The 576,716-nt window shown below is 37.8% G+C and overlaps 12 protein-coding genes and 1 long non-coding RNA gene across 14 annotated transcripts in view; 8 read left to right on the forward strand and 5 right to left on the reverse strand.

Moving 5' to 3' along the window:
* The window catches only part of LOC125802522 (uncharacterized), a 2,752-nt gene extending 2,568 nt beyond the window's left edge, over window positions 1-184 (forward strand). Inside the window, exon 2 of the long non-coding RNA XR_007439656.1 lies at window positions 30-184. This is a non-coding gene — a long non-coding RNA (uncharacterized LOC125802522). The remainder of the gene's footprint in view (window positions 1-29) is intronic.
* Window positions 185-18,177: 17,993 nt separating this feature from the next.
* On the reverse strand, window positions 18,178-20,263 carry six1b (SIX homeobox 1b). The gene is made up of 2 exons (XM_007256665.4): window positions 19,424-20,263; window positions 18,178-18,758 (listed from the first exon to the last, which is right to left on the reverse strand). Exons 1-2 carry the CDS (start codon window positions 19,981-19,983, stop codon window positions 18,464-18,466), a joined length of 855 nt encoding a protein of 284 aa, XP_007256727.2. The 5' UTR covers window positions 19,984-20,263; the 3' UTR covers window positions 18,178-18,463.
* A 7,178-nt stretch (window positions 20,264-27,441) lies between these two features.
* Window positions 27,442-34,916, reverse strand: six4b (SIX homeobox 4b). The gene is made up of 3 exons (XM_007256666.4): window positions 33,961-34,916; window positions 31,076-31,704; window positions 27,442-28,963 (listed from the first exon to the last, which is right to left on the reverse strand). Exons 1-3 carry the CDS (start codon window positions 34,644-34,646, stop codon window positions 28,473-28,475), a joined length of 1,806 nt encoding a protein of 601 aa, XP_007256728.3. The 5' UTR covers window positions 34,647-34,916; the 3' UTR covers window positions 27,442-28,472.
* A 40,328-nt stretch (window positions 34,917-75,244) lies between these two features.
* On the forward strand, window positions 75,245-107,700 carry prkchb (protein kinase C, eta, b). Its single transcript, XM_007256664.4, has 14 exons — window positions 75,245-75,928; window positions 84,982-85,045; window positions 85,145-85,301; window positions 86,038-86,072; window positions 86,264-86,343; window positions 86,484-86,613; window positions 88,198-88,331; window positions 88,452-88,589; window positions 89,200-89,373; window positions 92,510-92,664; window positions 98,667-98,805; window positions 98,908-99,096; window positions 105,188-105,334; window positions 105,509-107,700. Exons 1-14 carry the CDS (start codon window positions 75,584-75,586, stop codon window positions 105,653-105,655), a joined length of 2,034 nt encoding a protein of 677 aa, XP_007256726.3. The 5' UTR covers window positions 75,245-75,583; the 3' UTR covers window positions 105,656-107,700.
* An 8,042-nt stretch (window positions 107,701-115,742) lies between these two features.
* Window positions 115,743-129,829, forward strand: hif1ab (hypoxia inducible factor 1 subunit alpha b). The gene is made up of 14 exons (XM_007256662.4): window positions 115,743-116,147; window positions 123,093-123,283; window positions 123,857-124,002; window positions 124,290-124,484; window positions 124,988-125,190; window positions 125,683-125,789; window positions 125,946-126,093; window positions 126,189-126,448; window positions 126,770-127,002; window positions 127,163-127,285; window positions 127,374-127,711; window positions 127,899-128,007; window positions 128,097-128,214; window positions 128,325-129,829. Exons 1-14 carry the CDS (start codon window positions 116,116-116,118, stop codon window positions 128,477-128,479), a joined length of 2,358 nt encoding a protein of 785 aa, XP_007256724.3. The 5' UTR covers window positions 115,743-116,115; the 3' UTR covers window positions 128,480-129,829.
* Window positions 129,830-130,975: 1,146 nt separating this feature from the next.
* snapc1a (small nuclear RNA activating complex, polypeptide 1a) lies at window positions 130,976-142,439 on the forward strand. Its single transcript, XM_049482368.1, has 11 exons — window positions 130,976-131,303; window positions 131,374-131,518; window positions 135,241-135,400; window positions 135,503-135,643; window positions 138,246-138,350; window positions 139,318-139,461; window positions 140,586-140,657; window positions 140,814-140,876; window positions 141,136-141,283; window positions 141,882-141,944; window positions 142,084-142,439. The coding sequence occupies exons 1-11, from the start codon at window positions 131,294-131,296 to the stop codon at window positions 142,119-142,121; spliced, it is 1,089 nt and encodes a 362-aa protein (XP_049338325.1). The 5' UTR covers window positions 130,976-131,293; the 3' UTR covers window positions 142,122-142,439.
* A 3,061-nt stretch (window positions 142,440-145,500) lies between these two features.
* Window positions 145,501-164,746, forward strand: sgpp1a (sphingosine-1-phosphate phosphatase 1a). Its single transcript, XM_007256661.4, has 3 exons — window positions 145,501-146,571; window positions 155,545-155,634; window positions 161,354-164,746. The coding sequence occupies exons 1-3, from the start codon at window positions 145,897-145,899 to the stop codon at window positions 161,903-161,905; spliced, it is 1,317 nt and encodes a 438-aa protein (XP_007256723.3). The 5' UTR covers window positions 145,501-145,896; the 3' UTR covers window positions 161,906-164,746.
* Window positions 164,747-167,253: 2,507 nt separating this feature from the next.
* Window positions 167,254-192,039, forward strand: ppp2r5ea (protein phosphatase 2, regulatory subunit B', epsilon isoform a). 2 transcript variants are annotated; one of them, XM_007256660.4, is made up of 14 exons: window positions 167,254-167,358; window positions 184,272-184,432; window positions 185,652-185,848; window positions 186,508-186,609; window positions 186,721-186,813; window positions 187,566-187,696; window positions 187,801-187,860; window positions 188,226-188,334; window positions 188,781-188,834; window positions 188,916-188,966; window positions 189,569-189,688; window positions 189,813-189,940; window positions 191,558-191,659; window positions 191,789-192,039. In XM_007256660.4, the coding sequence occupies exons 2-14, from the start codon at window positions 184,276-184,278 to the stop codon at window positions 191,889-191,891; spliced, it is 1,407 nt and encodes a 468-aa protein (XP_007256722.1). In that variant the 5' UTR covers window positions 167,254-167,358; window positions 184,272-184,275; the 3' UTR covers window positions 191,892-192,039. The 2 variants fall into 2 exon arrangements, with proteins under 2 accessions (XP_007256722.1, XP_007256721.1); XM_007256659.4 differs by lacking the exon at window positions 167,254-167,358 and adding an exon at window positions 172,206-172,820.
* Window positions 192,040-197,809: 5,770 nt separating this feature from the next.
* On the reverse strand, window positions 197,810-229,294 carry rhoj (ras homolog family member J). The gene is made up of 5 exons (XM_007256658.4): window positions 228,736-229,294; window positions 211,359-211,417; window positions 203,499-203,663; window positions 201,103-201,198; window positions 197,810-200,992 (listed from the first exon to the last, which is right to left on the reverse strand). The coding sequence occupies exons 1-5, from the start codon at window positions 228,947-228,949 to the stop codon at window positions 200,846-200,848; spliced, it is 681 nt and encodes a 226-aa protein (XP_007256720.4). The 5' UTR covers window positions 228,950-229,294; the 3' UTR covers window positions 197,810-200,845.
* A 1,595-nt stretch (window positions 229,295-230,889) lies between these two features.
* On the forward strand, window positions 230,890-402,019 carry kcnh5a (potassium voltage-gated channel, subfamily H (eag-related), member 5a). The gene is made up of 12 exons (XM_007256657.3): window positions 230,890-231,139; window positions 252,575-252,698; window positions 261,100-261,206; window positions 262,877-263,005; window positions 276,666-276,781; window positions 278,019-278,411; window positions 300,299-300,391; window positions 305,937-306,366; window positions 349,888-350,087; window positions 359,975-360,227; window positions 366,317-366,513; window positions 396,548-402,019. The coding sequence occupies exons 1-12, from the start codon at window positions 231,067-231,069 to the stop codon at window positions 397,778-397,780; spliced, it is 3,348 nt and encodes a 1,115-aa protein (XP_007256719.3). The 5' UTR covers window positions 230,890-231,066; the 3' UTR covers window positions 397,781-402,019.
* Window positions 402,020-452,878: 50,859 nt separating this feature from the next.
* Window positions 452,879-492,159, forward strand: ptk2bb (protein tyrosine kinase 2 beta, b). Its single transcript, XM_049482413.1, has 31 exons — window positions 452,879-453,036; window positions 458,599-458,833; window positions 459,221-459,399; window positions 461,049-461,136; window positions 461,235-461,314; window positions 461,814-461,876; window positions 462,036-462,090; window positions 463,373-463,513; window positions 463,674-463,748; window positions 464,019-464,120; window positions 465,208-465,328; window positions 465,989-466,028; window positions 466,181-466,224; window positions 466,345-466,392; window positions 466,508-466,605; window positions 467,558-467,639; window positions 467,759-467,859; window positions 469,571-469,686; window positions 469,794-469,894; window positions 470,797-470,886; window positions 476,000-476,204; window positions 477,470-477,572; window positions 477,650-477,709; window positions 478,211-478,333; window positions 481,560-481,706; window positions 481,860-481,895; window positions 482,636-482,654; window positions 483,382-483,428; window positions 484,502-484,636; window positions 485,073-485,153; window positions 491,229-492,159. The coding sequence occupies exons 2-31, from the start codon at window positions 458,648-458,650 to the stop codon at window positions 491,457-491,459; spliced, it is 2,997 nt and encodes a 998-aa protein (XP_049338370.1). The 5' UTR covers window positions 452,879-453,036; window positions 458,599-458,647; the 3' UTR covers window positions 491,460-492,159.
* Window positions 492,160-498,590: 6,431 nt separating this feature from the next.
* chrna2b (cholinergic receptor, nicotinic, alpha 2b (neuronal)) lies at window positions 498,591-520,764 on the reverse strand. Its single transcript, XM_007256654.4, has 6 exons — window positions 520,019-520,764; window positions 508,865-509,016; window positions 506,843-506,887; window positions 503,996-504,105; window positions 500,617-501,730; window positions 498,591-498,942 (listed from the first exon to the last, which is right to left on the reverse strand). Exons 1-6 carry the CDS (start codon window positions 520,086-520,088, stop codon window positions 498,817-498,819), a joined length of 1,617 nt encoding a protein of 538 aa, XP_007256716.3. The 5' UTR covers window positions 520,089-520,764; the 3' UTR covers window positions 498,591-498,816.
* A 2,144-nt stretch (window positions 520,765-522,908) lies between these two features.
* si:ch211-142k18.1 (uncharacterized) lies at window positions 522,909-534,430 on the reverse strand. The gene is made up of 3 exons (XM_007256655.4): window positions 534,226-534,430; window positions 526,174-526,706; window positions 522,909-524,438 (listed from the first exon to the last, which is right to left on the reverse strand). Exons 2-3 carry the CDS (start codon window positions 526,698-526,700, stop codon window positions 524,300-524,302), a joined length of 666 nt encoding a protein of 221 aa, XP_007256717.3. The 5' UTR covers window positions 526,701-526,706; window positions 534,226-534,430; the 3' UTR covers window positions 522,909-524,299.
* Between the last annotated feature and the right edge of the window lie 42,286 nt (window positions 534,431-576,716).

Genomic DNA, 576,716 nt, shown 5'->3' on the forward strand with positions numbered 1-576,716 from the left:
GTTTGTCCATCTGTGTTTTTCTTCTACAGATCTGCAGTAGGTTGCCCTGAGAATTCTCAAACTCAACATTGCCTAGATGGGGTGAACTATCGGTTCTATTTTCCCTCCATCTTTTCTTTTTTCATTTTTTTTGTGCATTAAAAATAAAGTTTTGAGTTCCAATAGCTGCCAATAGCTCTAAAAAGATCGTGTTTGGAAGATGTTTATGTGGTCTTTTGATTCAAGTCAGGTGTATTACAACGATGTGTTGCAGCGCCCCCCGGTGGAGAATTCCCTGGCGTGCTGTAAAAATTACCTTCACCAATGGAATTTAAATAAATGCTAAATAAATGCAACTTTTCCTGTTGAAAAGTCTCTACTCGAATTTAAAGAAACATCTTAAGGAAATAAATAATTGAATCATTGAATAAATTATTGAATCTATATCCATCTAGACGAACTAGGAGTGCTGTTTGATTAGCTACTACTGGACAGGATGTTGTCTGTTTCTGTTGCTAAACAAATATGTGCATTTGCTTTTCTGTGTAACAATTTAGTACTAATTATATTAATAACAATAATTTGCATGCTAAATGTGATAATAAAATATTTTAAAATACAATGTATTGATATTTCTCTAAAAATCTAATAAAAGCCAGCAGCCCTTTACACTGCCCTGTAAAACCAGCATACACCAGCGAACCTGATCAGGACATGAAATTCATGACGGTCTAAACAATTTCCAGACCATTTTTAAACATTTCATGACAAATTTATCAATATAAAATCAGCAAAAACAAAACTTTGAAAAAAATAATTAGGATTTTTATGATGGGGACACAGGATATTGTTATATGTGAACATATTTAGCTCTTCTTTTGACATTACTTAAAGGCTTACAAAAAGACAATACATCCAAACGTAAAGAGAAACTAATCAGGAGTGGGTTTCCCGAAAGCTTCGTAACGCTAAGAACTTCGTTAACTCGTACTTAAGATTGATCGTTAATTAAAGAGTGTTTCCTAAAGCCGTGCGTAACTCGCAGATTAACGAGTAAACCGACACAGTCGTTATTCTTAACGTACTACTTATATTCGGGATTCGGCTTGCAGTTCAGCACCTTAAACACCAGGGACAGACAATTTTCAGGGAGAAAAAATATTATTTCCGTGGTTTAATTAATATTATATTATATTATATTATATTATATTATATTATATTATATTATATATTATATTATATTATTATACAATTAAACACTCTTTTCTCACCTCAATTATAAGTTTGGTCGTTTTGATCGTTTTCAGGAAACCCATCCCAAATCAGCAGAAATTACATCTCATGAAAAAACAACTTGCCAACTGTGAAGAACGTTGTGTATCTAAAAGGCTTTGGGTTATTTCCAGTGGCATATAGTCAATATTACATCATGGGTGGAGGGAAGAATGGATTAAAAAAAATTCAACAAATCCAGCAAGCAAACCGAAAAGAATGGCTCCAAGATTACACTGAATTAACAAATATAAAAAACAGCATTAACAAAAACACCATGGACTATCTAAAGAGACAAACTGAAACTTTTGAAATAGCACTCACAGTTGCCTGATCTTAAAATCATGGTAAGTATGTTAACAAGCTGTGCTGTCACAGTGGAAGGATAGGTGGACATAAATGCAGACAATATAAACTTATATAAAATATAATTTTATACAATATAAACTAAATAAAATGAAACAAGATAAACAAAAACAAAACACCAGAAACACAAAAAACACAGCACAGTAGAACATAAAAGACTCCACAAAGAACACTGAAACAAATAGGCTTATATACAGGAGGAGGGTGAGAAACACCTCGAACTGGTAATGAGGGGCCGGGGTTACAAACAAGACACAAGGTGACAACACTAGTGGCTAGGGCAGTGACAGGACCATGTGCTTTCAGAGCACATGGGGAGGAAAGCAAAACAGGCTTAAAGGCAGGACAGGAACAGAAGGAACAAAAAAGGACACACACAAGACATTCAAAGGCTAAAGGAGTGACATGTACATGCAAAACATTCCAAAACCTCAGAATTAGATGCCTTCTGGAAATGAGGAAAATCATATTACAAACTTAAGGACTTTTGCTGCTATAAAATTTGTTCAAAAGCTGTGATTCCTGGCTCTCTAAGCTGTTCAAACATTTTTTACCAAACAGGATGTGTCTGTTTCTATTTTATTTGTTGTGTTATGAACACACTGGAGTCTGAGAAATAGTGCCCTAAATTTTGTGAAAATATATATGATTTATTAGTAATCATATTAGTCAAATTAGTCAAATTAGTAGGTTTGTTTACTAGTTCTCAATAAAAAAAACAACAACATTTGTATAGGGTTGTACACCTGGGGTTACTGGAATAAGTAGTAGTAGTATTTATCCTGGAGAAGCATGCATGGAGATTTTAACTGTAAGAGCTTAGACACCTAGCCACAAATTTCTATAAATATGCCTGACAATGAGAACATCATAGGCCAGCTAACAACCTAACAATAACTTACAAACTAATGCAGCAAAAAAAAAGCCTGTACTTGCATAGCAGAAGTTCTGCACTATGGAACATGGTTGCATATGTCTAAAAATTGTTGATAGGAATCACATTTTGAAACGTTTTCTCATTTGTAGTGCATAAAATACAAAGAATGAGGTCAGCTGACTAACTGAATATACTGAATATAGATCAGGTTTTTCCATCAATGGATTTGTTTCTTCCCTGATGACACGGGAATATTCCAAGATAACAATGTCAGGATTCATGGGGCTGAAATTGTGAAAGAGTGGTTCAAGGAGCATGAGATCTTCATTTTTTACACATGGATTGTTCACCACAGAGTCCAGATCTTAACCTCATTGAGAATATTTGGGATGTGCTGGAGAAGACTTTGTGCAGTGGTATGACTCTACCATCATCAGTACAAGATCTTGGTAAACAATTAATGCAAAACTGGGTTGAAATAAATCTTGTAACATTGCTGAAAGGTAAAACATAAAATATTAGTGTATGTTATATGCTTTTACTCTTGGGGAAATACGGGACAAGTAGTCATACCAGCACTAGCTGACAGGGGGCAGTCATTTCTACAAAGTACAACCACTATTATTGTAATACATTTTTTATCCAGCAGATGGAGGTCTACAGTAGATTTTAAGATCCGAAGAAAGAATCTTGATCAGCTACTCACACGCTTTCTTCTGTGGATATTTTATTTTGTGCATACATATTTTTGCTTTGGATAATATAAATGTCCTGCTATTCGTCTTTTATCCATTTTTAAAACAATAATAATGACATTACTTTGTCCTGTATCACATACAATAAGAAACAAATATATGGAGGCGCTCATATATGCATACATATTGTAGTAAATTCACAATATCTGCTATATGACTTAGGTAAGATATCCCATCTTTATGGAAGATGACCTAGGACAGAGTAACCTGCATAGATAACATCCTGAGACTTAAAGTCCAGGTGGCCTCTGGCTCCAGGCCACCTGGTTGGTATGGCAGCACATGAATGATGCAGTGACCAAAACCCAGGCAGAGTTGACCTCATTGTCTTACTGGTACACAATTCACCTCTGTTTTCGCTTCGTGATGGTTTTGTGTAAAGTTTGCTTGTGGATCATTTAAAATGAGGAATCAAAAGCTTAAAAATAACAATTGAGATTCTCTTTAATGAAGTACACATACAAATCTGGTAAAAACATTAGAATGTAACCAGTGGTCATTAATCACCTTAATAGATGTAAATACATTTCTAATAATGTACATTTTTATTATACATTTAGTAAACAAGACATGTAAAATATTATACATACAATATTATAATATAATATTGTATAATCATGAACTGTATAATCATGTAACAGTGTAATCTATTGTAAAGCAACTCAAACAACTGTGCAGTCAACTTCTATTGTTGACCAATATATGCTAATATCTCATAATTAGGAAACGCAGTTCATACAGACAAATGACAGACTGGTCTTGTTCTTGTGCAAATTAATGTGAAATGTGATACTTAGAGTAAGGTCCTGGAGTCCGTATGTTTGTACTTGAATGATTCCACATTCATTCTATTTTTATTCTAGTTTTAAGTAAATCTTATGATAATGATAATAATAATAATAATAATAATAATAATAATAATAATAATAATAATAATAATAATAATAATAATAATAATAATAATAATAATAATAATAATAAGATATAAATAAAAAAATATTTATGAAATGAAAATATGAAGTGTTTACTACTAGAGAGCAAGGGAGATTATCATGGTAAAGGGGGCTGTGGGTTCTATCTATCTATATACAGTACCAATCAGAAGTTTGGACACACCTCCTCATTCAATGTTTTCCTTTGTTGTTTTATTGAAGCTTCAAGCTTTCAAGCTTTATTGAATTTATAAATAAATAAAGAGAAGCAGCAACAATTGTTAAGGAACTCCAAGAAACTTCTTCAAGACACTGAGAAATCTATTCCAGGAGACTCTACCTCATGAATACACTGAAATTAAAATACCAATGATGTGCAAAAGAGTGCGTGTCACCAAAGCTAAATGTGGCAACCTATTAGAATCTAATGTATAAAACATATTCTGCATTGTTTACAAAATTCTGCATTTGTTTCTATATAACTTTAATGTCTTCAATATTAAATGTACAATGTAAAAAGAAAGACTCTCATGTCTCTCCAAACCATCACTGATCATCAGTAAATTTTACATTTCATTTGGAAATCAAGGGAGCAGAGTCTGGAGGAAGAGTGGAGAGACACACATCTAAGCTGCTTGAGGTCTAGTGTGAAGTTTCCACAATCAGTGATGGTTTGGAGAGACATATCATCTGCTGGTGTTGGACCACCATCAGTGCAGTGTTTTCCTGGAAAATCTTAGAGCACTCTGCTGACGACTTTTATGGAGATGCAGATTTAATTTTCCAGCATGACTTGGCACACTGCCCACACTGAGATTCTGACTTTTAGGGTTTTCACTGGCTGTAAGCCATAATCATTAACATTAAAATAATTAAACGCTTAAAATAGACAATTCTGTGTTTAATACATCTATGTAATATATGAGTTTATAACATAATATATTAGAATGTAATATATGAATTACTGATATATGGAGATTTATGGAGTGCATTATTAGTATCATGACATTCTAGATCATTTACTTCTGTTACAATTCTGATGAAAATGTATCTCTCTTGTATCTCAGTTAGGGGTGTGCTATATTGTACTGTATGCAAAAATCAATTTAATTTTCACTTTGTTGCAGAGGTGTATTCTTGAGATATTTTTCAATGTTTTGTCATCGCCAAGAGTATGGTTATTTCAAAAATACCATTCAGTATCATAATATTACTTTAGGGCCACACAAGTCAACCCTTTACAACATCCTAGAATCCATTTAAATAATTTCAAACAATTGAACTGTGTCACCGATAAATGAAAAGTGCCTTTTGTATTTTATGTAAATTACAATAAATACAAAAAAACAACAACAACATCCCATAACTTATGTGTTTGGCTCTACCAGCAAATTGGTGAGCATGTCTGAGGAGGGATGCTGACTTGAAGTATTGCAGCAGAGGTCTTATAAATAACTATGGTCTCTGGTTACTGCAGCTGTCACCGTAGCTAATTCCTCCTCCTTGTGCCTCTATGAGAGAGCTTGGTAAAAACTCAAAAAGACTGGGTAAAGACCTGCAAGCCAAGACATTCATCCCAGGCAAGACTAGAACATACTAGGAAACATTTATTACAAAAAATTGAAACACCCCAAAAACATGATTGAGGAACAGTCTCATGCTCTCGCCCAAATAGCCTTTAGATTTGAAACAAATGATCCCCCGTTGTTTGCATCACATTTTCCTGCATCCCTAAATTAAAGCTTAGCCTGCAATCTGACCCGGATCCTGGTCTGGGTGTGCTAAACCCCTGCATGTCCTGGTAATTCTGGTGGAGGTCTGGCAGATGCAGGCTGAGCCGCTGAATCTCTGCCCCGGTTCCTGTGATCCCCAGCCTACCAATGGGGCCCTGCCGGCTTGTTAGATGGGCAGCGGGTGCTAACGAGGCTAAAGCAGCTAAAGCAGCCCCTTCCGTGAGGGATCTAAATGCAGGGAACTATCGGAAGCTCAAAGGTTTGTGACTATCTGCTGAAATCCTACAGGAATGGCTCCCACAAGGACACCTGCCAGTGATTCAATTAACATAAAAAAAAAACCCACAACAAAACTAGCACAGTGACTCGACTCCTCAGTGTGGGTTGTGCTGCCTATGATTAGCATAGCATAACTGTGAACCACTGACAGGCCAGAGACGCGTTCATTTGTTTCTCTGAGGTGTCTAGACTTGTTGCAACTAAGAAAACTCAAAGGACATCAAAGGTGTGTGGGTTTTTTCACCTCATCCTGTGATTCTGTGCTGTCACTCACCCAGATTCTCCCTCACTTTAGCCAGATGTGCTTCACTGGAGCATGAGCTTTGCTGTCAAGCCCTGAGTGACTGCACCAGAACTGCAAAGCATGGCCAAGAGGGCAGGCAGGTGTGTGTATATAGACCTATATGGTTGGAAAATGGTTGACCAGTGGTTGAAGTGGTTGAGGTAATGTCTGTTTTTGTTTTACCATTGAAACAATGTTGAAACAACATTTAATGTTGAATGGTTATGCAAACGTTGAATCAGCATAATGTCAACCTTCTCAACCTTCTCAACCTTCTGCCTTTTGATTTCACATTTTACATTTCATCGCCATATAATTTCAAAATACGGTTGGATGAAGGGACAAAAATATGAATACCAATTCTTTACCATACCTGAGGGTGTGTTCATGTTCTATTTGTTTTATTTGTGTTTTTTTTTATTTTGTGTTGGACAGTTCCTACTTCTCAGAGATGTAACTATATTCAGAGAAAGAATACAAATAAAATTGTAAAATTTTCGCCTCTTCCATACAATTGTGAGCATCCCGAATGTGAGCTAAGGTTTATTAAAAGTTGAAGGTACAAAGTTGAAACAATAATGCCATATCAACCTTGATTCACTTTTCAAAATCAACACCAAACCCAAGGTTAATTCAGCCATAACAATAACAATGATTCAATATTGATTAAATGTTAAAATGCAAGCTGGAAAGGTATTATAATTTTTCACCTCATCAGCCTGTTTGTTAATCTGCATATCTATATTTCTTTTATCTGTTTTTTCTTCTCCCTCCATCAGATTCTGTGCTAGTCTGTAAGTCGCTTTTGTTTCAGTGTAGGCGTGGGGGTGGGGGGTGGTGTTGGTGGGGTTGGACTGAGGGAGAGCGGTGTTGGCGCAGCAGGATCGTGTTTCAAACTTTCATTTCCTGAAATGTTTGAGGGAACATCCAGGGTTTTATCAGTGCCCGTTACATTGAAATGGTGGAGGTGGAGGGAGGGGCAGGACTCAGGTTACCTGGACCGTCACTCAGCTATCAATGGACAAACAGTGCTCTCATAGCTCAGAGCTGGGAGCTAGTGTTTGGTTCAAACCATCTAAATATCCCTCTCTTCAAAACACTCATGTACTCACATTATACATGACCTCACATCATACTGGATATATTTATGTTTAGCCTTGTGTTTCCAAATACACAGTACAATAGATAAACTGTAGCAGATTTAGCAACAATTACAAAATATTTAATATATTTTGTCTTATGCACAGTCACTTTATATTATATCTTATTGCATTAATAGTTTGGATTGATTACACTGTAGCACTAAGCGTAATGCAAATAAAGCCATGATAGGTTTATTCATATAATCATTTACCTTTGTGTTATACCTTTGAAGCCTACATGTTTTTGTTCTTTGCCCTTTAGGGTTTTTTTTATACACATAAAAGAAACTTTCTGAAATGAAACACTACATTAAATCTACATATTTAATAATTTAAATTGTAGGGCTATACTTTTTTTTTATCTTCATAAACATAATTATAACAAGATTATATATGACAATTTATGAGATAAAAGTTCACATTATACATGACTACAATATAATTGAAAAGTGCAGGAAGTGGCTTTATATCACACAGCTTTCTCAATCACAGAAGACATTTTCCCAGTGTAATAAATGCTATAAATACATGTGGCAGACCTGTTGTCCCCAAGGCTGGCTGGAGCATAACATGCTGGTTAGGACTGCAGATATATAGACTGGAAAAAGCAGGAAAGAATGTAAAATATGTTCATCACTTCTTCTAAAACAGTAAATACAAAAATGTTGTGACACTGTGTAAAACAAGGAGGTAGAACACATATAAGACCATAGATATCATTTATTAAAAACAATAACTCAGTTAGAATTTAATGGTAGCAAAAGGCTGGAAAGGTAATACTAAAAACTGCTGCAGTAGCATCAATCTAAGAAAACCTATGTCTAAAAAAATGAAACATATGTTTCACAGTTTTAGACAAATGTACTTTAGTGTTAAATAAAAACAGTACATAACATCATCAAAACATTCAGGTAATTTGGAGAAATGCCTGTGCACAACAGAACGTGGCTGATCTTTGGGCCCTCAGGTGGCATTACAAACATACAAGACTCTGTACTGGAAATCACTGCATGGGCTCAGAAACATTTGCAGTAATCATAGTCTGTGGTCACTACAATCTCTAAATGCAATTTAAAGTTGTGTCGTGCAAAGAAGAAGGTGTATGTCAACACCATCCAGAAATACTGGCACCTTCTTTGGGCCAAAGATTACCAGCATCCAGTATTGACCGTCAGCCTTGTCTCTTGTGCACAGGTATTTTTCTAGAGTCTCTGAATCTTTTGGTGATGTACTGTAGAGCAGTCTTCACAATTTTACATTAAATAATGTTTTCCTGAAATTAATACAAAAACAATTTCCCAATTACCCATCTTCTGGGAGTTTCTGCCTCTCTAAAAGGCCAGTCGTGTTATTTTGTTACAAATTGCCCCTATTGCAGTGTTTCTTTCATAAGTACTACTTATATTTCCAGTCTTTTGTTGTCCCTGTCCTTTTACTTTTGTAGTTGCTGACATTCTGTTTTGAAATGGTAAAATATAAAATGAATAACTGTTCTTTACAGTATTAGTCTACTTATGCTTTAGTAGAGTTCAGTAACACAGGGATAAATAACTGACCAGCACAATGATTTATCAGTCTACTCATGCTTATGTAGATTCAAATATAATATTATGTTTTTTGTCACCTTTATTGTAAGCATATTCTTAAAATTACAGATGTTTCCTCAAAACCTTTACAAGTATTGTAGCACTAAAACTGGTTCTTTACTTACAGTTGTATGAAACAGTTTGTCCACACCATAATTTTCATGATTTTCCTTTATAAAACATTGGTTGCTATGATCAGCAATTTCAGTTAAATATATCCTATAGCAGACAAACACAGAGCAATTTGAGAAATGAAATTAAGTTATAGGATTTACATAAAGTGTAGTGTACAGTAATTCTTTAAACAAAATTAGGTGCATAAATTTGGGAACACTTTTAAACTTTTAAACAGAGTTGCTTGAGGTATGCTAAAGCACATTTAGACAAGCCAGCTTCATTTTAGAATAAGATGCTGTAGACTGATGAATCTAAAATTGAGATATTTAGAAGATGGTATGCATGCCGGAAAAAGAACACAGCATTCCAAGACAAACACTTGTTACCAACAGTAAAATTTGGTGGTGGTTCCATCATGCTGTGGGTCTGTGTGATCAGTGCAGGGACCGAAAATCTTGTTAAAGTTGAGGGTCGCATGGATTCCAGTCAATATCAGCAGATTCTTGAGAACAATCAGTTCAAGAATCAATGATACATTTAAATTTGTGTCAGGGCTGAATACTTCAACAAGACAATGACCCTAAACACTAAACACTCTGCTTAAAATCTACTAAAACAAACACGCAGAGGAACAAGTACAGCGTTCTGGAATAATCTTCTCAGTCTCCAGACCTAAATATTATTAAAATCTGTGGTGTGATTCAAAGTGGGCTGTTCATGCTTAAAAAACATCGAACCTGACTGAACTGGAGATGTTTAGTAAAGAAGAATGATCCAAAATACCTTCAATCAGAAGCCAGACTCTCATTAGAAGCTATAAGAAGAATTTAGATTATTTAGGAGGGTCTACTAAATAATGATGTAATTTTTTGGTTGAGGTGCCCATTATTTGCTGGGGTTGTTGGGGTGCCAATGTATGCACCTGCCTAATTTATTTTAAAGAATTATTGCTCACTTTTTGTAAATCCTATAAACTTTATTTCACTTCTCAAATATCACTGTGTTCGCCTGCTATATGATATATTTACAGGAAAATTATCAAAAAATGATCAGGGGTGCCCAAACGTTTTCATACCACCTTAAAAGTATTCTGATTCGTAACTGATTAATAATTTACAGTCCTACTTTAAAAATGATCGATACTGCTAATATTTCTTTTAAAAACTGATGTATACACAGGCAACAGCACTGGTAAATATATGGAAACAAGCATCTGTGAACAATTGTATTTATTTTTTTATATTATAACAATAATGACTGGGCTTATTACTACAGCTTTTTTTCCATGATAACCTTACAAAATAATATTTTGCAGTTTTTAAAGTTAATTTCAACCACTTAATATGATTTTATATCCCTTCTTTTTATTATTATGTTTGATAATTTTTACCATACTCTGTTATAATAATAAGAAACTGTACCAGTTAAAATTTGGGACACATCTTCTTATTCAGTGTTTTTCTTTTTTATTTCTGTCTTAAATTTATTTTCTACATTGCATATTAAGGGCAATTAAGGGACACATATTGAATTACCCAGTAAACAAAAATGTGTTTGATCTCTGTAATTCTCTGACCCAAACCTGAACTGAGATGGTGATTTGAGGTGATTTGGGATGAGTAGAACTTAAATATAAAGTATAAAACACTTTTTTGTTTCTATATAGCTGTAATGTCTTTAATATTAAATTTACAGTTTAATAAATCATTAAAAAAAGAAAACAGAGGTGTGTCCAAACTTTTGACTGGTACTTTGATTGGTGATGCAGCTTTCAAATGGTGATGTATTTCCAGTTCTGGTGCATAGGCTGAGGATTTAGTACGATGCTTTTAAAGCTGATTGTAATTGCAGAGATCAATTGTTGTCCAGAAACACAGCACAGTTCAGCAACAGCTCATCATTCTGGTTTATCAGTCTTCTCAGGCTTTAGCAGAGCTCAGCTAAACTGAGCCAAATAACTGATCATCACTATTGTTTATCAGTCTGATTATGCTTTAGCAGTAATTTTAGTGTTTGCGAATAAGCCTGTTGCTGGATTATTGTACTATACTTGAACTATACTGTACTAAACTAGAAATGGAATATTCAATATTCAGAATGCTGCCTTTTCAAAAATCAATGGGGACTGAAATCATATCTATCATTTTTATATAAAAATGTATTTTCTAAATTATTTCAGTCCATTTATGTATATGTGTATATTAGTGTGTGTGTGTGAGAGAGATATAGATAGAGAAGAGAGAGAGAGAGAGAGAGAGAGAGAGAGAGCGATTCAAATTTCAGTTAAGGTATAGCAGGACTGGCTCTTGGATTTTAGCTGGTTGGTCAGTGCTGAAGAGTGCTGCTCCCAGTGCTCTTCATAAGCTTATTGTAGAATGATGGCAAGCATTACTTTATATGGCACATTCACATACATTTTATTGCCCATCATTCACCCTCACAAGTCATTGTTACTCTGAAGTAATGTTTTTTTATATGTTTAACCACATATTATAGAGTTTGTAATACCTGATACTACTTAAACATGTTTTAAAACCAAAAAGAAAAGCAGCAAACAGATTACATTGTTAAATCAACATTGTCAACATTGAGTTAAGATCTAATACTCACAGTATAGATTTAAAACTAACAATGTTTATAAAGCTTATAAAGCATATAAATAGTAATACATTTTTGTTGCAGTTTTATTATTGAGGATTTAGGGCATATTAGAATGTGGCTCTAGGGAAAGTGACCCAAGTTTGTCTGAAATTGTATTGTTCAGTAGAGCCACTGCATTGTTGTGCAGGTATGTATGGTAGTGCATGTGTGTGTGTGTGTGTGTGTTTGAGTGTGCCAGTGTTTTCTGCTGTTGCTCTAGAGTTGCTCTCCGGTCATCACCCACACATACTTGCTGCGTGAACCCAGCAAGGGGCTGACGCCAGGCAGGGTGAGAGCAGGAGCAGGCCCTCACTCTCTCCTCTCAGGCACTGCTGATGGAGGGCTCCCGGCCTGTGGGACAACTGCCTCCGCTCGTCTATCAGCCTGGCTGGGCTTTGAAACCTGAGCCTCTGTGACCGTCCTGCTGTAATCCGTTATCCAGCCCCACACTGGCGGCCATGACCGGAGAGACTGCTGGGGGAAAGCGTGTGACCCTCCAGTCCTGACCATTACAAGCGTGAAAAGAGGCCAAACTGAAGGTGCAAAGCGTGCTCCCTTTTGAAACACATCTCTGTGCAACACGGCGGAGGACAGCTTCTGAAATCAGTCATTATTGTGCTGGAAAGAGAGAGTGTAGATAGAGTGGCAGGTGTGCAGATGAGCCCATTGCTTTTTGTATGTGACTCTTTGTGGCCTATGTTTGTTTGGGTGTGCCTCTGTGTCCGCTGAATATCTGAATATGACAGAGGCTTTTAAAGTCCAATTAGCAAACCACTTTGTTTGTTAAGTATAGACTCCAAAATTAAAGCTTTCTCAAAGGGTTCTTCAGAGTGATGCCATTAAAAAAAAGCACTTTTATGTGAATGTGAATTTATATTTTTTTTATTTAATCTTTTTCAAGTTCTCAAGTTCAAGTTATAAATAAAGATGTATTTATGAATAAGAAATATTTTGTACAATTTAAAGGTGTTCCTTGAGCTGTGTGTCCCAGTCAGACACATTGTTTGTAAAAGGAAGAACTGCATTCTTTTTAACTCCTTCTATCATAAAATTCCAATTATATTGTCAGTATATTTATATTTGTAACTCAGAAACAAATAATAATAACAATGCATTGAAAGTAAAAGTACTGAAATTGCTTTTCCAAAGAACAACTTAAAAATCATTTTAAATATTTAACATAGAAGTTAAAAACATAAGTAGTGGGAGTTATTTTTAAATCCCCCATCAGCAAAAACATTCAGGCTTGTCATGTAAAATGTAAGGGACAGACAGTACAGATACTGTCCCCAAAATAACATTAACAGATAAAGGAGTTAGCAAATCATATTAATGCAACTGAGTTAAATAAGATTATATTCCTCACAAATATACTTGAGTAAAAGTGAAAATACTCAAGAACCTAAGAAGGTTATTTGGAGTAATACCATAAAAGAACCACTTTTTTAAGATATTACAGATAATATAAATGTTTTGCACTTTGTTTAATATGGGTTAGGACTGTGCAAATTGCATAGCTTTCCATTGTGATTTACTGTAACTTAATTATAAAAATATTAGCGCACAAACATAAACATCCCTCAAAAATCAAAGGATTTTTAGGAGCCATAGAAGGATCAAAGTTATGAGATATTACAGGTAAAAATGGGCCATCTTAGAATTGCATATCTCAGCCAAAACCTTTTCAGTATAAAGGATAAAGGAAGGGAGTATAAAGGAAGTACAAAACGTTTGGTCTAATTGTGTGTCTTTTCATAATTATATTGTCAAGATAATTCATTGTTTAATCAGAGATGCTCAAACCCTGATCCAGGTAAATGTTTTTTTCTGTGAAATTATACAGTAATGGCCCAAGCAAAACTAAAACAGTTGAAAGCACAGTCATAACATGTAATAAAACTCTTAATACTGAGTAAGTATTAGAACTGCAGTTTTGTGCAATAGGAAATTATGTGAAGCTTAATAGGCTTCTCCATTTGGTGCAAAATGCATGTAACATAACATCACAAAGCAGTAAATATACTGTCACCAAAATTGTGAAATTAGGAATGAATTAATTCACAGCTAAAATTGATAACTTAAAATGTAAATGTATTATTACAAATTACAAATATACTAAAGCAAAATTAGATGCTTTATGAATTAAAAATACACAAGAATATACACATCCACCACCGATGAATTGTGTTTCTTGCTGAATTAAAACGATGATTGTTTTTAGAGGACAGTGCTGGTCTTTTGAATTGACAGATACTGTGTAATGCAGGTGTGGTGATGACAGCATTAATCATTGCTCCTGTAAACTGATATCACACACAACATTGTTCCCACTCATCGGTCTTGATTCTTGTCAAGCATTTTAAGGCCCTCTATTCAAATCAAAATCTTTCATAATAGTTAATCCTCATAATTTTCCCCTAATTTCCTGATCATTTTTATCAGTGTTGATGTTTTCTTTTGCGATGTGGGACTTTAATGAGAACTGTGCGATATCCCATTGGGTTACTAAAGTATACTGTAGTCAATCTAGCATTTCAAATGCCTCCCAAAGGCCTACCCTCTTGATGCACCACCATGTGGAAAACTACTTTAACCTAGCTTTTATAGCTAACCTATTCCCAGTGCTGTAATTACTAGGTCTATAGGTATATATTTCTTATATATAAGAGAGTAAGAATAACTATATGACAGTATTTTAAATGTGCAAATGATATAAATCTCAGTGTGGGGGTGATTGAATAAGCTTCAGCTTATTTGTTCTTAGACTTTTGGGCTTATAAATTCTTTCAAGCAATCCATATTTCTTGCAAATCGGCAGACATTTCAGGTCCCCTCTGTGAGTTAAGATGTTCTTTTGGCTCTTGGGCTGTTGTTTTCTCAGTATTAGATGGGACTGGAATCTACTGATGCCTCAGTGAGTCAAACCTTGAGGCTAAGGGACAATGTGAGATCAGGTGACAGAAGGTAAGGGTATGGGTGGGGGAAGGGATAGTATGAGGCCCACCTGTTCTATCCTTGCACACCCCCTCCACACACACAATATGAGTGAAGAAAATGGTACTCGCTTGTACCCCCACCTCACCCCCACAGGGACAGCTCACATTACAGCCAAACTCTTTTCTTCCCACAGAAGAAACTCCCTATTTGTCTTATTCACATCTAGCACAGGCTGATGCTTTGTGTGCTCACCTTGATTTAGTAGTTCAGCAGAGAGAGAGAGAGAAGGGAACAGAAACCTGAATCCCTTTAAAAGCAGCTTTGGCTCACCCCCAAGCTCTGGTACCAACCTCACTTGCTTTCCAGGTAATAACTAAATAATGGTTCAACTGAAGAAGTGGGAGTGAAAAGCTCACTTTGAAAGTTCATCCCTTTCACTTATTATTGAAGCACCATTCTTCCCCATTCAGTCTTTTCATCTAGAAATTGGCATAGTAAAAGTAAAAACTCCCTATTTCCAACTGTAGGGTTCGAAATGCAATCTTATTCTCACTGATACCAGTTGCTTTATTATTAAAATCCATATCCTGGTGGTTACTGGAGATATTTGTATTTGATTATATTTCTAATAAATAACATTTTGTTAATCATTTAGCCTAATTTGGTTATTTGATAAATATTTGCTGTATATTACCTTTAAGATTCAAGAATGCAAAACACATTTGTAAAGGCATGATTTGCTATAATATGCTATAATTTAAAATATATTTACTGTAAAATAATTGTGGAAAACAAAAACAAAACACAAGTTGCGTTAAGTTGAATTAAATGCAATTTTCAATTTTAAGCGCAAACCCCACGATTTACGTCACTCTGAGTTTACTCTGATGACGACGAACTGTAAAACTGTAAACTGTACAATTTGGAACAAAATAAAGACTCTTTGGCTGTTGTTTATCTCAGTATTAGCTCATTTGTGAGCTCGTTTCACACGGGCTGTGAGCAAAAGAGGATGTAATAGGGTTTCTCTATGGACAACTCTCTCTCTCTCTCTCTCTCTCTCTCTCTCTCTCTCTCTCTCTCTCTCTCTTCTTCACTCTCATTCTCTTTCTCTCTCCCTCTCCGCCGCTGCTCAATAGCTCTTCAGTGCATGCAATAGCCTGGTTCTGATTAGCGACCGGAAATCCTCGGTGCTCTCTGTTGAAAGCAATTACCCTGACATGCGCGCGTGGGATGTTTGGGAGGTTGAGTGGTGCCTAAACTTTTGGCCAGACTAAGGAACAGGTAGGCCTTTCCCAAAACACCTACGCGCGTCTGGAAAGTGAAGTGAACAGTTTGTCTATGTAGCTCGCCAATTCTTCATATTTTGCTAAACTGTATGGATGCCGTTTAAATGGGAGGCGAAATTATTTGCACTGATGTATCTTCAATATGCACAATTGGACGTTAATATTTAGTGCAAATTCTTGACAGCTAGCCGACATAATTTAATCTGCTTTAGAGGTTTTCTAAAACAGAGTCAAATAAAAAAGTGACCGTTTTGTTAGAAGACAACTGAACGGGCCCAGTTTCCCGAAAGCATCTTAGCATTAACATCTCATGCAGGGAGAGAGAGAGTGCTCAGTGTAGTGCTTGCTCGACCATCCAAGAATCAACTTTTTGCTGAGAAATAAGCTTTTGGTAAACCCAGCCCTGATTTGTCGCCGTCAAGCAAAAATAACATTTTTATCTTCAAAACATTGCAGAAGGAAAAAATATCGGTGTGTGTTTGTGTGCGTTTTTTTAGCTATTTATCTCTGCAGATTTTTTACAATAAATAATAAAAAAACATACAGCAATAAGTCATACGTTAAAACGTGCCTATTGATATTTAGTATAACAGATCATATGATACAGATACATTCCTGTTTTCACTAAATGGGTTTAAACAGTTGTACCAGCAGCGCACCTGATTTACTTTAATGAAAGACTGATTCCACAAACCAGGTGTTAGATGGTAAGTGTAAATACTGGCCTTCTTTAAAAAGAGCTGTGAAAATGGTTAAGCTCACACACTCACACACATATAAAATCACACTGTATAGTTTATTTGTATGTCTGATTCTACTTTTAGTGAATAAATAAACACGTGCTGCGCAGATAAATAGCTGTACACATCATTTTCCCTGATACTTCAAATGTTTTGACGACATTTTATCAGTAAATGTTCATACCCTCTTTGTAAAGCAGGCCCTGTAGTTTTAAAATAAGTAATATGCTGAAATACAAGGTACAACGCTACATTACAGCTAGGCCAAAAGTCAGCTGTGCCTTAAATTCGTGTTTGCATTCTTTTTTTCCCAATGAAACTTATGAATGGAGGCACGTGAGCGCGCCTACTGCAGCTGGTGTCTTTTCTTTGGCCCAGAACCGCCAGAACAAACAGTGAGAGAGCGCTAAGTAAACAGCCCACTACGACCCTAACCGAGCAGGGCGACCACAAAAGCAGCACACGCCTCCCTCCCGAGCATGGAGCAAAGTCAACAAGCCTTCGCTCTCTCCGTTTAGCCAAAACGTTATGATATATTATATTATATTATATTATATTATATTATATTATATTATATTATATTATATTATATTATATTATAATATAATAATAATAATACTAATAATAACAATAATAATAATAATAATAATAATTATTATTATTATTATAATAAGTGTGCAATTATTATTATTATTATTATTATTATTTGTGTTGTTAATATTATTTATAATTTGAATCTACTTTACTCCCAATAGTATTTCATTTTCATTATAATATTAAGTCTGTGTTTACATTTGTTGTGTACATTTGTTAGTTTTGGCGTTTGTGTTTGTGTTTGTGAAATGCACATCTTTGCAGGGCATTACAAATAAAACCCGAAAACCCGTTGAAATATATTTAAATTGTAATGATTATTTTCAGTGTATAAGTATCTGTATTTCCACAGATTCCTGCATATAGGTGGTGTAACACAACCTGAGGCGAAGGAATTTAAACACTATGTTTTTTTTTCGTCTTATTTTCTAATTCTGTACACTGTTGAGGTGAACATTTTTCAACCCATGTCCCCTATACTCTTTGTAAGTTAAAAGTTTAAGCTGATTTAGTTATTTTACATCACGTACAAGCATGGAATACAAGACTCATTTTACCAACTGTAAGAGAAAATCCCTAATAAACGTGGGTTAGAGGTAATCGCTTTAAAGATCCAGAAGCCGCGCGTTGCAGAATTAAAGTACTGCAAAAACGTCTTGTGATTTTGGTGAAGAGCATTGGTTTTATTATTAACTGCTTTTGCTTTTGTCCTTTGTCCAGTTTAACGACTTGGCAAATGTCAGTCCATGCGGCTATTAGCCCACCACGGAGGAGGAAAAAAAACTATGTGAAATCCTACCAGAAAAAACAACAACTACGGATTCTGAGTTTAGACTTACAGCGTTCATATGGTTTGATATCTACAGTAAAGTGGCGGATCTCGTTCTAGTATTCCGTACAAAATGAAGAGAGAAAAATAAATAAAATCTCAGTCTTAATGGCTTAAGAACCGAGGTCCACTAGACTCGATGTCAAAGGTCCCAGTAATGAATCCTGGAGCTGATGGGGGTGTCCTTGCATGCCGTGTACCGTCTGCGTGGCGCCGAGGCCGCTCATGGTGTAGGCGGGCGCGCCGGGGTGGCTCATGTTGCCCTGAAGCAGAAGCACGGAACTCTGGTCTGGACTCTGCGGGGGCGAGAACTCCTCATCCGAGCTGGACATGAGGGACTTCCCGCCGTCCAGCGGGGACAGCTGGCTCTGTTTGTTAGCGCCTGAGTTGTTGTTCTCGCTGTTCTCTCTGCAATGAAGGGCACGGTGTGTTATTTTTAATATTGGTTTTAGCGCAGAAAATTATTACACAAACTGTAATCATTGTAAAATCGTTATTCCTTTTTTCAGAATAATTAGAACTCTAATTTACCCAAAACACTTAATTACAAAACACTTTTGATACTTCCAAAACGCCATTTATCTCTAGTGATATATACAGAAATTATTCACCCTTAATTGTGCATATTTAAACAAACTCTATCATGTTTGTCTCTGAGGCATTGCTTGACAGAATCCCACTGGGTTAGCTGAAATATAACTATATAAATACAAACATAAATATAATATATTGAACTAGAAATTTTAAACAATAACATTTTCAACAAATACATTTTTTTATATTACACATAAATGTGTAACGTCTCTTTGCGCATTCAAAACTATTCACGGAAATATGACCTATTATTAGTTTTATTATTATTATTAATTGCGTTGATATTATTGTTTACAATTGTGCCACAGGAAGACTAAATTAAGTAACAACGCTACTGCCAGAGGAATAGCATCAACATAGATCAGCGTTAACGTGTCATTGACAACATAAACGTACAGCGTATTTAAAAATGTGTCTGCCTAAAACCAGTCAGCTGGTTCTGTGCTAATGAATGAAGGGAACACTTGGGAGTAGCCTACCTTTCTTTGGCCTCGGCGGCTCGGTCTCTCTGTCGCCTGTTCTTAAACCAGTTGCTCACTTGCGTGGTGGTAAGCCCCGTGGCCTCGGCCAGCTCCCTCTTTTCCCTGGGAGAGGGATAGGGGTTGTGCGTGTACCACTCCCGCAGGACGCCGCGGGACTTCTCCTTGAAGCAGTAGCTTGTCTCCTCGCCGTCCCATATCGTGCGTGGCAGAGGAAATTTCCTCCGTACTCGGTATTTGCCCACGGCGCCCAGCGGCCGCCCCCGCAACTTTTCCGCTTCGATGTAGTGGGCCTTCAGCCACAGCTGCTGCAGCTTGGGGTGGTTGTGCGGAGAGAACTGGTGGCTCTCAAGAATCTTGTAGAGTTCTCGGAAGTTCCCGCGGTGAAACGCCACCACGGCCTTGGCCTTGAGCACTGACTCGTTCTTGTGGAGGTGGTCGCAGGCCGGCAGGGACCACAGGAAGCGGCCCAAGCGCTCCAGGTTCCCCCCTTGCTGCAGCACCTCGCATACGCACGCCACTTGCTCCTGGGTGAACCCGAAAGAGGGCAACATTGACATGACGTCGTGATGGCGCGCGCTTTCTCGCTCTTCTACAATCTCCACACCGCTCTTTTTGGGGGAGGCGGGTTTCTGAGAAGAGCGGAATGTAGGGGTATAGCCTGTAGCCCACCGTGCTTCAGCTTAGGTTTGACGATGGCGGAGTGAAATGGAGAGAAAAATAAAGAAAAAAACTTCTGGTAGCGCTGGAGATGTCTACGTTTGTTGGTCGTGTGTTGGTTGGAGACGCTGTTTGCTCCCTCTCTAGTCGTATCGCGCTAAAAGAGCCCTACGCGCTCGCTGATTGGCTCTCTGTCCACCCTATCCTAAGAGCAGCGCAGAAAAGAGCTCTGCTCCCGTTTCCTCCCTCGGGAACGTGGTGGTCTGAAACTGGATCCCCCGTCTCCAGTTTTACCTGAGGGAGCGGGGCACCTCGATACTAATCAATTACAGCGGGTCTCTCAAGGCTGCGCTCGCTCTTATCCCACCTCAGACCCACTTTGTCCATTCACCGGTCGCGCGTTCAGCTTAAACAACTTTATAGCCGTTACATTATTAATGAATTCATAAATAACTGCAAACAGCCGAGAGGATGGTCTGCATTAGACTCAGATCCACTTACCTAAAGACGAGAAACATTTCTGTTTTCGAGAAGAAGCATTTCTATGTTTTTCACATTAATAGTGTTTATTTGCTTAAATAGATCCTAAGACTCTATTTCAGGGCATTCACAAAAATCAAAAACGGTGGCTGGGTTATTTTGGATGCGTATTCATTGCACTTAAACACCTGATCGCTTTATTGCATGACTGGTGTTCATTGTGGAGGCACACGCAGCGCAGTGTGCGTGAGGTCCCAGTGCGCGAGATACTCAGCGCTCCATTAAAAACCAATCCAGCTCTAAGGCTGGGGAGATAACCTAGTGCAGCCGAGAGATAAAGGAGTACCCCGGGCGTGCTGAAGCCCCTCATCAAAGCTTCCGACTGTATTAGAATGAGGTCAGCTTAAGCTCAACCCGTGCGTCAAACCTGTAACGAAAAAAATAACTACTTATTTTAAACAGAAAACATTATCAGTTTTATGAAGTGAAATAAGCTGATTTGCATGACATTAAAATGAATGATGATAAATATAAATAATTATACAATTTAAAACAAATGAGCTGCAAATGTTTTTTGGTTTTAAGTAACGCAGAAGAAGAACCACGTTTGATTCAATAACCTATGCCTGTTGATGAGTTCTGTAAAGGATCTTTGCACCAACTGAAGGGTTTTTAAGGGGTTTTCTGCACCTTCACCCATGTCTATTATTAAAGAGTTGGGAGTGTTATTTTTAATACCTTAATTTGAAAGTCTATCGTGCTGGTTACTAGCGACATTACAAGTTGTTTAATGGTTAAATGTAATTTATGAGGAGGTTAACCAAAATTACATTCCAGGGCGACGTGTAATGGCAACGTCATTTTGACGTAAAATGAATACAGCTGACGTTGGTATCTTTGAATATTACATAAGCGAACGTGAACGTATATCTAATTTTAGCCAATGGCCTTTCTAATACGACTTTTATTTCTATCCAAAAATATATTGTCTATACAACGTTGAAAATTTATATCAAGCCAAAACTGAGTTTTGGGGGCAGCCATAGTTTTATTTTCGTAAAAGCTCTTGTTTGCTGATTGGTTGTAGTGTTTTAGTGACGGGTCATTCCGTTCCGTACGGAAGCCAATTTCCGGCACTTGAAAAAAAGATTAAGGTCATCCAGTACGTAATAATAGCATCTAAGTCATATTTAAAAGATACTAAATCATACACTGTAAAACCCGATAAGTTGACTAAACTCAAAACTTTTGTTGTAACCGATTACCTAATAAATTTTAAGTTCATGTAATATAATTTTAAAGTACAATGAACTTAACAAATACATATACATATATATTTAAAATTCATATTTTCCTGAACTTGTATGTAGTCTTCTTTCCGGTTTCATTCAACATTTTTTAAAATACTCTTAGAAAAGTAGATGAAAGAAAATAGTAACGAATTAAAAGAACTGAGAGCACAGTGAGAACACAGAGTCACTGCAGCTCAGTAAATGATGCTTGTTCCACAGCTACAACACAGAGACCAAGCATTTAATCGTAATATATGATCTACAAGTTTACCTAAGGTAGCCCAGGGGGAATCACTACACACTGATGGTGAGTGCTACAAACTGGGGGACACACCCAGTATGCAAATCGATTGTGACAGAAGCCAATGGAAAAGAAGCTGTTAATGGCAACAGACTAAACTCAGTTATTATAAGTTGATTCAACTCAGAGATCTCAGTTTGAATGTGTATGTGCCCAAGAATGTTCAACTAACTCAAAATAGTTGAGTATTGTTTAGAAATATCCAATTTTATGTAAAACAGACTTAATTTGTTTGAGTTCAAACAACTTCTGGGTTTACAGTGTAGTTATGATATCTCATAATAATGACTTAATATTTTATTATTATGATTTTTTCGTAAATGGGCTTTCATATAGCTCCATTCCCGATTCACCATGTTTTCATTATAGGTTCAGACGCGCACCTTAACTGCCTATATGTCGCTCGAACAATTTGTTTTCTTTTTACCATATCGAAAAAGAAAAAAGCTTCTTACTCTCCCCCTCTCTCGCCCTTTCTTCCTCTCCCCCAGTTTCTGTACAGTGAAATCCAAAACCGGTGCATTAGTAAATGAGTTCTGTGTTCGTCCAGCTCTTTGCAGCCCAGACGCTGTTTTAAGGAATAGATCGCATTTCTTTATCTGCGCCCAAATCTGCAACCTGACACCAGGGCGACGCAAAGCTCACAATCACTCACCCGGAATGGAGCACCTCTTTATAATTTCATTTGAGACGCGGCGTCCATTTTCAGGACAAGCCAAAGGGCCTAACCTATATGGAGGGGCTGTACACAGGGTTCTGTATTTACGCAGTCCACCGTCCTGCTATGGAGTTTAGATTTCCCGATCAGTTCAGACAGACCCTGCATGGGTCACTAAAAACAATTAGAAGTTTAGTACTTTTAGCCAATCCGGGCCCCTCTAAAATATTTTTATACAATATATTTTGGAGCTCTTTGGAACGTATTGGCAGAAATAAATGATCCGAAAATTCAATCCATATTATTTAGTCTAATATACACATTGAAAAATGTGCATATGTTTATACCTCAGGTGCAAAAACATAAACTCTTAAAGTGGTTTGAAAACGTTGCATATTAATTTTTCAATTCATTTAAATATTTTAAATCTGGTAGTTTTCGTTTTTTATATTGTGTCAACTTCATAATGAATCGAAAAAAAAATACTCCGAAATTTCATGGAATAAAATGTTTTCCTTACATTGTTTCTTTTCACTTGTACTATACCTTCACTAATTTGAAAGGTTAGTTTGACCTTACACATAGATGTTTTTAAATATCATATTTAAAGTATTCTACAACAATAAGCGTTCATATGTAATTTTGGTTTTATACAGAACCCTGTTGGTTGAAAGTGAGAGTGTGTTTAGTTGCCCATTTCCTGCACTGTAAAAATCTGTAAACAAACGGATTTTTACTGTGTTGATCTACCACGTGCAATTTGGCCCTTCAGGCTTTACTGGTCTTGACGACTTCTAGGCCTATGCACCATCTCGCTGGAGAGACTGCTGCAGTTGCACAGCACGCGGATGTGTGATTGACAGCTCTGCTTGTCGTAATGTCTCCACCGCACTGAGGCGCGCCTCCTTAAAGGCCCTGCTCGCTCTCAGACCCTGATCATTTCAAGATGTGCTCTTTTATGGCCCCAAGGCGAGGCCTGGCGACCACAACGCCACATATCGATGGCCGACACACCATAAAGCTCTCTGGGTAAAAACATACAACAACTCGCGGCTGCAGATCTGTTCATAGTTTCCATGGCGATATATATTCCCATGCTTTGTGTTGAGCCCATGTGTTCATACTGCGTTTTTATGAACCATCGGCGAATAGCTTTGTTTCACAGTCAGATGTCTAATATAAAGTCTGGTGAGTAAAAGAATTGTAGCCGCTATGGTTCTTATGCTCCTGCAGCTGCAGTGCCGCACACTCACGACATCCGAAACACAACCATCAATTCTCTCAACTACATTATAGGCAATTTGAGACGGGTCTACCTGGAGTAATACTCTGTCACAGAATTTTTTTTATTGTTTGTGGTTTATCTCTGTAAATAGAACAAGACATATTTTGCTTATTTTTTAAGCATGTGAATGTGTTACAAATTCCTTAAGATACGAAACTCTTAATTAATCATTAATTATTAAACCACTGTAGTTAATTAAATAATAAGATAAATCGGTTAACAATAATTTAGGCATTTGTAATGGATTTACCAGTCTATGCATATCAAAGATACATTGTTTATTTAAACTAGAATGACCTCAAATGCTTAAATAAATAAAATAAAAAATGTCTATAATTTAAAATAAGGTTTCTTCAAACATATACTTATTTATATTGTATTTATAACTGCATTTTCAATGTGAGTAATTATATTTATTGCTCAGGCTATAAAAATCGTTTGGTAAAGACATTTGGCGGAATTCGGTTAATTTATCATTGATTTTGTCGATTAATTTCCCGAACATGTTATTTTTAATTATATAATTTATAAATACACTTTTTATAAATTTAATTAAATTACATATTGCACCAAGGTCAAGCTTAGCTATCAGTTGCACCAATGTTTTTGTCAAACAGAATCTTGATCAAATTCTTGACAAACACGTCAAAATAAAAACGTTTGAGCAGTCTAAAACGGACAATATAATAATGTGTAAGTCTTTACAAAATAATTCACATTTTAACTTTAGTATTTTAAGCAATTCTATTTATTTTAGTATTATTCTTTAAAATAATGTTATCCACAGAAGTGACGTCAAAATCCGAAATCGCTCTTATAAACAAGACTAAGTAATGCATTTACTTTTTTAATGCACGGTTACAGTATAAATATAACTAACACTGTACTATTATAATTACTGTGAGGACACAGAATGGCAAATTAGTTGAGTGTTTGGCTTCAACTGAAGGAAATCCTTAAATAATTAGAAAATCATACCCCGCACAGTGATGAATAGTGATCTCTGCAGTTCAACCAGTAGTGTTGAGCAAATATCTTAAAACTTGTAAACTTAGAATTTATGCAGAGAGCATGTTAAATATAAAGTCAATTCTTTATTACAAAAAGAGAAACGTTTTTTTTATTGTTGTTATTATAAAAAGGTCAATTTTATCATTTAAAATGTTGCAGTGCATTTAAAAAAATTATTACATTTTCAGCATGTTTAAAAATGTTTATGAATTTTTCATCCATTTTTCATGTCTTTAACATTTATGTCACACTGACCTCTGCTGGCTTGGAGGACCCTTTCATTTTTTGTTGACCTGCATTAAAAACTCAGTAATATCATTACAATATCTATCACAATTATTATTACTAGTATTATTAATAATATTATATAATATAATTTTTTTTTTGCCTTATTTTAAGAATACTCAATGTTCTGCAAAAAATATTCATGAGAGCCAGTGAGAGAGTGAGAGAGAGAGAATGTGTGTAAAAGTCAGCCTGGTGTCCATTACCTTGCCTCCTCTGTCAGACACAGCACTTTCCCATTGATTTGCTGACAGGCAGATATTCAAGGGCACTTAATGATTTATTCAAATCAGGCCTCCCAAAAACACCTTTCTGGTTTATTTCCTATATATATATATTTAAGAGTGTGTGTGAAGTGGTGGGTCTGTGAGTCATACAGATCCAGTTGGCCTCTGACCTCACATTAGCACAGTGTGTAGGGCTGGGGCACACTGTGGCCCGGCTCAGGTTACCCATGCCTCACAGGCTGCAGCGGCACACTAAATGTCATGCTTTGAAAGTCCCAGCAAAAGTCAGGGGTCAGCTTCTTTAATAAGCCCACTTCTGCAGGGTTCCCTCTTTTTTACAGCTCACCACAGTCAGCATTTATGTGCCTGCCACCAAGTTTGAAAACCATACCCAGGAAGAGGTGTCTCTTGAGTTGTTTGTTTCTTTAATGCTGTGCTTTTTAAGCTTACGAGAAGAAATTTTGATATCATTCAGTCTTCCTTATTATTTCTTCGTTATTTCCCCTTTACATCACACTTATTGTGAAACTAGAGACTGGGGTGATGGGCAGGTTTGTTTTGTTCCTCTGGGCTGTAGTTATGTCCTAGGAGTTGATAAGCTCTCAAAGGTTTCAAAAAAGTCACCCTATTCACTACACATGGAGATGCAATGACGTCCGCGTTCGAACAATGCACCAAAGCAACAAGATACCCCTGCCTTACACACACCGGCTGACACACAGGCAGCCCAAGGGAAACAGGGGACACGAAACACACATGTCCCTTTGCTTGTGGCCACTGGTTCTTAGCTCAAAAGCCCCAAACAAAAGTGCTTTCTTACTCTTCAATATTCCAGGAGGTGCCATTCGATACCCAGCAATCAGCTAATCTGCTGCCCTAGGCGACAGGGTCACCTTTGCACAGGTAACAATAGATTCTTTACCTGTGCATTTTTCCTCCCTTTGTGTGCAGGAGCCAGTCCTACCTGGGCGCCATTCAATTAGCTCGACTCACTTGGCCTGGTGTCACAAGAGGGAAATGTTCCCACGATCGGGCACCTAACTTCAGCACCAATTCCTTCCCAAAGCCCGTTTTGCCCCTACACCTGACAAATCTTTTCTTGCATCCACGCAAATCAGCATATCTCTTGGAATGTTCTGCTACATGCACTTGCCTATGGCTGTGCAAGTACAATGAACTGTGGTCTTGCACATGCTGTAAAGCTGTTCCTACTTGATAATATGCAAGATCTTATCTGGTCCTGCAATCCATCTTTCACACTCTTTGCCTTTTTATCATTTACTGAATAACAAGCAAGACTGGGCCCGAAGCCTGCTCCTGTTCGGTCATGTGCAGGAGCGCGGGGCGAATCCGATAAGGATATGCCACTTTTCCGTATCCTCTCTGCCTCCCTTTTCAGATGATGACCTTTTCATTTGGCTATGACAGGTACCATATGACACTTTAAAAGTGAGCTCTGGTATGCAGCTGGCAGGCACTGGCAAACGATCACAGAAGACACCCATAGTGAGAACATGAGCTTGATCTCCATCGTGCAGCATATGCATACATTCATGCATTAGTAATGTCTGAGGATCACAGCCAGCTGTCCTGGAGGCCCAAGTCATAGTCTAATCTTGTTAAATGGAGAGGGTCTTGGATTTCCTCAGGAGTGATGTCACGCCACTGGGTTAAAACATAGAGCCAACTTACCTACTGCTCCTAATAATGTGTGATTCATCCCAGGTGATGTCATTTTCTTCCATTATTTGATTGTCAAGCTCAAGACTCTTAAGTGAAACACTGGTGTCAAGGACATAGAAAGCCTGTTCACCATTCATTTTACATGTATAAATATAAAACAATTTAATGGGGTAAAAGTTTAGAAAAATATGCTGTTTTCATTTCTTAATGCAGAAAGGTTTAGGACTTGTCATTATTTACAGCATGTGCAGAATTCCTGTTTGCTAACTATCTCATTATCCTATACATGAAGGTTCCTATTCATCAGTGAAGAAGATAATTGAATGCACTATAATGCCTTTTAGTTAGTTTTCCTTGTTTTTTCACATGGTAAAGCAATAGTGAAATGCAAAACTGAAGCATATTTGTCCAACACTTAATTTTCTTAAATAAGTTCCTTGTGCAGAGATTCAACTTCTTTAAGGAAGGCACAGTAGCAATAGTTAAATGCCCAAAAATACAATGTTCTGTTATCAAGAAGGACACAAGGTGTGTTTAAATTCAAAAGCTGTTGTCGAACTGAAATTTAAAAAGCAAATCATAACAAAACATCATTCACATTACTATTTCACACTCAAACATTAAATAAAAAAGACCAAACAACAACATCAACAAAAATTAAACATCTGTGCTTTCATAAAATATTGAAGAGGAACATAAAAGGACTGATATAAAGCTGCAGTGATTGTGCAGACATTTGCCAATATCTGTCATCTTGTTTTACTTTTCACAAGTCTTTTTCTTCTTTGCCTCTTTTCTTTACACTTCTTTTCTGCATCTTTCACTCTCTCTCTCTCTCCTGACTAAAGTCTCTCTTACTGTAAGAGAGAAATGACAGTGCTCAGACATAATCTTTGTAAGGTCAGTGCATTAGCAAGTACATTCTGCAGCCCTTCCGAGTGCAAGTCGGATAGATATTGTGGGCTACATTTCTGGGGACAAAAAGGCACTGCTTGTTTAGTTCACCCATTTGTACACATCTTGCATACGTTATCCAGGAAGCAATGTGGAATCTGAGCTGGAGTCTGACGTGTGCATAAGAGACCTCATAAGAGGTCACAGTGGGGTGCAAGAAAACCAACCAAACACTCATGAAACACAGCTCTTCAGGTGATATGATCACAGGGGTCAGAGGTCATTGTCTGTGTCCATCTGCACAGTCTGCAACTTGGCAAGCTCTTTCCCTTCCATGTCCAGATCCCTGCACACTGACCCCTCTCCATGTCCTGCAGGGGACTCCAGGTTGTTGGACAGGGGCAGCTGAGCATCATGGGTTGTATAGTTTGAGGGCAGGGTGCTCCCACCCTCCAGGAGACCACGGGCAGCGTGAGTCAGAGTGGAGTGACCCTCTGTGCTGGACAGGACGGAGGTGACGGCGGCCGTGGCAGCAGGGGCAAGGGGGCTGCCATTGTCGGGCGTGGGTCCAAGGTTTGAGGATAGAAAGAGAGAGGCAGTGTAGCCTAGGTTGCCAGTTTGATCTAAGGCCATGGTGGAGGGATACGTGTAGCCCACGCCAATGTCCAACGGCTCCTGCTTGACTGCCTGGTTAAGAGTGTAAAGCAGGGGCTGGCCTGAATGATGGGATGAGTCGCTGACCACGCCATCCAGCGGAGCAGAGCCTGTTGGGATAAGAAATAGATGGAGACAAGGTTGGTGAACTAAGTAGACCACTCCACCCTGTCTGGTCAGACTGACCACAGGCTAACTCCCCACACACATACACCCTGACCTAACCTCACCAAGGCTTTTCTTTCATGCACTTCTCCAGGAACTGGCAGAAGGAGCATGTCTCACAGCTCATAACAGCTGGCTCCGAAGAAGATGAGTGAGAACAATGTGGAAAGGATAAGAAAGGGCAGATGCTATGCTATTTCTCATTTCATCAGACTTTCTACATGCATATCATGACCATGAATATTTCTCCAACTTTACGCCATTTACCATCTTTTTTGGCCCACTCCGACTTTTCAAACCTGTTTTCTTGTGAAATATAAAATGAAACACCTTTTTCATTTTCTGTTTGCGGTTGCACTCGCTGTGATTTCCTTGTAACTTTAGAATGCAGCTTTTGGCACACAGTTCCCACAGCGACAGGCTCTGGAATGCTGCCAGGCCCTTTTCTTCCATTAGGCTCGTTGAATGTCTGATAAATAATCATGCTGTCCCAACCCCTCAACCCCCCCACCCCCCTTTTCCCCCTTGCCATCTTACACTCACTCACTTACTGACAGTAGAATCACTTTTTTCAGCATGCCTTCCAAAGAACTCTAGATAATACCTGTTTAAAAGTATAGTATATGACTAAAACAGAAGGTCTCTACAAGTCTTTGTGAAAAGGCACTTTCTTAAACAGGTCCATGTTCGTGCATTGCATTATATATATATATATATATATATATATATATATATATATATATATATATATATATATATATATATATATATATACAGTATGTCTTGTCTTTGCTATAATAGGAATTTTACATCACAGACAAACACACCACTAAAAGAAAGAGACTATTATTTCATTGTTTTTCTGCCACAATGGACATCCAACCCGTAGTATATTTTATGAATACATATTTTGTGGATTGCCTTTAAAATTATGAACAGAGGGAAAGAAGGTTTTGGCTAAACAATTTTAATATCGTCTTTTTTTTGATGGGCCATTTGGGCTCAACTATTTTTCCTCCTAAATCAAAAGTTCAGCCAGGGGTGGGTTTGTTTTTATGTGGCTCGTAAACTGCATATTAAAGGATGAAAAAGATGAGGGCTGTATGGAGAGAGCAGCAGCACCCAGCCAGCCTTGCTGTTATTGATGTGGCTATAAAATATTCATGGAAAGAACCATTAGTGCGTGGTTAGGGCCATGGAGAGGAGGTGGGGATAATGTCATTGAGGCCTGTTATTTGGTACAATCCTAAAGTCATTGCAAGCTTGACCTGAACCCCCCCTTCATTATTTTACCCACAATACACCCCTCCTGTTCCTGACAATCTTCTCTTACAAAACTTTGAACCTTCAGCCTCTGTACAGAACAAAGCATTGTGCCTGGTTTTGGAATGTCAAACTCCATGAAATATTCTGTAGTAATATACTCCAAAGTAGTGAAGCAATTAGCTACAGTCTGGTTTGCAGCCCATGCCAACTGCTGTGCATACACAGGGGAGAGCAGAGGCAAAGAGGGTTTAATGCTTGAATTGATCTTTCGGACATATGCTTCCACTATTGAAGAGATGCAGTATTTCATGAGTGCCCAACCCTACTCTTGGGGATGTACTGCTTAGCTGTGTTTAGTTCCAACTCTAATTTAGCACATCTTTTTCTAAAAATCAAATGCTCATAAAGTCCTTGATGAGGTTGACCAGGTGAATTAGTCTACAGTTGAACTAAACCCTAAAGGCCTGTCTTTAGCGGTAGGATTAAACAATATACCATTACTCACTAAAACATCTTTATATATAGAGCTATAAGAAATCTAATGTGGTTTGAAAAGAGCATCTGTTCATTTAAAATGATTTGAGCAGCATCAGTTGACTCCAAAAAACATGACATTCCTTAACATACTGTATTGATATTTCTTCTAAGTCTTAATCCCCCTCCCAAAACATATTATCATGCACTAAATTAAATGCAATGCATTTTAATGCTTAATGCATGTAGAAATGAAACACTCCACAATAAACCACAATTTCACATATTGTGCATCTACATGAAAAATTATCTCTTACCATGAGAGGGAGCTGTAGAGGATGGAGGTAGCAATAATGGAGGAAGACCAAGATTCTCAACCCCAGAAAGATTGACCATGCTGTAGCTGCTGAGATGAGGAGCTCCAGAGGTAGAGGAGGATGAGGAAGAGGTGGTGGCGAAGGTGACTACTGTAGGTGTGGCTCCGTCATCTGAATGGGAGACCAGAGGTTGCATTCCATCCAGTTTTCCAATTGTGGCTTCTGGATTTTCCATTGAATAAGATGAGTAGGACACAGAGGAGCCACTTAGTAGCCTTTCTTGGGCATGGGAGACCCTCTGGGGATCGAAGGTCAAGAAGTGGCCACCTGTGGCTCCAAGTCCATTCAGGATATTGCTGTTGCCATGTGATTGAACATAAGCTCCACCATTGATATAGTGAGAGTTGGTGGTCGACAGCTCACCATTGTAGCCCATCCCTGCGGAAAGCGGGGACATTTTGACATCACCGATTTGCTGAATGACAGTGGTGGTGCCATCAGAGTACATAACAGCAGGGCTAGACCCATGGGTGGTTGAGCCAGTGGAGCCACTGGAGAGGGGACGAGGGGACAGGTCCTCTTGACCTTTACTTGACTCATCCTCTGTGCTGTGATTGCCATCCGATTCACTGAAAGACAATTTAAAAGCATTTGTAAACAACAAAGGTACTTAATACTGGCAGAGTAATAAACAAACTATGATACTGAGTTAATGGGGAGATTTTAGGATGTGACAATAGCCCAGGTGGCCAAGTAGCATGTTTGCTTAATCCAGAAAAATGTCCACTGAAAGATCAGTTAGAATACATGCATAATATGTACGCATGAAATAAGTACAGTGTGTTCTACTGAGACTGTCAGGTATTGCTGATTTATATTCAGTAAGACATCTGCAACATTTTAACAAACTCAAATTTGTCCACATTGACTTTTATTGATAGTATAATTTATCCTATAGGAACATGACTAAAAAAAAATACTTATGTTTGATAGCAAATAATTTTTCATGTGGTGTGTGGACTGAAATTATGTGTACATTTCAGTCCACACAGTAAAAATGAAAGCTAATGATGAAGCTGATGAAATAATGCCATAAGAAGTCCTACAAATGGAAGTGGAAGCCAATGCTAATTGTGGTGCTCTTGCTTCTAATAGACCTATTCCCTCTGCTGATAGAGGCTTATATTGCCCTAAATAATTGATGTCCATCCCTCCTAACTATCTCTGTCTAACGTAATGTGGAATCTTCCTTTACAGGAGCACTGTGGAAGTCCATCAAGAGATTTAATAACCCAGCAATGCGCACTATTTAACAAAATAAATGTGATGTGGCCAACTTAAACCATTGATGGTTGTTTGCTTAGCCTTGTAATAAAACAAAAGCAATGAAAATCCCAATAAACATCTACATTTGGAGCCCAACTTCTAAAATTGACTTCTTGCCTTCGGGGTCAGCCAACAGATGAAGGGTTGAGAGCCCCTGCAAAACTCCTTACTGACTGGGACAGCTGGGAATGGCCGTTTGGAGCAACCGAGGCAGCCAGATCATACAAAGGATCTTATTGAATACGAAGACTTGACGGCCTGAATCCTGGCCTATACTTCTACCCGCTGACGCAGATAGAAAAAAGACGATTGACCTCTCGTATTTATGAGACTTTGTATGTATTTATTTATGATAAAAGCAACCGGCGCTGCCATTTGTGGGTGGGTGGGGTGAGAAAGAAGTTATTTTGGTTCCGTGAGTGTCAGTAAATCATGGGAACCAGGTGCACAGGGGGGTGAGTGTGTAGCTTTACCAACACCCACCAACACACACACACACACACACAAACTCACTCCAGCTTCTTATCAGCTCCTAACTGCCCCAAGCTGTGAAGGGTGCTTTGTCCACGTAAGGAGATAGAGGGAATAGATCTCCCTCACTGATTATCAGGGTGGAGACAATGGCTTTTAAACCCACACACAAACATAAACAATAGGCAGGTTCGTTTACTCGCTCATCAAAAAAGTAAACGAAGCTTCTCGAAAGCAGTCAGAAAGCTCCTTCACACACTGTTTGTGTTTATCTAGCACCATTTAATAATAATAAGCCTCGTCCTGCGTCCCTGTAGAAGTGCAGACAATGCTGGAGTTTCCTGCAGCGTTGCTGTTTGTTCGCCCTTAAGCGCGGCGTGCGCTCCGCCATTCTTAAAAAAACGACACCTCGCTTAAACGGGCAAAAGCTTCGGGTTTCAAAACACTGTGGAAACGTGTCCCCCCTTCAACGACCGCGCTAACGTGCTCAGAGCCATTCCTGCACAACGCGCGACCACTAACGCAGAAACGTGTACAAAAAAGTAGGGCGAGGAGGAATAGAAAACTTCTCTGAAGATCAAGTTGCTTACTTACACACTTACAGCGAGCGTAGCAAGTTTTGCACGTGCTGTTTGACGGTATACCTTAAATTACCAGACTTGTGCGTGCCGTATATAAAATGCATTATAGTTGTTGCTATACTGTACATTCACACACAATTTTTGTCAAAGTATAAACGTATGAACAAATGTGCAAATGAAGCCGCAAAGGTACAGCATGATTTCTGCCGCTTAAAAAGTAGGAAAAACTACTGCAAAGCAATATAGTGCAAACATGTAGAACATTTAGTTTAGCTAAACGTCCTAAATGTGTACCCTTGTGGGTGCCACTCCAGTGAAAAGAGGGATACTACCACCACCACCACCAGTGACAGTTTTTCTTCTCCTTCGAAAATGCAACTCTGCACAGCATATCATTTCATAGTTTGCATACACTGTACCCTATACAGTACAGTAGTGCAGTATAATATCTGCATAGGGTAACTACTGCATACACCAAAGTTCTGAGAGCACTCTCCTCCGCCTTACCTTTTGGACTGCGCCTCGGACGGGTTCCTGTCCCTCTGCCTCCTGTTTTTAAACCAGTTGCTAACCTGGGTCAGCGAGAGGCCCGTGATCTTGGCCAGGTTCCTCTTCTCGGCCGGGGACGGGTAGCGGTTCCTCTTGTACATGTCCTTGAGCGCGTTGCGCGACTTCTCCTTGAAGCAGTACACGGTCTCCTCGCCGTCCCAGATGGTCCTGGGCAGCGGGTACTTCCTGCGCAAGCGGTACTTGTCCACAGCGCCCAGCGGCCTCCCGCGCGCCTTCTCCGCCTCGCTGTAGCGCGCCTTGTACCACATGTCCTGCAGGGAAGAGTGGTTGGCCGGGCTGAAGCTGTGGCTCTCCAGGATGCAGTAAAGTTCTTGGTACCGCGCTTGGTGGAAGGCCACGATGGCCTGCGCCTTCAGGATGCTCTCGTTTCCGCGCAGCAGCTCGCTCTGCGGCAGCGACCACAGGAACCGCGCGAGCCGCTCTACGTCTCCGCCCTGCAGCAGCGCCTCGCACACGCACGCCACCTGCTCGGGCGAGAAGGCGAGCGGCGAGGACACGCAGGACGCGGCGGGCAGGCTCTCCTCCGCGCTCGGCGGCAGCGGCGCGAGCTCGTCCAGCGTCGTCCTCGGGCTCTCCCTCTTGATCTCGTCGGCGCTGATGAGCTCGCTGGAAGAGGAAGCCATGTCTTGTCTTCTTTTTTTTCTTTTTTTTTTGTTGTTGTTGTTGTGCCCCCTCCTTCTTCTCACTCCTGAAGGGCGCACGTGCTGGTAAGGTAGCAGCAGCTAAGTCTCACTCGGTCACTCCTCCGGGGTCTCGCGATCGGGTTTCACCCCGCCATTCCGAGCGCGATCGGGTTCATCATTCCGGCCCCGCCGCGCGCACTGGCCCGAGCGCTCGCTTCTCCACGTCCGGCGCGAGTTTGACTCCGCAGCCGCACGCGGGAAGGGGGTCCGACTACTACGCGCTCGGCGATTGGCCGCCTCGGGGCCCTGAGCGAAAGGGGGGGTGTAGTGGAGGGGAGGGTGGTGGTGGGGGGGAGGAGCGTGTGAGGTCCCAACACAAATGTTTGCGCTGGGAATGTCCGTCAAGCGTGTAGGCGAGGCGCGGGTACCTGCGCGAGGTGAGCTGAGGCGGACAGACCTCTTTACGGACGCGAGTTCAGCTCTCCGACTTCTTATGTGATCAGATCGAGTTAAGTACAGTTCTAGGGAAAACTGAAGTGCTGTAAAGTTTTTTTTTTCCGTCATGTGGACTAAAGTTCTCTAAACTTTCAAAAGATTCTTCATTCACCTTTGTAAAGACGAATATTATAAGAACCAACAAATGAAAGGGAACAAAAAGTCTACCCAAAGCAGATGATCAAAATAAATATTCATATTTAAATGGTTGAGATATAAACAAACTTTTTTTAGAGTAGGTTGGAAGGAAGTTCAGAATTATTCACAGTGGTGTAAAAAAAGTGCATCTGAGGTTTTTATAGGGGAATTAATTAACTAATACGTTTTTTTATAGCTTTCTACATTATTTAGCCATTCTGATGAAAACTAACCCAGCTGGCCATCAACGTCAGTATACCTTAATTTCAGGTTGAATATTGGTCATGACCTCAAATGACAAAAATTATGTCAGGATAACGTCTAATACTGAAGAGAATTTACTCATAAATAAACTTTAACATTTGCATATATTTACAGTGGTGGTGAAATGAACAGAAATCTACACCATTTAAAGAACAACTGAATTAATTTATTCATTAATTCATTTACTCACTCACTGTCTCAAACATGTTTGTATTTTCTTTTAAATCAAGGGTATAAAACTTGACATGAACCAGTTGACATGAAGACAATACAACATGTACCTATATATTTTCAAAAAATGTACTGACAGTGCTGAAGCTAGAGTATTCTTTAAATACTACATATTAAAATATAATTAGAATATAACATTATCCCAAAGCTGCCATAAAATACTTTTTCAAGTATAAGATAACGTTTATCACCGAAACATCGACAGCTTCATACATCTTTAAATCCTCTTTCCCCTTAATGCCTACAAAATAATTTAGATATATTATTTTTAACTTAAAAATGATTCAAATTGAATGTAGATTCATGTAAATGTACATGGTTAAACTGTTGCATATAGTTCATCAACACCGTAGATTATGTTTACTCTCATTATCACCGTAAAAAAAATTAAGTTGATAAATTTTTGTACATATTTGTTTGCATCTCAGTAACAAAACTAATTGGACAACTTTTAAAATTTGTTTAATTTCTTTGTTAGTTTGTAAATGTGTGGAATCTGTTTTGGAGTTTGTAATGAACTAAACTGGACAGTTATTTACACTGAAATAAATGTAATGATGCTCACATTGGTATCAAGCTCTTTTAATGTACCAGTGTTTCACCAACTCAAAATACACAACAAAAATGTTTCTTATGAGCTGTCTGTGTTTCTGTCCATCTGTTTGTCAAAGAGGCACACACTCTGTCTTTTGGCTGTAGTCTGTTTTTTTTTTCTTTAGTCTGTCATGCTGTTTACTGGAAACTGAGGGGGTACTGTATGGGAGCCAGCGACCGCAACAGCTGACGGGGCCCCTAGAAGCCTCGAGCAAAAGCGGAGGACAGTTTGACGTGACCACCTCCTAAAATTAAACCCAGCATGCAGCAAATACCTGGCATCAGCTTTGTGCATGACAGGGAATTCACATGCATTTTGGTATGGGTGAGGCTTGATGCTGGTCAGTGCTCACCTATGTATAGGCTATATCCCAGTGTGTGTGGAAATCCTGAACATTTGCTCTGCAGGTTTTTTTGGGGGAATATAGTAAGGGTGGTGAAGACGATCACGTGGAACCCTGTGTGCAGATGCTGTGAGTCTATCAGGGCACCCCATACCTATCCTTAAAGCTACTTAGTGGTAGTTACTGCCATTGGATCAGGCTACTGTTGAGACGGGCATGTTGCCGCCTGACCATGGCAGCCAAACTCCCACCACACATTTACTTTTCGTGCCAAATCAAAGGAATTGTGGGTTGCCTCTGTGGGCATGCCTCACTTAGCGCTGAAGAATAACAGGCCTCTCACCACTTTCAGATTCATGAAGTTCAGCAGAGTTTCTTCTGTGTCATTATTGGACCTTATCTTGCACTGTACTGGCCAATCTACTGAGTAATGTCTTTGGACAGTGTTTCAAGTGTGTATTAGCACAAAATGATCTCCTGCTTTTGGCTTGTAAGGATGTTTTATTATATTAATTTCCCTTCATGCTATTGTTATCATCTGTGCTAAGATGACACAGTCAGAGTACTTCCAAACAGTCTGTCATTGTCATAGAAGCTTTCTGACCAAGCACGTACACGCATAATACAGTTATGGAATCAATCACAGGAACACTTACCACAAAGCACTGTTTATTTTATTCACTTAGTTTGCTGAATCTGGAGTGACATTTATGTGTGTGCGTGTGTGTGTTTGTCATCTGTTTAAAATGTGTGTGCATGATAAGGTTGGTGAGTTGATGGTATGCGATTGTGTGTGCATGGCATGGAGAGAACTGCTGCTACTTTTGATGAGCCAAAACACATGTTACAAATCCATCACAAACCAGTTTTATGGGGCACGAGAATCAGAGAAGTAAAGAAGCAAAGGAAGACACAGTATTTAAAATGGAAGGCTGTCTTAATATTTTAGCCACCTATTGTTATAATCTGTCATAGGCTAAAAATCATAACTATATTTGTAGTATTACAAACTGTGACAAACTGAGCAGTTCAATGCAATACATCATTAAACAGCTCAACATGCTTAAAGGAGAATACAAAATTAGTTGCTTTTCTTCTAAAATCGAAGTTATTAAATGTTATTCAAAGTAGCATCTCTGCTAGGAAGGAAATACTTTACTATATTTTGGAGCATATCTGTGAGGATTTGATTGGATTCATAAATAAGCTCTTCAGTGATGTCTCAGTAAGTGTGAGAATGTTGGATGATTACCTTTCTAGCTAATTCATAACTCTCCAACTCATCCCAAAAACACAGGATGGAGCAGCAGGCAAGCAGGGTTTAATTTTTCACGTTGATCAATATATGCAGACTCTATGCAGACCTTAAAGATTTTGAACATATCCTAGTAATAAATAATACATAATTCAGCTTTTCTTTGATAAAAAAAAATACTTTTCACATGTCTTTTATTCCACCACTGGCCACCTTGATCTGTATATCCCTGTACTTGTGTTCAGATCAGGCTGTTGCCAAGTCATTCACATGCATACTCACGCTAGACAATGCATTTCTCTTTTCCCCCCCTGAACATGGATATTCATGTTGCATAGTGTCTGTTTTATTGCTATTGGCATCTCCACATGTCCACCACCGTGGTCATGAATGGGCTCTTTGTGGTCAGGCCAGCACAGAGCAGTGATCATCTTCAACCCCAGCACAACCTCCACCCTCCGCTCCATATGTTCCCTATCCATCTGAACCTGGAGCCTGAGGGCCACCATCCAACACCTGCCCCAGCTCACCCACAATAAAGGCCTTTCTTTATAAGGGCTGGATCCACCAACATGAACACTGACTGGTGATCTTAAAAATGAGGCAGAAAAGCAAAAGGAGTTACTTCCTTGAATCTTGTTAGCGAGTACAATCAGAAATGTAGAGCTCTTTGAATGTGATTGTTTCTCTGTGTATTTGTGTGTACTTGTGTGTGTGTGTGTTTTCTCTGTGACTGGTTCTACCAGTCTTCAGTTGGGGATTTTTCTTTTTCTTTTCCTTTTTTCTTTACATGCAGTATCAAAGCGTTATCTCAATAATCATTGTGCTTAGAAAACCTTGTAAAATGCAGTTGATTTAAATGTGATGCCAAGTTTCGGGCGGAATGTAAGCAAAACAAGCTGGTGCAAGAGACCAGCTTTTCACTTTTTTCAATAATCATTTTCCTGTTGCTTGCTTTCCTTTTGAAACATTGGAATATTCCTTTTAATTATAATTTCAATAAGCCAAGTTGAGATGCTTCAATTTACCAGAATTCAGCTCTTCTAGTTGTGGTATCCTGTACTATAGAAGCAATCGAAAAATACAAGCATGTGGCACACATGATCATTCAGGAAGAACCACAAAAAACACAAGGATTCCAACGACTCTGTTTAGGAAGCTCCTGTCAACATAAAACTGCCATTCACTGTCTTTGATGCACACTTTAAGAGAGATGGATAGTAATTGCTCGCTCCAACCTCCAAACCCTTGCTTTGTTTTGCTTTGTCATAGTCGTGAGGGATAAACTGTTAAGAAGCAGACTGTTGTGTCTTCTGTTGACTGTGAACACAGTGTCCATGCAACTTGCTTAGTCACAAAATAGCAGTTCTGCTGCTTTGCTAGGAGAACAGTCCCTCAGCAGATTCTGTTCTCCTAATAATATGACTCTAGATGCAGAGCTTGTGTGGCAGGCATATGTGTTCAATCTAGCCCTCGCTCACTGCTGGAGGGAGAATTTGACTTTAGCCTTCTCTTCAAATGATTGACATGTGGAATGATTGCATTGCCTTGAAGAATGACCTTTTGTTTTTGACTGCAGAAAGATTACCCTTCTATTTAGTGGCACTAATCATTATCTTCTATTGTGCTTTCTGATGTGTCTGTCAAGAACAACTCCCCATCGTTCCGAAATTTGTCATTGTCAATTGTTTCACTATTTCCAAATAACTTCAACGGTCTTTCAACAAATTGTTCATTCAGTGGAACAAATCAATTTAGCTAAAGTATAAGTGTATTGTGAAACATTTACAATTTAAGGTGTAAAACAGTAACAAACGTTCAGTAATAAAGTTTTCCTATTATATTAGATTTTTTTATTATACCTAAATGAGTTATGATTCTATTTAATTATTAAAAAAAATACTGACCAACTCTACCATAATGAATTCCACTTTTTTTATGAACCATTACCTAAAACAATTGAGGAACTCTTTTTTTTAGGAGATAATGTATGTGCTGCGTTTTGGTATGCAACATATGTCATACTGCATACATTAATACAATATACACACTTAAAAATGTGGCTCTGGAAGAGTTCATCTGGAAGAGATCATTATATACAGAGAACTCTAACCAAGTGAAGGCTTTAGATGTCAAATAATAAAAGTTTAAATGTTTTTTTAGATCAGCAAAGAAAAAAATAATTTCCCTACACTTTGTGCAGCATTTGATTTTGTCTTGTTGAAAAATGCACAGATGTCCCTGTAAAATACAGTGTTTTATGCATTAATGCTGTATTCACAGACGTGTACTGAGCCAAACCCATAATAAGATGGACCCAGGTATTTGGGCTTGTTACTAATAACAGTCTGAATGGTCCTTTTCTTCTTTGGAAGATCCAGAGTACTGGTTTGTCTGACCACAATAGACATCTTCACTCTAAGATGGTCCATCCCAGACAAGACCAGAGAAGTCCAAGGCGCTTCTGGACATGGTTAACATAAAGCTAAAGTTTTAAATAGCATTCATGAATGGAACTTTATATTTTAAGTTTGCATTCAAGTTTCCTTCATGTTTCCTTGAATGGTAAATGGTAGTATGCAAAAATCCCTTCCAATTTTTGATTTTGTAACAATTGTTTTTAAACATTTCAGTAGTTTTTACATGTATTTGTTTTATAAACTGGACATGCTCTCCATTCTTTCTTGGTTCATTTTTGTACCATGATTACAGTCATTTGTTTAATACCACTTTATGCCAATTTGTTTTATCTCGTTAAATGACAACTTGAATAAATTGCTGTGTCCCACTTTGTGTGTTTATAATAATTCTCAAAATAAACGTAAGAAACACTGTGTTTTTAAATTTATTCCTTTTAAATTCCATTTTTTCTGGTTGGGGTTATAAATGGGTCTTTAAAGAATCTACAGAAATTGGTTCAAAGAACCCTTTTCTTTTTAAACATTTTTGAATGTATTAAAGGATGGAGACTATGTTGTGAATTGGTAAAATAGCACTGGATTATACAACTCTGGAAAAAATTAAGAGGCCACTTCAGTTTCTGAATTAGTTTCTCTGATTTTGTTATTTATAGGTATATGTTTGAGTAAAATGAACACTGTTGTTTTGTTTTATAAACTACGGCCAACATTTCTTTCAAATCCTAAAATATTGTTATTAAGAGCTTTTATTTGCAGAAAATGAGAAATGACTGAAATAACACAAAAGATGCAGAGCTTTCAGACCCTCAAATAATGCAAAGAAAACACATTCATATTCATAAAGTTTTAAAAGTTCAGAAATCTATATTTGGTGGAATAACCCTGGTTTTTAATTACAGTTTTCATGTATCTTGGCATGTCCTACTCCACCAGTCTTACACACTGCTTTTAGATAACTTTATGGCTTGTGATCATCCATTTTTCTCCTGGTTATATTCCAGAGGTTTTTAATTTGGTAAAATCAAAGAAACATTTTTTTTCAGAGCTGTATATCTGCACTTTAAAATAAGTTTAAAATAATATTCTTTATATTCTTTAAAGCTTTATATCTCAATATTTTATGCATAATAAAGACATTTTTAAATCTCTTATAGGGGTTTTACCCCCTCCCTTTTGCTAGGTCACCTTTGGCTTGATGACAATGCTGTGTTTTGTAGTGCCAACAAACCTTCCATTCCCAGGCCCCTCAGTCCTGGGTGTGTCTCGTGCTTGTGTACTGTCAACACGAGGAAAGGGTCCACCTCTCACACTCCCACACTGAAGATTCAGCCTACTAAGTCCCATTTCCGCCATCCGCACACAGCACATCACATATACCCACAAACACTGGAGATGTGTCTATAGTCACCAGCTGATTTTTAATCATATGCTGATATTTTGCTGAGTTGCTATAATGCGTGTGCTGAGTTTTGTAGATGCATCAGTTGATATTCATGTGCAGGTGTGTGTTATCACCAAATAAATCTTTCTCAGCTATTTCAGCACTGTGGAGAAATAAACAATATTTACACTGTGTCGTCTAAGGAAACCTCTAACATTCACATTCAGAGTTTAACCCTGGGAGTTATGACTAATGCTGTGGTCACACAATTACATACACTCATCATTCACAACATTCTTCATCAAGCTTTTTTTGGGGGGGCTTTTTCTAAAATATTATAGATGATAGAAATAAAGTAAAAAATATATAAATATACATATTTGTAAAGTTCAAAAAGCTCAGCACAGTTTCAAGAAAAATCATCACTTTTTTCATATTTACACAAGTTCTGGAGCCATTTCTAAACAACTGCAGATTCCAAGATCATCAGTTCAAACATACGTTGTTGAAAATGTAAATAGCCATTTTGCCAAGTCTGAAAGAAGACCCAAACTGTCACCCTCAGGTGTTTTTGCAGCTGCCTTTAGACAAAGAAAAAGACTTCTGGAGGAACGTTTTAGAGTTTTGATGTTTGGAGGGGTAAGGGAGAAGCATTAAACAGGTTACCATTAAGTGCTTTTGAAATGGCCTTTTTTTAGAGTCTTGACATCAAAACACGTGGAAACCAACAAATATTCTCAAAATTTCTCCTAGTTGTTTGCTAGAAAAAGTATCTGGCAAAGGTAAAACTTGACTTGCTAAGGGTATTTTTAACCAAATATTAGTTGTGCTGTTTGTATTTGACCCTGTGTGTACAGGATATGTTTGAATCTGAGTGGATTTTAGAGAACTTCCCAAAAATGGTATTCTGTGGACTGAATTGTATTTGTGTTCTATTACTTTTTCTAATTACTATAACATTTATGCCCATGGTGAACATATGTAAACTTTCAAGCAAAGCTACAGTCTTATTATATGTCTTTAATAGCAGTTAAAAGTATAACAGTCTGTATATCAGCAGGTCTTGAAATTGTACAATGGTGTACAAATGACTCCACTGCAATGCACATAACAAATATTAATAATACTCGGATTTTTACTTATTTTCTATGTGTTATTGTACTTATTTATTTACTAAATATTGTTTTTGAGTGCATTACAGACAGAAAACAGCATTCTGGAAAATAATTCAGGTCTGAAAGGGTTAACTAAGGTCCTGTTAACTGTGCGGTCTTTAAAGAAATAATAAAATAATTAAGACACCTTCTGATAAAATACTAAATTATATATATATATATATATATACACACACATATGTATATACATTAATTTAACTCATTTTTGTATAAAGATTGAGATGGGAATAGACAGATTTCTTTAGACATTACTCTTTAAAATGTATTGTGATTAGAGTCGACAGGATTTGAACTTCTCCAGGGGTTGTCATAATATGTCAATTGAATTACATATTATAAAATGCCTGATAGATAAAGTGATAGTGAACCACATGCTCATGCTGGTGAATACACACACACACACACACAAACATAGAAACTCATGCTTAAATGCACACTCACACCGTGGATAAAGAGTTCTTTGTGGTTCTTGTTGTCTCTTGTAATTACTTTCAAACAAGCTTCAGTTTTGCACGGTGAGGGGTCTTTAGCATGTGCGGAGAGCTTTGTCTTGTGCTGTGTTTGCAAGTCTAATACTCCGCTGACAGCCAGGGTTTAAAGAGATAGATGAATGATGGAAAGATAGATAGAGGGATAAGAATACAGACAAAGGGACAAAGCCACAGATCCTACATCAACACCTAGCCCTCAGTTACCTCTTTGAAGAGGTCCTTCTCCCGACACAGGCTGACTGGAAATGGCGTATGAAGGAATCGTCTAGTTTTTTGGACAGATTCATGCAGTAGTTTGCATTTTGCTTCCCTTGATGTGAGAACCCTTACCTTATCTCAGCAGCCTGTGTGTGTATAGGGGCTACTGCTGCTGCTGCTGAGGCTTTAGTGGTGAGAAGTCTGCACTGTCAGGGATTTCGTACTGCACTCACTGTTCTCTGCCTTTTAGTGTTCACAAACACCAGGCTGACACGTTCTTTCACAGGTGTTTGCTCTTCAAATGTTCCATTCATTCACTTTATTCTGAGAGATTATGTGTAGAATGGCGGGACTTGACTTTTCAGGGTCAAGATCTTTACACTGAACTTGACAAAAACACTTATCCTCTTATGGCTATAGATGCCAACAAGTCAATATAGGGAGCCAACAGATCACTTTAAAATTCCCCCTTATTCCTACACTTCATCTATTAAACTCCACTGAGCGTATAGGACATTTTGTAGTACTATAATTACAGACTGTAGTCCTGTATCTGTTTCTCTGCATACTTTATTATCCTCCTTTCACCCTGTTCTCTAATGATCAGGACCCAACAGGACCACAGTGCAGCTATTATTGGGTGATGGTCATTCTCAGCACTGCAGTGACACTGACATGGTGCTGACATGTTAAACATGTCAACCATTTTTTTTAAGCTGAGTTCACCTGAAAAAATAAGAAAAGTATGAGAAAAAAAGTCATTGATCATCTATCAGTCTGGAAAAGTTTACAAATTCATTTCTAATGCTTTGGAACTCCAGGGGACCACAGTGAGAACTATTAGTCACAAATGAAGAAAACATGGAACACTGGTGAACCTTCCCAGAGTGGCTGACCGACCGGAATTATTCCAAAAGGGCATGGGGAACTCATCAAGGAGGTACCAAAAGAACCCAAAACAACATTTAAAGACCTACACCTAAAGTCCTACTTGCCTCAGGTCAGTGTTAATGATTCAATAATATGAAATAAGATTCCTTGGATAGACATGACGAAACCTTTTTGTGTCCTGCTACATCTGGCATAAAACGAACACATAATTGCAGAAAAAGGACCTCATACACAACGTAAAACATGGTGGTGGTAGTGTGATGGTCTGGGGCTGCTTTGCTGCGTCAGGGTCTGGACATCTTGCTGTGCTGTAGTTGATGGAACCAGGAATTCTGCTGTTCTACCAGACAATCCTAAAGGAGAATGTCTGGCCATCTGTTTGTGACCTCAAGCTAAGGCTTACTTGGGTTCTGCAGCAGGACAATGATCCAAAGCACACAAACAAGTCCACTTCTGAATGTCTTTGCAGTGGCCTAATCAAAGACTGATTGAGTTTTTTATGCTCGAAAACCCTCCAAAGTATCTGGATTAAAACAATTCTGTAAAGAAGAGTGGAGCCAAAATTTCTCCACAGAGATGAGAAAGACTCATTGCCAGTTATTGGTAAAGCTTGATTGGAGTTGTTGCTGCAACCAAGTTATTAGGTTTAGGGGGCAATCACTTTTTTACCCAGAGCTAGATTGATTTGGATATTTTTTTTGTTGTTAATAAATAAAACTACCATTTAAAAAGTGTTTTTATATTTACTCAGGGTATCTTTGTCTGATAATAAAGATTTTAATAATCTGAAAAATATCAGTATGACAAAGAAGCAAAAACAAAGTATCTGTAGAGGGGCAAATACTTTTTCACTCCACTCTGTATATACTGGCACCAGTGGAAAAGCAATTATGCAGTGTAACAGGGAAATTCTGCTGAACTGAAACTTGGGTGATGTCTTCAGCTCCCTGCTTTACACACAGGACAGGTACTACAGGTTATCTGTCAGTCAAGTTAATGCAGCAGCTATAATGAAAGAGAAATTAGCAGCTATTTGATCACTTAATAGTTGTCATCAAAGCGACAAAATCAAAGAGCAGAAACGAGCGCTAATGTCATTGCTCATGAATGGTTTAGGCAGCTGACCTCTCAGCTACTTTTTCTCCTTGACAAATTTAGATGTTTATCGTTGATACAGCATTATCCTCTATGATTTTCCCCATGTCAATATTCACAGCTTGTCTTTGTTCCTGTTTGTCTGGGCCAGATCAATATTATTTTTCTACAGGGTAAAAATAATTGTTTGAGTGTGAGAGGGTGCTTTCATGCTATTAGCCGTTCTCCTTCCTGCTATAGCCACTCTATTTTCCTGCACTGGGACTGATGGATGGGGGGCTTTTCTTGCTGCTGATTCTGTCATCTAAGAGGTATGAGGCACTAGAGTTTTTTTTCTGTTGGGCTTTCTATAAACCAGCTGTGGGGGGCTTGCAAGGGCCTCTCCACAATTTGACTGGCTCAATATAAATCATATTGCATATTACTTTTTGAATATGGACCTTGTGATTTGGCCAGGCTGTCTAGCATTACTCAGGGCTCGGGTGTGCAAGTGTTCTCTGTCAGGTCTGTGGGGTCAGTACGCACATACAAAACAGCCTGGCATTGATCAATATGCTTGGGTCTAAAGATTCCCACACAGTGAATACTTTCAAATTATTAGAGAAAAAGAGGGCTGTGTCATAAATCAAGAGCCAGCGGTGAATCACGTTAAGGTTATAATTAGGAATTGTAGAGGATTGCCAAACGGCAACTCGGAGATCATCATGGCTTTGTAAAAATTAGTGGTATAAATAAGCACACAGATAATTCCAGTAATGGTTTGTAGCTGAATTGTGTGTGTGTGAGTGTGTGTGGAAAGGGGGGAGGGGGGTTGCAGACTCATGGCTGAAGCTTGTGTTGGTGAAGATCAGGAAGGCTCCCAGACAAGATCAATATACAGTGAGATGTGCAGCATAGGAGCTAGATTTCATTATGGTGCATCTACACATTTGCAGCTATAGAAGATGCGTGCGTTTATGTATGTGCAGCTAAGGTTTTGTGTGTGTGTGTGTGTGTGTGTGTAGTTGCACAAGGCATTTGGCATAGTATAGTATATCATGTGGAAGAAAAACTGGGGAAGGAATTTGTGTTGTAGTCCTTTAAAGTTGACTAAAAACCTCAAGTGCTGACAAATCATGTAGAGAAAGAGAGAGAGAGAGAGAGAGAGAGAGTTGTTTCTACTGGCACGGCTCACAGAAATGATTTAATCTTGCAGAGACGTAGAGTTCTCGCTGTCAATGTGGAAAACATTCCATAGACTCGCTCACCCCTTGCGGGTTAATTGGCATTGGAAGCAAAGCATTTTCTTTTGGTTTTTCCAGGGAGCAGTCATCCCTCATCATCAAGGTGAAGGAGGAAAGCAATGAGTGCTGTTTAGTCTGCTTGCTTCCCAACCTCCCACTACTGCTATGACGACTCAAAGCAGGAAGTCGGCCCTTCATGGAAATCGAGAGGGTAGAGAAGGTCATAATTAATAACCAAATGTTTATTTCATGTTTATTAGTTTAGCTAAAGCCCTTGCTTCACAAACCAGGAAAACTCTGCCTCGTGTTTCTATATAGACACAGTAACAATACACGTAACCTCAATACCAAGTTGCTACAAAAACCTTCTTTTTGTAAGTACTGTAGGAGAATCGCATTTGTTTTTCTAAAGAACCATGTCTAAAAAGAGAAACTGAGTGAGTGAGTTTAATGAACTTATTAAAGACTTTAGGAATTTATTTTTAGGGGGTTCTTAATTGGCAATTCTTTAACTTTTAAGTGGTTTCCATTGATTAAAAACATTATTCACTGAAATATCTATTTAAGGGAACCAAAGATGTTCCTCTATATGTTCCTACAAATGTTCATCTCTAACATGAAGTATTGCGTTGAAAAAACACACTGATTTCTCTAAAAAAAAACAATGTTTAATGTTTAAAAATACCTTTTTTCAGTTTAACACAGCTTTTGAAGACACAGTTCATCACAGTTTATTTTTCTTCTGGATGCCATCAGCAGCCGGAGTCAGAGAGAGCACAACTGATCATGCACTCTCTTCTATCACTCCTAGTGTGATATCAGTAAGCACAGGCCTCTGTTAGCTGATGTATCAGTGCAGGGGTGCTTTGCTTTCCTCCGAGGATAGTGGTTACCCAGTGATGCTGAATTAGCAGCAGTTAGAAAAGAGGCGGGGCGTGACTTCAGATGTATCAGAGGAGGCATGTGTTGGTCTTCACCCTCCAAGCTCTTGGGTATTACTACTGTTGATAGGGGAAATTTAAATGAATAGTGATTGGGGTTTCCTAATTGTGTAGAAAAAAGTTTAAAATTAGAAACAAATATATTTTAACTGTATTATAAAATACCACTAATTTTTAAGATTTTAAAGGAACCAAAAGAATTCTTTATTTATAGGAAAATCTGTACATGCATTCTAAAAATAATAAACATAATTATGCGAACAGTGTTATGTGTAAACACACACATATGCATGTGTGTTTGTGCCTTTTCTTTCTTTCTTTCTTTCTTTCTTTCTTCTTTATGTCTTTCTTTTTTCTTGTTTTGGGTGGGGTGGCTTCATATGTGTGTTGGTCTTGCTTTCTTTGACCAGCAGGAACCCACTCCATCACCCTTGTCCTGGGGGCACTGCTGCTGCAGTGGAAATGATCATGTAAACAGTGGATCAGGAGTATGTGCCAGGATAGTGTTTGCTAGTGGGGGAGGAGAGGTGGGAGGGGGGGAGAGAGAGCCAGAGGGAGAGGGCAGTGAGGGGTTACCATTCCTTTACTGGCCTCAGTTTATTTCAATCCAAGGTCAGAGGCATTTGCCACCCAGTGAATGTGGTTAGGATTTGTGAAGATAAGAGCACTTTGCCTTATGTCTTTCAGACTTACAGCAGTTGGATTGCAAACTGTATGGACAATGTGAATGTAAATTATGTGTAGTTCATTTAATTATCAAATTATCAAATGTTTTAATTTCATTTAATTTTAACAGATTTTTAGGTGCCATTTAATCATTACAAGCATTTTAATCATAACTGCAGTAAGCATTTAGTTTAGCTACATATTGCGTAATTTTCCTGTTGTTGGTGGTCATGTTTAAATTGAGTTTATTTCATTTTTTTCTGTGGATTCTTTATTCCTATCACACTTTTGCTTCAGTTTCCCTTCTGCTTTTCCCAACGTCACCTTCCCCCACTATACAAAATCCACTGCAGCTGGAAACAGGCAGATTGGGTTTCTGTCAGAATCTGTGGAGGGCCAAGAGCTGCTGTTTTTCATTACATGTGCCTCAGGAGATGTGGTCACTAGGAGCAATCAGGTCACCAGGTAGCTCCTTCACTCCAAACACTTATTCCATATGAGATCAAAAAGAACAGCTGTCACTCCACTAGAACAGGCAGAATTTTGTTCACCAGAAAGTTATTTCATCCCCTTATCTACTGAGAGATCAAACTATACTTTATTTTTTAACCAAAATGTGTGATGTTCACTACAAACATACACTACAAACACTGTCTTGTCTCCAAAAACAAAAAAAGTAAGACACTGAAATTATTTTTAGCATGAATTATTCTACGTTTACAGTAAATACAGTAAATTTACATGCAGACAAGCTGGCAAAAAACAACTATTACTATATTAAATACACAAAAAATCAACAACCCCACAGACACTACTAAGAACCGGTGGGTTATTTATTCTTCCGAATCTCAAGAGCCCTTAAGCATTGTTTAAAAATGTTTTGTTGTTATAATACAAGGTCTATAGTACAGAACAATGAGGCACTTTTCGTAAGGATGACCACAGGTAAAAGGCCTCAGGGCACGTGATGTGTCCTAGATAACTGATATGGCTGCTGATGCTCGGCTCATAATGATATGTGGAACCAGGTCATTACTCTTCCAATCAAGTTAATTACTGCAATTAGTCAGGTCACTCCTTAGACACAATGGATGCCACAACACCCAGTACATTCAGGTGAAGTTTTCTCACACCTTATCATGATTGTGCCCAACAGAAGCACATTTTTATCATTGTGTGAGGCAGCCCTAGAGCCATACCTGAAGATTCCTTCGCTTTATATCATCTCCCCAACCCCCCGTCGGTGCTGAAATCAGATCTGCAGAATCTCAACAAATTCGAGTCCATCAGCGCTGAGGAGCAGCGGAGGAAATGACCCCATCAAAACTTCCTGTTGCTGACAGACAAATGAGCTTAACCTCCATGAGTAGGCCAAGCAATGTAGAGCTCCTGTGCACAGTGTGATCAGGAGGCTGGAGAAAAGGTGTAGCTCTTATGTGCTTGTTTAGCAGATCTTTTCATTGTCATCACCAATGTTAAATAGATGTCTGACTGTGAGAGTCCATTGATACAAACAGTTCTGGAAAAAAATAAGAGACCACTTCAGTTTCTGAATCAGTTTCTCTGATTTTGCTATTTACAGGTATATGTTTGATTAAAATGAACATTGTTGTTTTATTCTATAAACTACAGACAAGATTTCTCCCAAATCTCAAATAAAAATATTGACCTTTCAGACCTCAAATAATTCAAAGTTTAAAGAGTTCAGAAATCAATATTTGGTGGAATAACCCTGGTTTTTAATTACAGTTTTTATGCATCTTGGCATGTTCTCCTCCACCAGTCTTACACACTGCTTTTGGATAACTTTATGCCACTCCTGGTGCAAAAATTCAAGCAGTTCAGTTTGGTTGGATGGCTTTTGATCATCTATCTTCCTCTTGATTATATTCCAGAGGTTTTCAATTTGATAAAATCAAAGAAACTCATCATTTTTAAATGGTCTCTTATATTTTCCAGAGCTGTATATCCATGCTCTATGCCCTTAAAACATGTTTTCTCAAGGGTTCTTTTCTAAACAGAATCAGGAAATTATAAAAATCCCATTGGATAGTTAAATGGTTCTTTGCTTACACTGTAAAAAGCCCTTCTGAAGACAACTGACAGTTGTTTTACCAGCATTTTACTGATATTCTACAGTACATTTACTGTAATTTATTTGTACAGTATTAAATTTTTTTATGTTGATGTTAACTATATAACTGTTTTCTAGATTGGCTGGAAAACTTGTTATAAAAACAACCTATAGAATCTTATCAATAAATGTGAGATATTTGGTAAAGCTCTACCACATATTGTGAGCGAATGTATGTTTAGTAAAATTTTACCTAACATTTCCCCATTAAATATGAATGTGAAATATATTAATGTGGTAACTTGCTCTAATGGCCTTCAGCACTATTATATATATATATGGCCAGGCATTATATTATATATATACTGTATATTGTATAAAATATAAATATCTTCAGAAGCATTATCAATATACAATTTAAATTAAAACCACAACTTTATATATGAATGATAAACTGTTTTCCAACAGAAATAAACACTAATTGCAAAAAGTAAATGTAATTAAAAAAAGTGCTTTACTGTAAGAATTTCCCTGCCAATTATATTAATTTGTTTCATTTCAGTTAACCCTTAGATGAGAGTTATTGTCATTTCATGTTCCAAGTATTCCTCAAAAAACATGTGTATATCATACCACTTGAAATTTTAACTTACGTTTTATACATTTTACAAAATTCTAGTTTTTATATTACTATAACAAATATTACCCGCATTTAACTGTGACAGTCAGGAACACATATTTTGTGATCCACACAGATGATATCAGAGGTGTCACCCCTCAAGAAGATAATTTTACACAGAATTGTTATCTTAATTTTCATTCATGACTACAGTGTGAGAGAGTCACGTATTAACAAATTAACGACTGCTAACTAAGCAATCATGTGTAATTAGTAATATATTTACTTTATTTATTCACTAGGGACAAATGCATGAACATAGAAAATAACAACGAACTGCCAAATGACAGATAACATAACATAAACACCTTGATGGACGATTACTGTAACATTACTGTGTGTGTATGTGTGTGGATCATCTATCATAAAATGTATGTATCTTATGGTTTGTAAAACTAGTTAGCTAGCTTTTTTCTGTTCAGCACCAAAAAGTGTGCCAGTAACCCCCATTTTCAGTACTAAACATGAGGAAAAACAACTCTTTGTTTAGAAAACAACAAGGAAAACTATTTGAAAGACTGTCATAATTGTGCATATTTGTGGAAGGTCACACTGAAAGTGTAAGCTAATGTAACTTAGATTGTTAGCAATGTAAAACGAATAAACGTTGAAAAATCGTCCATCAAGATATAAATGATATGTTATCTGTCACCTGGCAATTCGTTGTAATTTTTTTGTGGTCATGTTTTTGTCCTTAGTGAATAAATGAGTAAATAAATAATATATTACAAATATTGCATTGGCCTGATTAATGTACCTGTGACTATAAAACTTCTACATGATAAAAAAATATATTAAATATGTTCTACATCCATGTGTCAACTTACAATATTAAACATTTCACAATAATCCCCACAGATCATTTTTGGCAATAGATGGGATGGAACATGATACTGGACAACATGATGTAAATTTTGAAGCCTCTTAGCAGTTCATGTGAAGAAATGTGTCTGTAAGTTCTGGATAAGTCATATAAACTGGACTTATGCATCAACATAAGGCAATTAATTGCATTGGACTATCTTACGTGATCGTGTAGTTGCTTTATTCATGCATATATTTCCATATTTCATGTTCTTGCATGCATGTAAGTGTCCATCCAGAGTTTATGCAATTCCATGCTGGCCCACACATACACACACATAGGCCTGTAAATAGAGCCCTGTGTGGAATGCTAGAGGAGGGGTTAGAGAAGAGAGAGAAGGGGTGGGGAGGGAGGGGGTGGGTGATTAGTGGGGGCATCTGAGATCTGTCCCCCAGCTGTAATGACAGATTACCCAGCAGGTGTGCCACTCATCCTTCACACCGCGGCCAGCCCACTGTTCAATCCTGCCCAGCCAAAACTTTAGCCCCCTACCCCTCACTAGCCCCCACCCCATCACCCATATACCTCTGTTATGAGGTCCAGCAGCTCAGGGGCCTAAAATGTTGGACTGTGCTTGCCAAAGTGTCAGTGTGAAATATGATGCGTACAGCTGGATCTCCGCACACTACTGCAACATTTCTCATAAGCAAACATAAATGTACTGAAGCAGGGAGAGTATTAAATCGGATTTAAAAAAGATTTGGAGTGAAATAGAAAATGAAAAAAAAAAAAACTCACACATAATAATTTTTATTTAGTTTTTTTATTGTTGTTTTTGTTGTGTATATATATATATATAGCTCTGGAATAAGAGACCATTTTAAAAGGATGAGTTTCTTTGATTTTACCAAATTAAAAAAACTCTGGAATATAATCAAGAGTAAGATGGATGATCACAAGCCATCAAACCAAGCTGAACTGCTTGATTTTTTGCACCAGGAGTGGCATAAAGTTATCCAAAAGCAGAGTGTAAGACTGGTGGAGGAGAAAATGCCAAGATGCATTAAAACTGTGATTAAAAACCAGGGTTATTCCACCAAATATTGATTTCTGTACTCTTACAACTTTGCATTATTTGAAGCTCTGCATCTTTGTTGTTATTTCAGCCATTTCTCATTTTCTGCAAATAAATGCTCTAAATGACAATATTTTTATTTGGAATTTGGGAGAAATGTTGTCTGTAGTGTATAGAATAAAACAACGTTTATTTTACTCAAACATAAACCTATAAATAGCTAAATCAGAGAAACTGATTCAGAAACTGAAGTGGTCTCTTAATGTTTTCCAGAGCTGTTTTTATATTGGCAGTCAAATGGAAATTTATATAACATAATTTAAAGATACATTAAAATAACCATATTTTCTTCCATGTACTCTAATTGTGGACACATTACTAGAAAATGGCTTAATAGTTCATTAACTTAGAAAGAGATTTTGTATATCTGTCACTAGTTAATATACTACCTAAATAAATAAATGGTTAAAATTTAAATATAAAAATAATAGCAGCTGGAGCAGCTGGAGGTTTCAAATGTTTCCCGATAAGACAGTGGTAATGTATGTAATAATTTGCACAGTTTTTTTTAATGCACATTTGAACACATGTACAGTCGTTACATATAATTTCCTCCAGATGGATGTGAACAGGATACACTGACAGCAGATGACAGCAGTTGTTGCTTTGGCTGTTAATGAAACAGCCTGCTGTAGACCCAGACCTCACCGAGCTGGATGCTCGCTACACAGTGAGGCTTTTTATAAATGAGCAAGCTGTGGTTGTTTCAGACAGCCTTGGCCATTTGTAGGCCTGTGTGAATGAGTATGAGCTGCCTGCTGTTTTTACTCCATGCAGACACCTCGACTAATTACTTTAGGCAATCACAAAAGGCAGGTCAGCAGGGAGAACTTCAGCCTTTTTTTTACACTCGTTCAGCAACAGGCCTGCTCTGGGACTGGGAGTGAGAGTGAGAGTGAGGGAAGACAAACTCCTCTATTTTATGTCTGCAGACATGCCATTATGTGTGTGTGTGTGTGGGTATGTGCGTGTGTGTGCAAATTTACTTTTGTAAAATGTCACAATTTATTTATTTATGCGTACCAGAAACACAGAAAAACAGGAATGACCTGTTTCTTTGAGTGTTCTTGCCTCAGTAAAGTACTTATTTTTTTAAAAATAGACATTTTGGACTATTTTTTACACTAAAACGAAAACAGGATTTTTTTAAAGGTTTGGCTGGGAATAATTTTATTACATATTCTGTAATTTGGAAAAGTTTAAAACTAAAAATAGTTTTGGCCTAAAAAGGGTAATACTAATGTGGATGAGGGAGTGGAGTGTGATTTCAAAACACTAAAAAACACTTTTATATTTTTTATATTTACTTTAAATTAATGCCAACAAACCAAAGAATCAATTTGGTATGGGTTTATGTGTGTAACCAACGCTCTTTACACTTTTTATTAAAGTGTGTATTTACACTTTCTTTTTAATAAATAAATCAGCTCAGTTTCTGGTAAAACTGAACAAATCCATACAGTGGCGAGTATGAGTTTACATTAAAGAAACCCACTCCTGTACTCTTCTAGCTGTGTTCTTCTGTATGTATATAATGTATTTTTTTTACTTAAATTACTTTATCTTAATAGCTGCACTACAAATTCACACATTCCAACTACATTCTTAAATGTTTTTTTTATGTTTAAGTTGTTTTAATGTTGTTTTATAGTTATAGTACATGGCTCTTATAGTGACAGAAAAACACATATAACACAAATACTGATAATGGTGTTATACTTTATAGAACAATACGTACATATATAAACATGCACAAATCCTAACCAGTTATAAAAACAAGCATGTGTATGTGTGTGTCTAGCCTCCCCCCAACCAACTACCCATTACAGGCCCTTCAGTCTGTCACACTTTCGTTTGATGGCTCTTTACAGCAGGGCAGGTCTGGCTGCAGGGGGGAACTGAGCCTTTGATTGCCTTTATGCAGAACACATGTGGGAGAAGACCTGCAGCCGCCCTGCTGAGAGCACCTCTCTCTCTCTATCTCTATCTCTCTCTCTCTCACTCTCTCTCTCTATCTGTTTCTTTCTGTATCTCTCTCCTTAATTTCTCTTCTCTTGAGTCCCCTCTCTCACTTTTCAACACTCATGTCTACACCACCACCCCTCCCCCCTCCACACACACACACACACACACACACACACTTCTTTACCATCATATTCCCTCTTGTCTCATTCCCTTCTTTTCCATTGGAATCTATGGTTTTCTCATGTCCTAATTGTCTCCTTAAAGCTTTAGCATGTAATAAAATATTAATGTTCTCTCATAATACGAGTGTTCTTCTTTTTAATATTGAGTTGAGATGTTATGTGTCTATGTAAGAAACAAAACATGGCCTTCAATGACCCCCCCCCCCCCCCCCCCCCACTCTACCTTGGCAAGAGTATGTAAATACATGAGAATAAGTAAGCTCTGTTCACATTACAAGCCGTATTGCTCAAATGATTATTTTTTGCTCAGATCAGATTTGACTATCTTGATGTAAGTGAGCTGTATCTGTGTGTAATGTGAACGAATCTGTCCCTGAAACGCACACATTGATATGTGTATAAACAGTCACCTTCTTGGCCAACAACATAAAAAACTCATATTTAAGAGAAGACTCATAGCTTTATAAAGGGAAATGGATGAGTTAGCATCTTTTGCTGGAGTGGAGAGAAAACAGCTGGACTGAAGTTCATGCTCAGGTCGAGGAGGTGAAAAAAGAACCAGGCGGTTTGCTTTTGCTGTTTTTGCAGCTATAGCTGCACAGCCTCACCAAGAGATGTGTGGATACAAGAGAGAAGCAAGTAGCACATGCGTAAAAGCAAAAAGTCACATGAGTTCCACATGATTTGACCACTCACACTGCATTGCATGTCGCATGTCCATGTATCGGATACTTATCCGATATAGGACTACATATCAAAGTGACTTTAATCTAAATTGGAAAAAAAATGTATTTGGCATGTTCACACAGCCATGAAAAAAATGATCTGAACCACACTGAGCAAAAAAAAAAAACAGATTTGGGTCATGTAAATGTAGTCTTACACTGGTAAGTACACTAATTCTGGTCCTAATGGATCTCTTACAATCCTTTTTTTTTTTCTAACAGGTTGGCGTGGAAACCCATCATGTTGTTGCTGTCGATTTAAAAAAAAAACAAAATGTTAACATTGTGACAGAAGTGAATTTTTTTTTAACTTTATCTACTTTAAATTGACTTCTAAGCCATTTCAGACCTTTGTGTCGGTCCATTTGTCACAATGTAAGAAGAAGCCAAAATTTTCAAATGGTGTAAACAAAAAAAAGAAACTCTAAACAAAACTGAGACTTTTTCTCAGAAGAGCGTTACAGCGCAGGGCAGCGGCTGTCAGGTACAGCACTGGTTGGTCAATGACTCAACGTTTCGTTCAGAGTGCTGTTACACATGATGTCATTGGTGGTGTTATCTTCATGCAGGTCAGTCTCATGTGTACCGTGTACTCTTGTCAGTCTCTGTGTGTTGCTAGACATAATGAGCTTGACACCGTGCCTAAATCCTCTCTCCTCTAGCGCCCTCTGTTGGCGGCTGATCCGCTCCCTTCTGTCCAGCTGCCCTGTATTTACCCAATAACAAAGCCTTGTTTGAGGGCCCAGATCAAGTTGCAGGTAATGCTTTAGCAAGGGCCTGCTGCTGAAAGATGTTGCTATTTGAAGCGGCTTGGGTTTCAAGGTGGCTAACAAAGCAGAGCGCAGCCTGTGCAAAGGAAATGAGATGGAGGGAGAGATGAAGAAAGAAAGGAAGAAAGGGAGAGTGGAGGGGAAAAAGGGGGGGTGGCGAAAAAGAAAGAGGACGGATGGAGAAGGAGCGAGAGATTGGGGAGGGAAGGAAATAAAAGGAGAAGTGAGAGATGAAATGATTGCGCATGGGAGTGAGTGTGGGAAGGACAGGGAAAGGTGAACAAAAACAGCGTGAATAGACCGCAGAGGATGGGGCGAAGCCCTGTAGATGGGATGGTGGCCATAGCGGTGTGTTGCTTGAGTTAGCACAGATTTTATTTGGTCATGCGGGAATAGAGAATGAGCACTGGGCTGGCAGGCTGCTGAATAAGCGCAGAAACTCTGACAGAAAGGTAACTAGAAAAATGTGACCATTATTTATAATAGAAACTGAATTTTCCATTCACTCTCTCAGTCACTCCTCCTCTATTGTGCACACAGAAAAGACCATAGGTCATATATGTGTCCCATATACAAAATTAACTGTATATTATTGATAAGAAATTTGTAACAAGTACAATAGATGTTTCTATCCTTAAACCAAGCCAACAATTCGTTTTAATAAAATAAACAATGTAACTTTTAAAAGAAAGGACTTTTCAAGGTCAGGACTATATTTTGCTCATCCATTTTCTGGTCAGGACATTTTTTTTTTCTGAAAATGAAAACGTAAGACGCACACACACACACGCGCGCACACACACATTTGGTTCTTCAGGGGCCCCTGGTGGTGTTTGGTTACCGCTGTCCATTTTCTGGAAGGAATGACCGCATCGGTTGCCTAGGGGATCAAACCAGGAAGGACAGCCGCCGGAGCTGGGCTCAAAATAGCCCCGAGCAATATCCCAGCAAATCAATACTCCGCTGTTCCCTCCCAGATGGAATATAGCGAGCTCGTGCCTAAAAGTTTCATGCGCCTCCATGAGACGATGTTGCATGTAGCCGTGTGTGGGCATCAACTTCATTACGTTAGGCCTGTGGAATTCCCGTCAGCCAGCTCTATAGGGGCTTGGAGCGGCTGAGGGTTGTTGTCATAAGGAAGAGGAAGTATTAGTGTGATTCAGGGTCAGAGGTTAGCTGTTCGGCTGTTATTGCGGTGTCTGGTTTTGGATATGTAAACCCTTCAGCTTAAAGTAAACCATGTGGGGTCCGGTCCTCAAAAAGCATTGACCATATAAAATGTTAATGTTGGATCTGAAAAGTAAATCTGTACCATTTTTGCACATTTTTTATGCTTATGTTCATGAACATCTCAAATTTATAGGTGGGTATATTTTCCAGACAACTATTGTTGTTTGTCCTGCAACTATGAAGTAAACCCCTTAGGGAACCATATGATACAATTAATTCTCATTTATAAAAATTCTTATGTAGTCTTATGTATAGTGTGTATGTGAATTTTGAGGTAATTACTAAGTAATAAGTGGTACACAGTAACTACCTAGTAATAACTTTATCTATAGCTTTATCTATAACTAATTAATGAATTAGAAGATTAGGTGAAATGTCTAATCTATTAACTAAAGGGTATTGTGTTCAAATACGTGTGAAGGACATATTTTTATAGTTTGACTTAATCTAAGCTGTTTACAATAATTTAAACAGCACTTCTACAGTTTTTTACAGCCTCTTCTAATATTGGTTGCACGTTTATTTTGATTAATGTCACATGTATCATCGTCATGAGGTGGCTTGATGATTTATTTTTAGGAGTAAAATTTAGATTGCCATTTCCCCTTAAGTAATTTCTTCAGTCTTCTGTTTGCTTGTCTAGCAGGGATTAATGTTTCAGTGTTTATTTCCTCTGATATGTTTATCAAACTTTAGTTATTTTCTCTCTGTTCTGCTTTCTGACATCCTCCTGCTAGTCTGATAGCTCATCGTTTTACTATATAAAGAGACATTCAAGAGATACATGGTTTGGAGGTCAATAACTATCCTTATTTTATTTTAGTTTTTTTTTCAGTACTCCAGCAAACAATTGGCTTGAACAGCACTACTACTACTACTACTACTACTATGTTAAATAGGGTAAATATTCCTCTGTCTGTGCGTAGAGTAATACAGCTATGCAGAAGTGACAGTGTGTGAGACATTGCGCACCAACTCAGCCTCTCCGCATGGTGCCAACTCCATTTACGCTGTGCCATGCTGTTCTCATCTTACCCTTGTGGCCCTGGCACATCAGCGTTTTCTGCACACCTCCCTCCTCTCCCGCTCCCCTTTTTCTCTTCCTGTGTCCTTCAGAAGGACACATGCATGGTAGTTCCCCCATACCTCAACCTCAGTCAGTAAAAGTTCTAAAGGGCAATCTTCACAAGCCCAGAGTTCCTTTAGTCTCAACAACAGAACCTCTGCCACCTCCCTTTACCCACCCTAATCCAAAATACTCATGGCAAAGAACAGCTCTCTCATGGACTACACGTCTGCACGTCTATCTGCCAGAACATTCCCCATTGCATTCTGTAATGGTTATAGTGATACTATAGTGATATATTTTCCATAGGTTGCTTAAACTTACCAATATACACTGGCAGACTCCAGGCTGGCAGAGTGCCACCATTGTTGAAAAGCCTCACTAAGGTGCCTTCTAGAGCGGGAAAAATTAGACGTAGGCCTTATTCTATTCAAATCCTTGGCCCTAATATTAAGCCCTACCCCTTTGTTTTGCTTGTGCACACCTAGGATGTAGTAGGGTGTCCAAATTGTTGTTGGACTGGATGGGTAGGGGAAATTGTTAAGGCTACATGACCCTTCAAAAAGAGGGCTAAAAACAGAGGGATTTTAGAATCACTGGCAAGATGGCGGCACAACCGACCAAAGAAACACACAAATTAGATTTTTTTTAGTTACAAATTTTGATAACCACTATTTTGCTAGTGTTTCCCATGCCCTTGGACTGGAATGAGAAGGAATAGGTGGTGGGAGATTTGGGCAGGAGTTCGGGGCAGCTTCCCTGGAAAAGTGTGAAGCTGAAGCCCTCCAGAAGAAGAGATAACGAAAGAGAAAAGGGAGGAGGAAAGATGGAGGAAGATGGGAAGAAGGTGGGTGTGAAGTTGTTTGACATGCAGGTAGAGAGGAAGTGAGGGTTTATTTAGGGCGGAGAGTGGTTGGAGTAAGGGCATGGATCAATCTTCCAAAATTAAATTATATTCATAACTCCACATTACCATAGTTTATTGTGTAGTTTCAATGTTTTATGGCCATTTTTATCTTAACATCAAATAAATCACTATTAGTTTATCTAAGTAGCTAGCTAGCTAATATTCCTGTTTAACCCTAAATGGTCCAACACACATCAGAAGCTTCAGCAATTAAGATGGAATGGAAAAATGTAAATGTAAAGCTTATAAAGCTAATTTTAGCTTCCCATCACAGAGGAATTAAGGAATGGACAATAATACTGCTGCACCATCTGCCCCCTTTTTGAAGATATACCATGCCCTAAAGTTAACTAGTTTCCCAGCAGCTAGACCGCTGAACTTTAGCATCCCACTGCTATTACTGTATCTGTATTGGGTGCTTGAAGGTTTTTCACAATGCTTAGGGAAGGATTTCATCTAATTGAAAACATGGAGTATGGTACAAAAAAGGGGTGTGATTGGGCCAAAGTGACCACTAGACTGCCCCTTCTTCCAATTAATCATGTTAAGGTGCCCTCTAGTTCAAGAAATTTTGTTATTGTTTTTTTGGTTAGTGTGTCATTCTGCCTTTCCAGTTGAAAATTCACATATACAAAATTATATATGTGAGACACTCAAGAGAACACAATTCCACGATTCCACAGCTCCACAGCCCAATGCTGAAACTGAATAAGGCAATTTCAATCTCATGGACGGCTATGGCTACTGCCAACACAATCCACCACAATGCACAATGCTTTTCTATAAAGATTATAAAGCAGTGTGTGTGCTTAACTGAACACCTGTGTCAGCAGTGGCCACAACCTAAACTTAAAGTGGCTGAACATTCTAATTAGAAGAAGTGTCTGGATACTTTTGGACATGTTGTGTAGCTTAATGTCCTCCAAAGCCTCAGGACTGGATGAAAGCTCATCGATCTCATGTGCGGTCTTCAGCTTCATCTCAACCACAACAGAGGCCACAGGCTAGCTTTGGTCTTTCTGCTGACTTTACAGTAGGACATGGGGCAACCAGCAGCAGAGTATAAAAAGACCTGACCGTCCAGGACATAACAAGATGCAGCGATGAGCCGAACAATGACGGCTCTAAAAGGGGTCAAGGGGAAAAGTGAGAAAAAAGAAAAGAAAAAAATCCATGTTTGTTCACAACATAAGCTTTTCCTCAAAGTCAATTCCATACGGGTGCTGAAAGAGGAAGGGGGAAAAAAAAGCAGCATTTAGTTATTCTGTGGTCATCAGAATTTATAATACGATTCATTCGCTGACTAACAGAAAAACAAAATACTGAGCCTTGCAAATCCTGGAGCAGAGAGGGCAGGATAGTCTATTGTTCTGCACAGTGTGTAAGCTCTACTAGACCTTAACTCTATTCTGCTTTCTTGTCACTACTACTGTTGAACACTCACCACGCTCTAAATAGTACAAGACAATGTACACGGTGCGCGGTTTAATAATACGAGAGGTCTGCAGAAGGTAGCAGCATAATCAGCACATCCCAAGTCCCAGATCTTCCTCAGTGCAGTCCTCAGTTCTCACTTCTCCAAAGCCAGTGTGTGTTGCTCCGTGTGGGTCATGCCAGGCAGAACAGGTGCTGTGTCCGGTCCGGATCTGTCCAGTTAGAGGAGGATCACTGAGCCATACCACCACCATCAAGCAGGACAGCTGCAAGGAGGCCTGGACCTATGCTTGGCCCCACAGCTGTCACTTGTTACCTAAACCAGTATGGAAGAAAAGCAGTGGAGTTTAAAATGTGTTTAAATAGGTTTTATAGTGTCCCACATTCTGGAAAGCAAATTTCCCTACCTTTTTAACCCTTGTGTACAAAGAGTACACGAATACAAAGAGTGAAAATATTACAGACTCTTCTGGTTTAGAGTGGTATTGCACAAGACCAGGCCATCTCCTCTGGTTTTGCTTATAGATATGTGTTCTCAGTGCAGAGCCCCTATAAGCCCTACCCCTCATCTGACAAAAATATAGAGACTTTCCTGATTGTTGTGAAGCTCATTTACTATACAGACATTTAGGCTCAATCCCATTTCATCCCTTTTCCCTACCACTTACCCCTACCCCTTCTTTTCAAGTGTAACCCTTTCCATTGGAACAGAGATACAAGGGGAAGTGGTGAAATCTCCACCTAAGAATTGGGACAACCCGTCAAGCACCCGATACGTCATCAGGAGCACTAAAATACAGTAACCTCTCTGCTGTTTAAGTAATTAACTTTAGGGCTTTATTGTATGTCTTCAGAAAGGGGGGAGATGGCGAATAAATTAATTATTACTGTCTATTCCTTAATTCCTCTGTGATGGGGAGCTGAAATTAGCTTTGATTAGCTCTTACTTTATTTTATTTTTCTGTTCCAACTTATATTCTGCAGCCTCTGCCGTAAGTTGCAACTTTTAAGGTGGAACGGGAAAGTTAGCTAGCTAGTTAGCTAGCTACTGAGACAAATCTATCAATCTACTATCAATCTTTTTATGCTTGTTATGAAGAATTTCTGCCATAAAACATCAAACTACTCATTAAACTATGGTAACATAGTGCTAATCGTCACATTTAACAGGGAAAATACTTACATTTGTGGGTTTCTTTGGTCGTTTGTTCCCCCATCTTACCAGTGATTCTCATACTCCTCGTTTTGAAGTGTGCCTCTGAACAATCTCAGTATAAAAGGGCTAACAAGCCCAGTCCCTTCCCCCTACACCTCCAGTCTAAGAATTAGGACACCCCTACCCCTTGGCCTTACTTGATTGCAAATGTTTTAGAACAATGAAAATTTGGATTTTTAATTTCAGTGCTCTAAATTTTGCTGTGCTCTTTTAATTAAATTGTAGAAGAAACATCACATGGAACATACTCTCTCTATATATAGAACTTTCAAGATAGTTTTAATACTGTGTAGCTGTAAAGAAACTGGTCCCATCACTTTTACTGTCAGTGCCCGTCCCATCACCATGACTGTCAGTGCTGATTTCACTGGTGAGTCAGTGCAGACAGAGGGGATTATTATTTCAGACCTGAGTGTGCAGTAGGAGTTCATGGCACAGCAGCTACACCCCTAGTCAGGAACTACTGCTCTTGAATCAGATCAGTATTGCACCCAGACAGGCTATCTGCTTCTGTGTTTGCTTTTGAACATCTGATCTCACCAGTTTGCCCCAATTAACCCTAATAAAGCCATTTTGGGAAAGGAGTCTGCGTTACTGCTTCCTATGTTGCAGGAAAAGTACAGAGCAATTCTATGTCAGTTATAAATACTATTTAAAAAATGAACAACAATTACAAAACAAAAAGGAAGTTCAATAAAAAAAAACAATAAACTAAAAAAAAAAAAAACGACAGCTCTGGAAAAAAATTTGAGACCTCTTCAAAATAATAATAAGTTTCTTTTATATAATCTAGAGGAGGACGGATGATCACAAGCCATCAAACCAAGCTGAACTGCTTGAATTTCTGCACCAGGAGTGGCATAAAGTTATCCAAAAGCAGTGTGTAAGACTGGTGGAGGAGAACATGCCAAGATGCATGAAAACTGTGATTAAAAACCAGGGTTATTCCACCAAAAATTTATTTCTGAACTCTTAAAACTTTATGAATATGAACGTGTTTTCTTTACATTATTTATTTTTGTTATTTCAGACATTTCTCGTTTTCTGCAAATAAATGCTCTAAATTATAATATTTTTTATAATATTTTGGAATTTGTGAGAAATGTTTATGGAATAAAACAACAATGTTCATTTTACTTAACATAAACCTATAAATAGCAAAATCAGAGAAAATGATTGCTGTAATAATAAAAAAAAAGCCAGTTTAACACAGTAAAAACACAGTTTTAATCATGTCCGATTGCATCACATGTATTTGTGTATTTTTAGTGTATATAATAAAACTTACCAAAAATGAATTATGTACAAAAATTGATAGTCATTTAACACATTTTGAAACCAAACTCTAAAAAGCTACTTAAAAGTAAAAAAATAATCACATATGCAGGTCTAAAGAAAAGTTTTAAAACGCTTTAAAAGATTAAACCTTACTATAATGAAGTAGTACTTTTTATGTTGACACAAGCTAGTCTGGACTGCACTGTCTGTCTTATCTTAACTACTTTCAACAACTCTTAAATATTTGTAAATTCACACTTAAAGCACACTTAAACACTGTTTACACAGTAAACACTGATACGGGTAGACCTTACGTGCACAATGTGATTCTGGTGACTTTATCAGGAGCATTGCCACGCAGAACATTATCACCTGTACTCCACACTGCATTCCAGCTACTGAGCTTCCTCAGCAATGCAGGCCATGAGGGTAGTGTCGTCAGAGAAATCTTTTTTTAATGGCTTTGTATCATAAGTACTTAATAAGCTCTAAATGAAAATGCAAAATCATTAACACAATTACATACATTAACAATTAATAAAAAAAAAATAAAGCACAATCACTATACAATTTGCTATTATTACACTGTATGGAAACTACACAGTCCATTCAGTGAATAAAAAGTAGGCTGCCAAACAGTCTGTTTCTAATCAACTTTGTCCTGAAGAAACAGAACTTTGAGTGGTAAGTATTGTTCTACTCCAGATCGCACACTAAAGTTTGACTCTTCTTTTTTCCTTATTTCTTCCAGGAACATTTCTCCCTAGGTTTTTTTTTGGTGCGGTCGGGAGAGCCATCTACCCTGGAGCATAGGACGGAAGGGAACCACACACACAGTGGAATTCTCAAGCCTCACTTCCCTGCCCTGAGGGACCACACCATTAGCCCAGGTAATCCTCAACAGCCTTAGTGCACAGCCCTAGCCAACCTACCCCAAACGTTCCAACAACAAACAATCCCCTACCCCTCTATTTACCAGACATACCATCTGCCACACAATTAGCCCGTGTTGAGTAAACACCACTTAACCCAGTCTAAAGTTGATGAGCTAATTGGGTTTAATTATAGTGCTGTTGTTTTGAGGGTGAGAGCTGGAGGGCAGGCATTTTTCTTAATTAAGAGAGTTAGTGCTGTTGCCAGTGTTGCCAGTGATATTTAAAGTCGCTGTGTGACTGAATGTGTTGAATGTATTCTGTTACACTGAGTGGCTCACATATTGCGAGCCATGGCTATGACTTGCCAAACATAATAAATATATACAGTATACCAGCTTGCTTCAGTTTGTCAACAAATTAAGGCTGCAAAGCGACCTGTTATGTAAGTATACTGATAAGTGCAGTATATGTATCATATGTACCACATGGGTTGCTGAACTCCTAGACAAAGGACAAATGATGTTCAAAAGACGTTCAATTGATTTTGGACTCTTTTTTGCTCTTTGTTTGATTCCCAACTAAACGCAATGCCATATTGGAGTGTTTTAAATGTACAGCTCTGAGGCACTGTTTTCCTTGACCCACTTCCACTCTGGGTGTGTTTTTGATGTCAGCCTTGTTATTTCAGGATGATCCGAGCGTGGCCTTGAAATCCAAACCAGGGCCAGATTGCCTGTATTGCACAGCTTTAGGACTGATAAGATCCAGAGGTAGAAGCCGGGGCTGAGGAGACCCACCCAGGCTCAGCTTACAGCAGCAGCTGGACTGCTGGAGCGATGAAGGAGGGCGGCATTTCTAAATCGAAGGACAGCTTGCTGTCTGAGGCCCAGAAATGAATATTCAGAAGTGATCTTCAGAGTAAAATGCTACTTAGTCCCAAGTAGACGGATAAGACTGTGTGGAAAGCATCTAGTCTACGGAATTTCATTGAATAAAATGGAGATTTGCTTCTTGAGTATGAACAAATTTTTGTCTAACTCTCTTTCTCTCTCTCTTTCTCTCTTTGTCAGCTAAAGGGGTGGAAAAAAGAAGGCTTGAACGCTGAGCTTTGGAGCATCCGGCCAAGGCCTGGAGTCTAATACTCCTGGCTTTCCTAGAGATTTCCTGAACCTGCTGGCCCACTCTGTCAATACAGGGCTAAAAAATGCATCTTGGCCCAAAGCCAGATTGTTTATTTTGATTTGTTACGCTCTGCCATGGTATTTCTTTCCTCAAGAGGGTCGTGGTCGCTGCTTACACAAAGGCGAGTTTGTTTTAGGGCAAGTATTTTATTTATTTTAATTCAAACTGATCATAACATTTTTTAAACACTCTCCCACAGTTAGCCTGAGTTTGCCCTCAAAAACAAACCTTCTGATATCAGGGTATTTCAAAAATGCAAGATTTCCCTATTATACAGATAACTCAATTATCCAGATAAGACAAAACACCGATAGGAGAAGATACCATAAATATTTCTACTCAACAGTGTTGAAGTGTTGACATTTGACTTGAGGTATTCAGCTACATCCTGCTCATGAAACACCCAGATCTGCATCTTCTCTTCAATCAGCTTGAGAGACATTTGTCACTTCACAGTGCCCAAGGGGAGCTTTAAGGCGTGGCTGGTTTTGGGTTGGAGAGATCTTTGTGTCTGGTTTGAGAGAGGATGAGGCTGGAAGCTGGAAACTGGGCAGGAGTCATGGACAGTACTCAGTTGACTAATGGCTTGTGGCATTAGTAAAAATTGTGAATGCTGTTCGGCTTGAATAGGTTTGGCTCAAAATCCAAATTTAGATTTATATCAGACATCATATGTGATGCTTCGGAGTGTGACATGTGATTAATGTTATTACATTGTTTCCTCCTTCAGGGGTAAAGTGAATAAAAATGAATGGCCCGAGTTCAAGTCTGGTTGGGTTTGAATATTTAGGGAGGGACATTTCCTGCAAAAATCCCTAAAATCATTCCAAATCATCCACAGCAGAGCCGAACTGCCGCCTAATTAATAACAAACTATGTCAGACACAGTACTGCACATACTATCCATCGTACCAAAGCCAACTGTGAATTCAGGCCAGGGTTAGACCGAAGCTTTCAAGCCCATTTTAAGGATATAAAAACGCTTATTTGAAACTCGTGCACAATCAGCCAGTGTGTGTATATATATATATATATACAGTATATATATATATTCCAGCCTTTTGCTTCATGCAGGCTTCACTGGAAAGTCTTATAGAGATGTTTCTGAGCTGAGAAAATTACGTCTTGCTCTGATTTTCTCCCCTTCAATCAGAGCAGGCCTGTCTGCGCAGTGGCCGATGCATCATCCTCAGAGTGGCATGTCCACACAGCTGGGCTGAATTAGACGTGGCTGAGGCAAATGTTTCCCACGTGTTTCCCAGTCACTGGTGTATGGCTTCATCTCAGCCCATGCGTAGAAATCGCGGCTAACGCTTCAGAAACCAAACGTGGCTTTCAGAAACAAGTCTGTCAGCATGTGGACTTGTGTGTCTAATGCTTTACATTCTCCCAAAATAAGAATCGCCTCCCTTACATGGTGCATTTTACAGCAGTTTGGAATTTACAGCGAGCCTTCAGCTTAGACATGGCTTTCTGTGCATGTAAGGCCATTTCAACTAACCACTCACCCCACAAGGAAGGGCTGATAGAATTAGAAATTTGCTGGTTGGCTTTGTTGGTTTTTCCAGGGACCAACATTTTTCCAGCAGTAGGGTACAAAACCAAAGTCTCGCAAAAGGCATTTCCTGCTAAATGACGGACACATGTCTCATATATATCTCATTTAGGTAGAGTGCACTTATTGTGTGCTTGTGAGTGGTTTCACATGTGTCTTTTGTATCTCCTGAAGCCAAAAAGGCCATAACACATACACCTCTTTCCTGGAGCCTGCACAATTTGTGCATTGATTGAGTGTAGAACCTCTTCAGATCTTTAATTTGATCAGACCTCTCTTTCTCCCTTTCACCCTCTCTCTTTCTTGTTCTCTTTCTTTCTTTCTCTCTCTCTCTCTCTCTCTCTCTCCCACCCTCTCTCATACACATACAGACACTTACCCTTGAAGAGGATGGATGAAGCCTTTACAGGGTCCTCTGCATCATCTGACAAGAGCAGTTGGGAGCTTGGGTTACATGTCCGCTTTATTTCCTAAATCGGATCCTTCAGATGCTGTTTTTCCTCCCCTCAGAGGAGAACTGCGGTGGCTGGTTGTTCAGCCTTAGAGATTAGGTCGATAGCTTTCAAATGAGAACACTTTGTATCAAGGGCTCTTTATTAATGCATTGCACTGTGCTAGGTTCAAGCACTTGAATAGCCGCCAAAGATCTTACAGCTTGACTTTTGCAAGTCAAGATGCTGCAAAAATGTTGTGCTGCACTTTGCAAGAGTATAAAAACAGTACCGATAATATACTACTATTATTGTACTTACAGGATCTGTTCTGGTAACCATTATTTTCAATACAACATAAAGCTAAAATTTGAAAGGGGGACTGTGGTTGTGTGGTAGTTATCGGACCACTTTGCAGGAGCTTTAAATGACTCAGTAATCCTGAAAGCAATGATGCTTTGAATCTATATGATGCAAATGTGCCATGTGCTTTCAAGCTATTCATGAATATCAAACCATTGCTTTATAAATGTGTTATTAACTGCTTACGAATGTGTAATAAAGACTACATGTGGGTATACTTGAAATAAAGTGTTAGCATACATTTGAATATGTAAATTTCAGTTTTAGTGTAGTATTCCATGCCTGGACATACTTTCCAAGTATTGATTCAGTCTCAATAAAACAGCATAATCGACACACACTGACTTGACATATGCGCAATGCAGCATTTTCATAAATCTTAGTGAATAACATGGGCCACATGATAACTGGCCAATTGGAGGTGTTTGGTGGAAGCTCAGTAAATCAGCAGCGTCTATTTTTCGCAGGGCTGGTTGGGGCGCACGTGTTCCCAAGGGATCTTTATAGAGCATGATGAACGAGGTGCTGCCTGCTGTCTGAGAGCTGACTCGTCCCTCTGCCAATATAGTAACTCAGTAGCCCAGCACTGACATTCAGGGGTCACATTGCAGGGGCTGTGATCGCAGAGCAGGTGTTGTCTTGTTTTTATTTTTTTCTTCTCCTTTTGCGTCATAAACACTCCCTCCCCCACCTGTCCACCACTCTCTCTCCCCCTCTGTCACCATCGTACTACTGGAAGCTCACAGACTGGCTTACCCGGCTTGTCCTCCCGAGGTCCTCCTGGCTGCCGGCCCGAGCTCAGTCTTGTTATCGCTCATCTCAGATATCTCCCCACCTCCCCACCTGCGCAAAAAGACACAGTTTGTTAATGACATGACCTTCATAAATCCACGGCTGGATAAAAAGATCTGAATCTGAATTAAAGCACGTTGGTTAGAGAAGAGAACTTCCTCAGAAGAGAGGTAAAGTGGAGGCTGAACTGAAATAAAACAGTGTGAAAGTGGGTTAAAAGAACATAAAATAGAATTGCTGGTTAATTTCCTAAAGGGAGTGGTACATGAACCTCAGTCAGCCGGCCACAAACTCATGAACTTGGAAATGAGGGTCTTCTTTTCTAAAGGTACAGGGACATCTAGTGGCTTCCCAACATCAGCTTTCATCTTCTGGTGCTATTTACATTCACTCACATGATCACTGCTTATTCATGCTTAGTCATTTCACTAAGCACAAGAGTGCACAGATTATTTATTTTGTAGATTCACAACTTTGTAGATTCATCTTATGTACAGAATAGGGAATTAAATCTTCATATTTTGGGATTGGATGTATTATACTGAACATAAGCTTAACTGAATACTGCTGCCAATCTGCAGCACTCACTTTATTAATGAAGATAAGCAGGCCAGTATTTGTGGCAGCCATAAAGCCGTATGGTTTACTAATGGTTTGCATCCTGCAATGTAGGCTCAATATTTCTGTTTAGAATGATTTCTGCAGACAGGTGTCTGCATGTTGAAGAGTGTTCTTGATCTACTGAACAGGTGTATATGGATTTCACTCCATTATGATGAAAATTCCTCTGTCACCAGCCACAGGGGTGCTTTACTGGTCTGAACAAGTGCTTTCCTTCTTTTAGTAAGTCTAAAGTTTAGGCATTGTCTCAGTGTTTCATTATTTATTCTTGGCCTGTAATGGTTTTCTTGATTTTCATGAGTTCAGCTCTGGTCCTCATGTAAAGAACTGCAGTTTCCCCAGATGACCTGAATCCTTGAGTGAAAATGTCAAGCTCCCAAATTAGAGTGACCCAGTCACATATGAAACAAAAAATTTAAACTGGGATTAAACCTAGTGTTGGACTACATAGCATTTTGATTTAGATTTTTTAGTGAAAGGAAAATTTAGTCTAGGATTAGGCTCAATCTCTGTATGGGAAACTGGCCCTAAGTGTGGCACAAACCTGGCCCTGCCTCCATAACACTTTAAAAACTAAACTTGAATTTGTTCTCCTTGATGTGATTTTTAAGTTAGCTGAACAAAACAAATATTGGATTACGACATTACCATAATTTATAGCAAACTAATCGCCAGAAAACTAACTTTATTACCTTTCTTGTAAAAAGTTGGTCTGACTAAAAACTCTGTTTCAGCAAATTGTACAAATTGTAGTTGAACCCTAGTTGAGGCCAAGCCAACTACTCTGCACATGCTCATTTAATGCTTTAGTTGAACGGGGTCTACCGAGCAATTCTGCAGGGTTTGCACCTGATGTTGGTTACACTATTGCTCTCACCTCTCACTCACCATCAGAGTGTAATCATTCTCCACAGACTGCCTTCTCTTGGGATTATTGAATGGTTAAATACCTGGTCTCAGTGTTGAAGGCTATAAGAGCAAGTCACTGTCTTTTGTGTTGTTGAGTGTGAGTATATGCTGGCTGGGTCCAGCTGGTTACTATTGCATTAGCACAAGCTTATATAACTGACAATAAGACAAAATTATGATAGTCATAAATTTCTAGTTCCCAGTGGCTTACTTTAAAATAACAAAACTACACTACCACCACATGAATTTAATTAATGTATCATTTATATTGCCATTGACACAACTGAAATTTTTGGTTGATCCTAAAGGACAGTCAGCAGAACTTTCCTTTTACAGGACTTAAGCCAACAAAAAACATAAAGTGAATTCCTAAATTGGTATAGAATATTTACATTTTTACACATTAAATGAAATAAAAAGTTAATTACCTGAACTAACGAGGCACAACTGTTGGCAGTTTTCTTTGAAACTGAAACAGTGTCATTGGGGAAGTGCACAGTGGCAGCATCATGTAGGGGGGGAGGCTTTCCTCTGGGCATCTTAATTAACCTGAAGGATAGATGAATGACATAAAGAGAAATTTTGAAAAACATGTTCTAAAATACTAATGCATACTGCAAATGCATACTAAAATACTAATGTTGTTTCTTGTTGATGATAAATCATTTTTTTTTATTAAACATTTACTTCCAGAGAATACTAATTTGATGCAAAATGTATTTGTTTGTTTGGTTTTAGATTGTGAATCTTGCTATCACCAATGAATAAATAAATAAAGACTCAAAATTAATGTTATGATAAGAATTGCTTGTGCCCAGCTAAATGGTTGATGCAATATATTAGATGTAATTATTCACTAGTTGTTTGGAAGCTGGTAACCTTTAAATTGAGAAGAAAATGTACTGTGCTTTTACGGTCTATATGGTAGACACCACAGGGTTCAAAATAAAATTGCAAATGATATTTAGAGCAAACCCATTAATGATTTATTCAAGACATTTCTAAGGAGATGTGGTATACCATGTATACCATCTCAATAGATGGTTCTTTTCTATGTATATGTGTAAATGCAAATTGTCTTTTAAGGTCTTTTAAAAGAACTTATCAGCCTTTACAGGTTGTCAGAAGCACACGTCTAGGTCAAGAATCTTTTAAGGATGTTTATTTAGAAGATTGTGGCATTGCACAATAATAAGATGGCCATGTCTACAGATCACCTTGTCACACAACTAAATCAATAAATGTAAAGAACCACTTGACCAACTCCCATTTATTGGTACAAAGAAACACTGCAATATTCTATAGATGCATCATTTTTCTATACAGCAGCATACAACTGCTGGTGAAGGTTAAGGGGTAGAAACATCTATGCATACATGCATCCAAATGCAAGGTCGGGATGTTAATAAATGATGATGAAAGCACACAAAGAGCTTTAGATAGAACATCAGGCTCAAGGATTGATTCTTATGTACTTCAGAAACCCTGTAACAAATGTGTGTTCTAATTTAGAATTGAGTACTTCTTGACACAGTACTTCTTGATCTTTGCCATCGCTCTCAGTTGTGAAATGTACACCTCGCTGTACACTTGTGCAACTTCACTAGGCCTCATAGCGCCTTGTTTCCTTGATGTAATAGCTCATAGCCAGGCCTGCTGGGTTTGAGTTGAAATTCACTCAGGGAAATTAAACTGCCGTTACATTATGTAACTATCCCCATGCCCAGTTTAAATCATCCCAGTGTTCTCCCTGCCAAATAGCTTGACATTCACATTTCTGAGATCGTGCTGTGTCACTGACACAGAGCTGGAAACTTAAAGATGGTTTGACCCCTGTACCAAAGCTGCTGTACATTTATTTATAGTATTGTTTCAGCATGAAATGTACTATTACAATCTACTATTTTCAGATCTTAAGTGGACCTTACTCCCCTTAAAGACCACCCAGATGAATTCTATACAAATGGCCACACACTGTTTATTTTCTTGCGTGGAGGGAAAAATAAAAATTAACATCTTTATTAACAGGTTAATTACATTATCACTTGTTTGGCTATTTTCTTCAATTATTGGCAAGAAATAAATCCTAACTCTGCTTAATTCACCATGTACAAGATGATACAGTTTACTGAGCATACGTCCAGCACCTACTCACACTCATAATTCCATTATCTCTCTGTACTGTTGTACTTGTTCTGTTATTTGTTTGTACTGTTCAGGTCGACCAGAGGAGGATGGGTTCCTCCCAGGCTTTCTTCTTCCTAGTATGAGGAAGTTTTCCTAGCCACTGCTGCCACTATCATTATGTTGCTTACTCATAAGTAGCTTGGACCCATATCTTTGTAAAGCTGCTTTGTGACAACATGTGTTGTAAAAGGAAGACAGGGAGTATAGCTCATTGTCCCAGATTAAATTTAATTCAATTCAAATGTATTTATAGTGCATGAATAAATTTAAATGAAATTTTAATTTATTTTTCCTTTTTTCTTTTTTTATCACACTTATACACAACGTTATTTTCTAATGTAGGTTGCATTGTGTTTTCTGTTGCAACACTGCCCTCTACTGGGCCAAAAGCGTATAGCAAACATCCACTGAAATAATAATAATAATAATAGTTCTTCACATATATTTATTATTTTTGAATATATAAATGTATTGTTACTGTCAATCAAAACCTTGGATCTCTATTGTTTACATTTTTGTCCAGTGTTTTATTTTCAGACATAATGTGGATCTGGCAGTTGTTTAACTATGCAATGTGGACTCGTGTGACTCGTGATGGCCAATAGAAATGCTTCATCATGAATAATAATTAAATATTTTTACGCTGACATTTTTTTCGGCAGGACTTGGCATTTTCTTTATTTATTTTTTCTTTATAAAAATTAATGAACACATATGGGATTGCGTAATAAACATAAAATGTGAGTCCTCCACAATCTCCTGATCTAAACCTGATGAACTGAGATGGTGATTTTAGGTGATTTGGGATGAGCTGCAGCTTCACAGTGTGAAGGAAAAGCAGCAATTATTGTTCAGCACCTCCAAGATCTGAGAAAATAGACACTAAGATTAAAATACCAATAGTTTGCAGATCTGTCCTCAAAGCTACATGTGGTATTTAGAAGAATTTAAAGTTTAAAACATATTTTAACATAACATATTTTTAACACCTTTTTTGTTCACAAAATAATTGTGTGTCCAAACGTTTGTCTATATTTTGACTGGTACTGTATATTGAGATTCAACTCAGGTCTTCTTGTCTTCCTTGAGAGTTGATCCGCTTGAGAGCTGAAACACTATAGTCTTTGATGTGGATATTTATTACATATAATTACAGTATTAATCTTGATGTCCTTCAACTTTAATTTCTTTCACACAAAATGCCCGTACAGCACTGACTCCAAACTTGATGGAGGTGTGCTCTGATATTTGGTTGTATAATCAAATTATGTATGACAACGACACACTGTTTAACATATATATATATATATATATATATATATATATATATATATATATATATATATATATATATATATATATATGTCCTCCTACAGCATGTGTGGACATCACATTTTGGGTTGTCTAGGCCACAACACTAAATTCTTGTGTGGTCATTATACTGTCACCTAGTGGAGGCAGAAGAGTTTAACACGTTACGGTTTCGATTTTGTTAAAAAAATTAAATGAACAGTAAACACAGCAAATGTTTGTGTTTTTTTTTTACTTTATTTTGTCTTCGTGTTGAAGCAGCACTTCAAATGAGCCATATTGCTCAAAGGGGCACAGTTGTTCTTTCTACTTTTGGTTTGTCTCCAGGCAAAACATTATGCTGTGTTCGGGCACAAGATACATGTTTTTACTAATTGCGACTTCTGGTTTTCTATCGAAATATCGAAAGTCCTCAAATGTGGACATCATTTTTCTCAGAAACTACATAATGTAAAAGGACAATTCTTTGTTTTTACACTAATCAGGGGCCAATTAGCCCAAATATAAAAGAGAAATAAAAAATGCATGCTATGCAAGAGTTTGGGCCTTAGGAGCTTAAATATTTAAATTATAGTAATGCTTACACATAGTTTATGACATTTCAAAAGTGTTTTGTTTTACAGCTGCTTATGAGTTGTTTACACACTAAAAAACAGAGGTGTGATATAAGTACTTTCTTGTACTCAAAGGTACACTTTTCATAATTGTACCTGAGAGGTATAATATTGGTCTTTACAGGGTCAGATGTGTTTCCTCTAGAGTAAAGTCTTTCCTAACAGTAGGAGCTACAAACTTGTACCATTTAACCAAAAGGTACATTCGGTGTTTTTTATCACTAATAAACAATATATATTTTAATTACACATTTTTCATTTGAAAACCAAACAATTTTGGATCATCAAGTTGTTGACACATATTGAGTTGATGATAATGTTTCCTTAAAATCTTTATAATTTTGACTGGTACAAAAACAAACATAATACGTACACTTGTTTAGCCGTGGCTGTGTCGGTGCTGTGTGTTAGAGCTGTGTTGGTGCTGTGTGTTAGAGCTGTGTTGGTGCTGTGTGTTAGAGCTGTGTTGGTGCTGTGTGTTAGAGCTGTGTTGGTGGTGAGGGATTGTGGTCTGTTGCGGAACTCGAGGTGCTTATAAAGGTGAAGCTCGAGAGACTGCAGGGCAGGGATTTCCCGCCGCGCTTCGTGTTCTTTTTCCGTGTGTTCAGAGGTGATTAGTGGGGCTGCGGGCTCTGAGGCTGAAGTGTGTTCAGTGCTGAAACTCCTCTGACTGGGTGTATCTGCTGCTGCTGCTGCTGCTCGCCGGTTTGGACAATGAGCGCGCGGCGCGTTTCTCGCGTTTTTTCGTCTCTAAATCAGTCAGAGCGCGTCTGAGCGCGCGGCACCAGCCCGCACACACCAGCCGATACACAGCGACACACGACTCGACATGAAATTCAACGGGTACATGAGGCTGAGGGTCCGCGAGGCGGTGGATTTAAAGCCCACCACCTTCTCCACCAGACACACCTTAAACAAGAAGACCCACCAGCTGGACCCCTACATAGTGGTGAAAGTGGACGACTTTAAAGTGGGACAGACCGCCATCAAGCCCAAAACCAACCGACCCGCCTTCAACGAGGAGTTCTGTCCCTATGTGTCCGAGGGCAAGGAGCTGGAGATCGCCGTCTTCCACGACACCCCGATCGGCTACGACGACTTCGTAGCGAACTGCAGGATCCAGTTGGAGGATCTTCTAACGTCGTCCAGCAGCAGACAGAGTTTTGAGGGATGGGTGAGAACTGATTTTCATGTTTTTTTTTTTATGTTTAGCTTCTAAATGATCACTAAAGTCTTAATTCAGTCAGCTTTAATGGACTTTGGGATGGTCTATGTTTGATTTTTGGTGGATTAAATATTGAAATTCAAGAAACAGTCAAGAAATTTTTCTCTGTACTGGGAATAACTTATTTGGTTCAGGGCTATATTGGGATAAATTGCGATACTGTAAGCAGGGCGTGGGCACATATACAGGGGTTGGACAATGAAACTGAAGGCCACAATAATTAAGTTCTGGTGGAGGTTGAGGTGCACATTGAATTCAGCCGTGGTTTTATGTTTTTTGGATACAATCCGGGTTAGCACCCGAACATCCCTTTCAGACAGCTTCTTCTTGCGTCCACAGTTAATCCTGTTGGATGTGGTTCGCCCTTTTTGGTGGTATGCTCACATTACCCTGGATACCGTGGCTCTTGATACATCACAAAGACTTGCTGTCTTGGTCACAGATGCGCCAGCAAGACGTGCACCAACAATTTGTCCTCTTTTGAACCCACAATGTTGTGTGCATTGCAATATTTTGAGCAAAACTGTGCTCTTACCCTGCTAATTGAACCTTCACACTCTGCTCTTACTGGTGCAATGTGCAATTAATAAAGATTGGCCACCAGTCTGGTCCAGTTTAGCCATGAAACCTCCCACTCTAAAATAACAGGTGTTTCAGTTTCATTGTCCAACTGTATATTCAAACAGAGATCTTTGTTAAGTTGAATCAATTTACTGATTTAATTCTGTTGCCATTGGCAGCTTCTTTTCCATTGGCTTATGGCAACATCTATTTACATACTGGGTGAGTCTTCCAGTTTCTGACACTCACCATCAGTGTGTAGCAACCTTAGGTAAACTGCTCTGCCTCTGTGTTGTAGGCTGTAAGAACAAGCATCATTTTCTGAGCTGCAGTTACTCTGTGTTGGCTGTGCTCTTAATACTGTTCACTATATAGCATTTTCATCTACTTTTAGTATAAAAAAATACTTGAATGAAATCGAAGAGAAGATTACATTCGAACCAACAAATATTATTAACCTGACCATCACCTTTAAAATATAAAATACATTGAAACTTTAAAAAGTATTGTTTGTTTTCTTAAAAAATTTTTGTAGCCTAATTTAATAAAAATTATTTTTTCCTCATGTTTCATATTTATATTTTAGGTAGAAATTAATAATGTTATTATTTTTGTACTTAAAATATTTATTTTTTATTATTTAAAATTTAGAAAAGGGCTCATTTATGTAAATTCATGATATAAAGAAAATACCACTAATGAAAGCTTGTTTGTATACTGTAAGAGTCTATGTTAATTCAACTTAATTTCTTTCGTTTCTTCTAGTGTAAAAACGTAAGTAATTTAAGGCAAAGGGTTTCCACACAATTTTCTAGTAAAGTCAACTAATCTGGGTTAAGAGTTTAGGTCTGTCACGAAAATTGTTTGTGGACAATATATTAATATGTCCCAGGATGTATTGTGATAAACAATATTAATGTAATTTTAAGACCATAAATGCCACTAACCTAAGGATAAAATGATAGTATAACAAAGTAATTATATTCTTATAAAGACAACAAAATTTAATTAATCATAGTTTGGGTAACATAAGTTTTTTTCTTCACCTACTGCAGTCCACACTGTGTGTATGGAGTCACAATTATGTTTGATCACTGTTAAATGTTTTCTTAATCCCTTATTTGGTGCTTTCGTTTACTAGCTATTTGTACTTGTGTTGTGTAATTTTCCAGGGATGATTAAACTTTTAAAAACCCAGGTTAGGGTTCTATGAGTAATGCCACAAAAAATAGAATTTTTGGAAATGGCTCTAAATATCAATGTTTATTTAATTGTAAATTAAATTATTAAATATATAAATCAAATAAACTTAATGTAATATTCTTTACAAAACGTCTGAATCTGACACTCAGATTACTCAACTCATTGAGTGGATCCATATAAATTTGGTCAGACAATGAATAAAAAGTTGGCTAGAAGAGAATAGTAGAATAGTTTTGATTTTAAATCCAGTGGAGGAGCCTCTCAAGCACAATCTATAGCAGGGCTTGTTTTAGTGTTCCCATGCCTCTGTCTGGTCCTAATGATATACCACCCTGGTGATCTACCACTCTGTAGACTTTAACCCTGATCTATCACACCTGTTCCAGGTAAGATAGGCCTAGAGGGGCTTCTGAATATTAGAGCTGGATGTGCTACTGAACTCTCCACATTGGTAGATCTCCAGGACCAAGTTTAAAAAGTTTTAAACCCAAGAGGTAGTCACATACTGAACAACATGAAGCACTGATTGACTACTTCTATATTAGGATAAAATTGTTTAAATCTTAGGTTAAAGGTTTAAACTACACTGTGTAGACCTTCAGTTTGCCCCTAGTTTATACCCACTTTGATTAGTGTAATTGGTCTGTAATAGCGCATGTTCTGAGAGGTAACCATTAGAATGATGTACCTGCACTTTGTCTTGCCTTTAGTATTGATCTTTACAGTACACCTATTGTTTCTAACAGACCTCAGTGTCTGCTTCCTTTGTGAGGGTCTTCACGTCTGTTTGTGCATTAGCTAGGCCTTGCACAAAACCACAGACTGCAACCCACTGCACGTCATGGAAACTCTGCTCCACAGCAGACACAGTAGGATATCGCAGCACACACAGTTAGATATCGTGCTTACTTTGGCTGATTTTCCTGTGTGTATAAGAGTGTTGAATAAAATAGAAAAGCACACTTTCACTATTGAGTAGTATCGTATTTCTGCGCTCTCAAAAGTCCTGCAGTCATCGTGACCTCTGGTGCTCTCTAGTGCTGCCTTATTATGCTCTATTCTTTCTTCTTGTTCTTGGCTTATTTCCAGTGTTCAATACCAAAAACACCCATTGAATCTAAACAAATCTTGGTGTATCATCAATAAATAAGCATTCTGAAGTGTCTGAAGGGTAAAGCAGGTGCACAGATACACACCAACATGTGCTGATGCAACTGTTCCCTGCAAAAAAAGAATAAATGCCTAAGTCTTCTTTTTTGCACCTCCACCCCCATACTTTCATATGAACACACCTCTATATACTGTATATACTGTACATTGTGAATGTACATAGATCTATGTTTAAATGACAAACAACAGTTTCTCTACCGTAAGAAAACAATATTCAAATAAGTTTTGTCACAGAATACTAATATGTTATTATATTATATTATATTATATATTATATTATATATCTTATTTAAGGGTGTTTGCTCTCTTTACATTGTGGTCAAAGTGTAACAGTAATTTCAGATATACAATATGATACAAAATGATAAATGTTAAAGGGACAGTATATTGACTTGTAACTATCACTATGTTCGCATTAATTAAATGTGGCATATTAAAATAGAAAATAGATAACGGTGTATCAAAGTGGTTCACCGGTGCTGAAAAAAGTCATCTTGCTGCTCCTTTAATTTGGATATGTTTTAGTGATAATGTTTCTATGACACAATGACACAAATTATTAAGTATTTTCTCTTTTGGAGTTCATAATCATAATCATAATCAAATCAAATAATGCAAAAAATCCAAAATTATTTTATTATACATTTTTTGAGGTAGTGTTTTAAATTAAACAATTTTCCTACTTCTATAACATTACCATTTCAGAAATATTTTACTTCATGGAATGAAATTACTTCCTTAGTTTGTTTGCGCTCATAAGTCAGCACAAATATATATATATATATATATATATATATATATATATATATATATATATATATATATATATATATATATATTTAGATGATGTCAGATATACACTGTCTGGCCAAACAAAGTTGCCACCTGGATTTAAGTAAGTAAATGATGTGGGGTTGATGCTGCAGTTGGTCAGGTTTAGGTTCAGCAAAAGTATGTGCTGAAAGAATGAGGTCAGCTGACTACCTGAATATACTGAATATAGACCAGGTTATTCCATCAATGGATTTTTTCTTGGGGCTGGAATTGTGAAAGAGTGATTCAGGGAGCACGAGATCATCATTTTCACACATGGATTGTTCACCACAGAGTCCAGATCTTAACCCCATTGAGAATCTTTGGGATGTGATGGAGAAGACTTTGTGCAGCAGTCAGACTCTACCATCATTAATAATGCAAGTTCTTGATGAAAAATGAATGCATTAAAATGGATAAAAATAAATCTTGTGAGATTGCATAAGCCTATTGAAACAACGACACAGTGAATGCATGATGCAATCAAAGCTAAAGCTAAATCTGGTAGTTGTTCTGTACTTTGTGTTAAACTTTCAAAATGAATGGATTCATTTATCAGCCTGGAATGAAACACTGACTTTCACTGAAAGCTAAAAGCATTTCCCTACACTTGTTAAAGGGAATTTTGATTACCTTGGTTTTGGAGATATGGTTTTGCATGACTGCAGCAACAGAACAATGTATATACAGTATGTACTACATAATGCTATATGTATACAAGACGATTTAGGAAATGTCTTATGGAATACAGTGACTAGACTCAGCTAGATCAACTAGATCAGCATGGTGTGTAAATGGTGTCTCCACCTGAGGTCACAGACACTTATCATCAGTGGAGGTATGCTGTTTAACTAACCAGGCTGGATTCCCCTTCTTACTACCTATCTGAGGCTGAACTCACAGAACCACATAGTTGTCAATCCAGAGCTCTACAGGTGTAGCAGAGACAGAAACCAGTGAATCACAAGCCTGGAATCATTTTAGTTGAATGAAAGATTGAAGAAAGTGTCAAATGTGTATTCTAGTTATTAGTTAGTTAAGTTAAGAGGAGCAAGTCGGCTCATTAAGAAATGAGAAATGAGTTCAATGTTCAGTAAGTGGAGAAATGTAATCATTGGTTCATTAAACTAGGTGCCTGTGAATTCATGACATATTTAGTTAAAAATACATGGTTCACGAATGAGTCACTTTCCTGACTAATGTTCTAATATAATCATGCTAATTAAATAGTGATGGTATACATTCTCAGTCTTCTTCTTTAACCCAGCTGGGTCAGGCTGTTCTTGTCTCACAGTTTCTGGGTGTGCTAAATAGATTTTTCTGTTCTGAATATAATTTTTCAACCGAGAATAATCACATTAAAGGTGAAACCAAACTAGAACAAAGTTAATATTTCAGCACCTCAGAACTGAGTTTTTTATACCTTCATTCATATTCTAGGGAATTCCTTTTCTTTAGGATCTTTTTTTTAGGATCACCCTGTCTGCTCTATTGATCGAGTGGCTCTGGAACGTGCATGCTCTAAGTCACAATAATGAAAATAGTTGAGGAATTTGCAGCTGATGTAGTCTCTGGTTGCATGTGTCAGGCCTGGGCCACTGAACCAGTTCAGCTGGTTCTTGCTTATTTTTCACCTTGTTAAAGGTTTTAAAGTGCCTAAGACTCACTGAAAGAGAGAGTAAACTAACTGTCTCAGACAGAAGTATAAAATTTTAGTTTACATTTGTTAGTGAAAAAAAGGCGCTCTTTCTAGTGCTGATTATCAAAATCATAAAAAGAAAGGTAAAGATATTTACAACATCCTCACCTTTCTTTCCTGTAAGCTGTTATTTTAGACCGGTATGTGCTCACCAAACCTACGTGACCACATCCTACTATAGCAAAAAATAAATACTTAAATATAAAAGGTTGGTCAAAGGGCATGTAAGGTGTCATACTCCTTTTAAAGACAGAGCAAACAGCTAAACATAAAATCACTACAAATTGTATAAACCCATGTATGAACAGATGCTTTTATTCAGAATCAGAATCTCGATTTGCCATATTCTGGATGTTTCTCTTGTTACAACTGAAACATTAAAAAAGCTCAGTAATGGGTGCTGCCACTATGATCAGGAGACTGATGTCTCATCTGTGAGCTGATGTATCAGAGCCGAGTCGCATTTTTTTAGAGCATTTTACAGAGGCAAGGTGTCTCAGAGGCAGAGGTTTACAAATGTACAAAAACTGTGACTTAAAAAAGATGAAACAATTTCAGAAAAAAAATGTTAGCTAAACATAAAACATAAAATTAGAGAATGCTTTGAATACCTGCCATCTTCAATACACAATGTATTCAAATAGATTCAGAGAATCCAGCATGATTTAGTACTGGAAATCACTACACAAAATCAGGATCACTATCAGAAATCACTGTATGTAAACAAAGGTTGCTGTGCAATCCCAAAATTCAAGTTAAAACTGTATCATGCAAAGAAGCCAACATGAAGCCAACATGTCAACATGAAGCAATCGGCACTGTTTTCTCTGGGTGAAAACTAATTTAAAATGAACTGAGGCAAAATTTTAAACTGTTCTGTGGTCAAGATTAATCACAATTATCAATCAGTTTTTCATGAAATGGAAATTTTCAACATATGTGTTCTACATTCTGATGTAAATAACATAAATATGCTATGAGATCATGTTGTTGTTTGGAACCTTTATGATTAGCAGATAAAGTGTTTTCAGTCAATCGAACAGCAATCAGGTTTGATTGGTGCCACGTTTATTTAAAGAACAGGGATCTATAAGTCTGTCAATCTATTCTTCACAACAAGGAGATTTCTTTGAGGAGCTCAAAAGAAGAGTTGTTTATGCTCATCAGGTTGGAAAACATTATAAACCATCACTTAAGATGAGTGGAGTTAAGACTTCACATCCAAATTCTACAGTTAGACAGATTTTGTACAAATGAAGAAAATTCAAGCTACACTTCAAAATTAATGTTATTGCCTGTCTGCATTTTGCTAAATCTTACACGGACAAGTCAGAAAGCTTTTAGAACAGTTAGTTGTTTTGCGGAAATTTAGTGTTTTTTATTTTGATATAGTAGCTTATTTTGGAGGAAACTTCTAAAAATAAAACACATCCCATCTTTAAAACAAAGCGTTGGTAGTGTCATGGTTTAGTCCTATTTATTTGCCTCTGGCTTATGACCAATGAATAGTAAATTCTGAATCATACCAGCTAATTCTGAAGGAAAATGTCAGGACATGGGGGCACAGAGTGGTCCAGCATTCTAAAGTGCTGCCACTATAAATGGGAGGTCGCAGGTTTGAATCCCAGTCATGCAGCTTTGCCATCAAGCTGCCGGTGCTCAGAGGGAGCACAATTGGCCTTGCTCTCTCTGAGTGGGTAGATGGCGCTCTCTCCTCACATCACTCCTAGGGTGATGTCCACAGCACAGGGCGTCTGTGAGCTGATGTATCAGAACCGAGCCGCTGCTCTGTCCTGTGCTGTGCTGTGATGCTGCTCAGCAATGCTGCAGCAGCAGCAGCTCGAAAATAAGCGGTGGCTGAATTCACATGTATCGGAGGAAGCATGTGTTAATCTTCACCCTCCTGGTGTGTTGGGGCATCACTAGTGATAAGGGGAGTCCTAATGAGTGGGTTGGGTAATTGGCCGTGTAAATTGGAAGAAAATGGGAAAATGTTAAATAAAATATGTAAATGAAAATAAAATGTCAGGACATCTTTTAATGAGCTGAATCTCAAGAGAATGTAGCCCTAAACACACAAACTGTTCCATCAAGGAATGATTAAAGAAGAATAAAGGTACTGATTTGGAATGGCCAAGTCAATGATCTGACCTGACATCACCCATACAGCAATGATGTCTGGTGGATGGGATGACCCTGGCCGTCACAAATTCCTTCCAGCAGTCACACCTGAACTGCTGATTTGAGCCAAACTTGAGCCATGTAGATGTTAATGACAATAATTTCTGTGCCAGTCAGCGGATCCAGAATGCATACACGAGGCCCACCTAATTTTGAATAGTATCTGCATGTGTGCCAGCTCAGGACCAGATGTAATGATGATTTTTGCTAGCCGGTTATGATCTGTTTTGGTGCAGATCCATGAAACAAACCAGACTGGGCTGTGTCTGCTGCACAAATCCAGAATCACTGCTATAATTGGCCCTAATCCAACGCTGTGTACATTTGCTTTCTGGGTAACATCCTAACCCAATAGAAATGATTTAGAAGGACCTGGAGTAACAGTTCACTGGAAGAAACTCAGCAATATAACAAAGCTCAAACTTTACATACATTTGCCACTCAGACAATCAGATAATATCACGTAATAATGGATCATTTTAATAAATAAATGATCAGGTCTTATATATATTTTTTCTCATTCCTTTGGTTTGGTTCTCTTGATCGACTTTAAGAATTTGTGCGCAAGTATGATTAAGTATGGATGTATCAGAATGTGCTGTGATGCTACTCAGCAATGGCTGATTTTACATGTATTGGAGGAGGCATGTGCTAGTCTTTACCCTCCTGGTGTGTTGGGGCATCAAAAGGGAAAGCCATAATGAGGGGGTTCGGTTTTTGGCCGTGTAAATTTGGGATAAAAATTTGGAATATAAATAATACAACATATTAGTTAGTTATACTATGTAATTCAGTTTGTCGCTTTGGAAAAATGATTTTTTTACTGTATTTATATGATGATTTACTGACTTACTAATGGATATAAACAGTGTTTCACTTTAGAGAGTCAACTGTTTTGCACTTGACTGAGTCATGTGCTTTATGAATATTATAAAATAATTATGCTCATTCCGTAGACTTGGAATAGGTGTTTTCTTTTAATAAGAGGCATTTGCTCTTCTCTGAAACCCAGCACCTGACTGTACTACTGATGTAATGGGTACTTGGAAAAGTGTGGCTAAATGTATTGTAACATATATTTGAACTGGAACTATGTGTGCTCTGTGTATCCTGTTATTTATATAATATATATATGAGCTGTGTGTGTAGGAGTGGACAGAGGTACAATGCTAAAAGGAAATGGCCTCATGACCTAATTTCAGGACTGCTTTACTTATGTTCACTAGTGTTCAAAGAAACTGACTGGTATTTCCAGTAATAAATTACTCAGACAGCAGTCTCTATATTTTAAAATGACTCAAAAAGAAAATAAATAGGGTACTCTGGAAGGAAGTATCTGGAAATCTGATTTTGTTACCTGTCTGTGTGTCTGCAGGTTAATTTGGAACCAGTTGGCAGCATCTACATCTATGTCTCTCTCACTGGATCCTTCACCGATGGTAAGTTACTATATGTTTGTCTTTCATTCAGACTTTCTTCCACTCACATCAGCTTTTCACTAAGATATTCTCTTTCTACTACCGTTTCACTGAATTCAGATGATTCTACTTGTAATGGTATAAAGACCCATAAGGAGTTGACCAGGAAAAGACAGAGGGCTTTAAGGAGGAAGGTGCACCAAGTCAACGGACACAAGTTCATGGCCACTTTCCTGAAACAACCAACTTTTTGCTGCCACTGCAAGAACTTTATCTGGTGATGTTAACATAAACACACACACATTCACATTAAATGCCAAATGGGACCAAATGATAAATTATCACTTAACAAAGTAGTAAATATCACTTTACAAATAAGTGCCTGGTTCTCACTGAGGCATTTAAAAATTTAGAAACATTTATTTACAACAATATGTATATTATTTAGGAGTACAATTGATCACAGGGAACAAATGGTCATGTTTCCATCAGTTAGAATTAAGCAACAATACATAAGAGGGAATGCTATAATGTGTTGTATTGCACAGGGCCAATATTTCAAATTGCGATTATACCACAGTTCCATTATCGCTGTTTATTGAAAGAGTTAAAGAGGAGGAGAAAATATGATCTGTTTGGTTATAAAAAATTCTGTGAGTTAAAATAGTTCCATCGCTGCTCTCTTTGTAGCTGCTCTGCTTGTAGCTGCGCTGTTTGGCTGGTAAGCACTGCATCGTTGCTAGGATACCTGTATATAGTGGAGTAATACATGGAGAGCTTGGGTTACAGTGCATTACCGGTTGATAACGGCACTCATAGAACGCCTCTCAGCCAATCACATTGCAGGGTTGGAGGAACTCCCTGTGGTATAGGTAGTTTTTTCCCTATTATGCTCTATTACGAGTCAATTATGAGTTATGAGTGTTTGTTTGGCAAAAAAAATATGAAATAAACTCTGAAGTCTTAAAAAAATTCTGTCTAAAAATCTGTGTCTATCTTTCAAATCTCTACAGGGGTGTTTTTGGAAAACAGGGTTACCAATGTCAAGGTAAAAAATATATATATTTGTTATTTTGTTTCTTTTTAGTTTGCTGAGAGATAACATGCATTTTAACAGACATTTTAAAGAGGTTTACATTTTAAAATGTCTGTTGTTTAATGTGTCATTAATTTTTTGTAAAGGCTACACAAATACACAGTGATTGTTTACTTCATAACTTTTGTTTTTTAATGTTTCAGTGTGCACCTGTGTGGTCCATAAAAGATGCCACCATCTGGTTGTGAGCGAATGTCCAAGAATGAAGAAAGCAGCATGCGAGGTATGATTGCTTTTAGTTTCTTCTAAGCTTTCCAATATAATTTATTGTAAGAAGATGTAGAAGGTAGATGAGACATTGATTTAATCTCATAGTATTTAATACACTGCACAATCCAGACACCAGTGTTCTCTTTCCTACAGGAACCAAGCCAAGGCTTTAGCATCAACTTACCTCACCAGTTCAAAGTGCACAACTATAAAGTGCCCACGTACTGCAATCACTGTGGATCACTACTGTATGGGCTGGTGAAACAGGGACTGCACTGCAAAGGTAACAGGCTATAAAACATACCTGTCAAACAGTACAAGTAGAGAGGATGCCAGTTTTGAATTATTTTTCATCTACTATTATACAATATTGATACAAGAAAAGGAAATATGAAAACAAAACTGTAGCCTTTCAATAACACAAACAAATAAATATCTAAATAATACTATAAATATACTATATATATATATATATATATATATATATATATATATATATATATATATATTATACTATAATCATAACTTTTTATTATTCATTTTACACAACATGCTCATTTTGCACAACAAATGAGTCAGCTGAAGTTCATTTTGTTGGCTTCTTAAACGAAAGGTACTAAAATGTAAAAATTATTTTAAAATACTTCAAAGTAGCTCATATTATTTCATATTAAAATGTGATTCAATATCAGATAATGAATAAATAATTAATACTAAAAAAAGCAAAAAAATGTATTAGTAACAAGGGTAATTTTGGGAGATTTAAGGGTACTGACCATCCAACAAACAAAGTACATGTCCCCAGTAGGGGTGAGTGGGTCAAATGATAAAAAAAAGAATAATTTAGATTTAAATCAAACAAAAAAAACAATTATGTACTTGAGACAGGTGTGTTACTTTCATTTTAAACATCTTTTAAGAAGATGCTGGGCACATAATTCTACGTTTTTTTTGTATTATTATTTTTTTTTTTAAATACCTCCCAGCTGCCTGCTCCAATATCTGGTCTAATTTAAATAGCCAAAATTGAGAAGCTTCTCCAAATTCAGAGCTCTTTTTCATTTTTCAGGGCATCTGGTCACCCTACTGGGGGGAAAAAAGTTCATTTTGACATTACTTTCTATGCTGAACCTGCTCTTTACTATGGAAAAAAAATTCAATATTCATGATACATGTTAGGAGTGGGACATGACCTGTCTCATCATAGTATCTATTATTCTGTAACATTAATTAGCTGATAGACAGTTCCAGTTTAGCTCACTAATTTTAATATCAACACACAGACCAATCAATAGCAGAAAATAACAAAATAAAGAGTACTGATGATTGATTGTGTGTGTGTGTGTGTGTGGATGTGCATGCACTAAGCACAATTCAGCGCAGACAGAAAGGGTGCATTTTCAGAATCACTGTAGTATTTTATTGACCTTAGGCTTTTTGAATATTTTAGTATTTTAAAAATGTTTAGTTCTGTCTGGAGGGTTCTTTCGACTTCTATATTACTCTGTTATATCATCTTCTCTTAACAATGGAGATGGCTCCTTTTTTTTTTAAATGAAGAAAGTTTAAGACTGGAATGAGCTGTAATGATTCCTTTACAAAAACAAATTAGCATAGTTATTGAAAGTTTACTTTTACAGTGAAATGAATACAATTCACGAGACCTTTGCTATGAAAAAATATAATTTCCAATTCCATTTGATCTTAAGGAAAACGTAGAGGATAATGTAAATATATATTTAAGCAATTTGGCAGATATTCAGTGTCACTAATAATGTATCAAAATAAAAGTCTCTAAAAAAAACAAAATCACAAAAACGCAGCAGGTTACTTATGATTTTTTTACTACTGTTTTCTATGTGTCCAGGCTGTAAGATGAATGTGCACATACGCTGTGAAGAAAATGTGGCCCCCAACTGCGGGGTGAACAGTGCACAGCTCGCCAGCAAGTTGGCAGAGATGGGTCTACAGCCCAGCAAACTGACCAAAAGTGTCTCTAAGGTATTGTAGCTGCTGTGTGGATAACAGTTTTGAACAACTACAGTTTGAATCTTAAATGAAGGAAAGGTGTTCAGAGTAAGAGAATAAATGTGTGTGTGTGTGTGTGTGTCTCTTTCACAGAAAAGCATCACTGTAAAATCTTCAAACTCCAGTGTTAAAAGTGAAGGGCAGTCTGAGGGGATAGAGGAGGAGTGTGTAAAGGTGGGCCTGGATGATTTCACCTTCCTACGCGTTCTGGGAAAAGGAAGCTTTGGCAAGGTGAGACACAGTAGCATTATGGGTATAAATATACTAGTGACATACATCACTGTGACCCGTGTGTGTGTTTATGATGTATAGCTCTGTTAGCAGGTATGTTCATTACTTGCTTTTACCTGCTGTAGGTGATACTTTAAGTGTTGGGGTTAATAACCGCAAATTTTGCAATGAACCCTAACGGTTCATTTATGTTTGAAATATTGGTTTGTCACAAAATACAGGAATCACAAGATTATGCGCTTTTTGCCATTTTGTATCTGTTAAATTGGTATCTGTGACAGTGTTATTACAAGTTTAAAAAAGAAACGTCTTAAATTGAATTTCCTAATACCTGCAGATATCCTAATTATGCTATAGATGAAGCTCTTACAGATTATAATGATAATAGACACTGCAGAATTCTTTCAAAATGTTAATTGCTGTATTTCAGCACATCGCTCACAAAGATTCAAGGTCAACTTACAGTAAATTCAGTTTACTTGCTTGAAGAGACTCAAGAGATTGTATGTAATATCCCTTGATTGTTTGGAGTATTTCATCTAATTATTTAACATAACATTCAATCCAATAGAATCATATACTTTAAACCTAAAATTGTGTTTTTGTACAGGTTATGCTGGCTCGCATGAACAGTAGTGACAGGGTGTTTGCAGTGAAGATACTGAAAAAAGATATCATACTGCAGGACGATGATGTGGAGTCCACCATGATAGAGAAGAGAGTGTTATCACTGGCCCAACAACACCCATATCTCACCCACCTCTACTACTGCTTCCAGACCCCTGTGAGTGCCTAGAGAGTGTGTGCATTAATGTTCACCATCTCTGAGAATCCCATGTCCACTCAAAATAACAGTCTTTATATATATTTTTTCTTAGACTCTCACATTTCCTAAGCGTAATTAGTTCTCCCTAAAGCTCAACAAACACTATGCAAATGCCATGTGACATTATGTATGTTTAGCACTCATTTGGCCTTTTGAAGCTAAATGTCAAAGAAACTTTCCAAAGATAATCTGAGGGCATTTTTTTACACCAGCACTTTTTGTTCTGGTTAAAACAGACTCTGGTTAGTGCGGTTTGATTGAACAGGTGTAAAAACAGTAATCGCACTCAGGTGCAGATCAAAAAAATGGGCCGATACCTGCTAGAGGAGGTGGTCTTGGTTTCCAAAAGAACTCTGGAGCGGTTCGCTTGTGGTGAGAATGTGATTCGTTCTCAACTTTAAAATATACTCCTTTTATTTGAGCTAAACTGCTTATAAGGCACAGTTTAATCTGATATATTAGCAAGATAATGCTAATTACCAATATTAGCAAAATAACGCTAATTACCAATATTAGCAAAATAACGCTAATTACCAATATTAGCAAGGTAATGCTAATTACCAATATTAGCAAGAGAACGCTAATTACCAATATTAGCAAGATTACACTAATTACCAATATTAGCAAGATTACGCTAATTACCACAGCTATGAAGGAACACTATCTCTGCTGCTTGATGCTGTTTACACCAGCGGTCTGTGCTGCATTCACTACTCGCAGCCACGCAACTCCATTTACTACGTGCACATCTGCGCAGCATGTTTCATTAAAAACAATGTGTTTAAAAGTGTAGTGGCTAATTTTCACCATTCTGCGTTAAAGCAGCTTCTCTCTGCACAGATATATGTGCTGTACCAAATAATTTTTGCTTTATTTATTTTTGCTCCCGTGCCAGACAGCTCTGACCAATCGAAGGACACAGTGTTCTCGCGTTTTTTTTTTTTTTTTGTTGGTAATTTGGTGCATTAAGGTTTATCCTTGTGTGAAACAAAACTAAACAGAGGAAGAAAAAAACTTACAAGTAAACAAACTCATCAACTGATCCAGATCATGGAAATCAACTACAGGTGTGAAAACGCCCTGAGAGCCATCTAAACCTGTTTTATGTCTTGAAACTGACAGAGTAATTTGTTCAGTCACAGTAGTAGCTCTGCTCCTCGTGTTACTGGAACTAGACAAACTTTTGCTTTGCACACTTGTAAAAGTAAGCACTCACTTTTAGAATATCCGGTTTAACCAGTAGATGGCAGCACTTCATGCATTTTCATCGCTTCTAGAACTTCCAGAACATGCCCGCTATGGTAAACAGCACGTGACACCCTCTGCATGTCTGTTTCAACCTGTCTGCTCTTGATTATTACCAGAGACTAGGAAATACATTCAGATCTGAGATCCTCACAAAAGAAAACTTCCAAAAAAATCTCTCCCATAGACTCAAGTCAAGTCATCTTTCTTTATATAGCACTTTTAGTGCAGACCAAAGTGCTGAACAATAACAACCATATAACACAACCCTAATTTATAATAACACAAAAAACTAGACATAAAAGAAATGAAAGAAATTTTACAAATACTGGCAATAAAACAATTATATAAAAGAACCTGATGACAAGACAGTAGACCAGGACAAAGCTAACAGCATCATCTGCTCTGGACTCAAATGCCTGAGACAAGGTTTTTAAGGTTTTTAAACTAGACCTTAAAATTTCCACTGTGGCTGATTCCTTTATAAAAATTGAAAGATTATTCCAAGGATTTGGAGCAGCTACAGAAAAGGCCAAATAACCATTGAATTTTAGCAGAGAGCAAGGAACTTCTAAACACAACTTCTTTTCTTTAAAGAAATTAATTCAACTTAAACTGATCTTAAAAGTGGTGTAAATGTTTTTGTTATGGACTTTTAGGTTTGATGCAAAATTCTTATGCATGTTATGTTGAGAATATGTTAAATATATATAGCATCATATAATTTTACAAAGAACATAACTGAAAAAAGTATGTTAATAAATGTATTGCTGTTGCATCACTATATTCAACAAAGTTGCATAATGACATGGTGTACGATGCAGCCAGCAATAAAACTACTCTGTGTACATTGAACCCATCGTCTGGAAACAAAAAGATTTTTAAGTTTGAAACTAATATAAAAAACTTTCCACAGTTACAGTACGTACATAAATGCATTTTTTGCTGATTATTGGTCATGCTATTTACAATGAACTGAGTTACAAGGAATTTTGATATAAACCAGAGGAAGCACAGCTAGAGTCAGATGAACCAGTGAATCATTCTAGGACTGCCCAAAATTTGGAAAGACTTTTGGCGCACTGACAAAACACCAACCCCAGTGGTAGCCACTGAATGAACCTTCATATAATTTTACACAGAACAAGATTTAATGGTAGAAAATGCAATACATGTATTGCTTTTGCATCACTTTATTCAAGGTTACTGTCTTCTTCTGTATGTTTGTGTGCTGTAGCTCAAGTAAAATATTTTTTTATTTTTTTATTTGCAGAGCATGTCAAGACATTCAGGCCTTAAAACACGTGTGGTCACTCACTAATAAAACAAATAAAATATTCTGCAGATACACTATAATAAACTATATTTTATTATTATATAATAAATATAACGAAAAGGTGCCTTGTCACATGGTGGAACTAGATACTAATTTATGTTAGACAAAAATATTTTTATCATTTTTACTGTATATGTAATATGACTTAGTTAATCTGTGTCTTTGTTCATAGTAGTAGTATAATATAATAAAAAACATGGCAGAACGACAGGAAGGATTTACAGTTTTATGGCTTTTTCAGAAGCCTCATAACCTGTGGGTAGAAACTGTTCATTAGCCAATTTGTTGTAGTCTGGATGCTGCAATACCACCTGCAAGATTACAGTATGATTACAGACTGTGAACTGCTAAGACTGCATGCCAACATGTGTTTAAATCAATTTAAAAACAACAAAAACAAACAAAAAACGTTTTGGTCAACAATTGTGGATTAACCATATAAAAAAGGTCACCATCTTGGTTTATGAAGGTTTGAATTCTTGAAAGGCTTACACTTTGAACTCTCTCTTGTAGGACCGCTTGTTCTTTGTCATGGAGTTCGTTAATGGAGGCGACCTTATGTTTCACATTCAAAAGTCTCGGCGGTTTGAGGAGGTTCGGGCTCAGTTCTATGCTGCTGAGATCACTTCTGCTCTCATGTTCCTTCACTCCAAAGGCATCATATACAGGTAGAGTCATGTCAGTGCTCTGGTACTGTACTTTCACGTTCAATCTGGTTTCATCTAATAATGAGGACATTCATTATCAGCTGCTTTTACTGATGTAAGACTTTTTTGCCAAGGTCACAGAAATCTTTCATGTGTCTGTACATCATTTACGATGAAGATGATAGCAAATGGCTAGATTAATTGTGATTGAGACCCCTGGTGAAAACATGAAAACATGGTGATAAACAATTACAGTCCAATGAGTGGAATGAAAAGTCAAAGTAAATAGTTACAAGATTAATTGTGGTTGTGTGATTCTAGACAAACAACAGGGCAGTGCAAAACCCAGCATATAATAATAAATCTACCTGTGGCTCCTTATATTACCTTAACAAAGTTGCATATTGGCATGGTGTACGATGCAGCCAGCAATAAAACTACATTGTGTACATTGAACACATCCACAAAAGATGCAACAAAAGGAAACAAAAGATGTTAAAGTTTGAAACTAATGTAAAACTTACCACAGTTACAGTACATACATAACTAGAATCTTTGCTGAATATTGGTCATGCTAGTTACAAGGAACTGAACTCTTTTAGTAAAAACCAGAGGAAGCACAGCTAGAACCAGATGGCCAATTAATGAAGCTGTGAATCATTCTAGGACTGCACAAAATTTGGAAATACTTTTGGCACACTGACAAAACACCAACCCCAGTGGTAGCCGCTGATTGAACTTATAGGTCACTATTTTCTAATTCTATGATACTTGATATCTTATAATATTTAGAATACTCCCAAATCAGAAGTACCAAATATCTTAACTGTAGAGTGCTCTTAAGCAGTTAAGGAAGCTTTGGTAACCCAACAAAACATTTTAACACCAAGGGCAAATACAACAGCAGCTATCTGAGTAGCACAGGGGAGCAAAGGTACTGCATACCCTTAAGGAATATACTCTTGATCCTGTTGTGTAAACCTAAACATAAACACTATACACACTTGTAATAAACAGAAATAGTATTGAGCTCTTTCCAGCAGCTTCTGCAAGAACTATAGAATACCTGAAGCTGAAAACCACAATAAATAACACTGACTGTCTGCAACAGACAAACACAGACTGTGCCGAAGGGCCTTTGCCTGCCGGGTACTCCACAGCCATAACTAAAGGCTATATACAAATATATACTCGAACTCAACAACCTTTAAGGGTAATTTCATGAAAATATGTGAGCGAGTATTTGCAGAAACAGGTGGTAACAGACACAGATGACTATACGTGTTCCTGCATGTAGCTCAAGACCTCATATCACCAAAGTAGCACAACAACATGGTATGTAATGCAGTCAGAGAAGGAAAAGAAGTACAGTGTTTACATGCATCACGTCTAGGGCTGCACGATATATCATTTAAGCATCGTCATCGCGATGTATGCATGCACGATAGTCACATCACACATCGCACTGGTGTGCGTGGTAAACAAGAAGTAACGGCATGGCTTCCATCCACATGGCTGGGACCATGCGGTTACGTTGGTTACCATGCGGTTACCTCGCTTCATGTGCTTGTAAACGCACGTGTCGAAAGCTGTGCACCTCAGTCCAGCACATTTTTGCACAGATATTTCCTGTTTTAATCCTAATTCTAGATATAGATCCTTATTTACCTTTTAAAAAGCAATTTAAATGTCTGATTAAAAGGGGCAATTGCTGTTGTTTTGCTGTTTTCCTCGGGTTTTGAGTGCTCGGTTCTCTCTCAGCTCTTGATCGTTCTTGACGCGATACAGCACACAGGTGGGGGCGGGGCTGGTGATGTCATGGGCTGAAAAAAGAACGTTTGCGATGTAAAATTTTTCCAATATCGTGCAGCCCTAATCACATCTCTATGAAACATCTTACATGTTGTAACAACAAAAAAAAAGTCAGAAATTCACCTCAGCTACACTGCCAACTTAAATTTTTCTTAATCCCTACTGACCACCCGTGAAAGTGCGCTGATTAATGTCATTCAGTTTAATGTATAGTGGACTTTTAGATGATCCAGGCAGCTGCGGTTACCACCTGCAGAAGTGTTCTCCAGAGAAATCCGCATGAGGTCTCTGGCAAGCCTCAGAGAAGCCTGCTGTAGTTAATGAGGCATAGTTAAGTGGTGCAGTGCCAGAGAATTGGGACAGCAATGGCGTTCCAGTCATAGAGACCGGTAAGCACGTCACCTGTAGCCCCATGAGACCTAGTTAGATATCGCAACCACAGATACCAAACTGTGCGAATAGGGATTTGCTAATACTTTCTGCACTTAGGAGAGGAAGTAACATGGGTCAACCAGCTGCTACAGGAAGTGAGGTTTAATTTCCTTGCATTAATCTGAACTATTTGTCACATGTCATTAAATTGTAAGCTGTTTTATGTTTGCTCAAAATATAGGTCATATTTTTACCAGTGGCATGCATCTAGTATTTTTTTTTTGTCTGAGTATGGATTTGTTTGCACTTGCCTTTGCCCAATTTGTCACATCTTACGGATACTGCCCAACCCCCCAGATGAAAGTTCCTTCCCGTAGTTGAGCAAGCTGAATTTCCTGGCTCTTGTGCCTTTGTTGTCACATGACCCAGTCCAGCCTCCTCAAGATCTCAAACTTAATTCTTTGTGTCTGAATGTTTCTTTTGGGCCTCTTGCAGTTTATATGGTTTTCATGCAGGGCCTGTTTCTGTAATGTCTTAGGAAACCACATGCACAGTGCCATTTACGTCTGGAACACCCCCTCCCTACCTTATGACCACTTTTATTGGCCTTTAGGGTCATTCCTAATCACAGTGGCACCCTTTGAAGTCAGTTCTAATTGTGGCAGTGTTTTTTTTTGCTCTGCTTTAGCACAAGCACAGTGTTTCTGGGAGTGTGCACGAGTGTGTGTGAGTGTGTGAAAGTGTCCCATGGGATCAGTTGGTGTGTGCTGATGTCACAGTAGTACTCCCAGTGCTATGTGGCAGAATGGAATCACACTTACATAAGCTGTTTACCCGCAGAATTTGTCATAGGGCAGAGAAGATGAAAGGAAAAAAGCCCCCTTTGTGCACACACAAACACGGTTCTACACACAGGCTTGCTTTACGATCACATTTTCAGTCAAAACATGCACTGTTTATCACATTAACACAGTAACAGAATGCTCTAGCTGTAGAAAACAGCAGCAATTATCCAGGTCCCTCTGTGTCATCTTGCTGACCCATAATCTTTGATTAGGAGCAGACACAATATAATCCAGTGCTAATCTCTTTCTAATCTAATCTGCGGAGAGTTGTCCTCCCAGTCCTCTGGTCTGCTTTGTTTAAAGTGCACTAATGATTTTATTATCCTTTCACCACCCCCCCTCCTTTGGGGCTGGAACAAAATGCATTCAAAGAAGCACTTCACTCATAGTTGCTAATGTGGGGGCGCCGAGTGGTCCAGCGGTCTAAAGCGCTGCCACTATGAGCAGGAGGTCGCCGGTTCGAACCCCAGCTCATGCAGCTTTGCCATCAAGCTGCCGGCGTTAGAGGGAGCAAAATTGGCCCTGCTCCCTCTGTGTGGGTAGATCATCCTATGGTGATGTCTGCAGCACAGGGCGTCTGTGAGCTGATGTACCGAGCTGCATCGGCTGCATCGGCAGCAGCTCGAAAAGAAGCGGTGGCTGACTTCACATGTATCGGAGGAAACATGTGTTAGTCTTCACCCTCCTGGTGTGTTGAGGTATCACTAGTGATAGGGGGAGTCCTAATGAATGGGTTGGGTAATTGGCCTTGTAAATTGGGGAGAAAATGGGAAAAATTAGAAAAAAAAAAGAAAAAAAAGAAATAGTTGCTAATGTGGCCAGTAATTTGTAAAAGCTAGTAGAGTTCAGTTGGCAACTTCTCGTTTGGATAATCTTAGCTGACTCCCATTATAGCCATTTGACTTGGACCAAATTTTCATACATATTGATAGTTAAAACTGTGATTCTGGCTCCGAGTGGTCCAGCGGGCTAAGCACTGCCACAAACATCAAGCGGCACAACAAGAGAGCACAACTGACCTCCCTGCAGGCACATAACAGTATTAGACGTTATCCTGACGTACATTTTTGTCATCTGATGTCATGACCAACATTTAACCTGAAATTAACATTTACTGACGGGTTTGCTCTCTCTGGGTGGCACTCTCTCCCCTCATATTTCCAAAGGGTGATGCCACTCAGCACATGACATCTGTGAGCTGATGTAACGGAACTGAATCGCTGCGCTTTCCTCCGAGTGCCATGTGATGATACCCGGCAATTCTGCCTCAGCAGCAGTTCGAAAAGAGGCGGAGTCTGACTTCACATGTATCGGAGGAGGCATGTGCTAGTCTTTGCCCTCCTGGTGTTGGGGCATCACTAGTGATAGGGGGAATCCTAATGAATGGGTTGGGTAATTGGCTGTGTAAATTGGGGAGAAAATGTGATAAAAATTTGTTACATAAATAAAAAATGAGAAGGGTGGGGCATATGATATAAAAATATTATATATTTAAGTATATTTACCTCACACACACATTGAAATCCTGTGATCTCAAATGACCATGTAGGAGAATATATTAATGCGAGACATTATAGAGCTAATAGAGATTATTGCCTTATTGAAAAATATGTTGTGTCAAAACACAACCATGTTTAATTAAGTGTTAAATTTGCTACGCCCTTAATTTGGGGAATGTAGTCATCGTATTAGAAATGGGATATTAATGTTTTTAATTAATGTTCACACTGTTCCACTGTGGTTAAATTGTGCACATAAGCAAAGCTGGTGAACTTGGTGAACTCTCTGGGGGACGATACTGCATGGTGAAGGTTTTGGGTAAATTAGGGCGTTGGTTTTACACCTGTCAATCATATGGTTGGACAGTAACTAGATAAAAAGGCTTTTTATGCTTTTTATGCAGCCTCACCATCTTTTTGGTTTGTGGTGATGCCCAGGATAGTGCGTATGCCTTGCAGTGTGTGTGGCAAAGCCTCTGTGCCACTGTAAGCGTGAGAAACTGCATGTATTTGCTGGGCCTGAAGTTTTTGTGGCTTTTCTCTCTTTTTCCATCTGTGAAACCTGCTTTTAAATGATTCCAGTTGTAGTGTAATCTTCTGGGCTATCTTCAGAGTACAGAGTTACTTGGTGTGTGTTTAACATTTGCTTTAAAGTACACACTCAGGGCTGGTTTGCAGTGACATCATGTAATTTCAGCTGCTTTATAGTTAATAACTCTTGTGCGAGAATTAACCTTGGGCTTCGTCCCTTTGTTGGAATTCCATCAATCTCTCTGCAACAAGAAATCGTGTGCTCCTCCTTGCATGAAAAATTGTTCATTGTTCATTGTATACTTGCTGTTCAGAATGCAGCAGCCAGAGTTCTGACTAGGAGTAAAAGAAGGGAGCACATCACACCCATCCTTAAATCATTACACTGGATACCAGTATGTTACAGAAAAGACTTTAAGGTACTGTTGCTGGTCTATAAATGTCTAAAGGACCAGCATATTTATCTAATGTTCTTCAGCAATATGAGCCAAGCAGAACTCTCAGATTATCAGGAACTGGTCAGTTAGAGCCACCTAAAGTAAAAATTAAACATGGAGAGGGAGCTTTCAGCTAATACGCTGCCCTTAAATGGAACCAGTTAACAGAGAGCATTAGAAGCACACCAACACTAAACACTTTTAAATCCAGACTAAAAACCTACATGTTTAATCAGGCCTTCAGCTTAGCTTAAAACACTGCATCTCCGCACACTTTTATTCTATAATGGCACTTTTATACTATGTTTTATTCATGCTTTAATCTTATTTTATTTAAATTTAAATTCCTTGTTGTTCTTTTACATGTTTTTAATTTACTTCTCTTTGTTTTAATCATGTTTGAATCTTATTTAGGTTTGTATTTCCATTTTTACTGTTATTCTTTTACATGTTTTTTAATTTGACCTCTCTGTGTATTTTCTAATTTGTAATAAATAAATAAACTTGCCTTGCCTTGCCTGTTATAGAGATCTGAAGCTGGACAATGTGCTTTTGGACAAGGATGGCCACTGTAAACTGGCAGACTTCGGCATGTGCAAGGAAGGGATCTGTAATGGAGTGCGGACAAACACGTTCTGTGGGACACCAGACTACATTGCCCCGGAGGTAAAAAACTGTTACAAAGACATAGAGAAGACATGAAAATAGCATGTAATGAATGTGTATACTGATGTGATATGTGATGTGATTTCTCTCTATTTCTCCCAGATCATCCAGGAGGAACAGTACGGTGTGTCTGTTGATTGGTGGGCTTTGGGGGTGCTCCTGTACGAGATGCTGTCTGGGCATGCTCCATTCGAGGCTGAGACAGAAGACGAGCTCTTTGAGAGCATTCTCAGAGATGAAGTGATCTACTCGTCCTGGCTCAGCAACGAGGCAGAAGACATCCTTAAAGGGGTGAGCTAAGCTGAATTTCAGAAAATGTGAGGTTTCATTTACATAGAAAAGCATTGGCAATCAAATAGGTTGCTCTAGAGAAGCCACACATAGACCTAGGGTCACCACAGCATTTGAATACCTTTGGGGTGAGCTGGAAGGTTTTTGTGATCCAAAATAAATCATTCCATTTTAGTACCTGACAAAACTACCATGGTGAAAAAAATATATGCTTAATTGTACTTAAAACATATTGAGAAATATCTAAGCATGTTGTAAATATACTATATACTAGATACTAAATATAACAGATTTATGTACTTACCTAAAATATATATTAAAAGTACATTAATATTATGCCTTCATCAAAGTAAACTTTGATCATATTTTTTAAAAAACACAATACAGTGTATTTTAAATACATTAAGTTTAATGTTATTCAGTGTACTTCTAAAAAACTCACTTCCAAATATACTTTTGTACATTTTTAGCAAAGTATGTTAAAAACAACTGTTACAGTAATTCCCTGTACAATGTATCATGCAACTTTTTAGAAAGTAAATTAAATTACTACATAGGTAAAATGTTTTAAAAATATATTTAGGAATTACATTAATATATATATATATATATATATATATATATATATATATATATATATATATATATATAATATATATTAATTATAAGTGTCCAATGCTCTGTAATTATAATTTGGAAAATATAGATATAAGTACATTATATGATACAGTGTTAAATAACACATTTAAATTTCAAATAAAAAAGTCTAAAAATTGTAGTACAGTATATTAAAATATATATGTATATTCAATGTACTATACTAGAAGCTTCTTGTATGTGCTTCTTACAAAAGATAGAAACAAGAAGCATATTTGTACTTTAACATTAATACTTAGTGTATAATCGTGATACAGTTGTTATATTCATTAAATTTATTATAATTTTACTGTAAAAATATTTAAAATATGGGGTTACATACATAAAGTAGTATGTTTAAATAAATATTATAATCTTGTGAATGCAACAAAACCTTCACAATAATTCAATTTGCAATACAGTTAATTGCAAATCTTATTAAACAATACATGTAGTAAAATCTGTTATGTCCACTGTTTTAATGTTACCTACACTTTCTGGCAGATTTGCTTCAGGTTGTTTTGTTTTTTTGAACGCAGTTTTAAAAAAAACTTTTAAAAAACTTTGTGATTGGATGGTAAAAACTCAAGACTATGACTATTGGAACAGGAACTATATACAAGTTTTGGAATTCCATATTAGTATTAATTTTAATGTAACTTGATGCTATAAATTATTTGTCTGCATAGCTTTGTAAATTTTTACCCTGATAATTCACATCATCTTCTCATAAGTTCGCTGGCAAGTGTTTTAACCTCACTCACAAATTATATATGTGTTGACATTCTGAAGCTTTTCTCTGAATTAACAATTCCAAATCAGTTTATATAATGCTATGCCATAACTTTTGCCATGTCAGTGTAATTACTGAAGTATAAAGAGTTCTTTTTAAAGATTCTGGGATGATTTTTTAGTACAAACAGATGTATGCTGTTGATAGACAGGCAGACAGATAGATGTTTCATGTCTAAACCTGAGTGTTTTGCTTGTATCAAGTTCCCAGCAAAACTAGGACAAAGGTAAAGGTTTGAGTCATTAAACTTCGTCTGACAAGCTTCTTTAGAGGAACAACAGATTCTTTGTTAGCCACAGTGACGTCATGTTCAGCATCTGTGCTAATTGCCCAATGTATAAATCTCTTCCTTATATATTTTTAGTATAAATTAGTGTACCATTGTTCATTTCTCTTCATGCATTTATGCTAAATGCAGTCATGCAGATATGCTAAATGTGCGTATAACTGTAACAAAAAGATGTGATATCATCAAAAATTCCACATCATGGTTCTACATCAACATGCAAGTACCTGCATGTAAAGTCTGCCTTCTCCTTTGCCATGTCTCTGACTAGTGCAATTCTAGTGCAAAATTTATGGACAGCCACCTATGGTTCCACATGAGATATAATAGGTGATATTATAGGTGATATACAGTGGTGTAAAAAAAGTGTTTGCCCCCTTCATGATATCTTTTTTGCATTTTTGTCACTCTTAAATGTTTAAGATCATCAAACATATAAAAAATACAATACAAAATACAAACACAAGTAAACACAAAATGCAGTTTTTAAATTAAGGTAGAAACAAAAAATGTTGTTCCACCCTTAGCTGCAACAACTGCAAATAAATTTAGCAAATAAACTTGCAATGAGTCTTTCACCACACTGTGGAGGAATTTTGGCTCCACTTATCTTTGCAGAATTATTGTAATTCCACCATATTGGGGGGTTTTCAGCATGAACCATATTTTTAAGGTCATGCCACAGCATCTCATTCGGATTCAGGACAGGACCTTGACTAGGCCACTCCAAAGTCTTCTTTTTTTGTTTTCTTTAGCCATTAAGAGGTGGACTTGCTGGTGTGTTTTGGATCATTGTCCTGCTGCAGAACTTAAGTTCATTTCAGCTTGAGGTCACAAACAGGTGGTCGGACATTCTCCTTCAGGACTTTTTGGTAGAGAGCAGAATTCATAGTTCCATTTATCACAGCAAGTCTTCCAGGCCCTGACACAGCAAAACAGCCCCAGACCATCACACTACCACCACCATGTTTTACTGTTGGAATAATGTTCTTTTTCTAAAATGTGGTGTTACTTTTATGCCAGATGAAATGGGACACACGCCATCGAAAAGTTGAACTTTTCTCTTGTCAGTCCACAGAGTATTTTCCCAAAAGTCTTGGGGATCATCAAGATCTTTTCTGACAAAATTGAGACGAGCCTTAATGTTATTTTTGCTCAGCACTGGTTTTAATCTTGGCACTCTGCCAGGCAGGCCATTTTTGCCCAGTCTCTTTCTTATCGTGGAGTCATGAATGCTGATTTTATCTGTGGCAAGTGAGGACTGCAGTTGTTTGGATGTTGTTGTAGGTTCTTTTGTGACCTCTTGGATGAGTCGTCACTGCGCACTTGAGGTAAATTTGGTTGGTCTTCGCCATTTGTGGATAATGGCTCTCGCTCTGGTTTGCTGGAGTCCCAAAACTTAACAAATGGCTTTATAACCTTTTCCAGACTGATCTCAGTTACTTTCTTTCCCATTTGTTCCTAAATTTCGTTGGATATTGGCATGATGTTTAGCCTTTGAGTGTCTTTTGGTCTACTTTGCAGGCAGGCAGATCAGGCAGGTCCTATATAAGTGATTTCTTGATAGAGAACAGGTTTGGCAAGAATCAGGTCTGGGTGTGGCAAGAAAAACTGAACTCAGGTGTGATAAATAACAGTTAAGTTATAGTTAAAGGGGGGTTGGGTCATGTTGTGTTAAACAAGATTGCCCATCTCTTCATATTTTGTCAGTTTATTGTTCTTGATAGCCACTACAATCCTACTATACTTTCTTCTGGGTGCAACTATTTTCTTATGATGAGTGTACATATATAAACATAATTGCACAAAAACTTCATAAGTGGGCCTAAAAGGAAAAAAAGACATTGAAATTGGTTGCACGTGGCTTCTGTAATTAACCAAGAGATAATAATTTATGGCTTTTTGACTTTGAGATATTTTGAGGTCCAATTTACATAGAGAAGCACTGCCAATAAACTGTGTTGCTCATGGTTGCGCACAGAGTTTGGGAGGAGCCGCATTTGTGGTCCAAAACTAATTATTTCAACGCAGTATCTGACCAAACTTTTAATCTTGTGGCTGAATGCTACACAATATTCACAGCTATTCGCAGCCATTATGGCGTCCATTGCAAACAGACTTTTTAACAGACTTAAAAACAACAGATTCATTTAAATTAAAAGTTACACAGTTTTACACATATTGACGTAGTAAACCACTTTAGACTACTATTTGGCAGAACCACCTTTTTATGTTCAGACAGCAGATATAGTTAAGTAGTAGACAGTTGTGTTTTTGGATATTTTAAACAGGGGAGAAAGAGCATTAAATGGAAAAATGGTAAAATCCGCCCAGCATGAGAGGCTAGGGAGGGGAGTGGATGTAACCAGCTTGGAGGGCATTAACCAGCTGTTGCAGTTTGCTGATTTGTTGGAATGGGAGGGCTCTTACGTAAGTGGTCTGTCCCAGGCAGAGGGTTCAAATAGCATAGTCAGATTCTAGAGTAGATGCTAAACCTAGCATGCAGTAGCTGCTGCCTCAGCTTCTGTTGTGCTGAGAAATAAGTGGCCAGTGCTCTTCCGGACTGACCTCATTACGTAAGCCTGTCCAGGCCCCTTAGGCAGGGTCCAGGCTTATAGTTGGCCAAGCAGCGGGAGAGGGTGTAATCTGTTCGACTTTGACATTGACTTTGCAGCTCAGAGTTTGTTTTGACATGTCTGTACCGTGACATGCTATTTGAGCCAATTAGGGGAGGGTACCGTTCATACAATGCATATAGGAAAGAAAGTGGGAGGACTGTTAATAGATTTGTTGCTAGCACACTATTGGAGTAAAGGATTAATTGGAGTATTACATGGAGCAGGCAAGATTATTAGCTTAGGGAGCTGGTTGATTCTTATGAAGGCTTTTAGTCACTCACTGAATTTAATTTCCAATCCCATTTAACTTCAGGAAGGGTTAAAAAGCTGCATCTCTGTGGATTAACCTCTGCACCATGTGACAGTAGACAGATCCCTCAAGGGGAAGAGGCTTATGTTTCACTCTGCAGTTTAATTGGTGCATTGCATGCTCACTGACTCTTCTTGCTAAGAGGCCTAATGCAATGCTTCCTCTGTTTATACCGGTATTCCTGTGCAGTTTGTGTTGGCCTGCACAAATGAATGGTATTCAAAGAGTATCTGGGCTGTATTTTAACCATAATTAGCCACCCACATGCTATATACATGTATTCAGACTGATCACAGCAGTCAAAGCAGTCATTGTGTGCCATGTGCAGGCAGAGCAACATGACTCTTAGGGTAAGTCTCAAGAGACAGGAACACCTGACAGAGACAAAAACGTGCTGCAAAGTACACCCTACACTAGGAACACCTATAATAACGTAACCACTTGTTAGGTCAGTTAAGTATCATGGGATGCAGGAATCCAATAACCCTGGCTACTCAGTAAACAGCAATTTACCCAATCAGAACAATGAGTTAGGTTCCATTTCCTCCTAATCCGTTTGTGAAAGAGGCTGTGTTCTCATCTCCTCTTTCATTCAGAGCTGTGAAGGAGATGACATCCTTGGCTATTCTATCTGTGTCAAGGGGCCAATAAAAGACATTTCTAATCCTCTTGGTTAGCACAAAAGAGAGGAGTTTGACCCTTGTTTGACCTTTGCTGCCGACCTCCCCCCATTTGTAAATAGTCTGACCCATTTGTCTATCTCTGGAGAAACACAGCAGACCTGTGAAGTGAAAACAAAGTCCGCAGATAAAAGATGGCCCTGACTTTGCAAAAAGCTGCCTGGTTCGCTTTTTACCACCATAATTACAAAGCATGCTTGTACATGTGGAGTGTAAAATTATCTCTCGTTGAATTAGTGTGATAGATGTTTGTGTTAGTAAAAGTTAGTACAGAGAAACACTTTATGCTCTATAAAGAACCATTCAGTTCTTAGGATTCTTTAGAAAAATACTCTGCATATCATTGCTCAGCATAATCTCTGCTGCATCCTTTGCATATGGTTGGACAGTTTTATGATCAATTATTCAGCGAGTTTTCCTGTACTTAAATGGATTAAAAAAACACAGTGACTCATGACAGGCTTATTATAGAAGCTGATGGGCACTCCAGTGTGTTTTAAGTTAGAGAGTTTTCTGTTCATTTTTTTAAGAGCTGGAAGAAAAAATGCATTGTTTGCCTTGACCATATGTTTCAGACTGGGTTAAAGACTGCAGTTGAAAACAACTGGAGTATTCCCTTAAAAAGCAATCCACTGAGATGTTCTTAAGCAATCCAATCATGGCACTTCTCCAAACAACCTTTCTGGCACCACAGAACAGCATTTACAGCTCTCAAATGTGAAGTGAAGCCAATATTATGAGCTCATACCAAATTTTATTCTCCTTCAGTTTCTGACCAAGGACCCTTCATGTCGACTGGGCTGTACAGAGAGGGACGGAGGGGAGAAAGCCATCGCTGCTCACATGTTCTTCAAAGATCTGGACTGGGAAAAGCTGAAGAAACGAGAATTGGAACCCCCCTTTAAGCCACGAATAGTAAGTCATGCCATTTAGCCAACAACTACAACACTACCACCATTGCTACTTTCAACAACTACTACTTTACTGTCATTGATATTGACATGATTGTAGCTGACTGGTCTAAAATAGCTCACCACTTTACCTCACCACTGTTTTTAACCTCTGACCTTTTCATGTTGTGCTCTGCAGAAATCGTTTGAGGATGTGAACAATTTTGACCTTGACTTCACTCAAGAGGAGCCCACCCTCACACCCATTGAAGAAGCACTTATCCCCCTCAATCATGGAGACTTCAAAGACTTTTCATACACAGCCCCAGAGCACCAGCGCATTTAACAGACACACTAGTGTATACTGCTTTTTATTTATCACCGGACATTAGGACTTGTATATAAACAAATGTACATCACTCTGACAAAATGTTTCATGACATTTTTATAGAGACTGCATAAGTTATGTTGAGTGCATAGTAACCACACAGTTTTTCTCACTGCTCTCCAAACATTCAGCTGCTTTCCAAAGTACACCAAAGTGTTTGTGTCAGTCTTTTCCAGTCTCATTCCTGTAATACTCAGTTTTATGCAGTGATTCTAAATTCAAGTCACTAAAACATGTCCTAATAGATAATACTCCCTAATTCAAGAGAAGCAAAACGTAATTTTGAAGCTGTTAGAATACCCATTTCAAAAAGTTTCCTTACATCTATTTTTTCCTGACAAAGACATTTATTAACCAAAAACAAAAAATTAAATTGTTTAATTACCAGAAAGTCATTAGTTTCACACTTATTGTGATCACTAAAATAAATGTATTTCAGCAAAAGAAAAATATAATAACAGTATGTATAATTTATATCTATATATTTGTCATTTAGTGACTATTTTACCAACCTACAGTGTGAAAATACATCTGGAGCATTGCTGTTAAAGGAGTTTATTATCACATTCAGTCGCATTATGGGTAATGACAAGGTGCTGTGCGTGGGACTGAGAATGGACAGTTTACTTAATATTTGTAACACACAAATATTTGATTCAGGCTTAATATTGTGCATGGTATATGTATTTCGAGAAACCACAGACTAGGAACAAAGTAATACAAAGTAAGTGAAATATTGTTCCCATCAAGAACTGTGAATTGCTTGACCTGAATTTAATTGCAGTATTTTTTAATTGCACGGTATCAATAAAAATCTATTTTCTGATCTATTTTCATACACAAGACACACCGGATTATAAGGCGCTTTATGCAACACTAATAAGGAAGAAAGGTGTCGCCAAGTTTCCCTTCTAATGAAGCAGGTCTCGTCAAGCTAAACTAAGTAAACAAAACTGTAATTCTTAAAAAAAACATTTTCTTTTCAAGTCAAATGAGTGCTGGGTGTTAATCTACAAGCGCTTCTGTTTACTTACAGTAAGCTTAGATTTTCAGATTTTCACTAAGACTGGGGCATTAGCGGTTAGCTGGTAATGCTAATGATGCTCCAGGAGTGCTAGCCGGCATTAGCACCTCCGTACAGGGAAAGAGCTAGTGCTTAGTGCGGTTAGCAGCTAATGCTAATACTGCTCCAGTCTCTGTGCTGGAGCACTAAAGTGAAACTGCTGTTTAATGCTGCACTTTAGCAGAGTGGCTTTATGGTAAAATTCATAACATAAGGTGCACTGATGATTTTTAGGAAAATTAAAGGGTTTTAAGGGTGCCCTACAGCAGGAAAAAAACGGTAATGACCATGTTTGTGCAAAAAGCCATGCATACATGCTTATTCATGTATTTTTATGCACTGAAAACGATGGGTTTGATCTAGTCTGTCCAGTCTGCAATGCTGTAGATGTCTATATTTGTCCACCTTTATTTATGTGATGATGCCATTTAAATATAAATGTATATTTAATTGTCTCAGGACACTGCCTAATATATTAGTGATGCAGTTTGCATTTAGTCTGTTACTGAAGAGTGGCGAGTGTTTACCCCAAACTGACTGACATCATTGTACACATTGAAAGAGCAGTTAAATGATTTTATAACATGCCCCAAAGCGGTGACATTACCAGCATATAATGTTCCCTCTGCTTCACTGAATTATTAAATATATATGCTTAACCTGACACAGGTGGAAGCATTACTTTTTCATGAGAGAAATAAAACATCTCATTTACACCTCAAAACAACAGTGGAGGTGTACCCTTCTACAGTAACTTCAGTCAGCAGGCATGCAAACCTCTTATAAATCTTTAACATTACTGGTCTTGTGTCAATCATGGGTTTTGAGGTGACCTTAGTGGGATTATGTCAGACCCTGTTTCAAAGTTGTTGTTTTTTTTTTTTTCAGTTAATCAGGTGTAAATTTGGTCTAAATAAATGTTTTGTTACTTTTCTGTTGACATGTAATTAATCAACTCTTTGTTGTTATTATACATGTTTTAAGATTTTGTTAAATGTCCTGTCTTGACTCTTATCATTCTTTTTTCTGTTTTACAAGGTTAAGTTATAAAAGGATTCAGACCTGCTCTGTCTTACTGGAAATGTAAACATATTGTGCTCTTAAATCTCATGTACATTGGGCTTTAAGGATTGTACTTGCAAGTGTACTTACAATCTTGGGAGTTTTTGTTTAATGAAGCCAGAAGAATAATACCATATTTTTTGCATTTTAAGGCGCACCAGATTATAAGGCGCACTATCAATGAACATCTATTATCTGGTCTATTTGTATAAATAAGGCACACTGGATTATAAGGGGCATTAAGTAACAAATTAGTTAGGAACAGGGGTGTTGCCATGTTTTCCCTCTAATTCGTGTAAAGCTAAGCTAACTTAGGTAAACAAAACTGTAATTCCAAAAAAAAAAATGTCAAACGAACGCTAGATGTTAATCTACACACATTTCTATCCTAGAAACTATTTATTTGGGTGTGTAAAGTCTTTCTTTTTACTTACAGTAAGCTTAGATTTTCAGATTTCCACTAAAGCTGGGTGAAGTAGCATTAGCACTACCAGCTAACCGCTAGTGCTAGCCACGTTTAGCGGCTAATGCCACCCAACAGCGCTACACTAAGAAACCCAGAGTGTTCCGGTAAACCAGAGTGGTATTATCTAGCAATTCGTCCGCAGACTACAGTCCGATGTACTCACCTCTGAATGGCGAAAGAGCTAGCACGGTTAGTGGGTAATGCTCGGTTCTGGAGAACTAAACTGAAACTCCTGTATAATGCTGCACTTCAGCGAAGCAGCTTTACTGCTCCTTAATATCTGACTGGTAAAATTTATACATAATGCGCATTGACAATTTTTGGAGAAAATTAAGAATTTTAAGTGTGCCTCACAGTGCCAAAAATACGGTAGACAAAAAAAGGCCTGAGGCTTAAGTGATATCAGTTGTTTTGTTAAAAGCTGATGCACATTTATTGAGTCTCTGTCTGAAAATGTAGATACAGAGAGTTGTAGTTTTAATCTCTGCCTACTTCATTTTTCTTTAGTCATGGCAGTCATTGCTAATTACTGCTAATAGGTTGCCTCACCAACTACGTTTTATTCAATCTGCAGTATGAAACTGTATACCTAAATGGCACAAGTGTGGTTTCAAAATATCGTTTCACATATTGTCTCAATTGTATTGTCTCAAAAGTTTCTGATGCAGTATTTCACCTTAATTAATGGCATTTCAGCTTTCTCCCACTAATATGGCTTCTGCATAACCCTGTAAATTAAAGCATGAAGCCCTAACCTGCTGCACTTCAGCGAAGCAGCTTTACTGCTCCTTAATATCTGACTGGTAAAATTTATACATAATGCGCATTGACAATTTTTGGAGAAAATTAAGAATTTTAAGTGTGCCTCACAGTGCCAAAAATACGGTAGACAAAAAAAGGCCTGAGGCTTAAGTGATATCAGTTGTTTTGTTAAAAGCTGATGCACATTTATTGATTCTCTGTCTGAAAATGTAGAGAGTTTTAATTTTTAACATATGTGTCCAATTCAGAATTATACCTTTTGTGTGACTTTTATCACAATTGTGTCATTTTACTTATAATGTATTTGAACATTTTACTTTTTGTTGAACAGTGGTCTAAATCGTGGCAGGAGACAATAGGAAAGGTGCGGTCCTTGACCTTCACACAAAACCTGATAGTGTGCATTTGTCCATATCCTCCAAGAACATTCTGCTAGTGATTTAATGGTGTTTCCAGTGGACAATCTGACTACCAGTGTAATGTAAACCATGACAATGCTTAAGCTAATGTGTGAAAGGACTATAGGATGTGTAAATTAATCATGCTTACTAAGAGCTCTGGTTACTAGTGTGTTACATCAGGGATTGCCTCATGAGCTCCTCGAGATCCACCACACTTCCAGTTCCAATCTTGAACACCTTGCTCTAGGCTTGAGATACGTTTCGAGAGCTTGACAAGCTGCAGCAGGTGGGTTACACTGGGGTTGGTGGCGCTGTCTGCATGTTGGAGTGTCTCCAAGCACCAGGTTGAGCACCTCTGACTCTGACTTTGTGATAAAGTGCTTTGTCATGGGGAGGCAACTGAAGAGTTGCTTACTACAGACTTTTACACACATTTGTGCTTACCATCTGGTAAGGCAGATGGCCAGACTTATATTTTAGTTTATTCACTGTGATACAAGCTTGCATTCCCGAGACATTCCAAGAAATGAGGCAACATTAAGGATCTTTTTTTTATTTATTTATTTAATGGAATGAACTAATTGTGATGGCATGACAGCTTTGTCACTATAATTAATATGTTTTGAGATATGTACTGTCTTTTAGGTTAGTGAGTTTACCTTTATCTCTATGTGGTTTGGTTTGATACATTTTCACCTTTAGCAGATGTTCTTGTAATTCGTTTATTTATTTTTTTTCTGTCATTTGCTAAATGCTTAAATATTTTTTTATGGATGGTTGGGGGAAAATGTGCCTCTGCTTTACGCAAGAAATTGGATCCTGCCATTGATGAAGACTGGAAAGTTTAAACTTGCGTTTGTAGTTCCTCAGCCTGCAATCCAGCCTGAGGCAGCCAAAAGCCAGCACAATCTGGCTGAATGGTGTCTGTGTGATTCAGACTTAGTCGACACATTGAGTCAACATTGCTGAGAAGTTCACTGGGTTCTTCACGAGGGAAGTGCCAAGGCACCAGGAGTCATTTTAGCTATTTTAATTTAACAGTGCTGGTTTGACTTGAATAATTTGTCTTAAGAATTCCTCCATTGACAACATCCGCACCTGCCGTCTTTGTGGGGAAACATTAGTATCTATTATTTTATGTAATGTACCATTTGCTTTGACCTATTTGACAGGTCAAATATTTTCTATCCAGCGTCCTCCGTTAGCACACTGAATTCCATAAATACACAGTACGTCTGGCAGGCAGTCTGTAATGGCTCCAAGGACTGTTGGCAATATTCAAATGAAGAGCAGAGCTGTCACAAGGCCAGCTGCAAGTGCGGTCATGTTGCTGGTAGACTGGTTGAACAGTTTCTTTTTTTTTTTTTTTACAAGCCTCCCAGTGGCTTGTATTTTGTTTTTCTCTCTTTGACCTGACAGCTGAAAAAAGGTGCTTTATTTTTTTAGTTTTGATTGTAGCTTTTTTACTATGTCATATAACAATATTACATTGGTTCTGCTTTTGCATACTTTAGTATCTGTTATAACCATAACTGCATACTGCATTTTGACTTTATGGGTTGCAGTTATGAATGTTATCTTTTTTGCCTGATATGGACACTGACTTAAAATGTCCAGTTATATAACTCACTCACTGTCCCAGTGCCTACCTGGCACATGCTTCACTAATCTTCCCTGAATGGTAGGAGATAAGCTAATGTTTTTTTTAGACATGCAAGACTATTCCTGGACTGCTGTACTCTGTGAAAGGGGTTAAATCTCTGCCTACTTCATTTTTCTTTAGTCATGGCAGTCATTGCTAATTACTGCTAATAAGTTGCCTCACCAACTAAACTTTATTCAATCTGCAGTATGAAACTGTATACCTAAATGGCACAAGTGTGGATTAAAAATATCCTTTCACATATTGTCTCAATTGTATTGTCTCAAATGTTTCTGATGCAGTATTTCACCTTAATTAAAGGCATTTCAGCTTTCTCCCACTAATATGGCTTCTGCATAACCCTGTAAATTAAAGCAAGAAGCCCTAACCAAGACCAGGTGCAGGGGGTCACAATAACAACTTCCAACTGGCCTTGCACCAATCATTAGACACACACTGTACATGAAATGTATTTCATCCACAAGGTCCCCATCATTTACAAGTGTACACTGAGTACAATATACAATAAGAATACTCTAAAAAAATAACTTTTACTGAAAAGCCTTGAGCAAATGCTTTAAACCTTAAGTGGTGCATACGTTTTGGAAATCGGGGATTTAGAGACCTTTCTGGTGAGAATGTGTAATTGTGCAAAAGAGTACTTTTAAAACTTGTTTTAGCATGATCCCCCTTTTTACAGTTGCTTAGCTAACCAGCAATATATGCTGAATCATCTTTCAAAGGCTGTGCATTTGACCTGAGTACATCAACAGCAAGTGACAAGGCCAGACACTGTTGCGAAAAACTCCTGCCTAAACTTTCCAGATCACTCTGTTTTTAAAATGAATATATTAAAGATTATAAAGTTGCAGTGATGGCTGTGCCAGCACACTAATTCAATTTATTAAAATATTTTGTCCCCCTCCCTCACTCTGCTTCTACTAAAATACTACTGCTTCTGCTTTCAATTAAAAAAGAAGAAAAAAGGAATGCCACTTTAGACTGCCAATATCTGTTGCTGGTCCAACATCACTCAAGTACATCACATCAGTTTCCTGGCTCTTCCTCATATCACACATTGGTGCTTATGTGATTCACTTGTTGTTAAAGCTCACCTTCCGCGAAAATCCGATTTTTCTTGTTTTTTGTGGAATACAGTAGGTCTCTCCGAGTTGAATGTGTACACCTGCACATTAAACTGTTTTGCAGCCCCCATTGTCTGCAGGAGCTAAGCAAAGAAATCCCCCCTCCCCCCCCTCCGAAAAACGGGTGAATTTTGAATTATCTTTCTGCCTACGTAGGCAGAAACTCACAGACCAGCCCACCTTGGCTCGAGAAACTCCCAGAGGCGGAGCTGAAGCGACGCAACATCACCGCTCATCAGTTAGGAGGTGGGAGGCAGTGAGCGGCAGAGCGGTGGAGGGGCGTCGCAGTGCTCCTAGCCAATCAGAGGAGAGATATTTGCATGCTGTTTGCATGTATGAGTATTCATGAGCAAAGCTGGAATCCGGTCATTTTGGACACACCCCTAAAACAGTCCATTAAAAAAGAGCTATACAGAGACACCTGAGCACTTTTTTTTTTTTTACAAAAACGGCTCACATGTCATTCATTCATGCTAGAGACCACAACTAGACATTTTAAAATGAAAGAAAAAACGACGGAAGGTGACCTTTAAGGAGCACTCGTTAACAACAAATAGACAGTCTACACAAGCTTCCTTATTTCAGAAAAACTCCAGTCCTGGAGGGCCGGTATCCAGCTAAGTCTGGCAGTTGCCCTACCCAAACACACCTACTTTGCCTGGTAATGAAATGATGATTTGAATCAGGTGTGTTTGGGTTGGGCAACTAAGCCTTGCTGGAGACTGGCCCTCCAACACTGGAGCTGCACCCCCATCCTGTACAACAACCATTGTTTCTTTTTCAAACTGTCAGAAATCCTCTAACACACAGTTGTGGAATCCGGCTCTTATTCGTAGCCAGGACCTTGTGTTTGGCGCTCACAGTCAGTCTACACAGCTGTTTTATGGTAGTTAATATTCTACAGCCTAATGTTTTCCTTGCTATACCCATAAGAAGTGGACTTACTGGCTGACCAACCAACAGGGTACAAAAACTGTAAACACTGCAATTTGCAAAAATATATATGTACACTTCTGTTGCCTTATAATTTGTCTTTACAGTTGGTTTGTGTGGTTAATACTGTAATAGCAATGTTGTAAAACATATTTTGTGAACATTAAAAAGCTAAAATGCCTCTTAATAGTTAAATGAACCTTGGCTGTTAAGCCTCAATATAGTGTATATGTCCAGTAGTACTGTTATGGGAACTAATTAACAATGGTTAAAAAAATTATATTTTACATCAGTACTATATTGTATAAAACAAGTAAAATACTTCATATTTATGGAAAAAACTAAACCTCTATAATAGTAGTACTCTTCTCTTTTTCTCCATCTGTCTGTCTGTCCGTATCTATTTCTTCCTCTGTCTGTCTCCATCTGTTTTCCACAGAGCGAGGAACAGGAAGCAAAATATCTACTTTACCACAACTATATAATTCAGTCTTTCCAGCTTTAGTTAGAGTGTGACATCACCCAAAAGGAAAGCTTTCCAGACAGTCTCACTTTCTGTACTGTATATAACATCATCACAGTGTAACAGTGACAACCTTTCAGTAGAATAATTTTGCTAATTTTTCTAAATCATATTCCAAAAGTATTGGACATGACCTATTTTAGGACATAGACCTTGTAACATTCAAGGCTTCTTTTAACTGAGTGTGAATATTGATTTTGTGTCTGCCATGATGTTTGCCGAAAAACATCTTATTAAGACATGATGGATTACTGACAACAATATATTTATTTAATTGTGGGTTACATGCTCCTACAATATTATTTATTTCCTGTATTTTGTTGATTTTTGTTTATTGAGACATTCATTGCCCGTAATTAAACTTTATTCACAATGAAAACAAAAATGATTTCAAATTCTATACAAAATAATATTATAGGGGTGGATGGATTTGCCCAAACAGGATGCTGTTAAGGGTTCACAAACACTGGAATTGGCTCTGGAAATATTGAAAAAACAAGGTGAATACAGTGAAAGCACTGAAACATTAGGTTAACATTAGTTAAGACATTGGCATACAATGATATATATGTGTAATACAATTAACAATATAATCCTGAGTTAAAATGTAATGTGTTGCAGTCATTGACAGTCATTGTTTGGCATCATTATGTCAACCGTTTTTGTGACCTGTCTTTCCTATAAACTGATTTCCGCATTTGGTTGTGGATCTAAACATAAATATGAGTAATTTTACACTACTCACTAAATGAAAGATACTGATGTAGTGTGGTGTAATGGCCTGACCACAGAGTCAAACCAGGCTCTACCACAATAAAGCTAATGTTGTCACCCACACGACAACACCAACCACTAATATACCCAGCTTATATTTGCATAATGCAGTGTATATATACTATATGTTGAAATTTAGGCTGCACTTAGGCTGCATTTTAGGCTACATTTAGGCAGCACCCACTGCTGACACAGATGTTCAAATGCACACACAGTAGTATGGTAGTTCCTATAGAGAACCACTAAAATAGGATTCTCTTGAGCAGATAAAGATGAACTAATTGGCTTAATATGATGTACATGTCCAGTAGTACTCAATATATTGTATAACTAAAGTAAAATACTTAAGTTTTATGAAACATAGACTTACAAATAGACTTATAAAGACCTCCCCGGACAGTGAAGTCAGTAGAGACAGTGCCAACAAAAGCTTGAACTTATTAATACGTAATATTAATACATAATAATTGATATAATGTATCTAAAATGTATACAGTTTAGAATTGTATTAAATGACTGTAACTATACTGTAACCAGCTAACTAATTATATAAAAGAGAGTGAGATTCCATATAAACCAGTGGTGACATATAAGCAGTCATAATGAGCCAGCTGAATTCAATGAGCTGAATTATCTCCAGTGAAGGAAAAAAAACATTTAAGAATGCTGTTTTCTGTCTGAAATGCACAGAAAAGACTCTAATATTATACTATAACATCTATATAGCAAACAAATCCAATTAACTAAAATATTTAATAGTTTATTTTTATTTCCGCTGCATTAGATGCCTGTGTGTAATATTTTATTTAGTAGTAGTATTTCATATTGACATTTCTCTTTCGTGAACCGTCCCTAAACAGTAAAAAAACATGAATAAAAATTGTACTTTTAAAAATTGCTTAAAAATTCAGTGCAATGGGCGAGGCCAATTTATTGTTTAATTGGTTGATAAACTTGTTCATTTGGGTTGTTCATGGTCAGCTATCAAACTGCGTAATGTGCAACAAAACATTTAAAAATAAAAAAAATACATGATGTCCATTGTAATGAGTGCAAGGTCTGAAAGGGTTAAATACAGGTATTAGATATGTCACCCTGGTTATTAACTGGGTAATATAATGTGGAATTAAGGTCTGTAGGTGTGATATAGGTATCAGTATCTCGTGTGTGTGTGTTTGGAGCTGCAGTGTGGGGGCTTGTTTTTCGATGACGTTTGTGCAGAGCCCGGTTCTGTCTCTGTGCCAGAGGAACATGTGATTGCGCGCTCCCGTAATCATGAACGAGCCCACATAGAGAGTAGTAGTAGCGGAGCCTCAGTGAGCAGCATTAGACTGTAGCACTTAACTCTCTTTGTGCCGGGGAGAACCCCACCGCAGGAATACACACAGATGTTCTGACCTTCAGGACCACGGAGGGGCGACCTCTTGAACTCGGCTGTACAAGAGACATAGCGGAGACGTGTTAGCGGGTGTTTTTGGCCGCGTTTAGCTCGGTTTGTTGGTGTTTTTCGGGGAGGACAGGTGGCCACGTCCTTCATCCTCTCTCTTTCTCGGGTCTGGAACTAGCGTTAGCCGCTAGCCGCTGTTTTGTTGCGCCGGCGCTTCGGGAAAAAAAAAAACCTTACACACTAGGAGGTTTCACCCAGGAATGGATACTGGAGTCGCCACTGAAAAGAAAAGGTACGGCGGACGGATTTTGTATGTGTGTTATTGTGCTGTTCTGACCTGCAGACAGAGGCTGTTCCTCCTTTTCACCTTTCTGCTGCTGCTGTTAGCTGTTAGCTTAGCGGAGGCTAGCAAACAACCGTCCTCCTAGCGGAGTCGCCATTTTGTGCTTGGGGGGCGTCTGAGGCAATTTGCTGACAAGTTTACAAACAAGCGAAAAACGCCAGCACCTCAGCACTCGGACCGTCTGTAGCTGTTGAAATCTCTCCAGCGGGGACATTTTGTGTCGGTTTTATTTTGAATATACGCCGAAAACACGGGCTGCGTCTGTATCTGCGTTGGCAGCACAGACAGCGGTTCAGCTAATGCTAACGCTAACCTAGCTTAGCTTAGTTTAGCTAATAAGAAGTTGCCTTGATTTGTGTTGCGCCGGCTGGAGCTGAGTGTGTGTGTGTGTAAAAGATAAGCGACCGGATGATTTATTTTTTGTGGCTTAAAATTTGTTAACTACAAACTGAAGGTGAATGAGAGAGAGAGAGGGGTCAGCTCTAATATATATATTTATTAGAAATGTTTAATAACGGTTGGAGTAAAGTGCGTCAGCGTGGCATGGACTGACTGCTGGTGCGGAGGAGGAGGATGAGGAGTGAGTGTGTTAAAAAAGCTGCTGTTAAATAGCTTCAGATGACTTAAAACTGCAGAGTTTCTGTGTTTTTGTAAAGAAGGGATTCTCAATTGATGTGATTTGGGATTTTTAACCCTTCGTTACGTTTATTATAGCTTATAGACGTGACCTATTTTCATTCAGACCCTCAGCTGGAAACAGGTTTGCCTTTATAAAACAGTATTTTCATAGTATTAAACCTTTTTATCAGATCAGATTCATCTGACGTATATGTGGTATTTTTTATTTTTAGGTATAACCTGCACACATGTAAAAAAAAAATCAACCTCTACTCCACACTAGCTAATTGTCTCTTTTGTCAGAACATAGTAACAATATACATTACCAAACACAATTTTGGCACCTCTCTTTTCATTTAGTGGATTTTTCTTTTTTTTATGATTTTTTTATAGTGTACATTTAATATTGAAGACTGTTAAAAAAAATACCTAGGCAGAAACACGTGAAATATTTTGGAAATAATCCAGAATATGTATTATGTTTTATATATATTGTAAGTGACCACATTTGTATTTGAGGACAGATCTGCACACTCTTGGTATTTTAATCTCTATTTTTACGAGGTAGGGTCACCTGGAATAGTTTTCTCAGGGTATTGGAGCAGTTCCTAGAGGTGCTGAACAATAGTTGCTGCTTTTCCTTCACTCTGTGAAGCTCCAGCTCATCCCAAATCACCATTTCAGTTAGGTTTAGGTCAGGGGCTTGTGCAGGACAATGTGTGCTACAATGTAGAAAATAAATTGATTGAAGGAATAAAGAAACATTGATTTAGAAGATGTGTCCAAGCTTTTGACTGGTACTGTATATATTAACTTATGTTTTCATTTATTAGGACTTTCACAAAATCAATATTTAGGTCAAATTTAGCTGTTAAAGGATGCTGTTTTGCTCCTCTTTTATCATCTCTTACTCACCACAGATGTTGACGTCAATGGGATTTCCTGCTTACTTCTGTGGCAAGACATTTGCAAGAACTGTGTCAGAAAAGAAAGGATGTGTGAGGCACACTTCACTATTTCATGTCTGTTTGGGTATGCCTTTTTGTGAGGGGTTAAAGGGGATTTAAAATTTACAATGTGGTTGTCACTTTGGGGTTCACATTTGTCTGGTTGAGATGGAGTGGTTGGTGTGGTTTAAATGAAATATCACTATAAAATTGATGAATTTATTATTTGGAATATATCTTATTTTGTTTTTAAGTTGGAATGGTCAGTGAAAGGAGTGAAAAGGAGAAAGTGAAAAGAAAGTCAGTGCTGCCCCATTTCAAGGGTATCTTCCAAAAACTATGAGTATGCATAAATCTTTGAAAGCACACAGGTGTATAATTAATAATTTAAATGGTCAGTGTCCTTGTATGATCCATTCTTTGTTTAAATAACCCATACCTTTTTAAATAATTGTTTTTGTGTACACAGTTGATTGTACTGGTACTATACCAGCATATTACTAGAATTATCATTGATCAAGTATATGTGGTTTTGTATTTGTTTTCAAACGGTGGTGCAGAATCAATCCCATGGTAATCCCTCCCATAATGTCCAGGCACAGGCCAATCTGTCGGTCCTAATTTCTGTTTCAAGGCTCTTCTTAACTACTGCCCTGGTGTTATGCAACACATGCCACACTAAATGTAGCTGGACTGTCTCTGTCCAAAGCAATACAAATTATTGCTGACCTCACGTGAAGGACAGCTTCTTATTCTTAAAAATAGACACAGCGGTTAGTCTGAAAAAATGTTTTTTTTTTCCAAATTGCCAAAAAACATCTGTCTTAGATTTTTGATATGAAAATGTCATGGCTTTTTAGAAATCATGCCATGCATTTTCTTTTACAAAAAACGTGGGTATTTGTATTTTATGTACTACACAATATAATAAAAACAGATGCTGTTATTGAAACTAATTTAACACATTTTAGATGTCAGGTTTTTTTTGGTGACTTTGGGGGAAAGTACAGATGGTAGACATGCAGTAATATATATATCATGTAAGTATTTTCAAGTTCCACTATAGAAAAACGAGTTTGCCAAATCCTGTCAAGTGCCCTGTACTGAACATCAGTGAGTGACAGATGCTGTAAATAATGTGTATTGATGTATTGTAAGTTTTTAAAATTCACTCCTATCATATAACATGGAAACATTTTCTGTTGTTATTATATTGATGTTGTTATTTGTTGTTCAGCCCTAGTTCAGCTTTATTTAATTCTGTCTGTTGTATTGTTTAGGATGATGGCAATCAAAAAGTATAATAAATGAATTATTATAAATAATTATTCATAAATAATCACTGGTTTCTGTCATCAAATAAGTCAGTATCAGCATCTCTAACTAGTTCACAATTATCATTGGCATTCAGTGGCACAAGGTAGTATTGGAACACCTTGGAACATCTCATCACAAACCTGCAGTGAAAACAGATGCTCAGCAGCTGTTAGTTAAGTGAACAGAGCATGTTAGACAAAAAATTAGGATTTGAAAATATTGAGCTGCAAGAGCCCAATAACCATGGCCTCACATCTGCAGCGCCATCACTGTGCACTGTTATATCTGTTTGAGGCATGAGACTCTCATGTACTCGGAATAAGCATAAATAGGCGTAATGGTGTGAATGTTTTGAATGTGAATGAATTGCTTTTAGATGCAAACCAAAACCCCACTGAAACCCTTGAGAAGAGGTGGTCTCTGTCAGGTCTAAACAAATCGTTTGAATTTGATCTGACCTTGATCCAACCCAATTATCAGGTATAAGTACTTTCCAACTCTACATCTCTTTCTTGCTTCTGCCCCAGACAAATGGTAACAATAAGCAGAGTGTTTCCACAATGTTTGGTGCACATATTGTTGTGTTTGCATTTTTTTCCTTTTTAAAAAAACAAATCAAACAGAGGAAAGCACTTGCTGATTCAGACCCGAGCAAACCCAATTATAGAAGTAAAGAAAGCCTGTACGATACAATCAAAACAGTAAACTTCACTGTAAGCTTTTCAATTAACCCAAATAAAGCAGTCAAACTGAAAGCTGAATTACCTACTGTTTTTCGCTGAACTCGTTGTCCAGTAATTTTGGGTCCGTCCGGATGCACATCTGAGTTTTGTCACATCACCTTTAATAAAATAGCTGTTTGTTTACTGCTACACACTGTAATTACACTTTGGGCATGCGTTTCCATGGAGATCCACCATGTATACACAACAGCAAGTGGAAATGGATGAGCTACTGAACCAATTCATCACATGACAGTGCAATGTCGTGTGACCAAGGAAGCCAAAAAAAAAAAAAAAAAGAAAGAAATCACTGGTCCTATTGCTTTTAAAATTGCATGTCCTAAATTAATATTTAGGACCATAGAAAACAGGATAGCAAATGCTGGAAGTTGCTTGTTACCTATTTGTATTGTAGTTCTTAGAAACATACTGACCCTTGAAGTTTGTAAGATGACTGATGAAGTAGCGGTTTCAGTTGCTGTATGTAGATAAGCCTTTGCTAAAAGTGCTCGGTGCAGACTTACAATGATGGTGATACCAGAACTGAAGAAATAATGCCTTGTTTAGGGTGCTGCATCATTTGTACAGCCTGTAACTGCACACCATGTTTCTAAACCAGCTACTGCTGGACCAATACAAAACCTGCTACATGCATCTTTATTTGGCACAGTTTTTTTCTACAAATTGCAGAGAGAACAAGCCAAATTAAAGTGTAAACACTTAGTTTCTTGTCTTTTTAATGTTTAAGTATTTTGGTGTTCAGTATATTGTTGTAAACGTAATTTAGGGTGGCTTATCAATTTGTGTACACAAATAGATACATCTATTTGATTATGTTCTGCCAAACAAAGGCTGGTAAACAAAGAGCAAAAAAAGAGATTTAAAAATCTTTCCAAAGGCATCTAACAAGGACCACATGTGATTTTGTGCTAAATGATGCAGTGTTGTTAACTACACAATAGATTAGGACACTTCAGAGGAGTGTAAGCAGTGCTGAAAATAATCTTGTGACCTAGTGTATTTGTTTCTCACTCCAGTGTGTCTTCTGAGGATGGTACTACCATTACTGGAAAACCTTAATTTGGACTACCAAACCCCCTTCTTAAAGGCACTTCATAGTTTCCTTTCAAAGTTTTCAGTAGTGTACATTTATTTCCTGCCTGTGATTTGGTTGTTCTAACCACTGAGCATGCAGTTGCTTTCCACACTTGCATCTCATCATCTTATTTACATTTACAACAAACACTTTCTTTTAATCATCATATTGAAAGAGAAATTGAGTTCTTCTGTTTTAAGACGTTGTTTATTCCTGGCAGTCTTTTGGCAGCCTTGATGGACTTCCTTCCTTTTCTTGTGTACAGTTGACACCCTGCTATGCCATTGTGTTTGCAGCTATGACTGCACTTAGGGTAGGAATAGCAAGACTTGCTAAAGATTTTATTGTTCTGAGTATCAGTAGGGAAGCTGTTCATGGCAGAAGAACATGGTTTACAGTAACTTCCCATTATTAGTCCTGGGTTATTCTCTTTAAAGGAAGTCCATCTTTTGCTTACTGGCTTATCAGAATGATTGATCACCATAGTCGGGCTTCGTGTGGAATTCAGTTGTGTTCAATATAACTTTTAGGTTTCCTTCTGTTTTTCAGTAGTGGCTATGTCTGTATTTTTTTTGTCCTAATGTTTTTGTACATATTTTGTTGTTTAAATTCTAACATGTTCAATATCATTTAAATACTGTAACCAGGGCTTTATAGTTTAAGGTTTTCGCTACCGATGTGGTATCTTGAATTCGGTACTGAAACCCAAACAGTACTTTTTTGATACCTTTGTAAAAATTGCTACCAAAAAATACAAAAAGCGGTAATTATTCTCACACAACAGATTTATTTAACAGCTGACATGAGTAACCTTATTATCATACTCTCACCATGTGACCCTAGCATATTCTTGGATCTTTTTGTAACAAACAAACAAGGAGCATGATTGTGGCACTTTATTAAGAACAAAAACATTTCTGCTAAGCAATAACTGCTTAAACTACAAAATATTTTTCCAAAGCATATTACTGAATGCATGTCAGTTTAAGAGTTCTTTTTAAGGAGTATTAGCATTAGATTGACACCACTAATAACTTAATTTTGCCAATCACTTGAGTTATAATTCAGTTCAATTTAAATTATGATTAATTGTTTCTTATGCTAATTTTCTCAGTATTATTGTAAGGGGATTGTAATTATAGTGTAATGTGTAGTGTAAAGTATCAAAAACAGGCACTTCTTTTTAATACACAGTACCCTGTATTACAGACATTTTGGTCAGTGCCCTTTTGGTATCGAATTTCGATACCCAGCCCTAACTATATCTCCATTCTCTTTGCATGCTATGTACACGTTTTTTTTTTTTTTTTTTTTTTTTTTGTATTTCTGACATTGTGTTTTTTTTTTTTGTCACAATTCCTGCCATTGTGATATAAACTTACAATAAAAGTGGGTCACCTCTGTATGTAAACTTTAGAAGTGACTGTGCTTGAAACAGGTTGTTCAGGTATATCAGTCAAAAAAACTAAAGTCGTTGCTTAACCTTGTTTGTTATTCAAATGTTCTCAACAACAAAGAGGCAATTTAGAGTCTTGAAACTGAGTTTAAATGCATTGGTTTCTTCTGACCACAAACTAAAGATTTATTAACAAGATTGATGAAATTATTTAATGTTTTTTCTTTCTTGTCTTGCTTTAAATCTAGTGTACCTGTATGTTGCCTGTAACTTTTTTCCTTGTTTGTTTATAATAATGTTTCTAACATTTGTGCATATATGTGCTTTACTTCTACTTAAACTAATCCAGAAATATTTGGTCTTTAATTCTTCATTTAATAAGTATTTCTCTATCTGCACTGTCAAATATGCAGGAGTAAACATGTTGTATAATGTCCCACAGTCCCAGTGTCTGAGTGTCCCCTGTACATTGTCTGGTGTTCACTGTTTACACTGAGAAATTGGAAACTGACTGTGAGCATAACTTGCTAACAACCTTTGGCCTCGGCTGCATTCCAGGAATTAAAACACACCCTCTCATCATCTGTATGACCACTCCTCCTTGTCTAGCCACTAGCGTTGAGCACTGGTTTTTCATGCTTTTGGAGTCCTCCAATGAGATTGCGTGTACGGTGAGGGAATAGGACTTCAGCAAACTGAGATGACCCTTCTCTAAGTCTTAGTTTAATTAAGGATGACTTTCTCCTTGGCAAAAAACCAAGCTAACCTGTCTTTATTTTCCTCTCTCTGTTTTTGCAGGGTGAGCTCAGAGCGCAGGAAGGAGAAGTCCAGGGATGCTGCTCGATGCCGCAGGGGGAAGGAGTCTGAGGTGTTCTTCGAACTAGCAAATCAGCTGCCTCTGCCCCACAATGTCACCTCCCACCTGGACAAGGCCTCCATCATGAGGCTGACCATTAGCTACCTGCGCATGAGAAAACTTCTGAGCTCTGGTCAGTGTAATGAAGAAACACCAATCAGTTCTGTTCACAGTATGAAAATGCATTAAGCAGAACCTTATAATTGCATCCACTTTAAAAAAGAATGCATTCTGTAAAGGATCATGTGAGAAGGATTTAAACACTTCACAACTCAGCGAAACCTCTAGCACCTCAAACATGGTTTTCCTTTACATGTATCAAGCAGTGCGTAAATACTGAGTATAAATATTTAATGTAATAATAGTTGAGTTCACTAACAATGTCTAGATTTAAGTGTCAAAGGCTTAATGTATTTCTAAGACTGTGCTGGCCCACATCAGAACTTATTTTAAAAATATTTTAAAATTAGTAGACATTAAGTCTTCCTTTCCAGTTGTTGCTCATGAAATTAGCTGATTAAAAAAAAAAAAAAACTTTCCAGCCACAATTAAATTCTGATACGGTGCAGCCATGAGTGCTATAAATCATGATCTAGGAGGCTACATCCTTTTACTGGCAATATATTTCATGTTAAATTGTATGAGGAGCATAGCTGCCAAGCATGCTAAAGCTTCTTATGTTTTTTTTTTGTTTTTTTTTTTTTAGGTGATGCAGAGAAAGAGTCTGAGCTGGAGAGTCAGCTCAATGGCTTCTACCTGAAAGCCTTGGAGGGCTTCCTTATGGTGCTTTCTGAGGATGGGGATATGGTCTATCTCTCAGAAAATGTCTGCAAATGCATGGGCCTTACACAGGTACGTACCATGCCAGATTTGTTCATGTTGACGAAAACAGGCTGAATATGGGCTGAATCCACAAAAGACAAAGTCAAAAGAAGGATAAATCATACAGCACTACTGTAATGACCAGTAAATTGATTAGACTGACAGATGATGAAGGCTACATTAGTGTTTCATCTGCGAGTATGATAACTGTAAATACACTAGACATTTTACAAGTGCTGTCTAATTTCTCCTAATTTAGATTTTATAATATGATTTGAATGGCATCTGTAATGCTTTTTTTTCTTCTTCTTTCTCAGTTTGATCTGACTGGCCACAGTGTTTTTGACTTTGCACACCCTTGTGATCATGAGGAAATGAGGGAAATGCTGGTGCACAGGACAGGGTCCAAGAAAACCAAGGAGCAAAACACAGAAAGAAGCTTCTTCCTGCGCATGAAGTGCACACTCACTAGCAGAGGACGTACTGTCAACATAAAATCTGCCACATGGAAGGTCAGCCTCCGCATTTCTCACACATCTGACAGTGCTTTTTTTTTATAATAGTAAATGTTAAATTTAGTTTTGTATTTACTTGCTCGTTGAGCTGAGTTCATTTGATGTCCCAGTACACACCAGCAGTAAAAAGGATGGGTTGCGTTTTAGTCACCTGAGATTTCAGATGAAATGCCCAGCACAGCCTATTGTCTCCATGTGGCTCACTTAGCTTAATGGAACATTACCTTCCATGACTTGCATGTTTTTTTCACGTGTCAGCGCTTAGGCAAAACCTTTGGGGAGGAAATGGAATCTAGGCTAGGTATTGTTCAAAATAATTGGATACCTAAATGCAGAATCTTAATTTTAAAGCTGATTCCAGAACAATAATTGTTTTCTATACAAACATTTAGATTAAACTGTAATCTATGCTCACCCTGAGGTAATATTTCCTGTACTTTGTGTAAAGTTGTAAAAAGGTTTTCAGGTTTAAATTATTATACCGATCTCTCTTCTTTCAGGTCCTCCACTGCACAGGGCATGTGCGTGTTCAGGAATCTGGTGAGGGTTCTGCAGACTGTAGCTTCAGAGAGCCTCCCATTACTTATCTGGTGTTAATTTGTGAGCCCATCCCCCATCCCTCCAACATAGAGGTGCCTCTGGACAGCAAAACTTTCCTAAGCCGTCACACCCTGGACATGAAGTTCTCATATTGCGATGAGAGGTGAGTCGAGTGTATTCATTTATACTATCTCTGAATTATAAAAAAAACATGTCTAAATTGTGCCATTTTCCAAAATAACAGTATTTTCTCAGCATAGTTGGAACCCCAAGACAGGAGTTTTGAGCCAGTATAAAAATGACCAGTATTAAAGGCAGAAATACTCTTGCTTTTACTTGTTTGGTCAGATTGTCTCAATTATAAAACAAGTGATTTAATAATAATAAGTGTCAATCCTGCCTTGTTGGATTTTACTCATGGAGTTGGCACCACCTAGTGGTATGAATATTTGATGCAAAAGAAAATAGTCATTATAATAAACGTATTGTGAATATGTTGGGTAAAGTGTTTTTACCCTCCCTTTTTATTTAGTGTTTTATAAACTGTGAGAAATTGGGTCATGTTTATTGATTCTGATTTACATTTTTGCTGCTAATTCTCTTTGCCTAAACTTAACTTTTATTTTGCTGATTCATTTAACCCTATGTCTCTCAGAATCACAGAGCTGATGGGCCACGAGCCAGATGACTTGCTTAATAGGTCTGTGTATGAGTACTACCATGCTCTAGACTCTGATAACCTAACCAAGACACATCATAATTGTAAGTGTCCATAGGCCATTCATTTACAGTCTAATAACACTATGCATTGTTATGAGTAAATTGTCATCCACTAGACCAAAAATACTTACAATTAAAAATTTCTTGCAAGGTGAAGCTTTTTGGTAAGTTAATAAATATTTTATTTTGTTTATTTAGTGTTCGCAAAGGGCCAGGCTACAACAGGCCAGTATCGAATGCTGGCTAAGAAGGGAGGCTATGTGTGGGTTGAGACCCAGGCGACAGTAATTTATAATCCCAAAAACTCCCAGCCACAGTGTATTGTGTGTGTCAACTATGTTCTCAGGTATGCCATTCATTTGTTTAATCTGTATTATAACCAGTGTTTAACAAATGAGAATTTTGTAATATTTCATTGCTCACTAATGATCTGTCTTACAGTGGCATTGTGGAGGGAGATATGATCCTCTCCCTAGAGCAGACAGTGACTGAGCCAAAGGCTGTGGAGAAGGAGGAGAAACAAAAGGACAAAGAAGAGGAAACTGAGGTGGACATGGATTCCTTCAAGCAGGAGAAGCTGACATGTTCTGTGGAGAGTCCAGAGAGCCTCTACGAGAAACTGAAGGAGGAGCCTGAGGCACTTACAGTGCTGGCTCCTGCTGCAGGAGACACCATCATCTCACTGGACTTTAACAGCTCTGGTTAGTGCCCTTTATCAGTGCTTTTTGTGTTTGGGAATATGCCATGGAGCATATAAATAACTTTTATTAGCTTTAATTAGCATTTGTACCTTTAAATACAAGCCATACAGGCACAAGGCAAGTTAATGACTTGAGGGATTTGGATACCCCTGTGGAATGATTAACCTATTTCAGGGAGAGACATTTTAATACCAGTTAAATGGCAAAAGTAGTGTCTAAAGTAACGAGTATTTTTTTAATGCATAGAAACTTTACTAATGTGATGTTTTAAAGTTTGTAGTTTATGAGGAATCAAACTCACATTCTTCACTGTACTTCTAGAGTCTGAGATGCAGTTGCTGAAGGAAGTGCCCCTCTACAATGATGTCATGCTGCCCTCTACCAGTGAGAAACTTCCTCTGCCCCTGTCTCCACTGGCTCCAAGTGAGCCCCCTCCAGCTTTGGACAAACTAGAGACTGGAGGAGAGGAATTCGCATTTCCTTCTACTTCTCACCGCAGTGCAGATGCTGCAAACACTCCTTCCACACCATCTACTGGGTCCAGCACTTCGGCGGTAAGTAGATGCTCCTGTTAGGCATGATTTACTAAACAGAGAACTCAAAATGATCAGTAATATAGTGATTACATTTGAGAATTAATGATTTAAAGCGACATTTTATGTGATTTAAATCAATTTTAAGATTAAATAATTGCTTACTTCACTCTCTCCCCAGCCCAACAGTCCAATAGATTACTGTTTCCAAGTTGATTCAGACATTGGTTCAGAGTTCAAACTGGATTTGGTTGAAAAATTGTTTGCTATTGACACTGAGGCCAAGACCCCATACAGCACTCAAGTAAGCAATGTCTTCCAGATACCAGATAATCATACTTTTGCATAATTCTGCTGCATCTTCTAACATTTGGTTGTATTTTTATTTTAAGGATATGGGTGATCTCGACCTGGAGATGCTTGCTCCCTATATTCCAATGGACGATGACTTCCAGCTGCTCATCCCCTCTCCGCTGGACCCCCTCCCCTCTGGACCCCACACAGTCTCAGACATGAGCTCCCTGTTCCAGCCCTTACCCACTCCTTCAACTACAGCTTCTAGCCCTAGCAGCTCTGTATCTCAGGAGTCCTCTTCCCGTGTTCCCTCACCCCTTCACATGCTGCAGGAGGTACGCAGCGCCCCTGTCTCACCCTTCAGTGGTAATCGAAGTCGTGAGGCCTCCCCAGCTCGTGCACCCACCCCACAGGGGAGCAGGACCCTTACAACAGGGTAACTTTCTTAATATTAACCTTGCCTTTAGCATGCTCTTACTAAAATGTGTGAAGTAAAAGATGAATACACATTAAACTGATTAATATTTAAAATAAACTCTTTTCGTCTTTGTGTATGATATTGTACTGTTGAAGCAAAAGCTATGAATGGAATTTTTTATTTAACATAAACATCTGTCATCCAGGATGTCTGCGGTGGATCGAGAGCTGTCACCAAAGGTGTTAGCCATCCAGAATGCCCAGCGCAAGAGGAAACTGGAAGAGGTTACCTCACTGTCCCAGGCTGTTGGGCTGGTAAGTGTTTAGCTCAGTTCTCAAAATCTGATTGATGCATACTGATATTTGATTTTATATTTGAGTCCTTTGGTTTTCCTCACCTACAGGGTGCTTTGCTCCAGTCTGTGGATGATGCAATAGAACCAGGAAAAAGAGCCAAAGTACTGGAGGTTAAAGGCTCTAGTTTGCTTGGTGGGAACAAGACCATTCTTATACTGCCATCTGGTAAGTAAGGTGCTCATTTATTGAATACACATCACTGTTCTGTTTATGTTTACTTGAAATGTGAATCTTTGGATGTTGAAGGTAGACTTATTGATTGTTTTTCATTAAAGATGTGGCCAGTCGGTTGTTGTGCAGCTCGTTTGAAAGCAGTGGAGGGTTACCTCGGCTGACGCGCTACGACTGTGAGGTCAACGCTCCCGTTCAGGACCTCCATCCTTTGCTACAGGGGGAAGAGCTACTGCGTGCTCTGGACCAAGTTAACTGAGCTATGCTCTGCTTTACAATACTGGACACTGCATCCCCTCTACCTTTTACCCATTGTCACCTTCTAAAGTAGAAGAACGAAGGCCCCGTCAGCCTTCAGTCCCTGGCATCTGACATTTTCGTAATATGTATTTTCCACAGCTTGTTGATTTGCTCTCTGCCAACTTGATCCTACATGTTTCATAGTTCAGAGGGCTTCCCTCCCACTAGTGGCCTGGTGGACAAACTTTGATTTTAATATTTAAGTATTAGAGGTAGTTTTCTCTCTTGCGAGTGGAGACAAAGAAGTATAATCTAAAATAGTGGTGGAGACCAGTAGAGACTAAAGAGCCTTAATGCTAAACGCACAGTCCCCTCAACATAAATGCTTACTTGTCCCACCCCCTCTGGATCCCATTTATTGCTGCAGAACTCTTCCCTTATTTGTGCTCTCCTTTTCCCGCCCCCTTCCTAAGCAGTGTGTATTGTAGCTAAAGTCGCACAATGATCTATTTTCTTAAGACAGAATACCAGCAGTTCATGCAATATACAAAACCATTTTTACAAATATGTACTTTTAACTAAAAGAATAACCATGTTATTTTTCTGTCTGTTGCTTTTCCTCATTTATCTTATTTGTTTGAAAACGGTAACATTAAAGAGTTGTATGTGTGTTTATTCATAGGCTACATGGTGTATGCTTACATTCTTATTGCTGTGGACATATTTACATCATAGATCACCAGTTCATCATAGAATGGCACAGATGAATTGTAAAGGCACCATTGAAAGTAATCTTTGTGAATGTGCAAAAGGGAATTTTCAAATGAGATTTTTGGCATTTCTGGTGAAATGCAAATGTCCAGGCGTTGGTTTTTATCATGATAAGGCTTAAACAGATGTAGAGTTTAATGACGTGATAGATTTTTATATTTTATTAGTCATTGTTTCTGTGTATCTTCATTGTAGATGCTGAGTAGTCTTTCTTGCCTGTCCATTGTCATACGGCAGCATAGATTTTAATATTATGCTTAAAAAGCACATCATATAGTGATCATGCAAAGCTGGCTTATCAGTTATTCATGATTTAAGTGTACAATGGCATCTATATATAAATATAAATATATATATAATGCAATGCTTAGAATAGGCATAAACAAAAAGGCAATATTTGTTTTCTTCATGCTTTCTCAACAGTGACTTGCAAATATTTTATTACCATTTATCTTATTTTGCATAGAAAAATTGTTCCTTTCTGGTTGTCATATTGTATTCTATCGTTCATTTATTTCTGCAGTCTGTACGCCTGTATTCCCTCAACACTAAATGTATTGTTTATTGCATAATCATTAAAGAACAATTGTGGACCAGGCTCTGTTTGTGGGAAAACTTTTGTTTTTTTTCTCTTCTGAGGTCATAATTAAGGGCCAGTTTGCATACTGCTGTTCCATTCCACGCATGTCAGAGTAGTATGTATGGCTGCATGCCAGTTGCACACTACACACTAATACTGTAAGTTGCCAGGTTAGTACTCGACATATAAAAAAGGCTAACCTGGGCTGAGTTTCCCGTAAGCATATTAGCACAAAGATGAATTCAATGTTTAATTTATTTTCACACTGGATTCTCTTTCCACCAGCGAGTAAGATCCTAACATGCTAAGATGTTTCAGGGGAAACCGGGTCCTTTTTCAAAGAAGTGATGAGGTGTTGCAATTCTAATGTGTGTCCCTGCAAATTCTCCAGCCCGTGGTCTGTATGAATACACTTAACTTGAATTTTATCCTAATTGTTTGAGACATGAGTAATATCTGAAAACCTGACTGATTCAGAGTATTGTCCCCGTCCAATTAAAAACAAGTATCTCCATTTTTTTTTTTTGTTTACTACATAATGTGAACACAAACTTTCACACCATGTCAATTTTTTGATGAATGGACCAACAGAAAATTTCCAAAATTACTTGAAATAAATTTATTAATATTGACTTCCATTGAAAGTTAATAATGTTGTATCTCTCCTGTACTAGTGCATCTAAAAAAATCGGAATATCATTAAAAAGTTATTTTATTTCAGTAATTCAGTACAAAATTTGAAACTCTTATGTATTACACACAGAGTGATTTATTTTAAGCGTATGTTCCTTTTCTTGTTGATTATGGCTTACAGCCAATGAAAACCCAAAAATCAGTACCTCAGAAAATTAGAACATTATATACAACTAATTGGTACTGTCCTGTTGGAAAATTAAATTCGCACCTTTTGTTGTCAGTAGAGGGAAGCATGAAGTGCTGTAATTTTTTTTAGATGAACTAGCAAATGTGTTGTTTTTGAGATTTGATTAGACAGCAACGCTATGTACTGTTAATGTGTGAGTATACTAAACTTTAACATTTTTATTTATACTACATATCTCAGACTCAAACACTAGTTAGTATTATAGTGCACAAATGGGACGCAGCCCATATTTAGGTACACTTACCGGTGTTGTTCGTGGTGGCCCGGGTCCACCATTTATAGTTTATTGCGTATTCTTCTGTAGAATTAAATTATCATTATACAAGGCCAACCTTTTTGGGAATTTGAAGAGAATATCACAAAGCTGTAAATAATTATATTGTTACCAAACAAGTTAATTAGGTTTAAAAATGACTGAAAGCTGATTGGTTGGGATTTAGTGACTCTATGGATGGATTGAGGTGGTATTAAAGCTCCTGGTCAACGAGTCCGCAAAACTTCGTGTCTTCATGAACTGACTTTACTGAATTTAGTCACATAAATCTAACTGATACTTCAGCACAGGGTTATTGGGGTTTCTCACCACTGCCAGATTAATCATGACAACAGGTAAACTGGATACATTTGTCTCATGTTGCTCTGTGTCCGCCCTGTTTTTTACTCTGTGTTTTCTCTGTAGCTGCGGTGAAATTCTGCGATTATTTCTGGGTTCCGTTTAAATCCGACTGTGAGGAGCTGCTGGGCCGCTTCCAGCAAACAGACTCGGTGCGATATGAGGAGTTTGCAGCTATATGGAGAGACATGGACTTCTCCAGTGTGTTTTAGTAAGAGTCTCTCTATCTATCTATTGCTCTATACCAGTGTGTCTTCACATTCTCTCCTTTCAGTCACTGTTCGTAGAACCTCTGCTGAAAAAAAAAAAACAGCTAAAGCTAGTGATGACTAGCCTTGGCTCATGAACAGCACATGTTATGTTTCTCTCTGAGTTAACTGGAAACAAGTTTGACCAAGCTGGTTAAACAACATGGCCAAGTTGGTTGACCAACACACCCAAAATCAAATACATTATACAATATGCTGTTCAGGGTTAGCCAGCTAAGTTACCTTACCACTATGAAGTATGTTTTTGTCTGGATGAACGGCCTTCAAATCTCCTTGTACATTTAAAACCAACTACCAGTAAAAGTTGAATTTTTCAGCAGGGTCATGATTAAGGGTGGACGATATGGCACAAAGACGTTTTTTACGATATTTAATTGTATTTTCACGATAATGATACTCTTGACGATATGTCAAAACACTGAATAAAAAAAATCAAGAATACACTACTGCAACAAAATAAAAATAACATTGTATTATTGCATACAATATGATATGGCACACCCCTAACTGAGATATTAAAAAATACAAGAATGTCATGATACTAATAATGCACTCTAAATATCTCCATATATCCAGGGTTAAAGTAACATAAATGATACTGGACAGATACAGTGAGTCCAAGAAGTATTTGATCCCTTGCTGATTTTCTTCGTTGGCCCACTAATAAAGACATGATCATTCTATACTTTTAATGGTAGATGTATTCTTACATGGAGAGACAGAATATTAAAAAGAAAATCCAGAAAATAAATCTAAGGAATATATATTAATTGATTTGTATTTCATGGAGTGAAATAAGTATTTGATCCCTTAGTATTCATTAGCAGTTCTGGCTTTTACAGACCAGTTAGACACTCCCAATCAACTTGTTACCTGACCTGAAGCCACCTGTTCTCACTAATCACTTGTGTGAAAAACACCTGTCCACAGAATCAGACAGATCACACAGATTTCAAGTCTCCAACATGGGTAAAACCAAAGAGCTGTCACAGGACCTCAGAGTCAGAATTGTTGACCTTCACAAAGCTGGAATGGGCTACAAAAAGATTAGTAAGGTGTTGGATGTGAAAGTAACAACTATTGGTGCAATTATCAGAAAGTTTAAAGAGTATAACATGACAATCAACAGACCTCGGCCCGGTGCTCCAAAGAAGATTTCGCCTCGTGGGGTGGCAATGATGCTGAGAACGGTCAGAAATCGTCCTGCAACCACTCGGCAGGAGTTAGCAAATGACCTGAAGGCAGCTGGGACCACAGTTTGCAGCAACCAACAATTGGCAACACTTTGCGCAACAATGGATTCACATCCTGCAGTGCCCGAAAGGTACCCCTGCTGAAGAGAGCACATGTGGAGGCGCGCCTCAAGTATGCCAATGATCATTTGAAAGATGAACCAAGTTATTGGGAGAAGGTTTTGTGGTCAGACGAGACCAAAATTGAACTTTTTGGCCTCAACTCCACCCGCCATGTGTGGAGGAAGAAAAATGCTGCCTATGACCCCAAGAACACTGTGCCCACCGTCAAGCATGGAGGTGGAAGCATAATGTTTTGGGGGTGTTTCTCTGCCAAGGGTACAGGGCTACTTCACCGCATCACTGGGAAGATGGATGGAGCCATGTACCGCACAATCCTGAGGGACAACCTCCTCCCCTCTGCCAGGGATCTGAAAATGGGCCGTGGTTGGGTCTTCCAACATGATAACGACCCTAAACATACAGCAAAGGCAACAAAGGATTGGCTCAAGAAAAATCACATTAAGGTCATGGAGTGGCCCAGCCAGTCGCCAGACCTCAATCCGATCGAAAATCTATGGAGGGAGCTGAAGGTCAGAGTTGTCAAGCGACAGCCCACCAACCTTCATGATTTAGAGAGGATCTGCAAAGAAGAGTGGGCCAAAATTCCCCCTGGTGTGTGTGCTAAACTTGTGGTTAACTACAACAAACGTCTCACCGCTGTGCTTGCAAACAAAGGCTTTGCCACTAAGTATTGAGTGTGTTTGGCAAGAGGGATCAAATACTTATTTTCCTCATTGAAATACAAATTAATTAAAATATATTCTTTAAAATTATATTCTGGATTTTTGTCTTGATATTCTGTCTCTCCATGTTAGAATATATCTACCATTAAAAGTGCAGAAGGATAGTGTCTTTATTAGTGGGCAAACAAAGAAAATCAGCAAGGGATCAAATACTTCTTGGACTCACTGTATAATCTAAAGTCTCTAGTAGATATATAATGGGGAAAAAGTAGTACCCTGATGTAATAATTAAGGGTGGGTGATATGGCGTGGTATTTCAGGGTATAATATTGTTCATGGTATTTAAAAATGTTGGCGATATTATTGCGTTCAATACGATATGGAACACCCTTTGTCATGATGGCTGTGTTAAATGGTGCTTGTCACTGAATTAAAGGTTTTCATTCAAATCTGCCTCGCTGGCTCTAGTTTTGTCATGCCATAAGATCTGAGTTGTTTTTTTTCCAGTGCAGTGGGCATTTTATGGTCTGTTCTGATAGACAACAGGTACGCAATCAGTGTAATGTGCAACACAAACATTAATAATAAAAAAAAATCATGATGTACATTGTAATGGACGCGTGGTCAGAAAGGGTTTTTTTCCCATTGTATTTCTAATTAACGTATATGAGAAGCTAACCATGGAGCACAAACAAAAGTAGCTTTTATCCACAGCTGCCCTTGTGTGAGTAGTACGGTAGTTTTTTTGTAATCTCTGTCAACCCCCTGCCAAAAAAAAACCTTGGATGATGTACGATAGAGCTTATGTCTTTATGCCCATGCACATCCTGTCCGAGCCCAGCCCGCCTCATAAACTGTCATTTAAGCCCTTGCATAATTTAAACCTGATTTTTTTTAGTAACTAAACCATAAAAACTGACCTTTTAGCTGCAATGCCAAGTTGACAGAAATCTGTTCAGATTCATGTTAATCATCAGTGCAACACAAAAGAAGAACAGGCCTTTTATTTAGGAAAACTGTTTATTAGGAATGGAACTACAAATTATTAAAACAAGAGTGATGTAAACAATGAAAAACAGGCCTAAACATCAGTAAAATATACTACAAGAATGATGTGTGTAGCCTATGTGTAGACTTTTTATACACTATACACACAGCGCTACAGGTCAAGTATAGTGTGAACTATTAGAGGGGCTCAAATGTGTGCACAGCGCAGGTCCAGTACTGTGTGATTTATAGCATTCTAACTTGTGTAGCTTTTTTTATGATCACAGTGTGATGCGTGACTTTGCTATATTGTGATTCTCATTTCGTGGCTCTATATAGGTGGCTTTAGGTGTGAAATCTCTTCCCGACCCAGCCCAAGCTCAGTTTGGGCATTGGGTCAGGCTAATCTAAACTGTAATACATAACCCTGCTTAAATAAATATACACAGCTTTTTCCTGTCTGGTGCTGGAGACAATGTCTATGTCAATGACAATTTCTCAGAGCTCAGCATCCTTTTTGAAGTTTCTTTGCAGTTCAACCACTAGGATCATTAATTTGCCCAATCCTAGATCTAACTTAGTGCCATGTGTGAGTACACAGTGTACACAACAGATTAGTAGTGTTTTAGTTTAGAAGGATAATTTGAATCGCAGCACATTTTGTATATTTTGTAGTATTCTTCCTTTCTTTTTCATTAGTGGAATGACCACACGCCTGGAGAAAAGAACTTTCACTCGCCTTGCCTTTGCCACGGTGTACAGTTACTTCCTGCCCCCGTACAGCTTTCAGATCAGGGCAGGAGCACTGTACATGTTCTACGGCCTTTACCATGCACAGATTCCCTTGCCTAAGGAAAAGGTGCTTCTCCTTATATTTTCACTGAACTCCATCAATTTTATAGCCATGGTTTTGTGCATGTGTACCGGTATATGTTCATTTATATATTGATGTCTCTTACAGATTTGGATTGCTTTAAAGGACTGGGTGCACATTCAGAATTTTGTTTCGGAGGCTCTCAGCTGTCAGCACTTGGATGTTGTGTATGTCTACAGGAAGCTTGAGTCTGAGAAGGTGTTTTATTACACTGCCATGCCCAAGCAGGTTCTCAAACCTTTACTTAAACTCTTTCATTTTTTTTTACAATATGTAAGAATTTACTGGCAGTCAGAAATAATTGATTAGTCATTTTGCAGTCACAGAAAAATATCACTGTCCAAAATGCCTAACATACTCTAAATTACACACATTGCCGCTAACACAAATGTTAAGTTATCCACACATGGCGTATATATTCTCAATAGAAAAGCCTTATAAATACTATAAAATGCTTTGGAGCAGCTTCACATGTGCCTAAGGTCACCATGTCCAGAGTCAACTGTAGGCTAACGTGTTATAAAGCCAAAGGTATTGGGCTCTAGAGCAGTGAAACTGTGTTCTACAGTGGCTTGCAAATGTGTTCATACCCCTTGAAAGACCAACACAAAGTGGTATGCAGTTGTGAAGTGGAAAGAAAATGATGCATGATTCAAAACATTTTTTACAAATAAAAAAACTAAAAAGTGCGGTGTGCAAAAGTATGACTCAAAACTTTGTGGAACCACCCTTTTGCTGCAATTACGGCTGCAAGTCTTTTAGGGTATGCCTCCACCAGCTTTGCACATCTAGTGACTGAAATTTTTGCCCATTCTTCTTTGCAAAACTATGGAAGCCCATTCCCGCCACCTAAAAAATAAAAATACTCCAGCAATTTTCTTTTATTATTATTAAGTAAATTGCTATCTCAATATTTTGAGATACTATCTCAATATTTTGAGATACTAAGTCAATATTTTGAGATACTATCTCAATATTTTGAGATACTAAGTCAATATTTTGAGATACTAAGTCAATATTTTGAGATACTATCTCAATATTTTGAGATACTAAGTCAATATTTTGAGATACTAAGTCAATATTTTGAGATACCTTAAATGCTGGCTGAATATACATGCGGCCACCTGTAGATAATGACCTGGGAATTAGGCCAAAAGTGAGAGCAATAACGTTTTAATTCATATTTAATTTTATTTACATTATATTTCACTCAGAGTTAAACTCTGTCCCTCGCATTGTGTTCTCCCCTTTATTCAGAGCGTTTGCACAGCACTTTGCTTACATGCTGTTTTTTACTGTTAAAATGCGCCATCTACAGGCGGCCGCATGAATGTTCAGCCAGCATTTAAGGTGGAACGGAAATCTGAATAAGACACTGGCGAATAAGAAGCTAAATTCAGCCTCGTCCAAGATCCGGAGGCTTATTTTGATATTGTGTGATTCCTCTAAAAGTTCCAATATTTCATGATTTGTGAATCCACGTCTGAAGTAGTCCTCAATGATGGTATCCATTTTGCATCTTTGTCTCACCTGCTTCTGTCTCTGTACAGCCTACTAGTATCTCAAAATATTGACTTAGTATCTCAAAATATTGAGATAGTATCTCAAAATATTGACTTAGTATCTCAAAATATTGACTTAGTATCTCAAAATATTGACTTAGTATCTCAAAATATTGACTTAGTATCTCAAAATATTGAGATAGTATCTCAAAATATTGACTTAGTATCTCAAAATATTGAGATAGTATCTCAAAATATTGACTTAGTATCTCAAAATATTGACTTAGTATCTCAAAATATTGAGATAGTATCTCAAAATATTGACTTAGTATCTCAAAATATTGAGATAGCAGTTTACTTAATAATAATAAAAAAAACATTTTGCTGGATTATTTTTTTTTTTAGGTGGCAGGAATGGGCTTCCATACAAAACAGCTCAAGCTCAGTCAGAATAGATGAACGTCTGGGATCAGCAGTTTTCGTCCAGAGTCACCATGGGCTGCTGTCTTGGTCGGTTTACAGTTGTGCCATAATCTTTTTATTTCCAGGTCGTGAGATGTTCAAAGCGAGATTATATTTCAAATAGGTAGACTCTTTTCAGTCATTAGCAATCATCAGGCAACTTCTGAATGCAATTGGTTGCACTCAGAGAAAATACTTAGAATACTTTTGCACACCACACTTTTAATTTTTTTTATGTGTAAAAAATGTTTTGAATCATGCTTCATTTTCTTTCCACTTCACAATTGTATACCAGTTTGTGTTGGTCTTTCACATTAAATTCCAATGAAATATATTTGCTTGTAATGTGATAAAATATGGAAAAGGAGTATAAATAATTTTGCAAGCCACTGTATGTAGTATTGAAGCTTCAATGAATGCCTTGTGGTGCTGTTTTTGTTTCAGACATAAAAATCTAAGATAATCATGTGCTCTTTAAGACTCCGTACTTTTTCAGTATATTAATGGTTTGACATGAGTTGTTTTAAGATAACGATAAAATCAACAAAATATCAAATAAAATAAAGATATAGATAGAAAATGTCTGTAAAAATCACTTTAACTGGTAGAGAGTCTGTTTCAGGTGATGCTCACCCAACCATAATGAAATACTCTTTGTGCTAAAATGCTTTTAGGAAATTAGGAAATCACTCTCAGACAGCTGTTGCTAGGCATTAGTGCAGGGTGGTGTATGTTCTTCTAAACCATTTGTCATTTGTTTTTGGCCTGAAAGTGATTACTCTTGCATTGTATTATAGACTATATAGAAAAATCATGTCTCACAAAGAGTCATATGACCAACACTACTCCGTTTCTCTTGTTGGCAGCTCACGTTTGATGCAAAGCGACGCTTTTTAAACAAAGATGTCAACGAAGAGTTCCAAGATCGTTCAGCCAGGGTGGCGGAGCTTCTCAATGCAGATACACTTGATGTGAGTGTTTTATTTTTCTGTACCTTTAATTGTTCAATACATTTCAATTGGTTTACCTTCTTTATATTTCTTTAGTGTTGTCATAGGCTCTATATTAAAATTGAATAGTCCTTTTGGAATCCTGGAACTGGTATACAATAATATGACAAAAAACTACAACAACTAGAAGACTAGACAGTGCAACATCCTGCAACAAATAACATATTAACATATTAACTCCAGAATATAAACTATGAATTTGCTTCTTCCAAGTTTGTAAAACTCTCTAAAATTAGTAACAACATATTCACATGATGCTCTCTCTTTTTTAAATAGACTAGACTAGAAATATGTAATATTGTTGTTGCCTGTGTGGGAAGAGCATGCACAGATAAGAATCTTAAAGAAGGTTGCAGGAAGTGCTCAGTGTCTGTCAACAACCTGCACGATAAAGGTTTTAGATGTGCTCATTTCCTGTAAACAAAACCTTTACTGCTTGCATTCCTCATTAAAGCAATATTGTGTAGCATTGTTTATTACAACAGTAGCGTCAGAATAGTTGTGATGGTCCACTGATCTGTAATATGGGGTTTAGTGCCTTCATCATTGCTACCATGTGCAAGAAAGCTTCACCAAATTAACATAGTGAAGTTAACAGGATGACACTGTTAACTTCACTGTTAACTGTGTAATGCAGGGTAACTTGAGTCACATTTGTGCAAAATCTTGTAATATTTGCTCTTTTTCCTCAGTTTACATGCTTCTTTCACATTCCGTGGTGGGTCTTTTTTCTTTCAGCTCTATGAAAATGCATGTGCAGAGCGTGTGCTTAACTGATGGCACAAAGCAAAAACTCCAATTTCTGACTGTAAAGAGAGCTAAAGACCAAGAAATACTAATTCTCTCTCATAAAGCTGCTTTAATGCTAACTAGGGCCATACTGTTTTCATATTTAGATGCAAAGTTGAAATGCTGTTTTCTCCTGCAGGAAATCGCAAATGTTCAGAATCATTATGAAAAGCTTAAGCAGGGTTTGCCTGTGACCTCATCAATAAGTGTGACCACAGTCAATCTGACCAGCAAGCTTCAGGAATGCATCCTTGAGTTTCAGCATTGGCAAGAAAAAAGAAAAGTAAGTGTGGACACCTAGTGGTGACTTTAGACTTTGTCTAAAGTTCTGTTTTATTCAGTGCTTAAAAATACATAGCATGTCTTACTTAGTCCCTGGCACACACTACAAGATCATCGGGCTGATTTTGAAGCCAACTTGAACAAGCTTATCCAAAGCTGATGATAAAAATAAAAAAAGTCAGCAAAACTGTGGTGCAAGATCAAAGTTCTTTGTTTGGAAATAATTAACACAAAAATATTGTCTTTCCCAGCTGGCATTTCAACGTTGAATCAACGTATATGTTATGGTTGAATCAACGTTGTTTTTGTAGAGTGAATTAACGTTGATATAGGAACATTGTTTCAACATCATATGTTCAACCTTTAATAAACCATACCTCACTAAAATTAGAAAATCCTATGGTTAACAATAAGCTTACATCACTGTAGTAATTCTGAGTATAAGGAAAGTTACCCACCACTACCAATCAGATTCAACATCTGATCTCAAAAACACTAAAACAGTAAAACTATTAGAACATGAACATGATGTTAAATTAAAAAGCACTTACTGCAAATAGAAGTAAAACACTTTCATTTCGTTTTTAGAAATTATATTGTGATAAAATGTAAAATGCTGATTCAAAAAGGCAGAAGGTTGACGGCATTATTGATTTAACGATAAAAGTTCAACCTTAGCACAACCATTAAACATGTTGATTCAACGTTGAAACAACAACAGACATTACTTTAGTCATATTTCAACCACATTTTAACATTGAAGGTTGGTTGTGTGCCAGCAGGGTTGGCTTTATTAATTACTATTTGCATTTATTCTAACATTAGCTCTAAATGCCCAAAAAGATTATTGTGTATTACTGTAACAAAATGTATAGCACCATCAATAGGGATCTCTTGTTTAAGTGCATAATCTGTAAATGACCAACAATTATCATGGAAAAAATATAATTGTGCGGTGTTTTTTTTTTTTTTTTTAAACCATGAAGAATTGTGGGACCGGCATTAGACTTTTGCCGTTTGTCTCACTTTGTGAATTCTAAAAGTTAGTTTGTGTTCGTAAAAATGTTTTGTGAAGCTTTGTGGACTATATGTGGACTATATAAGTCTTCTGTGAATGTATTACAGGCAGCAAAAAACAAGAAGAACAAAGGCACCACTGTGAAAGAAGAGGAAGGCACTCAAGATACAGAATTTGAGGTAAGCTCAGTTGATGTACAGTACTAAACATTTCAGAAAACCCATTACAGTATGAATTTAGGCTACTTAATAATGTCCATATTGAAAGTAGCTTCAGAAGACTTGGCAGTACCAAGAATAACATTTAAATGTATTTTATTTTTCTGTTTTTTCCAGTGTTCCATGAGAGCAGATCTACTTGCTTCTATAAAGTCAAAGTCATACAGCCGTACAACAAAGGTTTGTGGTGCCAGTTACATTTTTGCCTCTTTAGGAAATTCTTCATTCTTAAAGTAAAACTCCTCACAATGTCATGCTTCTCACACACAGCCCTGATTAGACAGAACTACCATGGACAAATGTGTGTACTGTTATTATTAATTAGATGCCATAGTGGTAGCCTAACCACTAGTCTGAAATGAGTTTTCAATTACTCATATTGCTTTTAAATGTTTTCAAAAAAAATTTTTTTTTAAATTTTGGTGTAATTCCATCTCAGGCATCCAGATCCCGGCGACACAGACAGGTGGAGATGGACACCTCCGGCTCTGGAACAGACCATGCGCATGAGTATCTGGAAACTCGCAAAAACAGGCCACCTTCTCTTAAGGCCAGGACCTGTAAAAACATAATCACAATCAAAAAAGGTTAAGTCTCCATAATACATCTTATTTAAAGATTAGAGGATGATTACAAAACTAGTAGGGCCGCACCCTGTTACTCTGGCAGGAATTTTTAATTTAGCATTTTTTGATTGATACTCATTGTTAAAATTTAAATATTTATATTACAACATTTCAATTAACCATAATCCAAAAGTATTGGCACAGGGAGGTAATTTCCATTGTTTCTGCTGTAGACTGAAAACATTTGGGTTTGACATTGAAAGATGAACATGAGATGAAAGATTAACATTTAAGTTTTTGTTTCTGACCATATACGATACCAATTTACTCATAATAGAATATTGTTTATCACAGTGACTGTGATACAATGTTGTCTCATTGCCCACCACTACAACCATAAAAAACTCAACTCAAAAAAATGGTAAAGCTTGTTAAATGTGGGTTGCAATATTAAACATGGTCCTATGTATACCACTAATGAAGGTGCCACCAATATTACAAGCTAAAGAACCCTTTTTTTGTAAAGAATTCTAGAGAACACATTTGCAGAGCACTATTCTATTACAGTCTGTCTGTATGTTTATTTGTTTGTGAGCTAATGTGCAAATGTCATTCTCAGATGAAAATGATGATCGAACGCAACACTGGTTGCTGAGCTCGAGGGAAGAAGACAGAAAAGCATGTAAGGGACACTTTAATGTACTGGAGAATGCAGTGATGCTTTTAACTAATTGGTTTTATTTCGTTTATTTTATTAAATCATTCCTCTTTTATTCAAATTAATAAATTTAGTGCATGTACTTTCTTCCCCTCTCTTTCAGTGAAACGTCCGGTTCAGAGGAACAGATTCAAATTGTAAAAAGAGATGCAGCGTCAGTGTGAATGTAGATTTTGTTTTTGTAATACCGCAAGCATTTACGGGCATTTTTGCATTTCCTACCTTATATTAATTAACTGACCATGCTCTCTGTGTCAACAATGCTCATAATGCAGCATTTGTTATCATGCTTTATTTTAAGAATGATTTTTGTGTTCTGTCATGTACACTTTATATGTGCTGTGTGGATTATTTGTTTGGGGTTTAAAAATCTTACATTCTTCCATGTTTTACATGAATCTTATAATTTTGAACATTCATTTATAAATAATGTTAATAAAGCAGATACCTTTAAAATTGTCAAGTCCTGGAGTGGGTTTTTTAACAGGAATATTAACAGGTTTAGGCAGCAGATGACTGCATTTCACACTAGCTCTGATTAAGATCCCACCTTAGCTTTAATTAGGAGGGAGAGCAAACCTTTGTGTTAGTACAAGAATACTGTAATGTAAATACCATGAATTAGGGATGCAATAGTGTAACTTTGATCTAACTGGAGTAATAGTGTAAGAGGGACCCAGAGACACTTAATTAATAATGCAACATGAGATTAATGCTTGGAACAGGGTGAGTAACAGTGACTAGATTATTAATGGAATAGTAGAACTCAATGGACTAGAACATGGCAGAACAGTACAGGTTTCTCGCAACATTTCTTATGTCTTTACAGAAAATACCAAACTGCCATTTTTTGCTTCATTTTACAATAATAGGATTATTCCAGTCTTTAGCAGTAAAAAGACTGCTAAAAATTGCTTAAACAGAGATGTACATTTCTTTAACATGGACTTTAGTTACAGTATGTTGTAGTGGAAAAACACCAGACTGTGCTGGACTCTGGCCTTTTGTTCACTACTGTTGGATTGGACCTAGAGAGATTGTAATAATAGTGGAACATGGGTACATTTATTAGATTAATAGTGGAATGACGGACCCAGACACACCAATTTAATAATGTATTACTGGATTAATACTGCAACAGGGGGCTCAGACCGCTGTTTTTATAAATAGAATAGTGTAACTCACACTTATTGAATTACACTCATAGTGGAATAGTACAGTGTTTTCTTGCTGAAAGACACCAGACTCGAGTCATTACTTAACTATCTCATTTTATATAGCGTTAGTGTAGAAAAACGTCCAAAAGTGCAATAAAGAGAATCAAAGGGATCTAGGTGGTGGAATAGTGTATACAAATTTTACATTTTTAGATGATAAAATAGTTTATACATTAATTGCTCAATTTGGTTAGTGGTAGAACTGGGATAATGTAATTCTCTCAGTGTTTTAACAAAAATACTTAAATACTAGTATTTATCATACAATACAGTTGCTAGACACATTTATCTCTTTTTTATGAAATGGGCACTTTTTTCTGCCAGTAGATGTCACACAAGAGCACCATCATATGAAGCCAATATTTTTTTGATCTACACTTCCCTCCTCCTATTTGTGTGATCCATACTAGCTGACAGAGGGGAAGTTAAAAATTCAAGATGGCTGCCCCTCACAACAATAACAAAAACAGTAGTATTATACAGTTTGTTAGCACTTCTATCTGCATCTCATTAAATCCATTAACGTCTATGAACGTGTTTTCATGGGGTTAAGATGGACAAAATACTGCATAAGTGTTATCAGTTGATATTGCTAGCAATACTTACCTGGGGCAATGCTAACAACCATAGCTGTTTATCTGGAGTGCATTATTAGTTCTAACCAGACAAAGTCCAACTGTTAACATGGTGGAAAAGCCACCCACACAACCCTGTCAAAGCTGGCTGTTAACAATACGGCTGAACTGCCTCAACCTTGCCAACTTCGGCTGCTGTATCTGTTAGCATCTGGTAGCTTCAACAATAGATGGTTGCAACATGTTATTGTTAGACAACTTGGTGCATAAAAGACTCGAGTTTTCATGGTCTATTGGGGATGGCCTAAGTTTCCACAGGATGGGAATAACATACGAATTGGACCTGCTATGAATGCACAGAGCTGAGTACCACCTAATTCTCTGCTCAATATTTATTGATATTGATTAGTTGCTTGTTTATATGCTACTGTTTATATTGTCTGGTTTTGTGCCTTTGAATTTAAGCTGTGGGCTGTTTTACTTTTAGTTTGTGTGTCCTAATTAAAAGCAGGAAAAACACCACACACTATGCTTGAGTAGGGCCTTCAACAGTATTTTACATATATTTTATATGCATTTAATATTGTGTACTATGTTTGATGTTTGGATGAGGCCTGGAACAACAGTGTTATCTTTTGTTTTTCATTGATATCAAACATAGTACACAATATTAAATTCATATAAAATATATGTAAAATATTGTATGTGAAACAGAAATTATAATATCGCTGAGGTGGATTTGTTTTGAAAGGGGGCTTTACAGCAGACTAAATAATACGTTTCCAAAAAATAAATAATACTTTCAATCAATTTTATGAATAAAAAGCGGTTTGACAAAATTATTTAATACTAAAATTTTAAAAAATATATTTTTTATCTGTCATTCTATGTGGACAATGCCAAAAGAGTTAAATGTTAAATGTTATATTGACAATACAAAACAGTATATTTTGGCCCAATCCCATTTCACCCCTTGGGCCTACCACTTACCCCTACTCCTCTGCACTCCTAGGTGGCCCTTTAAACACAGATTTTTCAGAGAGAGAATTTAAAACAGAGAGCTGAGAATCATTGTCTAGAAAGCAGCCCAAGCGACCAAAGAAACCCACAAATTTTTAGTATTTCCCTCGTTAATAAAAAGCTAGCTAACTTTCCAATTCAACCTTAAATGCTGTAACAGATGATAGAGACTGCAGCATTTAAGGTGGAACGAAAAATTAGTTTTAATAAAAGCTCATTTTAGAGCAATTAATGAATGTAGAATAATAATTAGGATAATAAATAGGATTGGGGCTCAGTATCTGGTACTCACTATATATATCCTGATGTTCCCTAACTAGTATCTGGTCCTCAACACATAATATCTGGTGCTCACCATTTATTATCTGGTGCTGACCACTTGTTTACCTAAAAAATACACCATGTCCTTTCAGGGACACCGTATTTATGGGTTAAGTCACTATAAAATAATTTAATTTTCATTTTATGTTGACAGTGCCAACAGAAGTAAATGGGTGTTTCTGAACAATTTCTGCAAAAAGGACAATCTGTTTTAATGCTGTGTTTACACTTAATAAAAAAACATTTGACCTGGATATATTTAATTTATGAGTTTATATAACACTTGTATTATTGTATTTACATACAACTGAGCTCAAAGGAAAAGGGGGACCCACCACTACGTCATCACCGGTGCGCGTGCCTGCGCCCTTGTGCTCGCTCGCGCGCGCTCTGTTCGTGTAGCTACAGACTGAGAGCGAGCTTCATTGAAAGTCGCAGACAGTCAGAGAGCAGCAGCGGAGAGAACAGAGGGGGCTCGCGCGACATAGCGGTGATGTGACTGTCCGCTTTATCATCGGTATTTGTGTCTGTGTGCGCTATACTGGACTCTGGGGGCGGAGGGGCTGCGCTCGGGCGGTGTGGACCCCTGAGGAGGAGGCTGTAGCTTTAGCCTGTCCACTCTGAGTGAGAGCTGTTTCCCGCTAGCGGCAGTTAGCTGGCTAGGCTAAGCTAGGCTAGCGGGCGGGCTGTGTGTGCAGGAGCAGCGGCTGCTGCCTGGCGCCCCGATACCGGAACACCAGTAGCCCGCCTCTCTGTCTCTCTGTGCTCGGTCTGCCCCTGAGAATGGCGGGCGCGGTGGTGCAGCGGGTCGTCGGCCTGGGCAGATATCTCCAGGACCCCTGCCTGGTGGCCAGGTTTCAGCAGCTCTGCGGGGTTAAAGGAACGTTTCCGCGGAAATCTCCGGGAACTGAGGAGCCTAACGGAGACTTAAGCAGGCCGGGACCGGGCACCACAGACCCCCGGCTCAGGAAGACCGAGACCCCCCCGTACGACTCTCTGAACGGGGCAGCACCCGAGTCCGCTCCCACGGACACCCACCCCGATGGACCTGCAGCAGCAGGAGACTCCAGGGGTCCCAAGGGGAGAGTGAAGCCCCTCCGTAAGAACTCTCTGACTGGAGATGTTGGACAGGAGTTCATCATCGAGAACAAGTTCCTGTTCTATCTCTTCACCATCGGCACCGAGCTGGGCAACGAGATGTTCTTCATCGTCTTCTTCCCCTTCCTGATGTGGAACGTGGACGCCTATGTCAGCCGGCAGGTCATCCTGGTCTGGGTCTGGGTGCTCTTCTTCGGACAGTCCACCAAAGACCTGGTGGGGTGGACGCGGCCCGCCTCCCCGCCCGTGGTCAAAGTGGAGGTCTTCTACATATTCGAGTACAGCATGCCCTCTGTACACGCCATGACCGGGACCTCCGTCCCCTTCTGCCTCTTTCTGCTCACCTACGACCGGTGGGAGGTAGCTATCATCTCTCACATCGTCTACAGAGAGTTCTGTGTCTGTCTGTCTGTCTCCCCAGCTGGAACACAACCTACCTTCAACTTTGTTAGTGGTTGAATAGATGAAATGATGTCTGTTGTTGTTTCAACGTTGGATGGAGGGATGAAAAAGTGTTTTTATTTCCATTTGCAGTAATTGCTTTTTTAATTTGGCATAAATTTTTACCATACCTGGGGGCATGTTCATGTTCTATTTGTTTTATTGTTGTGTTTTTAAAATCAGATCTTAAATCACATTGTTAACCATAGGATTTTCTACATTTAGTGAGCTATGGTTTATTAAAGGTTGAATGTAAAGCCCTTGGAAAAAAGCTATTTCAAAATCAACACCAAATCCAACATTGATTCAACCATGACCTCAACATTGATTCAACGTTGAAATGCCAGCTGGGTCTAAATCTTCTTCAGTGTCAACTTTATTGTCAACTATCTGGGGTCCTGTCAGTGGACACTGTATTTAACAGTGTACTCCACAGATTTCCTAATGTTCAGTAGTTGGGATGTAAAAAGCAGACATGGATAATATTATTACAGAACGCATCGCTAATACAACAGTTTACTTTGTTTATTGTTTATAAAACAAAACTCTTTTTGTATAAAATAATAATAACGTACAATAATAAATTGCAGAACATGTAGTGTATGCATATAAACTGCAAACATAAGTAATTCTACAAATAAGAAGAGCTTTACAGTAAATATCAAAACAAATACAAAATTGTCTGATTTTAAGACAGAACAGCTCTAATATAACTGATTTCTTTTAAATGTTTATTGTGTAAAAAAAATGAATAGTTGTTACAAACAACATGGTATGTCACCACTAGCCTAATTAATCATCAATGCTTTATTTACTTTGCTAATTCTACACTAACACAAGAGACTGACACAAGTAAATGCCACATAGCACAAGTTAAAGACTACAGACATAGAAATGTATGTTGTGTGATCTTGTTTTTAAACTTTTCTTTGTCACAATCACAGTGAACAATTTTAAATTCCAATTTAAGTTTCTCTTGAACAGAACATTTTAAATATCTGTAAAATGTCTTAAGAAATGTGTACTGAGACTTGCAACACAGAATAGCCCAGGTGTCAGACAGTGAGATGTATTGATTGATGCAGAAACTGTCATAAATATTGGCCTTTAAAGACACTTAAGGCTGGGTTCAGCTGCCAGATTAGCTTCATTAGTTCAGGGGCTCCACCAGGGATCTAGTCATGCTTTTCAATGCTTTCATGCACCATTGAATTCACAGAACCGGGTCAGGTCTCAACACTAAGAAGCTGGCCCGAAAATGGCCACTCACCTTACCTTTAGCTGAGCTTTTAGAGAAAGTATCAGATGTGATCTACAATCGCTCATCTACTCTATATCACAATAGCAGCTGAATTTGTCCCAAAACTTGTTTTTATAGATTGATATCGATGCCATTGGGCAAGTTATCATAACCAAACTAGGGCACAAGTTTAATATTATATGTTAAATGTTTGGTTATAATAAATAATTAGGGAAGGAAAAATGGAAAATTGCAAAAACTAAGTACAACAGGCGGGCAAGTATAAAATTGTAAATATGTAATAAAATTAAACTAACAAAGACAAGTTTAAACTTAAAATTATTTCAGCTTTGTACAAGCCAAGTCAGCATAAAAAAACCCAACAAATAAAATCAGAATTGTAGCAAACCAATATGATTCTGTAATAGCTGCAGACTTTCCTTTTTGCTTCCAAACCATTGTACTGTAATGCAGATGAATAAATGAAACCAGTGAAATACAGGGCTAAATCTTAAACCATTGAATAACATCTACTAAAACGACAACGCAAGCAGTGTCTGTAAACTTGATGTTCAGCTCAGACAACTGTGCTTTAACCAGATTAAGGATGGGAACAAACAAGATTTTATCTCGCAGCACTGGGGACATTCAGTATCCTTAGACACTGTAAAACTCCTTCAGGTCTCTTTAAATCTACAGGAGGGTGACTGAGAAGGAGTAAGTAGACGAAACAGGTCTTCTGCTCTGTATGCAACTGTTATGCCTGTAGAACTGGTGTGCCTAGGTGCCTAGCTGATTTCCCTGTATTAGAAGAAATGTTGGAATCGTCAGGTTCCACACCAATAAAAAACAATGCAAACGCAGTAGACTAGTAAAGTAGATCAAGTGGTTAAAAAGAAACCAATATGAGAGCTGTATAACCCCTTCTGTAAGATAACCCCTCAGTAGACCTCAATCAGACCAGACCGGATTTTACTCTGGAAATGTGAGTGAGCTTTCTTTGGTAATTAGTTTTAGCCTTAATTATTTAAAAATATTATATATTAAAAATTAGGGATAGAACTGTGATTCTATTGCTCTCATACACTCAAGACCATTCTGTAATGTGAGAAATCGGCAGTGGTCTTCTGCAGCAAGGCCAAATAGACTCAGTCTTATATTTTTATGTTGTTATATATCATACAGTTAAGTTTGTTATAAAGCAAATACATTATTTCCTCTAGTTTGTTAGATGCATTGATTAATACTGTTGCCTATTGAATTGGGATTTATGCATAAAGGTGCGTTTTTAGAATGATTGCACTGATGATTAATTTGTCTACCTGCCAGGCTGTTGCTGTATGGTTGCTATGGTATCCCCAGTGGTTCTATGATGTTGTTGTGTGGTTGCTATTGTTCTACTTGGAGTTTTCTTTTTTCCAGATTGTTGATTTGATGATATAGTAGGTGGATGTTACATTGTTGCAGAGTGATTGCAGAGGCAGTCTCTTTGGTGGTGTTAACTGGTGTCCCAGGTAATTGCCTTATTGTGTATTTTTTTATTGTCTCAACCTGGATGGACAAAGACAAATATGCATAATCAGACTAGTCAGTCTGGAGTAGGACTGGGTATCAAAATTCAGTACATTAAAGTCACCAACCAAAATGTCTTGGTTTTACAGAGTACTGAAATGTCTTAAAAATGTACAGCACAGCACTTTAAAATGACCCACATGGCGCCCTGATGCACACATGCAGATAGCAGCAAAGAAACGCAGATCATTCAAATCTTCCACACACTGCTGGTGCCTTAAAATCTCTCAGCCGCTCACTTTATCTCGCTCACTTGCTCGCTCGCGTTTGTACTGTCTCTTCATCTCTCTCACTTCCTCTGTCTTTCATACACTCGCTCTCTCTCTCGCTCACTCACGCCGTCTTCCTCTCTCTCTCTACCCTGAAATATTATAATACAGCACAGTAAGCTCTAGTCTGCCAGACCTAAACCACACTAAACTATTTCTGTTCCCTCATAATAATACTGGGAAATGCCAGCATTAATACAAGTGATTGACACCACTAATAATATTTAATTTTGCTGATCTAATGCTGATATTTCTCAAAAACAACTGTTAAAAACTGAAATGCATCCAGTAATATGTAATATAAAATATTTGTAGTTTAAGCAGTTTAATGCTGTGTTTTTTGTTCGCCACAATTACATATCAGAATCAAGAATAGTATAAATTGGGTAAGAGTGCAGTAATGGTACAACAGAATGCACAGTTTTATCATGTCACAATAGTGTTTTCCAAGATTTCAGCTCTGTCACCGTGTGTGTGACCTGTCACCCAGAGAGTGTGAGAAGGAGTTTATGCTGGTAGGCGGTTGTGCGATTACGTTTACTGTTTTCTGATCTCTTGAACAAGCTAAAGGCAGTGGAGTTCATCAGGTTCATAGGGGAGATAATGGATAATGGTGTGAGGCTCCCTGTTCAACGAGTAAAGGGTAAAAGACACTGCTAGTAAAAGGCTTGTCCTTCAAAAATGTACTGTTGTAACTTGAATTACGCATTCATGCAGTCTCTAACCAGCAGGAATTTTGACCAGAATAGCCTATGGCTTTTAAAGGAACCTTGTAAAATTAAGTGTCATCAATTCTGTCAGCTTTAATTGAGCAAAGGTGGACATATGGTCTACAATCCACTGCACTGTTTAACTATGAAGGTAAACTTTATGAAGTCCTTTACTAGTCCTAGAAAAGTCTCAGTTCTCGGGTAAAAGCCAAAACAAATTTTGGTTTGACCACAGATGATGACGACACTCATGACTATGAGGTCACTTAATTTGCCCTCCTTTTATGTACTTCTGTGGAATAATAAAATAGCAGGAAGTCATGAACAATGGCTCAGGGTCATTGTTTCATCTGTTTCTTTGTTTCTATTGCAAGTTTAGTGTTTTTATAGCCCGTTTCTTTGTTTTGTGAAGTGTAATTCACAGTCTGTAAATTTAGAAACTCTGCTTGCACGCTTTTCAAGCCCCTGGTCAAAACAGAATGACTCACACACTGCCGTACAGCAGGGTTTCTGCGTGTATAGCAGATGGCAGACTGGCATCCCAGTGAAGTTCAGACCAGCACAGTCAGTGGCACTGCTCAGCAAAATTGTGCCACCTGTTTTAAGATTTTAATCTACACCTACACCCGTCATGCAGGCACTGACTTTAGATGTGCTGACCTTCACAACTGTGTTATTAAATATCCTGATCTTGGATTCCAACACCCAGTGTAAGCTGATGTTGTTATTTCTCGGAGGATGCCTGATATTATCAGCATTTTATTGGTATTGGTGGATAATTGCTTTTTAAATGTATGTTGGAAAAAGGCTACTACAACGGGCCAACACTGACCACACTTGTCACTGATTTAAGCTATTTTTTATTTAGTTTGTATTAGTTTCAATAGACCAGTAAGGACTGGTAAAGATCAGTTATAGCTAAATAAATGTGAAACCAAAAAATGTGAAAATAAATTTCTCAGGAGACACCTCTCATTTTATTGTTTGGTTGGTACAGTTGGTTGAAAGGTTATACTGGGTTGCCTTGTCTAAGTTATAAATCTGTATATTATTTTGACAGATACATATCTGATATCAGGATTGACCCACAATTCCCATATCAGTGCATCCCTACATTTCTCATAATGTCTTCATGTGCCATTTGTTTTCATTCATGATTACCTGCCCAGAGATCAGGCAGAATTGCTCAGCTGTGCACAGTAGCACAAAAGGTGATAGCACAGTAATGAGTGTCCGATTGTGAGCTTTTCTTAGAGAGGGCCTCTATTAGCCATTCCTGCTTAACCTCAGAAACATGAGATGTAGCAGAGGCCTGAGCCAAGGCTAGCTTTAATCCTGCCAGTGGGTGTGATGGCTTGAGTTGGCACAGTGACCTGATGGCTGCACTCCTGAGTGCAGTACAGGCTTCATGTTCATCCACATGAACTAACAGGCCTTTGGAAAGCACTGTGAGCCTTAGTGATAGTAACGTTGTCCCAGACATTCATTCTCTGCCGTAGTGCTGGACGATATGGCCAAAATTTATATCACGATATATTCCATAATTTCGGTCGATACGATATAATTTCGATATCGACATAAATATTTTGAAGGCCTAAGAAAAACTTAAGTCTTTAAAGCCTCCTTTCACAAAAACTATATAATACTTTAGAAATAAAAAATGGTCAAAATAAACCAGTGATCACTTTTAATCACTTATATCAAAATAAAAACATGACAACTCTGTCAAACACAAGCCTATAACCTATATACAGTACAAGCCAAAGGTTTGGACACACCTTCTTATTCAATGCCTCATGAAATGAAAGAGTCATTAAAATAAAGAAAACGCATTGAATAAGAAGGTATGTCCAAACTTTTGGCCTGTACTGTACATATTACCAATATAAATAACTTTACATTTACAACAGAGGCAAAGCTTCTTATTCTTCCGTAAACAAATTTAACAGATCAAAACAAAAGTGCTTCAACCAGGATAAGGAAAAAAAGCCTTTATATACATAAAAGGAACATGATATCACAGTCAAATAAGCAAACCTATAGGCTTTTATAACTATAAATAACTTAGATATAACATAAACAACAAAAGTGTTTCAGCCAGAATAAAGAAATTTAGGAGATTTTAGATGCTGACCGGAGCGCGGCCGAGTTTCAGCGCGAGAGATTTTCAGCGCGAGAGATTTTAGATGCTGACCGGAGCGCGGCCGAGCTTCAGCGCGAGAGATTTCAGCGCGAGTTTCAGCGCGAGAGATTTTAGATGCTGACCGGAGCGCGGCCGAGCTTCAGCGCGAGAGATTTTAGATGCTGACCGGAGCGCGGCCGAGCTTCAGCGCGAGAGATTTTCAGCGCGAGAGGTTTTAGATGCTGACCGGAGCGCGGCCGAGTTTCAGCGCGAGAGATTTTAGATGCTGACCGGAGCGCGGCCGAGCTTCAGCGCGAGAGATTTTAGATGCTGACCGGACCGTGGCCGAGCTTCAGCGCGAGAGATTTTAGATGCTGACCGGAGCGCGGCCGAGCTTCAGCGCGAGAGATTTTAGATGCTGACTGGAGCGCGGCCGAGTTTCAGCGCGAGAGATTTTAGATGCTGACTGGAGCGCGGCCGAGCTTCAGCGCGAGAGATTTCAGCGCGAGAGATTTTAGATGCTGACCGGAGCGCGGCCGAGCTTCAGCGCGAGAGATTTCAGCGCGACTTTCAGCGCGAGAGATTTTAGATGCTGACCGGACCGTGGCCGAGCTTCAGCGCGAGAGATTTTAGATGCTGACTGGAGCGCGGCCGAGCTTCAGCGCGAGAGATTTCAGCGCGAGAGATTTTAGATGCTGACCGGAGCGCGGCCGAGCTTCAGCGCGAGTTTCAGCGCGAGAGCTTTTAGATGCTGACCGGAGCGCGGCCGAGTTTCAGCGCAAGAGATTTTCAGCGCGAGAGATTTTCAGCGCGAGAGATTTTAGATGCTGACCGGAGCGCGGCCAAGTTTCAGCGCGAGAGATTTTCAGCGCGAGAGATTTTAGGGGCCGAATGGAGCGCAGCTGAGCCGTGTTTCTGTAAATAATACATATCGATATGACACAAAAATGATATCACCGTTATTGAAACATTTCTTATCGCGATAAATACCGTTATCGAATTATTGTCCAGGCCTACTCTGCCGTATTTTTGAGTTCCTTTTGTTTGTCCAATTGAAACACTGTGTGGCCATTGTAACATTCTAGTATTCATTATCAGTTGACTTTTACTAGTCTACACATCATCTGAATACTGCATAGCAATAGACATCCTAAGGTTCATTTTGTTGCTGTGTTTGCTGTTACTGCTGTTGGTCCTCCAGTGTAGCTCCCATTTACATAGTACAATAATAAAGGTACAATATTGTGCAGAAGTCATAGACCACACAAAAAAAGTTAATGTCCTTCAAACAACTGTGAAAGTCATCAGATCAATCCCATCAGATGATAAAATTTGATCTGACAACATTTATAGACGATGATGATGATTCAATTCTGTTGAGCAGATAAAGTCTCTACTGAACTAAAAGAAATAGACAAAAACAACTTTTGTTGCACTAGGACATGTATTAGGTAGGCATTTAGGCTGAAAATTAAATGAGTACAATAAATAATATTTCAATCAAAGAAAATCTGCCAAAATTAAGCAAAAATATATATATATATTTATGTCCGGTGCAATTAAACTCTAATCATGATTGATTTTACATTAGTGTTTTCTTATGAATGAAGTCATCAGGTCTGTAAAGCCTTGAAGAAAAATCTGTCTGAATAGACGATGTTGGCTGACATAATGAGACTTTCTATTTATTATTTTATATTTATTTTGTCAATGACTGTAGAAAACAGAAACAGCTCGACAACAGAGGTCTAGCACCTCTGCTGGCTGTTTATAGTATAATATGTAGCTCTGCCTATCTCTAAAAGTCTCAGTGAAAAAACAGCCCATTTTCCAATTCGTTTTACTTCTCTAAACTCTTGCAGCAGTAGTTTAAGGTTACACTGAATCGTGAAGCTTTGGTTAATTTAACTTGTAACTTGTTTTTAAGTAAACTTAAACTTTTAGTTTTACTGATGAAATATTATATTTATCAAACAAACTAAGTATCCAGTGAAAATAATATGCTTTGCTTCTGGTCCTTTAGGCTGCTCTGTGAACTAATTGAAGGCAGTCTGAGGCTCTGGTAGAATGGTATGGGTCTACCAAATGATTAGGCGAGTCTGCCTCTGCGTTTGGTCTCCATTGTTCAGACTCTGATTGTAAATTTCTGAACAGAGCAGACTTTCTTTAGAACGAACAAGAATGGAACCACAGTTCACTTTTTAGTGAAGAGAAGCTAGCCCCAATGCTAATTTTGGAGCATATTCAATATAACACACACTTGTTTTGTCTCTATTTAGTGTCAATGCTATTTGTGAAGGTTAAATGAATACCAACTGCCCTACAATGTGTGCAGTTATGTGTGGTGGTACTTCTGTGTGGAAAATAGTGTGTTATTTTTCCTAGACTTCTTTATATCAGAATAACCAGAAAACCTGGTGACTTATAACTTTTAAAAGTAATAAAAAAAAAAAAAATGTATCATAGAATTTCACAATACTATGGGCCAGTGTTTGTAGTGCATCCATCGTCTCTTGTCCTTTTGTGGCATAGAAAAAACCCGCAATCATTGTGTATCACTAAAATTGACATTTGCCTCTATATGTACTGCAATACTGTAGCTTACCCTATTTTTTTAGCGCTTACATGCTAATGCTGCTGCAGCAGTGCTAGCTGGGGTTAGCAGCAGGCTACAGCCTGATATATTCACCTCTGAATGGTGAAAGAGCTAGCGCTTTGCGCGGTTTGTGGCTAATGCTAATACTGCTCCAGCCCCAGTGCAGAAGAAACTTCACTGAAACTCTTGTATACCGCTGTACTTCAGCGGAGTGGCTTTACTGGTCCTCACAACATGACTGGTAGAATTCATACATAAGGCACTGATGATTTTTGGGAAAACGAAAGGATTTTACGTGTGCCTTATTGTGCGAAAAATACGGTACTTAACCTATTAATGTATAACATTCTCATAATAATTGTTTTTCTCTCTCTCTCACACAGTACCCTTTCCTGTTTGGACTGAGTGTGGCCATATGCTGGAGCTTCCTGGTATGCATAAGCAGAATCTACATGGGCATGCATTCTGTTTTGGTGAGTAAGAAAAATCAGACTTGTATGTCCATTACATATATTTAAATCTGTTTTTAATGTTTAATTTATTTTATGTGTAATGTGTTTTATGACATAAACTGGTCATGTAGGCTGATTTTGTTCAGTCACTAGGTCATGTTGACCGGGTCGATGTTCCTTGACCCAGCGAAGACATTAGCACCAAATGAAAATGAACAATAGTTCTTTTGTTTTGATGAGTGTCTGGGATCCTGCACAGGAAACGAACCACAAAGCAGCAGAAATCTAATATCATACTGACTGAGACGACTGCAAAGTCTTATCTCCTCCACCACTGCAGTCAGGACCCCACTGGGTCGATGTAGATCACAAGCTAAAACTGTAGATGAATGAGTCATCATCACTGATGACTCAGTGGCATCTGGTCCTCTGCGTTAATCGCAGAATGCTGATTTTGCTGGCTGTTTTTCTGGCTGTTTTTCTTTCGGTGAGCTGCGCTGATTAGAAGCTCGCTGTCCTTTGCCCTAGGGAGTCGGAGACTCTCTTCGCGTCGGCTCTGTGAAATAAATGATGTAGATGGGCAGATGCGGACACAGGCTGGCTGTTAGTCTTTAGTGATTCACTGTAGCAGATGTTTAATGATGATGACATGCTTTGATTACATTCAGTTCTGGTTTTGGCCTTGATCATTATTGCCTGTAGAGACTACCAGTGAAATCAGTGTAATTTAGAACATTACTTAAGACGTGAGGACTCTGAAAGATCTGGTCACAACAATGCTAGGCATTAATGTAGATTTAGTGTCGCACTTTTAGATTTTTACATTTTGGAAATTTTAGGACAGTCCCATTTTCTTATTTTTATCGACAATTAAAACAACAGTAAGCTAAACAAATACTTGCTGTTTGGCTGTGCATTTATGTAGACAACCGGCTGCGTAATGAACATAACTGTGTACATACTTGCCTATATACTATGCCTGTTACACCATTGTATGCAGATGCTTATTGTATGTTGTGATATATGGAAAAAGATAATTATTGTAATGTTAAATGTTCATAGTGACAGTAGATAATGTTAAACAAAATAATTTATTTTCAGACTTATATTCTTCTCTGATTTACCAACGTGTAAATCTATGTCAAATGGTTTTATGGTCAATACACTTTTTACACTGCCTAGCAGGCAGGTCACACAGTCTTATATTTGGTTGGAACGCCTTTAGCTTTGATTAAAGCACGCATTGTCTGTGGCACCATTTTCACAAGCCTCTGCATTGTAACAAAATGTATTTCTATCCAAAAATGCATTCATTTCCCCCCAAGATCTTGTACTGATGATTGGTGATTTGGACCACTGCACAAAGTCTTCTCCAGCACATCCCAAGGTCCTCAATGAGGTTAAGATCTGGACTCTGTGGTGAACAATCCATGTGTGAAAAGGATGATCTCATGCTCCCTGAATCACTCTTTCACAAATCCAGCCCCATAAATCCTGACATTGTCATCTTGGAATATGCTTGTATCATTAGAGAAGAAAAAATCCATTGATGGAATAATCTGGTCCATATTCAGGGAGTCAGCTGACCTCATTCTTTCAGCACATACTGAACCTAGACCTGACCAACTTCAGCAACACCAGGTCACAGCACTACCCCACAGGCTTGTACAGGCTTGCACCCATCATGCCTAGTGCCTACTGTACATCAATTCACTTGCCTCTCTTCTTACCCTAATGCTCCATCACTTTGGAACAGGGTAAATCTGGACTTATCAGACCACATGACTTTCTTCCAATGCACCAGAGTCGGGTCTTTACGCTCCCTAGCAAATTGAACTGATAAGTGGTTTTCTTAAGACTACGCTGTTGTTTAGTCCCAATCCCTTGACTTTCCTTCACATTGTGCATGTGGAAATGCTCTTACTTTCACTATTAAACATATCCCTAAGTCCTTCCTTGAAGATGATGTTTTCCCACTGTCTTTCCACTTTTTTTTTATAATGCGCTATACAGTTCATAAATTTTAAGTAATTTCAGCAGCAGTTCTTCTAAGATGCTTTCTCTGCTTATTGCATGCCAATAATTTGACCCTTCTAAAACAGATTAGCATCTTTTCTACAACCACAGGATATGTCTGTCCACATTGTTGGCAGATATTTACTGCATCAGTTAGGGTTTAATAACTTGTTACCAGCTGAAACATAAGCACCCATGCAGTAATTATCCCATGGGAGGCACTTGCCTATTTGCTTAGTTAAATCCAGACGGTGAACCTTTTTTGGCCAGACAGTGTATATAGATTATAAATTGAACCTGTTATATAAAAAAAGGTAAATAAGAGTGTTCTTGTTTCTCATTACTTTTTACAAGCTTACTTTTAAAAATACATTTTCATTCCTTTATTAGAAAATGACTTGGTAATGAGGTGGTAAGACCCTGGTCACATGACGAAGCAAAAAGTGCTTTGTGTACGTGTATATGTATGTGTCTATTTAATAAGACTGTTCTTCTCTTTTTGACTTTGTTCTGCATTTTAAGTAGAAAAGGGGAAAAAGTGCACGTTTGGTGCTCTTGTTTATTGCTGTGATAAAGGAGTTCATGGGGCCCAATGGATTATCAGATTCTGGCTGATTGTCCTCTTGCCTTGTACTTTTTCCTTCTCGTCTGTGAGTAGATTGTGCAAATATGATTGGTATTGACCCCTCTGTCAGGTGTTGAAGGTCATTTTGTAATCTCCTGCAGACCTTGAACACACATCACGCCAGATCTGACAGCAGGAGTGAACTGGTGAGCTATTCATTGCTCAGCAGACAGTATCTGAAAAGTGCCAAAGCCTCTGAAACTCCACTGAATGTGATGTCACTGAAAAAAGGAGAGAAATCGACCTGTGAAGAACAATAGTTTAGAGTAAGGCAGACAAAAGCAAGCTGATATCGGAAGGGGAGAAGTGTTATGCGCATAAAGAGGAAGGCCAGATTGCCTTGAGAGAGTGAAAAACAGGATGTTGGTATGACGGGCAGATAATTGCTTCAGGAACTGGCAGGAGAAATGCTTATGTTCCACGTTTGTCCTCAGCTCAGACCAGGGATTGTTGTGGTGGTGTAGTCTCAGAAACTGTTATTTTTGTTTGCCCCATATAGTTTATAGTGGTGCACTCTTAAAAGATCCTAAGTGCTTTTGTGTCTGGCGTGTTGTAGAACAAATACTTTAGTTAGTATACAACCCTTACATTATAAACAGATTCTGTAAACTATAAAAGAGGCTCTAGGCACAAAAATGTTAGGATATTTTAACACTGCTCTAGTCAGAATTGACTATTCAGGGTCATTGTCCTTTTGAGACACAGTTGTGTCCAGGTTTGAAGTGTCTTGTTCTTGGTTTGAGGTTACACTGGAGAATAATTAAGGTAATCCTCCTGAATTTAGCTATCCATTTTTATGCAGTGAACCAGTTCAAGTGGCAGCAAAGTAGGGCTGGCCCGAATAGCGTTTTTTGAGCTCCGGATATTCGGCACTGATTCGAAGCGAATATTCGAATATTCGTTTTTAAAAAAAGAGGTAAAAAAAATAAAATAAAAAAAGCAAATCACAGCCCCTTTAATCCACTGAAAAATGTTCAATTTGCTCTGACCGACGAGACATATTCACCCCGGATTTTTGGTGTTTTTATCCCGGATTTTTGTGTTTTCACCCCATATTTTTTCTGTGTTTTTAGCCCAGATTTCTTTGTGTTTTCATCCCGGAATTTCTGCTGCCCCACACCGCGGCTTATTCGCTGCGTAAGCAGGCTAGGGAGGCTGCTGCTGCACGGTTTCTCCGCTGCGCAAGCCAGCCCAGTAAATTGCTGTTTGTGTTTTCACACTTAGGCTATTTGCTTAAAAAAACAAACAAAAAAAACGTTTGTTCAGGAAGTATTTTATATTTTTAAACATTGTTGATTATATTAGAGGACAGTCATTGTAAACTGTACTTGGTCTATTTCGGTTAAAGGATTGTGCAGGGCATATTACTGATTTTGTATTTTTGCACTTGGGCTATAAGCTCAATATTAAATATTTCGTTTGTTTAGAAATTATTTTATATTTTTAAACCATGTTAAATTATATTAGAGTAGAGGAAATTCGTTCAGACATCATTTTTGTAGGCCAGGCTTTCACATATCTGTATTTGTATGGGTATATGTCACTGTAAAGGTATAAGAAAATATACCAAAGTATTGCAATACTTAAAAACAAAACATATTAATATTTTATTAATTAGTTTAGATGTAAGGATACAGTGGTTAATTTTGTTATTGTGTTTAAACCACGACCACTAGATAACGTGTTGTGCTTTGTCTTCAGATCCCCCATTTTGATTGTGTAAAAAAATGTTTATTGTGCTCAGATGTCATATGTGACTTTTTTTTTGACTTAAACAAGCACAGTACATCTTCTTGCTTACGTTATTGCAAAAAATTGCAATGTATTCAATCATAACCCCCATGTTGTGAAATGTATTGTATCGTCAAGTTCTTGCCGGTACACAACCTTAATAGCTGGACAAGTGGACAGCCAGATCTGCATTATGCTCTGTACTTCAATTTAAAAAATATACCTAGTAATGTGTCTTGTGACATTCAAGTACAGTGATGTTAATTAAAATACATTATAGTGAAAGTCGACCAAAGTGTAATGAATGTTCTCTCAATAAAGGAAAATTATGGTGTGTATGTTTTGTGAATCCTCTGGTGTGTTTGGAATTTCACACACACACACACACCTATTTTGAGCACAGTCACTTACCTACACTAATATTTAACACACTTGTACCAAAAGGGCGAGGTGTAGTGTGAGCCAAAAATATCAGATCATTTTAGTATGTGTGATAGGTGGTCTGTGTTTAGACTGAATCCTGCCTGCCAGACCACTCTGTAAGTTGTCATGGATACATTGGCTTTTCACTGAGGGGTTTATCCCTTAGTGCTGATGTTAATGTTGAGCCTGTTCTGTGGGAATGTGGGAAAAGTGGCAGTAGCTTTTTTTTTCACCAGCTTAAAGCATTGGAAAATATTAACTCCAAACTTTTAGTTTACTTTTAATGCAGTTTTTGTAAAGAACTCTTGTAATGTCTGAGCTTATAACATATTTGAGAACATGTTTGAGCAGAAAATGTGCATGGTTCAAAAAGCATTTTCATATGAGGAAAGCATGAGTTTTTAGTTTTTAAGCTTGTTTATTTGACAGAAATTATCAGTGAATCTGTGAAGAAGCTTCTCAAAACAGTGGATTGGTCACCCAAGAGTGTTCCCCTCAACAAGGGTTGAAAAACAATAAAAAACAATTTAAAAAAATCATATTTTCTTTTTTATTTTTGTTGGCGTGTGCAGCCATCTTGTTGGTGATTTTCTTTTTTTCTTTTTTAAAACCTTCACTTTGGAGTGTGCCTCTAAAAAATCTCTTTTTGGAGGGCTGTGTAACCTTAGCATTTCGCTCATCGCTCTGTCTCAACAAGTCATCACACCTGTAGGACCTAATAGTATGGAAAATAGGTGAAATGGTCTTTGGGCCTAAATAACTATTGATAACTATACAGCCAAACCTTACGTTTCTGTTGGTTACAACTGTCGAATTGATTGACAATAATGGACATGATGTATAAGGTTTGTGACATGTTGCTTATTTAAAAAAAAAAACAGTATGTATGTAATTCAATGTTTTATATTTCTACACTTATCTTTTTGTCTTGTGCTTGTCTTTCAGGAGGTGATCATGGGCTTCCTCTACAGCTTGTTAATCCTGGCTGCCTTTCTTCCTGTGTTTGACGACATTGACACATTCTACCTGTCTAGCAGGTATGCGCCTCTGGTCATCCTGCTGCTGCACATCGGCCTGTCGCTCGTGGCTTTCTCTCTGGACTCCTGGAGCACGTCTCGAGGGGACACGGCTCAGGCTTTAGCCACTGGAGCTGGAGGTGCTTTGGGCTGCCATCTCAACCACCAGCTGGGTCTGCAGAATGACCCTCCGCTGTCCTCCCTGCCCCTCAAGATGCCCACTATTGACTCTTCGTTGCTAGGACGTTCATTTCTGCGGCTCCTTGTGGGCGTGGCTGTGCTGCTAGCTGTGCGTGCGGTCATGAAGGCCGTGGCTATCCCACTAGCTTGCAGAATGTTTGGCGTTCCCTGTGACGACGTGCGCAAGGCTAGACAGAATCCTCATGTGGAGCTGACTTACCGCTTCCTGGTGTACGGCACGGTGGCCGTCTGCTGTGCCTGCCTAGTGCCCCTGCTCTTCAACCACCTGAACCTTTCCTGAAGAATCTGCAGCTGAAGTTCTGCCTCTGTGTAGGCCAGTAATACATCATCGTCTGCCACTGCTCTCTATCCAAATAAGGCTTGAACTTTTCCAATTTGATCAGAATCCTTATTTTTATCCATTTTATTCTTTTTATGTTTGGTTGTCTTATCACTGTTGTGTTGTTGTTTTAGTCCTAAATCTACAGAATTTTCATTCTGTCTTTGGTTTTGCCTAAACATGGCATGCATAACTCTATATTGGGAATGAGGGACTGGTCATCAGCTGAGGATTTAATCTCCATTGAAGACCAATGAAGTAGTCCTGACCTTTAGAGTAAGTTGTGCAGTATTTGTTAAGCTGAACTACAGAACAGCACCGTCTGTGTCTCAGAGATGTAACTGTAAGAGAGTTTGAATGGAACTATGTAATGTTTGGAACTAGATCTCCACAATATATTGTTTTAGCATTGTCATCACAATTTACACTTACGCAAGAGTCACATTGCAGGAAATGCAATGTTTTCTGCAATGTAAAAATGACATTTTAAAGCTTTTTGAAGCTTGATACAAAAACAAATCACACATTTCAGATTTTACATAACAATATCTAGCAGATTACAGATGGTATCTACCCAAGACCTTTTACAGTATGTTACGTCAATCATGGATATTCATATTGCATTATTAATATCATGTTGGATTGTTGACTTCTTGCCAAATTTGGTGGCAATATTTTCCAATATCGTGCAGCCCTATTTTGAACATTTTAAAACCTGCTCTGTTAACAACATTCAACTAAGTCATGTGTGGATCGTGTTTGTTTGATCTCCACCCCTTCTTCTCAGCAGCCATTCTACCTACACCCATCCTGCACCATTGTTTTCTCTCTGCTTCCTAACAATATGTTGGCTCATTTCCCACTATATTGAGCATGAGTCTTGAGCCTTTTTGGTGAATGTGTGTGTGTACACAAACCCAGCGCTGATGGGCTTTGAACTTTCCCTCAAAGCTGAGCTCAGGTTGTATCCTAGTCCTAGGTTATATCCAAACAGCCCAGTACAGAGACAGGGATAGAGAGATTGGAGGAACAGAGCTTGTTCCAGGCTACGTGTGTGGCAGTACTGGGTGGTCTTTTTAAGGGAGTTGGCACAGGGCTGCCTAAACTCCGGTCTTATTTCCACTGTTGGCTTTACTTTGCAAGTAGTAAAGTTCTGAGGGAACAAGAGGAGAAGGTTTTCCTCTTTAAATGAATGACTGTCAAAGGGATTGCCACTCCTTTTGAGTGGGTAGATATGAATGCTAATTAACAAACCAACAAATAATGAAAAGTGATCTTCCAAAGATGAAAGGAAACTACATGTCATATTTCTTTTAGTTGTTGTTTTTTTTATTTGGTGTGAAAAGAGAAGTATTTTGTAACTATAGTTTTTGTTTGGTCCAGTGAATTTCACATTTTTATAAAACGTATTAAAATGCACTCGTAGCTGACAGGTGAAGAATCTGCTTTGTTTGTCAGTTCATGGCGTTGTGAGGCTGGGTGAGTACTGCATACTGCAGTGGCATATATCAAACGCTATCTCTCAATGTTGATGGTGTAAATGTAGGCATAAAAATTCCAGGGAGTTGTAATCTAGACATTTAGATTTGCCAATGCTTGTGCTGAAGTAAACTACCGGTAATGTGTCCCAGTTAAATACCTAAGGCTGTGGAAGAGTCATTATCCAAGTGTCGCAGTCCATGTTTAAGTATGTGTTTTATTTTTTTTTTCATTATTTTATTGAATGAATGTCTTTCTGTCTTTTAAATTACAGTAATACTTCAGCATTTCTCAACTTAATCTCTGTGGACTACATTTGTGATTGCTTACCCTTTGTGGACACTGGCATGGGCAAAATATCACAGATATTTGGGAGAAGATCTGGTAAAAAGCCAGTCGGCTAGCAGCTTGGTCTAGCATTGGTATTAGCTTACAGTCTGGTTATGTGCAGCAACCCATTGTGTTTAGTGTAAAAAAAAAAAAGACTTGCGATAGTGGGCTGGATGTATGTAAAATTTGATGGGGAATAAAAGTAATAAAGGCCATTTTAGGGTTAAAACAGTGCTCCTATATATATGAGGAATTTTATTTTTATTTTTTATATATAATTTGGAGAATTCAGTATCATTTGGGAGAAAAAAGTTCAGGTTTGGAACACAGGGCCTGATCACAGCCATTCCTAATATGGGCATGTTGTTTGTTCTAGCACACATATTGGCTTCTCTTGAAAGAGGTTTCTCTTCAGAGAAATCACTTTTCTTTTTCTTTTTTCCGTTTTTTATGATAACCAAACGCCAAAGTAGTATAGAAACAGTGCAGAGAGTTTAGATTGTAAAATGCTGGAGTACTCCTATAATACTGATTCAGATGTCTGTGTGGGTCTCTGATAGCTGGACTTTTCATATCTTGATCATATTTGAAAATCTCACACCATTTTTTGTAAAATATCTACTTATTACATTCAACATCCAGGTAGTCCAGGTCTTACAGATAGATTTGAACAGTAAGATGTGTGGTAGATACAGGCTCGTAACTGACCTTCAGTAGGTCAGAGACTGATATGCTGCTGTTATTATGCACTGCTGTTAACATGGATGCTGTTAACATTGATCTAACCCAATGATCTTGAAGAGGAAAAACAAGAACTGTAATTTTGATCTAATACAGTCAGCAGTAGGGGAGAATACTGTAAAGTGACACTTGACGGTCAATGTGTTTTCAGTAGATTAAATCTTAACCTGCTTGTTTGGACTTCCACATGCTTGGTTGAGTACATCACTCTGTCTGTAAACTAGACCAAAATAAAAACTGTATTTGAGTTTCCATGCGTGTTGTCTTTTTGTACAGTCTTATGAATGTGTGTATTGTAGCCCACAAGGGAATAACTTAAACTCAAATTATCTATTTTTATTTCCCACAGCACCAGAAACTATTTTTACATAACATAATTTTTTTCATTTGGTAGGAGTTGTATTTTAAAGGTCTCATTCCATCGTTTTTAAGGTTTTTTTATTTAGCCCTGCTTTATTTCACTGAATTAGAGGTCTCTGAAGAAAGACAGGATTTCGGTTCTTGCTCATGAATATTCATACATGCAAATATATAACTTCTGATTGGCTAACATCACTGCAGCAGACAACACCTTCACACGTTTCACTCCTTTAAAAAGCTCACATTAGGGAGGTGTGTGGTAATTATTCATGCGCAAAGTATGATAGAAACCTAGTCAGTGCGAGTTAGCAAGTTACTGAGTCAGTGAGTTAGTGAGTTACATAGGCAGTGAACTAGTGAGTTAGCTAGTTACCTACTCAGTGAGCTAGTGAATTAGATAGTTACCTAGTCAGTGAACTAGTGAATTAGATAGTTACCTAGTCAGTGAACTAGTGAGTTATCTAATTACCTAATCAGTAAACTAGTGAGTTTAACTTGTCAGTGAACTAGTGAGTTATCTAATTACCTAATCAGTAAACTAGTGAGTTACCTAGTCAGTGAACTAGTGAGTTATCTAATTATCCAATCAGTGAACTAGTGAGTTGTCTAATTACCTAATCAGTAAACTAGTGAGTTACCTAGTCAGTGAACTAGTGAGTTATCTAATTATCTAATCAGTAAACTAGTGAGTTACCTAGTCAGTGAACTAGTGAATTAGATAGTTACCTAGTCAGTGAACTAGTGAGTTATCTAATTATCTAATCAGTGAACTAGTGAGTTGTCTAATTACCTAATCAGTAAACTAGTGAGTTACCTAGTCAGTGAACTAGTGAGTTATCTAATTATCTAATCAGTAAACTAGTGAGTTACCTAGTCAGTGAACTAGTGAATTAGATAGTTACCTAGTCAGTGAACTAGTGAGTTATCTAATTACTTAATCAGTAAACTAGTGAGTTTAACTTGTCAGTGAACTAGTGAGTTATCTAATTACCTAATCAGTGAACTAGTGAGTTTAACTTGTCAGTGAACTAGTGAGTTATCTAATTACCTAATCAGTAAACTAGTGAGTTACCTAGTCAGTGAACTAGTGAGTTATCTAATTATCTAATCAGTGAACTATAGTGAGTTACCTAGTCAGTGAACTAGTGAATTAGATAGTTACCTAGTCAGTGAACTAGTGAGTTATCTAATTACTTAATCAGTAAACTAGTGAGTTTAACTTGTCAGTGAACTAGTGAGTTATCTAATTACCTAATCAGTAAACTAGTGAGTTACCTAGTCAGTGAACTAGTGAGTTATCTAATTATCTAATCAGTAAACTAGTGAGTTACCTAGTCAGTGAACTAGTGAATTAGATAGTTACCTAGTCAGTGAACTAGTGAGTTATCTAATTATCTAATCAGTGAACTAGTGAGTTGTCTAATTACCTAATCAGTAAACTAGTGAGTTGCCTAGTCAGTGAGCTAGTGAGTTAGCTAGTTGCCTAGTCAGAAAGCTAGCAAGTTAGTTAGTTACCTACTTTGTGCATGAATATTTAGCACACCTCACTAATGTGAGCTTTTTAATGAAGTGAAACACTTGCTTAAAGAATAAATATAACATAAAACATAACATTTGTATGAAATTTAAATTGAAAAAAGAAATTTGCGGCTGTTGTGCACTGGATTCTTATTGCTCTCTGTGTTTGAAAGAATGCCTGAAACTGGTGGGGTGGGCGTGGTCAGTCTCAGACCAAGAGCTGAATAACGTTTTAAAAAACGATTTATGTGGGGATATAAAAATTTAAAAATATAATCAGAGGATACACTAGCTGCTGCATTTAAATAATGGAGGTAGAATTACAGTATATTATAAAAAAAACGTGATTGAAAGTTGTCTGTTTTGCTATTAAAACCTATGGGGATGGGTGGGGTTACACAGCTTTCTGAAACCGAACAGCAGGGGGCGCCCAACCTGTGGTATCCTCACTTTTGAGAGACGATGCTCTGTCCAGCTATACACAGTCTATGGTTCAGCCTGTTTGAAACTCCTGGTATCTCACTTCTAGGGTCCAAGCTCTCCTATAGCCAACTATGCCTTTTCAGTAGAAATAAATACATTTACATTCTGGGGTACCTTTAAATCATTCACCACTTGAATAGTGTGGTTAAATGATTTGCTCAAACAGCTGGCCAGCAAGAAAATGCAGCTTTCTGTGCTGTTAAATATGTAACAACAGGTGTACTCTCTGAGCTGTGTGTAAGTAGCTCTTGTTGCTGTGTAACTATCTAAACAAACACAAATATGTGACTTGGTTATGTTGTGAAATTCATGAAGGTTAGTTTAGTGTCTCCCTAAACCGGTTCTCAGGAAAGTCACACAAATAAGTGTACGCTGCATTTCCACTCACAACATTCCCAGGTCAAGCAGCAGAGAGCCTGATTCAACTCCATTTTTTTTATGGTTCTGAGTTGGAATTGATCTGATTTGGGGAGGAGGTGGATATGCCGTATCTGAGGACTGAGGTAGGAACCACTGTAGTGTGCGTTGTGAAGACTGTGCTGACACAATATTATGAATATTAAGTGAAATTAATAATATTAATTGCTGAACATTTAGCAGGTGTCTTAAAACAGTCCATAAAACAAATATAACTAGTGATGTCAAAGGTTACTTTATTAAAGGGGTGGACTTAAAGGGGTGAATTCTTGGATGTGTTTAAATAGTTTGACATTTTTATAAAAATAGCCGAATGAATAATTAAAAAGCATAATTCATTTATTTAAAAAAAAAAAATCTTCCGAACTTTTTCACAATGTTTTTAACAAAATAGTGTTAAAACCAGGCAGTACTAGTGTACAAAATGTTCAGGATTACACTCCTCTATATTTCTAAAAATGTGTTCATTCAGAGCAAATCATAATACATGATTACACAGTTTTGTATAAAATTAATACATATTTATAAATATAACTACGCTGTGGACACAAAAGGTACGTAATACATGTATAAACCCAGATATCAGAAATAAATATTACTAACTTCAAATATGATGAGGTCCAGAAATGTGTTTCTTAGCAATAGTAAGCAATAAAAAAATAAATAAATAAAAAATCACTTGAGTCAGTGCTGTGTAAAAATAGTTGCACCACAAATGCAATTTTTTCTTTGATTCTCACCAAGTATGCCGCAAAAAGATAAACGTAGAAAATATACAATAAAGAAAGAAATAACAAACTAACTAAATAAAAATATTAAATTGGTGTAAATTTACATCCAGGATGGAAATATGTACATAATAACAGTATGTGTTGTGGATATTATTTACAAGTAAGTACATGATTATCTACAGCAGTGAAATATGGAAAACGTGCCAAAGTTCAGTAGTGCAGTTATTACATGACACAACAATCCATGAGGCAATTTTTTATCTGCCTAAGGTAGTGTGCTTTCACTTACAAACACCAAACTTTGCTCCAGTTTACATTATAGCAAAGCAACACATGCCTGGCATAGTATTAATGGAGTTGAATTAGAGTAATATCTGAGATTAGAAGTACTGGCTGCAGTGCTTGTACTGCTCAGGCCTTGTACCTTTTGTCTCGTAATGATATCGTTATTATTTGCGCAGTTTGTTGCTATACGTTTGCATTTATGTTCTAAAGTGTTCAATTTTAAAAGAGCATAATTTATTTCCACTGAGTTCTTATAGGCCTATACGGTTAAAATATCACTGGCGCCACCTCGTGGTGTGATATATAGCTGGAATTATGACGATTATTCCTTGCTTCTGTTGTTAAATAGTCAGAGATTTGAACATTAACCCAAACACGCCCATGGTGACGTTTGTGTCACACCCTTTACAAGATGTAGAAAGTTCCCTACAGTATTCTGTCCGTCACTTTAATCTATGAAGTCCCTCAGTGACACATACTGTGCATCCTGAGAGCATCACAGGACAGTGTGTGAATCTGTGCTTGTTCATCTGACCTCAATTTAAAAGTGTATTTTTGCTTCTACAGCTCTGATCTGATCCAACCATTTCAACTATTTAAATGCTTTAATAAAATGTTTTATGCTCCATGTAACTAATTCTGACCTGACTGCTGTGCAAAATGTTAAAATACAAATTATAATATTGCAGTTGTTATTTTTGCATCAACAATTTAACCTTAAAATATTTACAGTCATGTGTCCACAATATGAAAAAAAAAAAAATAAGAATGAGCTGCTCACTGAATTTATACATTTTTGAATTTATATTAATATTATATTCTAAAATTCAGAATTGGGTCTAGGCTCTTATATGTTAATGTAAGGTTATGTTAATGACACAAAACAGTGATATTCAATATTCAGTAATACATTTTCCACATTTACTGTGAAAGAACACATTAATATAATTATACGTTTAATAAATAAATAATAATGTGTGTTTCCTGGTTACACTGATCACAACCTTCACACGCTTTTATTTTGAAGGGACTGAAGACTCTTACTGCATGATGAGAATTATTAATGTCAATTTGACTTAATATTTCTCATATTTTCTTAAGATATCCACCCTGTTGTAAAAAAGTATTTGAAAATATTCATAGAAAATCAGAATGTATCTTTGAAACAGAACAAGGTCATCATGAACACCCTGCCACTGTCCACCCTGCCACTCTCCACTCTGTCCTTGTTCATCATGTCACTGACCAGCCTGTTGTTGTCTATTCTGTCAATGACCACCCTGCCACTGTCCACCTTGTCGCTGTCAACCCTGTCACTCTTCATCTTGTCACTGTCCACCATTTGTCACTCTCCATCCTGTTGCTGTCTACACTGTCACTGTCTACCCTGTGTCGCTGTCCACCCTGTCACTCTCCATCCTGTTGCTGTCTACACTGTCACTGTCTACCCTGTGTCGCTGTCCACCCTGTCACTCTCCATCCTGTCACTGTCCACCCTGTGTCACTCTCCATCTTGTCGCTGTCCACCCTGTCACTCTCCATCCTGTCACTGTCCACCATGTGTAACTCTCCATCCTGTTGCTGTCCACCCTGTCTCTGTCCACCCTGTCACTCTCCATCCTGTCACTGTCCACCATCTGTCACTCTCCATCCTGTTGCTGTCCACACTGTCACTGTCCACCCTGTCACTCTCTATCCTGTGACTGTCCACATGTGTCACTCTCCATCCTGTTGCTGTCCACATTGTCACTGTTCACCCTGTCGCTGTCCACCCTGTTTCACTCTTCATCCTGTTGCTGTCCACACTGTCATTGTCCACCCTGTGTCACTCTCCATCCTGTCGCTGTCCACCATGTTTCACTCTCAATCCTGTCGCTGTCCACCATGTGTCACTCTCCATCCTTTTGCTATCCACACTGTCACTGTCCACCCTGTGTCACTCTCCGTCCTGTCGCTGTCCACCCTGTGTCACTCTCCATCCTGTCACTGTCCACCATTTGTCACTCTTCATCCTTTCACTGTCCACCCTGTTGCTGTCCACCATTTGTCACTCTCCAACCTGTCGCTGTCCAACATGTGTCCCTCTCCATCCTGTCACTGTCCACCCTGTCGCTGTCCACCATTTGTCACTCTCCAACCTGTCGCTGTCTACTATGTCACTGTCCACCCTGTGTCACTCTCCATCCTGTCACTGTCCACCCTGTGTTACTCTCCATCCTGTCGCTGTCCACCCTGTCACTCTCCATCCTGTCACTGTCCACCCTGTGTCACTCTCCATCCTGTTACTGTCCAACCTGTTACTGACCACCCTGTCCTTGTCCACCTTGTATACTGATAATTACCCATGAACTCAACTCAGCTAATTGTAAATTCAAAACAAAAGTTTCACCTTCAGAAGCAGATATGGATAAAGTTTGCATTTATACATAAAAAAACTAAAAAGATGTATTAATGGTTGTCTCATAAAGTAGGCTGTTTAAATTTAACCAATTATATTGCTGCTCCTAATATGCGGCTAATATGTAACTGTAAATCAAAGCTTAGACAGTAGAAATGATAGAAATAAGACATCAGTGGGGGAAACACCATCACGGTTCAGTGTCAGGCGGGTTATGTAACGTAGTGTTCGTTCTGAGTGTGGATTAAGTAAGTAACTCAGGGGGAGATACAATCTCTCAGATCCTCCTCTAATAATAAAAAAGCAGGCGGAATCAGTTCATAGCTGTTAAAATGTTAGAATGGCCCGCGGCTGCTGTATTAATCCGTGTGTAAACACGAGCAGACACTCAGCTCTCCACCCGCGATACAGCACAGTGAAGCAAGGCTGCTGTGACATTCCTCCACATCCGGGCCTTTCTGTTCCACTCTGGTGTACTGTCGATTTGTGCTACCCTGTCAAAACGCGCTACCATAGAGTATGTATAAATATATTTATAGGTAAGGCAGCTTTAATAGAACAGCAGGGTAGATGTGTCGACAGGCTTTAAAGCATAGAAATCATATAATTCTTCTAGCAATCTATATCAGACTATATCAAAACTATATACACGATAGAAATATTATTGGGTAAACGTAATGAATTACATGTTTAATGTTTCCTTATGGAAAAAACAACTTTTAAATTACCTTTATTTAACATTGCCTAATATGCATCAGTTAATGCTGAAATTCTGACACTGAATTAACGTTCATTGGAAGGTTTTGAATCGGTGTCTGAGCTCTTCTACGCTCACAATGCTTTTAAATTGAAGGTGGTACCCTCAAATAATAATTATTATTATTATTTAAATGTCCCTTTCTACACTGCAAGACCACAGTACAGGGTATAAGTATATTTATATGCAATCAAAATTACAATTAATAAAATCATACATATAAGTGCATAATGCTAAATCAGTGTTGAATCAACATAAACATAAGTCATCCCTACGACTTAATTATATAGTAGCGGCCAGTTGTGGCCATGCATTATGATCTTGTTCCAAAGCTTTAATAAGTCGTGGCCATGCATATGTATAATATAATTGTATACATTGTGTCACCTTAGGGGCCACATACTTTTGTCACATTCAAGCAAATAATAAAAATAAGTTCAAGCTGTTTGATGCACCCGAAGTAAACCGAATTTTCATGAAAAACACGTGAACATGTTGAACATGTCGGCCAGCGCATGCGCAATGCCGGTAAGTAGCACATATTGACGGTCAGCTCGTTTAGACAGAACACCTGTTCAGACACGCTCACTCACTCTGCAACCTACCGCCACAGCGGCTCGGCGTCACCGACGTTTGACTTTATGGGCGTGTCTGCGGTCATAAAGGTGATTGACAGCAGCGCGAACCAACCGCAGCGCTCAGACGGCTCGGCGTCGCCAATCCGCAGTTACTCATCCCATAAACAACTGTCATCAAGTTCCAGTGCCGTGCGCTGTGTTTTGAGAGAGAGAGAAAAAACTTGGCACTGTGGAGCTCGCTAGCGTTTTCTTATCGGAACGGGGCGATACTGCTGGTGGAGTCTGTAGCTGAGTATTAGCGGGCTGCAGCGGGGGAGAGGCGCGGGCTCTGAGCGGCGGGGAGAGCGGGGGATGTAGCCAGACACCACGTCCCGTTTACGGTTAGCCGAGTCGCGGTGGCGGACGCTTCCCGCAGCCTGGCGGGGACGGTAACAGTAGCGAGAGAGGAGGGATTAGCCAGACGGTCTGTCTGCCCGCTGTAGCTTAGCTTAGCCTAGCTTAGCAATGCTGGAGACATCAGCAGCCTGCTGTGGAGCTCAGTAAGTAGACCGCCTGCAGGACCACCCGGGCCTTCCCCGCCCTCTGTAGACCGACACACGGGCAGGGCGGTCGGCGCTGATCGGGGAACATCGGCGGATCACTGCTAGCTGCTGTTAGCTAGCTTAGTTAACCTAGCTAGCGTGTGAGGCTAGGTTAGGACAGTCAGCGAGCCTCGGGGACGTTGGCTCGCTACACCCTCGCCCTGCACATTCACTTAGTGAAGAGTCGAGGCAGCTGGATCGGAGAATAGACGGTTGAGGTGAGTGTGTATGTTTGAACACTGTGTGTGTGTGTGTTACTGAACATCCGCCCAGGCTAACCTGAAAACTCCCACTCGGTTGTCATCGCCAAGGACTAGCTAAGCTAGGCTAGCTGTGTTAGCTAACAGGCTAACGGGAGATGCACACAGGAGGACAGGCGCTCAAAAAACGGTGAAGATATAATAATCAAATTAGAGCACGTGCGGAGTCAGTTTTCGATAAAGATACATAACCTACATCACAACTAATCTCTAGATACCCGACAAGCCACAGTCCAAGCCCTGCTGTTTATTTCTGTAATAATGAAGTGTAACTACACTTAGAATGACACTTTACCTGCTGTGTTGTTTACAGTGGAGTGACACTTTAGCTATCTAGTTAACTTAACTATCTAACCTATCTTACTTACACTTTGCACAGTAACACACTGCACACTGCACACTTCTTATATTCTTTTTTGTATTTTATCATAGAGCTATTTACTCATTAATTTATATTTTTATTAGATTTTAAAAAGACCTATCTTAGCAGTGTCTATACAGTGGGCTGCTGCAGTTAATAAAGTTATCCATCCATCCATCCCTTGTAAACTTAATTTTAGCCCAAATTATAATAATAATATAACAAAACGATGTACCATTTACCTTTTAACTCCAAACTAGTCAGAATGCACCTTAGTGCATCTACAGAGGGAAGCATGAAGTGCTGTAAGATTTTCCAGGGAAACACTGCACTGGACTTGATATAACATAGTGAACCAACAGCAGCAAATGACTTGTCTCTCCAAAAAATCACTGACCATCAATAAATGTAGCATTTCATTTGTAAATCAAGGGAGCAGAGTCTGAAGGAAGAGTGGAGAGGAACACTGTTCAAGCTGCTTGAGGTCTAGTGTGAAGTTTCTACAATCAGTGATGGTTTGGAGAGACATGACATCTGCTGCTGTTGGTCCACTATGTATCTATGTAATAGATGTACAATAGTTCCACATCTAAACATTGTAGTTCTCATTTTCTTCCACCAATCAAGTCAGTTTTTCCAAAACAGCAGCTACATGCCTTCTTTTCTATCACACCTGAATGAAAGAATGAGATCCATCTAACGAATCGGCTGCATTACAGTAGAGTAGACTCTCTCTCACTCACTTATTCTCACTCTCTCTCACTCATAATACACACACGCACACAGAACACCAGAGCAGCACGTGCATGTGGACTGTGAGCCACTGCCCAAAAACACACTTTTACCTCGAAAGGGAGTGGAACCAGCACAAGTATCACCAAGTGTGATTTTCACACATTTACACAAAGCCTCGCTTAGAGATAAACACAACCACATACAGCTTCCACTTGTAGGAAAAATAAACTAGATGTGTGAACCTGTCGCATATAAATCGGCGCAGTATGCATGTGCTCTTTGCCACATTTAAGGTCAAATATTATATTCATTGTGCTCTAATCTACAGATTAGATTAAATTGGGATTTAGGTCACAGATCATTTAAAAGACCCAGGGTGAGCTTTCTTCTTGCTGGACCAGTCCCTATCTGCTAGTTTCACTTTAGCTACTTGTTAATAGTTTTGCCATCTATTAGGCAAGAGCCTGAGCGTAAATCGGGTTGTGTCAGTGTAATGGAAAAAAATATCTTCATGAAAATATACTTTAATTATTATTATTATTATTATTATTATTATTATTATTATTATTTTAAACAAAACTTGCTCTAAACTGATAGATCAAATTACCAAAGTTAAATTACCAAAGGTAAATACTAGATAAAATGTATTTAAACACATGCTAATGAGTAAAAAGTCGAACACGCAGCCCAAATCATTGATTCTACGGACTTGCTTGTTTGTTTATTTTTTTGCATTGTGTCATGAATGACTCTTAAATGTTGATGCATGTGTTTGTCAAAACAATGGCATTCATTCATTTTCCTTCACCCGCTGATTGTGTTGTGAAGGGAGACCCTGTGCTGTTCTATTAGTGGGGTTAATTTGCATCATGGGTTTATAATTATGATCTGATGAATCTGTACTGACTTGGAGCAAAATGCATGATGCTGATGTTTTTAGCATAGGCCACAGTAGATATTAGGGAGTCATAATAGTCAAACATATAGGCCCACATATTACTACATGCAGGTATATTTTAGTGCTGTCTCCATTTTTGCTATTTTACTTCTTACATAAAATGTAAATCTGTTGGTAGTTATTTACACTGTATCAGAATTTCATGATTGCCAATAGAAATGCTGTAGAATTACATTCTTACATTTGTCTACAACATGCAAATATTTATTGTGATATTTTGACAGACAAAATGCAACAGTTACAGAAGATAAGCTATATTTTAATACCATCATGTGTTTGGTACAGTGTATTTTATTCACAGTGTGCTGCATCCAATTAAACAATAGGAATTAGTCTTTGTAATAAAATGTGTTGCTGAAGCACTAACTATATCCACTATATGCTGAGAAAGGTATGCACTGTATTACTTTAATGAAAGATAGTGTCATATTCACCTGTAGTATGGATACCATGGTGTTACATCTTGTCTATATCAGCATCAACCCTTATATTTATGCATGGTACTGAAAGATCCAGTCAGAACTCCTGCATCTCCATTTTTTCGCTTCCCTTTGTCTAAAGGTAGTCCAAGGTTGCAGATAATTGGTGATGATGTCTTCTTTATTCTGTTTCTCTCACATGCTGATTTGCTGCTGTTAGCAGTATTAGCAAAGCATTGCTGTTCTTTGTAAGCCTTGATGTACAGGCTCTTGGGAATGCAACAGCTTCCACACCTGTTTTTGTTTTGCAGTTGCAGTCATGCATTTCATGGACTCACTGTTCAGACACTTTGGGCGTGTTCACTATAAGGCCTATGACCCATAGGTGTTTGGCATAACTTAATTATTGCCTTAATTGTGTCAGGCCCCAGTTTGTAGGAAAAGGGTTTGGGCCCCATGACTCAACAGGGCCACATTCAGGTGGAATGTGATATAAAACTTGATAGAGGAGCTGTTTATTATACGAAGAGGTTTATGGACTTTTAAACAAAACTTCTTGCTTTCTTTTAAGGCTGGCATATACATTTTATATATTGATATATTTAAAATTATACAAAAACCTCCCATGCAGGTTATCTGTGTTCTAAAAAAAATTATCCTGGGTCTTTTTTTTAGTGAGACAGAGTGCAGTCTACGGCAGTCTATATCGTTTTAGTATTGTTTAAAAAGTTTACTGTTCATATGTTCCAGGATGTGGCTACAAAGGGGCAGATGTTTTGCAGTAATTTAGCAGTTTTTTTCTAATATTATATTGTGCGCCCTAGTATTTTCTTCTTCTACAAATAATGTAGAAATGTTGCAATTAAAGCAACTTTTCACGTTCTTTAACATCCAGTTCACTGAATCAGTGAAATATCACACATTGCAACTGTCTTATGTTTATTATTAATATAACATACACAGTCATTAATATTTAAATGCCCAGCATGGTGTGTTTTGGGGTGCTAAATAAATAATGGTACTTCAATTTTTTTTCTTTGTTTAAATTTAATCAAATCATATGCATTGTGTTTCTCCTAAGCAAATTTCACATTCATGTTGCCCGGCCCTATTCTCTCACCTGTTGGTTAGAATATTATGAGAATACAGTTGAGACTGTTTTCCTTCTTTCTGCTGTGACAATCGTGAATGCTCCCTTTTGTGGTTTAGCAGTAAAAGTTAAAGACTTAAAGATCTCTTTCTCTTTTTTTAGGAACAGCCTGACTTGTAGCCTTATAAATCCTCATTTTCGCTTGGCAGATATTGTTTATTGTGCTTTTTTTTTTTAGTTATGCTGTGGGGTACACATTTGGGATATGGCAGTATATTGTTGTTGTTTGATTGCACAGCATCTTTACAAGTAAATGAAGTTTGGTGAATTAAGATTATTTAAAATGGATTTATATTGGGGCAAAAACAAGTTTAGCAGCTCTTTCGGTATGTTATTTCTAGAATACTTCTCTCATGACTGAACAAGTAGCTGACTATTGAACAGTAAAACAACCTAGCTTGTTCTTTCGTTGGCATTCCAGGAATGTGTGTGCTCTCATCTAAATATTTAGTTGTAAATGCAATAGTGTTATTCCGTGGAAGGAATCCCTCTCAGCTCACATACCATATGCTCACGCAGCGTTTCTTAACTCAGCCATATACTATATGTTAGCTTCTATTTTGGCCCTGTCATTCAGAAGGAGCTACTTGGCCTAAGCCTGCTGTTAGCCTGTTATCACTTTCTTCTTCAGCCTTTGATCCAGCCTGATATATTACTCTGGGGCACTTTTCCAGACTCAGATTAAGGCTGCTTCTTGACTAAATTATGATTTACATCTGAGCAAATGAGTGTTGTATTTCTTAACTGCTGGTTAGTAAATATCCTTCAGTATACCAGTGGAAAACAGACGTGGTTCTCAAACAGGATTTGGAGTATAAAAAAAAAGCACAATTTAAAGCAAAAATAAATGAATGTGTGTTTTAAATGGTAGAATCAGATATACTACATGATAAGTGATCAGACCCAAATTCTGTATAATTGATTCTTCAGTAATTTTATTTTTGTAGACACCAAGAGTAGGGGTGTGTTTTATTAAAGTGACTCTCTCAGTTTAGCCAGGTAGAAGAGATGAGAAAGGTCCTATCATACAGTCATTAATTAAATTAGAAATCCTGATTTGTAAAATATTCCCAGTGAGAACTTTCTCTTGTTGCATGTGGATAGTTGGGTATGTCTGTGTTTAGGTTTGTCATGATATAAGCATTATTGACTTACAGTGCAATACATTAAAAATACCTCAGTTATTTTTATTGGCCATAATATCGTCCATTGATTTATTTGCATGTCTGTTATGTTTTAGCCAGTTGCACAGTCAACCAGTGCATCAATAACTGTTGCTCCGTACACACAGAGTAGACTGTGGTAGGTAAATAGAAAAGTATGCTCCCAGTTAATTAAAAGTTAATTCCCCATTAAAGAGTGTAACTACATTATTATTTCATAACATTATCATTAAATTTGTGGCATTAAATTACGATATTGGTGTGTAGCAAAAATATCCAGGAAAATGTATTGCCCCCCCAAACAATGATTGGGACTGCTATGTCTGTGTTGGTGCTTGATGCAGTACTAAGTGTTATTGGAGTGGTGTTGAGGGAAATCTATTCACTGGTCTCAGTCCAACTGGGTTTTTTTTTTTTCTTTCAAATGATTCATGCATATAATCTGGGACCTATTTTGGGTGTCCCATGTGTTTGCGAATGGAAAGCCAACCCTTCAATTCTACACTAGAGTGCCTTGTTCTGTGTGATGTTAATTTTTAACTCCTCTCTGATCTATTCCGGTATTAGATACTTTTTACTTTTACTTGCTATATGGTGTCAGGGTGACCCTGTGGTTCATTGTACTATACATTATTTTTTGGACATGCATGGTGCTACTGAGCTTTAGGTCTGAGAATAGATTCAGAGATGTGTGACATTTGACTTAAACATCCCTACATGGAGTTCTGCTGATCTCCTGAGTTCCACTAGGTTTATGGCTGCATTTATAGCAGCTTTAGTTTCATCAGTGTACATCTTACTGTTAGGTCCCGTTTACCATTGGAATTTACTAGCAGTGAGCTCTACTAAAGCAATGGGATCTATCTTTGGCAAAATGGAGAAGGAATATAAACAAAACTGGTTATTGAATGTAAAACAATATTGATTTCCTTATTCTGTTAACAAAAAACTAGATGCATGATAATAACAGATTTATAGATTCTAACAGAAAAAGCAAAGTTCATTTGATACAGATATATTCAGAATAAAATGAATTTTGCTGCCATGTACAGCTCTGGAAAAAGTAAGAGACCACAAAAAATGAGTTTCATTGATTTTACCAAATTAAAAACCTCTGGAATATAATCAAGAGGAAGATGGATGATCACAAGCCATCAAACCAAACTGAACTGCTGAATTATTTCACCGGGAGTGGCATAAAGTTAAATCCAAAAGCAGTGTGTAAGACTAGTGGAGGAGAACATGCCAAGATGCATGAAAACTGTGATTTAAAAAACAGGGTTATTCCACCAAATTTTGAAACTCTATGAAACTTTATGAATATGATTTTTTTTTTTTGTTTTTTGCATTTTTTTGAGGTCTAAAAGCTCTGCGTCTTTTTTGTTATTTTAGGCATTTCTCATTTTCTACAATAAATGCTCTAAATGAAAATATTTTTATTTGGGAGAAATGTTGTCTGTGGTTTATAGAATAAAACAACAATGTTAATTTTACTTAAACATATACCTAAGATAAATAGCAAAATCGGAGAAACTGATTCAGAAACTGAAGAGTTTAATTTTTTTCCAGAACTGTATATTACATGTCAGAAAAGGACCAAACTGTGCTGGTTGAGCTACTACAATTGGACAAGGCTGAGAGTTTAAAATTGTCAGGACCAGTTAAATAAATTTGGAACCAAAAAAAATGTGAAAAAAAATTCTCAGGAGATTTCATTGTTTGCGTACAGTTGGTTGAAAGTTAAAAGGGTAAGGAAAGTAAATGTTACTTTTGTGTCTAGTCTCTCTCTAAGTTATAAACATGTATATCTGTATCAGTATTGGCATCAGCAGATATATACAACAGTAATATCGGGTATTGACCTCGGCTCGTAATTTCCACGTCAACAAATGCAGTGTTTTTCCTTATTAGTTTATTTAGAGTTATAGACCGTTTTATACACTGCATTAACCACTACATTCCTATGCTAACTCTATTTAAACTCAAGGCTGGTATCAAGATCAAGATCTATTTCATTTGGATTCAGTACATCTTGAGAGTACCTCCTCTCTTCTCTGAGGAACTTTAGCACTCAGTCCTCACTTTGCAGCTCAGGGAAGGAGAAAGGATCCCCAGCAGCATTACCTAACATGGGCATACTCTGTACAGAAAAGCTAACACAGAGTGGACTTTTTTTATTAGAATGAAATATTTATGTTGGTAATGACCCTCATTTGGAGTTTTTTCACTGTATAAACATTTTATAGCACACAGGTGCAAAGATTTGTTTTTCTTTGCATATAGCATTTTAGTTTAACATGCATTGTCATTTAAATAGCCTAATAAACAAAGTCCAAAACCATGCAAGGCAGATTTGCTGTGTCATAGCAGACGTGATTGGCACTGACAGGGACCCAGCAACCCAGTTATGTGGAATGATGGGCTGCTGCTTCTTCATCTGTGAAGTTTTTACTGAGTGCTGTTTCTTCTTGTGTTTCTGTTTTAGAGAAAAACTTGTTTTTCTTGAGGTTACTGGACTTTTTTTAAGTACTCTTACATCTGTACTGTAATTACTATGTGTTAGTGTGATGGGCCAATTTACAGTTCACCCTACAGCCTGTGTCTCTGGCATATCATAATACTGCAATACAACAAAAGTTCAGGGTTGCTTTATTTAAGGCTTTTGTTAGCAGCAGTAAGCTAGCGCACATGCGCTTACTACTCAAGGACCTAATGGCATTTTTTATTTATTTTATTTTTTTACATCTACTTCATTTAAAACAAAAGCATCGCTACTGTGCAAACTTGAGATTATAGAAATAATCCCCTGTTACTGTAAACTAACTTGTAATTATTTTTGATGCGCTTAAAGCCAACACATCTGTAAGACGCTAGCTACACTAAACTTAAATAGAGACCTTTGTTTTGCTCATGGCTATTGTGCTGAATTGTGTCAATAATAATTAATAATAATACTTTATTTATATAGCAAACAGCTCAAAGTGCTGTACATATAGACAGGGGGGCAGAACCCCAGTACAATTTTGTGGAGTAATAAACAAAACAAATAAAACAATTTTATTAGTGAACGTCTATATTCATACATAATATTCATCCAGCTTATAAGGCACATCACTAGTACGAAACAGGGGTGGGGGGTACTTCAAATATATACTGGATGTTAATCTACAAAGATTTCTCTCCTAAAAACTCTTTATTTGGTTGCGTAAAGTGCTTTCGTTCATTTACAGTAAGCTTAGATTTCTATATTTCCACAGGAGCTACAGCATTAGTGGCTAACAAGTAGCACTATGCCGCCCGACAGCACTACACTGAGGAACTCTGAGTGTTTTGTTTAACCAGGACAATATTAGCTAGCAGTTCATCCCACGTAGCTTGTTTCAACTTAGTAATTATGCTTACAAAAGTCCAGTGTACTCGCCTCTGAATGGCGGAAGAGCTAGCACTGACTGGTAAAATTCATACATAAGGCGCACTGATGATGATTGGGAAAACTTAAATATTTTAAGTGTGCCTTAATTGCAGAAAATATGTTAAGATAATTAGCTAAAATTGAGTATTTGACAATTATGATAAGACAAAGTAAAGTTAATAATGTAAAATAATGTAAAACTGCAAATAGAGCAATGGAATAAGATAAGATTTGAAAAAGGTTGTAGTTTAAAAAAATAAATAATTAAAAAAGGAAATTAAATCAGAAAATATGCTAAAAAAACAAATCTTTAATTAAAACAAAGTTTATGCGTTTTTGAAAGTGTTTACTGATCCTGCTTGTCTAATCTCAGTCACACTAAAGCATAGATTTTGACTTGCGTTTAGAATGTTATTAATATATTAAATGTTAAAAATGTACAACAAGCCATGTTACAACCTTGTATCATAATGAACAGAGTTCTGAATTTTGTGAAATATTACAGCCTTGGTGATAACGTGTGCAATTGATCCTGACTAATACATTATCTGATTGAAGACCTATGTCATGGCTGACTGTGGTCTGTGTGCTACAGACATTAAACTTAGTTACAGATCTGTCTGTTTTCCAACACCTAAAACACTGCTTTAAAGAAAATTGACGTACACATGGTTATTTATTTTAATGTAGCCTTTTATGAAGTATCCCTGGACTTGAATATTGTGGCAAAACGAACGTTTTTGATTGTTTGTTTGAGTGATGCTCAGCGCTCCTATTATGAACCTGCACTTGGCACACTGTTTAACTTGGCATTGATGTACTGCGCTGTGTGAGGAGTAGTGAGGTAGTGAGGAGTACTTTCCTCTTCCTCCACTGCATGTCTGTCAGTGAGGAATGAGCTAAAGCCTGATAACTTCCTGTCAGGCCAGACCTCTCTAATCCCCACGGGGCTGGCGGCCTGTGGGGATGTGCGTTGAGCTCTTACGTAAGACCTAACAGTCCAGGGGAAGACCAGCATGCTGCTACCTCCTCTGCCGTGCAGTGATTCCACTGTACATTCCACTGCACATTTTAGTCTGGAATGAGTATGCACACCTGTAGTGCTTCAATGCAGAGTTCCAGAAAGTCACGGTCACACTAATGTGATTAAATTAGTGATACTGTATGAGTCTTTGGACAACAAACATTTACCATGGAAAGCACCAGCAATGGCCTGTGTTGAGTGGAGGCATAAACCCAGACTCTCTATTGTTTATGACGCACAGTTGACAAAATACATGACACCATAAATAAACATAACACTCTTTCACAATCTAACCACTTGTCACTGTGGTTTTAGAATTGCCATAAGCCAACAACATAAACTTTTATGCTGTACATCCAATATTTGGCAATATTTTTTTGTAACTTGTTTATTGAAGATCAAGTAATATTCACCATTTCACAGTTCATTTACAATCAGGCCTTATAAATTACAATTGGTCTTAAAGCATTATGAACATTGCCGGACTCCACTGCTTTACAATTTTTTCCCTCTGTAGTCTCTGGCTACGTGTTATTTCTTCCATATTATGTATCACCCATAGACACTCCATCCAAGATTCATATGTTGGGAATAGTGCTGGGCGATATGGGAAAATCATGCATCATGATATGGAATTTTTTTATATCACGATAACAATATATATCATGATATACCACATTTAAGTATGTTTTCAGTTATTCTTCGAAAAATATGACAAAATAATATTATTGCTTACTTTTTTACAACTTTATTTCAAAGTGACATTAAACCAAATATTCACAAATGAGAATTACTACCTTTTAGTGCAACTATATATGTATCAAATGAAAACAGATGAGGTAAATGCAGTAGCTCATTTTTTCACAAGACCAATGCGTCTCCATTGTTCAGCTCTCATAAGTTTAATAACGTAAAGCAATTCGCAAACCGGCGGGTCCGGCAAATAACATAAAGAGTACTTTATTATCACTTATATAAACAGAGTTTATTCAAAGTGACGACGCCAATACATTTTATTGTAGCCTACTTTATAAATTTGCATAAATAATTAATGAAGTTACTGTAGAAACGATAGGGACGATAGAAGGTAAGCATCACGATAGAAACTTTTCTATCGTCCCCACGATATTTATCATCATATCGCTCAGCAGTAGTTGGGACAGTGTATTTTGAGCCGGTTTAAAATTATACCCCTAATTGCTACAGATGATAAATCTTGAAGGAGATTTAAGGTGTGTTTTTTTTATTTATTTATTTTTTTTTTATGAAATTTTAATTGCTATTGCAACAATGGTATTAAAACGGCCAATTTTTATCACAAAATAAACAAATACTAAAAAGCCATATTAATTATTTCCATTTTAATATGCAGCTTTTAACCATACAAAAAAACTTCACACACCAATAATAGTGTGAATAATCTTCATTAAGATCATGATTCATTATTTAAATGCTGGTATATCTGTTTTTTGGAATGGAGTTTAAAGTAATAATAGTGTACCCTGGCTTAAGCCTGGCAGACTTGACTTGATTTTGACTAGACTTTTTATTGTATTATAATACCTCAGGGTAGCTTTGATACTTTATAAATTAGGATATTTTACCAAGATAATTAGTTTGCAAAGACTACTCTATTAAATCGTGTGTAGCTGCATGTATTTTCTATTTTTTTATATATATATATATTTTTTTTTATCAAAGCGACAGCAGACTCTATAGTAAACTTGTGGAGAAACAATGTGACGTTACATTTTTGATGGATCTTTTCCACTCGATCCAGACACAAATATGTTATCGGCCCGGATTTGCGATCACATGATCAGATTGGGGACATCCTTAGGCCTTTTATTTTTGGTTCACGCTTAACCAGCACTTGTTACAAAGCCATGCAAATGTTGAATGATTTATAAGGCTTATATCTACCTTATGCAGCGATCTGTGCTATAAAACAGCAGAAACCGCTGAGGATTTGGTGTCTGTGATGCAGGCCTGTTTTTATTTCTGACCTCTAATACCATTTGAGAAGCAGGCCATTAGTGGCTAGCTAGAATAGTAGACTCTTTTGATCCGGTGTGGGAACTTTGACTTTCATCATTGTCTTTGATCTCTTAGTGTTTCACAATAAAACCTGCTCTTACGTTTCCTCTATCTGTCTTTTTCTCCTATCCTCTCCTCTCTCTTTTTCAGGGCTATGTCTTCAGCAGCCACCGCGCCCCCGTCCGTAGATAAGGTGGACGGCTTCTCCAGGAAGTCAGTCCGGAAAGCAAAGCAGAAGCGAGCGCAGAGCTCATCTCAGTTCAGATCTCAGGACAAGCCCATTGAGCTGGTGCAGTTGCCGCTGCTGAAAGGTAGGCACATACCTCAGGATCACTCACCTGCTATTCACTGCCGTCAGGCCCTCCTGAGGCACTTTCCCATAAGTTTTCAATATTAGGAAAAATAAAGAGGACATAGAGATGTTCCTACTATGGAAAAAAAATCTGAGCTAGAAGAAGAAACTTCATTATTAAGTGAAGTTTTCTCTTGTGTATTTATAATTTCTCTTTAACCAAGCGAAAATTACTTGATTAATAAAAGGACTTTTTTTTTTCCTTCAAATTTTTCCCTTTTTCTCCCTAATATACACGGCCACTTACCCAACCCACTCATTAGGACTCCCCCTATCACTAGTAATGCCCCAGCACACCAGGAGGGTGAAGACGAACACATGCCTACTCTGATTCAAGCTGCCGAGCAGCTAGCGCGCTCGGAGGAAAGCGCAGGGCTCGGCTCCGGTACATCAGCTCACAGACGCCCTGTGCTGCAGACATCACCCTAGGAGTGATGTGGGGAGAGAGCGCCATCTACCCACCCAGAGGGAGCAGGGCCAATTGTGCTCCCTCTGAGTGCCGGCAGCTTGATGGCAAAGCTGCATGAGCGGGGGTTCGAACCTGCGACCTCCTGCTCATAGTGGCAGCGCTTTAGACCGCTGGACCACTCGGCGCCCCCATAAAAGGACTTATTGGTAGAACACTTTTACTAAAATATTAGATAGCTGCAGCCTTATAGTAATTGTAGCATCAACAATCAGCTCAATTTTTTCTTTGGGGGCGAAAGTTGTTCTGCATCTATAAATTCGCCTTAGTTGATTATAAAATGATGATGACTTTCTCCACTGTTACTTGTTAAGGACCACTGGAATGTTGACCCCCATTAGTGGCAGTGGTGATGTAATAAAAGAAATAATAAACCTTTTCATCACTGGCTCCTCATTAAGCCTCGCTTCTACACACTTGTTATCCACAATCCATAACAATTATCAAATGTGCTGTAAGGGAGTGAGACCGGCAGATTTTGAGAGAAAGTATTAATGTGTAATCATTTTGACTCATGATTAGGAAGTGTTATTGGTCCTTGGTCATGTAGACCTTAAAGAGGTATAGAAGTTAAAAATGCACAAGTCCTTGTCTGGTCAATAATTTTTTTTTTTTGTTTCATTTTGTTCTCCTTTTCGCTTTGTTTCCCCCTCACAATCTCCCTCTCTCTCTCTCTATCTCTCTCTCTCTCTCTCTCTCTGTGTGTCTATAGATGTCTCTGCCCAAGAGCAGCCAGAGTTGTTCCTGAAGAAGCTGCAGCAGTGCTGCACGCTTTTTGACTTCATGGACACGCTGTCTGACCTCAAGATGAAGGAGTACAAGCGCTCCACTCTCAACGAGCTGGTGGACTATGTGACGGTCAGCCGGGGCTACCTGACTGAGCAGACTTATCCTGAAGTCGTCAAAATGGTTAGTGGTGCAAATCATAACAGTTTCAGACCTGTAATTCATCTGTGCTGTAATTTCCTCCAGTTAAGTTTACATTACCAGACTGAAGAGACTTCTTGCATTAATGTGATACAGATCTGATACTTTTAGGGCTGTGTGGACACTTCAGATTTGTGTCACTTTCATATCTGATCCTAGGTCATATAAATATCTAATTTGCAGAATTGTGACATGAATGTGAACAGTTAGATTGGATTTCATGCGTAATTTTGCTTATAAGCATTTGCTTAGTGTTATTGGTGACTGAGAACAAAATCCTTATAGAACACTGTTTTCAATTAGCAGCCATCATAACAATGCTGTTTGGCAGTAGTTTCTAATCACACAGGTGCCAACCAGGCTCTGATCTCTACAAATACAAAGAGACCAAAATACCTGAAATGGAAATTCTAATTATTGTTTCAAAATCATATTTTAAATAATGGGGAAAATTAAAACACCTTTAATAGTTTGACTTCTGCACAGTAGCCATGTTGGTGGTCCACTAGCACTCCTTTACAGGTCACAACCAACAAGCTGATTGACTATTTTTGTTGCAAAAAAAAAAAAAAAAGATTGATCTACTATTTTATAAGTCTCAGTATTTTCGTTAAGATTATCTTCTTCATTTTCTCTTGTAGGTGTCCTATAACATATTCCGGACTCTTCCGCCCAGTGACAGTAATGAATTTGACCCAGAGGAGGATGAACCCACTCTAGAGGCTTCATGGCCACACTTACAGGTACAGTACTTGAGGTGACACCTCACTGTATAGAACAAATTCATGATTTCTCTCCTTACTATCACTTAACATATTTGACACATTTTTCTACCTTTTTTTTCTTCTTTCCAGCTTGTCTATGAGTTTTTCATTCGCTTCCTGGAGAGTCAGGAATTTCAGCCCAGCATTGCCAAAAAATACATTGACCAAAAATTTGTACTACAGGTATGTGTTTTGAGAATCTCCACTGACAAGTGAAATGGTGTATTTTTTACACTATAAGACACACTTGATTATAAGGCACATTATGGGACACTAGTAAAGAATTGTCATGTTTTCCTTCTAATTCAGCAGGTCTGTAAATCTAAGTTAAGTGAAGAAAACGGTCAATTATTTAAAAGTCAAATGAGTGCTGGGTGATAATCTACATAGATTTCTCTCCAGAAAAATGTTTATTTGGGTGAGTTAAGAGCTTCTGTTTATTTACAGTAAGCTTAGATTTCCTGATTTCCACTAAAGCTGCAGCATTAGCATTAGCGGCTAACTGCTAGCCCTATTCCATCCGACAGCGCTACACTGAGGAACCCTGAGTGTTCCGAAAATACTCACCTCTGAACTTTGAAAGAGCTAGCGGGTAATGCTAATACTTCTCCAACAGTGCTAGCCGGGGGTTAGCAGCAGGCTACAGGGGATACTCACCCCTGATTGGCGAAAGAGCTAGCGCTGGCTGGTAAAATGCGCACTGATTTTTGGGTAAAATTAATCCATTTTAAGTGTGCCATATAGTGCGAAAAATATGGTATGATATATATTTGTGGGAAAAAGCCATTGTTGTAAAAATGCAAAGCTTGCTTGAATACAGGAAAATGTATTATTCAGCATGGTGAATTGCAGTAAATGGAGCACTTGTACATGTGGAATGTCTTTGCAAAATAGAGCTCTCTTTCTGACCCCTTTCCTCTGCCTCATACTCTCAGCTCCTGGAGCTTTTTGACAGTGAGGACCCTCGGGAGAGGGACTGCCTGAAGACTGTCCTGCACAGAATTTACGGCAAGTTCCTCGGCCTCAGGGCCTTCATCCGCAAACAGATCAACAACATTTTTCTAGGGTAAGATGGCAGCCTTTATTTCTTTTATTTTTATTTTTTTTTTGTCAAGGCTCAAAACAGGTACAGATTATGTTGCTAACATTAAATGTACACCCTCTTCTTAGGTTTGTGTATGAAACGGAGCATTTCAATGGAGTGGCTGAGCTGCTAGAGATCTTGGGAAGGTATGTGGATGAGCGATATATATATATATATATATATATATATATATATATATATATATATATATATATATATATATATATATATATATATATATATATATTCAAGTTCCTTGAGGAAGTTTTAGGTTTGAAACTGGAGAACCCTTCTTAAGATGCTTTGAGGAACCTACAAGTAAGCGTGATGTGCTTGTATGGAACATTTTCTTTCTCAAAACCTTTTCCTGAAGGTTTCTCAAAGCACCTTAAGGAGATCCTTTACAGTTTTAAATTGAAGGACCTCTAAAAAGTCATCAAGGAACATCATGCTTTTACATTTTTATGACAGTATTTTTATTTGCATTGTTTTTTTTTCCATTATTCTCCAGCATCATCAATGGTTTTGCACTTCCTCTAAAAGCTGAACATAAGCAGTTCCTGGTGAAAGTGTTGCTGCCCCTGCACTCAGCCAGGAGTCTGTCCCTCTTCCACGCACAGGTATTCCAGCACTTTTGTGTCTGTGCGTGTTTGTACTTGCTGCTGAGGATGCTTAGATAGGGCTCTTGAAGCTTTATTTCGAAATGCGCTCACTCTGCCTGTGACAGTTGGAGAGTTTGTGTACTGTTGGAATGTGAGCGGCAGGAAAGAATGCATTATCCCCACAAAGGAAAACATACAAAGCTGTTGCAGAATAATACATCTGGGAGAGAGTACGCACAGGGTCTGAGGAGAGTCCATCAGAGAGAGTTACACTGAGGAGGAGTGAGGGGAATAAAGTCAAATTGGGGCGTGTTTGCATGTTTTTTTCTACAGACCTCATTTAGGAAAAAGTAGTAAATAGTGTGATGAGTAAATGACCGTGCATGCTATAATGCTACATGCTACAAAGTTGTTTTTGTATAGTAGCCAGCAAACATATTTATCAACATGTCTGACCCTTGCAGCTGGCGTACTGTATCGTACAGTTCCTAGAGAAAGACCCCACGCTAACAGAACCTGTGAGTGAATTACTTACGACTCTTCTCTTACTATTTTCTTACAAGTCTGTGTCCATATTTACGAGGTGTGTAACTTTGCAGGTGATAAGAGGATTGTTGAAGTTTTGGCCAAAAACCTGCAGTCAGAAAGAGGTACGTTTGTGTAGAGCTGTTTTTGCCTTTTTTGCTGATTGCAGATCAGTAGTGTGCCATGTTGTATTGTACACTACAGTACTGTAGTGTGTTAAAAAAAAAAAAAAAAAAAAAAAGTAAATAAAGTTACTATTTACAGTAAAGCTTTAAAGGTATTTTTTTAATTGTTGTTAATTTGCATGCACAAACTATTATGCATTTTATTATGGTGGTCATCTTTTGGTACATTCCATCATTTTTACATCATAATTACAGTCTTGTTTTCAAGATGTTTGTGTTTGTAATAAACACATTTTTTAAATATTTTGGCTATATAAATTTGTTTATACAATGTTTTTCTGCACTAGTATATTCATTAAATAATAAAGTTTTTCAGTATTGGATCATATCTCCAAGAATATCAACATCTAAAAATACCTTAAATTATTGCAATATTATTGCAAAGAAATTGTGAACTACTTTATTGGATGACATTTAAAAATAATAATATATATATATAACATGACCAGGACCTCTGTTATAAAAAATACATACTGGTTGGATTCTCTTCTATTGATTTGAAGAATTGACTGATGCTCTGCCAACATTCTGCTGAACTCTAGGTCATGTTCCTCGGAGAGCTGGAGGAGATCCTTGATGTGATTGAGCCCACACAGTTTGTCAAGATCCAGGAGCCACTGTTCAAGCAGATCTCCAGATGTGTGTCCAGCCCACATTTTCAGGTCTGCAGTCCACATGCACCATGCAGTCAGTCTGCACGCAAGCGTTGCACAACCGCTGTTTAATATTACATTAATAACATTAATGTAAAGAAAGTAGTCATCCTCTTTCGTCTCTGTGTGGCAGGTGGCAGAGCGAGCCTTGTACTACTGGAACAATGAGTACATTATGAGTCTGATTGAAGAGAACTCCAGCGTCATCCTGCCCATCATGTTTGCCAGTCTCTACCGGATCTCCAAAGAGCACTGGAACCCGTAAGTGCTCTCAAAATCAGAACTTATCTTGCAGTGTAGATAGCACTTAAATCTGCCCAAAGCCAGAGCAGTGTTTCTGACTAGTACGTTGTGTGTGTTAAAGGGCTTATAGAATGGAAAAAAACATTCTTTTTTTTAAACAGTCTTTGATGTATAATAGGTTTTTAAGTATACATTTCACACTCAAGTTCATGTCTTACGAAAACTAAGCGCTAAAAAAAGAAACTTTCCAGCCTGGGTAGCTGAATGAGTCATGAACAACTAATCAGAGATGTTTTACCTGTATTAGTCTTTAAGTCACACTCCCACTAATCTGAAAGTGTGTTGAGAGGTTGGAGAAATGGTCACATTAAAATAAACTCCTTCCCTGTTTTGGAACGTGAACTCTGTGCAGTGTATTTGAGTATTTATAACTAGAAATGTTAATATGGAATAAAGATATATTATGATGCTATAAGAAATTGCCATCCAAAAAACTGAACCAATATAAAATGTAGTTTATACTACTTCTACTTCTGTTGATATACTTTACACAGCATATTGGGACATATTGTGATGTAGACTATAAAAATAAGAGTAAATATTGTAATATTGTCAAGGCCCTATTTAAGATCATAGTTTTACAAAACATAATTACCGGTAGTGTAGATTTCAATATTGTGTAGATTTTGATTTTGAGGTGTTTTACAGATAAATTAACTGTATTTATTTCATGTATATGACATTTTTAAAGCCTCATTAACAAAATCTAAGAACTTTAGGTGGTTATGTTGCCATATATGGTATTTTATACTCTATTTTTATTATCTATTTAGATTAACTTTTTTTTCTCTTTTTTTCGAAATCAGTCTTACCCTGCTTGTAAACCACAAACATAATCTGTGTTCCAGAAGGTTAAAATATCTTGGGCTTGTGCTCTCTAGTGCAAAAGTTTGATAGCAACATTAGCCTAGCCTAGGAAGTTCACAGCGTATATCAAACGTTTTCACTGCTTGAGTACATCTGAGAGGATTGATGAATCAAATTAATTGGCATACTGAGAGAAACAAAGGAATGGAGAGAAAAAGAGAGAAAAAAACGAGCTGCGCTCTTTCTTCAATGTGAAAATTTTAGAGAAATAAAAGAAATTATTATTAATAGATTTAAAGATCAGGTCCCAAATTTTGAAGAATGAACACAAATAGATAATTATTATAAGTGTTATTATTGTTGTTTATTGTTATAATGTTTCTGTTGTGATACAGGCCTTGATTATTCCTCAATAGATGTTTTTATCTGAGTTGTAGTTCTTTTTGCAGTAAACATTTTAAAATAAATTGACAAGTGTGTTTAATTCAGGTCTTATTGTGTTTAAGTAAAGCTGTTTAGCCTAGAAAGTCTCTTAAGCCATTTAAGAAAGAATTATGGTATATTGTTTATCAACGAGATGAAATAAAAAAAAAAAGTATATGCTTTTCTAAAGCTCATTTTCAAGAGCCTAAAAAACCTCAAGCCTTGTAAAACCTCACAAGAATCTAGAAAATGTAAAACATGCACTGTTATACAATATAAAGGTATGTTTTGTTCTTAAATGCTTTTGGCCCAAAGCCTTTGTTCATCCTTCTTTGTCTTTTTCAGAGCGATATCTGCTTTAATCTACAATGTGCTGAAAGCATTCATGGAGATGAACAGCGCACTGTTTGATGAACTTGCTGCCACTTACAAATCAGACCGTCAGAGGTAAGACACTGCGCCTGATATTTTAAAAAGAATTAGAGAACGTAAGAATTAGCCTTTTGGAGTTTTTGGAGTTTTTTTTTCCCTTCCTCTTCTCACTCTCTCGCTTCTCTTCCTCTCGTGTTCTCTCAGGGAAAAGAAGAAGGAGAAGGATCGCGAGGACTTGTGGCGGAAGCTGGAAGAGTTGGAGCTGAGGCGGGGCATCCAAAACAGCGATGGCATCATTCCCACCTAACATGGATGTCTAACTCCACCCCTCCAACCAATGGCCCTTTTTTTCTGCCACAGGGACACCACCCCCCCTCCATGCTTCTTGTGCTACATGAATTACTGTACACTCCTGCGTTTGTCTGTCCTGTCCTTTTTTCTTTTTTTCCCCCTTTCCTCAAAAAAAAAAAAAAAATCCCTTTCAACCTGTTTCCTTTACAATGATACTACACTGAAACAATAGACAATAAAAAAAGAAAAGGAGCTGTATCTACCTTAGGGGAGAAAAGACTCTGTGTACACTCTACACGATAAAAGAAAAAAAAAAAACAAAGAAGAAAAAAAAAAGATAATCATCTATGGTGAAAGGATATTTTTGGAAAACCCTTTGCTTCAGAAAAGGAGCCTCATTTCATCATGTTTCAAAAGAGTGTGGTCCCAAAGCATCCTCATAATCGAAGAGATATCATGCACTCTTGTGAGGCTGCCCTTGTCCGTCCCACGTTCTTTTTTTTTTTTTTTTTTTTTTGTCTCATTTTTTTTCTTCACCTCATCAAAGAAAGACTTGATCACATATGATCACAACTACGTTTATATATCGACACCTCCGAGTGCGGCTACTGTACCAGAGTATCAAAACAATCACTCAGATGAGAAAAAGGAACACTGAAATTCAAGAAGACTATTTTCAAGAATGTCAGGAATGTGATTATCCCAGTTCTATTGTTGTACAGGGCAGGTGCCAGTCTGGCACTGGTACCGTCAAACAGGAATCGCTTCATAATTTCAACGGGCAGCAGTAGGCTACAGAGGTTGCCATAACCTTTATCTCCCTGAAGTATTTTTTTAAACGTGTGAAACAGGTCATGAAAGCCTGCTTTTTTTGTGAGCAGCTGTGTGCTGTGTTTCTCTGGAGACCTCTTGGAAACTTCAGCCTAGCTTCATTTTCAGTATGACTTTAGACGGTCAAGAACTGTTCTTCTTTTCTCGTGGCGCAGTGTTCAGAACTTCTTCAGTGTGTTTTTTAACCTTCTTTTAACCTCTTACTCTGGACATTTTAGCCATGAGCAGCTCTACTGTCTACTGCTCTTATCTTCGGTCCGTTTTGAAGGGCAGGACAGTCGGATGCCCTTGAAACGATTGACTAGAGCTTAGATGACTTTTACAGGAGTGTTCGGAATGACAGCCGGCGTTTGTGGGGTAATTTTAAGGCCCATTTGGGAATAAAAATGCGGATCCAGTAAGTCTTATTCCTCAATAAAAATAAATACCAGCTGCAGTGGTGGGTTGGGACTAAAGCACTTCGAGTTAGATCATTTGTTGTGTTCACAGGACTCTTGTTTTTTGTTTTATTCTGTTTTATTTCAAATCCAAGTCATGGGTGTGGATTTTACACATGAGGAAGATGTATTTTATTTTTTCTTCATTTGTTTGGCTTGATATCTCTCTCACACACACACTCTCACTCTCTCTCTCATTTTCTCTCTCTCTCTCTCTCTCTCTCTCTCTCTCTCTCTCTCTCTCTCTTTTGACCTCTCTACCCTCCCTCCTCCTCTTTCATGCATATTGTGTGTTTTATGATGGCCCAACTAAGTTTATGTTAGAAAAAAAATCAAAAGAAAGGGTTTGATGAATAGAATAAATCTAATTATTTTAAAAAGACAGATATTAAATAAACCTGTTTTTTGTGATAAATTGTGTCAGTATTGTTCTGTTTTTGTGTTCATTATTCATTTCTCTTTTAAAGGTATGTGCTGGGCAGTAAGAACAGTACTTTTAGTTGTGGTTATTGTTTTTACTGTAAACTGGAAGCCATGGTCTGAAGCTGCATTTTTTTAAGGAACTGTGACTGTTTTAAGGTACAGTAAGAATCGCATTTGTTCATCTGGTTTTGGTTCAAATGTTTAGAACAATATCTACAGTGATATATGTTTATATACAGCTCTGGGACAAAAATGAGACCACATAAAAATCACGAGTTTCTTAGATTTTACCAAGTTGAAAATTTCTGAAATATATAAAAAATGGAGTAAGGTGGATGATCACAAGCCATCAAACCAAGCTGACCTTTTAAGCCATTTGTCATTTTTTACAAATAAATGCTCTAAATGTCACTACTTTTATTTGGAATTTGGGAGAAATATTATTCGTAGTTTATAGAATAAAACAACAATGTTCATTTTACTCAAATATCTATAAATAACAAAATCAGAGAAACAGTTTCTTAATTTTCCCAGAGCTAGCGATATAGATTTTTATTTATATATATATATATATATATATAAGTGCTGAACTAATTGGCATTAGCCTCCTTTCTTTACTCTCCCCAGCAGAGGGCAGTATGCTCACATTCCATGAATGTTTAATGCTGTAGTGTACAGTACTGAAGATGAACAGAACTACCCTAGGGTGAAATTAGAAGATTCTGGAGTATTCTTAAATTAGTTTTTTTTTTCTTCCCCCAGTGCCATGATTTTACACCAATTAAGCATAGTATGAGGACCACGTTTTTTTTCTATGTTTTTTCACATGTTTGTCACGGAGTATGTAGGAGCACTTTGTATGATCTATAATAACGGTCCTCTGTATACTTTACTTTATTATCCTCCTTTTACTCTGTTCTTTAATGATCACATCCGTATGAAGTGTGTCACTTTCAGTACTCTAGTGACACTCATACCTGTCAAGTCTCCCGTTTTGGCCGGGAAACTACCGTATTTTACTCCTCTTTCCCGCCGTCCTCCCGTATTAGTATTTTCCCGTAAATTTCCCGTATTATACTAAATAAAAAAATATATAGGCCACAGGTGACAATGCACTGACCGCTGTGTGTCTCTTAACCAATCGTGGTGCCGGTTCAAGGAGAAAGTCCCGCCTTTCAGGAGAAACAGCCAATCAGCTAGCTGGTTTTGCGGAGCGCAGTTTAGTGTGCGGGAAGCCCCGCCCCTCCCCTCGCTGTGAGTTCAGGCAGCTAGTCGGAGCAGCTGTCGTTAAAAATAATCTGGATATACGGAGATTTTTCTAAAAGAAAGGTAATTAACCATGTAAACTGTGATGAGATTGTTTCTGATAGCTGGTTAAAAAGACTCTTCTCTGAATCAAAACATAAACCCACTGTGTGTTTAATAAAATACAGATTGTGACTCAGTTAGCTTAACTTTAGAATTAGCTAGATAGATATTCAGGGTTTGAGAAAAATCTACATATATATAAATAATGCCCTGCCCTGATGTGCCTGATCAGCCAATAACTGTCATTTCCAAACTCTATTAGTTCAGGGCTAGTTTTAGGGTTTGTTAGAATTTGTTTACATCTCAAGTATTGTGGTAATGTATTATAATGTAATGTAATGTATTATTTAGAAGGGGTAGAAGAGATGGTTGAGCTGGAGAGAGAGAGAAAATGTGGAGAGGGCTGAAATTAACTGAACTGATCAGGAGTGGACTGAACGATAGAAAGAAGTATTAATGAAAGATTATTAATTGTGTAGGCCCCTTAGGACTATTATTTACTTATGGAATATATCTGATCCATGTCCTTTTTGTAAATTTGTGCACCCTTCAATTTCAATTTTAAATCTATTAAATAATAAAAAAAATATATATATAATATATATATATATATATATATATATATATATATATATATATATATATATATATATATATATATATATATATATATATTTTTTTTTTTTTTTTTCCCTCGTTTGGGCTGTTGGGGTGGCGGAAAAAAATCCCTTATTTTTAAGTCCAAAACTTGACAGGTATGGTGACACTGACGTGATGGTGCTATGTTAGTTAGCATGTGTTGTGCTGTATGAGTGGCTCAGAGTAGTGCTACTGGAGTTTTTAAACACTGTATAGTCTATTAGACACTGCTATCTTGTTGCTACACCTTAAGATATAAAATCAGAGACAGACGCTCATCTGTTGCTGAACACTAAGTAGTATTGTGTGTTTATATTTCTGCTTTCACGTGTCCACAACTCTGCATCGCTCTGCAGGCGGACCCATCACAACTGCTGCTGTCGTGAGATTTGTACCAGTAGTTTAATTTCTGGGAGGCATGAATCGGGCATGGGTGTCGCTGCTATTGAATCTAACAGTTTCCAACTTTTGTTAAAACCTTATTCTTTTGTTATATTAATGAACCCTATGTCACATTAAATAAATGTTCAACTAAACAATTGCATATTAGGAGTAAGCTTTTAAGTAACAGTGGGGTTTATATTTAAAGTTGATTATCAATTGACCCAGACAGAGTGGACATTCTTTTGTTAATTCTTTACAAGAAGAAGAAAATAATTTAGATTTTTTCCCCTCAGAGCTGAAAATGTTAGTGCAGTTAGTTGGCTAGTCAAGGGTAGGAGGAGATAAATAAGCTAGCTTTATGTTAGCTATCATTTTATCCAAATTTAATGATGATAGAACTATCATTGATTAGTTTTTTTATCCAACAGTACCGTATTGCAATGCCAAGAATGAGACCAAGTCTTCTCTGATAAAATTGCTTACTTGTGTAATACTTGCGTAGCCTAATTTAGGCTGCTAACCATAGGCTAGGCTAGGCTAGGCTAACCATGCCATTACCGTGCACAGAACGCCACCTGCTGGGTGTTCATATTATCAGCTAGAATTAAATACTTACATCAGAAAAGTTTATTGAGGAATTGATGAGTTGAAGTAAATCACCTTCGTAGGTAAAATTATGTGTTTAACAACCTGATAAAAAACACACCGAAAGCAGGAAATGGCATCTAATTCATTAACACACACATTTAAAATGATTTTGACTCTTCTGGTGCTGGGCAATGGCGTAGTGTACATGGCAACTGTTAGTTGATTGTATGTATATGGTTGTATCAGGGGAAAAGTGTGTCTCGCTGTTATTCTATAATGATTTAAAACAGTCAGGCTGCAGCACACTGCTGGGGTGCTCCTGCTCATTGACATGGTGATAAACTACTTAGTCAGAGGGGAACAAAGTAGGTTTATTAATAAAATAGTGAAGCTCTTGTGGAGAGATTTAAAAGCGTTGAATGTTGTCTGGAGTAAACGCTGTAGCTGACCGGAAACAGACTGTTAATGTTTTAGTGCAGAAACTGGTTCTAATGGCCACCATAGTTATTCAGTTTTAAATTTAAGTGATTCATACAGCTCTGAATAAAAATGAAGAGACCACTTCAGTTTCTGAATCAGTGTCTCTGATTTTGCTGTTTTATAAACTACGGATAACATTTAACAATTAAAATATTTTTTTTGCAGAAAATAAGAAATAGCTAAAATAATAAAAAAGATGCAGAGCTTTCAGACCTCAAATAATGCAAAGAAAACAAGTTCATATTCATGAAGTTTTAAACATTCAGAATTTAAGTTTAATCACAGTTTTCATGCATCTTGGCATGTTCTCCTCTCTTACACACTGCTGTTGGGATAACTTTATGCCACTCCTGGTGCAAAAAATCAAGCAGTTCAGTTTGGTTTGATGGCTTATAATCAGCCATCTTCCTCTTGATTATATTCCAATGGAATTAGATAAAAAATAATCAAATAAACTCTTAATGTTTAAATTGTCTCTTGCATTTTTCAGAGCTGTTCATTGTTTTTTAATTGTCCTGCTGATGAAATACATCATAGCTAGATCCTGCTGGTCAAGGTGGTTAAGCTGGTTGGGTAGGGGATGTCTTCAAGCATTAACCAGTTTGGTGCTGCTGGTCCAAAAAGTCAAGCAACTAGGTGATGCTGGTCATCTAGCTTGGTTAAGCTGGTTGACCAAAATCCAATGTGGCCTGGATAACCAGCTTTTCAACCAGCTTGACCACCTTAAACCAGTTCCTGAGCTGGATTCTTCAGCAGGGTGGTAATTTGAACTCTATTTATGCAGTTTATTTTGGACATTTCACCACAAAAGCAATAATTATGTTCCAAAGTCAAAAGCTTAGACTGAGTTTATCGACACATTTTAATCACACCAGACCTATATACAAACCATTACATATTTGGCAAAAAGCAGTATATATAGTATACAACCCAAAACTAGAAATATAAAAAGTAAAGTAATAATCACTACATTCTAAATTATGATAATAACAATAAAAAAGTTAAATATATAGGCTTACAGTTACACGTTTGAGTTCAAGTTATTGCTGCCGTAGCCAGTGCTGACGCTGTTCTTCTTTGGATAATTACAGTATACAGTCTGTTGCATAGGACGACTCAAGGCACAGTGTCGTAAGACGAGTGAAGAAACACAATTCTATGCTACATTTTAAAGGCACATGCTGTAGATTCAGGCTCACTCTTCCTCTGTGTGGACCAGGCCTTCCTCCTTGTACTCGTGAGGAAGGTCACTGGCACCCTGTGGGCTCTGGAGGAAGTCCCTGAGGTCACGCTGAAAGGCAACCAGTGTTTTTACATCCAGATAAGGAGCTGTGAAAGGAAGAAGTTCAGAACCGATGCAGGTGTGCATTTAGAAAGCTTTCAGAGAGTAGCCTCTCTCTGTTTAGAGCGGTTTCTGAAGCTCTGCATGGATGCTTTTGAAGGCAAAATGACTTTAGCCCTTGAACTTGCTGTTATTCATAGGAACATTTAGTAGATAGTAAAATGACATGTTGCCGTGACTCTGCTGGTTGAGGGCACATTCTAGAGAGCTGGAGAACTGTAATTATTATTGCTAAAAAAAAAAGTGAAGTTTACGAGGTCAGATTTGGCTGAGAGAAATGTATTGCAATTCCTCTTGCACTCCAGTGATTGCCTTAATCAAAACTGTGATTTTGTGATGTAGGGCTGAATGATATGGTAAAATGATTGTATCTCGATATATAAAGACATTTTTAGGGTAGATCATATTGTTTGCAAAGTTTTGCCATGTAGACAAAAGGCACCACTAGAGTTGGGGTGTACAATATGGACAAATGTGGGCTAATGCTGTTGGACATCCCAGTATTAATATTAAACACAAGACATAAGAAACTCCTATAACATTAAGCTTCTTAAACAGCTGCTTTAGATTCCCAATAAAAGTAAAAGTATGAATAAAAGTATGTGTCCACTAGCATTTAGCCTCAACGCATCCTATTCATTTCAATGGAGAAAGATGCTGGATGCCGAAATGCATAATGGCCTGTGTTGCGTCAGCTGAGCTCAACTGTACGCACATGGCCACCGCACTGCATCTAGCCAATTGGGCAAGATTAGGCTGGTACATTGCATATATATGAGCGCTGCACACAGAACAGGTGCCTTTCAAACTGGGGCTGTAAAAATATCTATATTGTATCATATCTCAATATTTTGTTTTATAGTAATGTATCAATTTTTTAAAAACACTATATTGATTTGTTTTATTTTATTATTTGTTTAGATGTAAAGGTTGGTGTCAGAAGTGGCTCATTTAGTGTTAAACCCCCACCCACATGAATGCACTGTTGCACTCTGCCATTAGATTCCACTGTTCTGATTGGATAAAAAGTCAACTTTTCTTATACTCTTTATACTTTATTTTATAAATATGATGATGTGCATTTTGTTTTAAAAGTTGAGAATTGTTTAGTTTAAATTTGATCGAATTCACTTGTGACCCCACTCACTAATTAGGACTTGCCTATCACTAGCAATGCTCCCAAACACGAGGAGGGTGAAGGCTGACTTGTGAAGTCAGACTTCAAAGCATGACCAGCTGTTCTCGCTCAGACTCCGTCCGCTGATGAAGTAGCAGCATGACCCGGGATTAAAAAAAAGTATATTCTGATTGTAGTGCCAGTTCTTCTTAACATTTTAAACAATCACAGTATATTATCTTGTTTACAGTATTGCAATATGAAGGAATATATTGAATCGTGTATTGTGACATGATATTGTATCATTAATTGAAATACTATTTCAAACGAGAAAAAGAAGTTTACAATGGCAGAATCTGGATTCATAGAACAACAGATTAGATGCAGGTATTAAAAATGTAAACTCTTAAAACTATGATTGGCTATTTCACTGCAATTTAGGGCATTTTGTTGCTTAGTTTGAATAAAAAAATATCAGACATGCCCACATGGCGAGCATAGAGATCAGGCACAGCAGAATGCGTTGAGGAAAAGTAGTAGTGGACTCATACTGGTACTGTAAAACAGTAGTTTAGAGCGTGCCTTCTTTCTGAAGAGCTCCCTCTGTTGCAGAAGAAGGAAATGCATTTTGAGTTTGCTGTCATAGTTAAGGTGTTATCCCACCTTTTTCAATGTGTTTCAATGTATTTAATTTGTGTAAATTCACAACATATGATTTTCACAAATTCACAAAAATATGAACAATCAGCCCTTTTTTGATGAATTCAGACCAAAAATCTAATCAAGATATTTAGTTAGAATGGAGTGTCTGGAGACTTGTATCTCTGGCAAAAGCATCAGAAAGCATGAGAAAGCAACTCATCTTTGGCGAGAGAACCGAGAGGCAGTATAAATAGAATGCTGACATTTTAGCTTGATTGAGGGACTTGTATTGAGCTTGTAGAAAGCGCCCAGTACCATCAGTCTGAGAGGCGACTGCTTCTGGTTTCCATGAGTATGAACGTATAACTGTTTTACGACTTCTCGTATCTAAAACATTAGCAGCGCAGATATTGCGTGCTTCTTTCATTTGTTTCAGTTCCAACACAATCATATCTTGAAGAGAACATCCATGGCTTTTGCTCGGCTGCTGATTCTTTGAGCTCCAAAACTGTATGTCACATAAGATGCAAGACCACTGCAGAAGTGCTTTATGTCCTCAGGCTCTCACGCTTTGATTAATAAAGCTCTTAAAAAGGAGCTTCAGTACTGAAGTGCAGCATTTTTTAGTTTTAATAATGGACAGTGGCAGTGAGGCAGGACGTGCGGCAAACAGGAAGTTGCTGAATGGGTCTGGCTGTGTCTTGCTTTCACATTAGCTACATCTGGAGGTGGGCTGGTGTTCACAGTGGTGGGATTTGCCTCATGGCCTCTGTCTGTGCTCATACAATGGTGCAGCAGCACCTGCAAGGCACACACCTCCTCTTCTGTTTCTTAGGGCTGAAGATTGTCAGGATGGCCTCGTCAAACACCGTCTTGAGTCCCTTCTGGGTCAACGCTGAGCACTCGAGGTAGCACTGTGCCCCAATCTGTGTACGCATACGAAAAAAAAGGACACGTGAAGCTGTTTGCATGCCTTGGTAACAGTGAATTGTTTGGAGTAGGTTTGCTAGAGCTCATGACTCTGGGATTCTCTCACCTCTCTGGCCAGCTTGAGGCCTTGCTCATAAGTCAGTGGTTTCTCTTTCATGTGGAGCAAGCGGGCCAGTGTCTTTGGATCATCTCGTAGGTCAATCTACCAAAAAATAAAAAAATAAAAAAATTGAGAATGTGAAAATGTAGTGCTTGGCGTAATAACCAAAATTGCATTACACTGTATTTTGCAAGATTCTGACAGTTTCACAGTATATCACAGTATTTTTTATTATTATTTATTAATATTTTTTGGCACGACTGGGCTTTAATATACATTTGTGACTTACTGTACAGTTAGGAGTACATATAATATAAAACAATAAGTCTATAAATTAAGGCTTGGATTACTATTGGGTTTACTCTGTCCCACAAAATTAAACAATATAAGAATAAATCTGACTTTATTATCAGAAAAACAGCTGAAGAATGAAAACAATAGGTCTTAAAAAGTGATATGCCAACAACTGTAACACACCTTCCTTTACAAAATGAAATAACTAGTGTTTCATAAACACTATAAATGGACCAAAAATACTCAGTGTTCATTTAAAGAGATTTTTTCAAATGTTCTGCTGCACAAGTGAGACACAAGTTTAATATCAAATTACAAAATGTCATCATTGAAGCCATTAGCGCCATTACAGTATTTAAGATGTTTATCAGTTTATCACAATTTCCTTCTTTCTCCAATTAACAAGTACATGCAATTCAGTGTACATTAATATTATCCTTCACCCTACAGTTTTAATATATTTAAACAGGGCTTTAGTTACTCATATAGTAAGGAGCAGCAGCAGCTCCAGGAGTTCTGTTCTCATGTTTCTCCAGGACAGTGTGAGACTCTAGAGCTGAGCTGCTGTTACTTATGTATCCATAACTTAACTGAAACACTTCACATCGTCGTGTTTGTAGAGAACACAATAACAAAGAGAGTCATGGTTACATAATAATTAATCTATTCCATTATTGAGCCATATTTGAATTGGATTAAATAAACCTTGTAAGGTGGAGTAACATACTTTTTGTTTATTTATATAAAAGATTCACAAAGGATAAGGAATCTTAGGATACATGGCAATTTACACACTGCCATCACCTACAAAACACTTAATCATAACCAATATAATAACACACATTTGTAGTAATAATAATATTTTAGTTTAGAAAAATAAGCATCTATGAGCATGTTCATAAAATATAAGTAGCCTATGATACGCAATGACTTCTCTAAAGCTGCAAAAAGCGTGACTCCTCTGATGAGTTACTGATTTAGCTTATCAACTGGATTTGATATATATCGTTTAAACCTGAAATTCGCCACAGACGATCTGAGGTGTCTGTGCTATTTACAATGAAACTAAACACCTTATTGCACTCCTCTTTACTTCAGAAAGGCCAGAAAAAAACTCCTTTTCCACAGCATTTAATAGAATATTCACCTGCTTGACGATTCACATGGGATTAGCTAAACCTGTGGCTATTTTTATGCCTCGTTGTACAAAAAGTAATAGGCTCCAGAATCTTTACTTATGCAGAAGCATGCAGTCTGGTAAAAAAATGACTGACATGGCACATTTGGACAGGATTAAAAACCCAGAGGATATCCAGTACTAATTACTTTACCCCAGGTAAAACTAATCCTTCATTTGCAACAACAGACTGTTGATATTTCTTCCAAGAAAACCAGTATTAGGTTTCTATATGACCTTGTACTAAAAGAAACAATAGGAATGTTTTGTTATTCAGCACATTAACTAATCTGTTGTGGTTTTATGAAAGGCATCTTAGCACAAATACAGCTTATGATCGATCGAAGATCACACTGAACACTCTACCAGGTAAGATAATCTTAACACTATTTTTTTTAGTCAGCTGAGCCCAGAGCCTGAATTGAACAAAGTTTTGAACTGACAAAAACATAGTTAGTCTACTCTGAAGGATGGGTTGTACTGTTTGGCAGCGTTTCAAACAGGCCAGTCAGTGAATAATTTTCAACACTTTACTTATTTTGCACTATTTAGACTATTATCTCCTCAGGGTAAAAAACAATGGGCCTCATTTACCAACTGCTCTCAAGAAGACACTTCCTCTTAAAACCCACTTTTGCAATTTTTTCAAGGACAGTTGATATATTATAAAAACAGAGCTGTGGACAATTCTGAATTTTAAATACACAACACAAATAAATCTGATGTTGAGTTTTTATTTGGACAAGAAATTTAACATGATTTTGACAGTCATCTAAAGATGAGTGAAGTTCACTATGTCACAATTTACTAAGAGGAACTGTATTAACCCTCCTGTATATACTGTGTACCGCTTTCATTTGTTTTATTGCTTTTTGAATATTTTTATTGTTTTCTCTCTCCAGTGTTTATCTGTCAGTTAAGTGTTGCTCACCTGTGTTCCTATGAGGATATATGGCACGTGAGGCATGCAGGATTTGAGCTCAGGAACCCACTCCTCCTGAACATTGTGGTAGGAAGCAGGGTTGACCACAGAGAAGCAGATGAGGAAAACATCTGTGTTGGGGTAGGAGAGCGGCCGCAGCTGGTTGTAGTCCTCCTACAACAACATTACAACAAAGACATTACAAACTGAATTTACTGATATAATTAGAACCAGATAGGGTGACATGTGACACACATCTTAAATGTATTAAGTAGTATATATTTAAAAAAAATGAATACTTGAGTTATATCAGCTTGTTTCAGTATTTAGAAAATAACATACGTAGCATTGTAGTAATTTACAAGTAGCATTATATTTCATTTCTAACACTTTATAAGTATGATACCGTAAAGCTTATTTTCCAAGCAATGTTTAATGAATACCATCCTATACGTTTTAAGAATGATTTGAATGCTCTATGTTACGCCTGTTATGATAATTATCACAATATTCGACTTATTGTACAATAAATGAACACGCCCTCAATAATATTTAAATATCCTCTATTGTGTTTATTTGTTGGTTTGTTGAAATATATAACAGTGAACATTATTTTAGTCAGTCATGCTAAATGACCAATAACTGCGACTCTATAAACACAGTGAGGACTGCAGTAGGTGAATAAAAGTATATATTTCCTAATGTATGATTAATAAAAAATTTTGTTGTCTTTAAAAGGGTGTAATTGTTTTGTTGTGCTATTGTACTTTCATTATATCATTGTCATTTAAATGATCTTAAAATGGCAAGAATATCATTTATTGCAATAAATTCTGGGATGATACATTTTTGTCCACGAACTCTACATTTAAGAAATAATGCACTCGAGGTTCGTGCTATAACATGTATTATTGGCACTGCTGGGCTGTGGTTGTAGGCACGCTATTACACGTTATAGCACAAACCTCGAGGCTATTATTGTGATTATACCTAAGTTTCATTATCACTGTTTATTAAATTATTTGAAAGAGTTGAAGAGAAAAATAAGATCTGTTTGGTTATGAAACTCTGCAAGTTAAAATAGTTTCATTGCTGCTCTGCATCAGATTTGACCACCGTCATCAGTTATGGAGAGGAAGGTTCATTTTTGGGTTTCTTGGCCAGCGTTTAGTTTTATATGGTTTAATATCTAATGCTGGCAGCAATGGGAAGCTATTCAGGGAGCCTAGTAAACGAGAGAGAGAGAGAACATTTTTTTTATATATATATTTTCCCTTCGGCCAACATTTTTTTTTGCATCTTATGTCTTGTAAGTACTGACCTAAGCTATCCATAAATAAGTAATGAGTAATGGTTTTATGGATAAATACATTATTTATTGCTAATGCATGTATTATAAAGTCTTTATGTTAGCAGCCGTCACATAAAGTGTTAACATGTGTTCATGTTGATGCCTTCAGCTGTGTCAGCTGTTGTTTTGCTGTCAGCACCAAGTACACAACTAATCTGTTTTTGAAATGCCACTTTGCATTGTTTAGGGTCTAATTTTAGGATATATCTTGTTTATACTGTGGACCAATGTAAGCACATCCTTAAATATGTATTAAATTAATGTGTGAATGGTATTGTATTTATAAAACAGTGTAGAATGAACACTAAATAGCTAAACACTCATTTCAGAAATGTGACTTTTCATTGTTTAGAGGTTAATAATATAATAATATAGTAATAATATAGCAGAGCTAATATATGGGCATTCCTAAAATGATAAATATGTATTAATAAATAAGTAGACTACTAATATATATTAAATAAGAAGTGGCAGGGTTTCCATATATCTGTTTCACTGCTCTTGCAGGTGCAGAGAACTGAAGTCTGATCCTGTCTGACTGATGGTGTGATGTATATTGATTTGAGAACTGACATGATGCAAAAACTCTTGGAAGGTTAAAGTGATTCTGTATTAAGAACTGTATTAAATGTAATTGTTACAGGACTCTGAGAAGGTCAATGTAATATTCACAATAAGTTCTGAACACAAATTAAGTTCACAGGGCAATGTTTTCCTGAGATTAAATATATCTAAATCCTGGAGTTTCTGAAACTATGTAATGAATGAGGCTAAAAATCATAATCCACATTTAAACCATGTCATTCCATTAGAATAGAATTAGTTACAGATCACCCGGCGGAAAAGCCACGTCTTTGTCTTGAGAACAAAAGGTGGACATTTATTAATATATTTTATCTCCTCTCTCTCTTATACCTTCATTCACACACACACCTATTCTCTCCACACAGCCAGTGCACATTTACTCACAATCCAGCTCCTAATGAGCATTTTTCATAAGCAACATGCTCAGAATCATAAGGCTTTCTTTCTTTCATGCTGCGACTTATTTTAAAATTAAACAAGATTATGTAGGAATCTCGCTGAGCTAAATGACACTTTGATTGATGATGGGTGTTTAATGATATTGGTCAATATATATATTTTTTCTATCTGCTGATGCATTGTGGTGTAGCCAAAAACATTATGCCAAAGGAGGACTTTATTGTCTTATAAACAGTATGATAAATCATGTTTAATACAGTATGTCTAGAGTCATTGGATAAAGTAAATAAATATATAAATAAAAATAACATGTTGACTGGAGGGTGTACAAAAATATCAATATATATATATATATATATATATATATATATATATATATATATATAGGTATTTTGTTTGATTTTGTATTAATTTGTTTTTGTGGTTAAATAACAGTTTAATTGTGTTTATGACAGTTTTCCTAAAATTTGATTTAAAAATTGCCACATATATATAAAGCTTTGGAAAAAAATAAGAGACCACTTAATGACAAGTTTCTTTGTTTTTTTTTTTTTTTCTTTTGATTTTAAATAAAAAAAACATCTGGAATATAATCAAGAGGAAGATGGATGACCACAAGCCGTCAAACCAAGCTGAACTGCTTGAGGAGTGGCATAAAGTTATCCAAAAGCAGTGTGTAAGACTGGTGTAGGAGAACATGCCAAAATTCATGAAAACTGTAATGAAAAAACAGGGTTATTACACCAAATATCGATTTCTGAACTCTTAAAACTCTTAAAATGGTTTTCTTTGCATTATTTGAAGTCTTTTTGTTATTTCAGACATTTTTAATTTTCTGCAAATAAATGCTCTAAATGAGAATTTTTTTTTATTTGGAATTTGGGAGAAATGTTGTCCGTAGTTTATAGAATGAATCAACAATGTTAATTTTACTCAAACATAAATCTATAAATAGCTAAATCAGAGAAACTGATTCAGAAACTGAAAAGGTCTCTTAATTCTCTTGATTTTTCCAGAGCTGTATATGTAATACGTGTCATATCACCTCGATTTTGTCAATACAGAGACCTAGTGCACAGACTGCAGGTTAAAACCTGACTTTAACTACTGGTGAAGAAATCGACTTCAAAATCTTTGAAACCTTCAATACACTGCATGTGCAGGCAAGCTGAAATGCTAATGCATTGTGTAATAAATGTCTAATACTGGGACGCATTAGGTAACATCGCATTATGCAGCGAGTAACAGTGATTTACAGAGAGAGCTCAGAGAAGTGTGGAACTTCACCTCCCATCTGAAAGCTACAGTAGTATAAAGATGAACATGCTTTGGAAGTGTTTATTATATACACACTCATTTACAGCAGTCAGCATGTATGTGTAAATGACTGTACATGTAGCTGTAAATTAATAAATGTTCCCTAATAGGCCAACATTATTTTTGCAGGGCAGCATGGGCACTCTGAGCTGATGCTGGCGGCTCATAAAAGCCAGATGCTCTGCAGTTCAAGTGGGATCGATCCTGGGGTGAGTGATCGATACAAAAGTGGAGCCCAGCATGCCGTAGATGGTCCTCGGCATTAGTGAATTGCTTACAGTGGCAGGCAGTGAATTACATAACGTTCATTTACGCAGCGCTGTGCGGGGAATAAATCAGCGTGTCTGCCCTGGTTTTAAACAAACAGCAGTGCTTCATTAGCACAGGGCCTGACTGCTCCCTGTCCACAGCCACAGGCTGCTGCTGCTGCTGCTGGATAGTGGCTTAACGAACTGTAGAGCAGCGCTGCATGCTAAACTTTTGGTTGTATCTCCGAAAGATCCACCTGTTGGGTGCTGTGTAACATTTTGCAATTTTGAAATCTTTTAGGAAATGCCTATGAGTAGAGTCCAACTAGTACAGGTGGAAAAAAGGCATTAATTTACAGTGTTACTATCAGTGTTACCCTATTATTACACTGACATGCCACATGTCATGGGGCAGGAGCTAATATTATATATACACATAATAATAGGACTGTCCCTGAAAGTCAACAAGTGTAATCATTAGTCAGAGGTCAAAGTCAAAGGATTATTTTGCACAAGCATGACAATATTTTTATCCCATTTCCTCCCCATTTTGGAAAAACAAATACTCCACATTTAGGAATGAGAATATGAGGGACTAACTGGCACATTTGCTAAAAGTGTGAAGCCACACATGCACTGACCAATGAGGAGAGTGCCATCTTCCCACCCACAATTGGCCGTACTCTCTCTGACTCCAGCTGCTGATGGCAAGCAGCATGATCCATGATTCAAACCAGCAAACCTCAGATCATAGTGGCAGCTCCACTAGTGGCACTCAAAGCCCCCAAGGATCACATTTTAATGTAAAATACGTATTTTTTTAATCATAAAGAGACCAACTGATGCAACTCAAATAGGAGAAGCACTACAGGGGTCACAGACCGGTTGCAAATGTATCAGAAAATCCATGTGACAACATGCACTGGTGCTTCACTGTTGGGCATTGCTGTGAATTTCTTTTAAACTGTACTTTAATGTTAAACAAAGTAAAACAAAAATGTTAGGGTGTATAAGCTTACTTTAAACATAAATACATGCTTACTATTACTGTCTCATTATTCCACAAATCCATATGAAGACCTGCAATTAAGATCATTCGTCTTATTGTGGCTAACCAATAAAAACATGTATCTCCAAAACAGCGAATTTACAGGGGAGCGGTAAAACCTTCTAAACCTTTAATGCAGGTCAATGTAAAAAGAGTTTATTTCAGGTAATTTTGGAAAATTTCTATTGGTCCATTCATCAAGACATGTGGACACAGTGTAAGGAACTGTTTGTTTAAATTATCTAAAAATCTGAAATCTGAAATTTCTAATTACTAATTTTAAAAGTCTCAAATACACATTTCTGTGATTCTGCTCACTTTCTCAATGTTTTGTACATCATTACTAAAACACTGACATTTGGAACAGATAGTCAAATATTCATATTGAATGGTCAAATCTGATAAGATAACATTCTTAGTTGGGTACAGCCCTGTACACTACATGTGCATATGCTATATAAATCCATTTTTTTTTTATATTTATTTCCATTTGTAATCAAGGACATTTAGGGAGTGTTCACCTACTATCAACAAAAGGCTTTATACCAGGTTTTGCATTCATGTTCGGATGGTCACATGGTATACAGTATTCGGATACAGTATTGAAAAACTAAAATCATGAAAAGGCGATATACTGATATTATCTTACACCCCTATAGAACAAAAGATTCTTTAGAATGGATAAAATATTCTCAGCCCAGTTACTATGTGCATGAGAATAAGGGGCTGTCCAGTGTGACTGTGTTTGAAGTTCAGATGCAGTCCTCTGGGCAGATGCTGACTTGTCTTGTGACTTTGCATTTGAAGAAGAAGCCTTGTGTCTTAATACTGACTATTTTTAATTTTACAATTCCTTCTTCAGGTTCATTCGTAGGGCTAATGTTACAAAATAAATAAAAAAACTCTATAACACACTTGCAAAATCAGCCTTTGGCCATGTTGCTGCTTGTTGCACTGGGTCTGTCCTTCCGTTGCCTGCCATTGGCATATTTAAAGTACTACTGACAGTATGGACCTAAGCCAGCATGTATACAATAGCCTCAGTCAATAGCACCTGACAGCCCACTCCCTGCCAGATGGATGTTATAGTGTATCTGAGTGCCTGACCCATGTGTTCCCCTATTGTAAGGCAGCAAAAGTGCCATATTTACAGTGTGGTTATTGAGTTGCTTTATTCATGGACATGAACATATCACCAGAGGTTAGCTAATTAAAAAGGGCCAGATGTGAGTGAATCCTGTAGGGAATAGGGTTGAGAATCACAGAGCATCGTATGATAAGTATGATAAGTTATCATCACGATGCACAGCCAATGGCAACAATGATATCACAGTACTCATTATATCACAAGACAATTCTTTATGATATTTCACATATTTGTTACTGAAGAGGATAAAATAATCCTAAACAAGCAAACACCAGCAATTATGACTTTACTGGTGTCAGTTTCACAGAATTTAACCACAAATATTTGTCTCTGCAGGTTTACTCTATTCATTTGAATAGCGCCATCATGTGGAGAAGTGAAGCAGCAACTTTAGAGAGTCAGATTTGGGGGCGAGAGTCTTGGGGAGTGTAAAGCACCTATGCCTGTATAAAACACATTTTTCCAACAGTGAAAAACGTGTAAAAGAAACAGCTGAAACAGAGTTACAGCTCACCAATCATCACAGACAACTGCATAGTTATGCTTTAGCAAATATTTATATATATATTTATGCAATCACTGTTTTCTTTGCACTATAAGGTGAACTTAAAATCCTCTAGTGGTCATTATTTATTAATTTTACCAGTCAGGGTGTAAGGAGTAGTGTTTCAGTGTCTCAGTTTAGTTCTCTAGCATTATTATCATTACCCGCTAAGCGTGCTAGTTCTTTCATCATTCAGAGGTGAGTATATCAGACTGTAGTCTGTGTGTTTACAGTGTTAAAACAAGCTACGTGGGACAAACCGCTAGCTATTGGCGCCCTGGCTTACCTGAACACTCAGGGTTCCTCAGTGTAGCCCTGTCAGGTGGCATTTACTAGTGCTAGCGCTTAGCTGCTAATGCTAATGTTGCTGCACCCAGCTATAGTGGAGATCTGGAAATCCGAGCTTACTGTAAGTAAACAGAAGTGCTTTACTCACTCAAATAAAGGGAAGAAATCTGTGTAGATTTACATCCAGTGCTCATTTGAAAAGAAAATCTTTTTTTTATAAGATTTACAGTTTTGTTTACTTAACTTTGCTTAGCTTTACAGGTCTTGCACCCCAGTGGCGAGAACGACACCCCCGTTCCTTACTAGTGTCGTATGTGTATGAAAATAGACCAGAAATTAAGCATTTATTTAGCGCCTTATAATCCTGTGTGCCTTATAGTGCGAATAATATAGAAAAGGTCCCTGTTTTTGTTCGCATATTAAAAAATTCATTAAAAATTCCATTGCTGTATTTCTTACTGCTGCTGTGCTAAGCTCTGATTTGATGTTTGTCACTGACGTTGGCTAACAAAGATTACTAAATATGCCGAAACCAGTGAATCTTGCACAAGCAAAACAAATCTTTCTGGTTGTGTTTTCTGAGACTTGTTTTCTACACAGTATATTTGACAGTGTTAAATTAATACTTTCAGTGCTAAATTAATACAGTAAGTGTAATATTCTTCAATGTTATAGTTATTTTAACACTAATAGTGTTGATTTACGAGGAACACATGGAGAACATTGTAACAAAATGGAAAATATTTTATCTGTAATAAGAAAATTCATCATTTTTTAGACACACACACACACAAAACATTATACAAGGCATATAATCCTCCAGGTAATGTCCAGAAATGTTCTGGGTTCCGCTGCATGTGTGAAAGGGGCCTGAGTGTGTGGTTTAGCAGCGCTATTCAGGGAAGTCCAAGTTAGAATTAATCTGAATCTGCAGTCACTTACCTGTCCCGCAGTGTCGTACAACCCCAACAAGTGCTGTCTGCCAGATACTGTAACGTTTACTGCAAAAAGAAGCCAAAAGATACATGTTTAGAAACTTGCATTAAGATTTGGTTAAAACACAACTGGAAATAAGTAGTTACTTTAATTTAAGCGCTTAAGAGCTCCATCTATTGCTGCATGCGGGTAATGCAATTTGAATGTATTGTTATTCCTAAACTTTGTGCAATGTGTTTATTGTAAAAACTCATATTGCGACAACGTAATTTTTTTTTGTTGAATATGTGTCCTACTTGATGATAACAGGCATTCTATTAGAAGTGACTGTTTAGGCATATAGAGGTTAGGGAGGTTGAGGCTTGGCTTGGGGAATGGGACAAATGTCAACAGTATGGAAGGTGGAGGGCTTGAAAAAGTGATAAGGAAGAGTGTTGTGTTTGTGTGCACAACAGACTACATCCTGTTGTGGGTAATGAGCAGTAGAGGACGGTTGTGTTGACACTGCTAAGCCGAAAAAAAATCCGGATGAAGCAAAACTCCCCTCCCCGCCTTTAACCCACAACTAACCCATTAAAGAAACAAGTGTGTGTCAGCTGAGCACTTTCCTGCCTTTTTAACAATGTACAACAGCCACAAGCACACAGCGCTGTCCTCTCCTATTCCCAGACCTCCACTCTGCGCAGTGACAGTCCTGGGAGCTTTGATGAAGGCCATTATGGAAAGCAATACTGTAATTGGAATATCTTCCCGCCCATCCTTAGTAGTAATGAGCTGAAAGCAGTAGTGCGAGGCTCTGCGGTGCTGCTGAGAGGCAGCAGTGAAATGAAACTCTCCTGGGGATCCAGTCGTTATGTGGTGCTTTACTGTTTCGTGCTGCAGCGTATGGCATTAGCTCGAAAAATTATAGATATAATTAAGGAGCAACTATGTGCCCTGTGAAGCTGTGGCGCACTTCTGAAAATCAAATCAAACATTCAATCATGCCTCGTATTCCTTGGAGCAAAAGCTGAGCTCACTGCTAAATTTAGCCTCTGTAGCACAATGCAGACGGGAAATTGAACGCCCAGGACTTTGGTCTCAAATTCTCCAGACCGATGCTCCCAATTTTTACAGCCTCATCTCCGTCTGACAGGAAAAGAGCTTTTATTCATCGACCCTCAATCTGTTGCCTCTAAACTGGCTGCCATTAGCATCTGGAAGATGTTTTCAGACATATTCACAGAATGCAGAAATGTTTTTTCAGGACACTACACTGGAGATTACACTGTGTATTGGCAGGAACTTGCTGATGCAATACATATCACGATACAGGGGTTACAAGTCAATAAACCACAACATATTGCATCACTATAAGCAAGCTGATATATTGTTTTAGTGATAAATAGATATAGATTTGTGTATTATATTAACAGGGACTTTTCACACCTGAAAGTCCGAAGCAGAGTTGGCACTAGGTTCGTGTCTTTGTTACATTATGTATATTTGGTCCAGTTAAATCTGGTTTCACAGTTAGGTTTGGTTTCTTTGCTATATCCTGTTGTCATTAGCTATGTGGGCTGCGTCTCTCTATACTTCATATTAACTGGTTTGTTTGACGAGTGTAATGAATTCTAGCTCTGTGTCAAAATTTGACTCCACCCTGCAGCAGAATGAGTGTAAAAGATTATGCACAGATTTCTTTAATTTCTGTACATAAATAAGGGTTAATCTACTGTTATAGTAAATAAATGAATTCCCAGCCTAACACCAGTTCTTTTTTTTTCTTTGGATTGTGGTAACACTATCATATTTATAAAATCAGAGAAATAGGAAAGTTTACTTTGTATGCAATCAGAACAGCTGGATCTAATGAGACACACTGCTAGGTAGTGGGCAGGGGTTAAGCACAAAACGTAATGAGCCACTGCCTGACACCATCTAACAGACACCACCTAACTAATAATTCAAAATATATGTATACTGTTTTTAAAAATCGATACAGTGTTGCATAATATTTCGGATATTTTGGATCTAATCATTTGCTTAATTTAAGTAAGAAGTGTGTAGTTTCACTTATTCAATTAAATAAATCCATTTAAATCCACTTAAGCTTTGGCTACAGATGGTAAGCAGACTAAAACCACCATGTGGCCTCAGTTGCTCGATCCTGCCGCTTTGCGCTTTACAACATCGGAAAAATTCGACCGTTTCTGACGCAACGGGCCACCCAACTCCTGGTACAAGCTGTGGTAATCTCACGCCTCGACTACTGCAATGCCGTACTAACTGGCCTCCCGGCCTGTGTAGTAAAACCACTACAGATGATTCAGAATGCAGCAGCACGTCTGGTCTTCAACCAACCAAAACGGGCACATGTCACTCCGCTGCTCATTGAGCTCCACTGGCTAACAGTTGCTGCTCGCATCAAATTCAAAGCTCTTACAATTGCCTACAAGGTGATGACAGTACAGGCTCCTTCCTACCTGCACTCGCTCCTGAAGGATTACGCTACCTCCCGGCCGCTGCGCTCCTCCAATGAACGTCGCCTCGCTTTACCAAACACTCACACAAAGCAATCCAGACTGTTCTCATACAGAGTTCCCCAATGGTGGAACAAACTACCTTCCACTACCAGATCAGGAGAATCTCTCGCTATCTTTAAGAAACTCCTGAAGACAGAGCTCTTCAAAGAGCACTTACTCTCCTAACACCTCTAACAAACTAACTAAATTCTAACCTCATCTCCTTCCTCTTCTCTACTCCTCTATCCCATTATTTCCCTCTGACCTCCTTAAGGCCCTATCTATAGATGCTTTATTTTTAACTTCTATTATTTTTGTACTTAACCTCTTCTATTATTTGCACTTCAATATTGTAAGTCGCTTTGGACAAAAGCGTCTGCCAAATGTAATGTAATGTAATGTAATGTAATGTAAAAGCCAAGGTGTTGGTCTCAAGCCCCCTTGGGGTCATTGTTTTTTTGGACAGGGGCCTCAGGACTGTGCTGAGTTTCGATTAGATGTTCTCTGTTACTGTATGCCCCTTTAGAACTGCTGGCGGGGGGCAGAGTAGTCTGTTGTAGTGTATCAGCTGTTTCAGACAGGTCCTTTTACGAGCACTGCTCTTGTGTCCTCCTGAGGCATGGCTAAATAAGGAGCCTACATTGTGATCACACTCTGGTCTTTGCCTTCTTTTTATCAACCCTTCTTGTTCTCTCACATTTTATTTCCTGGCTGTAAGACAAGCACAGGCTAAGAGAGTGTGAGGAGAGCAAAGATGGGGTGGGAGTGAGATAGACAAAAGAAATGTTGCCATTAGTCAGTGGGGCGTGTAGCAGAGGGGTGAGTGGTGCTGGCTGTGTATTTGGCCTTCAGCTGTTACATCCGGTCAGCTGCCTTCCCCCATGGGGCCTGGGCCTTCCTCTACTTCTCTATGCTCAGTGGCCTGGGGAAAGAAGTGTGATGCTGTTACAGTCTCCTCCCCTCAAGCCTGAATCTCTACCCCATTGCATATAAATGTGATTTGGGGTGTGGATAAGCCCCCAGCTTCTGCATTCTTCATATTCCTTTAGCCTTTACAGTGTGGTGTGGCTCCACCACGGCTGCTTCAGCTGACCAACCCAAAGACAAAAGTGCAGTAGATACACAGTTAGGGAAATGCCTAGACTATTTGTGATAAAACAAGTAATAAAACCAATGATATGTGCATTACTCAAGTACTGATAATGTTATACACTCATTTTTCCACGTTCCTAGGAACTACAGTCATACCCCCTCTGCAAACAGGCATCCAGTCACAACCAAGTCATTAACAGTTTCCACAGACATCCAGTATTTATGTTTGTCTGGAAAGACATGGAAAAAATCAGTTTATGTCAGAAATAAAAGCTGATGTCCGTAAGTTTTGGGATTTAGGGCCCTCTCTGGTGAAAATGGGTAATTGCACCATTTTAAACTGGGTGGGTGGGATGCGGTCTCCTTTCAGAGCGGATAAACCCGATTCCAGGTTTCTTTGTTTTTACTATGAGTGAATGAGGTCTGAGTTTCCCCTTCTGAAGTCTCCATTGCTCCACCAGCCACTCGCGTTTAGTAAAACTGAGTCGGATCCTCGTTTAGAGGCTGTACATGTGATGTAAGTACGTACAGGCGAGTGACGTGACCAGAAGAACTAGCGACCCAACACTCCAGTTTTTAGAATAAATATATTAGGCTTAGCAGAGATGGTCGTTCCAGCACACTGCTACCATTAAACACCATATTTTGTCACTTTTCCACACAGGAATGCTTCTGCTTTCAGTTTAGAAACAACATAGGCCGGACTGACACTTTAAACAATTTATATTTTAAATTACAAAATAAAATTCAGTAAGGCTATAAATAATAGCTCAAAAGTTCCTAATCAATCAAGATTGATTTTAAATATTTACAGCTGCAAGAACAACTAAAAAAACGCTACATTTTGTGAAGGACATGCAGTAAAGATGTGCAGCAAAAGTGGTGTCCACTTCCAGGGAGTTGCCAGGCTGTTGCTATGGTATTCCAGGTGATATATGCTTACCATGATGTAGCTATGGCTACTAATTCCAGATGGCTGCTATGGTGTTGCTAAGTGGATGCTAAATGTGTGTTACAATGTGTCAATATAATTGCTATGGGTTTTAAGGCAAATTTTGCTATGGGTTTTACCTCTCCCTGATGAAAGCATCTCCCTAAACTTTATCCACAGGGTACTGACCTGTGCTTGATCTTGCTAGAACATCTAGTAATACAGCACTTCTTGTGTAGCGTATCTACATGACATAACTACAAGGGTTATTAAAATGATTCATCTTGTGTTTTTCAAAGCCAAGAGTGTCTTCAGAGGCTTTGCACCCAGCAGTAAGAACGGCGCTTAGGGTTAGCTGAGGTGGACGCTCAGCTGTTGGGCTGCCGCAGTACGTTAGTACAGCTGATTAAACTAGCACACACAGGTCAGCTGAGAGTGTAGTCTTGGCTACTTATGCATATTAATCAAATCATGGCTTTGGAGTCTTACTCAAAGAGTGCTAAAGTGCACTTCTTGATTTACCCTGTATTAATTGCCTTTGTTTACAAACACACACACTCCACAAATGAAAACAGGAACACTGCAGTAGACTACAACGTAATTGTAGAGCTTATTTGGCTCAAACAGAAAACAATAGCAATTATAAAAATAATTGTGTTTGCACCAATTTACAAGACAATTCTAGTGACTAAAATGCCCCTCAGTTAAACGTAAGGAATATATATATATATATATATATATATATATATATATATATATATATATATATATATATATATATATATAATATCTTCCTTACTTCCTTCCAATATAAATATATTGTCACTGTCAGAAAAAAAAATATATATAAATAAATATATATATAACTTGCCATTTGAAACGGAAAAACATATATATTTTTTTTTGCTCATTTCAAATAGTCAAAGTCGAAAAATATCGAAGATAAAGATATGTAAAAAAAAAATAACCTTATTTTTGTTGTTCATTCATTTAAGAAAACACCCTGACATGCCCTGATTTTCCTCTAAGGATGCATTTGGTGACCGTAAAATGTAATTCTAAGGGAATAAATTCAGTCAGTAAATGTGGAATTGTAAATGTGGAATATTTTAAACCCTACCCGACTCATTATTAGTCAGTAATCTTGTACACCCAAATGAGTGGGCTAATATGGTTTACTGAGCTTTCGTCCGCATAGTTTTTTTTACACCTCAAAAAAACATATTACAAAAATACTAACTTTGTGTACAGGCTGTGCATATACTCTCTCATGCATACCTACAATATAAGTTAATGAAAGTAGGAGTAATTGACCAGAATACATACAGAAACTTACATTTTAGAACCATTTCATTTATTTACCCAATTTATATTAAAAAAAAAAAAAGTATATAATAAATATTATACACTGCCTGGCCAAAAAAAGTTGCCACCTAGATTTAAGTAAGTAAATGATGTGGGGTTGATGCTGCAGTTGGTCAGGTCTAGGTTCAGCAACAGTATGTGCTGAAAGAATGAGGTCAGCTGACTACCTGAATATACTGAATATAGACCAGGTTATTCCATCAATGGATTTTTTCTTCTCTGATGACACGGACATATTCCAAGATGATAAAGTCAGGATTCATGGGGGGAAATGTGAAAGAGTGATTCAGGGAGCATGAGATCATAAGTATTTGTGTATGATTTTAATTTATTTTCACTTTAAATCATGAGTTACATATAATTTGATCAGTGTTACCCATATTTTGAACAAAATATGAGTTGTTAGTTGGCCCACTGGAAGCAGACATTAAATATTTGCAAATACTTAGTTATACATCTCCTTACCTTATTAACAGCATCAGTCCTGTGTAAGGATTACATCAGCCTAATAGATCCTGCTTGTTTAAGCTGAGGCTGTTTAGGTGTTTCGCATGGTGTACCAAATTGTGGTTAAAGTCTGGAGATTTTTCTGGTCAGTCAAAATGCTCCCTTTGTCTTATCATGTCTGTTCTCAGGCACAGATATAGACCCACATACTCTACAGTTGTCATTCTGGAATGTGGGAGTGTCAACATCTAAACTTCCAAAGAATTTCAGCACAAACTACTAGTGGTAATATTAAATATGTAACAAATGTACACAGTTTATTCTTTACAGCACCTTGTTCCCATTAAACTGATTGTAAGTATTTATATTATTTTCTTACTGGCATAAAACATCTCTGATTTCACATATTTTGTCTATTTTTTACTGCTGGATTTCTGGCGTACCTAAGATCTACTAATATGCATTTTTTTAAATTTATTTCACTTGCTTATTACACATTCCTACTCTGCCAAGTAGTAACCAAAAAAGTTGGAGCCTTTTCTGGATTACTTTCTCTTACATGCTAAACATCCTAAAAAGTGGTAACATTCCACATCATTTTGTCTTCTATCACTACCACGGTGGGCTGGCTATGTTTGCATTCTGCATCACAAACCACACACTCCTATAATAGTGGGATACATTTAATATATACTTTACTGTGCAAATATTTGAGAACTATTTAGAATCATTTATATTTCCAATGAGAGTATTTTTTGTAGGTGAAACCACCACATTTCTTAAGAAATCATTGTGAAAAAGTAGTTAAAACCTGTGTAGTTACCTTAAGTACAAGCTTTAGTTCCAGATTTCTCCTAGATGATGTGAGCCAGCATTTTTATATTCCATCACCAGCTCACCTGATTTAACATAATGCAGTGTTCATTAGCTACACCAGTTACTAAATGATGGTGTAGTAGTAATCACTGCGAGGCAAGACAAAAAAACATACAGCTCTAGAAAAATATAAGAGACCATTTAAAAATGATAAGTTTCTTTGATTTTACCAAATTGAAAACCTCTGGAATATAAACCAAGTTGAACTGCTAAAATTGTTGTACCAGGAGTGGCATAAATGTATACAAAAGCAGTGTGTAAGACTGGTGGAGGAGAACATGCCAAGATCGATAAAAGCTGTGATTAAAAATCTGGGTTATTCCACCAAATATTGATTTCTGAACTCTTTTTTGTTATTTCAGCCATTTTCTGCAAATAAATGTATATTTATTTCTGAAATCTTTATTTGAAATTTGGGAGAAATGTTGTCCGTAGTTTTACGCAAACATTTATCTATAAATAGAAACTGAAGTGGTCTTGTACATACTATTATTAATGGAACTACTACTGATATTTGCCTCTTCTCTACTGCTGTACAACAAAAACATAAAACATTGATTTTGGAATTTAATTGCATTCAGCAACAAATGTGTCAGGCATACATTTAATCAGCACCTTTACTGTCACTGTTACTTCCACAACTCTTAACAAGCCATGGGGACATTTGTACAAACTAAGCCACAGCTGCCTCATCCGCTGCATTATTTTGTTTATAGCTATTCTCCCACTAGTTTAGACCACATCATTAGATGCTGCGGTATGGAGATTTGCCCAGAGAGAGAGAGAGAGAGAGAGAGAGAGAGAGAGAGAGAGAGAGAGAGAGAGAGAGAGAGAGAGAGAGAAAATTGAGAACAATAAATGTGTGCTAGAAAGACAATGTTTAGTGGTGCATAAGGTTATGATGAAACTTTGTTATGCTGCTGACACTGTTTATTCCACAACCACATTGAGGTCAGCATATCCAGCAGTCACAGACCACTGTAGTGCACTGCAAACAACACAAGCTCAATTAGCAATATCACCCAACCCAGCACTCACTGACTGCATTTAACAGAGTGCTGCAGGAGGAGCTCCTAACTTCAGGCTATGCATCTATCATCCATTTACACTGGATACACTGGACACAGGCCCAACACATTTTAAAATGATCAATTTTGTCCTGAACACTTTGTGAAAGTGTCAGCATTGTACAACAGCCTGCAGCAGAAATGTATACACTATATTTGACCCTGTGCAAAAGGGCAAATTTTATATGTGAGAAGACAAACTTGATGTTGCCAATCAATGAAAAAAGTTTTTTTTTTTTTTTTTTTTTACTATTAGTTATTCCCCAGAAGTACTGCACTATTAGGGTAATGTCTAAGTGTTTTACATTGAAAGTGGCAGTCCGTATTATTTTGCTTCTTAACTAAAAGCAAAAGCATTTCTGAGTGGAGAAGGGATAAAATATTGTGTTTGATGCTACCAATGTGCTGGAACGACCATCCCTGCTAAGCCTAATATATTCATTCTAAAAACTGGGGTGTCGGGTCGCTTTTCGCGGGAGTTCTTCTGGCCGAGTCAGGCGTCTTTACGTCTTTACATCACATGTACAGCCTCTAAAAGAGGATCCAGCTTAGTTTTACTGAATACGAGCAACTGGTGGAGCAATGGAGACTTCAGAAGTGCTCATTCACCCATAGTAAAAACAAAGAACTGAAGGAGTGAAACAAGCTCTGAAGCCAAAAAGGAATGAGATAGAGTTCGGGCTAAAACCAGGATTATTAACAGATTGGCGTTTGAATAATGGAGAGAGCTCTGTGACCGCACTCTATCTCTCTGACTGAACATAACCTGGAATCGGATTCATCCACTCTGAAAGGAGACTGCATCACACCCACCTAGTTTACAGTAAAATACCAGATTCTTCCGCATGCTCGGTGCAATTACCCATTACCCAAAACTTAAACACTCTCAAAAATAAACAATACGGAATGCCAAACATAGACCCTGTTTAGTTTCCATTAGAACCTATAGTGGTTTCCATCCATTAAAAGGTTCTTTGTGTATGTGCTTCTCTAACTGGTCCTCCCATAATATTGTACCAATCAAGCAATCAAACACAGAAAAAACATGGACCATATAAAAGTCCCAAAGTATTGCTTTGAGAACATTTGGAGAATTAAACCTTCCTCTTTTCTAGCAACGCATTAAGGAACCTTCATTTTTAAGAGTGTAGTGCAAACTGTAGTTAAAACCAGCAACACCAGTCAATACAAACAGACTCACAAACACTGATCATTGATTTGTACCTTAAGTTCTGCTTTAAGCACCTAGCGCTGTAGGTGAGCAGATGAATTTTTAACCATATTAGTCTATACAGTCAAGCTGAGCCCTGGCAACAACCCAAGACTCTCAGTACTCTGAGGGAAAGCCTATAGCTCCAGATCTACTGTGCTTACGTCAGAGCCTCGCCTCCGCAAACGTTAGCCGTGACCATTCTGCTCTTCAGAGGCCCACTGTACAGTCGCAAGAATAACATTTATAACTGAAAAGAAAGCTTGTCCTCATTTCACACCACGTGACACCATCCAAACGGACCTCTTCAGCTAAGATGGATATTTTAATTAGAACTTTGGTATTCTCCTCCCTGGTGCTCTGCTGTGAGCCCAGTGGCTCGAGCAGGCAATATCAGCGGTAGATTATACGATTTGCGGTGGGAGTATAAAGACAGCCGAATGAGACGATGACTCATCTCTAAAGCATTAACGGGCTCTGTGTTGCAGACTGGGAATGTGATCTGTTTGTTTTGGATGAGGGAATTTTAATCTGGCCGGATTTGTGAACGGAAACCACAGCCACGGTTACCGGTAGAGCTCTAAGCGCACAACTTTCACAGGGCATGACGTAAACGGGGAAGACCAAAAGTACAATAAACCCGGAATGGGAATGTGTGTACTAGGAGCCCCTCTGAAGTCTAAACCTATTAAAATGCAGTCTCCTAATTCTCCATATTATTACTTCCTAAGATGTAGTGTTCAATAATTACATGACAACTATGGCTAAGCTGTAGGAGTCACTCTGAAGTTAAAAGAATGAGGAATGAAAGTCTGGATCTACTAATGGATACTGGGCACTAAAGAGGTTAAAGGCATATTAATTAAAAGAAAACAGTGTATGTTTAAAAGAACTAGGTCTAGGTTGGAACTAGGTTGAACTAGGTAGGTCATATTTTGGTTTTAAAAAAAGAAGAGGACATGGGACACAGTTTGATGTGTGTGAAGGTAGGAGGAAGGTTTCTACCTTAACTTTTGCTAATTTACCAATACTATTATCCAGTCATTACAACCAAATGACTGCCTTTTGTTTTAAATTATGTGTTAAAATAGCAAAATAGTTTTAGTTAAACTTCCTTTTACATAAATAACAAGTGTAAATCAGATGTGGAGAGATGGTTGATTTAGATGTTGTTACATGATAGTAGATAATAGTGGCAGCAAGAAAGAGGGCAAAAAAGGTGAAATGAAATCAATGCAAATATCATTTTTACACAATTTAGAAAGACTGACTGGACAAATTTTTTACATTCCAAAAATAGGACATGTCTGGAAAAAAGACGTATGGTAACCTTAGTTCAACAGTCTCTGTATTAGCTAGCTAGCAGTCTCTCTTTGAATTCACAACTCGGTTTTCCCTTTTTAGAACACATACGTAAAGAAAGATGTTTAAGATCTTATTTTTGGGGTGTGCATGTACTCACTCATTTCATGACATGCATCATACACGACATTGTAAGTATCCCCCATTTGTCATATTATGAATTTAGCTAGCACCAACAAATATGCATCTTATTGTCTTATCTTAAATTTAAAAGGGACTGGGGCAAAATGTAAAAAAAAAAAAAATTATGGTTGATTAATCAAAATCTGAAATGAGAAATCCCAAACAAGAATGCAGTGTTTTGGACTGTGTTGTCATATGGCTTGTTCTTTGCATAACATAGCTTTAACTTGTCTTTGCAGATTAAAGTGCAAACTATGTTCACAGAAAGACAGACAGACAGTCATTTCTGGAAGTGTTCCTGAGCCCATGCAGTGATTTCCAGTACAGAATCATGTCTGTTTTTATTGACTGTCGGCCTTGTCCCTTGCATACAGTGATTTCACCAGTCTCTCGGAATCTTTTGATAATATCATGTACTATAAATGGTGGGATATTCAAAGTATTTGCAATTTGGCATTGAAAAACATTTTTTGAAATTGTTCCAAACATTTTTGACCCAGTTTGTCACAGATTCAGAAAATGGTAAAATTTCTAACCTTCAACATTTGAGATGAAAAAAAAAAAAATGTTTTTTTTTGCATTTGCATTCTGTTTTCATTTACAGTTATTTACATTTTACACAGTCCCGACGTGTGGACTGAGACTTGTACATTGCTACATGCATCCCACCATATGTCATGGATGTCTGCCTAGTGCAAATCCTACAGTTACTGTTCCACTGCAAGCAGAATAAATGACCGTTTTTCATTTAACACTAATACTGCCACAGTAACACAGTGAGGGCTATTCAGAGCTGTACAATACAGGCTCTGTGCTCTATTGCCCAGACATTAAGGTACTGTGTGACAATTCACCCTCTTTATTATGATGCTGTGTAAAGGCCCTCTCCATCTGGAGAGACTGGTGGGGCCAGCGCTGAATGGGGCGAATGATTGGCCTTGTGTTTTCACTCAGTCCTGCTGTGGGAGCTGGAAGAATGTTCCCTCTTCTCTCGCTCTCTTTCTGCCCTTTTCATTCTTTTCTTTTCACACTTCTCCTTTATCCTGCTGCTTCTTTTCATCTTTCTCTCAACTCCTTATGTATCTTTGTGTTTGTAAATATCTCTGTTTGGTAAGTGAACAGCCTCATCTACACACTTAAAAATTATGCTGCAAATGATTATTTAAGCAATGATGTAGAAAAAGCGTGTTGGTTCCATATAGAACCCTGTTTGTAATAGAGTTAGATAGAGTGAATGTAAAGGTTTTTTACTAATTTAAAAGTTGTTGTTCTGTGGTATTGCTCAAAGAACAGTGCTGTTGTGATTGATATACACAAATATACAATTTACAGTCATTAATAAACTTCTACACTTTAAACTTTAGGTCCATCTTTTTTAGCTTAGTTATAAGTCTAATAATAATGGATCCCTCACAAAGCACAGTATATGTATCTATCTCTCCAGATATTTCTACACCACTACCATAATGCATTTGTCACTTTGCAAGGATGTATATGCTAAAATCAAAGTATTGACAGAGGTAACAGTTTAACATAACTGCAAAATGTATGAGCTTTCTCAAACAGCAGCACTCACAAGCCCCACTTTCGGTGCTTAATCAATAGCAAGGTTTTAAAAGCCTGTAACTTCTTTTAAACAGAGACGTAAAGTGTTTGAGGCGCAGTCACATCTGTTTGCCAACGCACTGAAAAGAAACCTATTAAAATAACCTCATGGGGCCTCCATTATTCAGAATGTCCAGCTTTGAGACTCCACAGCTACGGATCAGTGTATAACCTATTCACAAGTGCTGTGGGTTGCTCTTTTGTATTAAAAAGCTCACTGTTGAAATATTTGATCCAAAAAGATTTATTTTTTTCTATTGGGACAAAAATTCCATTTCAGTGAAAGACAGAATCAGTCTAGATAGGCCAGCTGACGTAAAGAGCTAAATCACTACAGAGCTTGTTGCTATATTAGTGTGATCAGACATTACGTCGGTCAAGATAAATGAGGCTTCAATGTATTTAAAGTATTAGGAAATAGTAGGCCTGTCACGATTATTAAATTATTGACATATCGTGCAATATAAGAAAATGGCCTCAATAATTTTTGCTGGCCTTAATGTTGCTCAGTGTGTTTACTTGTGTGTTTTTCTTTACATTCATGAGAATGAATGTCAGCAATAATTTATACAACGACACTGTCTAAAATATTAGACCAAGGGTTTAAGCACTGAAGGTATTAATTTTTACCCTGCTTCAGCTACTAAATCTACTGAATTTAATCAATTTTCCCAGATGTGGGAAATGGACAAATTGATGATACACAGCTTAAACAGTAGCAGCAGGCACAACTTTTACAACTAGGAACATTTCTTTTCATTTTATAGCTAACCCCCCTTTCTGAAAAAGCACCATTTTGGAGAGTTTATAATTGGAGGCCTATACATTGTTTTGTCAGAAATAAAAAAAAAAAACTTTTTTTTTTTTTTTCATCCAACAAATAAAGAAATGACTATGAAATGTCTATACATTAAAATAACCCCATAAATCCTGAGTAACCATGACTTTAACTATTTAAACTCTTTATATAGAGAGTTTATACTCTCAGTTATTCACTCTTGGATCATTTTTATTAGCTACTGAATAACAATTTGCAACTGCAATTACTATTTAGGCCAAATGGTTCTAAGAGTTGTCAACCATTGCCCAAAGAACCATTGTAGAGACTAAAGCCTTAAAGAAGGGGTGACAAACCTGTCCACATTGGACCAGTGTGCCATACAGAGCACATACTGTAGCTTCAGTTGTTTGAAGACTGACCAACTGATTAAACAAATGGAATCAGGTGTCCTGCTGCCCACAGCCAGAGTGGCCCAATGTAAAAGTAAAGGAAAGTAAAGGAAACAAACTCAGTCACTTGAAACCAGCCTCCATACTGAGTTATCCTGGGGGTCTTTATTAGGGGCTTCTTGTTTGGAAGAATAAGTTCTACTCAGATTTCCCCATTTGTGGTGTTTCTTTTAAGAGAATGTGACCTCGGCTCAACTGTGCAATTAGGAGCTGACCCGCAGAGGATTCTTAGAGCATTCATGTGATAACAGAGGGGGTTTCCCCTGAAGATGAAACCAAAGCCTTGAGCTTTTGCGTGTGTGAGATTTGTCTTGTGTTTGCTGCAAGTTTCACAGTAAAGTTGTCTGACATGAACAAGTCAGTGGCCACTGGGTTTACATGATGAGAAGTTTTTTGGTTGTGTTAGAACTTCCGGTACACAAGTAAATCCACTGATATAAATTATAACCAGTGTGAAAATAAACGTATTCTCCCAGAGCCTCACAACACTCAACACTTCTGTTTCACCAGAGCCTTGTAACCAATTTCCCCTTTATAAAATGGTAAGAGCAGATGTATGGATGTTTGAGTGGACTCTCAATAAGGTTAAATAAACTAATGGAATGATGGGTTAGCATAGCTAGCTACTTTATGATCAGTGTCCACAGCAATAGCTACTTCAGACTGCATTCACTTTGAGTACAATACGGCCATTAACCACTTGATTAACTGATTGGAAAATCTAGAGAAGTGAAATGAAAGTGAAGATGGCCAAATAAGGTGGATACAGATATGGATGAACGTGTTGCACTGTATAAGGCTGAGAAAAAAGTTGTCAAGCAGAGAAAAAAGACCATTACAGACAAGCATGCTATACATGAAGGCAATAAGAGAACCCAAAAGTAGCTTTGTTGATGTTCCTGTGACTACAGCTGCAAATATTATTAATAAGTTTAAGATCAATGGGACTATAACCAGACTTCCTGTAAATGGCTGCAAGAGGAAACAGAAGGATGTGTGTGTAAAAGGTAGAGGCGAGTAAAACTTCCAAAGAGATACAAGCTGAAGTCCAAGGTTAAGGTAAAGCAGAGTTTGATTGCACCATCTGTTGTTGGCTCCACGGAAAATGACCCGGGAGAATCCTACAACTGTAAGAAAAGCATAAAATATTTAAACTGGACTTTGCTAAAACGCATATTGGCAAGTAGCAATGCTTCTGGAAGAACATCCTTTACACAGATGAGACAAAAGTCATATCAGGTCTGCACTGACATTCCAAAATTACGACTAACAGTATGAACAACTGATTATGACATTATTTATCTTAGGGAATGGCCTGGAAACATTTATAACTTTATACGCTGTGAGCTGTTATCTTGTGAATGAGGCTGAAGACCAGTGGCCAGTGTGCTCATGGCAAGACTACAAGAATTATTATTTAAGTTTGAGTAAGGTCTGATAGTGGGTGCCAGTTAGATTTGATTTCATTACATTTTATTCCAAGATTTGTAGATATTTTTGGATATCATACATGTCAATGCAGCATACTTCAGCTTCCATGGAACATGGAACAATACCAGATGCTGTCTCATGACATGTGGCATGTTAGTGTATATTTATGTTCTTTAAAAGTGTTAAGAGGGTTATTGAGAGGGACATTTACCCTCATGTTGCAGTATTTACTAATCTATTACTCACTACTCATCTCATTAACTTGCTCCAGACAGTATTGATGGCCATAGAGTGAAATGTAATTAAATGAAGTGCAAAGAGACACTCATCTCATGAGTTGTTTCAGTAGGTGAAGTTTTTTTTTGAGGGGGGGGGGGGGGGGGGTGTGTCTTAAGTTTGGTCACTGCCACAATTATGAATAAAACTTACACCTTGGTTCTCATTGGCTCCTGATACCAACCATTTGCATACTGGACATACCACCCCCTCTGATTCATACCAGTGTATAGTCATCCCCACAGGCCACCTTCCCTATGTCTAGCTGCCTCATTTCAGTGCTAAAAACTGTAAAAGAAGGTTAATCCTTTTTTCTGCTGCTAAGTGAGGCTTTATGTTGGCTTGAGGCCAACAGTGACCATTCATGCACTACTACAGAATTAAGCCATTCGAAACACTGGCATCTGTTAATGTCACAGTCATTTAAATTCTAAGAACCTAGCTGTCCCTTATTCAGAGTTTAAAGTGAAACAATCTATTCCTTAGTGTGATGTTGAGTAATGTCATCATACATAAATGGGTTGTTTAGAATGTCTTAACAGTATGTTTCATTTAAAATTATTTTGTTGTTTGAAAGAGTAATTGTGAGTAGACTATACTAACTCAGAAGTTGCTTAAACCTTATAAAAAAGTGTTGGTTAGTACAACCTACAGTAACTATATGACTTTACTTACTCTTTTTTGGTACACTGTAAAACTCTAGTCTTTTACAACACAATAAAACTCAGAAACATATTTTTACAAATGTTCTTTTTTTTCTCACTCAACCTAAAACATATTGTTGCTCAGACTATAGTTAAGGTTTTTTGCTTAGTCAATGTGATTAAAACAGACATTAAAACTTTAAAAAATTAAGAGACCAGTTTCTAAATCAGTTTCTCGGATTTTGCTATTTATAGGTATATGTTTGAGTAAAATGAACATTTTTGTTTTATTCTATAAACTACGGACAGCATTTTCACAAATTCCAAATAAAAATATTGTAATTTAGACAATTTCTCATTTTAGACATTTCTAATTTTCTGCATTTATTAACAGAAAATAGAAATGGCTAAAATAACAAAAAAATGCGGAGCTTTCAGAACTCAAATAATGCAAAGAAAACAAGTACATATTCATACTCATTAAGAGTCCAGAAATCAATATTTGGTGCAATAACTCTGGTTTTTAATTACAGTTTTCATGCATCTTGGCATATTCTCCTCCACCAGTCTTACACATTGATTTTGAATAACTTTATGCCACTCCTGGTGCAAAAAGTTCAAGCAGTTCGGCTTGATTTGATGACTTGTGATCATCCATATTCCTCTTGATTATATTCCAGAGGTTTTCAATTTGGTAAAATCAAAGAAACTCATAGTTTTTAAGTGGTCTCTTATTTTCTTCCAGAGCTATATGATAGATTAAAGGATACAACATTATATTCTATACTCTATAATTTTTATATTCTGTATTCTATACTCTGTTCTGGATATAGAGTTTAGAGATTAGATTCAGTTTGGGATCAACAGGTTGGCCTGGTCTGACTTCCCTACACTGCACTGTATACACACAGGTGACTGTACACGTGTTTTGTAGGCTATATCTATTAGGCAGCTCTTAAAGCAGCTGTTGACAGACAGCACTGTGTAAAGTGTGAGAGGGCAGAAGTTAGATTAGTGAGCTCAGTCTCAGGCCTGACAGTCCTCGGCGTGGGAGTTTAACCCGGCTCCTGTTTCAGCGCCTGTTCTCGGGCCTGTGTTGGGAGTAAGAGGGGAGGGGAGGTGTAAGAGAACACTAGACTGAACTACACTCGGAGGGCCCTGTCCGGACCCCGGCTCTGTACTCCCCGGGACTGTTCAGCTGTAGTAAATACCGGGCTTACCTGCGTAGTGGTCGAACACGGTCGGCACGTACTCCTCGGGGAAAGCGTCGTTCGCGTAACTCATCAGTAAACACGTCTTGCCCACCGCTCCGTCCCCGACCACCACACACTTCAACATCTTCTTAGTCGCCGCCGCGGCGTCTCCGCCTTCCCCCACCGTCTCCACCGCCGCCGCCGCTCCGCCGGGGCTTTTCCGCCTCCCGCGCGCAGGCATGGCGCTCCGCCTAGGGGACAACGGCTACAGTAATTTCTCACCGGGACGCTCTCGCGCGCGCTTCCGTAGCTCGCGCCCTCCTCCTGTCGCCTCCTGTTTCAAACCCGCTCGCTTCTTCTCCTCCTCGCGCTCTCAGCTCCCGTACCTCCGGCCAGCAGCGCCGTCGCTCGCACGCGCGTTCACACAAACCGGCAGCCACGCTCTCCGCTCTCATCCCGCGTCCTCGCGCGCGCTCTCCTCACGCGGCGCTCCCGCGGCTCTCCGCGCGCCATGGCCGAGTTCAGGAAATCAGAGAGCTCCGCTGCTGCTGGCCAAGTCCATATTAGGCAGCGGTGGGCTGGAAACAATGGGGGCTCTGTCCCACTCAGCGAGGGGGAATCCAGAGAGAGAGAGAGAGAGAGAAGGGGGGGTGGAGGAGGAGTAATCCAGCAGTTGGAGCACTTCACTCCTCAGCACTCCACCACTGCGCACTGCTGTCATTCATCCCCTCATCCCTCCATACTCTCCAATTTCTGTTAATCTACACCACCAATAATTACCTGTTGAAGATAATGAATGAATTAAAAAAAAAAATGAATTTGCCTATACGACTCCAGTTCATCCTTCCACGAATAAGTATTTCGTTTATTTACTGGTGCACTCCTTCATATACTCAGTGTTTGATCGATTGATTGATTAATTCATGCTTTATTCATTAGCGTATTTATCCTTTAAACTTTCATTAATCCAAGCATTACTTAACTTCTTTGCTAAACTGTTTTTTGTCCATCCATCCATCCATCAATCCGTCCATCCATCCATCCATCCATCCATCCGTTCATCCATCCGTTCATCCATCCATCCATCCATCCATCCATCTATTCCTCCAATCCCACCACCAATGGCTGATGTTTTTATTAATCTATCCTTTAAATTGGCAATGATTTCATCCACTCACTATCATTTACTAAATGATAAGTGTATTGATTCTCCAATGTACCCACCATATTTATAATTGACTTAAGCATTCATTATTTTAATCTCAATTGAGCCATTTATTAATTCACTGATTAAATGATTATTTGTATTTGTTCTCCAATCCAGATATTCATTCATTCATTCATTCATTCATTCATTCATTCATTCATTCATTCATTATGAAATCACTTTTTTAGCTGCCAATTATCAATTCCACCCCTCTCCGTTCATTGATTAATTGATTGAATAACTAATTTGTCAATTCATCCAACCATCAAATTTTCCTTTAATAATTTATCTTACTGTTTAGTCCATGCGTTCCATCCATCCATCCATCCATCCATCCATCCATCCATCCATCCATCCATCCATCCATCCATCCATCCATCCATCCATCCATCCAAGTTGCTCATCATTACAGCCAGATACTTTTCGTCAGTTAATTAGGATATGCCTATAATGTTTCTCTATCCGTTTGTCAATTACTTCACCATTATTATAACCCTTATAATCAGCCTATTTAAACTACAAATAGTTACAACCAATAAATAAAAAAAAATGTTAACTGTGATACGTGACAGCTTTGCCCCATCATCCCGTATTGGTGGTGAATATTTAACTTAATAACAGATTTCTATTTAAACATTTACTGAAATTTAAAGGTCTATTTCTCCAGGGGATATGCAATTAGAAAAAAAGAAGAAAAAAAAAACTCACAATAATCAGCCTAAATGTTTTTTTTTTTTTTTAAAGAGACACTGAGGTTAATCAGGCGCGTGCATTTCCGTTATATGCTTAGATGCTGCACGACAGCTCCCATCTGTTGCCTGTGTAGCGTGTCCGCGGAGCGCGCAGTGCGCACGCGCGTTCCTCGCACACGAGGTGGCGGTAGTGGTGGTGGAGGTGGTGGGGGGGCTGGGGGCGGGTGTGTGCGTGTGTGTGAGAGAGTGTGTGAGCGCGCAGCTCGCGGAGCCGGCGGAGCTCCGGGGCCACAGTGGAGCTGGGCGAGGCGCGCGGGCAGGGCGCAGCGTTACCATGAGCGAGTCCACCACGCGCGCACACACACGCACACTCACGCACGCACGCTGCACGTTCGCTATCAGCTTCGGCCAGGTGTGCGCGCTCAGCTTGGGCCACAGACGCTCGCGGCGGAGCGCAGGATGCACGGCGGAAAGAGAGGCCTGGTGGCACCGCAGAACACCTTTCTGGAGAACATCGTGCGGCGCTCGAGCGGTAAGAGCGCGCGTTGTTTTTTAGTGGAGGGGAATTGGAGTCGGGGCTCCGCGTGCGTAAATGTGGAGAGGTGGGTGACGGACGGCACGCGCCGTGTTTGCCCAGAACTCCCGCTATCTGCAACAGAGCATTGGAGCATCTCCGCTGCTTGTGGGGAACTTTTCTGTGCACATGCTTCCATGTGAGAGCACTGATCTCAGCGCACTTCAGTACTTTACAGGCTGCTGATGTTCTTACAGTAAGAGTTCTGCTCTCAGCGCTGCGTGTTATCCGCTCATTAGGTCCACTGCAGCATCACTCTGCGGAGTGTGTGTGTGTGTGTGTGTGTGAGAGAGAGAGATGAAGTGGGCTGATATTTAAGGGTTTATTAGTCTGCTGAGTCGTTTAATCTAACAGCTGTAATTGAGAGATCCTGGTGAAAGTAAGCTAGCTGTGATACACTACTGGTTTTAATGCGCTGTTCTTCAGCACTGCAACTGTGGAACATCCTGCACGAGAGAGAGTCTGATCACAGAACTTCATCAGCTCCGGATGCCTCACATCTTGTAGAGCTGCCTGATCGTCTCAGTCCCCGTTTGAAGATTTTGCGATTTATTATAGTGTTATTACAGTTTAATAGCAGTTTAGTCTGATAAAACAAAAGATGACGATTTGTATAATGAGTTTCTTCTTCTTCTTCTTCTTCTTCTTCTTTTTCTTCTTCTTACTATTATTGTCGTTGTTGTTATTAGTATAATTAGTATTATTAGTACTGCTATAATTACTAATACACAGTCCGTTTGCCAGTTTGTTAAATTAACCCTATTAACGCTTAATTAACATTTTAAATAGTGAAATTTGCATTGTTCATTTAACACTAAGATTGATGTTGATTATGTATTGTTTATGCTGTTGTTTTTGTTCCTTTTACTATTGGTAGTATTACTAGTACTGTGGTGGTTGTTATTACTTTTATCATAAACAGTGTTATTTGCTGTTGCTGCTGTTGTTTATACAGTAAAATTACTGTCATCGTTACTGACCTAAATAGTTGCAGAAGTTTCATAACAATTACTGTAACCCTAAACCTAGCATATACTAATACAAAAGCAATAATAATTATATTTCTTCTTCTTCTTCTTCTTATTATTATTCTTATTATTAACATAGTTAGTGTTATTAGTACTGTGGTTGTTTTTATTTTTATGATAATTAGTGTTATTAGTATTGATGTTGCTGCTGTTGTTTATACAGTAAAATTACTGTTATCATTACTAAGTAGTGTTACTTGCATGACACCATTTTTCTTCTTCTTCTTCTTCTTCTTCTTCTTCTTCTTCTTCTTTTTCTTCTTCCTGTTCTTCTTATTATTATTGTTTTAGCAGACTTAAGGACAATATGTTCTCAAGGGGAACACATCGAATAATGAAAATGGAAATGCTGCCTCTTTAGCTGTTTTGTTCGGGGAGAAATAGACAGGTGCTTGATGGAAATTACTGTGGTGCTTCTCAGCAATTCCAACATATCAAACAGCTATAGATAATGCACATCTCTGTCTGTCTGTCTGTCTCTCTCTCTCTGTGTCTTTCTATCTCTTTCTTAAAAGTGTTGTTGTAAAAAGTCCTAAAGTACTTACAGATACAGTAATATGGCATGGCGCTCCGGCTGCGCTGCCACACACTCACTACTGTAAAGTCATCCGTCAGTGCTGGAGTGTGTGCGTGGTTGTGCTCACTTAGTGCCGATCACCAGCAGAGGTCACACACGGTTACAGGAACAAAAGTGATGCTCTTTTCCCTCTTCATTATTCCCTTTCACACGCAGGCTCTTTGCAAAGAGGCTTGTGTGTAAAGCACAATCTAGCCGATTCCATGGCTTGAGTTTTCCATGAGTTTTCTTTCTGGTGAAAGGAGTAGTTGCGGTTAAATGATTGAGTAGTCCTGTTTTTAAATATAACCGTTTAATTTGGTAAATAACTCTTGAAGAACTCCTTTTATAATTGCTTCATTGCTCTTCTCACACCCTTTACACATGAAGCTTGTTTTCTTGGCATGATCGTAGGAGGAACAGTGTAACAGTGCAGATATCTGTGAAATGTGGAGGCTTAAATGCTGTATGCTCATTGACTCTTTCCACACTGTCAGTTCTGCATAATGACTCTACATATTTCACTGTTCCCAACACTACACGTGTTTATTTAAGCATTTTGTTGCAGAGCTTAAAATAGAACCAGTTTCTGTCTGTGTTGAGTAAGATTGCGTATTGGCAAGAACATGGAGTACAATTCAGTATATCACAACATATTGCAATATTGCAGTTGTTTAAATCACAATTTATAAAAGTTTTTTTTTCTTTTTATGTTGTCAGTACAATGGACTCTAACTACAGAGTACAGCAATGTTATGTAGCAGTCAGGGTTTTGACACCAATCTTTAAATCTAGACCACTAATTTGAAAATCGATACAGTATTGTTGCAATACTTTGATATACAATACCAGTCAGAAGTTTGGACACACCTTAAAATCAGTGTTTTTTCAATATTAAAACAATCTGCATGGTAGATTAATACTAAAGTCATTCAAAACTATGAAGAAGAACATATGCAGCTATTAGGTCGAGTCACCTGCAGTGGCTTTCAGTTAACAGCTGTGTTGAATTTGTAAGAGATAATTACTTCAATTTCTTGACTCTTAATGTGTTTGAGAGCATCAGTTGTAAAGCTGTGAAGAGGTAGAGTTGGTATACAGTAAATAGCCCTATTTAAGCAATATTCTAATCCATATTATGGCAAAGACCAACAAAACATTATGATGAAACTGGCTCTCATCAGGAAAGGAAGAGCAAGAGTAACCTCTCTTGTACAGGATAAGTTCGTCAGAGTTACCAGCCTTAGAAACCTGAAGTTAACAACACCCCAGATAAGAGCCATATAAATGTCCTGATGTTGTCTGTCTGCCTGTCACAAACTAGTTCACACACCAAAGACTCCATTTCCCAGTGTGCACCTGTGCCCAACATGCTGGATCATGTGATGCTTCGGCATTCTGGCTCTCACCTGTGTTTCTGTGTATAAATACCCCATAATGTCCTCTTGTCTGGTATTGAACCTATCTGTTTTGTATTTGTTCTGTATCTGTTTTGTATCTTGTATCTGTTCTAGTTGTTTTATTTCTTTGACCACTCTTTTGCTTTGCCCTTTGTAGTTTGTGTTTACTCGTTGCCGACCCTACTTCTGCATTTTTGACTACCCTTTTTGCCTTGCCCTTCTTCTATTTTGTCTCTGACCATTCCTGTAGATTAAGCACTTTATTAAATAAACTGTGTGCTTGCCGTGTGTTTGGCCACCGTGACAGCTTTACATTTTCTAGTATTTTGGTTTGTTTAACACTTTTATGTTATAACATGATTCCTTATGTGTTCCTACAAAGTCTGGATGACTTCAGGATTAATTCAGAATGTAGAAAAAAGATAAAAAAAATGCATGAATTGAGTTGAGCCTTGCTTTTGTTATGGTTTATCTCTCAGTTGTGTTCTCAGAAAAAGATACATTGTAAAAATGGCATTTTCTTAATAGCAGGTGGTCTGTGACCCCCAACTCTCTCTCTCTCTCTCTCTCTCTCTCTCTCTCTCTCTCTCATAAACACACACACACAGTAGATACACAAAAGAGGCATGTGCCATGTCTCTTGCCCCTGGCTGCTCCCTCTGTCACGAAGGGTCACATGGGGGAAGGGAGTTTGAAATCTTGCCAACATCTTGCTTATGTGCCACTGAAGGTTTATGGTTTAGATAAAGTCTAGTCTTATTATGTGCCTAGATTATACAATTCTGGTATAAATATTTTCATAATACACACAAAAACTTGTTTATTTTGTAATCAAAAGTATTACAGAGTTGATTCTACTTTTGTTGGAGTACCCGTCTCTACTGTCCAGAGAAAACATTCTGTTAGATTCTTGTGCACTGCTGTGAAGATTTGATTCCAAGGAGTGGCAAGAGCACTAATAAGGTCAGGATGCTGGATGATCACTATCCCTCTGCATCCCAAACTCTGAAAGTTATTCCAAAGTATTGGATGGCGCTCGATCGTTTTAGAGAACAGAGTTCCACTGCTCCACAGCTCAATGCTGGGTGGCTTTATACTCCTTTAACCCACACCTGGCATTAGGCAGGGTTCCAATATTGTCATATTTATCTATTCCAGAGTCCTATTCTATTGGCAGTACTTCTTTACAGGGAATAGACAACCTGTTTGTGCATTTGCACCTTTGTATCAGCAAGAGGTGCTTAAATTTAAAGTAAGGGAATGCATTCCATTCCAATAAGAAGGGGTGTCCACAAACTTTTGGACATAGGGGTTATGTGTTATACAGTGGTGCTTTTTGATTTATTGAACTATTGATGTCTTATCCTCACAGCAAATGCTCATGGAAGTGACAAAGTAGATTTAAGGTGAGGCTTTGAATCCTACAAAACTATCTCTAAAGAGCCTCCACTAATCCACAGTCATAAAGTTCTGTGCAACAGAGGTAACTCTTGGTCTTCCTTTCCTGGGGTGGCCCTAATGAGAGCCAGTTTCATCTTAACATGTTCAATGGTCATTGCAACAGCCCTTGAGAATACTTTTCAAAGTTCTTAAAATGTTTCAGATTGTCTTTACTTCTTAGAACTATTAGAACATCACTTGAATAGGGCTATTCACTGTAGATCAACTCTACCTCTTCACATCTTTACAACTGGTGCTCTCAAACACATTAAAAGGACAAGAAATTCAAGTAATTAACTCTTGATAAGTTCAGCACAGCTGTTAACTGAAGACCAGGGGACTCTACAGCATAAAGCTGACTTAGAAAATCCAGCCAAGATGTGCAAAGTAAGAGTAAGAATATTCTGGTTTGTTTTACGCTTGTTTTTCTTCATAGTTTGTTAGTTAGACTTTATTATTAATATACAATGCAGAAACAATAAAAAAAAAATCTCTGAATTTGAAGGTGTATATGGTAAAAATTATCTCAAGCTGTGATGGCCTACAATCTAAATCAAATGACATCCTATATATCCAATTATAGTCATTTAATAGACATATTAGTGGTTAATAAGGAGTGCAATCATATCATTAGTTTAGTTGCTTTAGTTCACTTACTGTACCTGCTGCTGTCCCTGTTATCACTGGGTTGATGTAGTCATGCAAAAGAACTGATCAGAGTTTATAGACAGTTGTGGGAGAAATTTGAAGAGCTGTTTGCTTTATGGGGGGTTAACCTTTGAGAGAAGTCAATTATGTGCTTTTTACTGCTTTTATTGACCTTAAAAAAGCTTCCAATAAATAAAGCTCCGTCTAGCAGCATAACTGCAACTTATCAAATTATGTCTGTAAACAAATGTGTGCTCCTCAAAATGATTTACTAGCGGATTATAGGCCTTTCCCCCCTTCCCAATTTCATAGCGTTCCTCAATTATTGAATGTGTTAAGTATTATTTATTTGCGTATTGATTTCAGCTTCCTCGCACCATGCTGTCCTCCTCTCAGAGCTGCACATGCTGCATATTTCCTCTTGTTCAGTTTGAAATCCTGCAGTGCTGCGTTTGCCACCCCGGTGTAGGTGTTATTAAAGCTTTGTTTGCGAGCCCCCTCATTTAGCCTTTTTCTGGGCACAGGCCTGCATTATTTCTTTGTGTGGGCCGCCCAGTCGTACGCGTATTTTGCTCCTTCTCAGAGAAAAGGGGTACACAGCTGTAAGGAAACAAAAGTCAACTTGATGAGGCCTTTTTTTTACCTTTACATCATCTTTTTAGCATGGTGAGAGGGCTCATTCTGGAGCCTATTTGCTTATATAAGGAGAGTAATGACTGTGGCAGCTGTTGCAGAGCGAGGCTGGCAGGAAAGTGCAGGTTGAGTTTTGACTGATGGGAGACACCAGGGGGTTCTCGTTCTCCGGAAAAATTGAAATAACCCCCAAGATGGAATAATGAGTGCTTTAGGGCTTCAGTTTTTTGATGTCGGAACAGCTGTCCGACTGCGACGCAGAGATTACAATACCCAGAGTGCTGTGCAGGTTTGGAAATCTATTGTATGTGAGAAACCACAGAGAAATTATTGAATTTAGAACCTGAGGAGTTTAGAACCGGTGCTTTTCAAACTTCCGACTGCTCTGTTTTTCTTTCTCCATCTCTTTACTCATTTCTTATTCTTTCTCTTGTTTTCCTTCTTTCTTCGCACTTTTTGCTGGCTTGTTTTTCTCTCTCTCTGTCTCTCTCTTTCTTTCCTTCTTTCTTTCAGCTTTCCTTTCTTTTGATCTCACTTGGTTTTCTTTCTTGTCCTCTAATCCTCTTTAAGTTTGTATTGTTGTTGTTTTTCACTTTCTCTCTTTCCTCCCCACTTTTGCTTCCTCATGCTATCTTACCATACCTGTCAAGTCTCCCGTTTTGGCCTGGAAACTACTGTATTTTACTCCTCTTACCCGCCATCCTCCCGTATTACAATTTTTACATACATTTCCTGTATTATAATATAAGAAAAACATTATTAATAGGGAGACAGGCCACTGACCGCTGTGTGAATAGGAAAGCTCTTAACGCCAATCATGGTGCTAGTTCAAGGATGAAGTTCTGCCTCTCAGGAGAAACAGCCAATCAGCTTGCTGGTTTTGCGGAGGAGAGTCAGTGGGCTAGTGGGGAAGCCCCTTGGGACTAATATTTATTAATATTTCTTTCAAAAATTTGTTTTAGTGTGTCATAAAAGTGAATAATTTAGAAACAAGTATATGGTTTACATTATTACATTGTTATATGAAATCCATTGTTGATGTACTGTTTTGCATACTTTATTGAGGAATTGATATTTACTGATGGAATATATTTGGTCTATATCCTTTAGTAAAAGCTGCATATGTAGGAATGTCCAAAGCATTTCTGTGCATTAAGGGAGACCTCTCAGATTCTGAGCATCTAATTGTAGTGTGTAAGTGATTCACAGGTGTTCTTGTAAACCTGTCTTAAACCTCAGTTGGGCCAATGGGACGGCTTGAAGTGAGACGGCAGAAACTTTCCCTTATTTTTAAATCCAAAATTTCATTATTTTTAAATCCAAAACTTGACAGGTATGTCTTATACTCCTTTCTTTATTGCTCTCTCTCTCTCTCTCTCTCTCTCTCTCTCTCTCTCTTTAACACACACTTACTTACATTCGCTTTCTTTCTTACTTTTCTTTCTCACTTTTAGTCCTCTCTCTCGTTTTTGTGTATTTTTTTCTTCTTTACTTTCTCTCTATATTCTCTCACTCTCTCTCTCTCTCTCTCTCTAAATATTTAAAGGAGCTTTATTTGTAACCCTGTAATGATTATTTTTGCCAAAGCATTACAATGATAACAATAACAATTGATCTGATTAATCAGTTTAATCGGTCTGATCAGTTTCATCTGATTAATTATTCGCACTTGTTCTTCTTAAGACACAAGTCTTTATAGTCGATATTTAAATGCAAATAAAAGAATGAATGCAATTATTAGTGGTGTCAATTAAAATTATACTATATACTTATGGGGGAGATAAAGCCAAGGTGGGACGTTGGAATAAAGAATGCCTGATACATTTGATAGAGGAAACGTTTTTTTACTTTATGGTAAACTAAACTTAATCTTAGCTTTGTTGTAAGTTGTTAACTATCTCAATTTAAAAACATCAGGAAGTGTTTGGTGTATTACACACATGCTCACAGTTGGGCGGGGGTTGACCATTTAAATGGCCTGGGGGAAAGCTGTACCAGCCAGTACTCAGAAATGTGTACACCGTCCTGTTAAGAGATTCTAACACTAAGAGCGTGGGGCATGTGTCCAGTGTGTGTAGCGGGAGCAAGAAAGTAAATATATATCGAGAAGATTCTGGGTTCCAGCAAATATATCTGTGCAGTGTGAAGCTGTTTTAATACAGAACCCTGCATAGTAAAGAGAGTCACGCGGCTGCGAGCAGTGAATGCTGTACATATACCGCACTGTGTGTAAACAGCTTGGACCAGGGTCGGAGCTGGAAGTCTAAACTAAGACCGTTTCCGGAGCATTACAACTGGACACCACTTGGTGCCATAATTATTTACCTTTAACAAATAACAATGTCTTGTTTTATTTCTTTCTCGCACTTTGTCTGTTGCTTTTTTCTCACTTGGTTCTCTCTTTGTCTTATTTACCGTTTTCATTTCTTCACTATTGCACTCTCTCAGTCTTTTTCTCTCTCTCTCTCTCTCTGGGCTCAGTAGTGTGGGACTTATGCAATGTAAGGTGCTGCGCTTAAGCATGGCTGCCGCTGGCCATCCTCAGCATGCTCTTTTGTAAGCCTTGTCACAGCACACAGGCAAACAGCAAGAGAGAGCAGGGAAAGACGGATGAAAGGAGATAGATAGATAGTCAGAGACTGATAAAAGGGTTTTGTTATTGCAGAGTGAGGATGAGAAGAAAAACAAAAGCTGCTATACAAACGTATGGAAAGAAACACAAGTTGAGTGGATAATACAGATAATGTAAAAACACAGACACTGGGGCAGAGTCAGAATCAGTGAGAAATAAATATTCCTAGATTTGCTGAGATAAGTGACTGACTTACACAAAAAACTAACAAAAAAAACATTTATCAAATGAATAACCAAAAGATTTAAAGGATGGCAGAGAGGGATGCGTTTTCTCCCTGCTGAAAAAAAAAAAAAAACTACTCAAGATCAACTGGTCATCCGGAAAAACATACCCTGTTCTGATTGGCTAGTTCTTTAACTAGCTCTTGACCAGCATATGGCATGTGTTACTGGATCACCAGCTGGTTTTGAAATGGATCTTGTAGAAGGGCTTACAGGATATCAATGAACCAGATACCAAAGCCAGATACCATGGGATAGCAGTGGATTGTTTAGGAACAAACACACCTGTACACGTTTTAAGTTGTTATCTTGTGAGTGTGGCTGAACACTTGCCAACATGCTCATGGCAAGGTGTCATAAATTATCGGAGTTGGAGTAAGGTCTGATAGCGGGTGACAGATCATTCCAGTTCTGTATTTGTGCTGATATTTAACAGTATCCCTTATCCACAGTGCCTCATGACCGACAGCTTCTGGCTGACTCTGCGTTGTGTTCTTACTGGATTTTAAAATGATAAACAGAAATAAACAGCCTTTAGTTCTGGATAGGTTGGCACCTCATTTCTCCTCTCCACTCCTCTCTCTCCATTAGGCATCATGTACAAAAGAGCACATATTCAATATTTGCAGAGATTTACAGGCTCACACACTAATAAACTTAAAAACATAGTAACAGATGTATAGCTTACCATTTCATAGGTTAAAACATGCTCAACCTAGCGCAACTAGCTTAGCCATTTAGCCACTTAACCTAACCTCTCTACAAAACTTTTAACACATTTAAAATAAAAACTCTTCATACCTGATAAACAGAAATAAACAGCCTTTAGCTCTGGAAAGGTTGGCCCCCTTTTTCTCTTCTCCACTCCTCTATTTAGTTAGTATAAAAACAGGGAATAATTAGCGAGTTAGCCTGCATGCTAGCATAGACCATATGCTGTAGCATTAGCAGTGCACAAACACGCATATAAACGTTTTAATACTGATTACTAGCAACATATTTTAATGCAAAGTTGTTGTTAATAAATTTGGGGACATATATAGAGCAATTTAGAGTTTTATGAATCAGAGCACTTTCTAACACCTACATCTCCATTACACATCATGTAAAAAAGGGAAGAGGCAGATGACAGACGAGCGACTCTGGCAGAAAGTTTGGATTCAGCAACAGTAATGGGACACAATACTATTTATTTCCTGTACAATGACATATGACATGTCAGTATACAATTTATACATTTTAAAACATGCAAAAATCCACATCTCACACAATCCATATGCTGAAATTACTTTTGTTTCTGGTCATGCTGGTGATGCCATCTGAGCATATTTGTAGCTAAACAACATATGAGGGGAAATGAGGACAGCAGATGTGCTGTTCTTTCTGTCGTTTCGCAGCTACATCATTGTAGCCTCCCAAAGTATTCAGAATTCCAAAATAAGGTTAATTTTTTTTACGTTTTTTTTTCTGTCAAAGGTTTTTTTTTTTTTTTTTTCCCATTTTCTCCCCAATTTACCTGGCCAATTACCCAACCCACTTATTAGGACTGCCCCTATTACTAGTGATGCCAGCACCAGGAGGGTGAAGACTCTTTTTTGAACTGCTGCTGATGTAGCATTGCCGAGTATCCTCACTCGGTTCATCTACCCACCCAGAGAGAGCGAGGACAATTGTGCTCTCTCAGGGCTCTCGTAGCTGATCAGATAGCAAGCTACATGAACAGAATTCGAACCAGCGATCTCCTGATCATAGTGGCAGCGCTTAGCCCACTGGATCACTCTGAGCCACTAAAAGTTATTTAAAGTAAAATTTTAATCTTGTCTGACCTTTGTCAATACAAGGTCCTACAATGTATGAAAAATATACAGAGATAGAATTATCTAAATGCTTTATAGAAGGGAAACCCTTTATAGCTGTCAGTGGAAGTCAATGTAAAAAAGCTTAAATTCTTTAAATTCATTATTAAGCATTTTTTGAGCATTTCTACTGATCATTTTTGTGGAAACTAGGGCTGTACAAAAATCTTATTTTTTATTGTTGTTGCAGTATGGCGTTTTTGTGATAAACATGCGAAAAGAGCTGCTATAAAGCCATAAACATAGAAAACTCAAACTAAAATTTCCTTGCAGCAACAGGGGGAGCTATTGTATGTGACATAAAAAGGCTGGGGCAAAGTGAGGTAGAGTAAGGTAGAGGTCCACAGTAAATGCTCACACCTAACTACGTCTTAGTCAGGGAAAAAAAGGAGCGCAGCCAAAAAAACTTCAAGAAGCTTAAAATTATTTAGCATCTTTTTTTTTTCCACATTGATTTATTTTCAGATTTTTTTCAGATTTTTTGTCTGACTATCACGATATACACTGCCTGGCCAAAAAAAGTCATTAATTTAACTAAGCAAATGATCTGGTGTTGCTGAAGTTGGTCAAGTCTAGGTTCAGCACAGGAATATTCAAAGATGATAATGTCAGGATTCATGGGGCTGGAATTGTGAAAGAGTGTTTCAGGGAGCATGAGATCATCATTTTCACACATGGATTAAGAGTTCACCACAGAGTCCAGATCTTAACCTCATTGAGAATCTTTGGGATGTGCTGGAGAAGACTTTGTGCAGTGGTCAGACTCTACCATCAGCAATGCTGCTGCAAGATCTTTGTGAAAAATTAATGCAACACTGAACTAAAATTTAAATAAATCTTGTGACATTGAAGAAGCTTATTGAAACAATACAACAGGGAATGCTTACCAAAATCAAAGCTAAAAGCTGTCCGATGATTTGTTTTTTTTGGCAGTGTAGTATATTGGGAAAGCAATATCAACCTATTATCTACAGCAAAAAAGTGGATCCTTTTTCACAGGTGTCTGCCTCATACCGCCAGGCTCGCATGGTTTCTACAGTTCTATAATCAGCATCAGAAAGAAAATAAATGAAACAGAACAAACAAAAAAGAACAAACACAAGGAAATAACATTTTCCCCCACAAACCCACATGCAAAATGCAGTGTTTTCTATAATTAAAGGTTTATTTAGTTTAATGGGGTCTGTTTTTCTTCAGCTCCCCTGGCAGGCGTACTCTCCCACTGGGAATAAGAGTGCTGCACTCTGGCTGGTTTAACAGAGCTGTCCGTGTGGTGTTATGTAATGACCAAGTCGCTGGAGAAGTGCTCGCTCACATCTTCAGTGGGTTTTTTGTAAACCTCTTTTCTGTTTACCGTGACTGTTGAATTAAGTGTGCCACAGTGCACTGGGCTGCAGGAGTTAGATGTAAGACTAAACATATAATGAAGCTTCTCTGGCTGCTGGAGCTGCTGAGAGTGCAGGCTGAATATCCTGCAAGCAAATGTTTGCTCAATGTTCTGCTGGATTCTTGTTCCAGGGCCGATTACTACTGGATTGTATAAGAAGATCAGGCGACTTCAGCATAGCACTTATGAGAAATCAGTTTATTAGCAATAATGTGACATAGAGCCCCGTTTTAGTGATTAGGTGAGATGTCAACCGTGCACCATGCAGCTTGATTTAGGGTCTGCAAAATGCATGTACTAATTCTCTAATTAATTAATCGTCTGTTTTGGCCATAACATGAAATAAACAAATCAGCATATCACTTTCCATTCCCTTTAAGAGCCAGGTGATCTGACTCTGGTGGTTTGTACTGCTGGGCAGTATACCGGTTCACATGGTATACCGGAGGATGAAGGAATTTTAATAAACTGATAAACAGCTGCTTAAATACTGTAATGTCTTTAATGGCTCCAATAATAACACACTAAATTGATATTAAACTTGTGTTTTACTTGTGCAATAAAGCTTTTAAAAATATACATATTTTTTGAATACTTACATATTGAGTATGTAAGGTTTATTTATAGTGTGTATGGAACTATTTAACATATTTAGGTTTGTAATGGAAGCTGTGTTAAAGTTGTTGGGATATCTCTTTTCAAATTCTATTGTTGAAATTCTTCAGCTCTTTTTCTTTTAATAGAGTCTGATTTCTTTATATATTGTGCAGTTTTATGAGACAAAGTAAACCCAAAGTCTTAATTTAAAGCCTTAATGTTTGATATTATATGTACTCCTAACAGTACAATACAAGTCACAAACCTATATTTAAGCCCAGTCATGAAACAAAAACTATAAATAAATAATAATAATAAAAAATATATCGTTATATACAGTGAAACCGTCAGAATCTTACAAAATACTCTGATATGCATTTTTGGTCATACTCCCCAGCATTGGTGGGTTGTGTTTTTTTTTTTGTTTGTTTCCCCATTTTTCTCCAATTTACACAACCAATTACCCAACCCACTCATAAGGACTCCCCCTATCACTAGTGATGCCCCAACACCAGGAGGTGAAGACTAGCACATGTTTCCTCTGATACATGTGAAGTCACCACCTCTTTTTTGAGCTGCTGCTGATTCACCATTACCAAGTAGCATCACAGTAAACTCAGAGGAAAGTGCAGTGACTCAGTTCTGGTACATCAGCTCACAGATATCTTGTGCTGATTGACATCACCCTTTGGTGTGACATAGGGAGAGAGCGCCATCTACCCACCCGACGATCTCCTGATAAAAGTGGCAGCGCTTAGCCGGCTGGACCACTTAGAGCCCCCTGGTGGATTGGTATTTTAATGGCGCAGCGCTTCTGCGCTTTTCAGCAGAGGAATTGTGCAACATTACAGACTGCTTTAATTCTAGGGGCAAAAAACAAAAGTGTAGTTGTTATACAGGCAATGGTCAAAACCAGAAAAATAATAAATCGATACATCAAATCCAGAATGCGAAACAAAAGAGAAAACCAGACACATTACAAACAAAACAAAAAGGATAGCCAGGAATCTAAGTCAAACCAGAGAGACAAATGGTCAAAACACAGAAAAACAATCAATGTTAGGATAATTCGATTTTTTAGAGGATTTCTTTAAGATATTCTTCTAAAACGTGTTCTTCTCAATAGTTAGCAGAACAAGAAATTCCTGTAGTTAAGTTGAGACTTAAGTTGATATAAATGAAAACTCAAAGTAAAATTTATTTCTTACTTTCTTCATCTTGAGCAAATATTGAAATCACACTTTGTATAGTACGTTAGTTTAACTAAATCTGATTGTATATCTTTTACCATCGTGTTTGTGTTTCCATTCCTTTTTTTTTGTAACTATATGTTTATTGAATTTTACAAACATTACAGTTGTATCAGAACAGATTTAAAATGTTTCACCACATCAGTATCAAAGGAGGTTTACATAGTACATAAACTAAAATAGATAAAAAATAATAATTAAAAAATAAGAGTAAGGCAGGGCAAAACTAAAATTAAATGCAGATATGATACAAAAGCCACATATTGAGTGAAGGAACATTTGGAGGGTGTTTCCATTCTGAATAAGGGATGCATTTACTTCAACATTTAGTTAACCTTTCTGGTTCCAGCCATTGGTTCAGTGTGTGTGTGTGTGTGTGTGTGTGTGATGGTCTCTGTGTGTTTGACTGTTGCCTGCCCGTCTGTGTGTGTGTGTGTGTGTGTGTGTGTGTGTGTGTGTGTGTGTGGGCCTATGTGTTTAGTGGTAAACAGTCTGCAGTGGAATCGCTGGAGAGCGTCCTGGCAGCTGCCTGTTGGCCTCCCACGTGGAGCCGGTGTGCGTGGCTCTCTGTCTTTCATCTCCCTCAATATGCCTCCTTTTCACTATCTGCACGATAAGCTTTCGCCAGCAACCCATCAGAAGCTACAAGGCTCAGCCTGGGCCGAGCTGAGCGAGCGTGCGCCTTGGGCTTCACGTGGAACTGGGCCTGCGATCAATGTGTTAAATGTTAAAGAGAAACCTGGTTATTTAAGGTTTTTTTTTTGAGAATTAGACAGAGATCAGGTTAATTCTATAAAGACTCAAGTGAGAATTGGGATTAGTTCGCCTCATCTAAGATTAGAGCACTTAAGCGTTGTATGGAAAGGTCAGTTTGTTATGAATCTGTGTGGACTGGCGCAGACAACACAGTGCTGACTGTGCGTATCTGTGCTGGTCATAAAATTGATCTGTAGTGTCTGTAGTGTTCAGCAGTTCTTTACACTCTAGCAGATTGGGTTTTGTTTCACTGGTGTTAGAGCACGAGGCTGTACATGTGACACTACTGCTTACCTAAAAAGTTGTTCTCACAAGGCAATGTCTGGAGTTGGTTAATCTGGTGTTAGAGAAAAATGTTTTAGAGTTAAAGTGTTAGATTTGGTTAGTTATTTTTCTATAAATACACACAATGCAACCCTTGCATGTTTTTTTAAGAGCCTCCCCCTACAGGCCAGGAGTAAATGTTCACTGTTGCGCTGCTGCTCTACTGGTTCCTCCCCCTACCCATGGACAATTTAACAATTCTAAGGTCATCAGTAAACGCTAGCCTAGACAGACACACTAGTTTTGTGAGCTGAAAAATGCGATTAGATCTTGTACCAGTTTCTGATGTATGCAGTACATTATAAAATGCACAAATTTGCACCAAATAATTGCCTGTTTATTAAAGTTAATACACATACTGAAAACGTTTGCCACATAGCAATCGATGGAAAGACAGTTATCTAACTATCTAATTATTACTTAAACAACAATGTCTAGCCAGCTTGTTAGTTAATTAACTAACTAACTAACTGGCTAACTGACTAACCAACTAACTGACCGACCGACTAACTAACTAACTAACTAACTAACTAACTAACTAACTAACTAACTAACTAACTAACTAACTGACTAACTAGCTAACTAACTAACCAACCAACTAACTGACTAACTAACAGACTAACTAACTGACTAAATAACTAACTAGCTGACTAACTAGCTAACAAACTAACAAACCAACTAACTAACTAAGTAACTAACTGACTGACTAACTAACTAACTAACTGACTGACTAACTAACTGACTAGCTAACAAACTAACAAACCAACTAACTAACTAACTAACTAACTAACTAACTAACTAACTAACTAACTAACTAACTAACTGACTGACTAACTAATTGACTAATTAACTGACTAGCTAGCAAACTAACAAACCAATTTTTTTTTTTTTTGCAAATTAATGATCCCAGGAGCAAACAGATACAAGAGATTTACTCCTGAAAATAGTTAAAATATTAACCCCCAGAAGACTGCTACTTTACCTCTGCCCTAAAGTCTATGATGGTTATACATCTGGATACGGGATCATGCAGATCATTGATGTGTAAATCTTTTGTCTAATCCTTGATGAATAAATCAATGTTGTGCTCAATAAAGTATTTTTACACTGGAAGTTAAGAAAGTTTTTTCCTTCCATATAATTGCTATTTTATATAATTGATTTATGATACAATTTATAGTTTTGCATGTTTTTATTGTCCCTTTATGTAAACAAATGTATGATGTGATGTAGACATAAGCAACATTGACTTTATATTTTATTTACTGTACAAATGTATTAGTTAATTTGTTGATAGCAGTCACCAACATGTGAATCAGGGAGTACCTGCCAAAGTAGGTTCAGGGTCTACCTGGAATTATCAGTTGGAAGGTAAAAATACGCCATAAAGAAAGACAATGTTAATCCTTGTTCAGGTAACTGCTTAATAGCATTTTTTTTTAATGTTTTTCAAATCACACAGATTTTGTTCCAAGTTCTTTTTCAGCTGAACCTGATCCAGAAATCTAATTGCAAAAACAGCAAAGTGTTTTTGTTCACTTTCGAGAGAAAGGTTAATTATGACAGAAAATGCAAAGTAAGCGTTTTCTTGCTCAGCCTTTTTTTTTGCTAACAGTGCTTTAAACAACTGTACCACAAATCAACCACACAGGAACCTTAAATATAGGTAGAGTCAACAGGTATCTGCATTTTTTGGCCATTCTACATCCTTTCTCTCGAGTTCTCTTAAGTCTCTGCAAGGATTAACTTTATACTATACTACATATGTCTGCTATATGAGTGTGGGGCGTGACGTGTGCAGGTGTGATAGATAAATGCGTATAAACCAATAGGGTGTCGGAATGGAATATGTTTAAACTTCTCATCCAACAACTATTAGTTTCACTCTATCTGGATGGAGAGATTTATCTGGATAAAGTTGTGTTTTTAAACGATAAGAAGCCGTAATGAAAAAAAGCTGAAAGTAAATGAGGCTATTTTTATTTTTATGCTAAAATTGCTTTGCTACAAAAACTCGCAGCCAGGGTTTTAACCAATACATTTTCATAATGTTTTCATGGCTTTTGCTTGCCTTCAGGGTAAATTTTCAAGACCATAAGGTTTTTAAAACATCAGTGCAGACATGGACAAAAAAAAAAAAAAAATCTATTAAAACCATAATTAAAATTGATTATAGTAGGTCTAAAATCTTTAATAATAAAATGTGTGTCAGATCCTGAGAGCTCTTTTGTGTGGAGATAAATTACTAATTAACTCTGAGCTGACGTATTTGTTAGTTTAAATAAGAATTTCTCCATTGATAAACTGAAACACGAAGATTTGTAGACCAAATTTCCATGACTATTCCAAAACTTTCTGGGTATTTTTATTTTTCCAAAACTTATACAGACCTGGAAATTGCTATTTTCAAATTCCATATCTTTTCCTGTTTTTTCATGACTTTATGAACTCTGTCACAGATACACAGTGTAAAAATCTTTACTGTTACAAAAAGTGCTGTAGCATGTAACACTGTATTTAGGTCTATTTTGGCCATTGCACTATTCCTTCATGAATTGGATGCTTTTCAAATGCATTATTGTACTTTAAATTGAAAGAACTTGTATTTCATGTCTGTTTTGACTTCATATCATAATCATACAATTGGTGGGTGGTATCTGGCCTTTGCACAGTGCTGTATTTAGAATTGAGTTAAGAATGTAGGTCCACTTAGTTCACACACTCGATGCCCCTTTGCTTTAGAGGCTTATATACTCACGCTCACGCTTGCTCTGCTGTCCTGGCTTATTCAGCATTGCTTCTTTCCGCATGGCCGCTTGGCCGCATCTTCATTAACGAGAGTGGGCTGTCTTTTTGGAGAGGGGAGTATATCACCAGTGACAGGAAGTAACACAGTTATCTCTTTGTTGAGGAGGGGATCTGTTGGGCTGGATTTGGGTCGACCAGGCCCTCAGGGAGTGCTCCCTTACTGTTGGCCCCTGACACGAGGGGCTGGGCAGTGGAGGCCCCTGTAATGAGGCCCTCTGCATGTGTCCCTCCAGGGGCCTTCACTTCACTTTAGCCCTGGATCCCTGTCGCCCGCTCAGCCAGGCCCTCTGAGATGAGGGAGGAGGAGGTCGATGGAATAGAGTTTATTCAACCAAGGAGAGAAGCAGCCACCTCCTCTAATGGCTGTGTCAAGTGCCCTGTCTATCTCTCTCTCTCTCTCTCTGTCTTTCTCTCTCTCTTCTATCTCTCATTCTCTCACGCTCGCTCTCTAAAACTCTCTACCCTTTCCTCCTGACTGCGTGCGACTCACAGGGCTGTGCACAGAGCCCGTGGACGAGGCGCGTTTGGGATATTTATATCCTTCTACAGGCATTTCTGTTACAAATTGTGCCCTGATTTGTCTCCTGTGCTGTAATGTCCTCCTTATTTCTCCATTTTTATACCCGTTTGACGAGGCTGCAGTTTTTGGCTGAGCTCAGCATTCCTGAACACCTAAAACACCAGCATTACAGGGCCTGTACAGCATTTTATTGATGCATGATGCAAACCATTTAAAGCTGCTTATTTCTGCCATCCTAGGTCCACAAACAAATCTACCGCATAATTATACATTATTTTAGATTAATGATTTCCATAAAACATAAATCCATCACTAGGGATGTGACTGAATATGAATATAAAAAAAAGTGTTACCCCCTAGAAATTTTTACAGAAAATAAAGTATTTCTCCCAGAAAACTATTCACATTGTTATACACATATTTATTTCCTTTATGTGTGTTTTGAAACAACACCAAAAAAAGGCAAATTTGTAGGAATTGCTCGCAAAACTTTCAAAACTGTAGATAAATAACTTTGAATCAAGCACAAGATGCTCGTTTAAGCTCTTTAACCTGTGGTCAGTAACAGGTGCGGCAATATAAAAAAAACACAACTGAAACCAGAAAGAAAGGAGAGAAATTGACTCAATCTTTACATTGTGTGTCTGTGTGTGCCACACTAAGCTCACTAAGAACATGAAGTCCATCTCCAGAAATATTGACGTTTCTTTGTCCATGGTGGGTCTGCAACATAGTTTGCAAGAAGTTTTCAAACCATAGCACTGTAGTTAATCTCTTTGGACATGGTTAGAAGAGAAAAATTGATGATATGGTGCAACGCAGGATAGTTCAGATGGTGGAAAAAAGCCCCAATCAAGTCCCAAATAAATTCCAGCTGTCCTCCAGGCTCAGGGTGCATCAGTGTCAGCGCAATCTATAGATGTTATAAATGAAATCTGAAGATTAAGGATTTTGGGTCTCAATGTAGGGCCCAATGTCAGACAACTGGGTTTGGGCCTAGATCATGGGTCTTCCAGCAGGACAATGACCCCAAGCATACTTCACAAAGCCACCAGAGATAAATGGAAACAAAGTACTAGAAAGATCAAATGTGGCCTGCAATGAGTCTGGATCTAAACCCCATTAAACACCTGGGGAGAGATCTTAAGATTGCTGTTTGGAGAAGGCACCCTTCAAATTTGAGAGACCTGGAGCAGTTTGCAAAACAAGAGTGGTCCAGAATTTCAGTTGAGAGGTGTAAGAAGCTTGTTGATGGTTGTAGAAAGTGACTGATTTCAGTTATTCTTTCCAAAAGGATCTGTAACTAAATATTAAGTTGTTGGTGCCAATAATTTTGTCCAGCTCATTTTTATTTTTGTTTTTTTCTGTTTTTTTTTTAGGTTGTTCCAATACAAAAAAAGGGTAATAAAAGGGGAAATACTTGACTCTTATGACAGTTTGTCTGTCTACTCCAGGATTTTAATTGTGGCACATTTTTGTTCGTTATTTTGCCTTTGTGTCACTTTAGTGGATTAAAAAAAAAGTAAACTTAATGTGAAACTTTCAGCTTTGATTTAAGAATTTGACTAAACTATTGTAATAAACTGTTTAGAATTTGCAGCCATTTATCTTCTTTCATTTCTGTCAGACTGAAAAGTATTTTGAGTAATTTTAATTTAAAAATAAAAGCATTTTAAAAATGTAACTTTAGTTTCATGGTCAGGTGTAGCCTGTTCCCTCATGACTGATAAAAAAGTCAAAGATGTGTTAATTTTATACAAGTGAATGAGTTGGTCATTAAGCTTTAAAATCATATCAAAGAGAGCAGAAACTTTTGAAGTGGCCTAATTTAGATTTAACACATTATTAAAAATCACTGGCTACCAGCCTTGAAGACCGCAGAAGAAATCTGAAGTACTATAATGTGCAAAAGTTTTAGCATCCCTGGTCACAATTTCTGTATATTCTAATTGTGAATAGCAAGGTTAGAAAAAAAACCTGATTTCCAAAAGACATAAAGTTAAACATATATATATATTTTTATATTGTAGGTAAGATTATTTAAATGTTCATAAATTATGTTGTGATTTTGTGTTGACAGGCACTGTACCTCTAAAGCCTAGGAAAACATTAATTACCAAGTAATAGGAATACACTGAATATTTGGCAACCAAAAATATTTGGCTGAAAATGCAAAAAAGCTAAAAGTTTGGTGTTTGGAATTGGTGAAAAGACAGAATCATTTGCACCAAACAATGACTAATTTATTTTTTAATTCCTAAAAAGTAAGCTGCAAGTCAAGCCCACACTCCATCACCACCCTCTCCCTCAACAGTGCTCAGTGCTGTGGATTAAAAGAGAGAGACGTCAGAAAGCTGACAAAGTCAGGTTTCATACTATTTTTACCCTCTACTACATTTAATGAAATAAAGTGTTCAAAATGATTAAGTAAGTTTAAATAAAGTGTGCACCATGTGTAGTATGTGTTTACTACCCTTTCACAAACTCACTGTTTTCTATCTAAAAGACACAAGCTGTACAGGACTGGGATATAGGATTTAAACTTAGCCTTAGCATCTGTTTATAAAAAACAGTCTGTATTTCTTTGTGCAAATTTCGCTTATGTGCCTGGTGTATCCCTGCTGAGCTACATTTATTACTGGAACTGCATTGTTGAGGTACCTTTATAATTATAGTAGCACTGCTGAGGTAATTTTTATTTTTTTATGTCAAGACAAAAATATATTTTGGGTATTTAACTTATTCAGAGAAGAAAAAAAAACGCAAAAAAACATGTTGAGCATAGAGTTTTTGGCTTTCGGTCAAATGTTTCATTTTGTTCAGTTTCAGCCAAAAAAATTTTTTTGGTCTATTTCTAGCAATGATTGCATGAGTTATTAATCATTGCTTTTGGAAGAGCGAGAACTGGATACTTATTTTTAGTGTTTAAAGCTGAAAAAGTCAAAACTACAAACATTCTTGGATTCAGGAGCTGTTTATGGTAGAGGCTGGTGTGTGTGTGTTTGTCTATGTATGTGTGTGTGTGTGTGTGTGTGTGTGTGTGTGTGTGTGGTTATGTGTGAGCAAATAGATGTGAGCCTCATAGCTGTGGGTGGTAGTAGGGTTTTAAAAAGTGAAGTTAAAGCGCCAAAGAAATAAAAGTGAAGAATTTAGACTAAGGCACAGCTTGATTTGTAATTGCCTTTTCAGTAGGTTTTGTTCATATTTCTTTTTATTGGATTGTAATAGTCTTATTCGTATGCCAGGTGCTCAGTGTGCATAATGCTTTGTGAAGCTACTGTAGAACTCCATTGTGCTTTAATCTATTTCTGCTCTTTCTCTTTTTCTTTTACAGAAACCAGTTTCCTTTTGGGTAATGCCCAGATCGTGGAGTGGCCTATAGTGTACAGTAATGACGGATTTTGCAAGCTGTCTGGCTACCACAGGGCTGAGGTCATGCAGAAGAGCAGCACATGCAGGTGAGGCGCACTTTTAGCTGGCTTAATACCTAATATTTGAAGCGAGAGTCGTTTAAGATGGTTTAAATGTGTTTAGAACTGTTGCTGTGGTGCTGCAAACTAATGAAGAATGCAATATCTGATTCTAATGTACTAATTACTGATTATATGCGCTGAGCATTTCACTCACAACATAGTTATAATAGATTTCAATGGCTGTTTTTGAGTTAATTGGTTTATTTTTTTTAATACATTAGGATTGTTGTCTGTAATGATACCCTGCATTAAACAGACTCAGATAGAGATCAGGTTAAAAAAAGTTATACAGACTTTAAAGAAAGGTTTCAGAATGTCCCATCTGTCATATTGGCAACTTGCTCCATTTACAGTTTCACTGAGGAACTGAATAGAACAAGTCTGAATGCAGCACACATTATTAGAGGAAAGCAGAACGTCCTGTCCCATCTCACAATTCTGTTTATTAAGCTAGAAGAAAGTGTCTGAATTGCATTTGGAGCAAACTCTCATAATGTATTAACAGAGCTGACTCTCTTTTAGTGGAGCTACTGTGGCAGGTACCTTTCAGATCATAGAATTAAAGGAGGATATTGAATTTAAAGTCTTTGTACTGGAGTTTAAACTAAAATAATTAAACTACTCTTGGATTATTTTTTTTTCAGCAGAGGTATGTTGCATCACAGTAAAATCTAGGGAGTAAGTTTTACCTAATTATTAGTATAATTGTCCAATAATAAAGCCCACAACATTTTTGTGGATTTCTGTGTAATTTAATTAGGCTGTATAATATGAATGGAATTAATCTGAATACATTATCTGGAGTGAACAGATATATTTTCAAATAATACAAACATCTGACTTAAACATTGTCTTACTGAGCTCCAATTAAAACCACATTTCTACACAAACTGGCCAAAATTCACAGATTAATTAACCAACTATGATTTTTCTCCTCAAATATACTGACTAAAACTTATTTACCATAACATTTCCTTTTAAAAAATGTCCCTATCACTTCCCAGCAATGTTCATCATCATTGTTCATATCAGAAAGCTACAATGGCACATTTAAAAAATTTAAAACTTGAGAAAAATAAAAGGCAATTTACTGCACTAGATTTTTGAGATTTGAGGCCAAAACAAACTTTTTGAAAGTTTTAAATAAAAAAAAACTTTAGTTCAGGTAATTACTTTTTCAAATGTATAAAAAACTTCAAATATTATTATTATATATTCACCAACCCAAAAGTCCACTTTATGTTTTTAGTTGGTCTAATTAAAGTTCTATGCAATGTTTATTGTAAGTTCTGCTGACTATCCTTTAAGATAAACTAAACATATATATTTTTTCACATGAATCAAATCCATGTATTGGGCGAAAAACTATGTTTGTGTTAATTTAAGTTAAGCAGCTGGGAACTGGGAATTTACGACTATTAAATATCTGTCTTATTGTCAGTCATATTAGCTTGTAGTAATGCAAATGTAACCAGCTGGACCCAGACAGCATATAATCACACTTAAACAACACAAAACAAAACAAAGCAACTTGCTCTTATAGCCTTTAACACAATGGCCAGGCAGTTATTTATTATATAGATTGTATAGGTATATTTTTTCCCTCAAAATGGCTGTATTGCACATAAACTAAAATGTATGACCAAAACCTTTGCAGAATTGCTAAGGAGACCCTGTTTAACCATAACTATAAACTGCAAACCCTTTCAAATAAGGCATATCAAAAACACACTGCTCTAAAAAAAACACTGTGTGGTTAAAATGGGCCACGTGTGAAAAGCCCTACACTCTAGATAAAATAGTAATTATTTATAATCCTGTTACAAGTAATCGTTAAATAATTCTATAATAATTAGGAAAAAATACTTTGCTCTCTACAGTAAAAGGGCATACCAAAAGATTTTCCACAACTGCGTAACCAGGCAGAGCATAAGCATCCATATGGTACTTTGAGTTGTCATGGCTTGTATCATACAGTTGTGGTCAAAAGTTTACATACACTTGTAAAAAAACATAATGTTATGGCTGTCTTGAGTTTTCAATAAGTTCTACAACTCTTATTTTTCTGTGATAGAGTGATCGGAACACATACATGTTTGTCACAAAAAACAGTCATAAAATTTGGTTCTTTCATAAATTTATTATGGGTCTGCTGAAAATGTCACCAAATCTGCTGGGTCAAAAATATACATACAGCAACAAAATTTGTCAATTTTGGTGATGGAGCGAGTTGTGTCAATCAAATTAGCTTCATGTCATGGCCTCTTCACTTCTTGTAAGTGATTCTGATTGACTACAGCTGTTGACTTCTCATGAGCCCATTTAAATAGGGCTCATTTGACCCAGTGATTAGACTCAGCTACAAAAGCTACAATGGGAAAGTCAAAGGAACTCAGTGTGGATCTGAAAAAGCGAATTATTGACTTGAACAAGTCAGGGAAGTCACTTGGAGCCATTTCAAAGCAGCTACAGGTCCCAAGAGCAACTGTGCAGACAATTATACGCAAGTATAAAGTGCATGGAACAGTTGTGTCACTGCCACGATCAGGAAGAAAACGCAAGCTATCACATGCTGCCGAGAGGAGATTGGTCAGGATGGTCAAGAGTCAACCAAGAATCACCAAGAAGCAGGTCTGCAAGGATTTGGAAGCTGATGGAACACAGGTGTCAGTCTCCACAGTCAAGCGTGTTTTACATCGCCATGGACTGAGAGGCTGCCGTGCAAGAAAGAAGCCCTTGCTCCAGAAAAGGCACCTTAAGACTCGGCTGAAGTTTGCTGCTGATCACATGGACAAAGATAAAACCTTCTGGAGGAAAGTTCTCTGGTCAGACGAAACAAAAATTGAGCTGTTTGGCCACAACACCCAGCAATATGTTTGGAGGAGAAAAGGTGAGGCCTTTAATCCCAGGAACACCATGCCTACTGTCAAGCATGGTGGTGGTAGTATTATGCTCTGGGGATGTTTTGCTGCCAGTGGAACTGGTTCTTTGCAGAAAGTAAATGGGATAATGAAGAAGGAGGATTACCTCCAAATTCTGCAGGAAAACTTAAAACCATCAGCCCGAAGGTTGGGTCTTGGGCGCAGTTGGGTGTTCCAACAAGACAATGACCCAAAACACACATCAAAAGTGGTAAAGGAATGGCTAAACCAGGCTAGAATTAAGGTTTTAGAATGGCCTTCCCAAAGTCCTGACTTAAACCCCATTGAGAACATGTGGACAGTGCTAAAGAAACGGGTTCATGCAAGAAAACCATCACATTTAGCTGAACTGCACCAATTCTGTCAAGAAGAGTGGTCAAACATTCGACCTGAAGCTTGCCAGGAGCTTGTGGATGGCTACCAAAAGCGCCTAGTTGCCGTGAAAATGGCCAAGGGACATGTAACCAAATACTAATGTTGCTGTATGTATATTTTTGACCCAGCAGATTTGGTGACATTTTCAGCAGACCCATAATAAATTTATGAAAGAACCAAATTTTATGACTGTTTTTTGTGACAAACATGTATGTGTTCCGATCACTCTATCACAGAAAAATAAGAGTTGTAGAACTTATTGAAAACTCAAGACAGCCATAACATTATGTTTTTTTACAAGTGTATGTAAACTTTTGACCACAACTGTATATAGTATCATGACCTTTACTAAAGAGACTGATTAACCATTTGAAGTCTAAATTACAGTTGCTAAGGCTGATTTCATTTAATGTTTATTAATAGTTTTATAGTGTCGAGCTGAGTGGAACAAGATTTACTGGTGCACGCGTCAGGCAGAGATAGAGCAGTACATCCTGTCCCATTACAATTCTTTGTTTATTTAACTAGAGGAAAATCAAAAAGCATTTCCATTTTTTTGCTCTGCTGCAGTGGAATTGCTTGTGCACGTTTCTAGAAAAATAAATACTGAACTTTCAGATGATTTGATGAAAAAAATCAGCAATAAACATCTGCAATGCCTGGTTTAGTTTTGAGAAAAGAGGAAGGAACAGTTCATGGTCGATTCCTCTGGCTGTTCCACTGGCTAAATTAACAGGGACTGATGTCACTGTGTCTTGACTTGCTGATTCTAACGCTCAGCGGTGACTCAGGTACAGTGCTAATTATCACTTCTCTCTGCAGTGCTGGAGGTGGAAATGCCACACTCTCTCCCCGGCCTCAGTGGGTGGCGGCTCTAAATTGACCCGGCCTTAATTCCATCCCGCAGTGTTTGGAGCCACACTCTCTCCGGCTCTGTGATATTTTATTTATTTTATCTCTACTGGCCGCTTACATACGAAATGCCCCGCTGTTCGCTCAGGGCCATCGCCGAGTGCCTTGTTATCACCCAATGGGACCTGTGGGCTGCCAGTCACGTGGGGTGGGATTGGAAAACGCCACCCACTGAAAGTGATAGCCATACTCCTAAGCAGCTGTGGGTGCAGGGAGGCTTTCAGAAATGGAACTTGTGCACAGCTTTGTCAGCTGCAGCAATAAAAGACCTGAAGATTTGATATTGTATCCTGCTTAAGCGCCTACCAGTTACAGCTCTGCATCCCCCTGGAGAAGTTATTACGTTTCTATTTCTGTTCTCATGGAGCCCACAGTGATAAGGAGAGTATTAAAACAAGCACAAACTTCGGCTGAAGGGAGTTTAGAGAGACAGTTACTAAATTGTTCCTACATGCTTATCAGAAAGAGAAAGGGAGAGAGAGGGAGAAAGTGCTGGATTAAATAACAGTGGTCTTTTCCACCTGCAGTTCAAACTCTTAAATCCCTATGTGCTGCTGTTACAAAGAGAACAGAAACATTCAGATATTCGCTTTGTAAAAAAAAACACTTGCAAAAATTTGTGACAGACCTGATAGATGAACTTCACTACAGTGAAGTTTATCCATAATGGTACACCCTTTACCAGCTGCTTGGAGACAATCATAACGATCATTAAACTTTTAAACAGCATTATCTATACGAAATCAAAAATCTGAAAATCTTAAAGCCCCTGGAAACCTATTTTTTCTTTTTAATTATGTTATTTGTCCTTCCCAAGGCTACATGACTCTGCCCTTTCTTCAAGTCTAAGTGAGCTGGTTAGCTAAAGAAAAAAACTTAAGCTTTAGCTAAACCCAGAGAGCTAAAGCTAAACCAGGAGAGCTAAAGCTAAACCGGGTGTGATAAAGTTAAACCAGGAGAGCTAAAGCTGAACTGGGAGGGCTAAAGATAAACCAGGAGAGTTAAATCTAAACCAGGAGAGTTAAATCTAAACCAGGAGAGTTAAAACTAAACCAGGAGAGATAAAGCTAAACTGGGAGAGTTAAAGATAAACTAGGAGAGCTAAAGCTAAACCGGGAGAGATAAAGCTAAACCAGGAGAGATAAAGCTAAACCAGGAGAGCTAAAGCTAAACCAGGTGTGATAAAGTTAAACCAGGAGAGCTAAAGCTGAACTGGGAGGGCTAAAGATAAACCAGAAGAGATAAAGCTAAACCAGGAGAGATAAAACTAAACCAGGAGAGCTAAAGCCATCAGGAAATAAGGCAGTTTACATTCTACAAATATAAATGGCTGTGGAATTCAGGGAGAAAGTCTTATAGATAGATGAGGCAAAGATGAACCTGTATTAGAATGACATAATGATGAAGGTGTGGAGAGCACGGGCATATAAGGTGGCAGCGAAACCCTCTCATTTATCTTCATTAAAGATATGACTGCTGACAACAGCAGAAGTATGAATTCTGAAAGGTAAGCACCTTAGCTGCTCAGATCCAAGTGGATCCTAGTGGATGGTGCTTCTTTCAAAACACAAGTTTAAGCATCTAAAGTGGATTATTATTGACTGGCCACATTAATCACCTGACCTGAACACTACTGAGCATGCAGCTTCACTTTGCATAAATACCACATTTTCTAAAAGGAACAAAAATGGCTTAATTACAGATCATGATCATGAATGTCAAACATTTGAATCATAGGTTATAAAGATTACTAAATAAATTAATAGCTTCCTGAAACAAAGGATCTGTGTCTGCATATACATGTGAATCTCACGATGCTATCCCAGTATGCATTTTAGCTTTGTAGTCATTGTTCCATGTTTTCATTACACTTCGTCATGAATACATAATGTTAATAATTTTATATATGATATCTATTCATTTGCACAGTATAAGGAGATACAATACAACAAAATATATAATTGTTTATTATTTTTACACTGTCAAAACTGTTGATTATTGTACATTATCATGAGTCATGTTGTACACTTAGCCATTAATTGTGATGTTCTTAAACAAACTGTGCAAATGAACCCAAGCACATTCAATGATGCTGAGTTTGGACAGCAAATATTCCTCTTTTATGTCTGTTTATGTTTCTTGGAAAGAGCTTCTTAAACAGCAAATAATCCTTACAGCAGTGTTGAGTTAATTATTTTGTTCAGAAGTAAATGAGAGTGAACCATTTTTAAAGAGAAAGGCTTTAATTGCTCTTGTTACTTGTTGCTATATACAATATTAGAACCTCCTGAGACCCTGACTTTAGCTTGGTGTGCATTTTTAATCTTAGTAGGATTAGTACACTGAAAAAATGATGCACAACATTTTACAACTTTCTGCATTTGCTTTTTTTTAAGTAAATTTAATTTCAGATAAATTCATGTAACTTCAACTTGGTTTTAGGACTTAAATGTTACATAGAGTAAATAAATGAACTGAACTTCAGTCAATCCTTTCTTTTAGTAAACTTTAATTTATTTTTGCTGAATCAATCCTTTCTTTTAGTAAATTTTGCTTAATTTCTGCATACAATATTACTTAATTACAATTACTTAATGTATATTACTCAAATAATTTACGATGCATATTATAATTCCTGAAATGTAAATATTGTTTAGTTAAAACACACATATTACACTGCCTCAACACATGGATGGCATGTAATACATTCTTTGTAGTAAACTAAAAAAAAAGAATGTATTACATGCCATCCATTTGTTAACCAAAATTATATATTATAATAATATTGTATAAATTAAGTAATTGTAATTAGGTAATATTGTATGCAGAAATTAAGTAAAGGTTACTAAAAGAAAGAATTGATTCAGCAAAAATAAATTAAGTGAAGTTTACTAAAAGAAAGGATTGACTGAAGGTCAGGTCTTGTCTTGAATCCGAGTTAAAGATATATTTACTCAAAATTAAATTTACTTAAAAAAAGCAAATGCAGAAAACTGCAAAACTTTTTAAAGTAAATTTTACGCATAATTTTTTGTGTAGGACCTAATTTAGATGGATTAGTAGGGCCTACCAAGAATATCAACTAAACTTTGTCCTTATATGGCGTCCTTATAAGTTGAAAATCAGCTATTAGCTTTATACAGTAAGTAAGTTAAATCGTTCAAAAATTAAATTAGTTTTTTTTTTTTTTACCTTGCCCATATTCTGCCTGGACTGGCTGTAGAAACTTTGGACTGGGATTCCTGCTATCTTGTTTTCAATCAGTTGAGTGTAATGTGGTCATGTGACCACTACATGATATGGGCAGTGTCTCTGTATGAGGCCAAATGGTCAGTGTTTTTAAAAAATTAAGTTTCATGGTGCAGAAAAGCAAAAATGCAATATCCCTGTATAGGGACGCAGGGTCACAAGAGGATATACTGTATATAATTTTTTTTACAGAAGTAAAAAAAACATATTGCTCGTCTTTCTTTCTTCAACTTTCATGATTTATAGAAGTGTATTATCTAATCATTAACATAGTTTTTAATAAGGTAAAAAATATATAGTATAACAAAGTACAAAATATTTGATCTGTTTACTCTGTATTAGGTGGACTTTCTGAAAGGTTAAGCTTAGTGCTCGTCTTCCAAAGGAGTTTGAGAGGCAAATCCCCTTTGACCTTTTAATTTAGTCCAGGACTGGATTTAATCTGTGTCTGGAAAGCTGTCCCATTAAGTGGCATTAAGAGCAATAAGAGTGAGATCAGTGTTCTTTGAGCAGTCTGGCTGTATGTGTGTTTACCCAGCCTCCTCCATGCTGAAGACAAACAGCAAACAGTGCAATGGTGGGATTTGACAGCCAGCATCATCACCCACCCCACCTCAATACACACACACACACACACACACACATGCATGCAAGCACACACACACACACACACTCGGAATTAATTGACACTGACAGATAAGAAGTTTGTTCAGCGGATGTTTGTGCCACACAGGTGTGTGCACTCGTCTAACTCTCTCTCTTTCTCTCTCCCTCTCTCCTTCTCTCTGTCTCTCTCTCTCTCTCTGTGTTTGTCTGTCTGTCTCTCTCTCTCTCTCTCACTCTTCCCTCCTCCGTTTCCCATCTGTCTCTCTTTTCCTCCATCCCTCCTCACTCCTATTATCTGCTCTTCTTTCTCTTCCCCCTGGCAGTTTTATGTATGGTGAACTGACAGACAGGAAGACAATAGACAAAGTCAGACAGACCTTTGATAACTATGAGTCCAATTGCTTTGAAGTGCTGCTTTATAAGAAGAACAGTGAGTATTACAAGTCACGTCACAGGCAATCATTGTGTATTTAAGGCTCTTAGCCGGGCCTGCAGCATCTATGTCGAGGGATAGATCACACAGGGACTTTTTGCCAACCGAAAAAAGGGCTTATTTAAATTACTTATTCATTTTCACTGTGTTTAAGCTGCTCTTCACTTAGTCCTCATTCATTTTTTCTAGTGTTTCTGCATCAGAACCATTACCCGCAGAGGCATTATGTAGAGGCTAACCCCAGCAAAAAGTAATTTGTTATGTCATGAAGTCCAATTTGAACAGAATTCAGAAGCCTTATTATGATTTCCTTATGGTTCCCTTTAAGTTTGTCATTGTATATAGACAGAAATTGACAATATATCACAAAGTATTGGCCCTATTGATAACCACAAAGATATATATGTGGAATTTGCAAATTCCTTAGGGTTTGTTTTTATTAGTTAATGGATACCCTCTTGCTACTGTACAGGTTAAGGAACATATTAGAAACTTCAATAGCATAGCATTTAATGCCTAAAGTTCATGGTATCAATTCATTTAAAGACTTCATTGGGGGAAACTTCATAGGGGCTTCATAACACATTAATAGATATTGAATAATACATTTATAAAGCCATCCTTGAAAATTTCTGAAAATGTTATTCCATTACTTTCAACATTATGTGAAACCATTATTTATCGATTAAAAAGGCTATATAGACATAAATATCTTAATAAAATTAATGTTAAATGTACTGAAATTTAGCTGTAACACTATACACATATATTTGTAAATTCTAAAACCGCACCAGTTGATTCTTGAACTTTTTGAGCAGTGTCACCTCTTAAGAAGCATAATTAAAGTGACAAAAGTTATAGACTGTTTTTATTATTTATAACACTAAATCCCACTGAATGTAGAGTTAAAATAAAGACTCCTATTTAGCAACAATACATATCAATTCTGTTAATGATTTTGAGGCCCATAAACTAAAATGGTAGAATATTTTACAATTACATCTATTTTGAACATGTAAAGTGTCATAATAAATAATAAATAAATGCGTTAAAAAGATCAATGAGTGAAAAAAGAAAAACATGATAAATAAACTGCTTAATTGTTATTAATATCTAACACACATATGTCTAATTATACTTAAACAGATATTTAAAACTTATGTCAATACAGTCTCATTCATTTTGAAAAAAGACTCACGTCATGTTGCAGGTACTGGTACAAAGTATTAGTAAATGTTCATGTATTGCTTTATAAATGAGTTATTCAAATCTTATCAAGGTGTTATGAAGCCACTATGTAGATACTCTTCAGATAAAATGTTACCAATGTTACCATTATGTTATCTTACTTTACATTTATCAGTGCAGGCACTTAAATAAACTTGAACCACATCCTTAAAATAAGCCTGTCTGGATAAGCTTGGGCTTAATAAATACTAAAAGTAGCTAGACAGCTGGCTTTACATACTAACATATCAGCTAGTGAAGTTATTTTGTTTTATGTTTTAGCTTCAGTGCTTCTTTTTTTCTCACTTTTCTTTTTCTTCTAACTATACCCCATTCCCGATTCTTCACTCTTCTTCCAACCCTGCTCTCTCACAACCATTTATATCATCTCGCTCCCCTCTCTATCTTTTCCTCATTCCTCCTCTCCTTGGCCCCATCAGGGACACCAGTGTGGCTGTACATGCAAGTGGCCCCGATCAGGAACGAGAATGATAAAGTGGTTCTGTTCCTCTGCACTTTCAAGGATATAACCGTCTTCAAACAGCCCATTGAGGACGAGACCACCAAAGGTAAGAGTCTTGCACTGCTGATCTGTTCAAAAATAGACTTTTACTAGACTTCTTAACCACAGACTGAAAGTTCAGTGAGTGAAACCTTGACATCTCTAAGGAAGCTTCCGTCTCGTGTGTATTAAAGAAGAATCTTCATAGCATTCTGGAGTTAGTTAGGTAGAGAACTTTGAGTAGATAACTCAGCCATGTGCTTTATGTTAAATCTGTGTGGTTCATGTTACTGGGTAACTGCTAGTTTTGTTCTTTAACATCTTGGTTACTCTAAGAAATGACCAAATTTAACATGATTCCATAAGAAAAATATAAAGTACAAGTCAAAGGTTTGGACACACCTCATTCAATGTGTATTTTATGATTTTTTTCCACATTGTTAATTTCATAATGAAGACATTAAAGTTATACAGGAACGCATGCAGAATTTTTTGTAAACAAAGATAATATGTTTTATACTTTAGATTATTCTATATAGACCTATTTAGATCTGCACACTCTTGGTATTTTAATCTCAGTGTCTTCATAAGGGAGAGTCACCTGGAATAGTTTTCTCAGCATCTTGAAGGAGTTTCTGGAGGTGCTGAACAATAGTTGCTGCTTTTCCTTCATCCCAGTTGATCAGGTTTAGATCAGGAGATAGTGGAGGTTTTTTTTATTTACTACATACTAATTCTTAACTTTGTTTTCATGTATTTATATTCATAGTATAGAATATTACATTGTATTATATAGTCATAGTGTACCAGAACTCAGAAAATATGCAGACTTGTAAAACAATATTTAATAGATAAAGGGGCGAGGGGGGGAAAAGTCAAGCAAAGCAGGGTTAATACCGATTGACTGAGGCATACAGGATTAAACATACCAGAGTCAAGTACACTGTCCAGGGTAGAGCACAGGCAGAGCAGTAATACAAGGCAGGCAAAAAATGGGGTGCACGGAAAAATGGTAATACATGGAAAAACAAACAAGAAATCAAGGAAAAGTGTAGGACGAACCAAACAATACAAGGTAAAGTCCTGAGCCGGCTTTATACCCAGACCAACAGGTGTTAGTACTCAGGAATGACTTCCTAAAGGCGTCACATGATCGCCAGAGTCTCTGAATGGTGTATTCTGGGTAGTGTAGTCCTGTGGTTGTGAATCTCAGATAGAACTGTGTGTGGGGGAGATTGGTTCACTTTCAGATCCAGGCGTGACATATATACTACAACTGTATTATAAAAAAATCACATTTTTGCTTTACATAGAATTGCAGGCCTTAGGATGTAATAAACCTGATTAAAGTATTAAATGTATATTGAACTTGGGCAATGTATGCATTACTCATCTAAGTTCTAATTCAAATTGTGGAGCTGGGCTCCACATTAAAAAGACATACAGTGTGAAAGAGCCATTAAAAGGACAATTAGGGACACTGTTTTTGTGTGGTGTTGTTGAGCTGCAGTGTGTGTTTATGTGTGTGTGTGTAGCAGAGCTTGGAGTCTTATTAATGAGTGTGAATCCATTCACATTGTTGTCATTACATACAGTATAGACACAAATGAACAAGATAATAGAAAAAAGTGTGGATATTCATTAGTATTAAACAAGAGGTGGCATAAATGGTCATCTCCTCTACTCTGGAGTATTGTTTTGGAGTTCTTTGTTTGTTCAATTGTTTTACATTAGTGTTCGAGTAATGTATGCGTCAGATTACTCTCTTAAACTTTTCCTTGCTCATTAGCCAGTCACATGCTAAGGCTTTGTAAATAGCTGGTTGCCAGTTTCTCTACTTGAAAAGGCACCCTTTTTAACCTTGTCTAGTATTGTTGGCATAGAAGGAACTTCATAAAGGCGCCCATTTCTACTGAAAGGTGGCATGTTATGAGACATTATCAACATTTCTTGTTCTGGAAGGCACAGCATCATCATTTTTGCAGGAAGGTGTCGACCTGGCAGCAGGGCCACTTCAAGGCATTTGTGGGCCCCATGCAAAATATGCTCCACGTTTTTAAAGTATAACTTAAATAATAATTGAGAATTGGGACAGACATACCTGATTCTTCAAGACAGTGAACAGCTGGCTTGCAGGGATACTACTAGACATTAATGTTCCAGTCTGGTTAAAGGATTATCATAGGTCATTCCTACCCCCCTATTATGTAGATAAGCTAAATGATCACAGTAGAATAGCCAAGTCAAGTCAAGTAGTTTTATTGTTAATACTGCATATGTACAGAACATACAGAGGATTGAAATTAAATGGCAGCAAATAAGTTACAGCAAGAACATCAAATTAAAAATATAAACACTATATGTACAACACAACAAGACACAAGACAATAGTGCAATAGTACAATTGTAAACAGAACCCGTATAAAAAAGCTACCACTGACTGGTAAAGTGAACAAGTGCATACAGTTGTTTAAATGTCACTTACTAAAAGTGGTTAGCTAGCATAGCAGAGAAGCTATCCCACCTTTGTCAAAAACCAAAAATACTAGCATTGACTAGCAGGCAGTTAGCTAACATAAACATTACACATACTGTATATTCAGTTACTTACCTACCTGCTGCTAAATTAAAATGTTTATGCATTTATACATGCAGGCTTAATTTATAACTTATATAAATGCTGTTTTCTTTTCTTTCTTTCTGGCTTCCTGATAAATAACTCAGCTGAAGTTTCATATTTTGCCGGCTGCAGGAATCACAAACCTGGCTTGCTGGCTGCTGTCAGTAACTAGTGGGAGGGGCCTCCTTGAGTGTTCCTTGTACTTTCCTGTATTAACCATCACATAATTTAAAGGGGCGCTCACATAGTTTGTCATTGCAATTAATTCATAACCAGTCGTTGTCTGGGGACCCAGGCCAGTTTAGGGCACTAGGAAATTGATTGGTTTGCTTGCCTTGTTGCAATGGGTCAGCCTGGCAGTGAATTACTCTCTTTTTCACCAGTCAAAGGGGCACATTTAGGGAAGCTTTTTCAACCAGGAGTGCCCCTGCCCCCCTTTTAAAGCAGCACTAGGTAGGATTTTCTTGATTTTTTTTATCTTTTTAAAGAAGCAAAATTACAGCTTGAAACTCACCTCAGCGCTGCGTTGAGGTGTAATAGGAGGAATAGCGGTGCTCTCGTGTCTGTGCCGGAGCTCCTCTGAGCTCAAACCAGACTCTGTAAGTTATCCGAGGCGGCCGCGACCAACGCTCGTGAGAACTGCGACCTGCTTTCCGACCTTTAGTTCTAACAGTTCTACAAGGACTACTGGTTCATTCTTTACAAACTAACATACAGACACTCTGGCAGAAGCTGAAAAGAGAGCGAATATTTCTGTGAAAGCCAGAAAACGAGAAAGGGAAACTAATTCGCTTGAAACATTTGTTACACTCTGCAACTGTAGGGGGATCCCACGAGCACAAAATCTCAATCCTACCTAGTGAAGCTTTAAGCCTGACTGAGCTTATTAGTACCCTATCTTTACCAGTTAAGCAACTTTTTTTTCCTTGTTGTGCCTGTTGATTATTTTGATTGCTGCTGATATGGAGCGTAATAAATTGAAATTATTATTATCTGTGGCGAAGTGTTTGCTTGGTGTCTTTTTCACCACTCAGAGCTGCCTTAATAATTACAATGCTCCACTTTAAAAAGAGATACAGTGTGAAAGGGCCATTACAAGGTCAATTAGAGGCACTGTTTTAGAGCTCATTTGTGTGGCGCTGCGAGCTGCAGCCTACGTTAATGCAAGGGCGAAACGGCAAATCACGAGACAGACGAGCTGTCACTTTGTGTTTAAGAGTGCTCTCTCTCTCCAGGCAACTCAGAAACGAGTGCTGGAGAACTTCTCTCGTGTTTGTGATTGATGGGCACTGTCAGATCTCTCTATATTTCTCTCTCGTTCTCTTTCACATTTCTCTCTCTCTATCTCTCTCTGCCTCTCTCTTTTTCTCTCTGTATCCAATGGCTATATCCCCTATGAGATTCTGGCTCTTCTAAGTTGAAGTGCTTGTCCTCTTGACAGGGATCCTGGCTCTTGGAGTACTCGTCCGATCCGCATACACACACAAACACACACACACACACTGTCTGAATATGAGAAGCAGGCTGGTAGTTAGTGTCACTGTTCTGGGCTTGTCTGCTAGAATAACACACAGACAGGCAGGTGCACAGTTTAGGCAGTGGGACCGGGGCAAAATCACATCTGGATTCCTGGTGGAAAAGTACATGTAGGGCATTGTATGGGAACAAAGCCCCCAAGGAAACCTTAGTTATTTTCAGATTCACCAGTGTTTCACCCTGATCAGCATTATATATCAGCTCAAAGGACATGTGGAGTTCATTGGGGCTTTGAATATTAAATATAAAATGGCTAAATTTGAGTTGCAGATTTCGCAGCCTCTGGTTCTACTTTCTGATAGAGTTCTGAGCCATAGAAAAGCTGTGTATTTCCAACAAGTATCTCCATTTTTGTCAATTTTTAGTTTACTGCATAATTTGATTAAACAAAATGTCCTTTACACTGTCTAAATTTCCTGATTTCCAGAGTTACCTGAAATAGACTCTTTAAACATTGCCTTCCATTAAAAGTAAAGAAGGTTTTATCTTTTTCTTTTTAATCTGCTGTTTTGGAAATGCTTGTTTGAATAATGATTTTCTGCAATTATTAAATTCAGTTACATTTAATAAAGTTAAATTAAATACTATTGAAATCATACTTATACAGGGTTGTGCAGCAGAACAGGACGTCTCTGGTACAGTACAGGTAAAACGACTTACAGTAGTGCAAGGACAATAGACAAGGTGCATAGACAATAAGAACAGAGACTACAAAAATACAAAATATATATATAAAAAACTATATTTGTAAAAGTGTTTGCTCTTTGGCCATGGAAACTCATTCACTGAAGCTTTCTATGCTCTCCTGTTCTTGATCTTATTTGAAGGCCACATGATATTTGGAGGTCTGTAGTGATTGACTCTGCAGAAAGTTGGTGACCTAGTTGATATCACTGACAGTTGAATGTGGAATATTTAGTAGTGAGTAGTGAAAATATCAGGACTGGACTTGTTGCACATGTGCTGCATCCTATCACCATACCATGCTGGAGTTCACTGAGCTCCTAAGGTCAACCCATTCTTTCACTAATGTTTGTAGACGCAGTCTGCATGTCTAGGTTCTTGGTTTTATACACCATCAAAGTGATTCCAGGGATTTAATGAGTTTAATGATATGAATGAGTGAGCGAATATTTTTCGAAATCAGTTTGTGTGCATTTATTGTACATGCACAAATAGGAAGGTTGGGTAATTAAAGTGTGAACTAAGTTACTTTACTAATAATACAGTGTAAAAGGTTTTGTGTGTTTGTTAAAGGAGAGGAACTTCAGGTGCGCATGTTGAGATAAACCAATGTGGTGTTGTGTATACATAGAAGACATCAAGAGTGCTTGTTAACAGTATGGTAATAGACATTATCATTTGGGTGAGACTGGTTTGTAATGGTGAGGCAATTGTTGTATGTAATTATCTTGAAAATATCTCAGTAACTTTGTTATTGTATCTTAATAAATCTGATAATGATAATTTGTATAAAGTATGCAGTCACATGCCTGCTTTTTAATCATGTTAATGAACATGACTGTTGTTTTTCTTGGGCAAAATGAGTTAATAAGAGTTAAATATGAGACACAAGGATTTGGAGCATAGGTTTAGGTGTAGGTTTTAGCATTTTCAAGTTTTTTTGAGTGCTGTTTCAGTGCTGTTAATTTGTTGTTAGTTTGACAGCATTCGTTGGATTGATTATCACAGAGTGTAATGTAAAGCTTGACAATTTTTTTTTCCGTTTAACAAAATCCCATACAAACCTTTTGAGGACACACATCCATTCAGAACAAGGTTAACTTCAATCTTTAATCATACATTATTGTAATACACATACTATAAAGGACAAATGTAGAGTCATTTATTAAGCCTTTTTTAATGCTTTGTTTTGTTAAGACATGGAATCTGATCAGAGAATAAAATCTGTAAACACAATCAAAGCTGCAATACCACACATTGTTTTAGATCATGTCTGCCAATAAAGAGTTAGTGTGTGCCAGATTGTGGTTAAAAATTAAAGGGGTTGCCCAGAAGGCCAGTTGATCTAAGCCCAGTCGTTAAAGGGTTAAGCTATCAGTGTTAGAATTTAGCCATCCGTTTGAAGTGCTCCTTTTATTGACATCCAGGCCCTAGGCACTGTCCCTCTGATGCTTCTTGCATCTTTGATATGGTCTAATTGGGCTTTAATATGTCATGTTGAAATGCATCCCTCTTGTTGAGCCCTTCCATTGTCATGGATTAGCAGGCAAATGGTTCGTGTGGAGGCAGTGGGAACTTGTTTTGCTGCTTTTGCAAATGTATTTTCTTTCCCATAAGCAATGTAGAGAAAAATATAATTAAAGACTTCACTAGGTCTACTGCTTTTAGTTAATTTAGGTCTTTAAGTGCCTGAGCGTAGATCATAACTGTGAAGTTATGCAGTGGAGCTCAGTTCCAGGAGCTCTTTTCCATGTCACTGTGTGGCTTCTCCCACCAGCCTCGGGGCACACAGATCTCTGGGCAGAATATACAGTATATGTGTGTATTGGTTTCAGAGGGAATGGGGTCCCACAGGGATCGCATGCACCATTCAAGAAGGCACAGCCATGCTCTAGAGTGCCTTTAGGCAAGTCATGCATTATGCACAGGGTTTTCATAACAATAGCAGTGAACATTCCTCATCAGTGCACTGGGTCTCATTTTGACTTTTAGTGTGCCTGAGTGCTTCTATGTGTTTGTGTTCATAGCATCTGTGTTTCCTAGCATTTCCGTTATTTGTAAACACATGGGAACATGCACACGAAAAATGAACTGAAATATGTTTAAATATCTGGAGTTAGAGAAAAATGTGTGACAGTGTTAGATTGTATGAATTTATTGAGTTTTTTAGACTACAGCTTGAGATATATGAGGTACTTTTTGGCAATGTAGCATTTTATAGTTTATTCACAAGCATTTTAGAATCTATTACTTAAATTGAACAGCTAAAACACACTAAAATAAGGTAAAATCTATCTGCAATTTTTAAGTACATTTGATAGTGTCCTCTTCACCCATAACTAACCATAATATGTAGTCCTGCGAACAAGGGTCACTCTCGCTTGGGCTTTCAGCTTTATTTTATGTAACGGTTGACAGGCTGGCTGCAGTGTTGTAGGCCAAATGAGCAAGTTACCATTTGCTTTACTGTAAAATGTGACTTCATGCTGGCTGAGAACTGCAATAAAGGAACCTTGTTCGGGATTAGGTTTCATGTATAATGGGGAAAACAGAAAATAAACTGTCAGAAGGACAGCAGGACCATTATATCCTTTATTAGAAAAGCAATGCACAAGCAATGGCTAGTCACATTGAGTGACCAATGATGTACAGTACAGGCCAAAAGTTTGGACACACCTTCCCATTCAATGAGTTTCCTTAATTTTCATGATTATTTTACATTGTAGATTCTCACTGAAGGCATCAAAACTATGAATGAACACACGTGGAGTTTTTTTTGTACTTAACAAAAAAAAAGAGCTGACCTCCACAGTCACCGGACCTGAACCCAATCCAGATGGTTTGGGGTGAGCTGGACCGCAGAGTGAAGAAGGCAAAGAGGCAAAAAGTGCTAATAAACACCTCTGGGAACTCCTTCCTTCCTTCCATTTCAGGTGACCACCTCTTGATGAAGCTCATTGAGAGAATGATGTCAAGAGTGTGCAAAGCAGTAATCAGAGCAAAGGGTGGCAATTTTGAAGAAACTAGAATATAAAACATGTTTTCAAGTTATTTCACCATTTTTTGTTAAGTACATAAAACTCCACGTGTGTTCATTTATAGGTTTTGATGCCTTCAGTAAGAATCTGCAATGTAAATAGTCATGAAAATAAAGAAAACGCATTGAAAAAGAGAAGGTGTGTCCAAACTTTTGGCCTGTACTGTTTAAGCAGAACTGCCTACTATACGTTGTACTTATAAATGTTAAGTAAAGTTTATCTTGACTCCTGTAAAGAGTTAAAAGTTCAACTAACGGAAAAGCGTTACTTAAACTCCACCCAGTGAGTCTGTTTAAGGATCACACATATCATCACCGTCCAATGAAAAATGAGTGTCTCCAAAACAGCACTTCTAAACTTTTAATGGAAGTCAATGTAACAAAAGTTTATTTCAGGTCCTTTTAAAGTATTTATACTGGTCTTTTCATCAAGAAATTTTGGCACAGTGTAAGGAAGAGTTTGTCTGTTCAAATTATGTAGTAAATAAAAAAATTACAAAAATAGAGATACTTGTTTTTCATTGGACAGCGATGATATACACTCAAAATACGTTAAAATGTAGCTCTCTCCAACATTGGAGAGTTCTCCTGTGTGCACACCCTTGTGTGTGTTTGCCGGTCTAAAGGACTTTCACCCCCTTATATCCAATGTAATTTGACATTGGCTATTGAGAAGTGTGCATCCACCAAATAATAGCACATAAGGGAAAGAAATGAGAAAATAATGTGGAGGCCATGGCAACAGTAAAATCCTGAGGGAATCTGTCCTAGTGTCTAATGTTCCCTGGCAGAAGCTTCTCAAGCCGTCACCTATATGTGATGTGATTTCACTTTAGCAGTTAAACAGTGAGATGGAGAAAGTCTACTGAATCAGAGGCCCGGAGGGGACGGAGAAGCCAGTAGAAGTTGTCAGCTCAAGCTATTCCTAACCCTCTGCCTCTCAGTCTCCATATTCTCATCCATTTCTAGGGATGAAATTGAAGGAAATATGGAGAGCAGAACTCTTTCCAGCTCTTTCCGGGGTCTGAGTGGGCTTACGTAGATGCTGAAGTTAGACTTTAGACTTTAGAAACTGTTAAACTTTAGAAAGTCAGTTAATCACTACTCTCACAAGTCAGATTTCTGTGAGGATTGTGTACCTTTGTGGTTTGAGTGCCTGAAGCTGGAACTGGCTTATCACTAAGCCATAAGTTCACCATCACCCTGTGTAATAGTGAGCCAACTATCTGGCTCCAGGGTCCATTCACTGTAAAAACAGCTAAAAGTTAGATTTGAGGGCAGATCTGCACACTCTTGGTATTTTAATCTCAGTGTCTTCATGAGATGTGTTTTGAAGGAGTTCCTGGAGGTGCTGAACAATAGTTGCTGCTTTTCCTTCATGCTGTGAAGCTTCATCCCAAAATCACCATCTCAGTGACACACACTTTTTAAAATTTCTTACATAGTTCCATATGTGTCTTTTAATTGTTTTTCTGTCTTTAATAATAGTCTACAATGTAGAAAAAAAATAAATGAATCAATAAAGATAAAATATTGAATGAATATCTTAATGCATATCTTCTATCTCAAACTTTTAGATCTTCTTACTGTTCCCTCAATTACACATTTTACTATGGGAGGCAAATCCTTCAACAATACTGAAGCAAACTTTGAAACTCTCTGCTTTAAATGCTTTGTTGAACTGTTGAACTCTGTCTTCTTAAGTGGAATTTATTATTATTGTTATTTATTATTGTTATATTAGATTAAAAGACATACAAAGCCAACAGAATATGTAACCATTACCAAAGGTAATCTGATAAACAAATTCTGTGTCTGTCAAAGTTCCCGCCCGGTTCTGGGAAAATGTGTTTTCGCTTGCTCTAAAAATAGGTTATGAATGACTGCTGGATGCACGGGGCATTTTGTGTGTGTGTTTTTTTTTTGACAAAGTTATCCAATACACTTTAAGTATATATTTTTTATTATTTCTTATAGACACAATCTAATTTATTATTATTTAAAAAGTAAAATTTCCACACACATGGTATGGCCACACACCTACAAGTCATTTGATTGGCCACTGACAGTTTAGGGCTCAAGAGTGCTTCTTCTGGCCTTGGTCTTGACTTTACATGCCTTGTGTTTGGGCAGTGCAACATTGATGAGTAAATCTCACATCTTTCCCAGTGGCTCCTGAAACGATTTATTTGCATACTGGGTGTGTAAGTGTTAAAATGTAAGATGTGTAAAGACTGATATTGATTGTATGTTGAATCTATTTTAGTAAACTGGTAGTTGGATAAAGAAGCAAAACTAATTTGACATGATCAGTATGTATATAATACTGTATGATATATTGAAGTACACTGTAAGCCCGGATAAGTTTAATTTACTTAAAAAATTTGAGCAAATCGGTTGCTTTATAAAAAGTTAAGTAATTGTTGTAATGAAAACTTAAATGACTACACATTGATGGTGAGTGTCAGAAACTGGAGTACACACCCAAAATGCAAATAGTTTGTTGCAACAGATTAAACTCAGTTATTATAAGTTGACTAAACTAAAAGGACTCTGTTTAAATGTTTATGTGCCCACAAATGTTCCCCTAATTTATAATAGTTAAGTAATTTTGGGAAATAAAAACAGTCTAATTGAATACATTTAGGTAAGTATTATGTATGATTTTTTAATGCTGTGAAAACACAGTACAGTTATTTGAAACCACTGTCCATGATTATATTAAGCGTATTTAAAGCATTTTTTTCTAATTAAGTCTGATACCACTTTGTATTCTATAAAAATAGCAGGACAGCAAATTAGATACCTCCTCACTCTTGAAAGCAAAGGCCAGCCTGGAGAAGCTCTGTGGGAAATAGCCTGCTTCCCTTGTGGGTAAGCTGGAGTAGCGAGAGCCCCCTAGGGTCCACCAGCGTCCTGCTCTGTGGTGTCACTCTGCCTACAGAGAGAGACAGATGGCTTGGACAATTGTTTCTTTCTTTTTTTCTATTTCTCTTTCAAACTGTATCCTTATCTGACCCCTCTGCTCTTTTCTGGAGTGCCTCTTCTTGCTTACATGCTTCCACCCCCCGAGTTCTTTATATCACCCGCTCATTTAAATCTCTTGTGACAATTCTGTTGTAGCTATACCCTGTTCCTCTTCGTTTAATTACTCAGTAGTAATGTCTTGCATAAGAATGCTAAAGACCTCTGTGTGTATGTGTCTGGTTTTGCCCTCTGTGCCATAAGGCTGTGCTTTATTTTTGCGTGCTACCCTGACAGGGCTTCAATAAGCCAATGTGCTATTTTTGGGCTGGCCCACCAATCGGTGCACATGGCTGATTTCCCCCTTTTTAGCCCCGTTTGTAGCTCGCGTGGCTGTGCAGTGAGAGTGCTCCTGTGTGTGATTGCTGCGACTAAGCAAAATGGCCACAAGAGACCTATGCTGCTGTTGTAGTTTGCACATTCACTAGATGTGAGTCCAATAAAAAAACTGCAGAGCATCTCTTTCTCACTCCCCCCGCATTCCTTCGGCCTGATGCTATAAATCTTAGCCTCTGCAGAGGGGAATCAGAGTAGGGTCTTGTTTAGTGTGTATTTGATATCAAACATAAAGAAACACAGAGCTGCACACCAGTAACTTGCTGACTGGATTTTGGTGTTCTTGCTGCTGCCAGCAGCCGTCTGCACAGTGAAAGTGTAGCGGGTCCCACTTTCTAATAAGTCTATATCTTAGGGGTGTCACGATTTCGATATTTTATGAAAATCGATCAAAATTATGTCATGGTCTCGAGCCTCGAAGTCAAAAAGAGGATCGACACGCGCTACGCAAATGGTGCAGAACACTGTAGCCGCATTGTGACTGGTCACAGAGCAGCCCTTTCTCCAGAGAAAAACATAAAAAAATATAAAATTAACAGTTGCTTTGTCTAGCCTTAAATATGTTCATAGTTTTGGTACCTTAAGGAGCATCTTTCTCTCCAGATAAAGTTAATAATATATCTTCGTTAAAGAAAAAACTTGTCATTCTCAGGGACCGAGTCTTATTTTTCATGTTTAACTGTTATAGTAGGATTGAGTTCAGTTTGTTAAGGCTCTAATTGTTCTATTATTTTGTACATGACTGTTCCTGTATTTTTTTATTATTTATTTTGTTATGTTGCACATTGCTGTTTTAATAGTGCACACTGCTGCTACCAAAAAAAGCCACTAGGTGGCATTACATATATATCTTAATTAAATTATGTAAACTTGACCATTAGTGCCTTCTGTGTTGTATTACAGATCACTTGTATCACTTTGCATCACCCACCTTTTGAAATAAGCCTCTCTGCTGTAAAAAAGAAAAGAAAAAAGAAAATCGAGAATCGAATCGAATCGTGAACCTAAAATCGGAAATAAAATCGAATCAAGGATTTAGAGAATCGTAACACTCCTACTTGAATCCTTGAATCCTTGAATATCTATAAAAACTGTCCAGTTATCAGAGATGTATAGTAAAGAAGCAGAACTTCTTCACTACTGTCCTTATATACTAAAATGCTGTAGTTTTTCAAATGTAAGATGTGTAAAAAAAGCATTGAAATTATTTGGAAATTTAATCTATTTTAGTTTAGTTGGAAAAGAAGCAAAACTAACATGACATGGTCAGTGTGTACACAATATGCTACATTACATTAGTATTATGATTTTGAGTTGGATTGGCCAAATGTATCAAACAGTGTTTTTATGCAGATCAAAAAGATATTTTAATGTTGAGAAGATCTGTAACAATGCATACATTCCCAATTGTTACACGGTCATTCCATGGATTGTTAATGTATAATTACACAGTTATTATAGACACATTTAAAAGTGGCATAGTGTTGGCCTTTTGTCCCTCTTCTTGTCCATTTTGTGAACAAAGAATGAACTCCCATCAGGGAAACATAAGTAAAGGCTCAAGGAATGTAAACCTGGCTTCCAGGATGCACTACCAGGATGCCACTTTGCTTTATGTGGTCCTTTTCACTTCCTTTCATACAGTAAAACATAAAGAAATGTTAGGGCCTTAGGAGTGGCCCCAGTGGCCAAGGACGTCTTTCTCATTTCGCCTGGTGTTCCACCCAATATCAGAAATAGATGGATTCGACCCTAACAAAAATTATACCGCAAAAAGAGCAGAAATTTTAAAGTTTTAAAATAAACTTTTATTTTGAAAGCGCATTGAAATCTGCACCCCCACCATGAAAGCACCCCCTCTCTGGAGCACGTTTCTAATTAAAGTTAGCTAAAGCCATTATCTCCACTTTTATCAAGAAGACAGTGTATACACGCTGCCGAGAGGGGGTGCTTTTCATGGCGGGGGTGCAGATTTAGGCACTACTATACTTTTTTTCTAACAACTGTAAATGTTATGGGGACTTACATATTTAGATTGTAAAGTCACCTTTGGTTGGATTTAACTAATAATAAACAGTACAGAAAATTACAGAACATTTTTTTTTTTGGATTAAATGTAATTCTGCAAATCGTTCTAAGTCACATGTTGGGTGGGATATGATTCATTTTAGCAAATGTATCCCCCTCTCTATGTCAAACCCACTTCTATGTGTTTGCTCATTACAAAGTTGCAAAGAGAAATGTAGCAAGACAGAGGTAGAAGACAGTCTGAAAGAGTTTTGGAGACTCTTTCTGGGTTTTTTTTATTTGACAAAAGCATGGCAGCTTCAGAAGACTAAAAGAACTCATAGAAAATTAGATTGATCCAAAGAGTCCTGAAGATTCTTTCCGTGTAAAAGTCTGGGTAAAATGTACAGTGTAAGTGTAAGGAAGTATGAATCCAGTTCTTCAGGTGTTTTTTTTAACTGGTCTGGTCGTGTTTTGTGGCAGGATGGACCAAGTTTGCAAGGCTGACCAGGGCTCTGACCACCAGCCGAGGCACAGTACAGCAACTGGCGCCTATGAACAAGACTGAAGTCAGCCACAAGCCATCACGACTAGCTGAGGTGAGCATCTCTTCCTCTCTCTCTCACACACACACACACACACACACACACACACACACACACAGAGACACGCACACTCTCACATTCTCACCAGAAAGGTCAGGTATCTACACCGGCCAGTAAAATCATCAATGAGTCACACTCTTTAAAGGCCTATGCCTATTTTGTGCACACAGCCCTCCATTTCACTACAGTTCTGAGCCCGGATGAAGCTGACCGCACCACCCACTAAGTACTGATGTATGTAGGGTGTCACTGAGACTTTTATGTCCCTGCATTTACTCTACAGCACAGCGACAGCGTTTTCCTATTGCACGCTGACTATCACTGCAAAGGACAACAGACTATACATTCTGTCGTCTAACGACAGACAAAAACCTAGAAACCAAACCTAGAAATCAACGCATCTAGAAGAGCATTTAACCCCAAGCTGTGAAGTTATTATTCACGTGTGTTACGTCATTTATGCGAATAACACTTAAAATATGGTTGCTAAGAAAGCAGGAGTATTCCTGATTTGGTAAAAGGCAACATATTCAAATGAATGATATCATTATCCTGACACGACCATCCCTGCAACATCTTATATAAATTTATTCTAAAACAGAGTAGTCTGGTAGGTTCGTTGGATGTAATTGCTCTCTACATTTTAACAGTATTTGATAAATTAACTAAATGAATGAAACATTACACTAAAAAAAAACACAGATTTTCACACAGCAATTTGCATTACATTAACCCGTACAATGTACATTAACCTGCATTCAAAGTATTTTTAAAGATGCTCAGTGCAATTACACATTCTCACCAGAGGGGTCTCTAAATCCCCAAAACTTCAGACTGTTCCTTTAAGTTCATAGGATATAAATGTTCTAATATGTAATTACTTATCTCATATTTCCAGTATATTTTAATAATAAATATCCATCTGTGTGTCTAAGCACAATATATTTTCTAGAATAAACACAGTAAGACAATTGCACTCCTGGTGGTATTTTTACTGTATTTCCTGGTGGTATTTCACAATAAACTGCACTAGTGAAAAAAATCATTGTGCTTTTCCTTTCATTTCATTTCATTCAATTTCCTTACAAAACCTTGTACATATATTGAGGAAATAAAACATAAACAGACGCTAACTTGTATTCATCACAATATTATCATTTTTAAATGATAAATCAATATTTATGATAGATTGCACAGCTTTACTCAGCATTCCTTATTTGAATCTGTCCAGGCACTTCAACTTGGTTCGGACATCCTCCCGCAATACAAGCAAGAGGCCCCCAAAACCCCCCCTCACATCATCCTACACTACTGCACTTTTAAGACCACCTGGGACTGGGTCATTCTCATACTGACCTTCTACACCGCCATCATGGTGCCCTACAACGTCTCCTTCAAGACTAAGCAGAACAACCTGGCCTGGCTGGTGGTGGACAGCGTGGTGGACGTCATCTTCCTGGTGGATATTGTGCTGAACTTTCACACGACGTTTGTGGGCCCTGGAGGGGAGGTCATATCGGACCCCAAACTGATACGTATGAACTACCTGAAGACCTGGTTTGTCATAGACCTGCTGTCGTGCCTGCCCTATGACATCATCAACGCCTTTGAGAACGTGGACGAGGTAAGTGAGAGAGCAGCAGTGGAAGTTACTGTGAAGGTAAATAAATGTAAAAAAAAAAAAAAGGTTAACTGTAACTGTCAAATAATGCAAAGAAAACAAGTTCATATTCATAAAATTTTAAGAGTTCCGAAATCAATATTTGGTGGAATAACCCTGGTTTTAATCACAGTTTTTATGCATCTTGGCATATTCTCCTCCACCAGTCTTACACACTGATTTTGGATAAATTTATGGTACTCCTGGTGCAAAAATCAAGCAGTTTAGTTGGTTTGGTGGCTTGTGATCATTTGTCTTCCTCTTGATTATATTCCAGAGGTTTTCAATTTGGTAATATCAAAGAAACTCTGAATTTTTAAGCGGTCTGTTTTATATATATATATATATATATATATATATATATATATATATATATATATATATATATATATATAGTATATATTCATATATACTATAAATGCAGCAAATATCCTTGGCAATGCACTGAAATTCATGAATCTCTATTCATCTCTAGTAACAGTTAATAGCAATGTTTCATTTGCAGGACAAAAAAATAAATAAATATTTAAATATGTGATTTTTAAGTTTAACTTAACCTAAACTTAACCTAAAGTGAATACAATACAATGCTAAAATAAATTCATTTTTTTAATTCAACTAATCAAAAACTAATTTAATGAAATCAACAATAACATTCTTAAAATCCTCTTACTTAAAAAAATATATATATAAATTGAAAATTGAAATTATTATTTAAGTAAGAGGATTTTAAGAATGTTATTGTTGATTTAATAAATTAGTTTTTGTTTAGTTGAATTAAAAAAAATAATTTATTTAAATATTACTTACAAATGTGTTGCTGATCTTAGGTACTAAAATATTAAAAGCTACATCTTTAAAATTCTATAAATGTTTAATTATTCGCACTGGCATACTCAGATATGATGTGTGTTTAAATGAGTATATTCTGAATATGAGTACAGTATATAAGCTAATAATCTGAGACTTTACAGCATAAATATAAAGTATAAATCTCAAACTGTGCGTAACTCGACGTGTCTCAGAATAATAGACTGCTCAAAACAAAGTAATAGTAAAAGTGAACTGTGAGATGTAAGCGTCAATTCGTCTAATGAATGTGTGGAAAATTTAAGGCATTTTTGAAGTTGAAAACCTTCAAAAAGCACTAAAATCTTTCAGCTTTCAGCTCAGAACCGTGTAATTTAGATTGATCCAGATTGAAAACTAGAGCTCTATATTATCTTATTACCCCTGATAGTGATTCAGAGAGTGGCTGGCCTGGTGAAGCAGACCAGCTTGATGTCTAGCGTATAATATTTTCTGAAATAATTCTTGTATTTGAATTCATGCTCTGCTTCAGTCTCTTTAGCTTTAATTCTGCTGAACTGTTACTCACCATCCCCGCTGCGCTGCCCTTTTTGATCATTTCCTTTGCGGAGAAAAGAGCATTAGTAGGACACATTAGAGACACTGGCCTGGTTATTGCTTTGCTGAGAGGCAGTGAGTTGCATTTAGTTTAGGTCTTGAGCGGAATGGTTGCCAGGAGCATCTGTTTGTACAAAAAAACAATTACATAAAAAAATTCCCGAAACATTAATTTCTGCTGTTGATGATGATAACATGTCCTGTGGAAAAACAGTGTAATTGAATGTGCTACACTCAACACTAGCATTAAAACGGATCCACCGTCTTTTCATTAGAGAGCTGGTAACTATTCATGTATGGATAATTAGTAAGCAGTACTTATGGCAATGAGTTTGTGGTTTACTGATAGAACATGTGTTTGTGTGTTTTTGTGTCAGACATACAGTAGATTGTACATGCAAGGTGTCTTGTGTGTGTGTGTGTGTGTGTGTGTGTGAGATAGAGAGCATATAAGTGTGCAGCCAATTTGTTAGGCTGTTCCTGCTGAGGGATTTGACAGAGCCCCTGTATGCACCGGCTTTATGAGGTGAAATCCCCACATAATCACTCTCCCCTGTGTTCATCCACTTCCAAATCACTGGCTGCTCATGTGCATCAGCTCTTGTCTATTTGACTGTATGCTGAATTGATCCTTCAGCAAAAAATCAGTTTATCATAATTTCCCCCAACCCCAAATGTCTATCAGCCAGGACATGATGGCTGTCTGAACTTGGCTCTTTTAATATTGCACAGAAGCACAGGTGGGCGATATGGCTCTAAAATGATATCACAATATAACAGGGTATTTATGTGATTACGATATTCTTGGTGATATGATAAAACTATATTTAAAAAATATATATATTTTTGTGATTTAAAGAATTTGTAACGCCAGACAGAGTGGAGTGACGCTAGCCGAGTCAAATGAACAGACTGGTTTATTTACGAGGCTAATAATCAGATATTACAGATACCAGAGCCAAACTAACTCACCAAATACCAGAGCCATAGTAGTATAAACAGTCCGTGTTCAAAACCAAAAGACAGTCCAACCAAGCATTAAATCCAAGAGGGGCAAAACAAGAGACATAAACCGATAAACCAGAAAATACTATGCAACCAAAGTCGACAATACCTTGCGAAGATCGTTTACATAATGCAGCCTTAAATACAAAACACATGATGAGCATAACCCGGAACTTCCTCAGAACACAGGTGAATCTGAGCGTCGGAGAGTAACGTGATTGGGCGAAAGAGAGCGACTGAAGGTGACGTCATAAATCACAGGATTCTGGGAAATGGAGGCGGTGCAACAGAATTAGCCACTGAAACAAAATAAATGGTGCAAAATACATGATGTTAAACTTTCATCAAAATAAATAATTGTAACATATTTTAAGGTAACAAAACATCTACTACAAAAATTTACTACATGCATATAAGTGGGAAACATACAACAATTACCCTTAAAGCAGATAGATTTAGAAATGTAGAAATTTAGCAGCCAGTAGCAGTTACACAACACAGTAGAAACAAACAACAATAAGGGTAGTACAATAAAAGAGCACAGTTAGAAATATAAATTTTACCTTATAAGATTCCTAAAAAAATGCTGAAAGAAGAATATATACATGCATGAATATATAAATACAAAAATCAAACAAAGTGTGAAAGTAACCAGCTGTAGATTTGAGCAGCAATACAGAATAAATTAAGCATAAGGGATAGCAGGTAGCAGCAGATATAACAAATATTAAACATTGTGCAAGTATTGTATTTAAGTTAAGTGAGTAGTGCCCACTTTAGTGCAAATGTACAGGATGTACAGTAGTAGGTACCTCTTGCTTATGAGGCTCAGTTAACAGCTGTGCTGAACTTATTAAGAGTTACTCTTGTTCTCTTAATGTGTTTGAGAGCATCAGTTGTGAAGTTGTGAATAGGTACAGTTGGTATACAGTGAATAACTCTATTTGATTAATGTTTTAATCTATATTATGGCAAGAACTACTCAACTAAGTAAAGAAAAAAATACTTAAAAAATGAAGGGCAGTCAATCCAAGAAAAATCAAGAACTTTAAAAAAGGATCCTCAAGTGCAGACCCAAAGACAATAAAAAAACATTATAATGAATCTGCACCCCAGATAAGAGGCACCTAAATAAGAGAGTATTTTGGTTTGTTTTACACTTTTAAGTTACTACACGATTCTTAACTTGCTCCTTCATAGTCTGGAAGACTTCAGTATTCATTTACAATGTAGGACAAAAACATTAAATAAAACATTGAATGAGAAATTTTGTCCAATCTATTGACTTGCACTGTACTTGGCTAAGTGGTTTCTGACACTGTATTGGTGAATTTAATACTGTCTTACTGTCTGCAAAATGGACAAATGTTTAAAATGGTTTCTTTTCTTAAGTTTTATAAGTATCAGAATGTCACATTTAGGGCTGGCAGGGTTACTTAAATGTATTACACTTTGCTCAATATCTGTTGAAATGTCTGTCACTAATCCACTGCATTCATATATTACTATATACCATAATTGAATCACTTTAATTACTTTCTATTCCTTTTGACTTATTTATTTTAAATTTATTTACGTATAGGTACACTGCCTGGCCAAAAAAAAGTCTCCACCAAGATTTAAGTAAGTAAAGGATCTGGGGTTGATGCTGCAGTTGATCAGGTCTAGGTTCAGCAACAGTATGTGCTGAAGGAATGAGGTCAGCTGACTACCTGAATATACTGAATATAGACCAGATTATTCCATCAATGGATTTTTTCAGGTGATTCAGGGAGCATGAGATCATCATTTTCACACATGGATTGTTCACCACAGAGTCCAGATCTTAACCTCATTGAGAATCTTTGGGATGTGCTGGAAAAGACTTTGTGCAGTGGTCAGACTCTACCATCAGCAATGCTGCTGCAAGATCTTGGTGAAAAATGAATGCAACACTGGATTAAAATTTAAATAAATCGTGTGACATTGCAAAAGCTTATTGAAACAACGTCACAGTGAATGCATACCACAATCAAAGCTAAAGGTGGTCCAATTAAAGTGTGTAAGCTTTTTTTTAGGCCAGACAGTGTATATCTAATGAATTGTGCTTAATGTGGCAAGGATGATAAGGATATGTCGGAGCTGAGCCTAATGACTGCAACATCTCTTAAGATAGATTATTACTTAGTTCCCATATGTTTCAATGACAAAATAGCCAATTTCCACCTCATTTTTCTCCTCTAAACTGTCGAATCCTGTCAAAACCTAAATGATAAAAATGCCAGTAATGGTGTAGACATGCAGTTAGCATAATGCTAACTATTGGCTATACACTTGTTTTTTTTTCTTGTTAGCATCACTAGTTTGTTTGCTTTATTCCAGAGAATAAAGCAAACTTCAGACACTAAACATGTTTTAAATGATTGCCTACATTGTTTTTGTCACCAACCCTTACTCTGAGTGGAGTTAGCCAGCCTACTGTACTCTCACTTAGTTGGAAATGTGATGCATTAGCAGGTGATGCCACTGCACTGAGAGTTTTTTGTTTGTTTGTTTGTATTGCAGTAATCCTCTTCTGTGGTTATAATAGCAGGTGGTAAGCGTACTGCTCAGTTATAATTTTCACATTGTCACGTCTGGGGACAGTAGAGCTACAGTTTCAGATGGAAGTCTGTGTTGAGTGGTTGGGTGGTGAGGCCTGCAGTGGTCTCGTCAGCGTGTGGCATGTTTCCAGCACATTTAATACGTGCCCACTGTCTTTTTGACAGTTTAGGAATGCAGGCCGCAGCGGGTCACCTGGCTGAGGGCTTTACTGGCCGCTTGCGTGTGTTTGAGAAGGAAAATATGAGCCGCATTCTCACTCCTCATTATTAATCTTCTCGCTGAATATGTACAGTATTACACTTCGGTAATAAAAAAGCTCTGCGGCTTCCTTCCAGGCTGCATCAGTTTTACGGTTTCCCTGGCAACGGTCGCCAGCTCCCATCATGACGATGCCAGTGTTGCGTGTGCTGTGCAGCATCGAGACGAGCGCAATAAAGACTCCCCCCAAAATTGCTGCGCATCACGATTGCAATAAAGAGCTTTTTTACTGTGGCATCTGCGACTCGGCTCGCATGCCTTAATCAATCTGATGTGCTTAAAGCAGAATAGGCTCTGACACCGCCGCCGCCGGTCTGCAGGAAGACTATGCTCAGCTCAGGCGCTCGCAGCTACAGGTGCAGTTAAACGTACGAATGTACGAATGTACGAATCTGACAGCCTCTACTCTCTACTGTCCTCTGAGGGTGTAACAATTTCAATAAACCGTCAGGAGAAAATCTGAATTTTTAAACCTTTTTTTTAATGGACGCTAGTAGCACAACAGATCACAGATAATAGGTACTCTGGCTCTGAAACCCCACATCCCTATCCCTACAGTTCAGAACACGTGAACGCGTGATTGCATCTTCTGAGATCAAAAATAGTGCGATTAATGCTTGAATTTTGAAGATGAAATTAATATCAAGATTACTCAAAGATTACTGTTTTTATTTAAAATTGAGAGTGTCAGTTGCATTTTCTCTTACTTAATAACTTACCAACTATAATAATTTAATCATAGAGCACACAAAGTGCTAAATTTACATGCTGATGTACTTTTTTACCAAAAGGAGGGTACACATCATCTTGACCTTACATAACCATTATGCATATCTCAGCTCTCTTTATCCTGTTTGAAATAACAGAAACTAATGAACTAATGAAGGGAGTAGGGGGTGTCTTCTCTTCATCTAAACATTTTACATTTTTTCATACCAGTTAGCACTTGGCATAGATTGTGAGAACACACGTGAACCTTAGATGAACCACCTGACATAACAGTGTGGAATAACGTTTTACTGACGCTGTCAATTTTTATGTAGACAGTAATTATACCCTTAATCTGAACACAGAGTTGCAGTGAAAACATACAGACTGAGCAGCTGCCTTTCAAGCGAACAGAGCATGTGAATAAAACCCTCATAATCACTCTGGTGTGGGGTGGAGAGTGGAGTTATATTAGTGTGAGGATTAGGAGCGTCATGTGGAGTGTAAAACATGAAATCTTCAACTAAGACAACCCTTAGAATAAAAGATTCCAGCATTAACATTTAAAAGTGTTTAAAGGAATAAAAGAAAAAAAAAAGCAATTGCTCCACTCAAGTACTTCATTACTGACTGCGTCAAAATAAAAGTCACTAATACTAACAAACAGCTGCTGGGGCTAAGTTTATTTTGCGGCATATATACATTGTATATCTTCAAAAGGGGGACAGGTGGTACACAAATTATTTATCAATGTTCATTCCTTATGTCCTCTGTGATGGGGGGCTGAAATGAGCTTTCATATGTTTTTTTTTAATTATTATTATTTTCTTTTTCTGTTCCATCTTAAAAGCTGTAGCCTCTGCCATCTCGTGCCCCATTTAAGGTGGAATAGGAAAGTTAGCTAGCTAGCTGCTGAGATGAACTACTGGTTATTTTTGTTTATACTTGTTATGAAAATGGCCATAAAACATATGGTAATAGTTTAGAAAAATACTTTAATTTATGTGTCTTTTTTTTTGTCGCATGTGCTGCCATCTTGCCAGTGATTCCTCATAGATTATGTAGCCCTAACATTTTACCCTCCACCTTACATATGATTGGGCCTAAATCATACAAACAAAGCAGTTGCGCAAATTAATTTAAATTTTTGTTACATTTCATTCTTCTTTAATAGATGCGAAAAAGCATTTAATCTGAGGCTTAAATACTGTGATCTGATCTGTACCATAAGTTGTGTGAACTATTCTACAACTAGTGGACGCCACTATTCAGGTAATGATGTCTCAGGGGTAAGAGCTCTGAATTATTGATTACTGGGTTGCTGCTGCTACTGTTGCGCAAGTGACCATTAACCTGTCTGCTCCACACTGTAGCATAACTGACCTCAGCTTTCTAAACTGAGAAATATGAAGAAAAAAATAAAATTGTACTGTAAAAATTACAATAACTATTCATCAACAACAATACTACTACTACTACTACTACTACTACTACTAATAATAATAATAATGATTTTACATGTTAATGAATTTATGACATGAAGGGTACACATCATTTTGACCATCATAAACATTATGCATATCTCAGCTTTCTTTATCCTGTTTGTAATAACAGAAGAACTAATGCAGGGAGTAGGGGTTGTCTTCATTTTCAAGTTTTTGTCAACATTTTCAAGTTTTTTCATACCAGTTAGCACTTGGCATAGATTGGGAGAGAAGCAAAATAACTTTAATTGAACCCCAGAGAGACCAACTGAACATTCGCTCATCTGTTTTGTTCTCTTGGGTGGAGATGATTCCTTTTTTGTAATTTTCCAGCAGTTAAGTTTATTAGCAGGTTAAACAGCTCTGTGTTTTGTTCCATTTCAACTGACAAATCAGCAATAACGGGCAGAATACAGAATAGTGCAGTATACAGTGCAGTATTACAGCATGTGTATACATTTTTTTTTACTTTCTGTGTAATGTTTTAGAAATGTACAGTAAAAAGTCAAAGGTTTGAACCCATCTGGAATTCTGTGTTTTTTTGGCTATTTTTTTTTGGCTTTTTTTTTTTTGGCTATTTTTCACTATTTGAAAAATGTCAATACTAAAGTCATCCAAACTGTGAAGAAAAACTAATTTTCTTATTAAACAACAACCAAAAAAAGTATTAAACCAGAATATGTGTCACCGGGGAAAGGACGCATACCAAATGACAAAAGAACTTTTTTTTCGGGTATTTTATTCTGATTTAATTGTACTCAAAACAATAAAAATAAAAATGAATACACTGTAAAACCCTAACTTAGAACACAGTACAGTATTTGGTAGTGGCACTAATTACAGAAAATAGATAAATAACATTAATACCACCTTAATACCATTAACAGAGCTCTTTTTATATTTGTTTTTAAGCTCACCTCGATTTACTCAGCTTTACTCAACAAGACTTGAGCATTTCATCAAGAGAACTTGGACAAACAGCTTCTGTAACCCAGAAAAATACAAGGCTTGACCACGAGGAGCACACTACCCCACAGAAACAATGGCATCTGCCCGCATCTGGTTGTGATTCATTCAAAATACATGTTTAGAAAGGCAATATAGGCATCTACTACTGTTATAGGCCAACTAAACCTTCTATTGTTCAGTATTTCCTGATGTTTACCTCTTATTTCATTAGGATGGCTCTGGATGGATCCTAAAATGGAGCACCACCATTCACTGCAGCTTGAGCCTCCTTCTCTACCATGCTCTTAGCTCCTCCCTTTCCTCTCTCAGGGTGACAACACTTCTGATTGTGTTTCTTAAAGTTACAGACACACATTTTAAAGGTGTATTCTCAATTCACCACCTGGCTACATATGTTTTATATTATATTATATTGCTTAGATAACAACTTTGGGCTTCCTGGTATTTTCTCAGTCATCTTAATGAGGTAGAGTCACCTGAAATGGCCTTCAGTTAACAGCTGTGCTGAATCTTAATGTGTTTGAGAGCATCAGTTGTAAAGTTGTAAAGAGGTAGAGTTGGGACACAGTGAAAAACCATATTTGAAAAACCTAGAGTTCCCTCTGTTGCACAGGATAAGTTGATCAGAGTTTCCAGCCTCAGAAGCCTCAGTTTAACAGCACCTCAGATAAGCACAGCTAAATGCTTCACAGAGTATTCTGGTTTGTTTAACACTTTTAAGTTTCTACATGATTCTGTATGTGTTCCTTCACAGTCTGGATGACTTCAGTATTCATTTACAATGTAGAAAAAAAATAAATAAAACATTGAATGAGAATGTGTGTCCAGTAATTTGACTGGTACTGTATGGTATACTGTATCTATTGTTTACATAGTGTAGAGGATACACAGCAAATGTAACACTTGCAGTGTTGATTTAACACTAACAAAACTGCTGTGTAGATTTGCTATCCTTTCAGTGGCAGACTGGAGTTTGATTCCCAACCCTGGAAAGTACTCATTGTTATGTTTTCCTTCTAAGGCTAGAGATATAATTGCAGTACAGCACTCAGGAGCATTAGTGTGTCAGAAAGTTTAGAAGAAACCTGCAGCCTAAGATTCCCTAAATTAGACTTATATGAATATATTTACAGAAACCATAAGCCAATACAAAATTAGCAGAAATCGTAAACCAGGAATTTGTAAAACAGATAAAAAGCTCCATTGAGCTCCATTGGCTACCAGTTGCTACTCGTATCACATTCAAAGCTCTTACAATCGCCTACAAGGTGATGACAGAACAGCTCCTTCCTACCTGCACTCACTCCTGAAGGCTTACGCTACCTCCCGGCCGCTGCGCTCCTCCAATGAACGTCGTCTCGCTTTACCAAACAAACACTCACACAAAGCAATCCAGACTGTTCTCATACAGAGTTCCCCAATGGTGGAACAAACTACCTTCCACTACCAGATCAGGAGAATCTCTCGCTATCTTTAATAAACTCCTGAAGAGAGAGCTCTTCAAAGAGCATTTACTCTCCTAACACCTCTAACTAACTACCTTCCACTACCAGATCAGGAGAATCTCTCACTATCTTTAATAAACTCCTGAATACAGAGCTCTTCAAAGAGCACTTACTCTCCTAACACCTCTAACTAACTACCTTCTACTGCCAGATCAGGAGAATCTCTCACTATCTTTAATAAACTCCTGAATACAGAGCTCTTCAAAGAGCACTTACTCTCCTAACACCTCTAACTAACTACCTTCTACTACCAGATCAGGAGAATCTCTCGCTATCTTTAATAAACTCCTGAAGACAGAGCTCTTCAAAGAGTACTTACTCTCCTAACACCTCTAACACACTAACTACTTCTAACCTCATTTCCTTCTTCCTCTCCTTCACTCCTCTATCCAATTATCTCACTTTGACCTCCTTTAAGCCCTGTCTAAAGATGTTTTACCTTTAACTTCTATTACTTTTGTACTTCACTATTGTAAGTCCCTTTGGACAAAAGCGTCTGCCAAATGTAATGTAATGTAATGTAATGTATAATGTCCCCAGCATTGAGCTGTGGAGCAATAGTGTGAACTGTAGTGTAAACAAAAAGATGATGCTATCTAATATCTTTGCGAAGAGTTGGGATGATGGGGATAGGGTGAGGTGGTGATGATCATAAAACATCCTTCTCCATCTCCTTTGATTATTGCTTTTGCCTCTGAATACAATCAAATCCTCACAGACATGCTCCAAAATCTAGTAGAAAGCCTTCTCTGGAGAGTAGATACATAAGGATAAGGGGGATAAATTGTTTTAACACCCTTCATTTTAGAAGAAACTATGAATGAGCAGGTGTCCCAAAACTGTCCATTGTAATATAATGTAAGAAAACAAGAAATCGCTTTATTTTTTGTGTGGGGGAAGTGCATCGTATAATCCTTTTTGTCATGTTTAAAAGTGTGTGTATAAGTCTAGTGATCTAAATTGCGTTTTCATCTCATGTTTTTAAAGGTTATTCTGTGCCTTTTAAAAGAACATGTTCCGTTAATGTGTTCTAAAGAACGTTTAGATGCTGGCAATTGCTTATTTTTACAGATGTAGGAAACGGATTTATGTGGTGAAGCCCTGTAGCTGTGTTTCAGACACATGCTTTATTTCATCAAGACGTTCTGCATGCATCCGGAGCTTCTTTGTATTCCAGTTGCTGTAAAGGATCAAGACAGAGGAATGATACGATGGAGACGTTTGAAGATAGAGTAGCGGAAAAGAACTATAGAGACTAAAGAAAGATGAACAATGTTTGCAAAATGGAAGAGAATACACCAGGGGTTGAAGCAGAGGGCCGAAGATGAGCAAAGATGAGGCTAAAGACTTCTAAAGTGTCTGAAGAGAAATTTGAATTTTTTTTGAAAAAGTGGAAAAAGGAAAGGGAGTGTGTGAGCCTGAGTAGACATGGGCGTGGTAGTGGGGGGAAAAGTGGACCTGACTACCCAGGGCCCGAGTAGGGAGAGGGGCCCATGAAAATCCTGATTTTTTTTTTTCGCTCACTTTCCTTTGTTTACTGGCATGGATAGGGGCCCATTAACATAGAGGGTGTACAGGGCCCAGAATTTGCTGCTACGCCCCTGTGAGTAGATATGCTTAACAAATCACAACATCATAACAAATCACTTAACAAAATAAAAAATCATAATTACATTTTTTTAAAAATGCATTTTCCAAAGTGTTTCCTTTGTAAGGCTTCAGAGTTGGAGGCAGGATGCAAATGTAAGTTGGTTCTATTAGTAGCCACATTGAAATCAAACAAAGGAACAAATTACTATAAAACATAAAACAGATAGTTTTAGCTTGAAAAAAGGTCTAACAAAAGCAGAAGTAAAACAAACAAACTAGAACAAACTAAAGATAACAAACCATAACAGACCTGTAAAACAGCAGGAATAAACAAAGCACAGAGGGGGGTCAAAAAACATGTCTGAGAACAAATGGGAAACATGGGTATATAAACCCAGACACAGCCAAGAAACACATGGGGAAGATAATGAAGGGGCTGTATTACAGACGAGACAGGTGGGAACACTAATGACAGGGTGGGGCTTGGGTGGAGACAAGAGAGAAACAAAACAGATATGATACAGAACACATGCTAAGAAAATCAATTGTACAAAATGTTATTGTTCTGTTACTGCAGAATTATTCATAGAGTGTAGGAGTGGATGATATGACTCTACAATAATAACGCAACATTTTTTTAAAACTTTTTTATGAAAGACTTTAAAAACATTATGCTGATATTATTGTACAGCAGTGACATACAGCTCTGGAAAAAATAAAGTGAACACTTAAGTTTCTGAATCAGTTTTTCTGTTTTTGCTATTTATAGGTATATGTTGAGTAAAATGAACATTTCTCACAATGGACATTTCTCCCAAATTACAAATAAAAAGATTGTCATTTAAAGCATTTATTTGCATAAAATGAGAAATGGTTGAAATAACAAAAAAGATGCAGAGCTTTCAGACCTCAAATAATGCTAAGATAAAAAAAAAAAAAATGGTGAAATAACCCTGGTTTAAATCACAGTTTTCATGCATCTTGGCATGTTGTCCTCCACCAGTCTTACACGCTGCTTTTGGATAACTTTAAGCCACTCCTGGTGCAAAAATTCAAGCAGTTCAGCTTGGTTTGATGATCTTCCTCTTGATTATCTTCCAGAGGTTTTCAATTTGGTGCAATTTAAAATGCATATCCCTGCAACTATTTAAAACAAATATTTTAATAATCATATATTTATCCATTAAAAGACAGAGCGGGTCTGTAATTGCCTCAGTCAGTGTTTGGGTGTCTGTGTGGAGGTGCGTGTAGTACATGCGTGTGGGTGAATGAGAGCTTTTCACACGGATGGTTTTAATCAAATGACACGGGCCAGGTGCCAGTGACACACCTGCTGGTAAAATGTCACACCCTGCTTGGCTGTTTCGAGTCCCCACTGGATTCTGTTTTTCCTCTCGGCCCTAACGAGCTGTCAGCCTCATCAGCACACTTGTTGACATGACAGGTGTTATCTACTGCCACTGTGTGTGTGTGAGTGTGAGAGAGAGAGAGAGAGAGAGAGAGAGAGAGAGATCCTGTAGCTGTTAGTCTGCTCTTCACTCATTCAATAGTAGCCCTTTCTCACAACCCCTCTGGTGTTCTTCAGAAGAACATGTGAAGCTGTAAAGGTCACGCCATGATCATGTGAACACTGATAGTCAACACGTTAAAACACTAAAAACACGTTAAATGTTTTATGATGGAAGCAGCTGCCCAGAGCACAGCTGTCTGTCAATCTCTTGACACAGAGCCACCAGATGCTCCCCCGGGGGACTGCACGCTCTTACTGTGCTCCAGATCCACATCACTGATCTCACTGCGAGCTTTCACTATAGCTCTCACTGGTCACTTCACTGAAGTCTTTTCCTGAAGTCATCATATATGTGGATACTGTTACCTTAAAATAACAACTACAAATACAACTGCTCATCACAACAGAGTCATTTCAAAGCAGTTCAGAATTAATTTGCTTAAATATTAAAAAAGATGAGTAATTATCATTATTATAAACACACCTTTCATATGTTATTTGCATCAGAAAACATTCAATAAAATTCAGTAAAATTAATTAAGTGTTAAGTGTCCAGAAAATTAAAGCAGATCATTCAATTAATTTTGTCAGGTTTTCAGTTTGTAAGTCAACTGTTCAACACGACTGGTTCGTTTACTTTTGAAAAGGTGATTAGGATGAAGTAATTTATATATTTCTGTCTAGTAATAAAAATATAAGCCTACTGCACGCATTGCCATTTCAGTTAGCATGTTCTTAAGCAAAATAGAATAAAATGCAGCTTTAGGTAATATCAATTAAGAAAAATCTTAACTGTATCATATGTAAAACTAATACTTCTTTCTCTTTTTCCCCCAAATTAAAATAATAACATCAACATGCAATACCTGCACTGAGTTTGACACCAAGGAATAACTATTATCTATATACAGTGTACCCGTACTGTATATATATACTATATACCTATACTATACTGTATATATATACTATATACCTATACTATACTGTATATATATACTATATATATATCGTCACTATCTTTTTTTTCTTCTTATATTATTTATATATATATATATATATTAATTTATTCATTTATTTTTTGTTTATTTATTATTACTTTTATTTTTTATTAATTTTAATGTTTTGTATTTATATTCTTGTTCTTAGTTCTATTACTCATTCAATCACTTATCATTTAATAATATTACTTTACTTCTACTATTATCTATTTACATATGTTGTATTTTATAATTTTTTTTTATTTTCATGTCAAATTAGTTTTTTATGGTATTTTAGAATTTTCTGTTTTACATATATATTTTTATTAAATGTTGATTTAAAATGCGTACTTTTATTTATTATTTTTTTTTTTTACTGTTTTATTACTTATTATTTCTAAGTTATCATTAAATGTGTTCAATCAATTCTTCCTGAGTGAAAATAAAGGTTGATTGATTGATTGATCCAATTAAAAACAAGTACCTCCAAAACAGCAACTTTACAGGAGAGAGAAAAAAATCCTTGTAACTTTCAATAGAAGTCAATGGAAAAAAGTTTATTTCAGGTCATTTTTAAGAGTTTCTATTGGTTCGTTCATCAATAAATTTTGGCACAGTATAAGGGATGTTTGGTCAAATTATGTAGTAAACTAAAAATCGATAAAAATGGAGATAAGTGTTTTTCATAGGACAGCGATAGTATAGTATATTAAGTATACAGTTTAGCAGTATACCTGCCTAATTTTGTTTAAATAATTATTGCATTATTGTATATTGTATATTATAAGCTATTACTTTTTTCTGTTTTGTGGACAAAATCCTGTATTTTCCACACAATTAGATACTTGAACTCAGCTAATTAGTGTTAGAATCAGCAACAATTACTACTGAATGTATATGTACACACTGTATATCATCAGCCACATGCAAAACATTTTAAATTGAATGGACCAATAGAAAGGCTCCAAAATGTCTAATACATTGACATCCAATAAAGACTGTGGATGTCTTTTGCTTCTCATGTAAAGTCCTTTTCAGTAATTATATTGTCTGTACTTAGCACACTTACTAGTAAGCTTTGCATCTTCTCCTTCCCTTCCCCCACTTATAACCCTTCTCCAACACCTCCCACATTCTACAGTCAAATTACAGAATAATTGGTTGAGAAGATTTCCCCCTGTTTCTGGTAAATTCAAATCGAACTTTTAAATGTTTTAGTGGTGGGCTGAATCATTGCATTTTGGTGAAAGATTACAAAAAAAACTATTTTGGTTTTAAATGTTATAAAATTATGAATTGTGCTTAATATAAAATAGGAGGTAAACGACTGTGGCACTCATTGGCATTGTGGTATTAACAGCCGTAACTGTCATTTGAAGAGGTGGCCATAAAATTGCATCTCTATTTTTTTTTCAGTTTTTCACTTTTTGAGAAAAATTAATATCTGGATGGATTCATATATTATATATTATTTAATATACACATTATACATTTATAGTGTGCCAACATTTTATATTAAAAGAACAGTAGAAATGCTCCGAAATGTGTATTACATTGACTTCCACTAAAAATATATATATATTTTTTTTTCTACTCTCATAAAGCCATTTTTGGAGATTTTAGCCTGTCAGTGATGATATATCATCTTGTCTGTTTTGCACTGCTTAAGCTAGTAAGCTTTGCATCACTTTAAATCTCTCTCCTCCCTCCCCCCACTCATCCTCCTTCAGCTACACTTCCCACATTCTACAGATGAATTATTGATGCTGTAGATAAAATGAATTGGGTCCACCTAGCAACCATTAATTCCAGGATTCCCATAGTAAATCATGGTCAATTTTGCCTAACAAGATAGAGGGTCTACGTCTAGCTGTTGCTGCCCTGTAGAAGCCGTCGGATGTACGTTTATGGTGTCCGTGTTCATTAGGAAGGGCTACCTTTGGGAAAACATGAATAGAGACAATAGAAACGCTGACTCTGTGAAAGCAGGATCTAATGTGATTCTGTGGAACTAGAAGAAGTTATTGCTGCAATACCCTTTTCTTGGCCTTAAGTATTACAGCACATTACAGTTTGTTACTGTGATGGTGGCTAAATTGCCTCCATGCCACAGCTCTATAAGACACAATCTCGGCGTCTGCCTCCCTTACCTACCAGTGTAAAACAATTTCCTATGACAGAAGATGATTATCCCTTCTGTGCTCCCGTGTCTCTGAAGCCTTGGTAGAAACTGGATTTTTAATAAAGTATTCGAACACAAGCAAGTGCTTGTTGTGTGAACAGGGGACTGGCTTGCTTGATGTATGTGTCTAATTATCATTCAGCTCTGCTAATTAGCTACAGCTTCCTTTTTAAAATCCCAGACCTCAAATGACTCCCAAATGAGTGTTTGTGTTTGTGCTAACTGCCAACTATGTGAGGTCAACCTCAATCTTAGAAAGGTACAACAACTTACTCTATATAAGGCTATGTTCACATTACCAGGGTGAAGTGACTCAAATCTGATTTTTTTGTTCAGTGTGGTTCAGATCTGATTTTTTCATGGCTGTGTGAACGTGCCAAAACAATTTTTTTTTCAATCAAATCTTATTTGTAATTTTTTTTATTTGTGGTCCTAAAATGGATATCTAATGGTATCTGTTCCATGGACATGCGACATGAATGTGAACGGTCAAATCTGAATTCATGCATCTTTTTGCTTTTACTCATGTGCTACATATGCGCTTCTCTCTCATACCCTTGTACACATCTCTTGGTGCAGCTGTGCAGCTACAGCTGCAAAAACAGCAAAAGCAAACCACCTGGTCTTTTTTCTCCTCCTCGACCTGAGCATGAACTTCAGACCAGCTGTTTGCTGTTTCTCCACTCCAGCAAAAGATGCTCCACATATGAGCTGCTAACAAACGCATCCATTTCCCTTTATAAAGCTACGAGTCCTCTCTCAAATATGAGGTTTTGTGTTGTTGGGGAAGAAGGCGACGTTTACAGTTAAGAACCCTAGGAACCTTTTATTTATTTATTTATTTATTTATTTATTTATTATTATTTTTTTTATTTTTTTTTTATTATTAGTTTAGGAACTCTTTGAAAAGATGTGTCTTCAGTCGACGTTTGAAGACCGTGAGTGACTCTGCTGTTCTGACATCCAGTGGAAGTTCATTCCACCACCTTGGTGCCAGCACAGAGAAGAGTCCGGATGTCTGTTTTCTGTGTGTTTTGAGTGATGGAGGTTCGAGCCGAGCCGTACTGGAAGCTCTAAGAGCTCTTGGTGCAGATCTGGCTTTGACCATCGCCATCAGGTATGAAGGTGCTGGTCCGTTTTTTGCCTTGTAGGCCAGCGTCAGGGTTTTGAATCGGATGCGGATGCGTTTATATACATATCAATGTGCGCATGTGAGGCATTTCAGAGACAGATTCATTCACATTACACACAGATACAGCTCACCTTTTTCTCATTTGTGAATGTGAACCTTCAAGATCTGAGCCAAATCTGATCTGAGCAATTTATCTGATTTGTGCAATGTGGCTTAATGTAATGTGAACATAGCTGTAGGATTTCAGCATGTTGCCCATCTGTTGACTAGACATTTGTGTGTCACAGTTGTCAGTGTTGTGCGTGAACGAGTTCAAAAGAATGCGTTCATTGAACACGCTAATTTTATCGTGAACGTTGAACTGAACACAACACATTATTTAATAAAGAACTTGAACGTGGATTAGTTCACATTATGTGTCATAAACGGCAGACATCACTGTGAATTAACGTTGGCTAGAGAGCGCGGAGGGCGAGGGCAAGGGCGAGAGAGAGAGAGAGAGAGAGAGAGAGAGACCAATGACGAGAGCGCGGAGCGCGAGGGCGAGAGAGAGAGAGAGAGAGAGACCAATGACGAGAGCGCGGAGCGCGAGGGCAAGAGAGAGAGAGAGAGAGAGAGAGAGAGAGACCAATGACGAGAGCGCGGAGCGTGAGGGCGAGAGAGAGAGAAAGAGAGAGAGAGAGACCAACGACGAGAGCGCGGAGCGCGAGGGCGAGAGAGAGAGAAAGAGAGAGAGAGAGACCAACGACGAGAGCGCGGAGCGCGAGGGCGAGAGAGAGAGAGAGAGAGAGAGACCAATGACGAGAGCGCGGAGCGCGAGGGCAAGAGAGAGAGAGAGAGAGAGAGAGAGAGAGAGAGAGAGAGAGAGACCAATGACGAGAGCGCGGAGCGTGAGGGCGAGAGAGAGAGAAAGAGAGAGAGAGAGACCAACGACGAGAGCGCGGAGCGTGAGGGCGAGAGAGAGAGAAAGAGAGAGAGAGACCAACGACGAGAGCGCGGAGCGCGAGGGCGAGAGAGAGAGAGAGAGAGAGAGAGAGAGAGAGAGAGAGAGAGAGAGAGACCAATGACGAGAGCGCGGAGCGTGAGGGCGAGAGAGAGAGAAAGAGAGACCAACGACGAGAGCGCGGAGCGTGAGGGCGAGAGAGAGAGAAAGAGAGAGAGAGAGACCAACGACGAGAGCGCGGAGCGCGAGGGCGAGAGAGAGAGAGAGAGAGAGAGAGAGAGAGAGACCAATGACGAGAGCGCGGAGCGCGAGGGCAAGAGAGAGAGAGAGAGAGAGAGAGAGAGAGAGAGAGAGAGACCAATGACGAGAGCGCGGAGCGTGAGGGCGAGAGAGAGAGAAAGAGAGAGAGAGAGACCAACGACGAGAGCGCGGAGCGTGAGGGCGAGAGAGAGAGAAAGAGAGAGAGAGAGACCAACGACGAGAGCGCGGAGCGCGAGGGCGAGAGAGAGAGAAAGAGAGAGAGAGAGACCAACGACGAGAGCGCGGAGCGCGAGAGAGAGAGACCAACGACGAGAGCGCGGAGCGCGAGGGCGAGAGAGAGAGAGAGAGAGACCAATGACGAGAGCGCGGAGCGCGAGGGCAAGAGAGAGAGAGAGAGAGAGAGAGAGACCAATGACGAGAGCGCGGAGCGAGAGAGAGAGAGAGAGTCCGACGACGAGAGCGTGGAGCGCGAGGGCAATAGAGAGAGATACAGAGAGAGAGAGAGAGAGAGAGTGAGAGAAAGTGCTGCAATAAAAAAAAAATGGCTAGTAGAAGTGATGACACAGAGACAGATGAACAGATGAACATTTTCATCACCTGGTAAGAAACCCACAATTGCAGTGTCATGAGCAAATGTCTATAATGAGCAGTTTCAAAGAATGTATAGTGATTTCTAGCTTGTAGTGTGAAAAAAAAGTCAAATAAACTGAACTTTGAACTAGTTCAGAATTAAAATTGTGAACTTTGAACGTGAACTGTTCACTTTGAGCATGTATGAACTGAACTTGACCTAGTTCAGGAAAGCTGTGAACTGGCACAACACTGATAGTTGTAGCACAGTAGTGTTGATATATATATATTGGGACATATTAGGGGCCAAAAAAGGTCCTCATCATTTGAGTGAAGAAATGCTGAAATTTTCACCTGCTTCAGTCCACTAGAGGTCTGCATGGACCTGATTATTAATATCCCTGCCAGCTGGCATCAAGCACGTTACGCCCCCTCTAGCGTCACTCCTGTCGCATCTGCAAAATCTAGTGTCAAACCTGTCCGCACCCACCAGCTCTCCCTTTCTGTGGACCTTAGCCTTCCACATTCTTCTCTACACCTACCCGTCTCGAGGACGTCTTATTCATGGGCTGCTCTGTCTTGCTCTGTCTCCAGTTCAGCACATGCAGAAACTGAATAAAGTTCCCATCAGCAGCCAGCAGTGAATACGCTCCTCTCCCAGTTCCCGATAATACCCTTGATTCCTATCTAATTAACTTAGTCAAGACACTTTTAGCTCACCATAGGATACTTTTAAAAAGGCTAAATGCCTAAAAAATGATGTAGGAGGTGAAGTGAAGAAAGTCTAGAGCTCTATCTGGACGGGATTAGTTTCTCAGGGGGACGTCTGTAAAAAAAAAAAAAAAATCTATTTATAGTGATAAAAGTCTTACATCCGGACTGCAATTGAAAAAAAAAAACAGAGGGACCAGTTAGATTTTAGTCTTTCTCGGTCACATGACATCACGTTCAGTAGCTCCTCTATTTTCACTCGCTGTTGTGTTTATGTAAATCTATGTGGAAATGTGTACTCAAAGTGTAATTACAGTGTGTAGCAGTGGACAAATAGCTTTTATAATATTTTATTAAACACGAGGTGATGCAACTCAGAGATGTGCATCCAGACGGGACAAAAATTTCCTTACAACCAAGGATTTCAGTGAAAAACAGTAGATAATTTAGCCTTTTAGATAATTTTTATTCAAAGGACGTCTGAGAAAAGCACATACATGGTAGTTCCAGACGGGAATAAAATCACAGAAGACACCCCATAAAAGAGAAAATTATCCCAGGACCCCCTGATAAACTAATCCTGTCCGGATAGGGTTTACTATAAATGCAAATAATTAATCTTTTCTCAAATCTGGGACAAATATCTGATGAGTATACATGCCTATTAGTCTTTCCATGATTTAGCAGGAATGGCAAACAATGTAAGGAAAGACTTTAGGTTTCAATCCCATTTCTCTTTTGTACCCTTATCCCTTGTTTTCCAGTGTTTTAAGTGATGAAATCCTATACCTAAGAACTAGGACAAGCCTTCAAGCCCGTAATACAGATATAGATATAGCAGTGGTGCATTAAAGTTCAGCAACCTAGCTGCTGATTAACTAGTTATCTTTAGGGCATTGTATGTCTTCAGAAAGGGGGGAGGTGGTCTAGAAATTAATAATTATTGTCTATTCCTTGAAATTAGCTTTTATAACCTTTTCTTTTCTTTTTTTTCTGTTTCAACTTGGTTATTGGTTGTTTGTGTCGCCATCTTGCCAGTGATTCTCAGTCCTCTGTGCGTCAGTCTCTGTTGGAAGGGTCATATAGCCCTATAATCTCCCCTAATTGGGACACCTTACTGATAGAACAAAGGATATCAATATTATTCCGGGTCCTTTTATTCATGTTAATCACAACAATATTCTGTGATTAATCATGATAAACAACAATTTAAAATCCTTGTACAGTACATTTGCAAGGGAAAAAAATACTAAGAAATGTGTGTTGTGGTGCACATTGCAAACAGCCAGAAACAGATAAACATTCTCATGCAGTTTATGAAAGCTGAATTTTGTTTTTAGACTAATTGGGTCCTTCTGATTCCAAATAGCAAGGGTCGTTTTTACATTAAAATAAACTACTGTCCCCAAATAAGAACAAATTACTTCCAATGTTTAGTTTTTAAACTTGTTAGGTTCAAATAGCTAGAATAAATAAAAACGCCACCAAGCAAAAGTCTGGGTAAGGAGGTAAAAAATATTTGTATACAAGTTCCCAAATTAATTGTGTATTATATTTATATTTTAAAAAAATAACACCGACAACATGAATTACATCACAATCCCAATGGTATCAATGTTTTTTTTTCTGATTCCATGGTCAGAAAATGATCTCAGATAAAGTGCTTTAGGATGATTAACACAAATAGTAGGCAGTAACAGATGGATTGCAGCAAGGGTGCCCAAGCCTGCTCCAGGAGATCTAGCACCCTGGAGAGTTCGGATCCAACAAACTTGCCTCCAATATTGTATACTGTGTTAGATTAGAGGAGACAGGTTAGAGTTTAACTCTACAAAGTGTACCTGGCGCCAGGGTCTCCTGATTTTCTTAGGTTTTGTACTATATACAGTACCATAAGGTGGGTCTACAAAATAGGTAGATGTTTCTGATAAAGTGGCCAGGGAATATATAACACAACCAGTACACAGTCTTCCCATTAGCATTGTGAGTCTTCTGCCAGCACTTGTTTATTTAAAGGCTGTTTGAAGTGATTTGAAACCTCTTTGCGTTGTTTCAGGATCCTATATCGGACTCCACTGCAGTTGGCCACCTGCCAGCGTCGGGCAGCTCCCCACGGAACGCCACGCGGGCGGAAGACTCCGTGCTGCCGGTAACTCACTGCACTTTTCTGGTTGTCATGCTGTTCTTTTTCTGGCACGTCTCTAATGCCAGAGTCACTCTCTGCTTTTTATCTTTAACCCGTCCCATAAGCTTTGGCTTATTGAGCGGGGAGGCACTAACGGTGTTGTAATTTCATGTTAATGATGCTTTGGAACACTTCACCCCATGTGTTTATTTGTCTGAAGTGATTTTAGATGTGAGTCAGTCCACACACACACACACACACACACACTCTTACACACACAGACAATCTACATACACCAGAACAATCACTGAAGCATCGTCTCCAGTTCTTTTTATTGGCCCCAACTATCTAACATTTTGCAGGTCTTGAAAACAGTAGAGCTGCAACTAATGATTATTTAGGTAGTCGACTAATCTGATAATTATTTTTTCGATTACTCAACTAGTCAGCCACACTGAAACAAAAATGAAGAGTAAAATTTACTTAAAAAAAGTTTTGCAACTTTCTGCATTTGCTTTGTTTAAGTAAATTAAATTCGAAATAAATTTAAGTAACTTTAACTCGGTTTCAAGACTTGTTACATAAAGTAAATAAGTGAACTGAATTCAGTCAATCCTTTCTTTTATTAAACTTTACTTAATTACCTAATTACAATTACTCAATGTATACAATATTACCTAATTACAATTACTCAATTTATACAATATTACTCAAATCATTTATGATACATAATATATTATAATTCCTGGAATGAAAATATTTTTAAAGAATGTATTACATGCCATCCATGTGTTAAGACAATATATAATAATATATATAAAATATTTACATTTAAGGAATTATAACATATTATGTTTCATAAATGAGTTGAGTAATATTGTATAGATTAAGTAATTGTAATTAGGTAATATTGTATGCAGAAATTAAGTAAAGTTTACTAAAAGAAAGGATTGACTGAAGTTCAGTTCACTTATTTACTCTATGTAACATTTAAGTCTTTAAACTGAGTTAAAGTTACTGAATTTTTTTTAAATTAAAGTTACTTAAAAAAAGCAAATGCAGAAAATTGCAAACCTTTTTTTAAGTAAATTTTACTCATCATTTTTTTTCAGTGCATGTTCTCCATCTCTAAAAACTATAGAAACAGCTGAACATGAGATTTAAAATGCATTTAAATGTCTACATATTGTTTAATCGTGGAAAGTACTGATATTTAGCGAGTAAATATGTAATCTGTGTTTTTGGAGACACAAACTAAGTTGAGTGTAAACTGTGTGAGTGAGTTATTTACCCATCTCTCATTGCATTTCTGTCACCATCTTTTTATGCAATGCAGTACTGCTACAAATGAACAATTAGTCGACAATGAAATTTGTAGTCGACAAATTTAAACAATCGACATTGTCGATTATATTGACTAATCGTTGCAGCCCTAGTGAACAGAAAAGCCTCAGCATGGTCAGATCATATGTCTCCTATGTGCCAATTAGCAGCCACCTACAGCTGCCTTACTGACAGTGAAAGAATCCATGCATTTGTATTAAATGCTTAGTGTGCACAAAAGCAAGTCGGATGATAAATGACTAGTAAGAGATTTACATTAAAAGATGCGTAGCCTGGAGACGAGCATCAAGCCGTTCATAGTGACTGCCTTGCAAAACCTTGCAAAACCCTTTGGGTTATGGTGTCTGAGTCTTACGAACCACATCTATTTTTACATCCCCTTCCTCTGTGTCAGTGTCTGGGGAAAATTGCTCCTTTCAGGAATATAAAGCATGTTTGAGAAATTACCCTCATGATTATGTGACGGATGAAGAAAAAAAAAAAGATACAGAGGGCCACGGTAGAGGAGGAAATGCTAATTAAAAATGTGAGGGGCACATCACCGCTGCTATTTATAAGAGAGTCCAGGGCTGACAGATTGCCATTTGCTAATGCGGCAGCAGATGCAACAAATATCCACCTCCAGTACCATCTTCTTATTGGTCTTCTGGTCTTCTGTAGAAAAATGCAGACCCTGTTGTCAGGTGTGCACATGAACCCTGGTCTTCGCTGTTATACATACAGGGGTTGGACAATGAAACTGTCCAACACTTGGTTTTAGAGCACAATAATTTTTTGTCCCGATGGACAGTTCTGGTGGAAACAGGAGATTTGAGGTGTACATTGAATTCTGCCGTGATTTGGGCAGCTGTGGTTTTATGTTTTTTGGATACAATCCAGGTTAGCACCCGAACATCCCTTTCAGACAGCTTCCTCTTGCGTCCACAGTTAATCCTGTTGGATGTGGTTGGTCCTTCTTAGTGGTATGCTGATATTACCCTGGATACTGTGACTCCTGATACATCATAAAGCCTTGCTGTCTTGGTCACAGATGCGCCAGCAAGTCGTGCACCAACAATTTGTCCTCTTTTGAACTCTGGTATGTCACACGTAATGTTGTGTGCATTGCAATATTTTGAGCAAAACTGTGCTCTTACCCTGCTAACTGAACCTTCACACTCTGCTCTTACTGGTGCAATAATGTGCAATTAATGAAGATTGGACACCAGGCTGTTCCAATTTAGCCATGAAACCTCCCACACTAAAATGACAGGTGTGGTGGAAATTCAAGTGACAGAAGTTCTACACAAAATCTCTGAGGCTGGATCAAGTGAGTAGCATTTATTGGAGGAGATAGCACAACAGACAATGCAGAATCCTCTCTCCCAGATATACTAACAGTCACAGTGTTATATAGGGTTTTCCACGCCCTTTGAGGGCTGCACAACCCACCCTTGCAGGACCGGCTGGAGCGGGTCTGGTTACTGGGCTGTTTTCAGCTAACAGTCCTCATTGGGGTATGTTATATGACCCCTCTTAAGCAACCTGGAATCACAAAGTTACATAGGCCGTAAAAACAGTCCATACATGACTTTAAATGTGATGGAAATGTATTGATTACTTGGTGCAAATAATGCAAAGGGATTATTTTACTGTGATTTGTCCATGTGATTCTCTCTATCAATATTTTTTTTATATAAATTAAGTTTTTTTTAATAAATTAAGTTATAAACACTAACATTAAATTAATAACCTTAAAAAACACGTACAACACATAAAGAGACAGAACAACAGTGATGTTTCCTTTTTTTAACATATCTAATAAAATAATATAGAAAGTCAGTTTAGTCCTTTATGTATGTATATGTAGTTATAGTTAAAGAAATAAAGTTATTAACACAAATATTAATGATGACTGATGGAAAAGACAAAGTAAGATAAGCACCTTGTAAGATTTGTTTATACTGTTCAACAGTATAAACACATGTGGAATCACTTTTTGGTACACAACCGGCCACTTTCTATTTTTGTGTTGTAAGTGCTTATTAATGGTTTATATCCTAATTAAAAAACATTAATAAACTCATTTTTGAACTATGTATATAGATTTTGCTACAAAGGAGCCTTATTTTAAAGTGGTATCCATAATGTGAATTCAAAAACTGTCCCTTACACTAAGTCAAAAATGTAACTTTTTTTTTTTTTAATTTTACAAAGTCAAATAAATATAATGTAATTTTTTAACATTAACTTTCATTGAAAATTAAGAATGTTTATCTCTCTCCTGTTTAGTTGAAGCTGTTTTGGAGGTACTTGTTTTTTTTTTATTGGACTGCAACTATATGCGTTCTGTTTCTCCAGAGTGTTTCTCTCCAGAGTGTCTTCTGCTTTCTTTCATTAGCTAGAGGTCCTCATTTCATTGTGAGCACTTCAAAAGCTGTAGACTAAGCAAATAAACCATCATCTCTGTCGGCAGCCAGAGCACATGTTAGGATCTACAGTCGAAACAATGCTGCAGGGTTTTGTAAGCTTGTTTGGATTCCTTGAGGCCTCCTATTTTCAGTGAGTGTAGGCTGGCAATAGATATTTAGCTTTTGTTTTGTTGGAGGAGCCATTGTTTGGGTGTTGTGTGTGGGTGTACCTGCAGCAGAGCATGATCTTTGTCTCGCATCCCAAGCCAGAAACACTAAAATATCTCCTCAAAGCACTCAGTCCTCCCTCCTTATAGTGTGGACATTTCCGAAGCTATATTTAGACTATGGCAAATTCGACCGTATCTTATTTGGATGGTGGCTGTGGTCACTATCTAATGAGCAGACTTTGCGCTGTTCCACCAGATGGTCGTTCTGTTTTCTTCAGGAAATCTACATTCGCTCCGACTTGAAGAGGAGATGTGAGATGGTGAAAGGAAGCCATGCTGCCCAAAGCAGCTTCTTCTCTCCTCCTTCTCTGACATGAAAGCAGTCAGATCAAAGTAGCTATAGATAAAATAAAGCAGACCTGTGGAGCTATAGGAGCCCTCAAAATAGAATCATGCTCATGTGAGGAGGTTCTGGAAGGAGCTTCACACTTTCTTTATGTTGTGGATCACATATAGTATATGTATATATATATATATATATATATATATATATATATATATATATATATATATATATATATATATATATTTATATAACATAAGCATATGTGTGTGTGTGTGTGTGTGTGTGTGTGTGTGTGTGTGTGTGTGTGTGTGTGTGTGTGTGTGTGCATGAAGGGGTCATCTACCTTTGTACTTTAAGCTGTCATACAATCATTCATACTGTCTTGTTGTTTAAAGTATAGATAACAGTTTACTCTGTTTTGTATTTTTTCTATATAGTTAAAACCATAAAGCAGAGGAAACTTCTCCTACTTTGTTCTGTTTTTTTAAGACTGTAGTTTTACATTATTTCTGCACATACACATATGTATAATTATGCAGGTGATGCTGCAGTTATATTGCTTAAATCATTATTTATTATATTTATTATATGTCACGGTGGTGTTAATTTCCAACATTATTTCAGGGTGTTTTTTAAATCATGAAATGAAAAAATGTTTGTTTTTTACTTGAAGTACATTTACAATCATTATTGTTTTTTTATAAAGAATAAAAAATGTACAGTATCCCTTAAATGTTTGGATACACCCCATCTCATTACAATTTTGCTTCATTTGTATTATTCTCTATACTATAGATTAATATTAAAGACATCAAAACTATGAAGGAACACATATGCCATTGTGAAGTAAACCAAAAAATGTTAAACAAGCCAAAATATGTAATATATACTTTAAAGTAGCACCTTTTGCTTTAATGCCAACTTTACCCACTCTTGGCTTTAGTGAATCTCTCAGTCAGATATATGAGGTAAAACCTGAAATGTTTCTCCAGCTGTTTTAAAGGTACTGGACTTTTGTTTACTGCATTTCCTTCACTCTCTTTTTTCTACTACCCAACTGCATAAGTGTTTCTTTATAGTTTTTAAGTATTTAATAATCATTTAGAATGTAGTAAATAATAAAAATAAAGAACACATATTGAATGAAAATGTGTCCAAACTTTTGACTGGTACTCAAGTCATTTTTTTATGTGGCAACATTCCTTTTCTATAATTATGCTGAGTTTATAAGGAATTTTACGTAGTCTTGCTTATGTGGTTGACTTTGAAATATAATCGATTCCTAACTGCACTGTGTTTCTCCTCTCTTTATGCTGCAGGGTCTCAGCAGTCTGTTCAGCTCGCTGAAGGTGGTGCGTCTGCTGCGTTTGGGGCGTGTAGCTCGAAAGCTGGACCACTATCTGGAATACGGAGCTGCTGTGCTGGTCCTGCTTGTCTGCGTCTTTGGCCTGGTGGCTCACTGGCTGGCCTGTATCTGGTACAGCATCGGTGATTATGAAGTGATTGACGAGGTCACCAACACCATCAAGACGGACAGCTGGCTGTATCAGTTAGCCATAAGCATCGGCACACCTTACCGATACAACGCCAGCGGATCGGGCCAGTGGGAGGGCGGTCCCAGTAAAGACACTCTCTACATATCATCCCTCTACTTCACCATGACCAGCCTCACAACCATAGGCTTTGGGAACATCGCTCCAACCACGGACGGGGAGAAGATCTTCTCTGTGGCCATGATGATGGTGGGCTGTAAGTGTTCTTCACTGGCTATGATAACTGCTTATGTTTTGTATCTTGAACTAAAGCTTGGTAAAAGTATTGATTTTGGTATTGGCTGTGTACAGATATACTCTAAACCACACGAACGCAATGTTCTCCAGTTTTGGCAGTCAGCTCTAGAGTGACTTTACATGGAAAAATAGTCTACATACAGTAAACCTCAAGTGGCATTCTCTTTAAGGTTTATCAGTCACATGTTGTTCAAGCTAGTCAATATTAGTGAATCCTAGCCGATATTAATTAACTGACAGTGCTAAAAGAATTATTTTCTACAGCTTTTAACTTAATAATAATGTTCCTCAATCAAAACCCATAGAAAATAAAATGAAATAAACAGTGCAAACTTATTTTCAGAATATTGTCCTAAGAAAAAAAAAAAAAAATCCAGCAAACTATACGTCAAACATGACTAATATAATCTGTTTAAATCCTACTTCACTGCCAAGAGGGCAATCCCAGAAACTTTCTTTTCAAAATGCTGACAACCACAGAATTGACATTTTACAGCAGTAAGAAGGAATTCCTATTTAAGATATGAACTACAGTTTAAATTCTCTGCCTGAACCCGAGCCCGACCCAATGTCCGACCTAAACTCGGGCTGGGTCGAGACTGTATTTTTCCCACCACTTTTCTCGGTCCAGGTCGGGCTGGGCTCAGGAAAATAGTCTGTGATGTAGCGTCTGTTTTTTTGTGTTTTAGAACGTTAGAATCACGCAGCTCTGGGGCTCACGCACACGTGAGCTCCTCCACTTGTCCACATTACACACTTGACTTGCAGAGCTTGCAGGTTTATGCTTTTTAATTAATTAACATAATTCTAAAGAGATTTCACTTATTCTAACGGTCTGAAATATTTTAGGAAGCTCAGTTTTGATGCTCTACTTACAAAAAAAATGATGGGTTTAAATCGTGCTCTGGCACATAATGACAGTTTATGGGGCGGGGTGGGTCGGGCTCGGGCAGAACATGCACAGGCTTGTGACAGATCTGGCTGTTTTTTTTTGGGCCCGATCTAAGCTCTAAAGTGGGCCCACTATAAAGGGTAAAAGTGTGGATTGCAGGGGCTCTAAACCATATATTTGTATAGTCCTTAACACAATGATGCAATTGGATTTGGGGGTCCAGCAGCTTTTCTTTTTTTTGTAATGTTTATTTCTTTATTATGCATGCAGTTTCTTTAGGTTTAAGGTGGAACCAAACATTCATTTAGGAAACAAGGTCTAGTTTTATGTGGACTGTTAAAGCACTTTACATATACTATGGGCACAATGTTACGTGAGCTCTGTTTTAAGGTGGAATTGAAAATGTGTACATGAAACTGAAATCCTCATACTCTAGTGGCTGTAAGTGGCAGTAAGTAAGTTATTTAGTAGAATTAGTTGCTTGTATATGAGTGCTGACAGATGTAGATTTTTTTGATGGCTGGTGCCTTAATGTAACAGGTCCAGGTCTAAATTGTGTATGGTTGCAACCAATATTTTGCTGTATAATATATTGTTTATGACCCTGACTGCAAAGGTTATTGTGTGGTATGAGCCACATTATCTGGTATAATGATCTTTTTACCCTACAAGACACTGTAAGGATTGTATAAGACTACACTTCACTGAAGCATGGCACCTGCGCTGTACTGTTTTTTTTTTGTTTCACTTTATACCCTAAAGAAAAACTTGACCCTCCAGTTGTCAGTGTATAATATGCACTCTGCCTGTGACATAAAACATCATACAAGGGCTCTACTAAATAAAACATCAGAGCTTTATTACATATAGATCACATATGTTGTGCTCAGAGAATAGCTGAAACTGTGCAGAGCAGAGGGACTCAGGGACGTGACTTGAAATACACTGTTCTTGAGACTCTCTGGAATTAGATGCAGGTGTGGCACAGCGACTAAACCGAATGTCAGATTGGTCAGATTGTGTTTGTTTACTCCAGGCTTAAGGCATGAGTTTCATGGCCTGGCCATTGTGTGAAAATGTATTATGAAGATTTAGAATGATGCCGCTTCTGTCATATAAATATAGACATCATCAAATGCAGTGTCCATAATCCCAAAAATGTATTAACAACAATTTATGAAGTCTAGTAAACTGTATCTGCAGCTAAACAGCATAAAATCTCATAAAAAATGCACAGGCATGTGCAGCCTTTAATGCACCTCGTATAACATCACCCATAGCCCTCGGTAGCTCGGTCTGTGTGTATTACCGTCAAAATATCTCCTCTGAGGATCTGAGCAGTCTAAGGGCCCTGAAATAGTCCTGCCCCAGCCTGAGGGTGCATATGTAGCAGCAGCCACCCTGAGCCCAGCACTGTTTTTAAAGCACCAGCGGCTGAAACAGACCAGGACTAAACTGACCAGGAAGGCTAGGAAGGCAGTGGTAGGTGGCAGCAGCCACAACAGGAGAACACATAGACAGTTGAGTGAAGGAGTAAAAAGAAGAAGTGACTGGACATTGATTGACAGCAAACAGCTGAAGCGTATTTGCTTGTCCTTGGAGAAGCAGAAGAAAAGGTTTATTTTGGGAAGCCCAAAAGTCAAATTACGGTGTGCTAAAAAAAAGGTTTAGATTTTTTTTAGAAATCTACAACTTTTTCTATAGGTTAAAGTTCCACACTCTCACATCTCATTCTTTTTTTCTCACAAATATCTTTATTAATTTTTAGCATTTTACAACCACAAATCATCCCCCCACCTAGAGACCTGCACAGGAATCTTGAAGGGCAGTTGCTCTAACCTGAAGAAAGGGCAATCATTTTTGTAGCAGTAGTGTATTTTAATTTTCATCCCTGACTCTAATTCATTAAAGTCATATACCTGATTTGATCTTTTTCCGTACAATCCCTGCTAAAGTTTTGGGTGAAAGAGACCTAAAGAAGGTCAGTGCATGTTTCTGGAAAAACAAAAAAGTGGGCGTGATATCGTCCATCGGCACAACCCTAGTTGAAATATGAAATCATATTTGCCTATATTATTTTTTCCCCTCCCTCGGAAGGGCAATATCAGCCAAGGACGGCAAAAGGGCAGTTGCCCAAGCACATTGGGCCATAGCGTCTGCACGTCACTGCCCCCACCCTAAAACCCAATGCTAACTCTATCAATACTTTACATAATTACTATTTTTACATGTTACATTTTTTTTTACAATTGCAAGAAGGGTAACCACATGTCTTTAAAGTCCTCAAGCTTCCCTTTAGCTATGTACAGTTGTGGTCAAAAGTTTACATACACTTGTAAAAAAACATAATGTTATGGCTGTCTTGAGTTTTCAATAAGTTCTACAACTCTTATTTTTCTGTGATAGAGTGATCGGAACACATACATGTTTGTCACAAAAAACAGTCATAAAATTTGGTTCTTTCATAAATTTATTATGGGTCTGCTGAAAATGTCACCAAATCTGCTGGGTCAAAAATATACATACAGCAACAAAATTTGTCAATTTTGGTGATGTAGCGAGTTGTGTCAATCAAATTAGCTTCATGTCATGGCCTCTTCACTTCTTGTAAGTGATTCTGATTGACTACAGCTGTTGACTTCTCATGAGCCCATTTAAATAGGGCTCATTTGACCCAGTGATTAGACTCAGCTACAAAAGCTACAATGGGAAAGTCAAAGGAACTCAGTGTGGATCTGAAAAAGCGAATTATTGACTTGAACAAGTCAGGGAAGTCACTTGGAGCCATTTCAAAGCAGCTACAGGTCCCAAGAGCAACTGTGCAGACAATTATACGCAAGTATAAAGTGCATGGAACAGTTGTGTCACTGCCACGATCAGGAAGAAAACGCAAGCTATCACATGCTGCCGAGAGGAGATTGGTCAGGATGGTCAAGAGTCAACCAAGAATCACCAAGAAGCAGGTCTGCAAGGATTTGGAAGCTGATGGAACACAGGTGTCAGTCTCCACAGTCAAGCGTGTTTTACATCGCCATGGACTGAGAGGCTGCCGTGCAAGAAAGAAGCCCTTGCTCCAGAAAAGGCACCTTAAGACTCGGCTGAAGTTTGCTGCTGATCACATGGACAAAGATAAAACCTTCTGGAGGAAAGTTCTCTGGTCAGACGAAACAAAAATTGAGCTGTTTGGCCACAACACCCAGCAATATGTTTGGAGGAGAAAAGGTGAGGCCTTTAATCCCAGGAACACCATGCCTACTGTCAAGCATGGTGGTGGTAGTATTATGCTCTGGGGATGTTTTGCTGCCAGTGGAACTGGTTCTTTGCAGAAAGTAAATGGGATAATGAAGAAGGAGGATTACCTCCAAATTCTGCAGGAAAACTTAAAACCATCAGCCCGAAGGTTGGGTCTTGGGCGCAGTTGGGTGTTCCAACAAGACAATGACCCAAAACACACATCAAAAGTGGTAAAGGAATGGCTAAACCAGGCTAGAATTAAGGTTTTAGAATGGCCTTCCCAAAGTCCTGACTTAAACCCCATTGAGAACATGTGGACAGTGCTAAAGAAACGGGTTCATGCAAGAAAACCATCACATTTAGCTGAACTGCACCAATTCTGTCAAGAAGAGTGGTCAAACATTCGACCTGAAGCTTGCCAGGAGCTTGTGGATGGCTACCAAAAGCGCCTAGTTGCCGTGAAAATGGCCAAGGGACATGTAACCAAATACTAATGTTGCTGTATGTATATTTTTGACCCAGCAGATTTGGTGACATTTTCAGCAGACCCATAATAAATTTATGAAAGAACCAAATTTTAGGACTGTTTTTTGTGACAAACATGTATGTGTTCCGATCACTCTATCACAGAAAAATAAGAGTTGTAGAACTTATTGAAAACTCAAGACAGCCATAACATTATGTTTTTTTACAAGTGTATGTAAACTTTTGACCACAACTGTAGGTCAGTTTCTCCAATGCCAGGTTGCTGGACATTTGTTTAATCCATTGGTTTATCTTGAGTCTCTTCCAGTGTTCTTCCAGTTCAACGCAATTACACTCACATCTCATTCTTAAAGAACACTTAGTAACATTTTACTTGGATGGTCCATTTAAGATGTCCTATAGATGCCCAACTAACATTCAAAGATGTCTATCAAAATGTTAAAGTGGTGCATAGTGGTGCAAAAGCAGCTACATTGGTTAGTGGAAATGCTCCCCCCTAATCTGAAAGTCAGTGTCCTATTTCTTCAGCCTACACTAGGGCTGTTTTATTTTTTTCATTTAATTGGGATGTCTCATTTACCCAACAACAAAAAAGGTATATCTGCTTGTACTGTTCTTTTTTTAACAATACTACAGAAAGAGCACTTTGTTTAATCTTTATTACATGAGATTCCGCTGGGTGTTGAATAGAGGTATGTCACGTGATTATGTGTAATTGGATACACTAAATCAGGTAAAGCTACGTCATTTCGTCAAATCCGGAATCATGATTTACTGGAGGTTTAGTGTACAGTGGTTGAATTGTCTGTCAGCGATGAGCCGTAAGATAAACCTATTAGTGTTAATCCCTGATCTATGGCTGCTGTGTGGTGGGTTTTAGAGTTCCGCTTGAATGGCTGATATGAATGCGATTGGATCGCGAAAAGAGGCGGAGAAATTGGTGTAGAGCTAATCACAATGCTAACAGCTCACTGTGTTAATCCGTGCCCTGCTTCACTGTGATAGAGCTGCGACAACTCCCTGCCCTCTGTCTGTCTTTTCTTTCCTATGAGTGTTCTCCCTGATCCTCCTATTCATTCCTTTACTCTATCAGCTCTGCAGGGATGATCGAGGTCTGTGTGTGTGTGTGTGTGGGGGGGGGGGGGGTTGTGCATCAGTGCTGTAAGTAGCAAGAGTCAGATAATGTTAAAGTGAACGTATTCTGCAAAACTCACTTTTTGTGTGATTTTGTGTTTCTACTTGGGTCTTGCCTGCCCCTAAAAACACTCCAAGCTCAAAACAAATCCATCCATCCATTTTCTGTGAATCAGAAAAGACTGAAAGAGTTTGGATGGTTTGAATGGCTCCCTTATTCTGATGTCACAATAAGAAAACCAGCATAGAACCACCCTGTCAACCCCCATGTGAGCCTCACCCACTAGATTAGTTAAAGAAACGCCATTTCAGTCTTTGAGAACCTCAGACAGTACACAGCAGGATAAGCCAATAGACTTTGTCTGAGGGAGGAATCTGTACCTATAAATTAACTTGCGTGTGTATTGCCATTAGGGACAAGCTAACACTAACATGCCGTAAATGCTCAAATGCTCAGTATGCACATGGAGTGGCCAGCAACAGCTTATTTGCATAAAAGTGACAGAGCCCTTTAAAGGCTTATTCTGAAAGGAAGATAATAAAGTTGTTGAGATCTCTTTAAGTGAGAGTGATTTTGTGAACTTCATGAACATGTTTTGTATAGCCCATAGACCTATCCTTGTGGAAAACAGGTATAGTATGTCCCCTTTAAACCTACTCATGGTAAAATCTATGACAATGACAGTGTATACTATATTGGTTTATAGAGGGATTTAATTGCATTATTATGACAGACTGTTGCAGGATTAGTTCTGGGTTATAAACACCACTCCAGCTCATCCCAATATACAGCTCTGGAAAAAAATTCTGAATTAGTTTCTCTGATTTTGCTATTTATAGGTATATGTTTGATGATAAACTGATAAACAATTCTAAGTGTACAGATTGTTAATAATAAATTAAAGGCTATGATAAGTCAACCACAGCTGGTTCTTGTCTTAGCATGAGACTGGTCAGTGACATGGACACATAAAAAAGAGGAATGTTTGGATTGAGTGTGGCCTGTGTAGCTATAGGAGCAGAAAGATAGAGAAAAAAAATATGAACCAGGACAAGGAAGAGGAATATTTAGTCTAGGATATGGACTGGTTAAAGTGTTTAGAGTAAGGGTATTTGTGTATTTTAATTAAAGTTATCAAAAATTAACAACATTAATGGGGTTTCTGTGATGTCACTAGCTTTTATTATTTGGAGAGAGGTTACACTGGGATTACCTGTATATAGCTCTGGAACAGAGAACATATTTTAGTGTTATGAAATAACTAGCTAATGTTGACATAGATTTTTATGTTGTAATTAGACAAACCAAGTCTCCCTGAAGCTGCGGGAGTCTCCCGCATTTCGGTAGTGGCTCCCTGATGCCCACGAGTCACATATAATCTCCCGGAATTCAGAACAAGTGCCCCAAACGCGCACACATGCGACAGACTTTTTTTCTCTAATCGCGTGAGGGAAGGAGAGAGAGAAAACAGAGAGGGTTCTGATTGGCCTGTTCTCTGCAAAGAGTCTGTGAGACAGCCAATCAGTTTTTAGTGTGGGTGGGCAGTGTTTTTCTCCCCTTCCGAACGGGATTTGTTCAGTGAGTGAGAGAAAGCAGATCATGGCGGAGGCAATATTAATAATTATTGTAATATGATATGAAATGTTTTTGATGTTGTGCAATTTTTTGTGATGTTATAACTGCCAATTTTTGTCAAATAAAGGCTTTTTTTTTCCAAAAAAAACTCCCTGAAATCAACTTTTGCAACTTGGGATGTCTGTGTAATGAAAAAACAAGCTTTTGTGCAGCAAATGAACAATTTGGTTAATTGTAAGAGGTAGGCGTGTTGTTGTATTTAGAGTTTAGAAAAAGTATCTACAGTACTGTTAAACGCTTCCTAGCAGTTGTAAAAAAACTGTAAATATGAGGAGAAATTATGAAATCTGAAGAAAAGACATTTCCTCTTCAGATTTAATAGGGGTAATGCCCATAGCTGGGCCTGTGGGGGGCAGCTCTCTGCGTCTTGCAGCAGTGAATAATACATGGTGCTATCTCAGCTGGTTAAAGATGTTGTCTGCACACTCTCTCAGCGTGTCAACATGGAACACAAGCATCTGTTCATCTCCCATCAATTCCACAAAACACCCTGTCTGATCTCATTTTCAAACACACCCCACTCACAAAAGAGAGCTGGTGACAGGAATAGTCGTGGCGTCTGCTGTTGCTTGGCTGGGTAGCGTGGTTCACTTTGGAGAAGCAAGCACTCATGTTCGTTTAATAGTTTAAGACCCGAGCCGCTGTTGGCATGTGCTCTCTTTTCAGAGCAGCGTGCTACAGTTCAGACGGCTTTGACTTCGGCTTTTGTACAGCGCTCGCTCAGTCAAATCTTTTCAAATCGTCACGATTGTCAGAGGCTCTGGCATGAAACCACACAGGCCTGTTGTTCTACAATGGAGCCACTGTCAGCAGTCAGAAGCCCCTTATCATTCCTCACAACCTGTTCAGAGCAGTGTAGCCGTGTTTCTCCAGCCTATCATGCGGATTTATTTAATCTGTAAAAAGAACTACCATACATTCCTGCAGGCTGGATAGTTCAGCTGGAAGATATTACATATTAGAAAGTGTCAGGAGTTTTTTTTTTATATTAACATAAGAGCTTCTGTCTCTGATTTAACATCTACAAGGTAGAGCAGATAGATAGGAGTGTGTAATAGAGTGAGCAGTGAGTGTTTAAAAACTCCAGCAGTACTGCTGTGTGTGATCACAGCACACACAAACACGATAGATAGATAGATAGATAGATAGATAGATAGATAGATAGATAGATAGATAGATAGATAGATAGATAGATAGATAGATAGATAGATAGAGCATGTAGCATAGGTTAAAAGGTCGTCTGTTAAAAAGTAATCAGTTTTTAGCAGAAAAGCTAACAGTACACTTTAGGATACTTACTTTACTAACTATGATTTGATGTTTGTGTTAATATAACTAAGAACTAACTAGTAAATCTCCCTCTGTATTTCTTTTGTTAGTTTATTCTTGTCTTTCTCTCTATCTCTCAGGACTCTTTCTTTCTCCGTCATTTGTCTTATTCTGTATGCTCCTCTCTCTCTCTCTTGCTATTTCTCTCTCTCTCTCTCTTTCTCTCTCTCTCTCTCTCTTTCTCTCTCTCGTTCCCTTTGTGTTCCATCTCTCTCTCTCTCTCTCTCTCTCTCTCTCTCGCCTTGTCTCACTGAGTTAGGCTGTGTTTGAGCTGATTGGGTCTGGCTGTCATGCACCTTAACTGGAATGTTGGGAAAGCTTATCAGAGCATCCTCACTATCTCTCTCTGTCTCTGCTGCTTCCTCCGGGAGCTCCCTGCTGACTTCCTCATCGCCAGCAATGTGAAATGTGATTGGCCTTGAGCTGCATTGCTGATTACTGTTATTGCCAATCCTGAAATTGACTTAACTATTTAAACTGTAAGAACATGACCTGACCCTTATTTCTAAAAAAATATATTAGACACATAGAACAAAATAATTAATACTGGATAGTACGATGAAAAAAAAAGAAGAATAAATAAAATAATAATAATCAAATGAAAAAAATATTTAGGCATTTATATTTTTATTTTATAAAATCCTGTTTATCCTGTCATCTTGGGAAAACACAATTTAGTAAAAAAAACCTTCGACATCAGAAACATCACAACTTGATTTTATTTTCAAGGGACAAAAAACACTTGTTGCATGTTCAGCAATTAATAATATTAATTTCAATCCCCTTTACAACGCTCTTGACACTTCTTTATGTACACAACTTAAAGAAGAACTCCGGTGTGAAATAGGCTTTAAGTTTATTAAAACGTGATAAAAAGTACTTTCTATTGTTGAATAGCCCTCCTCCGTTTCCCTGCAGATTTCTGTGCGCCGCCATCTTTAAGTCACAATAAGTCAACCGTCAAGCAAGAATACTATAATGTTTTGAGCAATGATGATGTCATTTATTGTTGGTTCTTTGCATTCTAATACTGACAGTAACCAGATATTTTCAGCAACAGCTGGAATTCATGCATTTCCAAGGAATTCATTTTGCAATCTGCACAATTTAAAATGGCGGCGCTCAGATATTTACCTACGTAATGGGATGTGAACAGTGGTTTTTAATAAGCTTCTTGTGCAGTTTGAAAGTTATTAATGCCTCGTTTTAAATGTCAGAGCTCTCCAAAACCTACCAATTAAGTAATTAAGTGTGGAGCTCCTTTGAGCCTAATTAATGGTGGAAAAAGCAATTTATCTGCAGGGGCAAAATATGCCCCATACCACTTGTTCTAAAGCCTGTTGGGCAAAATGCACAAAATACTGGATCTCAGAAAGACAAAGGTAAGTACTTTTGATCACATTTTAATACACCCAAACTTCATTTCACACCAGAGTTCTCCTTTAAGTATCAGTTTCATAGTAGTATAGTAGTATAGTGGTTAACAAATAAATCACAGTAATCTGTGTTGTAGTTTTACTGTTAACACACTAAATCACAAAGCTGGAGATGGAAAGGTTAAGGGTCGGTAAAACAGGAATGAATCTCGGGGTAATTTGAATTATGATGCCTCGCTTTATTTGTGAGTCACAGTGAATCAGTTAGCGGTACTCAGTGGAGACAGCTCTGAAGCATTTTCAGTGTCTGCGCTTTTGCCCAGGAGAGCATGCAATCTTTTTTAGCTGCTTCCCCCTCTCAGTCAATAATGTGGTGGTGTCCATAAATAAAAGAGAAGAACAGGTTGGTTAATTTGGTGCAGTACAGTGATGCATCCCCTGCTTGTCCAGGCATTGATCTGCTGAGGAGTGCAGGGCATATCCGACTAATTACAGACCTCGCTCCACCTCTCCAGATGGGCTTGTTAACATCACTCCCTCCGCATTTCCATTAAAGCCATGTGATCGGGGCTCAAGCCTTCTCCTGGCCAGTGGAGCGTTTTGTTTCACCTTTGCATCTGGCCTCAATTCTAGAGCTTCAGACGGGCTGGAGCTGTTTGAAGCACGGCTGGAATTCGAGCTTCTAATCTCTGCTATACTGCCTATATTTGCAATACAGAAATAGAAAAGGAAGAACAATTGGATTTATAAAAAAAAGAAAAGAGGCTATAATCATACCCCATGCTGCATAATTACCTAAATTAGTGTTCTCCCTATCCTGCACATGTTTGATGATCATCTCTTCCCACCTGCCAAGGAATTTGGGGGTTTGCACCTACGCAGAAGCCTTATCTTGCCTCCGTGCTGCTGTCATCAGCAGAAGAAAAATATCCCCCCATTATATCACAAGCCAAGCATGGAAAGTGGATGCCTCACATTACGCAATGTATCATTATATTCCGCCACTTCAAGTGGGAGGAGGAATTGAACTGTCTCAGGATTAAGAGCCAGAGTGTGTATTGATGCCACCTGAATCCTAACCTCACCGGCCCGTTCACACCAGGTTTTATGTGGCACACATTTCACAAGTCCATAAATATTTGGACAGTGAGATAATTGTTATAATTTTGCATCTGTGCACCACCTCAATTGATATGAAATGAAGCAATCAATACATGATTAAAATGTAACCTTTTAGTTTTTTTTTTTAAACCATTAGCCACTTAAAAAATCAAAGGCATTGCAGCTCAAAAAACAACCCAAACAATTATATAAACTAACTATAAATGAACACAATTAAAAGACATAAGCATATATAGCATGTATATAACTGCAGTTAGTTACTGATTGAACACGTCTTAGACTGTAAACAAAAAAACAAAACAAAACAAAAAACAATTTAATCCTAGACTTTCTTTTCTAGGCGTTTACTGCAATTGCTTTCAGTTTTTTTGCGTCTTAAAGATAATAGCTCAGTTGGGATGTTGGAGATTAGCTGACGCATCAGATCATTTAAGAGCAGTCCAGTTTTTTTGTGCTGTTTTGTTTTGTGGTGTGTTTTTTGTCAGTATCTTTCTTTACGAATGTACGAATCTCATTCTAGCAAGTGGGATTGTTGACTGAATCTGAGGAATAAATATAGATCTGTACAGTTTAAACTTTATACTGATATGTCTACCTGTAGTCGTATTATCAACAAACACTAGTGATGTCCAAAGAATACCTCCATCATGTTTCACAGATTTTTTGAAGTGCTTTATCATGAACACCTTCTTTTCTTCTCAGAATTGAAGTTAATCTGTTCAAAAAATCTTGTTCCACAACTGAACAAATATTTTGGTACCACTGTAAAATAAGACTACCTTTATAAAGGGTTTATAAATGGTTTACAATTAGTTTATTAATGGTTACTAATTAGTTTGTAAATGCCATAAAAATCATTAATAATCAGTTATAACACAGAAAAGGCAACAGTATAGATGGCTGTGGGTTCACTATTTGGCAAACAACAGGTCATTGTTGCTCTTTCTACGTATGTGTTATAACTGATTATTAATGATTTTTAAGGCATTTACAACCTAATTAGTAACCATTAATAAACTAATTGTAAACCATTTATAAACTCTTTATAGAGGTAGTCTTATTTTAAAGTGGTACCCATATTTTTAAGATGGCTTCTACAGTGACCCTTTCAAACATAGAATCGGGAGATATCAAATCAAATGACACAAAAATGTTAGACTTCATGTTAATTTAATAGCGTGATGTTTGTTGGTCATCCACTCTGCGGAGGGGAATAATGGTCCTAAATTTTAACCATTTGCACACAATCTGTCTTTGTTAGGTTTACCAGCCTAAACTCTTCTTCTGAACTCCTCAGAAATCCCATTTATTCCCGACAGGATGCACTTCCACAAGCTTGTGTTCTGAAGATCAGACTTTGATAGATCACTGTTCTTTAAATTAAAAAGGATGTTTAGTCATTCCTTAAACATCTGATTGCTTGGGCCCCCAAAAGGATCAGGGGCCGGATTTAGAAAGAAATTCGTCTCACAAGTTTTTTTTTTTAGTTAAGATAAAAGTTTAGATATGTGGCTGTTCCTCAAAAATCTCTTTAAGATCTTTGTAACATTATTAATACCAAATTAATACATTTTATTCTTTCAGGCTAATTATAGGCTCCTTTTACATGTATGAACACCTTTTTAGATTTTATATAAAGATGTTCCACATTTAACTCCTTAATTTGTCAAAGAACAATGATAGCACACCTGATCATGAATCTGCTTATTGTTATGTCCCCTTTTTGGCAATTACTTTTCAACAGATTATGTAAAAACAGTTAATACAGTATTGCATTGTATATTTGTTAAACTTCCTAATTTAAGGTAAGAAGATGATTTCACACTTGAGTTCATATCCATTATATTGATGTACAGAAGAAAATTGTTACAAATGACAAAACTGTGATGCTGTAAATTCTTATGCACCTGCCTGTTTCCATCTTGTAATCTAAATTTGAAACCTAAATGTTATAAATAGCAAATACCCTATTGGCAGGGTGATTATATTTTAAGATGAGGAAGGCATTCATTTGAGAATTTAGAGCTTAGCTTATGCTGGAAAATTTTGGCCTGTGAATAGAAAATTCAAATCTCATTTTATGCATGGCTATATAAGAGCTGATGCTGACGCTCGCAGGTAGGAGGGTGTTCAGAACTCTCAAAATGCAACACATGGAACATTCTACTCTCACTGCTGAAAAAACATCCTGTTCATGTGAATTGGAGAAACAGTTCCATTAACTTTTTCTCATTAACTTTATTAAGTGAACACAAAGCTAGCAAACGTGCTATCATTATGTTATATTTAGCAAATAATCTGTAATTGTGCATTAAAATGTTGTGCATTTAGTTTCACTTCATCAAAATGAACAAATTATATAATTGAGCCTTTGTAAACAACGGCACATGTTGTGCTCAGCTATTTACTCTGTAGATATTAGATTCTTAAAAGAGAAAACACTGCTGTTGTTTGAGAAACTCATTACACCCTTTTTAATTGTGAATCTATTGAGTCTCTAGCATCACCTGAAAGAAAAAAAACTAGGCTACATACAGAGAGATGTGTGTGAGTTTGGATGCTGATGATGGTTATCTGTGTGTAGATACACTCCTCACCTTTAATAAGATATTTACAACCAATTCACAACTATTAATGTGATATACTATCTTGAAGTTAACTGATTAGCATAAAGATTTAATCTCAGTGTTGCAGTAAGGGCAATGTAAAGACTTGTATGTGTGTGTATATCAGTCTGTATCTGCTAGCATCTGTACAGTGGATATTGCACTACACTGGGAAACCAGCCAGTACAAGTGACTGTAGCAGTGCAGTCATGTATTTAGTGCATGTTTTTTTTTAATATAGAATAAATAATAATAAAGATTTTAATTAACACTGCCCAGAAAGGCATTGTTAACATTACATAAACTTTTAAGAAAATGTATAGGTTTTCTTAACCTTAAATTATTTTAAAAAATAGTTTATTAATAATATTAAATAATATACTTTCTGGAAGTATTCCGATAGCACATATCTAAAAGTTATTTTTCTTTTTTTTTTAAGACTTTTTGGAATTCATTTATTAGGACTAAATGTGGAGATTGTTCATGATTTTTAAACATTTTACTTTTTCTTTCATTTTGCTAAACACTGCATGCATCTAACTGAGTAAAGTTCTTTGAATCAAATATTCTAATAATTTTTAATGTAATAAATTTCAGCATACAAAGTTACACTATGAGGAAACATTTTTATAATGTTCATGTTCTTTAGAAAATATTAAGTTTTAACTTTTTTTTTGAGAAGGTCTTATGTCTTGTATTTTAAGGATGTCTTGTATTTAAAGAACATTCTTATCATTAAGAATGTCTATTTAAAGTATTTTTCTTAAGTACAACCCTCATATTTCTGCAAATATGTTATTATATATTTTTATTGGACAAAAGAAAAAAAAGAAACATTTCTGGGCATGTTCACTGTGGGGTGTACTTACTTTTGTTTCCAGCTATTCAGATAATAATGACTGTCTAGACAGTAAATCTATACTGCTATACAAGCTGTACACTGAGTACTTTAACTTTTATCAAAGTGTCATTTTTATAGCGTTGTGTCACATTAAAATATCTAAAAACATATATACAGGAATTTGGGAAAAGTACTCATTTTTTAATTGATTTTCTGAATCTGGATCCTTTTAGTTGCTTTACTTTTGTTCAGAAAGTAGAAAAGTATTTAAAGTTAATATTGTCGCTGTCCGATGAAAAACACTTATCTCCAAAACAGCAATTTTACAGGAGAGAGAAAAAACCTTGTAAACTCTTAATGGAAGTCAATGTAAAAATAGTTTATTTCAGGTCATTTTGAAGAGTTTCTATTGGTCCGTTTATCAAGAAATTTTGGCACAGTGTAAGGAACAGTTTGTCTGTCCAAATTATGTAGTAAACTAAAAATCGACAAAAAAGGAGGTAAATATTTTTCATTGGACAGCAACGATATATTGTGCAGTAAGTAAGATACATTTGTGTGTATCTGTGCGTATATACAGACTGTACTGTAGCAGCTGTATAGACTGTGCACTCTGATCTTGCCATTGTGCTTGTTTTCCACTGTTTGCTGTTGCAGCGGTGCTGAAGCTGCTGAAGGCTGTGTTTGGCTCTGAGCTATTTTAGAGCAGAAATCAAACCTAGAAATGTGCTCTTGCAGTTTTCTGGAGTGTTCTATAAGCTCTGAGCTTAACGTTTCTGAACTGCAGCACAGCGGAAGTAAAATACCTGCTTGTGTTTATACAGATTCCAGCATTTATTGTTGTAAAGTGAATAGATAGAATAGAATCAATGCTGTAGCTGTAGGTCAGTGGACAGTCTTGGCTTGTGAGCCTTTGGGATGCTGCAGTCTATTATCTAGGCTGACCCACACACTTGCCTGATTTTGAGAAAATCGTTTGGTTCGATTTCTCCTTTTGCCGGCGCGTCGTGCAGAGGAGCTCCCTGTGATGTGCCGGCGAGGCTGAGCCCGGAGAGGCTGGAGTTATTGGATAGAATGAGAACAAATCAGCCTGAGAAAGCCTGAGGATCTGCATGGGAGGATGGAGAGATCTAGCGGAGCTACATCAGGGGATCTTTAGCTTGGGGACTAAGTGCTATGCTAGGTTCTGTATTGATCAGGGTTGTGTTGGAGGATGTGGGTAAAGAGGGATGCTCTGTTTAGGGTAGAATGAAGAGTTGGTTGTAACCTAAGCTTTATTGGCGCAAGACTTCCAGAGCAGAGATCCAGAGCAAAACGTGACCCAGTGTGCTCTCAGCTCCTCCAGGCAGCTGGAAGTGAATAAGTGAAAGCTACACTGTAAAATGAGTCAGAGCAAAACATAGCCTTTATTACGAGCTGTAAATACTGTGAATTTGAACAGGTTTGGTCGTCTAATAAACTGTTTAAAATAAAATCATGATATTTTAGCTCATGAATCCATTGTTGTCCGTACATGTTGGTATCGGGAGTGCGATTAATGTGTCGTCAAGTGAGCCCTTTTTTAAATCTATAACCATACATCTGTTACGGGAGAGGGTGGTGTTGGATCCAAGTGCAAAGCAAAATGGTTGTTTGTGTAATTATTTGATTATTCAATTGTTTCGGCTATTTATAAAGATGTTTTAATAGTATTTATGTCAAAAGGGTGTGCTTGTGGAACTTGGTTTGGTTTTCCACAGAGGAGACTGGAAAATAGGTGGAAAACAAAACCCTGAATAGGTGCACGAAAAAGGCGGGAAACAGAACAAAGGAAATGCCAAAAAAATGGCATGTACTGAAACACAGCTTTTTAGCTTCAAAAACCTTAAACCAAAACTTTTACTTTCTTTTGAGATCTTTTATATCTTTTTAGTGCTGCTTTCTTTTTTTCTTTCTTTTATTTTCTTCTTTCTTTCTTTTCTTTTCTTTTCTTTTCTTTTCTTTTCTTTTCTTACACCCTCTGTTACCGATCACCCCTCTATAAAGGTGCTACGAGAATGCGTGGTTTGACTGGGCTTTATATAGAGTGCTGCACAGGTGTGGCTGGTTGCCACCGATCACCGCCGGGGATTCTGGGACTTGGAGTTTCGGGACCCAACTCCACTTCTTTTTCCCCTCTGTTGCCCAGCTCCCCTGCTGGTGGCCAGTGGTGCAGCACTGCCCATCACAACATCATCATACATCATACAACATTTGATGTCTTTAAGATTATTCGACGTGTAAATGGTTAACATTATTTTTGTACAGTGCAGAAATGATCCTAAAAAACTCTCTATTTATCTATTTTATTTTTTATAGCTCACTATGGATTAATCACCTCTACACAAAGGGCAATCAAAACGTTATAATAATCATTGTTTCCTGTGTTCTAAGGCCTAATCTGCACTCAAAGGTCGCAGTGAGCTGAATAATTACTCTGACTCTAATGACCAAACAGGAGACAATGTCAGCTGTACACTGATTCAGACCCTGTAATCTCTATACAATATAAAAAACTATAACTTTATAACTTTATAATATTTTTCTAAACAGCAGTGCAGTAAAAGCAGGACATATGCTCAGTGTCACAGTGGGGAGGGGCATTAAACTGGTGTATTATGCAGGATCATCCTGCCCTGAAAAAATCAAGGCAAAGACCTAGAACAGGACGCACAGGATAAAGAATAATGGAAAGGATGAAAAAAATGACAAGTTTAAAAGTGTTATGGCAAACAAAGGAAAATTCACAGTCTGGCTTTCGCTTAATTTTAATACTTATTTTAAAATATTATCAAATAAATAAAATGAAATCAAAGACGAGTACTAAGTGATGATGATAAGACGATATATAACTAATTCTTGTAATTATTTATGGGTGTGTTTTTAGGCGTAATGTGAAATAAACCAATTAGTGTGTCACTTGTCATTTCCTTTAAGAACCAGGTGTGTTCTGACTTTGGTGGATTGATATTTTAATGGCGCAGTGCTTTTGCGTGTCCCAGCAGGGGAAATCAACTTGCTTGTTCATGCTGTGAAGGAGTGTGAGCAGCTCATTTAAGGGAACAGTAATGTTATATTATTTTTATACAGTTTATTGTTGATGTAGAAGTGGGGTTTGAACGTCTGACGGTTGACTGTTGTCAGGGTTTTTAATTAGTCAGTGGCGCACCTGTATTTTCCATCTCCAAGGTATCAATACACCTGAAATTTACCTAAGCTCACCTCACTGCCAGATCACTAAGCCCATAGGTGTAAATATATTTATAGATTATTATAGTTGTTATAAGTGTGTTTCAGTTCTGATGACTTCTGTTCTGACCATATGCTAGAGATGCAGTACATACAGATTATATAAAATAATCCTCGAACCAAGATTATAAGACATTTATAACCTACATATGCCTTTTTGTGTTTGTTTATGTTAAAATGAGTCAAAGATGAGTAAAATAAAGGACAGTGCAGCACAGATGCAGCATTCAGTACTGAATATGATCAGTGCTGAGGAAAAAGCTGCAGCGATATATAACTTGCAGTGACGTGTAGGTATTCCACAGTCAGCATATACTGTAGGAATACCGCAGTTACTGAGGAAGAAGAATACAGCATTTTTGATTATATAGTATTTAGCAGCACACATTTAGTGTAAAAGTTAGCAAAGAGGTGTTTTTTAAATTACTACATATTATAGGAAGAACAAGAATGAATATAACCCTTTCAGATCCTGCGTCAACTACAATGTACATCATGTAGTTTTTTTTTTATGTTTTGTTGCCCAGAACACTAACTGAGACCTGTTGTCAATCAAAAATACCATAAACCAACCAGTAAAACAGTAGCTTAGCCCTGCCCACTAAACTTGGCCAAAAATTTAAAAAATCAGCAACTCATTAATGCATGTCAGCACTCTAGAATGCAAATGAGCGTTTTTGCTTGATCTTTGATTTAAAACACTTTTTTTTTTATCATGTTTAGGAACAAAAATTGCAGTTAATTGGATTTATTTTCATATACATTTTATATCAGGAAACAGCATTCTTATATATTTCCAGCACTGGAACATAATTCAGGTCTGAAAGGGTTAATGATAAATTAGATTTAAATAAATCCTTGATTTGGTTTTCACTTTAAAGGTCATCACATTTATATTGCACATAAAATATAAATATTGTTACACACTTGCAGACTAAAAAAACGAATGTTGTAGATATATTGCCTTTAGTATTTCCTGTACAAACAGCAGAAAGACCAGACTTATACAGACTATAGTCAGCAGATATATAGCCTGTATAAATCTGGAGAGTCTAAAGAGAATATTTTTGTTACTATCAGAAAACAACAGCCTCCAAGGTCAGCCCCAAAATACTAATGTGACAATTTTTCTCTCCAGAGTTACCTTAAGGGGAGACAGTGTATAAGCTGTGGAACTATAAGAGAATTTCACTCAAGCACTGTCAGGATCCTGAAGATGAGCAGGAGAAAGACATGATGAGGAAACTATCCCATACTAGTAGAGAGAAGAAAAGATGACAGATCAATTTGAGTCTGCCTGCAGGCTGTAGTGTAATTACTGTACCCTGGTGCATTAGGACACATACTGTATTTTTCACACTATAAGAAGCACTTAAAATCCTTTCATTTTCCCCACAAATGACAGGGAACCTTATTTATGAATTTTACCAGTCACATTGTAAGGAGCAGTAAAGCCACTCCACTGAATTACAGCTTTATACAGGAGATTCAGTTCAGTTCTCCAGCACGAGACTCAAAACTGGAGCAGTATTAGCATTACCCGCTAACAGCAGTAATCGCTAGCTCTTTCGCCATTCAGAGGTCAGTATTATCAGCCTGTAGCCTGCTGCTAACCTCCGCTAGCTCTGCTGGAGCAGCATTAGCATTAGTTAATAACCACCGAGCTAGCTAGATTTTTCCGCCTGTAGTCTGTGTGTTCAAGGTGTTAAAACCACTAGCAGTGCCCCGGTTTACCGGAACATTCATGGATCCTCAGTGTAGAACTGTCATTAGCGACATTAGCCGCTAACCGTGGCTAGCACTAGCGGTTAGCTGCTAATGCTAATGCTGCTGCTTAGTGGAAATCTAAGCTTATTGTAAATATACAGAAGCTCTTTACTCACCCAAATAAACAGTTTTCAGGAGAGAAATGTGTGTAGATTAACATCCAGCGCTTAGATTAACATCACATTCATTTGATTTCATCTAACTCGTCTGAGGTTTTTTTATTATTACTTAACTTTACAGATCTGAATTAGAAGGAAATCATGGCGACACCCCTGTTCCTTACTAGAGTCGCATAATGTGCCTTATAATCCAATGCGCTATATAGTGCAAAAAATATATAAATAGGGTGCCCTATTTTGCAATCTATGGCTAAGCAGTTAACCACACTGTACAGCTTGTTTTTGGTATTGTGAGGACACACAAAAAAAATGCATTGCATCATGAAAAAGTCATGCACTAGTGTGTCACTTGTCTTTTCCAGGTGTGTTCTGACTTTGGTGGATTGATACGCTGCACTTCTGCGTGTCCCAGCAGGGGAAAACAACTTGATTGTTTATGCTGTGAAGGAGTGTGAGCAGCTCATTTAAGGGAACAGTAATGTTATTTTATTTTTATACTGTTTATTGTTTATGTAAAAGTTGCGTTTGACGGTTGACTGTTGTCAGGGTTTTTAATCAGTCAGTGGCGCACCTACAGATTAGGTTATATAAAATAATCCTCAAGCCAAGATTATAAGACATTTATAACCTACGTATGTCTTTTTGTTGTGTCGGTATGTAAATGTACTGTATAATGTGTTTGTTTATATTAAATTGAGTCATAATACAAGTGTGTATTTAACCTGCTTTGTAGTGAAACAGTGTAGTGCATGGCAGCACTGCTAACAGTATTCTCTTTAAAGGAATCTCTGAGGAATTCTCTAAGCTTGTTCTGCATTTTACTGAAACCTGTTTGTTTGCTGGTGCTTTAATTGTTTGTGGTTTAGCATCACATTAGTCTGGCTGACTCTGAGAGAGTTTTAGGAAGAGAAACAATGAAGGTTTTGCTTTGATCACTAATCAACTGCATTAAGAAGCATCTAAAGCTGATAGAGATAATTATCTTTATAGAAAAGTATTACCAGTGCATACAGAATATGTTACAGGATGTATCCTATGGCTCAACACTCACTATAGTGGGGCTGTGGAACTGTTTTCTTTAGTGTAACAGATTTCCATTCAGTACTGTGGGATACCTTGGGACAAGATGCTGTAGTATGTGTAAAGTAGTCATCTCACAATGTTCGATTGGCTGAATGCAGTCAGATCCTCACAGCACTTCCAACATCTAGTATGATGTTTCCCAGAGGCTGTTACTGCAGCAAAGGGCGATATAGTCCATGTGAATATTATAATTTTTTTATTGGAATTTGTCGAAAGGTCAGTACAGAGGGCATCAGACTGATAATGGGTATCATTATCCAGCTGGTATCTGCATAAAATGCTGGATCAGATATCGGCCAAGACACCTTCAATTTAGTCAAATATATTCTACAAATATCAGTTATCCCAAACCATTAAGCAAATTGAAATATGTTATAACTTCAGTACACACCACATGATACCATTGAGACATCACAGTAATAATGTGAGCATTGGATACAGTACCAAATTCAGTGTTTTTTCATTATTTTAAAACAATTTTAGATTCTTCAAATTAGCACCTTTTTCTTTGATGACAGGTTTGCACATCTTAGCTGTATTTTTTCTCAGTCAGCTTTATGAGGTAGAGTCACCTGGAATGTTCATATTTCAGTTAACAGCTGTGCTGAAATGGTAAAAGAATTAATTACTTGAATTTATTGCCTCTTAATGTGTTTGAGAGCATTAGTTGTAAAGTTGTGAAGAGGTAGAGCTGAGTTCCTACACATTAAAAAGACTATTGGAAACTGGTAAAAACTGGTGGATGTAGAGGTCCGGCTGACCCACATGGCAATGTCTTTAGCTCAGCTTAACTTTGGACTAAGTCTCAGTTTCAGCAGTGAAGAGAAGAATCTGGCAGGTGAAGTGTTGTAATAAAATAATTCATAAGATGAAAAACAAATAAGCTTTTTCTGGGCCGAACAGCACTGCTACTGAACAACTAAAAATAGGGGTGTTTAATGAGTAGTGTATATAAATTGTCTTGCATGAAGAACAGCAGTGCATCACAATATACATATCTAATTGTAGCCCCTGTATCATGATATGTGTCATATTGGCAGGTTCTTGGTGATACACAGCCCTAATAGTGATAATGACAGAAAATTCAGCTACTCTAAAGTGTATCCAATAGAAATGCACCTTGCAGTAGCTGCACAACTCTTAGGCCATGATGCCCCATGTGTAATTCCTTATAGGAAAGGTTGGATGTACAGGGGTCTACAGATCTCTGGACCTGTACTGTACACTGTGTGGAAGAGCTGGTCCAGAGTGTTACTGTATTATTTGCATCTTCAAAGGTTTTTCACTTCTCATCCACGCTGTGGCTGGAGTCTTCTTTCCTGGAAGTTCCAGAGTGCTTACATCTAAGAAACGTCCCTCAGAAGTGAAGGATAAAGACGCACTGAATTCATCTCATTTTGTGTACTGGTACTCTACTCTTTTTTTTTTTTTACAGAGCTTACTTATGCCTGCAGTCTTTCATGTGTATATTTAAGAAAGAGCGCTGCAGTTTCCCCTACAGCGCACCACAGTAGCCTGGGACTAACGGGATCAAACTGTCTCCCAGAGATGATTTATTGAGGGAGAGGGGAAGAGACTTGGCTTTAAAGTGCAGCTCTGAATAAAATATGATTATTTCTTTTTTTTTTTTTTTTTTCGTCAATGACTGAGAATGTCTTAATATTTCCGCTGAAGAATGAGCATGGACATCTTCATTAAGACAAAGATCATAAACTTAAATGATATTTATGGACTTTGTGGCTGTGGTTGCGCGCTGCAGGACGTTTTCATGCACGCAGCTTTTCAAATCTTTCTGCCATACATAACGTTTATTAGCCCAACTCTTGCAATAATGCTCGATTATATTTGCGTATGCTGACAACAAACATAATCAACGGCAGGCACCCATCCAAGACCTAATTTCATAAAGAGTCACACCCATTTTTCCTTTCATGTCTCATTTACAAGAGCTGTGATTCTGCTGCGGAGCATCTGCATGTGTAAATATGATGTGTCTTCAAGTCATTAACTAAAAATATGATGTCGTAATACAAAACAGCAGATCAGAGATAAAGAAAGAGATGCTAGTGATTATAAAGCAATGGGAGAATGCACCAGGAGAAGTTTACCAAGCCAAAAACATTAATTATTTAATCAGTGACTATACATTCTTATATATATTCTTTTTTTTTTATTAGAATTGATTTTTTTCTGCACTTGAGCATTCAGAAACACATTGCACAAATACCATTTCTCTTTTGTACCCCTATTCCTTGTATTTTCGAGTGTAACTCTTCCCCCTGAAACTCTAACTAACTAGTTAACTTTAGGGCATTGTATATGTCTTTAGAAAGGGTGCAGGTCCTGCAGTAATTAATTATTATTGTCCATTCCCTAATTCCTCTGTCATGGGGAGCTGAAATTTAAGAGCTTTGATTAGCATTAATCTTATTTTTTCATTCCACCTTAAATGCTGCAGTCTTTGCCATTTGTTGGATCATTTAAGGAAAATTTAAGGCAAACTGAAGCAAACTAAAAGTCATTTTAACAAGGAAAATAACTACTTAAAGTTGTGGGTTTCTTTGGTTGCTTGTTCTGCCATCTTGTGAGTGATTCTCACACCCCTCTGTTTTGAGTGTGCCTCTGAAAAATTCAATTTAAAGGGCCATATAGCCCTAACACTTCCCCCTCCTGCCTAACACGAATCCGGACATCCTACCCCGAGGACTGGGCCTTTGTAGTTCTATAATTAACAGGCTGTAGTCTTTCTGTTTCAATATACTGTATATTTTATTATCATCCTTTCACCCTGTTCTTCAATTGTCTTGACCTCACAGATCACCACAGAGCAGCAATCATTTTGGTGTTGGGTCCTTTAATGAGAACAAATTTTTTTATGAGAATCAACATTTTCTCACTTTCTTCATTTTTTTTTCAGCCCAGTGATACAGATATAATCTATGTTATCGTCCTATCAGTTTCTTTGCAGCCTATATAAAAAAAAAACAGATTAAAACTGTTATTGTAATGTCACAATATAACAAACAGTTCAACCTATGCTGGTGTTTCAGTTAGAATTAATCAGTATATTCATCTTAGCGGCACAGCAACAAAATCAGTCTAGTTAATTTAAAAGGATAAAGGTAAATGTTAATGCCAATGTAAATATTAATATCATAAAAATGTTTTTACCATTCAAGTATTATCAGAGGTGCCAAGTAACGAAGTACAAATACTTTGTTATGTTACTTAAGTAGAAATGTTGATTACCTACAGGAGTTGGACAATGAAACTGAAACACCTTTCATTTCAATGTGGGAGGTTTCATGGCAAATTTGGAGCAGCCTGGTGGCCAATCTGTATTAATTGCACATTATTGCACCAGTAAGAGCAGAGTGTGAAGGTTCAATTAGCAGGGTAAGAACACAGTTTTGCTCAAAATATTGCAATACACACAACATTATGGGTGACATACCAGAGTTCAAAAGAGGACAAATTGTTGCATCTGTGACCAAGACAGCAAGTCTTTGTGATGTATCAAGAACCACGGTATCCAGGGTAACGTCAGCATACCACCAAGAAGGACCAACCACATCCAACAGGACTAACTGTGGACGCTGTAAGAGGAAGCTGTCTGAAAGGGATGTTTGGGGGCTAACCCGGATTGTATCCAAAAAATATAAAACCACGGCTGCCCAAATCACGGCAGAAATCAATGTGCACCTCAACTCTCCTGTTTCCACCTGAACTGTTTTTTCAGTTTCATTGTCCAATCCCTGTATACTTTATTTGAGTAATTATTATTCAGACAACTTTTTACTTGTCCTTCTTACATTTTCACACAGTTATTACACTTAACTTTCTACTCCTTACATTAAAAAAATAAACATCTGTGACATTGTGCTTTGTTTCAAAAGTGGCCTTTTATTGTGGCCAGCCCAAGGTACACCTGTGTATTAATCACTGTGTCTCACAGCATCTTGATATGAAACACCTGTGACTGGTGGATGGTTTATCTCAGCAAAGGAGAAGTGCTCACTAACACAGATTTAGTTCAGGGAGCGTAGTGCATCCCAACTTTTTCAACACTAACACTAATTTTAATATAACATTATAGTATAGTTACTTTTTAATGCGTTTTGGAGGCAGAGGTAGTGCACTACAGGACCCCGTGGTGAGACGTATGCTTTTGTCCTTAATAGTTTTTTTCCCCTTCTGAAAGCAGTAATTTTACACTTTTACTTAAATAAAAAGCTTGAGTTGATACTTTAACCTCTACAGAAGTATATTAAACTAGTTTAAATTAGTATCTATACTTCTACCAGAGTGAATCAATGAATGTGGATACTTTTGAGGGGAAAAAATTATTTAAAAAAAAAATAACCTAAAGATACGACAGACAAGGAAGCGTGCAACTTGGCTGTTGTTTGTTCATATAAGTGCAAGTTTGTAGAAACAGACTGCACATCCCTCCTCGTTGTCTTGTTTCTTCTCCCCCCGGGGCAGTGGCGCGCTACTGATGGATGGGGAGCAGAGGGAGCGTACGTTTAATTGGTGTCCTCCAGTCAGAATGAGACATTTGCCCATTACAGGCCTGTCCTGTGTTTCCACCAACCCAGCAGGCTTTAGGAGTTATAGAACCTTATTCAGAAAAATGCTATATTATCACTATACTATCACTTAAATCTGTATTCAGATCCTGTGAACAATTTTTCGACCACTATACCACAAACCTCCTGCCCACCTCCTGCAGCTCCTCTGCTGGAGCCTCAGTAGGATGAGTCTTCATAGAAGTCACTTATAGATTGCCTTCCGGGCCTCAGCATTTCTTCAGCAGAAAGTGCGGGAGTAAAAATCTGCTGAACTCCGTGTGCAGTGTTGTCTCAGGACCACATTCAGCAGTTTGAATGAAAAGTACAATTAAAAGAACACATTTAACATTTTCCTTTTTTTCCTTTTCCTTTCTTTTATTTTCTCCTGAGGGCCAATTATAACATTTGTGGGGTTTTATGTAAAAGACACATTTCTACATAATCATGTTTCTACCTTGCGCAGGCTGTTTTTGTTACCTTTTAGACTCAAATATGTGCATTTTGATTAGTTACTTATAAAGCATGCAAATAAAAACAGTCATTGTTAAAAATCAAGGAAGGAGTCAGTCAACAGGAATGAAAGTTGGTGGGTAGTCATGCCACAACATCATTGAATGACTGAGAATGGCAGGGGGTCATTTTCAGTGATGAGTCCTGCTTTTGTCTTGGTGGAGATGAGCATCGAATCTGCTTGTTTTGTCCAGTTTTGGTCCAGAAAGCCTGGTGTCATATTGTTGGGTGCAATTTCATTCAATGCTAGATCATATTTTCATGATTTTTATTATAGGCACATAGACAGACCAATGTTTTGTTAATAAGGTCCTGCGACCAGCGGCCCTATCTCATCTGAATAGCACAGACATTGTGCTGTTCCAGCAGGACAATGCTTGTCCTCATACTGCTGACATCTCAAGAGCTTGCCTTAAAGACACAGGTGTTATTTCATGGTCAGCTGCAACGCCAGATCAAAAATGATTAAAAATGTGTGGGATAATATTGGCTGCTCTACAAACACTCCACCCCTACTGTAAAATCAGCAAGTTTAAATAGTATCAACTTTAAATAAACTTTAAATAAGAACTGTTTGGATATTCAAAGTTTATGGGATGGATTATTACAAAACACAGCTCCGAACCTTTACAACTCAATGCTGAGATGGCTTGCATGTTGCGTTACACATGTTGTACATACAAATGCTGCATATGTAGCTCAATAAATATTGGTAATATTACTTTAATCTTTTTATTTATTGTTCCTAGAAGCCTTTTCTTTTTCAAATAGTTCTACAATCTCACATTTCCTTCTGGTACAACTATTTTTGCAGTTATTTGTTTGGCAATGAGTTTAAATTAAAGAATTGAATAAATAAGTCAATTCATACATTCCTTTTGGTGGTCTACGTCATTTGAAAGCCTGCAATACTATATACAGTGCTGTGAGAAAGTATTTGCACCTTTCTTTTGTTTTTGCTTTTTTGTCATACTTACATTTTTCAGATTATCAAAGAAACTTCAATACCAGACAAATATAGCCAAAGTAAATATAAAAAGCAGCTTTTAAATGAAGATTTCATTTATTACAAGAAAAAAAATGAATTAACTGTGATTAATCACACTTTTTGGAAAGCTGCGTTTAATTTAAATACTAACCACAACCAGACCTGATTACTGCCAGACCTGTAGAATCAAGAACTCACTTAAATAGAACCTGTCTGACAACATTAAGCAGCTAAAATATATAAAAGATCAACACATAAAGCCCCAATCTGAAGAAATTGGAGCTATTATTCACAAATTAAGAAAACATGGAACACTGGTAAACCATGCTAGGAGTGACCGGCCTACCAAAATGATCACATTTGGCAAAAAAACATCCTGATGTTCTCCAGAATATTCTTTGCACTGATGTGACAAAAGTGGAGCTTTTTGGAAGGCGTGTGTCCTGATAAATCTGGTGTAAAACTAGCACTTCATTTTAGAAAAAGAACATCATACTGAACATAAAATATGGTGGTGGTAGTGTGATGGTCTGGGGCTGCTTTTCTTCTTCTGCTGAAATAGATGGAACCAAGAATTCTGCTGTTTACCACAAAATCTAAGCTCAGGCTTACTTGGGTTCTGCAGCAGGACAATGATCCAAAGTACACAAAAAGTCAACTTCTGAATGGCAAAATAAGGTTTTGAATGTGGCTGAAATAAAATAATTCTGTAAAGAAGAGTGGAGCAAAATTCCTTCACAGAGATGTGAAAGACTCATTGCCAGTTATCAGTAAAGCTTGATTTCATTTGTGGCAAAACAAGTTATTAGGTTTAGGGGGAAATATTTTTTCACACAGGGCCAGGCTGGTATGAATAGTTTTTATTTTAAGTATAATTTAAAAACTGCTTTTTATATTTAGTCAGGTTATCTTTGTCTAAACATAAAATATGTTTGTTAATTTGAAAAATGTAGGTATGATTACAAAGCAAAAACAATATAAATCTGTAGGGGGGCAAATATCTAATATATATGTATATATAAAAACAAGTATCAGCAAAACAGCTCATTTACAGGAGAGAGAAAAAACTTCTAAACTTTTAGTCAAAGCAAAAAATGTTTATTTCAGGTATTTTTAAAGTATTTCTTTTGGTCCTTTCATCAAGAGATTTTGGCACAGTGTAAGAAACAGTTTGTCTGTTAAACTTTTGTAGTAAACTGAAAATCAACAAAAATGGAGATTATTTTCATTGGACAACGCTATTATGTGTTTTTATGTAGTTGTCACTTTACCTGAAACAGACAGGTTTAACCACTGTAGGAGACATCGGATGTAAATATGTTTGCTTGTGACATAACAACCATGGTGTATGTGTAGTCCAAAAAGTAGCCAGCCTGGTGTTTAGGAGACATTAGGATATATGACCCCTTTAAGCTATATAGTGCAGGACTGAGCAGATGCACACACATACTGTAAGCTGTAATTTCTTCCTCTGCTCTCTTTACAGACTCTTTTTTGATGCTTACTGCCTGTGCTTACATGCAGAAAGCCTGTGCCTTTTCTAATCTGGTATTACGGCCATGCTGGAGGACAGGGCTGAGTTTGGATGGCTGGCGCCGGGTCTGTAAGGATCCGTCTCAGCACTGTTAGCCAGCCTGCAGCACACGCGGCGGAGCGGCCGGTGACTCAGTCTGCTGAATATTTCAAAGCAGCTTGGTTATTGAGCAGGGAGATATTACAAGGGCTTTGCTTTGTAGTGAGTACACTGTCGTTACTCATAATATCACTATCATCATCATATACACTGTCAGCCCTTTGATATGACCATGAATCTTTTATTCAGCCCTCTTGGCGAATTAGGAGTTTCCTCATCATGCTATTCTGAGGCAGGTGTTAAACACTGGTACATAGGAGGGAGGGTCTGCTTGGGATGAGGGGAGATGTTTTCTGCAGGCTACTAATCTATCAGGACTGTACAGAAGCCCTAGGATTGCCATGTTGTAATGTTGGACAGTAAGCATTCCCCTTAGAAAATCACAAAATGCAGCATAATTACACATATACAAAAAAATAAATGAACAAATGCACAGTGTTCTGAGGTGGCCTAGGGCTGAGTTTAATAGTAGGTATAGTCTGTAGTGTCTTTTCTACAGCCGTAAAACAGGTCTGGATTAACATTGTGCTGTTTACCCTAGAGAGGAGAATACTCACTTGAAGTGAGTTTTAAATGAATAGGTTCATATGGAGCAATTAAGCAAATTCACAGTTTATGAATGTCTAATCATATTTATACTAAAATATGGACTTACAGGAGTTGGACAATGAAACTGAAACACCTGTCATTTTAGTGTGGGAGGTTTCATGGCTAAATTGGAGCAGCCGGGTGATCAATCTTCATTAATTGCACATTGTACCAGTAAGAGCAGAGTGTGAAGGTTCAATTAGCAGGGTAAGAGCACAGTTTTGCTCAAAATATTGCAATGCACACAACATTATGGGTGACATACCAGAGTTTAAAAGAGGACAAATTGTAGGTGCACGTCTTGCTGGAGCATCTGTGACCAAGACAGCAAGTCTTTGTGATGTATCAAGAGCCACGGCATCCAGGGTAATGTCAGCATACCACCAAGAAGGACCAACCACATCCAACAGGATTAACTGTGGACGCTGTAAGAGGAAGCTGTCTGAAAGGGATGTTTGGGGGCTAACCCAGATTGTATCCAAAAAAACATAAAACCACGGCTGCTCAAATCACAGCAGAATTCAATGTACACCTCAACTCTCCTGTTTCCACCAGAACTGTCCGTCAAGACAATAAATTATTGTGGTCTAAAACCAGGTGTTTCAGTTTCATTGTCCAACCCCTGTAGTGTCCTCAACACGGAGCAATATCAGATGTTTCAGTACTGCATACATCATTTTTTTTAAGGTTTTAACACCAGCTATGAGCCTTTTAAACTCAGTGCTGTAGCTGGAACTCCAGCATCAGCTCGCTGTAGAAGTAATGCTACTGTCTAAACCTGTTTGCTGTCAACAAAAAAAGGAAAATAGTAGAAGTTAATTATTATGTTTAACCCAAATGTTTTGCTTTGCTAGATTCATAGATTATTCGCTCGCAAGCTCTCTCTAGCATTTAATAGTCATTTCCTTATATAACTGGGGAAACAAAAAATGGGCAGACTCTCCATAAACATCTCTGGCCATCCAGAAGTTTTGGACCCGTGGTTTTCTCTTTCTACTTGATCCTATTGGCTCTAGGTAGCCGCTGCTCTTGTCTCCCAGTCGCCGGCTAAATCAGATATTTAGCATGCCAAATAATCCTTGATTTGCTTCGGATTAACAAAAACTCTTTGAGTACTGGAAAAACTGTGTAGTGTAACAAGGCATTAAGGGTCAAAAATGACCAGGCAACATTCAGAATATAAATATCAAACAAGGGTTAAAATCCTGTTTAAAACAATGTAAACATCCAAAAAAGTGTTATTTTATCAGCTAATTATAATCATTCAGTACAATACAATAAAAACAAATAAATTCAATACAGTGCACCTGAACAGTGGGTTGCCATATGAAATGATCTGGTTTGGCATGGAGTGAAGATAATCTTGAAGATCTTTACTGATGCGGACCTGGTATTGTACATTTACATTTACATTTTCGGTATTTAGCAGACGCCCTTATCCAGAGTGACTTACAACAGTGCTTCAAAGTTACTTAAGATATCCAAAGCTAGTTTGTGGACTAGGATCAAGAGATACATAGAACTTAATCATGTTAAGAACCCTAGGAACCTTTTTTTTTTTTTTTTTTTAGTTTAGGAACTCTTTAAAAAGATGTGTCTTCAGTCGACGTTTGAAGACGGCGAGTGACTCTGCTGTTCTGACATCCAGTGGAAGTCCATTCCACCACCTTGGTGCCAGCACAGAGCAGAGTCTGGATGTCTGTTTTCTGTGTGTTTTGAGTGATGGAGGTTCAAGCCGAGCCATACTGGAAGCTCTAAGAGCTCTTGATGCAGATCTGGCTTTGACCATCGCCATCAAGTATGAAGGAGCTGGTCCGTTTTTAGCCTTGTAGGCCAGCGTCAGGGTTTTGAATCGGATGCGGGCGGCAACAGGAAGCCAGTGGAGGGAACGCAGCAAAGGAGTCACATGACTGAACTTTGGAAGATTGAAGACGAGTCGTGCTGCAGCATTCTGAATTAATTGTAGTGGTTTGGTGGCTCTCAGTGGAAGACCAGCCAGTAGAGAGTTGCAGTAGTCAAGTCTTGAGATGACAAGAGACTGCACAAGCACCTGAGTGGCTTCCTGAGACAGAAACGGTCGAATTCTACGGATGTTGTACAGGAGAAATCTGCATGACTGAGTCAGATTTGCAATATGGCTCGAGAATGATAACTGGTCATCCATTACTACACCAAGGCTTCGTGCTTCTGCCGATGGAGTGACCAGTGAGTTGTCGAAAGAGATGGAGAGATTGTTGTGAAGGCTCGTAGTTCCTGGGATGAACAGAAGGTCAGTCTTGCTGGGGTTGAGTTTTAGGTGATGAGAACTCATCCACATCTAGACATCACTGAGACATGCTGAGATGCGGGATGAAACCTGAGTGTCGGAAGGAGGAAAAGAAAGGATTAGTTGAGTGTCATCCGCATAGCAGTGGTATGAGAATCCATGAGAAGATATTATTTCACCCAGAGAGCGAGTATAGAGTGAGAAAAGAAGAGGACCAAGCACCGAGCCTTGTGGAACCCCAGTGGAGAGTCTGCATGGAGCAGATGTTGCCCCTTGCCAAGTTACCTGGTAGGAACGGTCCTCCAGGTACGATGCAAACCACTGCCATGCAGAGCCAGTGATTCCAAGGCTGGTGAGGATGGAAAGGAGAATGCTGTGGTTGACCGTGTCGAAAGCAGCAGAGAGATCAAGGAGAATCAGAACAGATGACAGGTTGGTAGTTGGTAAGTAAGTATTTATGTATATAGGGCTTTTCTAAACAAAGCTACAAAGAGCTTCACATGCGATACAGTAAACACAAAATAATAAAACAAATATCCTTACACCATAAAATCATAAAAGTAACTCCATCCATGAGCAGAACAAATACAGAAAACATCAAGAAAATGTCCACACTCAAGGGGCTAATATGTATCGGAGTGTTTTAAGTCTCTTTTTAAATATCTCTTTTGACCCAGCAAGTCTTATACACTGAAAAAAAAAGATAAAATTTGTAAAATTTACTTTAAAAAAGTTTCCTCTCTCAACACATGGATGGCATGTAATATGTTCTCTTTAGTATACTTATAGGCTTTTTAGTATACTTAAATTGATCTTAAATTAAATTCACTTAAAAAAAGCAAATGCAGAAAGTTGCGAATTTTTTTTAAAGTAAATTTTACTCATCATTTTTTCAGTGAATGATTAGGCAGATTGTTTCACAGTTTTGGAGCATACACAGAAAAAACACTCCTTCTTTATGTTTTTGGCCTCGTCGTAGGCACTACTAAAACCCTAGGCCTAAAGCTCTGCAGTTTGCTTGGCCAAGAACCACCTACTGTGACAATCAGAGGCCTGGACATTATCCAGTACAGACAGCTGTAACTGCTGAAAAGCAAAAATTAAAATGCTAAAAAACTTGCATAGAAGGGACAGACTGCAACTGACAGATATTCAATACCCTTCTCCAGATTAACACACAATAGCTATGCCTCAGACTGATGTATCCCCTGTTCTAACACACACAGTCCAACTGAGGAAGGGCTTGGTAATTACCTGGTTTGTTGAATCAGGTGTGTTGAAGCAGAGTAAACACTAAAATATAGGCCTTCAGGTTCAGGTAACTTTAGTAGCAACCAAATGTGTAAGGTCAATATTTTTTTACAGACCGCAGCCTCCTTCATCAGGAAAGAATCTGGAGTGTTTCACTTTTGGTAAAACAAGCCAAAAAAATATATATATATATATATACTGTATATAAGGCATTATACAATGGACAGTGTTGGTGTGCATTTCAACAGAGCTATAAAGACAACTTTTAGACAACTTCTTTACTATTAGTCTTACAGTGTCTTACAATAGCTAAGAGCATTTCAGTCACACTCTATTTGGTGCGTACTTGATTTCTTTAGAGTATGATGTGAAACAGAGAGAAAAAAGGACACACATATGGATTAGGAAGGGAATGGAGCGTGTGTTCACCCTAAAGTGCTGCGCTGTGTCTGTGTGAAGATTCAGTGCGGGGAAATCTCAGGGCCATCCGGAGAACCGTTCCGGTCTCGCTTAATCGTGTTTCATCAGGCCACATCCAAAGTGCATCTGAAATGCTTTTGTTATTTCCATTATTGCCCCATAAAAGGCGTCAAATTGGTTATTACCCCACCTTAATGAGAAAAATGTCTGCTTCAGTGGAGGAGAGATGGCATTTTTGGAGAAGCTAATGCCAGAAATGACAAACGTCTGACTACCACCCACCCGCTCTGCCCCATCCGTCAAACGATGTGTTAGTGAGAGCTTTAGGACTGAAAATGCCCCTTCCTCTGAAGAGGACCACCCACGAGTGTGTCCTCACAAGATTTGATTAGGTCAGAATAGAATCTGATGTAATACTGGGTTCTCATGGCTTGCTGTTGCTGACTCTGGAGCCTGGAGTCTGGATCAAGTGAGTAGCAATTATTTAATTGAAAAAAAAAAAACAGAATACATTTCAAAGCATGCGTTCAAGTCTCTCCCCCTGTATAGCCAACATCTCAGCGTATTTATACCCCTTTTCCTTCCCACATATCCTGGTACATCACCTAGACAGGCTTGACCAGTCCGGTCCAGTGCATTCCTACAGCCTGGGGCTGTTGCTTACACTTACACTTTAGGAGTTGTGGCTTCCCGAACCTTCCAGTGCACTGGTCAGTAACTTGTGCCACGTGTGTTTTATGGTTGAAGGCATCAAAACTATCAATGAACACATGAAGTTTTATGTACTTAACAAAAAATGACCTGGCCTCCACAGTCACCGGACCTGAACCCAATCCAGATGGTTTGGGGTGAGCTGGACCACAGAGTGAAGAAGGCAAAGGGCCAACAAGTGCTAATAAACACCTCTGGGAACTCCTTCATTCAAGACTGTTGGAAAACCATTTCAGGTGACCACCTCTTGATGAAGCTCATTGAGAGAATGAGGCCCAGAGTGTGCAAAACAGTAATCAGAGCAAAGGGTGGCTATTTTAAAGAAACTAGAATATAAAACATGTTTTCAAGTTATTTCACCTTTTATTTGTTAAGTACATAAAACTCAACATGTGTTCATTCATAGTTTTGAGTTTTGATGCCTTCAGTGAGAATCTACAATGTAAAAGTCATGAAAAAAATAAAGAAAACACATTAAAATGAGAAGGTGTGTCCAAACTTTTGGCCTGTACTGTATGAGGTATGAACATGAACAGTAACATGATAAGTACCCAGAACTTATGGGACTGTAAAAGAAAGGGTTACAGGTTCATTATAGTTCAAACAACCTCATGGGGTTACTAACGCCGTTACTTTTTTCAGTAACGTGTAATCTAACTAATTACTCTGACTGTAACTATAACGCTTTTACCATTTCCCACACCCCGTTACTGCACGTTACTTTAGCTGCTCTATGAACTTTTTGTTTTTTAACTTTGCACATACAGACAATGGCGCAAGTGTGTGTGTGTGATTCAGAAGGGACGAAAAGATGGATTGATGGTGAGATGGTGCCTCTAACCCTATAAAAAGGGGTAGTGGGAGGGTTTAGGAAGTTGTTTGCCCTGGTTAACCCCTCCTCTTTCTGGCCGCTGTGCCTGTAGGTTTACGTGGTTTGGCGTGGTGAAGAGAGGCACAATTGTTACGATTTGCGTGCTCTAATCAATTCAGTGATTGCCTGTTAATCTGTTATATTAATACCATTTTAACGGTGTAAGGGCTGGTGCCCGATCGAGGCATCCTCCGGGGCATCGGAGGGCGCGCCAGGCCAGCGCTGAGGGTTGATTGGCTAACCACCCACCCTAAGCACCCATTACAAACGGTCATTAGATTGTTGTTTTTGTCCATTCTTTTGGTTTGTTAATATATACATTTCTCCTTTGAGTGTGGTTTGGTTTGTTTAATTTCATCCCCAGACACGTTTTTCTGTTTTTTTTTCGTTTTTTTTTCAGTATTAGAAATTTTAGTAATTTTCTTTGGTTGTGTGGAGAATTATTATTATTTTTTTTAATTCGTTAGATTATATTTTTGTCAACATTTTGGGTTTATTTTCGTTTCTTATTTTTCTAATAATAATAGTAAATACATAATTGATTTTCTTTTGTTTTTTTGTTTTTTTTTACGGGACGAATAACACAAAGTAACACAATAGTTACTTTTACTGGTAACTAGTTACTTTTATAGTGGAGTAACTCCGTTAGTTACTTTTTTGGAGAAGTAACTAGTAACTATAACTAATTACTTTTTCAAAGTAACGTGCCTAACACTGCTCATGGGCCAGATATTTCATGTCTATTGCCGACCCTAGTCATAGAGCATCTTAAGTAACCTCTACAGCCTCATGCTTAAACGTCTGGCATGTTGCAATACGCAGTCACTCTTTCTGTGTGTGTAGCTCAGTAAACATGACGCGGAGTTGCCTGTATCAGTGTACGTTTTAATCATTTATTGTTCCTGGTAACCTTTATCTTCCTTCTGAATAGCACTGCAATCCAGCTCTTCCTTCAGGCTCCTGGAAGTTTCTTTTTCTCAGTGCGTTCCACTTTCCGCGGAGTGTGGCATTGTGGGTATACTACTGCATTCTCTTTGTTCAGCTCTCCTGCTAGGCGGCCTCTCCAGGCCTGAGGCATGAGGCTCCTCGCTGTGTTTGTGTGACCTTTATGCTGACGGTGTGCCAGGCCGCTGTAAACGTCAGCACTATCAGTTAAAACTAAGCTGTGGGTAATCCCTGCCTAATTACTGGGCTTATCACATGCATATATGCATTAGAGTCTGACGTGATTTATGGAAGCCGTGTATACCGACCTGCTGTTGCTTTTGTGTAAAAAAAAAAAAATTGTGCCTTTCATGTGTGCATACTATATCACTCACATGTTGTTGCGGATCTGTGTGTGTGTCGTGTGGTAGAGTCTACAAGCATGTATGAATGTATTTATATTTTTGTTGTAACTACAGTAAATGTGAGTGTGTGTGTGCTTGTCTATGCATTATTGAAAGAGTTCACGCTCACAGGGAGGTGTTTTAAATTATATTTCTGCTGATGGCTCACTAACTCCGCTCCGTATTGTCTAAACTAATAAAACAATAAGAGCTTGTGTTCACACAAACGGGTGACTTATCGGTTCAAAATTGATCCGCATCGTCTCTAAACGGCAAAGTCTTACCTAGAAATTACACGCCGCAGCAGAAGCCATTACCATTACTCAGCGCGCGCTCACCCACCCTCCCTCCCCTAAATTCATTTGCTTTATTTTCCATAGATAAGCACAACTGACTGTATTTATTCAGCTCCTGCTGATCTAAGGCTGCACCTAATTCTCAGCAGGCTGGCATACTGAACATCAAGCTTTGATAGGTGGGCTATGAAAAGGGTGCCGTTTGAGTCCGCAGCATTCTATTATTTGCATTAAAGAGAAAAATACAGAATTTAACTGTTTTTCCTGAATTTTTAATTAGTACTAAAGTTATCCAGACTATAAAGAAACAAAATAAAATAGTAAACTTGTAAAAGTGTTAAACAAACCAAAATACTCTGTGAAGCATTTACAAGGTAAACCCATAAGTTGATTTAACTCAAATGATTTAAGTCTGTTTTACATAAAACTGGATATTTCTAAACAATACTCAACTATTTTGAGTTAGTTAAACATTTGTGGGTACATATACTGTACTATTCAAACTGAGATCTTTGAGTTGAACCAACTTATAATAACTGAGTTTAGTCTGTTGCCATTAACAGCTTCTTTTCCATTGGCTTCTGTCTCAATCTATTTGCATACTACTGGGTGTGTCCAACAGTTTCTGACTAACACTCACCATCAGTGTGTAGTGATTCCCCCTGGGCTACCTTACAAATAAATCAAGTTCCCCTTCAATGTTTTAATTAGGGGTGTGCCATATCATATCATATGCGATAATATCGCCAACATTTTTGAATATTGTTAAAGATATTATACCCTGAAATATCGTGCCATAACACTCCCCCCTAATTATCACATCAGGGTACTGCTTTTTTGCTGTTAAAGCAAAAGAAAAATTCACACTGTTCTAATTTACAATTAAATATCTACTAGAGACAGATTATATCTGTCTAGTATCATTTGTTTTACCTTAATCCTGGATATATGGAGATATTTGGAGTGCATTATTATTAGTATTATGAAATTGACTTCTGTTACAAATCTGATAAAATTCTTGTATTTTTTTATATTTCAGTTAGGGGTGTGCTGTATCATACAATAATAAAATGTAAGTTTTGTTTTGTTGCAGTAGTATATTTTTTTATTTCTTTGTCATATCTCCAAGAGTATCGTTATCGCAATAATACCATGAAATATCGTGATATTATTTTAGAGCCATATCGCCCACCCCTAGTTTTAATTTATGTTAACTCAAGTTTTCATTCCCCATTACTTAAAAAAAATTAGCAAACCAGCTGCCTTAAAAAAAGTTAAATTAACTCAACTTATCCGATCTTACAGTATAACAAAAATAAAAAAGTTAAATCAACTTCCCCTTTAGTTGTAATAACTTGATGTTTTAAGTTATGCTAACTTAAGTTTTCACTACCTAATTTTTTTAGGGCAACCGGCTTCTCAATTTTTTAAAGTAAATTCAAGTTATCCGGGCTTACAGTGCAGTTGCTCGTTTCTGGGGTTCTGATAACTTGCCATTTCTGAGGCTGTAACTCTAATGAACTTATCCTGTGCAACAGAGGTAACTTTTTATCTTCCTTCCCTGGAGCAGACCTGATGAGAGCCAGTTTCATCTTCATGTTTTTAATGGTTTTGTGACTGCACTTGTGGATACTTTCAAAGAAGTCAATTTGTTTCTAATTTTTCGGTTTGACTGACCTTCATTTCTTAAAGCATTTTTTTATTTACTTAGTTGAATAGTTTTTGCCATAATATGGATTAGAACATTATTTAAACAGTCTAATCACGGTATACTAACTCTACTTCTTCACAACTTTACAACTGATCTTCTCAAATATGTTATTAAGAGAACAATGAATTCAAATAATTAACTCTTAACAAGTTCAGCACAGCTATTAACTGAAAGCTAAACATTCCAGGTGATTCTACCTCATAAAACTGACTGAGAAAATACAGTCACGATGTGCAAAGCTGTCCTCTAAGCCAGAGGTGAATACTTAGATGAAAGAATATACAATATAAAACATATTCAAGGATTCAAGGAGATTTTATTGTCATTTTAGATCACTTGTGGTTCATGAGGTGGAACGAAATTGTATTCTCACTGTCCAGATTACACCCATCTTCAATGCAAAAAAAAACAAAACATTTTTTTTAAAGAAATAAATACCACTACTTTTTGTTACACTCTGTCAAAAACCATTGCCAATATAATGCAATTCAAATATATCATTCAAATACAATATTTATTTTGAGCTAAAAATAATGTTTAAAAATGTTTACTGTTTAAAAAATAAAATTAACAAAGCTATTTTTTTGACTTTGAAAAAATAAATCTCATTAGCATACTGTTTGGCACTGATCTTTAGAATGACTAAGGTTTGGAACATTTTTTTAGTTTCCTAGGTCACATGCTAATGTGTGGACACAGGAGCTAAACAGCTTCAGGGAATCGAGGCTGTGCTTAAGGGAGATCACGAAGCAGACATATATTATTCTGGTCTTCACTGTTTACTGCTTCAGTTCTTATATGTGTGAAAGCCTGTAAGTAAGAGAGGTACTCTGTGTAACACAGTTATGTGTATGTGTCTGTTTTATCTTCAGCTTCTGTGGGTTTAAATCATTGTTATGTAATATCAGTCCTTTCTAGCAGACTATTTATTGCATCTGTCTCAAGTCAAGTCATTGTCATTCCATCTAAGCACAAGTACACAGTGCAACAAAATTACGATCATCCTGAACCATGGTGTAACATGGAACAAACAGTAAAAAAAAAACACTTCATTTTCTGAATCAGTTTCTCTGATTTTGCTATTTATAGGTACATTAAAATGAACAATGTTGTTTTATTCTATAAACTACAGTCAACATTTCTCCCAAATTCCAAATACAAATATTGTCATTTAGAGCATTTATTTGCAGAAAATGAGAAATGGCTGAAATAACAAAAAAGACACAGAGCTTTCAGACCTCAAATAATGCAAAGAAAACAAGTTCATATTCATAAAGTTTTAAGAGTTCAGAAATCAATATTTGGTGGAATAATCCTGGTTTTTAATCACAGATTTCATGCATCTTTTTCTCCCCCACCAGTCTTACACACTGCTTTTGGATAACTTTATGCCACACCTGGTACAAAAATTCAAGCAGTTCAGTTTGGTTTGATGGCTTGTGATCATCCCTCTTCCTCTTGATTATATTCCAGAGGTTTTCAATTTGGTAAAATCAAAGAAACTCTTTTAAGAAAATTTCAAGTGGTCTTTCATTTTTTTCCAGAGCTGTATAGACAACATGAACTAATTAGCAACATAGGACCATAAGACTACAATAAATACAATAAATACAACAGACATACGACAATTTAACAGATAGGAAAGTGCAGAACTGTGGTACAGTGAAATGTGTGTGGTAAAGTGGTAAATGTGTGTTGAGGAGTCTGACTGTCTGGTGGAAGAAGCTGTTGCAAAATCTGGTAGTAGGGGCTTTGTATGTTGAGGAGTCTGACTGCCTGGTGGATGAAGCTGTTGCAGAGTCTGGTAGTAGAGGCTCTGTGTGTTGAGGAGTCTGACTGCCTGGAGGATTAAGCTGTTTCAGAGTCTGGGAGTCTGGTAGTGAAGTCTCTGTTTGTGTTAGGGAGTCTGATTGCCTGGTGGATGAAGCTGTTGCAGAGTCTGGTAGTGGAGGCTCTGATGCTCCTGTATCTTCTGCTGGACGGCATCGGAGCGAAGAGTCCGTGTGAGGGATGGGTGGGGTCCTTCACAATGCTGGTTGCTTTGCGGATGCAGCATGTGGTGTAGATCTCAGTGATGGAGGGGAGAGAGCGAGACTCAGCACACGAGTAGATAGTTTATTAGTTACTGAGTCAAATCACTTCTGCTAGATGAGGAAAATGTGCAGAGGGTAGGATCCCCAGTACTGTTTTTCAGGAGCCGCTAGTCTGAATCATTTCTTTGATGTTTTTCTATTTTCTCTTGCAATGAAAATATGAAATATTTAAACAACTCCAATGAAAATGTAATTATTAGTGCCTTTGTTTCTTACAGACTCATTTTAGTGCGGTTTAAACAAGCCCCTCTTTTTTTGGATTTTTCATTTCCCTTAAGAGGAATCCCTGAGGCCATTAAGGGCCTTTGCTTTATTTTATTAGCTCAAGTGAAGTTTATTACTTAGCAACTTCATGGCAGCACAGTGAGCCAGATAAGTATGTTTAAATGTACCTGCACATTTTTAAACTTCTCAAAAATCTAATTAGCTCAGTAAGCTTAGCCTATGGATGTAAAATTATTCCTTCTCACTTTGTATATTGTACAATAGACAATATACTTTGTAGTGTATATTGTGATTTTACCTAATTGAGTAATATTGTAATCTGTTGTTTACAGAATAGACAAACATTTATAAATTATTTTTATAAAATAAAATAACATTTATTTTGTTGCAGTAATATATTCTTGAAATTAGCAAAACATTTTTCCTGTGTTTTGTCTCTATGAATATCATTATTACAGAAATTCTGCTAAATATTGTGATGTTATTTTAGGGCCATATCGCTCACCTCTAATGTAGTCTCTCCAGATCCATGTAAAATAGTTAAATAGTGTTTTTCATGAATCAAACATTACATTTATAACCTATGACCTCCAGTAATGCAAAGCCCTGGAAAACACTTATCAGAGTTTGCAAACTGAGAGCTTATTAGCATTTTTACTCACCATGTTTTGATTGTGTTCATGTTGTACATGTCACACAACTCTATGGTTAATTAACTTAATTAACTGCACAGTTTTGTTATTTTCAGTCAGCGTTTTTATTATCTAAGGGTAAGGCCACTTATTATTTCAAACTTGTTTTTAGAGTTTTTTTGTAACCATTAGGTTTATTCTGTGGCTGTCATTGGATCTGCTGCAGAAAGTTCTATGGTTATTTTACATCATTAATTGCAGAGTTTGGATATTTGCAGTAAGTGTTTCGTGCTGCAGGTTTAGAGACTTTCAGCTTCTTTAGACTTGTTTGTGATTTTTCTTAAACTTTATTTATTTTTTTCTTTCTTCTTTCTTCTAATTAGCCAGTTTTCATGTTGCATGGCAGCGGCTGAACTGTGGGAGGGCAGAGGCCAGCGCACTGCTCCTATGATGCGTATCATTTCAATGTGCCAGACACTTGGGATTGCGTAGGGCTTCAATTCTCTAACTGGTAAAGGCGTGAAAAATAACTGTAACAAGCACTATAATTCCTCATCCAGTGCCGGAGACAGTTGACCTGTTCCCAGTATGTGACTACTTCTATTTTTATATCATTTGCTACATTTGATACATAATCATTCACATAGTTGGCTTCTTATATCCATGTACAATTAAAAGGTACCATTTATTTATTTTTACTGGGGTGATTCTTATGTTTCAGTCTCATTTTACTGGTCTTACTTAAAAAAATGACCATCATAAATTAATATAATTTTGGAAAGCTTAGCTTGCATTCAAGTTTAATTTTGAAACAGTTAAACAGTTAAACAAACATTCTCACCAGGTATCAGTACCAGTGCCTCCAGTTTGGTGTTACAGTAATTTCACTTTTTTTCCAGGTAAAAACCTGTGGTGATGGACTTTTTAACACTAATCACCAGCTTTTTATACATATGAATGATGTAATCATTTCTTTTTAAATATTTTTTCACACCATAATGATGCTAATGATGCAGAATAATTTAATTTCATTATTTAAAGGAATACATGACTAAAATACTCACTTTTCTACTAATCTAATTGTCTAAGCTCTCTAATTGTCTCTCATGACCTGCATATACTTCTCTATTAGTCTCCTTTGTTTCAAAGATTATGAATATTTACAAGTGTAAATAATTACTTATAAGATGTTTTAGTATGGATGGTAATGCTGTGAATATTTTAATAAAAATGTTCAAAAGTTGATACATAATCATTTTTGGTTTCTTTTTAGATTATGGTAGAAACACACATTGTGGATTTTAAAGATTAATCACTTTCTGTCAGTTTATTGGTGTACAGTTAGAAAGGTAGAAGGCCTGAGGCCTGAGAAGGCCAAGACCAAAGTAGCAACGTTGACTTTTGTGTATCAAATTATTTGATAGTCCAATAAATAATATATTTAATATCCAAACTACTTATTCTGTAATAAAATATTTCTAACATTATTTTTATAACCTAGTGTGATTAATTTTAGTGTGAGTAATTTTATTGATGGAAGAATCACATTTTTTATTAGAATATATTGAAAGTATCTCACTCATAAAATAACATAGTTGCTTAGATCTTTAAGGACGATTAAAGATAATAGTTTCTCTAGTTACTCATTACATAATCAGGGTGGATCATCAGCAATAAGAAAACACAGTGAAAGCAGAGCTTTGGACAGTATTTTCTTATTTCAACTGTGTGGTACATCAAAGAAATCTGTGTGGGGTATAGCCTCCGATTCTGCCCACCGCCATTGCCCCAGTTGCATTTCCACATTCAGGTTGCCAGGTATAGACAACAGCTTGCAAACTGTGTGCTGTACACATGGAAACAGGCAAGCTAGAATTTGTTATTATTTTTATTATTAGCTTTTTATTTTTTTCTACTGAACGGGTAATCACTCAGCTTAAGTAATGTTTGCTAACCATAACTGAGTAATTTTTTCACCACTACTACCCTAGTAGTATATATACTGTATACAACTATAAGCTACAGAGTAAGACTTGTTGTTGCTTGCCCCTGTGTGTCAATCTGGCAACCTCATCAGCTTTGTATCTGTGGAATAAAACTCTATCCAGTGTTTGGAGATTGGACTGCACTGGCTCTCATTGTATCAGTGTCTCAGTGACAGAATCTGATTTATTTGTCTTGTCTACAGTTTTTGTAAACAGCTTCTTCTAACCCTTTAAACAGTACTGAGAAGATTTGCTGTATGCTATGATATATTTGATGTGGGCTATATTTCCTGTACCTTGGCATATCCATGTTTATGTATTCTACTGCAGTGATAAAGCAGCGAGAAAGCTAATAACATCCTTTTTTTAAACTGCAAACCACTCCTCTGTTCCAGCACAGCCCTGATCTCACTGCGGACACTTCCGCTAAGCCTTGCTCCAGTTTGGCCTTTGATTTTTTTTCAGCTGCTCTTTGAAGGGATCTTAAGATGTTCTTGTCTTTTTCACAGCTCTCCTGTATGCCACCATCTTCGGAAACGTGACCACCATCTTCCAGCAGATGTACACCAACACCAATCGCTACCACGAGATGCTGAACAACGTGCGGGACTTTCTGAAGCTCTACCAGGTGCCTAAAGGCCTGAGCGAAAGAGTAATGGACTACATTGTTTCCACCTGGGCTATGTCCAAAGGAATAGACACCGAGAAGGTGAGGAAGCTTCTGTATCTTCTTTTTGAGTAATGTCCTCATGTCACCGCAATTTTAGGAGTTAGAGGGCCTTTCCTTCTAACCTTCACACACAACAGGAGCTTGTTTGGTCTGTAACTGTTGTTGTCCAAGTACTTCCATGAAACGTCTTCTTTTTTGCTGCTTTTTTTGTGTTTTTTAACCTATGGCATCCTTAATAGATCATTAGTGCTGACTAACATGTGGAAATCATCAAGTCTGTTGGTGTCAAGTGGTGTTGGCATTGACATATAGTATAAAATGGACTTTAGCCTGGATCTTTCACAGAACTATGATTTTTGACTGTATGAGCCCTATCATACACCCTGTGCAAGTGCGTCACAATGCTCAGTGCTATCTTACACCCTGTAAAGAGTCTATTTTCACGCTTGGGCCTGCGCCATTAAAATAGCATCAGAGTTTGGGAATATATTTACACCAGTGGGTGTGGTGGTCAGTAATTGAGATGTGTTCAGGTGCATTTCTGGTGTGTTTTTATCTTTGTGGCAGAAAACACAGGTGCACCACAGCCTGAATAAAACAATCAGCTGCCCAATCATATCTTGTGTCCACTGTTCGCCCTCAGCACGTTTACATAAACAATAAAACAGAATAAAGATAAAGATTAAATGAGCTCCTAGTGTATCTTCACAGCTTAAACGTGCAGGTCAGTATCCTCAGCCGAGACACTCAAAAGGACAGCTCTGTAAGATACCAATGCACCAAAGTCAAAATGTGCCTGGTTCTTAAAAGAATTGACAACTGGCACACTGATTGGTTCATTTCATGTTACACCCAAAACACACCCATAATTAATTAAGATAATTAGTAAATGCCTTTTACGCATTTCGAGCCATGCAAGGTGTATTTTTTGTGCCCTTTTTATACCAAAGACGCACCGACATGCTGTAAATCAAGATGCGCAATGCGTAATTGACGATGCACTGTAAATCACTAAAATAGTGACCTATAGTTCAGTACCTTTCTAGAGGTCAGACAAATACAGTGTATAGTTGGCTTTGGTTTTTCCTGGCTTGCAGTTAAAAAAAAAGATGTAGGTTTATAAAATTGTTTTCATATTAATCTTGTAATTCCATCTTTTTATCCACAAGATAACTATTATTTTTGGTTATATTTGATCTTCTCTGCTCATCCAGGTATAATCAGAACTAATCATATGTTTAGTGGTAGCCTGTATAGTCCTTTTTGACATATAGAACATCTTTTAAAATTTCAGTTTTACAACAGACATCAAAGAAATTACAAACCATTGAATTAAAACAGATTTAGGATGTGTTTTTTTTTTAAGTGCAGGATCAAAGGTTATTTCTAAAGTGTTTTTTTTAGTAACCACTGTGCACTAAGCAGCATTACTTTTGTCCCTTGCAGTTTTTATTTTTAAAAAGTTTTAGGTGTCATTTTTTGCTTGAATTCATTTAATACTTGCTCTTTTTGAAATACAGGAGGTCACTCCGAGTTGTTTATGCATTCTACACATTTAACTGTTTTTCCACCCTCATTGTCTGCATTAGCCAATATAAAAAAAAACAGACAAAAAAAGAGTGAATCGGGAAAAGTCCCTGGACTGACCTCAACCTGGAAATTAGGATTCATGGCCACGCCCACCTTGGCTTGCGACCGCCCACTGCAGAGCCATTGAGGGAGCATCACAGTGCTGTTAACCAATCAGAAGCGATGTGTTTGCATGCCATGAATATATATTCATGAGTAAGAGCTAACATCCTGTCACAGGGCATTCAATCATACTAGTGACCACCGCAGAATTAATATAAATAAACGTGAAATGAGACCTAGTTTGCTCTGTAGTTGTGTCATCTTGTTTATGTTTTTTGGATAACAAACATTTAACTAAGATTTAGCTGTTGTATGGGCCTCTGAATTCTGTATGAAAGGACCATTATTTGTGATATAAACTGGTTTAGAAATGTTAATTTCTCCAATTGTAGCAGGTTGCTGTTCCTGATTGGGTGCCATACAGGTTGGTTTATGTGCTCATCAAATAACATAACATAAAATCCACATAAAATATAAACTCTGAGCTCTTCAGTTAATCAGTGTTAGCAGGAACAGACACATTGTTATCCTGTAGGCACATATCTATCCGCATCTCTCCATGTTATAATTTGTTTACCATAAATGCATTGCGGTTACACTGGCTAACCACCAATTTTACCCTATTTTTTCACATATATTCACAGTAATGACTAGCCAAAAAGACAGCGCACCAACACTTTAGCTAGATAAAATGCATATTTCTCTAGTTTTATTCTTTTTTTTTTTTTGGAAAATCTCATTCTATAGCAAAGTTTCTACAATTACATACTACTACTATACATACAAATCTACCCTGTGTGATCTGAAAGGCAGTTTCTGACAGGCTCCTCCAACAACTATGCAAATTAAGCCTTGCAAAAGAACTACTTGAAAAAAACAAGGTGTTTTTTTTTTATATCGACCACCACACCCTAAAGTTTTAAAGGTTTTGAAGGTTACAGCAGGTGCATTATCTCCCATGTTGAAATACTCTAGCTATTGCGTCTTCTCTCTCGGAATAGCCCTGGTGATTAGTAGAGTTTGATTTCTGGCCCTAGTGCACAGGACCTGGTTCTATAGAGATTATACATTAAATGGGCAGAATCAGAAGGAGGTAATTTGCTGTTGGATTGAGATCAGATTTTCCTGATCATTCTTAAAGCTCAGTCTTTTCATCTAAGAGGAGATACTAAATGTTTAAAAGACACATCTGCTGTGCTTAAAGGTTTACCAACATCCAGCAACCCGTACCCACAGTGCCCAAACTGAAATACAGTATAATGCCCTTTATACAAAATGTGACAACTTATTCAATTCATTGTGGCTTTTATAAGACTAAGACTACATGTAAAAACATTTGTTATTATGCTGAGAAATATGGATTAAAATGAACAAAACAGGTTAGTTAGGGACTGTTGTCTGTTGGAAGGGGAAGATAATCTTTCAGATGCAGTTTGAAAAGCTTAAATCCAATTTGAAACTCAGAGGGAGTCAGCGGGGGTTTGACATTATTGCCCGCAATGCCGTGGGTGTGAAAAGGCTCCAGTGAGCATTGCTCGTTTCTCAAAATATGCTGAGAGCTGGCTTTGACACAGAGACAGAGGGAGCTCAACACTCTTTACGGCCTGCATGTAATGCCTTTAGAAATGTTTGATTCTCAGATAATAAAGCATCATGTCAACAGTTCAGATCCCTTTGTTGTGCTGTGCTGGATGATTTAGTGTGCGGAAAAAAGGGGGTTATTTTGGGATACAGTTTGAATAACACTGCGTCAGTACAGTGCTTTTATCAACGACAACACCAACAAACCCACCGCTGTGTAGTGGGTCACATTAAAACTTCAAAAAACCCTCTATCTTAGATTTACTTCACTCAGACTCTCACTGTACATACACTGTAGAATCTGACTGCCCTACATATTAAGTTAAGACCATTTAAATACTATAGAAAACTGCATTTACATTAGCTGATTAGGTCAAACTAACTCAAACATAAATAATAGAGATACAAACTCCAACAAAGCTTATTTTTTGTAAGATAACTATTTGGCTCATTTAGAGTTAGGGTTAGAGTTATTGAGTTATACTGACTAAAGTATTTTTATTAATGAAATATGGTGACCTTTAGGGTGTGCCTTATACAGAATTTGTTTAGTGCAACCTCAATAATTATACAACAGTTAGTTCCGACTTCACTGAATCTGATTGGTTGAGAAGTGGTTGAGAACTAGGGGTGTGACAAGATCTCGTGTTTAGTGTGGAATTTTTAAGAGGGATCTGGCAACCCAGTAGCGATAGCAGCAAGTGTGGTGGCTGAGCAGTGAGAGCAGCTCTCAGCAGAAGAGGAAAATTCTGCTTCTGCTACTTTTAAGTTGTATGTCTGGCTGCATTTTGGCTCCAGTGGAAACAATAAACGGTAACAGAGTGATCCACAAGACACAAACCATATATAAATACTGTAAGTAAATCCTACACGTGACTGTTTCATAGGCAGTTGTACTAATCCCTTAGCTCTGTACTGTATTTAAAAAAATGTACTGTCTCTGTTTGCACTGCAAGCATAGTCTTAATATGACTGGTTATGATTATGCATAGTTTAATTACAAGAGATTTAGGAGAAATAAACACAAACCATAAGCTTAATCTGACTGGTTGTTGTTTGCACTATATAAGACCTAGAAAAGTTTTATTTTTATTTTTTATTCTTATTTCTATTTCTTTTAGAATCAAAGTGTGAGAGAAACCAGTCTGTTAAGTTTGGGTTACATGATTTTGTCAAATAAAACTCCATTTTTAATTTTTGACATTTTCTTTAAAATTTTATTTTTAAATCTCGTCTCGTTCTGTGGACCAAGTACCGTGTCTCATCTCGTCTCGTGATATTAGTGTCTCGTCACACCCCTAGTTCTAACCGTGCTGAAATTTGTGATAACAGCACGGCATACTCGTTGCTCAGTAACGGCCGAGTAACGGCATGTACACACAAGACATTTTTGAATCATTACCTCCAGCAGCAGCAACAGCAGCAGCATTAGCTTAGCACAGGCTAGCGCCAAGCTACGGCACGCTCGCCTGCAGCCTCCAGTGCTGGCTCATCTTTTGTGGAAAAAAGAATAAGAAAATCCATCAGTTACCTCAGCCGCTGTCTGTAACCAGCCAGGCTAGGCTAAGCTAAGCTAATGCTGAGCTAAAGCAAGCTACGCTAACCAACAACACCCAGCAAACAGGCAGAAATGCTTACAAATGCGCCGTTTTCCGATGAATACGACTCCACGGAGCATAAGAAGAGAGTTTTAGCGTTATTTCATGGTCCAAACATTTACAAACCCCCTTAACCTCCAATTTTGATTTCAAACTAACGTATAAACCATACGCTATTCGTTTTGTAGCTACAGTTCTGTTACAGTTCACTTGTTTTGGAACTACTTTTTGGCAAAAGGCACAGTCCATTTTAAAACATGTTCAATATCCATTTTGTGAGGGTCTTTTATTTTCGTGATTCATTCTTTATATTTGCTCTGTGAAGGTTAAATGCTAAATCTAGCGACTACATAAAAACATCTGTGTTGAATCAGCGTTTTGTTCTTTTTTGTTCAGCTATTCTAAACTACAGTTGGCTGTGTGAAATATATATAAAAAAGGCTTTCTTCAGTTGATCTACCTTGACATTGTTGTTTTCCTTTTATACCTCCATCTCTCTCTGCACATCAGCTTTTTCTTCCACATCAGTCTCCTTTTAACTACATATCCATCCACCTCTCTGTTTTACTGATACACTTGATGCACCTCCTCTCCCTTCTCAGCTCCACTAGGTCTGTATCTGTCTATTCCACTGCTGGTTTCTGCTGTTTTTTGTGTTTTTGTTTGTTTGAGGGTTTAATTTTAGAATACGCTGCCAGTGTACAGTTGTGGTTAAAGGTTCACATTTACTGAGCTTTAACACGAATGTCATGGCAACTACAGACCTTTAGTAATTAGTTTAAACAGTTCTATTTCTGGGGCAGAATAAATTAAACCTTTAGACCCAGTATGTAAACACACACTTTAGTTGTTCACTCTCAAAACTACAGTTTTATGATTTTTCATTAATTTCATAGGCCCTACCATATAACCCTGTGGGACTCCATAATTTACAATTTTGCATTGTAGTAATTGAAGAATGATTAACCTAGGGTTTAAGGAGATGATATGTAGTTCACTGCATCATCTCACACTTCTGTTAATTAAAGCTGCCTTTAGTTTGACCAGTACATGTTTTGGATAGTTAAATACATGTGTTATTAGATTCAGACTAATTCAAGAATAAAAAAAAATAGTTTCATTTAGTTTAAGTTTAATTTGGATTGGTTACAACAAGCAAATGGCACATATTCAGTGCAATGGCCCATACAGTATATAGACTATATTTAAAAGAGTTGGGTGAGTTCCAGGTTCCAGATTTAATTAAACTCAATACAAATTCTGCCTGAAGCTTGCTGATGGCTACCAAAAAAAAGTATCTAGTCAATGTGCAAAAACATAATAACGTATGTACCAGTTTCTTGTTTTTCTATTAATTAATTGTGTATTTTGCACATTTATTTTGCCTCGGAAAAATCCCAGTAGGGCCAGTAGAAAAAGGGAATTCCCAGTAGTGCCGTGTCCTTGATTTGAATCTTCTTGTTTCCGATTAAGCACAGAAAAACAACAAAAAATAATGTTATATGTTTTATCTAATATGTCATAGCTAAATTGGTGAATTGTATTTCTGTATATACTGTATTCGATTTTGTAGTAGACATTGGCAGAAGTTGATGTTGCCAGTCATGCAGTTGTGTAAGGATGTAATATTCATCAATAAGCTGAGACTAATACTGTTTTCAGGAGAAAGCACAGATTTTCCTGCTACATTTTGGCTACATTTTAATAAAAAATGAATATTGGGTGCTTCATTTACAGGGGTTGGACTATGAAACTAAAACACCTGTCATTTTAGTGTGGGAAGTTTCATGGCTAAATTGGAGCAGCCTGGTGGCCAATCTTCATTAATTGCACATTATTGCACCAGTAAGAGCAGAGTGTGAAGGTTCAGTAAGCAGGGTATGAGCACAGTTCTGCTCAAAATATTGCAATACACACAACATTATGGGTGACATACCAGAGTTCAAAAGAGGACAAATTGTTGGTGCACGTCTTGCTGGTGCATCTGTTACCAAGACAGCGAGTCTTTGTGATGCATCAAGAGCCACGGTATCCAGGGTAATGTCAGCATACCACCAAGAAGGACCAACCACATCCAACGGGATTAACTGTGGACTCAAGAAGAAACTGTCTGAAACTGCCTAACCCGGATTGTATCCAAAAAAATATATATATAAAACCACGGCAGAATTCAGTGTGCACCTCAACTCTCCTGTTTCCACCAGAACTGTCCGTCAGGACAATAAATTATTGTGGTCTAAAACCAGATGTTTCAGTTTCATTGTTCAATCCCTGTATTTTAAAAGTGGATATAAGCTACACAAAAATGAGACAAACAAATCCTTCTAAATGTTTTAATGTAGGAAAGATCGTGCCATTTTTTAATATCTCAGGATATAGATATGAAATGTATGCTAACTTACTTTCCTTTATCCAAACTCAGAGATATAGACATGTACAGCGACCAAAAACAAACTAAAGGAATAAACATAAAAAGCTGTGCACGAATTACTGTATATGAGTTTATGAAATAATTATCTGAATTAAACCTGAATTATCAGGTTTGGGATGCAGGTTTATGTCTGTACAGTACACACGTGTGATGCATGTCTGGGCTGGGTGAAGGTCTCCCGATGTGATGGCTCATCATCTATGGGGCTCTGCAGCATTTTAATTAAGTTCTGGTGAAGTGAGAGAGATGAGATCTAATTCATTTTCTATTGTGCTGCCTGCACCCCTGTCCCACTGCCTCTAATGGAACCATTAGCATGTGAATGCAGCCAGTGCTCCTCTCCACTTTCTTACTTGGCACTTAAAAATGCAGCGTTAATACTGTAGCTTTCAGCTTTTACACACAGATGCACACACACACACACACACCTTTCTGGAAGAGTTTCCAAAAAGCCACCCCAGTGCAATTAAATGTTATAAATGCTATCATTTTGATTCTTTCAGATGAGTGAAAATACATAGTAGAAAAGTATGTATTAGAGAAGAGATCTTTTTAAATATCCTTTCCCACATAATTTCTCAAATTTAATAAACTCTCTTAAGAAAAACCTTCAGATCTCCATTAATAGTTTATATACCCTATATATCTTATATATATATTTAAGCTTAGCTGAGTAAGTTTGGACTATTTAAAAAACAAAAACTCTAATAAGGAAGCAGGAGAAGATCTGTTGTTCTGCCCCCTTTTTATTTGTGAACAGTTTGCCATTTATTTAAGCGATATAAAAAATGTCATATTTAAATATCTAATATATTTAGATAAATACACTGACATGCCAACCATAACGGAAAAGCAGTATGAAATTGATCATGAAGTGTTCCTGGGCTATGTTCTGACTGTGTTCTGACTGTGTTATGACTGCTCTGACTTGGTTTTGACTGTGTTCTGACTGTGTTCTGGTTTTGTTCTGGCTGTGTTTTAACTCTGCTTTGACTGTGTTCTGACTCCTTTCTGACTGTGTTCTGGCTGTGTTCTGACTGTCCTGACTCTGTCCTGACTGTGTCCTGACTGTGCTCTGGCTGTTCTAAGTCTGTTCTGACTCTCTTTTGGCTGTGTTCTGACTGTGTTATGATTCTGTTCTGACTGTGTTCTGACTTGTTTTGACTGTTCTGACTGTCTTCTGACCATGTCCTGACTGTGTTCTGACTGTTCTAAGTCTGTTCTGACTCTCCTTTGGCTGTGTTCTGACTGTGTTGTGATTCTGTTCTGACTGTGTTCTGACTCTGTTCTGACTGTGTTATGACTCTGTTCTGACTGTGTTATGACTTGTTTTGACTGTGTTATGACTGTTCTGACTCTATTCTGACTGTGTTCTGGCTGTGTTCTGACTGTGTTCTGACTGTGTTCTGGCTGTGTTCTGACTGTCCTGACTCTGTCCTGACTCTGTCCTGACTCTGTCCTGACTCTGTCCTGACTGTGTCCTGACTGTGCTCTGGCTGTTCTAAGTCTGTTCTGACTCTCTTTTGGTTGTGTTCTGACTGTGTTATGATTCTGTTCTGACTCTGTTCTGACTGTGTTATGACTCTGTTCTGACTGTGTTATGACTTGTTTTGACTGTGTCATGACTGTTCTGACTGTCTTCTGACTGTGTTCTGGCGTGTTCTGACCCTGTTATGACTCTATTCTGACTGTGTTCTGGCTGTGTTTTGATTTTAGTCTGACACTGTTCTGACTGTGTTTTAACTGTGTTCTGACTGTGTTCTGACTCTGTTCTGACTGTGGTCTGACTGTTCTGACTCTATTCTGACTGTGTTGCGGGGATCTATACTATAGGCTACAGCTGCATGGTTGGAGTGTGCTAAATAAGACACTAGCACTCAATAATAGTGCATTGTATTTGATTGTGAGCTGTGATCAATGTGTAGTGAATTAGAATCATTGTGCTTCAGCTATTGATCAGGGAACCTTGATTAGGGTCTGGGTTATCACTGTTCACATCTGTAGTGATGAATAAATGTTCACTTGCTCTAAAGCACATTTATCTTGTCGCGGGCAGCTATTTCAGTCAGCTAATAACATTATCAGCGGGATTACTGAGGATATTTTCCGCCTCTGTTGTTTTTATAATAACTTTCTCTTTTGCGAGGGGGAGGGGAAGAGAGCGTACGCTAGTCCTTCAGCTCGCAGTTAATTTAATTATAACTCTAGACAGCACCAAAATGAAATATTCATGCGTGCTGGGAAACTGACATTTGCAAATACCAAGAGCAGCTGAGCAAGATCTTATTTTGTTTGTTTTGTTTCCTTCAGCGGGGCAAAAATAACGAACTGTGCTAAAAGAAGCTAAACTCACTGCCTGCCGATGCAGTGCCTGTGCTTTTCCATATTTTCCAGTCACCAGGACACACGCCCCTCCACATTGCACCGCACTTTTTTCACCCGCATATTTTACAGGCTGGACACTTGCTGAATGGTCTTTTTTTAGACTGCTCTCAGATTCTATTGAGTCAGCTAGAGCCTACGTGATTACAGCAGCACTGACCACACTTTAAGATGCTGATGCCTAGTGTCATCCACCCACGATCTCACACACACACACACACACACACACATCCAGCCGACACACACCGCATGCAGCATGTCACCGCTGTGCACTAATGCCCTTTTCCCATCTCTTTGCCCAGGTGCTGTCCATCTGTCCCAAAGACATGCGGGCGGACATCTGCGTCCACCTGAACCGGCAGGTGTTTAACGAGCACCCTGCCTTCAGGCTGGCCAGCGACGGCTGCCTGCGCTCTCTGGCGGTGGAGTTCCAGACCACACACTGCGCCCCCGGAGACCTCATCTTCCACGCCGGAGAGAGCGTCGACACACTCTGCTTCGTGGTGTCTGGATCACTAGAGGTCATTCAGGACGACGAGGTCATCGCCATTCTAGGTGCGACGCTTAGAGAGCATACTCTTTTGTAATTATTTAATTATTAAAAATCACACACAAAAAATCAGAAGTGAAATCATTTTGTATGTCACTGATACAGCAACCTGTTGTCTGTTGTTTTCTGAGGGTCTTTCATGAAAACCACTATTACATTCTATCACAGTGAAGTGGGCAACATGCTAAATTACCTACCTACCTAGATACCTACCAAAGACTAGACATAATCTTTGTGTGGTTTACACACAAACATAGTTGTGTGGTTGAAAAAAAAGTAAAAAAAAAAAAAAAAAAAAAACATTTATATATAGAAAGATAGATAGACATATAGATGTGTACTTTGGGCTTGGCTAACTCTGGGCTATAGGCTAACTTAGGGCTAAAAGACCCAGACCACTTTACTCATCTCTATACTAATCTCCTCTCTGTAAATCAGTGCTAATGTCTTCATTTACTTACTTTAAAAGTCCAAACACTTGGGTACAAATAGCATAACAACCTAAATAGTTCGCATTTAAATTTTTCAATTACAAATGGAACCACAGCATCATCCACCAAATGCCCCACTCCGCCCCATTCGAACCCCCGCTCATGCAGCTTTGCCATCAAGCTGCCGGCGTCAGAGGGAGCAAAATTGGCCCTGCTCCCTCTGGGTGGGTAGATGGTGCTCTCTCCCCACATCACTCCTAGGGTGATGTCTGCAGCACAGGGCGTCTGTGAGCTGATCTATCATAGCCGAGCCGCTGTGCTTTCCTCCGAGCGCGCTGTGATAGTGGCTCCCCGACATCGGCAAATAGTAACAGTAACAGAAAGATTAGACCATTCGTGTATTCTGTAGGCAGGATTTACATTCTGATTGATCTGTTTTGGTGCTCACTAGACCTATCAGTGTTCTTTGATTGCAGGATCTACATCCAGATTGGTCTGTCTTTTTGCTCATTAGTCCCCATCTGAATGTCTGGATTGGTGACAGTCTACTTTTAATTTTTTTTAGCAACATTACCATAGCATCTCCTGTTATAAACTTAAAAAGCAAACGTCTTGGCTGGTAATATTGTTCCTTTAAACAAACACTAACAACACTAAGGTTATTAGAATACAACGATATTGCCCCTTTAAATATAATGATGTGCGGTTGTTCATGGACTAAACACTTATTACAGTGTATTCCCTAGTGTAATCTGTGCACCACAGCGCCTGCTCTCAGCTCAGCATGAGAGTTAATTCAGTTTAGCTGTAAAAACAGTAGAGGAGAAATCTAGTTAGGAGGCTTGTTATGTTTTCTTGAGTCTCGTAACAAGATGGGGAATTTATCTTGATACACAAATTATTTTCGGGGAAGTTCAGCTCAGTGTAATTACTCACCTGGTGGCAGCGTGTGTTGAAGACCTGCACAAATCCCTGCTAAGTTTGGAATCTGTGGATTTAAAAAAAAACTAAGATGAAGCGTGATTGAGGAAATAGGACCATCTGACAGAGGCCGATTAAACAGATGTCTAACAGTAATGAACAATGGACTTCAGACTATTCAGATTTTTTGATGCAAAGCCCAGTCTGCCTCATGTCATCTTCCAAGCCAAGCAAAACTTGCACTCAGCCCTTCCTGAATTATGTATGGGGTTTGTTTCCCTGCTCTCCCTGCGTAATTATTCTGCTTTAATGGAACTGCACAGATGCTTCTGCCATCAGTTTTTATTTCTCGTGGATCTGATAGGGTATTTCAGAGCCTCCGGTGCAGCCGGGACTGTACACCTGATTCTGTTGGCAGAGGAATATGAAGGAATGAACCAGCATACAGACTTTTTTAAAGCTGAAGAAGAGTAAAGTGATCAATATCACCAGGGAGCCACAGCATAAGCAATTTTATTGATTTTTTTTTCTCTAATTTAGCATAATTGTTTTTGCTATTTGTCATTTGTCTACAAAGGCGGCATTGTTAAGGCAGTTGGAAGTGGCAGCTCCGAGCCGGGGAGATTCATCCAGCCTCTAAACAATAAAATCAGAATCATTCTTCAAAACTGTCGCAAACTTTGGCACACATATTTAATATGTAAAGCAATGTTTCGTGCATTCATTGTGGAATAATGCTGATGGGCTTGTGCCATAAAAGTGTGACGCGCCCGGCTCTGACGCTCTCGTTTTCATCCAATGACATCACATTAGGTCTGATTAGATGCTGCAGAAAAGAGCTTAAATTCTCATTGCTCTAATGGGGTATCAGATCAGATGCTCTCTTGCCTTAATGATTATGAAATGAAATAAGACGGGAGCGCTGTGCGTTAATTATCCCCAAGGCGTTCGATTGAACCCACCACTCTGAACCTGCTGGGCTCCTAATGATGCCCCTCATCAAAGCCAGCAGTGTACGCTGGAGGAAACCAGATTAGGAACATGGCCCAAACAAAGTCAGTTTTATACGTAGCCTTTTTTTGCAGAACGCTGAACCTGAGTGGCAAAAAATAAATAAGCAGAGAGACAGTGCCTCACTCTGTTCCATCCCTCTGTGCCCAGCAGAAGAGATATAATATCTTACAGCAAAATGTGCAGCCATTAACTCTTCCATGATTCTCTGGACAATAAGAGACCACTTAAAAATGAGGAGTTTCTTTGATTTTACCGAATTGAAAACCTCTGGAATATAATCAAGAGGAAGATGGATGATCACAAGCCATCAAACCAAACTGAACTGCTTGAATTTTTGCACCAAGAGTGGCATAAAGTTATCCAAAAGCAGTGTGTAAGACTGGTGGAGAAGAACATGCCAGGATGCATGAAAACTGTGCTAAAAAAAAGGGTTATTTCAGCAAATATTGATTTCTGAACTTTTAAAACTTTATGAATATGAACTTTGAGGAAATTTAAATATGAAATTTGAGGTCTGAAAGCTCTGCATCTTTTCTGTTATTTTAGCCGTTTCAAATTTTCTGCAAATAAATGCTCTAAATGACAATATTTTTATTTAAAATTTGGGAGAAATGTTGTCTGTAGTTTATAGAATAAAACAACAATGTTCATTTTACTCAAGCATTTACCTATAAATAGCAAAATTAGAGAAACTGATTTTTTTCTGGAATCTAAGCTTACTGTAAATAAATGGAAGCGCTTTATTCACCCAAATAAACTGTTTTCAGGAGAGAAATCTGTGTAGATTAACATCCAGCGCTTGTTTGATTTTAAAAGAAAATGTTTTTTTTTTTATTAGAGTTTTGTTCACTTAGCTTAGCTTTACTTAACTTAGTTAGCTACACCCACCACCACCACCCAGCAGTGAGACCTGCTGAATTAGAAGTTCCTAATAGTGACTGTTAAAATGCGCCTTATAATCTGGTTCAGGCACTAGCGGTTAGCTGCTAATGCTAACGAGATTCTGGAATCTAAGCTTACTGTAAACAAATAGAAGGGCTTTACTCACCCAAATAAACAGTTTTCATTAGAGAAATCTATGTAGATTAACATCCAGCACTCGTTTGAAAGTCTTTTTTAATTTTTTTTTTTTTTAGTTTTGTTTACTTAGCTTAGCTTTACTTAACTTAGTTAACTACCACCCACCACCACCCAGCAGCGAGACCTGCTGAATTAGAAGTTCCTTAAAGTGTCTCTTAAAATGTGCCTTATATTCCCAGTGCGCCTTATAGTGCAAAAAATACAGTTAGTTAATACCAGGGGTGATAGTGAAAAAAAATCCTGAGCCTGAACTTTTTTTTCCTGTTCCAACAGGGTGAGGAAGGGGGGGGGGGGGTTTGGGGAGGGACAACAGACTGCATATGTGACGTAACATAGGCATAAATGTTGACACATTATTCAAACATTTAATAGTCTGTGTATAACCTTATTGTCAAGTGACACATTTTAGATAACGTTTTCATTTTCATATTTACATTTTCTCCACTCTTTTTTTCTACTGAGAGCTCTTCTTAAGATGGTGTCCTTGTGTAAAATAATGTAACTTTATGTTTCATAGAGATTTTTATAAACGTCAGGACATGTGGTCTTACTGTGAACTACAAATGAACAGAAGTCACATTACAGCAGTGTTTCTCAACCCTGATCCTGCATATTCTACTGCATATTAACACTGTTCTGTATATTCTTCTGCATATTAACACTGTTCTGCAGATATTCTTATGATTTTAGCCGATCTGATTCAGGAGTTTAGGGTTAAGCAGTTTATCAGAGCTGTGTGTGGATGAAACTGGTGAAACCGGTGAAACTGCTCACTTACAAGAAGCTGCAGTTCCTCATCCAACCACTAGTCGGCAACCACTGCAGCAGCACAAGCCCCCGCTGTCTTTACTCAGTCACAGCTACAGCCCAGCCACGGGCTACAGAGCTCAGCTCAGCCAGTCTGGAGCGTTTTTTTTACACGTTTTTTTTTAAGTTCATCTGTGTAGGAAAAGGTTTTAAAAACGGATAATACAGCGCTCTACAGTTCATATTTCAGCCCAAGCAGCTAACAGCAGCAGTTTAGAGCAGCCATCCCGGAGTCACTGCTCGGATTACATTATAAACAGGTCAGTTAGCGCGCTGCTAACCTCAGGATGTTTATAACTACGGAGTTTAGTGGACACACCACGGCTGCAAGGTTAGACTGTTTAAGGCTACTGAAGACTATTAAAGGCTATTGGAGGTTATTGAAAGGGTTATTGGGGGCAGAAATCAGTAAAGGCTGGTTAGATAAGTGATTCACCTCCTCGTCCTTTACTGCGGTGAAACTGCGACTAGCGCTGTCACAGTGATGTTTATTTAACGTCATTAAAACTGATTTTGTCAGGTATTGTCTTATAAATATTTACACAGAACTTATATCTCTCATAAAAAGCGTTTATTTTGGTCAGTAACATTCATGTTTATTTACTAGCAGCGTAAATTACCAGTGTTTGCTTTGGTGTGAATGTAATTAGGGGAATCTGTACCAGCCAGGTTTGCCAGGCACCTGTGTGGCATTAATGTGGCATTTGGCCCCGCCCAAGATCGGTATCGGCGATCGGCCCATCGTGGTGAAAGACGACCGGCGATCGGAATCGGCCCCAAAAACACTGATCGGTTCAGGAGGTGTAAAAAAGGAGGTGAATTTTGGCAGTGCATCTGCGATTCTTTTGCTCTCTGCCCGTTTCTTTCGTTTAGCACAACCACTTTCATAACTCCGCTTCATTTTCACTGTGACAGCTGTCACTCTAGGTGAAAATCAAGATCAGGTGAAAATCTAGGTGAAATGATTGTGGAATTGTGGAAAACACAATTTTAGTTCAGTGATCAGGGTTAAGAAACTGCTTTAAACTACAAACATAAAGTACTGTACTAAATTCTGACTATCCACTACATCTGGCTTCTAGCTAATTAGCTATATTCATTTTCTCCTGTAATCCTAAACTAATAACGACAGTGAAATATGTGAAATAGTGATTAGCTGATCAGGTACAGGGCAAGTTGAAGATTACATATATAGTTTATTTATTTTCTAAAACCTTGACTCCCTATCAAGCTAACTCACTAACACAGCTGCAGTTTATTAATCACAGTGGGTTTAATCTGTGTGCTGATACAAGAAGTGTATTTTTAACCAGCTATCAGAAACATATCATCACAGTTTACGTGTTTAGCCTACCGTTATCTTTTTTTGAGAAAAATCTCCGTATATCCAGATCTGTTTTTAAATCAGCTGAAGCTGCTGCGTCCGATCCCGCTGCTAAATCTCACAGCAAGGGAGGGGCTTCCCCCGCTCCTCCGCAGTTTCTACTGAGAGGCGGGACTTAATACCTGAACCGGCTCTATTTATTTATTTATTTATTTTATTTATATATATATATATATTTTTTTTTTATAGAGCCACGCTACGCCGGATTTCCGGCGCGGCGCCGGAACGCTATCACCCCTGTAATACTTAGATGGTAAAAAGATAGCTTTACACTTAGCACTTTCTCTCTGTATATATATTAAGATGCTCTTAAAGCTAAAATGCTTTTGGGAAACTGGGCCCTGTTTCCCAATTGGTTAGTTTATCACTTGAAGTATATTACTTAAAATTGTAAGTTTAGGATTACAGGTTTTCTAGTGTATCGTCTCATTTGCTAGCTTCTCACTATTGTTTGCAGGTAAAGGCGACGTGTTTGGTGACGTGTTCTGGAAGGAGACGGCGCTTGCTCATGCGTGTGCCAACGTGAGAGCGCTGACGTACTGCGACCTTCACGTGATCAGGAGAGACGCCCTGCTGAAGGTGCTGGAGTTCTACACAGCCTTCGCTAACTCATTTTCCCGCAACCTCATCCTCACCTGCAACCTCCGCAAGCGGGTAAGGGCCACGCTCACTCCCTGTCTGAGATGATGAATTGTTACTTGTTCCAAATGTTCCAAAAAACGGAAACACCCAGTTTCATTGTGTTCTTTTGTCGTCCAGTGGATTGGCATTTTGCATATTTGAATTTTTGGCACATATTTTGTGCCACTTGCAGATTTTGCTGCACAGATTTTTTTTTTCATACTGTAGCTTGCCATTTATCCTCACCTGAACTCACAGCAGTCTGATTTTATTATGGGTTAAGTGGTGAAGTGGAGTCTCCAGCCCGGTTTTGGCCTTAGAACCTGGCCTCACACTGTTTAAACACATGAATGATTCATTTGGACTGACAGCCTGCAGAGAGCGCTGAGACTCGCTACTCAGGGAAAACCTCCATCCACAATACAATTAAGAAAATTTGTTGATGTCAGACCTTTCTTTAAATAGCCCTCAAAAAGGTAGGTTCACTACCATTAGCTGACAAATAAAGAGGTAGAATGTATCGCTCAGGAAATAACATTTAATACAATGGTACCACTTTATAATAAGACTACCCTTACAAAGTGTTTATAAATGCTTTATAAATGAGTCTATTAATTATTATTAATAAGGTTGTAAATGCTTTAAAAACCATTGATAGATTGACAGTTACAGCACATCAATTAAAAAGGCAACAGTGATCCATTGTTAGTCATTTAATTTAACTTAGTCATTTAATTTATAGTAAATAGTTAAACATACTTACACATATATTAATATGACAGGTTTATGGAAAACACAAAGTAAAATCAGTTTTTAGGACTATCTGAGGTTTGACAGTATTAATGAGTGTGGAATCAAATTTGCAAATGTTTAGCTCACTGTTGACATTTCTATTTATGTGTTGTTATATATTTTTTTACATTACATTACATTACATTACTTTGGCAGACGCTTTTTTCCAAAGCGACTTACAATAGTCAAGTACAAAAGTAATAGAAGTTAAGATAAACCATTTTTAAATAGGGCTTAAAGGAGGTCGAAGGGAAATAAAGGGATAGAGAAGTGAAGGAGGGGAAGAAGCAAATGGGGTTAGAAGTAGTTAGTGTGTTAGAGGTGTTAGGAGAGTAAGTGCTCTTTGAAGAGCTCTGTCTTCAGGAGTTTATTAAAGATAGCGAGAGATTCTCCTAATCTGGAGGTTAGCATTTGCAACCTGATTAATAACTATTAATAAACTCATTAAAAAACATTCATAAACCCTTTATAAAGGTAGTCTTATTTTAAAGTGGTACCAATACAATCATCCATAGTCTTTTTAAAAGAAAGAGTTGACAGCAACAAAATGCATTTTTTAGTTCCAGTACCTCTGAATTCAGATGTTGAGCAGAAAGACAAGGAATTTACATGACCAACCTGCAGTTAATGCATTCACCAAGCTCCAGGTTTAGTCAGAACGCTGCCAAGCATGCCTAAGGTGGCAGGAGTTGCACTGAGTTGCGCTGGGTTACAGTATTCATTCTTTTTTTTTTTTTTTTTTTTTGCAGTCCTGACAAGGAGGAAGGCCTTCCTTATGATGACATACAGTACCAAATCTAATCTGCTGTGATTATATAGTATACAATTTCTGATGAAATTACTTCATAAGATACATAATGAAAGATATTTATAGCTTATAGTTTCAACAGTTGTTCTACTGTATAGCATCTATACTATTCATTTACCCATACAGTGGTTTTTATATGATCACTTTACTCAGCAAAACAGCTAAAAACAGGTTGCCCTAAAACACTCAAGGCTTAAGTGGACACAATAATGCTGTGATTATGGTTATGGTGCCGAATGGTCATTAACATTCAGTGTGTATTTTTTGCAGTTTGATGGAAGGTATTCTGACACAAAACAATATTTTTTGTTCCTTATATGCAGTGGTGCAGGATTTGTCAAAAATTTCACTCATGCAAATTGGGAATTTGTGGTTGATGCTAAAACATCAGGCTGCTGGGAGCTTTAAATGTTTGTATATGTGTATATTTGTGTTTAATCTTTTAATTTGCACTGCAAAAAAAACAAAATCTTATCTATTGAAATCATCTAATTTTAAGGCAATAATGTTTTTTTTTTCTCTGATAGGATTTTTTGTCCTATTATGCTCTTTAAGTGTAAGATTATTGTGCTTATTTTAGGAATAAGGACCTTAATCATTGTCACTTAGAAGTTGAACTTAATCTTAAGTTATTTATAAGTTATGAGTTACTCTGATTTTTTGTCCAAATTTAAGCCAAAAAAAGATTTTTGCTTGATTTAAGTCTTTGCACATAAACATCTCAATTTAAATATATTTTGTCTAGTTTTTGCTTATTGTTTTTATTTTTTTTGCAGTGTGAGTGCTTTACATTTTTGATTGTCGATTTTTATCTTTTTATGTTGAATTATTTTATTGCTTTCGGTTTTACTTCCATGTTTTCCTACTTCTAAATGAAATTGTACTTGTTTGCTTAAATTTAAATTTTTTCCCATTCTTTTTTTTTTTACCATTAAGTTTGTTTATATAGTTCCTCATTTTAGCTTAACCAGGTTTACCCTCAGTGTAGAGGAAAAGGGTTTGTATGACCTACACCTGTAGCCTGAATACGGGACATTTTAAGGCATTTTAAGGGGTTAAACTCCCTCTCCCGCCAATAACAATTAAATTCTGTCCCGCACCACTAAATATTCTGACGGGTCTCATGAGCGCAGACCTCTACATTTAAGTGATGAATTTTAGTCATGCACCAATTTCATAACCTAGGCAAGAAATTTTTGCAATTCCCTGCCTATTTCACCGTATTTACGTAACCCTGCCTCCGAGTGTTTCACACACCTATGGGGGCTTTGTACAGAAGAGTTGGGGGGGGGTGAATGTTGGTTTCCTCCGTGCCCGAGTGACACAGACTGCCTGCCTCCCCCTGTGTTCTAGCAGCTGGACAGCTGCGCTGATGAGCTGAAGAAATGCCCCCCGCGGTGCCCCCCTGAATAAAGCATGAGTCACACCAGCAGGAAGGTTCTCAACTACCGACACCAACACACAAACATGCTCTTCTGCTTACATTCTGGGCTCACACTATTAAGCAAACAAAGCAAGCGCCCCCCGTTCACCCCACGTTTAATCAGATTCCACAGCACACGGATGGATGAAGACTGCACATCCTGCGCACCAATCCCAGCCCGGACCAAAAACAATGAGATAATAAAACGTGTTCTAGCAGGTGTCTCGCGTTTCTTCTCACTGCAGGACTTTGGCCTCATGCGGGCACACATAATACCCATCAGCCCTTTCTGTCGCTGAAAGCCTCCTCTTTCTCTCGGCCTTACCGGAGCAGCTTTTATCTCTGAGCTGTCACTCAAAACCCCTCACTATGCTCTATATCTGCCCTGGTCAATGACTGCCCGCTCTCTCAGCGCTGCTCCTCCTGGTATCCTCGCTGTGAGGAAGAGGCTCAGTGAAAGCCTGGTGAAATGCTTCTGAAAGGAAAGGTTAGCTCTGAAAGAGCACCGGAACCTTAGCCTTTAGCCATTACTGCACCAGAGGGCTGAACTTTCGCAGAAGCAAGGAACCCAACTCCTGACTTTAAGGTGCTTCTTTCTGTGCTTTGAGTATCATTCAGACTGTTCTGCTGTTTTACTGTTTCTAACATGCACTCTAAAAAACAGAGGTACGATATGAGTACTTTTTTGTACTCAAAGGTACTTTACAGGGTCAGATTTGTTCCCTTTGAAGTACAAAGTGTTTTCTAACAGCAATAAGTACAGATTTGTACCATTTACCAGCCAAAAGGTACATACTGTATTCTGTATCAGTGTACTAATAAACAATATATATTTTATTTGCACATTTTTTTATTTGAAAGCCAGACAATTTTGGATCATCAAGTTTTTGAGCCATATTCAGTAGAAGATAATGTTTATAATCTTTATAACCTTTACTGGCACAAAAATATGGGTACAAAAAAGGACTTTCACTGAAAGGTACTTTTTTGTACCTCAATATAAGGTACAGCCCCAGCGACAAGCTTTGTTCCCTTTTAGGTACAAATCTGTACTTACTTTTCTTAGTGTGTGCACTCTGCTGCCAGCTTATCTGACTACCTTTAACCTGTACCCTGCAACCTCAACCTGTTTTTTTTTAGCATTTAATGCACACTTTATACACAGCAAATTTCTGGAGTTCAAAAATCAGGAGTTAAACAAAAACGTGTGAAAGTGTTAAATAGTGTGAATAGTATTATTCTCCAACTTAAACTACATGTTGAGTTGAGGGGAACTCTTTTTTGGTGTAGAGTTTATTTCAGAGTTTATTCGAACGTGTTGAGTTGAGCAACTGAACTTTCTAATGGGCGTGTCCCCCAATCCTAGCTTACCATCAGTGTGAAGTCTCGTCCACCAGGGCTCCTTCCATTGGATGTTTTTGGATTGATATTTTATAAAATGGTTGTTTGCCTAGCTGATGTGTTGTTGGCTATAAGCGCAAGTTACCATCTTCTGTACTGTTAAGTGTAAAACAAGTGCTGGCAATGCACTGAGGACTGCAATGCAGGATTAAAGTTGCCATGCAATGAAAAAATACTGGCATACACTTGTTGAGTATGAAACTGTTATTGTTATCAGTAATGATGCTTTTTGTTGTCATTTTTACTCCTAAATGTTCCAGGTTTTTAAAAAAATATTAGTTTAATAACACAATTTGTTTCATTAATTGTGAACACTGTGAAGGAGTTTATGATAAAATGAACTCTGATAGCTGAGAGATGGGATAAATATTTTAACTCCCACAACAGTTCAGATTTACCTCCTGAACAGAGTTAAAAGGCCAACTCCCAGAAAATAGTTACTTTAACCCTGTATTTGATGGTCAAATACTCTCAGGGAGTTTATTCCAAAAATCAGAATTTGCTGTGTAGTTGTAACATTGAGGAGGAGGCCGGATGGAAACGCAAGTCACTTTTATTAGACATTAAGAAACTAACAAAGAACCAAACACTATGGAATAATATAACAAAAAGGTAACTAAAACAAAAAACTATGAACCAGAAGATAAACTAAAATACTGAAACAAACAAGCCAAAATAACAAAGAAATAAACTACATAAAGAAAACCTTGAAAACTGAAGACAAAAAAACACAGCAGGTCTGAGGCTAAACAAAACATATAAACACAATCTAAACAGAGTAACAGCATAAGGTCAAACAAAAAGCGCAACAGATAACAAAGGAGCACATGGGGTATTTATACACAGGCAAACATAAGGGACACCTGTGGGAGCTAACAAGGAGGCAGGGTTACAAATGAGACAAGAGATTACAACACTAACGGCTAAGGCGGGGCTGGGGCGGAGACAGAAGGATAACCAAAACAAATGCCATGTGCTCAAAAAAGCACATGGCTAGGGACACAAGACCGGAAAACAGAGACAGACACAGGCTAAAGTGACAGTAGTGGGGTGGGCTGATCTATCAGTTCGCTGATAATATAATATAATAAGTTAATGACAACTAAAAATTTGAAATATTTTTTGTCTCTAAAACCAACTCAAACTACACAGATATCTCTCACACTTAAACATTCCACTGTGCTCGTACTGTGTATTCCTTCTTAAAGTGTCTTAAGATATTGTGTTAGGCGTGCTCAATTCTGTCATGCTGATTTGACTTCAATTTATATGCAACATTTCAGCAAAACTCAAACATAAAACACACTAAATATTGGGATGTATTAATTAGTTTAATAAAGCACAGATTAAAAGTATAAACTTTATAATTATAATGAGCAAAGATTACTAGTCGCGTTAACTTTACAAAAAATTTTAAACAATATTTCTACACATTTCTAATCCAAATGAACACAGACAATATTGTGCTGTACTTCAATTAGGCAAAGTTGATCATTTTAGGTAAAATTTTCTCATTTTAGTGAACAAAGTCTTTTACAGTAAGATAATTTGGTTATGTTAAATTGGTGAATGAGTGACATTTTGCAGTCCAGGGTGCATTTTTGATTTCGGGTTGGCTTCCTGACCAAGAAGATGGATATTAATAGATATCATTTTTGCACCCTAAATTTTGTGCTGTCTACAAAATCAATAGTGCTATATTTATTGGCCAGTTTAGCTCAAACTGTAGAGTAAGTGTTCACAGTGTGCTGAGAAAGGTGCACCACCCAAATAATACAGTATCTGCTGAGTCGTGGTTCTGTGATGGTCTAGTGTAGAGGGTAGATGATAAATTGTGCAGCGAGAGTGGGGCTAGTCAATAACTGAAAGCCTTCAAAATGCACATACACCTTAAAACATACTGGAACAGTGAGGCCAATGGTATTATTTCTGCTGTAGACTGAAAAGTTTAGTTTAGTTTATTTTGTTTTTTGCAAAACATATACACACATGAAGAACAGATAATAAAGAAAAGAGAAAAAGACAAAAAAAATCACATCCCATATCTTGCATTGAAACATTTGGGTTTGTCATTAAAAGATTAATATGAGACAAAAGATCAACATTTCAACTTTTATTTCCAGATGTTTAATCAATCTACAGCAGCAAAAAATGTCATTAGCCTCACTGTTCAAATACATTTGGAGGGGACTGACATTAGTATGGTAATCCATATACCTAGTAAATATAATATAATAATCAAGATACATACAAAAGCAGGTGTGTAGCATATGGAAGGCAATAACTGAGGCTAACATTTTGCTCTAAGGATGAGAAAACTGAACCATTGCTTATGCAGGATGTAGCCATTTGTCGTTGAGTTAAAAATAGATACGTTCTTCTTCTTTTTCTCTGTCTTTGAGGTTTTGATTTCAGACCTGTTTGGAGCTGCAAATGCCAATGGGAAGCAGAGTGCTGGATCTCTCTCACTAGATTTACATTATCTCTACTGGAAGCTGTCCACTTCCTCGCCAATAAGCTGAACAAAGCAGCTTCATCATTCAGGCCATTACTGCGAGTAAGGAGACAGAGAATTGCTCTTTCAGCAGCAAGGGAAAGACTTGGATGGGAGAAATACACACATCTGCAAAAGTAACACTAAAAAAAAAAGCCATGAAAGTAGATTCTTGTCGTATCTCTGCCCAAAAAGTGTCCGGGCGGATAGTTGTTTAGGCTTGATGGATGTGTATTACAGTAAACCATTCAAATTTATGATTCTGTGCTGAGAGTGTATCTGAGAGTGGATAAAATGTTGATGCTGGAAAATGCTGCCTAGTGCGAGTGCAGAAACAATGTGCGGAACATTTGCTGTATAAGAGGTATGAAAAGTGTTTACCTCTGTTGCATCACATTAGATTTGGAACTTGTAGCTTCTTTTTAGCTTCTGAGAGAGAGAGAGAGCGAGAGAGAGAGAGAGTACACAGCCATCTAGAAAGAGGAGCTGAACTGTAGTAGCGGTCATGTCAGCACTGCACAAAGCTTGTGCATGAAGGGTAGTGTTCAGTTTTGCTGAATCCAGCTGACACATTTTCTCCATTTCTGTTTGGTAAATAATAAATTGGGCAGATGAGAGCTGACCCATTTCCCTCTCCCTGAAATTCCCTAGAGCTTCCAGTGGGCAGAGCCTCCGTTGTATGCAGCTCCTGTACAAATGTCTTCAACAGCTTGAGGAAGGATTTTTTTTAAAGAGCAATATCACATAGCAGTTTTGCAAAAGTGACATTATGTCCTGCAATACGCCCTGACTCTTAGAACTATTTTACTGAAGAACTAAATGGAGAGAATGGAGAGCTGATGTTTCTGTCTATTGCTTCATATCTCAAGCTAACTTTTCCTCAGACAATAGAACAGGGAGCAGAACACTAAAATAGAAAATGGAATATCAATTAAAAAGCAACTTTCTTGACTTTTTAAAACTTTTAATCTAAGTTCCAATAAAGTGGTTTTCATTTTTGATTATTTCAGTTAATCCATTCATTGTAAAAATGCCCAAAATGCTTCAAAATACTGAAAAGGAATGAAGGAAGAATCGTGGTGAAAGAAAAGTGGTGAAAACAATGCCAATGTCAGAACAAGGACCAGGCACTGATGAGACAAGCTCAGTTAAAATAAAGGGACGCTATTAGAACATGATAATCCAACACTGTGGTCAAAAACTGGCGGGATCAAAACCAAAATATGAAAACTTAATTTGACAAACATATCAAGGAGTGTGAGACAGTCCAGGTCAAAACAGGGCAAGGCAGTTTCAGAGGGCAAGGAAAAAATCATAGTAAGGTAATCAAAAACGGTCATACACAAAATAAACAATTCATGGGTATAAAAACCTCTTTGTAATCACAGACAGAACAAATCAAATATACAGCAATGACTGAGTGAAGTATGTAGTATGTCCAGTGAAGTCAACAGGTGAAATCAATACTCTGGTGATTGTGTCAGGTGATTAGTCTTGTGAGGAAGTAAATAAGTGATGTCAGTGTGTGTTTTTTTCTGGGTAGTTGAGTCCAGAGCTGGGAGATCACTGGTAGACAGAACTGTTTTAAGGCATTTGAGGGCCCCAAGCAAAATGGGCCAATGCCAACTTTTTGAAAAAACAAGTTAAGAACATTGTACTATTGCGTTGTCATGTCATTAAGTATGATAAGCAGTGAATCTGTTTTGCTTTTCCTGTTAATATAACATATTACAGTGTGTAGCATATTATCAGCATGTGTACATAAAGTTCTAGTACTAATATAGCAAACAAACATTATTCATATATTCTTTTGCTAGTCTACCTGCTGCTATATTGCAGCATTTCTACAAGACATGCAGGCCTAATTTTTTTTCTTCCTCTTCCTCTCATTCCTTTCTTTTCTGGTTTCCACTTCGTGATTGCTGAAGTTTCATATTTTGCCAGCTGCAGGAACCACAAACCTGGTTAGCTGGCTACTGTCAGCAGTGAGTAGGAGGGGCCCCTTTGAGGGGAATTCTTATAACAGTGTCATTGTACTTTCCTGCATTGATCATAACAGGATTTAAACAACTTTTCACACAGTTTATTGTTACAATTAGTTTATAACCAGTTGTTTTCTGGGGGGGCCTGGCCAGCTTGGGGTCCTGGGCAATTGACTGGTTTGCTTGCCTGTTGCCTTGAAACAGCACTGCTGGTAGACACAAGTCCAGGAGGAATAGAATTGACTTTGGTGGCAGGTGTGACAGCCAGTAGGGTGCTTCAAATGGTGGGCTAAAACATTAATTTCAAATAATTGTAAAGAAGTAAATGCTAAATAAGCCCTAAACAGTAAAGAATGATTATGTTTTTGTTTTTGCTGTTGTTTGCTGTTATTTTATTTATTTTACCATATTTTTCTCACTATAAGGCACACTTAAAATCCTTTAATTTTCCCAAAAATCGCCAGTTCGCCTTATAATCCGGTGAATCTCATGTATAAATTCTACCAGTCAGGCTAGAAGGAGCTATAAAGCCACTCCACCAGCAGTGTTATTCAGGAGTTTCAGTTTAGTTCTCCAGCACAGAGACTGGAGTGGTATAAGCATTAGCCGCTAAACACCCTCGCTATTTCTCCGTTCAGAGGTGAGTATTATCGGCCTGTATCCTGCTGCTAACCCCAGCTAGCACTGCAAGAGTAGCATTAGCATTACCAGCTAAACCCACTAGCTATTTCCTCATTGAGAGGGAAGCATTATCGTCCTTAACTCCAGCTAGAACTGCTGAAGCAGTTAGCCAATAATGCTTATGTTCCAGCCTAGTGGTGGAGAAATTTGGGAATCTAAGCTTACTGTAAATAAAGAGAAACACTTTACTCACCTAAATAAACAGTTTTAAGGAGAGAAATCTGTGTAGATTAACATCCAGCGCTCGTTCGACTTTAAAAGAATGTCAATGTAATTTTTTTTATTACAATTTTCTTTAATTAGCTTAGCTTTACTTAACTTTGTTAGCTACCTCCCACCCAGCAGCGAGACCTGCTGAATTCCTTATAGAAGTTCCTTATAGTGTCTCTTAACATGTCCCTTATATCCCAGTGCCCCTTATGTATAAAAATAGACCAGAAAGATGTTTTTTGATAGTGGGCCTTATAATATGATATGCCTTATAGTGAAAAATACGGTAGTTTGGTTTTCTTACTGGTTTTCTTAACCAGTCTGATCTTTCCATCCATTCACAATTGTGTTTTTGTAGGAAAAGCTCTCCTCGTTGCTGATCTAGGAATAGAACTACTGTAGCTTTTCTATTTTTTTCAGGACAAACTGTTTACTTTGGCCTTGACTGAGCTGAGGTTAAGTGGGCAGTGTGGAGGAGTGCAGGCAGGATAAGCTGTAAGGTCACAGTCTGGAGGGAATACAGCCGTTCAGCTGCTGCACTGGCTGACTGAAGACAATGCGTCACAAGCTGCTCTTCACACGTCAGCTGAAGGTATACAAGAGAGATGCCCAGAGCTCTGGAAGATTTTCTTGATGGCAGCTCATTTATAATTTATAATGATCTTGTTACAGTGGAGCCGCATAAATAAACGTGAAGGATTTTTCATTTTTACACCCGTGAAAAAGGCACATTAGTTCTTCTACTGAAAAGTGTATTCAGTGGCAGCCATTAAAAAAATGGGTTTGAATGTTTTAATGACCATTAAGTGACTGGAAGTACTGCATGCTGTTCCCTTGATGTGCGTATTTCAAAGGTCCCTGAGGAGTCAGCTGAAGTGTTTTTTTTATTTTTTTTTTGCCTAAAAATAATAGCATGTGGGAATATTTGATTGGAGGAAACTGTTTAACACATCATAGAGTGTATTTCCATTAAAATTCACATAATTTAAATTATTATCAAATTTCCCATTTTATACAATTTGTTTTGATTACCCAATTGCATGTAAACATATTGATCAGATTCAGATTGGTCATTATTTAGGAACATGAGGAATCTAATATGTAGGAATAAACATTGTTAGTATGAAAATGGCAAAATATATTTTGTTAATCTTATTTCATTTTATTGTATTAAATAAATCACTTGTTTACTTTGGGAATGGGTGCACCTGCATACTTAGCCCTACCTCCTTCTAATATACATTTTTTAGAGGCACACTCAAAACAGAGAGCTATGAGTATCATTAGCAAGATGGCGGCACAAGCAACCAAACAAACCCACAAATTTGAGTATTTTCCTAGTTAAATATTAAAATAACCCCTAGATATATTACTATTAAGTTTAATGTGTAGTTTTAAAGTATTATGGCCATTTTATTCATAACAAGCATATAAAGATCGCTAGTAGTTGGTCTCAGTAGCTAACGCTAGCTAGCTAACGTTCCTGTATCACCTTAAATGGCAAAACAGAAGGCCAAGGCTGCAGCATGTGAGGTGGAACAGAAAAATAAAAGAAAATAAAGTTAATAAAAGCTATTTTCAGCTCCCTATCACAGAGGAATTAAGGAATGGACGATTATAATTAATTGCTGCACCACCTGGCCCTTTTTAGGAAGATTTATGATAAAGCCCTAAAGTTAACTAGTTACTCAGCAGCTAGGTTGCTGAACTTTAGCGCTCCACCGCTATAGGTATATCTGTATCTGTATCAAGTGCTTGAAGGGTTGTACTAATTCTTAAAGGGGGGATTTAGCCTTTAAATTTTTAACTCTGTTCTAAGAGTAAGAGTTACACTCAAAAACAAGGGGTAGGGGTACAAAAGAGAAATGGGATTAGGCTTTTCTGTCTATGTATTTCATGTGGTAGTTTTGTAGCACATCACCGCAGCACTCCGTCAGTCAGTGCTTTATGGTACAGTGGCTAGACAGAAGTCTTTCGTCAGTAAAAGTCTGCCTGAGTTTTGGGAAAAAAACACCTGAAGCGCAGCATTCTCTGGTCTGATGAAACCAAGAATAAACTTCTTGGTTAAAGCCCAGAGTGAAGGAGTGCTGCAGTGAGGGTTGACTTTCTAAAGGCTTCTCCTACCTGTTGGGACCATTGGGATCTATAGGGTGAGTCAGAGGTCGCACCCTTTTTATTTCATAAATTTAATAAAATGGCTTTCAAAGTTAGGCCCGCCTACCCATTGCTTGCTGGGGTATTCAGATTTATCATTTTCTCTTCCATTTAGTTTCCCTTTTTGTTTCAGAAATAAAAGAGTCTTCTGTGTCTTTTGACTCACTTGCACAGTATCGTTACAATAGCAAAGACGCATTGACGCCCTAAATGAAGCTGAACAGTTTATGTCTCATTTAGAGATTGCTAAAATAGGGCTTCATGATTTGGGAAGATGGGAAGTTTCTGAATGTGTTAGAAAACAAATGAATAACCAAATGTATTGTCTCTTAGCGTAACCTTAATTGACCTATGTGACTTCTTAGCATCTGCTGGTTATGCTGTGACTTAATATTAAAAGTGCCATGATTGTTTGTTTGTTACTTATACCTTTTACATTTTTAAACTAAATTTAAATGTTAAATTGCCTCCAGCCTCGTGTTCAGGTAGACTTGTTCCTACAATTCCTACATTTCCTGTCTTTTCCAGAAACACTGTTTCAGATTTCTGATCAGAATATGCTTCACAGTCCTCTTGGTAGAGACTGGACTGTTTACTCACACCAAAGTCCAAGCAAGTCATTGATCTCCATCCAGCGCACTCTAATATATGATATTTAAATGGCGTCATTTCCTCTAAAGGCACTGCGGTGGTCTCTGAATGCAGCTGAGTTTAGACTCATAGAGTGACCCCTCCAGTGAGGCTCCTAAATGTGGAAGAATGTGTGTGTGAATGTGATTGAGACTATAATAGATCTCTCTGTGATCACTAGCAGTGGGCGCTAATCTGATGATTGGCTCACTGCGCAGCAGGAAGGTGCTGAATGGTGGTCTAGCTGAGCCGCTGACGCTACAGTGTGAGGATGGAGTGTGGGTCTCGTCTCTGGCAGCACACCAAGCCTGGTTCAGCTGAAGCAGCTGCAAGAGGAGGTGGGCGGGAGGTGAGAGAGGACCGAGGCACGGCCGAGGGAAAGATAAATGCCTGCCAAATTTCATTAATCGAACACTTTCAGATTGTGCTGATAGGGGAGATGGCGAGTGCACTTCATCTTAAGCCTTTTTTCTTCCCCCATTTTTCTGTCGTCCACGTTCCAGATCCTTCGATGGATTACATTCTGGCTGGTCCCTTCCTTTAAAGAATCATTCAGACTGAAGAGATGGGAAACTAATAATATTATTACTCTTTCATGCAGATAATATATAAAAGTTCTACAAACAGGACTTTGATTATTGAATTAAATTGAACTAAATTCTATTTTACCATTCTTTTATTCAGAAAAAAATTACTAAAATTAACACTATGTGTTACTGTTTTCTTTTGCTTCCAACAACAAATACAATTAACTCTTAAAAAATGAACATCATAAAATCAAATACTTTATGTGTTGTCTGCTAACTGCTCCACCAGGTACTGACTAACTTCCTCTAGTGTTGCCAACTCCTCAGTAAGGAAATCAGCTATTGGCTGTCATAAAAGTCGCTAGAAGTAGCTAAATGATGTCATTGCTTAATTTGCATAATACATGTTTATGAAGCTGTAAAGGATTAACTTTTTGGGAGAGAAAAAAGTGAGTAAAAAACACCCTAAAATATGTTAGAAATTAGAAATTGAACACATGAACCACTTCTGTTGATTTTTAAATAGGAACTTCACTTCCCAAAATAACGTTTTTACATAAATTACATGAATACGTTTTTTGCTGTGTTGTTAAATGTTATTATAAGTGTATTCTTCGTTATTCTTCGTTTTTTTTTGTTTTATTTTATTTAAATTTTATTTAAAGTTTTCTTAAGTTTTCCTTTTTATTTTCAAACCTGTTATTGTTCAATGATGAGTATATTGAGGTAGACACTGTGGAAGAAGTGAGTGACAGGCTACTTGGTGAATGACTGACTGAGACTGTGTCAGTTAAATTAAGTGATTTATTTTCTTGTCACATTAAAGACACAGTTATATTTACATCCTGCTCTGTAAATACGGGGTGGGGTCAGTCTTTGAGCATGCGCAGTTGATTTACATTATTTTAGTGGAGCTGCGTGTGTGTGCTCTGACTGTGTGGGAGACTACACTGTGAGTGTTGTGGGCGGGACTCACAGCAGCACCTGCTGCTTGCTGAGGACAGTAACTGAAGAACTGATGTGTTCATCTCATAGTCGCCAAAAGTCTCCAATAACACCACAAAAATCAATATATTTGTTGCTAGTCATTTTTTTTTTTTTACCAAAAAAAGTCGCCAGAGGGTCTGAAAACTCGCTAAATATAGTGACAAAGTCGCTAAGTTGGCAACACTGACTTCCTCTGTTGGTTAGAGTATTAGACCCTGGTTCCTGTCACTGTGCGCCCTCTACTGGTGAATCTTATATCACTCTGTTAAATAATAAAAAAAACAGTAGACATATGAGAGTGACCTAATACATAAAAATAAAATGTGGGGCCACTTTTTTCACACACTTAACTATTTTATAGTGCCACACATGTTACACCGGGCTCTGTGCCGCCTGAGAGACAGCTATGCGCTAACCTAGCTAAGCTATCTTTCTCTCTCAGGTACCCTCTGCTCTGTTATCCCAGCTGCACTCAGACCACTGATATGAATGTGAACATTACATTTTTTAAATTAATTTAAACACCAGTCCCTAGTAAGCTCATCTAGTGGTTGTAATAGAGTACCTGACTAAATTAGATAGCCAGTTAGCTTACCTGTTCAGGAGAAAAATAGCAGCTCTGGGTGGGTCTTGTAGCCTTTTTGTGCTCCAACTTTTAACTCACTGCCAATATTTACTCTTGTTATAATTCTTTTTTGGTCACTGAGCTTTTTGAGACATGCTGAGGCTTTTTAAGCTGTGTAGCAGCTGAGGTTTAATTGAACCAGTTCTGCTAGCTAGCTCCTTTACTGTACCACTGATCGCTAGCTAAAGTGTAGGTACTGGAAACCTCAAGGGTGGGGTAAGTGTTAGGGAACAAGCAGCAGGTGGAGTCAGAGGACAAAACTGACAAAATACCTGGGACAGAGTGAACACTTAAAATGACAAGAGCTGCCAGAGCTTTTACTCAACATGTTTCCTTAATATCTGATGATACATCCTGATCATTTCATCATTTACTACAGAAAATAAGTTACATATTGATCCTTTAAAGTTTGTTTGGTAATCTAAAGAATGTAAGTATGAAAAAAGACAAATAACAAAAAATCTGTAAGGAGGGAAAATACTTTTTTACACCACCGTATATCAGGGGCATTATAATAATTTCTTGTGTCCATGTTTAGACAAGTTGTCTCAATTCCCCAGAAAGGTGTTCTAAAAAAAGTAAAAATTTTAGCACCTTTATTATGAAGTGCGTAATACAGTCAAGGCATGGGCTTCTCTTGAATAAAGTTTTCTTATAAAGTTTAATAATCCCAGAGAAATTTAATTTGATGGAAGTTTCCTAGAACGCTCTGCATGGAGTGAGTCACTGTGCTTTCGTTTTTCTTCACCTCAGTGTGGCTTTGTGTCATCCTGCCGTTTCAGCTCTGTGAGCTAGAACATAGGAGCCACTTCAGGTGTGCTGAATTTCCCTTAATTACAAAGAAATGTTAACTGCTTCAGAAAATGGCAGAGCTTAGAAAACTTTTGAGGAGTTGGGCTTTATAGAACAAATGGCATTTAATTAAATGGACCGAGGCAGATTCTGAAGCCATCTGCCAATGCAGTAATAGGCCGACTACATTTTACTTCGTTTTTTATGTTTCTTGATGTCTATGTTTGATACTGGCTTGTCCATAATTCTTTTTTATATGACCATTTACAGCCATGCCTTTTCCCTAAGAATTAATCTGTTGAAGATCTGTTTTTTTCTTACCATGCCTTTATAGGTACAGTAGAATGCATGTGGACAGTATTTTAAGGAGTTTTTTTTATGTTTAAATGTTTAAAAATCTAGGCATTGCAAAAATGCACAGATGCAGTTTTACAGCTTATATATCGATTTGCTATATACTGCCTGTATATATTGCCTCAGAATAAAACATTTTACTTTTATGATGAATTATGATAAAAATAAATTACATTATCTGCTTTTCTTGCTTGATTAAGTTCTTTGTTAAGCAATTAAGAAATTTTCTACATTTATTTTGTAAATAGAAGAATGTACAGCCTGCACTCTCTTTATGGCATACAGCAATTTTTTCTCTGGTCTGGTCTTTTCTGTGTGCTGCTATTCTTAGTCTGTTAGAATTATCTTTTGGACATATACAGTGGTGTGAAAAAGTGTTCATGATTTATTTATTTATTTTTTTTTTTTGCATGTTTTTCACTCTTAAATATTTCAGACCTTCAAATAACGCCACATCATCTCAGTAGGATTCAGGTCAGGACTTTGACTACTCCAAAGTCTTCATTTTGTTTTTCTTCAGTCATTTAAACCAGGACTTGCTGGTGTGTTTTGGATCATTGTCCTGCTGCAGAACCCAAGTTCGTTTTAGCTTGAGGTCACAGATAGCCGGACATTCTCCTTCAGGATTTTTTTAGACAGAAGAATTCATGGTGATTAGAAATTTTCTAGACTGACAGATTCATTTATTTCTCATTTGTTTTCCTGAATTTCTTGGATATTTTGGTCTACTTCGCTTTGTCAGGCAGGTCCTATTTAAGTGATTTCTTCATTGAGAACAAGTGTGGCAGTAATCAGGTATGGGTGTGTCTAGAGAAATTGAATTCAGGGGTGATAAACCACAGTTAAGTAACTGGGAGGGCGAAAACACGGAGCCGTGTAGGTTTAGATTTTTTTCTCCCTTAAAAAATCCTTTATTTAACAACTGCATTTTGTGTTTACTTGTGTTGACTTCAACTAATATTTAAATGTGTTTGGTGATCTAAAACATAAAGAGTGGCAAACATGCCAAAAATAAGAAATCATGAAGGGGGCAAACACTTTTTCACACCACTGTATTTGTATTATTCTCAGCTTTCTAAATGTACGTTTTGGGTCTGCGAAGTTAAATCACTGTTTTGAATCTGTTGTGATGCTAAAGTTTCTTTTAAGGAGTAGAAAACTGTCTTTGGGGTTTATGTCCTGTCACTTCCATGTTCTAAACTACCAAATATTTCAATTCTAAGGCACCTTTATGATTTACATTTACATTAAATGACCCTTAATCTTATCATTACTTCTTAACACTGTAGTCTATATTTACAGCTATATGCATTGGTTTCCATAACATTACTGACACATATACACATGTAAGAGCTTACATCCCACCTCGAACGTTTCTATTCTGTTTCTAAAAAAACAAACTAAAACTTGGTTTTGCATAATATAAAGCATTGAAGCTACAGTGTTTATATGTGCCATACTATTAGCCATGGTTTTCAGGAGATTCAAAAGTCCAGTCATGACAAATTATAAGAAAACATTTTCATATATCTAAAATGAGTACTATTAAATCTTCCAGGTTTCATCAATAACTGGAGATTAGTGTAACACTGAAAATGGTTTGATGAAACTGAAAATATGGCAGAGCAGACGCACAAGATGAGTTTGACGATGGAAGAAAAATGGATATGGTGTGAAGATCCTCTTTTCTCATAATCTCTTCCCTCCCCTGGGGTGAGGCAGGGCAGAGGAGCTGTCGCAGTCCCTACTGTCCGTCACTCCGTCACTGTCTGAGCATGTCACTTTTCTTCTTTCTCTTGTCGTGAGTGATGAATGTGTCATCTGATTCTCTCGGCGGATTCCTCTGTGTAAGACAACCCTGTTAATCTGAAGAAGAGGCAGGAGCCTGTGTTTATACCTGTTTATACCTTTGAGAAAAGGATAAAATTAGATAGAGGCATTGTGCTGGACTCTTCCTCTGTCATTATGTACCCAGATGGCTGACACAAGATCATTACATGATTACAGCATCTTTCTTTCTCATGAATAGCTTGAAAAAGTTGAGGGCCGTCAACTACTGTTAGAGTGCCTTCACACCTTCCATTTCGGTCATCTGGACATTAATTATTCGCTATGTATGAATTGTATCAGTCAGGTTGTAAAGGGGCAGTAAAGCCACTCTGCTGAAATACAGCTTTATAAAGGAGTTTCAGTTTAGTTCTCCAGCACTGAGGCTGCTAAGCGCTAGGAGCCCTTAAAATATACAGAGGTGGAAAAAGTACAGAAAAATTGTAATTAAGTAAAAGTACCTTTACTTTGCTAAAATTGTACTCAAGTAAAAGCAAAAGTACCCATCTAAAAATGTACTTGAGTAAAAGTTACATAGTTACTTTTAATTATTTGATGTAAAAAAGTACAACAAATCATATATTAATGAATTATTATTCCACATAATAATTTGGACCTTTCAGGCAGTATTTGTTCAGACCACCCCATAGAAAAATTTCAAAAACAAGTGGCAACAAGGTTTCTATGATCCAATTTTATTCTTTACTGTTAAAATGTTATGGTCATATATGTGACTATAAACGGTATTTTTATAGTTTTACAGGTCATTGTTATATTTTAACTTGCCATTGCTATGCTTTAACTGCTATTTACATGTTCTTGTAAAACATTTTTTATAAAAATTATAAAACATTCAAGCAGATTGTTTATGTTAAAAATACTTACCACCAGTTTTCCAATGTAGCAAAGTAGATTAATCGTGTCAAAATGTACTTGAGTAAAAGTAAAATTACCTATTTTAAAAACCAAAAAATGACAAATTACTCATAAAATCTACTCAATTACAGTAACTTGAGTAAATGTAATTCATTACTTTCCACCTCTGAAAAAAAAATATATATATATTTTTTTTTTTCAGTTTTTTTGAAAACTGACTACAGTTTTGTTTATTAGCTTAGCTTTACAGGTATCACCACCCAGCGGCGAGACCTGCTGAATTAGAAGGAAAATATGGCAGCAATCCATACAGGGGCTAATAATCTGGTGTACCTTATAGTGCAAAAAATATGATAAGTAAGATAACAAAGTATTTATACTTATACATTATTTGATACGTTTGGCAACTACTGGATGTCCTGGTTGATTAGTTGGCTTGTTAATTAGTCCATGCAACCCCTATAATAGACTACTACATTTCACTCTTTCATTATAAGATCTTAACTGACTGTGCTCTGAACAATGCTCCTCACTCTGAATGCATGAAATTAAAATAGTAGAATAGTAAATATGCCTTAAGAGACTTAGATATGAGTTCACTACTGGGGCCTCAGATGTTGATTGTTGACGCTGTGCTATATATCATCTTAAGATGAACGATTTATCGCGATCCAGCTGTTTGTTTCCACTACAATGGTGAATAGGTTAACACAGTTCACAGAAAGTGGAAGGAGCACTGAGGAAGAAACGCTGCACTAAAAATAGCGCACTGTTTCTGTGGGACTGCATCTTTAAATTGCGCTGCTGACCGAAAAATGATTTCTTGCTGCAAGATTGTTTCCTATTTCTGACATTTCGTACATATACATGCGGAGATTCAGTCTGGAGTGTCTTTTTTTAGAACAGCAGCTATGTGTGAAGTGCACTGCACATCGTGTGCTCTTTACAATGGTGCAAACAGTGTCACCTCACAGGAAACTAATGTCTGCCCCTAAGTGCCATCCAGCCTGTAATGGGGCGTTTAGAGGCAGGAAACTACAGACCTTGGCAAATGTTAAATCTGACCCCTTCATTAGGAATAAAGTGAAGGAGAATGGGCTGAAAACACACACACACACACACACACACTCTTTAAAAGCTCACCATTTCCACCTCTACTGAATCATTCATGTTGGCTTTTTCTCCTCAGGAGCTACATTGTCCTGTTTTTCTTTTTTTTTGTGCATATGCTCTACTTCTTCATTTAGTGAACTATGTGGCTGCTGCTGGTCATGTATGCACATAGAAATGGGGGGCTAACCCTCCCCGGTGCCCCAATGGTTAAAAAAAAAGTGATGCTAAAGTGCCTTTAGAGTGCCATAGAAAAGACACAAGAAAAGTGCACCATTGGCTAACTTATAATGACGTGCCTCTAGATCAAGAACATTTGGTAAAATGTCTTAATTAGTGCCCATCTATTAATCTCTGGATGCCCTTTGGTCCTTCTAATAAAAAAAAAAGGTATACCACAATTAAGTGCCATCAATGCCACCTGCCAACCTGAATCCACCACTGCATTTACAACGGCGTAAAAAAGTATTTATTTTTGTTTTGCTTTTGTATCATACTAACATTTCTCATATTATCAAACAAACTTTAATATCAGACAAATATAACCTAAGTACAAATAAAAAGCAAAAAAAAAAGTTTATAAAACCCTTATATGCCCTCTATAAAAATGTTTTTGCCCATCTCCATAAATTAAATGTGATTAACTACATTTTTTGGAAGTTCAAATTCACTCTCCACAACCAGGTCTGATTACTGCCAACAAGCAACACATTATGTCCTGATCTGAAGAATTTACAAAATCATTTCTAAAGCTGTGGGACTCCAGCAGACCACAGTGAGAGCTGTTGTTATAGAGACAACATGGAACACAGATAAACCTTCACTGGAGTGAATGGCCTATGGACATTACTCTAAAAGGACATGGGCAACTCATCCAGGAGGTTACAAAAGAACCCTGACCCCAGGTCTGGGGCTGCTTTGCTGCTTTAGTACCCATACAATTTGCTGTAATTGATGGAAGCATGATTTTCACTTTTTTACCAGAAAGCAAATCCTGAAGAAGAAAGTCCGCCCATCAGTTTGCGACCTTAAGCTTATGTGTACTTTTTCAAATGCTTTTAAATGCAAGTTATTTTTTTATTATTTATTACTTTATTTATTTATTTATACTTTTTTTATTGATAAATGACATTATCATTTAAAAAATGCAAATTGCAAACTTTTTCACAGCACTGTACTGTGTGTGTGTTTGTGCACATGCTCTTTATTTTCAAATTTATCAAACGTTGTGTGATCCATGGTTGGTTTTGTGTGTTTCGGATGGCGCAATGCTCTGAGTTTTTTTTTTGAGAGTAATAGTACAGTGCCTGTCTCTCAGTCTGCAGGATTTCTCAGTTGTGGTTCCAGCTGATTGATTGAGAAGATTGCTTTTGCCATTATCCCTGCAGCTCCGGGCTGGGAGCAGGCCAGGGCTGTTTATGTGGTTGACCACGTTGCATTACCAGCACCTGTCTGCCTGTGTGTTTTCTGGAAATGTAGTGTTTGCATGACTTGCTTGATTCTTTTAGGGCTTTTCTCTCAGGCACAGGTGGGTTTAATACAAGATTAAATTTTCTGGCAGCTGCATCACCTTGATGCTGGAATCAGTCAGCTGGATCTTTTTAATTGAGGTGTCTGAATAAAAAAGGTCACACACCAAAAAAAACGTATTAACTGTAAAACCCACATTTGGTCAACAGTGAGTCAGAAGTTTTTTTTCTAATAGCCCATCAAAAAAGGATTTGTTTATAAAGGGAAAATGGTAGTCAATGTCAAGCCTAAGGATTGATTTAATAAGTTTTAACTGCATGTTATACTGTAATATCACATACATCATGGTACATTTTTTGTCATACTTGGTACAACTAGTGTGTGTGTAGTGGTAGATGTGGAAACAGTGGTAGGGCCACAAAGACAGGCCTATCTTAATGGATGGGAAGTTCAGTTCTTGGTAATGGCCCTCCATCCTCTTCAACTCCTCAACATTTGCATCTGCTAGCAGAAGCATAATTGGTACCTTCTGACCAGAACATTTACAATATTTTGTGCCGCAGTTGTACTGGTGACTTGTACAAGGTAGAGATTCTATTTATAGGATAGATTGTCAGGAGAGGCTTCAGGCATGCTCTTTCTCCCAACATTTTTTTATTTATTTTATAACCCCACTTTAAGAGCATTAATCATAATAACTGCCCAATCATAGGAGTTACTGTTTGGGAAAGAACTATATTGGTGATAATGATGATAATATTAAAATGACACTATAGCTACGTTGATTAGAATTAAGCAGAAACATTGCCTGTACTTTGTACATATAAGCTAAAGTACATTTTATACATGTTTTGCTCTTCAATAGCACAATATTAGGTACCTCCTTTATAAATGTTACCTACTTTTTTCATCAATCAGCATTACTATATCTAATAAAAATAATATCATGGAAAGTCAGTTTAGTTAGTTTAGTTATTTGTTGTTTTTTATGTTAATATACATCGCATTATGATTATTGAATGAATTATTAATCTGGGTAGTTAAAGGTAATAAATTAAGATAAGGATCCACAAAGAGCCGATGTTTAACAGGATAAATGAATTTGGAATCACTATTTGGCAAACAGCAGAACACTGTTTTTTTTTTTTCTATGCATATGTTATAACTTCTTATTAATGGTTAATTAAGTATTTACAACCTTATTAACATCAATAAACTCTTGATACCAATAAACTCCTTTATAAAGCCTTTATGAGGGAGCCTTATTTTAAAGTGGTTCCCAATATTAAATATTGGTCAAATCTAAACATCACTCCAAATCTAAGAAAAAACAAGTGTCTGCTGACAATGATATTAGATAAGATAATTTCTCTATTAATCCCACAATGGAAGAAATCACACTGTTGCAGCAGCACAGAGGGAAGGACAGAGAAACAGGTCAGGAAAATATTGAAACACATAATAATAAATCTATATACAAAATATACAAAAGATTACATAAAATATAAAAAAATATTACAAATACTAAAACATATATACATCTAGTGCAGCTGAGATAAGGACAGAGGAGATTTGAATATGATAGGTTGTGACCAGTTTTGTTGCACAAGGACTAACCTGTGAATAAAAAGCAAATCAATAGTAGATGAAAAGGTGAGAAATATTGCACGTTAAATATATTGCACAAATGGTGATAAAGAGATCGCGGTACACATAGTGAATTGAATATTGCACACAGTAGAGCATTACAGCTATAGTGAGTAAGTAGTTTTGCAAGTAGTAATAAAATAGTAAACTAGTGTCTACTAAGAGCATCATGTGTACAGTCTGATGGTGTATGGAACGGATGATTCTAAGTATTTTTAATAAAGCTTGGATACCCATCATTTTTAAAACAATCATATCTATATTTAAAACACATAACAATAGACCACATCACGTTTTTAGTGAAGCATCTTTAAAATTACCTTTAATTTTGCCTTACACTCGATTCCAGTGGCTTTTCACCAGATAATTTGAAAGCGTTTAGAGCAGTCTGACTGGAATGTGCAGTGTTACTGCTGTGCAGCGATCTCAGTAATGAGCTAATGAAACCTGCAGCATGCCTATCCAATTATTCCCTTAATGCAGTGCATATTTGTTGAAGGAACGATATACCAGCTCTTGGTGGTGAAATGAAAAAATAATGCCAGCTTCTGAGAGAGCAGATGAAAAATAGGCTTCTCGTTTCAAAGTCTCTCTGGATGCGAAGAGATCATTAGTGTTACTGCTGTGCAGCGATCTCAGTAATGAGCTAATGAAACCTGCAGCATGCCTATCCAATTATTCCCTTAATGCAGTGCATATTTGTTGAAGGAACGATATACCAGCTCTTGGTGGTGAAATGAAAAAATAATGCCAGCTTCTGAGAGAGCAGATGAAAAATAGGCTTCTCGTTTCAAAGTCTCTCTGGATGCGAAGAGATCATTACAAATCCTTAATTATCTGGTTTGTCGTATTTAATCAGTTTCCTCCAGTAGAGCAGGGCAGGCTGTTGACACATTGCTTTCTTTCTTTTTGTGAGTAGATAGGCTGGGCTCTGCAGTTATTGGCCTAATCCTGTAAGATCAGTAAGGAGGAATAGTGCAGTAATGTACGCTAAAGATATGCTATTCAGTCGTGAGGTACAGTCACACTGTATAGCTCAGTGACTGTTATTATGCTTTATTACATCACTTATAAAGCATGATAGCAGAGCACATTATTATTTATTTTATGTTAGCATGTTAAAATTACTTACACACAGTGCCGTGCTGCACTTTCAAACATTTAAAAACAGCTCTAGTCTGCCTTTCATACGCGTTCATTATCATTTACAAACGCGTGGATATGTAGCTGCATCTCTGCATTTAGCTGTAATTGATTCAAACAGAGCTTGCCCTGCTGGAGAGAGGATGGAGTGAGTGGTAAAAATGCTAATAGATTTTCGACATCTGCACAGATGCACGCTGCCCGTTTGAATTGTGTTGCTAAATCGGTCTGCATGAATAATAGATGCTTTTTATTTGTGCTCTAGAGTTAAAGATTAGGCCCCATAAATCCTGCATGAATAGGCTTTGGCAGGCTACACTTGTGCTGGACCCGTAATGGAATCCTAATTCCAAACTTGTACCGTATTTTTCGGACTATAAGGCGCACCGTATTATAAGACGCACTATCAAAGAACGCCTATTTTCTGCTATTTTTCCATACATAGGGCGCATCGCATTATAAGGCGCGTTAAGTGACACTAGAAAGGGTGCCTATATCAAAGTGAACAGGGGTGGCGCCATGTTTCCCTTCCCCCACCGGGGGTGGTCGCTTGCCGGTGGAGCGTCTCAGTATATATAAATCTAGCTCTTTCAAAGTCAAACGAGTGCTGGATATTAATCTACACAGATTCCTCTCCTGAAAACTGTTTATTTGGGTGAGTAACGTGCTTCAGTTTATTTACAGTAAGCTTAGATTTCCAGATGTCCACTAAGGCTTGCTGCACCAGCGTTAGCATAGCTATCCGCTAGCACGCTAGCTAGTCACCTAAACTAGTAAAGTTAACCCAAACTTAAACGACAGCGTTACACTGAGTAATCCTGCGTGTTCTGGTAAGACAGTGAGATATTAGCTAGCGATTCGTCCCCCGTAGCTTGTTTTAACACGGTAAACAAGCAGATTACAGGCTGATAAAACTCACCTCTGAGAGAGTTAGCGCTTAGCATCTAGCTAATGCTAGCCAGGCAAAGCAGCACAGACTTACAGGCCGATAACTCACCTCTGAACGGTGAACGCTTAGCGATTAGCATCTAACTCTAATAATACTGCTCCAGCAGTATTAAAAGCGCTAAATTTAGAAAATACTGATCTCTGAACAGTGAAAAAGCTAGCTAGCTAAGCGGTTAGCATCTAGCTAATGCTATTGCTGCTCTGCACGGAGTGTGTGTTTACTGCTCCTTACACCTGACGGGTAAAATTTAGATAATACTGATCTCTGAACAGTGAATAAGCTAGCTAATGCTATTTGCTGCTCCAGCCTCGGAGCTGCACGGCTCTGGACTCTGTATAGCACTGAAACTCTGTATAACGCTGCACGGAGTGTGTGTTTACTGCTCCTTACAACCTGACGAGTAAAATTTAGATAATACTGATCTCAGTGAATAAGCTAGCTAGCTTAGCGGTTAGCATCTAGCTAATGCTATTGCTGCTCAGCCTCGGAGCTGCACGGCTCTGGACTCTGTATAGCACTGAAACTCTCTATAACGCTGCACGGAGTGTGTGTTTACTGCTCCTTACAACCTGACGAGTAAAATCCATACAAAAGGCGCACCGTATTATAAGACGCACTGTCAATTTTTGTGAAAATTAAAAGTTTTTAAGTGCGCCTTATAGTCCGAAAAATACGGTAATAAAGATGGGAGATGATAAAAATGGCTTTTTTGTTATGGTTTTCTTTAGATCAGAATCAATTTGAGGAGGGAGGCCAAGAAAGTGGCATTTTTTCAGTAGCAAAAATGGCCAAAATCTTCCCCTTATACACAGTGTATAAATACAGTGTATATACAGTAATGTGTTAACATTGAAAGTACTAATATACATACAGTTGGAAATGGAGTTAAAAGATTTTAAGGATCTTATCATGTTAGTAATGTTGTTTTTATGCACATAGTTTGTTTGCTCTGGTCCCAATCAGTCAGTCCATATTGGTTTGGCTTGTTTTCACACAAGGAAAACCCCAAGGACTCCAAAATGCATCACAACAATCCAGTTAAGAATATTCTTTCTGCTTATTGGTCAGAGCTTTCAGAAGCATGAATAATAAAATAATCACAGAAAGAAGTTCCTGTGTTCTGGACTAGTGCATATTAGTGCAATTTAACAAGTGCAAGTAACAGCAGAGATGGCATTAGTTTATAATAGTAGTGATTACACAGGCAATATATACCAGATTAAACTTAAAAAAGGTTGTTTAGATCAGACTTAGAGAGAACACTTGATAGTTTGTTCGGTCTGTCTGTTCAGCTCCTTTGTATGTAATACATTATTTTTCCTGTAGAATATTGTTTACACCACTGTAGGATTGTCTGGAATTGGAACCAACTTTTTTACTTGTTAAATACTTAACTGAGCCTGGTCTTAATGGCAAGATCATCATGTGGGCTAAACCAACAACAAAAAAACTGCTATTTTTGTTACCTCGAAAAAAGAAGCTACTAAATTATTTGCCTTTTTATTCACAACAACAAGTGCCTGGAAGCTTTTCCAACACCAGTTTTTGTTGGAAGAAGAAAATAATACATTATTTTCAAAGAGCAATTAGTGTCTTTGTTGAGTCTTTCTGTAGTTCTGTTGTGTTGGGATTCTCCAGAACCTCATCTTTATATCTCTCCTCATCTTAATCATTTTCTACTTTGCTTCTGATCTCACGCTCAACCTCCTTCCCTCTGTCTTGTTCTCTCTGTCGCTTGTGTCTTGCTGAATTCGTACTAAGTGGTTCTTAAATAATCGGAAGCAGCAGAGTGGGGCTGGATTCATTATTTACTACAGTCCTCCTGGGAGATGGGAAGTGACATGCGACCGCAGCACTGTAGGGTGCAGAAAGACCGCACAGGGATAACGAAGAGTCACATGACATGCTCGGCTCTATTTTTATCACCACAGACCGCCACTTGCCCCTAGGAGATGACGTTTTTAAAGTCAGCACAGTTGCTCTGATGTTATCTCACGAGGCACATGATAGTGATTTTTAGAAAATGAGAGAGCCGGTGGAGATCTTTCCCTCTTTCACTCATTTTTCCTAGTTTTATTGTGGACACAAGTGGAGTACACAGTGTGTCACATACACTGTCTCCAACACACTGAACTTTAAAAAAAAAATTCAATACAAATAATCAGGTTTTTTTTATTTCAGCTAAAACAATGGGAATTCCTCTGGCAACATTTGAGCCCTATTAGTGAATAACAATGCAGCTCTGAAAATAATAATAATAAAAATAAGAGACCACTTAAAGATGACGAGTTTCTTTGATTTTACCACATTGAAAACCTCTAGAATATAATCAAGAGGAAGATGGATGATCACAAGCCATCAAACCAAACTGAACTGCTTGAATTTTTGCATCAGAAGTGGCATAAATATATCCAAAAGCAGTGTGTAAGACAGGTGGAGGAGAACATGCCAAGGTTTATGGAAACTGTGATTAAAAACTAGGGTTTTTCCACCAAATATTGTTTTTTAAACACATAAAACTGTATGAATATAAACTTAGCAAAATCAGAGAAACTGATTCAGAAACTGAAGTGGTCTCTTAATTTTCTCCAGAGCTGTATATGTATATATATCAACCATTTCTTCCTTTTAGAAAAAAAAAAGAAAACAGTTCTTTTGTATACCGTACACTGTTATTTTGAATACCAAAAACTAAAATATGGATGTGCATTAAATAAAAAACTTGTCCAAAAAGGGAGGAATGGTTGGTATATGGTCATGCATTGTTAGGGGTTATTGTGATTTTTTGCAATATTTGAGAATAAAGTCTTACAGCACACATTTAAACATTTGTTGTGATGTCAGTACTCAGTAACACTCTTTTCTCTCTGTCCCAAATCTTAGTTTAAAACCAAGTGTTAAAACCATGTTTGTTTCCAAGGATTTTCAGTATGTACTTTACAGCAATTTGGAAAAAGAAAAATATCAAATGATTGCTTATACAAAATGCCAATGTCTTACAAATTTTAGAGTTAAAAATACACAATGCATTTGCCAGCGTTAAATAAACACTAATAGTGTCAAATTAACACTAGGGACTAAACCCAGTTTACTATATTTTCTTTTCAGTGGAAAATATGTATTCAAAATGATGTTTAGTAATAGACTAAGCTCAATCCCTATCCAGGAAACTGGCCCTTAGTGTTCATTTAACAAGTAAAGTGATGATTTAACACTGTCAAACTCATAATGGGGAAATAATATATTATATATTATATATTATAATAATATTTCATACCTAATTATTTCTACTTAATACAGAATTATTTATTAAAATAAAATAACTTTTTAAAGAACCATTCAGCTGATTTTTTGTCCCAACATTTCAACACAGAAGAAGGAGAAGGGAAGTAAAAGCAAAAAGCAACAACCCAACGCAACCAAACTGAGGATGATCCTTAAAGAGTAAGATAGGAAACCTTGTTAAAAGTAATAAGCTGCACGGCCGGTGTCTTGTATAGTGTGTCAGTCTGGGCCACGCCGTCCTCCCCAGGGCTTCCCGTGAGGCCTGGGCGGCTAATTAGGGCTGTCTAATTAACAACGTATGCAATCAAAGCTGGGGTGGTGAGCTTAGCCGCAGCTGGAGGGAGGTGAGGTGAGGGAGGAGAGGGTGGTGGTCTGGGTCAGAGGGTTATTCTGGACTTGCCGGAGGCTGCTACTCTTCCTCTGACCTCGGAGAGTCTAATGCCCGGAGGCGGCTTATTTACTGAAGGAGAGTGTGTTGCTCGTTAGCTATCGGCAGTTTAAGCACTTAAAAGTTTGACAGGCCTGCCTGTTGTGGTTTTTGCGAGCGCAAACCGCATTTCCATTTGGCAGAAGTCCAGGCCTGTTTGCTGCAGCTCAATACTTAGCCCCCCTCTGAAACCCTGTCTGATCTCAAGGCAGCTTCCTTCAGTCTTCTAAAGTGCCACTTGACCCCAGCACTCCGCCTAAGCGCGCACATAAACAATAAATCTTTAACAGCGGAGGCAATAGCTGCATGACTTAAGGGAGGCTTTCCAGAGACTGAGAAATATCAGCGTAACAGATAGGTTCTCATGAAAATCACCCGAGTGTTTCCTGTGTACATCAATGGATCAATAAATGGGTTGTTGTTTGAATTTGAACACAGTCGCTATAGCAGGCTACAGCGTGAAGCTTCAATGTTCTTTTCATGATGAGAGTCTGAGCATTACCGAGGATGATCCAGAATGAACCTGCTCCAATCAGCTGTGCCCTCCAATCTCTTATGAGCCTTAATGGCGCAATATGTGTCATATTTAACTACGGCAAGGCTTAATTAGGCACCTGTGCACTCACACTCCTGCTAAGAAGGTCACAAGTGGAAGAAAAGATCTAGCGTTGATGACAGAGTAAGGCTGGTCTTCATTACAAATATTTTCCCTTCATCTTTTGTAGCCTTTAATGGGTTTTTTTCATTTTCATTCGCTTTTACTTGGTCAGTGGATTATTTAACCTTATCATTATTTTCATTAATTAGATGTTTTGCTAAGTACACACAATTATCCTTTTGTATGGAGCATATCGGTTTAATTAATTGAAAAAAAAATAAAAGAAATTATGAGTTTCATATGAGTATGAGATTTTACCAAATTGAAAACCTCTGGAATATAATCAAGAGGAAGATGGATGATCACAAGCCATCAAACCAAGCTGAACTGCTTGAGTTTTTGCACCAGGAGTGGAATAAAGTTATCCAAAAGCAGTGTGTAAGACTGGTGGAGGAGAAAATGCCTAGATGCACGAAAACTGTCATTAAAACCAGGGTTATTTCACCAAATATTGATTTCTGAACTCTTAAAACCTTATGAATGTGAACTTATTATTTAAGGTCTGAAAGCTCTGCATCTTTTTGTTATTTTAGCCATTTCTCATTTTCTGCAAATAAATGCTCTAAATGACAATATTTTTATTTGAAATTTGGCAGAAATGTTGTCTGTAGTTTATAGAATAAAAAACAAAGTTCATTTTACTCAAACATATTTCTATAAATAGCAAAATCAGAGAAACTGAAGTGAAACTGAAATTCAGAAACTGAAGTGGCCTCTTCATTTTTTCCAGAGCTGTATATGAACATAAACATATGTATTCAAACAAACTATTACAATTCTCACTTTTTTAAACAGTTCCCTTTTTTTTTTTACAGATCATCTTTCGCAAAATTGCTGACGTGAAGAAGGAGGAGGAGGAAAGGAGGCATCAGAAGAACGAGGTGACGCTCTCCATTCCTGTGGACCATCCGGTTCGCAAGCTCTTCCAGAAGTTCAAGCAGCAGAAGGAGATGAGGACACAGGGTTCGTTGCAGTCAGACTTTGAGCGGAACCAGTTCCAGGTGGAGCACCAGCTCCAACCCCTATCTCACCAGCAGCACCATCACCTTCATCATCATCAGCCCCAGTACCAGGTGCACCACACACTCCAACATCAGCACGGACCCCCTATGCAAAACGGGGCCCCTGTTTCAGGCAGTATTGGAGGGAACGGTGGCCCCAGTGTTGTGACTGTCTCACAGATAACCCCTGTGCAGAGCTCTCTGGCTTACATTCAGAGAGAGGACTCTGGCCGAGGCGATGGCCACGAGGCCTTGGAACTGAAGCCCAGCCTGGGCGTAGGGGGACAGAACTGCCTAAAAGTCACCAGTCCAGTTCGCCCCAGGGCAGGGGGCGGTGGGCGGGGCTGGATGCGTCTCAGGAACCCGGGGACTGGAACTTCCCTCGCTCCTCCGCCTGATCCGGTCCGGCAGCAGAGAGACGAGGAGTGGGGAGATGTTTCCCAGTCCGTGGAGCTGCTCTCAGAGGACGGCAAGAACCAGGAGGCCGAGGGGGGAGTTCCCAGGGGTGCAGGAGGATCGGACAACGGTGGCAATGACAACGGCAATGGAAGTGGCAACGAAGGTGGTGAAGATGAAAAAAGTGCACTACACAAGACTGATTCTTGTGACAGTGGTATCACCAAAAGTGACTTGCGCATCGACAGGGCCGGGGACTCTCGCAGCCCAATGGAACGTAGTCCGATGGAGCGGAGCCCGTTCGAGCGAAGCCCATTCGAGCGAAGTCCATTCGAGCAGCCCAGTCCTGGAGCTGGGGTCCTGCCTCCACAAGTTCTTCCAATCCAGCCTGGTCCGGAGCCAGCTCTCCTACAGAACAGCTTGCAGGAGGCTAAGATGGAGCTGAAGGGGGACATCCAGACGCTGAGCGGCCGTCTGTCTGTGCTGGAGGCCCAGGTGGGTGAGATCTTGAGATTGCTCTCTGAGAAGAGCAGACAGAGCCCACCTCCACAGACTTCAACCCCCAAAACCAAACTCAAATGCCAGGACATCTTCACCGTCTCGAGGCCTGTCACCCCAGAAGCGGAAAAAAGAGACGAGGGACCCTTTTGAATCGAGAGAGAATGTTTATTTATGGGATATAAGTTGGCGGGTTTATTTATTACAGGTCTCCTTTCCTCACTTGGCAACAGATGAGGAAACTGTTGAAGGAGGAAAGAACAGTTTGTATTGTAAATAGATGCATGTCCAGCTGGAATCTGGCCTGCCGATGAAGTCTACTCTAAGAATAGTGGTTGCTTGTATAATTATGCAGTCGACTGCATGCAAAACGATTTACAGAGACTTGATTTTTTTTATATTTGCCCCTAGGCGCTGGACTATCTCTTGACTGACTGATATTTCAGGGCATTTATCTTTAAGAGCAGATGCACTGTGCCCCTGCACACAGGAGCTCTGTAGCTGTAAAGAAAGGCTTGGTTTGGTACCTTGATGATGCTGCTTGAACAAAGCACTTCTGCAGGCTGACTTTAGCTGAGGCTGCTTTTAGTCTCTTTACACCCTTTCTTTTTTTCCGACACATATCCTGACGTCTCTTTAGTATTTAAATCTTTTCAACGCCTTTCAAATCACAGCATGCAGACTAGAGTTGGAGATTTCGAAGAGATTCCTTTGCTTCTCCTCTAATAGGTTTGAGGAATGAGATAAAATGTAGCTTCAACCCTTTGATTTTCCTCAATGTTCTTTTTCCCCAAAGAAGCAATATTGTCACGGTCGATTTACCATTACCGATTTGACGAGGAGGACGCTGCCGACTGTGGGGCGGCTGGGTAAAACGCTTTAGTATGATATGAGTGCATGCTGGATGGGGTTGAATGCAGACTGGCATGATAGGGTTAGAAAGCATTCATTTACCTCATATCACTTATACAAATGAACTCAACCTGCAACATGCATCCAACTTGTAGCACTGGCTGCATTTTGGGGAAAAATGTCCACGGCAGTCGTAGAAGCATGAACATAGCCACATCAATCTTAGAACAAGCATGGAGAGTATTTCGTTACGCATGATATCAATCAACTTAGGAGTGTTCACTATACATAGGACCGACCAATAGATACAGATTTTAACATTTTAAACAGCTTCATCCAGGTTTTTTACAGTTAATTACCCTGATTTTGCACATAATTAGAGGAAAACTCCATATTTGTATTTGGTGAAGCTAAATTACAAACTGAAATATTTTACTTTAAGATCAAGATTACTTTAAGATAAGATAAAAAAAAAAGATAAAGCATTATCATTTAAACATACTCTGATTACCAGAGTATGTTTAAATGAGTACCAGAGTATGTTTAAAATGATTTATTTTAATAATATATAAAGCTCAACCTCCCATGCCCTTTCTGTGCACAACATATTCTTGCTCTCAGTGTCCTTAAAAACAAACAGCAGCCGAGGTGTTGAACAGTATCCAGTTTACATGGTGCTTACCCAAAGGCCTTGGAAAACAACAAACAGTACCACTTCATAATTCACAAGGAAAGTAAGATTTGTGAGTCTTACAGGGCATCATTTGAACTCAGTTATCTCCTACATAACCTAAATTGCCCTCCAAAGGAACAAAAGTTGCACTTTATTAAATACATAGAAATGCATATACACTCTTTACACTTTATTTTGGAACATGTGAACACCTATTCATTAATTGAATTATTTAATTAGCCAATCATGTGGTAGCAGTGTAGTGCATAAGATCACACATATAAGGGCCAAAGATGCCATCAATCATCAGTATTGCATATGTGTTGGTGCCAGAGAGGCTGGTTTGAGAATTTCTAGAACTGTTGATCTCCTGGGTTTTGTTTTAGACACAACCGTCTCTAGAATTAGAATTAGCCTCTTAGAATTCAAATAAGCCCAAATAAAGAAAGAACATCCAATTTAGCAGCAGTTCTTAAGACTGAAAGACGGAAAAGCGCTTAACCTTAGATAACCTCTAAGCATTGCAAACCCAAAGGTGGGTGAGCTACAACAGCAGAAAACCACTTTAACAACAGAAAGCTGAGGCTGCAGTCAGCATAGATCATCAAAATAGACAGCTTAACCCTAAAAATAAAAAACGGCAGACATTGATAAATCTGATTTCTGCTCAGGCCAGAATGTGACCTTTTATCAACAGTCCTGGGGGTAATGCAGGTGGTGTAATGATGTGTAGAATTGTATCAACACCACAGATTGTATCAGATGGCACAGATTATTTGGGTATTTTTGCTGACCATGTGCATCCCTTCATGGTCGCACATTACCCATCTTCTAATGGCTACATCCAGCATGATAATAAACCAGGTTACAGGTTGAACATATTAAACATGATAATTGATGAGATCAGTCTTCATCAGTGGTCTTCCAAGTCACATCACAATTAAACACCAATATAACGTGGTAAAACGAACAGGACATTCCCAGCATTAAAGTGAGAGAGGTTCAACCCAGAGTGGTTCCAGAATAGTGTTCCAAATAAAGTGCTTGCTGAGTGTTTAAATAATACTAATAAAAAATACTTTTTATTTAATACTTTAATTGTAGGTTGTTGCAGTTGCTGACATTGCAAATGTCATACATCAGCATAGTGGAGCGAAAGTTTTTGAATCATGAATACTGAATCTTGCATTATAATTATTTTATTTTATTTTTTTTTTACTAATTTTAGTGTATCCATTTTTTTCTTCTTTTTTTCTGTCAACAAAGGAACTGGTTAAATGAGTGGAGTGAGCAAATTTGTCTGGCCTTAATAATAATAATCACTAAGCAATAATTTTACAGTTGAAGCTGCAAGCTAGTGCTGCTAGTCTTCAAATTGCATACGTAAATAAGTATTTAAACATTTAATCAATGTGAAACTTTGATTAAACTCAGATAACTGGCTTGTTGTACTTACTAGTCTCACTAGCATCATTTATCAAGGTTCTGCTCTCTGTGCATCATCCTCCTCCATGGTTCAGTTTAGACTTCAACAGTGTGTTCTTACAATTGCTATATATGCGTGTGTGTGTGTGTGAATAAATTTCCTTTGCTGGACATGTTCCTTATTACCTAAACATATTAAACTCCCAGGGCACTCTGCGTTACTGATTAATAATCTACAAAGAGTAATGGCCCCGAGTGTGGACTTCTGCCTTTAGATACAAAAAAAATGCTAAATTAGCATCAATGCGTTCTATTTGATCTTTTTTCCCCCTGTGGATTCTCTTTGAGTCTGTTGTTCCCTCTACAGAATCCAGCAGAGGGAGGAGCGGAGACATGTGTATTAATTACGACTCCGTGCACATGGAGATAACAGATGCTAAACGCCCCAATATTGTCGCAGAAAGATGTTCATCTACATAAGCCAGTGGAATTGATTCACTGCTAGGACCTCAGTGTTCCAGAGAGGGAGTAGAGTTTGTGAAAGCCAGCTAGGGTCTCACCCTGCCAGCCGTCACCACTTTACCGGTGGGGATTCATTGGAGAATGCCTCCGTTTCCCTGATGCACATTGGAGCCGATCATCACAAAGCTGTTATGGCCCAGGGAGGCTCCAGGCATTTGACTGCATGCTGCATTTTTGACCTGTACAAAACTTGATGCTAATGAGAATGATGTTTGCCTACCAAAGCAGCGTTTCGCTGTGACTTTCATGCACACGCACACATGCAAGATGCTCAGGGGCCTGGTCCAGATATATGGAGGATTTCCCAGTGCCTGGAAGACTGCAAACTGCTGTAAGTGATGCTGTACCAGAAGAAGCAGTTGGTAAAAATGTGGCAGCAATGCTTTAATTCATTTAACTATTACAATAGTGCAGTTTATTTAGAAATATTGTGCAAAAACAAACCAAAAAGATTTTTGTTTCTTTGTTTTCTTCTTCACTGAAAACTCACCCTTATAATGCTGTACTTCAGTGGAGTGACTTTACTGCTCCTTAATATGTGTGGTATTCATACAAAACGATTTTTGGAAAATTTTAATTTTAAGTGCGCCTTATAGTCCAAAATATATGGTACATGGAAAAGGGAAATGGTTGATCCAAAAAGATTTTTCTTTGTTTGTTTCTTTGTTTTTTGTCCTTCATATTTAATATTTAGTGGAAAAAAACAAGTACTTTAATATTTATTTACAATTTATAACTTTTATTTAATTAAACGTAAAAGTTTACTATGTGTTGCCATCTGTTGTAAAGTTTTCATTTTTAAGATGGAACGACGTACAGTATCTAACACTCTTACATTGAAAGATGTTTACTATTTAAATCATTGCAGTATGCCAAGATACCCAAATTCTAGAAGACATTATATATAGCTTAGTGTTTTTCAACTTAAATCTCTTAAATCTGCCAAACTTGTAACATATGATCAATTACCACAGACATAAAATTAAGCAATTAAATTTCATGTTAGGACAAAGAGAAATCTTCAGCTCTAAACATATTTAACATACTGTATAATATAAACATACTGTATAAGCTTGGTTTCTATTATAAGCATGTTTAAATTTACAGTTATACATTATCTATTTTTTACTGCATTTTTACTGTATTTTTTGGACTATTAAGGTGTACCGGATTAAAAGGCACATTTCATTTATCAATGAACGTCTATTTTCTGGTCTAGTTTCATACATAAGGCGCTCTGGATTATGAGGGACACTAGTAAGGATGCCTACATCGAAGTGAGCGAGGGTGTAGCCATGTTTCCCTTCTAATGGGGAAGCTGGGGGAAGTGCCTAAGTAAACAAAACTGAACTGTAATTAAAAAAAAAATTACCACTGGATGTTAATCTTCACAGATTTCTCTCCTGAAAACCATATTTAGTCTAAGGGTGACTTTTTAGTGAAGTTCTTAAGCACTAAGACTGGGTGCAGCAGTATCAGCATTAGCATTAGCCACTAACTGCATCGCTAGCAGGATGTAAATGCTGCCCGACAGCGCTACACTGAGTAACTGTAAGTGTTCTAGTAAGCCAGGGCGCTATCAGCTAGCACTTTTACACGCTAAACACACAGACTACAGTCTGATATACTCACCTCTAAACGGTAAAAGAGCTAGTGCTGTGGTTAGCAGCTAATGCTAATGCTAATGCAGCTGCAGGCAGCCCCTGTGCTGGAGAAACTGCACTGAAAACTCACTTGTATAACGCTGTACTTCAGCGGAGTGTCTTTACTGCTCCTTAATACCTGACTGGTAAAATTCTGAAAAATATGGTACATGGAAAAAGGAAATGATTGATCATGAAAATCGAATACAAATGCTGCGGCTGCATTCAGGGCGTACGCATAAAAATAGCTGGAGTGGTGCTTTAATGCACTGGTCAGCTGCATTGCTGGGTACAGCACTCACTTATTGCAAATGTTGTAAAAGGCTTTTGCCAGTTTTGGCTGCGAGACTCTGGCCAGGCTCTTCCTCTTGGATGGAGTGACCACTGCGTTTATTAACCTCTTTTTCACTGTACATGAGACTTTTTATCAGAGTGTATAAAGATATTCTGAAAATGTTGGTGGGGTGGGAGGGCTGGGACAAAGTGTTTATTTTTACCACACTGGCATGAATAAAACCATACTTTGTTATATACAGTGTACTACACTGCTGTTAAAAATAAAATTATTAATTGTGCTAAATCTGTGCTGTTGTCTGTTTGTTTTTTAGTGGTTAAGGTTATAATTTTATTAATGTGAATTTGATTCATTTCTTTAATACCATACATATACATATATTTAGTAGGTTAAATATAGTAGTGTACATTTAGACTCTGAGTCAAGGAGTACAAATAGTTACACATAAACTTTTATATAATAGATATAATAGAAGAATAAGGATAAAAAAATAAATGTCTCTCTTTATAACAAGTGTATATCATAACTACTGTAGTTACCTATGAACAATATAATAGAGTAACTACTGGTGAAATACACGCTTATATAAATGTATTACAGTTGTAAAGTTTAAGTAATTGTTTAAATTCATTTTTTACTTGAATTGGTTTAATAAGGCATATAGTGTGTAAAGTTTTCACTTGTAAAATGTGTGTTTTGTATTAATTTAGAATTCTCCAACATGCTGTATGTAATTAGGGCAGTGTTTTTGGATTGTAAAAATCATTATTCAGATTTTTTAAAATGGGAAATTAGACAAAATATTCTGATATGTCTAACTGACCTTTTTACACATGTAATTACAAAACCTGTACAATTGTCATTATAACCTGTGACATTGCATATTTCACCAATAGTTACACTGTTATCACAGAATTGTTAATGTGTAACTACACACTAACTACACACATTTTCTGTCAGCTGTTCATCTTTCCTGTTAAGGTGGACAATTTTAGATAAAATTGCCAAATGATGAGAACATACAGTGGTGTGAAAAAGTATTTGCCCCATAAACAGAATATTTTTTTTTGCATTTTTGTCATACTTTTTTCATACATTTTTCAGATTATTATACAAACTTTAATATCAAACAAATTTAACCTGAGTTAATATATAAAAAAAGACTTTTTAAATGATGATTTCCATTATTAAGGGTCAAAACTATGCAAACCGATCTAGCCCTGTGGGAAAAAAATGTGTGCCCCCCTATATAAATTAACTGATTGATCCCACTTTTTGGAAATTAAGATGAGTTAAATGATTACTGCCAGACCTGTAGAATCAAGAAATTGCTTACATAGAATCTGTCTGACAACATGAAACAGATAAAATATCTCAAAAAGCAACACATTATGCCCCAATCTGATTTTAAGACTTTAAGGCATTGGGACTTGAGCACAACCACAGTGAGAGCTATTATTCACAACTGGAGAAAACATGAAACACTGATGAACCTTCCCAGGAGTGGCTGGCTGACTGAAGTTACTCCAAAAGGGCATGGACAACTCATCCAGGAGGTCCCAAAAGAACCCAGAACAACATTTAAAGAACTACAGGTTTTACTTGCCTCAGTGAAGGTCAGTAAATCTTGAAAAATGTATTGTCATACATTGTTTACATAATATTTAAACTTTTCAACTATTTAAATAATATTAAACTGTTTTATAACACAAAGGTGTGTTAAATTGATATTGACCTCATACCCAGAATTACCGTATTAGTTTACAACAAAGCAGATATTTCACAAGAAGATATGAGGTAGTTTGAACAGTAAGAGTGATAATGCAATAATATCAGACAATATTTAACAGTCAGTTTCAGAACTTTAATTAATTTTTCAGCCCTTGGTTGTCTTATTAAAGCATCAGAATCAAGGCACACTGACCCAGATTGGATTAAAAATATGAAATCTAAATTTATCGCAGAACCCAGAAGGTTCTGACACCTGTTTCCTTGACGACTGCGTGCGTACATGGTCTGGTAGCCCTTGTTGTCTCCAAGGAAATCTCCTGGCTTGGCTAAGTTAGTGACCTGAGGGCTTTTGACTCAGGGCAAAGGGTCTATAATCAGCTCCCTGATGACACACAGTGACCAGACAGAGATTCAGCTCTGTGAACGAGGTGGTCCGTGAGACAGAGCACACACAATCCCGCCCCCGATGCTCTGGGTTAACTGTCTGAGCCGGTGTTGTTCACTTAAAAATAGCACTTTAAACTACCTTTATTTAACAGGATCAGTGGTTTCACGTAATTAAATTGTTTTATCAATCTGAAAATATATTTTTAGAACACACATCCCTTGTGGGACAGAAGCATAAATAAATCTGGTTGATCCAGCTCATAATGCATAATGTCATAATGCTGACCTAAACCAATAATGTTACTTCAAAGTAGCATAAAGTATAATCAAGGCTCTCTGAGCATATTGTGTATATTGACAATAGCAAATTAGCTTTGCACTGTATATCCAAATAAATAGTCTTTACATAACATATATTAAAGGAAACATATTTTATCTCTTTTTACACAAGATCTATACAAAACATGTTCATGAAGTTCTTTTCACAAAATCACTTTCACATAATTATTTTCTTACCAGTTTCAGTCCCTTTCAGAATGTGCCATTTAAGGGCTCTGTCACTTTCAGGCAAATACGCTGTTGGTGGGCCCGATTTACCCTGAACATTTTCACCACATGTTACTGTTAGCCTGTGCTAAATAGCAAAACACAAACAGGCTAGTTCATACTTAAAAGTGCCTGCATCTCCCTTCATCTACTGACCTGCCACAGACAGTAGGTACTGATCCCTCCCTCAGAAGAAGTCTGCTGGCTTATCCTGCTGTGCATTGAGGTTCTCAATCAAAATGACCAAAACAGCATTTCTTCAACTGATCCAGTGGGTGGGGCTCTGGTGTCAGCTCAGCTGTCCAAATGAAAAAATCATAAAAGCATATGATTCCTGACACAAAACTCTTTCAGCAGATACACAGAAAACTGGATTGAACTGGATGATATTTTTTATGCTTGGAGTGTTAATAAGGTTAGTCAAGACCCTAATGGAAATGTACAACATATCTATTTGGCACTCTCAAGCACCAGTTGTGCTGAACTTGTCAAGAGTTAATTACTTGAATTTCTTGCCTCCTAATGTGTTTGAGAGCATCAGTAAAGTTGTAAAGGTGTGAAGAGGTAGGGTTGGTATACAGTAAATAGCCCTATTAGAGTAATGTTTTAATCCATATTTCGAAAAGAAAATATTGCTTTAAGGAATGAAGGTCAGTCAATCTAAAAAAAAAAAAAATCAAGAACTTCAAGAAGTTCAGTCACAAAGAGCATCAAAAACATTATGATGAAACTGGCACTCATCAGGATAAGGATCAGGATACATTCATCAGATTTACCAGCCTCAGAAACTGCTAGTTAAGAGCACCCCAGATAAGAGCACCTAAATGTTTCATAGAATATTTTGGATTTTTTAACACTTTTAAGTTACTACATTTTTCATTATGTGTTCCTTCATTGTCTGGATGATTTCAGTATTAATTTACTTATTTTTTTTTTCATTAAATGAGAAGGTGTGTCCAAACTTTTGACTGGTAGATAATGCCTACAGGGAATAAATAAGCAATGCTAAGATTTTTGTCACGTCCTGGCCCTGTTCCTGTCTGTTCTCATGTCTGTGCTTTATCCCCACGTGACCCATGCTCCTCTGTGTTTCTTCCACAGTAATTTTCCATCACGTGTGTCCCATTTGTAGCTCTGCCCTTATCCCAGGTGTTCATGTTTAGTGTGTGTTTCCTGTTTGTATATTTAGCCCTCCTATGTCACTTTGTCCTCGTCGGTCTTTGCACCTTCCCATGTTGTTTTGTCTCTCCAAGTTTCATTGTTTTTTAATAGCCCTTATCCTATAGTGTTTATCTTCTTGTTTATTCCTAGTTTGTTTTCCCTTGTTTTTTATCTTGTTTATTTCTCGGTTGTCCTTTGTTATTTTTCTAGTTTCTCGTTTATTTCTTTGTTTTGTTTTGTTTTCTTAGTTTTTAGTTATTAGTTTGTTTCTTCGTTAAGCCTCCCTGTTTGTTTGCTATTTATTATCTTTTGTTTGTTTAGGTTTATGTTCTCTTGTTTCACTCGTTTGTTTTGGTTTGTTTCTTTGTTCCGTGTTTACTCGTTTCTTTTGTTTATTTGTTATTTATTTTAAAAACATTCTTATTACCTGCGATTACGTCTGCCTCCTTGTCTGCCTGCCTGCAGTTCCTGACACATTTACTTGCTCATTTTTCGGTCAATGGGCCAAATGTATTTTTTTGTAGTTCTGTGCTCCTGTACTGTGATATCATGGTCAGTGAGCATGGCTGTGCTTCCTGTATCTCTGTTATTGGTATAATCAGAAATCTCTGTAGAGTCACATTTCATTTAGTGCTTTGTGGAGAGTATTGTCAGATTCTCTTCATCACACAGCATTAGCTCGAGGAGAAAGAGAACCGGTGTAGGTGGACATCGGCTCTGTCAACTCAGGGTCTCTCCAGACTGCTTGTTAAAATGATGCCAGGGTTTCTTCACACATCTACATGTCATCATGTGACAGTCAGGGAGCAGAAGAGCAATACCATGATGCATTCACCAAAATACCTGACATAAGCTTGTGCAGTGTCTGAGAGAGAGGCAATAATGCATCAAAGTTTGTGAATGTTACAATTACATTGCATCATGTAGGAAACACTTGCTTGATTACCCCAAACACTAGCAAGCACTGTAGCTAAGCCCATGGCACAACCACTCGCAGCCGCTTCATTACACATCTAAGATGTCTTATACATGAAAAATGTGTTGACATGTTGCTTGTTGTGTCTGTGTGCCTTTTCTGGAGGGCTTTGGTGATCGAGAGTGATTCAACAGACCTACATAAAGGTGCCACAGAAAGTCAAACTCTATTTTTGGCATTGCTGAATAATGAAAGTTCAGTACGTACAGTAGAACTGACAATACCTGACAACCTCATTCCCAATAAAAGCTGGTATAACCAAAATAAAAAAGGGCAATTCCAAAACCCCAAAACATTTCCATAACAAGCCTTGTTTAGCCCCATTCAAATCTGCTGTAACATCATTTATAAGATACAGCAGTGCCTTTAGGAGAATACAGTGAGTGTTGTTGATGCTGGACAGCAGCACATCACCACCAGACAATGCCAAGCCTGGATTCATGCTTTTCTAAAAGCTAATGTTAGCGTTTTTTAAACCTGTAACCTTTAAAATATATATTTACATATAGTATACAGTACCAGTTGAAAGATTTAGACACACCTCCTCTTTTCAATGTGTTTTCTTACATTGTAAATTTAATATTAAATACATTAAAGCTATACTGGTGTGGATATATTTTGTACACAAAAAGTGTTTAACAAACCAATATGTTATGTTTTAGATACATTTTAAGTACCACAATTATCTTTGAGGACAGATCTGCACACTCTTGGTATTTTAATCTCAGTGTCTTCATGAGGTAGAGTCACCTGGAATAGTTTTCTCAGCGTCTTGAAGGAGTTCCTGGAGGTGCTGACAAATAGCTGAAGCTACAGCTCATCCTATATCACCTCAAATCACCATCTCAGGTTTAGGTCAGGGGATTGAGGACAACCAACAATTCGAATGATTATGTAATTCCGTGTTCCTTAGTTATTTTTAATGTATTTTATTTTTATTTTATTTTATATTATTCTACAATGTAGAAAATAATTGAGATAAAAAAGAAAGAAAAACATTGGATGAGAAGGTGTTGTACTGTATTACAACAACTTGCAGAGTTATATTAGTCGTTTTAGCGGAAGTTTAGTTTATCCTGTGTTGGGTTTAAGATACTGTAAGAGCAATAATTAATAAATGTTACACAATTTTTTTTATCTTAAATAGAGTTCAACTGTAAGTTTAGTGACAGCTGTTTATGGGTCTGTTCAAAGGTAGTGTGTAACAAAATAAAAGTACTGTGTTACTCTGTGTAAATTGAGTATTTTCCTACTTTTAACAAGAAATACATTTTCTCTCTACAGATTCAGAACAGGCTTAATATTCTAACATTTGAGCTGAACTCTTATTTGTTAAGTTTTTTTTTTCAGGCATTCATTCGGACATCATGTCTGCTGCATCTGAAATAAAAAAAAATAATAATTGAATAAATATATATATTCTTTTACTAAAGTAACTTTTACTTAAGGATTTTTTAAACTTGAATATTTGCACTTCTGCCTCTTTTGGGTCTGTCTAGCTTATAGCTAAAGAGAAGCTAGAGAGAAGCTAAAGAGAAGCCAGATCAACCACGCTATCCATTAACATCTCAACTAACTCACAGCCCAGGTCTGGTAGTACCAGAACAGCCAAAATATTATAGGTATAAATATAAAAGTTTAGCAATACATTTAACATTTACAGTTACTGCCATGTCAGTCTTATCAGTAATAAACATTGTGAATCTATATAATGGATTTTCTGGTCTCTATTTTAAGCATCCAGATTGTGGACCACTAATTGCCTCTCATCTCTTACCTATTTTACATCCCAGGTAAAAACAGCATCTTCTCAACAGCTGCAGCTGTGTGTGTTTTTCTGTACCTCTCTTACAAAAATAGCATCCCAGACTTTCCTACAGCATATTGCGGTGTGAATATCAGAGCGCAGGATCCACATTACCTTATGTAGCTTTGGTATTTTTAGAGCTTTGCCTTCCTGAGGAGCTGAAAGGCTGCCTACACAGGGCTCTGCTGTAGCGCTGTGAGGATAGCAGGGAAGTCATTTCTGGGAGAGATGCGCTGATATTAAATTAGTGTTTACTCTGTGCTGTGTTTAGTTTAGTTGGTGACAGAACATGTTTGGTGAGAGAAGATAGCTTTTCTCATAATATCTATATTCTGCCCACATATTCTAACATTGTGTGATGTTTCAACAAATACCAAAGCCGGCAAATCAGCCGAGAGAGAGAGAGATAGAGAGAGAGAGAGCAGGTTTCCTCTCGTCAGAGTGCTGACTGGAGTGGGATGAGAACACTGTCTGCCAGCTTCCGAGCGGCACACCGCCAGTGATTTATTTCAGTCTAATTAGCACATCAGATGTTTCACACATCTTGACCGCACTCTGAAACATATTGCTGATCAGTCTTGTAAAGATGCCAATCATGATATATTTATATTCTGATTAGTGTTACGTAAACTGTTTCAGTACGCATTTATACTGCAGTATTTTTTTTTTTCAGTGGGTCCCTATAAACAATGGCAACAATTCAAAAAACATGTAAATGAAAAAACAATACCTATGTACTATATAATAATATTATTATTAATAATAATAATAATAATAATAATAATAATAATAATAATAATAATAATAATAATAATAATAATAACAACAACAATTAAAGGACAATGTTCAAATAAAAAAAACAAAAAGTAAAAATAAGAAATAATGTTATACATATACTTTTAGAAAAAAATATTCAAATATTCTTAATTAATATATACTTAAGAAATTCTATAATAATTCAGCCCATCCAACAAATAACCCTAAATCAAACAATCAAACTGATACAAACTTTTTTTCATTAAAAAGCTTAAATGTACCTAATTTACTGTGTTTATATTTCTTCATTCATAAGAGCACTTCATACGAAATAGCGTAGTATAACTTTAATAAAGAGAAGAGAGAAATGGTTGATATATAACAGAATTAAAACTCCAAGATTGGCACATTCTTCATAATTAATGGTTAATAGGTCTAAACTGTGCTCTTATATATTTCATACTGTTGTTATATCAGTGGCATAAAATGGTGTTAAAATTACAACCATATTGTTTTTTGTTACAGTTATTTCTGTATATTGTTGCTGTCCAATGAAAAACAATATTGAAAAAAAAAACATTTTTATTGTTTTTTATATTGTTACATAATTACTAAACACACACACTGTTCCTTAAGCTGTGTCAGATTGTCTTGGTGAATAGACTAATGGAAGTCCTCCAAAAAGACTGAACTTTACTGAAATTAACTCTTCATAGATTCTATTCTATTTAAAGTAAAGAAGGTCCTGTAGAAGTTGCTGGAGCTCATGGAGTTCCATGTTTTTTTTTTTATTGGACAGCCATAAAAGTGCAATTATAAATGCAACTACTGTATAAATTGTTCTATAAATATTTATTGTATGAACTATTATGTGTAGTAGTGTAGGTTGCTCTACTGTAGAATGATTTCAAACCAGTTCAGCTTAACTTTGTTCAGTTTGTTATCTAACCCATAGCCGAGGACGCCACAGCAACTTTGTATTAGTTACTGACATACAGTAGTCAGTGCTGATACCTACAGCGCCGCTCATTAGCTGCCTATGGGAGAATACATTCATGCATTGGTGCGTCTGCATTTCAGACTGCAGAGATGCGCTCTCCTCTCCGTTTGGGAGATGCTGGCTAAGCAGAGTTCCAGTGTTGTGAGCTGCTCCTCTGGGACAGAACAGAACTAATGATGACAGGCTAAGATCTCCCTGAATGACAGGCCCCCGTCTCCGCTGTGTGGGAAGACGACGGGAATGGGAAAGTTGGCATTCTGCACATCCCCTGCCTGAGCGGGGTGGATGCGCGTGAAGCTGCTGTTCTGACATTACAAGCAGCGCTCACGCGAATTTCTGCATTTTTTATAATGTTTATGTCTTTGCTGCTAATCCCAGAGCACTTTCTATGCTTAAACTGATTTACACTAAATACTTTATGAGGGAAATGCATACTCCAGCTCTGGGGAGTCGAGCTTTTTTGTCTGCAGATTCATGCCTAAGGACCGACTATAACCTACAAAAGAGAAGATTCAGCTCCAAATATGTGCATTTCCAACACAAGCTTCTTAAACAAGCCGCGTTTCACACAACACGCTTTCTGAACATACGGTCCTATTTGGGACGAAAGCGTCACGCGGGCAGGAGACAGACAGTGTTTGAGTAATCACAGTGCAGTCCAGGACTGCAGCATTACCACAGAGCTGCACCACAGCAATTATTTCTGATAGGGCCACTGCGTATCCATGGTTACAGCAGCCGAGGCCCGTTATACCAGCTCTGATCCACCTGAGACACACAACCTTGCGAGAAGAGAACGAACTATCTTGGAAAGCCAGCTGTGGCTGAGAGAGGCGCATTCAAAACTACAGTCAGTAACTCCCAACAGCATGTTCTCTCAAACTCCAGATTAATAAATAACAAGCACCGACCACCCAGACCAATTAACACTTCCCATTTCTTACAGTTATTTATAGTTATAGTAACAAAGATCAAAGCCAAGGGTCAAAGAAAGTGTCAGTTTATTTTTAAACAATAATTTGTAAAAACTTTTTTATGTAGAGAAATATTTGGAACTAAAAACACCACAATTAGGATGTGGCATTCAGATAAGAAGGCTAAGACATTTGTTGTACACATTCTTATGTAGTCTTAAAAAAAGCTTAACAACAAACTATTACATTCTCTGTCTCAAACAATATTTCTTTTAATAAATTAATAAAGCAAAAAAAAAAAGTAACTCACTGACCACTATTCAGAGAAAGACAATAATAAAGTGTTTTACTATATATTTTTTACAGTGCAGATCATTACTAAGAAATAGCAGTTAAGGGGAATTGTGGAGGTCAAGTTGAGTTCTGGAAGTCCATTAAATCTCTTGGAGGTAACTGCTGTTATGCTGGTAGAAGAGGCAAATCAAGTACCTGCAAGTACTTTTAGCATTAAAGTTTTAACAGGACACTGCACTTTTCTTATTATGCAGAATTGCTGGCACAAATATAATCCTTGTGAAAAAGGTATAAGACGTAAACCTTATCATCTAAAAAGTCCAATCCTTTAGTCCATTTTCTGAAATTATACATCCACATCTTACACTTTCATAAATGTCCATTGTGGCGTGAGGAGGCGGAGAGAGCCGTGGGTCCGCCCCACGCAGTGACGCACAGTCCTACCTGTCCCAGCTGGTCGGCATCAGGGTTGATTAAGCAGCCAGCTGGGACAGGTATAAAAACGCAGCAAAAGGGACCGTTAAAGACCGTTAAACAACTAAAGGCCTATTGGGCCGATTTTTGTTGTTTTGAATCATTTTGGGTGTGTTGGAGGACCTTAAAAGTCAATAAAAGTTACGATTTAAGTTTATTTACTTCCCATGTCTGTGTATCTCTGTGCTTCCTACTATCGGGTCACAGTGGCCACGCCCCAGGTCAGTTAATCTAAAAAAAGGAAAGGAAGAGAAAGAGTTACCTCTGTTGTACAGGATTAGTTCTTCAGAGTTACCAGCCTCAGAAACAGCACCCCAGAGAGGAGCACAGAAAAGCTTCACAGAGTAATTTGGTTGGTTTAACACTTTTAAATGTACTAAATGACTTCAGTATTAATTAACAATGTAGGATAAAAAAGAAAAAAATAGAAAAACATTGAATGAAAAGGTGTGTCCAAGCTTTTGACTGGTACTGAAGTTCAAAACCACAATATACCACCTGAGGAGACATAGTGAAGCTTTTGGACATTGATGGGATAGAGTATAAAGCACTATGAATGTATCAAAAGTATATTGGGAAATATAAACTAATCTAACTAGTTAGATTAGTTGCTAGAAAATGGTTGCATGCTGAGATTTCTGCCTAAAGGTGTGATAAGTCCTGAGTTCATAAGGTGCTCATAAACTGCCACACTGTTGATTTAGAAAAACAATAAAACTTGTAATTTGGCCAAAGGGACCCAAAGATTAGAAACACTGTATGTAGCTGTTCTTTTAGTAAACATTAAGGTTCTCAGACAGAGAGTAATACAAATTACAGGGAGTAAGAGAATTCAGAAGATGTACTTAATAGATAGCAAGAAAATATTAAAATTGTACATTTAAGTTAGATTTGGGAGTGAGATTCAGCTGTGGAAATGGACATGATGGGAAAATTAAACAGTAAGAGTGATCATAGCCAATCTGGCCTGAGTGAACTATAAGAAATGTCCTTTAGTTTAATGTTTAAAGAGCTGGTGTTTCCTTACATTCATTAAATTTTATTCTGAAGAAACACACAAATCTTTCTCTCTCTGTTCTTCATTAACTTTGGTTCTTTTATCTGATTAAACTTGCATTTTTCATTTACAGACCTTAGTTTTGCTATTTTGTTGTGTGGAATCTTATTATAAAAAGTATTAAAGCAACATATTTTGAGGATAATTATTCAGTGAGCTTCTCTCAGTGATAATGCGTATGTTTAATGAGATTACCCAGCACTGTGCTCATAGTCATGAGCAGAATTTATAACCTGCAGTTTAGGAGTAATTTGTGTGTGTAGGTGAGCTAGTATCCAGTGCTCTGGACTGATTTGCACCAGAATTAAAACTGATTATTTCTAAAGCAACCTTGAACAGATAGAACAGCTCTCAGGTATTTAAAATCGAGCTTCCTCTGTGTGTCCTTGTTGAGTTTAAACTCTTCCCTCCAGCTGTCAGTAAGAAGAACAGGGTGCATTTTGTTTTATCTACAACAGTAGTTATTTGAGTGATGTGGGAAAAGGTTTGAATTTAAAAACTTTTTTGCCATCTATGCACAACACAATACATCAATAAGTGTTTTCAGGCAAGATAATGCTAACACTACATTCACCAACCTGTACAACATGGTGTAAGTTGATTTGGGTTAGAGCATCAGCCAAGTGATATAATTAAGCAATAATACACAAGAGAGAGAGTGCTATAACGTGTCATATTGGCACTGCTGTGCTGCGGCTGTAGGCAGGAGGCGACAGGCAGAGTTACACATTATAGCATGAACCTTGAGTGTATTATTGCGATTATATCACAGTTCTATTATCACTGTTTATTAAAAGATTTTGAGTTAAAGAGGAAGAAAAAATACGATGTTTGGTTATAAAAACTCTGAGTTAAAACAGTTCCATTGCTGCTCTGTTTGTAGCTGCATTGTTTGGTTTGTAAGCGCTTCATTGGTAGGTAGGTTACCTGTATGTGGCGGAGTAATACATGGAGAGCTTCGGTTACAGTGCATTACCAGCTGATAACAGCACTCATAGAACACCTCTTAGCCAATCACATTGCAGGGTCAGAACTAACTATAACTAACTAAAATGTAAAATAACATTTTATGATGTGACAGTGTTTTGAAATAATATTTAAATGATTACGCTTACCTAGTTATTAATGGGTCAGAATATTCTTAGGTTGTCAATTAAATTAATGTTATGTTAGTTGTAAAGATTTTGTAGAAAGAAAAAAATTAAGAGTAGTAAAAATATGCTTAAGCACAATGTTATGCAGTAATTAGTATTATAAATGTTTTGGGAAACGCGCCTCAGAACGTCCCAGGTCAGACAATAACTTACATGGAGTACATAAATGCTAAATTATTTTAGTTGAACCTTAAAGAGCATTGCACCTTTGGAGAATTTCACATATTCTCATAGAAACATTATATGTGCATTTATATACCATATACAGTACACTTTATATTCAGTGTATTTTCATCATTTTAAAATGAAAAAAATAATACTAATGTTGGGTTGTGCAGCAAGGGAGGGGCAGGGGCGGACGCAAATGCAAGTAATTTTTATCAATAGGATAAATAAACAAACAGAATAAGCAGGAGGAACACTGAATTTACAAAGACTGAAAACAAAGAAAAACCTACAACCTAACCGACGTGACAACGTACAAAGCCAACAAACTAACACTAAAAACAGAGGGACTTTAATACACATGTATTAAACATGTATTAAATACAATAGTCTTGTTTGAGTAATGTCCTGATACATATTATGGCAAGAACTACTTAACTAAATAAAATAAAATAAAATAAAAACTATGCTAAAATAAATGAAGAACTTAGAAAGCATCCTTAAGGTCAGTTGCAAAGACCACCAAAAAGGTTATGATGAAACTGGCTCTCATCAGGATCACCACAGGAAAGGAAGAGCAAGAGTTTCCTCTGTTGCACAGAATAAATTCATCAGAGGTACCAGCCTTAGAAACCGAAAGTTAACAGCACCCCTAATATGAGCTCTCTTTTCGTTTTATTTTTATTTTTTAACATTTTTAAGTTACTACATGATTCTGCATGTGTTCCTTCATAGTCTGGAAGACTTCAGTATTAATTTACAATGTAGGAAAAAATCCAAACCTTTGACTGGTACTGTATATGAGCACATATGTTTCAAGTGTGGTCAAGAGTGGCTGTAGTGGTTTAAAGCCACTAAAAACCTCACAGTGAAAGCAAGACAGACCAAAGTACAGCATCCATACAGCTGTGTTAGAGACAGTGTTACATCTTTTCTTTCATATAGATTCACCAACGTGATTTTTTTTACAGACAAATCTTACTATAGATTCTATAAAATAAACTGTATTGAAGTTTTATTTTGCTACTATTTGGGACTAAATTGAGTGGTAAAAAATTGCCATTTTTTTTCCATGCAGATGTTTATTTTTTTTTTAAGGTTTAAATGTTATGATAGTAAAGCTTAGTTGTTTGTGTAGTTCAAAGTGTTGCATTAAATTATAGTGTTTGTATCAATTCAGCAAACTTTCAGCCACTCTAGAAACGAGTCCCTCCATCTGTTACAATTAACTCAGCCGATCGGGCTTGAAGTTGGAATGTTTTCACACGCTTTGCATACTTGCTGAATTGTTCATAAATGGCCGCTGCTGGAAAGGATGTTCACATTTGCATTTATGGCAGACAGGTGCCTGTTTGTATATAAACATTATGAAAGTGATTGAACGAGAACTCGGAGTGTTAGGTGGTGCCCTGCTCTCTCACGCTTGGAAGGAAAGGGTGTCTTTGTTGGAACTCATGCTAATTGCTTACATTAGCTGAAGGCTTCTGGTGCATTTGGCCAGGCGTCTTCCAAAAGTTAATCACATAGCTTTCAGATTGTTTTTATAATTCCAGCTCAGGAAACTGACACCACCTTCCCTCAGGCTTGTCACGAGACTCAGAAACCCCTGGCTATAGCCAAACCATCCCCCTTCCCTCAGAACAGACTCTGTCCCTTATTTGAAAGTCTGTTAACCCCCTGCTGAATTCTATCTCTCCTTCTTCTCTCCTCTTTTCCTTCCTCTCAGCCGTTCTTCTCCTACCCACCTGAGCGCCTCCACAGATGGATACCCAGCATCCTCAGCTGTCAGAGGTGATGCCAGTCTCGAGTATGGCCGTCAAGACCCATCTCTGACTCAAACTGACACCAGCGTAACAGTGTGCGTGCGTGTGGGTCCTGGGCAGCAGCACACACTCGTTTTTTTGTTTTTTTGGGGGGGGGTTGGGGAAGGATGGCGCATTGAAAGTGTTTTGACATTTAATCAGTATAAACAGCACACGCTGTCACTGCCCTTCCATGCTGTCGCGCTGCAGCCGAGCTGTCAGGGGTGAGGAGATGGGTTATACGTGCAGAATAATACGTAGAGCTTTTGGAAAGACAGAACCCTGCCCTTTAGCTGCACTTAAAGAAAGGTCTAAATTCTCAAATTCTTAAAACGAAGCGGTTAAGTGAAGTGAGCTTGTGAACTTCTTGTGAGTTTGTGAGAGAGTATTTGACTCGGTATGAAATGTGCTGCTCTAGAAAAAATTAAGAAATTAGAAGAAATTCTTCACAGAGGAGATAAAAAAAAACCCTGACAGTTTAAAGAACTCCATGCACTCACAAAAATGGCTGAGTTTTCATTTTCTATATCTTTGCAGTAAATAATTGAATTATTCAGTGTTTAAGATATTCCTCAATTAAATTCAAGTTTTTGATCAGACATCCTTATTTTATTTCTTCCTTTCTTACTTTTTGAATAAAACCCCTTTTTATCACTTCCATCTAATGAGCACATGGGACAAAACTGACCCGCATTCATTTTCTATGATAATTCTTGTATGGCGTATGAGTGTTTCTATGATATGATATGATTTTTGAAATAAATTAATTATTATTCATTTTCTGTTCCAAGTATGAAGCACATATCTTGTTTTTGGTTAAGTTAACAAATAATAATAATAATAATAATAATAATAATAATAATAATAATAAATAATAATAATATCTTATTTGATTTGAGATTTCTCAAAAAAAAAAACTTTACTTTAAAAAAAGGCTGGGTTGCTTTTGGTTATATAAATACTGTGAATATGACTAAAGCACAAGGCTAAAGTGAGTAACTTAGTGTCTAAGCAGAATTTTAATATTTCATTTAACTCATTTAATTTATTAAATTAAAATTATTCACCTTATTTATTTTTTTTGTGGTCAATTTGTTAAAGTACATTGCATGATAATTGCATGCAGACATTATGTCTGTCCTTCAGGCATTCCAGTAAGAAACAAAATTGAGAGTTATATTATTGATTTATTGATTCTTCAGTCACACTACAAGCTGCAATATTTTCTTTTATTTAAACTCATTTACAAAAAAGAATCAATAAGTCAATTGTAGTGACATACAGACTGACAACATAAAGGAATTATAATTCCCATACAACATTTACATATGAAAACTACATTGCTGCAAAGGTTTGAATGCACTAGTGAGGTTAAATATTGATTTTGAATATTGGTTCTCTCTCTCATAAAAGCTACTCCAGCTCATCGCATATGTATTGGTCATCTATTACCCAAAAAAGAACACATTTGCTCTTTTCTTTACAGTCCAAAGAAGGGCGGCATGATATAAAAAAAAAACATTATGACATTTTGCCGTTCTGCTATATATTTTGCAATCTTTCAAAATACAGAATTTTTTTAAACAGAAACCTCTAGATATCAGTAATTCAACATTTAACAGACTGTTGTAAAAATAATATTGGGCTTTTACAATCTATATCTGGTGGATACTGTATGGTAAGGAACATTATAAAGTGTACCGGATTATAAGGCGCACTATAAGCAATACAATAAGCATCACCAAGTTTTCCTTCTAACTCAGCAGGTCTGGGCACCTGTAATGCTAAGCTAAGTTAAACAAACAAAACAGTAATTCTTAAAAAAAGGAGCGCTGGATGTTAATCTACACAGATTTCTCTCCTGAAAACTGTTTATTTGGGTGAGTAAAGCGCTTCTGTTTATTTACAGTAAGATTAGATTTCCAGATTTCCACTAAAGCTGGAGCATTAGCATTAACTGCTAACTGCTAGCGATTTGTCCCACGTAGCTTGTTTTAACATGGTAAACACGCTACAGGCTACAGTGCAGTATACACACATCGGAACGGCGAAAGAGCTAGCGCTAGCCGGGGTTAGCAGCAGGCTACAGGCTGGTATTACTCACCTCTGGATGGCCAATGAGCTAGCGCTTTACGAGGTTAGTGGCTAATGCTAATACTGCTGGAGAACTAAACTGAAACTCATGTATAAAGCTGTCCTTCAATGGAGTGACTTTACTGCTGGTTACTACCTAACTGGTAGAATTCATACATAAAGTGCACCGGTTTATAAGGCACACTGATGATTCTTGGAAAAATGTAAGGTTTTAAAGTGTGCCTTATAGTGCGTAAATTATATAGTGCGTATATTAAGCAGGTATTAATTAAAATAAATGATAAATTTGCTTAATGGGACATTGTACTTCCTGCAATGTGAATGGCAGTGCTAAACAAGAATATTAAATAGCCCTAGTCCAAAGCTTTACATATGTATACATACAAATTAAAAATACATACATTCTTTTACATTTGGGGCAAAGGAAGAAATCTAAAGCCTCCATGTATATTTAGTAGAACCGCTTTTCTTAAATATACCATTGACCAAACAACCACTGTTCACAGTCATCTTGGCAGTGTTTTTTTCACCTGGTTACTCGACTTAATTGTGTCTAATTGAGGGAAAAGTTGCTGCTGGGGACAAACTTTAGCAGCTTCAGTTCAGGACTTGCTGTCAGGAATGCAGAGATGCATTACTGCACTTTTGGAGGCAGAGCACCCGAGCTCAGAGAGAGAAACACTTTAAATAAAGTGATATTTTACATCTATGGACTGTTCATACTGAGCTAATACTGAATCAAGTTATGATGCTATTCCCAAACTGGTGATAGGTGGAGGAAAACTAATGATATTAAGAATCTGATCTGTGGAAATGGATGGACTGTGGGATGGAAGAGTATAGAAGAATCTAGACAGTACTTGTGCTGGTGAATCGCAGTGAGTCAATATTACTGTATTCCTTCCCTCAGGGAAGCTGGAGCCCTTGCTTTATTGCCCCTAGGGCATTAAGACTGTATTAACAAGCCCTTCCCCATCACGCTCAGTAGGCACTTTCTCTTACTCAGCAGAGCTGAATCCATTTATGCGCAAATAAAACAATTCCTGGAATACAGGCCCCACACACTGATTCTTCAGCTGTTAGAGCATTACTGCAGTAAAGTGTACATTCTTTTAAACAATGTTTGAGGCCATACTGCAAGAAGGCTGTACAGGCTCAAACTAAATGTGTGATTACCCAACGAATAATCATACATCAACTATTTCTCCCTTTCTGAACAAGTCAGTTATCGTTTTTCTACTATTGTAAGTTGTTTTAAATTAAGGCATTATGATTGTTCAATGGCATTTAGTTTAATATAAAAATAAATTCAATGCATAATAATACAATGGCTTGCAAATGTATTCATACCCTGCAGAAATCCACAGCTCAGATAGGAGAGGACAACTGTAGGTCCTTCACTCCACAAATCTGGCCTTAATAGAAGGGTGGCAAGAAGAAATCCATTGTTGAAAGATCGACATAAAAAGTGCTGTTAGCAGTTTTCCACAAATAATGTAGGAGACACAGCAAACATGTGAAAGAAGGTGCTGTAAATTTGAACCTTTTGGCCAAAATACAAAGCGCTATGTGTTTTAGAAATGTACTAATGCTCATCATCCTAAACACATCATGCCCACTGTGAAACATGGTGGTGGCAGCATCATGCTGTAGGGATGCTTCTCTTCAGCATGGACAAAGCAGCTGATCAGAGTTGATGAAAAGGTGGATGAAGCTAAATGCAGGGCAAACCTGAGAGAAGACATGAGACTAGGAAGGAGATTCACCTTCCAGCAAGACAATGATTCTAAACATACAGCCAAAGCTACAGTGAAATTATTTATATCAAAGAATATTCAGGGGTTAGAATGGCTCAGTCTTAAATCGCATTGAGCTTCTGTGGCAAGACATGAACATTGCTGTTCACAGACGCTCTCCATCCAACCTGGCTGTGCTTGAACTATTTTATAAAGAAGAATGGGGCAAAAATCTCAGTCTCCAGATGTGCAAATCTGGTAGAGACAGACCCCAAAATACTTGCAGCTGTAATTGCAGCGAAAAGTGGCTCTACTAATTATAAATTGATATTGGGAGGCTGAATACTGTCATGCTTGTATGTCACGCTTTTCAGGTTTTCATTTGGTTAAAAAAAAAAAAAAAACATTCCACTTCACAATTATGTACTACTTTATGTTGGTCTATAACTTACAAATCTCAAAAATCTCAATAAAATACATTTAAGTTTGTGGTTGTACAGGGACAACATGTAAAAGTGAGTATGTGCAAGTATGTATAAAATTATATAACCTTTTCAATATTGTTTCTCTCACCAATAATCCTCAACTACATAGACCTACATCAAATATAGTCCTAACTCAATACAAAATGATCTACCAGCTATAGAAATAAAAAAGACCTCTTTAGATCAAAATCACATTTCATTTATTATATCATTTTAAATGAAATACATTTAGAATATGGAATAAAAAGTATGGTACATAGTTAGTACACAATAGATCATAAAAGACACAATGAACATCTGTGCTTTACTGTAACTCTCACTTGATTTTTTTTGTATTACATGTTGTCATTGTCTTTATAATGGTAGAATCCAGGTAATTTAGCTGGATTTTACACAGGGGATAGTCATTTCAGCTCCTCTTTCCTACAGAATTCTTGTGGGTTCATTCATTTTCCACTGATAACAACCATCTACTGATATCATATCAGCGGCTTGTCTGGTTTTAGATCATTAGGAGATGTCTGCCCTGAAGCAAACAAGCTTAGCTAAAGTTAAAATGCCTCCAAATAGCCTATAAACAGCTGTGAAGAGCTGGCTGTGTGTGAGAGTATACCATCTGTTCCTGAGATGTAAAACAACAAGAGTTATTAGAGGCTATCATGTAGTCTGTTGTGTAATTGTTCATCCAGTTGAAACCCCTAAGACCGCGCTATGAGATCACGTTTCTTTAAGTCTTTAGGTGCAATCGTGCAAATCGTGCACGCTCTGATGTTGAAATGACTTTGCTTTCAGGGCATGAATTCTGAGCTGAATCTTAAACATTCAGGACTATTGGGTTGATGTGTCACTGTGGTTCGTTTCTGCTGAAATAGTCGCTCTGACGCATGCGTTTGTTCCCAGATCCACTACCGCAGAGTGCAGAGCTGTCAGGAGGAATCACTTGGCGAGGGAATGGGTATGCAGTGTGCTGCGTATAGAGTGTGCTCATTTGTGTATTATAAGAGTAGAAGCTGTCCTGAAGAGATATTCTTTTTTGCGTCTTTCACAGAATTGAAGAGCCCATAAAGGAACTGTTAATAATACTTTTTTTTTTTTTTAAGTTTAGCCAATCTGTGGGTTGCATTTTGAGCACAGGGCAGTGAGAAATGTGATTATAAATAGAGTACATCTACAACTAATGCAATTATGTATACAGGTACATGTGCATATCGTCGCTGTCCAATAAAAAACAAGTATCTCCATTTTTTTCGATTTTTAGTTTACTACATAATTATAACAAACCAACTGTCCCTTATACTGTGCCATTTTTTTAACATACCAATAGAAATACTTTAAATTTGACCTGAAATAAACTCTTTTTATTTTGATTCCATTGAAAGTTTATAAGGTTTTTACTTTCTCCTGTAAAGTTGCTTTTTTGGAGATACTTGTTTTTCATTGGTTTTAAAGAGCAGAAGGTTTGAGAAGGTACTTCTGGAGGGTCTAATTTTCTTTGGACAGTGAAATTCTTCTCTGTTTTGCTTTTCTTTCTAAATTTTCTTTAATAATTGCATTTTTTTGCAGCCACACTGGAAAGACAAGCTGCAACTTTTCAATTGGAAAATTACTATGTTTTCCCCTGGAAAAACGATTACATAAAAGAGACGTTTTTCCAAAAACTAAAACACTCCCAGCAGCATTTCCAAGTTTCACTGTCATATGACTTGAGGATCTTGTTTTTGTCTTGGTTTTATGTTAAAAATACTGTAAACATAGCAAAAATTGTGTGTTTCAAAATATCTGCAAATGTGCTGCTTTTTGTGACATCAAAAAAATAAGAAACTTAAAATAGGATTTTTGCAGACCAATGTTATGGAACATATAGTTCTGGAAAAAAACTACTACTTCAGTTTCTGAATCAGTTTCTCTGATTTTGCAATTATAGGTTCATCTTTGAGTAAATTGAACATTGTTGGTTTATTATAAACTAAAGACATCTCCCAAATTCCAAATAAAAAATGATTGTCATTTAGATTATTTATTTGCAGAAAATGAGAAATGGCTGAAATAACAAAAAAGATGCAGAGCTTTCAGACCTCAAATAATGCAGTTTAAAACAAGTTCAGAAATCAATATTTGCTGGAATATCCCTGGTTTTTAATTATATTTCTCATGCATCTTGGCATGTTCTCCTCCACCAGTCTTACACTCTGCTTTTGGATAACTTTATTTCTCTCCTGGTGCAAAAATTCAGCAGTTCAGGTTGGTTTGATGGCTTGTGATCATCCATCTTCCTCTTGATTATATTCCAGAGGTTTTTAATTTGATAAAATCAGAGGAAATCATCATTTTTAAGCGGTCTCTTATTATTATTTTTCCTAGAGCTGTGTATGTGGAGTTAATTGTACATTTTAAATTCATTAATACTGTTTAAATAAAGCATTTTTTCCCAGAAAAGAAACAGGAAAATACATAGCATCTGTATCTGATCCCGCAAACCACATCCAGTCCAGCATGTTTTCATTAATTAACATACCTTGTCCCTTGTCTGAAATGATTTAACAGCAATTCTCAGGATCACTCATTAGACAGGCCCTCCTTACAATATTTCAAGTGGAGAGTGTAAGTGTGTGTGTTTGGCTGCAGTCAACAGTAGCGGCTGTCTGAGCTCGGGCAGATTGATGAGACCTGACTGTGTGCTTCCCTGCTATTTACCTGCTTCAGTAAACATGGGTCCATCTTTATAGCTTCATTCACCCAGAGACAGAAAGTGCTACAGTGTTCAGCCCCATTAAATAGACTTATCCCATGAGGCGTGGTTATCTACTGCAGGACCGCAGACAAGAGTCAGTCCGGTAAAATGAAGTAGAGTGCCAGCAATGTGTCAGCAGGAATTTACCATGTATGTGCCATATATTAGTAGTGACATATTAACTACACAAGCTGTCCTTAACACTGATTTAGTGAGAGTTAAAAAAAAACCCAGCTAAACTGCACTGATCAATAAAGACCTGTATTCTTATTCTCTGTCTGTACTACTGATAACCATCCCATCTCATCCTTAATTAATAAAACTCATCCCAAAAGTATTGGACAGAGTGGCTTCACTGCAGAAAACACACTTTTACTGGTACACATCTCAGTATTCAGGGGATTTATTCCACATATGTCAATAGGCATGAAGACAATAGGTTCAAATTTATATTCACCTCTAGAGAGTCCAATTCTATTGGCAAAATGTTTTTACTATGAATAGTAAAGGCAAGTGTGTGTGTGTGTGTGTGTGTGTGTGTGTGTGTGCACTTGCATATTTGTGTCAGCAACTGGTGCTACCTAACGTACCTACATGTATGCACATATAGAGGAGATATCCACAAATATATACGACAAATACATGGGCCAAATAGTTTAGTGTAGTTCAGGAAAATAATAAAATTAACATGAAAATGCTTAACCCTTATAAGGTCTTCAGGTTTGTGTGACTGGTTTGCAATTTAAGCTTAACAAATACAATACAAATATTTTTTAAACTAAGATTCATTGGCCTTGGCCCATTTATTGCAAGGAAAATAAATCAGAAAATGATCAGAGTCTGACACTGAGATAAGTACATTTTCAGTACACACTCAGTGAGACTCTACCCTTTACGTCTAGTGTAATCTGGTGTAAACATGGCCGTGTTCAGTCAGACTGATGTGTAAACTGACGTGAAAAGGTTACATTTCTAATGAAATTCAAATAAATAATTCACTGTAGTTTTGGGAAAAAAATTGCTTCATTTGCACATTTGCTAATCATTTTTTCTATAAAATAAACAAAAACAAGTGACATTTCTATTCATAAATGTAATTGAACAAAAGTAAATAAAACATATTTAATATATGTGTTGTTTATATTACTTGGGATTATATAATTATATTAATTGGGATAAAGTAAACATCTGCAGAGTAGTTTAATGAAAAAAGTACAATTATTTTGAATTAAAATTCCCAAAATGCAATGGGTCAGGTGAAAAAAAAGACCTATAAGGGTTATACTGTCTCGTTTTTGTCCTATTCCGTGTCTTTCCTGGTCTGTCTCTGTGTTTTTCCCTGGTCCCCAATTTTGTAATTGTACATTTTAAATAACTGAAGTGTGAAGGAAATAACATGAAGTATTTGATGAAGCTGAAGCTTGGGCATCGTTGGATCTTCCAACAGGACAGTGTTGGAAGGTTACAAACACACCTTTTACAAAGTTCACAAAGGCCTGGTTTTAGAGGAAGTCCTGAAAGATTCTGAAAAAGCCATCACTGTCAGCTGACTTGAACCCCATAAAAAAACCTTTGGTTGGATTTGGAAAAGGTGGTTGCAGCACACAAACCCAAGAATGCTATTGAACTAAAGACCACTGCCTATGAGGAATAGGCTTAGATTTCTCAGGGAAGCTGCCGTTTGCAGCAGGTCATACTAGCAAAAGGCTGTTCTAGTAACCTATGTGTGACTAAATCATGAAAAGATGGTCATTAAACGTACCATTTTGTGTTGAATTTAGAGGCAGGACTTCTTATATTGTATGTATTGAGTTGAAAATTTCTACATGTTGCTAATAACCAAAATTTGCAATATGGGTTTAGTCATTTTGATAGCAGCTGCAGACCACAAGGCCCCAGAAAATCAGTATTTACACAGGCTTAACAAGCTCCAAGACTGATGGTCTGGCTATTTCTGCCTGATGCAGTTTTAATGTCGTGGAACAATTAGCCCACTCTTTCACACCTCATCTCCTTCTGGTCTGATGAAAGTTTGATTTATGGAGGCAGAAGCAGTTAATGAGGGCCTCCGCTTACTGTCCTATGAGAAATATGGTTGATGTGTAAGAGATTCTGTAAAACGATGCCACCTAGAAACGGATTTCTGAAACGGAGGAAAGTGTGAATTATGCATGCAGAGGAGGCAGAGCACAATGGGTAAAGCTAGACGCAGCACGACTGCTGTGTTTTACTGCTGCGTCTGTGTTTGTGAGGTAAACAGGCATGCTGATTCATAGCTGAACACTCTTCCTCATACTCCTGTCTCTGTGCTGTAGAACTGTATTTTCTGTTATGTGAGGCTGGTTGTAATGGAAAACAGTCAGATTTAAAACTGAACAACTGAGCAACAGGCACAAATTAAATCATGTTTGACACCATGTTTTATAGCCATTAGTGTGGTGGTGTGAAATCTTGTGAGCTGGAGAGTGCGACAGAATGATGGAGCACAAAGCGCAAATGGCCGCACAAATAGCTGCAGCCGTGTGATTTGCATTTGCAGCGTTTTATTGCACTGCTAAATTATCTTGCGGAGGGATTCATGCAATATACCACGTTCAGCATCTTATGTAGAGGCTTAAGGCAGTCAGAGATGTACAGAATCTCACAGCAACCAGAAACCATGATGGGGAAGTATATGTCAAAATATGTCAAAACACAGTAGGGTATCCAAGTTTGACAATTGCTCAGTATAGTTTTAAATTCTGAAGCAGTAATAAAAATACATATGTTATAAGAGAATAAATATAACGTTTTTTTTGTTTTTTTTTTAGCTGACGTTCTTTTGTATCTGTTGAAAATTCTCGGAACTTCAGTTAATCTGTTGTATAATCCCAAATTATAATCATAAAAGTTGGGACACTATTCAAAATGCTCATAAAACAACAAAAAACTGTCTATTTTATGTACTTTGCCTATTTTGTCTCTCATACAGACAGAATGAACCCAAGTTCTCATGCTTTGTCTGGTCAAATTAATTTCATTTGTTTATATACATCCATTCCTGCATTTTTAGGCCTGCAACAAAGGGGATGTATATGCAGTTTTCAACGAGATAAACCACATGCTGCACACATTATAAAGGCGTGGCCTTTATAGAAGTAGAGGGTACATGTACTGGTCTGACTGCAGACCTGTTCTCTACCTGATAGAGATTGTGTGAAAAAAATTTTGCACACTTGGAAAAAGTAAAAATTACTTGGTACTACTGCACACTTTACGATGTCATACCTGTCAAGTCTCCCGTTTTGGCCGGGAAACTACCGTATTTTACTCCTCTTCCCCGCCGTCCTCCCGTATTAGTATTTTCCCGTAAATTTCCCGTATTATACTAAATAAAAAAATATATAGGCCACAGGCGACAATGCACTGACCGCTGTGTGTCTCTTAACCAATTGTGGTGCCGGTTCAAGGAGAAAGTCCCGCCTTTCAGGAGAAACAGCCAATCAGCTAGCTGGTTTTGCGGAGCGCAGTTTAGTGTGCGGGAAGCCCCGCCCCTCCCCTCGCTGTGAGTTCAGGCAGCTAGTCGGAGCAGCTGTCGTTAAAACTAATCTGGATATACGGAGATTTTTCTAAAAGAAAGGTAACTAACCATGTAAACTGTGATGAGATTGTTTCTGATAGCTGGTTAAAAAGACTCTTCTCTGAATCAAAACATAAATTAAACCCCCTGTGTGTTTAATAAAATCCAGCTTGTGACTCAGTTAGCTTAACTTTAGAATTAGCTAGATAGATATTCAGGGTTTGAGAAAAATCTACATATATATATATATATATATATATATATATATATATATATATATATATATATATATATATATATATATATATATATATAATGCCCTGCCCTGATGTGCCTGATCAGCCAAAACCTATAATTTCCAAACTCTATTAGTTCAGGGCTAGTTTTAGGGTTGGTTAGAATTTGTTTAAATCTCAAGTATTGTGGTATAATGTATTATTTAGAAGGGGTAGAAGAGACGGTTGAGCTGGAGAGAGAAAATGTGGAGAGGGCTGAAATTAACTGAACTGATCAGGAGTGGACTGAACGATAGAAAGAAGTATTAATGAAAGATTAGTAATTGTGTAGGCCCCTTAGGACTATTATTTACTTATGGAATATATCTGATCCATGTCCTTTTTGTAAATTTGTGCACCCTTCAATTTCAATTTTATTTTTTTAATTTTATATATATATATATATATATATATATATATATATATATATATATATATATATATATATATATTTTTTTTTTTTTTTTTTTTTTTTTTTTTTTTTTTTTTTTTTTCACTCGTTTGGGCTGTTGGGGCGGCGGAAAAAATCCCTTATTTTTAAGTCCAAAACTTGACAGGTATGCGATGTGTTTGCAGGATTAATGGTACCAAGCATTGCCTAAAATGCTTATTCGCTTGGTGTCCTCAATGCTAAAATTTCTTTTTTTAGTGTTTTGAGAAGGAATGGAAACATGGTAAATGGTAAATGCTTTACTGTCTCACTTAATTTTTGTAATGTGTTTCCTTACATGCAGAAATGGATATAAATAATTGCAATGTGTAGTTTATTATTGAACATTAATGAAATGAACCACAAAAAATGAAAAAAGTATAGAAAACACAGAAAAAATATCAAAAATGACAAAGAAAATTCAACACGAGAGAGATACACAGGCACAGGCGATAGAAATACGCATTGTATAAGGATAAACCATCAATACTCAGCAAAGACTAAGAGCAAATGAGTCCATTTTGTAGTGCTAGTATTCAGGTGACTTGCTTCCTGAAAGTGTCATGTGGTGTGTCATGTGATTAGGATTGGGTGTGATGTCAGTGTGTGGTGCGTCCTGGGCTATGTAGTCCGGAGACTGAAGATTGCAGGCAGAGCTGAGTATGAGAGAGATGAGAGTGCTTTCAGCGCCAGGTGTGAAAAAAAAAAGTATTATCCCTAGATATGTTATGTTTTGTTTGGTACATACATGCAAAATAAAATATGCAAATGACCACCTTCAGTGTGTTACAGGTCTGAAATGAGGAAACAACTAATAAATAAGCTTAAGAAATAATAACAATCTAGGGTGCATGCTTCATACTGCCTGCAATTAAATGCAAGTCAAAGTAAATGTAAGAAACTTTAACATCTTTTTTATTCGTTTCTTTCTATACTTGTTAAAAAGACTATTTCTTTTGTATAGAATTTCTAAACACATTCATTCAACTTTAAAGCACATTATCTGGCTGTGGTCTAAACTTACCAAATGCCATGGCTGCATCAGTCTCAACTACAGCAATTACTATTGTCCACCTTTTGTCTAACTGCATTTTCCCTAGTGGACAGCTGGTGAGCACAAAGCAACCTAATTATATATTGCCTACTTGCCTTCCATTCAGCACTGTTCTAATCTAACAGAGTCTAGCAGAGTACACTTTGCCCAGGAATTTAGTGTGTTAGACTGTTAAGGAACACCGGGACCAGGGTAAGCGGAGACACGTGCAGATATAAAACAAGTGGTTTATTTACAGACTTTATATTACAAAGGTACACTAAGGCAGGCGGGGTAACTAAACAGGGCAGCATGCTAAATGTAATTAAAGAATTGAAAGTTCTTCTCTTATCATGATAACTTTCTATTAGTAGACTTTGTTTCATGTATATATTGTGCTAAATGTGTGGTGGCTGGGTAGGAAGGAATAGTAGTGGATAAGGTGAACTGGATGCAGTGGGTTAGATGTGGGTGGGGTGGGATGGGATTTAAAAGAGATAAGAAAACATTGTCAGTTTTGTGTTACACTCTTTGTTGTTTGTTACATCTGTTAGGCACAAACCTTTCAATAAAAAATTGATTACAAAAAAAATAAAGAGGACAGCATAAACAAGGAACATACCAGTAACGTAGTGAGGGCCAGGCAGAAGATCAGCAACAGAGGATCCGTTCAATAACAAAAGGAAAAAGCAAGGAGAGTAGTAAAAAAGGGAAGGATGTTGGTAACAGAAGGCAATAGCATAAGGGCTAGGCAAGAGAATAGTCATAGAACAGAAACAGGTCAATAACAAGAATCAACAGGATAGCAAGGAAACGCGTTGCAACAGAGCTGGAGAACCAGGTAATTCTTGGCAACGAGGAAGAGGAATAAGGGACCTTATAGACTTGGGAAAACACCTGGAAGTAATCAAGTAATTAACCAATCAGTAGGAAGGTGAGGCAGAGCGTGACAGCATCGTATGCTCAGCAGCGTCACTGTAGTCCAGTGCCTGAACATGCTGGGAGTTAGAGTCTTTGGTTAGTCTTTTATTTTTCGCAAGAAGGTCCAGTCAGTAACTTGAAATGGTACAAAATCCAGAAAACAAGTATTTAAAGGAAAACAAATGAACTAAAAACTAACTAAAAAGAGTTAGAATTATAGTAATTGTTACGTAGGTGAGGGGATGGACAAAAGTGCAGAATAATTACTTTATTTATTAAACAAACTAAAACAAACTGACAAACAAACAAAATAAACCAAAGTTTCACTGAATATAAACAGAAAATAAACACGGGTAAACGCAAGACAAAAATACAAGACTGAAATAACTAAAATAACAAAGATGAGAATAAAGTATAAATCAAGACTAAGAAACCAGTAACTCTAGAAACAAAAACCAACCTGACAGACACACAGCAAGGAATCACACAAACCTGATCACAGACAGCAAACAAACTAACAAAAGACTAGACAAAGAAGGCTTGAAACAAAGGGGCTTATATACACATGGAGGGAACAGGAAACTGGAAACACCTGAGGATCAATCAAGAGGGGGCGGGGTTACAAATCACTAATGACAGGGTGGGGCTAGGGCGGAGACAGGACCAAAACACAACAGTAGCACATGGCTGGGAAACATGACAGGAAAACAGAGGGGCAGGAGCACAATAGACCAGGAGAGGGAGACACAACGAGACAGACACTGGCTAAACTGTGACAGTAATAAAACCAAATGTAAAAAATAATGTATTGTTTAAAAAAGAGGGGGTGCTTATTTATCAAGTAAGTTGATATGTAGTAAAGCTGTGCTGGAAGAGATCATGTTACTGCACTCTAATAACTAGAAAAAGACAGCCTTTAAAAGACTGGAGAAAGACTGGAGAGAACTGGTTTAACACTGGACTCAGTTTCAGCAGTGAAGAGAAGAATTAGAGGTCTGACAGGTGAAGTGCTGTAATAAAACCCTCAATAAGATGATAAAAATCATACAGGATCATACAGAACTGCTATAGTCTACTTATAATAGGGGGGATTCTAAAACTTTTGACAAGAAGGACAAATACCCTGCATGTTAGGGTTTCTAATAATGAATTTATCTGTATCTGGTTTCCGGGTTAAGAGTTAAGCATTTACATATACGCCTGAAACACAGTTAGACATTGGTAGACTTTACAGTCAGATTGTATTGACTTCACCATAATGTGACCACTTAAAGACTGTTGATTTGAATGTGTGACATTCAGTTACAGAACCCACAAGCTAAAGTCTGACTTCAAACATCTGTGGCTTAAATCACGTGGCGACGGGAAGCTATGATCAAAGCGTGCCACATTTTCCCAGCCACTGAAGTGGCAGTCGGTGCTGGATGAGATCGGATCGATGCTTTTGGCCTCCTTCATTTTTAAACAGGTCAATTCAGCTGAAACTTTAATGTGCTTTAATTGGAAAGTGGGGAGGGGAGGGGGAGATTGGTTTGTAAAAGAGATGCTGCAGTGGTTTAATGGCTGCCCGCACCCACCTCCCAGGGGAGAGCAAACAGAGGAACCAGGAAAAGGTCAGGGAGCAGTGCTGAGAGCAGCGGGAGAAACCCTGCTGACCAGAGACTGAATGGGAATGGGGATATAAAGAGAGAGAGAGAGAGAGAGAGAGAGAGAGAGAGAGAGAGAGAGAGAGAGAATATATTACTGAAAGAGTGCTGGGTTATTAGTTTCAATGCACCCCAAACACTGCTATACTGGTCCAAAGCCACCCTTTACTGTGATCAGGAGACAGACCAGAGGAGCTGCTGGATAGCAGAAAATGGGGCAAAAATGCATATCGTGTTTTTAACCTCTTAATCTCTGCTAAACCAACATTCCTGCCAAATTTTCCTCTCTGGTATATATATTTCTTCTTTTTTATGGTTCATAACCAGACTTGTGTGTGTGTGTGTGAACTATTTTTATTATTACATTTTAAATGTATGATTCTTTTTTAAGTTCCTTGATTTGTACTGCAAAATAATGAAGGACAGGTGTTTAGTTAATTCAGTATAAATACAATTTAATATGTAATAAACAACACCTTTTTCCGCATATTCTTCCCAATTTACTCAGCCAATTACCCAACCCACTTATTAGGACTCCCCCTATCACTAGTGATGCTTCCTCCGATACATGTGAAGTCAGCCACCTAGTCTTTTTGAGCTGCTGTTGATGCAGCATTGCCGAGTAGCATCACAGCACAGCGCACTCGGAGGAAAGGTCAGCGACACGGTTCTGATATATTAGCTCACAGACGCCCTAAAGTCTAGCTCAGAGGTGGAAAGTAACGGATTACATTTACTTAAATTACTGTAATTGAGTAGATTTTATAAGCAATTTGTACTTTTTAAGGTAGTTTTTAAAATAGGTAATTTTACCTTTACTTAAGTTCATTTTGACACAAGTAATTTATTTCGCTACACTTAAAAAAAACTCCCCATTACTGAGAAAAAAATAAAATGCTGGGGGGAAACACGAATTGTCGGAATTAAAAAAAAAAAAGTTTTGTTCTCTATGGCAGCACAGCTGAACTTTTCCATGCAGTGTTTATTACAGTTAGTGGGAGAGATGCTGTGTGAATCAGGTGTGTAACCTGGGGTCTGTCTGCGTGGCTCGGGGGAACCGGTGTTCTGTCAAGTTATGCTACCCATCAAAATGTGCTTCTTTATGGCACTGCGTATGTGCAAACCAACATTTTTTGGTATGTTTTCATGTTTTTCATGATAATTCCTTATGTTTTTTTTTTTGGTAACATTAAACAATCTACTCTTTCAATACTGCCTGAAAGGCTCAAATTATTATTTGTAATAATAATTCATTAAAAATGTATGATTTGTATTTTTTTTACATCAAATAATTAAAAGTAACTATGTAACTTTTTCTCAAACTATATTTTAAATTAAGTACTTTTTTACTTTTAGTCGAGTAGATTTTTAGATGGGTACTTTTACTTTTACTTGAGTGGAATTTTAGCTAAATAAAGGTACTTTTACTTAATTACAATTTTTCAGCACTTTTTCCACCTCTGGTCTAGATAAATGCAATTAACTAAAATATTTGTTTTTTAATGTCCATTGTATTGGAAGCCTGTGTGTACCATTTTTATTCTATATTGGATATTGACCTTTTATGTCACAACCCATCCATACACAGTCAAATAAACATTATTAAAGTGCCTAAATCACATAAAATGAGCAAAAATGAGCTTTTAAAAATGAACCCTTTTTGGCTTTAGAGTGCTGCCACACAAATTCCTCAGCTGCTGTTTTTTCCAGTGACAGGAGCGGGACTAAGCTACTGTTTCATTGGCTTGTAAACATTTTTATTGGCTGGTTTATGCTCTATTCTGGTGGACAACAGTTAGTCCCAAGGGTTAAGAAATTAGGAATTACAGTCTATTATTCAGTTGTCTGCTTATATTTGCACTCATTCTGCTCCAGCAGATCACTGCATAGAAACATAAGCTTTCTACCACCAACACCGACACCAGTACAGGATGTATAGCTTCCTGCTTTATATAATAAATATACAATACAGTCAAGAACCTGAGCCTGGTCTGCTTCTTCCTACAGACTGTCATGGTGGCTCGTGTCCAGGCTGATTTCCAGCTACACCCACAGATACCTGTAGGTTTCCACCTCCACCAGATTCAGCAGGTTTTAGCTCTTCTCCTCAAGCTGTACATTGTTCCTCAACAATGCTGTCGACCACAACTTCATATCGCAACTCCTAAGCATCTATTTATAATCAGACAATAAAACTTTCCATTTTCTTCCAGTGCTGAAAACATATCATTTATGGCTGTGGGTGAGACAAGTACTCAGAATGCAGAACAAAAGAGTCTAGCCCACAGTTTCACTCCTGTAAACAGAACTAAAGCACAGATTCAGAAGGGAGGTTAGAATGACATTTTGATAATACATTCATGAAAACTGATTTTGCCCTCTTTCTCATAATGTCAGGTAAGATGACTTTGCATATTGCCGAATCCTGATTATTACAGCGAGAAGAACTTTTCAGGCAGAAAAAAAACAGCAAAAGAAAGAAACTGTCTGACCTAATTCTGTAAAGTCATGTCGTGTTGGAGAAAGTCACTGCCAGTCACTGAGCATGATGCTGTGCTAAAATGTGTCCTTGGATCCAAAAACAAGTCTGAATTTTAATTACACACTGTGCCCTTAGATTAAACATGCTCTTCTAAGGTTGTATTGTTTCAGAGAAACAAAGCCATGACCCACATTTACCCCTCAGTGCCTTTTTTAACAATTAGTAATCACTGTCTTTCACAGGCATGGAAATAACTTGTGTCTGTCTTTTGCAAAAAAAAAAAAAAAAAAAAGGCATTTTTTAGAAAAAAGACTTTGGATGAAATAAATATACAGGTGTCTCTCGATGATTTTGAAATGACCATAATTAAGACTAAATTAGATCCTCTAGACAATGAGGTTGTGATTGCATCTTGTGAAATGTAGCCCAGTCTTCTGACACTACGTTCAGATTTTCCATACACATATAAAAGCATTTTAATAAATTACAGTCATCAGCTCTTTTCTTGCATAAGATGTGCCTTTTGTCATCTTACATTTTGCTTTCAGGAGTAACTTTTTTCAGGAGAAAAAAAAAACAGAAACCGACTGAGGAATCAGTTTAAATATACAAACCCATATCAGCTCAGTAAAATGACTTTTGTCTTTTAAATATAATTTTTGTATTTTGTTAATCTGATAAACTTGTTTTCTTTGCATTATTTGAGCTTTAAAAGTTCTTTTGTTATTTCAGCCGTTTCTCATTTTCTGCAAATAAATGCAAATGACAATATTTTTATTTGGAATTTAGGAGAAATGTTGTCTGTAGTTTATAGAATAAAACAACAATGTTCATTTTACTCAAACATTTACCTATAAATAGCAAAATCAGAGAAACTGAGTTAGAAACTGAAGTGGTCTCTTCCTTTGTTCCAGAGCGGTATATGGGCACACATGCTAGAATTTTATCCATACTGTATCTCTTAGAGTGGGCAGAGCTGACCGGAATGTGTCTGAGTTGCGACAGCCATATCCACACACAGCTCGTATCACACTAATCCACCAATAAAACCACACTCTCTAAATCAGTTCCAGTTAAGAGAATTACTGCAGAGTGTAATCATGATGCCGAGGCATTACTTGGGAAAATCCTTAAGTGACATCAATCAATTAGCCTTAAGTGTTCTGCAATTACTGGATTTAAATGTGCTGTTTAAATGAATTGTGAGATATTCAATTGTGAGATGTGCTTCTCTGAATTATTTTGCTACTCTGAAACAATGATGCCTTGAATTTAACATATTACATAATTTTCACAGGTATAAAAGATATCAAATTAACATAATTTGGCTTTCAGGCTTGTTTTAATTATAATGACAAGACAAAAGAGAAAACAACTGCCACATAATATGTACATTTTAATTTTACATTACTTCAAATGCTCAGTTATCTTGATACATGCATGCAATAATGTTATTACTACTAATATTTTTGCAAGTAATGGCAAGACCAACAGTAGCACTTTAAAAAGTCACAAAAACTACAATGTAAAATAAAAAAAAACTCATCTTAAATAATTGTATTACTGTTGTGGTATTTAATAGTTTCATGTTACTGAAGGGCTTTTTTCCTTCTCTTGGTGGCCTACTACCTTTGCTAAATGTCAGGCATGACACACATTCCTGGGCCTGAATCCCAGTATATTGTTGCTAAAGAACAACTTAGCCTAGCTTCTGTGTGCATCCTATAAGCAAACTAATATGGTCAGCAAACTCTCACAGTGAAATAAGCTGTGCTTTTGCAGCAGTATGTAAACAACATCCTTATACTGTCATTTAAAAGACCATTAGGGACTATATTTTCTGTACTACTTTGTAACATAGTCAGGATGCAGGATGTGTCTTTAGATGTTGAGGAAACATTGTAAGTTTAATCACTGGCAGCGCTTGTCAGCAGGGCTTCAGCCAGTATTTTCTTATGTTAATTATGCAGTACATCATGGTAATCTGTCTTGGTTGTGACCTATGAACCATCTCACCATTATTCCTCCAGTCCCATTTCCACATTCCTTGTTGCCAGGTATAGACAACAGCATGCAAACAGTGTGATGATCACAGCTGCTGCTTTCCACGTCAGGGTATGCATTTGGGTTATGTGCAGGGTACGAGTATGCTATGGCAAAAGTTTGATGCAAAAGTATAAATTGGCTTTAAGCTTGCCACTATGTGTTAATTTGACAACCCATGTGAGCAACCCATGTTGGCATCTGGGGAGAAGTGGGTGGGGCATAAACCTCTATCAAGTGTTTCATTTTGATTGTTTATTTGTTGCTGATTGTTCCTTTAACTAAAATTGCCTGCTCATAAAATGAATTCTTGATTGCCGCAAAATATTATTGATTTATTATTATTTAATTATTTAATTATAAGTTACAGTAATATTTGTACAGAAAACTAACAACAATTTGATCTTGCAGTGGTTTATTAGTTTGGAACATGCTGTCAGCGGGTGAGAGGGAGGAGAATTCAGAAGATTAGTTGTGTTAAAGTTTATGTGGCTTCTGCTTGCTGTAGAATGTTTCACCTTATAAAGTAGAGTCATGAAGGAAAGAGGACAGAGTTAAGAGGAGGTGGACAGATTATTGTGAATACATCGTCAAACTGTCATATCACTGTCATATCACTGTTATATGCTAAATTCATTAATGTAAACAATTTCATTCATAATCCAGCAGTTACTGATTTCCCTTTTTATAAACCTTAACCCATATTTCACCCCTTGCTAATGCAGAGTGATGTATGTAATCATCATTTTCTGCTGTCTGTAGGTTTAATATCTGTTTTATAATGCATGGATGTGTAAGGAGGCGTATCCATAAGATGTTGCTCCCCCCCATCTGGTGCCGTTTCATCATTGCAGCTGCGGAGACAAGTGAGTACTTCCATGCTGTAGTTTTTGGGCAGCATGCATTTTATGCTGTAATTTCTATTGCAGATTTGTTTTTACTACTGTACTAATTATCAATAATATCAATCAATTTTACACTTATTTCCCCCCAAAACTCAAATGCATTCTATTAATCTGGCACATAAGACAGGCAGTGTGACTCCTAGACTTTTATAGCAAAGATCAGCCTGATATCCTTTATGTGAAATGGTCTGAAACACTTTTCTTAGCGTAATTATTCTGGAATAATTATCTCATGTTTTTAATTGTCCCACACTTCAATAACTAGCAAAATCTGCTATTTAGTTAGGCCAGCTTTCTAATGTTTTATATATCGCCTCTAAGGTGACATCATGTTAAAATAAAATAATGCATGGGCACGACTTATTTTAAGGTGTGGGAATGAGATCTTAATGCATGGCCACTACTTATTAATGCATGGAAATCAGATTCTTATGTGTGGGAGTTAGATAATTAAGGCATGTGAATGAGATAATTAAGTCATGGCCACAACTTATTAAGGCGACTTATTATTTAACATTATTTAACATCACCTTAGGGGTTCAGTTTTCAAAATGGTACAATGTTTAGTACCTTGAGTACATTTTTAAACTTAAACTACAAACTAATATAGTGCTTAGAACTTATATTTGAAGTTACATAAACTACATCAACATTTTCTTACAATGTTGGTTTTGTAAGTTAAGTAATTAGTGACAACTAATGTTTCGAGTTTTCTGAACTTTGTGTTGTTTTACAGTGCAGGTTAATTATCTTAAAATGCTTAAATTACTCCTAATGTAATCATTATCTTGGGATAATTAAAAAGTATATGAATAAAATATCTGGTCATTTCATACCATGTCCTTTCAGAAGATCCAAAACATTAGCCTTTAGATCTACAGCAAGCAGACTTACAGAGTTAAGTTGCAAGTTCAATTAGGGCCTTAAAGCTGCCACTGCTGGACCCTGATAAAGGCCCTTAATATGGAAAGAACAGATTTTCTAGAATAGTCAAACATTAGGGGACAGAAAGAGAACAATAAGTATTTGTTTCAGTGAGCTATATTAGTAAGTGTGCATGCTTATTAGTTTTTAAACATTTTTTATTGGGCAGCCATTGCATAAAGTTACAGAAGCAGCTAGAATGTTGCTGCTTTCCTGTGTGTGGAAGCTATAGGGCTGCCCAAGGGTTCTGTGCATATGTGCTCACTAACCCCCTCGTATGTGTAATCAATGTAATGTTTGTGATTACTACAGGAAATGGTTCAATTTGGTGCCCAAAACGAATGATGGTGATGTTCCTTCACCATTACCATTAACTCCTTATAAAACACACATTCTGTAGGTGAAAGATGGTACGTGTTCGGTAATAATTTGCGTATAATTGTGCAGAGCATGCTAAAACGTTATTTTAAAACATCAATAGAGGAGCTGTCTTTATTCTAAAAGTGAATGAAACTGAAATAAAAGTCACAGGACCTACCAGACACCCTGTTTTTAAAATTCATTTACAGTATATGGGTTTGCAGGAATAGTAGCGGAAGCACATTGATGCTATTTATTGTATGTTGCCCCCTCTTAATATTATATCTGATTAATATTTTATAGCACATAAATTCTAATAGTAATCAGAACAAGTAAATGTGCCTTTATTATTAAAGGCATAGTGTACTCAAATGTGTGTGTGTGTGTGTGTGTGTGTATGTGAGTAAACATTGGGCTGACTGTCTGTGGATGAGGTAATCATTTGTTCAGGTGTGTCTAACAGAGGCATGGGGTACTATTAGTGTGTGTGTGTGGGTATTTGTGTGTGTGTGTCAGGTTGTCACTGCTGTAATGTAGTCTAATTAAATAATGATGTGGGCTAAGCAGCTCAGCCCACTCTGTCTGGTGTGCATTAGGGGACAGTAATAGGCATGCTGCGCTCTGATGGGCAGAGGGAACTGTAATTGGGGATTCAGAAGCTACAGGTGTGATGTTCTCCTGCAGAGCTGGGTGAGTAATGTGGGGCCGGCTCCATTTAAAGATACGATTAGCGGAAGATAAGTCACTGAGTGCTGAAGAAATAAAAACTGTGATGTCAGCTATACTGTGAATAGACAAGCTACATTAGTTTGACCTTCTGTTGAGTTTTGTCATGCTCCGTGTGTATGTATGTGTGTGTGTGTGTGTGTGTGCGTGTGTGTTTAAAACACACATGATGCAAGGCTTGTTATGCCTCTCTGTTAGGGTAAGAAACAGATGTCAAGAGCAGACTAATGAGGAAAATAATGTAACACTGTGAAATCGTTTCATTCCTTTACTATTTTACCTCAAGTTCAATCTGTCACATTTTCCATGTAATACGCATATTGTGCATGACTATCAGTGTTGGGAAGTAACGGATTACATGTAACGGCGTTACGTAATCAGATTACAAATTATAAGTAACTGTAATCCGTTACAGTTACTGCTTCAGTAAGTGGTAATCAGATTACAGTTACTCTGCTAAAATAAAAGGGTTACATTGCGGTACTTTCCTATTTTTGCTCTTCCAATCCAACACTGACAAAACGCAAATAACATTTTGCGGTGAATACGCTCTGATATGACAGGGAACTCTCTGCCCCTCCTCCCGTCTCGCTGCACACACACACAGGGAGGAGGGACAGCGGCTCACAGCGGCTCCGCACACACAACGAGACGAAATTAACTGACATTTTGGTCAACGAATAAAAACGAGACGAAAATGTTTGGCAGGGACGAAATCCAATCAGAACTGATTTAGGTCTGTGAAAGGTAGGGACCAGTTAGGAAGAGATCCAATCACTGCTACTTTAGCGAAGGTGGAGTACCCGCCTCTCCTGCAGCAGCGCCGCGCGGAATTAAACTGTCGATACGGAGCTCGACTGGAAGTTAACTCGACAGAGTTCAGCAGGGAGAGAGAGAGAGAGGGGAGAGGCGATATATTTCTCTTTTGACGTCGCGAAAAACAAGATAACGTGTAAACCGCGTGGAGCGACTCCATTACCGGTAAAAACACCACTAATCTTTCAGCTTCTGCAGACCAGAGTAACACAGATCTCCATGCAGAGATCAGCGTTTTAATACTGATGTTATTTCATGAGCTGATGTGTTTAACTCAGCAGTGCACTAAAACACAGAACTCACTCATTAAGATCAGATCATCTGTTTAGTCTCACAGTGGGAAAGATATAGCTAGTGTTAAAGCAGGAACAGGTCAGAAAGAAACTCAATAATATAACGAAAATAAAACAATAAAATAAGTGAATCTCTGAACCCAAAAGTCTGTGTAAATTCCTTACAGCACTTTCTCATAAGTTTCTCACTTTAACTCATGAAGTCTCTCTGTACATCCTGAGAGCATCACATTTGTGTGTTCATTTATAGACTGTACAGTAGGTGTGCTGTTAGTGCTGGAGATAAAACTAGATCCTTTAAAAGTTTTTGCATCTACAGCTCTGTTCAAACTATAATTTAACTATTCAGATGTTTTATAACCTGATTTCTAGAGCAAAATTTTAAATGTAAAATATGTATAGTCACACACCTACAATAATAATAATATACATTAAATCATATATAAATATATTTCACTTTCAAACATTAACAATATTACTCAAGTGGTTATTAAACGTTTCATTTCGTATACGTGTAGAGTTAATAATTCAAGGGAACTGATGAAAAAGCATTTACATTTACACCCTTTACATTTTAGTCAACTAAATTTACTGTAATTTTAGTAGACTATATTCTTATGACATTAAGTCGACTAAAACTAAAAACATTTCAGATGACTAAATTGTGACTAAAACTAAATACTATTTTCGTCACAAAACTATGACTAAGACTAAATCACAATTTGTTGTCAAAATTACACTGGAGGCAAACCTGCAAATAGATAGCTTACGGTTGTTGTTACATTGTTTGGTTTTAAATGGTTTTATCATCAATTTATAGAAGTGTTTTATAAAATTGTTTGATGAAATGGTTTCATAAGTATTTTTATAGAGTGATTGAAAAGGCTGTTTTATTTGTTTATCTATTTGTTACATTCATTCAGGTGTCATGGTCAGAACAGAATAGCAGACAAGCGCAGATACTGATAAAAACAATAGATGTTTATTATAAGAATAAACAGATGTATTCAGGGTCGATACAGAAACAAGGGTGATCACCAGTAGACAGAGCAATGAAGACAAAACCATACCATAAACGAGAGACAGTCCAGAGTTCATACACAAGCAATCCAGTATCAGAGATAATCCAAGAGGCGGTGGTGAAAGCACAGTCCAGGTCATACACAAAACAATCCAATATCAAAGGCAGAGGCAAAAATCGGCGTCGGGAAACAAAAGGCAAGGTCATACACAAAGTAAACTGAGACAAGAGATAAGTAACGCTTTGTATGAGGATAACCTACAATACGCGGCGATGAAGTCTGTTTGGCGTGCACCTTTATAGTGCCAGTAATCAGTATTCGGGGCTTCCTGGAGGAAGCAGGTGAGGTGTCACGTGATCAGGTGAGTGCGTGATGTCAGCGGGTGGTGCATTCTGGGTAGTGTAGTCTTTGTCCTGAGAACCTCTGTCAGAGCTGGGTGTGGGAGAAACAGAGGAGCTAACAGCACCAGATGTGACAGTACCTCCCCCCGAGGGAGTCGAGACGGAGACGGAACGGGGACGACCACGACGACGTCCACCCGACGGGCAGGGAGTACCGGCGGGAGGAGCAGGAGAAACCACAGAGGTGCCAGACAGGCGGGGGATGCGAGACTGGGAACCCCGACGCACCGGAACCGAGGAGGAGAGTGAGCGCTTGGGACGCCCACGGGGTCTAGGAGCAGGTTTACCAGGGTGACGGGCATGAAATTCGGCCAGAAGAGCAGGATCCAGCACATCCCCAGCGGCAACCCAGCAACGCTCCTCAGGGCCGTAACCCTCCCAGTCTATGAGATACTGGAGCACACCGCCACGCCTGCGGGAATCCAGCACCTCTCGAACCGCATAGGTAGACGAAGCCTCCGCCTCCACTGCCGCGGGCGGCACGTCGTCTGGAACACCCTCAGCCAGCGGACCTGGGACAAGAGGCTTGAGCAAGGAAACATGAAATGAGTTATGCACTCTGTACTGAGAAGGCAACTCAATCTTATAAGTAACGTCATTGACTTGTGAAAGAACTTTAAACGGGCCAATATACTTGGGTAGTAGTTTCCTACAGGACCCCTCAAACCTCAAGTCCCGGGTCGACAACCACACACGATCTCCGGGCTGGTATTGGGGGGTGGTACCTCGGTGTCTGTCAGACTGCTCCTTGTATTTGCGCAAGACCTCAGAGACCTGCTGATGTGTTTCCTCCCACACCTGCTCACTCCGCTTCATCCAGTCATCCACGGCGGGTACATCGGAAGACACAGCTGTCCACGGAGCTAACGGAGGCTGGTACCCCAGAACGCACTGAAAGGGTGTAAGACCAGATGTGGAGTTAGTGAGTGAGTTTTGGGCTATTTCCGCCCAAATGAGATACTGAGACCACTCTGTAGGATGTTTGAAACAGTACAATCTAAGAAATTTTCCTAATTCCTGGTTAACTCGTTCACATTGACCATTGCTAGTGGGGTGAAAACCAGAGGTGAGACTAACGTGCACTCCTAAGTGTTCAAAAAAGGATTTCCATACTCTGGAAGTAAATTGAGGACCCCTATCGGAGAGGATGTCCTCCGGAATACCAAAGTGTCTAAAGATGTGTGTGTATATAGCCTGAGCTGTCTGAAGAGCAGTGGGTAGTGCTGGAAAAGGGATAAACTTTACTCCCCTAGAAAATCTGTCAACAACAGTAAGAACAGTGGTGTAACCCTCAGATTCAGGTAGGTCTGTGACAAAGTCTACAGCAATGTGTGACCAGGGTCTGTCTGGGACGGGTAGAGGAACTAGCTTACCGGCTGGAAGGGTTTTGGGTGTTTTGCATTGTGCACAGACAGAACAGGAAGCTACGAATGAGTGTATGTCAGCTCGCATGGTTTCCCACCAATAGCGAGCTGAGATCAGTTGCAGCGTACGTGTAACCCCTGGGTGACCAGAAGTAAGGGCAGAATGTGCCCAGCAAATGAGTCGTTCGCGAAATTGCTCAGGTACAAAAATCTTGTGAGGAGGACAACCCTCCGGAGGTGGTGTGTTAACTGAACCTTGCTGAATAAGATCGTCAAGTTCCCATCTAATGGCAGCTATACGAACTGTGGGTGGTAGAATGCGTTCTGGTTCGGAAGGGTGGCTACCCTCATTTGACGAACTGAAAACCCGGGATAATGCGTCAGCTTTAGTATTACGGTGACCTGGACGAAATGAGATAGAAAAATCAAATCGCGAGAAAAACAAGGACCAACGAGCTTGACGGGGGTTTAGACGTTTAGCAGTGCGTAGATATTCCAAGTTTTTGTGATCAGTAAGTACGGTAAATGGGTGTGCAGCCCCCTCCAGCCAGTGACGCCACTCCTCTAGAGCCAATTTGACAGCCAATAACTCTCTATCCCCTATACCATAGTTGCGCTCAGCAGGTGACATTTTACGAGAGAAGAAGGCTATGGGATGTAGCTTAGGCGGTGAACCGCTGCGTTGGGAAAGAACAGCCCCAACGCCAGTATCAGATGCGTCGACCTCGACTGTAAACGGTAGTTCAGGTTTGGGGTGCATGAGAACTGGAGCTGAAACGAAAGCAGCTTTTAACTTATTAAATGCCTGGTCGGCTTCAGGAGACCATTTAAGGATCTTAGTGGCGTTCTTAGTGAGTGCGGTGAGTGGGGCAGCTATACTGCTGAAGTTACGAATAAAACGCCTATAAAAATTTGCAAATCCCAAAAAACGCTGGAGATCTTTGATGGACAGGGGAGTGGGCCAACTAGTGACGGCGTCTACTTTACAGTCATCCATAAGAACTCCCTGGGAGCTGATAACATAGCCGAGAAATGCGACTCTCTGAAGATGGAACTCGCATTTCTCGGCTTTAGCATAGAGATTGTTCTCCAATAAACGTTGGAGGACCGAACGAACATGCTGCACGTGAGAGTCAAAATCAGACGAATAGATCAGAATGTCGTCTATAAAAAGTGTGACGAACTTGCCAATCATGTCTCTAAAAATGTCATTCATAAATGACTGAAACACGGCGGGGGCGTTAGCGAGACCATAACTCATAACCATGTATTCATAGTGGCCATTAGTAGTAGTGAATGCAGTTTTCCACTCATCCCCCTCCTTAATGCGGATTAAATTGTACGCACTACGCAAATCGAGTTTGGTGAAGTAAGAGGCGTTGCGCAACTGTTCAAGTGCACACGGAATGAGAGGCAGGGGGTACGCAAATTTTTTAGTGATAGCGTTTAAACCTCGGTAATCTATACAGGGCCTCAGTCCACCGTCTTTTTTCTTCACAAAGAAGAAACCCGAACCAACAGGAGATTTTGACGGGCGAATGAAACCCTGAGCTAACGCTTCGGAAACGTAATCTGTCATAGCCTTCTCCTCATCGAGAGTAAGGGGGTAAACTCTAGCTTTGGGTAAGGTGGCACCCTCCACTAGGTCAATGGCACAATCACATGGGCGATGAGGAGGCAACTTAGTAGCATTGTCTTTACTGAAAACCTCAAGCAAATCAGAGTATTCGGGAGGAATAACAGGAGATTCAGAAACATGGGGACTTTCCACAGTAGTGGACTGAATAACTAAACTATCCAGAGCTAAACAATGTTCATGACAGTGAGCAGACCAAACCGTGATATCCCCCTCGCGCCAGGAGACAGTGGGATCGTGAGTCTTCAGCCATGGCATGCCCAGGATAACAGGATGTTCGGTGCAGGGAAGCACGAAGAGTGGTAGTTCCTCATAATGGAGAGCGCTGGCTTGAAGAGTGATGGGCAGAGTCTGCAGGGTAACCGGCTTGGAGCGAACAGTCTTTCCATCAACAGCATGGATGGCTAATGGACGTAGAAGTTCTCTGGTGGGTACTCCATGCTCCTTAACTAGGTCCAGACTGATGAAGTTCCCCTCCGACCCGGAATCTACAAGCGCTGGGACAGAGAGCATACCAGTAGGTAACATAATATTTACAGGCAAAGAAAAACATTTAGAGCGAAGGATTGTGTTATGCTTACGTACCACGTTAGCGCGTGGAGAGCACTCCACGCGCTGTCCCAGGGCTGGAGCTTTCACAGGTCGGGTCAGGAGACCACACTCAGCCTTGAAATGCCCGGCCTCCCCACAATAAAGGCATAGGCGAAGCCGGATTCGACGCTGTCGCTCCTCTGGAGTTAGCCGGGTTTTCTGGATATCCATGGGCTCTGGGGCAGGCAGCGCAGCTTTCTCCGGAGTGGGAGCGCGGGTCAGAGACACAGGAGTGTGTTGAGTGCGAGGACTGATCTTGGGTCGGCGCGAGAGAAGTTGATCCAACCGGATCGACAGTGAGATGAGCTGATCCAGGGTCAGTGAATCATCTCTGCAGGCTAATTCCCTCTGTACATCTGGGTTAAGTCCGCATCTAAACACGTTGATCAAAGCAGCGTTATTCCACCCACTACCAGCTGCAAGAGTGCGAAACTCCAGAGCGTAGGAAGCCACCGGCTTCTGACCTTGCTTTAGAGCCAGCAAAAGTTCTCCATTAGATTGTCCATACCGCGAATGATCAAAAACTGAGCGGAAAGTAGCTAAAAAGTCAGTGTAACTAGCCCCAGAAAGTTCTTCCCAAATAGCTGTAGCCCACTCGAGTGCCTTACCAGAAAGCCGTGAGATAACAAAACCGATCTTAGCTTTATCGGTTGTAGGCGGTGAATTACTGAAAAACACGGAGCATTGTAAAAGAAAACCGCTGCATTTTTCCGGATCCCCATCAAACAACTCCGGTTTAGAGACAGAAAATCCAGGCACAGAAGAGTTAGCGTTAGGCATACTGGGGGTAGCTAACGGGCTAGGGCTAGGCTCAGTTACGCCTCTGAGGTGAGCTAGCAGCTCAGCTAGTTGTTGCTGCTGCGTGGTTTGCTGGCGGGCTAGCTCCGAAACAGCTTGGGTCACACCAGCGAGCGTTTGCTGGTGCTGACCGAGTAGCCTCCCCTGGTTGGCTAAACCAGATCTAATAGCCTCAGTATCTGCTATCTGATCTTGTACGGCCGCGTATTCTGTCATGGTCAGAACAGAATAGCAGACAAGCGCAGATACTGATAAAAACAATAGATGTTTATTATAAGAATAAACAGATGTATTCAGGGTCGATACAGAAACAAGGGTGATCACCAGTAGACAGAGCAATGAAGACAAAACCATACCATAAACGAGAGACAGTCCAGAGTTCATACACAAGCAATCCAGTATCAGAGATAATCCAAGAGGCGGTGGTGAAAGCACAGTCCAGGTCATACACAAAACAATCCAATATCAAAGGCAGAGGCAAAAATCGGCGTCGGGAAACAAAAGGCAAGGTCATACACAAAGTAAACTGAGACAAGAGATAAGTAACGCTTTGTATGAGGATAACCTACAATACACGGCGATGAAGTCTGTTTGGCGTGCACCTTTATAGTGCCAGTAATCAGTATTCGGGGCTTCCTGGAGGAAGCAGGTGAGGTGTCACGTGATCAGGTGAGTGCGTGATGTCAGCGGGTGGTGCATTCTGGGTAGTGTAGTCTTTGTCCTGAGAACCTCTGTCAGAGCTGGGTGTGGGAGAAACAGAGGAGCTAACAGCACCAGATGTGACATCAGGCTTAAAAAAATGACAATATTTAAAGTAATCCAAAGTAATCAGATTACGTTACAAATTACATTTTGAGTGATGTAATCAGTAATCTGTAAGGGATTACATTTTAAAAGTAACCTTCCCAACACTGATGACTATACGCAACTATTGCCATAAATAAATAAAAAAATATTACATGTGAATAACATGTCATTCACACAAGTCAAGAAATCTCTAGTACTCATTCATTAGTGATATTAATAATATTAGAGACCGAAGTGGCCTACTTTTCACTCCGTTCCATTCAAGTGATTAAAAGTTGGGTACTAATTCCAATACTGAGTTTTGTATTTTAGGGAGTGACTATTTGCACAAGTAGCTTTTGCAACACAGGGAGCATAACTTTACCTCTTAATTAAAGAAAAAATAAAGAAAAAATCAAACAAGTGTGCATGTCTACCAATAAAAGTGAGGGAGAATAAAAATGTAAATTTAATGAAGGAACTAGGAAATGCTGAGGAAAGGTTGATTAATATTTATTTACAATGATTCAACTGTATTCAAACATAGATAATTGTTAGGTGTGAGTGAGTAAAAGAGAGATTCTCGTTGCTAAATTTTGAAAAAACATTTTTAAGAATGTAGATTGCCAATATTGTTACAGACATGCAAGAACCTTTTATCTCAATTTATGTTTTTGATATTCCTTTCATTTTTACATAATTTGAATCTGACCCTTGTTCTGTAAAGTGTGTCAAAAATACATGACAAAACTAGAACAAAACAATTGACTTCCATAGAAAGAATTTAGTAATAGTAGTGTTACTTAGACCTGGGTACAAGTAGTACACACTGCTAAATACATCTGGGTGCAAATAGCTTGTGCCTTAAGTTTATTTTGGTTTACCAGTGATCATATCTTGCGGCATTTGATCATATCTCAGATTTTGAGTGTTATCTTTTTTTTTACATAATCTTTAGACAAATGATAAGAAAGTAGATTTAAGAAGTTCAATTTAAGAATTTGTTTCTTTCTAGTTATGTTGGAATTGCCACACTGTTTCATAGTCAGAGAGAACTAATTCAGTATATCTGATTTAAGCTGTCAGTGGCTTCTACAGAGACTTATTTTAAAGAGGAGCACATAAAAATATTAAATAGCATATAGATTCATGTTTTTATATTGAACTTATGTAAGGATTTACAGTACCAGTCAAAAGTTTGGAAACACCTCTTCTCATTGAATCTGTTTCCTTTCTTTTTATGTTTTTTTTACATTGTACATTTAATAGTTAAGACATTACAGCACTCTATCTTTATTCACTTGAATAGTTTGATCATTGATTGATAGAGTTTGTGGATTTTATAACATGACTAATTAAAAGGATTTATGTTAACAGAGCAACAAGCAAACATATTTTTTCCATTAAACTGTAATGTTTTAATTGAATAAGTAATATATTCAGTAATATTCAACATAAAGGAGTAATCACATTCATTTTATGTTACATTTGGCTACATTTTGTTACATTTATAAGTTGCATCTGACCCTTTGAGGACAGTCATTATGCCAATGTGACCCTCAGTGAAAATGAGATAAAAGATGACACCCCTGCATTAAAGGTATAAATGAACACATATGGAATGATTTTGTAAACAAAGGGTGTTAAACAAACAGAATATGTTTTATATGTTAGATTCTTCTAGATACCACAATAGTTTTCTCAGCGTCTTGAATGAGTTTCTGGAGGTGCTGAACAATAGTTGCTGCTTTTCTCTCACACTGTGAAGCTCCAGCTCATCCCAAATCACCTCAAATCACCATCTCATTTTTAGGGTGAGGAGATGACAAACTCTTTTTTTTTTTGTTTACTATGAAATTCCATATGTGTCACTTAAATGTTTTCATGTGATTAATATTTATTTGCAATATAGAAACTAAATAAAGCAGTGATGTGCAGACGCTATGGCCCAATGTGCTTGGGCAACTGCCCTTTTGCCCTCCTTGGCTGATATTGCCCTTCCGAGGGAGGGGAAAAAATAATATAGGCAAATATGATTTCATATTTCAACAAGATTTTCTTTATAATTCGTAATTTTGATTGAAGTTTCGTAAAACAAAGTTTTCAGAGTCAATCATTCAGATTCAGACACCTGGAGAGGGAGGGGCGCGGGCGTAGCGGGGGACACACAGCACATTTCACTAGAAAAAAAAACGCAGCACACAACCGGACTGCGCTTCAGCCGACTAGCAGAGACCCAAGACGAGTTTGAAGATGCCGTGGGAGGGTTGTGCCAGTTCACAGCTTTCCTGAACTAGTTCAAGTCAGTTCATACATGCTCAAAGTGAACAGTTCACGTTCAAAGTTCACAATTTTAATTTTGAACTAGTTCAAAGTTCAAATTAAGAGATATTCAAAAAATATTTTTTTTCACACTACCAGCTAGAAATCACTATACGTTCTTTGAAACTGCTCATGACATTGCAATTGTCGGTTTCTTACCAGGTGATGAATCTCTCTCTCTCTCTCTCTCTCTCTCTCTCTCTCTCTCTCTCTCTCTCTCGCTCTCTAGCCCTGCGCGCTCTCTCCAGCCCTCCGCGCTTTTTACTCACACTTTATATTAGCTTATATAAAACACAAATGCAAAATACACAAATAAAAGTTCTGTATTTTTTCAGTTCTTTACATTAATAAGTGCATGTGCAAAGTACTCCAAGATAACAATACAGGCCTGAATGATTGACCACTACAGTGAGGTCTATTGGATTTTATACAGTAAGGGGCATTTACTAAACTTTAGAGAGCTTGGTGACTATAAATTAAAAGGGAATGGTGCCATCTAGAGGCAGAGACATTTATAGTTCCACCGTCACATGTATTGAATGTTAAGTTGTGTCCTGAAAGCTCAGCCACTGAGGGTGTTCCGCCTCCGTAACCAGCAGCACTGGACGAGCCAACCTGGACAAAGTAAATATGACGACCTGAACACTGGATTGGAGATTTATAGGGGAGCTGTTCTGAATGATAATGCTGGATGAGAACAGTCCTGTGTCTCTCCCAGGACGTATGACTTTGGGAAGAAGGTGGAGATTGAGGTCTTCCATCTGTGCTTCCTAAAACTGTCCAAGAAAAAAAAAATAGGATTCATTTTTACAACAGAACAGCACAGCAAGGCACACAGAAGCAGAAAGATGTAACCGGTTAAGTATTAATTTAAAAATTAATCAAAAATAAAAATATGAAATATCTTTGAAGAATACTTTCATCAGCTGCACAGGAAATCCCCCTATTTGCAAAAGTAGACATTCAACATTATTAGAATAGAATAAAAATGTTAAATTCTGCATCCTTCCAGAGTACACTGCATGTGTGGGCTACTGTGATGCTATTAAAGATTCTCATTATGGAAACAAATACAGTTAGTTTTACACATGCAATGTAATTAAAGGTGCCAAACACAGTAAAATTGGAATATTTACAAAAAAGACTCAACTGAATACTGATAACAACAGTGGTATCTGGTGCTGTGCAGATCATTTTTGATACTTGTTTGTTTAAGAAACTATACACATTTGTACTCCATAATCAGGTAAACCCCATTTAAGCATCCAAATGTTTATTGAGGTGTCATGGTTCTATACAGACCCCTCCAGGTGCTTCTGTTTCTGCTCCACTGTTAAACAGCTTCTCCTTGTGTTAAACTCCATCAGAAGCATGATGGGAAATAATCTCAGAAGAATCTAGTTGCAGTCTTGTAAATAGTGACCCCCAGTCTTTGGATGTGAGAGGTTGTCAGACTTTAGTCAGTTTAAAGTCTTTTCAGAGTCTTGTCAAAGTTGTGTAGTGTATGGACAGCTTAAGCGACACCTACACGTGCTGTACTGTCAGAATTAAGTAAAATTGACCTGTGATATGAGATAGATTCCTTTTAATAACAGTATAAACCTAAATAAATAATGTAACCATAAAATAAGCCATAAAAATATAATTATGGAAGAAATAATGAATTATAAGATGTCCCAATACATTTGTCCCAATCTTTTTCCACTTTCTTTTGAGTATCTGACAGGTTTTTGATTCTGAATAACAGAAGCTTCCTTCATGTCTCCACTGCACTAGAGTTTATTCAGTATTAACAGTTAATACCAGGCTTATTCATGCTTAAACAGCCAATCTGCCCAGAGCATGACTAATATCTACTCTACTAATCTGTGACTGGAAAAGTAACCATATTGTCATCTATTGCATAGTGAATTCATCTTTACTGTTTATCTGCATTACAGTCAAAGCTTGTAGTGTTGACATTTATTTTGGCATTTCAACAAAGTATTGTTTAATTTAATGCTTTTCGACATTTTTCAAACACTTGACATGCTTGGGTCACTGAAAAAGCTTATTCTCACAGTGAATAGAGCATAAAAGATTATTTATTTTAAAAAAGCCCTGTTGATTTTGCAGCTCATTAAAGTTTAATAAAATAATAATCGGTTAGGGCTACCTGTATATTTTAAATGTGCGTATTTTTTGAGTGTATCCGTGCTTACCATGAGTTTATATATTATTTTAACTTTTATTTAATTCGTTGTTTTAATGACAAAAGGCACACCTATATTATTATTATTATTATTATTATTATTATTATTATTATTATTATTATTATTATTAGAACCTGGCTACGTCCAAAAGCATAATAGTTTTTTTTTTTTTTAGGTTTAGTGGAGCTTACATTAACAAAAAAAAAACCTCTACAACAGTGCTATCCACTAGATGTCAGTCTTGCCAAAGTCTTTGTTCGGGTACCAGAAAGTTTTGTCCACAACTTCAATGTTGGCCCCATATACTGCTCTGGAAAAAAAAAAAAAAGAGGCCACTTCAGTTTCTAAACCAGTTTCTCTGATTTTTCAAATATTGTCATTTAAAGCTTTAATTTGCAAAAGAGAAATGGCTGAAATAACAAAAAAGATGCGGAGCTTTCAGACCTTAAATAATGCAAAGCAAACAAGTTCATATTTATAATCTTTTAAGAGTTCAGAAATCAATATTTGGTGGAATAACACTGTTTTCATGCATCTTGGCAGGTTCCCCTCCACCAGTCTTACACACTGCTTTTGGATACTCCTGGTGCAAAAAATCAAGCAGCTTGGTTTTCAGTTTGGTAAAATAAAAAAAAACTCATCATTTTTAAGCGGTTTATTAATTTTTTTTTTAGAGCTGTATGGATGTCAGTGATAGGCTTCATCAATAGGCCCCTAATTAAGTTGTGGCCACATCTTAATTATCTCATTCTTCATGTTTTATTCCCATATCTTAAAAAAGTCAAGACCACACATTATTTTTTTTTATTTGTATTATTCTGTTGTCAACTTTGGGGTTTGGTACACATATCTGTCTACAGGTATTGCCAAAAGAAACAGACTCGTTTAAAGTCACCACTATATTCTCCGGTTAAATGGTGAGTTTAATCCAGAGTTGATCCTAAGTGTTTGGAGTCATGCAGGAACACGGAGGTAAGAGCACTGCATGTGGAGCTTCAGGGCTTCTCTTCTGCTGTGTGGCCTGGAGCAGCTGTGCAGTGGAGAACTAGGAAGTACGAAGTGCAGCAGAATTGCAGCAGCAGCAGCGGGAGTGAAGGAGTGGCTTAAAGCAGCACCTCCATCTACCTGGAGCTGCAGGAGCTGCAGGGTGTGGATCAGCTCTACGGATATGAGCCCGGCTGGAGCGGAGAGCCTACTTTGCAAGGTCAGTTATTTAATAAGTGAGATAATGGGCTACTAAAGCTGCGGGTACGACTCTGAGCACAGTACTCATTTATATATAATATGGGTTTTATTTACTGAGCATTATCTGAGCGGTTTAAGAGTTTGACCAAGTTCTCCAATCCAACCCCCTTCAGATTCCTTCATTAACTGTGCAACCAGGGTTAGCGTGGCGTTAGGCTGACCGTAGCCACTCGAGCTGCTTCTCTTTCGAGTTTACGGGCTTAACATTGTATTCTTGTTCGAGTATTTGCGAGCTTTTGCCTTTTTTAACTTTATTTCTACGTATTGCACAAACTGAGCTCCTGTCTGGACAAGTCTGCGCAAGACTGCGCATTCCACAGAGCCTGTGGAGGCTCTCAAAATACCTGCAGTCAACGAGAACTACTTAACTTACCTGCGCATATTCTGAGAGTCTGCTCTTTATCTCAACCAGACAAACAGTATTAAAACAGTTTAAACACACCTGTTGACAATAAGAAGATCTTCTGGCTGATTCCAATATCACTTCATGTATCCAGGCCTTATTATGTTAGCTAGTTAAACAACCAGGGACTATTAAAGCTGTTAAAGCAGGTTCGTCAGTCCTCCTCAGGCCTTGTTGTGAACTGTTTATCCAAGAGGCCTGTGTACTTACTCAGTGTGCTGAAGCAGATACTAGCTAACTGCCAAAGTCTGATAAAGATCTCTTTTTGGCTCAATGTCTCCTTAACAACTCAAGTGGCAGCATGAAAGTTCAGGAAAACACAATAGGGCTGGGGGATTTCTCAAGTTTTTTTAAGAAATATCAATATATTTTAATATGAGATATAAGAAGACAACACAATTTATATATGTTATATATGGCTATGTTGTGTCCCAATTAGCTCCCACAGTTTGCCTTTCTCTTCCTTCCATGTGTATGAGAATGGACCAGACACTATTTCATCCCAGATTTATAGAATATGAAAAAGTAAAACTGCACTTTTTATTTAATTAATTACTTTTTAAAGCACTCCAGATACATTCTTCTCCTAAGCATAGTGTAATTTTCATATGTCCCTTTTTGTAGGCTACTTGAAGTGGAAGAAAAACATTTGTTCACTGTTAGTTATAATTTATCAGCGTAATTCAAATGGCCTTTCAGTTGTTGATAATATAAAATGCTACTAGGTGCAAATGCAAATATCAAGATATATATCTTATATAATCACTCAGAGAAAAAATATTGTATTATTATTGAAAATATATATATATATATTCTTGCTCCATATCACCCAGCCCTAAACACAAACAGTTATTATGTAAAAAGGACCAATGGTTTAAGAGGAGAGTTTATAATACAGTCAAGCAGTATAATACAGTCAAGTAGAATGTTATCATTTTAATTGCCATAAACTGTAGGACCTTAATTTCTAGATAGCTTTATGTATTTTGCCATTTTGCTGATTAAAATGCAGACTAAACAACTCATATATAATATGTAATAAACCTATTATAGTGAAAATCTCATCACTTACCGATTTGGAGACAAGCCCTGAATCATTAATTCATTGAAGGTAGCCGCCATCTTGAGAAGCTATTATAATTGCCTAAGTCACATTTTTTTGGCGTTGGTATAATAAATTAGCTTAAGCCACACTCTGGACACAGGCCATTATCCTAAAGGTGTAGAATCAAATAATCAGATCAGGTGTAGACAATTTGACCACATGTTGTCATACAGCATCATGAGGAGATGATTTAGGCAAAAAAGTCAACATGAATACTAATTGAAACGTACCTATTCGCTTACTGAGAAACTTCGTCGAAACACGTGTGAGCTTTTCCCTTCAAGCCTCAAAGACTTTATCATATTATTATTGTAAAATAAGGTATTGTAAATATATAGATTTTACAGAGGATTTGTGAAACCTGGTTGTGTTTATACAAAAAAACAGTATTTAAATTGATTTAATAGAACACCTTTTAGCATGATCTGTGCTGCTAGTAAGGGCGGACAATATGGCCCTAAATAATGTCACTATAATTCAGGGTATTTTTTGTGTTAACAATATTCTTGATAATATATCCAGAGTTGAAGTTAAATACCAAATGATATTGGACAGATATACTATGTCTATAGTTGATATAGATTTAATGAGAAATGAAAACAGTTTGAATTTTCCTTTAGCTAAGAACAGCAAAAGTTGAACCCTGATGGCCCAAAATTGCAAACAATATTCAAAAATCTTGGTGATAATATTGCGTACAGTACGATAAGGTACCCCCCTAGCTGCTAGCATTACTACCTTTACCACACTGGCTGCCTAACTTACCCAGCTTCGCTACTGAGGTATTAGCATTGCTAACACATCCTTAGCCTCACCCATCATGGCTGTTGTGACATTTGCATAACAATCTTGCCACAAGTCATGTTCATTAGGTCCCTTCACATATGCAAACTAGCATAAACATCTTAAGGCTCTGGGAGTGATGCTTGAGTCCCTACTACATTAAACATAATAGATGTCATATTTTAAGGCACAGCAGAATTTTTAAAATAAGGAGCACCCCTGTTGTTGAAATATCATTTAGGAAGTCTATGCAAATAAACTTGCCTTTTTTTCTTGTTTGTCTTGATTTGTGATTATTTGAATGCTTTTATACCGGCACAATTTATTGAAATTTTAAAAATATAGTAGTTTGTTTCATATAGGATATCCGTGGAATAGTGCCGATGAAGATAAGTAAAAACTGTGAGGCCATGGATTATTGTTTGTCAGAATAAAATGTAGCCCTACTCTCTTTTCCCAAGTCAGATCCTGCTCCCTGAGAAGAGTTAGCTTGATTAGCTGAGTTGCATCACTGTTGTTCTATTTTAAGAGACACCTAAAGCTGTAGACTCTCAGCCCAATACGGTAATTGCTTATTGTTTCATCATCTCACATTGCGCAAAAGCTTGAGTATCCATGATTAGTGGTTAGCTATATTTCATACACAACATTCAGCTGTTTTGTGCCGACTTCTTTCCCCCCCAATTTAAACTGCTTGTGCCCCTCAGCGACTGCTTGCAAAAATGATGACCTCTGGATGTCAGATCTCACCCACATGCTACCTGCAGTAAACTGCTTGCACGCCTTCTGAAAAGCAAGACTTGTGGTGTCCTTTCCCTCTCTCTCTCTGTTTGCAACAAAACAAAAGATTAGACTTATTAGGCCTTCATTGTCACATGTACAGTAGTCTGCACTTGTTGTGTATTGTGGCATTAAAAAAAAAACATAATTTAGAATGTCATTGACTCATAATAGGGAATAATCCATGTGTTTGCGTTTTTTTTTCTGCTGTATATATGTTGTATGGTATGGCAACATACTGCACTGAGTCATCCAGCACATGTAGTCTCAGTACTAGTGAGGAATTCACTGCCTCAGGGTAACAAAAACAGCAGGGTTGGATCAGATACACTCAAAGACACACACTCCCTACGCTAGGCAGCACTGCACTATATTTCTCAATCTAAGGAGACCTCAGACTGGTACAAGGTAAACATTGACCTTACACATTCTCTCCTCGACTGCTCATCTCCTGGCCCAGGAATAGCAGCTGTAGAAGCTTGTTTTCTAAAATGAAACATTAAAGCTGGAAGTCTGTCAGAATTGTCACTATATTATCTAACAAAAGAGTCGTCTGTCACCAAGTCCTCATTGTATGTATATGTTTGTGAAATTAACTGATTAAACGATGCAGATGGTGAACTTGAACCTGTATTAACATGCATAATGACGTTCCTTTTGATTTTATTTTTGTATTGCCTGGGATATTAGACCAGCTGTGGAATGGACTCCACTGAAACACCTTTAAAGAATGTGAATAATCAATAATTAACTCTGCCAAAACAAATACAGAGAGCTGTCACTCCAGATTTCATTGAATTCCAAAATTGCAACTGAGGGTAGGCTGCATCAGATTATGGCGGGTGATATGGCCCTAAAATAATATAACAATATTTCTGGGTGGTTCTGTGATTAACTGATAAAAAACTGAAAAAAAAAACTTGTTCATTTGAAGAATATTCAAATGAAAGTTAAAGTTTTTTCACAGTTTTAACCAGTGAGCAGAGATTTGTCTATGTAAACAGTGATTTTGTATAAAATAATAATGCCCTAAAGCTTCCCAGTAAAGAGCAAAACACATAAACTGCTTTCAAGATCAAATTATAAAATTATTGCTCTTCCACGAATTATGATAACCACTATATGCTTCAGTCAGTGTTACCAATCGAATTGTAGCCAAACGAAGTGTAGTCATCTTTCCACTGATTTCATGTTTGATATTTTCTAAAAAAAATGAATCAAAAAGCTGAATTGTGCTTAAAAGTTCAAAAGTACTAATAACCAATAACATTCATCGATGTTACATTGTGTGGTCAGTAATTAAATAGTAATTAATATAAAAAAACATTACAGAATTAAATATAAACAGAAATAAGCTAAAAAAAAAAGTCTTAAATAATGCAAATATTGCAGCACATTTTTTATTGGCTTTTGTTATTTGATAAAAAGTGTCCAGATTGATAAAAGTCACAATTGATTAACATTGAGTAAACATCCACTGTGCAGGCTAGAAAAAGTAAGTGAACCCTATACAAGCAGTAGATACCTCTTTAATGACCTACACCAAATGTTCCTGTAGGAAATAACATTTACACAACATTGAGTAGGTATATAGGACTATTCCTCTCCATAATTGTGTTTAAGTTCAACAATATTTCTGAGATGTCTTTGCTGCACAGCCCGCTTCAGAAGATGTCACTGCATTTATGTAGTAGTAAGGTCAGGATTCTGACTTGAATGTTCCAAAACACTAATAGAAATTCTTTATTAACTGTTCTTTAGTTGATTTACTTGTTATCTGGGTCATTGTCTTGTTGCATCATCCAACATCTTTTTAGCTTTAGCCACTCGCTGTTACCCTTATTTTACATCCATTCATCTTCTGTCTTTTAGACCCTTTTCCCAGAAGCATTCAAGGTAGTCTGGATGCAATGTTATTATTTTTTGGACAGCAGCAACTTCCTTTTTGGTTTCCTTCAATGAATACAATTTGTGTTCAGTTTTGTTCTAATAGAGAACATATTTTCCAAGGTGCTGAAATTAGGTATTTTCTTTTACCTTTTGTGCACTTTAACATCTTTTTCAGCAGTGTCCCATGCTTCTCTATTTATAGATCAGTTCTCTAACCTGGTCTTCAGCTAAGTTTTTTTAATGTTTTATCACTAAACAGTGCTTAAATTGTGGCACATATGCTTTTATTTTTATTTTAAGTTTTATTTTTTTTATTATTATTTAAAAATAGCGAAACCTTTTTTGGTGCTTTATAGATCTTTTAAGGTCTATAACCCTACATATTATGTTATAGACATTTATGACATACAAGAAACCAGTCAAACAATCACACAGTTCTTTGAATTGTCATAACTGACTTGTGGTTGATATTGTTGATTGATGGTATCACCTGATAAATATGTTGATGCAGACCTGTAAGTGATCTTATCAGCTTTGACTGTGTTTTTTTCTTTCCACAGGCCTAAGGAGGGTGTGATGGTGTGCTTTTTGCTGTAAGAGGTTTTCAAGATGTCAGGTGATACCACCACACTGTCCTGGAAGGTGCCTACTCCAGGCTCCGAAGGACCAAAGAGCCCTGTGTTTGGCTTAGCTGGTGAGGGGGGACCTGTGAAGATCCTCAAAGTGTGTTTCTGCAGCACCAACAACCTGAAGAACTTCAAACTGGTCAAGTGTGACAGTTCCTGGCAGATAAGGGTATGAGTCTTGCAGTGTTTACACAATATTCAATGTAGATAACTTTAAGCTCTGCTGATGTACTGTATGTGTGGAATTTAAGGAATAATAGAAGATTTGTATGATGTCTAAATATAATATAATATTAATATAATAAAGTTAAATAAAAAAAATAAAAATGAAATTACAACATGGTTTTATAAGTGACCATAATTGGTGTGTTGTCAGGATAAAATGGTATAAATATTACCACTACTGCTATTACTACTAGTGCATCTACTATTACTACTACTAATAATAAAATATAGACTATTACGTCCAAATTACCAAAATGTAAAATGCAGAAACATACACATTTTTTTCTTGAGTTAAAAGTAACTATTTACTTTGTTATCTAACCATCCTCAGGCCATTATCCAGTCTATTCTGATTAGTGGTCGTTTGGGTCCTAATGTACAGAATGGGCCGTGCTTTGGGTTAAGGCTCAAACATCTGAAGTCTGAGGAGCACTACTGGCTGCACCCAGACCTGACTATAGGAGACGTGGAGCAGCGCTACGAGAGACTTCATGTGGAGGCAGAGTGGAGGTGAGGAGCACTTATCCACAGCATAATTGGCAGAGTTGACCTAACCTTATACATCATTAAACATATTAAATGAGAACTCTGGTGTAAAATGGACTTTTGGTTTAGTAAAACATGATAAAAAATACTCACCTTTGATGAACAGCACACTCCACAGCACACAGCACGCTCTCCCACAGCATTCCGAGATCCTAAAATTTTAACAGTTTGTCCAAACACCCTTCAAACTGGGTGACATGGGGCATAATTTGCCCCGCTAAATCACTTTTTCCACTGTTATCCAGACTCAAAGTAGCTCCACACCTCCTTGCTAGAATCCGGAGAGCCCTGACTTTTAAAACGAGGCATTAATAACTTAAAAAGTGCACAAGAAGCTTATTAAAAACCACTGTTAACATCCTATAACGCTAGCTTCAGCTCCAAGTGCCACCATCACTGTACTGATAATAACATAGACATATACATAGAATCCGCATAGCGTACCAGCTGGAGGCAGGTTATGCGAAATCTATATATTGGTAGAAAAAGTGATTTATCGGCGCAAATTATGCCCCGTGTCACTCAGTCTGAAGGGTGTTTGGACAAACTGTTAAAATGTCTGGATCTCGGAACGCTGTGGGAGAACGGAGGTGTGCTATTCATCAAAGGTAGATACTTTTTATCATATTTTACTAAACCAAAATTCCATTTTACACCAGAGTTCTTCTTTAATTGTACTACAAGCCTAAATGTTATGAACAGTAATATTATTAAATCTACGAAAAGTATCAGACCATGGTGTTATCCTTGACCTTGACCAAGTGTGACACAGTGTTATCATTGTAACTAAAACAGCATTTTTCATGTAAGGCTGTATCTCACACAACAAAATGCTAGTAAGTTGACTGGTGCTTTCACTTTTTCATTATGATTTGTTATAATGTGTTTTAAACTGATTGTAAGTAGCAATTTACTCAAATACAGTTGCAGTCCTAGTGCTGAGTAGACCTGTCACTATGATTATATTATCTACTTATTGTACAGTGTATGGACATGACCTTAACAATATTGCTATCCTTAATATTTTACTCAGCAAAGAGAGCCTATTAATGTGACAGAGAGAGCATGTTGACTAGAACAGTGGTTTTATTTTATTTATTTAATTATTAATTCCAGTGGTCTTTTAAAGGGTGTTTATGTAGTATACTGTTTTATTATCTTTATCAGTGGTTGAAATGGTCTTAAATGACACTAAAATAGTTAATTGCAATTATTTTACATTAAATTACATTACATTACATTATATTTGGCAAATAATATATGATGTACATAGAGTAACAGAGGACATAAAAGTTTAAGGTAAAAAAAAAAAACATTTTAGACAGGGCCTAAAGGAGGTCAAAGAGAAATAATGGGATGGAAAAGGAAGGAGGTGAAGAAGGGAACGAGGTTAGAAGTAGTTAGAGGTGTTAGGAGAGTAATTGCTCTTTGGAGAGCTCTGTCTTCAGGAGTTTCTTAAAGATATCGAGGGATGCTACTTGTTACAGGCCTAGTGGTAAAGCTGTGATTAGTGTATGTGTACATGTTTAAGTGTACAATTCCTTGTTTTACCTGTTTACCTATTTATTGATGACTATTTTTTCCTTATTACTGTATGTGTTTCACCTTTTTAGATATGACTTGAGAATTCGCTACATACCAGCTAATTACCTGGAGACGTTTAAAGAAGACAGAACTTCACTGTTATATCTGTACCATCAGGTACACACAGATCATGTTTTTCTAAATACAAATTTTTCCTATATGCGACAGTGTCTGATTGTTCTAACTGTCTGTACGTTAATATACACTGATCCCAGGTTCGCAATGACTACATGCAACATTATGCCAGTAAGGTCAGTGAAGGCATGGCACTGCAGCTGGGCTGTTTGGAGATCAGGTAAGAACAATCATTGTTCACTAACATGTAGGTGAAACATAGTATACAATGCGAAACTGCTGCTTTTTGTTGTGATAGATTTTTCCATGATTTTGACCTGATTTAGTGTAGGACTGCACAATATAAAAAAGTACATATTTTGTTCTTCTGTGAAAAAAACAAATCAGCAATTAACACCATATTTTGCCAGAAATCAACATGATCCAACATGTCATGATATTAATAATGCAATCTTTACATCAGTAATTGGAGTCAAATAAATGGTATTTGGTTGAGAACGTAAAATATGAACAATCATTATTTTCTTTGTTTCATGCAGATTAAAAAAAAAACTCTAAATCATGTATTTTGACATTGCACAAAACATTGCACGTCTTGCGATTGTGATGTCGATGCTAAAACAATATATTGTGCAGCCCTAATCTATTATAATGGGTTGTTGTTTGCTCTGGCCTGAATGATGGTTGGTTGGTTTATTTGTTGTTTATCCTTCTGGCAGGAGATTTTACAAAGACATGAACGCCAAAGGCCTTGAGAAGAAGTCTAATTTTGAGCTGCTAGAGTAAGTCACGTCTTTTTTTGTATGTTTATAACCTTAAGGTAGCATTACCATTCATTTATTATGTATCCTGTATCAATTATTCAACATATGCAAATTAATTCTCAATAAATTCTGAAACTGCTAAAGGTCACACTGGGACAATATTATGCTTTCTTTTAGGAAAGACGTTGGTCTGAACCTTTTCTTTCCACAGAAACTGATAGACAGTAACAAGGTAAAATGCTATTTTCATCACCTTCTTATTGCAGGTGTCCTGCAGGAGTGGCTGCAGGTTTTTCATTGTAAACAGCCAACAGCACATCTGATTCTACTGGTTTAATCAGTTGGTCAGTCTTCAAACAACTGAAGATGTGCTTCTGCATGGCTGGAAGGAAAACCTGCAGCCACACTGGCCCTTTGCAGATACGATTGGACACTGCTGCCTTATTGTGAGCATTTATGAAGCTCGAAAACCAGTAATTCGATGTCATTTTAGCAGGATTGCTATAGTTAATATGGTAATAATAAAATGTATAGACATTTTTATTATTAGTTCATTTGTTTTTAGTTAACTAAATTAACGGAATTACCTAAACCAGCCTAGCATAGATTATAGAATAGTGAATAACACATGCAATTGGGATTTCCATCTGCCCATAAAGATTTTAGATTTTTAAAAGTTTCTTCCTGAAGCTACATAATCAGAAAGAGTTGCAAAAAACACAAATATCTCACTCTAGAGACAACAGATACAGGGACGGTTAAATTTTTTAGCCAACATTGTTCACTTTTATATTTTTGTATATACTATAATTTGTATTTTAATTACAGTCAGGGTTAGTACGGTCATGAAAAAACCTGGAAAAGTCATGGAATTTGAAAATAGCAATCAGAAATAGTCTGGATAAGTTTTGGAAAAATAAAATACTTAGAAAGTTTTGTAAAAGTCATGGAAATTTGCTCTGCAAATATTTTTGTTTTAATTTATTAATGGAGAAAATCTATTGTAAACAAATACATCAGTTCGGAGTTAATTCAGTGATTTAGCCACAATGGAGCTCTCAGGATATGACACACATTTTATTATTAAATATTTTGTGTGTCAACATTTTTATTAGATTCATTTTAGAGCTACTATAATACATTTTAATTATTGTGGTTTTATTGTCCATGTCTGCACTGATGTTTTAAAAATCGTATGGTCATGAAAATTGCCTTAAACGTCATGAAAAAATCTAGAAATTTTATTGGTTAAAACGTGGATGAACCCTGTACAATAATTTTTTTTCAATGCTACTTTTTTTTATGATCATGTTATTTTTTTCATTAGCAATAAAACTTGATCTGTTAAAATGGTGCACTGTTGTATCAATATATAATTATTATATCGGTAGGATAAAATATACAATATTTTATCCAAACATGGATAGTTATTGTAATATGCCTAATCTTAATTATTAGTATTTTATAACTGAGCTGGATTAAGTGGTTTTTTTTTTTCACTTTTTGGTCTCCAGCCCAAACAGCTGAGAAAGATGATCCAGCAGACCTTCCTGCAGTACGGCACACTCAAAGAGGAAGAGTGCATTCTCAAGTTCTTTAAGACCTTTGGTGAATTCATTAACTTTAATGAAGAGGTTTTCCCCTGTGAACTAGTGGTGAGTTCTGACCTACAAACTGGCTACTACTGACAAGTACAGTAAAGTTATTAAAATTAGAGTTTAATAAGGTTTTTGTTGCTTGTTTTTTTAGATTTATGCTTATTAAGCATATTTAAATGTATAGATGATGTACAGATGCTACTTATTTTCTTATTAGCAAAGTTGGAGTCTATCAGTGGATTTAGTTATTGGAGCAAGAGGGATTCGGCAGCGTGCACACTCCGATTCATCGGTAAGAAGATTTTTATGTACATATAAATGCACAGTTACTAAGAAACTGTTACCTTTAGAACTGATTTATACAGACTGCATCACACAGTCATTAAGTCTTAATTTATAATTGAAGCAGAATTAGAAACGACTGCACAGAACTAGCTCTTATTGCAAAAAGAGAGTGAAGGGTGGATATAAATAGTGAATATCTGATTGGTTAAGTTTTGCAGTAGCTATGAATCTCTGTTTTTAAACCTTTTCTACTTTTTTTTTCTCTTTTGTTTTTAAGATGCTCTGTCTGGCAGAATTTAAACAGATCCGAAGTATCAAGAGCTCTGCGCAAGGTGATGGCAAAGCCCTGTTACAGGTCGACATCAAAGGAGCCAAACAGGTGGGCATCAAATAGTCATTCTAAACTGTAAACTGTGGTTTATAACATACTAGTGTAATATCAAAGCTCAATCCCGTTTCACCCCTTGTCCCTACCACTTAGCCCAACCACTCAGTTTTGTCTGTGCTCGCCTAGGAGTAGGGTGTCCAGCAGAGTTGCCAGGTTTGCGTTTTTTCCGCCAAATTGGGCTTGTTTGAAAATCCAGTTGCGGGTGAAGATTCAAGGTTGGCGGGGTGCTTTTTTTTTGGACTGTGGTTGCCAAAAAACATTATTAATAATTCACAATGTATCCAGAAATCTCAAAGCGATGAAAAAGATTTTAAAGAGAAAAGAAGAAAGTTCAGGAGGGGCAAGAACAGAAATAAGTAAGAAAAGTCTGTTCTTTTTTTGCTAATTATGTTGCAAAGAAACATTGGCTGGAATATAAAACTGTGATAAAAGAACAAATAAAACACTAAAGTTACAGTATTATTAATGACTTCAGTATAAATAGCAATACACTTGTACACTTATAGTTGTTTTGCCAGACAGATATTTTGGGCTAGTTTAAGCTTCTGAGGGGCGGATTTTAGACTGATTTGGGTTGGACCTGGCAACCCTGGTGTCCAGATTCTTGTTAGACTGGAGGGGTAGGGGGAGGTATTAGGGGTATTTTGCCCATCAAACTAAGAATTTTTAGTCCAAACAAAGGGCAGAGAATCGTTGGACAGATGGTGGTATAAGTGGCCAAAGAAACCCACAAATCTGAAATGTTTTCTAATTGAATTTGTAGTTTCAGTGTTGTACAGTCATTTTATTCATAACAAGCTTAAACAATTGCTAGTAGTTCAAATTTAGTAGCTAGCTAGCTAACTTTCCTATTCCACCTTAAACGGCGTAATATAGGACAGACACTGCAGCATTTAAGGTGCAATGGAAAAATTAAATAAGAACTAATAAAAGCTAATATTATGGGAAGGATTTCACCACTTCCCTATGGAACTCTGTTCTAAGGGGAAGGATTACACTTTAAAATAAAAGCTAGGGGTACAAAAGAGAAATAGGATTGGAAAATAAAAGTCTTATTATGCTTATTTGCACTCCTCAGCCTCTCTCTGTCAATGTGCCGACTCTGGCAATGGCGGAAAACATGGCGGATTTGATTGATGGATACTGCCGGCTAGAGAGCAACACAGATTCATCACTCATATCTCGGCCAAATAATAAAGGTAGGACAGACATTACATTTTTTGTTGCGGACCTTACATAAATTTACTAACACTTTTATCTGTGAGGATAAGAATCAGTGATGATATAACTCTATATATGCTTAAAAAAACTCTTATATAGCTCTGGAAAAAATAAGAGACCACTTAATGATAATGTTTTTCCTTAAATTTTACCTAATTTAAAAACTCTGGAATATAATCAGGAGGAAGATGGATGATCACAAGCCATCAAACCAAGCTGAACTGCTTAATTTTTGCACCAGGAGTGGCATAAAGTTATCCAAAAGCAGTGTGTAAGACTTAATGAATATGAACTTGTTTTCTTTGCATTATTTAAGGTCTGAAAGCTCTGCACCATTTTTTTTATTTACACCATTTTCATTTTCTGCAAATAAGTGCTCTAAATTACAATCTTTTTATTTGGAATTTGGGAGAATTGTTGTCTGTGGTTTATAGAATAAAACAACAAATGCTAATTTTACTAAAACATAAACCTATAAACAGCAAAATTAGAGAAACTAATTCAGAATCTGAAGTGTATACTCCAGGTTTATAGTTACAGTGCCCTTCACTTTATGCACTACTACTAAATGACTCTTACACACAAGAAAACACACAGATGAGTAATTATAAGAAACTGAAGCTTACTTGACTTTTTAGGTCCTGAGATTCGGAGTGCTCTTCCTGCAATCCCTTCAGGGTAAGAGAGCAAAATTCTTCACACTTCCTTTCCAACCCTTAGTTGTGGTTTTAATTAGACTTGATTTGTATAAGTTATTAATATATTGGGAAGAAGATTTAGGGACAGTAAATTGTACATATGTCTTGTTTGTTCTGTTTTTTTTTCATTAGACAGCTGCCTGAACCCTTTAAAGACACTGAAAGACTCAGCAGGAGTGAGTATCTATAGATATTCTGCTCCTCTACCGTTTCTCATGACTGTGTTGACCTTAAACATTCAGTCACCAGCTACAATTCTGGTTTTCATCCTTCCTGTTTTATTTTGTGATTTTCAGACTCTGATATATACTGTGAAATCATGGATGAAAAACCGCCCCCTCCTGGTAAGTAGAGGATTTATTTTATTCCTCATTTGCTAAACTCTTATGTTATCAGGCAGTTTTATAATGTTAAATTTTAAATATAGTTATAAGCTTATGTCTTATGTCTTGTGTTTAGTACCAAAATTTGGAATCCCTAGGAAGGCCATTGTCTTGGGCCGGATCTTGGGTGCAGGTTTTTTTGGGGAAGTCTATGAAGGAGTTTATAAAAAAGGGGTGAGTATTTCTGCTGGTTTTATGCCTCAATTTGATCCTGCACTTGTCATTTTTTTATTCGTTTTTCATTTGCTATCCATTTACTGTTGTGATTTTGCTATCCATTTAATTTGGCTTATTTAAATGCATTGCTCTCACAGTTACTTAATAATATTTTCATTAAATCTACGTTCTGTATAGTCTTCACTTCAAAACAGTTTGATTATAATGAGAATATTAATTTCCCTATTATTTTACCAATCTATTATAACATATCTCTTCTCCCACTGTACATGTGACAAAATTCCCATGCTTTTGTTAAGTTTGAGATTAAGTTGAGTTTAAGAAGAGGCATTCGTACCACTTTAAAATAAGGCTTCTTTTAAAGGGTTTATAAATAGTTTACAAAGAAGTTTTTAATAGTTATTAATTAGGCTATAACCCATTAATAAGCTGTTACAACACATAAATAGATTGGGCCTGCCATGTACCAAATAATGTTTCCACATTCGTTTATACTGTTAAACCTCAGCTCTTACTAGATGCTTGCTTAATAGATCTTACTTTGTCTTTTCCATCAGTCATCATTAATATTTCTGTTAATAACTTTTCCATAGCATATTAAATGACTAAACTCACTTTCTTTTATTGTTTTATTAGATTAAAAAATATTTTAATACTATTCTTATACTATTTATGTGTTGTAAGTATTTATTAATGTTTAAAGTATTTACAACTTAATTTAAAACCATCAATGAGCTCCTTTATAAACTATTTATAATCTCTTTATGAAAGAGGCTTTATTTTATTATTTATTATTTTATATTTGCACCAAATAGATTAATATGGGATTGTTATTAAAATGCAGGAATGCCGTCTTTTTTAAATGCATATTTTTATTAGGTATTTCAGATCCTACTGTAGATACTCTTTAACAATGTGTAACATAAGTTTTTTTTTCTGTCTAATTTAGAATGGTGAGAAGATCAATGTGGCTGTGAAAACCTGTAAAGACTGCTCACCCGACGTCATGGAGAAGTTTATGAGTGAAGCAGGTAACAGAGAATAGAGCCTCACTATTCTGAACTTACTGAAAATACTGAAATAACATACATAACATCCCATTAGTACATCCTTAAATATCACTTGTTTCTGGTTGGGCCTGTGTTGCTAGTGATCATGAAAAACCTGGACCACCCTCATATAGTGAGTTTGATAGGAATAATTGAGGAAAGCCCAGTATGGATCATCATGGAGCTCTACCAGCATGGCGAGGTAAGCAAGACACCTTTTATATTGTCAATAAATAATAAGAAATGAATTGGAAAACCTGTGATACATGTTTCAGAGAAATTCCTGCATTTTTATTTGGAACATAATCAATACAATTGAAAAACTCAGGAAGCATTAAACTGTTTGCTGACACTGCAATTGTATTTGCTGTAAGAGCTACAATTGATCCAGAAAACTCAATTAAGAGAGTGGCATAGAAATGAGTCTATAAACATTTTACGGGAGTTATAAAAGGACCCATGTTTATGGGGGCGGGGCTTCTACTTAGGATTGATGGAGCTAAGATAATTCAGAGTAATAAAGTTAGAGATGAATATTGTGAACAGTATAGCAGGGCTTACCAACAGGGATGAAGTTTACAAATACCTAGCATGTATTAAAATATTAAATAAAAATATATCCTGTGTTTTTGAGAACGGATACAGTATTATGAAACTTTATATTGAGAGGGTGTTTTTATTTATTATTTTTTTTACCCCATTGCTAGTAAGCTGGTCACTTACCAGAAGACCGGATAATGCACATAAAATTGGCCAGTGTTAAATCACTCACAGTGTTAAATCTACCTAAATTTACTGTTTATGTAACTGTATGTGTTGTCTAAAATAGTGTTGGTCTATGCCTATGTTTGTGTTATGATTGCACCAAGCTAGCAGTGTTTTATAACCACATTACCATACTGACTTTAATTCCACCTATTGCAAGTGCAGCAGAAGCAAGCACAGACATTTGAAACTTTATTTGAACATTTCAGCTAACAACTGTCATCGTGCATAGTACAATTTAGGTTTGGCCGCCTTTGTGTAACTAAAATCTTGTTTATATATTTTATATGAAATATAAAATAGAATTATTACATGTAACTCTAAATTATGTTACATTTATTAGTAGGGGTGTAACAAAGCCTTGTCGCACAGTGTTTTGCAATGTAAATATTTGACGATGTGAATCGTGGGAACATACGATTCCATGTTCTGCTTATGAAATGTTATGCAGTTGTTTGAACACTAGAGATCGCAATCCTGTAAGTGTAGGCCAAAGATCCAGTGGGCGTGAGCTAAAGGCGGAGGATGTGAAGCCAATCACACAGGCGCTTTTTTTCCACTGTGTTGGGGGCTTACTGTGGCTGCTGCCAAGTTTTGGCTCTCCAGGCCTTGATGTTTGAATTTTAAATGCAGCCAAATTAATGTAAAAAGTTACCAAAATCTGAAATACTTTAGCAAAGATACACAAAAACTAATTATATTTTCTTTGTAACTTTAAACAATGATAAGTTCACTCTAAATTGCCCAAATAAACAAGGGACTGATTGAAAAATAAAACAGCACAGTATTTGTTTATGCTTAAAACAGTAAAGGAAGCATTTATGCAAGAGGCATTTTTCATAATGTATACACTTAAGAAATAAAAAGAAGAAAAAGACTCCTTATTTTCTGTCATTCAAAATTTGTTACAAATGTTGTGAGACAGTCGAATTGTGCATCCAGAAACGTGAATCCAATCAAATCGTGAGCAGAGTGCATCATTGCAATTCTAATTATGAGTCATACAGGTATTAAATATTTTAAACTGTAGGTTTTTTTCTACATTAAAAGCTGTTTGCCATTTTATTGAAATAAATATGTATTAAAATTACTTGATTAACATCTAAGCCAAAATTTTAACTTAACCTCACACTGTGTTTCACTTGCAGCTCGGGAACTACTTGACCCAAAACAAGAACACTTTAACCAATGTCACATTAGTGCTGTTCAGCTTGCAGATTTGCAAAGCTTTGGTCTATTTACAAGGGAAGAACATGGTACACAGGTATGCTGGTGTAAAGTATTAGTGTATAAACTCTACCTATTTATAAAATCACAATAGAAATACCTTTCATATGCCTCCATTAAATTTAAAATGTGTGTGTGTAACAGGGACATTGCTGTGAGAAACGTGCTTGTTGCTACACCAGAGTGTGTGAAGCTGGGTGACTTTGGCCTGTCCAGATACATAGAGAATGAGGAGTATTATAAAGGTAAGCCGCAGCTGTTTTGTAGACATGCAGAAGCAGTGAAGTGTTCAGGGCCCTGTGGCTGTTATATCTTAGTCAGGCAGCCACTTGAATATTAATGACAGTGAACTAAATAGGGCATGTGCTGAGGCATCAATAACATGACGGAATAATCATGTTCACTCACTTCCCAGCCCTGCTTTTTATTCCTTACACGCCTTTTCTTTCTTCTGAAGTGCGACGTTACTAGATCGAGCAAAATACGTTTAATTATTACGAGCGTTCATGAAACTCTACTCTCCTTTGTTGTGTCAGTTCCTGTCTAATATGTTCCATATATGAAATCAAAAGAGAGCAAAAGAGAAAGGAAACGGTTGTGTTAGCTATTTCTCGTCGCACTTCAGACAGCAGTAATGTTAGAAGTCCCTGCAAAAGGAAACATGAAGAACATGTATTGGTGATTAGCCTACTCTGTTGGAAGTTATCTATTATAAAATTGGAGATGCACTGAAATGAAAATCAAACCATGTGAATAATGTGTCTGATGACAGAGGTTTTCACTCATTTTCCACTTTTTACAATTAAATAAATAAAATGGCCTGAATGTATTTTTATCTTGATTTTCACAGAAAAAATACAATTACTGGTACAAAACTTCCATGTAAAAATATGCTATACATTTACCTCAGCAGTTCCATTCTAATCCTAAATTTACTTGATTACTGCTATTTCATATACAAGAATAAACAATTAATTAATTAAGTCATTGTTCATTATTAGTAAATGAATCTGACTTTTCTCTTATTCTGCTACATAATAAGGGCCCTATTTTAGGGATCTAAAGTGCACCGGAGTGTGGTTGCATCCTTAATTAAAGTGAGATGAAATATCTAAAATTAATGTTATTCTCTTCTCTGTGTCTTTAGCCTCTATTACTCGATTACCCATCAAATGGATGGCCCCTGAATCCATCAACTTCCGCCGCTTTACCACAGCCAGCGATGTGTGGATGTTTGGTAAGTCATTGGACATTGTTGTGATTTCTTCTGATGTTGTTTTATCTGTTCAGGAACACTGTTCAATGAGCAGAGAGTGACATTTAGATTAAGATTAAGTGGAACATAGTGGTGCTCTGTAACCAGTCATGGGGTTCTGTGTGGGTATCACATGTTATATGGTGTTATGAGTGTCAGTTCAAAAAAATGGCTTGTTCATTTATCATCCATGTCACAGACTAAATGAGATGGACTGAAAGTGTAGGATGCATTTTTCAGTGTACAATTTAAAAAACGAAATAACTGACATGGGTAGGCTTAAAAGCCCCAGCTCTACCTTATGATACAGTATGATAGAACATTGCTGTGATGATTATTTTTACAGTGTTGGAGGGCTTCATAACCCTGTAAGCAACTTTTAGCTTTTGCCTTTCCTTTTCTGTTGACAGTGCCGAGCACAATTGAAACCTTGTGTAAGCAATGCATGTAATGCCAGAATTGCTCATTAGAATGTGCATGTGTGTATTTGAACAAATAGTGGAGATACAGAGAATGTACACACTGTTTCTGTTATTGTGCATCAAAAATGAAAAGAGACAGATATGGGCACTCAGTGGAGTGACTTGAGTTCATGTAACACATAAGTCGCATGCATGTAGTGAGTGTGTTCCATCATAACATCTTTCTGCTGCAAGTGTGATACAGATGAGCAGCGCCTAGTGTAAACAAAGCAGCGTTGTATAGCTTTGGTGGAAGCTCCATAATAGAGGCCTTTGGCCATAAGAAGTAAAGAATCCTGGGATATAACAGAAGTGTGACAACATGCAAACATGAAATATGAAAAATTAAATTAAAAACATCTAAACACAGCAATCTTCATAGGCTAGCTTTCTGAAAACACCCTGGATAGGTTTATCTAGTATACAGTTGCCATTTAGCCTTTTTTTATCTGTATAGAATATATATGTTTTTACATTTTCTACCCTAAGCTTACCCAGGCTTGACTTACACTACGGTCAGTTGACTTACCTCAGTCAGTTGATTTACACTACGGTCAGTTGACTTACACTATGGTCAGTTGATTTACACTATAGTCAGTTGATTTACACTATGGTCAGTTGATTTACACTATAGTCAGTTGATTTACACTATGGTCAGTTGATTTACACTATGGTCAGTTGACTTACACTGCGGTCAGTTCATTTACACTACGGTCAGTTGACTTACACTATGGTCAGTTGACTTACAGTGCGGTCAGTTGATTTACACTATGGTCAGTTGATTTACACTATGGTCAGTTGACTTACACTACGGTCAGTTGATTTACACTATGGTCAGTTGACTTACACTACGGTCAGTTGATTTACACTACGGTCAGTTGACTTACACTACGGTCAGTTAATTTACACTACGGTCAGTTGACTTACACTACGGTCAGTTGACTTACACTACGGTCAGTTGACTTACACTGCGGTCAGTTGATTTACACTATGGTCAGTTGACTTACACTACGGTCAGTTGATTTACACTACGGTCAGTTCATTTACACTATGGTCAGTTGACTTACACTACGGTCAGTTGATTTACACTACGGTCAGTTGATTTACACTATGGTCAGTTGACTTACAATACGGTCAGTTGATTTACACTATGGTCAGTTGACTTACACTACGGTCAGTTGATTTACACTATGGTCAGTTGACGTACACTATGGTCAGTTGACTTACACTACGGTCAGTTGATTTACACTATGGTCAGTTGACGTACACTATGGTCAGTTGACTTACACTACGGTCAGTTGACTTACACTACGGTCAGTTAATTTACACTACGGTCAGTTGACTTACACTACGGTCAGTTGACTTACACTACGGTCAGTTGACTTACACTGCGGTCAGTTGATTTACACTATGGTCAGTTGACTTACACTACGGTCAGTTGATTTACACTACGGTCAGTTCATTTACACTATGGTCAGTTGACTTACACTACGGTCAGTTGATTTACACTACGGTCAGTTGATTTACACTATGGTCAGTTGACTTACAATACGGTCAGTTGATTTACACTACGGTCAGTTGACTTACACTACGGTCAGTTGATTTACACTATGGTCAGTTGACGTACACTATGGTCAGTTGACTTACACTACGGTCAGTTGACTTACACTATGGTCAGTTGACTTACACTACGGTCTGTTGTTGTGTCTTTGGTATTGTGAGGGCGCAAAAAAATATGCCTTGCTCAGCTCAAAATGCGCATGCATTAATTCTCTTAATTAATTATGGGTGTGTTTGGGTGTAACGTGAAAAAAAACAATCAGTGTTACTTACCATTCGCTTTTAGATGCAGATGCCCTCTGACTTTGGCACATTCGTATGTTAAGAACACGGCACCGCACCTTGTGCAGTGTGTACTAGGGGTGTGCCATATCGTTTCATGCGCAATAATATCGCCAACATTTTTGAATATGGTGAACAATATTATACCCTGAAAAATCGTGGCATATTACCTACCCCTAATTATCACATCAGGTTGCTTTTTTGTCCTGTTTTAGCAAAAGAAAAATTTGCACTGTTCTCATTTCCCATTATATATCTACTAGAAACAGATTATATCTGTCCAGTATCATTTATTTTACTTTAATCCTGGATATATATGGAGTGCATTATTATTAGTATCATGACATCCTGGTTCGTTGACTTCTCTTACAAATCTTAAAAATAAAATTATTTTTATATCATATTAAATCATATTATATTATATTCAATCAGTGTTTTGTAATATTGCCAAGAGTATCGTTATCGCGAAAATACCCTGAAATATTGTGATATAATTTTAGGGCCATATCGGCCACCCCTAGTGTGTACTATAGGTCCCTATATGTTTTAATGTTTGTTGACATACCTTTTAATGAGTGCATTCAACTACTTCAAGTTGCACCCATTGCTGACACACAGAGGTCATTTAATGCTCAATACATAATGTATTGTCTGCACAGGATGCAGAGAAAGCATCTTCTAGCTCTGTCCTGTTCCAGCTATTATACAGCTTAACTGAAACAGGCTAAAATTTAAAGAAATGCTCAGGGCTGGAGAGGAATGCTGAATACTAATTTAATGAAATGGCCCTTTATAGTCAAGGGCATATAGTGATATAGACAGTAAATCACCAACAACTTGAAAAGAGGAAAAGCACAAGCTAATCATTCTTCTTTTTAACGCAGACATCCCCTTGAACTTGAACAGTCAACAGATTTGGAGAACTATCTCTGACATATTGACATAAAGGACATTTCTGTCTGTGAGCTTAAATAACACTAGACTGGCCAAACCCACAGGCTTGCCTCAGAGGACCCATCCCGTACGCTTCTCTGAATCATAATCATAGACGTTTTAGTTCTGATGGATTCCTCTATACAGGAGAACTGCCCTTCCAAGTGCAACATCATTTCTTTTGAGAGATGAGTGCATTAGACAGCAGATCTCTCTGCAGTTTGCTGCTGGAAGTTCATAAACTCATGGCCTTCAGGTCTGTCCTGGTGGAGGAGTCTGAGGTGAACACATTCTTTTATCACTTGTCTACCGTGCTGTGTAGATGATCACATGCCCTTAGAGCAGATATAAGGCCTAGCTTTCTCAAAGTTTGTTCAGTTACTCATTGTTTTGAGACACTCACTTTCCCAGTTATTTTATTTTAGTTCATTTTAACCCTTGGTTGTCACCTTATCAGATAATATATACATTGTAATTCTGGATAAGTAAAATTTACCTTAATAACCTGAGGAAACTGGTTGCGGCTTTTAAATAATGTTTACTGAAAACTATAAGTTAAAAATGATAGGTTAATTTAATTTATGTAACATTTTATGGCCAGATTTGTATTTATATATATATTTTTTTATTTGTTTGTTTGTTTGTTTACTTTATTTAACTAAAATATAGATTTGTAATTACAGCTCTGGAAAAAATTAAGAAACAACAGTTTCTGAATCAGTTTCTCTGAGTAAAATGAACATTGTTGATTTATTCTGTAAACTACGGAAAACATTTCTCCCAAATTCCAAATAAAAATATTGTCATTTAGAGCATTTATTTACAGAAAATAGGAAATGGCTGAAATAACAAAAAAAGATTTTTCAGACCTCAAAAAATGCAAAGAAAACAAGTTCATATTCATAAAGATTTAAGAGTCCAGAAATCAATATTTCGTGGAATAACTGTGTTTTTTTATCACAGTTTTCATGCATCTTGGCATGTTCTCCTCCACCTGTCTTACACACTGCTTTTGAATAACTTTATGCTACTCCTGGTGCAAAAATTCAAGCAGTTCAGTTTGGTTTAATGCCTTGTGATCATCCATCTTCCTCTTCATTAGAGGTTTTCAATTTGGTAAAATCAAAGAAACTCATCATTTTTAAGTGATCTATTATTTGTTTCCAGAGCTAAATATTCAGGAATAAAATGCTATAAAATAAACAGTAGATCACACAGCCATTACAGATTTAGCAGCTCAGAAAATGATGCTACAACATTGAGGACAGGGAGTTAATTATAACATATGATCTACAGGTTTACCTAAGGTAGCCTTGGGGAGGGGGGTGACTACACACTGACAGTGAGTGTCAGAAACTGGTAGACACACCCAGTATGCAAATAGCTTGTGCCAAAAGCCAATAGAAAAGAAGCATCAAATGGCATCAGACTAAACCCAATTATTATACTCTCATAGATCCCATATGAATGGGTATGTGTCCTCAATTGTTCACCTAAGTAGTTATATAATGTTTAAAGTATACTTTTACACACATTAATGAAAGAATGGGTGTTTTTTTTAAAGAGCACACTAAACTCCTAGGTATTCCACCATCAGCTGTGAGTGGTGTTAATTGAGCATTTAAGAACCACAGCAACTCGGCAACAGAGTGTCAGAGCACTTTAAGTGGACTCTGAGTGCCGAGAAGTGCAATCTGAGGACAATGTTCAGGTGTCAGCTGTAGGGAATATTTCAGTAGATATATCACTAAAAATGTAAAGCACTATCAAAGCTAGTTGTAGGAATATAATAAATTATCTTGTCCTGTGTTGTTCTGATTGACATTTCTAAATGCTGTTTACTTGTGTGTTTCTTGCAGCAGTGTGCATGTGGGAGATGATGAGTTGTGGTCAGCAACCCTTCTTCTGGCTGGAGAATCGTGATGTGATTAACCAGCTGGAGCAGGGCATCAGACTGCCCAAGCCAGAGCTGTGCCCTCCTGCCCTCTATTCCCTCATGACCTGCTGCTGGAGCTACGACCCCGGCGAGAGACCCAGCTTCACCGAGCTCGTCTGCAGAATCAGGTGACTTATTGTCTCATTTTTGTGCTAACAGCTAACAATCACAAGAATCATTTTTATACTGCTCTGGAAAAAAATTAAGAGACCAGTTTCTCTGATTTTGTTTTTATAGGTATATGTTTGAGTAAAATTAACATTGTTCTTTTATTCTATAAACTACAGACAACATTTCTCCCAAATTCCAAATAAAAATATTGTCATTTAAAGCATTTATTTGCATAAAATGAGAAATAATGCTGTAATAACAAAAAAAGATTGAGCTTTCAGACCCTCAAATGATGCAAAGAAAAAAAAATAATATTCATAAAGTCATAAAGTTTTTTTGAGTTCAGAAATCAATATTCGGTGGAATAGCACTGTTTTTTAATCACAGTTTTCATGCATCTTGGCATGTTCTCCTCTACCAGTCTTACACACTGCTTTTGGATAACTTTATGGCACTCCTATTGCAAAAGTTCAGTTTGGTTTGATAGCTTATGATCATCCATCTTCCTCTTGATTATATTCCAGAGGTTTTAATTGGGTAAAATCAAAGAAACTCATCATTTTAAGTGGTTTCTTATTTTTTCCAGAGCTGTATACAGTACCAGTTGAATGCTTGGACACACCTTAAATGTAGTGTTTTTTTCATTATAAAAAGGTAATAGATAAATACTAAAGGCGTCCAAACTATGGAATTATTAATCAAACAACTTAATTAAAAACTGTTGAACAAACTAGAATATGTTTTATATTTTAGATTCTTTAAAGTAGCACCTTTTGTTTAGATGACAGCTTTGGAAATCTTAGGTGTAAAGTTGGTATACTGAAAGTATCCTCAAGTGGAATTGGTGCTCATCAGGTCTGCCTCAGGAAAGGAAGCTCAAGTTCCCTCTGTTGCACAGGATAAGTTCATCAGCGTTACCAGCCTCAGAAACCATAAGTTTACAGCACCCCAGATAAGAGCATTTAAATACGTCACAAAGTATTTTGGTTTGTTTAACACTACATTCATTCACACTTTTGACTGGTACTATATATGTATATACATATCCAATGGCATTTCTTAATCCATGATGTCATGTGTTTACCGAAATGCTGGAATTACCAATTTTGTACCATCAAGATGGCATTACCACTTACAGTGGACAGCGTAATTGGTGGGAATGACTCAGTATATTGGCAGAAATCAGTGTATATCAGTATATATTTTCCGTCAAACTAACTGTCTATGCATTGGCTGACATTTCTATACCTCTGCATTCACACATAACCTCATGTTCACGCAGTGATGTTCACACAATGGAGAAGGAGCTGGAGGTGGAGAAGGAGAGAGACAGAGCTCGCTCCACCAAGTTCCTGGAGCCCAAGTTCACCGAGCCTCCTCCAAAGGTAACCATAGGTCTTCTCCTGCCAGCCTGAAGCTCATGTGTAATTTATCCCTGCATTAATGTTATTTCTGGGTGCAGCCTTCAAGACTAAACCCTGGGCGCTTTGGGAACACCCTCAGCATTGGTCTTCATATTCAGGTGAGATTTTCATCAGACATTTGCAGTTGTTTAGGCTTTTACCACACTATGAGCCAGTTTTCTAGACATGAAATTAGCCTAGTCCAGAACTGGATCTTTTTTTCAATGAGGAATCTCCTTACAGAATGCTGTTAAGTTCAGGACTAGGTTCTACTTAATGTTTTCTGGAATAATGGAGCTAAATACAGTACTTTTGAGATACTGTATGTCGTGGTGTTGGTGTCATTCAGCACCCTGACCTCACTAATTTCTCTTAATTCAATCAAGTATGCCCAACAATTGTCCAAAATCCAGTATAAAAAAGCCTTTCTTTGAGAGTAGAAACAGTTACCCCAATAAAATACAGTTACTTTTGATTTCAGACAAAACAATTAATGAGCAGCTGTCCCGACACTTTGTCCACATTGTGTAAATTTACTAAAGGAAAATCTGCCCAGATGCATGCAAATTTTTTGTTTTATTTGTAATATTTCCCTTAATGTTATGTGTTCTTTTCCACAGCTGAATGAAGCATTATGTGCCAGTTCTCCAGATCTGGCCAGTCCTTGTGATTATCAGTCTCCCATAGACTCCACCAACACCCTGACTGTTCCTACCGTGGCCGCTCGTCGCCTCAGTCTGGGAGTAAGATTGCTTCTCACCTCATTTTTTTTGCTCATGTTCTGCATGTTGTAGTATTTTCCCTGTTCTGTAATAACATATTAACCTAAAAGGGCTTATTAAAGTATTTAGTTATAAGAGCTTATTAACCCTTACACCCTTATGATTCAAAGTGCTCCTGTAATTTGCTGTACTACTTAAGTGTAATCACATATAATTATATAGTAAGTTACGTAATTACTTACGTTCTTTAATATGGAGTGAATTGTATTCCTTTAGGGGACATGTAATATTAGTTTTCAGTATCAGTTGTTTTGCTTTCCACAAAAATTTTTTTTTTCAAATTTGAGTAAAATCTTTTGCTCTTATGTTCCTGAACACAGTTTAAATCCCACCCTTCTGAAGCTTAAACTAGCCAATTATATGTCTGTCACAAGTAAAAAAAAAAAGCAAATGGCAAAACAACTGTGAGTGTACGACTTAGTATTTAGTTTATAATGGATTTATTATCAGTATTACTATTTACCTAGTCATTAATAATATGGTAACGTTTGTGTTTTATTAGTTCTTTTATAACAGTTTATATCCCTGTCAAGAACATTTAATATTAACATAATTAGCAAAAAAAAAATGTGTTTACTTACTCTTTTCTGTTCTTGCCCCTCCTGAACTCTCTCCTCTCCCATTAAAAACCTTTTTTTATTTTTATTTAAAAGTAGCCCAAAAAAACGCACCCCACCACCCCTGAATTTTCACCCGCTACTGGGTTTTCAAACAAGCTCAATTTGGCGGGAAAACTGTAAACCTGGCAACTCTGCTCTCAGCTGAACGTAAATTATTCTTAATGCTTATTTTCGCCTTAACCCTAACCTTACATTAACACTGACCTTAACATTAACCTAAAACTTAAATCGAACCTTAAACCTAACTCTTAAAGATTTTTGTAGGCTTACATTTAAATGAGAATCATTTACATTCAACTAAGAATTCAGGTGAATTTAACTTACATTTAGTTGAATGTTAGTTGAGCATCTACAAGGCATCCAAAGTTTATAAACTGTCTTACCAAAGTTTATAGTCTGCACTTAAATTATCTATAAATAAGATATAATTAATATAAATGCCATATTTTTTTTTTGTAGAATTTTTTTCCACAACCAGGGAACTTGCTTTACAGTTCCTTAATTGAGAATTAGTAAACACAGCCCACAATAATAATAATTTATAGAATAAATAGAATTTGAATTTTAAAACGGCAAAGGATTGCAAGAAGTCAGAGTTTTTGTTTTGTTTGTTTTGGTACAAGAGGTCAAATTTCCAAGCTTTAAAAACCTCTTCAAATGTTGTCCCAAAGCAGTCCCGCTCTCAATCTGTGGGTTCCTCTATGCAGCTGTCTGAAGATGTAGAAATGTAAGAAATCATTGCTTGCTATAGCTAGGTAGAGGACAGCTGAAAGAAAATGACTACAGCTTGTCATTTCTACAGTGTGGGCTGTTATCAGAAAGTCTCAGTTCAGCCAGCCTGCAGAGACCAAGATAAAATCCAGATGACCCAAAAAAAAAACTCTCAGAGAGAACTGCTCAGTTTGATTTAAGAAAAGGGAATTGAAAGCTGTATGTGAAGGCTAGCGGATTCAGGTGTGATGCACTTTTCTACTGTGCAGTGTTGCTTACACAAAAATGATCAGGAGCTCTGAGTGGTCCAGTGATCCTGCCATCAGCAGGATGCCTCATCAGTGGAAGTTTGAAAAAAGGCAGTGGCTGACTTTACATGTGACACCCTCCTAGTGTTTAGAGGCATTGCTAATGATTGGGGGGTCCTAATGATTGGGTGGGTTAATTGACTTTTTAAATTAGGTAGAACTTTTGATAAAATTAGAAATTAATTATGAAGGTGAAAAATAATGATATTTAAACGAGTCAGAGGAAGGAAATCATACTGTGGGTTGTGAAACAAGTGTTGTAAACTGATAAAGTCATATCAGAACACAAGGGAATTACTGCACTAAATACAAAAGGAGACCTTGTTATGATGAATGGCTTGTGTTGCTTCCAGTGTTACTGGCAGTTGCAATAATAATGAGAGAAATGGGTTCTATTAAACACCAGCACATCCTGGATACTAATATCAAATCATCTGCAGAACGGCTGGCTCTTAAAACAGCTTCTGCAACAAGATATAGATCCAAAATATAATCATGGACTACTTAAAGAGACACAAGGCCCTATTTTAACAATCTATAAGCACGCGCAAATGGTATGTACTTATTCTCTTAATTAATCATGGGTTTCTTTTGGGCTTAACAGGAAATAAACCAATGCGCTTGTCACTCACCATTCAATTTAAGAGTCAGGTGTGCTCTGATTTTGGTGCATTGCTATTCTAACATTGCAGTGATTCTGTGCTTCTCAATGGAGGAAACTGACCTACATGTTCACGCTGTGCAAGCAGGTCATTTAAGTAACAGTAATGTTATTTTATTCTTTGTTTTGTTTATTTTTTATGTAAAAGTTTAGTTTATGCGCTGCTGCGTGTTTGTGTGTCTGTGTTTAATGAGTTGGAGTGTAAGCACACACAGCACACCTGCATTGACAAGACTTTTGTCAGGGTTCTTATTATTCTGTGGCGCACCTGTGTTTTCTTCTGCCAAGATAGCGATAAACCAGATATTTTCCTGAACACACCTCACTTCCAGACCACCACACCCATCAGTGTGGATACATTTGTAAACTCATTGTAATGATGCAGGTGCAAGATGTGAAAATAGACAATTTGCGGGGTGTAAGATCGCAATGAGCATTGTAATGCACCTCATGCAGGGTGTAAGATGAAGATAGGGCCCACAAACTTTAGTTTTTGGAATAGCCCTTCCAGTTCTTTGTCCTAAACATCATATCTTTGTGAATAGACCTTAAACAAACTGATCCAAAATATTCTGGAACTTAGGCCACTTTGCAAAGAAGAAAGCAAAGAAATTAGCTTCTACAAAAAACAGTATGCAAGTAGCAAGCATGTGCCTCTGTATTTAATAATGTATATGAGTTAGTGATGTCAATCAATGAAAATAAACAGCATTTATCACAATAATATACTGTGATTTCTTTGTTAGAGTAGTCAGATAAATCATGTGTGAAACATGTTGACATTGACAGCACTAATAGAATATTAATAGTACTTTATGGTGAAATTTACTTCTAATAAATGATTTTCATATCTATTATATTTAACTGAAAGTCTGTGTGTATTTAAGGAGGAGTTCAGCGTGGGGCCGTCCAGCATGGAGGACGCACAGCGCCTGTGGCAGGCAGAGAAGCAGCGGATGCAGGACACCATAAAGAAACAGAAAGAGGACATGGTGGATGATAAACATTGGCTGGACAAAGAGGAGAAACTTTTGGTGAGAAGAAATAGTATTAATACTTATTTAATGTGTAAATATATATATATATACTGAAACATACACAAAATACTTGTTTTTACAACATATGTTACATTTTTCTAAATGTGTTTCATGGTCTTTGTAATTAATGAGTATTCCTCTTTCTTTAAGGACCCCAAGATTAAAGAGAAGACAGTTGTAGAGCTGGTAGGTGGTCCTTAAGTTCATTTTCTGTTATTATATTCTAACCTGCACATTTATTAAGATCATTTTACTGTATGATATATTCTGCCATATATCTACATTTAGTGGGCATAATTTATCAGATACAGTAAGTTATCATCCACCCTCTACTCTGATCACCACATGACAATAACCAACCACACGTTATTTTTATGGTTAATCATTTTCAGCACACCAGAGACAATTGTAGTGATGTGCTAGTGTATGTTTTGTATCTTATTATTAATTATACTAAATTATTACTAGAAGCATTAGTCATGTCTGAACATACAGGTTTATTCTATATTTCGGCATCTCTCATAAAATAATATGATTTCATAATTTTAAAATATGAAAATTTCTTTAATTGCTGTATTTTTCACACTATAAGGCACATTTAAAATCCTTTCCTTTTCCCAAGAATCATCAGTGCCCCTTTTAATCTGATGCACCTTATGTATGAATTCTATCAGTCAGGTTGTAAGGAGTAGTAAAACCACTCTGCTGAAGTACAGCGTTATGCAGTAGTTTTAGTTTAGTTCTCCAGTATTAGCATTACCACAAGCAGTTAGCTGTTAGCTCTCTATCTATACACATACATACATTTTATGTACAGTGAGTACATTAGTACACCACTAATGATTTAGTGGTGAGTAAAGAATTAAAGCTTAAAAATTGTCATTATTAAAAATTTTCTCTTCTTGTTTTTCTCTGTTTCCTGTCAGCCGCCAGAGCCTGCTCAGGGTAAGCAACCATAAGCTGTCATAGTTCACACAATACAGGGTTCGGTCTGTAATGTTTTCATGAATATTTTGCCAGTGCCCCGTTAAACCTCTATTGCAGTCATTCCTTCCATAGACCCTCTGTTTTTACACGATTAAAAGTAATTTGACTAAGGACTAATTAGCAGTGTCATGGGTAGGTGTGACCTGTATAATCATTAATACTTAAAAGATTAGAGAAATCTTTAAACGGTCTGGGCTTTATTCCAAGTGCTTCATTTGCATTTGGTAGCCCTTCTTGAGAACCATCATTATCTTAGGTGTTGATGCAAGTAAACCAGAGAATAATTAGGCTGAAAAAAAACGACATAAATACAATATATTAAAAAGTGGTACAAAGAATGAATGCACTGGTGACACCAACAGACAAGTAGAGACTGAAGGTGACTGCAGTAAAGGCCTGGCAAAACATCTCAGAGAAGGAAACTCAGAGTGATGTCTATGAATTCCAGACACCATCCTTGGCAGCCAAGAAGCTACATCCAAGACAGAAAAAGAATTATTTTATAGTTATAGTTATTTTATAGTTTGTCCAATAATTTGTTAACTTGTTAGAATCGAGTTACTGTGGATGGATGTAATTTATGCATATACACATGGATGTAATTTAAACGTTTTAAACATATGTTTAGTTTATAATGAAGGTGTTTTGTATATTTTTTATCTTTCTTTTAATATTTCTTTTATAGCTGACCCTCAGATGGCTCCTGCAAAGCCCCCGAGAATTTCAGTGCAGGTAATGACACACTGTACAGATGAACATCAGCTGATATTGCCGATGGTATGAGAAATACGCACATGAAGGGTGTTTTAAAATAAGTCAATTGGTCCACAATTCCAAACTAGCAAGACTTCAGGTATGCTAATTCAAAATTCTACAATTCATTAACACAAGATTTTCATATACTTTTCTTTTTCATATAATTATTTTAGGCACATTTTATTTGTCAATACCTTTGACTCGCATAAAGATTAGATCACATTTAATGACAATTTTTTTATATAAATATTGTTATTTTGCAGTGCTATTTGGAAGGAACATAAAGGTTACCAGAAACAATAAACACTCATACTCATACTTTACTTTACCTCATTTTCAGTGATCGCAATGATCCAAAATGATCTCCTTGGTCTTCAGGATGTATTCAGGATGAGACCATTTTTCCCATTCCAGGCTGTAAAAGAAAAAAAAAAAAGAAAAAAAATAAGATCTCTGTACTCCACGCCATTTGCTCCTTTTACACATGCCACCACTGCTGTATCATCTGAATATTTCTGGATGTGGCATTATCCAGATTAATCATTTAGACTGATATGGGTCGTATTATTTGATCTATACAAAGAAAAGTAGTGTGTAACATGTGTTGGGTCCCTAATGGTTTCCTAATGGTGTGATACTATAACCCATCACATGCAGCTCAAACATCCACACAATATTCACTGCAGATTTGTAGTAGGTTTTGAGGGATTAGCATTGCCACAGCGACTGGTGGAATGGTGCACCAGAGTGTTCATTCAGAAAATGTAGAGCCACTCGCTGTAGGTACTAAGTAACATAACATTGTGCTGTGAAAGTGTTATAAAGGCCAAAAGTGATCTGGTATTTTATGAAATTGCACTCCACGCAGATTTGATGGTCAAATTCAACCACTAAGACAAAAGCAGAATGGCTACATTCTTACTCCTGCAGCCATTCAGTCTTCTCCTCTGAGTAAAAGTTTATTTTATGTTTTATTTTGGAAATAAAAGTGTTGCTCTCTGCTTTCTGCTCTCTCTCTCTCCCTCTCTCTCTTTCTCTTTCTCTCTCAGCCCGCCCCCACAGCTGAGCTGGACCGCTCTGAGGACAAGGTGTACCAGTGTGTCATGGACTTGGTTAAAGTGGTGGTGCAGCTGAAAAACGATGTGAACACACTGCCATCTTCTGAGTATATAAGCATAGTCAAGGTAAGTTCTTGTACTGACAGGATTTTAGGTTAAATTGTGTTTTAATAAGGTGTGAGAAACTAAGCAAACTGCTCTTTAACCTGTATAAAAGCAGGTCTAAAGAAACAGACTATATAAAATGTTTGGTTCTTTTAAGGCTAAGGGCCATGCTGACTCATAAACCTGGCACACTATATCGGAATAACTTTCAGTGCCAGTTTCTCGGATACTGATTATGCTTAGTCCTGAAATACATTCCAGTCTGTGGAGATTATTCATTCTGTTTCCATTTTAGTCTTGGGCAGAGATGCTCAGAGATCCTTGTCCCTGGAGACAGAGTCCCTGCTGTTCTTTCCAATATATCAGTCATGGCTATTATAATGGCCTTACTCATGTTTTTGTACTGAGCGCCTTCATTCTTTGTATTGAAATCTGTATTTTTCTTTGTTCCTCACAGTCAGTTGGGATGTCATTGAGGGATTTGATTCACAGTGTAGATGATATCCTTCCAACTCTCCATGGGTCTGTAAGAACAGAGGTAACGTTCTCCAGACTACCTTACCTTTTGTCCTTTTGTATTATAATATCTTACATATAATCATACATTCATACATAATTATAAAACAAATTTTGTATGTGTATTATATTAGTTTTTTATATTGTAGAAATCTTTCTCAAAAAAGTTTCATGGAGTTTTATGGATGAACCTTTGGTCCCCCAGAAACTTTACCATATAGAAGGTTCCTTAAGGAAATGCATATCTTTTTGCTATGTATTTTAAACTGTACCATTCAAACAAATAACTGTTTTAAGTGACTTAAAAGTTTTCTTCAGTTATTGAACTCAGAACACTGAAATGCAGCTATCAGCTTAATGCTGGATAACAGCTGAACCCAGCTGTAGGATTAGAGCATGTTAGCCCCGATGCTAACTGTTTTCTGAGCTGTTCTGCTGTTTGTTATAATGTTTGTAGGATGTCTGTCTGTTACTCTGGCCTTTGGTTATGAAGGTCAGAACATCGGCACAGGCCAAGGGGGCCAAGCAAAGTCATTGCATTCCCCCATTACATTATAGTTACCAGAACTGTAGGTATAGCATCGGGTCAAAGGGCACCAAGGAAGGCAATTATTTTCTTAGTAGCAAATCACTCTTATTTTTTTAGTAGCAAATATGGAGGAAAACAAAAAAAATCTATGTAATGCTGAATAAGATCGTTAGCCATTTATCTAAATATTTTAAGGAGGAACACTAGAATCATTATTTTACAAAATAATGACTTCCCAGTTTCTTGTGTGAGGTCAGTACATCTAGAGTTGCATGTATGATCTTTATTGGATAAACAAACTGGAAATCTTAAAACAGGGTCTTTAATTGTCTTAAGTAGATATTACATTTTCAAACGTGCAATTAATCCCAGCGGGAAAACATACTAACTTTAGCGGTGAACTAACTACTTTACCGGTAAACGGCGAGCTAGCCAATATTAGTAGCAAGCTAGCTAACATTAGTGGTAAAGAGTACTAAGTTAAGTGGAGAGCTAGCTAACGTTAGCGGCGAGCTAGCTAACATTAGCGGGGAGGTAGCTAACATTAGCGGGAAGAGTACTAAGTTAAGTGGAGAGCTAGCTAACATTAGCGGGAAGAGTACTAAGTTAAGTGGAGAGCTAGCTTACATTAGCAGGAAGAGTACTAAGTTAAGTGAAGAGCTAGCTAACATTAGCAGGAAGAGTATTAAGTTAAGTGGAGAGCTAGCTTACATTAGCGGGAAGAGTACTAAGTTAAGTGGAGAGCTAGCTAACATTAGCGGGAAGAGTACTAAGTTAAGTGGAGAGCTAGCTTACATTAGCGGGAAGAGTACTAAGTTAAGTGGAGAGCTAGCTTACATTAGCGGGAAGAGTACTAAGTTAAGTGAAGAGCTAGCTTACATTAGCGGGAAAAGTACTAAGTTAAGTGGAGAGCTAGCTAACATTAGCAGGAAGAGTACTAAGTTAAGTGGAGAGCTAGCTAACATTAGCAGGAAGAGTACTAAGTTAAGTGGAGAGCTAGCTAACATTAGCGGGAAGAGTACTAAGTTAAGTGGAGAGCTAGCTAACGTTAGCGGCGAGCTAGCTAACATTAGCGGGAAGAGTACTAAGTTAAGTGGAGAGCTAGCTTACATTAGCGGGAAGAGTACTAAGTTAAGTGGAGAGCTAGCTAACATTAGCGGGAAGAGTACTAAGTTAAGTGGAGAGCTAGCTAACGTTAGCGGGAAGAGTACTAAGTTAAGTGGAGAGCTAGCTAACATTAGCAGGAAGAGTACTAAGTTAAGTGGAGAGCTAGCTTACATTAGCAGGAAGAGTACTAAGTTAAGTGGAGAGCTAGCTAACATTAGCAGGAAGAGTACTAAGTTAAGTGGAGAGCTAGCTAACATTAGTAGGAAGAGTACTAAGTTAAGTGGAGAGCTAGCTAACATTAGCGGGAAGAGTACTAAGTTAAGTGGAGAGCTAGCTAACATTAGCGGGAAGAGTACTAAGTTAAGTGGAGAGCTAGCTTACATTAGTGGGAAGAGTACTAAGTTAAGTGGAGAGCTAGCTAACATTAGCAGGAAGAGTACTAAGTTAAGTGGAGAGCTAGCTAACATTAGCAGGAAGAGTACTAAGTTAAGTGGAGAGCTAGCTAACATTAGCGGGGAGAGTACTAAGTTAAGTGGAGAGCTAGCTAACGTTAGCGGCGAGCTAGCTAACATTAGCGGGGAGGTAGCTAACATTAGCGGGAAGAGTACTAAGTTAAGTGGAGAGCTAGCTTACATTAGCGGGAAGAGTACTAAGTTAAGTGGAGAGCTAGCTAACATTAGCGGGAAGAGTACTAAGTTAAGTGGAGAGCTAGCTAACGTTAGCGGGAAGAGTACTAAGTTAAGTGGAGAGCTAGCTAACATTAGCAGGAAGAGTACTAAGTTAAGTGGAGAGCTAGCTTACATTAGCAGGAAGAGTACTAAGTTAAGTGGAGAGCTAGCTAACATTAGCGGGAAGAGTACTAAGTTAAGTGGAGAGCTAGCTAACGTTAGCGGGAAGAGTACTAAGTTAAGTGGAGAGCTAGCTAACGTTAGCGGCGAGCTAGCTAACATTAGCGGGGAGGTAGCTAACATTAGCGGGGAGGTAGCTAACATTAGCGGGAAGAGTACTAAGTTAAGTGGAGAGCTAGCTTACATTAGCGGGAAGAGTACTAAGTTAAGTGGAGAGCTAGCTAACATTAGCGGGAAGAGTACTAAGTTAAGTGGAGAGCTAGCTAACGTTAGCGGGAAGAGTACTAAGTTAAGTGGAGAGCTAGCTAACATTAGCAGGAAGAGTACTAAGTTAAGTGGAGAGCTAGCTTACATTAGCAGGAAGAGTACTAAGTTAAGTGGAGAGCTAGCTAACATTAGCGGGGAGGTAGCTAACATTAGCGGGAAGAGTACTAAGTTAAGTGGAGAGCTAGCTTACATTAGCGGGAAGAGTACTAAGTTAAGTGGAGAGCTAGCTTACATTAGCAGGAAGAGTACTAAGTTAAGTGGAGAGCTAGCTTACATTAGCGGGAAGAGTACTAAGTTAAGTGGAGAGCTAGCTTACATTAGCAGGAAGAGTACTAAGTTAAGTGGAGAGCTAGCTTACATTAGTAGGAAGAGTACTAAGTTAAGTGGAGAGCTAGCTAACATTAGCGGGAAGAGTACTAAGTTAAGTGGAGAGCTAGCTAACATTAGCGGGAAGAGTACTAAGTTAAGTGGAGAGCTAGCTTACATTAGCGGGAAGAGTACTAAGTTAAGTGGAGAGCTAGCTAACATTAGCAGGAAGAGTACTAAGTTAAGTGGAGAGCTAGCTAACATTAGCAGGAAGAGTACTAAGTTAAGTGGAGAGCTAGCTAACATTAGCGGGGAGAGTACTAAGTTAAGTGGAGAGCTAGCTAACGTTAGCGGCGAGCTAGCTAACATTAGCGGGGAGGTAGCTAACATTAGCGGGAAGAGTACTAAGTTAAGTGGAGAGCTAGCTTACATTAGCGGGAAGAGTACTAAGTTAAGTGGAGAGCTAGCTAACATTAGCGGGAAGAGTACTAAGTTAAGTGGAGAGCTAGCTAACGTTAGCGGGAAGAGTACTAAGTTAAGTGGAGAGCTAGCTAACATTAGCAGGAAGAGTACTAAGTTAAGTGGAGAGCTAGCTTACATTAGCAGGAAGAGTACTAAGTTAAGTGGAGAGCTAGCTAACATTAGCGGGAAGAGTACTAAGTTAAGTGGAGAGCTAGCTAACGTTAGCGGGAAGAGTACTAAGTTAAGTGGAGAGCTAGCTAACGTTAGCGGCGAGCTAGCTAACATTAGCGGGGAGGTAGCTAACATTAGCGGGAAGAGTACTAAGTTAAGTGGAGAGCTAGCTTACATTAGCGGGAAGAGTACTAAGTTAAGTGGAGAGCTAGCTAACGTTAGCGGGAAGAGTACTAAGTTAAGTGGAGAGCTAGCTAACATTAGCGGGAAGAGTACTAAGTTAAGTGGAGAACTAGCTTACATTAGCGGGAAGAGTACTAAGTTAAGTGGAGAGCTAGCTAACATTAGCAGGAAGAGTACTAAGTTAAGTGGAGAGCTAGCTAACATTAGCGGGAAGAGTACTAAGTTAAGTGGAGAGCTAGCTTACATTAGCGGGAAGAGTACTAAGTTAAGTGGAGAGCTAGCTAACGTTAGCAGGAAGAGTACTAAGTTAAGTGGAGAGCTAGCTAACGTTAGCGGGAAGAGTACTAAGTTAAGTGGAGAGCTAGCTAACGTTAGCGGGAAGAGTACTAAGTTAAGTGGAGAGCTAGCTAACATTAGCAGGAAGAGTACTAAGTTAAGTGGAGAGCTAGCTAACATTAGCGGGAAGAGTACTAAGTTAAGTGGAGAGCTAGCTAACGTTAGCAGGAAGAGTACTAAGTTAAGTGGAGAGCTAGCTAACATTAGCGGGGAGAGTACTAAGTTAAGTGGAGAGCTAGCTAACGTTAGCGGCGAGCTAGCTAACATTAGCGGGGAGGTAGCTAACATTAGCGGGAAGAGTACTAAGTTAAGTGGAGAGCTAGCTTACATTAGCGGGAAGAGTACTAAGTTAAGTGGAGAGCTAGCTAACATTAGCAGGAAGAGTACTAAGTTAAGTGGAGAGCTAGCTAACATTAGCGGGGAGAGTACTAAGTTAAGTGGAGAGCTAGCTAACGTTAGCGGGAAGAGTACTAAGTTAAGTGGAGAGCTAGCTAACATTAGCAGGAAGAGTACTAAGTTAAGTGGAGAGCTAGCTTACATTAGCAGGAAGAGTACTAAGTTAAGTGGAGAGCTAGCTAACATTAGCGGGAAGAGTACTAAGTTAAGTGGAGAGCTAGCTAACGTTAGCGGGAAGAGTACTAAGTTAAGTGGAGAGCTAGCTAACGTTAGCGGCGAGCTAGCTAACATTAGCGGGGAGGTAGCTAACATTAGCGGGAAGAGTACTAAGTTAAGTGGAGAGCTAGCTTACATTAGCGGGAAGAGTACTAAGTTAAGTGGAGAGCTAGCTAACGTTAGCGGGAAGAGTACTAAGTTAAGTGGAGAGCTAGCTAACATTAGCGGGAAGAGTACTAAGTTAAGTGGAGAACTAGCTTACATTAGCGGGAAGAGTACTAAGTTAAGTGAAGAGCTAGCTAACATTAGCAGGAAGAGTACTAAGTTAAGTGGAGAGCTAGCTAACATTAGCGGGAAGAGTACTAAGTTAAGTGGAGAGCTAGCTTACATTAGCGGGAAGAGTACTAAGTTAAGTGGAGAGCTAGCTAACGTTAGCGGGAAGAGTACTAAGTTAAGTGGAGAGCTAGCTAACGTTAGCGGGAAGAGTACTAAGTTAAGTGGAGAGCTAGCTAACGTTAGCGGGAAGAGTACTAAGTTAAGTGGAGAGCTAGCTAACATTAGCAGGAAGAGTACTAAGTTAAGTGGAGAGCTAGCTAACATTAGCGGGAAGAGTACTAAGTTAAGTGGAGAGCTAGCTAACGTTAGCGGCGAGCTAGCTAACATTAGCGGGGAAGTAGCTAACATTAGCGGGAAGAGTACTAAGTTAAGTGGAGAGCTAGCTAACGTTAGCGGGAAGAGTACTAAGTTAAGTGGAGAGATAGCTAACATTAGCGGGAAGAGTACTAAGTTAAGTGGAGAGCTAGCTAACATTAGCGGGAAGAGTACTAAGTTAAGTGGAGAGCTAGCTAACATTAGCAGGAAGAGTACTAAGTTAAGTGGAGAGCTAGCTAACATTAGCGGGAAGAGTACTAAGTTAAGTGGAGAGCTAGCTAACATTAGCAGCAAGAGATCTAGCTAACATTAGAAATTATGACTACATTTTTAGGTCTTTATATTATATATATATATTAATATTAATATATATATATATATATATATATATATATATATATATATATATATATATATATATAATGAGATCTTAAAAAGGTTTTTAAAAGCATTAAATTTGACTTTTAAAATGGTGCAAGAATCCTGTTAAAGTAAAATGTTACTTTTTCCACTTTTTCCATGTTAAACAGTACTGCATGGGAGTTAAAGAGTTGTCTAGCTGCTGATTATCAGATGATTAGAGGTGTATTAAAAAGGCTTTTATGGTTTCTCTCTCTGTTCTCAGATCGAGGGCACGCAGAAGCTGCTGAATAAAGACATGGCCGAGCTGATCAGTAAGATGCGTCTGGCTCAGCAGAACTCAATCACCTCTCTAAAGGAGGAGTGCAAGAAGCAGATGCTGGCGGCGGCTCACACGCTGGCCATGGACGCCAAGAACCTGCTGGATGCTGTGGACCAGGCACGGGTACGCGCCAACCTGGCCAAGCCCAAACCTGAGGATGCAGACACTGACTAGAGAATACAGAGCCTGCCACATTTTAAACCAAGGACCTTGCTGACTCATAAAGTTACTATTCTATATCTGGATAACTTGGAGGGCCAGTTTCCTGGATACTGATTATGCCTGAAATACATTCCAGCCTGTGGAGCTCTTTCATTTAGTATCCATTTTATTCTTGGACAGAGATGCTCAGCCTTGTCCCTGGAGACACACTCTCCCACTGAGTTTAGCTCTAATGAACTCAAAGGACTCAAGGAATATATTAAAGTTAAAGTTGGATGTGATATTTTATATTAGGAAATAAAATTTGCATTTGGACAGATTTTTTTGGTGCAGTGCTGATTTAGACTGAATCTACAATGCAGTCTCTGGACAAAGCAGTTTTATAAGATCTAACATGACCTTGATAATTTTATATAATTGTTCAGGACAGGACTGTTCAGTGGTCACCCTATTTCAATACTCAATATTGGTCTATACATATATTGTCTAAGGGCAGCAGATGTGTGTCAGATAAATGTATAAACCTTTTTGTGTTTTGTATACAGATGCATGAAATGACATGCTTATTTTTGGAGCTACGATTTTAGCATAAAAATGAGGACATCCTTACAGATCACACTGTTGCGTTCCTCAGCTGTGCTCATGTCCTCATGTTGTCTGACAGTGAACTCTAAAGCAGTGTCAATAAAAAATGTATTAAATAAAAAAAAAATCTGTCTGAGACTCTTCAACAATATTCAGAGTATCTAAATTTGTTAAGTAGAAGCAAATCAGACAGTTGGGATTAACAAAATAAACTATCATGGCAAGAACAGAGTGGATTTCTGAGGAGCTTAGAAGAAGAGCTGTTGATGCTCATGGAAGACTTGCTCTTGCTGTGATCTTTGTTGGTTTACCACTGCTGGGGAGGGTGTAATAACAGTCTAGGCGGAGTTTTCTAAAAACCTTCACGTCTGTGACCGGTGTTTTGTAGTTTTGAGTCTCTACAGCCTCTGTGGAGCTGTGTCTGTTTCTCACCCTCAGAACAAAGCTCTGATTCTGCTCTTCCTCCTGTTCTCTCTATATGAGTGTAAGGAAGTGATGTACAGCTGAGGGTGTTCGTTAATATCAGTCACTTGCGAGTGTTTTTTAGTTGTTTGTACTACATTTTTTCTCTGGGCGCGAGAGTTCACGTCATGTTCTGCCGCGGTACCGCTTGCCGCGAGGTCAAAGTTGAATTAAGGTGTTTACACACTGCACGCGGTAGGTGCGGCACGGACGCTGACCCCCATAGGATTCAATTGTTTCTAGAGCGGTAGAGCGGTGCGTTGCTGCCGCGGAGCAGAAAACGTATGACATGAACTCTCGCGCCCAGAGAAAAAATGTAGTACAAACAACTAAAAAACACGCGCAAGTGACTGATATTAACGAACACCCTCAGCTGTACATCACTTCCTTACACTCATATAGAGAGAACAGGAGGAAGAGCAGAATCAGAGCTTTATTCTGAGGGTGAGAGACGGATACAGATCTACAGAGGCTGTAGAGACTCAAAACTACAAAGTTGTGTTTATGCTGTGCTGCTGCTGACGCCAAGCGCCTCCTGCTGATTATAGGAAGAGTTTTCTAAAACCCGTCACCTCTCCAACAGGTGTTTTGTAGTTTTGAGTCTCTACAGCCTCTGTAGATCTGCGGTGAGCGGCAGCGCGGTAGAGGTGTGGTTATGGGCGGGGAAACGCGCCGCGTTTTTTACCGCAGGAGAAACAACTGAATCCTATGGGGGTCAGCGTACCGCGCCGTACCTACCGCGTGCAGTGTGTAAACACCTTTTGCACCTTTAGAAAGAGAAAACCACGGGTCCAAAACACATCTCCTGCATTATCACAGCCGTTTACGGAGAGTCTTCCCACATTCGCCCCCCCCCCCCCCCCCCATACAGCACGACTGTTCAACTCTAGAGGGAGCCTGCAAGTGAATCCTCTATGAATGGGGTGAATGGAACTAAAAGCTAAAAAACTAAAAATAATAATGAACTACTTGTTCTAAGTATTTATTTAATTTTACAAAGTATAATAATCTATTTTACTAAAAAATAAAGAAAGAAAGAGTGCCTGTACGTTTCAGTTTATCTACAGAACACATTACTGCTACTGTGAGCTGATTGCTTGGCAAGCTGATCCTGGAGATACAGGTAGAGCATAAGAACATATTTCAGTATGAAGCTGATCAGACATTTATAAATTCTGATTTTGCTCAGTTGCTTCATATGAATAGTTAGATAGCTACTGTTAAGAAACAGTAAATATTAATATTAAAGGTATTTTTCAGCTGATCAGACAAAATGACATTTAATCCAAAAACCTGATTATGATTAAGAGAATGAAGTGTCATGTCAGTGATCTTGTTTGGGCTGACTCAAGTGTCTGAAACTAGTGAGTTGTTTCTCGATATTTGACCTGAACTGTGTATGTGGGTGAGTGTGCAAAGGACAGTTAGGCTGACACCTCAAAACTGAATGTCCAGTATGTAGCATGTAATGCAGAAGTCAGCGCCTAAGCAGCAGAGATGAGGCCGGAGGACACATAGAAAACAGTAGTAATCAATAAATGATTTAACTTAATCAGTTAGAAACAGTTGCTGAGGAACCGCTTAACTGACCTTTGCACAGTATGTATGGGTGGGGTTTTGGGGATATAAGGTCTTGCAAATGTAAGGATCATTGAACTTCTTCTACTGAAACTCTGTCTGAGTGGAAGGGGTTCCCAGAGCTCTGTTGTAATAAATTGCTAATTTGCTGAAGATCTAAGTATCCTGTGTCTCTATCAACTCTACTTCGGGCTTCCATCAAAAGAATCAAGGGGAACGCACTGGAGCAGTTGAGGGTAGTGCTGTTTTTCCCAACACTACCCACCCAAGATGGCGGCGCGTTAACACGCAGCGGCCGCTCCGGGTCCGTTAAATGGTGCTTTTGTGTTACTATTTGTCGTTTTTTCCGTTTATTTCCTGCAAATATGTGCATCAGAACACCCGTGCACATGTTCTACCACCGCCAGACCCTGCTACAGTGGAGAAATCAGCCAGAAAACACGCTACCGGACGAGGTTCTGCAGACGCTACTTGAGCTTAGCCTGCTAAGAGACCCAGGCCGCCAGCCTGCGGTGTTTCCTGACGCCGGAGCCCAGCGGAAGTGCCATCGCAAGCGGTGCGAGCGGAAGCGGAAGCGCGGAAAGAGAGCCGGGATCCGCGCAAGGCTAAAGGGTAGTCCTAGTCGGACTAGTCCTAACCCAGTCCTAACCCAGCATGAGTTCAGAGACTGCTGTGCTTTGGTTTTTGTGTAATCGTGGCTGAACGACAACATTCCGGACAGCGCCATTCAGCTAGCCGGGCTAACCACGTTTAGAGCGGATAGGAGCGCGGCTCTACCCGGGAAGACCCGCGGTGGAGGCGTGTGTGTTTACATCAACACGGAATGGTGTAACAACGCTGTGACTGTCGCCAAACACTGCTCTCCGCTGGTGGAGTTCCTGATAGTCAAGTGCAGACCTTTTTATTTAGTACGGGAGTTCTCCGCCGTGCTAATAGCTGCTGTCTACATCCCACCCAGTGCTAGCATTGGTGCTAATGCTAAAGAGGCTCTGTGTGAACTCTATCGGTCTATCAGCGATCTGCAGAACAAACACCCAGACGGACTGTTTATTATCGCCGGAGATTTCAACCACGCAAATCTCAAGTCAGTGCTCCCTAAATTCCATCAACATGTGGACTTTGCAACGAGAGGAGCGAGCGCGCTGGATCTTGTTTACACAAACATCCCCAGTGCGTACCGGGCGGAGCCCCGCCCCCACCTCGCTTTCTCGGACCACATGTGTGTTTGGCTGACTCCAACATACACACCACTCATCAGACGCTCCAGACCAGTTCAGAAGCAGGTGAAAACATGGCCGGCAAGCTCCATCTCTGCCCTTCAGGACTGTTTTGAGTGCACTGCATGGGACATGTTTAGGGAGGCTGCTACTGAAGGCGATTCTGTTGATTTGGAGGAGTATGCAGCATCAGTCACTGGCTACATCAGCAAGTGTATTGATGATGTCACTGTCTCCAAGACCATCACTACACGCCCAAACCAGAAGCCTTGGATGACTGCTGAGGTACGTGCGCTGCTGAGGACCCGCGACTCCGCCTTCAGAGTGGGTGACAAGGTGGCCCTGAGGAAAGCGATAGCCGACCTGTCAAGAGCCATCAGAGAGGCAAAGCGCCGCACGCCCAGAGAATCCACAGCCACTTCAAGGACACGGGTGACGAGCGGCGTATGTGGCAGGGCATCCAGGCAATCACCAACTACAGGACAATGCCACCGTCCTGTGAACGTGATGCCTCCCTCCCTGATGCCCTGAACAACTTTTATGCACGGTTTGAGGCACAAAACAACACGATGGCGAGAAAGACCATGCCCAAGCCGGACGAGCAGGTGTTGTGCCTGACTGCAGTGGATGTGAGGAACACTCTGCGCAGAGTCAACCCACGAAAAGCTGCAGGACCAGACAACATCCCCGGCAGAGTGCTCAGGGAGTGCGCAGACCAGCTGACAGATGTTCTCACGGACATCTTCAACATCTCCCTGTGCAGCGCCACTGTCCCAATGTGCCTCAAGTCCACCACCATCGTTCCCGTGCCGAAGAAGTCCACAGTGTCCTGCCTCAATGACTACCGTCCCGTTGCACTTACACCCATCATCATGAAGTGCTTCGAGAGGCTAGTCATGAGGAACATCAAGACACGACTGCCCTCTTCACTGGACCCCCTGCAGTTTGCGTATCGTCCCAATCGCTCCACGGACGATGCCATCACCACCACCCTTCATCTCTCCCTCACCCACCTGGAGAAGAAGGACACTTAGGTCAGAATGCTGTTTATAGACTTCAGTTCAGCATTCAACACCATCATCCCACAGAACCTCACCAGGAAGCTAAGCTCGCTCGGCCTCAACACCCCCCTCTGCAACTGGATCCTGGACTTTCTGACGGGGAGACCCCAGTCAGTCCAGTTCGGGGGCAGCACCTCCAGCACCATCACACTGAACACTGGGGCCCCCCAGGGCAGTGTCCTGAGTCCTCTGCTGTTCACCCTGCTGACTCATGACTGTGCAGCAAAACACAGTTCTAACAGCTTTATCAAGTTCGCCGATGATACAACCGTGCTGGGTCTCATCACCAAAGGCGACGAGTCAGCATACAGAGAGGAGCTGCAGCGGCTGACAGACTGGTGTACAGTCAACAACCTTCACCTGAATGTGGACAAGACAAAGGAAATGGTTGTTGACTTCAGGAGAGCACAACACACCCACTCTCCACTCAACATCGACGGGTCCTCTGTGGAGATTGTTAAGAGCACCAAGTTCCTTGGTGTCCACTTAGCAGATAACCTCACCTGGACCCTGAACACCAGCTCTACAGCCAAGAAAGCCCAGCAGCGTCTCTACTTCCTCCGGAAGCTGAGAAAGGCCCGTCTCCCTCCACCCATCCTCACACTCTTCTATAGAGGGACCATTGAGAGCATCCTGAGCAGCTGCATCACTGCCTGGTTTGGGACCTGCACCGTCTCTGACCGCAAGACCCTCCAGCGTATTGTGAGGACAGCTGAGAGGATCATTGGCGTCTCTCTCCCCTCCATCACGGACATTTACACCACCCGCAGCATCCGCAAAGCAACCAGCATTGTGAATTACCCCACCCATCCCTCACACAAACTGTTCTCCCTCCTGCCTTCGGGAAGAAGGTACCGCAGCATCCGGTCCAGCACCACCAGATTTTGCAACAGCTTCTACCCCCAAGCCATCAGACTCCTTAACTGCAGAGACTGAACTGATGGTTTTTCTGTACATGCACACACACTCTTACCCCACTTACCCCAGAAAATGGAAAGCACTAAAAACCCTACTACCTCACTGGACTCTATTGCACACTGTGTAATAGAGGTAATTACTACCTCACTGGTCTTTTTTGCACACTTTTTGCACACTGCATAATTTGCACACTGTCTTGTTATTTATTATTCTTTGTCTGTATTGTGTTGTATTGTCTGTCTGCACTTTTGTACTGTTGCACTATTGTTCTGTATACACTGTGTTTATGTGCACCATGGTCCCTGGAGGAACGTTGTTTCGTTTCACTGTGTACTCTGTATATAGCTGAAATGACAATAAAAAACACTTTGACTTTGACTTTGATGAACCCGTTTATGATGGACACACTTTATGTGCATATTTTCCTCTATAGAGATTCTTTGCCATGGCATTGCTAGTTCTCGTGCGTTTAGTTATGGTGTGTTCTCCTGATAAACGTGCTTCTGGTGAGCAGCCAGGTGAGTCGGCGATTTCCCACAGCAAAATAATAAATGGTGTGATTAGTCACCATGTGTCGCTGATCAGTCATATAGATACTAAAAACAAAGGTTCACTTACAGATATGTCATATTGGCTTTAGCTAAGAACTTTCTTTTTCTGTACTTTTAGAAACTGTGTGAAAATCTGCTTACAGTTATGCTGAAAAGGGGTTTGAAGAGTTCTCTACCTTTCAAGCTCCATTATCATAACAGTATAGCAGATCTAGTGAACTCAGGGAAATGTACATTTTGTATAAAGCTATTTATAATCTCGTGAATCAGCAATCGTCCACATCCAATTGCCTGTAACAGATGTCCAATATTCAGCAGTGCAGCAGCTAATACGTGCCCTATAAGGGCATAAAGGTAAGCTTTGCCAGCATGCTTTTTTTCACTTGCATGAGAATGAAAAGAGTTAGTGGGGTTATGTGTGTTCAGTTTACATTCACAATGATGTGTCTATCCATATTTTAAAGAAGGTAGTACCGTCAAAGCTCTTACTAAAAATAGACATTTGTAACACTATTCAGCTTTATATTTTTACTGTTCTTACACAAAAAGAAATTAATGTAGCTCTTAATGCAAGGTTTGGTTTTAAAGGTTGGCCAGTGTAGGTTTAGAACTGAAGAGCTTGTCTACACTTCACTGCTCTTTGAGGTTATGCCAGCACACATCACATCCTCTAAATCAAACTGCTTTAGAATCTGATCCACTGATGCATGAGAGTGAGAGAGAGAAAGAAAAGCATGAGAGAAAGAAACAGAGATGACTTCCCCACAACACTTTTTTAAGGTGCCAAATTTTATTAAACAGTATTCACTGCAAGGTTTTACATTCAGAGAGAGAGAGGTTTGGTGACTGGGCTTTTGCGCAGCAGCTGCTGTTCCCCGCAGACAGTTCTTCATTCACTGAGCACTGTGTGTTTCTATATGTAGCGTCCCTTCACCGCTTCTGCTGATAAGTGTCCCCACAGTGCCCGTACATGTGTGAGTGTGTAAGAAGCCAGGCTCTAGATCATGCCAGCCAGCCAGGGGGGAAGGAACAGGCCGATGGTGCCCAGCAGACACACTATAATGAACATCCACAGGAAGATCCGATCGATCACCATGGCAACATACTTCCAGTCCTCCTTAACCTGTGCCAAAAGATCAGAGAGAGCAGTGTGAGTGAAAATGTCATTATAATGTACACATACACAGCTCTAATCAGCAGTACCTGGATTATTACACAAACAAACTTACTGATAAGGCCAGTTTGCCAGTTAATAAAGGGTTCTCAGTACAACAGGTACCAAAGGATACCCAGATTAATGATTACCAAATATCATTGACTTTGACAGTTTGACAGTTACCAAAAGATAGACAGATTAACAATTTCCAATAAAGGAATGAAAAGACAAAATTATGTGATCTTAAAAGTTCTCTAAATATCCAAATTATTTTATTATAAAAATATTTTAGCATGTTTTTAAATAGACTACATTAAATACTTTAATTTTATTATTTTATACATTACCAGTCAAAACGTTTAGACACACCTCTCTTTCGATATTTTTATTTATTTTATTATATATTTCTTGCATGGTAAGTTAATGCTAAAGTCATTCAGACTATAAAAGAACACATAAGGAATCATGTAGTACATTTTAAAAGTGTTAAACAAACCAAAATACTCTTATCTGGGGTGCTGTTATCTTGTGGTTTCTGGGGCTGGTAACTCCTATGAACTCATCCTGTGCAAAAGAGGTAACTCCTGGTGTGGTCCTGATGAGAGCCAGTTTCATCATAATTTTTTTGATGGTGTTTGTGACCGCACTTTAAAGTTCTTGAAAATGTTCAGACTGACTGACTTTTTTGACCATTTGTTTTCTGAACGTAGTTGAGAATATTACTCAAGTAGGGCTATTTACTGTATACCAGCCCTACCTTTTCACAACTTTACAACTGGTGCTCTCAAACACATTAAGAAGCAAGAAATTCAAATTCAATTTAGTTAACTAAAAGCCAGGTGACTCTACCTCATAAAGCTGAGTGACCTTTTTTGACCATGTTTTTTCTTTATTTAGTTGAGTATTTCTTGTCATAAGATGGATTAGATCATTTCTTAAGTAGGGACTTTCACTAAATTCGACCACTCTAACTCTTCACAACACAACTGATGCTCTTAAACACATTAAGAGGACAAGAAATTCAAGTAATTAACTCTTGTTTAGAGTTAATTAGCACAGCTGTTAATTGAAAGCCATTTGGGTTACCTCAGACTCTACCTCATAAAGCTGACTAAGAAACATATTCTGGTTTGTTAAACTCTTTTTACTTACTAAACAACTCAATGTGTTTTTCTTCATACTTTGGATGACTTTATTATTAAACTACAATGCAGATTTTTTTATGATTATTATTTTATTTCCATTTTTTCCCATTCCCCCCCCAATTTACACAGCCAATTACCCAACCCACACATTAGGACTCCCACTATCACTAGTGATGCCCCAACACCAGGAGGGTGAAGACTAGCACATGCCTCCTCTGATACATGTGAAGTCAGACTCCGCCTCTTTTCGAACTGCTGTTGATGCAGCATTACCGAGTAGCATCAAAGCGTGCTCAGAGGAAAGTACAGCCGATGGCAAGCTACATGAACAGGATTCGAACTAGCAATTTAATGATCATAGTGGCAGACCACTGGACCACTTGGAGCAAACAATCCAAAAACATTTACCACTGGCATTAAGATGTGTCCGGATTTTGACTGGTACTGTACATTCAAACTTTCTGGTACTGGTATTGTATATTAGCTTCTAACTCACGCTGAAGTCGGCGTCCTCTGCCCTTAAGTGGTCCGCTATGTAGTGAACCCCCTCCAGTGCCTGCATGATGCTGGGGGACAGAGGGGACCTCTGGTCTTCTTCAGTGGGCCGATTCGTGTGGTTTATTCTAAGACCTGAATGCCTGGAGTTTGGCAGGCAGGCCATGCCTATCTCCTGCCGAGGAGGAGCTCCATGCTTTTGCAGGGTTGGAGGGGTAGATCCAGGGGGCCGGGGAGAGGGAGGACGGAAGGAGAGTGAGAAAGCGGAGGAAAGCGTTCCTAGCTCCAGTTCATTGTAGCAGCAGGTCCTTGTATCCTCCTTGAACCAGCTGGCTGAGGTGCTTAGGCAGGACGCCCGTGACCTTTGACCCTGTTGCAGAAGCAGCAGCCTCTGCCTGCGGCGGCTGTCGGGTGCCGGCCTGCGCATGAAAAGCCAGCGGGGGATGAGATCCAGGAAGACGGCATGTACCCAGCGGGGCATCTCGTGGGTGCCTGGGGAGCGGTGGTGAACGTTCAGAACGAACACGGTGATGATGATGGAGAGAGTGACGAAGATCATGGTGAACAGAAGATACTCGCCGATGAGCGGAATGACCAGTGAAGTGGACGGTATGATCTCTGTGATGAGCAGGAGGAAGACAGTGAGTGACAGGAGCACAGAGATGCAGAGCGTGATCTTCTCGCCACAGTCTGAGGGCAGGTAGAAGACCAGCACGGTCAGGCAGGAGATCAGCAGGCAGGGGATGATGAGGTTGATGGTGTAGAATAGAGGAAGACGCCGGATGATGAAGAAGTACGTGATGTCCGGGTAGATCTCGTGGCAGCAGTCGTACTTCTTGGTGTTGTAGGTGCCCACAGCGTTGATGATGGCCCACTCACCACTCTCCCAGTAGTCCTTCAGGTCCACCATTGTCTCCAAACGCTCCAGGTCAATCTTGGCCTTGTCGTATGTCCACGAGCCAAACTTCATCTTGCAGTTCTGCTGGTCGAAGGGGAAGAAGGTGACATCGATGCTGCAGGAGCTCTTGTAGATGGCTGGAGGAACCCAGCGCACTTTCCCTGTGTAGAAGAGGTGGGCTTTGGTCATGTGGGTCACGGCAAACTCCCCATCGGCACTGAGAAAGAAACACACAACCAACTGTTACTTCATTTTACTTATCTCAGTTTTTTTTACAAATGATAAAAGAAACATCTTGATGTCTCAAGCACTGATGAAAGTCCCTCTTTAACCCTTTGAGGTGTGGTAGTCACTGTGAGAATCCAACTTGTTTGTTCTCATTTCTCTGTTTTTTGGGTGCTTGTCTCTCTCTTGCAGAGTATTGGACAAGAAGCCTGGAATACAAGATGGCGGCTAGAGAGTGAGGAGGGATGTTTGCATACCATGTGCTGTGTTTTAGTTTGGTTTAAAACTTCTGATGTTTTGACCCCTTCAATATTGTACATGTTCCTTAAGTTTAGTTTAATAGGTTTTCATTCTCTGTTTTAGAGAAGTGTAAAGAGATCTCACCAACTTTATTCCTGCCAGTTTCAGTCCCTTTAAAAATGAGCCGTTTAAGGGCTCTGTCACTTTTATGCAAATTGTGTTTTGGAGCTGAGTAGCTGGCATTATTTGCAGCTTACCCAGGCAGCATTTGAATGGACAGTGGACAGTGGGTACAGATCCCTCTGTCAGATGATGTCTGCTTTGTACGTAGGTTCTCAACCGACATACAAATAGTGGGTCTTCAACTCATCTAGTGGGTGGGGCTCTGGTGGGGGTTGACGGTGAAGGGTGGTGCCAGGGTGCCAATATAACGTTGATATAAACCATGATATAAAAAGATCTAGTCCTCTCATGCAAAAAATAAAGAGACATATGAACTCCCTTGTTGACTGTTTATTAACTGGACAAAGAAGTGGTTTCATCTTTAAAAACACAATTAAAAAAATTGAGTATTTAATGAAACAAACTGTGCATTGAATGAAAAGTGCACATTTTAGTGCACTTTACTGCATAGTGGGTACTCATTATGCTCCACATCTGGATTAGTTCATTGGCTTGGAATTTGTTCCTATTTGTTCTTAATCTGATATTTTGAAATAAATTCTCTGTGTGCCTGAAAGGGTAAACAGAATTTATCATGAATAATTATTTTTCCTGGGGAAAAACAACAGCATGAAGGTTGGTGCTTTAAATAAAAAGTTGTAAATTATGTCTTTCATTTCATTTTCTTTTTGATAAAAAAATTCTACCTCCACTAATTTAATTTGGTGCTTGTAAATTACATTAATTAAATAGACCACTTACAACAAGCACAAACATAAGAGGTTGTTGGGAGGCAAATCATTCATTAATAATCACACATCTGGTGCACTCAGCTATAATTTACATTACATTACATTACATTACATTTGGCAGATGCTTTTGTCCAAAGCGACTTACAATATTGAAGTGCAAATAATAGAAGAGGTTAAGTACAAAAATAATAGAAGTTAAAAATAAAGCATCTATAGATAGGGCCTTAAGGAGGTCAGAGGGAAATAATGGGATAGAGGAGTAGAGAAGAGGAAGAAGGAGATGAGGTTAGAATTTAGTTAGTTTGTTAGAGGTGTTAAGAGAGTAAGTGCTCTTTGAAGAGCTCTGTCTTCAGGAGTTTCTTAAAGATAGCGAGAGATTCTCCTGATCTGGTAGTGGAAGGTAGTTTGTTCCACCATTGGGGAACTCTGTATGAGAACAGTCTGGATTGCTTTGTGTGAGTGTTTGTTTGGCAAAGCGAGGCGACGTTCATTGGAGGAGCGCAGCGGCCGGGAGGTAGCGTAAGCCTTCAGGAGCGAGTGCAGGTAGGAAGGAGCCTGTTCTGTCATCACCTTGTAGGCGATTGTAAGAGCTTTGAATTTGATGCGAGCATCAACTGGTAGCCAATGGAGCTCAATGAGCAGCGGAGTGACATGTGCCCGTTTTGGTTGGTTGAAGACCAAACGTGCTGCTGCGTTCTGAATCAATTCATAATTATAAATTATAAATTATGCATTTTATATATTTTATTTCTTTTTCAAAGACCGGTTCTCCAGTGACAAAGGGGGTATTCAAGTTCACGAGAAGCTGCAGTACCACTAAAGAACAGTAGGTGGTGGTCTCTCTACATGTTGGAAGAAAGCTGTGCTTCTGAGAGACCTGAGAGACAGTAATAAATGTGGTATTGTATTACACTGCTGATAACATAACAGATAACCTCGCCTCACCTCTGGAATGCCCATGAGAGCAGACTCAGCGGTTTACGTGCTCTATACAGCGATTGCAGCTATTATTCATCATCCTGATTTTTCTCACCAAAAAAGTATTTTGCTTATGTCTTGTATAGTTTCCTGATAGGCATCTTTGAGCTTAGTTTGATACTCACTTGTTGTACAACACAATGTCTGGCACCCAGATGAGCTCTGATGGCACCCTGATGGACGTCACATTGTCGTAATCAGAAGGCTTCCATCTTAGTTTATAGTCATTCCACTCCTGGGTGAGAAAATGCTAAATGTTATTACTGTAATTTCCATCACTGAACAGACTGATCCTTTAATCTTTATAAACAGAATGGGTATTTGAGTCACTGTATTTTATTTACTCTTTTTTTACAGATTGCACAGCAAAGTTGTTTTATACAGGCTAAGGTGGTGCTTATGAATAGTGGACACAATGTAAAACATTTGAATCTGTATTTTATGATATAAATAATAATAATCTACTGATGAAGTAGATGTGTTTCTGATCACTTTTTCGTATTCATATTGCTGCAAAATGTCACAATGAAGACTAACATTCACTGCTGCTTCATGCCACATTTTTTTGGACACACCTAACTACTATTATTAATAAATAGTAATAACACAAAGTAGTACATTTAGAATATACTTCAAGTGTATTAAACAAGGTGTTTAAAAAAACATTAACTTAAATCTACTCAAGTTAAGTAGTTGTACGAAAAAATCACTCAAAAGCACAATTTAATGTTTTTATGTTGTGTTTAAATATAGTTTAATCACAACATACTTAAGTTGTTCCTAAATAGTAAATTTAGTATGTCTTTAAGTACAGTTTTTAATTTTAAAAAGTATGTATTTTATCATGTTAAGTATACTTTTGAAAAATATACTTTTCTTTTACAAGGGAAGTAAAGAAAAATAATACTTTAAGAAATGAAGGTGAGTCAATCTGAAACATTACAGATACTTTGAAAGTTGCAAAGACAATAAAAAGGTTATGCTGAAACTGGCTCTCATCAGGACAGTCCAAGGGAAGGAAGACCAAGAGTAACCTCTGTTGAAGAGGACTAGTTCATTAGAGTTTTCAACCTTAGAAACCGCAAGTTAACAGCACCTCAGATAGAAGCGCCTAAATGTCTTAGTTAACCTGTGTGTTTACATGTGTTCCTTCATAGTCTGAATGACTCCAATATTAATTTAAAATGTAAGAAAAAAAAATATGAGAAGGTGTGTCCAAACTTTTGATTGGTACTGTATAGATTTATATGACAGTCTTGATAATTATCCCGCAATATATTTTTTTTACATTTTTCAATTTATAACTCAGCCCTTGACCTTTATTTAAACATATTTCTCTTTAATTGAGGAGGAACAGAATGAGTAAATTAAGAAGCGATTAATTTTAATCATGAGGACATAGTACAGTTAACAGTGAGGATCATCACTATGCTTGGAGGGACAGATGATTATCAGTGATTAATGGTTAAGTAATAGGACTTAAAAAGTAATCAATAGTGAAAATGTGAAAAAAGCTCTAAAGCACAGTGAGCAGATAATTATGTGAAGATAACATACACTGTATGTCTGAATGTTGTTTGATATCCCATTGTCATCCATTTAAATGCATTCAGCAACTTTCAGGTTGAACATGTTGCTAATACAGATGTGTAAATGTACAATTACAGCTTGTCTAGTCCCTGTAGAGAAGTGTTGCCAATAGAATATGACTCTCTGGAGGAGAAAAGCATGAACCTATTTTGCCTGATGAGGGCTAGAAGGGTATGAACCCCCTACACTGAGACTACTCTGGGCATATGTTCTCACTATACCACTGTGTGTATGTGTGTGTACATTGGTGTATACACTGTAAGCCCCGATAAGTTGAATTTACTTTAAAAAATTGAGAAACCGTTTCCCTTAAAAAAGTTAAGTAATGGGTCATAAAACTTAAGTTAGCATAACTTAGAATATCAAGTTATTACAACTAAAGGGGGAAGTTGATTTAACTTTTTTATTTTTGTTATACTGTAACACTGTATAAGTTGAGTTTACTAAACTTTTTGAAGGCAGCCGGTTTGCTCAATTTTTGTAAGTAATGGGGAATGAAAACTTGAGTTTGTTGAGGAACTTGATTTATTTCTAAGGTTGCCCAGGGGGAATCACTACACACTGATGGTGAGTGTCTGTCAGAAACTGTTGGACACACCCAGTATGCAAATAGATTGTGCCAAAAGCCAATAGACAAGAAGCTGTTAATGGCAACAGACTAAACTCAGTTATTATAAGTTGGTTCAACTCAAAGATCTCTGTTTGAATAGTACAGTATCTGTGCCCACAAATTTTTAACTAGCGAAAAATAGTTGAGTATTGTTTAGAAAAATCCAATTTTATACAAAACAGACTTAAATCATTTGAGTTTAAACAACTTCTGGGTTTACAGTGTATGTGTGTGTTCACTGCATAAATATGGTAAAGGTGGAGAAAACCTTTATTCTATTCTGTGCATCCAGCTAAAATATGGTGGATACGGTTGTCTTATCTTAAGCTGTGTTCTCTGGAATTACATTTTCCATACAGTACTTGTAGGATGATTTGTGAAGTTTGGGATGTGGATGGGTGGTGATCATCCAACATTACGACCTTACTATTGCTCTTATTGTTGAATACAATCAAACCCTATCAGCCATGTTTCAAAATCTAGCACAAAGCCTTCTCTGGACATTAGACATATTCAGTTACCCTGAATATGCTGAAAACTAATCAAACACTAGGAGACACCGACACTGTAACTATTCCTGATTAATTTGCTAAGTAATAACCAGCAATAAAAACATTTAAGTAATATGTCAATAATTGACATATCACTAATGATGTACTGACAATATTCTGAATAATTAATTTCTTTATGTACAGTCTTTGTGCTCTCATCACTTTTTATTCTAGTAGTCCAGGCCAAAAGAAACCAGAAACCAATGAGATGATTCACTCACTTGCTTTAGCCAGACATTGGTCGTCATCATCTGGTTCTTCTCATCCTACAGAGGAGGAAATGAAGTGAGAGAGAGAGAGAGAGAGAGAGAGAGAGAGAGAGAGAGAGTAGTGAAAGGTTGGTGTAAGACTGTTGGCCAGAATTCTGGGCTTGCTCCAATAAAGTGCTTTTGGTTAAAGGAGGGTCAGAACTGCTTAAACTGCATCTCCAGCAGCAGCGTAAGTGTAATATTCTTGATGGACCATCTTCAAGGAACACCTGATTCATCAGGACTCTCAGGCTAAAGGTCTGTTAATGTGATTTCGGGGGAAGTAGATGTTAATATCTTTGCAGAATTAACATTTCCAGTGTCGAAGGTTCGGGACACTTCAAAGAAAATCTCTCCTGCTCTTCTTCCTTTTTTAATTGAATTTGGATAAGGAGGTTAAGCTCGACTGCATTTCCAGCACTATAAGGTATTTGACTTAATGAAAATGAAGTAGACAGACGTAGGTGGTGGAAATCCACCAGCATATAAAATGTGGTACATTCTTAGTGTACATTCTTAATTACAGGATGACATTCAGATTACAAGAAAATATAAGTGTCAATCACTAATTACAAAAAGTATAGTAATAACAGTGCTGCAGAATAATCTATATTTTTCTTTATTCAAAATTTAACCTGTTTTTGCTTGGGTAGCACATGTATTTCATTATATTAAGTATAAAGACCGAGGGTTCTTCTAGGAATCCCATACTTATGCAAGGTACTTTTTTCACTATAAACTAAACATAAAATGTACAGGTAAATCTGATATTGCTTAAATGTTGAAAAGTGTGTTTCCACTTTTTCCAAAGTTTTGCATGCCACTTTAATACAGAACAATAACTGCATGCACTAATGGTCAGAAAAAGAATGTATTTATTTATTTATATTTTCCTATAAAACATCTGTGGTATTGTAATTTACTCATGTGTTTTCCAATTACAAAAGAGATTCTTACAAAAAGTATTATTGTAGGACCTTTGAGGACAATGGTTGCTCCCTGGTTATTGGGATTGTGGTTGTGGGTATTGATGCCAGGGTTGTGGGTTCGATTCCCGGGTTTGCCATGTATGTCCAACACAAATGATGTTTGTGGCTGTCTTTGTTGTTTGTCTGAACTACAGTATATGTATATATGACCTATGAGGAATTTCAGAAATGTGTAATTTGGAAAACATCAATGACCATTACTAATGTATAATAAAGGATAAATGTTGTAATTCCTTATGCAAAACATCATTTAAAAATTGGCCGTGACATCAGTGTGGGTGGAAATATTAAGGGAGTTTTAGAGAGAGTGTTTGACTGCTAGTCAGCTGACTTCTGCACAGTGGAGCAGTCTGACTACTCAGCATGTCATATGAGAGGATCAATATTTAATATGCAGTGGCAAATTGTTGTCTGAACATATTCACAGTTATTTTCCAGGAATGAATCTATTTGACCAAGCCCTGTAGACAGTTTCACCCTGAAGCTTGTATATCTGTGAATATCCTGTTTAAAGATGTACACATAACAACATAAAGTAATCTACATGCTGCACTTACCATCTAAATACAGTATTCTGTATGTGTGTTTATAATCTTTTGACTGAACTTCAGCCTGTTTAGTCAGTCACAGTAAGTATCCTTAAATTATCTACCTGCAAGGTTTGGCAATGATATGCCATAATAAAGCACATTACAGTATCAGGTTCTTACTGAATACACTGTATTGTACTATCAATAGTTAAGTCTTAAGGATGTAATTGCATTTATTTAATATGAAATAAACATGATCTATGTTAAAAATTAATTGAAAGTAAAGTCAGTTCATCTATCTTAATAACTTACATGAGATATCATGATTATCTAAGCTATGATAAAGTCTAACTTAAATACTATGTCACTATCCTCTGGGTAAACTGTTGTCTTACAGTAAATGAACGAATTAATTCAGCAACTGACATCCACAAGGACAACAGTAACACTACTCATTGTTATGCTATGATAGTTACCACATCAATCAGCTGGGCGATGGACAAGCCAAACTTAACAATGACGACATCTGAGGTGTTTGGGACAGGCCGGGACCACTTGTTGTAACCAATGAAAAGCTTTTTGAAGAGTTCATCCTCAGCATGTGAATGAGTCTTCTCATAACAGGACACTGGAATAGAAGAAAGGTTAGTCTGACACACTGTAAATCTTAATTAGAACAAAATCTGTTTCTGAAATATTTCTGAGACAAGTATTTGTTAACATAAATTTTTATTTCAAATAAAAAGGATTGGTAAGCAATTTATAAGCATCTGCTTATAAATTGCTTACAAATCCTAAAAAATGCACTTGGTTGGAAAACATACAATAAAGCATGTTGTGTGCCTCAGCTATACGGGCATTTCACACAGACATGCATTTCTTACATGGCAGGTGCAGCTGGTCAGCTCGGCAGTGTGTAGGTTTTGGAATCACACAGAGCAACATTTTCATGTCAGCTTAACAGATTCATGTTATATGCTCAATTTTTATTTTTTTTTGCTGACACTCACCTCATCCTTCAATTAAATGATAAGGGATACTCATTTTCTCTGCAAGCAATGCCAGTAATGTTCAGGCATGATAAAGTATGTGACATTATTTCAGTGGTCTTATGCGGATGACTGAGCGTAATATCAGCGGGATGATATTTCACTTGTTGGAATAGGCTTAAGGAATCCTCTTGGCATATGAAACAGCCGGATTTAGGTTTAAGTTATCGTTTTCTCCTGTGGAATGTAAACTTTGTCACCAAGCCTAAGTGAAATAGCTTAATTTCATTTTTTTTATTTATAGAACTATAGAACTATAGAAATTAAAAGATGCAGAGGACACACGCGTAACATGCAGAACCTCTAGTTTTGAAGATTACTTTAATAATTCCAGACAGCTTGCAATTTACTGTAATTTTCCCACTATAAGGTGCATAGGATTATAAGCTGCATTTTAAGTGACTCTAGTAAGGAACAGGCGTGTCGCCGTGTTTTCCTTCTAATTCAGGTAATTAAGTTAAGTAAAGCTAAGTTAAGTAAACAAAACTGTAATTCTTAAAAAAAAAATAATAATCAGTCAAACAAGCACTAAAAGTTAATCTACACAGATTGCAAGCTAACTGCAGATAAGGTTATATAAAATCCACATGAGCTGCTTTATAACCTTGCTTGCCGTGGTAGAAGTTATTAAACTCGTCTTACACTGGTTTCTGTAGGTTTCTGGTTTCAACTTGGCAACCCGAGTGAGCTTTTTGTCTGTGGCGAGGTGGGTGGAGTAAATAACTCTCTCAGAGTTTTGAAATAGGACTGCAGCAGCCATTTCACACTCTCACTCTCATTTCCTACTGATTGCTCCATTAACATAAAAAAACAGACTCTAAAGTAATTATGTAACTATTGTATAATGGAGTCACTGTTTTTTTATATCACAGATTTAATTTACAATTTTATTACAATCTTTTCATAAATATATAAAAAAAATAATCATTTTATATTTTGTAAAATGACAACACTGCCTTTTTATAAAAATCATAAAAATAAATATTTTATCATGAAAGGAACCATACAAGCTGGCAAGAAGTAAAACGAGCGACAACATTTACCAAAAAGAGCTAACCTAGCTAACTAGCTAGTGCACACAACACACATAGCTAGCTAGCTATATAGCCTACCTGGGCACAAACATTTATCCAGTAATGTTTCTCCTACACTAAACTGATTATGTTATCAGCTAAATGTCTCCAGATAACAATATCTAAAAAAAAAATCTATATAATTGAATATTGCCTACTAGCAAAGGACAGTGTGCCACTCTCCCAGTGCACTGCAGCTAGCGTTAGCTATGTAGCTAGTGTTATGTAGTTAACAGAGGAACACCATAAAGCTTCCTGCCAAAAAATCCAGCTCAAGACCAGTTGGTCATTAAACCATGCCCTATGCAGGTAGGTTAGCTCATTAACTAGCTCTTGACCAGTGTAGGGTATGTTTTCTGTGGATGACCAGCCGGTCATAACATTAGTAACATTAATTAAACTAACGTTAACTGACTAAGTGTTAGAGAGGTACTGTACTCTGTCCACTTTATTAAAATTAAGTTTTATGTTATAGTAACTAGAGAATTTAATAATAATTAAAAAAAACTTTATTTTCTTACACAAACATACATTAAAGGGAGGTTTCTAAATACAATTAACCTAGAATCTCCTAAAAATGTAAATGTTTCCTATAATACATTTAATATATTTGTATTTAATATAGTTAAGTCAAACTATCTAAATGTACTGCAAAATAAGTATAAAAAGACTAAATGTCTTAGAGACTAAAGTCTCTATTTTGCTACATATTATTCAAATTGCTGGGATAAAAAGATAATTACATTACATTACATTTGGCAGACGCTTTTGTCCAAAGCGACTTACAATAATGAAGTACAAAAGTAATAGGAATTAAGATAACCCATTTTTAGACAGGCTTAAAGGAGGTCAAAGGGAAATAAAGGGATAGAGAAGTAAAGGAGAGGAAGAAGGAAAATGGGGTTAGAAGTAGTTAGTGTGTTAGAGGTGTTAAGAGAGTAAGTACTCTTTGAAGAGCTCTGTCTTCAGGAGTTTCTTAAAGATAGCGAGAGATTCTCCTGATCTGGTAGTGGAAGGTAGTTTGTTCCACCATTGGGGAACTCTGTATGAGAACAGTCTGGATTGCTTTGTGTGAATGTTTGTTTGGCAAAGCGAGGCGACGTTCACTGGAGGAGCGCAGCGGCCGGGAGGTAGCGTAAGCCTTCAGGAGCGAGTGCAGGTAGGAAGGAGCTGTTCTGTTATCACCTTGTAGGCGATTGTAAGAGCTTTGAATTTGATGCGAGCATCAACTGGTAGCCAATGGAGCTCAATGAGCAGCGGGGTGACATGTGCCCATTTTGGTTGGTTGAAGACCAGACGTGCTGCTGCGTTCTGGATCATCTGGAGTGGTTTTACTACACAGGCTGGGAGGCCAGTTAGCAGGGCACTGCAGTAGTCAAGGCGTGAGATGACGACTGCTTGTACCAGGAGTTGGGTGGCCTGTTGCGTCAGAAACGGTCTAATTTTCCTGATGTTATAAAGCGCGAAGCGGCAGGATCGAGCAACTGAGGCCACATGGTGCGTGAAGGAGAGTTGGTCATCAACCAGAACACCCAGGTTCCTAGCAACCTTTGTCGGTGAGAGAGAGAGAGAGTCGATGCTTATAGAGAGGTTGTGTTGAAAAGATGGTTTTGCTGGTATAACCAGAAGTTCAGTCTTTGAGAGATTTAATTGAAGGTGATGCTCCTTCATCCAAGAGGATATGTCAGAGAGACACGGCGATATCCGTGCAGAGATTGAGTTATCTTCAGGTGAGAATGACAGGTATAGCTGGGTGTCATCAGCAAAGCAATGGTAGTTAATGGTAATTAATGGTAATTTTTGGTAGAAAAAAAAATGGTAACCAGCAGACACGGAGTAACCATTTTTTTGGTAGAAGAATGGTAAAAAGTTAATGGTAACTAAATAAGTAATTAAATTACTATTAGTACTAGCAAAGCTGGCTTCCTGTTTAAACTGCTAAAAAAGAAATCCTGCACTAAAATGACCTCAATGTAATTCACAGCAAAAAATACTGCACTCCACTCTCCACTGAATGGACCATGATACCTGTGTACCTTGCCACATATGCCCTGTCCATACTGCTGACAACTGCCTTCATTTATAAGGAGGATCTTCAGGGCAGAGCATCTGGCCTCCAGCACTCTGGCCAAATTCAGACATCAGTCCTGAGCCTTGAGAACCACAGCTGCCTGGAGGACATGTGAGGCCTGGCCACCTGGGCCCTGGCATAGTAAGAGCTACTCTGGAGGAGTGTGGTGATTTACTGGTCCTGGCACTGTGGAGCCTGTGGACTGAGCAGCTTCTTGATGACCTCTCTATTACTGCTTATTAAATCAATCTCTGGCTTAACGACAGAACGTCATTAATTAAGTCTCTTTTAAAGCACTCTGGGATATATGCGGACAGCCTGAACGCTTGACCCTGAGAGATGTTCAAGAAAAGAGGGGTAATAAGGGTAAATAAGATATCTCCTGATGCTGACTGTTGAAAGTCCTGCTTTATTCTGACAAAGAAGACTAGGCAGTTCAGATTCATTGGCTATTTTATGCAAAATAAAACAGTAAATGCATCACGTTTGGGTCAGTATTTTTTGTCCACACCATAGCTGTTCAAATTTTATACAAACACTGTTCAATAATTACTTAGAATGAACACATTATTAAAAATGTAACTTTGATGAATTTTATACAGTTTTCTTTGATGTGAATGATCGTTTTTTTGCCATTCCACGATTCTGTCTGTTTTTAATGATTCTTTAAATAATTTATATATAATTTATATAATACATATAATTTAGATCTTTTTTGAATTATGATTTGAAGATGATATTTAAACTGTAACGCTGTGTGAAGGACTGGACGAGGAGAGCGGACGCTGACGCAAGTATCATTTATTAAAGAACAGAAACCAAAACATAAATCAAACCGAAACAGACCAAACAGGAGACTAACAGACAGACAGGATATAACACAGCCGTGACAGACGTATAAACGCACAAGAACCGACAGAAACACTAATGACTGAGATGCTTAAATATACACACAAGGCGGGAAGGAGAACAGGTAACACCTGGGGACAGACTAATGAGGGGCGGAGCTACAAATGGACACAGGTGAGTGGAAAAACACTGACAGAACACAGGGGCACGGGTCACGTGGGACAACACAGGCACGAGGACAGACAGGAAACAGGGCCAGGCGTGACAGAAGCCTCCCCCTAAACGCGCAGCTCCCGAGGCGCGTAAAAACGAACCCCGGGGGCTGGCGGCGGGGAGAGGCCGGGGAAAACACGAGACGAAACCGGGGACTGAAACGGAGACAGGACAGAGGACAGAGACTGGACGAAAGACTGAGACTGGACGGGAGCCTGAGACTGGACGGGGAACTGGACGGGTGACGGAGACTGGACGGGGAACTGGACAGGAGACTGAGACTGGACGGGGAACTGGACAGGAGACTGAGACTGGACGGGGAACTGGACAAGAGACTGAGACTGGACGGGGAACTGGACGGGTGACGGAGACTGGACGGGACACTGGACAGGAGACTGAGACTGGACGGGGAACTGGACACTAGACAGGGATGCAGACAGGACAGGACTGGACAGGGGAACAGGGACAAAAACATTAACTGGGACAGAAACTAGCACAGTGACGGGGACAGGAACTGAGACACTACTGGAAACGAGTACTGGGACGCAGACAGAAACTGGAACTAAAACAGGAACAGACACAGGTACAAACACAAACATAGACGGAAGCCCAGGGCTGGGAAAAGTCAATGTCTGAGGAGCCAGCCTGGGCAGAGTTCGAGGGGCTGGAGCAGGAGACCTCGCTGGCTTAGGGACACAGGGCCTAGGGCCAAACTTTGGTCTCGGAGCAGGTACAGAGTCAGAGGCGGACGGAGCCGCGGGTACAGGGTCAGGGACAGTGGGTACCACATTGGTGGCAGGCACTGCTGGTGCTGGAGCAGACACGGAGGCTTGAACAGCTGGAGCAGACACGGAGACTGGAGCAGCTTCAGCAGACACGGAGACTGGAGCAGCTTCAGCAGACACGGAGACTGGAGCAGCTTCAGCAGACACGGAGACTGGAGCAGCTTCAGCAGACACGGAGACTGGAGCAGCTTCAGCAGACACGGAGGCTGGTGCAGCTTGAGCAGGCGCGGCGGCTGGTGCAGCTTGAGCAGGCGCGGCGGCTGGTGCAGCTTGAGCAGGCGCGGCGGCTGGTGCAGTTTGAGCAGGCGCGGCGGCTGGTGCAGCTTGAGCAGGCGCGGCGGCAGGTGCAGCTTGAGCAGGCGCGGCGGGTGCAGCTTGAGCAGGCACGGCGGGTGCAGCTTGAGCAGGCGCGGTGGCCGCTAACACCAGGACTGGAGCAGTAGGCGAGGCTGTAAAGACCGGACCGGAGCTTGCTTCTGGATCAGGAGTCGCAGAGCTGGAATCCGGCCGGGCTGGAGAGCTGGAAGTAGGTGGGGCTTGAGAGCGCGGTGGAGCTAGCAGGCTAGCTAGCTTAGCCGGAGCTTCAGAGAGCGGCTTCTCAGAGCGCGGATGAGCCACGGGAATCACACAGCGTAGCGTCCCATCCGCTGGCTTCACGGAGTACGCCGTCTCAGCCGGGAGAGTCGAGGAGCGCGGATGAGCCACGGGAGTCACGGAGCGTGGCGTCCCATCCACGGGCCTCACGGAGCGCGGCGTGGAAACAGGAGGCGGCCAGTAAACAGGTGCGGGATTAGGCAGCGGAAGGCGGGTTGGTGCGGGGAAAGGCTCCTCGTCCTCGGAGCTGCTGGGAGCACAGCCAAGAAAGTCCCACGGCTCCCGGGTAGCCTGGCCTCCTCTGTAAAGAGTACCGAGGCTAACCGCACCAACCCGTATCGCCCCCCCAAAATTTTCTCCGCTCCGGAAATCTTCCACCGGAGAAAGGGAGCGCTGAGAGCGCCGCCGCCCACCTCTTCTCCTCCGGCGTCGGGAAGTGGAGGAGTTTTCAGCCGCATACTCCTCCTGAACGCCGCGAGAGAAGGGAGTGGGTCGGATAGCCAGCCTGGATCCAAAAAAAGGATTACTTGCAGCGTCCATATTTTTGGTCGGTTCTTCTGTAACGCTGTGTGAAGGACTGGACGAGGAGAGCGGACGCTGACGCAAGTATCATTTATTAAAGAACAGAAACCAAAACATAAATCAAACCGAAACAGACCAAACAGGAGACTAACAGACAGACAGGATATAACACAGCCGTGACAGACGTATAAACGCACAAGAACCGACAGAAACACTAATGACTGAGATGCTTAAATATACACACAAGGCGGGAAGGAGAACAGGTAACACCTGGGGACAGACTAATGAGGGGCGGAGCTACAAATGGACACAGGTGAGTGGAAAAACACTGACAGAACACAGGGGCACGGGTCACGTGGGACAACACAGGCACGAGGACAGACAGGAAACAGGGCCAGGCGTGACATAAACATGTTTACCATGTCATCTTGGGATAACCGCCCCTTTAAGAAAGTAACCTTTAACATCAGTCACATCACAACCTTCATTCTGTTTTTTTGTCAAAGGACTGAAGACACTTGCTGCATGCTCAGAAATTAATAATATTAATTTCACCTAATAATCATATTTTTTCCATGCTTAGCTGAGCTTAAGCTGCCCATGCCATTGTAGTAAAATATCCAAGTAACTAAAATAATCTAAGAGACACAGTTTTATTAAAATTGCCCTCCCTTTGGTGCAGCTTGCCATGACAGGGAAATAAAAAAGTAATTAAGTTGAAAAAATGATTTCTGGGTAGTCTTATAAATGTGAAAAATATTTAAAAGAATTGCAAATCTTTTTTGTAGGTTTTGAGGGTGGAGAGGCTTATTATGCTGATAATAACCCATATGTTTCAGTGATAATGAAATAGAGAGTCTAATGAAAACCATAAATGATCATTGTACATATATTAACAATAATAAAAAGATTGGATTGTTGACTCACTGAACAAAGCCTTTTCCACATATTTCATTTGTATGCAGAGTGACTTAAGAACTTGAGATCCTCTTAATTAGGTATGTGGACCGTGGTACAGTTCTGCATATTCCTCTGCCTGAGAACAGTCTCACAGACCATGCTACAGAGACTCAGAGAGCCTTCCCACGGCTACATCAAAGCCCACATCCCACAACACCTGAAACATGACGGCACCCCGAATTCTTGCTGTCTTCTTTTTTTTCCTCAGAGAGCCCTCCACCAGACAACCTGGTGGCAAGTTATTTCAGCCAAAAGTAGGGCGCTGTTGAAATAGCCACTGCTAGTCTCCTCTAGGGTGGATTCATGGACCATCAAGTAATGGGGACACTTTCAAAAACTCATACCTATTCCAATTTTAGCTCCTGCTTACTAGCAATTCCTTCAGCAGCAGTGAAAGTTAAGTCTGGAAATGGATTAGTACAATTACAGGGCTATTTAGCAGGACTGGGTAATTGTTCAAGGGCCTATGTGAGTTCCCATGATGCCCATTTAACAAACTGTGCAATATCTGACCTATTTTTACCATGTAACACACGGTGCAACACCTGACCTATTTTACAATATAACACACAGTGCAATACCTGTCCTATTTTATCATATACCACACAGTGTGACATTTCTGTTTCATTACCATTTATTTGTTATGTCTGTTCCATTTGCCCATAATGTATACTGTCACATATAAGCACCTACGACAGTCCCATCTGAGGACCTGACACACTCTTACACCATTATATTTTACCATATTACATACTGTCTAATTTGATCATATAACATATTAGGGGTGGCACAGTAAGCAATTAAGTATGGACACTATATGCTGTGCCAATAAAATGCACTAAATGTTATTATTGTCATTTTAAGCCACTAATATAATGATAATATAATAGGAAAATAATGCATTTACACATTATTTTTAAAGACTTTTTGTAATTAGGAATAATAAAAGACTGACATTTGAAAATAGAAATTATTAAACACCATAAAAACATAGAAAAATCACTTTGGTTTTTAAACAAAGTATACATACAGATATACGGACATCTTAATAAGCTCTCCTCCCAATGTAAACACACTTGGCAACACTGAGGATGTTCATATCTTGTACATTAATTTGTTGTTGAATGTATTTACTGTGAAAGGCCTATAACATATTGTTCCATGTGATCAGAGAAATGACTGTTTAACATACTGACCCCTATCACCACAAGATACCATTAAACACAGATCCATAGGAACCCAAAATACCCTAATATTCCCATTTGTGTACAGCACAGTTAAAGAGGCTTTCAGACCTGTGGATTTCACCACCCTCTTTCTGCAGAGACAGTTAAACTCCAAAACCAGCTCTCTGAGAGTGATGAGCTGTCAGAAAGTGACATACGCTAAACAGTCTAACCTACAATGATCTTATATTCCAGATTTGTTTATAATGTTCATTTCTATATTATACATCTTCATTGTAGTCAAGTTTTAAAGATTTTAAAAATGGTTTTATAAAGTCTCACTGTTACAATTTTGTTTGCACATTGAATAAAGGCATTCTCCACTAAACTCCTCTGACTGTACTGTATATCCTAATAATAATTACTTTCACTTAAAAATAAATAGAAAAAGTGAACTGTATTACATTGCTTTTATTAGTTATTAAATAATAAATATGGTACCAGCTTTACATGTACCACTAGTTGCTACAAGTTCCATGTAGGAACTACATTAATTCAAGGAGCAGCAACCTGGTATCGTGTTCTCTCACCTAGAGGAGAACATTAAACAGCACTGCATTCCATTCTTTGAAAAAAGAGCTTAATTTTGGGGCACTGTCTAGTAGGGGTGCCAAAGAATCCAGACACCCTTTTCTACTGGAAGGACAAAAGGGCACCCATATAAAGGCAGTTATTAAAACACATTATGATTTTTTTACCTACAAACTAAAAAAAATAAGGTATGATATAAGTACTTTTTTTGTACTCAAAGTTACACATTGTATAATTCTACCCTCAAAGGTACAATATTGGTCTTTACAGGGTCAGATGTGTTCCCTCTGAAGTACAAAATCTTTCCTAACAGCAGAAAGTACAGATTTGTACCATTTAACCAGGTACATTCAGTATTCTGTATTACTGTACTAATAAACAATATTTATTTTAATTATACATTTTTTAATTGAAAGCCAGACAATTTTGCATCATCAATTTTTGACACATATATTTAGTTGATGATAATGGCAGTATATTTTGCCCTTCATACAGGACAAAAAAGCAACCACTTTTCTCCTGATAATTAATATCATTATGTGGTCAAGGTACTGATGCTACAGTACAGTGCTCAGCCAGTATGAAGTCACACTTAGCAGCAATAAGGGCAACTTGCTCTTACAGCCTACAAAACTGAGACCAACAGGTCAACCATTATAAAAAAGTGTAATTAATTGTTTAGGAAAATGCAAAGAGGGGAAATTAATTCACACTGAATAATTCAAAATAATTATTGGTGTCAGGAGCCAATGTGAAAGATGCAAGTTAAATTTTGCATAATTTAATTTAATAACAGCATACAATATTTTGGTTTTGGCATTTTAGGTAACATATACTTATTCAATTATATAAATTCAGAATGAATTTACCACCCTGTTAAAAGAGAAGGTCCAGAAGTTTAAAAGTTAAATCAATGGTAATAAAAGTAGGGTTCAATTACTTAGGAACTTAATGAGTTAAAAAGAAAAAACAAAGTCTTGTACGGAACTTTAGACATCTTTCAAAGGGAAACATACATCAGCACGGGCTGTTTTAGAGTTAAAATATTAAGATTTATTACAATTAAACAACATCAATTTCACTGACTGTAGAAACATATTGTTTAAGTAAAGACATGTCTGTTGTTTAGTCAAGATGTTTAGTAAAAAAATGCCAAAAAGTTAGTGGGTTATTCTTAACAAAAACCTTGAAATTTTCATGTAAAATTAACATATTGTATATAGTGTACTGAACTATTGGATTCTCTTTTTTAGAACATCAGGAAAACAATACTTTAATGTGTATTTCTATATACTGTATATATTTTGTGCCAGGTGGGTGAGTTTGCCTGAAGTCATGTGGACACAGTATAGGATTGTGTATGTCTTCGCTGTCCAATGAAAAACAAGTGTCTCCAAAACATCTTTATAGGAGAGAAATAAATCCTTCTTAACTTTCAATGAAAGTCAATGTAAAAGACATTATTTCAGGTAATTTTGGAGAAATTCTATTTGTCCATTCATCAAGAAATCTTGGCACAGTGTAAGGAGAGTTTGTTTAAATTATGTAGTAAACTAAAAATTGACAAAAATGAAGAGCAACAATATGTATATTATATTAAACACTGAAAATAACTCAAACCTCAAAGGTAAAATTATTGGCTGGTTATTAGTAACTATTCTATATAACAGACAGCACACTACACACACTGACTGACTGACTGACTGAGTCACTGCTGATCAGAGAATTGGTGAATAGCAGAAAGTGAGGCAGCGTACCGGACTTCCAGAGCATGATGAAGAGCAGGGTGCTCCTCATCCTCCGCGGGCTGATCCCGGAGCGCTCCATCCCGCCTGCAGCTTCAGCTGAGAGAGGCTGGGATCAGCTCCATCCTCCAGCGCGCGCGCAGTTAACTCGTGCGGTGTTGAGTTTGGATCATTGTAGCACAGTCTGATCTCCTCCAGATGATCGTGTTAATGAAGGCTTCAGGGTTCAGTTACTGGCACCCATCTCCAAACTCCTCCTCGCCTGCTGTCCTGCTCATCTCTGCGCGCATCTTCCTCTCTCTCTGTGTGTCTGTCTGTCTCTCTGTCTGTCAGTGATCTGCGCGTAAAGACGCACCGCCGGCTCTGCGCACCTGTTCACTCCAACACTTTACAAGACTCTAACTCAGTAACTCAGCTGATACAGCCGGCTGATTCACTTCATCACAGGCAGGAGGGGAAGAGGGATGCTGGAGATGATGGTAACGGTTGTGGTCCAGGCTCGTGCACGCACACGTTTGCAGGATGAAGTGCTCCGGCTCGCGTCCTTGAGCTGCGCGCTCGCACGCACTTGTGAGGAGGTTCAGCCCCCCTGTGATTTTTTCTGGATCTGCCCATCTGCTGTGAGGTCAGGAGGAGGAGGAGGAGTGGCGTGGACTCGAGTTGGAGACCAAAGGAGTTTCCCAGCTACAACTAAGTGAAATACCAGTGATTTGAATGAGATTAATAAAAAAAAAAAAAAGAAAAAAAAAATCCAGTCTAAGACCCTATCTGGATGGGATTAGTTTCTCAGTTTTCTCTGTAAAAAATATTTCACACTTCTACTCAGTGATAAAACTCCTGCATCCGGACAGCAATTAAAAAAAAAAACAGGAGGACCAGTGAGTTTTTTGGCTTTCTTGGTCACATGACATCATGTTCAGTAGCTCCTCCATTTCCACTCACTGTTGTGTTTATGTGGATCTCCATGGAAACGAGCTCCCAAAATGTAATCAGGGTGCACAGTATTGGACAAATAGCTATTTTATTAAACAGAGGTGACGAAACTCAGAGATGTGCGTAGGTAATTTAGCCTGTAATTTTCTCAGAGGACGTCTGAGAAAAACACGCACATGTTCGTTCCGGACGGGAATAAAATCACAGAGTACTCCCCATAAAAGAGAAAATTAACCCAGGACTCCCTGAGAAACTGATTATAAGGCGCACTATCAATGAATGTCTCATTTCTGGTCTATTTTCATACATGAGGCACACCGGATTATAAGGCACATTTTAAGCGACAATAGTAAGGAACAAGGGTTTCTTGGGAAAGCAAGAGGGAAGTGCCTGAGTAAACAAAACTGTAATTCTTAAGAAATACACTTTCTTTCAAAGTCAAACGAGTGCTGGATGTTAATCTACAAAGATTTCTCTCCTGAAAACTGTTTATTTGGGTGAGTAAAGCGCTTCTGTTTATTTACAGCAAGCTTAGGTTTCCAATATTTTTAACAGCATGGTTAGCAGCAGTGCTAACTAACTAATTAGAAGCGCTAAGCGCTAGTAAATGCCGCCCACCCTAAGTGCCCCCTGAGTGCCCTCAGCTAGCAATTCGTCCCACATAACTTGTTTTAACACTGTAAACACGCAGGCTACAGTCCGATATACTCACCTCTGAACGGCGAAATAACTAGCACTTAGCGCGATTTGCGGCTAATGCTAATACTGCTCCACTGCTCCTTACAACCTGAATGGCAAAATGTATATGTAAGGCGCACCGGATTATAAGACGCACTGTTGATTTTGGGGAAAATGAAAGAGTGTTAAATGCACCTTATATTGCAGAAAATTACGATATGTCTTGGTGGTTCACGTTAAGTCAACACGCTCAGTCAGAGCTTGTTAAAATGACCAATTGGCTTGGTCATGCCTAGATAACACCTTTTGGTTAGGAAAACGTTTTTTGAATGTTACAATTAATGTTTTAAGAAAGTTTAATTTGCCAAGATTGCTAAAGGTTTTTACCCAGCTGGCGACAAACATCAATAGATGTAAAGTTCAGGTTCAATATTGGTCATGACAAAAATTTTAAGTCCAAAACTGTTATGTTCCTGCAGGGTTAGAGTGGGGGTTTTTTTCAACGTCTTGAAAAGTTCTTGTAAGGTTGCTGCAACGTCACTTTTGTTAATTTTGGTTTTTAATTTTAGATGTTTTTAACTTTTCCCTTTCCATAACGTTAGTATTCTTCTAACTAGGAACGTTATGTGATAAACATTCAAATAACATTGTTGCAAACCGTTATTATGTCACACATCTTTTGTCACAACGTCCCTGGGACATTATTTCTGTAATGTTACTGGTTAACCTGGAACCTTTATAAAACTTTGCTAAACGTTCTTAAAATGCTTAGTGTTAACTAGGTTGGTTTAGAAGAAAAAAATCACAGATTTAAATATTCCTATAATAAAAAATATATATTTTCCCCAGATTCCCAAAACTTGCCACAACGCCCCAAACCCTTTCCCTAACACACAGACTTTGTTAAATTTAAAGATAGAAAGATTTACACAGCATATGTTTTTTGACATCTTCCATGAACTGCTATTTCCACATGCCACCGCCAGAGGGCAAGCCAACTGAACTAATATTTGCAAAAAAGTGCCAAAAATGATTGAATGTTTAAACCTTCCTTTTTACATGAATTAATTTGAGACTATAAAATAACATGACTTTTATAAACACATAAATATGATTTATTCTCAGTCTCAGTGCTGAATCTCATTCCTGCTGCTGTCTGATTTCTGCTGTAGTCTATAGTCATGGTGCAAATCTAAAATCTAACATGAATGTTCTAATTAAGATCATTTGTGAAATTGTGATTTGCACTTTATTTGGAAGAAAGAAGATGAACTAGTCTGCAGATGCTGAATTGATTAAATTAGGTCTTTATTTAAATGCTTTATGAGCTACATCATGCCCAAACACACCACTGAGATCAAAGCTAGGTTGCCATGCATGAAATCCAAGCACAAGTTATCCTCTGTTTATATAGACATGCAGATACCACACAATATATATCCTCAGCTGAATAACTTCTACATAACTCACTATTTACACATTGTCATTCTGATTAACAATAGGAATTAAACAGTAATCGCAAGGTAATGACGAGATTCCTTCCAGCTTTGGCCTCAAAATGAGACCTCATTTACTTTTCTATGACATCAAGGCCCTTTCCCTTTTCTTCACATTGGTGTCTCTGTGCTGAGTGAGGGGCCCAAGCTGTCTGCTCTCCATCTGCACCCTAGCACCAAGACAGCCAGACCACAACACTCAGCTGCCTGCGCGAGACTGCAGAGCAAATGTACAGAGAGTTTCTCCAGTTCCAGGAGAGTTTTCAAACAAAGATTCATCACAAATCACAAACTTGGACACAATCTGTAGCTTTTAGCATTGTGGGAAATTTGCACAGCACTTATTGCACAGCCTCGAAGAACTTTTAAGGAGAAACCCCTTAAAGCTCTTTCAAGAAAAGTTTTGTTTTTAGAAGAAAAATGTTTCCTGAAGGTTCCTTAAAGCACCTTAATGGGTTCATCCCCAGTTTCAAACTAAAGAAGCCTTAAATTCCTCAAGAACCATATACATTTAACAGTGTAGTACAAAGGATTCCTGTGTGATACTATAGAATAACTACATTTCCATAAAGCTAAAGAGAAAGTGTGTGTATGTGTGAAAAAAATCCCCCAAAACTTTACAATGTCCAAAGTAATGCTTTTTTATGCCTAGTAACGTATTAGCAGATTTAATTAGTGATGTAAACACATCGTCACTACTGCTCAGAAAGAGTTCAGAAAGTAGATTATTTTTTATTTATGTTAAAATATAGATTAAATCTCCTAACTAACTCATGATATCTTGTTGTTCCTGTTTCTTTCTCTCTCTCTCTCTCTCTCTCTCTCTTTCTCTCTGTGAGCATAAGCTTGCCATATCTCTATGAGCTGTGCTGCAGTAACGTACATTTCCTTCATTAAAGCTTCTCTGTTCTATGAAAATAAAATGGCACCATTCATGCCATTTGTCTCTAAACCAAAACCCTCTTAAAAAGGTTCTAAATGTCTTTAGAAAGTTCTACACACTCCAACATCTGAACGGCTCCTTGAAAGCATCCTCTGTAGATCAGCAGGGGTTCTTCTACAGCCTTACTCCAAAGAACTCCTCCTGGTACTTTCATTTTTAAGAATGTATAAGGTTACAACTGTCAAATAACACAGTAATGCTTTTTTTTCCTCTGAACTGGCAGTCTTCCTGTCATGTGCTTTCTTATTTGGGAGCACTCATGCTCTTTCTGAGCTGCTCCGTCAGCTCTGTGTTCAGGGTCCGTGAGGAAATCTCCAGCCGGCTGGCAATGTCTGCTGTGGCTCGCAGCATCCGTTCAAAGGCAAGAGACTCCTCTTTGATTCTTAGAGACAAACACAAAGCAGAAAGGCAGAATCAGAGAGAGGGAACATTGAAAGGGTCTGGGCAGAACGTGGCTCTGAACAGCCAGCGATTCAGGGGCCTGAAAGGGGCAAAAATCCACATTCCTTCCTACTGTCCATGCTGATGATGGAAAACCCAGAGTCCAGACTTGAGACGTTTGCAGCGGTTGGTCTGGCACTGTTGTTCTTACCACTGAAAGTATTTGTCAGTTTCTTTTCCATTCTTTTATTAACAATAAATGAAAAGAAAATATCCTTATCCCTGCATGAACTGGAATTACACTCTTGAAAATGAAGGGGCCAAAATTATTATTTGCAGTGATGATCTTTTATTTGATGGTACTTTATCCCCTTATGGTACTTTAACCTCTTAACTGGCTATCGGCCTGCCTGCAGGCTGAAATTATAACACACTTGTACTACGTCTCTAACTTTTATATAAAAAAATAGATACTAGCAGTTTGCAAAGACATTCCTGTAGTTACTAAATAACATCAAGCACTTTGATATTAGATTTTCTTTTTCAACAAATCTTCTACACCAAAAAGGATACAGTGGCGTAAAAAAGTATTTGCCCCCCTACTTTTGCTTTTTTGTCATGCTTACACTTTTCAGATAAAACTTTGTTATCAGACAAAAGCCCTATTCGGACGGGATTAGTTTTACAGGGGGACTCTGTGATATAACTCTTGCGTCTGGACTGCAATTGAAAAAACAGGAGGACCAGTGAGTTTTTCGGCTTTCTTGGTCACACGACATCATGTCTAGTAGTTCCTCAATTTCCCCTAGCTTGAATATTGTCCGATTTCATACTGATGTTGAAACTTAAATATTGTCCGATTTTTGTTGTTTTTATGTAAATCTCTGTGGAAACATGCGCCCAAAGTCTAATTACGGTCCGTGGCAGTGGACAAATTAAAATAACCAACTATTTTATTAAACACGAGGTGACGTCCAGACAGGACTAAAATTAGCAGACGACCATGAAGTTCAGCATAAAACAGGTAATTTAGCCTGTAATTTTCTCCGAGGATGTCTGAGAAAACCACATGCATGGTAGTTCCAGATGAGAATAAAATCAAAGAGGACCCCCCCCCCCCCCCATAAAAGATAAAATTACCCCAGGACCCCCAGATAAACTAATCCCATCCAGATAGGGTTAAAAATAACCTGAGTAAATACAAAAAACACTTTTTAAATCATGATTTAATGTATTAAGCTAAAAGAGCTATCCAAACAAACCTGGCCCTATGTGAAAAAAACAATAATTACTCTAAAAAAGGCATGGACAACTCATCCAGGAGGTCACAAAATCAGTTCATGAATTTGAGAACAGGCGTACTTGGGTTCTGCAGCAGGACAATGATCCAAAGCACACCAAAAAGTCCACCTTTGAGTAGCTCAAAAAACAACAAAACAAAATCAAGCTGTGGATGGTCTTAAACAGGCAGTTTATGCTCGAAAACTCTCCAATTCTTAATTCTTAAATTCTTTCTTAATTCTTAAAACTTTTAGACACTTTCTACCTTCTGCCTGACACCGAGAACTTTTCACTCAACAGTTCTTTCATGGCTGAATTATTTCATTTGACCTTTTCTGCTCTGCCTGTTCTGAGTTCTCTTATTTATTAAGGAACTAAAAATTTAAGAGTTATCAAGATTCAAGGCATCAACCACCTAGAGTGAGTGGAAGTGTTTCACTGTTACACATACTTACTTCTGAATTCCAGACAGGGCTTGTAGGAGGTCCCCCTCTAGTTGATTTTCCAGCTCATCCACTGCTTTCTTCACCACTCCCTCAGAGCTGTTGAGATCCTCCCTGATTCCAGCAACATTCTCCTGGATAATATCCTGATAGCGCATGTTCCCCAACTCTGCTCCGACGAACTGCACTAAATTCTCCACCACGGCCTGGTTCCCGTGCTGGAGAGCCTTCAGATAAGCCACCTCGTCCCTGCTCGCTCGTAATCGCCTGGACAAAGCCTGACCGGTGTGGAAGTGGACGGAGCAGCCATCTGCTTCCATCTCTGGAATGGCCTGGAAAATAGGCTTAGTCCAGTCTGCGCTCCCAGGCCTGGCCGGATCATCCCCGATTGTGTGCGGAATAGGAATGGACGCATTGGTGAACACGACCTCTGGAGCGCTGCCTGATCCCCAGTCTCCTTCCTCACCACTCTGGCAGTGGTGGACTGCAATCAGCGAGGCTATGAATAGCAATGTACCCAAAGTCCAGTACTGCCTCATGCTGGCCTAGGAGAAAGAACACGTTTACTGTGAGTGACCTTTTTAACCTGCCAGCTAAAACAGTGATTAAAAAAAAAGCCCTGGAGACGTGAGATGTGAGCCTCTTTTCAAGCTCATCAAAGCTGGCTAGCACCTTCTCCAAATAACTGCAGCACTGTTTCCAACAGATGACTTTACCCGAGACAGGAGGAATAAACACAGACCCTGTACAAAGTACCTTTAGCCTCAGCTTCAACTGAGCAACATACCAAGCAACGTCCCGACTGCAGGCTTATTAAAAGCACATGCATATAATTGTGGGTGTAAAATTAAATGTATTAAATGTGTAGTTCATATAGCCCCATATTACCTCCCACAGTTCTTCATCACATTTAATAACAGCTGCAACAATTACTGCCTTTTACCAGTCATTTTATTCACCATCATGTGTCACTCCTGCCTGTCAACAGCTGCCTGTCTAATGCATGAGTGTAGTAGAGGTCTCGCTTCAAAAACAGACAGAGCATCTTTATCTAAGTACTCTTCATTACATTCAAAAAGACAACATGAAGACAAACTAATTTCTAGACTCTAAAACTGATCACTTATAATTATATCTTTGCAATAGTTAATAGAATCATTCAATACTCTGTAACACTTTATAATAACTTTCATTAATATGCCATTAACTAATGATTATTAACTGTTATTAACTATATGTTATTACTAACATATTTGTAAATACTAATAAACACACTGTCAACATGAACTACAATTAATAAACATTTGTCCGGTTTAAAAAAAACGTATTACTAGTGTTTATAAATGTTCAAATTCTGATGAGCTAATGATTTGTTAACATTTCTACATATGAATATGCATGCTGATATCTAAGTTCCATGTGTAAACATGAATGGGCCATTTTTGACCCACGTGTGTAAATTTGATTCGATAAAAAAATAATAATAATAAAAAAAAAACTATACATTGCTATGGTAAAGATTTAAATTATGATCAGTACTAATCAAAAACAAGATATATAAAAATACTTGGAATAATCAAACATAAAATGGGAAATGAATGCAGGTTATTTTAGACGCATGTTGTGCATTAGAGGGGGTCTGCATGTGTTGGGCATCAGAAAGTTAAATGCACTGTAAAAAAAGTTGATATATTTGTAAAACTGCACTTTTTATTGTAACAGTCAAATGCCATATGTGCAGTGGTGCTAAATGAACCAAAGCATTTTTACAAGCTTTTCCGGAGTATGTAGGAGTTCTTCTGCTAGGTATGTGCGCTCAGCGCGTTTGTATATGTGAAGGTCTTGAGGTGCCAGACATGGAAAGTGTTAATGTAGTGTTTATGTAGACCTGCCTGTGGATGAATGTGGGCTTACATACAGAAAAGCCTGCAATAACAGCAATGAGGAACCGCTTACAAAATAATAAAATAATGAATGTTTATTTTTCGTCTATTTTCACCAGATTATAAGTTGCATTTTAAAAGAAACTTTAAGGAACCTCTAATTCAGCAGGTCTCGCCGCTGGGTGGTGTTGGGGGGGCTAAGTAAATAAAAGATTCTTTCTTTTAAAGTCAAATGAGGGCTGGATGTTAATCTGCACAGATTTCTCTCCTTAAAACTGTTTATTTGGATGAGTAAAGTGCTTCAGTTTATTTACAGTAAGTTTAGATTCCCGAATTTCTCCAGCACTAAGGCTGGAGCATTAGCATTAGTGTCTAATCACTAGCGGTTAGCGGCTAATGCCACTCGACAGCGCTACGCTGAGGAACCCTGAGCTCAGGTAAGACAGGGCGATATTAGCCCGGTTAGCACCTAATGCTAATACTGCTCCAGTCTCGAGTCTCTACACTGAACTAAACTGAAACTCCTGTATAACACTGTACTTCAACGGAGTGGCTTTACTGTTCCTTGTAACCTGACTGATAAAATTCATACATAAGGCGAACTGACAATTTTTTGGACAATTAAAGGATTTTAAGTGTGCCTTTAATGCGAAAAATACGGTTTACCAAAATCTTTGTTAAGCTCTACAATATAAAGTTACTGCCTGCAGTGCTGACCTGTCTGCAGTAGATAATGTGTGCCTAACTTTGAAATGGAAAATGTGATGACGACCCTGTAGAATGAACACTTGAAACACTTCAGCTCTTGGTATCATCAGTGCCAAAAACTATTTTAAGTGTTGTGAAATGCTTTATTATTTCAACTTTGTATAAAATGTGTTGCAGGCCTGAAATTCAGGAATTAATGTATTAATATTAATAAATTAAATTAAGCTAATGAGAAAAAAAAAGTAAAATATTTTGTGTTCATGCACTTTGCAATAAATAAAAGTCAAAATAAATGTAAGAAACACTTTTTTTAAATATTCATTCTAATTTTGAGAATAATTCATTCATTAATACCCCTGAGAATCCTGTCCTCAGAGCTCTGATCCGTGCTTTCGCTCTTGCTGTTGCCTCAGATCTGATTGCTGATTTCTTTATTTTTGTCTCTGATGACATTCAGCAGCTGATGAATGTAGGATGATCTTTCAAAAACTAATTATATGTCACTTTGCGTGAGATGCCACAATAGATAAAACTACATATGCCAACTGTGATTAATCTCTTGACATTTAAGTTTGATTTACAAAGCAAATGCACCGTTTGCTGATTTATAGCAAGCACCTTCAGTCATAATGCCTTAGTGGTGTAGCGTAGTAGAGTCACGCTGAGAACTAGAACCACCTCATTAAACTACTCCTTACACTCTTTTCTTCTCCTTTTACTGTACAATACATCCCCTCACTTCACACAGTCCAGTGTGCACTGAGAGTATTGTCTGCTCTAGGACAGCTCGCCACTCTTCAGCATACGGGAGCTTGTCTGAAACGTGATAGTTCAGCGCGTACTCAGCAGCTCTTTCCCACCACTGGGGCATTTTTTTGGGTGTTGTGGTAAAATCAGCTGGCTTTAAGGGGGGAAAATGCTGCCTGTACAGTTTCCTCTCTTATTGGCAGCAACATTTCTTTTTTTTTTTTTTTGGTGCATTCTGCAATAATGTTGAAACCTATTCAAAGCAATGCTTTGTTTAAAAAATATATATTTTGTTTTAGTAAGATGTGGAAAAAAGTGTTTTAAAAAAAAAACTAATGTAGCTATTACATGTAATCACTCTTGCATTCAGAAAAAAGAACAATTGACAGCAGGAAATCCAGAACTCACACTGCTATTTTCTCTACTATTTGTAATAATGAATCAGCCAACACGGCATCAAAGGCTAGAGAACCTCATGCTGTCTTTCTTGGTTTCCTTTATGTACAACATTTCAATTTTATAGTCATTACAAGAAGTAATTAAAGGAAGCTTTAACTAACAGTCAGCATTGTGACTTAATCACAACACACTTTACTGCAATTGTGGAGAACCTTCAGCTTCTTCCAGTCATTCAAAAACATAATTTCCACTGTTTTTTAAATTCTGTTATTATTACTGTGTTTTGTATTGTGGTTGACAAAAAAAGAGTTATATTTTTAAAGGATTAAATGTAATCTTTCTTTTTTTCAGTGGTTTCTAGGTTGAAACAAGCTTTTCCATTAGTTGGAACTTTACCAGCAGAGCTGAAAGCCTAAGATCACCAACATGGCAAATTCCTGTGGGAAGGACCTTTGAAACCTTCTGGAAGTCCTACATACACCAGTGACAGAGACTACAGATGGTAATCTAAGCCATATTTCAGTCATTTGTTCAATATTGGGATCAGGATCACTCTGTCATAGAGCTCAACAAGTGCACTTCAAATCAAGATTTGAATGTAATGTTCCACCATATTACTGGAATCCCCTAGTATGGCGTATATAAATAAGCATTATTATCCATATTAGGGTTTTTGAGTTTTTATTTGTGTATATGTATGTTTGTGTATTTTATATTTACCTAGGTGTTACAGTTACAGTTATCATAAAAACTCACTTAACTCACTTAACCTCTTGAGACCCTCTTCTCCTGTCTTTACCATGATACATGGCCTTATATGGAGACACTGCCCATACTTTCCAATGGCTACAGCACAATGTTACTGTATTCTTTAAACAAGATGGTGGGAATCCCAGTTAAAAGTTTCTACAGCCAGCCAAGACAGAAACATGGGCCAGGTAAAAAATCTCATTGAATGTTATGTTTAAAACTAGTTTATTAAGCTAAAATTTAGTTTTTGGACTAATTGAGTCCCTCTGATCCCAAATGCCAAGGTTCATTTTTTATGTTAAAACAAACTACTGTCCACATATGAGGACATTGTCTTCGGCAAAAATGACTTCATGTACAAAGACGAAGTTTAATTTTTTAATACTTGTTAGGTCTTACTAATCGAACATAGCTAATAGAAAATTAAAAAAATGCACACAAGCGAAAATCTGGGTCTCAGGAGGATAAGCATCTCTGTTTGAGATTAAAACAGAAATGATAAGATGTAACTTGATGTTTTTGATCATGCTTCCAGCTTCAACTTCTGCCTTCACTGAAAATTCAAAGTCCACTTTTTCATAATCCACCTATTCGACACTTTATCCACCTCAACCAATCCTGAATAATTTTTCTATTCCTCCTCACCTGAGTACTGATTACATTCATCTGTTTCCAATTTCTTCTGTTTGTAGAACTATCTGTTTAGTGTGTCTTACACTTTGCGGAGTACTGCCAATTATTCCTATTGAACTGTGTATTTGTCTTTTGTTTGTGTGTTTGTTTATTATTTTCTCGTTTAGGTAGCCTGTTTGTTGTTAGTCTCTGTGCTCTTGATAACAAAACTAGCTGGTGTGGCGTAGGCTTGCATTGCTTATAAGCTGAAATAGCCCCAGATTGTCTGTTAGCCTTATTTTTTTGTACACTTTCTCTTAAGTTGCAGGAAATTTCAGCCTTCGCATTGGATCGATTACATGCTGTTAAACAGTGTCCAATTTTAAAGCCGTGACCCTGAGCTGTATTTTTGCACGTATAAACTTTACTGTTGGCTGCTTTGCCCGTCATCTCTGTTTCTGATTAGTACAAGGAGTGACCTCACATGGGTAACGGAGGCTGAGGAAGCTGTAGTAAACACAAACCTTTGAACCTCTACCATGCGTCACTCACTCCTCCCAAAACCGGGACAGTTTGTTGCTCGTGCTTGTTGATTGATGCCTGCGCTACGGAGGACAGATGATATCGGCAGGCCAGCAGACTCCCTCGGTCTGTAATGAGCTTCTTTACTGACTGGAAAGATGAGAGCAATGATTTATTTCTCATTTAGTTGCAGCTAAATAATAGATAGTCTTGTGGAAACAAACCGAAACTTTTTCTTACTGGAAATGGAAATGTTTGGGGAGGGCATCTTAATGAGAAATCCAAATATAGAGTCATGAGAAGCACATTAAAATGTAACAGTGGCGGCTGTAATTACAGGGACTGTGTCACACTTAATCAGTAAATAGCTCCAGATTGCACTGAAAAAACAAATGATGCGTTTAATTTACTTTGATTCGTGTGTGTACATAATTTCCACATGAATACAGTCAACTGCATTTGCATCGTTTTGACAATAATAGGGCCGTAACGTGATGATGCACATTTAAAAACAGCTGCTTCAATGCAATATTTAGTTCTTTTTTTTTTATTTTTCTAGAGAAGTGTGAAAGAAGAAAAGCAGTGCAGGGTTGCCTGTCTGGATATATTTTCTCTTTGGACTTGGAAAGTGTGAAAGACATCAAGATTTGGACTTGGCTCAGCGCTCACTTGCAATTTTTCCAAACCCACATAAAACGATGTCACATGCAGACTGCTAATGTAAACGAATTGGCATTTTGGAAAGAACAATGGCCAAAACGTCTTGATTTCATTAGCCGTTATATGTCTCAGAGCTACAACACTGATTGTGCAGGACGGAGCTCATAATGTTTTACAATAGAGAGAAATAATTAAGCCATTTGGCCCATTAAATTCTTTAATTGCGGGCATGCGTGAACAGCCAATGTTTCTGACCTTCAGATTGGCCGATGCTATTTTCTATAGCAATGTCTATTTAAGGCATTGTGCCTTTTAATATCATTAATGCCAAACCAGCTCAATGCAGATAAAAGGTTTTGTCCTTTTCTCGTCTAATAAAACATTGCTGGGTCTCCATACAAAAAAAACAATAGAAAATAATGACCTTTTTTTTAATTAACAGGAAAATTGGGTTGCATATTCTTCCACAATGAAAAAAAAAAAGGCTGGAACGGTACAGTAAAGGGACTGCAGGGTACACTCTGGCTGCCACGCATGCAGTCATTTTTTTTGACAGGTATTCTGTGGCACTCTGCTACTTAATGCATGGCGAAAAATAGCACTTTTTCTTTCTTTTGCAGAGAGAAGAGAAGAGAAGAGCACACAGACATCTTTCCCAGCGGACACCATTATGATTTCACTCCCTTTTCTCCAGTGCACCTTTTAGGTGTTGCAGGCCTCTATCTGCAGGTGAAGCAATGTCTTACACCTTCCACACACCGTACAGTTGTTCCTGCAACTCAACCTCTGGCTATGTAACCTGGGTATGAAAGTTAGTCACAGCTCAGCAGCTGTGGCTAAAAACAACATTCAGGTTTTTGCTGCAGAGCCTGTCATCAGACTGCCTGTAGAAACAAGCTAGTTTTGACCAAAACATCATTAATTGACTGTTGGAACAAACTTAAAATTAAATTAAATAAGATTCCGAAAGATCTAATATAACCTAATATAAGTTTGTACCAATTGTTCTATTATTTGTTTCATTTACAGTATAAATGTAGTAAATAAAGTAACAACCTGTTGTCTCAACCTCTATAGTTACATAGTAATAACTACTTAAATTTTTTGAATGAAGTTTTAAATGAAAAATTGAATGACTCAGTTCAGCATTATCCAGTAGATGATGTCAGTACTTTAGCTGTTTATATTAACAACATTATCTCATGCTGTTGACTATTTTTTGTATATATCTATAAGTAAGAATTTGAAAGATCTGCATGCTTAAACTGCACCCAAAGTCAAGATTAATAGTAGATTAATATTAAATACATAAAAAACAATTAAAGGACACATGGAATTACATAGTAAACAACAAAAAACAGTTTTTTTTTATCCTCCACAATCTCCTGACCTAAACTTGATGAACTGAGATGGTGATCTAAGGTGATTTGTGATAAGCTGCAACTATTGTTCAGCACCTCTAGGAACTCCTTCAAGACGCTGAGAAAACTATTGCAGGTGACGCTCCCTTGTTAAGACACTGAGATTAAAATACCAAGAGTGTGCAGATCTGTCCTCAAATAAAACATAATACAAGTTTGTACTAATTGTTATATTATTTGTTCCATTTACGGTATAAATGTGGTAAATATTCATAGCTATATAGCAATATAACTACTTAAATTTACTGCAACAGTTGCATTTGTTTTCTTTTTCTGCTGCTGAAGTAAAGTTTTGCTAAAGACGTCCTCCCCGTGTAGACCCTTTGGCAAAAACAAAAACACAGTTATTTGAAAGAACTCACCTAAATCTTTCAGCCTTTAAAACAAGTTAAAACGTCCCGAGTGGCCCCGAATTTTACAGGCTCAGATCCTCAAGTTGCCATTCAGAGGCTTAGAGGTAGAGCACAAACAGTTAGTCCATCTCCAGCTCCATTGCTCGTGCTCCAACAGGAAAGCGTGTGGGGTTGGCTGGGGGAAAACTTTCTGCCTCTGTCTGCTAACTACTGGAAGGGGTGGGGAGTGTTTTTGAAAGAGAGCAGCAACTCAAAGATTTCTTTCTTTTGCGGTTGAAAGGTGGGGAGGAGGGGGGTTCAGAGAGAGAGAGAGAGAGAAAGAGGGAGAGAGACGTTGGGCAGGGGGAGAGTGGGTGTATAATCTAGTTCACATCTGTGCTGTGCTTTCTGATGAAGAATTAGAGTTAGCAGACCAAGTGAAAAAAAGCCCCTTTATGACCCTTCAGGAGTTCTCCCTCAGCCGAGAGTTTTAATAGCGAATGGAACTACTGCCAGCGAATCCCAAACGCAACAAATTGGGTCATCAAATGCTATGAAAGCAAGGAACAAATGGAAATGGTACTTCAGGAAAACAATTACAGTCAACACTGTGCATGTGTGCATGTGTGTGTGTGTGTGTGTGTGTGTGTGTGTATGGGGAGCTGTTCCTGCCTGAAGGGAATCTATAGGGAGACTTCCTCTACACTCATGACCTCTGAAAACAGCTGGCACTCAAATACTCATGGATGTATTCAGCCAACCCAACAAGCATGACAAACAACTATTAAACTGCCAGACAGGCCGTGAACTTCAACTTCTGCGCCTCGAGCTGTTCAAACTATCAGGACATAAATACATTCATTTTTTAGAGGAAAAAAAGACATGCAGTGTATATATCTGGTGTTGTATTTAAGATACTCAAAATACTGAGTCAAATCAATCAGATTAACAAGTTGCTTCAAGTGCAAAAAGAATTATTTTAAGAACCGATTTAAATAGATGTGTATTCTGAATACCAATGACCAATTACAGTTTAATCCTCTGTATAGAAACCATGCAAAGATATTCTACACATGTTTTTTCTTTATTATGTTAAAGGTCGGTCAGTACATGTAGAAATTGTAGTTGAGGTATATTAAATTATATGTTATATTCATCTGTATGAAGCATATGTAGAAGATGTTATAAATTCTAGATATTTCTGATGCACATATAAAGCATTAATTCAAATGCACATTCATAAATGACTAATTACAGATGCACAGATGGACAGGGTGTTCATAAAACCATAAAAAAATTAAATGTAATTAATTAAAGACAAATTAATAATAAATGCCACATTCCACTATTTAAAAAAGCCAGCTGACAGGAAAATAAAATAAGCTAATTAATAATTAATGCTTTTTTTACCAGGGTCTTTTGCCTTTTGATCTGATTACTTTGTTTGGAAGACATAAGTGAAAGTATCTACCAGCATCTTCAGTATCTATCAGACATAGACAGTCATCGATCGCTGAGACAAGAGCAATGACATCCTCTGATTGCTGAGATGGGAGGCATCATTAACCGGAGTTGTATCGGTTCATGTGTGTGCTTGTTTAAAATATTGATGTAATTAGAGATCACCTGATTGCCATTATCTGCATTGACTTCTTTTTTTTTATTTTAAACTCAACAGCAGATTGTGAATGAAGTCCATTTCCACATATTAACACAATATAAACCCATGTAAAACACACTATATTTGTTTAGCACTATACATTAAATATATGGTCTACATTTCCAGGCTCTGATGAAGGATCAAGTGTTGATTATGCACAATCTCATTAAATGCTGCATAAAACATAGCATATATCACATTTTCTGCTTGTTGCTTTTTTTTGAAGCACAGGACAAACAAACAAATACCTTTGAGTCTGAATTGTTTTCATGGACGTCTAACAGGAAGGCTGTATATTTTAGAAACATCGGGCTCTCCATAATAAAAAATAAAAAAACTAGACTGCTCTGGTCTTGTTTTGTAAAGATTCTTTAGAAAAGCATGCCATTCATATTTGTGGCTTTCAAAAGTGTTATTTGTCAGTGAATCACAGTTACTAAATGCCTGAGGCTTCTAATGATAATAAAAATGTACATTATTATTTATTGCATAGTGCACATAATTCTACATAGTTAGAATATTCTACATTTTCATTTTAATAAATAAACTGATGTTTAATAGATTAAAATTATGCATTGTAGAGCATGTGTACATGACGTAGCTGGATGCCTTTTCTCTTAATGCCTCTCTCTTAAATAAATTAAATAACGTAGCACAGTGCTGAGGTGGAACAGAATGAGGCAAGTAATAGCATAACTGTATAGCACAATAATGGATGGAAACCTTTCTGTAGAAGTGAATGTTTATGTGGGAAATTATTACAATAAATGTTCCTATTTTGGTCTAGAGGTGGGGTCCTAGGATATAGATCTTAAAGTGGTCTTTAAAGAAATAATTCACAGAAAAATATGATATATTTAATTTTGTTGTTTTTTTAATTTACCCCACAATCTAGTAAAACAAATGTGAGGGAACTGAAACAATAAATATTTTTTTTGTAAGATTAATGCATTTAACTGTGTTCAAAACCAGTGTATGTCTGCCTGACAACAAATTATATTTGTTTCAGGTGCTTCCTCTAATTGCAGCATCCTTATGATTACAGAATGTACCTTCCACTACTTGCTGACAACAGTCAGCCAGGCTAAGGATTCCTGCAGCTGGCAAAACATAAAACTTTAGAAATCATAAAGCAGCACGATCAATCAGGAAGCCAGAAAAGAAATGAGTAAGAGTAGAGAGAAAGAAACAGAAAAGATGCAAACAGAGGTAAGTGATAATTTACACTGGATAAATGAGGCCTACGGGTGAAAACAGTTTAATTTAGCAGCTGGTAGATTAGTAACAGAATATATGGTTAATGTTTATGTTAACTACTGTATTTTTCGCATTAGCCGCTAACCGCTATTTCCCTGTTCTGAGGTAATTAGAAGTTCCTTATAGTGTCTCTTAAAATATGCCTTATAATCCAGTGCCTTGTGTATGAAAAAAGACCAGAAAACAGACATTCATTAATAGTGAGCCTTATAATACGGTCTGCCTTATAATATAAAAAAAAACAGTATCTGCCTGGCAGTCAATGATCGAACAAACTAGAACAGTTACTGCAAGTTTTAATATTTTTCATCATTTATTTTGAGGACCTTAAATACATTTCAATGGCCCTGAACACTTTACGCATGTCCCTTTGTTATTACTCAGTGTCCAATTTCCATCATACAAACAAAACATTTCTTGGTGTCGGAAATTATTGAAGATTGTGGCAATGCTGAGTTTGGGGGAGAATGGATCATATGTGTATGAGTCTTATAAGTTTTTTAATGTCTGGAGTAAATTGTGCTGAACATGAATAAGTTCAGAGATCCGAGTCTGACATAATGCTAACATGACAAATCAAATTCCTTTAGCCACTTTTTTTCCTCTCTTTTCTTCTTTTCTCACTCTCTCTCTCCTTATTTGCTGAATTCATTCTTTTGATGTTCACATGCTCGTATTACTGGTCTAAATGACCACAAGGCTTTCGCAGGCTTTGAAGTCCTGCAGAGTGGTGTATCCTCCTATTACTTTTTACATTTCCAATCTGTCCTTCATCATTTATTTCTCTGTATTGGTTTGTGCTCTGACTGGCGCTGGAAACACTGCAGCAGAGGGTGAAAAGGACGAGTGCAGGTATCACTTCAAATCATGTCTGCTTTGGCTGTCTGTAGAGTCAAAGGAAGGTCAAACCCCTTCAAATTCGCTCCAAATTAAGCACATCCTTTAATCTTAAACTGAGGTGCACTTGTGCAATCGTAGCCTACATTTGGCATGGATGCTTTTTAGCAATGCTGGCTGTCATATTATTATTAGTGAGGCATGCCAAATTTGGGTGAAAGAATGGGTGAAAAACTAAGTACAAATTGGTGCAATTTATGGTATTTTAATTGATATAACATGATGATTTATTATGAATGCAGCACCTATTTCACCTTAATTAACACATTTCTAAGTAATGTCATGTGCACAGTATATTGATTATTACAATTTCTTGGGGCTCTATTTTAGAGATATTTAGATGAGCCACGAACCGCACACAGTGTGTCTTTGCTATTGTAACGATGGGAAAAGTACACATGTTGAGGATGCGCCTGTGACAGTGTACTGCCAAGACAGCAATGAATGGCTGAACCCTGACTGTTGTCAGGGTTCTTTTTAGTCAGTGGTGCACCTGTGTTTTTTGTTGCCAAGATAGCAATACACCAGAAATGTACCTAAACACACCTAAGTTCGAAACCACCACATACATCAGCTAAGATATATTTACAAGTGTCGTTGCTATTTAAATAACACAAATGCAGGGTGCTTGTGCTATTCTTATTCATAAATTTATACAGAGTTTATTAATTATTGGCCCAAAATAAACTAATGGAACATTACAATTGCAATCGCATAAACAGGTTTGTAACCTTTACATATTAAAGAGAGTTAAGGGATGTTATCTTAAGGTACTCTGCTTCACCATTTTTATTTTTTTTGGTAAGGTTGTAGTTCTCTAAAGAACCATGTCTACTAAATAACTATCTGTATGCTCACAAAATGGTTGTTTTTGATATCTGATTAATTTAAAGCATTCTTAAAAAAAAATCCATATAGCACCAAAAATTATTCCAATATGTTCAAAGAAAAAACTTTTTTTTTTCATTCGCTCCACAGTTATAAACTTGTTTGTCCCTAGGCCTCTCACTGTGTCCTCCTGCCAATGATCTGGATTTAATATTTAAACTCTTACTGCCATTTATGCTCACCATTAGCCTTTAAAGGAATACAGCAAAACATGGAACATAACAAAAAGCAGATGTTTGCAATATGAACAAGAGTGTATGTTCTTCTCTTAGGATACAGAGAAAGCAACTAGATTAACTATAAAAAATAATTAACCAGACAAAAGTACTGTTCAGATTTCACATCAGTATTCTGATCACACCACTCCCAAAATCCTTCAAGCTCTTACAGAGAGGAGAGAGCTCGTCTTCAAGAGCTTGACAGTCATCTGAAATGAAAGGGATTTTCACACCCGGCTTGGAAATCACTTGTGACATATAAGTAAAGAAGAACGTACAAAGAGCAGGGCGATGCTGCACCCTGACAGACTGATTAGAATGCAGATGGTTGTTAATTGTGCTGGATGGAGTTATTCTACAGTGCATACATTCTCAGGCAGGGTTGCCAGGTCCAACAAAAATATCCAGCCCAAAGTCAGTCTAAAACCCGCCCTTGAGAAGCTTAAACTAGCCCAAAATATACAGTATGTCTGTCACAAATTTAAAGCACATGCCAAAACAACTATGAGTGTACAACTTAGTATTTAGTTTATAAGATATTTATTATCAATATTGCTATTTATCTTAAAGTGATATTAATAATATTGTAACATCAGTATTTTATTATTTATTTTATAACAGTTTTATATCCCAATTCAGAACATTTAATAGTAATATAATTAACAAACAAAACTACTTTTATTTATTCTTTTCTGTTCCTGCCCCTCTGATTTAAACCTCTGATCCCAGAATCACCTCTGCCGTGGGTCATCCTGTCACTACCAGCACCATTGGCAGACAGCTGCACAACATAGGACTACATGCGCACAGACCTTTAAGACGATTGCCAGACTGTCCTAAAGTGATTGGCAGAATGGCAGCAGTGTATCTTTAGTGACAAATTCTACTTTGGTGTCGGTGGATGTGTGTCAACAAAAAAGGTCAATGTAAACCCACTTTAACATGGGTAGAACACAACAATCTCCATAGACCTGGAGCTACAATTGGGCCCTTAAGCTCAGGCCCCTAAAACTGTGCAGTAAGCACGTTACCTGCTGCACCACCATGATTTATAATCCCCAAAAAAATTTACAGCTATTACATTAGTACAGTGGATTATAACAGTATAAGGGATTACTACCTTCATATCTGTGGAAGTGAACACTTATACACACACACACACACACACACACACACACAATCATGAATTAGGGCACAGGGAACATACATTCAGAGCAGTGAGCAGCCTTGCTCAAGGGCACCTCAGCCGTGAATGGTGAGGGAGGAGGGGGCTGTTCCTTCACTCCCCCACCTCAATTTTTTGCAGGTCAATGGAATTGAACCACTGACCTTCCAGTCCCAAGTCTGCTTCTCTAACCTTTAGGCTACAAACATCCCACGTGTTCAACAGTAACTTCTATAATAAATCATATAGTGTGAATTAAAATACTGTAAGCTAAACTCCATATATATATATATATATATATATATATATGTGTGTGTGTGTGTGTAAAACAGCTGTGCTTAAGAGTTTTTCTATGAAATCAAAATCAGTAGTATTTCTAAGCGAAGAGTGGACAAAAAAAATCTAATAAATGGAATCAATATGCTTCTGCCAATATCCCTGCAAAGCCAAATATACAATTTCTAAAAACAGAGTAGTCTGGTAGACTGGTTTCCCAGTATTTTACGTATTTCATCTTTTCAACAGCTGATTACCTGAGCAATTGCACCGCTGTTAATGTTGCTGATACAAGAGCTGTTGCAAACATGGAAGTATCAGACACAAAACACTGAATTAAAACTAAGGAAAGCTGGTTAGTTTAAAGGTAATATGACAAAGTCCTTGCTCTAATCATAATGCATGATTGTTTTCCTGCATACTCTGTGCAATTAAACATTTTCACCAGAGAGATTTCTAAGTCCCCAAAACGTACAGCTTTTTGCTTTAATATTTATATTTTTGATGGTATAGTTATCTAAAAAATGATTTATACATTTTCTGTTTGAATGCATTCTCATAGTGAATTTTATTACCACATGCTTAATATTGTACAGTTTTCTCATTCATTAACTCATAAGAGCTCAGACCCATTTTTGGATATTGATGACAAATTGAATCGAATAAATTCAGTGAGCAGCTCATTCTTGTTTTTGTTTTGTTTTTTTCTTATTGTAATACAGTGAACATATAACTGTTAATACTTAAAGAGTGAAATCCTGATGTAACAAAAATAACAGCAATCATTTCATACATAGTATTTTTTAGAACATTTTGTTCTAGAAATCAGGTTAGAACTTGTTCTATAGAATGTAAAACATTCATTAAAGCATTAAAATTGTTACAATTGTTGAAACGGACCTGCGGAAGCAAAAATACATTTTTAAAATGTATGTGTTTATATCTCCAGCACTAACCAAGCTCACCTATATACTGTAAAAAAGATCAGACACACAAACACACATTCAGACGTTCTGTCCTGTGATGCTCTCAGGATGATCAGTATGTCTCACTCAGGAACTTCATGAGTTAAAGTGAAGGAAAGTTACACAGCTTTTGAAGGGTCTGGGATGCAGATGTCACCATGGGCTCCTTTGGATTAGGATAATATATACACAATATCTAAGCATCATGCAACCCCAATTCAGAAAATGTTGGGACACTATGGAAAATGCGTGAGTCTCCCGCATTTCGGTAGCGACTCCCTGATGCCCGCGAGTTACATATAATCTCCCGGAATTCAATGACAGGACGCTGACGATTTTAAAACGCATCTAACCCCGACCAACCCCCCCCTCGCTGCCGATTTTGAAACCCCAATTTGTTTTATTCTGTGATTTTTGGCCTCCCTGAAATCAACTTTTGCAACTTGGGATGTCTGGTAACAGTACAGTGTTATTATCACATTTTTTCAGGGAGAGGTCAGGACTGCAGGGAGGGAAATGTGTGGTTATGCTTTGTCCTTGTCTGGCTGAAAAAATGCAGAGATGTCCCTGTAAAAGATGTGGTCCTGACAGCAGCATATGTTGTTGTAAGATCTAACTCTAAAGCTGTTTTCGTATTGCAGAAAATGATATGCTGAATTGCTTTCTACTCTGCTGGACGCTGGCTAATGCTAATGCTGGGTTTGTGTTGTGCTGCTGCTGACGCCGAGTGTCTCCTGCTGGGGGTAGGTGGGCTTTTCTACAGCACATCACGTCTACTACCAGTGTTTTAGTGTTTGGTGTAGATACAGCATCTGTAGACATGGATTCCTCCTGGTATGTCTTTGAGTGTATGGAAGTAATAAACAGCTCAGGGTATTCACTAGTCTTTAATAGTAGTGTTTTTTTGTTTTCCCTGGTCACGCAAAATCATGTCACACTGTTTCTGCAGTGGTATCTGTGTGCAATGTGAAAACACTTTAAGATGTTCTTTTCTGCATTACTGCTGCATCACAGAGGAAACACCCATACCATGACAGACCCTGACATTTAGATATGTTGCTGATAACAGTCTGGATGGTCCTCAATGGCATTCGTTCCTTCCTCCAGTATTTTGACACCACTTCTGACACCATTCTGTAACCACAATGCACGATTATTTTCCTGCAATTACAAATTCTCACCAGAGATATTTCTAAAACATACAGATGTTGCTTTAATATTTCTATTTTTGATGGTGTAATTATCTAAAAAAGTTTCATAAATCTGTTTAAATGTGTATTGTACAGTTTTCTCATTCATTAAGCCATAAGAGCCCAGACCCATTTTTGAATATTGATGACAAACTCTATATTAAATCAAATGAATTCAGTGAGCAGCTCAATAATGTTTTTTTAATTGTAATAAGGAGTGCACATAATTGTTAATATTTTACAGGTGAAATCCTGATGAAACACGTGTTTTGTATTTTAACATTTTGTTCTAGAAATCAAGTCAGAACTTGTTCTATAGAAGGCAAAACATTTTATTAAAGCATTTAAATTGTTAAAATAGTTGAAAAAGATTTGGGGTTCCTAAAATACATTTTTAGTTTTATCTGTCGACATCACTTCTGTACATTGTAAACATAAGGCTTCTGTTTTGCACAGTTAAGTTTTAAGTGGTATTTGTGAATGTAACTCCACAAGGTAGTGCCTGACAAATGTTTTCCAAAGTACTGTTTTGCCCAGTGTGGTTCAGCTATTGTTGAAAGATGGTTCTAAATGCAATGCGGTCTGAGGGCTTGGAGATCACAGGTATTATTAAACTTAGGCTTTTGGTTTTTGCCCTTTAAGCACTGCAATTCCTCCTGATTGCTTGAATGGTTTTAATGATATTGTGCACAGCAGAGGAAAAGATATGCAAATGCCTTTGAGGAACATTGTTTTTAAACATAACAGAATAATTTTCTTACACATTTGTTACAAAGTGAAGATCCACCCCACTGAATCTCCACAGAACCTCAGCCTTTAATGGAGACTGATACCTCATTACTTACGCTACGTTTGCCTAAATCCGATTTAGATCTTGATGGTTCACATTCACAAATGTAAGTGATCTGTATCTGTGTATAATGTGAACAATTCTGTCACTGATACACCTCACACCTAAACTTCGCCTTCTTCACCAACAACAAAAAACATCATTTTTGAGAGAGGACTCGTAGCTTTATAAAGGGAAATGGATGCGTTTGTTAGCAGCTCATATGTGGAGCATCTTTTGCTGGAGTGGAGAAACAGCAAACAGCTGGTCTGAAGTGCATGCTCAGTTTGAGGAGGAGAAAACATAGCCAGGCGGTTTGCTTTTGCTGTTTTTTGCAGCTATAGCCGCACAGCTGCACCAAGAGATGTGTGGGCATGAGAGAGAAACATGTAGCGAAGCAAAAAAAAGATGCATGAATTTCGATTTGACCGTTCACATTTTAGGACCACATATGAAAGTGACTCAAATCTGATTTGAAAAATTCAAATTTGGGACATTCACACAGCCATAAAATGGTCAGATCTAAGCCACACTGAGAAAAAAATTAGATTTAGGACCACATATGAAAGTGAAATTTTAAAAAATAATGTTTTTTTTTATTGAAATAAAGAGTGCACATGATTGTTAATATATTAAGGGAGAAATCCTGATTAAACATACGTAACAACAACAATTTCATTACTTGTATTTTCACATTTTGTTCTAGAAATCAAGTCAGAACTTGTTATATAGGAGGCAAAACCTTTTATTAAAGCATTTAAAATGTTAAAAATACATAAAATGATCCAAAAATACATTTTTAAAATGAGCTAGTTTTATATGTCAAGACCACTTCTGTACATTGTAAACATAAGGCTTCTGTTTCGCAAAGTAAAATTTTAAGTGGTATTTGTCAATGTAACGACATATGAAAGTGAATCAAATCTGATTTGAAAAATTCACATTTGGCGCATTTACACAGCCATGAAAAAGTCTGATTTAAATCACTTCAGCCTGGTAATGTGAATGTAGCCTTAGTTGTCTACCTCATTACTAGTCCTAAATTTTCTAAAGGCCTGAAATGAAGGAACTGATGTTCATTAATAAATTAAATTAAGTTTAACAGACAAAACAAAAGATACATTGGGTTCATACTGTCTACAATCAAATACAAGTCAAAGGAAATGTGAGAAATATGCTATATGAGTTTTCTGCACTTTGGAATGAAATGCCGTTGTGGAGAGTAGCTCGGTCCACTGTCCGGTGCAACAGCTTTACCCAGGATTCAAATCGTCCTGGTGGTCCAACAGAGCTAGCAGAGTAGTTTATTTTTGTAATCAGTTGCTGTCTGTTCTGATCTCCCATTGGTCATAGTCCTTTGGCCATCCATCACTGATTGGTCTCTCAAGGCTCAATTATAAACAAACAGCTAGCCCCGGGGCAGCACATACCCTCACCTTGGCAGCAGAATAAACACAGTGGGTCAGCATTGTTCCTCGAGCACATATGGGTGTCGTTCCCCTGACTAACAAAGTCAAAAGGCGGAAAAGTCAGCACACTGTCCCATTGTGCTTAAGTCAGGTATTAGGATGAACAGCAAACTGCAGACTAACACCTATCCCACTTGATTCAGACTGTAGTGAGTTTAAAGACACTACTATATGTAATAAAAGTGTTTTTTAAGCCACTATCACATTAACATGTTAAAACAGCTTTTTGATTTGCCAATTTGCTCAGACATAATTTGTTATGTAGTAGCATCTGCATTAAAAACAACAAACAAGCTTGAAATTATGTTCAACCCAAGCCTAAAGCTTGATGGGATTGCTGATTTAATGCAATCACACAGTAAATCATGACCCTAAAACCTTAAAGCAAACAGTTGGGCACTTAAACGTAGGCTAATAAGACTTGAGGACTAATTGGAAGCATGCTAATCACCTCCCACTCCATTGCGCATGGTGCTAAAAACTGGATGGTACATAAAGCTGGAGAGATTGAATGGGCTGACTGGCTGCAGTTCACATTTCCATCCCTTTTCCAATTAATCCATCAAGCTTTATTACTTCCTCTTCCTCTTCTTCACCATGTTATCATTGTCGTCTTCTTCTTCTTTTTCCTTCTTCTCATTTTTTTTAGTTTGTATAATTTCATCTTGTATATCTTATGTTTTCTTTCTTTTTGTTTTCGAATCACCACCATCTTCATTATTTTCATGATCTTTTCCTGTTTATCTGTCACATCTAAGACCTTGTGTGTCTTATTTTCTTCCTTTCTTTCTCCCTCCTGTTCCTGTCTTGCTTTTCTGCCTACCTGTTTCTGTCTTTTCCCTTGTCTGTTTGTTTTCTTGTTGTCTTGTCTCTGCCCTAGCCCCATCCTGTCATCGCCTCACCTGCTCTCACCTGTGTATACAGTATATACCCCATGTTTTGTTTGCCCCACCATGTGACTGTTGTTATTTGTTATATTTATTCTGTTTATTGTCTTCTGTTTTTTTTCCTGTATTTGTCTTAATAGTCTTAGCATTTGTTACATTGTTAGTTTTCTTATAGCTTCGATTAAAACTAACTTTTGTTTGTATTCTGCCTCTGACTATAAGGGCCCTATTTAAGCGTTCTATAGAGCACCGGTCAATTGTGGATCACACAGCTGGTTTTAGGGGCATGTCAGTGTTTAGTACGGTGTGGACTCAAAACGCGCAATGTCACCCCTTCCGCAGACTCTGTAGTTCCTCTCTTTAACTCTATGGACAATTCCCCGTCCGGAACTACACCTCCCAGCATGCACCTGAAAACACCATGTGTCCGGACTCAGCCAACAGCGGCTAACTCAAACGTTCTACGTCACAAGAATTCTAGATTGCGTTCAGGTGTAATTTACTGATAATATAAATACCCATTTGTTTGTCATGTTTGTTGCAAGGTATTTTCCCTGTTTTTGTCAGTGTTTATTTATTTTTTTTATTTTATGTCTGTATTTCCCGTGTTTGACCTTCGTTTTGTTCTTTTGACTACGTTTCTGCCTTACCCTATTGCTCTGTTTATATTTGTGATTTTCTGGTTTATTGAACTCTGCTTCTGGCTTATGGTTTCGTTTTCGGTTTGTGATTCGGCTCTGATGTTTTGGTTAGTTGTCTTTCTGATTTTGACCCATGTCTGTTATTTGACTACACTCGATGTTTACGTGCCTTGTAATAAAACCTTGTTCTGTTTTTACCACGAGCATCTGACTCCCATCTGTGGCGTTACATGCAAAAGGCGTGAACTAATTCTCTTAATTAATTATGGGTGTGTTTTGGCATAACGGTAAATAAACCAATCAGTGTGTGACTTGTCATTCCCTTTAAGAGGCAGGTGTGCTCTGACTTTGGCGGGTTCGTATCTTAACAGCGCAGTGCTGATTTGGATGTTCACACTGTGAAGAAAAGATTCACCAGCAGCTCATTTAAGGGAACAGCAATGTTATTTTACTAAAGTTAAAGTTCGGGTTTGCGCTCTGCAGTACGTGTGTTTAACGAGCATGGTGCACCTATAGAAATAGACTCTGATGTCTAGAACTGTTGTCTAGGTTCATTTCAGACAGTGGCGCACCTGTGTTTTCCTCAACGAAATAGCAACACCAGAAATGTAACTGATCACACCAAACCATAACATTTCATATTAATACGCTCATCAGTGTAGATTTATTCCTAAAATCTGGTGCTATTTTGTGGGCACATACAGAAGCCGTGAAAATACAGTAGACTGTAACGGGGTTTAAGATAGCAAAGAGCATTGCAAGGCACCTTCTTATTCTACTTTTCCTTTTCTTTATAATCTTCTTTATGTTCTTGTTGTTTATCCTTTTCATTTTCTTCTTTCATTATTACCCTACAGTGTCAGTGAAACTCCTGTCCAAGTTTAGGAAGGTAGACAATATATCAAAGCAGATATGATTTCAGAAACAACAGTATTGTTTGATAATCTTGTCGATCATTCTGCCTTTAATGAAAAACAGTATTTGTCTTGGGCTTTCTTGATCTGTGCCTGTACCCACAAACTATTTAAGATGCAGCCAATTAGTTGCTATTATATGGAGCCAATCCACTAAATGCACCCTGAGCTCTCGTATCTGCTTCAGTAAATGACTAATTGTTCTGAGAAGCATTTCTGACAGCATCTGAGCTGTATAATTCATTTTATAACGCAGCTGCATGTGAAAGGGCCACTGGCTAGTGAAGAAAAGAAATGAGACTCCTCGTCCAGTTGGTGATTTATCTCTTCCTATAGTGCGGAGTGGGAAGATGGTGTGTTGTGTATTTCATTTAGTGAGAAGAGTGAAGTAGTGCATGTGCTATGATAGACTGAACGGTGAAGTGGTTACACACTGTCAGTCTTCTCCTCTAGATTTACAGCCTGCACTAAAACAATCTTCATAGATTGGAAACATTTTATGGAACACTTGGTTTGGCCACGGGAACCATATACCTAATTGAATACACTATATATCATTCAAATTGATGCTGTGCTCAACATTAAAACACACAGGAGAGTGACCAAGCTCCTGTGAGCTACACTGACAGTGTTGAGGGATTCATCTTATTCAAAATATATTAATGTTGCCAGGTCACAATAACACAAGTTTAAAAATGATGAGTGAATGCAATGATCAGTAAACCTCATAGACCCATATTTTATCCATAATACAAAATAAAACATAGGTAGAAGGTGGAAGTGAGACATTTTACCATTTTATATAAAAAAAAATATATATCATTTAGATCTTGATTGCAGCAACATATCTAAAAAAGCAGAGACAGAGAGTCTCTCAGAAACACAGATGGGCAATTAGCAAGATCTAAAGAATTTAAAAAATGTTTTTTTTTCCCCAATCTTTATTGTAAAAAAAAATTAATCTGAAGAAATCCTATTGGATTTGATGTTGTATTGGATGTTGGTGATCTTTGAGCCCTCTACATTAAAAACTTTGGGCGGCACTACATTAAAAACAGCCATGATTCTGTCTTAGGAATCACTGCATGGGCTCAGCAACCCAGACTCCAGAATGCACTCTTTGTGAAGACACTTCACCTTGCAATTTATAAATGCAATGTTAAAACTTTATTCTGCAAAGAGGAAGTCATATATCAACACCACCCAGAAACACCACAACCTTCTCCTGGCCAAAGCTCATTTAAAATGGACTGAGGCAATACGGAAAACTGTTCTCTGGTCAGATGAATCAAAATTTGAAGTTATTTTTGAAGACCAGGGTTGCTGTGTCCTGAGGACTCAAGAGAAGAGGGACCATCCAGCTTGTTATCAGTGCTCAGTTCAAAAGCCTGCATCTCTGTTATGGGGATGTTATGGGGTTGAATTACTGCCTGCGGCATGGTTACATCTGGAAGGCATTATATATAAAGTATATCAATGCTGAACACAGTATATAGAGGTTTTAGAAGAACATATGCTCTCATTCAGACAATGGCTTTGTTCTCAGGAAAGGCAGAAATACAGTGCTAAACCACATACTGTTCTTCTGCATTCATCACAACAGCATGGCTTCACTGAAGAAGAAGAGTCTGGGTATTGAATTGGCCTGCAGGCAGTCCAGACGTTTCACAAATAGAAAATATTTTAGAACATCAGGAAACATAAAAGTAAGGAAGGTCCAGGATGCTTAAACAGCTAGAATGCTAGAATTGCTTTCTAAAAACTCTAGTGAACTGTTTCCTCATTTCCCAGACATTTATAGACTATTGATAAAAGAAGAAGGGATGCTCTATAATGGTACAGGGGTTGGACAATGAAACACCTGGTTCTAGAACACAATAATTTATTGTTTCGAAAGGACAGTTCTGGTTCAATTAGGAGAGTTGAGGTGCATATTGAATTCTGCTGTGATTTGGGCAGCCGTGGTTTTATGTTTTTTTGTATACACTCCGTGTTAGCACCCAAACATCCCTTTCAGACAGCTTCCTCTTGCATCCACAGTTAATCCTGTTGGATGTGGTTGGTCCTCCTTGGTGGTATGCTGACATTACCCTGGATACCGTGGCTCTTGATACATCACAAAGACTCGCTGTCTTGGTCACAGATGCACCAGCAAGACGTGCACCTACAATTTGTCCTCTTTTGAACTCTGGTATACAATATTTTGAGCAAAACTGTGCTCTTACCCTGCTAATTGAACCTTCACACCCTGCTCTTACTGGTGCAATGTGTAATTAATGAAGACTGACCACCAGGCTGCTCCAATTTAGCCATGAAACCTCCCACACTAAAATGACAATGTTTCAGTGTCATTGTCAAACCCCTGTAGATATTGCCCTGTCCACATTTTTGAGATTTTGAGATGTGTCATGCCATTAAATATTTTTTATATTATTGTTTCATGAAATGGTACAATGTCTAATTTTCAACATCTTATACGCATTCTTTGCTTCACTGTAAAAATAAATGTGGGTCTCTCAAATTTATTTGACATTTTATACAGCATCCCATTGTTTTTTTTTATTGAAAAGGATGGTAAAGAATAGAAAAGCTATGCTATGCTAGTATAATGCTGGGCTATGTTTACCAGGCTCTGCACAGCTTTCTGCTTGAGAGTACTGCAGTTCCTGCACCAGGTGCTGATACAACTTGTCAAAATACTTCCCATATTGCAGGGGTACAAAGTTCTGAGGCTGCAGGGATTCAAACTAAGCCTCCTCAGCTGTCTGAGGAAGAAGAAGAAGCACTGCTGTGCTTTTTCACCACCTGCATGGTGTGTTCTGTCCATGAACGTTCCTTACGTTCCTTCCTGCATGAAAATCAAGAAGCTTGAAGTTGTTAACCTGCCACACTCCCATTGATGGAGGTAGGGTTGTGCATTCTTTTCTTCTTTCTGAAATCCACTATCAGCACCTTGGAGATCAGGGCTGCTATCATCGCTTCATCAGTGAATGTGATGACACTGGAGCTGTGTCTGGCCTGGACCTCACCTCTTCCAGACTCTGCCCTCCGGCACAAGGCCTTGGACCATCAAAACCAGCCCAACACAACCCGCTAACAGCTTCTTTCCAGGAGCTGTAGCACTTCTGAACCACAGTGGACACCTCTGAGTCTCCAAACTTCACTGAACTGTACTGACTGGATTTTACAATTTGCTCACTTGCACTATGCTTACAGTATTTACGCAGTTGACCAGGTATTCGTCCATAATATCAACATCATCCGCAACTTTCTATAAACAATATTCAAGAACCCCATTGACGCAAACTGTGTCAAAAATAGTGCATTGTTTATACAGCCTAATTACTCAGGAATGCATCAACGCACCAACATGATTCATACATTGTGACAAACAAGGAAAAATAGCACTGACGTTGATGAAAATGATGAACTGAAGTGTTTTTGAGAAGTCTATTGTGAAATATACCAGAAGTATAAGCTTACCTTCATATTTCCACGATTAATTATTTCATTATAAGCAGCTGGTAGTAAATATCCAGTGTACTGAATCACTTTCATTAGGTAGGCCCAAATTATTCAAACTCTGTCTGCTATGAATGAAAAGATTTTAGCAATCTGCATCCTAGAGGTGTGAATATAAAGAAAAATAAATCCACCTGGTGCTGCTCATGTATTATGTCACATCAATAAGTAATGACTAATTATATATGACTAATATACACTATAATCTATTACTTGAGTGAATTGATTTGAAGTCTGTACATTTAGAAATAAGTAAAAAAAAAAAACAGGCGCAGATCAAAACATGATACATTTCATGAAGATAACAAACTCTGGAAGCATTTACATCTCTAATGAAGACATTTTTGAGCAGCACAATGTCTTCTGGTATAAAGTAAAATAATATAAATAAATGTGTCTGTCTCCTAACATAACAAGTGAAATGGAAACTGACAAACGGAAAAAAACAAACACCAAAATAGGCTGGAGTTTAAAGGGTTAATATAAACCTACCTCAGGATGTTTGGACACAATTATATTCATATATGTACAGTATAGATTTCATTTATCTCTTAGCTTATAACACTCTTCAGTGCCCTTCATTCCTTTAGTACCTTATCTTCATTTGTCGTGTAACGTTTGTCAATAATCTGTGTAACTGTTACAAGTCATACATGTGTCGTACATGTTTGTTACATTCTTGGCGAAATAAAGTGATTCTGATTCCGTCATGCAGTCTTGAGACAGTTGAGCACCTAGCCCTGAGGGGCTCCGGTCTTAAGCTCATGTGATCAGCAAATTACCTAGTTTGTCTCATTAATAAGCAAATCTTTATGTAAAACATAACCTCGCACAACTCGTGATGACAGAAAAGGATGACAGAACAGCAAGTGAAGGAAGGTGAAATACTGGGGATAAATCTTTTATGAGAAATGTCAAGTAAACTGTTTAGCAGCATTGATTTCTGAGGCACAGGGCTGTGAAATTCCCTCCTGTGCAGCTGTTCAGCTGTAATAGAATGGCATTGTGGGTCTGTCAGCAGGCCTGAGCTAGCTTAAGAATATTTAAAAACTCAGTGGGACATCTGCACTCCCGGAGTCACAGAGGCATAAATTCCCCTTTAACACTGGTGTCCGATTAGCTCACTCACTGAAACCAATTCACAAATCCCCCCCCCCCCCCCCCTTCAATCCCCCTAAAAAAAACATTGGCGGTTAAAAACCCTGAAAGAGGGCTTTTGTAGAATTTTTTAGTAGTATAAAAGTATTTTATTCAGTTTTCTTTTTTTTTTTTTTTTTTTATTATTTTAGTTATGCGTAAATGTTGCAGAATTAACACCTGAATTTTTTATTCTTTTTTACTGCTATTCAAATCAAACAACCAACTCTCAGTGAAAGCTGCCTAGATGGAGAGGCTTTAAATAAACTGTAATAAATACATGTCTGACTGTTTTTATTGTACAGGACACATATTGTGTTAAAAAAAAAGTATGTTAAGAATGTACTTCTAATCATTCATGCAATTATTTAATCAGCTAACTGTGTGACACACCTTAACATAAATCCTTAGGCTGAACATACTACACCCAAATGATTTTAATTCCGTTTAATTCACACATGAAGATGTATAATGATCAAAAACAAGTTAATTAAAGAATACCTTAAATACTGAATGACTGAATTCATTTAGTCAAGTAAGATATATCATAGAAACACACAGCTTCTGGTTCTTACTTTCCTCCTCACATTTTTTCTTTTTTATTGTCCTACAGGTTGTGGGTTGACGGTCGCAGAGTTACTTTAACAGGAACTGTGTTCAGACACTCTACTCAGTACCCTTGGGATGTGTGGTCTGCTCACTGTCTGGTCGGCCGTTATTGGAGTGCAGCTCTTAATAGTGTCAAGGACTCTGAACAGAACAGTGCTACCTCCTGCTGCATCTCAGGTTACTGCACATTGTTACAAAACTAGCTGATGGTGGAGAGATGTCCCCAGTCAAACACCTCCCCTCTATCAAGGTATCATATTTAAGGTTAAACAGAACTTATCAAATGGTCATGGAATATACATCTTTACTGTATGTATTCACCTCTGAATCAGCAGACGTATGTAATAAATTTAACTGCACATGAATCTACATTTATTTATTTAACCAATTCAACCCTTTCAGACCTGAACTAAAGTTAAGAATGCTGTTTTTGTCTGCAATGCACTAAAAAGAAGACTCTAATATTCTACTATAAAATCTGTATAGCAAATAAACCGAAAGCTAACCGAATATTTCAGTCTTTTTTATTTCATCTGCTTTGGGAGCCTATCTATAATATATATTTTATATCTCATATTGACCTTTTTATTTTATAAACCATCCATAAACACAAAACAAATGATTAAAACATGTTCTGAATCACTTAAAATTAGTAAGAAATCAGCTGTTACTTTGCATCAATGGTTTTAGTATTACTGTTTATAAACTTGTTCATTGGCTGGTTTATGGTCTATTCTGATGGACAACAGAAAATACGTGATGTGTTCATGGTCTGAAAGGGTTCATTTCCAGGCTTTAACATTTAGAGTACTTATTTAAACATCAATGTTCTTAGTTTGAAGTGCTTGTATTTTATTTTATCACAAAAGCAATTTTGCCATTAAGAAACCTATTATTTTCTCTTATCTTTTTTATAGACAATTTGGTTTAAGATTAAAAAAACTAAAATGTAATAGTAGAATTTCTGTTTGTGCATTTTTAACAAAATAGGTGAGAAAAAAAAATCTTAAACATAAAATAGACAGGTTTTAACCCTTTAAACCCTAGGCTGTTTGGGTGTATTTTTTTCTTCGTTTCTTTCAGTTCCTCTTTCAGGTCTTATAACACAGTAATTATATCAGACATACACATGACATGATCTTTATTTCAGAAGCTATACAGCTGCTCAAAATGTAATAATTTAAAATGTAAAAGGAAGCAGAATTGTTCTATTTTCATGGAACTGATCATGTTTTGGTAAAAAAAAATTACCAAGCGAATGTTTATTTTTGAATGTAGACTTTAAATATATTCACACAAAAATATATATATTTTTAAAATGGTTAGACTAGAGTATTTATGAGTTAAAAGCATCATAATATTGATAAAAGTTCATTACATGGCTTATTAATTATTACTTTGACAAAATACATGTAGAGCATCAGGCGGATTATTTTTCTGGATAATCACACCTCTAGGACACATGTAGATTAATAAAAACCTGACACTCAGAGCAGCCTGTGCCTTTCAGTATTTTGATCAAGACACACAAAGTTAACTAAATACAAAAATGTAAACTTTTTAGTCTAAATAAAAAAAATGTTTAACCATATATGGATTATGTTTATGTGTGAAGGAATTCCTGAGTACTTAAGCTGAGAACACAAGGTGTGATTTTGGACAAAAAAAATCTGTCTGTAGGTTTCTAATGGTTAAATGTTGCCTATATGTGCCCTGAAAGACTGTTAAGACCAGGTTAAAGCTGTAGATTTCATCTGTGAAGACTGCAGGAGCATTACAGGGGCAGTAAATCAGCAGTAAGAGCACTGGTTTACTGATGATGCCTGTGACATGGTTAATTACATGGCAAGGCCCCTGCTGAATTCAATACTGAACAGAACATTGATTTATTGAGAGCATTGCCACACAGTTTAATTAAGAAAACAAGGGAAAAATATCAAGGAAGTGTACACACTTTGATAATTTGTTTAAAATCTTACCCCATTTCTCCCTAATTTGGAAAACTCAATTGCTGTTTATATTATTAGAAATGCTCCCGATACAAGAATAGGTGAATGGGTAAAGACTAGCACATGAATTCTCTGATACATGTGAAGTCAGACTCCGCCTCTTTGCTAACTGTTGCTGATGCAGCATCACTGGGTAACCAGCGCACTCAAAGGAAAGCACAGCAACCCAGCTCTAAAACATCAGCTAACAGAAGCCAGTGCTAGGAGTGGTGTGGGGAGAGAGCATCATGATCCGGGATTCAAACCATCATAGAGACAGCATCTTAATCCCCTGGACCTCTCAGACACACTCCCAGTAGTATACTAATTTGCATACTCCTAAAACAGGCATAGCACAAACTAGCAGGACCGATGTTCCAGTGATATTTTTTTGTGCCATGGCAGACTAATTTAAATAATCTGTCTAGGTATTTTTTTTTCTTTTTATTGCAAAGGGTTAAATACCACTGATGGGATAAGTCCTGGAAAACCTCAGTGTAAAAGTTTTAGTCACAAGCTTGATGCAGTTTTGCATGCAGTAAAGCAGTAGGTATGCAACCAAATATTAGGTGTTGTTTAAATGTGTTATTTAAATTTAAGTGCTTTGCCACGGACAATTTTCAACTGTCCACATCTACATGTTAATATCATTAAATCCAAGCTGAAATTATGATGCATGGTTTTATATTGATGATTTAATCTCAAATCCAGTGTTTTCAGTGTAAACCCATCTATTCTCTTCTTATTTGCTTCTTCCTTGACTGGAGCCTCTCCGAATTACTGAGGCGCAAGACAGGAAAACCCTCTGGGCAGAACACCAATTCACTGCAGAGCAGCTTCAGTGCATCACAAAAACAAAATATCTACTTTTGGAGGGCACAGAAATTGAATACTGCACTTTTTGGATTGTGGATTAAATGACAAAAATGTTTCTGATGAAAAAAAAAACACTTTTGTACATGTAAGGGTTAAATCTTGAATGTTAAAACTTAAGGACTATTGTAACTATTCTAACATAATATTATGACGTAATTATAACATGACTTATACAGCTCTGTCATACATAAAGTGATAAAAAAGATAAAAAAATAACTATAGAACTAAAACATGTACAATCATATAGTATATTTGGGTTATGCATATCCGGTGTACACTTCTAGATTCTGCAATTAACCACAGAGGAGAAATACAGAAATGTTTGAGTATTATAATCTTGTAACGGCAGACAGGTAGGAGTGACACTTGCCGAGTAAAAGGTAATGACAGGTTTATTTACAGAATAGAAAACAGGAATTAACAGCCAGATAACAGGTTGAACAACACTCTCACTGAAAACAGAAGTCATAGTGGGGTAAACAGTCCGAGATCCGTAACCATAAAGACAGTCCAACGAAACAACAAATCCGATAAGAGCAAAGACGAAAGGCAAAAACAGTAATACAGAAAAATATGTCATAACAAAAGGCAGACAGAATAATGCAGGAAAAAACGCTCAGTAAGCAAAAAAAGTCGACTATACCTTGCAAACTGAAAGCTCATATACAGGATGTAAATTAATGACTGAACAGGGGAGCGTGATGCGCTTGGGTGAAGGTGAGCTGCTGACAGTGACGTCATCGCCAGTGGGTTTTTGGGAAATGGAGTTCGAGAGTGTGGAAGGAGAGCACTGGGGCACGACAGATCTAAACATGGTGCTTTTACTTTAGTAATAATGGCAAACCATTCTGCAAAGTACAATTACTTTTTTGCCTTAAGTAGAAATTTTGGTTGTCTATACTTTACTATACCAACTTTTTCCTTCTACTCTTTACATTGTCACACAATTATCTGTACTTTCTACTCCTTACATTTTAAAAATAGCCTTGTTACTCCTATTTAATTTCAGCTTGTTTTTATTCCGGCTTCAAATCGTTCAAAAAAAAACTTTTATTATTATCTAGATAAATCTGTCCATCAGGATTAGGGTTGCAGCGGTAACCGGTTTCACGGTATACCATGGTATTAAAATGCACGGTTATCATACCGTGTGTTTGCTTATTACCGGTAAATGGCAAGCCAGCGGAGAAACTCACCCGCGCATGTGCAACTGTCACGCCTGGCCCTGTTTCCTGTCTGTCCTCGTGCCTGTGTTGTCCCACGTGACCCGTGCCCCTGTGTTCTGCCTGTGATTTTCCATTACCTCATGTCTCATTTGTAGCTCCACCCCTTCCCCAGGTGTTTCCACTCCCAGTGTGTTTCCTGTTTAGTTATATAGACTTCCTCTGTTACTTGTCCTCTGTCGGTCTTTGCACTGTCTCCCGTTGTCTGTCCCTCTGCGTTTCTCTGTTCTCAGTGGTTTCATAGCCTTAGCCCGAGTCCCTTGTTCTGTGTTTATCTCTGTTTATTTTCTAGTTCCCTGTTTAGTTTTCTTGTCTACTCCCTTGCCCTGTCTAGTTTAGTTATTCCTAGTTTATTTTCCAGCGTTTGTTTAGTTTCTTGTTCTCTAGTTTCCCTAGTTTATTCCCTTGCCCTGTTTTAGTTTATCCCGCCTAGTTTTATAGTCTCCCCGTTTGTTTATCTTTAGTATCTCTTGTTTGTTTCCGTGTTTCCTATTCACCTGCTTAGTGTTTAGTCTTTAGTTATTCCCTGTTTATGTTCTTAGCTCTGTTTAGTTTCTGGTTTAGTAGCCTCCCTATTTGTTTTGGTTTGTTTCGCTGTTCTTTGTTTATTTGTTTATATTTATTTAATAAATTCGCCCTACCTGTGTTTACGTCCGCCTCCTCGTCTCTCTGCCTGGGTCAACCCCTGACAGCAACTCTGCTCCGCTTCAGCTGCTCAGCACACAGCGGTGAGAACGGCAGAAAGTGCATCAGACTAAACAAATCTCCGTCCGCCTAAAAAAAGGCTAAACTAAAATCAGCAGTGTGGGACTATTTCAGAGACCCGCCGAGCGCACCCGAGGATGGTTATCCGATTTGTAATCAATGTGGCCGTAAAGTCACAGCTAAAGGTGGACATACTTCAAACTTGTTCTCCCATCTCCGAGAACACCACCCCGCTGTGCAGCGCAATGTATGTGTTAAGTTTATAATTTTAATCTGAACATAAATAAAACCTCTTTGTAGTCGTGCACAACCCATGCGGTAAGCGCCCGCAAAAGTGCTGAGTTATCCGAAATTTGGGCACGCAGGTGCCGGCGTGAAGTGCGTGCTACGATGGATTCACGTGTCCGTGTAAAGGTCCTGGCCGGACTGGATGTGAAAGACGCCATTCATTTACATGCGTTCATTTTCTAATTCTGACGTGCCTGTTTTTCATATGTTAAAACCAGACTCGATGTGAAAGCCTTAAAATAGAAGTCTCTGTTGTGAGGATCATGTCAGAAATAAAACCCCTCTTTCTGCAGTATCTGGTTATATACCAACTTGGCAGTAAAACGGACGTTTATAACAGTTGTTGATCAGACACTGACCCAGGCTCAGTTTATCAGATATTAAATAATTTAAACTTAAATAATTGTACTGAATATTTTAAATACAGGATCTTTACTTCTTAGAGGACATGTAATGTGTGTAACGTGTGTGTATATATATATATATATATATATATATATATATATATATATATATATATATATATATATAATATATAAATATATATTTTATATACACTCTTAATGCCCTTAAGAGTAGTGGAAAAAACTAATTTCCTTCACCTGATGGTGTACAGCTTATTTTTTTTAAGGAGACATTAAATTATAATTGTTCCAGGTTTCTACAATAAATAGTTAATTGAACAAAAAACATTTGTTGTCATTTCTTTAAGGGTCAGTATAACAATATATGTAACAAACTGTGATACCGTGATAACCGTGATACCGCGGTATTTTCTGAGACGGTTATCATACCGTGAAAATCTCATACCGTTGCAACCCTAATCAGGATAGAGTGAATGTGATTGTGATTGGATGTAGAGAAGAATAAACAGATACTATTCCGACACCCTATTAATTTATACATGATCTATCACACCTGCACACGTCACACCCCCCACACTCCAGCAAGAACTTAGCAGATGTATGTAGCCTAGTATGAAGATGATCCATGCAGAAAGATTTAAGGGAACTCGAATGAAGCGTCCCAACTATGGTTCATTTAATATATTTGTATTGTACTAAAATACATTCATTTTCAATGGGCATATATGCAGCTGAAACAGGAGCCTAGTGCATCACAAATTTATCAACATTAACATTTTAATATAACATTATAGTCATTACAGCTTTTTATAAAAATAAGTTTTGGGGAGGGGGTAATGCACTATAGGACCCTGCGGTTTGACCTAAGCATTTTGTCCTTATTGGTATTTTTCTCTGCTTACATTACCATTACTTTTTTAATACTTTATGTAGTTTTGAACCCAGTACTTTTACACTTTTACTGGAGTAAAAAGTTTGATATGATACTTCTACCTGAGTAATGAATGTGTATACTTTTAACATTTTTAAATGCAGTGATCTGACTGACTGACATTAAGAACATCCAGTTCTGGTTCTAAAGGACCTGTTCTCACAGTTCAGCACTCACCCACTAAATCTGCTAATTAACGGAAGAGTTGAATCGGATGTGTTTGTGGATCACAGTCTGCTGAACAGCAGTCCTCCAGTAGTGGAACTGAATCCTCTGTACTGGGTCTGCAGAAATCTGTGCAGTACTGCATTCTGCATGTGCAGTACTGCCAAGTTCTGTCGCTGCGAGAACATAGCAAAGGTTGTTTCAGCAAAACTGGGACTGGGGCGGGTGATGGATCTTGGTGGCTGAAGTTAATGAGTGGCATTTGGGTGAGGACAGAACCCCGCTCAACCCCCACTTTGTGAGATTGCTGGGCTAATGGCTCAGAGAGGAGGCACTGTGCCTTGGACACACTCGAGCTCCATTAGGCTGATTGCTGGCCCAGCATTTGTGTTGGCAAACACTTTACATTGCCTTTCTCAGTCAGGAGGAACTCAAAATATACCTCACTCTTTGTATCAGAGCTCAGATGATGGCAGGAATTTGTGTATTTTTGTGCACTGAAAAAAATGATGAGTAAAATTTACTTTAAAAAGTTTCGTAACTTTCTGCATTTGCTTTTTTTTTTTTAAGTAAATTTAATTTCACATAAATTTAAGTAACTTCAACTTGGTTTCAAGACTTAAATGTAAAATAGAGTAAATAAGTGAACTGTCCTTTCTTTCAGTAACCTTTACTTAATTTCTACATACAATATTATCTAATTACAATTACTTAATTTATACAATATTACTCAAATAATTTATAATACATAATATATTATAATTCCTGGAATGTACATTTTTTTTTTGTTAAAACACACATATAACACTGTCTATACACATAGATGGAATGTAATAGTACGTAAATATTTGAATGTGCGTTTTAAATAAAAAAAAAAATCAGGAATTGTAATTGTATTGTAATTAGGGAATATTGTATGCATAAATTAAGTAAAATTTACTAAAAGAAAGGATTGATTCAGCAAAAATAAATTAGGTAAAGTTTAGTAAAAGAAAGGATTGACTGAAGTTCAGTTCACTTATATGTAACATTTAAGTCTTGAAACCGAGTTGAAGTTACTTAAATTTATCTGAAATAAAATGTACTTACAAAAGGCAAGTGCAGAAAGTTGCAAAACTTTTCTAAAGTAAATTTTGCTCATTTTTTCAGTTTTATAAGATTTAGCCTCTCTTTTGTTTGCACAACTTTCGTTCTGTTTTTTGTTTAAGGGTTGTGTTATGTTAATTACTGGTGAGCAGTTGTGACTGCAGTTATAAATACACAGCTCTGTTTTCATCACTCCAGACCTAGGCTTTGTGTGTGTGTGTGTGTGTGAGGTTTCTTCTCTTTATGTTTACAGAGTTTGAAGGCTGGCTATTCCTTAAGAAAAATTTAATGTGAACTTTCTCAGGGTGCATCTTTGTTAACTTTACTTGAAAAACTTTCAAGAACTTCCATGGCTGGAAGACCCCTGCTCTGTAGAGTTTGGTGCACACACACCTGAATCCACCCTTCAGTTAATTATCAGATTCAGTAGCAGAGAAATCACCAACCCATGCTGAACCAGACCTTTCAGTACCCCAGGATTTTTAAAAAGCAATTCCAGGCCTCATTATATCTGTGCTGCTATGTTGTGCTGCTATCAATTAGCAGTGGGCTGTTTGAGCGTATAACTGCTTGTTTTTTCGTTTTAAATAAAAAAACATACAATGTTGATAAGATTGATCTCTCTCTCTCTCTTTCTCTCTTCCTATCTCTGCCTCTTCGTCTCTCTGTTAGACTGTATATCTTAGATTTTTTTTTTTATAAAAGTAGGGATGAGTGTTAAAGAATCTTAGGATTAAGAATCTGAGATTTTAGGTGATAGACCAACACAAAGTATTGCATTATAGTCAAGTGGAATGAAAGTGTGACATGCAAAGGTATTCAGCTCCCTTTACTCTGAAACCTAAATAAATTCAATCCAATCACTTGCTTTCAGAAGTCACTTAAAGCTTCACTAGATAGGATTGAGATTTTGTGCTCGTGGGCTCCCCCTACAGTTGTAGAGTGTAATAAATGTTTCAGGCGGATTAGTTTCTCTTTCTCATTTTCTGGCTTTCACAGACATATTCGGTCTCTTTCCAGCTTCTGCCAGAGTGTCTGTATGTTAGTTTGTAAAGAATGAACCAGTAGTCCTTGTAGAATTGTAAGAACTAAAGGTCGGAAAGCAGGTCGCAGTTCTCGCGAGCGTTGGTTGCGGCCGCCTCGGAAAACTTACAGAGTCTGGTTTGAGCTCAGAGGAGCTCCGGCACAGACACGAGAGCACCGCTATTCCTCCTGTAATTTTACTCCTTTAAATATATCAAAAATCAAGGAAATCCTACCTAGTGCTGCTTTAATAAGTTAATAAAGTGCAGCTGTGTGTAATTTAGTCTTAGTCAGCTATAAATACAGCTGTTCTGTAAAGGCCTTAGTGGAACACTACCAAACAAACAGCATCATGAGGACCAAGGAACTCACTTTAGATTCTAAAAACATATTTCCAGCTTTGAGCATTTAAGACATGGCCATCCACCCACACTGATAGATTGTGCAAGGAAGCAGCAAAAAGGCCCATGATCACTCTGGAGAAGCTGCAGAAATTCACAGCTCAGGAGGGAGCATCTGAGGGAGTGCTGTAATGACCCAGTCAAAGTCCTGACCTAAATCGCATTTAGCATCTGTGGCAAGACATGAAAACTGCTGTTCAAAGATGCTCTCCATCCAACCTGGCTGAGCTTGAGATATTTTGCAAAGAATAATGAGCAATAATCTCAGCCTCTAGATGCACAAAGCTGGTAGAGATGAGCTTAAAATACTTTTTCAATGTAGTAAATTACAAACTAAAACACCTGACATTAGAGTTTGCCCAGCAATGCAGCAATGCAAAAAATTGTACTATACAATATTGCAGAAGCTCCACTCTGCTTGTATCAATCTTCTAAATCCCCTAGCATGGTGATTTAAATCAAATTGTTTACTATTTTATTTTTCTGTACTACAGGAAGCTCTCTTAAGACCACTTGAGATAAATATGGAATTTGTCATCGAGTCAAGTCAGCGCTGTAGGATCTTCAGAGGTTGCCAAGCTATAAAATCCTAAGCTGTTCCTCCAGAGAGGCTAAATGAGAAGACAGAACGTAAACAAGAATTTATCACTGTGCTCCATGTTTTTTTAAATTTGTAGCTATGTATCGAGGCAGTTTAAATCTGATAAATGGCACGGATCACCCCTGTTTTTAGCATCAGAGACTGGTAGACGGGACTGAAGATGAAGAGAGGCAGCCGGCTAGGAGCTTTAGACCATTCTGCCAGGCTCAGCTGTGTGTGTATCAGAGGCATTGCTGATGCAAATAGGCAGAAATGGCAGTTTGTTTGTGAGTAGTGATTGCACCCCGCTGACAAAGCAGCCACGCAACAGTGGTCCTGATCACATCATAAATGCAATGATTTCACTTTTTTCAGGAGGCTGCTCATTAAGGCAATTATAGCAATTACTTTGGATTTCCATCACGCCTACCACATATTAAGCAGCCGTTAAAGGCTTTTAGGTGTTTGCCTTGAAGGCGGGAAGGAACGTCTCTCTGTGAATTGCTTAGTTGGTTTAGGTCAAAGTTTGAGAGCTGTGCCAGCAGAGAGCCAGAGGCATCAGGAAACATCTTCACTATGGGTGTTCCAGCTGACAAAGACAGCTTGATGTCTGTTTCTCTCTATAAGATCTAAACAATAAGACAGAATATAGAACTGTTCCCAGTGGAGACAATGTTTAGTGACCATTTTTTAGAAGGGTATGGATTACAATACATTATATTTCTAGACAGAAAATTAAAAATAAAAAATAAAGTGGGATGAAATACGTACAGTTCCTAAAAATATATATATATATTTTCAGATTTATTATTGTTCTGGTATTCTGGCATTATTAACCCTCCTATTATGTACATTTGTCAGGAACAGCAATGGTTTTCCTGGGTCATTTTGAACCAGTGCATATTTAATTATCTAAAAGATGTCTAAAACCCCAAAAAAAACTTACGTGCCGTGTAAATATTTTTTTTTATTATTTTAATGCTAATTATTATATCAATATTTAGTGCAATGCTGTTCCTTACCTCTAACAGGTAATGGTTCAAAAACAAACTTTTTTAATGTTTCACTACTTTATTACTTTTGAAAGACCAACATTTAAAACAATAGCTTTACATAATATTGAAACATAACATAGCAATTTTATTTAGTTTTTGTTTTTGCAGGGAATGGTTGCAAATATGTGAGATGAAGCATTTAATTAAGGAAAGAAGTTTCCTACTGGAAAAATACTTTCAAACATTTTCCCCAGATCTTCAAACTTTAAAACGGGTCAATTTTAAAGTAACACATTGTGGTTAACAGCACAAAGAAAGTTAACCTGATTACATGTTCAATGTTTAGAGATGTGTAGTAATGGTGTAGAGGTACTTCTACTACTGTACTTACTGTAAGTCCTTTTCAGGAATGGTGCAGCAAGGGCAAAGAGTGGAAGCGGAGAGCAGACGCAAATGCAAATACTTTAATTTAAGGAAAAACAAAATAAAATAAACAAACAAAGAACTAAATAAAAAAAATAGAGAACAAGAGAAACTACCAGACCACATAACCTAAAAGACGTAAACACGTACAAGAACTATCAAAGGAAACACTGGGGGATGCTGGTTGGAGAAACATTAAACAAGTAACACCTGGGGACAGGTAATGAGGGGGCAGTGCTATAAATTAGCACAGGTGGGAGCACTGAAGACATGGGTGAAGACATGTGCTAGGTATATAAACAAACAGGAGTGCAGGAAAAACAAAGAGACATACAGGAGAGACACAGAACAGGATGAGAACGTGACAGTACTAAAATAATACATCTGTTTTTACTGGAGTCCAATTTTTTCTTTCACTTCCTCTTTTATTTCACTATATATTTAATCAGTTTAATTCTTTAACTTTGATACATTGTTTATCTGCTGCATCGTTACTCGTTACAATTATAATTAAAAATGTTGGTAAGCATTCAAAACCCACATTTTCACTAAAGCCAGAGCAGTAGATGCTCTGCACTGTCAAAGGGTTTTATGAAGCTGATCATTACTAAGTGAATCATGAGATCAAGCTGATCTTATAAGAAGACCTCACTGCTCCTGTTCTGCCTTTCACTCTGAGAACTTTCCACTGCTTTTTGTAAAAACAACATAAAACAGTACAGTACTTTTATTTTCAGTACTTCAGTAGTACATCTTACAATACACTACTTGCAATACTTAAGTACAAAAAATGTTAAATACTTTAGTACTTCAACTTACATGTGGCGCTTAAAGAACAGTTCAACTTCTACTCAAATCACTTTTTTTTATAGAGCACCATCAAAAGTACTTTGTCTCTATTACTTTATACATGTCTGTCAATGATAGAATAGCAAACTATCAGAGTAAATAACTATAATAGCATTGTCGTCAATGTGATCCCTGGTTCCAGTAACCAGCAGTTTTCTGTACATTTTTCTACAGTTAACCATGTTGCATTAAACTACTCTGCAGTGACTATATTCACACCTCACTGATGTAGGATGTATGGAGAAATCGGTAGAATTCCCTTTCAATGAAAATGAAAATCCAAGATGTTGGATTAAGTGGTCATGCTTTCATCTTTCCTTTAAGTTCCTTTAAGTTCCTTTAATCCATCCTCATCGCCACAAGCTGGGTCTACATGCTATAGACTTTTTATTGCCTCAGTCACAGAGATCAGTGAATGTGAATGCAACATGATGGATGCCTTTCCATAAGTACATTCCCTCCCTGCCTATGTCATAATGTACATACTCATGTTTAATTATGTGTGTCCTCTTCGAAAAGAGAGGGCCTTTGCCCCCCCTGCATCATGTCCTACATGAGAGCTTATGAAATGCTTATCTCATTTTCAAGGACAGTTTCATCATTTTCAAGACTCCTCTTCACTTTTTAATCATTTAAGTACGGGTACTGACGAGGTTTTCTCAGAAAATCCATCTCCATTCCTGTCAAGGAAACTGGAGAATTGCTAATGAATCATAACGAGCGCTTCACCCAAGGCATAAATCTGCATGAGGCCGCTGTAATTTCATGTGTCCTTTATAAGAGGCTGGAGAATGGCATGAGAGAGTGGCCTTGAGCGCGGAGCGTTACGCTAACTTAAGCCCCAATTCGCACGTTCCCCTTTGTTGGCGCTGACAAATCTTAAGTGGGGTCCTCGGAGAATCAGCTATTCACTGGAAAATAATGGCCTGGCCATATATTTCAATGCACTAGAAATGCCCTCATAATGTCCAGCTCAGCTTTTATAGAATATAGTGCTCTAATGTTTAATATCATCATATCAAATACATTATTATCAGTTTAAAGTGATTTTTTTTCAGTTTATTTCATTAAAAAAAGCCTACAGCAGTTTACTCTAAAAAACAGTTGCTCCTTTGTATCTGATTAATCAAACAGTATCTGGGGAATGCTTTCTGCCCGAAATGTGAAAAATGGCTCTATTAGGCACTAATTAAGTCCAGATTTAGGTGATGGAGCTGGGTGGCAGGGTGAGGAATGGCTCCTGCCCTAAAGGCACACAGGAGGCATAAAAAAAAATGCTGTCAGGAATTGAGGCGGGTTGATAGGTGACGGGCCGACAGGGTGAAGGAATCTTCCTGCAGTAAAGAGGTTGGAGGATACAGAGATGGCCAGCAGGAACCGTCAATTCAATATCATTACAACTGCTAAATGTGGTTCTACAGTAAGAACATCTTATAATGCTTTATAATACAGCCTGTGTTTTAGAGTAAGATCAGTTAAACACTGTACATTACATAATACAACCCGCTCCCTGTCATTTCTAAGTACTTACTGAGTAAGTACCATGTACTTATAGAGTAAGATCAGTAGAAATCAGGTGAGGTGTGAGTTTATTATCTATTAATATAAAACCTTGTGGTTTCTGTGTATTAATGAATACATTTTCTTTAAAATCTCAGCATTCCTAATTGTGTTATTAAAGATATATAATTATTATTGTATTTTAGTATTATTGTAACTATACGTTTTCTTTATGCTCCAACCTGACAGTTTTTAGCTGCTCCACCCTCGACAGTTTTAAAAGGAAAAATCTAATTCTCATCTTCTTTTTAAACTCATAACATTTTAGAATAATTACTCCCTGTAGTATGACTGGAATTAAGCCTTCATAACTGCCACGAACAAAGAACAAAATGATTATATATTATTTTATATGAAAATTGCACCACAATTCAAGTACGAGTAGGACCCTTATACATATTTTGTATTTACTGATTCACAGAGAACAGTTACACCATAAGTGTTGGGAAAGTACAGGGTAAGTTTCATAAAGTTACCTTGTTGTTACACTCTTTTTCATGGTTGTACTTTATTTATACATACAGTTAAAGAACCCATAGGACCAGGTTGTACTGGTTCATACAGAGAAGTTACACCGTAAGTAAAGGAAACTTACCCTCTAAAAAGCGAGCTGTATTATAAAGTGTTATTAAACATCCTTTTGTAACCAGTTTGCTCTGAAGAGAACTATTTAGTCTAATAACATATAAATACTACAGTGTAACACATAGGTTTAATTAGTGTCCAAAACTAAGTAAAGAAATTTCACCAATACCTCATTCAATACCATCAGATTCAAATCTTCCTTCCAGGAAAATTTTATTTAGGCATTTGTTTGGGACAGCGTGGAAGCAGGATATTGGTGGGGTTCCACATCTTCCATTCCTGCACATTGTACACACCCCTTAAAGTAAATAGTCCCAAATAACACACAGTTAAACACTATGTATGTCATGTAGGCTACATAAATATGATATATTTACATTTTTTACATACAAGTTGCACTGGAAGTCACTTGTGTGGGAGGTTCTCTGAAGTTCAGTCCCCACTGTGATTGGATGGATGTTGAAGAACAGCATCTTTAAAGAAAATAACAACACTACAGTAAAATCCTAATTGTTGTTGGGGGCGCTCTGGTGGCTGTGGGGCCCTTCAATAATGTTCCGTAGAAGAAAGAGCCGTCTCTGTATTGCAAAATTGCGAGTTAATTCACATGGATACATTTAAAAAGGGTTTCTGAAAATCTAAGGAACTAGTTTAACATAAAAAAGGGTCTTACATTTATGTTTAAAACAATGTTACATTATCGAACCATTTTACATTTGTTATTTTTATGAGTGTACTTCTATTTTTACAATGTGCCTCTAAATTAATGCCAGTAAAGCATTTGCCTTGCTTTTTCCCCAGTTCCATGTGTGAGGAAGGAAGGAAGGAAGGAGGGAAGGAAGGATGAAAGGATGGATGAATAGATAGAGGGGTATATATACATTACAATTTATGTAAGATAAAAAAAAGGCAGTGCAGTGATGAAAAATAAGTGCAAAGTGCAAGAGGCACATTTACTTTAATATTTCGTCTAGTGTTTATCCCTTTTGGACTGTGTTTTGGCTTAGATGTTTTAGTTGTCTTTTACTCTGTATTTTTTTTTTGTTTAGCACTGTATATTAAAATCACTCTTAATTTTAGCTGCAAGCATTTCACTAAAGTCTGTGGCATCACAGCCTACTGAATTAATATGTGCCTATATTGATATTAAGGAAAGTGTCCTCTATACTGTAAAGGCATCATTTTGTGCATTTTGTTCGATGTCCTCCAGCTTATATCAATATTTGGTAAAGATCCAGTATATGGAGCAAAATAACACATTAAAGCCCACTAAATGAGGCTTGGTAGGTAAAAACCTGCTTTAAAAGTGTCTTTGACATCTATAATGATTATATTGTTTAGAACACATGTTAGATGATGTCATTGGGGTTTCTGAGACATAATAAAACATCGATAAGCACAAGTTCATATTTGGTAAACATGGACATTCACAAGCCAGGCAGAATAACGTTAGCTCTTCACAGAGGCCAAAATATAGGATTTTATCCACCTGCTGGAGAGAAACAGTAAATTCTTGTGAACTAGTCCCCCCACATCCTGCTGAAAGGGCTTTTAGGGATATGAGTGTTTCTGTGTAGTATTGGACTCAAACTAATTTCTCTATTCATATTTAACTACTTTTTTATTAGTTTGCTTGTGATATTTCTGCTCTGCTTTTGTTGTGATGTTTGTTTTGCATTTGGATTGTGCTTTTTTAAGTCTTTAAGGCTTCCCTTTAGGGTTCTTTCTTTCCCTCTACTGCTTGCTACAGTCACTTCTGGCAAGCTCACTAGGGGCTTACACCTCTATCCAAGTTGATTTCCATGCTGCTGTCAGAATGGCCACTGGGGGCTCGCAAAAATAGGCCATGACTAAATTCCTGTAGCCTTACGAAATGCAGATTACACCACTAAATCAAAGGCATTAAATGGTATAATTATGGAAATGTAGTCAAATTGTTTTGTAGTCAAAAGGCTTTGTGCAGTTAAACAACCATGTATAGGTAAAATGCATGTGTAGTTGTGCTGACAAAATAAATTTATACAACTAGTATGTATTTAAAAAATAAAATAAGACTTAAAGGAGCAATCAGTAGGAAATTCAGGTGAGTCTTTCTGTGAGAAATGGCTCCAGCAGTCCAATTTCCAAACAAACATTAAGTTAACTTAATGTTGTCAGACTGACACACAGTGGCGAGCTTCTATTAATGTTACTCCATTGCTAATTAGTGAATATATCTATTTTATTTTGTCCAGACTACACTAGTGGTGGTGTTCAATTATCCACCAATTGAATTGGTTAGAAACCTTACTGAAGATCAGTGATTACCTGTTCAGCAGACAAATAGCCAGCTCTCCCGAAGGTGCTGGGCACATTCGGAGGCTGAATCTCACACAGATTGACACAGTGACTTACTGCATAATTCAAATATGAAAATACTGGCTGAAGCTCTGCTGACAAGAGCAGTCGGTGCTTTAACAGAGCATGTTTTCTTAATATCTGATGATACATCCTGATCATGTTATAAGCTCCTACAGAAAATATGATCATTATTGGTCCTTAATACTAGTTTTTTTAGTAGGGAACATATCTGAGAAATGTCTGCTAGTTAGAGCCTTCAGTTAAAAAGGATGTATAGTCATACTAGACTGTGATAGAATGACTCACAATGAGAGCGGGTCATTTTTAGTGATAAGTGCCACTTTGGTTGTAGTGACACTTTCTTTAGTTTCAAAAAAGTACCACTTAGAGCTGTAGACACAGAAACTTCTTTACGCGCACGACACAAGTTCTTTAAGTTTAGGAGTCTTTACTTAGAAAATCAAAAGGTTACAAATGAACTCTCGTACGGTAAGAAAACTATATGCTCCTGTACCTATCGCAGCTCTGACTAAACTTGAGCTGCACATGCTCAGTTACGTCACTCTAAGGGAGCGTCAACATTTTTTCCATTAATAATCATTTTCTTAGAATTATGAATTACACAATGACATGAATTAAGAAGGAAATAAAATATAAATTGTACATATTTCAACATTCTATATTTTCTGCTTTATGGCTCTTACATTGGTCTTGGTGGAGACAACCAATTAATTTATGTGTAGAGGCACCATATTCAGCAGCAAGATGCTTTGTTGTCATGTGTCGCTCGTCCAGAGGGCACTTTTTCAGTCTATTGTTACGTTATTGAATTGTTGTAACCAGTGACCTGATCGCACAATTCAGTGTGCTATTTCAACAGGACAATAAACATGCTGTTAATCTCTCAAGAGCTTGTCTTGAAGACACAGATGCTATGCCATGGCCAGCCTCATAAGTAGACCTACTATTGACTGAAAATGAGTGAGATGCAATTGCACAGATGTGCTATCGCAAAATACTCAACACCACAAAATCTGAAAAGAATATTTAAACTGCATGGGATGGATTATCACAGGCCATTAAGAACCTCTACAACTCTATGCAGAGAAAACTAGCATCTGTAAAATGTTTCCCATGTCAGTCTAAGAGAGCCCATATCAACAGTCCCTGGTATAATTTTTCTTCCTTCTGAATAGCATTGCAATTCAGCACTTTCCTCTGGGACCAATTCTTTTTGCAATCATTTGTTTGCCAATAAGTGTACATGAGCTCTGTCACACCTTAGCCTGTGCTTTACATGGCTCTGTTTTGTTTTTGGTCTTGTCTCCGCCATTGCCCCACTGTGTCATCTGTAATCCCTCCTGTCTCATTTGTAACCCCGCCCCCTCGTTACTTCTACAGGTGTCCCTTGTCTGTTGTGCTTTTTGTGTTTGGCACTTCTGTTTTTATGTGAGCTTTAGTCTATATATTTTGTCCCTGTCTTAGTAGACCCAATCTTTTTGTTAGATTTCTCTTAGTTTGGTTCCTTTATCCTGCTGTTTTGTGTACATTTATTTTCTGGTTTGTTTTCTTCAGTTTATGTTTCTTTGTTCGCTTATTTTTCTTGCTCGTTTATTAGTCTTATGGTTAATCTTTTGTTTTATAGTCTTTCTTTCAGTAGCCTTAGTGTTTGTTTTACTTCCCTAGTGTGTGTTCTTTGTTTATTATTTAAGATATGAAAAATAATCAAGTCCTGCACTTGTTACAAGCTCAGGTCATGGTTTAAGACTGTAGTGTTTTCATGTGTAAATTCAACATTTAAGTACCACTTCTTTCTTTTGGTACTTTACAAAAACATGACCACATATCATCACCTCACACCTTGCTGCTGCTGACACTTTAAGGACTGCTTTACGACTAATCAATGAGTACATGCATATGCAAACTCAGCACCTCTCATCCTCCTAGCTCATAAAAGTCTATGGTGAAGAAATATGGATGATGAAGCGTGCAATGACCATATATCCACTTCCCATAATAAAACGTTCTAATGAGCAGGTTAAAAATGCCATCAAGGTTCAAGCTTGAGGTCAACGCACTGTGAAACTGCTGCTGAACCTGAGGACATCATAACAAATCTACTGAATTGATAACAGGAAATAATGACATTAGGGACAATGCATGCAGGAAGGGTAGGCTGACAACAAAATAAATAAATAAATAAATAAGAAATAATAATAATATAAATGGGACTTGCAATCAAATCCCAGCCTCAAGCCAAGTGAGTGGAGAAGCGGACGTTTCTCATTAGCTGGGTGCGCTGGCAACGCTGGAGCAATGGAAATAATCATAATCGAAAAATACATTCAATTTAATTATAAATAAGATAATATTGCCCTCTGTCCTTTATATCTCATATTACTGCTCCAATTATGAATGGACATGTTTTAGGAGGCACAAAAGGTCAAAATCTCATTAACTTTTCAATTATTCTGCTTATAAATATTGTATTCAATTTGAAAGTCACAAACGATGAGAATGAAGATCAAGCACAACAATATGTTCATGACAGAAAAAAAAGTTTTTCTGATCATTTTATTTTAACTCAATCTAACTTATTTCCCTGTCTCATGATGCTTTGTATGAAATATCAGCAACAGAAAAACAGCAAAAGCGTAAACTGACTATGTGGTAAATGTCAACATCCTAACATGAGAAAAAATTGTGACTTATTTATAGGCTTTTTTTTATAGAATTTTATTTCAATTTTTTCCCCTTTTCTCCCCAATTTACATGGCCAATTAGCCAGCCTACTCATTAGGACCCCCCGCCCCGGCCCCCCCCCCCCCCCCCCCATCACTAGTGATGCCAACACACCAGGAGGAGGAAGACTAGCACATGCCTCCTCAGATACATGTGAAGTCAGTCACCGCTTCTTTTCAAGCTGCTGCTGAGTAGCATCACAGCGTGCTCGAAGGAAAGCGCAATGGCTCGGTTCAGATACATCAGCTCACAGACGCCCTGTGTTGCAGGTAAGTAAAATGAAGATTGTTGTTTTATTCTATAAACTACGGACAACATTTCTCCCAAATTCCAAATATAAATATTGTGATTTAGAGCATTTATATGCAGAAAATGAGAAATGGCTGAAATAACAAAAAAATGCAGAGCGTTCAAACCTCATATAATGCAAAGAACACAAGTTTATAGTACAGTTTATATTCCTAAAGTTTTAAGAGTTCAGAAATCAATATTTGGTGGAATAAACCTGTTTTTTAATCACAGCATCTTGGCATGTTCTCCTCCACCAGTCTTACACAATGCTTTCGGATAACTTTATGTGACTCTCAGTGCAAAAATGTGAGCAGTTAAGCTTGGTTTGATGATTGGTAAAATCAAAGGAACTCATCATTTTAAGTGGACTCTCTCCTAATGGGCACCTCCACAAAACTGCTGTGTCTGTGATCTAGGTCTGCACATTTCCAGACATTCTTCAGTTTAAACTGAAGAATGGCGCAGACACGTGAACGCACTTTCATAAATGCTCACAACAGCATAAGCTACTTACACAGACTGCCGTTAATCAGTGCAGACGTAACTTTAGTCATAACTTAAGTCATAAATAACACACATTTTTTAAAGGTGCATACTTAATAACATTATTAATGCAAGGAGATATCAAATGCACATTTTCATGTAGGATCAGTTAAGGCTCAGTATGTTGAGTATATGAGTTTCATTTTTTGATGAGATTCTAGTTTGAAGCCCAGGTTGGGAGAGAAGCTGATTGCAACCTTCACATCGATATCTACAATCAAGACATTGGCTACCTATCCAAGGTGACCCTGAGTCCATCCTTACACACTCTGGAGGCTTGATTATGACAGAGTGGGTCACAGCAGACTCTTTGTTCCAGCTTTGGCTTCCTGGTAATTCCTCCTCATTTACACTTGGAAAGTGTTCGGAAGGAAAGCACAAGACAGCATTCCAATTTAGCATCAATCTCAGCAGTTGGCACCAGCCTCACTTAGCCTGTTTGGTGGCTGTCCAAAGTTTTATTTACTGTAGTAAATGGAGTGGTTTTTTTTTTTTTGTCCCTGGAGATTCAAATCTCAAGTGTGGCTGACTTCACATACCAGCAACCGAATCTTAACCCACCAACCACACCAGTGCCTTTCCGTCTTCATTACTGACATTAAAACTGTGGTCTGCGATTGATATTCAGTAAATGAGCCTGACTGTCAGCGCCCTGCTGGAAGTATTTATTGCATGTGGCCGTCTGTAAGAGTTTGGTGGAATGAGCTGCCAGTGTAGGCACGCCATCATCTGCTAAAGGCATAAGAGCAGGAGGAAGAGGCTATAAATCACCACAGACCGGCGTGTCGTAAATCCTTTGATTTAGAGAAAAAGAAAATAAGATGAGCGACCGAGGCTGTTTATCAGGCCCTGGCTCTATGTCATATACGCCATGCCTTTTACATCTCGCATTCTATTTATAGTTAACTCATAAACAATTTCCGGCCTGTGCTTCAACTGTGTTTTCTGAATCATCGTAAAGAAAGAGTGGTCAGCTACACCATCTGTCCTTATGTCACTCCAGGCCTTAAACCCAGTGACTGTCTGTTCAGGCCCACACTTCAGCTCCTCACTCTCATATCTGCATATGTAAGATAAATTACTACATACCGAATCATTCGCAGAAATGTATAATTGTATAATTTGTATAATTTTTACATTTAAATGTACTACTACTAATACTACTACTACAACTAATAATTATAATAATAATAATAATAATAACAGGAAGTATTCATAACATCCCAACATAATAGACAATGAAAATAATGCGTGAATAAAAAAAAAAACATTTTTTTTCAGACTCTAAGGCGCACCGGATTATAAGGCAAAATATTGCGGAACGTCTCTGTTCTGGTCTATTAGCAGCACTAGCCAGCCGCGATTAGCAGCGCTAGTAAATGCTGCCCGGTAGCAGTAGACTGCGGAAACTGAGAAGTGTTCCGGTAACCAGGGAGCCATATACTTACATGCCGAAAATCATGGGAGTGCAGTATATACATAAACCTGCAGTAAGTATGGAAAAATACCATATGGAAGCATTGACAGTACTGTGTATACTAGGGATGCAACGGTACAGTGTGGCCACGGTTCGGTTCGTATTGCGGTTCTTGGGCCACTGTATCGGTTCAGTTTTGATATATTATATTAAAGAGCTTAGATTCTCTGCCAGGCTCCAGGAAATAGTCTGTGACATAGGCATCTGTTTTTTTTTATGCTATTTTTATTTTATATAAAGCTCTGGCGTGATAATTACCATATAACCAAGTGACCAAGTATTATCATTAAAGAAAACTGAATTAAAAAAAACGTTTTTGTTAAAAGAAACTAATAAAAACGGTAATTAAAAGAAAAAGGGACTTTTACTTGGAACTGTATTGAGAGTTTAACTAAAACGAACAGCGCGCGCTCAGCAGCCTCTCCCCTGAAATACGGCGGTCCATCCGGGTGTATCGAACCGAACAGGCCGAACCGACAGTTCGATAAAATACCAGAACCGCTGCATCCCTAGTGTATACGAACGAATAATAAAACCAAATAATAAAACTAATAATAAATTCCATAATGTTACTGTTTTTACTGCTATTGGTGTGGTGTGCAGCCATATTGGATTCTGAACTCTCCAAGCAGAAAATCTGACCTGTAGGAGCGTTCCAGTTAAACTTTTACTACTTGAAACTACTTAAATACTCTGTGTAAGGTGCGGAACCATGCTTATTGCTATCTTACATTCTACAAACATTCTGCTTTCATGTCTTCCGTTAGCATTGTTTAAATAGCAACAGTGCTTGTGAAAATATCTATCCTGATGGGTGTGGTGGTCTGGAAGTGAGGTGCGCCGAGTTTCATTTCTGGTGTATTGCAATCTTGGCAACGGAAAACACAGGTGCTCCACTGACTGAATACAACCTAGACAGACGTCAACAGTCAGACGTTCATTGCTATCTTGGCCCCACAGGCACACCCCAACACCCCTAGCGTGTGCCTGTTGTCAGCTATGCAAACGTTTACACCAACAATGAACAGAATGAACAAGATTGAACGAGCAGGTCAGTTTTCTCTGCTGAGAAGTGTTGGACATGTCCAGGTAGCTGAGCCCCTAAAATAGCAATGCGCAAAAGTCAGAGCACACCTGGCTCTTAAAAGGAATGGCAAGTGAAACGCTGATTGTTTTATTTCAAGTTTCACCAAAAACAAAACCATGATTTATTAAGAGAACTAGTACATGCCCTTTGTGTGTTTCAAACTTTTTTTCTGTCTTTATGATACCAAACACACACTGACACGCCCTAAATCAAGCTGTGAGGTGCCTGGTTGACAGCTCACCTATAAATCTCTAAAATAGCGCCCTAAGTGAGTGTTCAACCAAAGTGCTTGTTCATTCGTCCTCTGCATTCTGCCCAGGGGTCCAGATGTGATTTGAGTTTGAGCTAATTGAGAGTTTTAAGTAGATGCAGGACACAGCAGTATTGATTAACATGTTTCATCTCAGGGCATTTCACAGTCAGGGAGTCAGCTTGATGGCACGACAGGCCTCCGCCCCTCTGCACTGGAGCATCATTTTATGCATAATCAAGGAACTGGGCTGAGATGTAAGCCATTAGAGTAGAGAAATGCAGCTCAGTCAGATTTTCACACAGTATGAGGTTCCGCTTTTCCATTCAAACTGTCATGGTTTTTGTTATATATATATACAGTATTTGTAAAAGCAGAATCACTTCTATTGTCTTGCTTGCTCATATTGTAATTATCACATAGCTTTTTGTTTTTCTTTTTCATCTACATAGATTTTGATTCTTGTGTATTGCTGGGGTCAGGTGTCATTGTGTGGGGCTTATTTCTGGTAGCATCAGAGCTTAGAAATAAGTAAAATTTGGGGTCTATTTATGCTAGCTTAAGATTTTCCGAATAATTGACTAAACACTTCTGTAGTGCTGGTAGTTCTTGAGTAGATAGTCTGGTCTCAATTGTAAATGTAACGTTTATAAATGTCTAATGTTGCACTGTAATAATATAAAACAAACTATGGTCTCTACTTTAAAGACCTAGCTTGATTAAGGGTTTGTCAGTGTTCCACCAGTCTTTGCTTTCATAACCATGGGAAAAGTACACCCTGCATGGCTCAAAACGAGCATGAACTCTTAATTAATCAATGGTGTGTTTTGGGCGTAACGGTCAATAAACAAATAAGCGTTTCACTTGCCATTTCCTTTAAGAGCCAGATGAGTTCTGACTTTGGTGCATTGCTATTTCAGGGGAGCAGCTACCTGGACTTGTCCAACGCTTCTCAGCAGAGAGAAGAGAAACTGTTTGTTCACATTTGTTCATTCTGTTTATTTGCAATGTAAAAGTTGGCAAGCGGCCAACAGGCACGTACTATGGGTTTGTGCACTGCTGCATGTTTATGTGTGTGTGTGTGTGTGTGCGTGTGCTTAACAACTGCGGGTGTTCACATGTTGGGCACTCACCTGTGTTGACAATTCACTGCCAAGATAGCGATAAACGTCTGACTGTTGACATCTGTCTAGGTTCATTTCAGTCAGTGGCGCACCTGTGTTT

Source organism: Astyanax mexicanus, chromosome 1 (assembly GCF_023375975.1).
Source record: "Astyanax mexicanus isolate ESR-SI-001 chromosome 1, AstMex3_surface, whole genome shotgun sequence".
NCBI lineage: Eukaryota > Metazoa > Chordata > Actinopteri > Characiformes > Acestrorhamphidae > Astyanax > Astyanax mexicanus.

Bases quoted from the DNA above. Each gene is read 5' to 3' on its own strand.
- chrna2b (XM_007256654.4), bottom strand. From the start codon at position 520,088: ATGGAGCGCTCCGGGATCAGCCCGCGGAGGATGAGGAGCACCCTGCTC. The intron at 509,017-520,018 runs GTACGCTGCCTC...CTTCTATTCCAG, and splicing joins CATCATGCTCTGGAAGTCCG to TGTCCTGTTATGAGAAGACT. The intron at 498,943-500,616 runs GTGAGTTAGAAG...CTTTTGGCACAG, and splicing joins CAGAGGACGCCGACTTCAGC to GTTAAGGAGGACTGGAAGTA.
- prkchb (XM_007256664.4), top strand. From the start codon at position 75,584: ATGAAATTCAACGGGTACATGAGGCTGAGGGTCCGCGAGGCGGTGGAT. The intron at 88,332-88,451 runs GTATTGTAGCTG...TCTCTTTCACAG, and splicing joins TGACCAAAAGTGTCTCTAAG to AAAAGCATCACTGTAAAATC. The intron at 105,335-105,508 runs GTAAGTCATGCC...TGTGCTCTGCAG, and splicing joins CCCCCTTTAAGCCACGAATA to AAATCGTTTGAGGATGTGAA.
- snapc1a (XM_049482368.1), top strand. The intron at 138,351-139,317 runs GTGAGTGTTTTA...TTTCTCCTGCAG, and splicing joins TCAATGCAGATACACTTGAT to GAAATCGCAAATGTTCAGAA. The intron at 141,945-142,083 runs GTAAGGGACACT...CCTCTCTTTCAG, and splicing joins GGAAGAAGACAGAAAAGCAT to TGAAACGTCCGGTTCAGAGG.
- six1b (XM_007256665.4), bottom strand. From the start codon at position 19,983: ATGTCAATGTTGCCCTCTTTCGGGTTCACCCAGGAGCAAGTGGCGTGC. The intron at 18,759-19,423 runs GTAGGCTACTCC...CCTTCATTGCAG, and splicing joins GCCGCCGAGGCCAAAGAAAG to AGAGAACAGCGAGAACAACA.
- hif1ab (XM_007256662.4), top strand. From the start codon at position 116,116: ATGGATACTGGAGTCGCCACTGAAAAGAAAAG. The intron at 123,284-123,856 runs GTCAGTGTAATG...TTTTTTTTTTAG, and splicing joins GAGAAAACTTCTGAGCTCTG to GTGATGCAGAGAAAGAGTCT. The intron at 128,008-128,096 runs GTAAGTGTTTAG...CCTCACCTACAG, and splicing joins TGTCCCAGGCTGTTGGGCTG to GGTGCTTTGCTCCAGTCTGT.
- six4b (XM_007256666.4), bottom strand. From the start codon at position 34,646: ATGGCTTCCTCTTCCAGCGAGCTCATCAGCGCCGACGAGATCAAGAGG. The intron at 31,705-33,960 runs GTAAGGCGGAGG...ATTGTCTTTCAG, and splicing joins TCCGAGGCGCAGTCCAAAAG to TGAATCGGATGGCAATCACA. The intron at 28,964-31,075 runs GTAAGAGATAAT...TTATCCCAACAG, and splicing joins CTCTACAGCTCCCTCTCATG to GCTCTGCTCCGCTGGATGGC.
- ppp2r5ea (XM_007256660.4), top strand. From the start codon at position 184,276: ATGTCTTCAGCAGCCACCGCGCCCCCGTCCGTAGATAAGGTGGACGGC. The intron at 187,861-188,225 runs GTATGTGGATGA...ATTATTCTCCAG, and splicing joins CTGCTAGAGATCTTGGGAAG to CATCATCAATGGTTTTGCAC. The intron at 188,835-188,915 runs GTGAGTGAATTA...GTAACTTTGCAG, and splicing joins ACCCCACGCTAACAGAACCT to GTGATAAGAGGATTGTTGAA.
- ptk2bb (XM_049482413.1), top strand. From the start codon at position 458,648: ATGTCAGGTGATACCACCACACTGTCCTGGAAGGTGCCTACTCCAGGC. The intron at 467,640-467,758 runs GTAACAGAGAAT...CTGTGTTGCTAG, and splicing joins GAAGTTTATGAGTGAAGCAG to TGATCATGAAAAACCTGGAC. The intron at 469,895-470,796 runs GTAAGCCGCAGC...CTGTGTCTTTAG, and splicing joins GAATGAGGAGTATTATAAAG to CCTCTATTACTCGATTACCC.
- kcnh5a (XM_007256657.3), top strand. From the start codon at position 231,067: ATGCACGGCGGAAAGAGAGGCCTGGTGGCACCGCAGAACACCTTTCTG. The intron at 263,006-276,665 runs GTAAGAGTCTTG...GTTTTGTGGCAG, and splicing joins TGAGGACGAGACCACCAAAG to GATGGACCAAGTTTGCAAGG. The intron at 350,088-359,974 runs GTGAGGAAGCTT...CTCTTTGCCCAG, and splicing joins AAGGAATAGACACCGAGAAG to GTGCTGTCCATCTGTCCCAA.
- si:ch211-142k18.1 (XM_007256655.4), bottom strand. From the start codon at position 526,700: ATGAGGCAGTACTGGACTTTGGGTACATTGCTATTCATAGCCTCGCTG. The intron at 524,439-526,173 runs GTAAGTATGTGT...TTTGTCTCTAAG, and splicing joins GCCCTGTCTGGAATTCAGAA to AATCAAAGAGGAGTCTCTTG.
- rhoj (XM_007256658.4), bottom strand. From the start codon at position 228,949: ATGCCTGCGCGCGGGAGGCGGAAAAGCCCCGGCGGAGCGGCGGCGGCG. The intron at 211,418-228,735 runs GTAAGCCCGGTA...TTCTTTTTGCAG, and splicing joins CGTGTTCGACCACTACGCAG to TAAACGTTACAGTATCTGGC. The intron at 201,199-203,498 runs GTGAGCAACACT...ATTTTTTGGTAG, and splicing joins ATATCCTCATAGGAACACAG to ATTGACCTACGAGATGATCC.
- sgpp1a (XM_007256661.4), top strand. From the start codon at position 145,897: ATGGCGGGCGCGGTGGTGCAGCGGGTCGTCGGCCTGGGCAGATATCTC. The intron at 146,572-155,544 runs GTAGCTATCATC...TCTCTCACACAG, and splicing joins TCACCTACGACCGGTGGGAG to TACCCTTTCCTGTTTGGACT. The intron at 155,635-161,353 runs GTGAGTAAGAAA...CTTGTCTTTCAG, and splicing joins TGGGCATGCATTCTGTTTTG to GAGGTGATCATGGGCTTCCT.